The sequence below is a fragment of the Clytia hemisphaerica genome, unplaced genomic scaffold, assembly GCF_902728285.1.
Source record: "Clytia hemisphaerica strain Z4C2 unplaced genomic scaffold, Clytia hemisphaerica genome assembly, whole genome shotgun sequence".
In the NCBI taxonomy this organism is placed as follows: Eukaryota; Metazoa; Cnidaria; class Hydrozoa; order Leptothecata; family Clytiidae; genus Clytia; species Clytia hemisphaerica.
This window is the reverse complement of record NW_027103319.1, coordinates 255919-792815: the sequence shown is the minus strand read 5'-3', so window position 1 is coordinate 792815 and position 536897 is coordinate 255919. Positions and strand designations below refer to the sequence as shown.

At 35.2% G+C, this 536897-nt stretch overlaps 32 protein-coding genes and 2 long non-coding RNA genes across 39 annotated transcripts in view; 16 read left to right on the top strand and 18 right to left on the bottom strand.

The window, feature by feature from the left end:
* The window catches only part of LOC136814736 (mitochondrial adenyl nucleotide antiporter SLC25A24-B-like), a 16535-nt gene extending 14243 nt beyond the window's left edge, over positions 1-2292 (bottom strand). The window contains exon 1 of the mRNA XM_067071160.1: positions 2055-2292. Coding sequence (XP_066927261.1) covers positions 2055-2261 — 207 coding nt within the window. The 5' untranslated portion in view covers positions 2262-2292. The remainder of the gene's footprint in view (positions 1-2054) is intronic.
* Positions 1-48713, top strand: part of LOC136814716 (axonemal dynein light chain domain-containing protein 1-like) — a 52650-nt gene extending 3937 nt beyond the window's left edge. The window contains exons 1-25 of one of the 3 annotated variants that reach the window (XM_067071137.1): positions 2478-2599; positions 8037-8369; positions 8580-8685; positions 9210-9298; positions 9950-10006; positions 10335-10371; positions 10777-10878; positions 11810-11979; positions 12571-12663; positions 12924-12990; positions 13550-13587; positions 15588-15649; positions 16296-16468; positions 17403-17498; positions 17717-17775; positions 35623-35799; positions 36858-37037; positions 37577-37770; positions 41394-41503; positions 43369-43686; positions 44753-45043; positions 45754-45942; positions 47005-47032; positions 47613-47679; positions 48156-48713. In XM_067071137.1, the coding sequence (XP_066927238.1) occupies positions 8080-8369; positions 8580-8685; positions 9210-9298; positions 9950-10006; positions 10335-10371; positions 10777-10878; positions 11810-11979; positions 12571-12663; positions 12924-12990; positions 13550-13587; positions 15588-15649; positions 16296-16468; positions 17403-17498; positions 17717-17775; positions 35623-35799; positions 36858-37037; positions 37577-37770; positions 41394-41503; positions 43369-43686; positions 44753-45043; positions 45754-45942; positions 47005-47032; positions 47613-47679; positions 48156-48306 (3144 nt within the window). In that variant the 5' untranslated portion in view covers positions 2478-2599; positions 8037-8079 and the 3' untranslated portion in view covers positions 48307-48713. Of the gene's footprint in view, positions 1-2477; positions 2600-7394; positions 7414-8036; positions 8370-8579; positions 8686-9209; positions 9299-9949; positions 10007-10334; positions 10372-10776; positions 10879-11809; positions 11980-12570; positions 12664-12923; positions 12991-13549; positions 13588-15587; positions 15650-16295; positions 16469-17402; positions 17499-17716; positions 17776-35622; positions 35800-36857; positions 37038-37576; positions 37771-41393; positions 41504-43368; positions 43687-44752; positions 45044-45753; positions 45943-47004; positions 47033-47612; positions 47680-48155 lie in introns of those variants that run through there. The other 2 variants (XM_067071152.1, XM_067071145.1) reach the window with 2 other exon arrangements.
* Positions 39366-40111, top strand: LOC136814746 (clytin-like). Its single transcript, XM_067071169.1, has one exon. The coding sequence runs from the start codon at positions 39435-39437 to the stop codon at positions 40035-40037; it is 603 nt and encodes a 200-aa protein (XP_066927270.1). The 5' UTR covers positions 39366-39434; the 3' UTR covers positions 40038-40111.
* Positions 48714-58338: 9625 nt separating the features above from the next.
* On the bottom strand, positions 58339-59592 carry LOC136814301 (protein FAM170B-like). 2 transcript variants are annotated; one of them, XM_067070829.1, is made up of 3 exons: positions 59485-59592; positions 59140-59307; positions 58339-58722 (listed from the first exon to the last, which is right to left on the bottom strand). In XM_067070829.1, exons 1-3 carry the CDS (start codon positions 59537-59539, stop codon positions 58538-58540), a joined length of 408 nt encoding a protein of 135 aa, XP_066926930.1. In that variant the 5' UTR covers positions 59540-59592; the 3' UTR covers positions 58339-58537. The 2 variants fall into 2 exon arrangements, with proteins under 2 accessions (XP_066926930.1, XP_066926936.1); XM_067070835.1 differs by having other exon boundaries at positions 58339-58719.
* Positions 59593-62679: 3087 nt separating this feature from the next.
* LOC136814687 (uncharacterized) lies at positions 62680-70621 on the top strand. The gene is made up of 6 exons (XM_067071104.1): positions 62680-63163; positions 63764-63891; positions 65571-65703; positions 68113-68139; positions 68920-69039; positions 69751-70621. Exons 1-6 carry the CDS (start codon positions 62935-62937, stop codon positions 70233-70235), a joined length of 1122 nt encoding a protein of 373 aa, XP_066927205.1. The 5' UTR covers positions 62680-62934; the 3' UTR covers positions 70236-70621.
* A 1964-nt stretch (positions 70622-72585) lies between these two features.
* LOC136814674 (F-box only protein 47-like) lies at positions 72586-80850 on the bottom strand. Its single transcript, XM_067071094.1, has 11 exons — positions 80811-80850; positions 78539-78723; positions 78035-78254; positions 77719-77795; positions 77411-77546; positions 76381-76453; positions 76082-76233; positions 75745-75894; positions 75081-75223; positions 73070-73250; positions 72586-72743 (listed from the first exon to the last, which is right to left on the bottom strand). The coding sequence occupies exons 1-11, from the start codon at positions 80818-80820 to the stop codon at positions 72613-72615; spliced, it is 1458 nt and encodes a 485-aa protein (XP_066927195.1). The 5' UTR covers positions 80821-80850; the 3' UTR covers positions 72586-72612.
* A 400-nt stretch (positions 80851-81250) lies between these two features.
* LOC136814657 (AP-2 complex subunit alpha-2-like) lies at positions 81251-106811 on the top strand. Its single transcript, XM_067071093.1, is given in 27 exon segments — positions 81251-81399; positions 88132-88200; positions 88894-88925; positions 88927-89037; positions 89546-89739; positions 90070-90202; positions 90845-90946; positions 91316-91418; positions 91669-91727; positions 92077-92165; positions 92455-92526; positions 92845-92941; positions 93885-94022; positions 94500-94607; positions 94884-95056; positions 95972-96101; positions 96448-96556; positions 97342-97508; positions 97775-97793; positions 98701-98830; positions 99438-99520; positions 99825-99914; positions 100188-100311; positions 100771-100887; positions 105386-105455; positions 105725-105859; positions 106654-106811. Coding segments are annotated over 27 exon segments (2796 nt in total). The 5' UTR covers positions 81251-81335; the 3' UTR covers positions 106732-106811.
* Positions 106812-109527: 2716 nt separating this feature from the next.
* LOC136814641 (shaker-related potassium channel tsha2-like) lies at positions 109528-117431 on the top strand. Its single transcript, XM_067071092.1, has 2 exons — positions 109528-109589; positions 115698-117431. The coding sequence occupies exon 2, from the start codon at positions 115755-115757 to the stop codon at positions 117273-117275; it is 1521 nt and encodes a 506-aa protein (XP_066927193.1). The 5' UTR covers positions 109528-109589; positions 115698-115754; the 3' UTR covers positions 117276-117431.
* A 6036-nt stretch (positions 117432-123467) lies between these two features.
* On the top strand, positions 123468-160626 carry LOC136814625 (abnormal spindle-like microcephaly-associated protein homolog). The gene is made up of 24 exons (XM_067071091.1): positions 123468-124083; positions 128418-128862; positions 129305-129445; positions 129766-129849; positions 130013-130237; positions 130769-130836; positions 131044-131316; positions 132265-132369; positions 137202-137272; positions 138383-138458; positions 138873-138936; positions 139172-139245; positions 139744-139977; positions 140548-140740; positions 141029-141102; positions 141567-141638; positions 141893-142021; positions 142817-143022; positions 143514-148878; positions 149470-149628; positions 156145-156337; positions 157929-158083; positions 159160-159312; positions 159722-160626. Exons 1-24 carry the CDS (start codon positions 123589-123591, stop codon positions 159938-159940), a joined length of 9273 nt encoding a protein of 3090 aa, XP_066927192.1. The 5' UTR covers positions 123468-123588; the 3' UTR covers positions 159941-160626.
* Positions 134756-135727, top strand: LOC136814337 (adenosine receptor A2b-like). Its single transcript, XM_067070862.1, has one exon. It carries the CDS (start codon positions 134816-134818, stop codon positions 135725-135727), a length of 912 nt encoding a protein of 303 aa, XP_066926963.1. The 5' UTR covers positions 134756-134815.
* Positions 160627-161785: 1159 nt separating the features above from the next.
* On the bottom strand, positions 161786-176345 carry LOC136814949 (macrophage mannose receptor 1-like). The gene is made up of 26 exons (XM_067071378.1): positions 176279-176345; positions 176112-176174; positions 175567-175699; positions 174746-175008; positions 174361-174438; positions 173945-174077; positions 173135-173397; positions 172750-172827; positions 172334-172466; positions 171524-171786; positions 171133-171210; positions 170713-170845; positions 169903-170015; positions 169516-169593; positions 169100-169232; positions 167869-168131; positions 167481-167558; positions 167065-167197; positions 166258-166520; positions 165873-165950; positions 165458-165590; positions 164649-164911; positions 164043-164126; positions 163794-163926; positions 163303-163559; positions 161786-162503 (listed from the first exon to the last, which is right to left on the bottom strand). The coding sequence occupies exons 1-26, from the start codon at positions 176343-176345 to the stop codon at positions 162301-162303; spliced, it is 3897 nt and encodes a 1298-aa protein (XP_066927479.1). The 3' UTR covers positions 161786-162300.
* Positions 176346-182897: 6552 nt separating this feature from the next.
* LOC136814609 (inositol 1,4,5-triphosphate receptor associated 2-like) lies at positions 182898-216619 on the bottom strand. The gene is made up of 35 exons (XM_067071090.1): positions 216399-216619; positions 215724-215842; positions 214101-214167; positions 213750-213810; positions 213343-213391; positions 212599-212686; positions 211981-212051; positions 211189-211253; positions 210896-210948; positions 210153-210203; positions 208768-208845; positions 208401-208454; positions 208165-208227; positions 207697-207761; positions 207358-207484; positions 206859-206999; positions 205905-206000; positions 205462-205550; positions 204332-204369; positions 202203-202290; positions 201548-201632; positions 200519-200550; positions 200002-200064; positions 199351-199391; positions 198919-199001; positions 198006-198098; positions 197659-197739; positions 186696-187683; positions 186027-186370; positions 185499-185606; positions 184971-185066; positions 184286-184499; positions 183893-183997; positions 183517-183685; positions 182898-183206 (listed from the first exon to the last, which is right to left on the bottom strand). Exons 1-35 carry the CDS (start codon positions 216546-216548, stop codon positions 182972-182974), a joined length of 4350 nt encoding a protein of 1449 aa, XP_066927191.1. The 5' UTR covers positions 216549-216619; the 3' UTR covers positions 182898-182971.
* Positions 216620-231885: 15266 nt separating this feature from the next.
* Positions 231886-235572, bottom strand: LOC136814598 (uncharacterized). The gene is made up of 3 exons (XR_010847641.1): positions 235359-235572; positions 232780-232839; positions 231886-232025 (listed from the first exon to the last, which is right to left on the bottom strand). It is a non-coding gene; the product is annotated as an uncharacterized lncRNA (long non-coding RNA).
* A 308-nt stretch (positions 235573-235880) lies between these two features.
* Positions 235881-247133, bottom strand: LOC136814939 (putative RNA polymerase II subunit B1 CTD phosphatase RPAP2). Its single transcript, XM_067071367.1, has 12 exons — positions 247064-247133; positions 246761-246878; positions 244732-244830; positions 243889-243954; positions 243260-243477; positions 242891-242935; positions 242219-242269; positions 239552-239939; positions 238793-238875; positions 238171-238254; positions 237171-237239; positions 235881-236483 (listed from the first exon to the last, which is right to left on the bottom strand). The coding sequence occupies exons 1-12, from the start codon at positions 247078-247080 to the stop codon at positions 236153-236155; spliced, it is 1569 nt and encodes a 522-aa protein (XP_066927468.1). The 5' UTR covers positions 247081-247133; the 3' UTR covers positions 235881-236152.
* Positions 247134-248340: 1207 nt separating this feature from the next.
* LOC136814566 (acyl-CoA synthetase short-chain family member 3, mitochondrial-like) lies at positions 248341-263732 on the bottom strand. The gene is given in 20 exon segments (XM_067071088.1): positions 248341-248515; positions 249046-249108; positions 252454-252566; positions 254596-254695; positions 257311-257433; positions 257833-257911; positions 258371-258434; positions 258658-258750; positions 259107-259210; positions 259554-259594; positions 259917-260027; positions 260257-260352; positions 260621-260701; positions 261265-261411; positions 261732-261863; positions 262443-262547; positions 262801-262884; positions 263054-263116; positions 263118-263199; positions 263488-263732. Coding segments are annotated over 20 exon segments (1980 nt in total). The 5' UTR covers positions 263712-263732; the 3' UTR covers positions 248341-248440.
* A 7618-nt stretch (positions 263733-271350) lies between these two features.
* Positions 271351-281779, top strand: LOC136814549 (cysteine-rich protein 2-binding protein-like). Its single transcript, XM_067071087.1, has 4 exons — positions 271351-271419; positions 278302-278582; positions 279044-279191; positions 279435-281779. Exons 2-4 carry the CDS (start codon positions 278450-278452, stop codon positions 281443-281445), a joined length of 2292 nt encoding a protein of 763 aa, XP_066927188.1. The 5' UTR covers positions 271351-271419; positions 278302-278449; the 3' UTR covers positions 281446-281779.
* A 1559-nt stretch (positions 281780-283338) lies between these two features.
* Positions 283339-284430, top strand: LOC136814533 (NADH dehydrogenase [ubiquinone] 1 alpha subcomplex assembly factor 4-like). Its single transcript, XM_067071086.1, has one exon. The coding sequence runs from the start codon at positions 283393-283395 to the stop codon at positions 283918-283920; it is 528 nt and encodes a 175-aa protein (XP_066927187.1). The 5' UTR covers positions 283339-283392; the 3' UTR covers positions 283921-284430.
* Positions 284431-284741: 311 nt separating this feature from the next.
* LOC136814522 (tRNA wybutosine-synthesizing protein 3 homolog) lies at positions 284742-291388 on the top strand. The gene is made up of 7 exons (XM_067071084.1): positions 284742-284921; positions 285579-285647; positions 286143-286247; positions 289461-289532; positions 290113-290181; positions 290522-290586; positions 290914-291388. Exons 1-7 carry the CDS (start codon positions 284751-284753, stop codon positions 290957-290959), a joined length of 597 nt encoding a protein of 198 aa, XP_066927185.1. The 5' UTR covers positions 284742-284750; the 3' UTR covers positions 290960-291388.
* A 156-nt stretch (positions 291389-291544) lies between these two features.
* On the top strand, positions 291545-304063 carry LOC136814582 (geranylgeranyl transferase type-2 subunit beta-like). Its single transcript, XM_067071089.1, has 9 exons — positions 291545-291645; positions 291948-292055; positions 292605-292802; positions 293434-293539; positions 293827-293879; positions 296847-296957; positions 301646-301846; positions 302629-302703; positions 303135-304063. The coding sequence occupies exons 1-9, from the start codon at positions 291643-291645 to the stop codon at positions 303282-303284; spliced, it is 1005 nt and encodes a 334-aa protein (XP_066927190.1). The 5' UTR covers positions 291545-291642; the 3' UTR covers positions 303285-304063.
* Positions 294146-295687, bottom strand: LOC136814290 (centrosomal protein of 135 kDa-like). The gene is made up of 2 exons (XM_067070817.1): positions 295560-295687; positions 294146-295288 (listed from the first exon to the last, which is right to left on the bottom strand). Exons 1-2 carry the CDS (start codon positions 295668-295670, stop codon positions 294152-294154), a joined length of 1248 nt encoding a protein of 415 aa, XP_066926918.1. The 5' UTR covers positions 295671-295687; the 3' UTR covers positions 294146-294151.
* Positions 304064-306438: 2375 nt separating the features above from the next.
* Positions 306439-317890, top strand: LOC136814514 (mucin-2-like). The gene is made up of 14 exons (XM_067071073.1): positions 306439-306591; positions 306789-306809; positions 307578-307757; positions 308222-308461; positions 308922-309095; positions 309866-310120; positions 310861-311265; positions 311431-311718; positions 312064-313218; positions 313507-313716; positions 314597-314773; positions 315636-315890; positions 316891-317079; positions 317467-317890. Exons 1-14 carry the CDS (start codon positions 306552-306554, stop codon positions 317652-317654), a joined length of 3777 nt encoding a protein of 1258 aa, XP_066927174.1. The 5' UTR covers positions 306439-306551; the 3' UTR covers positions 317655-317890.
* Positions 317891-318243: 353 nt separating this feature from the next.
* Positions 318244-332384, top strand: LOC136814504 (putative N-acetylated-alpha-linked acidic dipeptidase). Its single transcript, XM_067071062.1, has 16 exons — positions 318244-318731; positions 319479-319758; positions 321686-321808; positions 322232-322412; positions 324962-325052; positions 325358-325426; positions 325860-325945; positions 326777-326902; positions 327680-327762; positions 328046-328109; positions 328426-328493; positions 328832-329026; positions 329831-330089; positions 331068-331149; positions 331678-331770; positions 332111-332384. Exons 1-16 carry the CDS (start codon positions 318445-318447, stop codon positions 332298-332300), a joined length of 2277 nt encoding a protein of 758 aa, XP_066927163.1. The 5' UTR covers positions 318244-318444; the 3' UTR covers positions 332301-332384.
* A 180-nt stretch (positions 332385-332564) lies between these two features.
* Positions 332565-344521, bottom strand: LOC136814493 (leucine-rich repeat-containing protein 74B-like). Its single transcript, XM_067071051.1, has 12 exons — positions 342768-344521; positions 342167-342342; positions 341744-341851; positions 341218-341311; positions 338350-338480; positions 337629-337715; positions 337236-337351; positions 335067-335235; positions 334678-334782; positions 333957-334115; positions 333340-333401; positions 332565-332993 (listed from the first exon to the last, which is right to left on the bottom strand). The coding sequence occupies exons 1-12, from the start codon at positions 343234-343236 to the stop codon at positions 332873-332875; spliced, it is 1797 nt and encodes a 598-aa protein (XP_066927152.1). The 5' UTR covers positions 343237-344521; the 3' UTR covers positions 332565-332872.
* Positions 344522-361570: 17049 nt separating this feature from the next.
* Positions 361571-371517, bottom strand: LOC136814483 (macrophage mannose receptor 1-like). The gene is made up of 5 exons (XM_067071041.1): positions 371326-371517; positions 368244-368403; positions 363182-363409; positions 362331-362540; positions 361571-361933 (listed from the first exon to the last, which is right to left on the bottom strand). The coding sequence occupies exons 1-5, from the start codon at positions 371459-371461 to the stop codon at positions 361612-361614; spliced, it is 1056 nt and encodes a 351-aa protein (XP_066927142.1). The 5' UTR covers positions 371462-371517; the 3' UTR covers positions 361571-361611.
* Positions 371518-378597: 7080 nt separating this feature from the next.
* LOC136814466 (nuclear transcription factor Y subunit beta-like) lies at positions 378598-380919 on the bottom strand. 2 transcript variants are annotated; one of them, XM_067071021.1, is made up of 2 exons: positions 380133-380919; positions 378598-379562 (listed from the first exon to the last, which is right to left on the bottom strand). In XM_067071021.1, the coding sequence occupies exons 1-2, from the start codon at positions 380871-380873 to the stop codon at positions 379464-379466; spliced, it is 840 nt and encodes a 279-aa protein (XP_066927122.1). In that variant the 5' UTR covers positions 380874-380919; the 3' UTR covers positions 378598-379463. The 2 variants fall into 2 exon arrangements, with proteins under 2 accessions (XP_066927122.1, XP_066927130.1); XM_067071029.1 differs by having other exon boundaries at positions 378598-379559.
* Positions 380920-415358: 34439 nt separating this feature from the next.
* LOC136814902 (major facilitator superfamily domain-containing protein 6-like) lies at positions 415359-416852 on the bottom strand. Its single transcript, XM_067071327.1, has one exon. It carries the CDS (start codon positions 416850-416852, stop codon positions 415359-415361), a length of 1494 nt encoding a protein of 497 aa, XP_066927428.1.
* A 25815-nt stretch (positions 416853-442667) lies between these two features.
* LOC136814457 (eukaryotic translation initiation factor 4H-like) lies at positions 442668-459668 on the bottom strand. The gene is made up of 7 exons (XM_067071010.1): positions 459524-459668; positions 450322-450412; positions 445009-445163; positions 444680-444810; positions 444452-444500; positions 443240-443389; positions 442668-443087 (listed from the first exon to the last, which is right to left on the bottom strand). Exons 2-7 carry the CDS (start codon positions 450378-450380, stop codon positions 442996-442998), a joined length of 636 nt encoding a protein of 211 aa, XP_066927111.1. The 5' UTR covers positions 450381-450412; positions 459524-459668; the 3' UTR covers positions 442668-442995.
* Positions 459669-471481: 11813 nt separating this feature from the next.
* Positions 471482-473342, top strand: LOC136814451 (uncharacterized). The gene is made up of 2 exons (XR_010847639.1): positions 471482-471530; positions 472918-473342. It is a non-coding gene; the product is annotated as an uncharacterized lncRNA (long non-coding RNA).
* A 2254-nt stretch (positions 473343-475596) lies between these two features.
* LOC136814884 (uncharacterized) lies at positions 475597-482914 on the bottom strand. The gene is made up of 3 exons (XM_067071312.1): positions 482637-482914; positions 476106-476388; positions 475597-475998 (listed from the first exon to the last, which is right to left on the bottom strand). The coding sequence occupies exons 1-3, from the start codon at positions 482912-482914 to the stop codon at positions 475597-475599; spliced, it is 963 nt and encodes a 320-aa protein (XP_066927413.1).
* Positions 482915-490703: 7789 nt separating this feature from the next.
* On the bottom strand, positions 490704-491321 carry LOC136814875 (major facilitator superfamily domain-containing protein 6-like). Its single transcript, XM_067071303.1, has one exon. It carries the CDS (start codon positions 491319-491321, stop codon positions 490704-490706), a length of 618 nt encoding a protein of 205 aa, XP_066927404.1.
* A 147-nt stretch (positions 491322-491468) lies between these two features.
* LOC136814863 (major facilitator superfamily domain-containing protein 6-A-like) lies at positions 491469-492194 on the bottom strand. Its single transcript, XM_067071292.1, has one exon. It carries the CDS (start codon positions 492192-492194, stop codon positions 491469-491471), a length of 726 nt encoding a protein of 241 aa, XP_066927393.1.
* Positions 492195-502841: 10647 nt separating this feature from the next.
* LOC136814851 (maltose permease-like) lies at positions 502842-504332 on the top strand. The gene has a single exon (XM_067071282.1). The coding sequence runs from the start codon at positions 502842-502844 to the stop codon at positions 504330-504332; it is 1491 nt and encodes a 496-aa protein (XP_066927383.1).
* Positions 504333-507579: 3247 nt separating this feature from the next.
* On the bottom strand, positions 507580-535837 carry LOC136814436 (cell division control protein 45 homolog). Of its 2 annotated transcripts, XM_067070991.1 has the most exons (25): positions 535652-535800; positions 531571-531630; positions 531221-531313; positions 530670-530761; positions 530204-530315; positions 529391-529501; positions 529095-529144; positions 528876-528924; positions 527722-527783; positions 527128-527178; positions 526624-526737; positions 526284-526355; positions 526055-526114; positions 525074-525172; positions 524627-524681; positions 518565-518615; positions 517760-517815; positions 517486-517534; positions 516955-517044; positions 516442-516525; positions 515886-515949; positions 515525-515576; positions 515043-515119; positions 514455-514538; positions 507580-507647 (listed from the first exon to the last, which is right to left on the bottom strand). In XM_067070991.1, the coding sequence occupies exons 1-24, from the start codon at positions 535700-535702 to the stop codon at positions 514474-514476; spliced, it is 1719 nt and encodes a 572-aa protein (XP_066927092.1). In that variant the 5' UTR covers positions 535703-535800; the 3' UTR covers positions 507580-507647; positions 514455-514473. The 2 variants fall into 2 exon arrangements, with proteins under 2 accessions (XP_066927092.1, XP_066927086.1); XM_067070985.1 differs by lacking the exon at positions 507580-507647 and having other exon boundaries at positions 513693-514538; positions 535652-535837.
* LOC136814279 (uncharacterized) lies at positions 520818-522444 on the top strand. Its single transcript, XM_067070806.1, has 2 exons — positions 520818-521064; positions 521283-522444. The coding sequence occupies exons 1-2, from the start codon at positions 521060-521062 to the stop codon at positions 522295-522297; spliced, it is 1020 nt and encodes a 339-aa protein (XP_066926907.1). The 5' UTR covers positions 520818-521059; the 3' UTR covers positions 522298-522444.
* Positions 535838-536897: the final 1060 nt, after the last annotated feature.

The window sequence follows — 536897 nt, the reverse complement described above, 5'->3', positions numbered from 1 at the left end:
AAAGGAAAAAATCTTTGCAACGAGAAACACGTAAAAAAGTCTGTTCTTCATTCCGCTGTGGAAAATTGTGAGATCTGTTACTGACACTCGGTAAGGGTAACTTTGATGTGTCAATCAATCACGCATGCTGGAAAAAAGTCTCTAGAGAAAACCAACACAATTGAAACAAAAAATGGCGTCAAGATGTGAGCAGCGTGTGTGTGATTAAATTGTTATTTAACTTCTTCTTCTTCAAATTATTTACTTTTAAAATGCTTTAAAAATACACATTTGGTTGTGATTATGTCTATCTATCTACCGTGAGATTGGGTAACTTGCATCAGTGGATGCTAACATGCATAGAGTACCCTGCCCAGTTGGCGACTGAAATTTTTTGATTCAAATTTTTCACTTACTTTTTACTTTTTTGAAAATCCTTTTCGACCAACGGTTAGACAACTTTTAACATGCTCTTCGTGTTTATTTTGATTTTTTATTTGAGGCGATCTTCTTAGAATAAAAAACTTTCGAAGCGAGCGGTACTAGTGCCCATTTCCCGACCGACATACCAGTCTGCGACCGATCGCGAGAAAGAAAAAATCAGTACTCTACTTGCAGGTAAGGTTGTATTAATTGATCAGGATGATAAAAAACTCATAAGCTTTCCCGTATTACATTTATTTACACTCGTTCTTTTGTTTTAAAATAGCACTACATTTCCCTTCGGCATGTTTTTCAGAATTTTTCTTCAAGTCGCCATTTTTTTCTAAAGTTTGTTTTTGTTTGTTTTGAAAGTGGCGGTCTATGGAGAGTCTTCATTTGATAAAACCGGGAATTTTTATGTCTGTTTTTTTCTCTTCGGTCTGGAATTTTTTAATCGCAATGTAAGTCTCTTTTTCATTTTTGATTTGGTCGGTCGCAGACTGGACGTCAAATTTCGAAGCTGATTGCATCACTTTTTTATCAATTTTCAACGAAAAAACTGTATCGAGCTGATTTTACAGAAATGCTTTCTAACATATTCATTGTTTTGGACAAGTAATTTTTGGAGTGGGAGTTGAAGCGTTTTTTCTTACGAGCTTTTTTGTCCACAGGTAGCCATTTTTTATTTTTTTCGAAAAATCCGGGTTTTTCATGTGCTTCCGTGCAAAGTTGGATCTTTCGGATTCTAATCGTTCTTTTCTAGAACTTTTTTTACACAGTACGGGAAATAGGTCAAGGCAGATTACTACCAAAAGAAATTCTCCAGAGGTTTGTTTTTGTATGACTTTTCTGGGTTCAAAGACGTTCGGTCGCCAACTGGACCGGTTGCCAACTGGGCAGGGGACTCTAGCCCTCAAATGAAAGACCTGGCTGGTCATTAAAATACAAAGTTTTTTAAATCAAAACAAAAATGGTTGAGTAGAGCTGCGAGCGGAGCTGCGTAGTTGTATTTTAATGACCAGCCAGGTCATTCATTTGAGAGCTATGCATGTTAGCCTCCACTGTTTGATGCAAGTTACCCAATCTCACGGTATCTATCTATATTTTAAAGTGTATCAAAAAGTCTTAAGACCCATTATCCATATATACATAGGGATGGTGAAGGTTTGATTGATAAAATTTTCTCAATGAATTTCTTGTTTTTCCTGAAAATTTCCCCCCTACCTTCTGATTTTTGGAGAAAAAAATAACCCCGGTTTTCTGATTTTTTGAAGAAAATTTGGAAGATCGGGGTAGTAAGATTTCAGACAGATTTTACTTCAAAATTTTTATCTCAAGCAAGACAAATATCTCAAGTTGTCAGGTCAGAATAATTCAGCAGACGTTTGAGAATTTTTTTTCTAGTAAAGAGAGGTTGCAAAAAAGTTAACAACGGCACCTTTCTTTTTTTTTACGTACAAAAACCAATTTTTTTATCTCACCACACCATAATTGAACTTTTGGCAAGACTAGCTACATGTCCCATTTTTCCTATTTTCTACTCAATACACTTAACTTTCAAGAGAAAAAGTAAAAGATTTTATGCAGCCACAAGTGCCTTTTTAGAGAGAGGGACCCTAAAAAATAAAGAATTATAAAACTCATTTTTTTACCTGAGCTTGTCCTGGAATTTGATGTATTCCCAATCTTTTGAGTCCGTCTGATAACTCATCAACTCCAATCCTACCATCTTTGTTAACGTCAAGCTCGTGAAAAAGTTTTTCAAACCCTTCTTTGTCAAATTCGTAACCTTCAAACAGTTTACTTTTGCTGTGATGATCCGAGGAGCTCGTCCCACCAACCGGCTTCGTGATCGCCATTTTGTTTCCTTTCTCCAATCAGTGAATCGGATTTTCAAGAAAGGAAAATCCTCTCAATGAAATGACGTCATACCACCATACGCCTCCTGCACCCGATCCGCCCTTTGCGCCCAGAACGTCTCCAAGGTTGTAATTTACAAATTGTCTCGATAGTTCAAATTAGATTATGAATAGAATTAGAAGAAAAGGTTAGTAGTCAAGTCAAATTTATAAATCACGGTCAAAGCTTGTTCTTTTTAGGTTTTTTTTTATTAGCTGGCTTTCCTATCTGGTATTTTGACAAAAAATGTTGTTGTTGCAGTCTTTCGTTTTCCTCCAGTTTTCCAAAGAATGAAATGGTATGTGCTTTTTTCACTCTCTACGATTTCCTTTTTTTGCTTTAAATGTTGTTACAAATAGTATATTGAATATTATTAACTTATTTATCCAGACGGTGTCAATCGAACGAATCGAACGCTGACGCAATCGAACGCAATTGAACGCAATCGAATAATTGCAATTCGATTGTCGAACGCAATCGAATTGCAATCGAATATTACCCAGGATTTGCTGTTCGATTGCTTCGATTACGTTCGATTGTATTCGATTACGTTCGATTGATTCAATTGTATTAGATTTTATTCGCTTCGGTATGGTACTTAAGCACTCGGCCGCCCACGCTAAAAAGCTCTAACAGAGTGATCCAATTTAATTTAATCGCAATCAGACTCATCGAACATAATCGTAATCGAACGAAATCGAAGATTAATCCAATGTAATTGAACCAATCGCACATAGCCAACTATCAATCGAACCAATCTAACCTTACTCGAATGCAATCGAACACAATCGAATATTACCCAGGAATCGGCCGTTCGATTGAGATTCGATTACGTTCGACAATCGAATCGCAATTATTCGATCGCGTTCAATTGCCGTCGATTGGTTCGATTGCGATTTTTGTTCGAAGTTGTTCGATTGACACCGTCTGGATTTATTGAAGTATTTTTGAGCGCAAATTTAAATATATGGTTAAATAAAAAGCAAACGATAACAGTTCTGTTTATTCCTCAATCCCCTGGGAAAAATTTTTTTGCCGACTTAGCTATTTTACAAATCTCGGAAAAAACTCCCATTGTCCCATAGGAACTCTGATACCTAACCCGATTGGTTAATTTCGGAACGCGTTAACGGCTTCAAGAAAGTCATAATGGCAGATAATTTTGAAAGTTTCTGAGGAAAATGTGTGTAATCTATTGATGTTGATGGCTTGTTGATTCTTTAAAGAAAAAAGATACAGTAGGTATAGCTTGTTCTAATCCTGGAATATCGAGGTTCCAGCTACAACAAGAATCTTGTTGTGCGCCGGAAAGTCAAAAACTGATACGGCGCCCTATTCATAAACACAATCACGCAACTTTGTTGTCGTTCCTAGTCCTTTTTGACAAACGCGGTCCTTACGATTTCGAGATTGCATATTTGTCAGATTGTTATGTTTTCGTACATCCCTTTAGAGCTTCAGCGTGGTGTGCCGAAAACATTCACAATCTGATCTCATTTTACAACAAAAGGGCTATCAGCTATTGCGCCAGGCTTTAAACTCAATGCATTAAACAGCAATAGACTCTAAAAAAATGGGTCCCACAATCAGTATAGACCTAACTGTTCATACAAAAATTACAGGAAACGCATATATATTTGGATTTTGTACCCTATGCTGCACGCAAGCACTTAAGCTAAAGTCCTGCAAAAGCAGGACAAAAATCAACGCCACATAGAAGATCTTTCAAATTCAATATGTGAATAGACAGTCAATACCTTTAGCCAAATTAGGAACATTTTTCTTACTTTTACCAGGATTCCTAATTAGGAATCCTATTCCTAAATAAGAAGAAAAAAAATCCTAATTAGGAAGAAATATTTAAAAGTTTAATATCTCTGAAACGAATTCGCAAATTCCAAGCATGACCAATGCCAATAGATTCGGTATACTAAATATGATAACTGTGCAAAAAATTTCATTCGCGGATGGTGGAATTATTAACCCCCCAAAAAAATAATTCCAAATTAGGAATTAAACGAACTGCCGTTTTTATCATCACGAAGAAAAACAGAAAGTGAGTTTTATAAATAAGATGTCAATTTACTGGGAGAAGTGAAGTTTTTTCTAGGGATTATAGTTCGGTCCCCCGAGCAAGTCAAGAGCTCAACCTTTCTTTCCCACCTAAATGGAATGGTAAGAATCTTATGAAGTATTTTTTTTTTAACGTGCGATTTTTTCTAATTTTGGAGAAAATCTAGGTATTTGCTTCATATTCCTAATTAGGAATACTAGTAAACTAAAAGTAAGAAAAATATTCCTAATTTGGCTAAAGGTATTGTTATTATACAGCAGTAAAAAACTTTTCTATTTTTCCTTTTGTTCTAGGAATGAAAATAAAGGTATGATGATAATTGAATACTATCATACACTGGCACTGATGATCTGTGGCACTATCTTAAAGCTAGAATCGCTTTGCGTGTTCTTTGCTTGAGAAAATGATTGACGGATTGAAATTTCTCACCCATGCGGGAGCTTGTGGGCGTTCTGCGAGCGTTCGGTACTAAAAATGGTAGACCTTGCTGTGATAGATCATTTCGATGGAAGTTGTGAAGTCGGGTAACTTGCATCAGTCAGTTAGCTGGAACCTCTATATTCCAGGATTAGAAAAAGCTATACCTGTTATCTTTTTTCTTTAGAGAATCAACAAGCCATCAACATCGATAAATTACACACATTTTCCTCAGAAACCTTTAAAATTATCTGCCATTATGACTTTCTTGAAGCCGTTCTGAAATGTTAATTTTTCTTTCAGAAAAAAGACTATAATTTGTTTACCTTTATTCCTGCAGCTTCCCAACATCCAAGCTCTCAAACATCACAAGCCAAATGAAATTACTTTCGATTTCCCGTAGAAATTATGCGATAAAAAATCCGGGGTCGAAGAATGAAGACTTTTTATTTCCGAACAAGTTATCTTTGCCTATAACGAAATATTACTTTTCAATATATTTGCTAAATATAATGTTTGATTACAAAAATACTTTACACTGTATTCAAAGTTTGAAAAAGTTGATTCTACTATTCTACTTAGCTCTTTGTTTTCATGTCTAACCCCCGCCTCAAAAGAAGTCCCAGAATCCCGAGATTTTTGTAGACGGGCGTTCAAAACAAAGGCGTTTTTATTTTTCTGCCCACTTACGAATTTTTCTTTATATAATAGGCATTTAAAATATCAAATTTAAAAATAATAGTATAAAACCTTATTTTCTACGTCGTATAGTATTTCTTCTAAAACGAAAACACAAAATACACTAGAAAAATAAGGAATTTACGAGTGTTATCAAGCCACCCAAAATGAACTTTCATTCGTCCGCGTCATCAAATTGTTGTATACGTCGCAATCTATTGTCAACCATTGTCCAATCCCGTAAGCGATTGAAGTGTCGTCAGTAATAATCTGAGAAGAGAACAATAACATTATGACATCACACAAATAAATTACGCTGGGAAAGTCCGCAAGAACAACATGCGGTCTTAATATTTTTCCCTCGCAAGTTTGGGGGGAAAACGAAAGTACTCTATATTTTACATATGGGGAAGTGTAAGAGAGATTTACAAACTAGAAAAGTTTCGTTTTGGGGTAAAGAATCAATATTGTGAATTTAAGCGAGTTTCCATTTTGCAATTTTTCTACAGAGCCAAATAAAGATTTTTTCTATTGTTCTTGCTCGATTGCCTGTAACAATAAGTTCCGTAGTTATGAGGTTATCGAGACAAAATGTGACAAATTTGCGCGGAAACGAAATTTAACATTAGTCTAGGCTGCCTATGGGAGTTCTTTCCGAGATGTGTAAAATAGCAAAGTCGGCAAAAAAACTTTTCCCGGGGGATTGAGGAATAAACAGAACCGTTATCGTTTGTTTTTTATTTAACCATATATTTAAATTTGCGCTCAAAAATACTTCAATAAATAAGTTAATAATATTCAATATACTATTTGTATCTCTCAGGAAATAAACACTTACAGAACAACATAGTTTATCATTTGAAATACCCCCGTGTTTGGACCATTCTATCGTGTGCGGAAACTAAGTAGCACCCTCAGTACGAGATTGCCGCCTCATTTTTATTCGCCTGCGCGAAAACCCGAGCTAATCATTTTTTTCTCGCCCGCTCAAGGGGAAAAGGAAAGTGATTGTAATTCTTTGAAGGAAAAACGTCAGAGACAAACCCAAAGACCAAAAGATGTATTTTGTTGTTGAGAATCCATCCTGTGAAGATGAAAAAATTTCTGCTCTGCATTTTTTCGGAACGCTGAAAATCTCCCTTAAGGTAAAGAGGTTGCAAGATTTGGGTTAGCGAGGCAAAAATCGCTAAAAAACTGGTTAAATCGTAATCCTCAAAAATCGAAGAATTTTCAGCGGGAGGACTATTATCCTCAGATATATAATTTTCAAGTGCCTTCAGAGGTTTATCGTTCGCGTAAGAAAATTATGAACAGCTGTTATCAGGTAATTTTGCTGCCGCGGCAAAGAATCCCCCAGCTGGATCCAGCTCCAGCTATTAATTGGACACGCGAGAGTAACCATACTTGTGTTACTTGTGTAGGTGTTTGAGCAAAGTGCTCAGGTAAAATTCTTGGTTAACCACGCCTCTGTTTGATCAATCTGTCGAGAGAAAAAGAATCTCAGCAGATATTTTTATGTTAAGTATCAAATTTGAATTAGCTCTCCTGCACCCGCCCAGTATATCCATGAATTTGGGGTTCATCAGGGATCGACTTTAAGTGGGTGGTGTCAAGGGCATTTTTAAATTTTTCAGTTAAAGTGTTTCTTATTTCCGTAGGCTTTTATACTACTATTGACGTGAGGTACCACCCCTTCTAACACCTTCTAAGATGCGATAGCATTCCCTTCTCCTTTGAAGGGAATAGATTTTGGACTGCATGAGACGCTCCCAATAATTGTTTGAGGTGCCTTTTATTCTTCTTAGAAAGGATTTTTGAAGGTCTTCAAGTCTCTGAATGACACCAACAGTATTTGGACTCAAAACGGAGCAATATTCTAGAATTGGTATCACCAACGATTTTATAGAGTGTAGTCATACAATGGAATCTTATGCAAAATGACGGTAGACCTTTTGCTAGTTAGGATGCCATGCATGTTGAATAATTAAAAATTCCAGCACTAAAAAAATGATAGAAAAAAATTAATGCACAAAAATAATCATGCTTTTCATATGTATCATTGCTTTATAATGCTGCAGAGTTTTTAATTATTCAACATGACATGCTAAAAGGTATATAAATTTTTTTAAAGACAACGTCATTTTATAATTGATTTGTCTTTTACAACACATATGTTACCTAGGGGCAAGATTATTTATCTGGTTTGTACTGACTGAGGGATATCAATATTTACTATCCATTGATGATCTTCAGCGCTATCTCATAATTCCAACTTCTCAAAAATTGCCAAGGAAAATGTGGGCTCCACGAGTGTATGAAATTGACCAAACCTAACTTTTGTTTTTAATTAAAGTTTCCATAAAATGAACTGAAGTGATGATTTCAAAGTGATTCTATTTTGATTATCTAAACAGTGCCCCATTTATACCCCCACACTGTTTGAAGGCTTTCCAAAATCTTTGGGGAAATTGGAATACTGGACATTTGAAAAGAGATGATATTCAAAATCAAATTACACCTTCTTGCAGACAGTCTAACTTTTTATAACCCCTTCAAATTTTTTAAGGGTATGACAGAGAGGATGTAGCAAGCTCTATTTCTCGAAGAAAATGGTTGGTAAAACCGAAGTCCAATCAAAAGCACTTGCTGCACAAAAACCTGCATTACCACCCATCTTAGCAATGGATCACCCAAAGCGTGACAATGTACCTGAAAATCTACTGAACACCTTGACACAAGCTGGTAAAAAATTTCAAAATCTTGGTCCAAGAAACAACAATAATAACAGCACTAAGAAACCTGCTATCAAGAGGAATGATAATGTATGGAATCATGAAAAGGGAAGAGGAAAATTTAAACATTTATTGGAACAACCAACTTGCTATTGTGGTGCTGGCAGGTTAGTGTACAAATCAAATCAGTTAACCCAAAAATATACATATTAGAGTGGACTACTGTAGGTGATGAAAACATGCATCCAGCAATAGAAATTATTTGAAAAAGTTACAGGTAAAAGAGATTTGATAAGCTGTCAATTAAAAATTATCAATTCTTGATTTCATTTGTTTTTTAGTAATAATGAATATTCATTCATTCATTCCATTTTTAGTGATATCTCTTACTTGATGGATGCTACAACGAAAAAATCTGAACCACTTGAAGAAGACAGCAAACCAATTTCAACAACAGAAAAATTGGATTCTAGTATTGATCATGTAAGAGAACTGACACAACCATAGATTTAGAAAGCTTGGAGGGCTAGATGTTGTCTTTTGGCTGAAAAGTGTGCCAATGTTTGGTAGGAAATTCTACCTAAGTCGCGTGACATTAAAATAGAATTTCAACGCTTGACCTATAAGAGCTTTGCGGGTTTTCGAAAACAATAGCAGCAATTTTTTTTGCTATTATTCACTTTTTTTTGCTTGGATGAGCTTAAAGCACGACATCTAGCCCTTCAGGCTTTACAGAAATCTATGGATACAACCTTATTAAAGGAATTATTCTCAGAAATTTGGGTCAAAGAATGCTAGTATTATGATAGCAATTTTGATAATGTCATTGCTTGATGGCAGTAAATTGATTTTTCTGTGAGGTTGAGTTGTTCTGTCCTGAAATGTTTTTTTATACTTTAATTCTTTAATTTCACTTTATTTGAAAACATTACTTTACACTAACAAAAGGAAAAATTCACTTTGAATCCTGAATGAATGACAATGACAAACAAATTTATTGTTAATAGGGCAAGACAATGATCCCAGAATCAATTATTCCATCAGAATTTCACATCAAGAAACATAAAGGTGTTATGGGCATGGAGATTCATCAGAAGTAATCAAACTTTTATTATCACATTTTTAGAAATTTGTTTGACAGTGATTTACCTTATAATATCACTTCTTTTATCCCGATTAAAGGAACGTGGTAGAGTCTTCCCTGAAAATCAATGAAGTCAGGATAAGCGACAAGGATTTTCCAGCAAGGATTTCACAAGTCTGTTTTCTTCTATCTGCCGAGAGTGCTCGATGATATTAGAGCTTGTTCAAATTAAAAGGAAAAGACTTTGATTTATTATTTAGAACTTTAAGTTTCATACCGCCCGTATGGATTTCGAAATTTTGTGATGAAAGTCTTTTCCTTTTTGAAAAAAGTCAAAAGGCTTCTTTTAGCTTAAAAAGAAATTAGATTATTAAAACTAGGGGTAACGTTTGCCAACAAAGGTAACCTTTACATTCTGGAAAAAGGGAGGAGTATGGTAGCTTATGTAAAGAGAACTCTCATTATGCTTTTTGTTTGATGCAACTTCATATCAAAAATAGTTCTAAATTGCTGCAGCACCATTAAAATAAATGAGATTTGACAAGTTACAGCCAATTTTTTTACGTTTCCTACACCTTAAAGGTTAGATTTCTTTTTTTCATATGTAGTCAATTTCCATCAAATATTTCTTACCTAAAAGCTTTTGTTCCTCTTTTTTTCCAGTCAATTTACAACACTACCAGAGGAACATGAAGAACACTTTACCATATTCCCGTCAATGTAAGCATATGTAACCATTAACTTAGAATTTTATTGTTATCTTAAAATAAGTCAAACATTATCACTGGAGAATAAGCCAAAAGATCAGATAACCCTCACAATTATTGACTTAGATTGACCAAATTCTGTGAAATTTTCTTTATCATCTGAGACATTTTCACATCTTTGGATTAAAAAAATCATACCCTTACAATGCATACGTTACAAATTTTGAAATTATTCCATTATAAAAAAGGTTTACACTTCCAGTAGGTCACTCTTTCTTAGGTTAAGTCTTAGGAGAAATAGAACTCTGTACAATAATACACATTTTGTGTTACGTTTACAGGAAACCATCTGGAAGACAAGAAGCATTGCAGCTTATGGTAGGGCTTCTATTTGGTGATTGTTACTTTCCCCTTTCTCTTATAGATTTACTAAAGTTTGAGGATTCACCTTCTCAAACTCTATGAAATCCTTTTAAATAGCAGAACTTTTTCACTTAAAGTCGTCAGCAAGCCTTAAAGCTGTTTTTCTTCGTTGATCATGTTTCGTTTTTTGTATTTTCTTAATTAAAATAAAAACACTGGCTCATTACGACATATACTACAGAACACTACATAATTGCCCCCTCCTACCGCTCATCAGAACGTCATTTGGCTGAGTGCTTTTGATCCCCAAAGGTTCTCAATTTGATACTAGATGCTTCCGCAACTAAAGACACAGACCAAGGTTATAACAGCCCTTGACTGTGGTCACAAACTTACTTACGTTACTTTTATCCATTTTAGCAAGTGATGAATACTTTATTGAAGAAAGCTGGTATTGAAGAACCTACATCTGAATGTGAAGAATTGAATACACAAGAATCTGACAGCCAGGAAGAATCTCAAGTAAATCTTTGATTTGTTTTTATATCAATGTTCTTTTTTTTGGGCATAATGTTCAAGGTGCAACAAATCCTTTTGAAATAAAAACGTTTTTGATTCCATAGTTTTTCAACCACCAGTCATCTGATAAGAATTAGCTTGTTTTCCAAACAGCTATGGTCATTATATGTATAATTAAAGTTTTTTGACATTTTGAACCATCCTTTTAAATTCCATCACTTTCAGCTTGCACTTTAAAGCTTGGAAGTTCTCAAAACTTTTTTAGTTGCTTTAGCCTCATGAATATTTGATTCGATTTTATTGTAAATTCAAGAAGTGATCTTCTTAAATGAAACGCACAGAGAAAAATATCACTGTTACTTTTGTTCTGTCCTTTTGAATTGAAATTCCTACAGTAGATATTTCTTTTGATATATTTTTAAGTTCTCAGCTTTTCTTTTTTGATAAAATCTCTGAAAATTATTTTTTTGAGGGTTGTTTGTATAATATTTCAATACTTCATATTTCATTTTGACTTAAGTTTTCATCTTAAAAGTATCTTGTTTTGAAGAAAACTATTCATGGAATAATGTGTTTCTTAGAACTCCTTTATTATTTTTCTGAAGCAAATTCTGATAAAAGACACCTTAATATATAGACTAACGATTCGATGGACAATGTGTTTCTTATAGAACTCCTTTATTTTTCTCAGGTGAATTCTAATAAAAAGACACCTTAGTATATATACTACCTTGTCAGACCTTGTTACTATTTTTGCTAGATGACCCTTTTTGGCTCAGAATTAGGAAGTTTCAGTTACCGAAAATCCTAGCTTCATCAGCTAATTGTGTCAATTTATAATTCGCTTATGGTTTTAAGGATTGACTATTTTTAAGTAAACAACGACTATTCAGAAAATCTAAACACATAATATTAACATTCTCTTTCATCATAGATCGAAGCTTTGCTAAATCTTGTAAAAGAAGAACAGAAAGTATACAACATCATTTTCAATGAAGTGATACGACAAGTCAGTGTTGAGTGTATTGAACGTGGCACAGTACTTGCTGAACTGCGTAAAAGATACGCCAAAATGTTGGATCGCGTACCAAAACAAGTTAAAAGGTGCGAATTGAGTATTTTCCTTTCTTCTACATTTTAGTTTTTCTCTAGAAATGCTCCGTTTGTTATTCTAAGGAGAAAAATAATGCTCTATAAATCAACAAGAAAGATCTATATCTTGAGACAGTGTTATGTGTTCAAGCTTGGGTTTCGATAGCCAAACAGGGTGTTATAGCAACCTTACATGGTCCCTCATATTATAGCTATTTACTCTTGTCTCCCGAATAGACGGGGGGGGTCCGAATAAGCAGGGGGGTAGGAAAATTTGCTAAATTCTAATTAGCGGGGGGGGGGGGGTAGTTTGAATTTTTTTTAACTGATATAAATTTCAACAACAAAAAAGAAACTTTAACAAATGAACACATTAAATAAGAACCAATACTAACAAAAAGGGAAATTTTAACAAGTTTAAGGTCTATCTTCACTGTAATAAAGTATTGAATTATTCGAATTTAATTAGCGGGGGGGTCTTAATAAGAGCGGGGGATGGATTTTTTTTCTCTTAGCAATTAGCGGCGGGGGGGGACGTCTATTCGGGAGACAAGAGTAAACTCGTTTGTATATTTTTATATTTTTCTATTTCGTTTTTTTTAGCTTACATGAAGAGGTGCTGGCACAAAGAGCATTGGATAGACGTTTGACTGAAGAGCTTGGGCGCTTCAAAACATCTATCACCCTCCTAACCAAGTACCACTCATTTGTTTATGTGATTTTTTGGGTAGACTAAGATGAAGAACTAGTTCGTTAGAATCAGCAGTCATACAGCTTTCTCGAAGAAAAATTAGGCTTAAAAATAATTTACCAGAAATCATCGTCCATCAAAGTCAAAATCTATCAAATTTTGAAAAGAGCAATTTATCTTTAGTAATTACACAATTATATCAACAAGAAGTAAGGAACGTTAACTTTTTCCTGTCTTTACCGCCTATTTTTGCTATCATACCTAGAGAACTACACGAGATTCACGCACACGATGAAGAAGTGACGCGGCAGGCTATCGAGACACAAGCTGAGGTACGTTACGATGATTTTTACCACGATCGTCATAGGGAAGACTAGCAAACGCTGAGCTATTTATAACCTTCAGTCTAGTCAAATGCCGAAAACGGAACTTTTTTCATCTCTTTTTTATCTATACAATGATAAAAGTTCCATTTTCGGAATTTTTTTTGGCGTTAGATCGACACGTGAATTTTAATTTGTAATTGTAAAGGAATTTCTCTGTAAACTACTTTTTTTCAAAAAAAACTTTTACCCTGGAGATTTGTTTTCGTATTCCCAACTCACATACGAGTTTTTAAGGAATTCACAAACACGCCATTGAAATGCTAACAACTTTGCCTGACGTCAAACGATACAATTATTTTAATCTAAATCTAAGCCCCCAAAGCTCCCACGTTTTGGAGCTTTAATTTGAGGTGTAGCCCACCCCCCCCCTTAAACTCCAGTGGGGGCTGACGCTATAGCACTTTCGATTCAAGTTGATCAATCAGAGAGGGCAGGAGTCCAAAGTTATAAATATAGGTTCATGCTTTCACCTCATTCATCATTAATAACGCACTTATCTTTGTAGTTAAATGAAGCACTGAAAGAATCTGAAAAGAACGCAAGGTATATTTTAAGATATTTTTTTTATGTTCTGAACTAACAAAGATTAAAACTCATCTTTTCTCTCCTGTATCTGCAACATTTAAATTTTAGATTAGAACTCATTGGCAGCTAATTTCTTCAGAAGTGGTGTTTAGGGGCGGCGTATCATCTTGCTGTGTGTGTTCATACACATTAGATGGCCTCAGTACCCGAATTTTTTAGATTTCCAATCTTTTGAATTATAGAGTCTGCTAAATCGCGTGCCACGCGTGCCAGCGTGCTATGCGTGCCTACGTGCCATGCGTGCCTGCGTGCCAACGTGCCAGCGTGCCAACGTGCCATGGCATGCAAACGTGCCAACGTGCCAGCGTGCCATCCAAATTTGGCGTGCCATTAAAACTTCGGCGTGCCATCCGAATTTCGGCGTGCCATCCGAATTTTGGCGTGCCATCCGAATTTCGGCGTGCCATCCAAATTTCGGCGTGCTTGTCCGAATTTTTACCAGAATTTCGGTAAAGCTTGGGGGAGAAGATGACACAACTTGGACCCCCCCCCCCAATATGGACCCCATTGTGGACCCCAATATAGCTCCCTCAAAATTAGTGGGAAAGCATTTTCAAGGTTATTTTATGTAATGACACTTAAATTATGTAAATAATGGCATTATCACAAAATATGAGGTGTATACACCAACAATGCTGGCGGTGCAAATGGATATAGATTGTCATGCAATGAAAACATTAAAAGCTCCAAGAGAGCTGTTTTAGAGATATGAAAATAGTAGTACTTTTATTATTATTTTATTATTTTCATTTTTATATGAACAGATCATTACATAACTTTAAAAGTTTTGAAGGAGTTACACGTGTTTCTTTCACGCGAAAGGCAGTAGTCTACCTGTCATTTTCTTGACAAAGCAAAATCTCATTTTCAGCTTTTTATATAATATTGTGCTGGAGCCTTATCCGCGTGCTGACCTAGCAGACGAATAAGACGCAGTGGGTGAGTGAGTCTAGACTACGAAAGGGGCGGGCTAAAGGAAGGTTCCTTTAGGGGAGTAGAACCTAATCCTATTTGCAGACAGGAACGGGAGACTATGCAGTTACAATAAACTAATATTTAATAATGACAACGCTCTACAATCGTGCTATAAATAAGAAAAGGATACTTACAAACCTATGTCCTGAGCAGGTCCGCCGCCGATCGCCGCCGAAACAACACTAAAGTTTAGGAGGGCTGGACAGCAATTGCTAAGTTGCTGCCCAGTGGAGCGTGGAAGGCGCAGTTGGGCGTTAGAAGGGCGCTAGATACGAACAGTAAAGGTATAGCCGAAGGAACTTTAGTACAATATATGTTTAGATACTTAGCGTTATGCTTTTTTTTTACCGAATTTGAACCTAAGTAGGCTTATAAACGTTATGCTTATAAAAAGAGTGTATTCTTAAATTCTTCACGCCTCAGAGCCACCATTCTTCACCTGTCACCTGCCTTTTTAAATCAAGTGGTCAGGAGCTGTAGCCAAAAATAAGGAGCTTAAATGGTTGTCCAAGGGCTAAAGTAATTTTCAGAAGTCATCATTTTTCTTGACTTTTTCTTTTTCTTACTCCCCTCACTTGCCGTACTTTAACCCGTGTAAGAGACCGTAGTAAGTGTATATTCCGAAATATCGCCTAACAATTAATGTTTCATGGAAAATAAAGACTCTGGAAATTTAAAAAAGTATGCAAAATTTGGTTGGCACGCCAAAATTTGGATCACGCCAAAACTTGGATGGCACGCCAAAACTTGGATGGCACGCCAAAACTTGGATGGCACGCCAAAATTTGGATGGCACGCCAAAATTTGGATGGCATACCAAAATTTGGATGGCACGCCGAAATTTGGATGGCACGTAGGCACGCTGGCACGTTGGCACGCCAAGACACGTTGGCACGCCAAGACACGTTGGCACGCTAGCACGTTGGCACGCCAAGACAGTTGGCACGAAGGCACGCTTAATTCTTCTACCTTTTCTATTTTAGTTTGTTAGCAGAATATCACGATTTGTACGAGCTGCAAAGACGTCGCCTTGACTACCAACTATGTAAAAACATTGACAGAACTTTTTTGACATTAATTCCTTCTTACCGACTTTTAATGTTTCTTTTTGTGTTTCTGGTCCATCCGAACCCTTTTCTTGTGTTTTTGTAAGCTTTCACTTATAAATAGAACTACTCAAGTTATTAACGTGAATTGGTAACCCTCGCGTTAATTACAATCGTTTAACAAAATTTGATTCAAGGTAATCTTTAAAAATCCTGCCTTTCGCTAAATAAATAGAAACTCTTTTCCTCGCGTTAAATACTTGATTAATTATATAAGTGCAATAAGGTAGCAAAGGAGAAGATTAAAGATTCCCCTCAAATTTTCTCTGGGTAGTCTTGATACTTTTAGTCGACAGGAAAAATTATAAACGTTGCTCAACCCTACTGATAGTATTGGGTAGCCAAGGGATCATTATCACTTATCACAAGACCGCATTGAATCTTTAGCTAAGAAATACTCACAGATACCCATAGTTTTGACTGACTATAGGGAAGAACTTGAATTTGAAGCAACTTGCCTACGCAGTCTGTCCAATTTGCGGATAGAAGTGTTTTCTCGAGTGAAAAAAAACTGTCCATTTCTATATTAATTCGTAAGGCATTATTTTTCGTAAAAACAATCAAATTGTTCTAAAATCTTTACAGCGAAACTCATTGAAGAGCGTGACTTATGGGCAGGCAGTGCACACATGTTATCATTGAAAGTGACCGACAAACACAATTTGGTCACTGTTCGAAGGTTACATCTCTATCAAAAAGCATGGCATAAATTGGCCAACAGATTCACTGTTGTTCTCGGACAGTCTGATGCCAAACAGGTAACAAAATAATATAAGTATTATAATGGATTAGGGAATTTAAAAGAGTTAAAAAAGAGATGTTTTGTTCCAGACTCTAAAGTTCTTTTCTCTTACAAACTAACTGTTGTTAATTTTTCCTGCTACAGGATACTGTAGTCTAGCAAGCTAGACGACTAATTTATACATTAGTAGAAATAAAGCAAAAGTAATGAATGGAACAATTTAAGTCGTCTAGAAACCTTTGTGCACTAACTCCAATCAAAAGAAAAGTGTCAATATTGCAATTATAATTTTTTCCTGCTCAAAATAATTCTTGAGAAAAAAAATATGTGTGGATTTGTGTATTGAAAGTTTTTCATTTGAGTTGATTTCGTTTTGAGAGTTTGTTGTTGCTTGATAAATAGTTTTCTCGCTACGCAAGTTTCTGTGTAGCTAGCCCCTGTATCTATAAGGTTGGAACACCGGATTCTTCCAGTCGTTTATACAAACTAAATCCCGTTTTATTATTATTAGTATTGGTATTATTAGTATCACACGCATTATAAACGACTCCAGTCTAGCTACAGGAGTATTAAATTTCAAAACATGTCCGTGTCAAGATTACTTATACCTAGTATTTCACTATTTTAGCTCGAAAATACAAAAATTGCACCAAAGTAAACCTGGGAAAGTCTTTTTTCATCAAATCAGGTCAAAAATATGAAAACTCATTTAGTTCGAAACTCGTGTAATTCGAACAAAATTCTCGGTCCCTTGAGAATTCGAATTACATGAGTTCAACTGTAGTTGTAGCTCAAAAATGCCGTGCGCCGAGAACAAAATGTTCCTTGTAAATCTATTACCAGTCCTCTAAAAAAGCCGACCCCGCCTCTAAGTGTTGATAGGTGTATTACAATTCATACTTGATTTCTACGAGATATTTTAATATTTTATCCCTCTCTTTTACCCTTAGTTACAAGAAATAGCTGGTCATTGTCGTAAATGGCAAGAAACCGTCATATCTTTCGATGAAAAGCTACGAGAAGCAGAACAGGAAGCTTACAGAAGGGTATACTTGTTTATACTTGAAAAACATCTATACGAGTAAAAAGGGAAAAAGACAAAATCAGTCTTAGATACTTTAAGTAAAGTCACTTGACTTAAATATTATTCAAAATAAAATTGAAAGATTTTTTATAAATATGTATCAAAACTGATAATTGATATTTCCCTAGACTAGCAATGGGATACATCATATCAAAAGAATTTTTTATTTTACTTTTCCAGATGAAATCAGTTCAAAGTTCATTGAAATTATGGTCCGAAAAGTTTGATCGAGTCGTTACGTAAGTTGTTACTTAATTCATGTCTGAATTTCAGTTTTTCTCTAATTTACTTAATGTTAAAGAATTTGAGGAATTTTTCAAAAATACTACTACTCATTAAATGAATTCAATTGAATGAAAATTTCTCCCACATCACAGTATGTATTTACAGGACAAGTGTTACAATTTAATTAACTACAAGTAAATTTTTTTTTGATATTGCCAAAAACTACATAGAATTTTAATCTAACCTAATTAAGTAAAGAAAATTATCGATAGAAATAATTACAAAATAATTCATTTAGTAAATTAATATTAGGAAAAAACACGATTGACCTTAAAGGTTGAAATAAAATAAGTAAAATATGTCCTGTGGACTTATTTCTTGTCATCTAAAGACATGTTGTTTGTTTTCTTTTCCAATTTTGATATGCTATCTTGGTTAGTTTCTGGTCTGTTTCTACTTTTACCATTGGCATTTTGATCGATTCGACCGTCAACTACAGGTGGAAGAGGGTCAACTTTCAACGTCGCTACAATCGGTTGATGTCGTTCAAAGGTGGCTGGTCCTACAGAAATAAACTTTCGCCGAATATTTGATATATCAATACCACTATGATGCACAAAAAACAAAGTATTTTTGCAACCCCGGATAGTCAAGTGTTCCTCATTATCGTCCTTTTTACCTAGTTTTACTGCGGACACTATCTTTGAGCTTTGGTTATTTTTGTTGATGGTTTTGATAATTTCATTCATCTCGTTTTCCTCAAGACCAAAATCTCCACCGATTACAAATGGATTTCCTTCGAATTCCTTTATAGCTTGCTCAATTCTCTCTTTGACAGTAGACTTTCGTTCATTTTCGGAATAGTAAGGTTTGTTTTCGTATGAGACGAATTTTACCTTGTCCCTGATGTTTGGGTCTTTAATCAATGTTCCTTCATTTTCAAGGAATAAAATATCTGGGTTTTCTTTCAATATACATACAAGATTCTCTCCTGTATAAATTACCACTTTATGTAATTCAGTTTTATCTTTTTCAAACTGAAGAACTTTGAAGCCGTCGCATTGTTGTTTATCAGGGAGTTTTAATCCTCCACCGTATGCTATGAAACACTTGGTTACCTCGGTTTCCCTCTCAATAGATTCTCGAAAAGAATAATCCAGCTGTTCCACTCCCTCGATTTTACTATCATCTATGCCTCCTTTGAATGATATATAGATGAATGGTTTGTTTTTTTTGATTTTTTCTTGTACTTGATTTTGTAAAGTTTCGTCCAAAAACTTTACTGTCAAATTTTCATTTTCAATTTCTCGTATTTCATTATTTGATTTTGTAAATATCCAGGAAGAGTCTCTAGATCTTTCATTCAATATTTTTTCTTCTACTTTCCCGAAGCTTGATCCCAAAAGGAGCTTTCCCGTATCTCCTTTAATTTCGAAATTTGCAGTTAAATAAGTATCACAATATCTTGACATATTTACATCTGTAATTTCGATACCATCAACTTTGCGATGTACAAAATAATCTATATTATTTCCATTCGTTGTGCAAGGAGCACCAGTAACTAATATGCCCCCTTTTAAAAGTTTGTTATATGCTTCAAATTTCATTTTTTCTATCTCAAGGTTAAAGTCGCCACCGATTAAAAACGGTTTTTTCATTTCGAGGAGTCTACGTAGGAATGCTGTTACTTCGGTGTCTTTATGTTTAGACTTACTTCGTCCATGCCATGAACCAATCAAAATTTCTTTTCCATTTATAGTCATTTTTCTCAACTCCATACGTTTATTAACAATCTCCGCCATTATTCTAAATTTTCTGACGTCTTTGTTTTCGCATTCCGCGCTGGAGAGAACATACTCATTGTTGACATTTCCAACTACTGCGTTACATTTTTTCTCAGAACTAAAATGCAATACCAAATCGTGAAGATCATTTTTTGTATATTCTTGTAAGAAAATGACATGTGGGTTTTCAGTTTTTATTTTTGCTTTGTAGATTTTACGAAATTCTTTTTGCCCAGAGCTCACAGCTACATTAACTGTCATCAGCTTCAAGACAGCAGGATTGGGTGAGCTTGTTGACTCATCCATCTTTCTACATGATTTAAAGTTAGAGCAATGCTTCTGAATGTTTTATCAAAGTAAACTCTAAAATAGACATGATTACAATAGAGTATATAGTTGATCGCATTGAAAAATAGAAGGAATGTTATTATTAATCATTAAACAAAGCCAAGGATTATGATTTCCTTTGGGACTTGTAAAAGCAAGCATTACGTTAATTAGGGGGGATTAGGTGTTTGAATTGCCTGTATCGGTTAAGCTACCCCTATCAATTATCATGTGATTCTCAGCTACTTATTTATTGATTTTCATGTCAACGGTGCAACTTTTCAGAGTTTTAAGTGAAATATTTAGTCGAATGTCGAATGGGACAACAATGCGTGTCAACGATCTGCTCATACAATTTTTTACCCGAAAAATGAAGTTTCAATTTTTCTTTTTGATTTTTAAATTGAAAAGAATTTTGAGATTCCATTTTTAATTTCAAATTTTTTCTTCATTGTACGTAAGATTTCTGCGATTCTCTTCTTCGTTAGTGAAGTTTGCACTGCAATACCTTTCTTTTTCGGCCGTATAAACGTAGGCAGAAGTGATCACGTGATTTGTTCTCGAAAACAACCTTGGTAAAAGAAAGTCCTCCAGGTGTGGGCACTTAGGAAAAGGAGCCATAATGGTACCCTTTTACATACCTCAAAATTTTCTCTAAGGGCTAGAAATTCATAACAAAGTTAGTCTCTGAAAGTGTCCAAAAATCAAGGAAATGGAAAATCTCAATAGGTCACGACTTCCGATTTCCAATTTTTTTTCAAAATTAGATTAAAATGTTTTTTTCAGGTGAGACGAGTGACAAGCCAAGGCTGAGGACAACCTACACTAAGATAACACTGTTTTATCCAGTTTTATCCTGTCAAAAACTATAAAGGTTGGAGAGTAACTGTGCCCGAAATTATTTGAATTTTTTATTATTTTTTTTCCATTGTAAAGAGGAAAGGCAAAATTAAACTATGGTGTATAACTTTTTAAATTTGGTTCAGTGGTTTTCAAGTTTTTGAAAAAAAAAATTCACTTTTGAGAAATGTCAAAAATCATCTAAAAATGAGGTATCATATCAAAGTTAATTACAACCTTAAGCAACTAAACACGAATAAGGAGGTAATTAAATAATTAATTTTTTTATTCAAATCAACAAGTTTTGGGAAGTGAACAACAAGGATAGATTATTTTTCTTTTTCTTTTTTGGTTTTTATTGATTTGGAAAAGTGCAACCCTTAGAATTAATACAACGACGAGCTCTAGATACAACACCATCAAAAGCATTTCTGATTATCTGTTGATTTAAGTTGTTACATGCCCTCGCAATAGCTGCTTACAGTACATTTATCGTTCGATGTTGTTGATTAACTAGGACATTGCAGATTGCATGCTTCAGCTGGTCTCGAAGAAAGAAGTCGCAGATCGTTAGATCTGGTGACCTTGGGGGCCAAGTCCAATCCCCATTTTTGCTGATTAATCTTCCTAGGAACCCGTCTAAGCTCTTCCAAAACACCTTAGCTTAACAATAGCAATACCAACCTTTCTTCTTTACAATGAAAAAAGAATTTGGCAAAAATTCAAATCATTTCGGACACAGTTACTCTCCAAATCCTTATTCCTTTTTCTGGGTCACCCGGTAGAAAAAGATTTACTTTTAGAAATTGACTCACAACCGTCAAATAACGACATACAGGATTTTAAACTATAAAATGGAAAACACGATGGCTTGGCACATCAATAAAATAAAATAAAATTTATAAAAACTTTTATCCACTTGACTAAATTTGACAAATAACCAACCAAGATTTAACTTTATCTTTCCTTTTTATAATGGAAAAAATGAATTCAAAGTGTTGAAATATTTTGTGTTGCACCCGGTACCTTATAAAAAACATTTATCAATAGTGCCTGAAGGTTTTGAACATTCATTTTGTAGGTTTTTAAGGGGTGAAAGCTTTAAAATCCTATTTTCAATTTGAATTGACATTATATTGGCGATTTGAATTATGATATCAAAAATACCTCAATGCGACCAAATATTTGCGATTGATTACAAATTACAAGTGGACTATATGACAAGGACTAGAATCGCATTAACCAGTCAATTAAAAAAAATTGTTTAATTGAAACATCTAAAAAGGTTTATTGGGAATAGATTTATGAACAATGTGAAATCTTTCTAATGATGTACGTATATATACCCCTTTTACCAAATAAGCTTTACAAGTATTTACAATATAACATACAAATACACCATGAGAATAACGAGACTTTGCTCAAAGGTTTAAAAGTCAAATCTAATTATAAGTAGTGCCGTAGGCACTAGTCTTTATCAGTCCTTTCATAAAACGAAAGAAGCCAAAAATGTTTACGATACGTCCTTAGCTTGTAGTTTTAAAAGACTCTAAAAATACTGATTTATTCAATGAATAACTTAAAAGTTGAGAATATTAAAGAACGGGATTAAGCATCAAATCAGGTACGGTATTGCAGAACACCACAGCATCTCCCAAATCTACAATTATGGAAATTTCTACTTAAATAGAACTTTTTTAATATGTGTACTAAAGCCTCTTACACAGCTATATTACAATCTCTATGTCTTCTGGGATAGAAAGCATAACTTTTGTTGATTAGAAATGAACCCTTTCCAAGCCGTACATAGCTTGGTCAGTAAATCCGTAAATCTAACTTCAAAAATTTTTAAATAAGTCTTCTTGGAGTACCTATAATTATACTATTTACACATCTATAATGATCTGATAACATTGTACGTAGACAAAATTCAAAACTTGAAGTCCGATATTTTTATCACGGATAATACACGCTTTTTTTAAAAGAATATACTTTATAAAGAATATTCATGATGATATTGGCAAGAAAAGTTAAGGATATGCTCAGAATAACAGCATCATGGAATTCGGCAACTGAACCTAAGAATGCCAATTTTTAGAGCAGTTTACCAAATTGCAAATTATCCCCCCCCCCAGAAATGTTAAAAGCTTTCACAAAAATGCCAATTTTTTTCTCGAGGTATCTATTACATGCAGGATTTAGACTGGATTGGATCCTAATTCTAAGAATATACCGTAAAAATATTTTAGGAGATGATTATCCCCAAAAAGTTAAGAATATCCATCATGAAATGAAAAAAAACACCACTCATAAAAAAGCGTTTAGTGTGAATTATAGAAGAATTTCAAAATATCAATACCATGAGCTTGATAAATTTGTACAAATGGTGTTGATAATAGCTTTTACTGAATCTGTTTCCCAGGGCTAGTTTTATTATATTATATCTTTTGATGATATAACGTCGGCGTTTTGTAGGCGGCTGACGAAAAAATACCATTTTTGGAAAATATTTAACGAGAAGAGAAGCTGAGAAGCTGAGAAAGAGAAGAGAGAAGCTAACCCTCCGATATCATCGGACCGGGCTACCCCGGGACAGTTTCCTACCCCCAGATAGGGAAATCACAGCGCTTACCAGACATTGTACTCTGTGCTTGCGACACATCAGAGCTGTATCGATGATGATACTCGCACAGTACGGGAGAGCCTTGCGTTCTCGCAGATACTGAACATATGAGTACCATCACCACACCACATTCAATGTCCAGCGTATCTCCCCATACTCTTGTATCAGAGTAATGGTACCCTATTACCCTCACATTGTATGTGTTGACCCGGGCTGAGGTACATTCACTTACCAAGTGAATCGCAGCACCGAGTGGGAATCGAACCCTGACCTCCAGCACGGAAGTCAAGAACGATGACCACTACACTGCTATTTTTAACTAAAATATAAAACTAGGTATACATTAGTAAAATCAGAAAAATGTTATTCAATGTTAGATTAAAATTCGAAGACCTTTTTTGTTAGATTTCCCTAGGAATAGTCATAAATTGTCCATCAATGAATATGTTCATATCAATTTCTTTGAAAATTTCAACCAGCACAAACGGCTGTATACTCATTCGTAACAAGTGCACCATTTCCCCATCTTTTCTTCTCTCTTTTTTCATTTTTTTTTCTCATCTTTCAATTTTTACATTTCAAAAAACAAGAAAAACAAATTTGCGTATGTGTCTGTGCTTCATTTATCTAAATACGTCGGTGATGTAGGCTTGCCATATTTCTTCGTTTTCGTGTTGACGATAGCTGTAAAGAAATGATAAATTGATTCATTATTTTATTCTGTATATTGTAAAACCATTCCAGTAATATGGATCACAGACCTCTACAAAGACTGTAAAGAAACGAAAAATTGATTCATTATTTTATTCTGTATATTGTGTAACCATTCCAGTAATCTGGATCACAGACCTCTACAAAGACTGTAAAGAAATGATAAATTGATTCATTATTTTATTCTGTATATTGTAAAACCATTCCAGTAATCTGGATCACAGACCTCTACAAAGACTGTAAAGAAATGATGAATTGATTCATTATTTTATTCTGTATATTGTAAAACCATTCCAGTAATCTGGATCACAGACCTCTACAAAGACTGTAAAGAAATGATAAATTGATTCATTATTTTATTCTGTATATTATAAAACCATTCCAGTAATCTGGATCACAGACCTCTACAAAGACTGTGTAAAGAAATGATAAATTGATTCATTATTTTATTCTGTATATTGTAAAACCATTCCAGTAAAATCTGGATCACAAACCTCTACAAAGACTGTAAAAGTATTATATTAAAGACGCTAGCAGCATTCTGTTTCTGGTTTTTAAGCTAAAGGACCTACACTTTTTTTATAAGAACTAGTAAAACTTTGTTGAGGCTCAGCTGTTCTTACTTTTTTGGCCTTTTTGAGCCTCAAATTGCTCTTATCCTGTTCTTTACTTATATGGTGTAATTGAGGTATTTTTTAGGCGTTTAATCCAATTTGTACTATTTTGCCCCCTAAATTGCTTGAAATTCAGTAATTTAGGCTCAGCATTGTTCTTAAATTGTTCTTATTTTTTGGCGATTTCGAGCCTCATATTGTTCTTATAAAATAGTTTTTATAAAAGAAAAAAGTGTATATAAATGCTATCAACATCTCTCGAAAACACTTTTTCTCCGGTTTGATGAAAATGATAAGTTTAGAAACTTAATACCACTAGAGTGTAAATAATTTTATCAATCAATTTTAGAATTATATAATCGACTGGTGCTTTAGACACTGATATGAAGATAAAGTGCTTTCGCTTTCTCTCTAAAGTGATCGTACAAGACGCTTATCTTTGTAAATGTGATAACTAAGTTCATTGTTTTTCACCTGGGTTGACCTAAAACATCACTAACACATACCAACGCCTGTGGCAAAAAGAATTTAAAACTTTTACCCGAAATTGCATAGTCTCCTTTAGCTTTTACAAGCCTTTTCTTAAAGAAAATAATTTAATCTACTATTTGCCTATTTGCGAAAGAAGTAATTTTGATTAAAATCATCCTAAACTTTTATTCTTAACAATTTTACAGGTAGAAGTTCTCTAAAAAAGGCGATAAAATGGACATTCTCGTGTTCATTTGCCAAATTTTATGATGGTAATTTTTTTAGTTTATACTTATATTTTTTGGCCAATTTCATCATGAACATTTTAATATAGTACATTCTTAAAAAAAGAGCGTGTAGTGTTGTATTCACTTTTACAGTTACTATGCTATAAAAAATAGCCTCTTAAAATCAATCGTCCCGGTTTAGAGCTATATTTGTATCTGTGTTTAAGCTGGTAAGATAATGGAAGGAAATGACAGCCTATCAGACATATTTTATAAAGTAAGTCAATCGAAAACAAGACAGAGTTCTTACTCAGTTTGCAGAAGCCGAGTTTACCAGGGATGCTATCGGTATAAACAGAAGTGCAAAACAGATGTTTGATGGGAAATATTGACACTATTATAAAAATCGCTTTTTAAAAGCTCTTGAAAATTAAGGGAAATGAGCTTAATGGGATAACTTTGATTTTAGAAACAAGTAAACTATTCATTGAAAGATTTACTGCTGTTTATAAAATTGAACAATACTGTGATAGATCTAGGTCATCGTAATGGTCATGTGATTTTGAATTTTTCGTGGGAAATATTTTTTCCTGATGAAAAGGATTTAGGAAAAAAGAACTGATACTTAGCTATATCATCATGTGACATGTCTAGTTAAAATCTCTAAGTTTTTAATTGGACTTTGGACCCCTTGCTATCCTTTTAAATTAGAAAGATATCTTTTTCATGAAAGACTACTCATATAAAAGTTTGTTAAACAAATTTGTTAAGTGTGTTGAATGTTTTGGAATATTGTTGGGCTCAAAAACCTGAAAAGTTTTTTTATACGTTTCAGTTTCAGTCTTCCAAGGATTTGCATGTCTTTGAGTCAACATAAAATTCAAAATCACATGACCTTAACGATTTACCTAGAGGTCAATAGACCTGCGAAATACATTGCTATATAATAATATGTCTTGCCAAGCTCTTAAAATGTTGTTCTAACACACTTTGTTCTTATAGTAAAAAACAATCAAAAAATTAACACTACGCTAGATCAGCTATTTGGTTTAATCATCTTGAGGTCAGTTAATTGCTTTAAAAACCCTCTCAACAATTAGATGGAAATTGCATTAAAAAATTATTTTTTTGATTTGTCGATTGACGTTGATGATGAAATTTTATGATATAAATCTTAATAAACTTATTGACAAATCATTTTCTAAACTTTTATAATTTCATTAAGTTAATATGATTTCTTAAAACCTCAAAATGATTTAACATGTTAGCTTGATCACGTAACTAGCTAATCCTACAACGAAGCTCTCTAGATTTCTAAGCTGAACCACAAAAGCAAAGCATAAAAATGAGTATCGAAATCGCCAAAAAATATTAGAACATGATAAGAAAAATCCCGGGGTACTACCCTTGCCGACTACCCTTGCCGACCGACGGGAGTGTGCCGCTGAAGTTCGAAAAAATTGACCCTACGTGGGACTCGTTTTTTTTAGAAAAGTGACCCTGAATGAGACTGAAATTCAAAAATGTTCTCAAAATTTTTCATATTTTTTCCAAATTACCCCAAAACCCTACGAGGGACTAGTTTTTTTATTTTGGTGTTTTTGTGACCCTACCTGGGACTCATGGAAGTGAAAAAGGTACCCTGACCAGCGGCACATCCCCGTACCCTTTTTGCCCAAGTCCCCATTCCGGAGAACAAAGCCACAAGAACAGCTGAGACTAATCGAAGATTTGATTCTTATAAAAAAGAGAGTATCTATGGAAAGTGATACCGAGAAGCTTAAACACTTTGGAGGGATAATATATAGGCTTCTTTTGCACAAAGATACGTTCAAGATGTGACTTTCTAGCTTCAAGGACTTGTAGACGTGCCTTAACGTCAAAATCGCGATGCCCCTGCATTGTGACGTCAATTTGTTTACAAATATCTAACGCTCACACCCATTTTGACGCCCTGCATTAAAAGAATTCAGAACGCTGTGGTTCAAGAGTGACCTCCCCTGTTTAAAATCTCACTCACGCTAATCCAAATTATTTTTCGTCACGGTTTAAATGAAAAATTACTATTTATAATCCCTCAATTATCCCCCCTCATTAGCGAGTCATTAATAAATGCTTTTCTTTTTTATTGATTAGCCTTTGATAAATAACATTAAGGATTAAGACATCGAATCACGATTAATCCTTAGTATGTATCCATGGCAACTTATCAACAATATGGCTATATGCCCATGTAAATAAACAATCTCCCGTTTTAAATAAAATGGTCATTATTGACTGAAAATGCACAACAAATCATGGATGAGTTTCATAAAAATTGATCCATTTTGAAAAATTCACATGATGCCGGATGCTTTATAAGCTATGATCATTTCGAAATGTTCTTATCCAGAACTCTTGGTCAACACCTTCGTCTCAATTTTTACAGTGTACTTGTTTGCGTTGCCATTAGACGCATAAACTGGTGCTGTGATGTGTTGAATAGACCTTCATGAGTGCTTTAACTCCCCAAAACCTATTTTTAGATGCAACTATTGGACTCTGAACCTTAATGGCTCGCCAAGGAACCTTCCTGCTTGCACACGATTTTCTGATTTTTTGAAAATGTCACGTGAATTTCAAAACGTTGATATAATAGATGAAAAAGTTTTTCCTTGAAAAAACTTGAATGCAAAAAAAATCTAAATGTGTGTGAGTGCTAAAAATTTAAAATAGTCTGTCTTAAAAATACCTGAAAATAAGTCTGGTCTAGTTCAAATTTCAAGTCACTTCAGATGAATATTACCTGAAATTATCACACTCGGCTATGCTTATCCTTTAGCAAAAAAAGTTTCTTAATAGGAAGTATTCTATAGAGGTCCTGCGATTCAAACTATTGTCACACGCGCTACTAGGCTACGTCATCTTCCTCCGTTTCGAGCGTAAAACTCCTACGCTTCGGAGTAAGAGAAAAAGGCCTAAAAGCCTGGAACTGTCTATTGTGTCAGGTTGTGTAGACTAACGCGCTACTTACACCAATCAAGAAAAACTTGCATTTACCTTTGAGTCCATTGATTTTAGAAACGCTGACCAACATTTTAGGTACTGATTTCTTATCAGATTGATCGTGTACTTGACTGTATTCTTTCGAGGCTTGGTTGGTTAACAAACGTTTAGCCTGTGCAACTTTCTTTTTCAAAGAGTTTTTATGATGAATTTTATCATCGAATTGATAATCACGGAAACTGTTGTTATTTTCGTCCTCCATTTTTGTATATTTATGAAAAGTTTTCTTTCACTTCTTTCACTTTGTTCTATTATTCTTTAAAATTTGATGTCTCTCCTGATCGTTGATTCGTTTCTTCGTACTATAGTTTGCTTCACTCTTTCGTTGGTTTTCTACGTCCTCTTTCTCGTAAATTCTTCTTTTCGTTGTTCGTTTATTTTCTTTTGATTTCGTAAATTTGTTCACTTTTACTTTCTCTAATAAAAAATTTAATAAAGAATTTAATAAAGTAAACCAAAAAGTTATCGATGAGATTTAACCCTTTTACCGTGCCCACGGGAAAAAAAATTTACAAAAATTTTGGAGGTGATGCAGTTGTTTTCGGCGGGAGAAAATTAAATAAGTATTTTGAGCAGCCGATGGCATGTATATTTGTCCTCACCAGTTGTTAGCAGCCAGGCTCAATGTCAAATATACTTGACATGCGCACGGAAAGGGTTAAGAAGGGAAAATCTCTTCCACACATAAAATAAATTTCAAGGTATCTTGAATCTATAGTCATTAACCACATCTCTCTTTCCTCAATGACAGACAATGCCCATAAATGAAAACAAACAGAGAACGCATTAGCGACACCTGTTTATACCTCTACTGTATTCAACTATGTCCTTTAAATCGGAATATGACCACCCTTCCTCTCACTGTGTAAACATCATCAAAAAACAAAACAAAGCGATGTTAATCCCCAATCAGTCAATCATACCATTCACAAATTCAAAACACAAACAAAAGCGAATGCTTACCACCTGTTTTTAAAACCCAAACAAATACTGGAATAGGTTTATACCTCTAGACTCGATCAATACCAAAATAACAATGATTAAGATACCTAAAAGCTGTATATCAAAGAATTATGTATTTGAAAAAATTATATACGCCTTCTGTCCTTTGTGAAAGCATATCTCTGTCTATATCTATAAAAAAGACTTTTCATTATGATGTCAAGATGTCATACAGAGAGAGAATCAATTATTATAAATACTATAGATGCTTTTCAACTTTATTTTTCTCTCTATTCATACGATATATCTATCCCTCTACAAAACTCTCTCGTGACAATTCAATATAATAAGCGTAGATGACAATTATGTGTACACTATTTGTAAAAATATTGTCCTACGCTTTGGAGCTAATCAACATTTCAAGTAACATCTGAATCCAAAAACTTTATTCTTGGGGGATACTCCTTTCCAAAATCCAACAAAATTCGGGTATTATATGGTAAATCTTAAAAAGATAATGCAATTCTTTTTCTTATAAAAAAGCAGTGTAATACAAAAGAAATTTGTGAAATACTTGACTGTTATGAAAGGAAGGCTAAAATAAGTTAAATTCTACCATTCTATGATAATGGAACTCAATGATAATTAAAATGTCGACGTCAGTCTATTGTGTAATTACCAACCTCGGAATTCTAGCATGCACCTTGCACTTTTAAGGTCAATTCTTTTGTTGTTAAAATCCCTTACTGTTGCTAGGGCACCTGTCCATAGTGCATGGATTGATGTGAAAACATTTTTTTTATAAGAAAAAACTATATAAGAACATAATCCTCGATTGCCAAAATACTAAGAACAAGTTAAGAACATCTTAAGGTTCTGTGGACTCTAAAACACCCGATTTCTTAGGAAAATGGACAAAAATATTCACAAAATGGTGAAAATAAAAACATGATAAAAATATTTTTAGGCTTGAAACTCAAAAAGTGAGATTGATACTTAATGTTATGCTCACAAATAAAAACCACCATTTGACCTGTCACAAGCACAGGGACCTTTTTCCCACTCTCGAAGAATTTATTTCACCATAATATGATCCATGTATACATAACCTACAAAGTGAATACACGTTGTTTCTTTTATAAGAAAATCCAACATTTTTGAAACCTTCGGATGTTCCTAACTTTTTGAATTTTAACTCTAAAATGTTCTTAACATGCTCTTATTTTCACCTTTTTTGGGTATTTTTGTCTATTTTCTTAAGAAATTGAATGTTTTCGAGACCGCCAAGCCTTGTTCTGAATATTTTGGCCACCGAAGCCTTATCTTCATATATAATTTTTTTCTTATAAAAAACTTGTTTTGGCTGTAGAGATGTAGGTATAGAAACTAATAGTTGATACACGAGTTTGCGTTGTCAAAATATACGTAACCTTTAAACCATAACATTTGCTATGATGGACTTTACAGAATATCGATGCCAGCGATTGCTAATTAACTAGAAAAACAACAGGACAAGGTTTAAATTTCCAGAAAATAAGGTCAAGTTTGTCAGTCTTATCGCAATGAATATCAATAGTGGTTTTTAAGACCAAAATGCTTTTGCTTAACACAGGCAACGAAGGTCAGATAAAATTCTAGTCGCTTTCTTCTCGATCTTTTGATAAAACTTTACGATGAAAACTTATCCTAATCAAACTTCCTTGTGCCTTTGTATATGTCAAAAATGATGCTGTTTTGGTCTCTTCTCTACAAAAAACTTTTGCTCAACTTTTTATCAGATGAAAGATGCACCAAATCTTTAATCGGAAACCCTTCGCAAATTTTTTCTTAATAGTATATATTTTTACTTCCTACGTCTGTATTTAACTTTTTATATAACAACTCACTGTATGGTCTTTTTACAAACTTTTTCAACATATCTACAGGCCTGCCACTCCTTACTTCAACTAGCTGTGATTATCAAAAACAAGTTATTTTGTAAAAACAGAACTTCTATTAAACGGCATTGATTTCGTCAGTATGGAAATTTATATAAAAAACAACAGTGAAAATATTCCAAGAAATTCCAAATAAAGACCTTATACGGGTAATGGAATGGAGGCAGTTTCACCATGGTGTTGCAATAAATGATGAAGCAAATTGTGGATTAGAATACATAATTCGGGATAATTCCATGTTGTTTTTTTTCTAGAAAGGCTTGCGTTGCAAAGCCTATTTATCCATACTGTTTCTCTACTATAAATTTCAAGGCCATTTGAAATATTTGCTGAGTTGGCTTATATTTTTCAACTAATCTCTGTCTGTTTATAAAATTAGGAAAAAAAAAATTGTCATGGAAGGGCAAACCGAGTGATGCTTGCCTCTAGATACTACTGGTACACCCTCCCAAACTCCCAAAAAATTTCCATACAGGAGGGTGGACGAACCCTTTCAAGTTAAAACGAATTTCTTTAAAATGTGTTTATACCTCCTGGAAAAAAGCAGAATTTGCAAAAAAGAGCCTGGAAAAATTATTTTCTTGTCTTAAAGTGACGGTGGACGAACTCTTATCAGTCGTTTACCCCCTTCCCCCCGGAAAGTTTAAGAATAGCTTTTTACTTCCTGGAAAAGTTCGTCCAACCCCCTGTATGGTTACAAAATGGAATGACCCATTCCAGGGCTAATGGTCGAATCTTTCATAAGATTTATTGTGTAGAGAGGTTTTTACTCTTTGGCCTGGTATAACTTTATAACATACTCGATCCTTACGTAGCTTCTACTTCATGAACGAAATGGCATACATGTTTTTTCGAAAAATAAGCCTTTATTTTGCTGGGAGGCTTCCAAATTTTCTGAAGCTTGGCCTACGTTGAATTGACTTTTGAATATACACTATAATGATGAGTTTAACAGAAACAGTTTCCAATGAAGATAATTAGTTTTTTTTTCAATTTTTAATCCTAATGCTCTTGTTGTATTTTAAATACTCAAAACATCAAAATATGGAATATAAATTTCATTATAAAACCACATAATCTGATTGTGACGGTTTTGACATTGAAACACTAACTGATACCTTGTCTTATGTAACTTTAAGTGTAAAGATGTAACAGCTTACATAACTTTGTATGTGGTTGTTTGTACTGTAAAAGTCTTGCGTTGGGTCATCCGAAATTTCAACAGCAAAAAAAATGTTACGTATGTTTACCTAGGTCTTGTCTATGGTCTTTAAAATACACTAGATATTTTCCATTTCGGGGATCAAAAACAAAAACCCTATCGCCACTTGGGGTCAAATTTAAAAAATCAATCTGCACCTATCAGATCAACAAGGCTGGACTTAAAAATCTTGGTTTGCCATCACCCGACCCTAGATTTTGAAGGTGGGTCGGTCGGTCAGGAAATTTTTTTTATTTTGGTCATTCATGGAATTTCTATCTACATTTTGTCTAAAAAATTCTCTTCGTGGAAATAGCAATAAAAGTTTTTAGGTCGGCAAGTTTAGAGAAGAGCGGGCAACTCAATCTGATGACATAATGACATCATATATTTGAGCCCTGGGTTGAACCTGAACCCAATCCCTTCTGCTTTTAGTGTAAATATTGGTAAGTTATTCCATTTGACGTTTTTTTATGAGAACAAACAATATAAGAACATAAAACTTTAATGGTCAAAAAGTTGAGAAAAAGTTAAGAACATTTTTTAAAGGCTTTGAACACCCGATTTCTTATAAAAATGGACAAAAATACTCACAAAATTGGGAAAATGAGAACTTGTTAAGAACAATTTTAGGCTTAAAACTCAAAAAGTGAAGAACATCCAAAATTTTATGGTTTTCATTTCAAGTCTGCTATGCTCATCTTTCCTGAACTTTTTGACAAAGAAACAACAGCATACAATGATTGTGGTAACACTAGATATAAAGATATACACTGTTTTTCATAAGGACAAAAGATTAATTTCGTAAGAACAATAAGCGAAAAACTGCAAAATAAGAACAATTTGAGATTATCTCTGATGACTGAATTTTAAGCAAATCAAGAGTCAAATTAGTAAAAATAGAGTTTTAAACCAAAGTAACTACGTTTTGACCCAGAAATAAGAACAGAAGATTAGAACAATTTTAGGCTCAAAGTTAAAAAAATAAGAACAGCCAAGTCTCATTAAAAATTGATTCCTTAAAAAAAAGAGGGGGAAGCAAGTCGCTTTTGAAAGATAAACATGCATTCCCTGTAGAGTTTTGAAAGCCGCCTTAAAAGTTGTTTAAAAATTGTTTATTCTTTTATAAGCATGACGTTTATAAGCATATACAGGCTCAGTTCTGGGTACCTAAACAATGGCTCTATTGTTTGAGAACAATAGAATGGTAAGCATAATGCGAGCATGGCATAGAGGCAGACACTTGCTTATAAAAAAAACATGTATACTCTAGACAGCTGTCTGTTCTAAGGTTAAGGGAAAACTGTGGTACTAGCACGAATAGACTACAGAACTGCAGGGAATATTTTTAAACTATACAGAATTATATTTATAAACGTTATACTTTAATACCATTTCCTTTATCCTTCCTCTCCAAGATTTTAACAAAAGATGTTTATTTGATGTCAATGTATTTTTAGCCTTAAAACATTTCAATTATTTTAGACTAAACTATTGCTAGAAACCTCTGTGTTTAGGAAGTATAAGTTTTCAAATGGTGTAAATCTTTGCAAGCAATTCCTGGTTTTTAACTGAATGTGTAAAAAAAACTCTTTGTTGCTATAGCAAGCCGTCTACCAAATCCATTCTTATACCGCGTTGCTGCCTCTTTTGGTGTCTCATACATATGTCGGTTACTAAAATTTCTTCCTGAAGTCAATTCGCTCTTTGTTGCTACCTTGTGGAAACCCCATCTGCGAAATACATCCATCAACCCTTAGCGGCGCGGTCGGCTCTTTTTAGGAGACTGTGAATAGATTTATAAGGAACATTTGTTCTCGACGCACGGTATTTATAGGCTACAACTACAGCCGACGCTCTCTAATTCGACTCTCAATGGGAATTAGATTTTGATCGAATAAGGGAGTGTTTTGAATGATAGAGTGTCGTTTGTAAGAGTTTCTTATTGGCGATGACTTTCAATATTATCGAATAATGGAGCGTACATCGAATAGTAGAACATCGAACTAGAGAGCATCAACTGTAGATCAAACCAAGCAAATTCCCGCCAAAACTCTAGAGGCATTTTTCGAGTATTTTTAGCATTGGAATAACTTAACTAAATTGACGTTACTTTACCGCTTCAATGCAAGAGCACCTTATATTTTTCTCAAGAGCACTCCACCTAGACTTGTGTTTTGGATACCATCGTTGAGAAGAATTTCCGTTATATTTTCGTTACCAGTCTCCTCAAAAGCGCCAAGGGTTGGTAGGTGCTTTCCACATGGTCACAAAAACGAGTGCAGAATTAAAACGAATAGACTTAAGTATTAACCTGTCATCTCCAAAAGCAGATGTTTTGTGACCTTCATTGCACTCTGCAAGTCTAAGCTCTAATCTTTCTCTATTTATAACCTGCTTTTCACAACATGAGAGTTAGCAAGAGATGGGATTACCATGCAAGTAAACAATCATTAAAATAAATTTGTTTATAAAATCGATAATCTCGCAAGACAAAAGAGTACGCAACTATATTTATCATCGGCTATCTACTTAAATTCTATTTTGTATCTAGGATGTTTTTGTCTTCTGAAATTTCCCCGGCAAAATTCCCCTCATCTGCCCCCCCCCACTGTTAATTGGTAAACAAAAACAAACAAAACTAATACTAAAACTTTCCTTGGTCACACGTTCACTCCTAAAATTAACTTTAAATTCTAAAGATTAGTTTCTGAGGATGTGAATGTATTGGATCCTGTTTGGACCTACCTTGAAGCCCCTTTGATTTAACCTTTATTCGTCCGTCCGTTCGTCTGTTACTAGACTATGCTATAGTCTAAGACGAATTCGAAAAATAAAGAATAATCTGAAACACGCAAATTAGCAGTCGGGCGGAAATTTTGTCCGCGCGGGCGAAAAATAATCGGAGGGGCTCAATGTAAATGTAATGTAAACACAAACTCTATTTTCCGCCGCGCTACATATTACGTTTTATAATATACAACTATGTTATATCATAATATTATAATAATATATTATACGGACGATAGTATCGTCTAGTCTGTTACCAGCTTTTCTCTGAACTCGAACATATTTATGTTCCCCGTGCGTGTTCGAGACTTAACTGGAAAATAAAATATAATTTCTGTTTATTCTACAGACCGACCCATGGCTCAGTTCACCCACTTGAACAAGACGATTTACAATCTTTGTTCAACATCCTGAAATCATGGGAAGAGATTTTCAACTCTGAAGTGGAGAGATATTCTGGTGACGTACTGCTCTCCTACGAGGATGATTTGCTTTGTCTGAATAATTGTATGGATGCTTGGACCAGGTATTTTTCATATTTTTAGATGATTTTCCTACTAAACATCTTCGTATACAGAGGACTTTTATTATTCTAAACGTTGTATGATAAATTCCTATTAAGGCCGCTACCCACTCAGCATTTTATGTTCGCCGAACAAAGTGCACGGCTCGAGCTCTTTGTTCGCCGAGCGCTTTTCTCATTCCACTCTGCAGCACATTTTTTCTCTTTTCTTTTGTTCATCATCTTTAGCACATGATACACATCTTTTGCACACGGTACAAGAAGAAAATTCTCTTTTCTGATTGGTTGATTTTAGAAAAACAAAGGATGAGCTGTACAGCTTCGCGAAAAAAGTTAAAAAGTTTCAACTCTTGTTGCGCTCAAAGCGACAGCCTTTGAAGGCTTGATTTATGTAATTTATGCAATAATTAAGCCGTGCGCCTTGTTCGACGACCATAAAATGCTGAGTGGGTAGCGGCCTTTACAGCTTCTGTCATCTCAAAGCCCTGTAGTTAGATTCGATATTTTACGTTACGTGGATAGCCTAGTAATGAACTTTTAAGCAAGTTTTTAACTGTTTCCACGGGGTCCACGGTTAGCCGTCTCGGCTATCTATGAACGGAACGGAACATTGGAAGGAGTGGGTAATCGAGCCACGAACCCCTGGTTTATGGGGATGACACCTTTGACCACAAGTTTCCGTCCGAATGTTAGTCAACTGTTTGCTACCTAGGTACAAATATTATTCTTAAAACCTCGACAATGCATATTGTCCACTGATTAGAAGTTTGACCTTTTTGGTTTCAAGTGCGTAAATTATCTTCTAAGACTCTTTCTACACGTTTCCAGCGTTAAAATAAGTCATTCCCATACATACATCCTATAGGGATTTCTCAAGTCTTGTTAACTTTTGCCATTATTGAAGCAGACGTTCGATTTGTGTAAGAGATCGCTTCTACAGATTCGAACGTTTCGTCTGCTTCCATAATGGCGGAAATTATGTAAATTAAACAAACATGAAGAACCTTTATACTAGACCTCTCAAAATAATGTTCTACCAAAATATTTTCTTTTGATACAAGGTGTTCAATCAAAGTGTACGGAAACCATGCAGTCCAAGATGGTACCTCAAAGCAGCGTGAAGCCATGTTAGATTTGAATGAAGAAGTAGAAAGACTACATTACGACTTCCAATTACGAATGAGTGGTGAGAATGGTGTGGTTCCTTGTTATCTCAATATCTTCAATGCTTTAGATACGTGGTAAGTCCAATGGTGGTTAGGATCTTCTACAAGACCAGTGTTAGAAGGTCTTCGTCCAGGCAGATTTCCGTCTCGGTGAAGTGTATAAAGAGGCATTTCCGTCTCAAAAAGCTCTGGATAATTCACCAAAATTTCAAGATTATGTGCTAATTTACTTTGTAAAATCTATTTACCGTCTTAGACGAAAAACCTTGCTTTTACTATTGGAAGACCTACCATCTGATTAAGCCTTACAAAAGAAATACGCATTGCTTTTTGTGCAAATTATTTAGAATATTCTGGATAGTGTACGAGTTTTTGTCTCGGAAAACAATATATAGATATACTGCAGCAACATTACTTTAATGGGATTTAACTTTCCATTTGAGACTCAATATCGCAGATGACACTATCTGGCGATTTTAAATCTTTTTTCAACTCTCTCCCATTTAATTCTACTTTTTTTTACTTTTATGGTCTATTATACCGTTATAATGAATTTTAATACATTTCTCTTAAATACTGACTCTAAGAATCCTACACTATGTTTCTTATCACAGGGTGAACAAAGTTAACGTGTTGGTGCACGGAGGTGAAACGATGTTTGATTCTGAATGGGTCCAGCTGACAGATCTTTTCCAATCACAATGGCCTGAAACTCTACAAAAAGTTTTGAACATTCTTTCACCAGAAGATGAGCATTTTGAACTGGGAGGACATCCGCCTGAAGATTCGCGCTTGAATTTATCTGATGGTAAGTTCTGTTGTTCTGCTAATCAACACCTAGCGTCCGTGAACGTCTCAATAGCGAGTTTATGCATGGGCACTTTTGAGCACGGCACAGTGACACGTATTTCTGTAAATCCTGAAGGGATTTTCGTTTACACGTTTTATAAGTTTCAGAGTCTGCAAAGCCTTAAAATGTTCTTAACTTGTTATTAATATCGAAGCATAATGTTCTTATTTAGTTTGTTCTTTTTGAAAGACGAGTAGATACTAAAAATCTAATTTAGGTCGACAATACTTTGTTATCTAATTCTCTTAAAAAAAACAACTCGAATCAAACTACCAGGAAAATAAAAAATATTTATCAAGACCCCTTGATTATCCTCTTTGGGGACCCCTTGGAAATGTTCGTCCACCCCAATGTATAGATATGAAATGGAATGGTTCATTACAGTTTCGTGAACGCTATCCGAGTATATGAAAAGCTCTAAATTAGAACAAATGAGCGTTTCTCGTGCTTATTCGAGTTCGGGAGGCTCAATTGTAGACTCAATACTCGAATTTCAGTCAAATAAAAGTCTAAGTAATAATGTGTTTCTGCATTAGGCGAGGCCAATTTAATCTGTTGTTTTACAGGCCAAGCTACCCAAGAAAGAGGGTGGGTCGGCTGGCGAAAAAAATAAAAATAAAAGTAGAATTTTACGTATAGAATCTCCTAAAAAAGCAACAAAAACTACAACATCTTGTCAAAAATGCGAAATAGAAAAAAAAAGACACAAAATGCTCGAATTCATGGATTAAATGAAAAATTGGAACCTTGGAAAAACTACCAAAACTTTGAAAACTTGGCAGTCTGTAAAGCAATGAAAATAAAAAAGTAGTATCAAAATCAATTTTATTTGTATTTCGATTTTTCGAATTTTTGGGTCGGTCGGGCCCGTCACTAATCAAACAACTTATCAAATTGGTCTCGCCTTATCTAATTAACAATCGAGGCCATGTTGTTTAAGCTAATCCGTCTGAAGGGGACTACACTGGTTTAAGAGCAATGTTTTCAAAATAAACTAACTCAAAGGTGTAAAAGATAAAACTCCATACTTGGGAGTTCAAAAACTGACCCTTTAAAAGGTTAAGAAATCATTAGCAGTAATAACAAATCGCTAAATGAAAAGGATTAACTTCTCCAGTGCGCAACATTTTTTGAAAAATGTGAAAGTTTTCAACTTTCTTTTTGAAATCCATTATTTCTAACTAGCATAAAAGCTTGTAACTTAAGAGTTAGACAATGATTTTGGTACCATTAGAAAGGTATTTTTACGGTTTTTCTAAAAGCTATCATTTTATCTGTATTTAAATCAAGTGATCAGGAGTTATAGCCTTAAGTCTGTGACTCGGTATATTGGCAAATTTAGAACGTGTATAAGGGTTAAAGAGGTCATGTGTTACGATTCATGAATTATTAAGGTTTTTCTTGAGGCACTGCAATTTCTCTGTTATTGAAATTGCGGTTAACACCTTTTGACAGTGAGGGTCAGGAATCACGGTACTATTCTGTGAAATATTTTACCGAACAGACGGATATAAAAGCTCCAGAATGAAACTTGAAAGTCATCTCCCAGCTAAACGACTTACTGTGAAAGCTAGAAGATCAAATTTGTTTTGAAGTTCTTCAAAGACAATCTTCCAACAACTATGGCTCATCAAGAAACTGGATCCAAATACGCCGTCAAGCTTAAACCTGATTTTAATAATCCAAAATGGATCAACCGTCATAGATTCATGTTCAACTTTTTGGACATCAACGGCAACGGAAAAATCACTTTGGATGAAATTGTCTCCAAAGCTTCGGATGATATTTGCGCCAAATTGAACGCATCACCAGAACAAACCCAGCGCCATCAAGATGCTGTTGAAGCTTTCTTCAAAGCCATTGGTATGGATTATGGTAAAGAAGTAGAATTCCCAGAATTCCTTGAAGGATGGAAACGACTTGCTACCAACGATTTGAAATTGTGGTCCCAAAACAAGACCACCTTAATTCGCCGATGGGGAGATGTTGTTTTCGACATTTTCGATAAAGATGGAAGCGGTACAATCAGTTTGGACGAATGGAAAGCCTATGGAAGAGTGTCTGGAATCTGTGCATCAGACGCAGACGCCGAGGAGACCTTCAAACATTGCGATTTGGACAACAGTGGCAAACTTGATGTTGATGAGATGACCAGACAACATTTGGGATTCTGGTACACCTTGGATCCACAAGCTGATGGGCTCTATGGCAGCTTTGTCCCCTAAGAAACATCTTAAGAAAATTTTGTATATTCTTCATTATTTTTGTATCATATAACATCGCACTTGATTACCTCAAATATATCCATTGACATGTCATATAAATAAATAATATCTTCTCATTTTTTATTTCTGAAAAAAGTCAGTTCCAAAACATTGATATCGATTCCGATATCGAGTCTGGGGGGGGCACTCAAGGTAAATGAACTAACATACGTGCGGCCCTTAAGGGTATATTTTCCAAGCTTCCCAAAGTGCACTGTAAGGGTCGAAATCAGCAAAGATGAGAAAAATTTCACTCTAAGGGTGTAAAATTTCGAAAATCTCACCATATTTCGCCTGAAAATGGTCGAAAGTTTCAAGAAAATGCAAAGTAAGGGTCGATTTTTCGCTCAAATTTGCTCAAATTTTACTAAAATTTTCTCTGCACTGTAAGGGTAAGATTTCAAAAGCCTAATTTTGGGCTGACTCGCTCTAATTCCATACTTAAGCGACTAAGAATTTTTTTCAAATTAGAGAAAGATTCTTAGGCTTTATACCATGTTCATACTATTTTGACCTTTAATTTGCTTGAAATTCAGCCCTTTCAGGCTCAGGGTTGCTCTTAAGTTGTTCTTATTTTTAGGTATTTCTGAGGCTCATCGTCCTTATCGAATTATTCTAATAAAAAAAATAGTGTAAAAGGGTGGTCACGAAAATCCCCAACATTGATAGTGTCAAAGCAAAGTAACTAAGCACTTGTTCTGTTTCATTGACTGGATTGAAGGCTAGTAGAAAGCCATACCAATCTGTCTTGTTAGTACCGAGTTTATGTATGTGTGTTTTTCAGCGACGGAGACGGTAAGGTTCTAATTTAACCAGATCATGACCAACCGAGGACGACGGTAAATCAGCACTTTTACCGTCCTCGATTTTGCGGGGCAGAATTGCTGGTTTTTCCAAATCGCTTCCATCACTTTACCGTCCTCAAAAGTGCAAATATATAAACTCGCTAGTAACATCAACTGGTCGGCAATCGTTCGTACATATAGGAGGCGGGAGGGTGGTGGGTGAAATAGTAGCTGGGCGGGTTGGGCGTATCTTTTGAGTGGAAGGAGGAACACCATTGGTAAATATTTTCTTCCCGTTTGACATAAGTTGACCTATAACACTAGAAGAAATAGCAGGATGAATTGAATAATTCTTTCTGACAAATTTCAAGAAAATTAACCTTTTCTACAAATTCGCTTTAATTTTACTAAATTAAAATACTTTAGTAGGATAAGTTTTTGCGAGATTTAGATTATTTTGTAAACATTACGTCACGTTCACTGGGACAAAACATCTTGACTACGAAACCATACATTCTCACATCTGCTTTAGGTACAGACATACAAACGATCTCAAAGAACGCGACTATAGAGAAAGTGGAGAAATGGTTGTTAAACATCATCAACGGGTTCGAAAATGAAAATACAAACATGATCGAACAGGTATGTAACCAACCAATCAGATTCCTTTCTGCACCTTTTTTATGATCAAATTTGAACAATTTTTTAATTTGCTCCCTTTAGATTAAAGAGTGTCGCAAGTGGGTTTTCTCGTAGCATTGTAGCGTTGGTAACTACAATGGACTCCTCTCTCTCTAATTCGATCTTTAAGGGACCAAAAATTTTCCTCGAAATAGAGAAACATTCAAATTACAGAGAGTTTTATTTTATACCAACGTTCCAGATGAAGGATCAATGTTCTAGTTCGAACAACAGAAAGATTCGAATTATAGAGGTTCGAATTAGAGAGAGTTAACTGTATTTGCAAATACATGAGGGAAATTTAACGTCAATTTTGGTTTCGACGTTATCGTTGCACGATTTCGAGGAACTGATGTAACGTCATTTCTATGTATCTCAAGACAAAATCTTTGAAATATTAGCCTATCGCCATACCACGTGACTTTTTTCGTTGATGATGTTGAGAAAAAGCAGTGTCCGTCTTAGTGTACAGACAAGTAAGGTGTACTGTATTAGACCTACAAAAATGATCAAAAAACGGGCTCTAGCCTAGGTAAGTTAGGTCGCTGCTCTCATCTTAAAACTTTGTACGTCGCACGGTCTAACAACTCAAAGTATGACCTCGCTCTATTTTCATGTGATTGAAAATGCTCCTCCTATCTTGATGACATCAGAGAATCATACGCAAATCCGATTTAAGAATTAAGAGGTATTAAAAAACGCAAATAAACATGTTCTGGTCAGCTACTTGGAATTTTTCGAACACTTAAACTTTTTTTGTAGTTTATTGATCTCGTAAGCCAAAGTATGACGTGTCGTCTCAAATAACATGTTTTAATTCATTAACCCTTTTAGTCCAAAAACTTTTTACTTTTTGGAAAAGTAATTCAGGGGAAGGTCCAGCTCAAAAGCAGCCTTTTTTCATCAAAGTTTTCTATTCTTTCCAACCATAGCTACGAGAAGTTTGAGAACCTCTTCGTTCCGGAGATAAAAGGCAGTCAAAGGTCCCCTGGGACTGAAAGGGTTAAAGCCTGAAAGTTCAAAGTGGCCATATAAATTAATCTTGCTTATAACATTCGACCAAGTCATGTTGATACGGTGCAGTTTCATATCCTTAAACAACAGAAATGTTTCACTTTCTTTTTAAACGGTACCGTATACCGTATGAACGTGGTCTTACTTAATGACTCGTACTGTAGTATTTTCTAAAAGTGAGTTCCCTTGAAAGATAAAATAGTGAATCCGTTCTATAGGTTTTAGGGTCAAAAAGGGGAGTCATTGAGTTTAAAGATCTAGTCTAGGATCTTCTCACCAAACCTCATCTCAAACTTTAACTTTGATTGTGAATACTTAATCAATAATAATAATGCTCACAAAAGACAAAATATTCATACCTCAATTTCTTGTATCAGACAGACATACTTTACATTTTTGTGGACATTTTAAGTCTGGGTCAGTGACCAGGTTATCAAACGTCACGTTATCAAACTTAATTTTGATTTTTTTGAGATCAAATGAGGGTTTTTTGAACTTTTTTTTTTGCGTTGATCTCAATTGAAATCTCTATGCCGCATTCGTTATTTTGTAAAAAAATATTTACGGACTTTCATTATTTATAAAGACCAACCTTACAGGCCGGTAGGAATCATTGGCGGAGGGGTGAGCAAAAGTGAAGGTAAAGATAGCGCCATCCCTACCTCAGCCCAGGGTTCACTTAAAGTTTTTTTATAAAAAAATGATCAAAAAGCAAAGTTCAGCCAAAAGTAGACTCTAGTCCTTTGATACAAGGTTGAATAAAAGCAAATCCACTCCCCCTGTGTATAATCAAATTTTCTCCTATTTCTCAGGTCTCTACCACTCACTGGAATATGATTCGATGGTTGGTCACCATTTTGATACGAATGGCGCCCGATCATAAATCGCCCAAAACGCCCATACGGGGCGCTGAAGAAGACAAGTTAACAGGTCTTGGTTCGGCCATATTAAAAGAATCGACATCTGATGCTATAATAGACCGTTGTACTATGATTTTCAATTCGTTACGTTCGTTGACTGATTTGATTGTGGCATGCTGTAAAGATCTTTCTAATGGTACTCCTGACGTCACTAACAATGCTGTAGAGAAAATCATTGAAGATTCGGCTAAAGATGCCAAGAACCTGGAGGTATTTTCATTTTTATATTTTATTATTTCACCTTTGAAGGGAAAGGAAGGGGCCTGATGGTATTCGATCGTAAAATCTACTCCTGTGAGATAGAAGTTTTGAGGATTTTGCTTTATTTAAAATACAGTTAACCCTCGCTAATTCGAACTCCAGCGGGCTTTCTAATCTGTTCGAATTAGAAAGAGATTCGAATATTGGAAAGTTCGTAAGGGGAATTTTGTTCGATTTTTTTTGACGTCGTGTCAAAGCACTTGTTATACATTTTTGGAAAGTACATCAATACAAGAGTCCCAATTTTGAGGGTGCCAAATTTTTTTTGGTTTATCGGTGATCCAAAAAATATCTGCAATCTGATTGGTTAAAAAAAGTACAATATATCTTGTATTTTACATGTACAAAATATAAATTGACGAAAAGATGTTGTTGCATTGTAGCGGTAGTAGCAATCTAACGTCACTTTGCTACAAAAGTACGGAAAAATCTCGGAACTCGTAAAATATTTCTCATATTGTACTCGCAACTTTCCGATAACTATTACATATTTTACAGACCCAAAATAGAAAATGTCCGAAAATCACAAAAATTGCAATTTTTCAAAAACCATTAATGTATACTTGATATTTGTATGACTAGTATTTTTACAGACCAAAAGCGTTTTTCAGGTTGTGGTCTGTAAAATAGTTAATTTTCAGCAAATTCACTATATTCGGACCGATAATTAGAATTCTACCGGGTGCGCCACAAAAAAGTTTCTCTCTTTGAAACTGATTTTCTCGAAATCTAAAATTTTTTAAAGAACCATTATTATTCCATTGGAAAGAAGAAAGATAAGCTTAAATTTTGATGGGTCATTTATTAAATTCGTTTCATTAGATCGGAAGTTATGCTCAATTGAATAAAAAAGTTACTTTCTGAAAGTGCCCGAAAATGTAGAAAATAAAGATTCTGATAATAGAAGTTCGAATTAGCGAGAGTCTGCTGTATATTCCTTTTCTTCGGATGCACTGTTTGTCCTTCCAAAACAAAAAATGAGCGGGTTTAATTTTACTCCATTTCCAAATTTCAGCAAGAATGTCAAGGCTGGATGAACACCGCAAACCTTCTCATCAAGGAATTAACAGGACAAAGTATTCCCATGAAAGACTTTATACCTCCTTCTAAAGCGAAACGTGGAGGTCAACAAAAACAAGACAATGAAAACAAATCAATTACGGAACAGCCCAAAATAGGGGTGTCTGGTCAAGAAAACAATCCAGAAACTGGGGAAAAGAAGGAAGGGCAACCTATGGTTGTTTTAAATAGCGCTGACAAAAAGAATGAAGCAAACGTTCCGAGTTCTGAGAAGCAGGACGGAAAGGTAAGTGCAAATTTGTTTTGGACTACTGTATGTATTAGTGATAGCAAAAAGATTCTACTAATTTGGACATATCCTAAGATATCAAGGATGAAGATTTAGCTCGTTAAAAACTTAGCCTATTGCATTAAATTTGTTTGATTATTATTTTAGGGACGGGTAAGCAGTTCTATTTAATAATATAGTTTATACAACAATTCAGTTTGAAAATATAACATCTAACGCTTTGAATTTGGGAGTTTGTTAGGTTCGTGTAATGTTCAATTTCTACATCTCTAAGCGTGTCCATATGATGATTTCAGATATTCATCAGACGTCATTCGCCCCTGCTAAATTCTATTCCAATCCCCTTTCATGCAGAAGATATCCATGACGTAATGTCTTGTACTGAAGTATCCAAAATATCCCGGGCGTTTGCTACTAGTTTAATTGTCAGATGAGATGGAGTTTTTATAAGATACTTTAATAATTGGTCATTTGAAATAATAAAAATGACGCGTTCTTTAGAAAAAGTAACAAACTTGTTTTATTACTGGTTAACGACCAACCAAATCAATTAAGGGCTTGTGAAAACTCAACCTCGTCCCTTTATTGTTTAAATTGAAAATTAGTAGCAACCATCGGGTCTTTTTTGGGTACTTCCGTATAAAACATGAATATCACGAATTGATAGGTGAACTCATCTTTTTCATTATCATCTCTAACAATTTTAGGGAATGCCAGCAATTAACGTAGGCGAAGGTGCACAAGCAAACAAAACTGCCGACGAAGCAGATTCTTCGCCAGATAGTGATGAAGAAAGTGAGGAAGGAGAGGAGAGTGATGATGGATCACAGATGTTGGTGATTGGAAATGACGAGAATGTCAAACGAACCAGTGTCAACGAACAAACTGAAAATATGGTAAGAATCTATAAACCTATTCCTTGTGACGTCATTTCACCCATCATCAGCTATTTTTTCTTAGAAATGGTAGAAAGAATATGTACAGGATAGTTTAGTGACAACTTTATAGCTCAAAGTCTTCAAATATTCCCCGTTCGGACCTGCGCATAGTTTTTTGTTTCGTGGGTGAAATTTATGTCAGTTAAGAGCAGGTAGCTTGCTTGAGTTTGCTTGAAGATAGTCACTAACTGGATTTTATCGAATTGGTCTATACCCCTATTATATGTCAACCCGCAATAATACACACAACTGTCAGCCTGAGGGGACTGGTAATGAATTTTCAAGAAAATGACGTCAGAATTTGTTGTCTTTGAGAATCATTGACTTTTATATATCCGTGGACCAAGTTACTCAATGCCGACCAAGCAAAATATTATGATCGGAGTTTTTATGAAATTGGTACCCACGGAGAGATCGCTAGATCTAGTTTCGCTTGTACACTAATGGTGTAGCGCCGTTTGTCGTTAGGCAAAGCTTCAAACACTACAATGGCTTCTTCTCGGGTACCAATTCCAAAAAAACTTCGATCAAAGATGGCGGCTATAGCTTGTTCCAGGGATATATAAAGATCAGTGTTGAGAATTAGTGCAACGACTTCAGACATTTTGGTCTATTCCAAAGAACAGTATATTACAAGATATTTTTGAGAGGGAGAACGCGGATTAGGCCCGGGAAAACTTTGTGATCAAAATAGTGACGCCATAGGCAAAACTACAAGGGAAATAAGAGGTAGAGAAATAGCTTATTTTCAAAAGTCAAAACAAACGAAAATGATTGGTATAATCTGATAGAGCATGAAATTCTGCGCAAAAAATTGTAATACAACAACTCTCTGACGAAATCACACAAATAAATACAAGCGCTTTAATATCAACTAATTGTCAGCTCTACTGTGATTTGACGTACAATTTTGTCTTGATTGTACTGACGTCAGTATGCTGTTGAACTTCAAGTGGCTTATACATATAAGTAAACATGTTCATATTTTCCATTTACCGTTTCTCTTCCTTTTTCTTTTAGAACAACAACCAAAAAAATATTACAATAGGTATGTGTTCTTAATAGTTATCCATAGCTACAGTGGACTTTCGCTTATTCGAAATTCTAATATTCCTACAATTCGACTTGATTCCATGTCCCTGTTAAGGATAAATCTTCGTTAAATACTCTCTACAATTTGAATTACTCTGTAATTCGAACAAATAAGATTTCAGAGTCAACTGTAGTATTATGATTCAACTCTTATCACATTCCGGTGATTTTAAATGAGATTTTGGATCCATTGTTGATCAATCATAGACCATGTTCACACGTTACTGTTCCGTTTCGCTCCGGTATGATTTTCGTTACGGATCGAGTGTTACGTTTCGGAGCAAGAAAACGGATCAGTTTCGTTCCGATAAAAATAGCGGAGTGAAACCGTTTCGATCTGTTTTGCTTTGAAACGTCTTCTTTTTTGACGTTTCGAATTTTGACGTTCACACTTGTTTAGGAACCGTAACGTCTGAACATGGTCATAATCGGTAGACTTTCATGGACCGCCTTTCAGTTTAAATTTTAGTATTTTGACGCACCACTGTCTAATTTTGCTCAGTGCATATTAAATGTTTGTTTTTTTTCTCATTTAGATGTAACATCGCCTTCGCTGTCGTTGGAGGCTCTATCTACACTGGAAAAACTGCAGACTCAATTAATGTAAGTTGTTCTCATTTCGATTTGACGCTCCTGATAAATATTGAGAAAAAAGATTTCACTCTTGACCATTCTGCTCGATTGAGTTTAGTAACGATGATAGTCAAATGGTGTTATAAGTAGTGAATTCGAAGCCACCATAGAAGGGCTAGAGATGAGATTCTGGGATAGGAAATGAAACCACTTGTTTACCATCCCAAAGGCGTCACCTGCGCGGTTTTCACACAAACGCTGTATTGAATGTAAAATCTATCGCCAGAATTCGAAAAATGTACCGGAGGGAAGCAAAGAAAGCACTAGATTCAATCCGGCATTCTAAAGGCGGTTCAAATCTAAAAGTTTCACTTTTTCTTGCTTGAGAAAGGTTGAAGATTTCTCTATAGCCCTTTGGGCTTCAAACTCAATTGTTATCAGGTACCCCCCCCCCATATTCGCACGTTAAATAACATTTTCGTTGTATTTTCGTTTACTTTCGTCAGTGAAACCGAAGACCGCGCACAACAAGCGGAAGAAAAACTTTACGCCACTGAGAACGAGCTGAAAGAAGCAAATGAACGAATTCGCGCGCTCGAAAGATCACTTTCGCGAATGGAATCTAAGTCAGAGACTTCTACGCCCTTACCACCCTAAAGGTGGTAAATGTCAATTCTGATCTCGACCACGGTCGAAAGATGAAGTTATTTTTTTTGAATTTTTAAGTTTTGCGTCATAATGTCCTTATTCACTAAAATTACATCAGTGAATGCCTTCTTTGTCAAAAGGTAGAATTTAGCTTGTAAATATTTAGTCTGAATCAACACCGAAATAAATTTACCACCTTTGAGTCAATTCGGTAAAAAAAATCTTACTCCACAAGATCCAAAGTATTTCATGTTTGAAATATTGGAACAGGTGTTATTTTTGTACAAATTCATTAATATAATAACATTAAATTTGTTTTATATCTAACTTAAAACAAAGTTTGTGAATATTTTAAAAAATTGGGTGTTTTAGTAAAGATAATTGTAAATATATAATTTCAAATAATACTTGTCAGGAATTTTGCATTGTCAGTTTGCTGCCTTGGGTTTTCTACAGATATCAAATATAAAGGCTTCGTGTATGTTTTTCCAACCAATTTTCTTAATAGATTTAACTCCTTAAGGTTATGCTTCTAAAGAATGTCGAGCTTATCGGAAAGAACCTTGTAAAACTCGAATCCAGTCCCTTGGTTCGTATTTTTCTATCCTCGTAGCACTCACGAGCATGTCCCACGTCCATCAGTAAAATTAAAAAGTTATGGAAGTTGCTCTGGGTTCGTGAGTACTGGGCACGTTGTCAAAACTTTACCTGATTTATTTTATTGCTTGTTTGTAGGGTGAGAACTAGAAAAATGGGTAGCTGTAAAGGAGTTCGATTTTCGACTGTTGTACAAAAATGTAGTTTGACCTTGTTTCCTCTTCACGTTTCTCTGATAAGAACATCCAAAAATGTTACCTTCGAATGTTGTTTACTTTTTGAAATTTTGAACACGTATGGGAACAGTGAAGGATATTTTTTCATTGATTTTTTTTTTTCGACAAGTATTATATTACTGAATGGGGGCTGAATTCTGAAATTATTTACCCAAAAATCTATGTTGAGCCTCAACATGTGCTAACTGGGTTGAATACTATGAATAAATTTGACTGACATTATGCTGAAATGAAAATTTACTAACAATTCAGCTTGAATCGCCATGGTAAGGTTTTGTTTTTTTCAATTTTCAATCTTTTTCCGAATTTTAATTTTAAAAGATTGGTTAAATGTGAAATTACTGTGATATATGGGATATCGTGGTTCAATTCACCCAATTCAAACTCAAGCTCTCGATGATATGAAAACTTTGGCGTCAAGGTAGAGAAGGGAAATTAAAGACATGACATAAGATTTTTTGGGATGAGCTGGAGCAACGATGTAAAAATAATAGATAACCAACTACCTCTAGAAGGCACTTCTCCCAAGAGAACAACCATTGTTTTCCTATTGAAATGAGCACTCCTTCAAATAGCTCTGTGTGCAGTGCGTGTTATGCTTTTAGCTAGATTTTGACACACTTTTTGACATCCACTGAATTGATAGAAAATTTGAATTGTTATTTACTTTTAGAATTTTTTTCAAAAGATTAAGGTACCAATCTTTAGACAAATTGACTACGGATCGGCCTGATACCACTTAATCTTCATCTGGATAAATAAACGCTCATAAAATGATGTTATCTGAAAAATATATGTGTGATTTGAAGTGCGATATCTCACGAATGAAAAGTGCATGAAGGTTGCCTGATACAAAATAAACAGATGAATGTTTATAGAACAATAATATCTAATTAAAAAATTCCTTCTGTGAGGCTGCCTATAGGAAAATACACTTTTTCTAACCCAAATTTTGGAAAAATATACATCACGTGATCGATTCTGTCCAATAGAAGGTTGCAAATGAAGCAAGTTTTTATTTAATTGCACTTTTTACGATGCAAAATGTCATTAATATTTTTACAACCGTAACACGGATGTTTTTTTGAGAATCAAGGCAAGTTGGTTATCTATTATTTTTACATCGTTGGCTGGAGTTTTTATAAGATACTTCACTAATCGGTCATTTGAAATAATAGAGATGACGCGTTCTTTAGAAAAAGCAATAAAATCCTTTGTCTAAAGATTCAACCATCAACCGAATCATCGAAAACCTTGTAAAAACTCCAGCTTGACCCGATTTTTTAAACAAAGATGCTTTTTACAAAATCTTACAGTAGTCATAAATTTTTGAATCAATTGCACGATCTTTTCAATAAAACTAAGTGGGTTGATTTATGAGAGTTTTCAATAAATTCACGAAATTAGCTTATGAAAATTTATTTTGAGGCATGATTTTTGCCAAAATCTCCAGGTAAATGAAAGAAACTAGTCGCGAAATAAATTATTTTTGAGAAAAATCGTCTTGCAAAAATATCTGCTCGAGGAAATTAATCCAGTAAAAATGTGACCATGCCCTCGGATGAATATCTTGGATTAAGGCTCATCTATATATTGTGTTAAATGTATGATAGAGTTAAATAATAGATTTTTATCAAATATTTGCCAATATTGCCTTGCGAAATTTATCTCATTATTGATGCGATTAAAATACCATAATCGTTAAACTAAAGGAAATTTTAATTATTTTTTTATATTTTCCTTGTCTCTCTTCCGTATTTAAAATTTTCCGACGTCTAAAATGCGTCACATTCTATTTTTTAATTTCCATTAATATTGCATAAAAACAAAACTAAACACATCGGATGCAATTAAAATCATGAGGGCTAATCAAAGTAAGGAATTTCTGATAAGTTTTATTACATTTTCTTTGTCTCTCTTCCGCGTTCTTTTTAGAAATATCCATCATATATCCCATAAGTAAGAAATAATTTTATTTCTCAACGATGACAGCGAGCGAAGCGAGCTTAATAACTATGGTAAAGAGTTGTCTCGGTCGACGCGACGCCGCTAGTTTACTATATTCCTTTAGTTCCAAAAGTAATAATTAACTTAGTTAGAAGGATGGATGATTCCTACCGATGCAAACGACATTGAAACTATCCTGGGATAGTTGAAAAGTCTAGGATAGAGAAATCATAGCGCTTACCGTTGCCTTTTTGTTCGTGTTCACAACGCAACAGAGCCATGGCGTATGGACGACAATACCTGAACAAGCTGGGGGAGATCGATTACTCTCGCTAGTGGTTAATCATGCTTATTTAGGGCCTATTGACTACCCCAATTAAAGTCCTAATGCCTAAAACGGGTAAATGACCAAAAACAGCAAACAAACTTCACAGTGCTGTAACTTTTTATCAACATAAATCTGAATACAGATTTGAAGTCAGCATTATTTCTCGTCATTATTTTCATCTTCATTTTTCTTCTTCGTTTTTCGACTTTATATAATTCTCCTTTTGAAATATCTTTCCAACGGTGTATAACTTTCATAGCATGAATGGAAGCTGAGAAAATGTCAAAAAACTGAAGTATTCACATAATTTTAGACCCCCCCCCCCTTCTCAAAGAACCACTGGGACCCCTGCCCACTGAAAAAATTATCCAAAATATCGTCCCTGGTTTAAAATTATCTTCCAATTTTTATCCCCACTGAAAATAATCAAATGAACCAATCCTCATTGTAAAATATTGTGCTATTTTTCCCATCCCCACTGAATTTTCTGACTTGAAAACAAAAGAATTGAAATTTTCAGCCATAAAAAATATGGGAATATCATCCCCATTGAGTCTTAGTCCGTTATTTTTAGTCCCCGCACCGGCTGATAAAATCCTACCGGGTCTGTGAGAAGGAGGTGTGTGTTGAAATGCTCGGGAAAGTCTGCTCTGTGGGAAGCTACCTTGCTAGTACATAAGAACATTTTTGAAATATCAATTGAACGTGTATGGGAACAGTGAAGGAATTATTTTTTCATGGATTTTTTTGACAACTATTATATTACTGAATGACTGAATTCAGAAATTATTTACCTTTAAAAATCTATGTTGAGCCTCAACATGTGCCAACTGAAATGAATACATGAATAAATTTGACTGATATTTTGCTTAAATAAAAATTTACTAACAATTCAGCTTGAATTTCCATAGTTCTTTTTTATTTTTCAATTTTTTTTTCTAAATTTTAATTTGAGAAGATTTCTCTTAGATTGGTTAATGAATGAATTAGTGAGATTTTTGGGATCACGGTTCAATTTAACTGATTCTAATTCGAAAAGACAGTCAAGCTCTCGATGATGTGAAAACTTTGGTTTCAACGTAGAGAAGGAAAATGATAATCATGACGCGTCCATCAGAATTATCAATAGTGCAAGGGGGTCGAGGGTGGTGTTAAATGTATGCTAAAGTCTATTCACGATAAGTGTGCACTCTTTTTTCTTTTACCTATAACTTTTGAAGGAATTCTTCAATATTTATAAATTTGGTATCGTTGGAGATATTTGTCAGTGGAACATTTTGAAATAAAAAAAGTTTTTAAACTAGTCATAGCTTTCACTAAATGCCCCCACATAAAGATCATGTCATGCACTTATAAAGCTTTAATGCTTTAAACATTAAACATTAAAGAATGATCAGGAATAATTGATTGATTTAATTATTGATTGATTGGTTGATTGATTGATTGATTGATTGATTGATTGATTGATTGATTGATTGATTTATTGATTGAGGCGTTTGCTTGAAAAAAAATATATATTCCATTATAAAAAAATACATACTTGAAAAATTCATGCAGCTTGATAACTTAATAAAATTTAAGGAAAAGCTGGAAAAGCCTCTCAAAAATATATTTAAAAAATTATGGTACCATTATCTTACTGATTTTTACATCTCCTGTTTGTTTGTTTTTTCTCCTAGTTTCTTTCTTATAACGATATATGTCATGATTACTATTCACTAAATAGACCTTTTCTAATAATGTCGCAGACATCTTAGATTGTAGGCAAAATATATGGACATACGCAGTGAATAAATCCACAAGGTAACCAATCAGAAATAGCTTGTTTTTTTCATTGGCTGCTATATTTCAACATTTGTCTGTTGCTACTTTGCCTAATAAACAATAGTCAAGAGGATACTGCGTACAAAATTTATCAAAAAGTTCTACGCCATCTTAAGTTGGGTGAAATAGAAACTCACTTATCCTAGTTAAGGCCCGGGGTCCACTAGCGTAAGCTGTGATTGCACTTCTCAAGCAAAATCTTCTATGTTGTTGGTCAAAAGAAAAGTAAAGGAATGCCATTGTGGTTCATTCAGACGTACAGTCGAGAAAAGTTAAAATGCGCCTAAATTTCTTTTCAAGTGCATAGTCCTTTTTCATGATGCAATCTTTTCTCCAAGCTGATCGCAGCGCAGACAATGAAGAGACGCGCCTTCAGGAAGCTAGACTTTTTGAGTTTATAGCTAGCGATATACTTTCCCTTTATGGTGTTTCTGTATGACTGTCTGTGTACCTAGTCTAACCACCGTTAAATGCATTCGGGAAGGTCTCTCCTAACTTAGAAAGCCAGAATTTGGAGCTTATTTCACCAAACCACTGGAGTGTAAGTTATTTAGGCTATCACAACTGCATGAAAAAGTTTAACGTGCGCATGTAAAGTTTAACAAGTAAACAAACTTTTTTCAGGTTTTTGAAAAAGATTTACCACACTGAAAAGACGTAAAAACACTCTAAGTGAGGTAAATTATTTTGAAGACCAAAAGAAAAAGTCCACCACGTTTGGATTCAACTTTACATCATATGCGTACATTCATCTTTTTTATACTTTGCCGGTTGTTTTACTAAGTTAAGAAGGACTTTCTCGAGTTACGACCATATGATGGTATTTAAAGCTCAAGAAGCCCTATAAACAATAAAGGTAGTTATCAATAAAAATGACAGACAAAAATAAATTAGAGTTTGAACAAAAATATCAAATGTACATTTGAAAACTTAAGCAAATTTCTTTAAAGATTCTGGAAAAATAATTGAAATCATTGCTGAAGTGAACTTCTGACTAAATTACAGTAGTTAGTATTCAGTTTCAAAGACAAGAAACTAAATTTGACATACAAAACACTTTTTCTACTCAATGAATCAGCTCATCATCATCATAACCAGTCTGCCATTTTGTTTGTTTTGATTTGCACAAGTAATATTGTAATCCGTGTTATATCATACACTGTTTTTATTTGCATTTATAATACTCGCTTCAGCTTCTCAAAGCTAAATCAAAACTAAAATTGTAATATGTAATAATGATAATACCATATAACGTAATATGAAAACCGAGCATTTACGGAAGAGACTAACTACGGGGATGCTTGGCCGACAAAACAAACAAATACAACAAAATTTCGAGATTCCAGTCCAATATCTATGCGTGAAACTATGAGTGCCTCCTCGTCGCTACGCTCCTGCGGGGGCAAAAAATTCTAAAAACGAAGATGAAAATGAAGAAGAAAGAAATGAAGATCTTTTAGAGAAATGCTGTAACTTTCATTTTCACTGGAGAGGTTCTTTGATCTTAGGAGGTCACTGTAAAAAAATTTCACTAAAATATTTATTCAATATGAAGTTATGATACAAAGTTAATAAGTGATTGACCCCAAAAAATAGCATAAAACAGCAGAAAACAGCATTTTTAGACGTCAATCAGCTTATAACTTTGTTTGATATCTTTTGACTGAATAATTATTTTTGAGAATTTTTTTCACAGTGATGACGTTCGATAATCAAGGATTCACTCCAGTGAAAATGAAAGTTATAGCACTTCTCTACAAGATCTTCATTTTTTTCTTCTTCATTTTCTTCTTCATTTTTTGAATTTTTTCAAAGACTTTTTTATTTTAAATTTTTCCACTCAGTAATATCTTTCCAATGATACCAAATTTATAAAGATTGAAGAATTCCTTTAAAAGTTATAGGTAAATGAAAAAAGAGTGCACATTTATCGTGAATAGACTTTAGTTCAACTAAAGTAATAGATTTTTATCAAATATTGATAAATTATTTATCTTCTTGCGACATTAAGGGTTTTATGATAGATTAAAATAGGTCTTAGAATCGTCTGATTATTGATGTGATTAAAATAACTTAATCGTTAAATTAAAGGAAATTCTAATTACCTATTTTGTATTTTCATTGTTTCTCTTCCGTACGGCATAAAAATTACATACAATCTTTTGAGCAGTTTTGAGGTATATTTTCTTTCTAGTACCTTGGGCTTTTTACTATATCCCTGTAGTTCAAAAAGAAATAATTCGATCCGATGCGAACGATATTGACACCAGTGGCGTTGTGGGAAAGTTTTTCTGGAGGGGCAAAAGTCAATTTTATTTAAATGGCGCCCCCAATTTTCCAAAGTGGTGCCCCCTCTCACCAGCTTTCAAACTTACAAATTCATTAGACTAGGCATAACGAGGAAGGAAATATTTAGTGGATAAAAGTAAGTAGGTATCTTTGATGAATGAAAAAGGGAAAAACAGGCCCCACCATGGTTGGGGCCGACTAGAAAAATTTTGAAAATCGACTGCCAAGATACCCTAAATCACTAAATAAAAATAGACAAATTTGACACTTGTTAGAGTGAAAAGAGACTTAAAGAAAAAATGTGTAATGCGAGTGAAGCGAGCGAAAAAAATTATGTTTTATGATGTCGATATTGCTTTCAGCAAACTGGTCTTAGGGCGCAGTTAGATTTCATTTAATAATACTGTATTGTACAAAAAAAACTTAGCTAGATTACAAAGAAGTTACCAATTAACTTTTGCGAGCGAAGCGAGCGAAAAAATTGCAAGTAATTTAAAATTATCTCAGTAAAATTGGTCTTGGGGCGCAATTTAAGGCGCATAAAGTATGATTTTCAAGATTGGGGCATTCAAAAAATCTCCTTTGGCGCCCCTTGCTCGTCGGCGCCCCTTCAAAAAAGCTCTGCTGGGGGGGCCTTGGCCCCCCCGGCCCCCCCTGCCACAACGCCACTGATTGACACACCCCCTTCTCACAGACCTGGTAGGATTTTTCCGGCCAGTTGGGTTAAAAAAGGTTTTGATATATATAGACAGATATTTTGATTTATTATCCGACGCGTGTAAATAGCGATATTTGATTGGCTTCTTTGCTGTCTAATATTTTCGAATATATAACTTCCATGGAGGCTGCATATTTCAAAAATTGACGTCACACAACGAGTTCAATGACAATTTAGCATCTTCTTTTTGACGTTACGTCACAAAGTAAAAATAAGGCTTTTGAATAAAAAACTAACAAGAAACCAGATTTAAGAGCTTATAAATTGGAATTATGTTTGAAAACGAGAAATATTTTAGCGATGAACGGATAATAAACCATTTATTTGGACGCAGTCTCATGCAATATGAAAATATTGGGCTATGAGAAAACACGCCAAATATTTTTGCATATTGGATTCGACTTTGTCCAATAACTGCTTAATATTAAGACCAATTAACTTTCAGCTCTACTGTGATTTGACGTCAAATTTTGTCTTGATCGTACTGACGTGACGTCGGTATGTTTTTGAACTTCAAGCGGCTGTATTTCTTTGTGTGTTTTAGTCAGATAGTTGTTGTAATACATTTTTTTGCTCAGAATTCATGCTCTTTCAGATCGTACCAACCATTTTCGTTTATTTTGACTTTTGAAAATCCGCTATTTCTCTAACCCTTATTTCCCTTGCAGTTTTGCCTATGGCGTCACTATTTTTGTCATTAAAAGTTTTCCCGGGCCTAATCCGCGTCCTCCCTCTCAAAAATATCTTGTAATATACTGATCTTTTGAATAGACTAAAAATGGCTAGGTCGTAGAAAAGATGTTACGGGACCCAAGGCTTGGCCCCCTACTAAATAGGGTAAATATAGGCTGAAACCAGGCTAATCAGAACTCTAATTATTTCCAAAATTAATAAGTAATTGTTATTGCACGGTATCGAGTACAATATGGAATCATTTAAAAAGTTACAGCAACAGGCTTCCAGACCAGGGTTGTTATACGAATTATGAACACACACAAGAATTTTCTTACTACAGGGTGTCCGGAAAAAAGTATCGAGTTCGAACATGATTCTGAGAAGAAGGTTGTCGCGTGTGTTTAACAAAATGCAAGAAAATATATACCAACACAATAGTTGTTTTTACAACAGTCATTGATGATTAAAAAGAATTAACTTCCTTTACAATTTTCATGACGTTAAAGTTATTGAGAATTGTTTTTTGTAAAAGTTATTCATAAAAGATGTCTCATGACAATTAATATGACACAAAGAGAAACTTTGATAAACATTGCAAATTTAGTGAAACACACACAAGAACTTTCTTTCTATAGAAGTGGTACGACTCGATACTTTTTTTCCGGACACCCTGTATAGGAAGTGGTACCACTCTTTATGATTAAAAGGTTTAACTGTGTTTGAATTTTGAGTTCTCCCCCTTTTACGTTTAATTTCAAAGAAGTGCATTTGTGCCCCAAGGGAGTAAAAAACTAAGGGCTTTTGATAAATAAGTAAATAAATGAAATAAATAAAACTAATTTTTTTAATAAACCTATACTTTTTTCCGGGAACCCTATATGAAGAGATTGTGCCTTTATAGAGAACATTACATCCAAAATCAATAAGAATATTTCCCTATGAGGAAAACTCGATCAAAAGTACAAAACTACATAGCTAAAATACATGGGTAGGAATTTTCTAGGGGATTCACCTGGGGATAACCTGAGATCAGATTGTGACTGTTTTCTGCACCACCACGCTGAAGCTCTAAAGGGATGTGTGTGAAAACATAACAATCTGACGAATATGCAATCTCTAAATCATAAGGACCGCGTTCGTCTAAAAGGACTAGGAAGACAACAAAGTTGCGTGATTTTGTTTATAAATAGGGCGCTGTATCAGTTTTTGACTTTCCGGCGCACAATAAGATTCTTGTTGTAGAATTTTCCGCGGGAGAACTATTTTGCTCAGATGTTTAATTTCAAGCGCCTTCAGAGGTTTACCGTGCGCGTAAAAAAATTATGAACAACTGTTATCAGGTTACCTGGGGAAGGGGGGGGGGTTCTGTGTATCTTCTTAGGAAATTAGCGGGTAAGCTCAATCAAACGAAAATAATGACAAATGAATTTTAATTTTTTAGAAAAAATGATATTTCTTACGAGTTACCAAGATAAAAATTTTTTCCTAATATTACAAAAAATCAGGCATCAAACACCATTCCCAATAAAAATAAATTATCATTTTCGTGTGTGAAATGAATTATTTTCCGTAGCCCTAGTTGTGAGGATATTCGCCATAAGGATATTCGCCGTAAGGGTAACCACCCTAAGGGTAACCGCCGTATGGGTATCCACTGTGTCGTCTTCGGAAACCATGTCGTCTTCGGGAACCGTGTCGTCTTCGAGAACCGTGTTGTCTTCGTCGGCTTCGTTGACTTCTTCGTCGTTGGCTTCGACGTCTTCGTTGGCGTCGTCGACGTCTTTTTCTTGGTTGCGGGTCGTTCTGGTCTGCTGTATTGAAAGAATTTAAACAAATATCGTTTGGTCGGATTACTCACAGTTATCTATCATATTAAAGTTTCTTATGAATAACAAAACTAGGGTCAAGCATCAAACTGGTATGGGAATCATTTTTAAAGATAACCTAGAGAAGAATCGATAACTTCAAGGCTAACATTTGAATCGCCACTTTAAAGTCTTGAAAATAAACTTACATGATGCTTAATTTAGACCGTAGCATAGTAACTACTAGAGGATTAGATTTTAGATTAGATTTAAGAAATGGATAAGGCTAAGCTGACCACTAAACCGAAATCTAAGGCCTAGACTAAAGGATTCAAGTGAACAAAAAATAAGAACCACTTTAACAAGAAACTGATTAAAAAACTCCATCAAACAAACAAATGGATGGTAGTATTTGCAACATACCTGTAACCTGTACTTCTTCATCTTTGACTTTGTCCAATGGGCTTTCATCTTGCTCCATAACATCTTGATCATCTTGTGATGACGTCATCATGTCTTGTGATTGGTCTTCTTCCTCATCTTGTTGTTTCTGATCTTCGAGAGCATTTTCTTGTTGGCTCTCTTCGGTACCTGAAATTTATGATAAACATAATTTTGGTATCCTTCAAATGTGGACATTTTTTTGTACAAGAAATGCTTTAATAATATTCATTCCATAATTCTTGAAATAATGAAATCTCTAAAGTACTAGCCTGATAACAACAAGATTCTTTTTGGATATAAAATGGAAGAAATTGAAAAACTTACAATGTACTGCATAGACACAAAGTGCCAGAAGCAACAAAGCTTTCCAAATCTTCATTCTGCTGATTGGCTTGCTTGCTTGAACAAGTTGAATGATTTTCCAGTCAAAAATGTCGCCTTTTTATGCAACTCCAAAGACAAGGAAGTCCCCATTTTGAAAAATGTAAAACCGATTTCAGAATCTCTTGCATCCGGCAATGCCATTATAGCCGGATACATGAGAGCTCATTTTGAACTCGCTTAATTGCTTCCTTGTATAAACATTTCACTTTCAAAGAATCTTTTTATGTCACGTGACCTTGAATAGGAAATTGAAACCGATACTAACTCTTTCATCATGGAAATGCCAGAAGCTTAAAATAGAAAGATAAATTGATACAATACAATACAAGTTTCTTATTTTATATGACTAAGGTTATTCTATCCCCCTATGCCTAGGAGGGAGGTCTTGGATTGTGAGGGGCTCTTATGTTGTCTTTGTTTGCCTGATCTACAAAGATGGTTATCTATTCAGCTAGGTAGGAAGGGTTTTCTTGCAAATCGTCAAAATTATGTACGGTCGAAAAGGTGTATCCGACTCCTTCTCACAGATCCACTGGGCCTTTCCCACTGAAAAAAAACTGGTGAAAATATTATATAAGTGGAGAACTATTCTCTGATATTTTTCCCAAACTGAAAAAACTCAGATAAGCAAATCCTCACAGCAAAATATTGTACTAATTTTTCATCACCACTAAATTTTCTGGCTCTAAAACAATTAGGCTTCTGCTCATCCTCTAGCGAAAAAAGTTTCTTATAGAAGAAAATAGGAAGTATATCTATAGAGGTCTGCGATTCAGACTATAAAACTATGGAAGTCGAATCCCAAGCAATAAAAACATGGGAATATCAATCCCCGTTGAATTTTGGTCCGTTTTATTTTACCCCACTGGTTGAAAAAACCATACCGGGTCTGTGAAAAGGGGGTGTTATATTTTATGTTCGTCCCAAAATCACTTTTTACATTTCATAAGCTGGGGTGTTTTTTTCTAGGGAGTAGACTGTCTGGTAGTTTGGGCAGGAAAATCAACGTTTAAAAAATTGAAACCTCTTATCACTACACCCCCTTCTCACAGACCCACTCAGAACCCTTTCCCCTGGAAAAATTGGCATAAATATCGTCCCCGGTTGAGAATTATCTTCCCATTTTTCTCCACACTGAAGAGATTCAAATAAACCAATCCTCACTGCAAAATAATATGCTAATTTTCCAATCCCCACTAAATTTTATCACTTGAAACAAAAGAATTTAAACCCCCGGCCATAAAAAATTTGAGAAAATATCAACCCCCATCGAGTTTCAGTCCGTTACTTTTACCACCACTGGTTAAAAATATCCTACCGGGTCTGTGAGAAAGGGGTGTATCACTTGAATCGGTGCGATTTATTCCGGGTTTCAACCTCAAAGTTGTAACCTGAGATCAGATTGTGAATGTTTTTTGCACACCACGCTAAAGCTCTAGAGGGATATGTGAAAACATAACAATCTGACGAATATGCAATCTCGAAATCGTAAGGACCGCGTTCGTCTAAAAGGACTAGAAACCACAACAAAGTTGCGTGAGTGTGTTTATGAGTAGGGCACCGTATCAGTTTTTAACTTTCAGGCGAACAACAAGATTCTTATTGTAGAATTTTCTGCGGGAGGACTATTTTCCTCAGATGTATAATTTTCAAGCGTCTTCAGAGGTCTACCGTGCGCGTAAGAAAATTACGAACAGCTGCTATCAGGTTAAGTTATAGAGGGTCGAGTTCTGGATAACGCCTTTATATGTCGAGTTATTATCCATGTGGTCTTTAAAGGGCTTAAACCGGGACCACCTCGAAGTAGAAGATGCTTTGTGAACCCAATTTTCTTTCTCTCACGCCTGCATTTCTAGAAGCATAGGTCAGTAAAATTACTGATTAACTTTTTTATCTCAACTGATGATATTTGGCTCAGTGTCAACCCTAATAACATATGTTGAACGGTGAACAGGACTGTGGCTATTATATTTAGATTTTTCCCAACCCTTATAACATATAATAGTCCCGGGGGCACTAACTAAGTTGGAGAAGAAAGAAACGTACTTCAAAAGGTTGCGACAAAGACACGGAAGTGAGACAATGATAATGTAATAAAGCTTTTATTAGCCCTCATCATTTTAATCGCATCCGATGTGTTTTAGTTTCAGTTTTTATGCAATTTGATTCAGCGAATATTTTGAGGTATTTTTATGTATAATAATAGGCGTGAAAACGGAAAAGCTAAACAAGGTAGAGAAACAAAGAAAATACGTTAAGGGCGATTAAAACTTCCTTGTTTTAATGGACACTTTGGGATATTTTGATCACATCAATAATTAGATAATCATTTCAGGACGCTTAATTTTTAACTTTATTCATTTCCATAAGCAACCTAGAAAGTATCTGTACCAACAATACGCTATATATGACCATAGTATAAGAAAGCCGCGGCTGGAATGGTAACATCTGAATTTCTACTGTTCTATCTCTGTCGTATTTGATGACTATTTGTTGATCAAGAAATATGTAGTGTAGCATCTTTAATGGTAAACTTTATTAGTTTGTCGTTAATACTTACTTCGCAGTGCGTTTTAGACATTAATTATATGCCCTTGATAATACACTTGCATTATAATATCATTGTGCAGGAAAGATCAACAATAAGAAATTTAAACAAGCACAAAATGGCTGGGCTGAAAGAACTCAAAAATTAATAAGGTGCCTCGAAATGCCTTCACAATATTGCAGTGAAATCTTTCTAGAAATCAATGAAATAGTACATCAAGATAATTCTGTAAAAATTTCAAGCCAGCACCTTCAAAATTTATCATTCAAACTGACAGGAAAGTTGTTATCTTAAATATAGTTCTTATAATTTTAATTTTGGCGAAAAACTATCGTTTCCACAAAATACCCCTAAAATATGTCCAAAATCAGTTAAAGTGTTTCATTGGGTACAGATTCAAAGATATCTAGAAATAAAAAATCTTCTTGTGAAGGAAAATAAGAGAAAAATTTCAAAAACTATCTACCAATAATAAACTGACAATCTTGATGTTCTTATAAAGCTCGGAGACAGAGATGGAACAGCAATTAACTGAAAAGACAATGCGGTACATATTCCAGCCGCGGCTTTCTTATACTATGATATGACATAACGATATCCTTAAAACTTTGTGCACTTTTCAGGCCCGGCGGAAGCGGGGAGGCTGGGGAGGCTTCAGGTTCCCTACTTTTGAGCAAATGAGATTTTTTTTCGAAAATCCCTAGAGAATTTTATCTTATTTTGAGCCCTCAGCCTCCCCACTTTTATGGTTGTTTTGCCGGGCCTGCTTTTCGACTCAATTCAATCTTCATATCTACAAGATTATACAAATAAAGCTTGATTTTCAAATTCTCGAAATTCTCATGGCACTTAAAATTGTCTCAATCATTCCTGGCATGTGTTTACTGATAGTTTTCGTCAGGAGCTCTGAACTTTCATGGGGCGGTGTCCAGACCAAGAAAATCCAAAATGTTACAATCACTTTTGAGCAATTCAAATTTGTGGGCCAAAATCGATTTATGGGATTTCACACCAAATTTAAAGGAGTTACGAGATCAGAATGCGCTGAAGCTTGCTCAACTAACACGAAAGGTAATTTTACAAATTTCAAAATCATCTCATGCTTACTGATAGCGGAAGATAATATGAAGTTAAGTAAATCAGTAAAATCACGACGACGGACGAAAATTTAACAGGCTAGTGAGTTTCAACCAATCAAATTTCGTATTTTCACTAGCCTATTGCATTTTTCGCCCGTCGTCGTGATTATCCTGGTATGCTTAACCTCATTAATATTCTCTGGTGTTAATTAGTAACGTAAATAAAGCCTGGGATACACGGGGACGAGGTTGGTAATTTCACTAGTTTCAAAATCTTTTTTATAAGAACACCCAAAATTTTTGAGTTTTAAGCCTAAAAATGTTCTTAACATGTTCTTATTTTGACCATTTTCCTAAGAAAAAGGTTTTCGAGTCCACAAAGCTTTACAATATTCTCAACTTGTTCTTAACATTTTGGCCATCGAAGCTTTATGTTCTTATATAGTTTAGTCTCATAAAAAACGTGTATTTTGTCGCTCGGCAAAAATCTTGATGAAATTTTCTAATTTGCTTTAATTTTTGCGACTGGCTGGAATTTTAACTTCAGGGGAACTAAAAAGTAAACTTTTTTGAATTTTTTAAAATTTGACAGGTTGTTGGACTTGGATATGGAATGCACAGAATGGAAATTGTTTCATTGCCAAATCAACCTTCTTTGCCGATGATGCTGAATCTGCTCTTCATTTTTTTATGCCCGCTTATTTCTTGTATGAAAGAATTGTAAGTTTTTTTCTCCTTACATTAATTATGGGTGTATGCCTTATACCTGCATACCAAAAGTTTTAGAATCTTAATGCCCCTCGAGCTCCCCTCTTAACATCAAGATTTCTATAAAGTTTGTTCATAAATACACTGCTTGGGTCCCAGCCCCAATGGAAAATTTGGCAAACATTTCGTCCCTGGTGGGAAGAAAACCCTAGAGTTTCAGCCCCACTGAGAAATTGACTTTGATTTCATCCCCATTCGAAATTCATTGTTTAAAAATTGTACTCCAAAATCATCCCTACTGGACTTTTTGGACCTACCCCGGTGGGGTGGAGGTCCTATAAATTAACCCATGTTCATTAGTTAGTTAGTTACCAGCTTTTCTCGAGATTGGCTCATTCAAATTTTCTGAATTTTTGCAGAAAGGTGCATGACTATAAACCCTCGAATGTGACGGAGCCGAATTTTCGAAAAAAAAATTTTTGGGCAAATTTAGGCCAAAAAACGGCTAAAAAACGGGTTTTTTAGACTTTGTGAAAAATTGGTTTTTTGCATGAAAGTAGGGTACCATCATAGGTAAAAGATGGCTCAAGCAGTTTTTTTCAAAAAAATTTTGTTGGCTCAAAAAACGCATGTTTATCTATAAGAATCACTATTAATAAGCATACATCAATGTTCTTAGTTAAATTACTCAATTTTTTTATGAGATATATGTTTTTTTGCTCATGAGGGCTTACTTTTGAAAAATGTATGTCTTTAGACATGAAATTTTGGTTTCTTGGCGTGTTTTTTTAGAAAAACTGGCTAAATTCGATATTTATTTATAAGCACATTATCAATTACTTAGGTATTAGCTTTTCTCGAGATTGGCTTTTTGATTCTTTATGATTTTTTGCACAAAGATGCATAACTATAAAACCTCGAATGTAACGGAGCCCGACTTTCGAAAAAAAAAATTTGGGCAAATTTGGGCCAAAAAACGGCTAAAAAACGGGTTTTTTAGACTTTGTGAAAAATTGGATCATTAACTTTTCCTGATTTTTGCATGAAATTAGGGTACCATCATAGGTAAAAGATGGCTCAAGCAGATTTTTCAAAAAAAAATTTTGTTGGCTCAAAAAACGCTCGTTTGTCTATAAGAATCACTATTAATAAGCATACATCAATGTTCTTAGCCAAATTACTCAATTTTTTGATGAGATAGATGTTTTTTTTGCTCACAAAGTCTTGAATATGAAAGAATATTTCAAGAGCATGAAATTTTGGTTTCTAAACGTTTTTTTATAAGAAACAAACGACTAATTTTAATAGATCGTCACTATGTTCTGAATGATTGTTTAATGGTCACGTAGATATCAATTATATATGTGTTAAATGCATAACCAGGTAGGTCCATAAAAGTATCACTTGTTAACCTTGGAACAATAGAATTTTTATTCCCGGGGCTGTGAGACAGGGGTGTGTAAATTTGCAATGTTTTAAATTATCAAAACATATCAAAAACTTATATCCTCCAACGAGGCTTAAATTTGCAATTTTTTGGATAAATATTTGTTCTTGCATTGGGAAATACGTAAACAATTATCAAATGTCAAAATAATTAGGGGTCTAAAAAGGGTTTCTGAGATAAACAAATTTCGATTCAATAATTTTGACTACAATCAAGCACAAAATAGTATATTTTTTCACTTCAGAGCCCATGTAATCAAAACGTATTATTATGTGAGCATGGAAGCCAATGTGTGCCAAACCATGAAAGCAAGACATATAAATGCGTCAACTGTTTGTCACCCTACGATGGAAAACACTGCAATGAATCAAATACAGGTATGATGTCATCAGTCCAAAACAACCAGGGTGTTTTTTCATTGACGACATTGGCGAGCTGGATTAATGTAACTTTTCATAAAAGGATGAATAGCCCAAATTATTTAATATAATTTTTGGATGAAAAGAGATGGTTCCACTTTTCAGAAAAATATTGTATTTCCCAAAGCAACACAGGAGAAAACCGTTGAATCTTTTGTATTTTTCACGCATTTTCTAATCCACTATTAATACATGGTCGATACAAGAGAGCGAGGATAGGCGGATCAGGAAATACAAAAGATTTGCTGTGGGAGATGAAATCATTTTTTACAAAAGACAACATAAACGTGTAACCATCTCTTTTCATCCACAACTTATATATGAATAGTTTTGGGCTATTCAGCGTTTTATTACAAGTTCTGTTAATCCTGTTAGCTTTATCCGCCAGTGGAAAAACACCCCAATAGTCGATATAAAAAACCCTGGTCTGGAAGCCTATTGTTGTAGGTTTTTGTTAACTTTTTCCTTTGTTAATGACGAATATAAAAATCGATTTGCTCAGTTTTTGATCACGTTACCAGCTCCTCTTAGGATTAGTTCAAAAGTTGATCACATTATCAAAAAACTGAGCAAAACAAAATAATTTCTAAATGTATAGAAAGAAACAAAAGGCATCCAGACTATGAAAAAACATACTTTTGCCACAACCTCATATCCATTTTTTTGCCTATCACAATTGACTTCCAAGCCTGAATGGCTAGACTTAAGACCCCTGGATGGGAAATGGGATTGCATCTAGCGGTTTCTTTGTTTTTGAGGACCGTATTTTTTTAAATCTAGCGATAGATTTTACTTTCAATCTAGCCTGGATATTGTCGTGTAAAAAGACTGATTTGACTTAAAGAATGCTTGAAGCTGATACTGAAAAAGATGATTACCTAATTTCTATTGAAAAGTACCTTATCTAATTATCACCAATCAATACCTAATCATCATTGATCAAGAAAACAAACTGATCACATTTCTATTGCAAAGTACCTTAAAGAAGGAGGGACAACAACAGATTGTTTTAATTCTAAAACAAACTCATCATCATTAATATGAAGAAATAACATTTCGTCACCCACTCAACGAAATCACCTGCGAACTCCTGAGAGCCAAAATTCTATCACAACCGCACCCTATTTTGAGAATATCAACCAATCAGATTCAAGCAGTGAAATCCCATTGTTGTTACAAACCAATCCGATCCAAACACACCCCTAGCACGAACAATAACTATTATCTACACTTATTGTAATATTAATTAACAGAACTTATAAATAAGCTAAAATGTATTTAAACTGAGGTTTTTGAAGTTGTAACATAGTAGTAGTGTAGTTTTACCCATCTTAGGATGGACATAGAACTGTAAATTAGAAGAGATATAAGAATATAAGATATGATTATGGCAATGGATGTAAATTAAGGAATAATATTAAGAAGATATTAAATTGGGAGGAAAAGATTTCTTCTTCCTTTATCTTAAGGTAAGCTTGATCTCTAAGAAGGAAGCTCTATAAGTCAAACTTTATGAACTGATCTATTTTCTAGTTTTCTTATCTTTGCATATTTCGAACACATTTTCAAAAAGCACCATAGAACTACGTGTATTTGGATAGGGGATATACGACAATATCCAAGCTCAAAATTTTAGAAAAAACAAAATTTACCTCAACATACAAAGTTCTAAAATTATAGAGCTTGGTCTCCCTAGAGAATGAAAGTACAAACCCATGTTTCCAAAACTTTCCTAGCCAACCCAGGGCAGCAAAACAGAACTTAATAAAAGCAGCCTATTAAAAGATCTAAAACCATTTAAAACATCCAAAGATTACACCAGAGTCCATGAACAAGTTTGCAGGCATTATCATGACCAAGCATCAGACCATGTTTTCTTGGAAAATGAATTTGCCTCTGTTTTTCTTCTTTTTGAGTTTTTCATGTTTTCATGTAACAGAAAGCTCTATCTTCACTAGCAAGTGGAGGACTATCCTATTTTTGCTTCAGAATTGCCCCGCGCCGTGTAGATTGGTCCTTACGGCTTTAGCGAAGTGAGCGTAAGCGAGTGGACTGCATTCTCATATGGAGAATGCAAATCGTTCTAGGGAGGCCAGGCTGTAAACCAGAACATAAAATATCAAAAACTAGACTGTGAAATAGTTTACAGCCTGGATATCCAAGCTACTTTCAATCTGGCGTTTGCGTAAAAACCACGCGCGGGCGTTCTGGATGAGAAATAAGTGGCTTCATTTCCCATCCATGAGTATCGAGTCTAGCCCTTCGGGCTTGGAAATCAATGAATCGTGCTATTTCCATTGTATTTCTTAATCGATTCTCTCCTAGATGTAAACATATCCTAAACCTCAATGTACATCTTGTTTTTAGAAACTCAATCACCTTCCCTTCATCAAGGTGAGTTTCTTTATTGCCTTTAAAATTTCATACTCTTTTTAATGGTAGCTACGAGAGTTCCGGAGACTACATATAGCCAGGTGACGGTGGGTCCCGGAGGGAGGGAGTATAGTGTCATAATAATTGATAAAATCGGGAATTCTCTGAAAAATTAAAAGAAATTAAAAGAAACTAAAAATTTACTTTTGGAACGTAGAGTTTTAACTCCTAGGGAGGACCTGGCCTAACAAGTTAAAAAGATATTTTTATGAACCAACCCAGAGTATTGATGGTCTTCCGTTTTTTATCTCAGAATGAAAAAGCTCAAAAGTGCTCCATAAATCTGAGAATATAGCCTTGAAGAAACTGAAAGTTCTCTCAAATCGAATTATCCAATGAAATAAAGTGGAAGTACTGAAATCGCATTTTTCGTCCGAATTCTAAATTCTGAAAAACGTTAAAGTACACACAAAAATATTAATATAATTTATTGTTAACATGAAATATATGAGCAATCTGATTGGACATAAACGCTTACATATATGCTGTATTTCATATAGTTTGTTATTTCATTATTTCTCGTTCAGAGTTTTCGAGTTTTCCATATTTTCCTCGCCTAAAGGCTCGGAAAATAAAAATCTGAACTCGAAAAATATATCCCATATTGTACTCTGTACCGTGCGATAACTATTACATATTTAGACGTGTATTTAAGGTCCTCCGTGTTATTCAGGTTTGTGAATATTTTTCAACCCCTTACTAGTTTGATTATTCTGATTTATTCATTTTATCTTCTGTTAGACATCTTACTTGGTCAAAACCAGTCATGCTTAGCTTTGCATTTGAATTTTGGAGTCAAAAATGGAACTTTCTGGATACACCCATGGAAAGATGAAAGGAAAATTAAAGTTTATTGCTCTGGTAAGAACACCCGTGTCTCAAAGCCCCATTGGAACTTTTTTCCTCAAATTTCAACTGTAATCTCATGGTTGATTGAAATTCGATTGACGTTTTTGCTTACGTTAGTTTGTAATTTCCCGTGAATTTGTAATTCCCCTCCTAGATTTTGTAATGTCCCGTAAAAGTGAACTTTCCATCGTTTGGAAATTTATCACCTTTTTTGAATTTCTTACTAACTTCGAAGGCTAGGTAAATGGAATACTATCCAGTTAAAACTCGATTCGCGTTTCTATGACTTTTTTGAGACCTCTTTTTAAAGTTTCAGATTGATTTCCAGTGTTAAATTGACGTGTTTCAGAATTGTTAGAATTTCAATCCAAACCATGAGATTAACCAGGAATCCCATGCTTGTTTTCGTGAAATTCTGGAAAAATTACCCTTGGTCAAATTTCAAAAACTTTCAAAATTGACCTCGGGAAATTTATCCCAAATTTCCCTCGTAACCATGAGATTACTAGTACAAATCCCGATGGGGATAGAAATTCTTTTGTTCCAAGGTTAAAGTATACAATGGGGATGGTTTTGGAAAACTCATTATCTAAACTTAGTTTGAAAATTTAAATTCTCTGTTCAATAAATAAATTTTCAAGTCATAAATGTTGCAAAATAAATTTAAAATTTTTATCCCTTTTTTTACTCCAGTTCATTTTACAACATTTTCCTTCATTTCAGACAAAGGTCACACACAGGTTTCACATATCAGAGAAAATTCAACCACAAGCGACCTTACAGAGTTACACATAAGAGATTTCCAAAATGGTTTAGATCTACATTCAATGGGCAACTATCGTGCTATGACATCATTTTTGGTGACTTTGGAACAGGTCATCAAATACGACTTCTTTTACTTCAGTTTGAATGCTGGAAACAAAACGTATGATTTTCACATTGAAGATAACAGTGTTCAAAAATGCTATAAACATTTGGGGTATTACTTGGGCTTGACAAGAGAACCAGGAACCAGACCGGACTGCTTGTTTATTCAAACTTTCGATCGAAATGCAACTATCCCTCAATGGCCTACTTCAGATGTTTCACCTGAAGAACGTTTGTATAAAGACTTAATATTGACCGATCATAACCAACGAATCACTTTTGTGAACGGTAGAATGGAATGTTTTGGGGAGCCTTGCTCCTTTCAAATAAGCGTTCGGTAGATATACATGTCATAACCTTATTGTTAAATCAGGATAAACCCCGGTTTATCAAGGCTGCACTCGAGGAAAAATTTGGAAATACCAAGTTTCGCATTGGAAGAACGTACCTGATAGATTTTGGTCTGGATAAGGTGCACCTATACCTCGGAAACTCACCCAAAAAAAAACAGAGAAATGCTAAAATTAGCTGCACTTGAGGAAAAAATAGCTGAACTCTGCACTCGAGGTTAAAAAACCAACTTCTCACACTATTAGTCATACCATAGTCATTATAAAAAACTATGGTCTTACTTTATCTACCCTTGTTTTATCTTTGTAAGTCGGATGTCCGAAAACAGTGGAACAGGATTTGTATAAATGAAAATCCTTATATGAATTTTTATGAACTATTATGATTACCGATGATTACTCATTAGTTTTTCAAAATCTATTAGAATTGCATTGGGAAAGAATTATTTACTAATCGAACAAAAAATCCAAATCTTTTAAATCTCCAGTGAGATAAAAGTTTTTACTTTAATCGTAGAAATTTCAGCGAGAGTAATTTTAGCGTATATTAGCGAGTCAGGAAAATCTTCATTTTTTTTGGATTTATTTTAGCGTATCACGATTTCAGAAAATTTTGCGTGGATAAATTTTAGCGAATACTTGTCTGAGAAAATTTCGCGTGGATTAATTTTAGCGAATCGCCATTTCCAAATAACTTTTTGAGATGTATTTTGGTGAAAGTTCGATATATAACGGAGGTTCGAGATAAGCGTGTGTTTTTAAGCCTACATTTTCTTACAGAACTCTAGGGACCGACAAAAATAAACATCTTTATTAGTTTCCGCAAAAATCGTAAAAAAATAGAAGAAAAAAACTGGATTTATTTTAGCGAATTGCGTTTTTGAAAAATTTAGCGCGGAAAAATTTTAGCGATCTGTCGATTCGGCGTGTTTTAGCGAGATTAATTTTAGCGAAAATAGGGAAAACTCGCTAAAACGCTAAAATTAGTCTCGCTAAAATTTCTACGATTAAAGTATCCGGGCACATTTTGAGGAGGATCTCTCGGATATGTTTAAGTGGGAAAACTCTAAGGGCCACCTTTTAAGCAAAAGTCAGTCTCTCTAAAGGTTCATTTTCCAAAGTTCCGTCCGCACATACCCCTTATCTGCCAACCCTAGTCCCCCCCGGGAGGAAACTCTGACCTGCATCGACTCTCCGACTGGCTGTAAAAGAGACTGTAAAGCGCTGTTAATTCAATTATCAACTTTTCATTCTCAGTATAAAACGCAAAGACTATATCTAAAAATTGAAAATTTCAATTAAATAATAACATATTTACAGATTCAAAACAAACAAATTTTAAACAAAATATTATAATTCAAATCAATTCAAGCAATTCTGTAAAAAAGATAGTTGTCAGGCGAAAATAAAAAAAAAGTAGTGTTTACGGAAGCCGGCCGGGTAAAAAAATTTGTTTTCTGACACCGCCGCGAGTTCGTTAGTAGTACATTACAGGGCTTACTTCATACTGTTTATTGTACATAAAAGTTATCTTTAAAGTTATATTTTAATGATCTTAAGTTAAAAAAAAGATCTTTTCTGGCCGGCCGCATTAGAGCTTTTTTCCTTCATCCGCATTCCGGAAACACAATATTTCTTTATTTTCGCCTCGTTAATAAATAGCATATAAAAAAGAATTATTGTAAATAAATCAATTAATTAACTTAACATTTTGCTTTAAATTATATAAAAACATTACTTACCATAACTAAATACACCTTTCCCGTAATTCAAATTTCTCAGAAATGGCCCGGGAAAATGTGCGCTCCACCGTTGTGTATAGAATTGTTTGGGAGGTAAAAAACGAGTTTTTGCCAGCGAGGGGTTAGGGAAGGTGGGATTTGAGCCTCTAACTTTTGATAGCGATCTTCTTTTGGCAAAATATTTTCAGGGTGGTATAATATCATACTAAAATTTGAGGGGATTTTGTTCGACAGAACTTAAGAAAAGCTAAAAAAAACAACTTTCCCTAAGGGAACGCAGGCAAAAACGGGTTTGTTTACCTCCAGAGACCAAACGGTGGAGAGCATCAAAATAATGCGCGCGCATTAGTTTTACGAATAACGTGAAAGGCGTATTGTTTGACCCCTGCTGATCCACCCTTTCCAGCCACTCTTGGCATTCCCCCCGAAATTAAACACAAATTTTTTCTTAAAAATAAATCATAATCTCCTTAGAAGTAGTCATATGTATCGTCTTTTCTCATAATGTTTGTAGAGAATCGAAAATTAGAGCGCCGTATTTTGCACTGAATCAGATGGACTTTCGACTAGCTGCAATTCCTTTCTTTTTCCAGTCTGGTAAGCCTTGATAGATCCAAAAACTTTGTTCAATTACTAGCATTATTATTAGTACTGTTAACCATTTCTCTTGCTAATAGTATAGATGTTAAAGAGGTGATCGATTGTAGACTTTCTCTAAACTTCTCTCGTTCTTCTTCTTGTAATGACTGCTGTGAATCTAAAGATGTAATGTACAGTAGACTGTAATTGCTAACATTCTAAGTAAATCAGAACCTAAATTTAGAGATGTGATTCAAATCATATGACATACAACTTTCTATACTAATCAGTTGGGCTACTTGATAATATTTCACCGGGCATTTATAGTCTTTTATTGAATATAGTATCGACATATGAGTAGCGCAATGACCTTAATCTCGCCACGATGCGTTCTGATAACCTTGTGATTAAGGACAATTTGATTTTTACCTAATAGAGATAATTTTTGTTCTATATATTATCAATGATTTTCAGATTATTTGAAACAAGGGTGAACTTTTATACCTGTGTTCATGGTTTGATCTTCAATGCTATCCATCATATTTTCTTCCCATACGTTAAAGATTTGTCTTGTCAAGTCATGTTGATCTTTAGTCCGTGGTAATAGTTTACCAAGATGTTGCATCAAGGCAATGAACCATTCTTGCTCTTTTTTGGAATTAATAGCTGCTGTATGACAGCAACGCTGAACAAGAAAGTATTTACAGTATTGACCTAATTCATTTTTACAGTACTGGTAGATGGGAGTTCCCTTAAGGAAACTTATTTTGGCGGGAACTAATTTTGGCGGATTTGGCGAATTTAGACAAAATTCGCCAAAATTAGTTCCTGCCAAAATTAAATATTTTGCTCACTCGCCAAAATTAGTTCCCACCAATATTTTTTTTGTTTTTTTTTGCCTAAATGAACCCTTCATCATGAAAATTCAGTAAAGTTGCTCAAAATAAGGCAAAATAGAACAAATTTACGCTATCATTCGCCAAAATTAGTTCCCGCCAAAATTAATTTCTTCTAGGATTTTTGCTGCCCGCCAAAATAAGTTCCCTTAAGGTATCAGGTAGAGCTCACTTGCAGGGATCCCACGCCTGACTATCTTAATTTTAGGACAAATTTTAGGAGGATTTTGGCCAAATTTTAGGAGAATTTTAGGAGAATTTTCAATTTTTTAGGAGCATTTTAGGAAAATTTAAGAAACAAATTTCTAAAATCGACCTGAAGTCAGCCATTAGAAAGATGTTCTACCGAAAAAAAATCACCCATAGGAAGACTGAAATAAAATTACTTTACGTATCATATCATTCGTTCTAACAAAGCCTATGCCATAGTGTGCAGAGGGGTCCAGCCCCCAGCATTTTTCAGGGGAGAGGCTAAGGAAAAAAAGGCCCCCGAAAAACTCTTAAAACTTAGCCTCCACTTTCACAAAACAAAATATCATAGAAATTTTATATACAAATTCTTAATAAATTTATTGGGCCGCAGGCAAAAATTTTTTTTAAGAGGGGTGAAAACCTTCCCCACAGCATAGATTTTTAGCATAATTTCAAATATTTGTAGCCTGTCAGCTCTGACCCCAGTTCTATCACTTAACACTCAACCCCCTAGCAAGCTAGCCCCAGGATTTCTTTTTAAAATGCAACCCCCAATCAAGCAAAAATGGTTTAGCCCCCCCCCCCCAAGTTCAGGGGGGTGCATTCTATGCTCAAGTAAAAAATTCACAGATGAGGGCGCAAACCACCAAACCTTGCTCTTAAACATTTGAGCCCTCTTTGTTGAATAAAGTCTGCACTCTTTCAATAAACATAGAGGCTTTTGTTCCAAATATTTCAGTGCAAAAATATATTTTAAACATGTTGTTTCAAGGTCAGGTAGCTTACTACTCCCAGTTTGTTTTGACTTTAATGAGAAAAAAATCTTAGTTTCTTGTCTGATAATACAAATATACAAACATAATCAGCTACCGTCGTGCTTGATAACGTTTTCAGATTTTAGGAATTTAGGAGAATTTGTTGAGTTTTAGGAGAATTTTAGGAGTTTTGACTTATTTTAGGATTTTTAGGAATTTTAGGAGGAGTGGGATCCCTGCACTTGAGAACAAATTTCTTTCAGGTTAAAGAGCTTTGGTCGATGGTCTCGACCAATGAAGTATAAGCCCGAAGGGCTAGAAGTCAATCTCTTTGGTAGGATTTGAAGCCAACAAATCCTACCAAAGTTGCGCGGCCTGGTTTTTACACAAATGACAGATTGAAACTAAAATTTGCCGCTTAATTTTGAAAAATATATCACTCGAAAACAAAGGAATTGCTAGATTCAATCCGTCATCAAAAATAAGGCGCATATCTTAAGGCTTCAATTTTTCTTTCCTAGCCCTTCGGGCTTGAAACTCAATGGTCTCGACATGTGATGACGTCTGATAGTGATGGAAACCGCTGTTGCTAATCACGAGTCTTCCTTTAAGAAATGTGTAGTTCTACCTATTACTACTATAGTATCATAGCAAATAAAAATGAACTTATACCTGCCACAGATAATATAAGATGTAGGATAATTCGGATACTCTTCCATTGATAGCTTTATTTCCCAACACTTCACAACACATTGTGTCTCCACATTCTTTCATAAAGACAGCAATGTTCTCGATATCCCAATCCATTGAAATTGCTAAAATGAGCATATCATATGCATTCAAATTCATAATGACTAATTTAAAATATGATAAGTGCCAAGGGTTGTTCTCTTCCATACTAGATTTAAATGTTTTTGTATAGCTTGATCTAATTCGCTTGAGGAGAATAATGACGATCAGGGTTCCAGGGGCTGGGTACTACCCTTGCCGACCGACGGAGGTGAACCGCTGAGGTTCGAAAAATTGACCCTACTATACATGGGACTCGTTTTTCTGAAAATTTGGGCAAAATTTGCGAATAAAGTTTCCAAAAATTTCCTTTTTTTCTCCAAATTTCCCTAAAAAGGTACCCTTTTTTTCGTTTTGCGACCCTACCTCGGACTCAGGTGAAAAAAGGTATCCTGCTAGATCCTGCTGACATCCCCGTAACCTTTTTTGCCCAAGTAACCCCCCCGGTCTTGATTACGAGAGTGTTATTCGAATTCCTTGAAATTAGTTGAAAAAGCTCTGAACTGAAGAACAAGTATAAAGTTTAGTCTATGATTATGTAACTTACTTGTGATTTCATCAAAGATGCTTATGATATCATCTGCGCTCCACAAACCTCTTTGGTCATCTTGTAAAGCCACCATTCCTTCTGCAAGTTCTTTTAAATCTTCAGTTGCAATGTCTGATGAAACAGCCATTTCATCCCAAATTAAGTCATCTGAAACAAAAAGTTTCGAAATATTACTCTATTTTTACACAGTACACGGTTATCAAATCAGATCAAATATAAAATAACGATATTTATGGTTATCCTTTTGAACATTACGTAATTACTAGACAAATGGCCATCGGATAGCTTGGAACTAGTAATTGGTATATGCCATAACAACATGATGTGCCCTTACCATTTTCAAGATCAGTTGGACCATACAGAATGAAGAGAAGTCTTGCTTGAAAGAAAATGGGATATGGTTTCAAAATCTGTGCCATCCAAAATCCTTTTTCAGTTTTGCTTGCTTTGTTGAGGAAGATTTCTCGGCAGAAAACTCGGATGTATCTAAAGTAAAAAAATCAAAAAGATACAAGCTTTTTTCTTTGAGAAAAATCAAAAAATATACAAGCTTGTTCTTTGAGCAAGTGTGTGCTAAAGATATTCTTTCAACTTCTGACAGAGCCTTTTAAATCAATTTAAATTAGCTCTCACCTTTCATAACCTGGCATGGTCCCAGGCTTTGACTTCATTAAGTATCCAATTCTTTCTTCTAATAAAGATGCACCTAAATCACGAAAGATTTAAGTAGAGGGCAAACAAAATAACAAACTCTGGTTTCAAGAACACGGTTACCAGAAACTGGTAATAGTAATACGTTTGTCATTACTTGTTTGTGACAAACGTTACAGCATCCCGTGTCACATAACTGGTGAGGACTCTGGTGGTAAAAACAATTCGGGTTGAATCGTACTTCCCACGTTTTAAAACCAGAAGCAATAGCGAAGCAAGGGGGGGTGTACGGGGTTTGCGATTTCCGAAATACCGAATAATTTTGCCAAAATTTCCGAAATTCCGTGAAAAAATACTTGCAATTCCGATACCGATTTTTTGAGGTATTTTCCCTCGTTTTAACTAATTTTTCATCAGATTTGATTTTTCATGTATGAATTCCGAAAAAGGGGGATAAAAACTTTATAATACCGAAATTTCGAAGCAAAAATTCATGGATTTCCGATACCGAAACAATTTCAGAATTCCGAAATACCGAAGGAATTTTGCCCGATTTCTAAAATTCCGAAGAAAAAAGGGTCGATTTCTGCAATACCGAAATACCGTACGCCCCCACAAGCAATAGAAGTTGCAAGCTCGACCTATTGCATTTTCCTTTTCTCGTGATATTTAGCTCATCAATTTTAAACCCACTAGTTAAAAGATAATCATTAGGTGACTAGAGAGGATGAGACAGGAGTGTTATTTTTCGACTCGAGTTAAAGTTTGTCAAAATACACTATTAACAGATTCATGTAAAAAAGTCGGAAAAAACGTCGAGTAAAGCTCTTGATTGGTTGAGAATGCAAAGATCACCTCATACGTTGGATATTTGAAAAAAATATGTTTATATATTTATGTGTGCAATTTGTGCGTTTTTTCGTGAATTTTCTACATGAGTCTGCTAATAGGAAATTCGTGTATTGCCCAATACAAATAATCCAATACTAACATTATTTAAGATTATATATACCTTTGATTGCTTGAAAGGATTTAGATTTTTCATCATCCTCCCATCCAGCTATGAAAGCATGTAAAAAGATGCCATAGCAACTGTATGCAAGGTCGCTTCCAAGTTTGGTGCATATTCTAACGTGCGAGTCTCGTAGCTGGAAAAAAATATGATGATATAATGACTAGCGCCCGTTGGGTATTTCGACCTTCGGTAGGAGTTTTGAGCCTTTGTGGCATTTCTTCATATAACATAACAGGTTAAAAGTTCTTAAATTTTAAAGCTAAATTACACTGAACGTAGAAAATACCAAGATTCAAACTTCTAACCTGATCAAGAATCTTTCCAACTTCAGCCAATCGATCTCTTGTTGAAAAAAGACACGTTGTCCGTTTCAGCATGACACCTGAAGTTTGAAAATCAGTTTATAGCAACTATTCCCAGCGGTGTATCTTTGTCCTCTCTTTTTTGAAGAATAAATGGAGTATACAGTAGATAACTTTCTGCTCTGTCCGTGTAGTCCTATAAACTTAACGGCACCAAGAAAGCTTCATATCAAAGTAGTAGTAGTGAATGAATTCTATCACGAAACGCGCATTGATTTTAAGAGATCACTTTTACGAAAGTACCACAAGGGACAAATACCTAGCTGTTTGTAGTGAGTGTGACACCTCTTAGATTCTGATTTGTATTCGTCAGAGTCTAGGTCCGAATGTTCAGGAATATTTTGAACGACTGGAATGACACGTCGTGCTCCTTCTTGGCTGTGAACGTACATAATGATGATGTCTCGCATTTGTTTTGACGTTAACGTCAGCGATCCCAATGAAACCAACGGGATAAACTTGATAATCCGAAACATGACCTGAAAATTCAAGAAAATGGTCAAAATGAAGATGATGCGATTACCGAAAAAAAATCAAAAAAACTAATGAAAAAAAAGGTGAAATAAAAAGAAGTTGTGTTTTATATTTCATTCAAACTACGCTTCCTAAATCTAATTTAAATTCAACGGACTAAACACCCGAGGGCAATTTTGTAAGGCGACACGCAGCAAAAAATAGTTTTAAAATCGCAAGTTTGCAATGAAGTCATAACTTTCTGATTTGAAAAGTAATCTTAGATTTTCTAAACGGATATAAAACAAACTTCGATAGGTAGTGGTGCAAAGTCTCCTTTTTCGTGGACAGGTGTTTTGACGATGGACAGTTGACGTTTTTCTAATTGTCTTGCTGATACTCTTCTTTTCCGACATTTCATGTAATGATTAATGGTTGGACGTTGTCCTCCGCCGGTCATTTGTTCCTCGACCTCTTTCAAATTTTTCTTCGTATCTGTGTAAATGAAATAGAAACAAAAGAAACTCTCGCTTATTCGAATTTTTTCTATAATTCACTTGCTTCCGATTCCCGTCACTGAGAAACCCTTTTAAAATACTTTCTAATATCTCAGTAATTCGAACAAAATACAGACACACTCACTCTAATTCGATTATTCGAATCTTTCTATAATTCGAACTAAAATATTAGTCCCCTCAGCCAGAAAGTGGTCTAATTTACTCACTGTAATTCGAATCTATTCTCTATAACTCGAAGAAAATATTTTGTCCCAAAGAGATCAAATTAGAGGGAGCCAACTGTAAGATTCCCCGTTGTTCGAGTTCGAATTATAGCGAGAGTTACTGTAAAGATTCACGAAATTTGCTAAAAACTTTATAGTACAAAAAGATGGAATCACTGGAAAAATACCATCATCATAAACCATCGAGGGGGGGCTCACCGGTTTAAGATAAAAGCCACCAGGGAGGGGTACTATCCTTGAAAGTCGACGCACGGGCACGGGGGGGGAGTGTGCGACTGAGGGGGTGGGTGTATCATTATGCCACTGCACTGAGGTTTTGAATAAAAGTCTGTGGGGCACGAGGACTCCTCTTTTTTTTTGCCAAATCTGCGAGAAAATTTAAACATAAATCCAAAAGCTTTTGCTAAGTTTTCTATACAGTATGTGGCCCCCAAAACGGCAATCAAATTTGAAATTTCTCTCAAATCTAGAGGAAAAGATATTTTACAAAGATTTTTGCTGCATGAAAACCTTTAACATCTCATCTTTATTTCCTGGAAGTTCTTTTTCAAAATTTCCAATTTCAACAATATTTTTCAATCGCTTAAAGATAGGTAGCTTTTTTCTAATGGCCCCCAAAACGGAGGTTTGAAATTTTAGCGATTTCTCAAGATAGCTTTAAGATATGAATACAAAATTTTGACCATAGTTTTGAAATATGATTTAGAGGGTTTTGGACATAAATTTATTTGATAAAATTTTTACAGTATACCCCTGGTTGTCAAAATGCAGGTTTGGGGCCCCCAAAACTGAGGTGTAGTTAAAATCAAATTATTATATCCAGTGGTAATAGGGGGGAAAACTTTGAACGTATTTGTGTTTTCCCTTAAATTTGCGAGTTTTTCGAGTCCAAACTGAAAATTTAGAAATTTTCAAAATGACAATTTTGATTTAACAACGTCTTAATCAAGTTTTTGAAAACAAATCTCTTTTGAAAAGAGTTCCATTCATGTATGGAATAAGCTGTGAAAATTTTAGAAAAAAAGCTTAATTGAAACTGAAAATATTAAGCTTTAAAGATATTTTTCTCCTATATTTTGCAACTAAAATGACAGAATTTGCCGTTTTTGCTGATTCAGCGAAAAATTTTATATATAATGTTAATTTTTTGTTATAAACTATTGACTCAAGGTGATAGGAATAGAATTCCAAGATTTTTGCTTTTTCTCATATTTAGAATTTTCGCATCAGTTTTGTCAATGCTGATTCTAGGGCTCCAAAATACTGGTTGGCCTTCAAGATGCTATATCTTTTACCCAGCCTCTAAAGTCACAGATGTATTTGCATTTTCTGAACGGCATTAGGTGTAGAAAGTTTCCTATACCCCGTTTTCATAACTTATTTTCAATATCCAAGGAGCTAGAGTGAGTTATATGCAATTTTTATCTAATTTTGGTGTTAAAATATTTCCTTTAGACGCAAATATGTTATTTTGAATCTGTCTCAAACCAGCAAAAACATGCTCATTTTTAAGTATAGCCATCATTCTTTCAAAATAAACAAAAATCATTTAATTCTGATAAATCTACAAGACGACAGAATCTTCATTTTAATGAAAACCTCCGTTTTGGGGGCCGTCTCCGTTTTGGGGGCCATATACTGTATATAGATTTTCCCAATTTTCACAAAAAAAACTGATTCGACTTTATTTTTATTCAATATCAAGCGAAGCAATTTTGTTTTTTAAGTCCGTCGGTCATAAATTATACTGGAGGCATGGACTACCAAAACTGGCTAGCAGAAAGCAAAAACAAAATAGACCAAAAATTGTGCAAATAATAGGGCAACGTGAACAACTTACAGCTCCTCATGTTTTGAATCTGTATATCAGCTTGTTGAAATGTCAGCGACAGTGCAGCACCAGTCTTTTAAATTTTGCAGAAGAAGTTGGGATAAGAAACAGGAAAACTTGACAAGTTCAGCAGATGTGTGTGGTATCGAGCGTGTGTGTTTTGTCTTTGTGTTGTGCTGTTTGAAATCTTTTAAGTGTTTGTATGTGTAATTCTAGCTCGTTTCGTCCCAAAGACCCCTACTCGCTCCAAAAGAGTACCAAACTGATTTGAAAAATTCCCGCCGAAGTTTGTTTATAAGTTCCAGACCTCTAATTTTTTCGAATTCGAATTCCAAAATTATTCGATTTGGCTTCGGCAAAATATCATGATCACGTGATCAAACTTTAATTTCATAATGGCGGCGAAGACACACAACGTAAAGGCGGAATCTTGAATTTTTTGTGGGAGTCTTTTGGCTGGCATCAATTTTCTAATATTTTTGACCTTTTATGTCACTTTTTCCTCTAGTAAGCTTTGAAAGATAAAAATCAAACATGCCAGCAGTGAAAGGTGAAGGAATGAGAGGACTTCAAGTCTTCATTTCCGATATAAGAGCATGTAAGTAACTTTTTTTCACATTTCTTCTTTCTGTTTTTTATTTTGTGTTTTTTTATTATAGCCTATATATTTTAATTTATGTGATCTTACTTTGATTAATTTATAAGTTTAATTGCTTTAAGAGATATTGTCATTTATCGCCTGCACCTGCCTTAATTTTGGATGATAATCTTTCCCAACATGGAATCTACAGAATCTCGTGATGGTTTTCATAACATGTTTTTTATTCTGGACTTCTTTACTTTTCTACTGCTGAAACTCTTTTTAACAAAATCTTTACTTTGATAACAAGGTCACCTTGATATGGTTAAACATTCTCATTCCAAGGAAAACTTTCCTTTTGCCATCATTTTACATCGAAAAAAGTTACTTCAACTTGTTTAGGAGGCTGTTCTCACATTGCCAGTCCAGGTGATGTCAATAGACCTTTTCGCCTTTCCATCCGCCATCTTGAATTGTATGCAAAAATATAGGAACGAAAAAGCCGTGGTTGGATTTAGTTGGAAAATATGCAAAACATATGCAAGTTTACACAAAGTTTAAAAAGACAACAAAGCATCTTATAAATAAATTTTATAATCATTAGAACAATAAAAAATGGAATTCTTAATCCAAAAAGAAATATTTACCGAACAACAAAAGCCTTTTAGGAATTTGTTCTTAAAGACATTGCATATTCTGTTTTCATGTCATTAAAAAATTCCACGAAGACGGAGTACACACACCAACTTTCAAACACGCAAACTGAAAGCAGTAATTATGACATCACACATTCAGCGGGTTCAGATCGATGTTTTGATTTGATCGTCTGGCGGTTCTATTCCCAGGAGAATAATTTACCGTCAGCTGAATAAGGATTATTTTTTACCTTCGTGGGTGATTTTTCAGTTTGAGTTTATGTCTAATGTTATGGTTTTTTGAAGTGCTTGTTCTAAGAGATGGGCGAATTTGATTATTTCTAGTTTTCAAAAGAAGCAAATTTAATCTTTCTTCTACAAGATTACACTTTAATATAATGACAATTATGCATGTAGGTTTTATATTAATACTTTCTTTTTGCATATGTTTTGCATACTTTCTAAGGAAATTTCACCACGGCAATTCGGCCACCATAATTTTTGCATACAATTCAATATGGCGGATGGAAAGGCGAAAAGGTCTATCAGTTCCAGTTCGATGTGTTTGGTTTAGGGTATTTGCTTGTATCTTTTATTCTCACAACATACTGTGATCATATCATATCAACATACATATCAGTGGAGACAAACAGGCAGTCAGGCACATCCTGGCAAATGAACGGGGTATTTTTCACTTGCGACCATTGGCAAATGAACGGGGTTGAAAACGAAAGTGACGTAATAGAGCCGAATACCCAGTTTAATTGAACCGGGTTGGAAATATTTTGCTTCATTTCAAAGAACTGCATAGATGAAATTTTTTTTCCATGGGTCAATTTTGTCTTCAAAGATTGAAGAAACTTTTAACAAAAAAATAAAGTTCCCAGTTTTCTTCCTTTTTTCCCTTTTTCAGTTTGAAGTTCATTTTTATTCATTTTTACGCTTTTAGCCTGAGACGTCCTATCTCATTTACACTGGGTGACGAATACCCCATGCAAATTCTCACCCCATTCATTTGCCAGGATGTGCCTGACTGACAGGCATAGCCCTCAAATAAATAAAATTATATGTCTTTGATGGATATGCAAGTTTCCCTCCACTGATGCAAGTTACCCGTTTCACGGTACAATCTTAATGAATGGCTTTTCTAGATGTTTTCTGCCACCATAACTTTTGCTAGATGTGATACAATTTCATCTTCAGTTGTAATTACGGTTAATCCCCGCCACACTGGGGTTACTACTTTCATAAGCTGGTAAGGGACCACTCACATAGAAATTTTTCTCACAACTAACGCCAAATTGATGCAAGCGAAGGGGGTGGTAAGAGTCTGACGCTAAGAAATTTCACCAGAAATATCGATTTTTCAGACGTGACATGTTTTACTTTGCATTTTTCTTTTCCTCCTTTTATCAACTAAGACTAAGATCTGCTAAGATAACATACCTAAGTATTCGTTCGTTTCGCTATTTTATAGAACAATTTCAACCAAAACAAACAGCTCAATGTCTATGTCTTGTGTTCCTTTTTTGTCTAGACGGTTCGTGCGGCCCTTGAATTTTGCAGACGGTCTGTCTTTTTTGTTAATGTCGCTATTCTGTTGATTATGATTACAGAGATGATTAATTCCGGCAACTTTCGGAAAAAAGTTTAGTAATTATCTCCATTATTTTTAAAATGTCAACTGAGCAAGCCGTAGCAAAACTAAAGATGGCTGACAAAACAACGATGAAAGTGAAGGAGAAAATTTAGAGTTTCATCAATTTTTGATAATTTTATAACTTTGATGTTTAGAGTGGGGGTTGGGGGGTTTTCAAATTAGCATCAATTTGACGTTAGTCGTGGGAAGACTCGATATGTGAGTGACCCCTAACTTTCATCACTTCCAAAAAGCAGACTGTTCTGATCTGTGATTTTTCAATTTAGCTAGAATTCTAAAGGGGCACGTCAGCCCAAATTTTTGTCACACATCTTTTTTTCACACATCTTTTGTTATATTAAAGACTTTTGAATATCTTCTATTCTCTGAATAAAACCAACTGCATTTGGGCTCCATAAAGCGGAACAATATTCCAATGATTTATATAGTGTGATCATAACATACAATAGAAAGAGAAGAAAAAGTTTGCAGGATCCAAGATGTTTTAACTTAAGTTTTTAGCCTTTTCGATTACTGCAGTAATTTGTATTTTCCATCAGGATTCAAAGGTCTTTAACAACATTTTTGTTTTCAATCTCAACTCCAGACGGTGATGTATAGATAGCTTGTTTGAGTTTTGATCTTTTGGTTCTTTCCATAGCGCAAGAGTTCAAATTTTATATCATTTAGCTTCATATTATTGTTATCGTCCATTTGTATATTCTTTCTAGATAGTTTTGAAGTAGAACAACATCTTCAAGAGTTTTGACTTCCTTTGTAGCATGGATGTCATCAGCGAAAAACTTAACAAAGCTGTGCACCACTTCCTTGTCAATATCCCCAATTAACATGAGGAAAATCAGAGGCCCCAAAACACTACCTTGAGGGACTCCTGAAATGACATGTTGTGATTCAGGAGTGACGCCATTCATAGCACCGATTGCTTTCTCTCTTTTGGGAAGGATTTTAGCCCTTGTAGTAATTTTAGTGTGAAAAGATTTTTCAAAAATATTCATTCAATCAAAAGATATCAAACAAAGTTTATTGCTGGTTGATCGACAAAAGGCTGTTTTTTTTGTCGTTTTTTACTACTTTAAAGTGTTTATAGAGTCAACCAGCAATAAACTTTGTCTGATATCTTTTGATTGAATGAATATTTTTTGAAAAATTTTTGACAGTGATTATGATCTAAGATTGAAGAGTCACTCCTGTGAAAATGGTAATTATACCACATTTCTACATTTCTTCTTCATTTTTCATTTTCATTTTCCTTTTTTTTCTCAATTTTTTTACTTGATAATATTCCACTCACAAATATCTTTTTAACGAGCACAAAATCGCAACTTGATTCGAATTCTATCAAAAGTTACAGCCATTTTTGTCTCCAGCTGCAAATTATTTTGAGACAGACTTTAGTTGCTTTATTTTTCGTAGGACAATTGCATGGTCTTCTTTGTCAAAAGACTTTGAAAAATCTAGGTACACAGTGCTGCAAATAAGGAATTTCAAGTTGGCCAATCATTACTCAATCAGAAAGCACTAAAAATGAAACCATCAAAATTTCACGGAAAAACACACATATTATTAGCTTAAAAATGACCGGTAATTATCGGTCACCAGCCATTATTTGCAGCACTGGGTACACAACATCTGCATTATAGCATCTTTGTTCAGTATATTTAGTATCAGATCATATTGTTCCAAAAGCTGACTCAAACATGAACGCCTGCTTCTGAATCCATGTTGATTGGGGTTGAAGAGATTGTTCTCGTCCATATACTTTTTCAAATATCTTGATGACATGGGATGTTGTAACGTTACTGGTCTATAATTTGCTGCAAACTGTGATCTGCTACATCCATTGTAGATTGGTGTGATTGTGCATCTTTTAAGTTCAGCTGGGACGATTCCCTTGTCCAGGCAGATACAAAGAGGAATGGAAAGTTCTTCTTTGCATTTTTTTACAGAAGTTACTTACTTAGCAAATCCTTGCTTAGCAGCTAAGTAAATAAGGAACTCAATAAAGACTTTGGGGCTGAAACTTTCTGGAAAAATAAGAAAATCTAGGCTCAAAGCCAAGTTAAAGATTTGTATTTGGTTTGGTTAACTTTTTAGTGAAATGACAGCTTTGACCACCCACTCAGCAGTAGTTCCTACAACTTACACAACCCCAATGGCTCCAAACAATTTTAATTTAATTTAATTTATAGAAGTGTATTTCTCAGGTCTATTGACCTCTATGAAACAATCTTACATCTTTACAATTTATAGATCTTATCTTTCCATTCGTTTGTCAATTCTAGTTTGAATTTCCCTACGGACGGTGCATTTACAACATTGGTTGCCAAACTGTTCCAAGTATCAATGCTCCTATAGTAAAGTGAATTCGTTTGGTATCCTCTAATTCCGTCTTCAGCGAAATTCCTCTTTAATTCGAGATTGTGCTTACGTTGAGGTCGATTTCGAAGAACGAGTTTCTGACATAGGGAAGATTTATCATAGACATTAAGATGTTTATATACTTCCACCATGTCCCCGATTTTACGCCGGATCTTGAGGCTGGGTAGGTTCATGACTTGTAAACGTTCTTCATATGAATGGTTTCTATAACCACCGACAAGTCTTGTGGCCCTACGTTGGACACTTTCAATTGCATCAGAGTGTTTGATCAGTCGTGGAGACCAAACAGCTTGCGCGTACTCAAGGTGAGGTCTCACAAATGCAATGAAAAGTGTGCGGAGCATCTCGGGAGAAAGGAAGTCGAAGCTTCTATTAATCAATCCAACGATCGAGTTAGCCTTCTTGATCTTGGTGTAGATGTGTTCTTCGAAATTCAATTCACTATCAATAATCACTCCAAGATCCTTCTCTTGATCAACATGTTCTAGGACAGAGCCAGCGATCTCGTAAGGATGTGCATGTTGAATGTTCCAGAATTTCCCTAGTGTCAACACGTGGCACTTGTCAGGATGGAATTTCAACAACCAGTCACCAGACCACTTTTCCATTGCCTCGATATCGTGCTGAAGTCTAATTGCATCTTCAGCGTTATTTATTTCTTCAACAAGCTTTGTGTCATCGGCAAAGAGAAACATTTCTGAGTTGGTAACTTCAGCTAGATCATTGATGTAAATAACGAAAAGGAGTGGACCTAAGACACTTCCTTGTGGTACACCACTTTGCACCTGGCATTTCTTAGATAACTTTCCATTGACCTTCACATATTGGTAACGATCGGACAAAAATGCTTTCATCCAACCAAGTACCCTTCCTCTGATACCATACGCTTCGAGTTTTCTTAGTAATCTGCGATGTGGAACGGTGTCAAATGCCTTTGCGAAGTCGAAATAGATTACGTCAACAACCTTATCATTGGATATCGAGTCTGCACATTTGTCTAAGTAGTGAAGTAGTTGTGTCACTGTCGATCGTTTACCCATGAACCCATGTTGTTTGGTTGATAGCAATTTCTCATTCGTGAGGTGTTCCATTATTTGTTTCTTTAGGATTCTTTCCATTACTCTACACGCAACTGATGTTAAACTAACGGGCCTGTAATTTTCTGCAAGGTTCTTTTTTCCTTTCTTGTAGATCGGGGACACATGTGCAGTCTTCCAATCATCAGGTAGTTTACTTTCTACGAAGGACTTGGCCATGATAGTATGTAAAGGACCGGCTATGTAAAAGGCCAGCTTTTTCAGCATGACTGGGTGAATCTCATCAGGTCCTAGCGATTTATTAGGATTCAAATCTTTCAGTTCCTTTTTGATCATGTCGATTGTTAGATCGAATGCTACATCTGTGTCTGTTCGTGATGGAAACTCAGGTAGTGATCCAGCAGGTTCATTCGTAAAAACACTGCAAAACTGATCCTGTAGGATGTCAGCTTTATCCTTATCAGTAAAACGAAGTGATGATTTATCATTTGGATCAAGGAGAAGAGGGGAAACTCCCGTTTTGGTCTTCATTGAGTTCCGGATATGCTTCCAAAACTTCTTAGGGCTTCTTTTTGCTTGACCACAAATTCGTTCTTCTAGTGTTCTTCTTTCTCGTCTGATCTTTCCTGTAACCTTGTTTCTCGCAGTAGCGTAAATAGCTCTATTTCTCTGTTCCGAAGTTGTACCTATTGATCTTATCCATTTGCGATGAAGGCGACGTTTTTCTTTTAAGCTTTGTTGAATATCTTGATCGATTGCAAAACTTCCCTTTTTTCCGTAGGCATGTTTCCCCTTCGTACGAGCAACGTACCGATTCCTAAGCTCGAATAATTTATCTCGAACAGCAAAGATTTTCTTTTTAAGTGATAATCAATGCTTTCAAACCATGAAGATAGTCGGATATTTTCAACTTTCTTAAAAATTGAAATAATTACAATGGCGAGTTACTTACAGCAAAAGGTCATCAATATATTTTTATTGGAATTTTGTTTTGGAATTCAATTAAATTACCTAACGCAATTATAACTATGAATTTTAGGCAAGTCCAAAGAATCTGAGATGAAAAGAATCAACAAAGAACTAGCAAATATCAGGTCAAAATTCAAAGGTAATAAGTTCTATATGTGTTTGTATTGAAACCTCTATACCGTCATATGGCCTGAAAAGTGTAGGTAGCACCAACCCAATATGTAGGTTCAGATTCAAATGAGAATTCTGACTTGTAGATTAAAGTCAAAATAAGTTGATTTTTCATTAAATTGGTAAGAAAGTATTCTTCTGAGACATGTTTTTGGTTGTCTAAAACATATTTAGCTAAAAGTGTTGCATTGAAATTTGTTGAGGATTTTATAGATTTGTTTGTAGCTCCTTAGACATTAAAATTAAGTTACGAAGATGGTATAAGAAACTTTCTATACCTAATACTTATCCATCCAAAAAAAAAACCCAGTTGTTTTTATACTTATCTTGAGAAGTTTTAACTGGTTTTAATTTTAAAGGAGAAAAAAACCGCAGATTTGACAGTTTTTCAAATTTAACTTTATGTCAAATTCAAAAATTTCTTAAAGTTTGATTTTAACTAGCATTAATTCAATACAATACTAGTATCTGCAGCGTCGCACACTGCATGTCCCAATCAAGTGAATCACTATACAAAAATTAAATAAATAATTTTTTTGTAAAATCTTGTAAACACACACGATTTAGCGTATTTAAAATATTTGGATTTTAAAGTCTAGGAGGTTGCAAGGGGCTTATGAACTTATTGAAATAAAGTTTTTTTGCCTTCTTTTTGTCATAGGTGATAAACAACTTGATGGCTATCAAAAGAAGAAAGTATGTCTGTAAACTTTTATTCATATTTCTACTTGGAAATGATATCGACTTTGGTCACATGGAAGCAGTTAATTTACTGTCCTCCAACAAATACTCTGAAAAACAAATCGTAAGTTTATTATGAGAAGTTGGTGAAATTGGAGTATTATGACTCAAATTAAATGATATCTTTTAAATGAAAAAAAGGCAGTTTTTTAAAATAACTTTTGAACTACTTTTTCAAATTTAATGTAGAATAGCTCAAAATTCAAGTTAGAGCATCCTCTATACAATTAAAAAATTTAAATCGTGAAGCTCACAATACTCAACAAACCTGTATACTTTTTTTTGGTGCACCCGGTACATATTTTTATCTTCATGGCCCTCTTTGTTTACTTTTTGTGTTTCAAGGGTTTCAATGTAGTAATGGGGTTATTGGAATCCAAATGAGTAAAATTTGAAAAGTTCATAACAAAAAAATTCAGTTGCTCTTTCTTGATACCCACTGTGTGTCTAGCATTATACATGGTTAAATCTAAGTTCAGATAAACTTTACTTATAGTCTAAATTTGATCTTATATGCTTGAAAAGATTAGATTTTGAAATCATAAAAAATCTAAACATCTTCTCTACTCCAGGGATATCTCTTCATATCTGTCTTGGTTAGTGCAAATAACGAGTTGATGAAACTCATCATTCAACACGTCAAAAATGACTTGAATAGCAGCAACCCAATCTTTGTCAGCTTGGCTTTACAATGCATTGCAAATATTGCCAGTCCTGAGATGTTGGAAGGAGTTGGCCCAGACGTTCCTAAATTATTGATTTCTGGGTATGTTTACAGTACAGTAAATTATTTCTTCTTCATAAACTCCATTTGAGCCATATCTTTATAACATCCTTTATTTGATTCTTGAAAAGTTGTTGTAGCCATTTGAAAGGATTAAAGTAAAGCTGAGCAAACTTGTTTAACTGACATAAGAAAAGAAAAAAGAAGAAATCATTTTGAGGCAACATTTATCACTGATTTGGAAATGCTACCCAGGCTTCTTTTTAATTGATGTAGAACCACTTTTGTTATATCAATCAATTCTAACTTAGATGTAGAACAAGTTACAAAGTGAAACACTCACACTAAACACTAACTTGTGTATTTTTTCAGAGAAACTGCTGATGGTGTTAAGCAATCTGCTTCACTTTGTTTATTGAAATTATTCCGTATCAATTCATCTGTGTTACCAAGGACAGCAGAAATGGCGTCCAGGATCTGCCAAATGATAAACGATTCAAATCTTGTAAATTGGTTTGATTTGAATTTACAAACTTTTTATCTGGCTTGCATTGACACAGATTTATGAATATATTTTTCTTTTAATGATTTCTTCAGATTTTAACTTTTTGATACATTGTTCAATTTGTTTTAGCAGAGAGTAATTAATAGTAGCTATTAATAAGCAGATATTCAATGGGTAAAAGTTGGTTATTGAGATTTATTAACCCGAGGTGATATGTAATATATACCACCGAGGGTTAATAAATTCAATAACCAACGAAAACCTATTGAATATATGTTTTATTATATACCTCTAGGCGAAAATAAAACATTAAAATTATGTCAATAGCCAAACGTTTCACTTAAAACACTCCCATAATCGAACGTTCGAATGTTTTTCTTTTTTAAATGACTTTCTTAATTACTTTGAGTCATAAAAATTTGTTTATGAAATTTACAATAGATTTATTTTAATGAATTTCTTTGATAGAGCAACGAAAAAACTCAAACTTTGAAAGCAAAATTTGAAGAAAAAAATTCTACCGTGGTATAAAAGCCATGGTATATCAGGAATTATTCAATGGCTGTTTTTGCCTACAGGTATATAATAATGTAATTCATTGCATTAGTTATTGACATGCTATTTTTTTGTCCATTTTTTCAGGGTGTGGTCACGGCAGCAGCTAGTTTAATCCTTGAATTTGTGCAGAAGTTTCCTGATGATTATAAAGGTTGTGTAAATCTTGCCATCAACAGACTCGCAAAGGTAATGCTGAATATGGTTTTTTAGAATCATATTTTATTTGAATTTCAAAATTCTAGAGAGAAAAAATAGGTACTTTGGCAGAGTTGGGCAAAAAAAATATGGGAAAAGATACTTAGCACCACAAATTTTTTGAAATGGGTGTTGTGTTTATAATAACCATGATAATTAATTTTAGTTTTATATAAATCTATTCATGCTGAATGAATTTTAATGATTTTCTTTCAGTAACATATCAATGTTAAATGGGTTAAATTAAAAAGCACTGAACTCCAACAACATGAACCTTCTATTCGGAAAATGTCAGAATTTATATTTTTTCGGATTGTTTATTTTCATATTTTTTGCCTGTAATACATTTATTATCTACAGATTGTCACATCATCAGATTTAAAAGATTATACATATTACTTCGTCCCTGCACCATGGCTATCTGTGAAACTTTTAAAACTTCTGCAATTATACCCAACACCAGGTAACACACTCGTTTTTAAATTAATGCTCAACATTGTAGTAGATTTATGGCTTCGTTTATTCATAGTTTAGTTTATTGTCCTATTGACAGCTAACCAACGTTTTTAGATAGACTCTGCTCGGAAATTATGCGTTCAAAACCTTTAATCTAGTTTCTGACTGATTTGATGAAATGAATCTGCTTTCTTCCCTTCGTGCAGTAGAATGAAATATTAACATATTTGAGAAACCTTCCTTTTAATAATTTTTAGATGCTGCACAATTAGGAAAACTGACAGAATGCCTTGAACACATTCTGAACAAAGCACAGGTAAATGGTTTATTAATTTGCAATACCCACAGGAGAAAACATGAGAAACAGTGTTGTTATAGCCATAAATAGATAGATATGCCCTATGATGCATCAGAATGGGTCCTACCCACGAAGGAGTAGGGATCACAGCCCAAGCAGATATTACAATCCTGCAAATGCGAGCTGCCAAGCCATGGCAGTGTACCAGGGCACTCGAACTACACGGGAGAACAGATGTCATCACAAACTGCAATGTCTGAAATATCTACCCATATTTATCAGAGTTATGATACCCAATTCCCTTCACATGGTATTGGTTGACCCTGGCCATAGAAACTTTATTAATAATGTTTCTTTTTGTTTTAAGGAAGCACCTAAATCAAAGAAAGTCCAACACTCAAACTCAAAGAATGCCGTTTTATTCGAAGCTATCAACTTAATTATTCATTTAGACAGGTATTTTATTTTTGATAATGGCTTTCTACGTAAAAACTTTATAAAAGTTTGTCCAACTCAGATTTTTCATTAGATAGTTAAACTTATTTGATAAACTTGCAACTGGATGTATTTCAGTACATTTCATTGTATGAAGGTGCTGGATTAAGAACAATTCTTGAGCTGATTAAATGAATGATTTAATTAGTTAATTAATGATGAGTCCATATTATGCTAAAATAAACTTTTTACCCAATATCTTTGTCAATTTTGCTCTTCTTTAAAAGGTTTATCTATTTCCCTTTTTTAGTGATCAACACTTGTTGATTCGTGCATGTAACCAATTAGGACAGTATTTAACTCATCGTGAAACCAATCTTAGGTAAGAGAATTTTTTTGAAAAACATTTTTACCAGCTTTAACTTACGATTAAAGGCGTGGTTTCTACACTTGGGCATATTGAATTTAATATTTTGTTGAATATTAAGTTTTTTTTGTCGCTTGAAATTGTCGAACCTATTTGTTCACAAATTACTTTATTTTAAAATTCTTGATATTCAAAGTGAGTTTTGTTATTTAAGTAGAAAGTTCTTGGCGAAATATAAATACAACACTTTTGAAATCAAAGTTTGTACTTTTTTATACTTTTGTACTTTTTGATTCATTTAATAATACACTTCGACTTTTTCCACCATTTTAGGTATTTGGCTTTGGAAAGTCTATGCTCATTAGCAAACACAGAATTCTCAGCAGAAGCTGTTAGGAAACATCAAGAAACAGTTATTAATGCTTTAAAGGTATAATATTTGTATTCTCAAGTGTTAAATTATTACTGGTTAAATTACACTAATTATTCTTTGTCTAATTGTAGTTTGAAAGGAGTTTTTGGTCCCTTCTATTTAAAGAATTGTTTTAAACTAGCCTGTACACAGTTTTCTTGTTCCTTTTTTGTATTTTTTGATAGATTTGGATGTTATACCGGGTGCGCCACAAAAAGGTTTCTCTCTTTCAAGTGAATTTTTGAGATCTAAAAATTATAAAAGAAGAAAGACTAGCATAAATTTTGATGGGTCATTTATTAAACTTGGTTCATTAGATCATAAGTTATCTATCCTCCATTGAAAAAAAATTACTTTCAAAAAGTGCTCGAAAGCGCTCAAAATCAACCTATTAAATTAAACATAAGCATGATCACATGATACGTCAGTATTGTTTAAAAATTATAATTAGCTGTCAAAGTGACCTTTTGTTGTATAAAGGAAAGTTGAATGGAAGAAAATTGTTCAGATTCTGGTAAGATTCATGAAAATACATCAAATAAGGGTTTGAGATATATCCAGCCTTACATTGACTATCATCCAGTCTAGAACCAAAAATTTGAAGATAAAATTGATAAAAACAAATGAAAATGATTTTAATGAAGATTGTCAACTGTTTTTAGACTTAAATTTCAAAATTTATGCATTTAATTACTAAGAAATGCACTTATTCGTGCAAAAGCTATCGCAACTGCCAATTTTGCAATAAAAATTTCAATAGGTTGATTTAAATTTATCCTTCTTCTTTTCGATGGAAAAAGGTTCGTTGTTTTGAAATTTACAGAACTCCAGAAAATCAAGTTCAAAGAGAGAAACTTTTTTGTGGCGCACCGTGTACAATCAGTGCGAGACATATCTTCTTTATAATATCCGAAAACTAGACTTTAAAAGGATGCTCAATTCTTAATCTCTCTACTCATAGACTGAAAGGGATGTCAGTGTACGTCAAAGAGCAGTTGATTTACTCTACGTCATGTGTGATAGTACGAATGCCATCGAGATCGTCGCTGAAATGTTGACATACTTGAAACAAGCTGATTTTGCTATTCGAGAAGAACTAGTAAGTAATTTACAAAAAATCTTTTTACTGATGATGGTACTCTGTTGAGGTCGAAACGTTTAGAAAATAAGAATCAATTTCAAAAATGAAACAGAAGCAGCTTCTGTTACTAAATTTTTAACTCTACATGTATGGAAGGACTTAATAATAGTAATTGTTTAAATAACCCATAACGCCTTGGTATTAACGTAATGTTTTTAATGATGCTAAAAAATTGATAAACGTAGCTTGGAGTATGTTTAACGCAACATATGTCAAGCACTTACGGCGAATTTAGAATATCAGAATTTAGATAGATTTGTATTTATCGATTGTTCGTTTGAAGATATTCATCCAGCCTAATAAATTGTTTGATTCTTATTTTTAAATCCCTTTCAATATAACAGTGCCACAAAAGTCAATAATGCGTAAAAAACTGCAACAGGCTACATAAATGAATTATGGGAATTGACTTCCATTTACATTTTGACTTTGCAGGTATTGAAAATAGCCATTTTAGCGGAGAAATATGCAACAGATTACTCATGGTATGTGGACACCATCTTGGAATTAATCAGAGTTGGAGGTGACTTCGTAGGTGAAGAGGTAAAATGCAATTTTTTGTATTAATCACCAGAACTGAGACCCGGTACAAATGGACACTTTTACTTACTGTCTCAGACCAAACATAAGATAATGATGAGACTGATAAGACCTGATGAGACTTTTGATTTTCAAGATTTTTGATTTTTTTTATGGAGGATCGTTAAAAAAACGAAGATGCTTTCATATCCTAACCTATAAATAGGAAAGATGAAATTTGATTTCAAATATGTCAAATCTATATATATCAATATCAAATCTCTTCTTTTCATTTCAAAGGTTTGGTATCGTGTCATTCAAGTCATCATCAACAGAGATGACATTCAAGGGTATGCTGCAAAGACCGTCTTTGAGGCTATCCAAGCACATGATTGCCACGAAAACATGATCAAAGTCGGTGGATACATCCTTGGTGAATTTGGGAATTTGATTGCTGGTGATCCAAGATCCTCGTAAGTTGAAAAAGTTAAAACAAAGTGTGTAGTGAGTTTCTATAAACGTACACTTACAGTAACAGTTTTTCGATTTGTATCCGGAACACAATATTTTGAGAAGAACTTATTGCAAAAAATAAGTCAACCCTAAGGTAATCCTTTTCCTCCTTTTCAATCACGGCCGTAGTTTTTGGACCTACCTCCGGGTACCCCGGTGGAGGTTCTATAAATTAACCCATGTCCGTTCGTTCGTTCTTCCGTCCGTCCGTCTGTTACCAGCTTTTCTCAAAGTTGACTCATTATTTTTTTCAGATTTTTTGCACAATGATGCAAAATGGCAATGCCTAAAATATGACGGAGCCTGATTTTCGAAAAAATTATATTTGGGCAAATTTGGGCCAAAAACTGCCTAAAAATAGGGTTTTTTGGACTTTGTGCAAAATCCTGTCATTACTTTTTTCTGATTTTTTGTACAAAGATAGAGGGCAAGATTCTCTAAAGAATGGCTGAAGTGGTTTTTCCTGGAAAATTCTTATTCGCCTTAAAAGACGAATTTTCGTGCCCAAAATGTGACGGAGCCAGATTTTTAAGGAAAATTTTTTTGGGCAAATTCGGGCCAAAAACAGCTTTTTTGGGCCTTCATGCTTTAAGTGATTTTCGTATTTGGGGAAATTCGTTCTTACCATTTTACATTATTCAACACACAAGTTTTATTTTTCCATTCTGAATTTTTGTACAATTATTGTCACTTTTTTCTTATTTTCATCTGATGTTAATCATTAGGTAGATCCATTCAGCATGTTGCTTTTTTTTTATGGAATCTTTTAAAAATGGGTCTTTAAGATAAAAGTAATACAGTGTTGATCTGATGTTAATTGCTCTCTCTCTCTTACTTCACATTCGATTAAAATGGTTTCCTATTTATTGTTTTAGACCATTGGTGCAATTCCAATTGCTTCACCACAAATTCCCTCTGGCCAACGTTCCGACCAAAGCTTTGCTGATGTCAGCGTATATCAAATTGATCAACTTGTTCCCAGAGATTAAAGAAACTATTCAAAATGTGAGAAGCTATATCATATTTTCTTCTTTCAGACACTCACCACCTAGATTCTATCGAATCCTTTTCCAGGATACTGTTTGCACTTTCTCAAGGAAAAAAGATGTTATACCTGATACCCGTTATAACATTACCCTTTTTTTCAGATTAGTTTCTCTAGTATTCCCAAGGTAAGGCGTATTGCTATAATGACTATTATCCTTGACTCCCGCCTGGGAGGTTACTACCATTCACTTGTTCATATCCATATATCTATGTATTCCCAAGAACTAGAAAAAGTTTTTTTTTTTAAATAAACAATGGATTTGGACTTTTGATTCCTGACACACAGCAAACATGCTTCATTTAGGTGTTGACCAGCGAGACGAATATTCGTAATGCAGACACGGAGATTCAACAAAGAGCTGTCGAATATCTTCAATTGAGTAGGATAGCATCCCAAGATGTTTTGGCTACAGGTATGTGGGACCATGCTGTAAAATCTTTTGCTGAATGCCGTATTACTTCGAATAAACTCCCCCTTCTTTTAAACGCCCCTTATTTGAGGAAAAATTTCAAAGAACGCCCTTCCAATAAACGCCCTATTGAATAAACGCCTCCCCTCTAGGAGGGGCGTTTATTTGAGACAAGTAGCTGTGATGAAGAAGTATAATTTAATACAAAAAAGAAAACCTAGATGATAGTTGTATTCTTTTAGTATTCAAACTGAGAATTTGACCCGTTTCTACATCACCTATTTCTCAAGTAATAATGAAAGAGCAAAATAAGGTTCCAATTCACACTATCAAAGTGGCCTCGGTTCTAAATTGTTTAGTAAACGCCCCCTTTTTCAAACGCCCTCTCGAATAAACGCCCCTCCAAAAAATCAAAAAATTTAATCAACGGCTGGGGCGTTTTTTCTAAGTAATACGGTATAGGGAGCACAGTATGAATAGGGTTATGGGTGTTGTTAGGATCTATTATCTTTCGTAAGGTTGTTGTAAGGCTGTTGCCATTAGTTATCTCTTACAATCAGCTCAGTTAAATTTGACAGTATACCTCAAACAGCTTTATAGTCTTTTTCAATGATTGATGCTTTAATTCAACCATTGAAGTTGGGAGATTGAGGACTTCGTGTACAGAAGAGATTACTGCCAAGAATTCTTCTAAAGAAGAATTCCAGTTACAGAAAAGAAATCAATTTGAAATTCAGGATGCATTTTTTGTGAACTTTGCTTTGGATTTAAATATTTTCCCCTTTCAGTACTGGAAGAAATGCCACCTTTCCCTGAGAGAGAATCGTCATTATTGGCTAAACTGAAGAAAAACAAGGGTGGAGCAGAGAAGGATGATAAAGACCCTGTTGAGCCGCCCGCGCCAGCTGCAATTACCGCCCCTGCTGCTGCCCAACGACCAACACCCGCTGCCAGGGTAATTAAAATACCTTTCTCACTTTTTTCGAATGCTTGTGTGTGCAGTGGAAATGAGATATTCCAGGAAAATCATTTACCCTGTGTTTTATAGGAGATCCATCATATTTCGAAATAAAGCCTTAGATAAAAAATATGGCCTCCTCAGCATTTGTGAGGGTTTCTTTGAAAAAGTCGAATCTGAAAAACTGCAGAATCATTAAAAAAAAGTATTTTGAAACAACTGATACCATAATAACCTGTTTTAAATATTCCTTTTTCTTTCAGCCGCCACCAATTCAAGCTGGTAAGCATCAATACCTACTTAAAGTGTGAATGATTGAAATATTATAATGATACTATATAATGATAATATTATATATGATACTCAAATATTAGCTATGAGGATTATAAGCGCATAGTTTTGAGTTTTGGTTTCCACTGCTTTAAAACCCTGAGAGCATAGTCATTATAAAAAGCCCTGGTCTGGTAATGTATTGTTTAAGCTTTATTGTCAACTTTCCTTTGTTATGAATAAAAGACAAGTTGCGATTTGCATACTTTTTGATCACGTTACCATTTTAGACTCTTGAGATTGGTTAATTTTATAATCACATGATCAAAAGGTATGCAAAACAAATCAATTTAACCGGGGTTTTTTATAATGACGATGCTGAGAGTCAACAAACGTTTAAATTGATAACGATGATGATTTTCTTACGTCTTACGGCGCAGGTAAAATGCTCTGGTGGTAAGACGCACAATTCTGCCAATGTTTTATAGTTTTACTAGTAACGTATTTTCCATCTTAGAAAAGCTTCTAGTTTTTTTTTTCAAATTAAGTCGTTTTATTGACTTTTGAAATTTTTTACTCTTACTCCGATTATATAAGTCCGTTCACTTTAAGTGTACTCTCTTTCTTGTTATCGTGTTTAAACCACTCTCAAGGGATTACTCTTATTACGCTGACATGGTTTCCCCATGATAGCAAAGATGAGTGCACACATTTAAAGCGAATGGACTTTAATTATTTTGTTGCAAAACAGTAAATTTTATACCTGGTACTTTAGACGCCTTTACAGCGGCTGTTTTGTTTTGTTTTGTTTTGTCAATAAAACGTCTTAATTTGAAAAAACTTTTTTCTTGACTTTTTTCTTGACTTTTGACGTTTTTGAATTTTATACGACTAAAATTAATCAATTTTGTCCCCTCAGCAGTAACTCCACCATCGACCACGGGCACTCTATTAGACATTGCATCTGAACCAAGTCCTGTCAACAATGGAGGTATCTCTCTCGACTTTCCAACATCCACAACTCCTGCTACTAACGACTCTGTCAGCAAGTAAGTTTTTAAAAGTTCTTTCAATGAAAATGTTTATATATCTAATTCTACTCGGATTACTTTGACAAGTGCAGTTGATGCTCTCTAATTCGACATTCTATAATTTGATAAGCTCCCCTTTTCGATCAAATCAAAAGTCACCGTCAAATTTCTTTAAGAAACTCTCATAAACGACGCTCTACTATTCGATATTCTATATTTCGATAAGCTCCCGTTTTCGATGAAAAATTGACGTCCTTTGAAGATAAGAGAGCGTCAACAGTAAAAATCTTTACGGGGTCGAACAAACCGAGTCATTAACGACAATTTTCGCGAATAAGAGGACAAATACTTCTCGTAATCTTAAAAACTTAGGCGATTTATTGGAAAAGAGATGAAAACTGCCTTAATTATGACAAATCTTATTTGGACCTCTTTGAAACGTTTGTTTTTTTTACTTAAAGAGAGCTCTAAGGGACTCAAAAAAACACGAATGTTTTTATGAAAGTTTGTACACCCTAGAGTATGTGAACGGTTGATGTTCGGTAAACTGCTTCTTAATTAAATTTGTGCAGATATTAGGAGTAAAAAGTTTGTGAGATAATCCCTCAATCCTTTCTTTGTCTAGATTCATTTGCAAAAGCAATGGTATCCTTTTCGAGAACGACATCATCCAGATTGGTATCAAATCTGAATACAGACAAGGCGTTGGTAGGGAAATTTCTTTGTCTAACGTTGAGCCTGTTTAACACAATCGCTTGATGGATAAGTTCAAGTTTGATACACCTTCGTTTTGTCTATTCAAATTCCTCATACAGTTTATCTGTTCTTTTAAATCTCTGAAAATCTGGCCTCCACTCCTGAAATCTGAGTTTTGCAAATTTAGACGTGTGATAAGCCGTGCTATCCACCACTTTTAATTGTTAAGTCTTTTTAAAGTAAAGCTTCAAATGACTCAGCCTGAAAAATGCCCTGTCCTAACCATTAACAAATAAATTTTCCTTTCCTTTTCTAGGACGTCTTGGTATATTTTACGGTAACAAAACAACCGTACCATTAACAAACTTTTTGGTCCAACTTCACAACAACCCAGATGTTTCTCAAAGTATGTTTTCAACTTTTCGTAAATTTCCTTCTAGAACGTCGTCCCTGAGTCCATGACTGAGATACCGGTTTTGTAACTTGAATATCAAAAATAACAAATCTACTATCAAAACAAGTTAAGTTTTTATTCCTGTACCTCTCTCAACAAATACCAAAAAAGTGAAAACCAGAACAAAAAAAATGGAAATCAGTCTGAAATATGAAATTTATTACATGAAGCATATAGCGTAATTGATCAAATGAATCTATTCTTTAAAAAAATGTCTTCCCATAGAAATGGCGGTTGAACTTCAGCCAATCAGTAACGTCATCGACAATGGTGCGCAGATACAACAAATGATCAAATGTGAAATTATTGATGTCTTTGATGAAATCCCCGTGCTTACTGTCTCTTTCAGGTAAGGGCTGTTTTTTATGTGTCTTTCAGACACTTTTTTTAAAAAACTAATTTATAAGGACCAAGAAATTTTCGAGAATAAAAGGACAAATAGTTTTCGTAAGCTTCAAAACTTTGGCGATTTATTGGAAAGTGATGAAATTGCCTTAATTATGACAAATATTACCAAACTATCGTAGATATTGGATAGTTGTGGATGTGTTGTCTATATCTGTCCGAAGATCTTCAATTTACACATTTAAAACCCGTCCACTATCATCTTTCTGATCTTTGATGACTTTTAAGTGGAAACTTTTTATTTTCTTTATCAAAAACAATGAGAATTAAAAATACACATTTTTTAGATGTTGGTGGAAGGAACTGTACTAAAATTTACCAATAATTTTCATTTCTAGAAATTCTCATTTCAACTTTGGATCGTAAAATCTTCTTTCAACTTTATATTTTCTTATTTTTACAGTGTTGGCACAGCACCACAACAACTGTTATTACAATTACCAGTTTTCTTGACCAAATGCTCTGTCTCTGCTGAAATGACCAATACTGACTTCTTTAACCGATGGAAAGGTCTATCCGCGTAAGTTGATTCGCTTTTTTTCATCATGATTTTATTGGTTCTTCTTACAACAAGAAAGTTTTATATATTTTATATGTATGTGTAATAGAAATGCTACGGTTCAAACTGATACGATGCGGACAACGGTGTCCGGACAATTCCCCCCTGGGGAATCCCCCCCGGTGAATTCCCCCTTTGGTGAATTCTCACCCATATTATTTTCATATGTGTTTTTAAGTTTCGAAATCATGGACTGTAACCCCCGGGGGATACTAGGGTTGGCGAATGACGGGACCTTCGAAAATTGACCCTTAGAGAGACTGATATTTTTGCTGAAAAGGTGACCCTTAGAGTGACTTTTTGAATTTTTGTTTTTCGATTTTTGAAAAAAGTCATACCCTTAGAGACTTTATTACAATTTTTTTCTCTGGAAATCAAAATTTTTTCTAAAAATCCTGAATTTTCCGCCCCTTAGAGAGACTAATTTAAAACTTTCAATCGAAACAAACCTCCAATATTAGGATCAAGGATCTTTACAAAGTTTTAAGAATCACAATTCGCTTATTTCAAATTACATGATTTTTTAGTTCACCTGGGGGGGGGGGGGATTCACCGGGTGGGAATTTTCCGGGGGGATTCACCGGGGGGAATTCACCGGGGGGGAATTGTCCGGGAATCGCGGACAACTAATGTAGTAATGATTGGTTAGGATTGGAGTAGTCCAGCTATATGACATTGATGATAAATAGATAGGAAAGCTGAGTATAGAGAAAGCTTGAAGATATGGTTTATTTAGATAATAAAGGTGGCTTACTCGATATAATGTCAGAGAGATAGAGATATAAGAGCTAAAATTTGTCAAAGTGCTACCGGGTGCGCCACAAAAAAGTTTCTCTCTTTGAAACTGATTTTCTCGAAATCGAAAAACTTTAAAAGAATCATTCCTATTCCATTGGATAGAAGAAAGATAAACTTAAATTTTGATGGGTCATTGGATAAATTCGGTTCATTAGATCAAAAGTTATGCTCAATTGAATAAAAAAGTTACTTTCAGAAAGTGCCCAAAAACTTTAAAAATCGACCTATCAAAATTTCATTATAAAACTAAAGTCTATTCACGATAAGTGTGCACTCTTTTTTCTTTTACCTATAACTTTTGAAGGGATTCTTCAATCTTTATAAATTTGGTATCATTGGAAAGATATTAGTGAGTGAAACAATTTGAAATAAAAAAGTCTTTAAAAAGATTCTAAAAATGAAGATGAAAATGAAGAAGAAAAAAATGAAGATCTTGTAGAAAAGTGCTATAACTTTCATTTTCACTGGAGAGATTCTTTGATCTTAGGAAATCATCACTGTGAAGAAATTTCATTAAAATATTTATTCAATATAAAGTTATGATACAAAGTTAATAAGTGATTGACCCCAAAAAACAGCAAAAAACTGCAGAAAACAGCGTTTTTAGACGTCAATCAGCTTATAACTTTGTTTGATATCTTTTGACTGAATGATTATTTTTGAGAATTTTTTTCACAGTGATAACGTTCGATGATTAAGAATTTACTTCGGTGAAAATGATAGTTATAGCCCTTTTCTACAAGATCTTCATTTTTTTCTTTTTCATTTTCATCTTCATTTTTATAATCTTTTTAAAGTTTTTTTTATTTCAAATTGTTCCACTCACTAATATCTTTCCAATGATACCAAATTTATAAAGATTGAAGAATTCCTTCAAAAGTTATAGGTAAATGAAAAAAGAGTGCACACTTATCGTGAATAGACTTTAGTAATTGCAATAGGCTTTACATGATTAAGAGCATTTTTCAGTAACAAAACATAAATTTTGAAACTGAAGGGTCGAAAGGGTTAAAAATCTTCATCCAAATCAATTTATTTTAGTTTTACCGAAATTTCCCTCAGATTTTTGGTTCTAGACTGGATAAAGTCTATGTAAGGCTGAATCTAGCTCGAAACCCATATTTGATGTATTTTTAAAATTTTACCAGATTATTTGGCCTTTTTCGACGAATTTTCTTCCTTTCATTGAAATTCAACCTTCCTTTAAATAACAAAAGGTCATTTAGACAGCTAATTATCATTTTTAATGACTGAAACGAAAATACTGATATATCATGTAATTATGCTTCTGTTTAATTTGATAGGTAAATTTTTAACGTTTTTGAGCATTTTCCGAAAGTAACTTTTTTATTCAATTGAACACAACTTTAGATCTAATGAATCGAATTTAATAAATGACCCATCAAAATTTAAGTTTATCTTTCTTCTTTCTAATGAAATAGGAATGGTTCTTTTAAAACTTTTAGATTTCGAGAAAATTCGTTTAAAAGAGAGAAACTTTTTTGTGGCGCACCCGGTAGTTAATTGCCCCCGCAACGAGCGCAGCGAGTGAGGAGGCACTCATAGCTTCAGGCGCAAGGATTGTTGGACTGGAATCTCGCATTTTTGTTTTGTTGTTGTTGTCGCGCAAGCCTACCCGTAGTTAGTCTCTTCCGTAAATGTTCGGTATCTTCCGCCGGTTTTTTACAGCTTTTATTTTTCACGTCAAGCGCCGCGGGAATTTTACACTGCTTTTTAGGGCGGGTTTTCATTTCTTCTTATATATAAAATTTGTCCGATTGGTTAACATTCAGGAAAGGAAGAAAATGTAGATGCGTGGAAATTTCTGGAAGAATTCAAAAACAAGTAGTCTCTCCTGCAGTCAAGACGTATTATTTGTGACTTTGAGTGAGATACAACTAGATATAAATACCTTACATTTATTACTTCCAAGTTCTAAGTGATTACAATAATGTGAACGAATTGATGTTTAATTTTTACCACAGAGCGATAATGAACAATGATTAAAATGATAATAGTAGAACAATAATGAATGAATAATGAACAAAAGTGATTATTGTTGGTGGTTGAATTGGCAACAAAATTCTAACACTCGTCATTCAGCATACTCTACTCCATCAAGAATGCATAAAGATCCTGTATTATAGTACTTTGACAGTAAGTACATTTTTTTCATTAAAAGTGTGCTTTTTTTATAGATCTATTATGCAGTTTTATGTTTAGCATTTGTTCTTGTTGACACTTACCAAGCACTATTTGGGAAATTATTATCGGAAATTGAAAGAACCTTTTGTGTACTATTTTGAGGAAATTTCAGTACACTCATCATATAGAATCTAATTTCATGTTTCTTATTTTCAATTTAAAGCTTATTTTATGAATGTGGATTCGTTTACTACCTTGACAACGCAATATTACCTCTTTACTGCTACTATTACCATGTTACGTCATGATTTTCCATCCTCCTACACGATATTGCTGTTACAACTGCAAGATAACCGGCATATCTTTTTAATGTAAAAACAATTTTGTCCATGAGATCCCTTATCATGCCGTTGGAAAAAGTCCTGAATGTACGCTATTTCCTGTTAATACCTGCTTCCTGCTCATCAATATTGCCTCGTTACTGATACTATTACAACGCTACGTCCTATCATCTTCCATCCTTTACACGACGCTGTTACAGCTTCTAGATTACTGGTAAAATCCATTTAATGTAAACAATTTTGGATCACGATATCCTTTGTTAAACCGTTGGAAAAACTCCTAAGTACCGTCAACTGCTCCAACTTGGGACGAGTGTACGCAACATGGGACTTGATATCTGGTCTGTATTTTCACTTACTGTAAAATCGAAAGAGAATCGTGTATTTTTTAATACGTGGTTCATTAAACTCAATTCAAATGACTCTGGAGGTTCGGTGAAATGGTGGTGGAATGGCCGTCCCATGTTGCGTAAGATAGTCCCAAGTTGGAGCAGTTGACGGTACGTTGTTACCTGTCAATTTTTGGTTCCTGCTCGTTATGTTTCTGGCTCATAGCATTTCTTATGCTGTTTGGTTCTACTATGTTTCATTTATATTTCAAATTGGTTGAAATAAATATAGTTGCATGTCTTTTGACTGGTTTAGTATCTGTAATTGATTCTACATGGACACTTTTCCTAATGAATGTTTTAAGATTCGTATTTTATTCTTTGTAAAAAGTAATTCACATTTTTAGAAAAAAAATATGTTTCATTTATATGTTAGCTTATTCATTGATATCTCAAAGAAAATGCTGTTGAGAAGAATCATTCTAACTATTCCAAATAATTTCCAAACTTTTGCTATAAAGCATTACAAAGCCTTAATTAGCATTAATTAGTTTTTACAAGCATTGTACTAGCGGGTGGCAGTTAGTGAAAGCTATGGCTAGTAAGTTATAAAATACTAAATATTAGGAAATAAAAAACTCTCTCGATCAAACAGCCTTGTTGATTCCTTCCTCGTCTGTCACGAGGGAGAAATGGCGGGTAAACACTCTATATTTAAAAACCTTTCTTGTTAGAACACACCCCAACTCTTCTGCTTCATAAATTGTAGACTTTTTTAATCAAAACTTAATGATTTTGAATTCAGGTTCGCGCTCTTTGTTGTTTACTCTTTGTTTTCATTTTCAGACCTGGTCAAGAAAGTCAAAAGATTTTCAACGCAAACTTTCCTATCGATACTGAAGCTTCCAAACTCAAGGTTACTACACTTTCTAAATCAAGAAACACACTCTCAACTATTAAAATTTCAATCTTTATAATCATTAGCAGTTATAATTGTTACTACTATATAACTGAAATTTTAAATACAAAATACTTCATAAGGTTTTGAGTGAGAGTCTAGTACATCTTGTCTTGGCTTTTGTTGATCTCTAAAGACCTCAAACAACCTTGGACCCCTTTCGATTATATATTTTTTATCTAGTACGACGAAGAAACGTTTAATTGTATTATCATGTTATTTTTCAGCTTGTGGGCTGCAGTATGGGATTACTAGAGGAAATCGATCCTAACCCAGACAATTTCGTCACCGCTGGTATCATACACACACGTCAAGGGCAAATCGGATATCTTCTACGTCTCGAACCAAACATACCAGCACAGGTTTGTCTTACGATGTTATGTTTACATTGGATATTACCAAATGTTATCACCTAAAGAAAGAATGAATGCACATTGTTAGATTTGTTTACAAAACTGTCGTCTGCAATTAAATGTTTCTTTATTGCACTTATAAGCATATATAGTTTCAGATATGGCAAAAATTCAAGCATAGGCTAAGAGTTACTTCGAGCCTACGAAATATATATTTTCCAATTTTGGCTGTTTTTGATTTAAGGAATTTCCCTCAGGATATAAGCCTCCTTCAGCCTTGCCAATCTCTTGACCTAAGCATCTCTGAATCAGTTGTTGGATTTGTGTATGCGTGTAAAAGTAAATCGATTTCTCACATGAAACGCAAATCTTGTTCGGGCTATGAAAGGCTCGAACTTTAGAGAGAGTACTTAGTATAAATTGAATGACTCCTTAACAGAAAAAGCAAGTAGGACTTCGAAGTTCGTAATTTCGTTTAAAAAAAAAGATGGAGCACATTATTAAACTTATCAAACCTAGCCCTGCCAGGGAATTAGACTCGATCTTACTAAAGGTTTGAACGGGTTCAGTTGTCTGTGTCCACACGATGACATAATCCGTTTCAATCACTTCAAACGTTTTCTTCTAACATACAAATACTTAGCACTTCCTCAATTAGTGGGCCAATCACGGGTCTTCGGCAACCAAGGTTGTACTGTGTTGGCCTCGCCTCAAGTTAAGATTTGCTATTAATTTCCTGCCCTGGACCATAATCAGTTACAGAAAATGCTGATTGACTGATTGATACTTTATTTACTTTATAGATGTATCGTTTAACAATTCGAGCATCACGAGCTGGTGTAGCTGACATTCTCACCAATGTTCTCCAAGATCAATTCTGATGAGCTCAAATAGACCTAAACCTAACCAAATCGAATCATACAGTATAACTTGTATTGTTTTTTTATCGACAACAGTGATGTATTCCACTCATGGAATGACGTTTTTTTACACGAAAAGGAGGTTGTATGTATATTATTGTCATGTTATTTTTTTCTGGTTTTTATAACGAGTAATAAGGTATTCGATGCATAATACCAATGGATTGTATTACGAATTTACCTGGAAATGACACTATGCAAATAAGATATTATACATGTTGTTGATATTGACATACAATATTAGGTGTCGATTTAATGTAAAGAGAAAATATTATTCATGTGGTTTGACGGGTCTTTGCAAAACCTAGATCGGTGGATAATCTGGCTAAGGGGAAAGTATGTTTTGATAGTTTGCTTTGATAGTTTGCTTTAGAACTGTTTCAATAGACCTTTTCATAAATTACGTCACGAATATCACTTACCTCCACCCCCCCCCCCCCATTATTTTGCAAAGTAATTTTTTTTTACTTTAAAAAAGTCCTATATATACCCTTTAGAGGGGTGAAATAAGGGTGAAAAGTCGAAAATTTTCTTCGTCGCCCAACCCTGGTGGGCGACATATTTTTCTAGCCCCCTCAATTCGATTCGCATGCCGGGGCCGTGACCTCGTTTTGAAACATTTACCATGGAGATTATGTCCCTTGAGACATTAAATGATTTTTTTATGAATAGGAAGTAGTTTTAATAAAATCCGCTGAGAGTTAATCACCATGGCAATAATTTCAAAACGAGGCAAGCGATGTTCGTAACGTAATTCATGAAAAGGTCTATTAAGTCAAAATGTCTGAGTTTTTGTAATCGTTTTCCAAAAACAACAGCAACAAGGCATTCATTACTAAAATCTTGTATTTTCTCATGCGAAGTTGAATAGCTTTCAATTTGACTCTGTCGAATTCCCGTGTTTTGTTTTAATTATACGATTTCTCAAAATTAAGTTAAAATGGTATTATATAATAATCGAACTTTTTTCCTATTTCGAACTATTATTTTTTTTGATTATTTATTTTTTATTCTTCTACCTCTGATCTATGTTTTAAATCAACTCACTTTTTGTCAGTCAGTCATTCATAGCTTACATTATAAGATTTAGGGAATTTTTTTAAAATCAAATTTTTTCTTTAATTTGCTTTGCATATATTATTACGTAAAAAATAACATGAAATTAATTATAGTTTTTGTTAAACTGAAAGCCTCCTTGTAATACTGCTTAAAATATATAGAAAGTAACTTCTCACTAATGAGGGAAGCAGACCATGGCTATTTTTGATTGAAAGCAAACGGCCCAACTTTTTCATTACAAATTTGAAGAGCGGAGAATCTGAACACAGTCCTTTTTTTGTTAATATATGGAATTTTTTCAATTTTTTTCTGTTTTTTTTGTCTATTCTCAGGTTATTGTTTTGTAATTATTATTAGTATCATTGTTATTATTATTTTTGTGATGATGGAATACCCTTGTCCTATGATTATTTTAAAGCACTTCTTTCAGTTCATGTTTTCTTTATGACTAAAAGTCTTTTCGATATTAACTTTAATTCGGTATATGAGAATGACATGAAAATGATTCGACCGGTATTCTTTGGGATAAAATCTTGTTGGAAAATGGACTTGTTTGGAAATTTGTACTACACGCTTTTTTTACAAGAATGGTGTTTGGTTATTTTTAACTTTTTGGGGAAGAAAGCATTCTTACGGTATTTTTAGGCTAGGATCTAAATTCAACTTAAATTTAGTATGTTATATGAACCTGAAGCATAAAACAACATTTTTGTAAAAGTTTGAGCCTTTCTTGGGGATATTTGGCAATTCACAGTTTAAATGTTGCCAAATTTCATGATGGTGACATTCTTCAATTTCATCATGAATATTCTTATAAAGTATATTCTTATAAAAAAGCGCGTATGTCAATAATATCTTTTTGCTCTGTTTACTGTAGAGGATAAAATAATTTAAGGTCTAGAATTGAATGTCTAGAATACACGTTTTTTATAAGAACATCTAAAATTTTTGGAGCCTTGGGATGTTCTTAACTTTTTTTTGAATTTTAGGCCTATAAATGTTCTTAACATGTTCTTAATTTGACTATTTTGCAAGTATTTTAGTCCATTTTCCTAAGAAATTGGGTGTTTTAGAGTTCACAATGCCTGGATATGTTCTTAACTTGTTCTTAAAATTTTGGGCATCGAAGCCTTGTATTCTTAGATGGTTTGTTCTTATAAAAAACATCTATTCCTGATCATCATTATGAAATGTTTATGAAATGTAAATTTATGTAAGGTTACAATCACTCTGGTTTGGCCTCACTGGCTTTATTGAGGGAAAAGGAAAAAAATAACTAAGCAATTTTAAATCCTATTGTCCTATTACAAAAAAGGAAAAAAGAAGAACAGTGTAGCTAGCATCGATTTTGGAGGCAGCTGTATTTGTTACAAAAATCGAAGAAATATTTATTTTGCGACCCAAAAGAAGAGTTGATAATTAAGGTAAGAGAGCTAACACTAAAAAAGATGGAAAATTTAATATAACAAAACTTGTTAATAAATATTTTGAAACAATCAAAATTCTTTTAAATGTTATGTTTTTGAAATTCTCTTTTATGGAAAATCTGTCTTTATTATTTTGGACCCAAAAATAACAAGTTATCACTAAGATAAGGAGGTTAGTTAAAACATTGAAGTTACATGTTTGTAAGATTTTACTTTATTTAAGAGAATTCCGTTTGTTTTTACTTTTTTCCTTTTACTTTTTAGAGAAATGAAAAGACAAAAAAATCACTGCATTTTATCAGTTGGTGACCAGTTTGTTTTGGCTTATTAAATGTAAGTAAATGAATTCTTACTACTATGGTGCTTAATCGCCAAGAATTTAGTTTACGCACGGCAATCGTGGTTGAAAGTTTTTTGGGATGGAACGAAAGGTATTTTTTGTTGTGTTTGAACTTTTTGAAATGCTGACTCATATTGACCCTGTACTTGTTACTTTACCAAACTTCGTCAATTTTGTTAAATAATAGTATGTAATGTAAAATTGTTTTTTTTGTAATTTATAGAGCGTTGACTAGATGGTTCCTGTCAATTATCTTTTCTTGGAAATATTCATTACCAGATAACTGGTAAATTACTATTTCACACCCCCTTCTCATTCAGCCACCGGGACTCCTTCCCACTGGAAAGATTTCATCCCCTGTTGAAAATTATACCCTATATTTTGTCCCCACTGAAAATAAAACAAACAAATCCTCGCAAAATTTTACATCCCAACTAAATTTTCTGGCTCAAAAACAATGGAATTCAAAACCCCCTGACATACAAAACATGGGATTATCAATCCCCATTGAGTTTTGGTCTGTTGTTTTACCCCCACGGGTTGAAAAAAAAATCCACCGGGTCAATGAAAAGGAGATGTTATTTAATTTTGATTTCTAAAGTTACAACGAAATTTTTCTTACTCCATTACTCTATCATTATCCGAAACTTCTATTTCTGTCAACTTGTTTGTTTGAATAAAGATAGTCGAGAACCCTGGAAAACAAAACCTAAAACTTTGAAAATGAACCAAATGAGATATACTGAGAATATGGATGACCTAAACTTATTTTAAGAATTTATACTGGCTATCTTAGCAGGGGTAGATATAAGTTTTAGGAAAGATTTTTGTCTATAATTAATTTCTAACGTCTTAAAAATATAAAGGAGTGCGAAAATTTGTTTTTTTTCTCCAAGATGGGAAGTTTGCCCTCCCTCTTTTAAAATGAAGTGTTTTTAGAATAGATTGGTGTATAATATGATGGACTATTAAAGTTGTCGGGAATATTTAAATTAGAAAATGTTATTTCGTATTTCAACATATTTATTTCTTGCAGGTTAGTGTAGAAAGTATTTTTGTGAAGAAGTATAGAACGTTCTTATGTTATTTTTTTGTTCTTTAAAATTTCCACCATATTGAATAATTAGCTTGTATCAAACTTAAACGAAAATTTCAGTCAACATAGGGAATCATTTTCAACTTTTTGACGTAGTTTGATACAGGCTAAAGACATATGATTGAATAGGAACTGCTAGAGTAACAGCAGATTTGAAAGTCGAGGTTCAATTGATGGTTAGTTGTTTCAAGTTGATGAAAGTTTTGATGGTTAACTTCGAAATGACTTTCCTTCCTTTAAAAAACGTATTGTGGTTTGAAGGATACTGACCTTAAAACTTTTCCTTATTGAGGCTCAATAGACCAATATCTCATTTTGAGGGATATGAAACAATAATAAAAGAGACACAGATTTTGTATAGTTCATTTTGGTGAGACTTGTTCGAGCTAGTGGTAATTCTACATCCTTCATTCCAACGTGAATTCGAAGTTTAGCCTGAAAACTCGTTTTATAAATAAACACCCATGTTTCTTTGCCCGGGTTGAAATTTTTCTTTTAGTCTTTTAGTCACTTGGGAAAGTTTGGAGTGTATTTTTTATAAGGATACGAGGCTCTAAGTAAATTGGGCAAAACCTAATATAGCCTGGGAATCCATGCTATAATTTCTTCTTTGATAAACTGATGGCGAAATGTATAGCATGGTACGGGCTGAGAGTTTGAATTTCTCAGATTCTAATAACGGTTGAAAACATAGCCAATCAAATTTTGTTATTCTTTTACTGGTCACACTTTCTTAGAGAAAGCGCAACTTTCGAAATTTGGTTTTTATTTTAGTAAGTGAGGACAGCGCTAAATTCGAATTTCCCACTGTAAAAAATGTGAGTCCAATATTGGACTCACAGCTCGAAACCGTCTTGTGTACATCAAATTATAAAAAAAACACACGACGGGTCTCCTGTCTAAACCTAATAACAAACTAAATTCAGTTTTAGTTTCATGTTTCGGAAATGGCTAGGAATGCTTTTCACCTTAAGTAATTTTAATATTCAATGAACAGTTATTTTTCTTTTCGTAATTTCATTCAGACTCTTGAGTATTCTTAATTGGGATCCTTGTTCTAACGCGCATTTCAAAATCACAAATAATTTTCCTTTAGCCTTCACGACCAGATTAAGGTCACCAATCTTTTTGTATGGAAAATCTTCAGTGATCAAATATTCCTTATGCTCGGCTTTTGGCTTTTGTTCTTTTGACTGCCTCTTTTAAATAAATACGAGTACAAAAAATTCGTCGAAATAGGTCACGTAAAGCTCTTTTTACTTAGACCAACTTTATAATAGTTTTTCATTGCTCAGGATTGTGAGATATTTTGGTACGTTCTACAGGGAATTTTGAACATTTTGATCTAAACAGTCTCAGACAATTCTAGATTATTGCTTATTTTATTGTATTGTCGAGAGAACTGGCATAGACCAGTACAATAGAAAAAGTAAAGAGGAAAAGTAGTTGTACACGTTTTTTTATAAAAACATCCAAAAAGCCTTCGGATGTTCCTAACTTAAGTTTTAAGCCCTAAAATGCTTTTAACTTGTTCTCAACAATTTGGCCATCGAAGCCTTACGTTTTTATATAGTTTGTTCTTATAAAAAACGTGTAATTATTTAGCACTTATCAGTTTTTGAATCAGAAGATTGGTGAAGAGTACACGCCAGTTTTAATACGCGTTTGTTTTTTATAAGAACCAGTAAATTTTGAACCTCAGATTGTTCTTAAATTTCAATTGTTCCGAACTATAGAGCTATTGTTCTGATATCCAAATCTGAGGCTGGTGTTCTTATAAAAATGTTCTTATAAAAAAAAGCGTGTAGAACAATTTTTTAAGAACAGCGTAGCTCAAAAACGACGAAAAATGAGAACAATTTGTACAAACTTAACGCTTGGATGTCTGAACATTAAGACTCGTCTTATCTGAAGCCTAAAATACCGCACTTGAATGAAGGAATAGGTTATGAAGAGACATTTACATCACTTTTATATTTTTGCTGATGAAATTAATACAATCATGTGCGATATATACAGTGAACCAAAGGACTGGGTTCGAGTTTGAGTTTGAAGTACCAAAAGATTAGAAAAGTAGAAAGTCGTACTTTTTAAAGGCGTGGAGGTTTTCCCCATCTGGTTAGTGTCTCAAGGAAACGAAAAGAGAAAAAAAAATTGACAAAAATAACAATCAGGGGTTTAAAATAACAAGTCAATGGGTACTGTTCATTTCAGCTCATAAGCCTGTATTATTATGAACTTCTTTTTCATTTTTGACATAAAGAAACTTCCTAGTTGACTGAGCAGAATTCTTCTTAGATACAGCAAAAAGAAAATGAATTTTTAATTTTGCACCCTGTGTGCCTTTCTTAACAATATGTTTTTGGGATGTTTCATATTTTATAACACAATCTTTCGTCGTTGACACTTTGTTGATACGGTTATTATACGTTGCTAGGGGACAAAATATCTTATTAACCTGTTCTTCTTTAAAATGACAATATTTTGTGATTTTTTTGGTGATGTGATTGTTTTTGGATTTTCTTTTGGAGAAGACTTTCCTGGAAGTGAATTTTGTTATTTGTTATTGTTTTGTTTTGATGAACTCAGTTTCTTTGATACTTCGGATGTTCTTAACTTTTTGAGTTTTAAGCCTAAAAGTGTTCTTAACATGTTCTTATTTTCACCATAGTGTGAGTTTTTTTTTTCCATTTTCTTAAGAAATCAGGTATTTTGAAGCCCACAAAGCTTTATTAAAATGTTCTTAATTTGTGCTCAATATTTTGGCATCTAAGCCTTACGTTCAAAATAAAAATTTATAAAAACGTGTACGTGATTGAGCATCTGCTATAAATTTAGATTCACATTCCTTGTAATGCCCTGTCATTCTAATCTCATCGAAATTCTTGCTTAAATCTAAAATAATTTTCTGATCTTGAAGGAGAAATCCCTCATTAGCACATAAACCTCCACATAGAGACATTTTTCGGCAAATGGTTTTTCCTTCAAGTTCAAGACATCTATTCCCACAGGTGACACACAACGTTGTTTCAACATTCATCTAATGTTCATAAACGTCCATATAATGTTAGATAAACATACAAACTTAACGTTGTGGATCATCTCCGTACACGCTTTTTTTTATAAGAATGGTGTTTTTTCATTTCATCATGGATATTCTAAACTTTTTTGGGAAAATCATCTTAAAATATTCTTAGGGTATTTTCTTAGGTTAGGGTCGAAATTCAAACAAAATTTAACAAGAAATACACACCTGAAGCAAAAAATGGCATTTTTGTGAAAATTTTGAGGTTTACTGGAAGGAAAACTGGCAATTTACAGTTAAAATTGCTCTGTAAATGGCATTCTTAGATTTTGTTGCCTAATTCCATGATGGTAATATTCTTACGATATTCTTAATTCTTTGGCCATTTTCATCATGGACATTCTTATAAAGTGTATTCTTTAAAAAAAAGCGTATAGGCAGACAAGGGCTACTCATAACTTTTGGACTTCAAATCGCTGAAAATGACTGAAACTCGGTAGTGGTGGATGCGCCGGAGGATCCGGAACTCGCTAAATTTTGTTAAGATTGGTTGCTCCTCAAATTGGCTATGCCTTTATCTAGTCAAAATCTTACCGAAATGGGCTTCCTAATTTCTATTTTCCACTACTTTTGTGGGTCACTATGATGAGAGAATTTTTAAAATATATGTCCAAAGTTGATCTAAGTAGTCAAAAAATACACAAACTTACTTTCTATAAATTTGTATTTTAAGAGATAATATTTCTAAGGGTTTTAGGGCTTAAGAGCTTTTTTAAAAGCCTTGTTTTTTTAAGCTAAAATGTGAAAATGATGCTATCAATTAATCTTTTTCCCTTTTCTCCTTCCAATTGACTTTTTCTTAAAGCCCTTTGAAATAAAGCCATTTATCAAACGGCGAAGGTATTAGACTTGCTTTAAGAGAATTTCTGAAAACTTTCCTGTTTTTAGTGACACTCTATGACCATAAATTTTTTTTTTCATAAACATCTGGGGTTTTATTTCACTGATTTTCACAATAAGAAAAAAATATATATTGAAAAAGGGGGGAATTATTTTAAAAAAATCTTTGAAGAATTTTAATCAGCGTCAAATGAGTAATACTTCATCTATATTTTAAACCATTTAAAAAAGTGAGAAAATGGCTGAAGTCACATACTAAAACTAAGGTTGAATGTGCCTTAAAACCGTAGTAACCTTCGTGGACGGTTCTTAAACGTAAAGTTTTATCAATTCTAAAAAAAAAGATCGCTTGATCGGGTCATGAGAGCAAAGACTTTGTTATAAATAATCTACAATTTTACATAGCAACTGTAAGAAATCTAGACAACATTTTGTAGTGCGATAATCAAGGTAGCCTGTATCAGCCTGTATTCTTCGCTGACTGAAAAGATAACGTGAAGTTCGACCTACGGCAAGGTTTTTTTTCAAAATATAAAAAACGCCCGTGGCGGCGGGGTGGTACAGGCTATAATCATCAAGGGAACCATCTCAATAACGCACTGTGTGAAGCTTTTGTTCTCATAACACATATCATTATTCGATGATTTTTAAAAACGGGAAATTTTTGTTTTCATTTCATTTTCAATGTTATGTCTACGAAACACTGTTAAACTTCATTGAAATTCTTTATCGTCATTTTAAAATGAACTTGGGTTAGCTTGGTAATATTCGAAAGTTTTTTGTGAATATTAGTTTAGAATATTTGATTTCAGATTAGTGCGGAATCTGTATTAAAATTTGAATTGAATTCACTCTTTTCACAAGTGGTGATTGTAGAGAAAAAAAAGATTTGTCTTTTTACTTGATTGAAGTCTGTATTTAAAATTTTTTGGAAGATTTTACGTCAGATTAAATTTACTGAGGCACTGGTGGGTTGTAGGTGAAGTTGAACACACTCTTGTGGCAAAATCCTTGTGATCAGTGTTTTAGATCTTAAGATATTCAAATACTTATTACAGTTTTCCTTATCTATTTTCACAGGTTAAAATATAACAACCACGTCTACGTGAAGGTTTCAACTTTTTAACGTGATACGCAATGTTCTTACGTACCGTTGCTGCTAACGGGAATCGCCGTAAATCGCTTGCCAATACTGAAAGCCATGGATCAGGACGTCGTGGTTCGGCCGCCGCTGAAATGGAACGCCGTAAATCATCTCTCAATAACGTCGTCAACACATCACGTTATGATCGTCGCCAGTCAGCCATTGAAGGTCGATACCTCCTCAACAGAACTGACACTCAACTCTTCAATATCCCTGAATCATTAAGCCCCAGTCTTCAAAACATCCAACGCCGGTCATTATCGGTAGAATCCGGTAGTCAAACTAAAGACCAAGTATATGATATCCCCGATTGGTCACCTTATTCAAGAACATCAAGTTTATCCCGACCAACTTCATACCAGCCTTTAGTACGAGTCACATTTCGTCTGCGCGGGCAACAGCCATTTGAAACGTTTGAAAGCACTTTGGAACGATTCCCTGATACCTTACTCGGTGACAAACTCAAAAGAGAGCAATACTTTGACCATAAATTGAATTGTTACATTATAAATCGATGTCAGCATTCCTTCAGTGCTGTATTATTCTATTACCAATCTGATGGCATTCTCTCCAGACCTCTTGATATTGATCGAGAAAATTTCATTAAGGAACTTGAGTTTTACGAAATTGAAGAATGTATAGATGCCAGACATAGACAAGAACAGAAAATGGTTGAAGACAGTAACAGAAGTAAATTATCACCTCAAGGAAAAGCACGTCAATTCATATGGAAGATACTGGAATATCAAGAACGCACATTGTTAGCCAAATTCTGTTTTTATTTCTATCTTATGACTTCGATATTAGCTATCGTCATATTCTGCGCTGAAACTGAACCACAATTTAAATCTAAAACATTTTGGGATCCACTTGAAACGGCTGTTAATGTACTTTTCACTATCGAATATATTTTGAGACTATACTCAGCTCCGAGTATTAAAGGATTTATATTCTCAGCTTTTGGAGTTGTCGATTTGTTCGCCATTGTACCATTTTATTGCAATGTCTTTATACGCCTTGCCGGTAACAAAGCTGTAACATCGCTATCGATCTTAACGTTACTACGTGTGTTACGCGTCTTCAAATTAACGCGGTGCAATGAAGGTTTACGAATCTTGATGATGACGATTTACGAAAGTCTTCATCATTTACGATCGCTTTTCGTCTGCATCGGTATCACAAGTCTGTTTTTCGCTACTTTACTATTCTTCATCGAATCAGATATTCTACAAATATCGGAAACAAATAATTTCGCGAGTATCCCGGATTCTTTTTGGTATACGGTCATCACCGCAACTGCGGTCGGGTATGGCGATATGTACCCGAAAACTTCGTACGGGAAACTTGTTGGTTCTGTTTTAGCGTCGGTTGGTTTGTTATTGTTTTGTTTACCAACCCCAATGTTGGTCAATAAGTTTGTAGAATGTTATTACATTCGAATGACGTTAACGAAAGAAATTGACCCACAGCGAAAGGCAGTCATAAAACGCATGAGAGAGACTTTCATGGAGTGAAGGAAAAATCAGTCCCTTGGTTTATACTTTTTGTTGACTTTGATAGCGCTCACAAAAACATTCTTAGAGTTGTATTACTATTATTAGCAAACATATAAAAATAGTGTAATTTACTCTTGGCTACGAGATCGAAAGTATAAGAAAGAATAAACTTGAGAAATACTTCAGAAGTCTCAAATTGGCACAACTTCTACTGTACATAACTGTTCAAACGTGTACATTTTTCATTTGACAATAGTTCTATTTATACTGAGACGATTAATTTGTCATAGACGAACAATTTAGAAAATGAGCATCATGGAGGAGTGTACTTTCCATTCATGTTTCAATAAATAGGATCTCCTCCACAGCTCACACTTTACAAACTACTCGTCTCAGACGATTTTTCCGTCTCAGTAGAAATGAAACTATTGACTTATAGTCGACGACGAATATCTTTTCTGACAATTTTTTATTGTGAATAAATTTTAAGTACATTAAGTTCATACACGTACCCTTTTTTCTTGTTGATCATCAGTTCTTATTTTGCCATTCCAGGATTCGATTTAGCTAATTTTCAGCCCCTTCCATACTAGTTTTTCAAAACTATTTTTTCCAGCTTTTCTAAAACTTAGTTACATTTAATGCCTTTAATAAGTCTTCTTTTATTCCATTTGACATCTAGCTGAACAATTTCAGCACAAATGTTTACTGTAACTACAGGGATTGAGGGAGGGTAATCGGAAAGAATGTGTACCAGAGTGTATCTCACGTTTATTGCTTCGTAGTACACTCTGTGCGCATTGTCTGCTTGATAAAAAAATTCATTCCCGTACGGAGACCTCTACGATGAAGTATGATTCATAGAGAGTTGTCTCCCCTCTCTCGCCAACACTCGGTTAGTTTGAAAAATCTCAAATGAGAAAAGACAATGACAACAGACCCTCTACGGCAATGAATTTTTGAAACCAGTCGTACTGGGTTTGTGTACAGACAAAATCAATCAATCAACGAAGAAGAATCTTGCATACCAGTTATTACATTATGATGAAGTTACAACGAAAAAAAAAACTTCCTGGCATAAGAAAGTATTTCAATTCATAATGTATAATAAAACTCGTCGAAAACAAACTTTAAACACACCCTTCTCACAGACTTGGTAGGATTTTTTCAGCCATCCGGGATAAAAATAATGGACTGAAACTCAATGGGGATTGATATTCTCATATTTTTTTACCGTGAAAAGCACAGGTCAAAGTCATATATTGACGCTGTGCCGACGAATCGAGATTCTATTCATCGTGCAATCAACGAAGACAAAAGTAACCATGACGACCATCCAAGATCTTGGATGAGGTTCAAAGTTGATATTTTTATTCCCGTCGTTGAAAACAACACTAAAGTCTATTCACGATAAGTGTGCACTCTTTTTTCATTTACTTATAACTTTTGAAGGAATTCTTCAATCTTTATAAATTTGGTATCAATGGAAAGATATTAGTTAGTGGAACAGTTTGAAATAAAAAAATCTTTAAATTAATTCAAAAAATGAAGATGAAAATGAAGAAGAAAAAAATGAAGATCTTGTACAAACGTGCTATAACTATCATTTCTCAAAAAAAAACATTCAGTCAAAAGATATCAAACAAAGTTATAAGCGAATTGACGTCTAAAAACGCTATTTTCTGCTGTTTTCTGCTGTTTTTTGGGGTCAATCACTTATTAACTTTGTATCATAACTTTGTATTGAATAAATATTCTAGTGAAATTTCTTCACAGTGATGACTTCTTAAGATCAAAGAATCTCTCCAGTGAAAATGAAAGTTATAGCACTTTTCTACAAGATCTTCATTTTTTTCTTCTTCATTTTCATCTTCATTTTTAGAATTCTTTTGAAGATTTTTTTATTTCAAATTGTTCCACTCACAAATATCTCTCTAACGATACTAAATTTATAAAGATTGAAGAATTCCTTCAAAAGTTATAGGTAAAAGAAAAAAGAGTGCACACTTATCGTGAACAGACTTTAGAAAATATCGTCAATGCTTTTTAAAAAGAGTCAGTGATAGCGTGATAGAGAATCACAACATAAAGTCTGTCTATTATTTCGATTCAATTAAAAGTGACATTTCCATAATTAACAGTTTACTCATTACTGTTATACATTTGGGGATCATATAAAAGATTTCTTTCGAAAGAAACTCACTTCGATTACACTTGGAGGTTTCTTGGGAATTCGTAAATAGTAAATTGCATCCTGATACAGACTGCTAAACATTAATAAGGTAATATTTGCTCTTCATCTTTGATTCTTTCTACAGTGATGAGATTGACACATGCGCAATAAAATTTCTTTATTGGTCTTCAGAGGTTAATATATTCTTTGAAAACTTAACCTCTGATACTCAGGGTAATATTTCAATTATTTTGTGTTAAGTCAGAAAATCCAGGGGATGGGGAAATAGCAAATACTTTGCAGTTTGGATTGGTTTATTTGATTATTCTTACTGGGACATAATTTGCAGGGTAATTTTCCAACGGGGACGATAACTTGGCTAATCTTTTTTAGTGGGAAGGGTTCCCAGTTGGTCTGTGAGAAGGGGTGTCTTTTAACTGTTTTTATCAACACTACAAATCAAAGGTTTATATCTATTCCCACTGTTGGAATCTGCTTAAAACCCATGGACCATGCATAGTTCGTTTGTAAAATTGCAATAAATTCAAGGACGTTCAAAAAATTACTTAGTTTTAATCTTAGGAGGAGACCCTTTATGACCTCACTATCAGCTCGGATATGAGATATTCATGCACGTACTTCCACCCACGGAAGTGTAACAAAACATGACATGACGAAACATTCCATCATGACTGACCGACCTATTGATATATGATAAGCCTATATGGGTTGGAAGAATTTTCAGTTTTGCCCACGGGGGTCCAATGCCCAATACACGCCATGGGATAACCCAGGTGAGAAATCCAGGTGGCCCAGAAGCTTAAAATATTCTTATCTTATTACCATAAGGAACAAGAAAAAACCCCAAGAAAGTTAGTCCACCAAATGGATAAGATACTTCCCGGCTCGTACCTGTCTATCTACCTAAACTTTTGCTGTTCATTTTTGAAAATGACAAGAAAGCCTAAGCGGCCCAGCAGTGTTGGCAGTAGTTTGTACACAAACCCGATATCTACGGCTAATTTCAAAATTCATTGCCGTAGAGGGTCTGTTGTCATTGTCTACTACGCTACGATAATCGTGAGATACACTCTGGTACAGAGTATGCAACAGAGTATGTTGGTATTGTCAACATATTTTTTCGTTGCAGAGTCGCAATACAAAATTACAGGAGTAAATTTTTTGATGTATTGAATCGAGTTGCGCGAGCAATAAAAATTTAATCACTTTAACATTTTGAGATAAGTACCTCTTACTAGTTGAGAAAGAAAGATTTTACCATATCAGTTGGACATTAATTGTATGTGAGGGTGAAAAGAGGGTGTTTATATATGGATCCAACAATAGTATTAAAGTCTGTCTCGAAATAATTTGCAGCTGGAGAAAAAAATGGCTGTAACTTTTGATAGAATTCGAATCAAGTTGCGGTTTTGTGCTCGTTAAAAAGATATTCGTGAGTGGAATATTATCAAGTAAAAAAATTGAGAAAAAAAAGGAAAATGAAAATGAAAAATGAAGAACAAAAAAATCAACTTCTTGTAGAAATGTGGTATAATTATCATTTTCACAGGAGTGATTCTTCAATCTTAGATCATTATCACTGTCAAAAAAATTTTCAAAAATATTCATTCAATCAAAAGATATCAAACAAAATTTATTGCTGGTTGACTCTATAAAGTAGTAAAAAACGACAAAAAAAACGAAAAAACCTGCCTTTTGTCGATCAACCAGCAATAAACTTTGTTTGATATCTTTTGATTAAATGAATATTTTTGAAAAATTTTTTCACAGTGATGATGATCTAAGATTGAAGAGTCACTCCTGTGAAAATAATAATTATACCACATTTCTACAAGAAGTTGATTTTTTTCTTCTTTTATTTTTCATTTTCATTTTCCTTTTTTTTCTCAATTTTTTTACTTGATAATATTCCACTCACGAATATCTTTTTAACGAGCACAAAACCGCAACTTGATTCGAATTCTATCAAAAGTTACAGCCATTTTTTTCTCCAGCTGCAAATTATTTCGAGACAGACTTTAGTAGAATTTGGATGCAGGATTTCTGCAAAAGTAGATTCAAGAAAGGTTGGGCAATACAAGATAGAGTCAAGATCTTTGCGGGGTTCAAAAGAGAAATTGTTCGAAATATATAACATAGTGCTACCCAACAGAAGCCTCTGTAGGCGTGTAAGTTGGTTCCTGAAAATTTTCAAGATTAAAGTTGAAAGATGTTTTTTCCCCCTTCAAAATACGCAACCCTTTGACCTCCCTCCTTTTCCAAAAAGGATAGCCTTTTGTTTGAGCATAGCACCAGCATAGATATAAAGCCCAAAGGGCTAGATGTCGTTGTTTAAGTCATTACCGTGAGGATTGAAATATTGAGCTGTGAAGACAAGGTTTTAAAAATACAAGATCTTGTATTATAATAACATCCATTAAAATGCTCTCAAGGGTCAAAGTAGTGTTTGGCTTAGGTGAGGTTCTGGATCATGTCTGTGGTCGTGTTCAGACATGAAAGTTTAAGTTTAAGGCGTAAGTAGTACTAAGTTAATATGGGAATTAAGAAATGCAACGACTTAATTGCTATTTCATCTTTTAGAGAGGAAAAAGGAATCCCCTTTTGAATGTTTGAGTGAGGCTTCGTTTTTGATAGAGGAGATCGCAAACAGTTTTGTTGCGGGGTATGGGAATCTCCATACTTCGATCCATGATATTCTCATTAAAAGCCCATTAGCTGCCTAAATTGCTAGAGACGCTCCGAGCGTCTCTAAGTCATAAATTTCACGTTCTCCTTTCATAATTCACAAAAGGAGCATGCTTTTCACTTGCGAACTCTGATTTCGTCTATTCAGAAAACTGTGATAGTATCGTAAAAACCTTTTTTTAAAACCAGAGGGTGATTCCTTTTTAAACTTTGGTTTAACTTATGAGGAGTCTGCAGCTAAATACAAAAGGAATATAAAAGAAACATGTAGACTTAATTACTTTAAACCTTGGTCTGAACACGACCTGTGATTTGCTTTTTAAGAAAAATCGTGAGAAATGAAGGGTGGAATGGTTTTGTCAGTAGGGAACTTGCGAAAGCTTGCTAAATGGCTAAATCAACTAGATTTTCCTTGCAACTATGCCGAACTTACTGACATACGGGCCAGATCAGTGAGGGAGATTTTTCAATCCCTTTATGTTATGTTATCAAATGGATCAATCGTACTTAGTGTACCATTCAAAATGACATTCTACTAGTCACTGTGTTGTGGACGATGCTATCGTCCGTTTAGAGGGTCAGCAAAACGTGGGAAATATATATATATATGTGCAGGGCGTCAGGGCGGTTTACGGGAAATTAGTGGCGTTAAAGTTTTGGAACACCTCAGCCCCGAACTAAACTCGTTTTCAAATCTATTCCGCCTCCTGAATTATTCTTTTTTTCAGTGATAATGTGTAGACAGACAAGATCGTCTACTGTGTTGGCCCGGGGGGTACTAGGGCAAGATGGGTTACGGGGATGCTCCGCTGGTGAGGGTACCTTTTTTAACCTCCACGAGTCCCAGGTAGGGTCGCAAAAACACCAAAATAGAAAAATCAGTCCCTCGTAGGGTGCCTATTTTTGGAAAATTTGGGGAAAAAGTAGAAAATTTGAGAAAATTTTGGAATTTCAGTCCCATTCAGGGTCACTTTTTTCGCAAATTTCGAGTCCCACGTAGGGTCCAATTTTCGAACCTCAGCGGAGCACCCCCGTCAGTCGACAAGGGTAGTACCCCACCCCCGGGTGTGTTGGTCAAAGGTCAAAGGCAACCATACCAACACACTGCGCCCATGGCGATTTAGAACGCCATGACTGCGCCCTATAAACACCCGGGTTTCTTAGATTGTTGTACGCCCCTCGGCGGGGCGGGCTGACGTTAGAGGGATCTGATTGGCTCATTTTGAGATTACGTCATTTTTATGTGATTTAATTGGATTAAAGCCACGGCGGTTTGATATTCAAAATTCGAATATTTTTGCATAATGGTAGGTTGAATTACGACGACAGAGAATTTAAAAAGACTGTTATAAATTTTTCGTATGGAAAGATTTGACCTTTAATGGGGAGTTTATAAACTTTTATTACGAAATCTAAACAATCTAATGTGAACCTTTTACTTTTAACATTATCATGGCACTTGACGAATGGAGTTTGGGTTCACTGAATTTCAATATAAAGACTATTGAACGTGATTTTTTAACCAAAGATGATGATGGCGAAAATAATGAGCTAGTTTGTTTGCGTGTTGCAAGGTTTAGCAAAGTTCCAAAGATTGACTTTCGAAAGGTCCGCATTGGTAAGAAGAAGACCATCAAGTTTGAAGTTTTCAACCCAAACAACTTTTCTACATCGATTCAGTTCAAACAATTTTCTAATAATGATTTTTATCTTGAGATTGCAAACTCAAGCCCATCCCGGCAAAATGAGCCAGCGAGTGAAGAGGGAATTCCACTTCTCCTTGAACCTGATCAGCTTAAATATGTATTTGTTACCTGGACTCCCTCAAGCAGTGGGAACATGCGAGAAGTTTTGACAGTACAATGGGATGGAGGATCAAAATTGCAAGTTATTTTTCTTGGAAACTGTCCTGATGAACCACAGAAGAAAACTGCAAAAATCAAAAAGGTATGTAATCTTTTTTCAGTTTTTGCTTCAGTTTGCAGAGTAACGACCCACGGCCTGTTCGGACCATGCTTGGGCCACAAAAAAGTATTATTGAATCAGACCGAACATTTTGTTCGGACCATGTTCGGGCCATGTATTTACAATTGAGGAACATCATAGGAATAGTAGAATTTAATTTTATTCACCTTTCCTGGTTTATCATCATCCATTGTTAAATATTTTCATTAGACAAATTAAAAAGAAGACCATATACAGTGAGGCTGGAACTTCGATTTTTGAGGATTACGATTTTACCAGCTTTTTAGCGATTTTTGCCTCGCTAACCTAAATCTCGCAACCTCTTTACCTTGAAGGAAGATCGAAATTAGAGTTTTTCAGCGTTCCGAAAAAAACGCAAAGCAAAAGATTTTTAATCTTCACAGGATCGATTCTCAACAACAAAATACATCTTTTGGTCTTTGGTTTTGTTTCTGACGTTTTTCCTTCAAAGAATATCGATCACTTTCCTTTTCCCCTCGAGCGCGCGAGAAAAAAATGATTAGCTCGCATTCTCGCGCGGGCGATTAAAGATGAGGCGGCAATCTTGCACTGAGGGTGCTACTTAGTTTCCGCCCTTTTTTGCGCCCACAATAGAATGATCCAAATACGGGGGTATTCCAAATAATAAACGATGTCGTTTTGTAAGTGTTTATTTTCTAAGAGATACAAATAGTATATTGAATATTATTAACTTATTTATTTAAGTATTTTTGAGCCCAAATTTAACTATCTGCTTGAATAAAAAACAAATGATAGCAGCTCCGTTTTTCCTCAAACCCCCGGGAAAAGTTTTTTTGCCGACTTAGCTATTTTACAAATTTCGGAAAAGAACTCCCATAGGAATTCCGATACATAACCCGATTGGTTCATTTCGGAGCGGCTTCAAGAAAGTCATAATGGCAGATGATTTTAAAAGTTTCTGAGGAAATGTGTGGAATTTATCGATGTTGATGGCTTATTGATTCTTTAAAGAAAAAAGATAACAGGTATAGCTTTTTCTAATCCTGGAATATCGAGGTTCCAGCTACACTGATATATGTAAGATTCTTTCATCTACCACTCTGAAAAAAAAAAATTCCTGTAAAGAGCCATGGCAACTGAGTATCAAAAAACCTTGAACAGTGCCAAAGTTTCTGCCAAAAAACCTTGAATAACCACTTAAAAACGACCAAAAAAACCACATGCCATGGGTCGTGCAGAGTATAGCAAGGCTTCACTACTCGAGGAAACGTTCGGAAATACCACCAAGTTTTCGGCAATTGAAGAACGCAGATAAATTTTGGTCTGGGCAAGGTGCACCTATATAGTAGGGTGGACAGGCCAAACTAACCAAACTAATTTTATTTGAAAGTCCTTACCTTTGTGAGAAAAATGAGGTGTCATTTTATTAGAATTGGTTAAGTATATATTCCAAAAATTACGTATTCCATTTTCAAAACACTAAAAAATCTACTTTTCAAAGAATCGCCTCCTTACACCACGCCAGCAAGAAATAATTTTTGGAAGCACCAAAATCGTGCCAAAAATGGCGAATGAAATCTAGTCTTCCGTGTGACTAAAAAAACCGCGATTGAAAAGATGAACCAGCTCAATAGCAACAGCCATTTGTTTCAATTTGGGTCGAGAATTTTCCGGTGCCATGGTCAGCGCTTAAATCGCTTTTTCACCTTGACGTCGAAAAACATGAATATCTTTGGAAAGAAAATAGATACCTGGATGCAGTTTTTTTTACTTGTTACCCTGATAATTCCTGATTGATTTAAAAAAAAGAATGAACAGATTTGGATGATTTAGGTAAGTACTAATGCATTGAAGTTCATTTTTGTAAATTCTTCCCCGTTCCGTGCAAAAAATCCCGAAAATGCGAACCCTACCTATAGGTACCTCGGAAATTTGTCTAAAAAAGGCAAAAAATTGCTAAAATTAGCAATTGTCCTCCTTTAGGGGACACTCACAAATCAATTTCAGGTTCGAAAAATGTCGATTGACGTTTTAAAAGCTGACCCACCCACCCACACCCTAAAACGTCAAACACTTGAAATCCCCAAAAATCAATGAAAAACTGCCTTCATAGCTGTTTCGTCAGTCATCTTGATTTTCACTACGACTCGCATAGTTTATATTTAAAAAAAGAAATAGAGATAATTTCTAAACTTGTTCACAAAATTCCCGTAATTAATTATATTAGTATATAGCGACAGAAAGCACGGCCATCTGCAAAAATTCAAGGGCCGTTCGGGCCATCAAACAAAGAAAAGACATAACATCGGGTCGTTTGTTTTGGTTTTCAAAACAGCCGAAGCGATATGGCAAAATAACATTTGTAATAAAATAACTTCTCTAAATTGATTTTTCTGGTGAAAATTTCTTTGCCATAAAAGAACATCAACAAATTTTACCCCTACCCCCTTACAGTAACGTCCATTTTGATGTTTTCCATGGCAAGTCTGAGTTTGGAAGGCTCCCCCAAATGACACTTCTTGTAAAGTTTCTTAGCATTTTAACCTTAAAACAACCAAAATCAATATAAAAGGGGTTGCACGCTTTTATAAACTCTTCCGTCCCTCCACTCTGTATACGTAGCAAGGACATGCGAGAGGCGAGAGTGACAAAAACAAGCCTTAAATGTCATGTATATATGTGAAGAAATAAGAATTTCTGTCCAACTATATTCACTCAGGAGATTTGGGTGGCAGAGCAGCATATGCATTTCGTCCTTATTGGGACTCGTCAGCACTGCATACTGCACCCTGGCAGGCTAGATCGATTTAGCCAGCATCTCTAAACCACAAAATCACTTGTGGTTCAAACTGAGAGAAATAGTGGACAGAAGGGAAATTCCCTACGGAATTCTTTGTTGACTCCTTTGGAGCCAAGCTTTACCGTCTCAAGAGGGAGGAAAGCCTCAACACTGCATGAGAGGAGATAAAGAATATATATGTGAAGAAATAAGAATTTCTGTCCAACTATATTCACTCAGGAGATTTGGGTGGCAGAGCAGCATATGCATTTCGTCCTTATTGGGACTCGTCAGCACTGCATACTGCACCCTGGCAGGCTAGATCGATTTAGCCAGCATCTCTAAACCACAAAATCACTTGTGGTTCAAACTGAGAGAAATAGTGTATAGCATGAAAATAAAATGTTTTCTCCTGTCAGATCTACAAACGACAAAGAGTGGCCGAATTCTTTTTCCTCTTAGAGAGACGATGTTACAATGAAAGGGTAATTTGTCCTCTCTGGGTCCCTCTGTCTTTATCCTGGCTTGGGACAGGCTGGCTGTCATTCAAGACAGTCAGGCGACATTACCCCAGCGGCCTGTACAAGATGACAACAAACTCCAGGTAGACTGACAGGAGAAGAAAACAAAACATGAATCAACAAAGGTGTAAACACCTTAGACTCCTTTGGAGCCGACTGCACTAGACACCAGGCAGGGGACATCCTCGCACATCCTGATGTACTAGGCAAATATATATAGTATGAAAATAAAATGTTTTCTCCTGTCAGATCTACAAACGACAAAGAGTGGCCGAATTCTTTTTCCTCTTAGAGAGACTATGTATATAGTTGTTTTGGAGACCTATTGAATAACTAATTTATCACGTTTTTATTGGCTGAGAAAAGTAATATATGTGGAGTAATTTGTTATTCAATAGGCTGTCGCGTTCAAAGTGATCCAGAGCCTCCTCGATTTGCAAGCTGTAAACAAAAAATTTAATGACAAACAAACGCCATATTAAAGTAAGATGAAAACACTAAACAGATCTCAGGGGGATCTTGAATTTAATAAAGAGTTGTCGCAATAAACAGACTGTACCCTTATAATCATAAAGGTTGGCGAGTCCAGTCAAAACACAGATTTGATCTGTAGCGTCATGCTTCACATTTACAAAATGGAGAACATTTTGCTATAAACCAAGGAAAATGTGTGAATTTTTTTGCATACTATCATGTGCAAAAATATTGAAAAAAAGGAAGAAAAGAATTGTGCAGACCTTTTGCTATTCACAATGTCATGTTGAATTAATAAAAAACTCAAGCAGTACCAGACCCGGGGGTCCTGGTCGTAGGAAATGACTTCTACCAAAAATAACCACAAAAAAGTATTTTTATGAGTATTTTTTTCCACACAAGTATAACACCAGTGTAGTAGCTGGGGGTCCTGTATATATATTGTATTATTATAGAATTCAAATCCAGGTTTTGATGTTTCTGGATCTGCAAAAGGTAAGTTTAAATTTACTTCTACTTTAATGTTAATTTTAAGTCCAAGAAAATACCTTATCTTTCAGATTACAAAGACTGAAACTCTGAGTCAAAAAATTAACAACAAAGGATCCAATGAAAACCGTAAAGCACTTACAGCAATACAGCCAGTCACACCTGCCAGAAGAACAACTTTTCTTGTCAACAAACACCAAAGTCAACTCGCAGTTAGTGATGAAAACAAAGAAAACTCTTCTATATCACCCATCAGTTTTGAGAAGCCCTCAAACATCCCTAAGAAAGCACAAAACAGTTCAAGAAATAGAAATACATTGAAGATTGCAGCAGATAATGATCCCCGTAGACAGACTTTCAATATTTCAAAGAAAGAAGATGCTTCACGTAATCTCTTTGGAACTTCGTCGAAAAAAATCAACAAGAAACCTTCAGCTAAACCCCCAACTGAACCACCAAACCCAACCCAACCAAAACCCTTCTTAAAAAGAACTTCCATATCTCAAAGTTTGCCAAGTAAGTCAGACCAACCGTTTATTTTCTTATCTATAAAAATTGCCAATCCTAACTCCAACCCCAAATAGTTTCTTGACCTTTTCTAGATACTGGGATGCTAGACAACAATAGCCATTTTGATTGTGGAATCAATCATGAATTCATAAAATATCCAAAGACGAGTTTATTTTTCTATTACAGTTGTCTCTCTGCCCCCCCCCCTTTGCCGAGGGGACCAATGTTTTTATTCGAATTACAGAAAGATTCTAACCATGTTTCAGTTCGAATTACAGAAAGATTCTTAACTATTTTAATTAGAGAGAGTTTACTGCCAGCTGACACACAACATTGTTTCAACGTTCATCTAACGTTATAGAGACGTTGTGAATATCAGATTAACGTTGAAACAACGTTGGTGTCAGCTGGGCTAGGTATTACGATGTAAATTTACATTTTTTTATAGAACCAACGTTGAAGAAAGGTCTTGCTATGAAAAGGTTGAAACTGACAAAAGAAGCCAATCAAACTATGCCGAGACATCCAATGCCTTTCGCTGCTAAGAATATGTTTTACGATGAACGCTGGATCGAAAAACAAGAAAGAGGTTGGTGTCGTAAAAACAGATATTTGAACATTTTAGTCATACCCTTTACTTTATCCCGATTCTTATCATATATTCAAATGCTCTGAAAGTTTTTATTGAATCCTCTGGTCTATTGCGTACCCAGACTGTCTGAAACCTGCTCCCGTAAAGGAGAAAGATTTGTCGGGATTTTTAAACTTAGATTGGAAAAAATTTGCACTCAAAAGCTGGGTTACCCTGACTTAAATTTTAGTTATTGAGACACTTAAAGCCCGACTTTATAATTTCTGATAAGATAATTCGAAAAAAATGATTTTTATTTAAACAATATTTTGTTTCAGGATTTACGAACTGGTTGAATTATTTGTTGACACCATTTGAAGAGAATTGTCCTGCTGATAATTCTCAACCTCAGGATCGAAGAGGTAAAACTTTGAACTAGCAGCTCAATAAATATCTCATAAATTTGGTGTTAAATTAGTCTCCCGTTTTCGCTGCTCCGTATTTGAACGCATAGCTCAAAGCAAAGCAAATCGACTTTTAGTTTTAAGGTTATATGTAAATTTCCTTGGGTTTTATATTTTTTAGAAACTTTCACTATTGATGCTCAAAAGAAACAAGAAATAGCTCCTACACGAGAAGTCCTCTCTTTCCGCGCGTATTCTTTGCGTCGCCGAATGGTCCAATTGAGACGCTCTGCGTGCAGGTGTTATCAATCTGAAGATTTTCGGTTTGTGATTCAAAAGATTGAAAAAGAAGTGGAGTGTGGTTTGATTTCTGTTAGAGGAGAAAAACACATCTTGGCTGACTTAGGTATGTTCAGTTTCTAGTCTTCTAAAATCATTGCCATAACATATTGGCACTTTTGGCTAATTTACCATTTTTCGAAAATTGAAGTTCGAGCGAGAATGTCAATTTCAGGCCTTCAACGTGATTTCATCGATTATTTTGATCTGGGAAGGATTTATTGGTTTTTAGGCTATATTTCAAGCCTTACTGGACCATTTTTTAACTTTTGGATCTTAAGTCTTAAGTCTAGCGTTAAAACTCAGAGTTAAAACTCTACCCTTCCAACCTACTTTAGAGCACTTACAAATCGATTGTGTTTTAAAGACTTTCCGGTGAATTTCCCTTTTGTGCCAAGTATTTTGTCACTAATTGTAGTTTTCTTTGGTTTTAAATTGTAAAGATGTTATGAAAATTTCAAATTTTAGAGGTTTGCTTTCACGTAAATACTACTCTTCCTAGGAAGGATGGGTTTTGGATTTTCACTGGTTTTCCAGTAAATTCTCGCTTTAATTTTACAATTTAAACTAAAATGTTCTTTTCTTTTTTTTTAATAAGGTATCAAGAACCAAATCACAAAATTATTGCTCTCATTCAACTCGCTTTGGTTACGAATCGGCCTGGAAGTATGTTCATTTCTCGTTTGTTTTTGTTAGAATTTCCTTTTAACGATAGAACTTTTAAAGTTAGAAGCTTGTTACTGTTTCTTCTTATTGACCCAAGATTGGGCCTTTCCGTATATCCTTCAGGAACCTTGAAAGCACGAAGTTTTGCAATTTTTTATCTCGTGAAACTTTTTTGCCATTAAAGTGTACTTTTCTCTGAACCAACAGGTGATTTACGGAGAAATGATTCTGCTACATTCCAACAGTGATATTCACAACTTGACCAAATTCATCTCAACAAGACTTTTAGCCAACCCTGACATTGCAGCGGAATACGCCCACCCAACCGTACCAAACTATTTCAAACCAGGCTATGAGGAAGCGTTGTGTAAATTTGCTTTAAAGAAGTTCTTATTGTTGGTTAGCTTTTTGGATCACGCTAAAAGGAAACATTTGATTGATCACGATCCATGTTTATTCAATAAAGGCTCTCAAATTAAGGTATGTTATTGTTAAGTTTGGTACTCACTTGTGCAACAAATCGCGTTTAAGTGCGTTTAAGTGCGTCGCAGTTGGGAGAGCAATCGCCCGGCAAGCGAGAGGTCGTGGGTTCAATCCCCACTCGATTCGTTACCTTTGAGAAAACTGGGAAGTACATTAGTGCAGGATCTGTTGATTCATTACCCATAAGTAATACGCACTTGATTTCACACAGTGGGTCGAACACATTTTTGCTTTCTAGTGAGTACATTTGCTAAACGCACTTAAGCCTAACTGATAAACGCACTTAAAACGCACTAAGTCGCAATTTTTTTCAAAAATCGGGAGATTATTCAGGATTGATTAGATTGCAAACTTAAGAACTGTTGACGCTCTCTATATAAACATTTTACTATTCGATAAGCCAATTATTCGATAATACTGAAAGTCATCGTCAAAACTCTCATAAACGACGCTCTGCTATTCGTTACGCTCGTTTATTCGATAATATTGAAAGTCATCGTCAACAATAAACTCTCCAAATAAACGACGCTCTGCTATTCGATACGTATTCGATGAAAATCCCAAAATCCTTGGAAATCGAATTAGAGCGTCGACTGTATATTTATCTGGTGACTGTCGATGGAACCGGGAGTAAGGGAGTATCCACTTTTCTACTCGCACTGGAACATGGAGATGGAATGCTTCGATGTAGTGCCATACCTTCTCTCAGCTCCTGGTTACATCATTTGTTTGCTGATTTGACGGGGATGTACCCACAACCTTTTGATTACCAAGTGACTGAGCTACCCGGCCAATAGATTGAAGTCGCTGCTTTTGTGTTGATAGCTCTGTAATTAAAAACTTCCCCTGTTATGGATATAAAACGGAATAGCCCAATGATAATGTTTAGTAAAAATATTAACTTGACAATTGAATTCGTTTTTTATTTCTTCATGTTCATTTCAGGCAACTCGAGACATCCTCTTGAATTTCTCGAAAGATTTTTTGAAAGGTGAAGGGGATATCACCAAACATTTGTCCTACATGGGAATCACCATTGGCCATAGTCAAGTAAGCATTCTTTAATATTTATTGAATAATCGTACTGACTGATCATATCTATCGTAAGCCAAGTATAGAAGTAACTTATTACGAATTACAATACAAGACCTCCTGAAAGTTATAAAGTGTGATAATCAGAGTTGGAACTTAAACATTGGCCACTCAGTTATATTTTTGACATACTTGGTAGTTTCTTCCAAGGTTCCAGCTTAGCTTGATTGCATTTTTGGACCTACCTGGAGGTCCTATAAATGTGTTTAATAAATTGTTTAACCTGTGTTCATCCGTCCGTCTGTTACCAACTTTACTCAGGATTGAATCATAGGAATCTTTTGATTTTTGGTACAAAGGTGCAAAACGGTAGTGGCCAAAATGTGACGGAGCCCAATTTGGGCTAAAAAACGGGTTTTTTGGACTTTGTGAAAAATTGGATCATTAATTTTTTCTGATTTTTTGCATGAAAGTAGGCTAACATCATTGGTAAAATATGGCTCAGGCAGATTTTTGTAAAAAAAAGAATTTTTCAACTAAAAAAACGCATCTTTATCTATAAGAATCACTATTAAAAAGCATACATCAATGATCTTAGCCAAATTACTCAATTCTTTGATGAGATAGATGTTTTTTTTTGCTCACGAAGTCTTGAATATGAAAGGAGCATGGAATTTTGGTTTCTAAACGTTTTTTTATAAGAAACAAACGACTTAATTTTAATAGATCGTCAATATTTGTGTTCTGAATGATTGTTTACAGTCATGCTGACGTAGATATCAATTATATGTGTTAAATGCATAACCAGGTAGGTCCATAAAAGTATCAATTGTTTATGACGGTTTGACGTCCGCCATGTTTGTTGTTACCGAAGTACCTTCTTCTTTATTGCAATTTCCCTTTTCTTTCATCTTCTTTTTCAATTGAAGTCGTAATTGGAAGTCAATTTAATCGACGAGAGGTTTGTAATAAAAATCTCGCTAAAATTTCTACGATTAAAGTAAAATTGAGTCTTATTTCAGAATAGCCTCTTCTTAAATTGTCGGGACGAGGTGGATTTTTTGCAAGCTCTCATTTGATTTGGTTGGTCGTTAACCAGTAATAAAACAATTTTGTTACTTTTTCTAAAGAACGCGTCATTTCTATTACTTCAATTGACCAATTATCAAAGTATCTTAAAAAAACTCCATCTCATCTGAAATGTTACCATTTTTTCTTTTCCAATTCAAAATTTAATAGCCAAAAAGTCAAAGAGAATAGGTGATGGGAATAGACGATTTTTTTCATCTGTTAGCATCTGCTACCGCGAGTTTCTCTCTAAAAAACGGCAGTTCTGTGATTTATGGTTGGTGTATAGTTTAGATTTGTTGAAAAATGAATCGGTGCTCTCTCGTACTTTACTTGTAGCCTAGAAATCTAAGCTAGTTTAATTCAGTCACTAGGATAAATCTGATGGTAAGTTGTGACTGAATAACAGTATTCTAAGGCAAACTTGAAATTCGTAAATATAAAAAAATCTTAAAAGCGCCGAAACCTCTATATTGTCATTAGCCTTGCGAATACGGGCTTAGTTAACAAGGCTACTTTACTCATTGATCAGTACTCTTTTCGTTCTAAGAATACACGCCTCTTTATGAGAAAATCCAGAATCTTTTAACCTTTTGTATGTTCTTAACTTTTTGAGTTTTAAGCCTAAAAATGTTCTGAACAGGATCTTATATTCACCATGTTAGTATTTTTTTTTATTTTCATAAGAGATCGAAAACCTTAAAAAAATATTTTCATTTTGTTCGCACGCACGGTCATTTTAAGATCGAGTGCCAATCCCCTCGGGTGATAAGGACTAGTTGACGTGAAATGTTTGCATTTGTTTTCTCATATACACAGGATTTTCTTTTCTTTCCTCCTTGGTAAGCACGGCCCAATTCCTTTTTGGCGTTTAAAGCTGATTCAGGTTCTAAAACGATATTTGCAAATCACTCGTCATTAAAGCTAAGGCTACACTGAATTGATAGTTTTTTCAGGCGGCTGCAATACAATTGTTGCATTGCAGCCGCCTGAAAATTGTTTCTGTCTAGCCATCTAAAAAAAGGAACTAGGAAAAACGTCAAAAAAACATTCGAATTACAAAACATTCGAATTACAAAACATTCGATTCTATCAAAAACATTCGATTTTCGAAGGTCCGACGTTCAAATGACGTAATAAGATGGAATGTCAGATACATCGTCAAAAAAATTGCAGATTCTTCTGCAGCAAAATCAGTTCAAACTGATTTTGTTGCAAACACTTGAAATTTGTTCTGCAATATTTTTATTGCGTTGCAGAGCAATTGCAGAAAAAATTGACGTGCTGCATCTTGCAATTTCTTGCGCGCTTGCAACGCAACGCTACTTGCATTGCAGTCGCCTGAAAAAACTATCAGTGTAGCCTTAGCTTAATCATTCTTAATAGACTAAAAAAAATGTCATGCGACGCAATCTTAACCACGTCCAACTATGGTTTTAATCTGGCAGCTACCATCCTACTTGGTCTGTCAGGAATTATTGCAACCTTGGGAAACACTTTCTCCTTGATGGTTCTTTGGCAGCCGTCCCAACGATCAAAATCAAACAAAATTCTAACATCGTTAGTAATTAGTGATTGTTTGGTTGGTTTGTTATCAAATCCCATGGCCATAGTGATGATGTGGACTGGTCTGGAAATTACACCTTCAATTTGTAGATTAAACACTATAGCACTTTTCTTTGTTGTTTGGTTTAGTTCTACATCAGGTTTTACAATACTTTTTATTACTTATGATCGTTATACAAACATTACAAAACCGTTCAAATACCATGACATTATCACCAATCTTAAAATCAATCTAATTCTTGTGACGATTTGGATTGGTAACTCAGTAACGGCACTTTTAATTGCATTCAACAAAAGATTTTCCCTGTATTTTCTTAACATTGGTTTTGTCATCGCATCTGCTATCTTAATTGTGGGATATTATCAGATCTGGAAAGCCGTCAAGCAACGACAAACAAACATCTTATCGCGTAGTAGGAACGACCAAGAACATCTACGGACCCATATCCGACTCTCTAAGAAAATCTTATTACTTATGATCGCGTATTTTGGTGCTGCCCTCCCAGTAGTTGTTTATACAATTGTTGTGTTGTTTTTTGATTATCTTACACGCCCTTATCAACCGTACTTGTACGTCGTTGGGATTTCCTTTTTTCTTTTTAACTCTTGTGTTGACCCTTGCATTTACATTTGGAAAGATCTTGAATTCAAACGAGCGTATAAAAGATTTCTTCGTAGGAACACAATCTTTGCTTGGCTTTTCAACGGTGATACGGTCAATCCAATAGCAGTAATTTCTTGATAAATCAACTTTACTCAAATGATTTTACATGGTTCAAACTGCATTCTTCCCTACAGTATTCACATTATTTATTTAATTCGAGGAAAAAAGCAAGTTTCTCCCATTTTTGGGAATTCTTGTTAGATCATCCACCGCCTATTGCTCAGTAGACGATGGAAACTCTTGTAATAACGATTCTTACTGAGCTAACCTTTAAAGGAATTTACACTAAAACTCGGTATGTATATAAAATCATATGGCTAGTGGCTGTAAACTGTAAACAGTGTAAACATTGTAATTCAAAGCGTACTATTTCCACACTTTTGAAACTAAAGAAAATAGTTCAGGAACTGCAATTAAGGTCGAAATATATTGACATTTTAGTGTATTTTAACGTTTTTTCAAATTTAAAGTTCGGGCGAGAATTGCTTTTTCAGTTTAGATAGAGGTTTCCGTCCTAGACTAAGAATATCTTTTCCTAACTAAGATCTCCATAAGCACATTTATTCTGCCTACATTAGTTTTTTGCGATATTTTGCACATGGATACACATTAGTACTGCCGAAAAGCAGTCGAAAACCGTTTACCGAAAAAAAATTTTTACCGGTCTATAGAACCAGAAATGTGCCGGAAATCGTCGGCAATCGTCGTTTTTTCATATTTCCATCTCATTTTTTGAACTTATTTAATCGTTCTTTACAGAAAAAGGTTCGTTATGATGATGCCCAAAACTTAGCATTGTTTGATATCCAAAAAGAATCATCCTTTGAATCCGGAACTGAACACGCCGAAAACCGGCGTGAACAGCTTGAAAATCGCCTGAACAGCTGAAAACCGGCCTAAAACAGGTTTCCCTCGTTTTTTAAGTTATACTCGACAGATTTTCATGTTTTTTTGCACAATGATGTAAAATAGCAATGCTCAAAATGTGACGGGGATGTGACTTTTTCGAAAAAGAAATTTTTCTGGCCGGTAGAACCGAAAATGTCCCAAAAAAGCGGTTTTTTGAGATTTTCTCGAGATTTTATCATTAATTTTTGTGATTTTTTGTTCATAGATGCACATTAGTACTGCCAAAAAGGTGCCGAAAACCGTTTACCGAAAATAATTTTTTTTTCGGTCTATAGAACCGGAAATCGTCGTTTTTCAACTTAATTTTTAACAGGATTTCGGGATTTTGCTAAAGATTTAAGCATGTAGTTTATTTATGAATTATAACCCTAATTAACATAAAAATGAAATCAATTTTGTTCTTACTTCAGTTTTAATTTATTTCTGAAGGATTGTTTACAGTGTCAGTATTTTTTTGCTTTTAATTTAAACACTGTTTGTCTCTTTCAAGATTTAATCACTTTATGCTCTGTGGATTTATACTTTTCATGTTTTAAAGAATTTATTGCCGCCTTAAATTTTCATTCTTTCATTATGATGTTCATACTTAGATGTATTACCAGGTAGGTTCATAAAAGTATCGCTTGTTTTTCATATATTCTAGACTGTTCTTGATGAGTATGATTTTGGTATCAAGAATATTTCGGTCGATCTAAGAGATGGTGTAAGGCTTGTGTAAGTATTGTATTTTGACGATTTGTTCACACGCTTTTTTCATGAAATTGAGGCTCAATTTTAACCAAAAGCTAAGCACAAACATGGTGACCCTTTAAATCCTTAAAATTCTTGAAACGCCTTTGAATTTTTCCTGCCCTTGAAAGATTTCCTTGAAACCCTTGAAGAAAATATGATGATTTTCTGAAGACCCTTGAGCTATGAAATTTACACCATTGAAACCCTTGAAATTTTTGCCAAAATGACCCTTGAAACCCTGAAAATTGATGCAAAATGACTCTTGAAACCCTTGAAAATTGATGCAAAATGACACTTGAAACCCTGAAAATTGATGCAAAATGACCCTTAAAACCCTGAAAATAGACGATATCGGATTTAGATAAATGATGATAATAGATCAATTATGATAGATTATAATTCCTTTGAGAGTCCCTAGAAACCAGAATGCATTGCATATATCTAAATCTGATATCGTCTATTGATGCAAAATGACCCTTGAAACCCTGAAAATTGATGCAAAATGACACTTGAAACCCTGAAAATTGATGCAAAATGACCCTTGAAACCCTGAAAATTGATGCAAAATGACACTTGAAACCCTGAAAATTGATGCAAAATGACACTTGAAACCCTGAAAATTGATGCAAAATGACACACTTGAAACCCTGAAAATTGATGCAAAATGACACTTGAAACCCTTGAAATGGCTCCTAAAAATAAAGGTGGCCACCATGAATGACAAACTATGAAAACGACTTAAGATGATGTAAGCCTGAAAATCAAGAACAATGAGGGTTGTAGGAAGCATTTGATATTGTGAAAGGGCCTGATGTTTAGTCACACCACCGTGAGGGGCTTAAAGTTTTAGGTTCAAGATGATGCACTCAAAATGAAAGTTTGCTAGGAGGTTACTGGTAACCACGGCAGTGAAATTAGTATGGCTGATACATCAGAAATTCGTTTTACCAACCAGGTTGCTGCATTTCTTTCGCGTGGACCATAGTCTCTCTGCTTTGCTTTCTTGGGTATGGGTGCTTCAGTGTATATGACAACAAGATCTATATATAGATTTTATTTTATTTTCTGATGATGATTTTCATTTATTTCAAGGCGAGTTGTTGAGTTGTTAACAAAACGATGGGTGTTGTCGTCCAAATTACGTTTGCCGGCTGTCAGTCGACTACAGGTTTGTCGTGTATTCGTCATCTTGATTTTATCTTTGAGTTTTATCTCTGAAGCTCAAAAGTGAGAAATCTACCATTATGGATAATTGAATAAGAAGTTGGAAACTAGAAGCGGAGAAAAAAACTATAAGAAAGTTAGTCCACATTTTTGATAAGATATACTTCTTGACTCGTACCAGTCTTTTAATTTTAAGTCCGTCGGATCATTTCCCATTTATTTTCGTACTTTTATACGAGTTGATACTACTCGATTATCACTTTTAGAGCTAAATTCGTTCAAATTGGTTCAAGCAGTGTCTAACAAACAACGACAGCTCAAAATATACGATTTTATAAGACTTTAATAAGAACTTGATTCTTTACACAAAGCTTGTGGCATGATGTCTAACGAACTATCTTTTTTCTTGTTATTTTAGAAAGTACATAACGTAAATGTGGCTTTGGAATGTTTGAAAACGTGTGGCTTGAAATTTGTTCAAGGTAAATTACTCGTACAATTTTATTTACAATATTTATTTTTTGGCTTATCAATCAAAAATTCTTTCATATAAAAATCTAATTAGGATACTAAAAACTTCTTGTGCGTTTATACAAGAAACAGTTTGTCGAAAGAGGCTTTTGATATCTCGTGGGAATGCATGGGAATAATATTTGGTGTAGCCAGACATAAACTATCAATCTAGAAAAACGTTTTTTTCTTGTCGTTATTTCTTAGATGCGAAACGTGTTGTTGATGGACACAGAGAGAAGACACTTCTTTTGTTATGGCAAATTATCTTCTCTTTCCAAGTAAAATTCTATCAACATCTCAACTTTTTTGGGACATTTTCCTTTGTATATTTTTTGAATATTTAACCATAATGATACCAAGTGCTCGTGAAAAGTTAGGCTTCATACATATCCCTTATGGTAAACAAAGAAAAGCCTTCGGGTCATCTCACTTTTATCCCTTGATAAACGAGGTTTTTGGGACAGGAATTTCATTCACAATACAAATCCCATTAATGGTGCTGGTAGCCTAGGAAAAAAAATCATATAATATTTTTAACGTTTTATTTAAACACCTTACTACCCCAATGCACACCAAACTTTGGTTTATTACCGGGGGGAGGTTTAACAGATTATTTTGAAACCGACCTTTTACGACTTAAAAATTTGGTAGACTTTTTTTTTCGTTTGTTCTAAAATAATTTTCAGAGAAAGTTAAGCAAATTTGTTTCAGGATAATATCAAAAAAACGGTGAAAATAAGGTTAAGTGGTTACCTCAATCAATCTATTTATAACAGGTCGGTGTGTTGTTAGAAGTGGACAAACTAAAAGAAGAAGTAGATTACCTTACCAAAAGTTTGAAGCTTCACAAGCAATCACTTGCACTCTTGGAATCCCTATCGGGCGCCAATTTCTTGGGATTGGATCGAAGAGATTCATTGGATAATGAAGATTCATTGTATTTCAAATCTGACAAATTGGGACTTCTCTTGAAATGGTGTAAAACTGTGTGTGCCCATTATGACGTTAAGGTAAGTCGTATTTAAAAAAAATTCACTTTGCTACCGACAAGGAAAATATAAATTTGGAGCACAGGCTTTCTTCGATTCCCTCACTCAAAATTTTGATAGGTCTAGTAATATCTAATTTTAAATCTAGGACACTTTTCATTTGTTAGTTACATAATGATTGTTCGTAAACGTTTCCCCGAATATGAAAACTTTATTCAAAGCGTCAGCCCACCCTGCTAGTTGGGGGTACACCCACCAAAAAGCCCAAAAAAGGTGGGGGCTAAAGATGTTTCAAATATTCGAAGGGACCTAATGTACTTGGGGGAGCTGAAATCTCATCATTGAACGTGGGGGCTGAATACTTCATCTTAATGGTTGGCTTCAATTACTCAAATTAAAGCTCATGAAGCTGAAAAATATTTGCCTGCGGTGCAATATTTTATATAAAATGAGCAAAATATCTTATCTTAACCTTCGAACTGCAACACAAATTACATTGAAATAACCCTTTTTTGTGGAACAAACTTTTAAAAGTGTCGAGGGTCGAAAAACCCAGGCTGACGCTATGTTATTGTTATCGCCTCTCTTTAGATTGAGAATTTCACTGTATCTTTCTCCGACGGTATCGCATTCTGTTGTTTGGTCAATTTCTACCATCCTGACATTTTGCCTCGATCATTAATCAACCATGAGACTACCCAAACATGCAGTGTGGCACAACAAGAAGATGGGGACATCGAGGATGATTTCTTCTACGATAATTGGACCAAATGTTTCAGCCCAAGTATGTTTTGTTATAGTAATTTTGCTTGTTTGCTTATACGACCAGCTCTCCTAGTAATAAAAGTTAATGAAAAAAAACAAACTAAGTTGTTCTTGACATAAAACGTATTTCATGGACCTTTTACAAGACTATAAGTATTGTCGAATAAGGTGATGTTGAATATAGGTTTAGAATTCCAGAAAAGGGAGTAGCGCCCTGCCTTACCTTATCGAAAAGGGAGCCTCGGGAGCCTTCGGACCGCCATCGACTATTGTAACAAAACTTACTTTATCTCTATTAATTTTGTAGGCACCGGTGTCAATCGTCGCCTTGAGACGTTGCTAAGCAACGAGAAAGAAAACTACCGTGTCTTGAACGAATCGGTAAGCTGCTGTATAATCACGTTCATTTCTGATAATAGGACAACCTGTATTTACAACCTCTAGTATTGAGAAATTTCAACTTTAGTACATGATGGTGTTATCGGACCTCGGTATCAAACTCAGTATCATTGACCGAGAGGAGATCAAAATACAGCAAATATATACAGTCTCTATAACTCGAACACGCACGTTGAATACAAATTTGTTCGATTTCGATTTGTGGAGTAAGGTTTATAAGGCATTGTTAAATGAAGGGACGAGATAAGTAGATATTCAAGTTATAGAGGTTCGAGTTAGGGAGACTCCACTGTAGTTATATTCCTCTTTACAAACGATAATCACAAAATGCATTTTTTATTTCAGTTTGAAAAAAAACTTTTGAGATCGCCAAAAAAACGAGAATTTCATTTCTCGCCAACTGCCAGGTTTCAGATTCTGTTTCATACTTTCTTTTTTTAATTCAGATTCATGAATTAGGTGGTATACCGACCATGTTACGTGCAAGTGATATGAGTAATACCATTCCTGATGAAAAGGTAATTTCCCCTTCTTTCAACAAATATTCTTTAAATCAACAGTCAATTCCGTTATGAAAACATAATAAAACAGAAATTAAGCTGATCTAAAAGTTGAGTAGAACTCATTCGTAAAATATTGCAATCTCGGATTCTGATTTTAATCATTAACTTTTATTTGTACATGTCGACCTTCTATTAGTACTATGACATGTTTATATGTCGCTACTTAGACGATTAAAAATGATCTTCTATGTCGTTTTTCTAATCTCTAGGTCGTGATCACGTACGTCTCTTACCTGTGTTCAAGGCTCTTGAGTATCCAAAAAGAAACACGCGCCGCTCGCACTATTCAGCTTGCGTGGAAGAAGTATAGTTTATCCAAGAAGCAGACTGCTTATCAGGTAACATAAAACTTTTCACATGATCCCATCGTACGGCAAAACGTCTTTCATACGGACAAGAGTATAGCTTTTATAAGTCGTAGTAATATACCTTTTCATAAATTACGTTACGAACATCACTTGCCTCGTTTTGAAATTATTGCCAAGGTGTTTAACTCTCAGCGGATTTTTTTACTTCTTTCTATATTTAATGTCTCAAGACATAATCATAATAGCAATTGTTTGAATACGAGGCAAGTAATGTTCGTGACGTAATTTATGGAAAGGTCAAGGCAATTTTCTGCAGAGGTATTTCTTATCAGTTTTTTCGTTTTTTTTGTCAGCACAGAATGTCACGCAGCAATCAATTTTACTGCAGCTTTTACCGATGGGGTTTGCCCTTTGCTTCCGCTAATCTTTGGGACCATTACAGAGATTTTCTTTACAACTTTGAAATAACATGTTCAGCTTTATCTAGTTCCAAAATCAACATTTAGACCACTGACCTTTAAAAACTCTGGCCCAAGCTATATCAGCCGTCTTTGATCGGAGTTTTTTGAAAGGGGTACCCGCAAAGAATTTTAGTGTTGAAATTTTGCCTCATAACAAACAGCGCTACATCAATACCGTGCAAGTGAAGTAGACCTATAGCGCTCTCGATGCGGGTACCACTTTCAAAAACACCTCCGATCGAAATATTTTGCTTTGCCGGGATTGAGAAACTATCTCCGGGGTCTATATACAGGTCAGTGATTTAGACACATGAAACTTGATTTCCTCTATATCTTTTTTAAACTCGTCCCTATACCTTTCTAGATTAAACATCGTGCGGCGACCAAGATTCAGGCTTGTTTCCGTGGTTACATTACCCGAATGAATTATCTCTTTGATCGTGAATGCGTCATCATTTGTCAATCCGTTGCTAGGAGATGGCTAACATTACGTCACCTTGACGTTATGGACGCTGCTGCTTACGTCATCCAATGCGTATACCGTGACCATTTGGAAACATCGAGACTCAGGTAATGCCTTTGATTTGTTCTTAAAATCAGTAAGGGGATTTTCAAGAAAGCCTACATATAAAATACGAGTGACTTTAGGTTGGATATATTACAGTTGACTCTCGCTAATTCGAACTCGAGCGGGGAATCTTATTTGTGTGAATAACAGAGAGATTCGAATTAAAGAGAGTATTTGGAGAGGATTTCTCCCTGAAGAGTACTGAGGATTAGTTCGAATTATAGAAATATTCGAATAATAGAGGCTCGAATAAGCGAATGTCGAATGTAACACCAGTTGACTGACCTGACGATCGAAAGCACTTGCGAAAGTTCGACTTTTCCAGTTCTAGGTGGAGTCTGAAGAGTCACCCAAAGTCCATTTTCTACGTAAAATCTTTCAAAACACATAAATTTTAGGAACATAATAACGAACAGTTTTAACATGAGTTTTGCTCTTATTATATAACGCGTAACAAATCAAACTCAATATTATTTATTTTGCTTTATTTCAGGTACAAGTTCTTGCAACAAAGATCGTCAGCGATCATTATCCAGAGAGCTTATCGCCAACACCTTCACAACCGTCTGGTGATATACCATAATGCTGCCTACGTCATTCAACAAGCATGGAAACAGTACCGCCAACAGCAAGATACTACCTACTATCATCAGTGTGCTACCATTATACAAAGTAGTTGGAGAAGATACTGTTCAAGAAGCCATTTCGTGGAGTTTCGAAAAGCTGCTATTGTAATTCAGGAATGGTATCGTGCCTTCAGATCGATGCATTTACAACGAGACGAATTTATGCAGATTGTGGAATCGACTAAACGTCTTCAGACTTGGTGGAGAGGCTGTATAGAAACACGTTCACATCGGGAAAGCTTTTTAGAAATCCGTGATGCCTCAATAAAGATTCAATCCTGGTACAAGATGACCCAACAAAAGCGTTTGTATGAAAAACAACAACAATCGTGTACCGCTATCCAGAAATGGTGGAGAAGCCGCAAAGAAGGGAAGATAGTTCGTCAGGAATTTGAACGTACAAGAGACGCTTGTATTTTATTACAAGCATACTTCAGACGCTACTTAGTACAACGGGAAATCCAGCGCCAACAGTTCTGCGCCAAGACGATCCAACACGCCTGGAAAGGTCATCTCCAGACTAAAAACCTGTCATCTCTTTACCAAAAGAAACGTACCTCGTCTATACTCATTCAGTCTGCCTACAGAGGTTATGTTGTTCGTAGAGAAAGGGAAACAAGAATTAGAGCTGCTTCTTTGATCCAAGAATGTTGGCGTGCAACAAAAAATGGCGATACAGCTCGAAAGGACTACTTTAATACCAAATCTGCCGTCATTCGACTTCAAGCCTTCGCACGTATGTTGAAAGCAAGAAGAGATTACTTGATCGCAAAGCATAGCGCTGTTCTCATTCAACGCGCTTATAGAAGGCACGTGACGCTACGCCAAGAAAGATTGGTTTATAAAATGCACCGCTCAATCGTTATTGTACAATCACTGGTTCGTTGTTTCATTCACCGCTCACGTTACCTACAAAAACGAAAAGCTACCATTCGTATTCAGCAACAATGGAGAGCTCGCCGTGCTATGTTGGATGAGCGTCAACGATTCAATAGTCTGCGAGGTGCTGTTATCACTTTACAAAGCATGCATAGAATGAAGGTCTGTCGGCAGAGGTATCTCGCTCAGAAGCGAGCCGCTGTTCACATTCAGTCGTTTGTTAGAATGCGAGCTACGATGTCGAAGTATGAAGAGATGAAAGAAAAGGCGATACAAATACAGTCGATTTATCGAATGGTTCTTATTAAGCGTAATTATGAGCAGAAACGTCGATCTTGTTTACGCATTCAAACTTGGTGGCGTTGTGCTACTCAACAAAGAAAATATCACCAAGAGAGGAATGCTGTTGTTGTACTTCAAGCTTTCACACGTATGGTTGCTGCTCGGTCTTTGTATCTCCACCAGAAGAAATCTGCAATCACACTTCAATCAACTGTACGTTCCTATTTAGCATCAAAACACTATCAACTCATCAAGAAATCGGCCATTAAGATCCAGGCTACATTCCGTGCTTTCAAGAGTCGGAAAGAGTTTGAAAGGAAAAAATGCGCAGTCACTATGCTATCGTCGCGGTGGAAAATGGTTTGCGCCAAGAGAACGTACCATCAAAACCGTGACCAAATTATCAAGATGCAAAGTCAAGTGCGATGTTGGATGTGTCAGAAAAAATATCGCCAAACTCTCAATTCAGTGATCAAAATCCAAGCTACTTATCGAATGCATGAACAACAACAGTCTTTTGTAGAGAAAAAACAAGCTGCTATACTAGTTCAATCTTACTTCAGATGTTTTGTTCAGCGTCGGAAATATCTCAACATGAAGAAATCGTGTGTACAAATCCAATCTATCGTTCGTATGTCCCTAGCTAAAAAGAACTATAAGAAGACACTAGACTCTGTTATCGTCATACAGAAGACTGTCAAATGCTACCAAGCTCGTCAACGATTCACATCACAGAAGAAAGCTGCAACTACTATACAGACATCATACCGTGTCTTCAGCTGTAAAATGGAGTATAAACGACAAAGAAATTTTGTCATTAAAATACAGGCTTTTGCTCGCATGTTTCAAGCCAGATCAAAGTATCTGTCAAAGAAATACGCTATAACTTTGATCCAATCTGCTTGGCGTACACATGCAACACAAAATCGTTATACTCGATCCAGAAATGCTGCTCTCAAGATCCAATCTGTTTGGAGGACATATCTGACCCAGAAGATGGAGAGAGAACAAGTAATTGCTGCCACTCGAATTCAATCAGTATTTAGAATGTATATAACACGAAATCAATATCTCTGCTCAAGAAATAGCGCCATCAAGATCCAATCCTATTGGCGCATGCACACATCACGTGATTTGTATCAAGCTCAGAAACAAAGTGCACTTAAGATCCAAACCGTTTGGCGTTCATATCAACAAAACAAGATATACTCACAACAAGTCAGGTCTGCTGTTCATATTCAATCAGTTATTCGTATGTATTTGCAACGTTGCCAATACCTGAAGCTCAAATCTGCAGCTGTGAATATCCAAAAAACGTACCGAGCTCATCAATGTCAACAGACCTTTAAACGAATTTTAAAGTCAGCGATTCTGATTCAGTCCATCATTAGAATGTCAAAAGAAAAACGCCAGTATATAGAGAAAAGAAGTGCCATCGTGAAAATCCAATCTTTTGTGAGGTGCTACAATCAAAGAAGACAGTTCCAAATCCAAAAAAACGCAGTTTTAAAGATACAATCTATCTATAGAATGGTTCAAGCTAGACATATCCTGAGTCAGCAAAAATCAGCAGTACTGAAGATCCAATCTGTCTGGATAATGTTTCAAGAAATACGTTTGCTGAATCAGCAAAAATCTGCAGTACTGAAGATCCAATCCGTCTGGAGGATGGTTCAAGTAAGACGTTTGCTGAGTCAGCAAAAATCAGCAGTACTGAAGATCCAATCTGTCTGGAGAATGTTTCAAGCAAGACGTTTGCTGAATCAGCAAAAATCGGCAGCGCTGAAGATCCAATCTGTCTGGAGAATGGTTCAAGTAAGACGTTTGCTGAATCAGCAAAAATCTGCAGCGCTGAAGATCCAATCCGTCTGGAGAATGCATAAAGATTTTTCTCGATTCCAGCTTTACAAGAAGAGTTCAATTACCATTCAATCAGTCTGGAGGAGATATCAACAGCAAAGAAGCTACAGAAAGCATTTGGAAGGTATTGTCAAAATTCAATCTTTCTATCGGATGTCACGTGCACGATCGAGATTTGAACAACAACGTAATGCAGTTATCATACTACAAGGCTACTTCAGAATGTTGGCTTCACGACGAGTATATTCGCAGAAGAAGCAGGCTTGTGTTCAAATTCAATCTTGCTGGAGACGAGTTTCTTGCCAAAGAGCATTTATCGTAAAAAAGAGGTCGGCTATCCGTCTACAAAGTGTTTTGAGAGGCTTCTTAGCTAGGAAGGAATTTGCCAGGATCCAAGAATCTGCGTTTCAGCAATGCCAAACACGAGCAGCTGTCACAATCCAATCCACCGTTCGTATGTTCATCGCACGCCAAAGATTTTTACGCCAACGGAAAGCTTGTCTTATCATTCAACGTCGCTATCGTGCGTACGCCGTCGGATATCCTTGCTACCTGCGTTACCACGTAACCCGCGGTGCCGTTATTACCATTCAAGCTATGATACGTGGTTCTTTGGTACGGAGAGATATCAAAACAAAGAGTCTTGCTATCATTCGCTTACAATCTGAAGTCAAACGATATGTTGCTCGTAAAAGGTATCTCGAACTTCGGGCTGCCGTTCTGGTTGCACAAAAGAATGCTCGTAAAATGATAGCTCTACGCAGGTATTCTGACTTGAAGATAAGTGTGGTTGTGTTGCAGAGCTATGTTCGTCGTGCGCTGTGTATGAGACGATACAACGTTTTGAAGAAACAAGATTCTGCATCACAAACCATCCAACATTTCTTTAAATTCGTCAAAGCTAGAAAGATTAGACAACGCCTACAGCAAGAGAGTATCAAAAGGGAATCGGCAATTGTTATCCAGCAATGTTGGTCAAAATACAAGATGGTCAAACGACAGAGGACAGCTGCCACATTAATTCAGGGATGGTATCGTGGAGTGAAAGATGCTCGACAGCAATGGAGACAGTACCATATCACCCGTGGTAAAGTCATCACAGTTCAAGCGTGCGTCCGTTCTCATCTAGCGCGAAATTCGTACATCGAGAAGAGATCTGCAGCCATGACAATTCAAAGATGGTGGAAAGAAGCTTTGGTTGCTAAGCAACTAAGAATCGAACATCTAACATATTGTAAAGCTTGTTGCGTCATCCAGAGAGCTTTCCGGCGATACCGTCAAAGAGAAGCAGCATTAAAGATTCAATCTGTATTCAAAATGTTTGTTCAAAGAAGACATTATTTGATTTTGTTACGAGCAACAATTACGATACAATCTTATTTTCAACAAAAAACTGCTGTTTTGACCATAGAACAATGGTATACGTCGCAATCCCAAACCAGAGCCCTTCGTAACGAGTTTGTCCTCAACAGAAAAGCTGCTTTGAAAATCCAATCCTTTTTCAAGATGTGGATAGCTCGAAAGTCGTTTGCAGTGAAACGAGATTCAGTGATTTCTATTCAAAGCTATTGGAGAATGTGGAGCGAATCTTCCAGCTACCAGAAACAAAAGAGTGCTTCCTTAACCATACAAAGGTGGTACAGATCGCAAAAGAAGTCGAATCATACTCGCCAGCAATATCTTGAGATACAGAAAGCTGTACGGAAAATCCAGTTCGCCTTCAGAATGTCACTTGCTCGCAAATCATTTTTGGCAAAACAAGAGGCTGTTCTCACCATTCAAACTTATTGGAGGATGGCCAGTCAACGTTCAAAATACCAACAACAAAAAAGGGCCGTCACCATACTGGAAGGTTGGTATTTGTCACAAATCCAAGGAACACAGACTCGTCTACACTTTCTAAAAATGAGACAATCAGTTCTACACATCCAAAGGAATTACCGGACCTGGAAGAATCGCCGTGAAACGTCAGAACGAATCCAAATGCTAGTCAAACAAACCAAAGCTGTTCGCACTATTGAGAATGTCTACATTTCTTACATTTCAATGAAGACATCCCGTGACTGGTTCTTAGCTTTAAGAGCGTCTTCCATCACCATACAACGGGCCTTTAGATTGTATTGGAAAACCAAGGAAGACCGTATCCAATATAACGCAGCATTGGTCATTCAATCAGCATTCAGATCTTACTTGCAACAAAAACATGAAAAGGTAAATGTTTTTTCTTCCTACTGTATATCCAACACTGTAAGGGAAATTAAAAGCCATTTGAATAATTAGTAACTTACAGGGTTCTTTTAGTCTGAATCGCAGACCTCTACAAGACCGCAGGTAGATTTTGGTTAATTTTACATTCTGGTCCGTATCTACTACTGGTAAAAATTTGGTGCTTCCCCTATCAAAAAAATAGGAAGATGCTCGAAGGGTTAAAGCAGACAAATCTTTTTGCAACCGAATGGTTGTAAACTACGAATTTTATTTTGTCATTTGTCTACTGTGCTATACTTGTCTTTGTAACCCTGGCTCACGTGGAAATGTCGGTCCTTGATCACGTGAACTGGATTACCGGATAATCCGGTTCACTTTTTTGATTGAAAGGTTTAGTCAATTTTTTGTAGCCATCCATGGGAAAACTTTTGCCTTCGCCAAATGTTTAAAATTTAAGTCTTCTTTACTTCAAATTTTATTTTTTCGAAATAGACTATTTTGTTTTTTTTTATCTGTAATTTTGGAAAATCTAAGAACAAAGAGTTTAAGTGAGCCAATTATTAGCACTGTAATATTCTTAAATTCTATTTGTAGGTTTTGTTGGAGGCGAGAAAAGTTATTATCAAAGGTTTTGTTCAAGCTGCACGCTCCTGCTTGGGTGTTTTAAGGATCCAACGTTGGTATAGATGTTTGGTCACTGAAATGAGGGCAAGAGAAGAACAAAGGAGAGTCAATGCTGTCGTCAAATTCCAGGTAAGAGAATTGTTTTTACTTTATTGGTGTAATCTTTTATAAGAGTCGATACCAATTTATAAATATCGTGGTACATTCATTTAGTAGAACTGGCTACAACAAAAAACTTTCCGGGGGTAATAAGTCGGCGAATGAGTGTTTTTCTAAACCAAAAAAATCGAAAATCGATCTTTATAGAAGAAAAGACCCTTTTGAGTCCCTTTGAGATTTTTTTCCTATATTTTGTTAAATTCTTACCCAATATCTTTTTTGGAACCCTTTCTTGATGAGACTTGATTTTTGTGAACTTTACAGAGATTTTACGTTTGTGTGTACTTGGTATCTATCTCGCCTAAGTACCCCGTTCCCCACGCTATTAGTGGTGATGAGAAGCTTTCTCAGAAAATCCTGATTCGTTTGGATCTTATACTAGACTGGAGTCGTTTATAATGCGACTCAAAATTATTTTGTGATAGCCTACTGAATTTTTCATGATATGTATATTTTTTTCTTTTTTTTACTTTGGACTTGTCGATTTTGATTATGATTTACCTTATTGGTATTGTATGCAAGGGAAGAACATTGCTGCTGATGACCACTTCGGTGGACCTGTGTTTCTTGGTACATATTAAGTCAGTCCAGCAACAAGGGTTGAAACTGAGCTACTTATTATGTACCCTTGCAATATTGTCATCGGATTTTTCGTTTAATTGGATTTGTCTTTTATAATGTGTATGGAAATGGTTATTTAGGTGTGTGGCATTGGGTTGATGGATGTGTACTAAGTGGCAGTTTTTACAATAGGCTTGGATAGTGGTAATATTCGAGCATTTGTTTTGAACTATTTCCATCAGTGATCTTTACCATTGATTTTGTCGTATATTTTTTCTTTGGATTGATTTCGCTAGTTTTGCTGTGGGGCCTTCGTCAACAATTCTGTATTGCTTTCTTCATGTAATACAGTAGTATAGGCGTTATATGATATTACGATTATTGTTACGGGGTTTAGTTTGTATAAGATTGTTACCTCCATTACGGCCATTACCTTTTTGCTTTATTTCTACTATTTCTGAATTAGTCGTCTAGCTTGCTAGACTAATCTTACACTGTCATACACGCCTTTTTTATAAGAATACACTTTATAAAAATGTCCATGATGAAAATGGCCAAAAAAATTAAGAATAGTGCTAAGAATATCACCATCATGATAGAATTTTGCTACTCAAGCTAAGAATGCCATTTTTAGAGTATTTTCCACTATAAATTGTCAATTACTCCTAAGTATAAGGCTCACCCCTTTCACAAAAATGCCATTTTGTGCTTGAGACGTATGTACTAAATGTTAAATCTAGTCTGAATTAGGATTCTAACCTAAGAATGCTGTAAGAATATTTTAGGATGGTTTTCCCAAAAAAGTTAAGGATGTCTATGATGAAATGGATTTACACCATTCTTCTTATAAAAAGAAAAAAACGTGTAAGCCTTATTACAATTTCTTTGTAAAAAAAATCCACTAGTACACGGTTTTTTATAAGAACATCCAAAATTTTTGAAGCCTTCGGATGTTCTTAACTTTTTCAGTTTCAAGCCTAAAAATGTTCTTAACTTGTTCTTATTTTGACCATTTTGTGGGTATTTTAACGTTTTTCCTAAGAAATATGATGGTGTTTTTGAGTAACATTTTGGTTATTATGTTCTCATATATATAGTTTAAAAAATACGTGTATTACCAAGGATCTTATACTTTTAAATTGAATTTTCAATTCAGAAAGTCTTAAAATAGGAATTTTAATTTAGAAAATCAATCTCAAAACATTCTGCAGTGTCATTATACACTTTCTTAAAGAACCAGTACATTTAATATAAGTCTTAGCTGCTCTTTTTCACTTCTTTTACTCATATATCTATTTATGCTTAAATGTTTTTAAGATGATCTTATTAAAAATACAACCAAGTGTTTTTATAAAATTTGTAATCGGTGTTTCTCTAATAATATCTGAAATCTCAAGCTGAGATTTTTTTGGACTAAACTTTGTTGTGTTCTTATGAAAATTGTTCATATTATGTAGAAAGTATTGTCAGTGTTATTAAGCTGGTTCCCCTCAAAATCTTTTGAAATGTAAGACGCTCGAAAAAGCTTTTTAAAAGCATTTTTGGATAAATAGCGCCACAAAGTGAACATGTTTACATATAGACGATGGTATGGCCTAGAAAGCAATGTTCTCGCATGTCAGGTTGAACTCCTTGCATCGATTTTATCAGACGTCAAGGCAACAATTTCAACTGAACGCTGAAACGTGACGGAGACCTCAGATAGGGAGATCGAAATATTGTTTAAACTAAAAATTTATGATATTATGTCGATGTAACTTTTTGTACTTTTTACAATTCATACTAAACGTTAGCGCTTTTTCTTGTGCAGTAACGTCTTATGGAACGTTCTTCCCAGACGTTCGACGGAGAAAGTGTTGAGAGAACTGAAGCCGGTTTCTTAACTTGTTAAAAATGTGTACTTTCTTGTTTTTGGAGATGAACTTCGGACCAAATGCCTTTGATATGTACTCTTCCAACACGCTACTTTCAGGTTCCAAACAAACGTGGGGGGGGGGTTGGAAAATTTTCGAGATTTTGATAAAAGGGGGGACCTAATTGCCGGGGGAAGTTGGAAATTGTACTTCTGAAAACCCAAAATTAAGGTAAATATAGGATAAAATCAGGCTATTTAGAGCAATATTAGGGGCCTTCTCTTTGACAGCTGAAAATATTCTTTAAAATAAATAAACGGGGGAGTCCTATTAAGGTCCGGGGGTTGGAAAAGTTTCGAAAAATTAACAATCGGGGGGGGGGGGGCGTTCATTTGGAACCCAAGAGTAAAGGTCTTAATTTAAGAGAAAATTTTTTAATATCTGGAAGGTTTGGATTACGGGATTTCACCAAACCACGTCACGAATTTTTCAGTGGAAGGCCTGAGCCCCGGTCCTCGTTTTTGGGGATTAGCGGACCCAGCTGAAATATTTTCAGGCTTACGCTTATGTGCAGTTGGACCAGGCTGGGGATGCGGGACATCAAATACCGGCTACAATTCCTTTCCGATATGAAATTGGGCCGCTCCTTTAGAACTCTTGTGGGTGGGCGCTAATCTTGCCATCGAAATATTAGATCGGGGAAAAAAATGTCGGAGTTTTATTTAGTCGGGGTTTCTTTTCGTCACCTAGAGGCATTTTCGTCACTTTCCCCCGACCAAAATTTCAAATTCGTCACTTGTCCCCGACTAAATTTACAATTTATTCACTTTCACTCAACTAAATTGTCCAAATGAAATGGTTTCCTTCACTAGCTCGGAAAAAGATCTTGTAATTCGACGTTTAAAGCAATTTCGGTTAATAAAGGTGTAAGAAATTGATTTTAAATTTGGTTAGGGTTTCAAAAATTGGTTAAAAGTTTTGGTCGGGGATAAAAAAATCGGGAAAAAGTTTTGGTCGGGTGATAAAATATCGGGGAAAAAATTCGTCGGGGGAAAATTTTATCACCCCCTCAAAATTTTCATCACTTTCCCCCGACATTTTTTTCCCCGATAAGGTAATTAATTTGACCACCCAGCTTAGTACAAAGTACAAAGTTGTTTTTCACTAGCAAATTCTGACCAACCGACTCTCAGTAGTTCCTTAACTTAAGAACCACCTCCTCAACCTCGTTCCCGTGTATTCCAGGCTTTATTTAGGTTTCTTGATAGACGTCAGAGAATTATCTAGCGCTATCAGTAAGCATAAAAAAGCTGATAATACACAGGGAACGAGGTTGCGACCTCCCTTCCCTCGTCTAGTATCTTTACTTTAAAAGGTTATTTCGATGTTTTTATCTTTAAAGAGTAGTCTAGATTAACTTTTCTATTCACACTTGATGAAGCGCGAGATTATGGCGCTTTTCTATCTGAAACAGCCTTTATGAAACTGGTTTGGTTTTTTATTACAAAATATGGATTAGAATCTTTTTCGAAAGCTCGCATCAATAATTTAAACAATAACTCTTAAAGGTTTTATTTTACATAAGTTTCATATCAGACACATATTTCATATCAGGACGGTGTCTTGCTATTGTTATATTATGCTGATGTAAGCAAAAAAAATGTTCTTCTTCTCTTTCTGACCAATCTTGCTCCATATCCGTGTCAATTCAATGTGAAAAGCATTTTAATTAAAATTGATGAGTAAGCAAACGATATCACTCTTATATCTAAAAACAAAACAAAATGTTTTTTCTTTTCAGCAACCATTTTTGTTTTAGCACCTATTCTTCAATTGTATTCTTCCATTGTTCGTATACGTTAGAGAAAAGGGGTCTCCTAAAAAGTTATATGATTTATTTATATTGTATTAGAAAAAATAAAAGGAAAAGATGTGTGGTCTTTTCCGTTCATACCTCTCTTAATCAACAAACACTGTACGGTGCCAACACGGGATAGTATATTAACCTCGATCTAGTGTCGATTTACTAAACTAAGGACGAAGTCGGCTTTGCTACTCCAAGTTCTCCACCAACTGAGCTATCAAATCATGCTGGGAAACCATTCGAAGGCAGCGTTGGGTTTTGGACTCGATCATTCTAGCAATCAATCCACAACAATGTTATTGAACATTTCAACCAATAATACTTTCAATTCATCATTTTTCAATGAGAGCCAATTTTGTCAGCAAGAGAGATCGGGATTGTTCATTGGGGATAAAGCATTGCACATTTTTATCGCCTTGTATGGTTTCTTTGGATGTTTCGGACTACCTGCTAATGCTTTTGTCATTTTCATTATTAAGACAACACGACAATCGCAGAACCAATCTATGAAGCTGTTGATGTATTTGTCTTGTGTTGACTTGTATAGCAGCGTCATAGCTTTGATTCGAATCCCACTTTTCATTCATGCGGAACAATTGAGTTGTACGGGTTTGCGTTGGAGCTACTTTTTCACGCTTATTTCTTTTTACGCCACAAATTATCTTTTCGCTTTGACCGGCCTCGACCGCTTCTTACGACTCAAATATTTGGATGAGTATGACGCCAAATTCACTCCGCTTCGCTTCCGCATCACGCTCTACTGGTATTTGGCTTTGATCATCATTTTACCAACCGTCACAACGTACCTGAATACACAATACTACATTGGATACGCAAGCAGATACGTTTTACCCTTTAATATTATACTTGTAATAACAACTGTTATCTTTTACACGCTCTCTATTTTCTTATTACGCCGTTTACGAAAATTCGATAACGAAGTCATCTCTGATACCACTCAAAATATCTTAAATGTCACAAAGATTTATTTTTACCTTTTCGTCGCTTTTACTGGGGGAACTTTATGTTATCTTATCATCTTAAGCCGGTTAAGCTGGATTCGACTACGGCCGGAGATTATGGTCAATATTATGCGATTATTGCCGACCATTCTTGGTTCAATCAACGCAATAGCATTTGTTGTCATACATCCACTTGCTAGACGTTACGTTGCTGCACAAACTTCTCACTGGCTCTTCTTAATCTTTAGACGTAACACTGTAGACTCGGATGAATGAATACACTATCGAGATGTAGAGACTGAAAGATCTATCTAATCGATATATAAATATTCTTATTTTCCTTATTTTTTGAGAGCTTAATAAAAAATCAACATTTACTCATCATTAACTGACTACAATCCTTATTACTGGAATCTTTGTCTTTGGACTGATTGTCCTTTAAGGTCGCCCAGCTGGCACACAACGTTGTTTCAACGTTTATCTAATGTTCATAACGTCCTTATAACGTTAGGTGAACGTTGAAACAACGCTGTGTGCCAGCTGGACGGTCTCCACTTGTGTGCGCTTCGACCAAAGCAAAGCTTCCACGCTATTGGTCAAAAGAAAAATGAGGCACCTCCATTGGCGCGATCTGACGTAACGGTTGAAAAAAGTTGAAATGTGTTCAACTTTTTTTTCGAGTGCGCGCTACATTTTTATTACGTAATCTTTTTTCTCCAAGCAAAAAGGATTGGAACCAAAAAGTGCGATCGCAGTGCGCGTAAGTGGAGACCGGCCTTTAATAAGTCTTAGATTATTCTTAATTTAATTTCAGATAGATTGTACTTGATCCAGTCCCAGGCTTGAGCGTTAGGCTCTTATGAATCTATTTTTAATCTTAGTTCCTCGCATATCTCATTTGACTCAATATGTTCTCGTCTGTTATTCTTTCAATAAACAAGCAATTTCTATAAACACAAGCGGCCATCAAAAAGGTTTTTTGGGTCAAATCATCAAAAGGCTAAATTTTTTGGGCGAATTATTTTTTTTATTTTCCCCGATAACTATCTGAAAACTGATCAACCGTACTATTTAATTTTCATTGTTGAGGGGAAAATTTTTTTTCGCTAGATTTTGGGAGAAAAGCCAGATGACGGTTCTGAAAACTGGCAAAAGTGTTTTCTATTTTTCATTGTAAATGGAAATAAAATGATGATGAGTTAAATTTGCGGTTGAACTTCATTTTCTTTGTTTTTCTCATTCTTAGTCACTTTGGAAAGGTTATGTGGTCCGCCGAAAAATCAAAGACGCCCGCTTGAAGGAAGTGCGTGAACGAATCGAAAACGCCAACAACAATGCAACCGAACCAATGAAATTGTGCAATCGAACGCGCTCAGCTTTGGATTACCTATTAAAAGTTAAGAATCTTTCGACCGTATACGAAGCTCTACAACAATTGGGTAGGTTTTTTCTGTCGCCTTTTTTTTTACAAAATATACACTCTTTTCTTTTTATGAGTAGATTTTCTGATTAGATTAGATTTCATTTAGATTTTTGATGAGGCTCGAAGCTGTTCTTATTTTCTGGCACTTTGAGCCTCAATCTGTTCTTATTTATAGGGTGAAATTAAGGTGTTTTATCTGAAAAAGCTAATTAAAATTCAGAAAACGCGTGTCAAACTAAAAATCAAAAACATTCAAACAGAGCGAGAAATCATTTTCACCAACTTAACGCAACAAGGACAAAAGTTGAAAACCAACAAAACAAAACAGCGACAAACCTTAAAACCAACAACAATAACAAAATAAAAACAAAGAACCAAAAAGTAACAACCCACAAAAAAACAATCTTACAATAGACAAACAATCAATATAAATCTACAAATTTAGCGGAGAGAAAACCGGTAAGTGAATTCAAAGAAAGTTGAGAAATAAATGGAAAGCGGATAGATGAAGACCAAAGTCTGGCATCAGGTGTGGCCATGAGTAAGCTGCCCTGCTACTCTAGAGTCACCCGTCATCTAACGAAAGGTTAGAAAGTGTTGCAATCACAATCTAGAAAAGAAAAGATTTAGAAAGAAAGACGCATAATCGAAAAGTTTGAAAAGTTGGCCCAGAGCCCGGTTCGGCGTGCCGTATCCGAGTGGCCGTACGAAAGGAAAAGAAGAAGGAAATGAGGACTTCAAACAAAAAACACACAAATTTATATCAATACGCGTGAACTTCTTTAACCAAATTTTTTACTAATGTGAGTTGCTAATTCACATATCCTGCAAACAAGTGGAGCGCTACCAACCACTAGACTTTCTAATAAGTTCAAACGAGACATTCACAATTTTCAAACTAAAAATGTTACGACAAATCCGATAAATGTTTTAGATGATGATGATAATTAAATAAAACTAGAGAAGACTTTCTAAGAATAGTGTTACATTGCTAGCAAGGGGATGGAATACCTGCTGGCGTCCATATATTTTTTTCAATGTCTTTTGTAAACTTTTTTTGTAGGCTTTATACCCAATTTTTACTACTTTATCCCTAAATAACTTGAAATTGAGTAATTCCAGGCTCAGCATTGTTCTTAAATTGTTGTTATCTTTTGACAAGTTTGGGCCTCATCGTTCTTATAAAACTGTCCTTATAAAGTAAAAAGAGTGTATTAAGCTTCTTATGACCACATGCGTATCACATGTAGGGTCACAGTTTAGCTGTTTGTAGCTGTTATTGAATTTACCAGAAAATGTTGCAACTGGTTATTTGAATATTATCAAAAAGTTTTACCTTAAGTGGATTAATTTTGGCGGGGATTAAATTTGGCGAATTTGGCGAATTTCCGAAGAAAAAAAAATATTATGTGAATGATTAATTCGCCAAATTCCCAATTCGCCAAATTAAATCTCTGCCAATTTTACATAATTGATCAATCGCCAAATAGAATCCCCGCCCAAAATCGCATTTTTGCCAATCGCTAAATTTTAAATCCACGCCGCAATTAATCCACTTAAGTTGCTGTTACTTTGACTAAATTTTCAATTATTTTTTTTCATTTCAGATGTTTCTACTTCACTATCATTCCGCTGTTGTCAACGTTTGGTTGAAGATAACGCTCTTCCGGTCATTTTCCGTATTATCAACTACGGTAATCGAAGTCTTCCGTGGATCTCTATCAAACAGGTGGCTTTCAGCATTCTCTTAAATCTCGCCAAGGTAAGCCGTTCATGCTTGGAAAGTCGAATACAATGTACTGAGTTCCATTAAAAAACCATACATGGGGGTGGAAGAACCTTTTCAAGTCAAAAAATTCTGGAAAATGGCAAAATTTGCAAAAATACCCTTAGAAAAAGTCTTTTCGTACCTTAAAGTGAGGGTGGACGAACTAAAATCAGTAATTTACCCCTGGAAATTGTAGAATAATTTATTACCCCCTTGAAAAAATATAAAAACACCCTCTAGAAATTTTTCTCGGATTATATACCCTCTGGAAATGTTCGTCCACCCCCTTGTATGGATATAAAATGGAACGACCAAATTTTCTTTTAATGTTTGCAATTGTCATCCAATTCAAAGAAAATTATTTTTTTCTGTTAGATTTGAAACATGTTTGCATTCACATGCATATTTTATTTATTTTCTGAACCTATACATACAAGGCTTTTAGGGGTGGTTTAGGACCAGGAGAAGTCGGGGCTTTCTTGTACCACCAAGCTTAAATTTTGATCTAGTCGTTATTATTTTTTAACCTGGCTGCATGCGCCCCTCGTGTAGGCTTAATCCCCCTCCCCCACTTTGTTCGTTGTCGTGCTGTGCCCGTTTTGTAAATTTGCGTCCATTAATTGCTTTTATGATTTCAATTTTCAAGGTTCTAACTTACTGTATTTTTAAAAGTTTTCCTTCGATATTTAAAATTTGACCTGAAACATGCTAAAAGGCTATGATAATTTTATCATGAAAAGTCTGACTGAAAAACTCCAAACCTTTTTTCTGCTTGTATTTAAAAAACAAAAAATGTCCATTCTCAGTATACGGTTTTTATAAGAACGTCCAAAATTTTTGTAGCCGATGGGATGTTCTTAACTTTTTGATATTTTTTCCTTAGAAATCGGGTGTTTTGGAGTCCACAAAGCCTTAATATGTTCTTAACTTGTTCTTAATATTTTGGCCATCTAAGCTTTATGCTTTTATTTAGTTTGTTCTTATAAAAATAACTTGTAGTCAACAATTATTCCAAATATTTTTAAATGAGAATTTGGAAGTTGAAATGCTTTTTAATATTTATTTTCTAGTGTCAATTCACTTATCGATCAGTGTACGAGGAAAACAAATCGATGGAGTATCTTATTGATCAAATGACCAATTTTCGTGATAAAAAGACTTTTATTTTCCCCATGGCTTGTAATCTGGTCACTGTACTGGTTCATGATAATGATATAAGAACGGTAAGAGGCTCCCAGTGTCCCTCAATGCATCACCAAAAAAATCCCTAAAAGGCGAATCTATTTTTACAGCGGTCTTCTACTAAGATAAGATCAAAGAACTACTTTTGTGAAAGTGGTGATAAAAGCACAATTCTACAAATTGATTTTTTTTCTCCTTCATTTTTCATTTTCATTTCCAAACTTTTTTATTTTTATTTTTTTTGAAATTTATTTCTGTTTCATAATATCCCACTCCTGATTACCTTTTCAACGAGTACAAAACTGCTATCTAATTCGAATTCTATCAGTTACAGCCTTTTATGTATCCTCCGCTGTATATTATTTTGAGACAGGCTTTAATTCATATTCTCTGTAGTTTTGCACTTACTCTTCGACTGAAATTGTTTTCAATTTCTTTTTCATTTAATAGCATTTACTGGGCAGACCAAAAGTTATTGGAAAATTTTCCAGTTTTTACAAGTTGTCGGAACGCAAACAAAAGATGGATACAAAACGCCGTCAAACAATGCAACAAGAAAAAGAGCAACAATACTGCAAGACGGCATGGCATCGACGTACTAGCGCTGTTAATTCTAAAGACCCTCATTTAGCTATCCAAATGTTAGTTAAAAGATTAGACTTGATTTAAAAAGGATTTGTTATTTTGCGGAAGGAGTTGAACAGTCGATGAAATCTTCTCATTGCTTCATTGTCAATGAAAATGAAGATTGGATTACCTCAACGGAAATAATTTTTGCGGGATTTTATTTTCGCAGTGCGAGGGTACTAAATTAGCACATTTGGGGAACTAATTTTCGCGGCTGACACCCACTTTTTGCCGAAATTCTTTTATATTCCTACTTTAAGGGTTTTTGAGGAATCTTTTGTAAAAATAGCATTTCGTGGAACTAGTTTCGCGTTAGACATCGAAAATTAATTCCCGCGTAAAACTAGCCTCCCTTAGAGTAATTACTTATTCCACTCTTTTGAGGATAATGAAATTCAAAATTTTTAGAATATCCCCAGCTTTTCAGTAAAAAGTTATTTATCTTCGAGGTAAATCATTGCGGATGGATCCCAAAAACAGTATCTTTTTCAAAATATTTTTTTGATACTACGATGTCTCAAAATTAACATTTATCATTATTATTCTTTGTAAAATAGACTTATAACGGTTACTTAAAATCGTAAAACTACACATATTATTTTAACTTTGATAGTACCTTTCTTTTATTTTGACAATGAAAATTTTGTCAACTTTATTATGTACGTACGTATCATTTGGAAATTTTATAGCATCTATTATAGAATAAAATTTATTTTTTATTCTTTTAACATTTTTGCTGATTTTTTACGGTGTTCCCTTTTTTCTAGTGATTTCGATGAATTTTAAAATCAGATTTGAATAAAAATTGGATTTAAAATAGGAAAAAGTGTAAAAGGTCATTTGAAATTTCGTCCTTTTTGACCGCTTTTAAACTTGGATATTAACTGTAACAGTCCTAACTTCTTGCTTTTATTTTGTCAACTTATAATACCTTAATACGTTCAATGCCTTTTTCAGAAAATGAAAACGTGTCCTCTTGAAATTTCATCGAAAGCTTGACTTTCAGAGACTTCTGTGGCTTAAATTTTATACCAAACGACGCAGAGTTTCACGTATTCTCAAATTTTCCGTAACAGAATATGTATAATTAACATGCCAAAAGCAGAAATTTATATTTCATACGTGCAAATATCAAAAATTCACTAAAGTCAGAGCCCTTAAGTTTCATAATAAAGAGAAAAAATCAAAACAAATTTGAGCTTTAATCTAAAACTCTGCATTCTAGAAGTTAAAAAGAGCACTTAAAAATTATTTGTGGTGTTGAAAATTTCGCAAGTCAATCCCCCAGGGGGGGGGGCACTCATATGGTGCGACCCACGGCATGTGCCGCCCTTAAGGGTAAGTTTTTGAGACCCTCGAAATGCACTGTAAGAGTGTACTTTTGATAAAGTGCACTACAAGGGTCTTCTTTTAGCAGGATACACTGTAAGGGTGTGTTTGGGGACTACTAAATTCGAAGTCTGACAGTAACTGTAAGAACCTTATGTATCCTTGTTATAGTTTTGAGCCGCACCCATTTTGATTTGTTTTGCACATTTTATCTCAGGCTCATTTTTATGTGGCTTCAGCAAAAAAAGACATGATATCAAACTACATTGTAAGAATCTGAAATATTCGGCAAAATGCACCGCAAGGGTACCTTTTCACTGCTCAAGAGCTGCACTGTATGGGTCCAATTTCAAAAGCTAATTTTTTGGCGGCACACTGCCGTCGTTTGGAAACCGAATGCCCCTCCCCCGGGAAAAATCCCCTTTGTATGAAGTATTTTTGTCCAAGATTATAGTAAAATGTCAGGACAAAAAAATCAAATTCTCAGGCCTTCAGCTGGACAAACAAATAAATTTCAAAACATATGCGCTTGCAAATCCCAACACAAAAGAAAAGGCACAATTTTTTCTACACCTGGATTTAAAATTATGGTCAAAAAATATTTTAAAGATTCTTGATACACAGGCGCAAAGATATAAAACAACAATAACAATTTTAAATAACCTGTTCAAAATAATTACGACTTTTATATAAATTTTAAATATAAAAATTACTTCTATAAAATCTTTAATTAATGAAAGATGCTGGAAAAGTATGTCTCTCACTTCTTGACTTGGTGAATTTCACGGAGATTTTCTGTTATTCAGATTTTAAAGGTTTTCATTTTAAGTGTTCCCCGTTTCATATCAGATATATGTCTTATATCAGGACGGTGCCTCCCTATTGTTATTGTTATATTGTGCTGAATAAAAAAAAATGTTTTTCTTTTCCTCGTTCTGAACAATCTTGCTCCATATCCGTATCAATTCAACGTGAAAAGAACTTGTAAATTGAAATTGATGAGTAAGCAAACGATATTACTCTTATTTAAAAACAAAACCTTTAAAATCTAAACCTTCCGTGTTCACGAATGTCTATTTCATCGCCATATTATCGATACCACTTTCAATACCGTTTGTATTTTTGTTGCAGCATGAACACAACGATCGACAGCACCCTCTCTTTTTGGCAATCACCAGAATTATAATCAACAATATAATTAAAACGACTGCAGCAATAACAGCAATACCAGTCGTACTTTCCAAAAATTTCAAAACAGCGCTTTTTGATGGTTTTTCTATAAAGATAGAAATAAAAAAACATAAATAGCTTTATCGTTTAGATGAGGCTAACCTGAGATCAGATAGTCATTGTTTCTGCACACCACGGTGAAGCTCCCAAAGGTTTACCGTACACGTAAGAGAATTATGACAATACGTCGTCAGGTTAGGCTCTCAGGTACGAGTGAGCCAGAAACCAAAACTCGACCCTTAGGGAGTAGAAAAAGATATGAAATAAGGTAATTGCTTCCCACAAGAGTTCATAAGAAGTTTACTCTATACACCTTTTAACCGTAGTCGCGCAGTCAGGCGCGTGCCACTTTATTATTTAATTATCCCCCTAAACTCGATCCAATCCTTTTTTTACACCTTTTTCTATCGTCTATAGGTGGGAAAAATAGACTTGGACGGTAATTGGTGGCTACAGTCGAGTAGGTGTATTTACAGAGATACACTTGCTTTTACAAAGGATTCAATCACTTTAGTTGTTTCAGATCGAGGCAGTTGCACTAAAATAATTTAGAAAAGACCTGCCTAAGTGTATTAATTTTGGCGGATATGGTTGTTTTGGGTAAAATCCGCCAAATTAAATACAGTACCCGCCCAAATTAACAAAAACTTTTAAGGATCTATATGAAATTAGCATTTTAGAGTAAAAGCTGTTAAAATATCAAGTAGCTCTTGATGTCTAAAATCAACCCATCCGCCAAAAATCGCAATTTGACCAACCGCCAAATCAAGGACACACCAAAATTAATACATTTAAGGTCTATTATGCAGATATTTTTTCACTATTATTGACATAAATTTGCCTACCTAAATCTTCTCCTTTACAAATGTATTGATATGGGAATCTTTTATCTGCACAATCATTGGTCCACCAAGAGTATACAGGGATGGTACCGGTCGGTGAATAACCAACAGAAACACATCCTTCTTTAAAGCTGTTTTCGTTTGTTCTTCCTGATCTTAAATTGGTGTAAATCATCTCAAGGCCATCGTTCCATACATATTTCATATCCTTTTTGACACCATCAAGCCAGTAGTTGATAGAACGGTCAGATGGTGATTTTCTATTGTAAATTTGTGTATAGTATGAAATTTTATACTGGTCATAAGTCACATGTAAAATAATTTACGAAAAAGTGACCCTTTAGAGAGACAAAAACAGTGAAACATCAATTCTTTGTAAGACTATTTTCTATTTTTTTTCTCTATCCTCTAGCAATAGTGAAGATCCACAAATACCAAGAGCCTAATTTTGCAAGAGTACCCTCTCCCTTGCAACATATTAAGGTTATACAGACCTATCGCGCAACTGGCCACGAATAAAATCGTCTTCGTCTTGTGAGAAGATTGTTGCAAGGGTTCCTCCAAGATCAGTACATTTTTGTTGCGATTCTGACCAGTTCAGTTTCTCATCGCTGAAGAAATATTGCACTAAAATGACACAAAAGAAATTAAATTGAAATTAGAAGTTCAATTCAAATCAAGCATATGTATAAAGGAAGGTAGGTAAGTTTTGTCTCTTCCTGATAAAAATGTCTTTTACTTACTTGCTCCCCAAGTCACCAAGGATGGCAAAGATTCTGATGGTGTGGTTGGTGCGACCGTGGTTGTTGTCGTAATTGTAGGCGAATCTAATGAAATATCAAACAGAATTAGTTTTCAATTGCAGTCGAACGCAAACCGGAGACTCCCTTTCCTCTAGCTGTCGACCCAAATGTAGGGGAAAAGGCCACTTCTTTCCCTGGATTTTCCCCCAGTGACCCTTGGATCTTCTCTTTGTTACTTGGATAAGCATCAAGCACAGAGGCATCAAATACAGTTTTATATTAAACTGGATAATCTACCTTCCTGTTGCGGCTACTACTAGATCAAAAAAAGTTGTTGGTCAGAAAAGTATTATGTAGTTTGTTCGTATCGGCCACAACCAATTATTAATTTGGGAGATCATATGTTTTGAGTTTCAATTGAAAAGTAGATAGAATAACTTCGCCCGGGACAACCCGTACCAACCCGTTAGGGCTTAGTCTAGGATGGCCGCCAGAACTATTTTGCTAACACAGTTGCACAAATTGGGAGCCTGATGTAACTGGGTATATAACTAGATAGAAAATAAAAATATTGGGACATATAATTAGGATTGTTCCATTACTAACCATTGAGATTTTTTCCTTTGCAAACGTATTGTATTGGGTATCCATCATTCGTACAAGAAACTTTCAACCAAGAGTAAGGCTCGGGAACAAGAAAACCCGGTCCATACATGACTAAAACACATCCTTCAGTGTAACTACTTTCATCTGCTCTGCCACCACCAAGATTTTTATAAATCATCTCTGATCCATCATTCCAAACATATTTCATATTCCTCTTAACGCCATCTAACCAATAACTAATTGTTCTTTCATTTGATGGTTTCCTAAAAAAGGTAACAAAGAAAAGTTGACATACCCTTAGAAATCTGAGTGTTACACTTTTGATTATAGACTGGTACGCCAGTTTGGAAAGATGTCACTCATAAAAAGTGAGCGTACGAGTTAATAAAGCGAAAGTAGGAAATTCGTTGGCAGGAGAGGTTGACCAGCACCCTCTCACCAGCATTTTTGGCTCTCCAACGCCAATCATATTTTAGCAAACATCTGCAGTGCCAACGTTATGATCTTGAAAGTGGATGAGCAAAAAATATGGTGACTCATTAGGCGCAACGGGTTTGCAAAGGACGGGAGAAAATTTTGCATTTTTCTAATATGCCTTGAAATGACACTATTTCAGCTTGACCTTGCCCAGAAACGTGGCTATTGAAAGTATATACCGTAATATTTTAAATATAAAATTTTGTTTGAAAAAAGTCTTGAACACCCCCCCCCCCCGTTGCTTGGGCCCTGAATACTACACGCTCTTAAATTTCAATCCACTGACATGATTAATTAACAGTCTACTAGTCTACTTTAACAGAAAAACAAACCTTTTGGTCAGTTGATCAAGCATAAAGTTGTCTTCTTCTTGAGAGAGAATTGTTGCCAGAGTTCCTCCACGAGCAATACATAATCGTTCAGCCTCAAACCAATTCACTTTGACATCACTAAAGTAATACTCATCTAAAAGATATTCAAAACGGCACTTGAAGATAAGTGTGTCTAGACTAGCAAATCGCTGTAACTTAAGTCTGAAGACATAACAACCTCCAATGAAATTTGAATGTACTTAGATGCTAAAAAAGCCTGAGACTTAAAATTTATCAAAACTGTACAACTGCTAAATTCTTTAGATATATGTTCCGAAGCATTCTGACCATTTAACCAATTAATTGAATTTTGCCTGATACCATATTGGCTTTACAATGAATTTGAATGATCAGGTTTTATGTATTAAATACTTACTCGAGCCCCAAGTCACCAAGGATTGTAAAGGTTTGGGGGTAGGCGTCGTGGTGGCTGCGGTCGTAATGGAAGGCGAATCTAATGTTGAAAAAAGATCTACTTGTAAGATCTATTTATTCCCCTATTTATCGTGAGAAAAATTGAAAAATTGGCTCTTCTAGAAAAAATTTCACAAAGGGGGTGAAAAATATAATGTCAATGGGTATTGAAAAATTTTTGACAATGTTCCATATCCTTATGGCAAATATGAGTGTCCATTAGGTCAAGTATCAGAATATTTTTGGAATGATTTTTATTGAAATGATATTGTTGCAGCCTCCCCTCCACTCCCCTTCGATGTATGAAAAAATACAAAGTATAAAGTTTAGGTCATTGTATTACTAACCATTGAGATTTTTTCCTTTGCAAACGTATTGTATTGGGTATCCATCATTCGTACAAGAAACTTTCAACCAAGAGTAAGGCTCGGGAACAAGAAAACCCGGTCCATACATGACTAAAACACATCCTTCAGTGTAACTACTTTCATCTGCTCTGCCGCCACCAAGATTTTTATAAATCATCTCTGATCCATCATTCCAAACATATTTCATATTCCTCTTAACGCCATCTAACCAATAATTAATTGTTCTTTCATTTGATGGTTTCCTAAAAAAGGTAAAAAAGAAAAGTTGACATACTCTTAGAAATCTGAGTGTTACACTTTTGATTATAGACTGGTACGCCAGTTTGGAAAGATGTCACTCATAAAAAGTGAGCGTACGAGTTAATAAAGCGAAAGTAGTAAATTTGTTAGCAGGTGAGGTTGACCAGCACCCTCTCATCAACATTTTCCGCTCTCCAACCCCAATCGTATTTTAGCAAGCATCTGCAGTGCCAACGTTATAATCTTGAAAGTGGATGAGCAAAAAATATGGTGACTAATTAGGCGCAACGGGTTTGCAAAGGACGGGAGAAAATTTTGCATTTTTCTAATATGCCTTGAAATGACACTATTTCAGCTTGACCTTGCCCAGAAACGTGGCTATTGAAAGTATATACCGTAATATTTTAAAAATAGAATTTTGTTTGAAAAAAATAATGCATCCCCGCCCCCCGTTGCTTGGGCCCTGAATACTACATGCTCTTAAATTTCCATCCACTGACATGATTAATTAACAGTCTACTAGTCTACTTTAACAGAAAAACAAACCTTTTGGTCAGTTGATCAAGCATAAAGTTGTCTTCTTCTTGAGAAAGAATTGTTGCCAGAGTTCCTCCACGAGCAATACATAATCGTTCAGCCTCAAACCAATTCACTTTGACATCACTAAAGTAATACTCATCTAAAAGATATTGAAAACGGCGCTTGAAGATAAGTGTGTCTAGACTAGCAAATCGCTGTAAATTGAGTCTGAAGACATAACAACCTCCAATGAAATTTGAATGTACTTAGATGCTAAAAAAGCCTGAGACTTAAAATTTATCAAAACTGTACAACTGCTAAATTCTTTAGATATATGTGTCCGAAGCATTCTGACCATTTAACCAATTAATTGAATTTTGCCTGATACCATATTGGCTTTACAATGAATTTGAATGATCAGGTTTTATGTATTAAATACTTACTCGAGCCCCAAGTCACCAAGGATTGTAAAGGTTTGGGGGTAGGCGTCGTGGTGGCTGCGGTCGTAATGGAAGGCGAATCTAATGTTGAAAAAAGATCTACTTGTAAGATCTATTTATTCCCCTATTTATCGTAAGAAAAGTTGAAAAATTGGCTCTGCTTCTAGAAAAAATTTCACAAAGGGGGTGAAAAATATATTGTCAATGGGGATTGAAAAAAATTTGAAAACGTTCCATATCCTTATGGCAAATATGAGTGTCCATTAGGTCAAGTATCAGAATATTTTTGGAATGATTTTTACTGAAATGATAGTGTTGCAGCCTCCCCTCCACTTCCCTTCGATGTATGAAAAAATACAAAGTATAAAGTTTAGGTCATTGTATTACTAACCATTGAGATTTTTTCCTTTGCAAACGTATTGTATTGGGTATCCATCATTCGTACAAGAAACTTTCAACCAAGAGTAAGGCTCGGGAACAAGAAAACCCGGTCCATACATGACTAAAACACATCCTTCAGTGTAACTACTTTCATCCGCTCTGCCGCCACCAAGATTTTTATAAATCATCTCTGATCCATCATTCCAAACATATTTCATATTCCTCTTAACGCCATCTAACCAATAACTAATTGTTCTTTCATTTGATGGTTTCCTAAAAAAGGTAAGAAAGAAAAGTTGACATACCCTTAGAAATCTGAGTGTTACACTTTTGATTATAGACTGGTACGCCAGTTTGGAAAGATGTCACTAATAAAAAGTGAGCGTACGAGTTAATAAAGCGAAAGTAGTAAATTTGTTAGCAGGTGAGGTTGACCAGCACCCTCTCACCAACATTTTCCGCTCTCCAACCCCAATCGTATTTTAGCAAACATCTGCAGTGCCAACGTTATAATCTTGAAAGTGGATGAGCAAAAAATATGGTGACTAATTAGGCGCAACGGGTTTGCAAAGGACGGGAGAAAATTTTGCATTTTTCTAATATGCCTTGAAATGACACTATTTCAGCTTGACCTTGCCCAGAAACGTGGCTACCGTAAATCACCGATTAAGCGCCCCGCTCGAATAAGCGCCCCCCATTTAGTTAAGATAATTTTATAAGCGCCCCGCTCGAATAAGCGCCCCCCTTTGAATAAGCGCCTTATTCGAATTGGTGGCCTAGGCTTATTTCCGGGATAAGAATTTCTCTTCAGATGATTAACAGTCGAAAAAAATTGGTACAAAAATAAAAATCAAGGTCTTTTAGCTTTCTTTTTTTTCTGTTTCTTATTGGATTTTTCTTTTATTCATCCTTTTTTGAAGTTAAGTTTAAGCAGATTCCGAATTTGTTGATATACGAATTTCTGAAATAAAAATATAAGCGCCCCGCTTGAATAAGTGCCCCGCTTGAATAAGCGCCCCCCTCAGAGCATGAAAAATTAAATAAGCGCCCGGGCGCTTAATCGGTGATTTACGGTATTGAAAGTATATACCGTAATATTTTAAAAATAGAATTTTGTTTGAAAAAAGTAATGCACCCCCGCCCCCCGTTGCTTGGGCCCTGAATACTACACGCTCTTAAATTTCCATCCACTGACATGATTAATTAACAGTCTACTAGTCTACTTTAACAGAAAAACAAACCTTTTGGTCAGTTGATCAAGCATAAAGTTGTCTTCTTCTTGAGAAAGAATTGTTGCCAGAGTTCCTCCACGAGCAATACATAATCGTTCAGCCTCAAACCAATTCACTTTGACATCACTAAAGTAATACTCATCTAAAAGATATTAAAAACGGCGCTTGAAGATAAGTGTGTCTAGACTAGCAAATCGCTGTAAATTAAGTCTGAAGACATAACAACCTCCAATGAAATTTGAATGTACTTAGATGCTAAAAAAGCCTGAAACTTAAAATTTATCAAAACTGTACAACTGCTAAATTCTTTAGATATATGTGTCCGAAGCATTCTGACCATTTAACCAATTAATTGAATTTTGCCTGATACCATATTGGCTTTACAATGAATTTGAATGATCAGGTTTTATGTATTAAATACTTACTCGAGCCCCAAGCCACCAAGGATTGTAAAGGTTTGGGGGTAGGCGTCGTGGTGGCTGCGGTCGTAATGGAAGGCGAATCTAATGTTGAAAAAAGATCTACTTGTAAGATCTATTTATTCCCCTATTTATCGTAAGAAAAATTGAAAAATTGGCTCTGCTTCTAGAAAAATTTCACAAAGGGGGTGAAAAATATATTGTCAATGGGGATTGAAAAAATTTTGAAAATGTTCCATATCCTTATGGCAAATATGAGTGTCCATTAGGTCAAGTATCAGAATATTTTTGGAATGATTTTTACTGAAATGATAGTGTTGCAGCCTCCCCTCCACTTCCCTTCGATGTATGAAAAAATACAAAGTATAAAGTTTAGGTCATTGTATTACTAACCATTGAGATTTTTTCCTTTGCAAACGTATTGTATTGGGTATCCATCATTCGTACAAGAAACTTTCAACCAAGAGTAAGGCTCGGGAACAAGAAAAAACCCGGTCCATACATGACTAAAACACATCCTTCAGTGTAACTACTTTCATCCGCTCTGCCGCCACCAAGATTTTTATAAATCATCTCTGATCCATCATTCCAAACATATTTCATATTCCTCTTAACGCCATCTAACCAATAACTAATTGTTCTTTCATTTGATGGTTTCCTAAAAAAGGTAAGAAAGAAAAGTTGACATACCCTTAGAAATCTGAGTGTTACACTTTTGATTATAGACTGGTACGCCCAGTTTGGAAAGATGTCACTAATAAAAAGTGAGCGTACGAGTTAATAAAGCGAAAGTAGTAAATTTGTTAGCAGGTGAGGTTGACCAGCACCCTCTCACCAACATTTTCCGCTCTCCAACCCCAATCGTATTTTAGCAAACATCTGCAGTGCCAACGTTATAATCTTGAAAGTGGATGAGCAAAAAATATGGTGACTAATTAGGCGCAACGGGTTTGCAAAGGACGGGAGAAAATTTTGCATTTTTCTAATATGCCTTGAAATGACACTATTTCAGCTTGACCTTGCCCAGAAACGTGGCTATTGAAAGTATATACCGTAATATTTTAAAAATAGAATTTTGTTTGAAAAAAGTAATGCACCCCCGCCCCCCGTTGCTTGGGCCCTGAATACTACACGCACTTAAATTTCCATCCACTGACATGATTAATTAACAGTCTACTAGTCTACTTTAACAGAAAAACAAACCTTTTGGTCAGTTGATCAAGCATAAAGTTGTCTTCTTCTTGAGAAAGAATTGTTGCCAGAGTTCCTCCACGAGCAATACATAATCGTTCAGCCTCAAACCAATTCACTTTGACATCACTAAAGTAATACTCATCTAAAAGATATATTAAAAACGGCGCTTGAAGATAAGTGTGTCTAGACTAGCAAATCGCGCTGTAAATTAAGTCTGAAGACATAACAACCTCCAATGAAATTTGAATGTACTTAGATGCTAAAAAAGCCTGAAACTTAAAATTTATCAAAACTGTACAACTGCTAAATTCTTTAGATATATGTGTCCGAAGCATTCTGACCATTTAACCAATTAATTGAATTTTGCCTGATATCATATTGGCTTTACAATGAATTTGAATGATCAGGTTTTATGTATTAAATACTTACTCGAGCCCCAAGCCACCAAGGATTGTAAAGGTTTGGGGGTAGGCGTCGTGGTGGCTGCAGTCGTAATGGAAGGCGAATCTAATGTTGAAAAAAGATCTACTTGTAAGATCTATTTATTCCCCTATTTATCGTAAGAAAAATTGAAAAATTGGCTCTGCTTCTAGAAAAAATTTCACAAAGGGGGTGAAAAATATATTGTCAATGGGGATTGAAAAAATTTTGAAAATGTTCCATATCCTTATGGCAAATATGAGTGTCCATTAGGTCAAGTATCAGAATATTTTTGGAATGATTTTTACTGAAATGATAGTGTTGCAGCCTCCCCTCCACTTCCCTTCGATGTATGAAAAAAAAATACAAAGTATAAAGTTTAGGTCATTGTATTACTAACCATTGAGATTTTTTCCTTTGCAAACGTATTGTATTGGGTATCCATCATTCGTACAAGAAACTTTCAACCAAGAGTAAGGCTCGGGAACAAGAAAACCCGGTCCATACATGACTAAAACACATCCTTCAGTGTAACTACTTTCATCCGCTCTGCCGCCACCAAGATTTTTATAAATCATCTCTGATCCATCATTCCAAACATATTTCATATTCCTCTTAACGCCATCTAACCCATAACTAATTGTTCTTTCATTTGATGGTTTCCTAAAAAAAGGTAAGAAAGAAAAGTTGACATACCCTTAGAAATCTGAGTGTTACACTTTTGATTATAGACTGGTACGCCAGTTTGGAAAGATGTCACTCATAAAAAGTGAGCGTACGAGTTAATAAAGCGAAAGTAGTAAATTTGTTAGCAGGTGAGGTTGACCAGCACCCTCTCACCAACATTTTCCGCTCTCCAACCCCAATCGTATTTTAGCAAACATCTGCAGTGCCAACGTTTATAATCTTGAAAGTGGATGAGCAAAAAAATATGGTGACTAATTAGGCGCAACGGGTTTGCAAAGGACGGGAGAAAATTTTGCATTTTTCTAATATGCCTTGAAATGACACTATTTCAGCTTGACCTTGCCCAGAAACGTGGCTATTGAAAGTATATACCGTAATATTTTAAAAATAGAATTTTGTTTGAAAAAAGTAATGCACCCCCGTACCCCGTTGCTTGGGCCCTGAATACTACACGCTCTTAAATTTCCATCCACTGACATGATTAATTAACAGTCTACTAGTCTACTTTAACAGAAAAACAAACCTTTTGGTCAGTTGATCAAGCATAAAGTTGTCTTCTTCTTGAGAAAGAATTGTTGCCAGAGTTCCTCCACGAGCAATACATAATCGTTCAGCCTCAAACCAATTCACTTTGACATCACTAAAGTAATACTCATCTAAAAGATATTAAAAACGGCGCTTGAAGATAAGTGTGTCTAGACTAGCAAATCGCTGTAAAATAAGTCTGAAGACATAACAACCTCCAATGAAATTTGAATGTACTTAGATGCTATGAAAGCCTGAGACTTAAAATTTATAAAAACTGTACAACTGCTAAATTCTTTAGTTATATGTGTCCGAAGCATTCTGACCATTTAATCAATTAATTGAATTTTGCCTGATACCATATTGGCTTTACAATGAATTTGAATGATCAGGTTTTATGTATTAAATACTTACTCGAGCCCCAAGTCACCAAGGATTGTAAAGGTTTGGGTGTAGGCGTCGTGGTGGCTGCGGTCGTAATGGAAGGCGAATCTAATGTTGAAAAAAGATCTACTTGTAAGATATATTTATTCCCCTATTTATCGTGAGAAAAATTGAAAAATTGGCTCTTCTAGAAAAAAATTCACAAAGAGGGTGAAAAATATAATGTCAATGGGAATTGAAAAAATTTTGACAACGTTCTATATCCTTATGGCAAATATGAGTGTCCATTAGGTCAAGTATCAGAATATTTTTGGAATGATTTTTATTGAAATGATATTGTTGCAGCCTCCCCTCCACTCCCCTTCGATGTATGAAAAAATACAAAGTATAAAGTTTAGGTCATTGTATTACTAACCATTGAGATTTTTTCCTTTGCAAACGTATTGTATTGGGTATCCATCATTCGTACAAGAAACTTTCAACCAAGAGTAAGGCTCGGGAACAAGAAAACCCGGTCCATACATGACTAAAACACATCCTTCAGTGTAACTACTTTCATCTGCTCTGCCACCACCAAGATTTTTATAAATCATCTCTGATCCATCATTCCAAACATATTTCATATTCCTCTTAACGCCATCTAACCAATAACTAATTGTTCTTTCATTTGATGGTTTCCTAAAAAAGGTAAGAAAGAAAAGTTGACATACCCTTAGAAATCTGAGTGTTACACTTTTGATTATAGACTGGTATGCCAGTTTGGAAAGATGTCACTCATAAAAAGTGAGCGTACGAGTTAATAAAGCGAAAGTAGGAAATTTGTTGGCAGGAGAGGTTGACAAGCACCCTCTCACCAACATTTTCCGCTCTCCAACGCCAATCGTATTTTAGCAAACATCTGCAGTGCCAACGTTATGATCTTGAAAGTGGATGAGCAAAAAATATGGTGACTAATTAGGCGCAACGGGTTTGCAAAGGACGGGAGAAAATTTTGAATTTTTGTAATATGCCTTGAAATGACACTATTTCAGCTTGACCTTGCCCAGAAACGTGGCTATTGAAAGTATATACCGTAATATTTTAAAAATAAAATTTTGTTTGAAAAAAGTCATGAACTCCCCCCCCCCCCCGTTGCTTGGGCCCCGAATACTACACGCTCTTAAATTTCCATCCACTGACATGATTAATTAACAGTCTACTAGTCTACTTTAACAGAAAAACAAACCTTTTGGTCAGTTGATCAAGCATAAAGTTGTCTTCTTCTTGAGAAAGAATTGTTGCCAGAGTTCCTCCACGAGCAATACATAATCGCTCAGCCTCAAACCAATTCACTTTGACATCACTAAAGTAATACTCATCTAAAAGATATTCAAAACGGCGCTTGAAGATAAGTGTGTCTAGACTAGCAAATCGCTGTAAAATAAGTCTGAAGACATAACAACCTCCAATGAAATTTGAATGTACTTAGATGCTAAGAAAGCCTGAGACTTAAAATTTATCAAAACTGTACAACTGCTAAATTCTTTAGTTTTATGTGTCCGAAGCATTCTGACCATTTAACCAATTAATTGAATTTTGCCTGATACCTTATTGGCTTTACAATGAATTTGAATGATCATGTTTTATGTATTAAATACTTACTCGAGCCCCAAGTCACCAAGGATTGTAAAGGTTTGGGTGTAGGCGTCGTGGTGGCTGCGGTCGTAATGGAAGGCGAATCTAATGTTGAAAAAAGATCTACTTGTAAGATATATTTATTCCCCTATTTATCGTGAGAAAAATTGAAAAATTGGCTCTTCTAGAAAAAAATTCACAAAGAGGGTGAAAAATATAATGTCAATGGGAATTGAAAAAATTTTGACAACGTTCTATATCCTTATGGCAAATATGAGTGTCCATTAGGTCAAGTATCAGAATATTTTTGGAATGATTTTTATTGAAATTAAATTGTTGAAGCCTTCCTTCCACTCCCCTTCGATGTATGAAAAAATACAAAATATAAAGTTTACGTCATTGTATTACTAACCATTGAGATTTTTTCCTTTGCAAACGTATTGTATTGGGTATCCATCATTCGTACAAGAAACTTTCAACCAAGAGTAAGGCTCGGGAACAAGAAAACCCGGTCCATACATGACAGAAACACATCCTTCAGTGTAACTACTTTCATCTGCTCTGCCACCACCAAGATTTTTATAAATCATCTCTGATCCATCATTCCAAACATATTTCATATTCCTCTTAACGCCATCTAACCAATAACTAATTGTTCTTTCATTTGATGGTTTCCTAAAAAAGGTAAGAAAGAAAAGTTGACATACCCTTAGAAATCTGAGTGTTACACTTTTGATTATAGACTGGTACGCCAGTTTGGAAGGATGTCACTCATAAAAAGTGAGCGTACGAGTTAATAAAGCGAAAGAAGGAAATTTGTTGACAGGAGAGGTTGACCAGCACCCTCTCACCGACATTTTCCGCTCTCCAACGCCAATCGTATTTTAGCAAACATCTGCAGGGCCAACGTTATGATCCAGAAAGTAGATGAGCAAAAAATATAGTGACTTAGTAGGCGCAACGGCTTTGCAAACCCGTTGCGCCTACTTAGGGAGAAAATTTTGCATTTTTCTAATATGCTTTGAAATGACACTATTTCAGCTTGACCTTGCCCAGAAACGTGGCTATTGAAAGTATATACCGTAACATTTTAAAAATAAATTTTTGTTTGAAAAAATTCATGAACCCCCCCCCCCCTGTTGCTTGGGCCCTGAATACTACACGCTCTTAAATTTCCTTCCACTGACATGATTAATTAACAGTCTACTAGTCTACTTTAACAGAAAAACAAACCTTTTGGTCAGTTGATCAAGCATAAAGTTGTCTTCTTCTTGAGAAAGAATTGTTGCCAGAGTTCCTCCACGAGCAATACATAATCGTTCAGCTTCAAACCAATTCACTTTGACATCACTGAAGTAATATTCACCTGAGATATATGAAAAACCGCTGCTTTTAAAGTATAATACTTAGTAAATGGATTGATAAAAACATAGCCACAATCTCAATCTGAGTCTCAATGTGACTATTGCTTAAGTAGCAATTTTGAGTTTCAATTAGAAATTTTGTCTTTTATAAGAATGGTGTCTTTTTTATTTCATGATGGATATTTTCAAAACTTTTTGTAAATATACTTAGACGGTATTCTTAGGTTAGCTTAAATCCAACGAAGCCTAAATCCAGCATGTAATATACACCACGAGCAAAGATATTGCATTTTTATGAAAGCTTTTAGCATTGCTAGAGGATAATTGGCAATTTCCAGGTAAATTACTTTAAAAATCAGCATTCTTCTTTCAAAATTGAAAATTACCGATAAAATAATTGAAAAAAATACTTACTTGAGCCCCACTTGACCAGAGATGGTGTAGGTTGTGTCTGAGTTGGCTGAGCTGCCGTTGTATCTGTAAGTTTATATGAAAATTTTGCAATGTAACAATATTATAAAAAAAGGTAGTCTTCATAGTTCAGATGGCATATTTCTTTAACTCGAAAAATTTTCACTTACCAGCTTGTAAAAGTAAGACATGCCAACTCAAACAAACAAGAAAAACAAAACGTGGGTTGAAACCCATGACTGAAAAATAAATTCAAAATAATAATTTTCTCTCTTAATAACTAACTTAAGTGTTGGAACTTAAGGTTCTTAATTCGAGTTCTGATTTGAAGGCATTGACCAAATATCATCCTTTTTATAGTACTCTGTGAAATTTTGGGTATTTCGGGAATTGTTTTATGGCATTGTATTTGATTGATTTGTGCTGATTGTGGCTGATTAGGTCTGATGAACAAGGACACGTAATATTAAGAAGGAAGACTAAAGTTTTGAGGAAAAGTTTTTTTTTCAAAAAGCCTTTGCTTACAGTCATTAAATTTATTTAATTCGGTACTGCTTTATCGTGGGCGTTCTTTGAGACGATGCTATTGTCCATTAGAGGGGTAGTGAAAGTAGGAAATATTTTTGCACAGAGTTTACAGGCTTAAACTTAAAGCCAGATTGACATTTTGTTTTCCGAGGTCTTAATCGCTACTTGAAAAACGCTGAGCTTGCATGAAGATTGCAGTTATTCAACCAATCATCAAAACAAAAGATAGCGCCTGACGTAAATGCAATGTCTTCACTTTAATATAACATTTTAATGACCAGAGAGTTCTGACTGCAAAGTGTCAAATAAGAATTGGAATGAATCATGGCGTTCTAAATCTAGATTTCCGCCATAAAATGAATTGTCTATGCGTTTTTAATGGAGCTGTGGAATGATTTTACAGAATAAGCAAACCGACTCATGAATAGATATACTGGCTTTAATGGTGGTAGACTAAAAAAAAATAGCGATGGTTAAGTTGGTGCAAATCAACTCATTGATTTCCTATTTTAAATTGTAAACACTTCATCCTGGGGGCTGCTAAACCCTCTGTTTTCATATTTATCCCACCTCATAAATTATGCCCTTTTTAGTGGCCGTTTGTAGACAATCAGGCCTCGTAAAAGTGGGGAGGCTGAAGTTTCTCCAGTCTCCCTGCTTCCGCCGGGCCTGACAATAGGATCGTCTAGCGTTTTTTATAATTGCCGTTGATCTGCGTGTACTATAACTTTTCGAATGGTGGTTTGAGTGGTTTTGATTTTTAGCGAATTCAAAATTGTTGGTCCCTAGGGGTAGTAGTACATGTCTTATATAATTCTTTTGACTTACCGGGACACCTTGCCCTTTCAAAGAACCTAACAAAAACCTAATCATAAAATACAGGCATGGCGCTTTGCTTAACAATTCTCCTGGTAACCTATGCCATAAGGGGGGAATTGTGTACCGGGATTTACCGGGGTTGGATTTAGACGGAGATATTAGCGAAAAAAGTTCAAGAAATCGGGAAAAATTTTAGATGGAAAAAAGATTTTTAAAACATTTATGAATGCAATTAATTATACAGATATTTTTGTACTGTCATTCAAGTTACAGAGAGTACATTCAGAGTTCTGGTATTCATGCTTGCATCTCCCTAATGCTAGTAATTAATCAAATGTGCAAGTCGGACAAAAGTCAAAAAACACTTGAATTAATTAAGGAAAAGAAACGCATTATTAATGTGGAGACTTGAGATTAGAATGATTATAGATATCAATTAGTCATTTATTTAAGATAGTAAAAACTTGCATGGGGTGTAAAGTAGGAAATTTAGCTGTCTACGAAGGCGACGCTCCTCGAACTTAAGTATTTTGCATGCAAGACTAGGAAGACTAAAAAGTAAAAAAAAAGGTCTTTCTAAGGTTCATGTTTTCACATTGACGGATCCCAAAAATGGAAAATGTTCAAAAAAGTAAAATCATGGTCGAAATATATTGAGAATTCCGGTTATTTTAACGTTTCTCAAGATTTAAAGTTCCGGCGAGAAAGTCGATTTAATTTAATCGAATATTTCAATTTGGAATGGGTTGGCAGACTGCCAGGCTTCCAGGCTATATTCTGAGCCTTATTGGACTATTCTCCCTAAGGTCTTAAGGCTAGCGTTAAAACTCAGAGTTAGAACTCTACCCTTCGAACCTTCTTTAGAGCACTTACAAATCGATTGTGGTTTTTTCTAGAACTGGAGAAATCATTTGAAAGAAAAAGAAACGAAAAAATCTCTCGAAGTATCACCATTTAGAGTACTTATTTTCTCTATAAGAATCACCTTTCAGGAAAAAAAAGGATCATTTTTAAGTTCTTTGAGTTTTGATTTTCACTTATCCAACATCCCTTAACCCTTTGACAGTTAGAATATTGGCAAAAACACCACTTTACTAAAGGGCAGAATTTCAAGATTGTTGTTTATGAATGGAACATTTAGAAAATTTTACTTTGAGAACACCAATCTACAGTCATCCTTTCCATGGGAAACCAGCCAAAAAATATCCTCTTGATTGTTGAAATAACATTCCGGGGGTTACTCGGTTTGCAAGGTTACTGGCAGTATGAACTAAAGTTCGAAAATCGATCCTTAGAGAGTTTCCAAAATGTTGTCCATTTTTTGACGTTTTTGCTACCCTTAGAGAGACTATTTTCCAAAAATTTAAGCCGGAATTTTAAAATTTTAGTCTAAATTTCAAGAATTTATGACCCTTTTTGAGAGAGTTGATTTTTGATTTTTAGCAAACTGTGTTTAACTAACCATCATCAGGTTTAAAGCACTTTATTGCAAAACTTCGTCAGTAGAAATCTGCAAGATTTGAAAAAACATTTTACCAGTATTTGCAAAAATGATCCTTTTAATGATGTGCAACTTTGGTCCAAACTTCATGTTTATACCATATCAGCCAAACTTGACTTATTCAAAAAACAAGTTTTGCTGACGTCAGCATTTTTTGGTTTCGGCCTGAATTTTTTTTCGGGTGAAAAAATTAATTATAGCAATCCCAGTGATCTACACTCCAATACACTTCTTTCGATGTATGAAGTGATATGATTTAACAACTGGAAACAGTGATAAAAAATTACGGGGTGAATTTGAACATGCCTTTCTGCCCAAGAAACTTTCCAGTGAGTGTCTTAATTGCGTAAAAAAACGCGGGTGGCGTCTAGTATAGGCTAGGGTCCCAGCAGATCTGTGGTACACAGAGGTCTAGTAACGCTTAGTAGTTTGGAGATGATGGATGGACAGGGACCACCTTGTGGTTGGTCTGTTATAAGATCAAAGATATATAGGAAAAGATAGAAATAAACAGATTGAATTAAGCTTTCTTAAAAGCATTTTTATTAGATTGTTTTGTTAGACTAGGAAGCTTAACTTATTTTCCATAATATCCTTGTTTGATTCTATTGTAGAAATTAACGAATATTGATCCTAAGCTGAGGTAAACATAAACCAAAGAAAAACTCAAAGCAATAGGGAAATATATGTTATCTTCATTGATAATTACAATAAATTCGTAGAAAATCATAAAAAGTTTTGACTCGTCAGTTACTCATGCTTTATCAGTTAATTTAACGTTTCCGTGGGAAAACTCTCGCCGAAATCATCCATATTATAGATAAAAGCCTACGATTAAGGTTCCTAGATTGGCTATGTTAAATTTCTTATTTTGCCGCCACGTTGCTGGACCCTAAAAAGTTTAAGCTTAGATAGAACTGTACTGTAAAATAGGTTACAATATTATTCTTCACTTTTGTCAAGTTACGTGGGTTGACAAAAGTTATACAGAAAAACCTGCAATTGACGGACACCCTAAAAGGTGGACACCTCTGATTAGCGGACAATTCTATTTTCCCTGGGCATTTCCTAGTCAAATCATCATAAAAAAGTTTCCAAAAGGCGGACAAAGTTGTTTTCACGAAATGACCAAAACCTTACTTTTCCCCTCTAATTAGCGGACATTGACGGTCAAACTGGTTACAGAATTTGAAAAATTAGACAGGATTGATTTACCCAAACTATTCGTTTCTCAAACACTTCAAAGTTTCATTGAGCAAATTGCTTATAGACGTTTGCGAGCGCTTCCTTTATCCAGTCGGTGAAATTGCTTACATCATAAAAATTATAAATTACAGAGGCCCCAAGACTACTATGATTCAGGAAAACTAAATTGTTGTATTATTCGAATAATCATTCTCTTCTTCTTTTTTAACTTTTTAAAGTTTCTGGATTCCAGCTGGATAATTATTCCATCAAAAGTTGCAGCGTCTAGAGGCTATTTGAAGTTTATCTGAATCACAGACCTCTACAAAGCCGCAAGTAGTAACATAAAACGAAACACAGGGATTTTCGACTAGAAAATTTACATTATTTAGCCTATCTTCCGACCTTGTTCTTAGTTCCTCAGACGCATCAAAGCCGAAATTTTTGCAGCGCTGAGATTTTATGCAATTTACCATTTATAAGACACCCCTGTGTCACAGACCCGGTGGACCCCTACCCCGGTGGAAAAATAGGCCAAAAAATCGTCCCCGGTGGAAAAAATATCCTACAATTTCAACCCACTGCGAAATTGCTCTATGATTTTATCCCCATTGAAAACTGAATATAAAAAATTGCACTCCAAAACCATCTCCACTGGAATTTTCGAGCTGGAAACAATATATTTTCTATCCCCATTGTCATTTTGATAGAAATTTTCATCCCCGTTGAGGGAAAAAGTTCTACCGGGGCATTGAGACAGGGGTGTTATAAGTCATTTTGGTGCAAGATTTTCTCATAATTGATACTTTTGTTCCATATCGAATCAAACTTGGACAAAATACGATAGTGAGGAGAGGTAGGAGAGTCAGTTTACAAGCATCTTGAATCAAACTAAGATGTCTAGTACTTCTAAGAATGGGTACACTTCCCTTTCAGTCAATGTAATATACCTCATCTGCATGACGCATTTACGTCTTATCTTATTGTTTAGGTATTCGAAGCATTTGTATGTCAAGCTGTTTTATGATTCTTTGCGTCATATTTTGATGAATTGGATTTGATTACTAATTAGGATATGATTTAAGATAGGATCTAGTAGTTATATTCTTTTTTGTGGAAACACTTTCCTCAAAGCAATGGGCCATTCCATTTTATGACCATACAGGGGGGGGGGGTGAACGAACATTACCAGAGGGTAATCTGAGAAAAATTTCCACGGGGTGTTTTTTCATTTTTCCAAGGGGGATTATTATGTTTTTAAACCAAGTTCCTCGTTTAAACCTACTATAAATATTTCCAATCTTCAGCGATGTTGCATCACCAAAGCGTTGAACAAAACGACTCGTTCAAATACAATTTCAAGTATCTTTTTTATATAGTAGTGTTAAAATATCTACAAAATATTAAATATATTTGTTCATCAAATTGTTTGTACATAAATATTGCAAAGCATAAACAGAAAAAATAAAACCTGCTATCATAACAATTAAATGTTTTAACCGTTTCAACAAATCTAAAAAACGAGTGAGAAAGCCCGCCAGTTATTGCCCGGCAATGAGACAGATCCATAATAAGATATTTCTCTCTATTTAAGTGGAGCGCAAACCGTTCAACATGTTGGCCGAAATGTTGGTCAAAAATGTTGGCCGGTTTGCGCCCCACTTTACTTCTTCTTGATTCATACCCTTGAGCTTGGATCACTGATGTCTATACACAGACCCAGTACGGCTAATTTCAAAATTCATTGCCGAAGCGATAAACATGAGATACACTCTGGTACAAAGAAGGATCACTGGGACAGAGATGTGAAAATATGGGCAAACCCTTGCAGAGGAACATTTCTCCATATCCTAGCTATTTGCGGGTTTGAGGAATTTTCAAAAGATGACTAAAGACTTCCTTGTTTAATTCTATTATGTTATAAATTCTATTATCGACTCGTAATAAACATTAAAACAGTTAGATTAAAGGTTTTATTTTCACATAAGTGTTCCCGTTTCATATCAGACACATATTTCATATCAGGACAGTGTCTATTTTTACAATATGCTGATACAAGCAAAAAATGTTTTTCTTTTCAACTTTTTTACCAATCTTGCTCCACATCCGTGTCGTTCAATGTGAAAAAGCTTGTAAGGCAAAATTTATGAGCAAGCAAACGATATCACTCTTATCTTATTTAAAAACAAAACCTTTAAATCACAGACAATCAGGAATACTTTTCTCATCAATATGTATTCATAGAATTCTGAATTCTTAGAAAACGTCTAACTTTTCGGCGAGAGAAAACCAATGTGTAGGAGTAGCAGAGTTGGATATCAAAACGATAAGCGGGATATGGTGTATAATTTAAACCTACCGCGACAAGCCTATATTTCCTTCGGAATTTTCTTTGTCGCACTTAAACCAGATGAGATGGAGTTTTTATAAGATACTTTAATAATTGCTCATTTGAAGTTCTTTAGAAAAAGTAACAAAGTTGTTTTATTACTGGTTAACAACCAACCAAATCAAATAAGAGCTTGTAAAAACTCCATCTCCTCCCACTTAACCTAAGGATTTAACACTCTTTCGATCGGTGTAAGCTACCGACTAAACGACTAATGAAAAGATATTTAAATGCGGGAACTCGCTGGTAAAGGCGAAACCTCTTTGTCACTATTTTTTTTCATTTTCATTATTTATCACTCTTTTCGTAAAACGTGAAATATCAATTTTATCTGACACTAGAAGTCTTCAAAGAGAAATCAAATATGTTAAAATCTAAAATAAAAATATAATATCTTTAAACAAAATAATCAAAAAATAAAGTTAGAGATATGAAAACATATCACCTTTGGCTCTGAGAGACTTTCGGTTGAGCAGGTTCTATAGTATGAGGTATAAACCGTAATAACTGATCATGTAGTTTCAGAGTATCGACTTCAAGGCTCCGTACGAATAAATTAGCCAATGCGTATATGATAAACAGTGTCAATATAAGAGGTAAGAATTTTCGTAATGTCTTTGCCAAGTTTTTTGTTATCGTGGATTCGCAGAGACGTTGAAACGTGGTTGAACATTCACTAAAAATGAAAAAAAAACGTTTATATTATAAAGCATTTGGTCAGGTCTTTCGAGCATTTTCCAGCATAGTCAATAGCAGAGAATATAAGCCCCTCCGCAAATTTTATAGATTTAATCAGATCTTCCGAGCACATTTTACAGCCGGTCTGAATATTCAATAGATAGGATAAAGCTCACAAAACATATGAATTTTAACCTCGTTCAACATTAGTGCCAGTATGTCTAGAGTTATTCTAAAATCACTTAACACCGGCCCCTCCCCTAAATTTAAAGATATTCTCCCCCTGGGAGAAAACCCCTTCAACTTACTCAGAGTCGTTAACATGATCTTCCTTATCGATACTAAACGACGTTTCGCCAAACTGAACACGTTTCGCAGGCGAAAGACGCCTTGAATGTGACGTAAATGTCGTCTCCTCAGGCTCTTTTTCGACCTTTTCGTCAACTTTCGACATTTGTTTTCGGAGCTTCGCCATACCTGATAAAGAAAAACATTGTAAATAAAAAGACAACATTTTAAAAAGGATAAAAGGAAATTATAAAACTGTTAGGACGATGGATAAATTTTTTTCGGTTCTTTTACACCAGACGTTTTTGTCGCTTTTTCTGGGCTTCGAACAAAATAAGGCAGTGTAGTTCTTCAATCGTTATATAACAGTTTATGTCAAATAAAATCGGTAGTAACCTTTTGCCATAACAAGAGATTTTGAAATGGAACAGAAGGTTGGCCGTGGAGATGATGGTTTGTTTTCTTTGGCATCAGCATCGGACGCAAGTGTGGTGATGGTTTCTAAAAAGAATTAACGGTAAAAACAGTATTAGCTTAAAGTCAGCCGTTAGTGGATGCATGTATCCTACTATCAGGTCTATTTCAAATATTTCCCACTATTACTGACAAAACCAAAACCATATCTTTAACTGAATGGGTTCCTGAAAAGTTGAAACACAGAACGGGAAAGAAGTTTGCCTACCGAAAGTTTTAAAATGTTGAGAAGACTCTCGAGACTAAATAATCGGTCTTTTCGAATAGATTTAATATTTTCTCAAGGTAAATATTCTAGTCTGCTCCATAACGTACCTGTTTTAGGGAACTCATTATCGGTGTCTTTATCTTCCTGCACTGAACAATATTCTGACGAGTACTGGTCACGTGATGTAGAAATGACGTCATCACCAGTGCATTCGTAACGTGTTTTTAATTCTTCGATCTCATTTTTCATTTTGGTCATGTTGAAACGTAAAGCGTCTGTGTATTGAATGATCATCTCGAAGTTTTGACACATACGGTTTTCCTGGAAAATTGAATTAAGTCAACGTTACTACTAATCAATGCATTAATCAATTAACCTTTTGTTATATACGGTATATTGAGAAGAGAAGAGAAAAGAAGACCAAACAAAAAAGACCAAAGAAGACGTTTTAGAGTGGGCTGCTATGGCACCGGTGCAGTGACACCAGAAAAAGTTTCTCTATATAGGAAGTATATCTATAGAGGTCAGCGATTCAGACTAGTAGAGGGTCTGCTGTCTTTTCTGTTCTGATTTGAGATTTTTTGATTTGAGATTTTTTAAACCGAGCGCTGCGATGGAGTGCATATTTTACAACTTTATTTCAACCTTACTTGAACTATTCATTGATCGTTTATATTCAAAAAGCTTCATTGATAAGATTTATAATCCAAAGAGAAGGCTCTGCAAGTTGAGGAAATTTTTCATTACACAATAAGTATATAACACGTAAAAAAGTCTTCAAAACGAACGTACCTGTTGATAGCTTCCATGTTGTTCTGATTGTGCGGAAACTTTCATCGCTGCTTTCCGTAAAATGTCCGATTGATGTGACAGTAAGGAGTAAGTTTGCTAAGAAAGATATGGAGTTTTAAATAAGGAATGTAATAGTCTAGCATCATGGTTGACAAATTTGTAGACAAAACCGAGCCATCAATTAGATTTTTAAAGATGCAAAATTTTAGTTTCGGGCTTGCAGAAATGATGGCGATTAAGCTCTAGTTTAGACGGCCCCCTTTTCGCCCTGCCTATTCTAATTGTGAATTAAAGAGGGCATAAAGTGGGCTGTCTAAAGTGATGCATAGCCCTCTTTTGACGTCAATGCAATGTCTTCTTTCAAACCTTTCCAAGCAAAGATTTTAACAACCAACTTTGTGCCCTCTTTCTGCCTACTGTAACAATTAGAATAGGCAGGGCAGAAAGTCGGCCGTCTAAACTAGAGCTTAATCAACATTCTTGCAGAAATTCTTTACCAGTTTTTTACAAGTAAAAGAAAAGTCTTACAGCATATTCATGAGTTTCACGACCATGTTTTTGGACGTCACCGATAGCTTTGGAGAGCTTCATGATTTCTTTCTCCATGCTGGCTTCCGCAACATCACGCGCTCGTTCCTAAATGTGAAATTGTGGAAACTTTGAGATGAGATATCCGTCCACACGATTACGAATACACGCGTTGCAAAATTATAATCAGTTCACGTGATTTTATACTTGCTTTACAACTTACAGCTGATAACTTTATTAGTGTCAATAAATTCGAACCAATCAGAAATAAATGTCATGTAACAAGCACATAAAAATTTCGAGTGAAAGCGGGATTTGTCTTCAGACTTTAATTTTGCAACTTGTGTATTGTGTCAAGTTTCTCGTTTATTTACTGAGAACATTAAAGTCTACGTTACGTTACGTTGCGTTATCTAGAACATACAATATCTTAAAGTGTCGTAAAACTGACGTGTCGGTCAGTTACATTCTAGAACGGAATATGTAAAAAAATGTCATGTCAGATGAATAAGGGAAGTTCAAACAAACCTGTGTTTCAAGTCGTTTTTGAAGAGTATAGATATCTGTTTTGAAAGCGAAAACCAAATTGTTGAATTTCTTTTCAAGATCTTGATCCTCAATATAGTTTTGAATGCTGAAATCAAGTGAACTCAACTGTGATGCATCTAGGACTGGGGAGGGTGAGTTGGGCGGCATTTTAAACGTTATAGGTGTTGGTGGTGTTTTTTCGTCTGTTTTGGTCTCGATGTTATCTGTTTTTTCGGCATCATTGTGACTGACCTCTATTGATGGAATATTTTGGATAAGCGAGTCTAATTGTTCTTCGGAAACTTCAGTAGCAGCGATGTCGGATGTATCAATGTTTGCAGAGTCTACAGAAAAAGAAAGTTTAAATTTATTCATTTGCATTTAAACTTGTTGTAAATAAGGAGATGTTACAATTTAAGTTTGGGTTTAAGAATACCGTGATACAGGCCTTGTGGACGCTATTCTGTGACGATATCATCCCATGTTTTTTTATTAAAGCAGTAGAGGGTAAGGTCAAAAGAACATCATCAAAGAATCATGTAACACCTATATTGTTTCCTAGCTCGTATTATAAACGACTCAAATCTACAAACAGATCCATATAAGATTTATAAACGTAGTAGAAGTCGGTTGCAAAAAAGAGTTCAAAAAGAAGAGCAATCTATAAACCTTTTTGTAGCTCATCAGCAGAAGATTGCTGTTCTTGTTCGATGTCTTTCAACGTTGACGTCAGTTGCAATTTCTTGAACGATTCACGCAACGTACTCCACGATACACGTACGGGTTCTGCCGAAACGCCGTGTCTTCTTCGACGTGGCGTCGTCTCGTTGCTGACTTTACTGTCTCCGCTATCTGATTTTTTGCAATCGTCTTTAGTTTCACTTTCGTTATCTTCTGATGTTCTTGAGCGCCGTTGCATAATCCGTTTACGGCGTGTTCGAGAAAAACTGTCCTTCCGGTTCCCGTCGTTATCACTATCCGAGGAAACGTCGGAACGCCCGTATTCTATAATGTTTGCTATGAAGAGATTCACCGGTGATTTTTTACCGTCTACCGGAGAGTTCTCACCCACGGGAGGAGAAAGATTTTCAACAGAAGATGATATTTGAGGTTCGTTATTGTTCTCATCGGTTATTTCTTCCACTGTCACTTTAAAACTTTGTTCTAAATTTTCATCATTCAATGTTTCGTCCAATTTTGAACTACTACCATCATCATCAGTAGACAGCTCACTATCCTCTATAATGACACCATTGGGTCTCGGTGACGGTACTTCCTCATCTAAAACCACTGGATTCGTTTCAGAGACCATTTCTTCATTCACTGGACTTATAATTTGTTCTTCCACGATATCAAGTGTCCCCTTTTTAGATTGAGATGCAATGTTTGACATATCGATAGAGTTATATTTCAGTCTTTCAGGTAGAGTTTCTGTAACTGGTGTAAAAATCTCATCAAAATTATCATACAGTTTATTCATACCGACCATATCCAAATCCGTTTGTATCCCGATTTCCCGATTTTCTTCACGCCTCGGATGCTCGTTTACAGATGAAGTATTGCTAACAGTGATTTTAGAGAGATACCGTTGTTTGAGTGAAGAGATCTCGTCGCTTGTATCAGAATGCGTTCCTCCGTCAGGTGATTCACGCACTCCCTGTAATAAAATAAAATAGAATAAATTATCGGTATGTCTGCAAAAAGTGACAAAAAATCGTTTAGTAACGAATTTGTTTCCGATGAATTTTCTACCGATAAGGTATTAACGATGTAAAGTGTTATTGTACATTGATGAAAAATACAGTAAAGTTTCGTCAAATCGGACCTCTATAACTCGAATGTCTCCTTAACTGGAACAAGTTTTTTCGTCCCTTCAATTAACAATGCCTTAACCAATCTACATAATTCGAAACTTCCTTAACTCGAATAAATTTGTGTTCCCTGTGCAGCCTCGAATTATTATGAGGACACGGTATAACAGTTAATTGCCATTATAATGGCGATAATGTAAATAAAGTCTATATAGCAATCTGTCAATATTTCTCTGAAAGTGCAATTATTCGAACAAGTACAGTTGACACTCTCTAATTCGAAGTTCTACTATTCGATACGCTCTCTTATTCGACAATATTGAAAGTCTCTGTAAACAAGAAACTCTTATAAACGACGCTCTACCATTCGATACAATTACTTATTCGATGAAAACCAGATTCTCCTTGAAAATCGAATTAGAGAGCGTCAACTGTATCATAAAACTAACTTCTACTGTAGTAAAGATTTTTTGAGTCTTTTTACGATTACAACATGTCAATCAACTCAACGTGAAAATATGATTATACTTTCCGATCGGATCTTTATCAGAATAGAAAGAAAGAACATGATAATAGTTCAAGCAGACTATAAAACCGCTAAGAGTCTCGCAGGGAGCGGAAACGCGTTGACTTTCATCATTCGGATTGAATACATAATAGGATAATAAGGATTCGGATGAGACGGGCTAATCCAAAATAGTCTTTAAATTCGTCTGGTATGATGGTATTAAAACTTTTCAAAGATAAAGCCTCAAGACGATAATTTAATAGAAGATTATATGGAAAATCAATCAAGATGTTATCAAGATGCAGAAAGGTATTGATAACTAAGGTATTGGTAACTAAAATGTCTGCCCAAATAAGGTAATATCAATAACACAATAACATAGAAAAAACTAATAATTAATTGCTTCCATACCGTCGGAAGGATAACCGATACAAGGCTAAATATTGTTTACAAACGAACTGTAATTATAGCTTGCTTGAAAAGAAACATAATCAATTATTTCCAATTTGATGATGTTGGGACTTTTCTTGATAAAAACGTCATTTACATAGATTTGAGTCATTATAGCCTAAGAAAAGATCTTGACTAATTCTGTCCGCTGACAGAATGGTTAATACCCAATATTTAGTTAAACAACGCTTAACATGCAAAATTGAGAGCATAAAGCAATAAAGTCTAACCTAATGTATGTGTGTCATTAAGACTAATTTTGGACAACTTGATCAATAATGTGGCGAAGGTTCTCTCGAAGGCCAAAAAAATTCTATCTTCAAAGACTTTCTAGGGTGCGACTTCGACTTTTAGCTATATATAACCTCTTAAAATAAGAAAAAAAATCAATGCATGAGTTTTCCCTCGACAATGTGACGTTCTTTGTGTCAGTACATCTCGTGTCCGACCCTGTGATAAGTAAGAACTATGCCAGGAAACTATCGATACTCAAAATAGTAAATAGGCCAGTAAGAGTGCGTTGTTCGTCATAAAAGATTGCTGTGTGAAAAACTATAATAAGCATGAAAGACATCAGAATTCCAGATTTGATCATCTAAAAGTATTTTGAATCTGACAAGGAAATCTATCCAAACAATGAACTAAACTGCAATGTTGGCCATAGTTTTTGGCACAACTTAACTTAGGGTTGGAAAGTAGACATTTAACTCGGAGTTTAGGAGCTTCAGATCTGAGGATCCAGCCTGGAAGCCATTATACCTCTTTCAAATTGAAATATCCGATTAAATCAAGTAGAAGGCCTATAAATATCATTCTCATCCTAAAATACCCAGAAATACCAACATATCCTGACCATAATTGCAGGAATAGACTTTTGACAAATTCATTACCCATTGCCGAATCTTTATGAAAATTTTGACTGTTCATTAATAAAATTTCCATTACCTGCGGCACAAATCCAAACTTTCGCGATGTACTCGTTTGAAATATAATACTCCCGATGTAAAACATTATTTCAAATTTTCTTCCTTGACAGCGAAAGAACACTCCAGCGAAAATGAAAAACACGTCTAACGTCAAAACAGCACAGGACGTATTTAACAAACTCTACAAAGTCGAAAGCAGAAATGCAACCGAACACACGACTTGCCGTTCTTCTTATACGGTAATTACCTAGAGGTATGACGTTATCGGAAATTGCTTGCCGCCGTCGCGTTAAGCAGTTTATATTTTCGAGGAGCCGTATAAGAACAAAGAATTGATAAGCATATCATGCTTTAATCTTAAGCAAGGCCCTAAAGAACATATTCCCAAACATAAATCTTATATACTTGTTTTTCCTAATTTAGACATTTTTAATCAAAGTGCGCTTTTTATTTGACGTTTATATAAAGATTCGAAATGTTTTCGTTTCATCCAAATACAAAGGTACATAAAATCAAAAAACGAAAATATTTCTTCACGAGATGAGTAGGAGTCTGGGAATAATGATATGATAAAGAATGGGATGAAAAATTAAATCAGTTCGGAAAAGCATTTTCGAAGTTGAATTAAAGGGTAGTCCGATGATTACCGTTACAAGTCCGTTCGTTCTTTTGATTCAAAAGACTGAAACAATATCGAACGATAAACAAAATCTCCGCTTATCACCAAAATAACAAATGATGCGTTGCCAAGCTTCTTTACATTAAATTTATCGATAGGTAAATAGCGTCCTTAATCTGTGATAAATTTCATATGAAAATGACTTTCTAACGGATGGGAGCGTCTTAAATAGTAAAAACATTCTTTCTAAAATAAATTGAAGAATATAGACCTTATCGGAGTTTTTGATTTTTCTAAAAAGGTGATGCATTGTGGGATTGTTTCGAGTGTATTTCAATAGAAATCTATTTAGGAATTCCTCGAGGGAATTCTATTGTAATACACTCGAAACAATCCCCCAATGCATCGCTTTTTTAGAAAAATCAAAAACTCCGATAGGGTCTATTAACCAGCAATAACGTTGAAGTTCTAAATAATCCCTGTCTGACGCGCTAGAAGAGCTCCTTATGAACGTCACTAAATAAAAGTTAGCTATCCCGGCATCGAACGCCAAACAAAACATTGTACAACTTTGTACGTACAAGTAACGTTGAGCCAATGTGAGTAAGAGATTTTATTTTCATCAATCAAAGATCGTCACAACATTAACATCAACGAAATAAAAAATAGATATCATACCTTCTTGAACGAAAAGAAATCTTTACAAAATCTAATGCGAGACAAAAATTCAAATTCCATAATAGACATGGTTCTTAAACATCGCATACACCACAGACCAATTTTATGAAATAGATATGACTTTTTCCTTTAATTATAACTCAAATTTATCAAAGAAAACCCTTCTTAAAACACTGTTATCAGTGGGTTAATTTTATGTAATAAGTTTAATTTTGAACTAGGTAGAGGTCAAACTCGACATAGATACAAATGGTTAGAAAACTCTCAAACCGCAAGGTAGCTTATAGCCTCCCTTCTATGAATTAAATACGTGCTAGAACTGAATTATGAATTTTCTTTGAAAAACGAAGAAGCTTGAAGGAGGACGTTTCTTTGAACTCGAAGTCTTAAATCTTTTATCGTGCTGACGTCAAGTTCTGGTTTGACTTTTTCGTTCGTCCAAAAAAAGTTGCTATAAAGAGTTAAGACGTGAGCTCTATAACTCACTGAATAGCGAGTATGTTACTGACTCATAGAACTTTAGTTCGTGTTTAGCTTGCGTAACAAATACCAGATAGGGTCGAATCAGATTAATCAATAAGTTATCAAAGTAAATAAAAACACATAAACAAAGAAATTTGTAAAGAGTTGACTAACCACCGAAATTTCAAATTCATGAAAATTTGCTATGACTGATGACCATTCCATGTTGGCCAAATTAAGAAAGACTCAAATTCATTCAAGTATAATTCATTTTGTGTCCTTTGGTTACCAGCAAAGTTATTGAGATAAAAAGATGATATAATGTTTGACTGGCCAAATAACGGACAAGTGAAAAAAATAACGGTAGAAAGAATAAACTTTAAAGATAAGGCTTCGAAGGCCAACATATTGAGAACAAGGCAAGAACATTTTAAGGCTTTGAAGACTCTAAAATACTCGATCTTCTAGGAAAATGGGTACTCACAAGATGGGGAAAATAAGAAAATATTATGAACATTTTTGGGCTTAAAACTAAAAAAACTAAGAACATTCGAAGGCTTCAAAAATTTTGGATGCTCTTATAAAAAAATAACATGTAGTCATAAAACGATCTTGTACTAAATGGATCGCATATTCGTGATGTTTATTGACTGTAGTCATCACACTAGGAAGATTCACATCAACCTGTCACCTAATCAATCAATCTCGTCAATACGCTGAACAATTTAACATCAAATCCATACTATGGACACTTTCGCCTTTCATAGACCCGCTAAAAACATTTTAGTCTGTTTATTTAAAAGTTTCTAAAAAACTAATCACTACCCAAAAACATAATAGTACTCAAGGAATTCAAAGAAATATTAATTGACTTAATCATCATAATTAAAGGTAATTGTTTCATCCAATCAAGCAGGTAGATTCTAAATAGGAACATAGCTTCCTTAAATTAGTTCACGATTGCTTGGTTGGTAGGAAAACTGTTAATTGGATGCCAATAAGATACCCATTTTCATACTTGTGACCGCAAAACGAAAAACTGAAGACAAAGTCTTTGGAATGGAATATACAATACGTATTCTATATGTCGGTGTTTTTTACACTTTTGGCGAAAACGTGAAGTTTTTTAAAACACGTTTTAAAAATAAATACAAAGTGCATCTTTTCTTAATTGGATATCAGGGGATCGGCAAGGAGAAGATTCCATTCCTTTTTTCCGATTAGAGAAGAAACTAAGCTAGTACTTATAACCTTTGAAAGTTAGGAGCACGTTAGGATTAAACGGTTCCATAATGAAAATGGATTATAGATTCCAAGAGCAACAACTTTTGATATAATGTGGCTTTAGAACTGAAATTTTGCAGGATGGAGCATTTATGTACTTTTGTCCTTAAAAAGCTTCCAGCTGGAATGGATACTTTCCTATTTTTGATTGAGTCTTTTTGAACTGAGGATTGGAGTATGTTTATGACAGGAAAACATTTGGAAGGTTGGTTAAGACCACGAAAATAAAATTTCATAGAGATCCAGGATTAGAATTTCTGAAAGAATACGCCTTATCAAAAAGCTAGTCAGGAAATATTTACAACTCTAAACGATTTTTTATATGTGAATAGTCTATGCCTAAAATAAAGATAGAGCCCCAAAGGTTAATAATTCCATTTTAGTGGAGTGTTGGGTGCACCGCTTCAATCGCTTTAAATTGGAGTTTTTATCCTCAACGCTTGAAAACCGCACTTTTTGGTATCTGAGAATGTTTTTTTAACGTCAATTGACTTTCTATGATTTAGATTGAATCAGCCCATTTTAACAATGAATGTATCTTTTAATTGTTCAAGTTCAGAGATGTTTTCGGATGGAATTTCGGATCCAAAAGTGCTCTTCATCATTGTTTCAAAAATATGGAGATCGTGTGACATGTTGAGAAATCAGAATAATCAAGAGCCACGTAACTCTCATTAATCCAATTCATAAAATCTAATATTTGGAATATGATCCTTCTTCGCTCCTGGGACCAAAACCAAAGCTCTAAGCCGTTCCACATTTTTTTGGAAGATTTCATCCCAAAAATCCTTGTTGTTGAAACTAATTTTTCAAGAAGAAAAAAGTCTTTTTTAAAAATAATGTCAACAGTTTTGCCAAAGTGTAAAAAAAAGAATTAGTTTGATGTAATTCGAATTCTCAAGGGACCAGAATTTTGTCCGAATTACATGAGTTGAGACAATAAAGGCCGGTGTCCACTTGCGTGCGAAGCGCGCGAAAGATTTTTTCTTCACTGTTTTTGCCTGAAGAAAAGATTACGTCATGAAAAAGTTTCGCGCGAACAGAAAACAACCGTTACGTCAATTTTGACCAATGGAATTGCTTCTTTTTTCAATCAACCAATGACGTTACAAATAACGTGAAAAGTTTCGCGTGCTTCGCGCGAAAGTGGACACCGGCCTTAAGGTTTGTTTTGAATCTGTTTTTCTAGACCACAGGCAATACAAGACCTCCCTTCTCTTCTGCTGAGGAAATCTTAGTCGATTGCTCTTTCGCTTTGTTTTGCTTCCTATTGTGCACACAACAAAAGAAAAATCTATCATTACTCGGCTACTATCTAAATCACAATAATGAAGAATGGGTAATCAGAGAGATCCTGGAGATCGGTAGTATCCATAGTAACATAATGGCACCTTAGCAACTACGAGAACAAAGAAGTTGAAATCAAAAATTATGCTCGGAAATGTTAAGAACTAAAGCAGACTGCCGGATTTACATTTTACGTACGTGCAAAATGTAATAATGTACTGCTTTAGGAAAAGTCTTCTTGACAGACGGATTAAAGTTTAATTTAGCTTTAATGTGTCGTGGTTATGTAGCATTTTCATAACGTGCACATTAAAGCTGATACTTTTACGTCATTTTTAAAAACGTTATAAGTAATCGATTGGTGTAATTCATGACTATGAATAATGTACATTCAAATTAGAAGGCCACAACAATTTTGCTGCTAACATGCCATCGCACAGCTTGAACCCTATAGTGTTAAAGGCCATTGCATAAAGGGAAACAAAAAACAAATAATAACATGCATAGGCACTGGCGTCAGTCCATCATAATTTGAATTCGGGTAACTTTTCTCATAAGTAAGTATTACCTATGATGATTTGACTTATACATGCTTCTGTTTTTATAAGAATGGTGTTTTCCATTTCATCATGGATATACATTAAAACCATTAAAACTTTTTGGTAAAAATCATCATAAAATATTCTTAACAGCATTCTTAGGTTAGGATCCAAACAGAAGCCAAATCTAACGTGTAATACAAACATTATAACTCAACATGGAAAAAGTAGGGTGCTTTCTTGAAATCGTTGAGCATTGACGGGGCATTCTTAGGCTCAGTTGTCGAATTCTAGGATGATGATATTCTCGATATTTTGGCCAATTTCATCATGAATATTTGAGCTTCTATGATGATTTAAAAGGCAGTTTTCTTCTCTTAAGTTATAGTAGTGAACTGATAATAACAACCATAGGCGTAGCGAGATACCCTGCAAAATTTATGGATGAGAGCGGTTTTTACGACACTGTAATTGTTGTCTTTGTTTTATCAAAAGATAATGAATATGTCATAAACGTCTGCACTCCCTCATAAATTTTGCGGGGTATCTCGCTTCGCCTATGATCAACAAACTAACACGTTTATTCGCATCTACTTTGGATGTGAGCTAAAAATTCTTTCAGCAACCAGGTCAAGGTTCTTATATAACAGAGTAAAAATAGACAGACGCAAAGAAGTTATACCTTAATTAGCAGATATGTGTTGCAATTTCCTGGAGATTTCTCAACTATCTCCGCCCACGAATCATGCAAAATAATTCTCCGTGAAGAAAAATAGCCATGAGCAAGAGGAAACATCAAACTTTCAACAGCAACAAAAAGATGTGATAGAAAGAGTATCGATTTGACGATTTCATGAAGGAATTTTAACAATAAAAACAACTGAGAAAACGATTTATATTTTGCGAGAATAAGAGCCAAAATAAAATTTTTTTTGAAACGAAAATAGTTAGATTTCGGTGGTCTCTAACATTCATATAAAAGTATAGAATGGGGGAAATATCAAATGAATTTTATTAATAATTCCTTATATTTAATATATAGAAATAGAAAGTAAACAGAATTCAGGTTGAAATGAATAGTGACAGGATGTCTTGCTGGTAGGAGTAGTTAGAAACATTTTTTTAAAAGGGAAAAGGAAATTAAATTCAATATTGACAAGCTGAAGACAGGATTTTTTTCTTAGGCGAAAGTATCGACAGAAGTATGACAAAAAAAGCTGTTAAAATAAAACTAAGAAGCTATTTTTGCGAAAGAGGTGTAATAAATAGATAAAAGCCAAATGGCCAGCAAAAGAAAATCTCTGAATATAATAATAAACCATATTGCATAAGGATGTTCTAATGTGACAGTCCTTACATCAATGACTACTTCTAACTGTATTTATTGGCAACAGCAGGCCTAGTGATTTACTTGATCGAATCATCCAGTCTATCAAAAAGCACAAAGGAAGCCTCCAAGAAAGTCAATTATAAAAAAAAATTGATAACCAAAATGTTTTGGTAAGAAGAAAGATGTTACCGCTCATTCACCGGTTTGTATATCGAAAGAAACAGATTTTCAGAGTTGAAAAACCAAAATGATGATATATTATTCTAGTTTGTACAAAATTTTATGATTTCCTCAGCAATCAAAGCACAAAAAAGCTACACAGCATCAAGATCCTTTTCAAGTATTTCGAAACCCGAAAGCGAAAACCAGTCTGTGCGCGGTATTTCCAATGTTAAAATGAAATGAAAATGAAATTCTAATCATTATGAAAATGAAGAATCAGGAAGGTGCTATTTTTAATATACTTTACGACGATAATAAAGTAAAAGCGACATAACGTGTTAAACCTTGAAGATGTAAAAACATGGAAAAAGGTGGTGTAGGCAGAAAAGAAGAAAAGTGCGAAGATTGAAAATTCTCTGATAAAAGTGAGATAAATATCAGATTTACACGCAATTAAAAAAGAAAGACCGAGTCCCCTTTAATTTAAAAGGTATGGCTTACGCAGCCTTCATTTCGAAGGTCTTCAAATAATTAAAAAATGCCAACTCGAAACTAACCATAAGCTTCAATCATCACATCTCAAAAATGTTTTGAAATTCTACTTTAGAACTTTTCTCGAGAAACTCAAACTCAACACGACAGGTAAATAATTTGGAAACAAAATATTATCAAGTTTTACCGGCTAAACATCGGCGAAATTGACTTTTGTCAGATACAAATCCGATTAAAAGTTTTATCATAATCAAGGAATGTTGTACATTCCTTTGTAACTGATTCAAAAAGATTATGTTTCAAGGCGTGGCTTTTGAATTTTGTTACGTAAAAGTTATTTCGTTTTTTTGAGTTAATCCAAGACTAATACGTGGGTAAACTCATAAAATGAACTTTAACTACCATCAAATTAGCTAACAAACGTCCATTTCGTATTTAACGTCTATAAAATCCATGTCGAACGTTATGTAGAAAATCAAGCATACAGCTATTTAGCATCAAATGAAGTGCCCCCATGTCTGGTTAATCATGAACATATAAACGACTGGACATCCATCTCCCTTTGTATTTTTGAAGATAACACTGATAGCTTCGTTGCCGCCTCGTTAAAATCATCAAATGAAACAATAAATTTTGATGGTATATCTCTTGGGAATACCTTGCTAAAAGAGAGTGTCACATTCTAATTTCGATATTCTTATGACACAGGCTCTCAACTTTGGCAAGCTATTTTTTTCAAGTCATGAAAAAAATTATTGGAGTGACAAAAGGAATTCAAAAGTATACACGCAGTTGAAATTCTGCATTTTAGAAATGAAAATGTTGATAAAATATATTGCAAACTTGTGAAAAAATTCGAAAATAATTTTTTTGTGCATTAGGAGTAATGTTCAAGCTCTATCAATCCTTTTACCTAGATAATTCAAATAAATAAAATTATGACGGAATATTGTCGGATTTTTCATACCAATTTTGAAATACAGGCGGCAACGAAGCTCGCTTCAAAGAGACAATAAAAGATAGATGTCCAGTCGTTTATATGTTCATGGGTTAATATAGATAAAAATAAGATAAACTTTCGTACCAGTAATTTCTTGTTTTCCTGCACAGAATGTGAGATGAATTCTTCAAGTTTTTGATGTACAGCTTGCCAAGTGGATTGCTGCTAAACAAGAAACATATGAAAATCTTCATTCATAGTCACTAGGACAACATAATTAGCTTTATCAAAACAACCTGTTTCAAAGAAAATGGCCTAATCTAAACTGATCCCAAGGATAATCAAATTTACAAGTCATACTTTGAAAAATATCTTTAAAAAAAAGCAAAAAAAAAATTTCTCTAACCAAGCTGTCGAAAAAAGATTCACATAGTATTGCGATTTTCCTGACTGTTTTATTAAAGGTAAGTTTGACCATTCTTTTTACTTACATTGTAGTCTGTGTGATCATGATTTTGAGGTATAATGTTAAGTAATGACATGATTTCTTTTGATTGCGTCGTTTGTACCATCTTTAAAGAAGCCTATAATATAATAATAGAAAAATACCTATAATTTTGTAACGATCACAATACAAAATTATGCAAGGAGATGTACATAATAGCTTCAATTTTATCTCAAGAATTTTCTTTATTATGTCTGGACGACAAGATGGTTCATATAGTGAAAAATACCCTAGTTTTATTTTTCGGTCAATATGGTCCAGTTTTTATTGTCTAAAAGACAAATTTAATTTTTCGTTGATTATCAAATTATTTTAAAATAGTAATTGTTATGTTCGATTTCGAAGTTTCCTTAAGTTAGCAAAGAAAATCAAATCTTAAAAGGTTTTATTTATGATAATATATAGCTTAAATAACAAAACAATTTTTACTAAAAGTTTATACAGCATGCTTCGAAAATGCCTGATATAATTTTTTTTTTCAAATAGAATACTTGAATCAATACATAGTATTTTCGCAATAACTCTAGAAGGTCGAAAAATTCTCTTTTATTTTCTATTTTTATTTTTGTTTCAACGTGTCAACTTCCAGAGGCTGTAATTTCCAAACCACGAATTCAATAGAATCTAATTAAATCGATGTTTTATGTATCGTCTTGAGGCAATACACCTTTTTCGACCGTAGTCGCGCGGTCAGGCGCGTGCCACGTTATTATTTAAATTACCCCCCTAAACTCGATCTAATTCTTTTTTTACACCTTTTTCTATCGTCTATATCTAATATTGACCTATAGTCTATAGGTTCGAATAAAGACTGGGACGGTTTTAGGGTGGTAAAACGGACAGCAAAATGCCCGCGCGGCAATTGGCGGCTACGGTCGAAAAGGTGCAATAAAACAAACCTGCACATCATTCATATTATTGTTAGCGTTCATCAGCTGCTGGTTTTTGACGCTCAACTCTTCTTCCAAGTCAAATACCTTCCCTGATTATGGCAACGAAAAAAAATTGAATTCAAAAGATAAACTATGCTCCAATTTTGGGCTCTTCCAGAAAGTTTTCGGATATATTGAATACATTGTACGGGGAAAATTGTGAAAAATCTACAAATTTTGCCTTCTTTTGGGGGCAAAGCTGCTCTGTTTAGGGGTAATTATGAATGTCCGGGAAGGCCAAAAGTCGTAATGTGCGGGGGTAATTTCCAAAAAATGTTATCCTCCACCCCATATTCTATTTTTTTTCTGGAAGAGCCCACGAACGAGTTTTACCAGCCGTTAGAAATCTACAGAATCAAATGCAGGAAAAATCAATTAACAGCTAAGTGAAAAGCTTACTCGAAAAATCCATGTTTCTCGATTCCAAATCATCGACCAATCTGATTAATGAAAAAAAAAATATTGTTATTGTTATACAATACTGATGTCCTTTTAGAGTTAGTTCTACTGACCAAAGTCGGGGTTTGGAACAGCGAAATATGTCGTTTTTTGATAGTTAGGGTAAGGGTTTGTCGTTCTTTTTGTCGCTTTTTAAAAGTTATTTGTCGTTCGTTTTAGATGGTCAGGAAACGTTAGATGAACAGTCTCTTACATTCAAATATACTGATGAATAGCACCTTTTCGTAGGTTTGATTGATCTGGAAGAGAACACGTTGCTACTGCGTCTCCTTGGACATGGGCAATAACTACATCTTAACACTTGAAGTGCTTTTTATCTGACTAACTGAACACTTACAGAAAACTGTTAAGCAACCAATACGTACAACGAAAGGGATTTCAGAAACCCGGAGGGTATGTTAAAGAGATGATTTTCGGCAGGTCAAAACCTCTTGATTTTTCACAAATTTTACTGACCACTGTATTCTATAGGTTTTTTAAAGGACAATCCAGGACGGGAAATGACCTCCTCAACATGTTTTTCTTCATTAGCTTGATACCGTACGGATGTCAGGTAGACCACCATTGCTTCTTTTAAAATCACTTAAATACCTTTTAAGTTCGTCGATTTGTCCTGCCAGCTGAGCCTGCTTGTTTTCGTTCCGATTTTCCAAACTATGAAAGATCAGATAATACTAATTAGGGGATCAGATAATATTAATTAGGGGACCAGATCAAGTAGGATTTTGAATGTGCAAATATTGATAGCTAAGGGTTACACGTTTTTTTTATAAGAACATCCAAAATTTTTGAAGCCTTCGGATGTTCTTAACTTTTTGAGTTTTAAGCCTAAAAATGTTCTTATTTGACCATTTTGAGAATATTTTTTCTTAAAATGTTCTTAACTTGTTCTTTTTTGGCCAGTGAAGCCTATGTTCTTATAAAAAACGTGTAGTAATTTATAACTATAATTGGAGAGGGAAAAAATCTGTATTCAGTTCTTACTTGTCAATAAAATAGAAATCAATTTATAGGGTGCATGAGTTTCGACGGTGACTGTGGCACACTTTTGAAAAAATCTCATCATCTCATTCGATAAATTCAACGAAAGAAATTTAAAAACCCATACTTGCATTGAGATGATCCATCCACCAGCATTGCCTAGAAAATTTCAAAATGAACAAACAAAAATAAAAACCATACCTTAAATCTTTAAAAATGGCAGAATTTTGTTTCCTTCTTCTCAATTTTAAAAATTTCATTTTTGTGTCTTTTTACACAAAGAGTTGAGTTCACCAGAGGACAGAGCAAGCAAATGATAATCCAATTCAATTTCACTCAATCTATATAAACATTTCAATCTTCTAATAAATTTTGATTAAAAACAAAGTTCAATATAGTGTTACTAAAAAACTGAAAAGAAAAAGGAGGTCGTTAAGTTCATAATATCTAAAAAAAAACGAGTTGGTGTGTTTTTTTTCGATCGAACTGAAAACTTTTTAACATCTCTATACAAAATCCTGTAAATTGGCTTTTGGAAAATTTGAGAAGCTTCCAAAGGAAAAGTTGAAACAGCTTTCTTAGGACTAGACTAGACTAGAAGAGCTTTTCTTTATGTTCTCTATCAAACTGCGGTTACAAATAATCTGATTTCAAGTCCAGGAAATAATTTCCCCGAGAATGTGATGAAAACAAACTACTATAAAGGCTTAATAAGGCTAGTACCAAACCCGATAGCTGCTAGTTTTTTAATTGTATGTAAATCTTTCAAAAGGTTTGTCAAATTAAGGAAACAAGACGAGATAGCGTAGCATTATTAGAGCAGGAAATCGCGATTTTTTTGATCATCCAAATCACCTGCATTATGATAACCGCGATGTTAAAAAGATTTTAACGAAGATAAAAAGAGCGATTACTGAATGGTCAAACAAGGGATGCGCAGTTCGAATCCATATACTCATTTTAATTTTCCGTCCAGTTCATATAGCCGAGGTGGCTGACCGGAGACCCCGTGAAAATAATTGAAAGACTGTCTAATTGTCCTAGATTACTGGTCTTTCTACGTAAAAATACTGATTATCTATCTAAGGAGAAAGAGGGCGAAGTACAACAAAGGCTTTATCATACAAGCCGGAAATCAATCAGTAGTGAAGCCTACCTTGACACTAAACTCCAATATTTTTGTCTGTAGATTATTAATAGTCACTTTCTGTTGCTCGATCTCACGCAGTGCACTTGATAATCTAGAAGATAATTATAACAGTTTCAAGATTAAAAGATTATATAAGACTACGCCTAAAAAGAGCCATGGTATTTAGAAATGGGATTAAAATCAAGCGATGGTTGCCAAAATGGTTTACAATGACAGTTGAAAAAGCGGATCAGGCTGGTCGTTTGACGTTATCGATTGAGTAAGGGAAGAGAAGGCTGCTTGTATCACATCTATTTTTTAAATTCACATATTGGAATAGACGATATCGGATTTCCGAATTCTCCCCGGATGATTACCCATGATGCATTGCGCAAAAAATTCACGGACAATATTGACTTACTGAATTTTTTTGCGCATTTTTCATGGGTAATCATTCGGGGAGAATTTCGTTAAGCCGATATCGTCTAATAGATTCAAAGAATGAAAAAAAAAAAGTCAAACTAACATTCAATAAATTTTTCGAATAATAGGAAAAAATATATATAGTCTCCAGAAATTGACACGGATGTGGAGCAAGATTGGTCAGGAAGAAGAAAAAAATTAGTTCCTAGAAAGACCAGAGAAAGGTCTACAAAACCAGACAAAACCAGACAAAACCTACCTCTGTTGTACATCTTGCGAATTGAGAGACAAATCACCAATCTTTTGCAAAGCTTTGTCTCTGCTATCTGCAAGAACCTCTTTCTCCTCTAAATAATGTGAAGAAACGAATTTTGAAAGAAACTCGGATACAAAATATCCATGGTCACCAAAGTACAAGTAGTAGAGGATTTATAAAATTTAACTGGTTTTAGGGGAGTCTGCTAAATTGCGTGGGTTGCGTGGGTGCGTGGGTGCGTGGGTTGATATTTTTGCGTGGGTCATTTTTTTGCGTGGGTGCGTGGGTCAAAATATTTTTTGCGTGGGTCAAAAATTTTGCGTGGGTCAATTTTTTTTTTTGTTTTTTGCGTGGGTCAATATTTTTTGCGTGGTCAAATTTTTTGCGTGGGTCAAATTTTTGCGTGGGTCATTATTTTTTGCGTGGGTCATATTTTTTGCGTGGGTCATATTTTTTGCGTGGGTCAAAATTTTTGCGTGGGTCGAAATTCTCTCTGTAATTCAAAAAAATACCTTCCCTTGAAATTCGAACTGGTCACATCCAAAATGTTGGATGTGTTTTACATAACACGTTTTGGCTTATTTTGTTTATTTTGCATAGCTGTAGCTGTCTTTTTATAAGAGGAAGCTTTATACACGTTTTTTTATAAGAACGTCAAAAATTTTCGAAGGCTTCGGATGTTCTTAGTTTTTTGGATTTGAAGCCTAAAAATGTTCTTAAAATGTTCTTATTTTCAGCATTTTTTGAGCATTTTGATGTAATTTCTTAAGAAATTGCATATTTTTAAGTCTCCAAGACCTTAGTATGTTCTTAGAATGTTCTTAAATTTTTGGGCCTCGAAGCCTTATGTTCTTATATAGTTTGTTCTTATATAAAAAACGTGTAGAATCTTTTTAGAAGCTTTAAAGCTTCTTATAGCAACGCTTTAATCTTTTGGGTTTCCTTTGAGTGTTAAAGAACAAAGCAAATGGCGACAAAATCTGAAAATTTTTCTACAAAAGTTATATTCATTAGGCGACCGATTACTAAACAATTTAATCGTTGTCAATTATTTTGTCCATCCCACTTGTAATTTCTTTGATTTAAGTACATTAAAGGCCAATTTAAAAAATTGGACGAAATAAAGACGCTGTACTTTTTTTCAAAGCAATAGAAAAGGGAGGAAAAAATTAAAGTTATAGTGTTTATTTCCATGACACTGGAATCTTGAAATATAGCATGCTAAAATTCAAAAGTGTGATCCTGAAGTGTGTCTACAAAAATTAGACGGGTGTGTGTTGATTCTGTATAATGTTATAGTAAATAAGTGCAGCTATGTAAAATAAACCACAAGGTGTTACTACATAAAAACTGTGTGCTTTTGTTTAGTTTTCGTAGATGTATACACAACACATTTTTGTATAAGATAACTTGAAAATTTTAATTTGACAAAAAAAACGTCAAGCTAACTCGAAAGTTTTAATTTGGTAAAAAAATCGAGTTAGCTAAAAAATCACCAAAAAATAGTGACCCACTCAAAAAAATTGACCCACGCAAAAAATTTGACCCACGCAAAAAATATTTGACCCCACGCACCCACGCAAAAAATTTGACCCACGCAAAAAATATTTTGACCCACGCACCCACGCAAAAAATTTGACCCACGCAAAAAATATTTTGACCCACGCACCCACGCAAAAAAATGACCCACGCAAAAATATTAACCCACGCAAAAATATTGACCCACGCACCCACGCAACCCACGCAATTTAGCAGACTCGTTTTAGGGTAATCCCTCACACCAAAATATTAAACAAGAACCACGTAAAAGATCAAATGAAACCGAAGATTTACCATTGGAACCACTGTCTTTGGTTGACAACAAGAGAATAGTGAACATGACGTAGAATCTACCAACCAATCAATTCCCCAGTCTTAAGTGTAAAAAAGCTCCTAGTATCTCATCACAGGACAAGTATATCCTTATGAAAGTTTGTCGATTTCCACAACTTTCAAACTCGTACAAGATGCTGAGAAGTTTCTAAATCTCATATCAGGATCAAGTTTAAAGGAGAACTCGATTGTTTGAATTTGCTATTAAGAAAAACCATCTAATGAAGAAAGTTTTATATATAAAACATATAAACACCTACCTCGTATCTTCTTTAAGGCAATTGCCAGCTTATGTGCCCTAAAATGATAGAGAAATAGAGAGTGAAAATGATTGTTCTAAATTAGAAACGAGTTTTCACAACAAATATAAAGAAAAAAAGTTCATTAAGTTTTGTTGGAAAAAAGAGAGATGATAAGTTACATGCTTTTTTTATAAGAATGGTGTTTTTTCATTTTATCATAGATATTCTTAATTTTTTGGGAAAATCATCCTAAAATATTCTTACAACATTCTTAGGTTAGGATCCTAATACAAACAATATTTAACATTTAGTACATACGTCTCAAAATGCCATTTATGTGAAAGGATTACTTGGGAGTAATTGAAAATGTTTAAATTCTTAGTTTGAGTCTACAGCAAAATTCCATGATGGTGATATTCTTAACATATTCTTAATTTTTTTGGCCATTTTCATCATGGACATTCTTATAAAGTGTATTCTTATATAAAAAAAAGCGTGTACTGGAGCAAACAACTTTATATGAAAAATAAACTGCGAAAAAGATAAAACTGTCTATCACGTTATCAATCGATCATACGGCTTATTTTTAGCGAAATGGTAAATAAAGATCTCGTTATGGATAAGTCGTAAATTTATTTTTCTAAGAAAAGAACAGACAGGGAAAAAAATCCTAGACCTGTTGGAACAGTGGAGTGCTTTCTCAATCAAACCTAATCAAGCTGGTTATAGGTTTTATTTTTACATAGCTGTTCTCTTATTTTCCTCTTTCGAACCTTGGTAAATTAATGAGAAAAATTGATGAGTAAGCAAACGGTATCACCCCAATTTAAAAAAACAAAATCTTTAAATGTAAATTTTAAATAGAATATTTTGCATACCTCAGAACTTGTGAGTCATTACGAAATGTTGAGGCGCAACAACAATCTCAGGACGGGTAAAAATGTAACAATTTAAAGCTTTTCGTTCGAAAACCTGGGCTCCAAACATTCGAAAAAGTTGCAAAGTGGAATAGACGTTAATTGCGTAGAATAAACGTCTAGTATAGGCTAGAATATCAGCAGTTTTTGATCATTTACACCAGACAGGTTCCCTCCTATGAATTTGAACCTTGAAACTTACGGAGTACGTAAAAATAATACAATACAAACTTTTTCTCAGCCGTTTGTTTCCCTTGTGCAAACTCAGCAATCTTTTCCGTAAAAGATTCTAAATCGCGATTCAAATCTTCAACAATCAGCTATAAAATAATCAAAAAGTGAAACAGTGATAAAGTCTTCCACAAATCCCATCTTATTACCAGAGATGTACATACGAATCAGTATTATATCGTGCGGGGTCTCTAGAGAGGGTTTGGAAAGAATTTTGATTTGATTCTAGCAAAAATATGAGCTTAGTTTTAAGAATACTCTTAGATTTTGCGCACCGCAAAATAATTTAGAAATTTAGCGCTTAGATATAGAAATCCCAGCAATTTAAGTAGCCTGTATCAAACTCTTTTTTGCTTACTGAAAATATAACGGCAAAATGTTTCACATAAAACAAAAAATCGCACGTGGGAGGGTTGGTACAGGCTACAATTTAGGCGACTTACAGAGGCTCGAGAACCATCAATAGACGTTTCTTGGTGTTTCACAATGTCTTCAATCTTCGTGAATACTATTTGCTTCTTTTCTTTGAACTTGTCCCTCTATGGAAAGAATGTGGTATGAGAGTGAAGTATAAAATGAGCGAATAGAGCTATCAAGTTGAAGAGAATCTATGGAAGTTCATAAGCTAAAAATGGATACTTCTTCAACCTGCCATATCTCTAGGCCATTTCAAGGTCTAAGTGAATCATGCGTAGTTCATAGAATATTTTTAGACCAACAGAAAGTCGTTATCACAGCGTGGTGGTCCTATAATTACCCTTGATTCCTTTCGACCATGAAAATTCCCTTTGCGAAGGGAAAGAAGGAGGAAATGAAAAAATTATTTTCATAGTCCTTTGACAATTCATTAATGACTAAAATATCTAATTTTTTAATAATATTTTTTACCCTTATTATGAATATTGAAAAAAAGGCAAAATCATGATGACGTCAAAATTGCATTTATTTGCCTTTATATCGACGTTACTTTATCGCTAAGGGTATCTTGCATTTTTCACAAGAGCACTCCTACACTTGTGAGTTGATACCGTGATCGAGAAGAATTTTTGTTACTAGTCTCCTCAAAAGCTATCCGCGCCGCTAAGGGTTGATAGCATTGAGTTTAAAGGCTGAAGGGCTAGAGTAGAATCTCTAACCTTTCCCAGGCAAGAAAAAGTCATGCCACTTATTCCTCATCCAGAGCACGCCGCAATCATGACAACGGATTGTATCTAGTGGTTCCTTTGTTTTTGAGGAATGTATTTTTTGAAATCTAGCGATATATTTTACTTTCACGGCGCGGGCGTTCTGGATGGAAAATAAGTGGCTTCATTTCCCATCCAGGAGTCACGAGTCTAGCCCTTCGGGCTCGGAAGTCAATGGTTGAGTCACTCTGTCACTCAGAGAGAGTCACTTACGCATTGCTGTGCGAAATGTGAGAATTGTTTTGGCGAGGTCGGATCTTTTCTTGACATCGAGGGCGAGTAATCACTGGCATCCGAAAAATCAAGATGTGTACAAACTGAACTATTGTCTTCGAATGTTTCACCTTCGCTGTCCTAGAACAAAGAAATTATGCCACGTGACCAATACCATAGACTGTGTAAGAGAACCTCGGTCTTGTTTCATTCTATTTATTGTTAAGAACTCGAACGAATAATCTATGCCAAATACCGGTCTGAGTTAATCACCAAAAAAAATAAACGGAAAAATTATTAATTGGACACTGGCTAGAGGTGTCTGCCTTTTGGTGACTTTTTTTATAAGGATCTAACTATAAAACGAATAGGGAAAATAATCATAGGTGCTCGCCTTTTAGATTTTCCGCCAATTAAAAGCTCATTTTGTATTTTAAAATGTGCGCAAATCTGCGTTAAAGATAAAATGTGTCTTTAATTCAAAAGAACATTTACTTACCATTTCAGCGATGAGTTCTTCTTGCAATGAAGGCCCCCAGGGTTCTCGTTGAATACTTGGGACCCAGGGTTCGCAACGAGTGCTTGATAACAATGGAGTACTTTGAATATTGTTTAACATAGAAATCCTACAAAAGAATTTAGAATTGTCAAGAAATCAAAATATCTGACTATAGAAAATGGAGTACTTGTTGACGAAAAAAGATATTTTTCTAAAAACTGCTTTTAAATAAATATGTTACTTCACTGGTTTGCACATAATTTTCTCCACCTTGATTTGCAAGAGCTCCTTTTGGAAGAAAGCCCTTTCCTGACACTATGGAAAGGAAGTTACAATTACCTACAAACGTCCTGCTTGACCTCTGATAACTCGTTCTCGATGCTGCCTTTTTGTGCCTTTAATACCTACATAGAGTAAGTAGATAGATACATCAATTTAGTGAGGAAGAGGGTATTATTTCTATCCATTCTTGGCATCCCTAAACCTTGAACAACTCTGGTCCCCTTAAGGTTTTTACCCTTTTTTAATCACGGCAAAGAGTATACATGGATTGCCTCGACTCAAACAACATCAAAAAAGGAAAGTGTGATTGAAATTTGGGCACATTTCCCCTGTAAAAGTACAAAAGTGTAGACCAGAAAGGGTTACTCTCTGAGGAATTCCCTTTTGTTTGTATCTCCCCGTGCCTGAGAAAAATTTTCGATCTGCACCTTTGAGCTATGTAAATATATATTTTCTATCGTGAACTGCCCCCAAAAAAAACAAATATTATACAATGATAAGTTAAAAAATGAATTCACTACAAACCTCATTAGCAAGTGATAATTCAGCGATCAAGGCACTCATATACTCCGCTTTGTTTTCAGATTCCTGGAAATAATGAAATAATGAAAAATTTTATTCTTCAAAACATTTTAATTTAAATTTCTGCCCAGAAAAAAAGGAGCGATATCGGACTTAGTTACGAAAGTTATAAAGAACTTAGAAAGGTTATAGTTTAGTAGATTAGAAAAACTAAAAACAAACTAATGTCATAGTAATACCTCGACGACGCATTCTTTGCTTGTCTTTAGATCTTCGATTTGGTTGAGCAAATTCTACAAACAACAAATGGAACAATTTTCTTTCTCTGTGAAAGAATATTTTGAGGTCATCCTTAGAATAGCTTCTAATCGTGTTGATAAGAGTAAAAAAACGTCAGGAAAAAGCACCTTTAAGTTTGGGGCGGATCGCCCTAATGATTTATTGAAACGCTTTGATTTTAATAACACGACTAGAACCTAGTCTACCATAAACTCAGTAAAAATTTAAAAACTAAAGCTTTCAAAACACATAATGTCGAATCTGGATCAATTAAGTCTTTTCCAATCAATGAAAAATCCACTCTTAGAAGAACATTCTGGATAGTACCTTCTGCAATGAAACTTCGTGTGTGAGTTGAACTTTCTCCTCCTTTATTGCTTCCAAACTTGCGTCTAACCGTGAAAACTGAAACAAAATTTTAATGAAAACAAGCTAGATGCTGAATGGACCTACCTGATGATGAAAGTTAGATAGCAATGCGAGGAGAAAAAAATCAGTCAGAAAATATATCGTTTAGCGAAAATGCATAACGCAATAAATTCATCATTGATTGTTGATGGGGGGAGAGGGAAGGGTTGTAGGGAAAAATTAATAGAAAGTTCTGGTCGCAAAAATCAGTTTTATTGACAATTAAATCATGCTTGATGACGGTGAGCATTGTTATCAATAATGTTTTTGTGTGAAGAACATAGAAATACAAGGAAAACATATAATGAAAATCTGCAAAGACGGCGATTTCCGGCATTTTCAACCGGAAAAAATTTTTTCTCAAAAATCGAACTCGGCCATGTTTTGAGCATTACAAATACGCATCTTTCTGCAAAAAATCAGAAAAAGCTAAAGATGAAAATTCGAGAAAATGTAAAAAAAACGGTTTTCCGGCATATTTCTGGCATTTTCGGCCGGGAAAAAATATTTTTCGAAAATCGGGCTCCGTCACATTTTAGGTATTGTCATTTTGCATCAGTGTGCAAAATTTCATGAAAAAATATAAAGTACAGCTCGAGAAATTCAAGAAATACCGTTTTTCCGGCGAAAATAGGCTGTTCCGGCGATTTTTAGAAAGTTCCGGCTTCAAAAATCACTTTTATTGACAATTAAACCATGCTTGATGGTGGGCATTGCTACAAATAATGTTTTTGTGTGAAAAAACAACGAAATATAAGGAAAAAGTCCAATGAAAATCTGCAAAAACGGCGATTTCCGGGATATTTCCGGCATTTTCAGCCGGAATAGAATTTTTCTCAAAAATCGGACTAATCCATGTTTTAGGCATTGCTAATACGCATCTTTGTGCAAAAAATCAGAAAAAACTAATGATGAAATCTCGAGAAAATGCCAAAAAAGCGGTTTTTCCGGCATATTTCCGGCATTTTCGGCCGGAAATGAATTTTTTTCGAAAATCGGGCTCCGTCACATTTTGGGCATTACCATTTTGCATCTTTGTGCCAAAAATTAGGAAAAACTAATGAGCCAGTCCCGAGAAAAGCTAGTAACGAACGGACGAACGGACGAACGGACGAACAGAGGTTAATTTATAGGACCTACAGCCCACCGGGGTAGGTCCAAAAAAGAAGAGAGGATCGAGCTCGTCTAAAAAGAAATCTGAGTATCGAAGTCAAAATTTGCTGTATAATTTTCATACTATTTCTAAACAAAAAAGTTGCAAATAACGATCATTACCGGTTCACAAAATTATTGTCAACACTAACCTTCGTATCGTAATCAAGAAGAACCTGTTGCAAGCTATTGTTCTCGCGTTCCTAAAAAATGAGGAAATTTAAATCGTTAAAAACGAGAGAGAACTAATTCTTTCATACACCTTCATACAACTTTTTACACCCAATGTTAAAATTATGTGTTTTTGACCGTAGCCGCCAATCGCCGCCTGGGCACCTTTTTTGTCTGTTTACCACCCTAAACTCGTATCAGTCTTTTTTCGCACATAAATACAAAAGAAAATGGTGTCAAAAAAGATTGGATTTACTTTAGGGGGATAATTAACTAATCAAATGGCACGCGCCTGTCCGCGCGACTACGGTCGAAAAGGCGTATTGTTACCGCTTTTTAACTGGGTGTTAAAATAAGCCTTTTCATAGATTATTTTAAGTGCAACAACTGCCTCGTTTTGAAACCATTAAACCAAGTTGATTATATCCCTTGAGACTTTAAGTGTTACTTTTTGAATAGAGTGAACCTGTTATGAACTCTCTGGGAATCGATTACCCTAGCAATATTTTGAAAACAAGGTAAGCGTTGCTCGTGATGTAATTTATGAAAAGGTCTTTGAGCCGACCGAAAATTTATATCTATGATAAACATCCAGTATTTATTTTTAAAATATATTTTAAAGAACAGTCTTTATAATAACATTTATAATCCGCTGATAAAAAACACTCCTTACATTGTTTTTAAAGATTTATATTCACAAATCCCAAACTTATGAAGAGCTTACCAAAAGGCAGGTTTTATCGATCAAATCATTTTTCAAATTTTGATACTCCACAACTGAAAATAAAATGAAGATAAATTTTATTTTGAAAAACAAACCCTTTTAAATCACTGAGAAAAAGGAATGAAATTTCGCAGGAAATAAACTATATAGTACTCATGAGACAAGTAACCAAAGCTTGCCCAAAAAAACACTATTTCGCTATAGATAAATACTCTTTACTCCCGGCAAATGGAATCTTAGAATAAACTCGACCATTCGTTTGTATTTTGAGTGAGAAAAAAGTTTTATCAAACCTGTCAGTTTTAGTTCTTCATAGCTTTTGCAAACTTTACGATTTTCTTCCAATAATTTTTCATGTCTGCGTGAAAAGGAAGATCGAGATTTCGTTACCAAGCAAAATATTGGAAACCATTTCGAAACTATCTTGTGTTTATCATAAAAATTAAAAGATGTCTCAAATTTATTACAGGAAAACCACGACTGTAACATGATAGTGACTACAGTTTTAAGCCGGAGTATATTGAAAGTGGTACCCTAATGGTAGTACTCAATATGAGTGAAATCTTTAAACGGAAAACTTCATTAAATTATAGATTGACCCATACCGAATAATGTTACCATATAATAATGGTACCAATTTTCTAAAAACTTCGATTTGCTTGGTCCAGGAAATGGGGTCAGTAGCTCTAGTGAAAATCTTTAAGGGGTGATAAATTTACTATGCGGTGTCCTAGGGGTATATAAATAAAGAATTCTAAAGTTATACTAAATGGATAAAAAAACTATTAATGGGCTTTTCCAGAAAGAAATCGTGCACCCCTGTTGAGGAGGTCCATTTCCGTTCCAAGGGGGTAAGGTTTGAAATGCAGTGGAATTCCATAAGGGTAGACGAAAATCCGTCAAAAATAAGCGGAATTCCAAGGGGGTAATGATTGAAAATTTGTAAAAATTCGGAATTCCAGAGGGGTATGATCCTAAAATTGCCTGGAATTCCAAGGGGGTAGGTCACAAAAGGTTGGACCTCCTCAATAGGGGGTGCACGTTTTTTTCTGGAAAAGCCCAATACTAATTAGCGATAAACTCACTTAGCGATAGTTGATTTCAATTTATCGTTTTCGTTCAAAATAATGGAATTCTGATCTTCTGTATTTATGAGCTAAATTAAAAAAAAGAAAGAATGTGAATTAAGAAAAAACATCACGTTGAAAAAAACATTGAGTATATTGAATATAAAGTCAACGTGGGACGCTAAGTTCACACTTTGTGGCTAGATCGTAATTGAAATTGCACATGGCTCGAGTCTAAAAGTCGACTTTGATTGAGTTTATTATACTTATTAAAATATGGTTCAAATCATCGGATCACTTAAGATTGCTTATTGGAATCTTCCACGTACTTTATGCAACTTTAGTTCCCCGCAGTATTTGACACGATACCTCCATGGTTCCGGCGACTGGGGTTCTAGCCCCCCCCTGCCAAATTTAAATCCCCCCCGCACGACATCGACACGTTACCTTAATATGGCAAAAAGAGAGAAAGAAACTTCCCATGGCGAAAACACAGATAGCAAAGTGCTAATCACCGGGGATAGCTAAAGATTGCGAAGGAATCCTTTCCTTCCAATCCATCATTGTACAAGAGAAATATTTTTCTATTTCTTAAAAAATAAGAATAACACCAGCTTCAAATTTTCTCATGCCTACCTCGCGTTGTAGTTTTGAATTATCTTCAGCCAGTTTCTTGTTTTTAATTTCAAGTTCTTCAAGTCGAACTTGAAAGTCACTGTGGTCCCTAGAGAAATAAAAAGAAGAATAAACCCCACACGAAATGAATTGCTTATATCTCTCTTATTCATTCATCAGTAAAATACAATATTCATTAGTACTCGCATCCCTAAAAGATTTTAGGGCGTGCAAATTCACCCCGAAAACCACGTCTGATAATCTTTTTCTACTAAGCAAGTCCTTTTAAAATACAACCTTTTGCCATGAATTTAAATTCATGCACCACAATATACTTCATCGCATTGAATTTCAAATTCATTACAGCGTTTCCAAGTCGAAAATCTGCAGAGCAAAACTTTGGACCCGGTTTGCAAGCCCATCACGAGTCCCCTATGACAATGACTACTTGATGAATGCTTGCGGCCTACTCATCCACCATCCTGACCCACCTGCTAGCTATTGACATTCTTATTCCAGTAACATACTATTAGAGTTTTGAAAAACTTTTCATTCAAGCCAGCGTTTCCAGACGTCTCCTCGTATACAAGAAAAACTTAGGTAAAAATGCGCGGAAAAATACTAGTCTACACAATAGACAGCTCCAGGCTTTTAGGCCTTACTTTCGAAGAGTAAGAGTTTTACGCTCGAATCGAAGGAAGATATGACGTAGCCTAAAAAACACTGGCCCATAAACAAACATGAAATAAAAGAAGCAAGACTTACCATGAAAGTTCAGATGTTTCAAAACTATCATTACTGTACGTACTTGGAACTGTAGAAAAAAAATGGAATGCTGAAAGTTTACATGTAAAAAAGGCTTCCCAAGCGGCAATTCTGATCACGATATCACGCAATTATTTGTCTTCAATCACGATTACGCTAATTAGTAAAAGACTTGGATAATCACGCCTCCCTTTGAAAAAAGTCCAAATCACGCAATCACGAAAAATAATTTTCCAAAGAAAAAATTCCCTATTACGACATCAACTCGTAAAATATTCTGACTTTGTTGATCTTAGCCGTTGACGCTCGTTGTTGTGGCAAATTTTTCTAATTTTCGCAGATGAAACAAATAATGAGGTTTTCAAGAAAAAGAATAGATTACGAAAAAGGGAAAGATGTACACTTACAACTTGAGTCATTATGTTTTCTTTGAGGGTTGTTTGGGTACGGAGAGTCCAGCATGGCACTCTGTTGAGAAGAAAGAAAGTGAATAAAATACATTTTAAAGGGAGTTAATACTCCTTTATCACTCATGTATAGCGCTGAAGTAAAAGTTGCTTTAGTTAGAAGAGATTAAAAAAATACAAGATTTAGAAGCTTAGATTCTTAACATTTCAAAAAAGAATTCGAGATAATTTAGTCATTTTTTAAATTAATTCCTTCACTTTTACGGAGTATTATGTATGTATATACCCTAAAAATACCAAAGATAGCAAAATATAGACATTCGAATTTATAGACATAGCCATTATTAATACCTTGTCTAGTAATTGTTTGATTGGAGAATTTGGTGCAGAGTTTCCCGTAGTTGTGGTGTTGTTTGTACTAAAAAGTAAAATAAATTTTTAAACCAGTGCCCTTTATCTTTGGCAAACATTGATCAGAATCCAAGGTACTATGTATACCTTATTTCCTTTAAATAGCGCCGGGAAGCTCTCTTAAAATTTCAAACATTTTAGGTGTGATGTTCTTTTCACAATAAAGACGCTATTTTCACAATAAATTATTTTTAAAAGAAAAATGAAACCCTAATACCTTAATTTCACGGTGCGAGGGTATGAAATTTGCGTTTTTTAAGGCCCAATTCTTTTTAACATATTTTTAAACGACCTTTTACTCTCTACCCGCGAGGTTGAACTTTGTAACTTTGCCGATGACAACACCCTCTTTGCAATCGCACAAACCCTTGCTGAAGTTATTTTGAAACTTAATATCGAGATTCAAGATATTTTACACTGGTTTAAGATCAATGGGCTTGTTGCTAACCCTGGCAAGTTTCAAGTTATGTTTCTCGGTAGATTCGAACCTATACATATTTTTACTATAGGTAATATCAAAGTCAAAGTCAAAAATCAGGTTAAACTATTAGGTATATTTATTGATGACAAACTACGCTTTAGCTCTCACGTTGAATTGAAATGCCAAAATGCGGGAAACAAAATCAGCGCACTTAGACACATCCCCGCCTCTTTCTTTCTCTGAAAACGGCGAAGGCTTTATGCCACGCCTATATATTCTCAAACTTTAACTATTGTCCACTAATCTGGATGAATTTTGTAAAACGCAACAATAAGCAAATTCAGAAAATTCAACGTAGAGCATTGGCTGTAGTTCATCAAGATCATGACTCTAGTTTATCTCAATTATTAACTATATCTAAAACAGCAATCTTTTCACATCAAATTCATTCTTAAATCCTTGAAGAAATCTATAAAACTTTGAAAAAACAAAATCCCTTATTTCTAGCAAAACCTTTTACCATTAAAACTTCTGGCTTCAATCTAAGAAGAGGAGAACAGCTTATGCTACCTCCAGCAAACACTGTCAAGTTCGGTTTGCAATCTTTGAGTTTTGTCAGCTCTTTAATCTGGGATCGTCTCCCGAAGGATGTGAAAAGCTCTGCAACATTTAATATTTTTAGGGGAAAGCTAAAAATGCTTCCAGATAATTTTTGTACTTGTCCATTATGTAAATTGTGGTAAATAGCTATTTTTATGAAAGTTGGAATTTATTAGTAAACGGTCACGGCTGTAACTATATAGGACACTAGGTCCTATCGTTGTTACCAACTGAAAATAAATTGATAATAATAATAATTTTTTGCGGAACTAATTTTCGCGGCTGACACCCACTTTTTCTGGAAATTCTTTAACTTTCCTAGAAGTTTTTTAGATTTATAGTAAAAATTGCATTTCGCAGAACTAATTTTCGCGGGTAGACACCCAAAAACGCGAAAATAAGTTCCGCGAAAATCAGTTCCCTTAAGGTATGTTCAAACAAAAATGTAAGAATTCGGTAAGCTGTTAAATGGATCATTTAGCACTGCACAAAAACAAGAAAAAACCTTGGGATGAAAGATTTAAGATTTCTAAAAGCCTTACCGTTCATTAACATATTTAATCCAACATTTAAGGCCGTCTTCGCATGTCGACCAATCAATCATAGGATCCAGACCTTCATCATCCAAAAATGGTGTCAAATCGTCCAAAAAATTCAAAATCTGAATTAATATGAATATCATATGATTATCATGTGTTTGCACTAGACTCAAAATGTACGAAGATTTCAAATTTCATTTTCAAACAATTTGTGCAGGAAATTTACCCTCTCACCCAAACTTTTTTACGATAAGGGATTAAATTTGAGGTAGTAAAGAAAAGGCGATGAGAAACCTAAACATACCTTAGAATTTTAAAGCGAATGAGGTGGTCAAGATTAAGGTAAAACTAAGTAGGAATAATAAGTACTTTGTCTATCGTAGATTGATGGGATCTTGATCATCAAAAGAAACCACCTTGAGAAATCAGCTGTATACACCTTTTCGACCGTAGTCGCGCGGTCAGACGCGTGCCACTTAATTATTTAATTATCCGCCTAAACTCGATCCAATCCTTTTTTAACACATTTTTCTATTTATTGTCTATAGGTGCGAAAAAAGGACTGGGACGGTTTTAGTGGGATAAAGCGGACAAAATAATGCCCGCGCGGTAATTGGCGGCTACGGTCAAAACTGGTCAAAAAGGTGTATTTACAAGAGAGAGAGAGAAAAAACATACCTCAGTACCCGTTGCTTTCTCTTTCAAAAACGTGATGAACCGAGAAACGTGAACCAAGCCAGTCTTTTGATCATCACAAGCCAGGAACACATTATTCAACACTGAAGCAACTTCAGGTTTTAAGCCATTTTCACAAACAAAATCATCCATTTTACATCAAACACATACACTGAATCAGAGATCTTTCCATCAAATTGACTTTTTTTTCAACCTCTCTCACTAAAGATATTATGTTATATGTGAAATATTTAATGAAAATTAAAAAGAGCAAAGAATGATATCAAATGACAAAAGGATTGCAATTTCACACACATTGCATAAAACTGTATGTATGTCGGTAAGGCATATCATACCTTAGACTTTTAAACTCGGAAAAGAGCAGAAAGTTTAAAACGAACATTATTAGACAGACGGGCAGAGGAAAAACCAAGCATATTTGTTCTGTAATGATGATAAGGAAAAATGTCAAAAGCGGAATAATTCATATATTGGACAATAAATATTATGATACACATATTATAAGAACAAACTATATATTATATGAACATAAGGCTTCGATGACCAAAATATTAAGAACAAGTTAAAAACATTTTAAGGCTTTGCGGACCCTAAACATCTAGGTATTTTCTTAGAAAATGGACAAAAATACTCACAAAATAGTGAAAATAAGAGCATCTTAAGGACATTCGAAGTCTTATATTATATTAAGGCTTAAATTTTAGATGTTCTAATAAAATACGTGTAGCGTCAAAAGACGATTCTTATTTAGTAGGTTTCAGATTATCAATAAGGTACCAAAAGAAAGGACAACTTATCTAGAAACTGAAGAAAAATGAGTTTCTACTCTCTATAATGATACATTTATGTACTTACGTGAAAGGGTTTTCAATCAAGATGTTTCCATATGACGTACATTTTACTATTGCAAAGTGGAGAAGCAATATATTTATTCCATTTCATTGCTTTTTATCCTGAAGATGCGATTGAGAAAAACTGCGTTTATCTTAAAGCTTAAAAAGTCTAAAAAAGTTATTTTCAAAAAGAACTAAATGATGATGTTGTATCACTCGTTAAAAGCGTTATTATATCTGACAAACAAGCACGAAAAGCTGTCAGTGACACTCTATAAGACTGGCTTGCCTATAAGAGCCAATCTTCATTACAGGGAAGAAAAAAATGAGAGCTTACTTTAAAAGATTGTATACAGTAGTGTATTTAAAGTGAGCTAAGCCTTAGAGCATAATGAATATAAGCGTTTTTAAAACACCGAGGAGAAAAAAAATAAAGCGGCCTTTTTTTTGTAAAAAAGTGACGTGTTTAATATAGAGGTCACTCCAGCCTCTCCAATCATAATCATAGGGTCAGCCCAGGTTTAGGTCCCAGGCAAAAGTTAAGACCCCCTGAGTTTTGTCTCCCCCCAAAGATTCATGAAGTTTTTGGTAGCCCACAGGGCTTTCTAACCCCGACACTTTTAATAAGTTTATTCCACAAAATAAGGGTTATTCTATGTAAATTGTGTCGCAGTTAAGATAAGATATTTTGCTCATTTTATATAAAAAAATTTTCAGCTTCATGAGCTTCATTTGATTAATTGGAGCCAACCATTTAGATGAAGTATTCAGCCCCACGTTAAATGATGAGATTTCAGCTACCTCAAGTACGTTAGGTCCCCCTAAACTATTTGAAAACTTTTTGGAGAGTTACCCTGCTCCAAACTAGCAGTGGAAGGCCGACGCTATGCAAATGCCTGAAAATCTGACAAACTCTTTAATATATCAAAGACTAGCTCTTTAAAAATAAATCTTAGAAGACGCCCCTCTTATGCTGACAAAGCAGAACAACAAAAGAATTCGCAAAATTTCAAAAGAATTCGCAAAATTTCAAAAGAATTCGCAAAATTTCAAAAGAATTCGCAAAATTTGTGCTCGCGCAGCGTGGGAGGGTGATCAGGTTGTTCATTCTTTTTGTTTAAAATGCTGCGCAAGCAAAAACGTTTTTTGTTAAGAAAGAAAAAATTAAAAATGTTATGATGGGCAGTGTTATATACGCAGATACATATCATTTACAAATTTCACTTTTTAATTAAACTTGTGCATACAGTGTGGAGAGAAAATGTTTATTTGCACATCTTATTATTCAGAGGAGAAAATTCAGAATGTAGAATTTTGATTGGTGGTTTGATATGAATTTTGAGATAAATTAAAAAAATATCATTTTCGCCATAAGTGAGAGGAAAAAACTAAAATTTCATTCTTTTTCCATCAGTATGACTCAAATTTATTCTTTGCCGTCTACACTTTTTTTTATAAGAACAATTTATAAGAAAAATGAGGCTCAGAATTGCCAAATAATAAGGACAAATTTAAGAACAATACCGAGCCTGGAATCACTAAATTTCAAGCAATTTAAGGGACAAAGTAGTAAAAATTGGGTATAAAGCCTATAATAACTCAATTTCACCCCTATAAATAAGAACATGATAAGAACAATTTGAGGCTCAAAGTGCCAAAAAAAAATAAGAACAGCCGAGCCTCAACAAAAATTTACTGGCTCTTATAGAAAAAAGTGTACAGTAAAGGTTGAATCGAAAAATAATAAATTGGCAACTCTCAAGAAATGAAAAAAATATCAATAACTTCCATAACGATAAGCAATCACGGACGTATACACGTTTCCAGTGTTTTTATGGCTCGTGTAATACATATTTTCAGTTCTTAATAAATGATGAAAAATTAAAGACCTATAACATTATTTTAAGGTAATATCTCTAAGCCAAGGTTAATCTAAAAGTATATTTTCAAACAATCAAATTTTTATTGAACCTAAAAGGGAAAAAAACATTATAACAAAAGTATGAAAGTGTGAATTGATAATAAATCCCTCAAATCAAATAACAATAAAATATGCAATACAAATAACAATATAAAATTACACAAGGTATTTGACCAAAACATGAAAACAGCTTCTAAAAACTTGCAGTGAAATTTCCTAAGACCCTGTAAGACCTGCAAGCTAATCAACTAAGTAACTCTATTTTCATTTCTGGAATGTGATAATGAAAACTAGAGAAGATCATCTTCATGCAAAAAATAAACAAAAAACGAGTGTTGTGTACAGAACCTGTTTTAACACTCTTCAAGCCTCTTCAAAAAATACAAATTTGTTCCCTGTTTCTGTTCCAAAGGCTAAAAAGGGAAAAAGCTAAGATTTTTTTGCAGATCAAGAATCAGAAAATTTTTACACCAGAGAAAATCTTTTGGCTTTAAACCGAAAATGCATGTTTTTAATCTTCCCGCTTATCAGATAAGACTTGAATATTTAATGAGACCTTCTTTTTCTTTGTGTCAATAATAACAGTATACATAGAAAAAAGCTTCTTCGATTAGAATGGTCTTTTTGATGATATTATTTAAGATATTGATAAGAAGACACAAGGCTTTATTTGATAATAACCACACATTATTTGAAAAAAAATCAAATCTTTCAACTTCCTAGTCAAAGGCTTTTTGAAGAGGAGAGATTCTTGGTGACTTAATAATTCATAAGCCCTTTTTTTATTTCTTCAAATATCACACTGAGTGATGTGGTGTTGTTTTGTTTCAGATGAGACCTCTCTTTAATAAATTTGATTTTCAAAATGGAATCCAAATAAAATATAAAATTTGTAAGGAAAAAAACTTAACACGAACGTGAATATGAATAATGCCAATCATTATTATAGATCATCTAGGTGGTCAAGAGCAAATAAAAATTGAAATTTATTTCAATCAGTTTCAATTGTTAATACAACGTTAAAACTATTTAGTTCTATGATTGCCTTTTTTATATTTGTCTTATTTTAGCTTTTAAACAAGGTGGTCAAAATGAGGTCAATAAAAGAAAGAACGATCGTAGTGTGCAGAAGGTCTCAACCTCTCCATTTACATTATATTTTACCTCAATGTACACCCCTTATTCTTAATTTTTTTCTAACCTGCACTTTTTACAGCTGGCAGCAAGTTTACTGAACACTTCAAATTTCTATATATAGAATAGTGCGACAGGCTAAAAATTGGCCATTAGTATTGCCATTTTGCTAAAAAACACCAAATTCTTTGACCAATGCAACGTATGACCTAAAGTGTTTTTGAGTGCCAGTCCTAGCTACTGACGGTTATGAAAAATGTATTTGAAGTATGCTATTTTAAGAGCCATTTTCTGTAAGAATCAGGCAGGTCGAGGAAGCGATATCCTCAGATTTTGCCAATTTTTGGATATTTTGCTCAAATATATGAAAATAACATCCTGTGAAAATTTTTTTGAAAAATCTTTTTTCGTTCCCAAGATATGTATGGGCCTTTATAAAATTTGGGCCAATTTGCCCAAAAAAGTGCACTTTTGATAAATCTTTGACTTCAAGAGCAATTTTAGACATGATCAAGCTTAAGATTCATTTCAATACATATTTTCCTGGAAAAATTCCATGGGTACAACAAGCATCAGCCAAAGTTGCTTCCTCGTTACCTGTTGGGGTCTGCTATTTCTGTCTCTGTGACCCTAATTTGCCCTGAAATTCAGTGAAAATTGTGTCCAAGACTTTGATATTGCAATCTAAGACATTTACCATGGTCTGGAACCACTAGGAAACAGTTTGGAAAATTTTGATAAAGCTGGATGCCTGGTTGCTAGGGAAAAAAATGCGTTGCTAAGGGAAAAATTGTCTTTGATGACTTAAAAAGATTTTGCAAATTGTGCCAAAATGGTATTAGGGCACATGGGTTTGATTTTAGGATTGGGTAAAATGGCCAAAACACTAACTAAAAATGGTTTGTTTCAGTGGTGGAACTTAGGGCCATGGCTTTAAAAGCTTATTGAAAATACTAAAAATTGAGCGAAAAGTTATGTTTAACCGCCATTTTAGGGCGTGGCCTTAAGTGCCACATGAAAACTTTTATTGAAAGTTAAAGATAACCATTTAAAGACTTCAGAAATATACAAAAATATCAATGTGACACTATCTATCTTCAAGCAATGATTTCTAGCTCCATGGGGTCAAAAAAATTTTCTCAAAATGCCATTTTTTCAAAGTACCCATGGATTTCTACTAGGAAAATATGTATTGAAATGAATCTTAAGCTTGATCGTGTCTAAAATTGCTCTTGAAGTCAAAGATTTATCAAAAGCGCACTTTTTGGGGCAAATTGGCCCAAATTTTAAAGGCCCATATCTTGGGAACGAAAAAAGATTTTTCAAAAAAATTTTCACAGGATGTTATTTTCATGTATTTGAGCAAAATATCCAAAAATTGGCAAAATCTGAGGATATCACTCCTCGACCTGCCTGATTCTGTCTGATTTTTACAGAAAATGGCTCTTAAAGTCTAATAGTACTTGCGATTGATACAATAATGTGAAGATTTAAAGTCACATTTTTTTTTGTTATTCATCATCATTTAGGTTGTCCTTCGTAATGACAATTGAGTCATATAAATTTTTAAAGTAATTAAAGTAATTTTCAAACCATAGTTCGAAAATTTGTGATCGATTGGTGTTTCTGTTCAAAACATTTTTCCCAAGGCCAGGTGATGCAATTAAAGCTGTCAACAAGGAAAACTGTACCCCTGTAGTAATACTGAGAAAAAAGACATTTTTCCTGGTTGCAAATTTTTGGGGAAAAAGAAAGTACTCTATGTATATTTTACCTATGGGAACCTGGAACAAGGATTTAGAAAAGTTTTGTTTTCAGTAAAGAATCAGTGTTGTGAATTTTAAGAGCCAGTTTTTTTTAAAGTTCAGTCCCTGGTCTATTCATTTTGTCCTATTGGCCCCTAGCAGCCGGGAAAGCCAATTAGGTTTAAAGAAAGTACTAACTTTAAAGCCCAATTTTCTTAGAAATCCCATAATCCCATAATCTTGATCTAAAAATTTTCTTAACATTGCTCGAAAAAATAACTAAAATTTGGGATATTTTGGCAAACTTTTTAATGGGGTCTACAGTAAAGTCACTGAATTTGTTGTAATAAAAGGGCTATGATGAATCTTTAATATCAAAAACATGAAATTAGGTGAAAAAAGTTGTCAAATGTGTTTTTTTGGACGAGAAAGGCTTTTTTTTCTCATCACATTCCATAGAAAGGTTTCTGAGAAAAATCAAATATGGTACTCTCAGCTTATAATAGAGGCTGAAATTTCACAGGCAGCTTCTAACTCCTCTTAACTCCTTTAATTTTGTAAAATTGACCTGAATTGACTTAAAAGTACACTTTTGGCTGAAACTTTTACCCAAAATGAGTACCCATTAATACTTGATTTTGTGAAAGCATGCTATGGATAGCGCAGCAATTTATCAGAAGTTGGAACCCTTTTCCTTTCCTTTTAAATATTAGGGCTAGCTCAAAGTTTGTCTAAAGTCTAAAATTCTAAAAATCTTGACAATGCTGCTCAAAACAACTACAACAATTTTTGCTCAAGATTGAACAGAAAATGAGTCCTCTAAGACAATGAAATCTTGGTTTTTGGGATGTTTAACGGGGATAGTATAAACTTTCATCAAAACCTCTACCTCCTGATCTACTAGATTTAAATATAAAGTCTGTCAAAATGTGCTTCTAAACTCTTAAATATTTGATTGATGAACTTCTAACTTTTAAAAACAACTTTGCCCTTAGATACATAGAGATAAGTCCAAAAGTACAAAATATTCCTAAACCTTACCTTCTATACGGATAATTTGACTGCATTTAACTGCATTTAAGAGCAAAAAAAGGTTTAATAGAAAAACTGTCCCCTTCTTAAGTCTTGAGATCAGTTTAATAATTTAGGTCTAAGACTAGAAATAATGTTCCCCACACCACAACTGATCTGAAGCTATTGATTCAATATAAATTTTAGAAATTACTTTATTAGACATTCCAAACATTGAATATTATCAGATATTGTTCATTATTTGCACCTTCGAGTTTAAAATAGGATTGTACATTTTTTAGATGCTTGAAAAAAAAGAAAATATTTTAATCACAATGGCCCATGAATGCGTGAATGGTCATTTCAGTTGCATGAATGCATTAAAATTGAAAAAATTGTGTGAATGTGTGAATTGAAAAAACTTATGTGAATGTGAAAATCCACTTTTTGATTGCGTTAATTGGCTATTTTGTGTGTGGATACATGAATTTTCCCTTTTTTCCACCGTTTATGTGCAGTTTTTTTTATTTTCCAATGTTTCCCCAATTTTTTGAAAAATCAGGTTATTGTGTGACAAATTTGCGTGAATGTGTGAATTTCAAAATTAATTACGTGATTGCGTGAATTAAAAGGGTCTGCAGGGGGGGTCCTTATGGATATTGTGGACGGACAGGTGTTTTACAAGTTCTGTGATTGGAAATCAGACAAGACAGGGGCGTTTTTGTATGTAAGATTAATTCATCATATATATGTCTTTATTTTTTTATGACAAATTGATGTTTTGTGCGTACAATTTTTACAGTTTTGATTCCCATTGAAAAAGCAAAGACAAAAATATATTATTTGGATCTGGCATGCGGGAATGGTGTCATGACCTGCAGGCCATCTAGTAGGGTTGGGTATGGGTGTGGTTTTAGTGTGGTTATGTATTACTATTAGATTGGTTAGGAATTGGGTTATTATCAGTTATGGTAAGGGTTGGAGCTTGCAAAACAAACATTCTTTTACCAATGTCTAAACTTTTCACTATATCTAAAGAATTTTTCTGCTTTGATTATGGTCAGGCATTTGATGGCTACTTGATTGGAACAAATTTTTGCGGGAATTAATTTTAGCTTTTTTGCTGGTTTTTCGTCAAAATCGCGAAAATTTGAGCCCGCAAAAAAAATTTGTCCAAAAAAGGGCAAAACCTGGCAAAACCGCAAAAATTCTGAAATGAGAAAAAACGCGAAAATCAAAACCTACGAAATGCAATTTTTCTGATATTTTTTTCTACCGCACAAATTATATAGTTCCAATATATAACGTATGCTATGCAAGTTATACCTGACTTCACTGTATCTATTTGTTTTCAGGATTTTTGAGATTGATTGCTTTACCAAACAAAACGCATGGATTTTCTATTAAAATAGTATAGTATGTAGTTTGTACAATACAACATAGCCGTTAGAAATGATCTTCTGGCATGAATCTGTAGCGTAGTGGTTAGGGCCTTGGGTTTCTGATCAGCGGAACTTTGCATTTAGTGGGCTGTTTGAATCCCACAGGAGGCAATCTTTTGGAAAATCATTCAAACACGAGTTGAAAAACATAACTCCCAGAAAGTCAGAAAAACTACAAACTATAGAGCCTGGAAAGTGTGAAATAATTTATTTTTTGCTTTTTCGAAGAAGCCACGATGACCCGGCCATTGAAAAATCATATTCTGGTTTTCATGTGTTTTTCATCATGTTGCTGAAACTCTGCCTTCGCTGATGCCTTAGAAAGAACTTTTTGCAAACCTTTTTCGCTGATGGCTTGGGCTTGCACACCAGAGCAGAAGCAGCCGGCCAAGCCCCAAGGCAGGCAACAAAATGACAGTAAGGGTGTAGAGTAGAGAGAAAAAGCATTGCCCTTTAACTAGCACCTGTCTGGATTTCAAAATTATAGAAGAATGCTGAAAGAACGAAAATAATTTATCAAATACATGAGGAATACCTTTGATGTTCTATCAGTCTGTGAATCTTACATCTTTTTTTTTTAACTCATTTTACGTTTTCTGGTTTTCCACTTCAGTTTTTAGCTGTACTGTATTTTGCTTTGGTTCGATTGTTTTCCACTTTCGTTTTGCCGTCAGCCAAAAAAATTGTGAAATTTTCGCGCCTCGTTTGTCGTTTTCAAGTGTTCAGTTCCAGTCCTCCAAAACAAGCCGCCCTGAAGCCGCCCTGAACGCCTCTCCTCTCTTGCTCCATATCGTGGATTTTTTTCCGTCACCGGACGAAAAAACCTACGTCAGCGGCCAAAGACCTTCAAATCTCTGATGTACCAAAGATTTAGAGAAAGGCCGTTGGTGTAGGTCTTTGTCCACTGAAATGAATTGCACATTAAATTTGTAGGTAGGTATTCGGCCGTTAGAGCAGCGTAGGTCTTCAGCCGCTGGAAAACCGTACATCAAAGTTTTGAAGGTGATCGGCGCCGCTGACGTAGGTCTTCGTCCGTTGACGGAAAAAAAAATCCACTGCGTCATCCATGCAGCTATATTGCAACTTCATAGTGAAAGTAAACTTTTTTAGCATTTTTTTACACAAGTGTCCACTGCCAAACGATTTTATGTATATGTATCCTATTTGTGCAGTGAGGCGCGTTCTTTCTGTGCAAGAAAATTAATTTCAATCGACCCTTTCCATCAAGCCTCTCCGTCCCCTCGAACGAGGCGGGATGTTTTAACACTTATTAAATCAATTTTGGCTACTTACCAACAAAAAAGAAATCAGATCAGACCTCAAGGCTTAGGGGACACGAGAAGTTTTTTCGCGTTGGTGCAACGCAACATGCTCTATCCCACACACCAACACAAGAAAAAAAGTGCGTGTCCCATGGTTTCTTTTTTTGTTTCTTGGTATAATAAGTGAGGGGAATACCCAAAAGACACGCTGATTTTGTTCCTAGGACAATGGAGCAAAATTGATTCGAATCGATTCACCTCAGGATCTTGAAAATAAAAGAAATTTTGTTGGATGAAACTTTTTGCTCCCCTAAACTTATAAGTGTGATTTCCGCTAAAGTACCTACTTGTAATCATCTCGCGCATTTAATCCTCGTATTAGCCCTTATCACGCAGCGTTCATCTTTGAAAACATTGGAGAACATGCCTTTAAGGGCCACACCTATAACAGGTAATTTAGAGGACATCCCTGGTGAGGTGCTGTTTATAGAAGAACACAAAAGCAAGCAAACGGTGCAAGAAAAACATAGAGAAATTGACTGAAAACAAAATATCATTTTAAATAACTCCAAATTTTCCAGTTCGGCTATATAAAACCAATAATTCATAAATGAGTTTATTAGATATTACTTTAATGGGATAAACATTCGCGGGGATTAAATTTCGCGGTTGGGCCTATCCGCCAAATTCAAAAATTTCGAGGGGACTTAATTTCGCGGATGGCACTATTGGGTGGCAATAATATTTTCACGATTTTGTGACTTTTACTGTCAAATGATGCATGTTGGTTGTTGAAATACACGTTTTTTTTTTTATAAGAAAAAACTATATAAGAACATAAGGCTTCGAGGCCCAAAAATTTAAGAACATTCTAAGAACATTTTAAGGCTTTGGAGACTTAAAAACATGCATTTTCTTAAGAAATTACATCAAAATGCTCAAAAAATGCTGAAAATAAGAACATCTTAAGAACCAGTAAGAACATTTTTAGGCTTCAAATCCAAAAAAACTAAGAACATCTGAAGGCTTCGAAAATTTTTGACGTTCTTATAAAAAAAAAAACGTGTACGCATTATTTACGCTTCTTTGACGCAAGTAGCCATTGAAATAGTATTCATTTGATATATTTTGAGTTTTGTTTAGAAATATTTCGCGGATGAGACCCTTCCAAATTTCCATTGGGATATAATTTCGCGGATTTTCGCAGATGACACCCAAATCCGCGAAATCCACGAAATTTGATCCCCGCGAAAGTTTATCCCATTATAAAGAAACATTTAACTCAATTTCGAGGGAAGTTGTTTCTGGAAGTCGAGGGATTGCGTATGTGATATACCGTGTGGTCCAAAAAAAGTTTACCTATACAAAACTTGAAGTCGATAGCACAATTAGAGCGATCTACGTCAAAATTTACAAATTTATGGAAACCTTTTTTTAGACCACCCGGTAGATTATCAATAAAATATCAAGAAAAAAAAGAAATTATACCATATAATAAGGTCAAAAAGATTATTTTCGACACATACATATTTCTTCGAACTACGAAAAATTGTATAACAAACATTTACCAAAGTTTTTCCTTTGTACGCATTTACCATATGCAATACAATTAGAAAGAACATAGTTTAATATAGTGGGGTCGTTTAGCATAATTTACGGGAAAACAATAAGATCTAGCTGAAACTTTCTCCAGACCTTCTCTATAGGATGGTTATGTCTCAGGAAAAATTCCCCTAAAATCCCACTGGTGGAACATCCCTTTTTTGGGACATTTCTTTTTTCCCCAGACAAAACCCTAAGGGCGAAATTTTTTGAAAATTTCAAACTCATTTTCAGACATTATCAAGTATACCATTCGAAAGCTCTCGAAAAACTATATAGAAGACTTTTAAACGGGTATAGCCGATTTCATTACCTAACTCAAGATAATTCACGCAGAAGATGCTATTTATAGTCAATTTAGACCAAAATGTGGCGAAAAGTGGAACTTGCGCATGAAATATCTCGAGTTAGGTAAGGAAATCAGCTATAACCGTTTAAAAGTCTTCTATATAGATTTTCGAGAGCTTTCGAATGGTATACATAATATTGTCTGGAAATAAGTTTGAAATTTTCAAAAAATTTCGCCCTTAGGTTTTTGCCTGGGGAAAATAGAAATGTCCCAGAAAAGGGATGTTTCACCAGTGGGATTTTAGGGGAATTTTTCCTGAGATATAAGCATCCTATAGAGAAGGTCTGGAGAAAGTTTCAGCTAGATCATATTTTTTTCCTACAAACAGCCTGTATTTTTGTAACACAACCACACTAATAGCATTCAGACAAACACTACGACCAAACTGAACTAAATAATATCCGTTTTTTATATCATAAAGATGAAGAAAATACATCAATAAAAAAACAAAATTAAAGCTATTAAGGAAAAGCAGTAATATAATATTGTTTCATAGCAAAATTCATTTTCAAATTCATACGTTAATTAAGTGACCTATTATCGTCTTACCACAGGAAACATCAGTATGTTTTAATCACATAGAAAGTATAATGTAAACTGAAATCAGGTTGATTGATTACCAGCATGTATTTCGCCTCGTCATAACAATCATATACTTAAAGTCTATTTCAAATTAGCTGGCAGTGTTTTTTCAAACCTCAATAACTTTTGATATAATTTCTAATTAAGTAGCGATTTTGTGCTCGTTGAAAAACAAAACAGGAGTGGAATATTGTTATAAAGAAAAAACTCAAAAAGATAGGTAAATAAAGATTGAAAATGAAGAAGAAGAAAATCAACTCCTTCAATTAATGTGCGTTAATTAATATTTTCACACGAGTGACTCTTTGATCTTAGAACATCATTAATGTGAAGAAAATTTTCAAAAAAAATTATTCCATCGAAAGATGTCCAAAGTTTATCAATGAATTGACTTCGAAAATCATCAAAAAACAAAAAAAAAGAGCCTTTAAGTTAACCAGGGCAACGTTCTAAGCTGTATTTTTTTATTAAATGAATATTTTTTTAATCTTTTATGACGTTCTAAGATAGAAGAGTTTCTGATACAAAAATGAAGATCATAGCATTATTCTACAAGAAGTTGATTTACATCTTCTTCATTTTCATCTTTGTTTTTTCCATTTTTTGAATTTTTTCTTTTTTGATAATATTCCACTTCAAATTACCTTTTTAACAAGCACGGATCCGCTAACTAATTCAAATTCTATCAAAAGTTATTGAGGTTTGAAAAAACACTGCCAGCTAATTTGAAATAGACTTTAAAACTGTCGGACGGGAATTTTAAACACGATACGCATCCCCTACAGGGTGTCCGAAAAAAATGTATTGAGGAGTCGTACCACTTCTATAGAAAGAAAGTCCTTGTGTGTTTTTGCAATGTTAATCAAAGTTTCTCTCTGTGTCATATTAATTGTCATAAGACATCTTTTAAGAATAACTCTTACAAAAAAAACAATTCTCAATTACTCTAACGTCATGAAAATTGCAAAGAAAGTTCATTCTTTTTTATCATAATCATAATGACAAAAATGATAAAAACAATTATTGTGTCTGATTGTGTTGCTGTTTGTATATATTTTCTTACATTTTGTTAAAGGGACATAACAGTACTTGCGAAATTTGTAAACAAACTGTATGCAGTGGATACAAAATCAAAACAAGTAGCCTGGCGGCATTACGGCCCAGCATAAGACGTCTTTCATTGTATCGAATGTACAATATTAATCTGACACCAAGTGGCCTATTCCCGTGACGCTTCAAGGCCTCTCGAACATAGTTTTTCATATTTATATTGTTAAAATGTATATTTCTGGTACGCAGCCTCCCTTCTATAGAGGTTTTGTAGATGGCACTGAATAATCTGTAGTATTTCAGATATTGTTTATTAATAGAAATAACAGCACATGGGTCAATTTCCGTGTTTTCAGGTGTTTCCAATAGGTACGTTTTTTATAAGAATGTAAGGCAATGTTTATTGTAATAGTCGAACGTGCGCACCGCACTGGGCTCAACTTCAGATTTTCCCGTTATTAGAAGGCCCAATTGTAACATTTCAGGCCCCAGGCCCCAAAAATCAAAATTTTCAAAAAATGAAAAAAAAAAACCCCAGATATTCACCCAAGGAACAAGTGTGCCAAATTTCAGCCAAATCGGACCGTTTTTAAAGTCTCCAAGCTGCCAGCCTCGCTTTGGTGAAAAACTCGTCCCCAGGCCCCAAATATCAAAATTTTCAAAAAATGAAAAAAAAAAACCCAGATATTCACCCAAGGAACAAGTGTGCCAAATTTCAGCCAAATCCGACCTTTTTTGAAGTGTCCAGGCTGCCAGCCTCGTTTTGGTGAAAAACTCGTCCCCAGGCCCCAAAAATCAAAAATTTCAAAAAATGAAAAAAACACCCCCAGATATTCACCCAAGGAACAAGTGTGCCAAATTTCAGCCAAATCCGACATTTCTTGAAGTGTCCAGGCTGCCAGCCTCGTTTTGGTGAAAAACTCGTCCCCAGGCCCCAAAAATCAAAATTTTCAAAAAATGAAAAAAAAAACCCCAGATATTCACCCAAGGAACAAGTGTGCCAAATTTCAGCCAAATCCGACCTTTTTGAAGTGTCCAGGCTGCCAGCCAGCCTCGTTTTGGTGAAAAACTCGTCCCCAGGCCCCAAAAATCAAAAAATTCAAAAAATGAAAAAAAAACACCCCCAGATATTCACCCAAGGAACAAGTGTGCCAAATTTCAGCCAAATCCGACATTTCTTGAAGTGTCCAGGCTGCCAGCCTCGTTTTGGTGAAAAACTCGTCCCCAGGCCCCAAAAATCAAAATTTTCAAAAAATGAAAAAAACACCCCCAGATATTCACCCAAGGAACAAGTGTGCCGAATTTCAGTCAAATCCGACCTTTTTTGAAGTGTCCAGGCTGCCCAAAAGTTTTAGCCTCGTTTTGGCGAAAAACTCGTCCCCAGGCCCCAAAAATCAAAATTTTCAAAAAATGAAAAAAACACCCCCAGATATTCACCCAAGGAACAAGTGTGCCAAATTTCAGCCAAATCCGACCTTTTTTGAAGTGTCCAGCCTGCCCTAAAGTTTTCGGACGGACATACATACAGACAGACAGACATACATACAGACATTCTCAGATTATAGCTCAACTGAAGTTGAGAATAGAGCTATAGGAGTTTTTTTTTAAGAAATAATTTTATTTTGTAGAACCATTACTTGTAATTATTCCATCGTATGTATTAGTAAAATGCTTTTTTTATCTCCTTGAAAAAAATAACGTTCTACAAAAATTAAATGCTCTGTTCCTCGGTTAAGTTTGCTACCTGAAAACATCCTCGCTTAAAAGCCTTTTTATAAAAAATGATTTTAGCATGCACATTCTTCTACCTGGTTCGGAGCTAAAACGCACCTTCATTTCAGATTACAGAGATTATTTCGACTTTTTGAAAAACACTACTATATAACACTATAATAACACTACTTATACCTTAAAGGAAGAAATTTTGGAGGGAATTTAATTTGGCGGATGGCCAAAAAAGTTTTTTCAGAGGGAATTTAATTTGGCGGATGGACGAAAAAACGAAAAACTAAATTTGGCAGGAATTTAATTTAGCGGATGGACGAAAAAACTAAATTTTGGCGGGAATTTAATTTAGCGGTCGCTTAAAAATTTAACCTTAAGATGGCGTCAAAACAGCGAAAAAATAGCAAAAACACCTTAAAAGAGATCATATTTTCAAAATGTTTAATTTGGCGGGAATTTAATTTGGCGGATTTCAGTCAAATCCGCCAAATCCGCCAAATTTTCTTTCCGCCAAAATTTCTTCCTTTAAGGTATTCGAAAAAAAAACCCTGATCTACTTTCTTTTACTTTAGAAAGATTCTACTAAAAAAGGGAAGGGTTTAAGAAGTCTAGAAAGCCCTTTACTGGGAAGTGACGAGCCAACCTTAAAACCTCGATATATTGAACGAAGGTCAAATTGCCTAGTTCCATTAAAGTTGCCGATCGAACTACGATAAGCTTCGATCGATATCATGATTTTTCGCCTAAAGATTACTTTGCGAAGGGAAGAACAAAAAAAATGACACAGGAAACTCCCAGGAAACTTCAAATGTATATTTTAAAACGGTATTGTTAACCGAGTAAGCTGATTGAGTTTAGTAAGTTTAGTAAGCTAAGTTTAGTAAGATTTGGCTGTTTGGCTGTGTAGTATGGTATACACTCCACCGACAGATCGGTGGTTTCGGCGTTGATTCCTAAAACGAAAAAGAAAATATGAAACGTCAATTTCTTATTGAATTGCTATTCTCTCCTAAAAAGGGGAAGTTATTATCTTCGAGTTAAGAAAATTGAGTTGTGTAACTCGATGACTTATTTTAAACACTAACTTATCAAGTTATGTACTCGGTGACTTTATTTCATTAGGAATGTTAAATAACTCGATACCTTATTTTATAAACAGATTCATTTAGTTAGGAAATAGTCATAACTCGAAGCATGCATGGCGTCATGCTTCATAATTCGAAGACTAACTCGATATTTCATATTTTATAACTCGATAAGATTATAAGCCCCTAAAAAGGCAGGGGAATAATTTTTCAGTGACTTCTTAATACTGCTAATGAGCCTATTTTTTCTATTCATGTCCTTGTCTTTTGTGAGAGAGAGAGAGAGAGCGAGATAGGAGGGGTGTAAATTTTTTCATCACAAAGTTAATTTTATAATGGAGCCCCCCATCCACATTTAATCAAAATTCGAAAGAGAAAACAAAAATTTCAAATTATTTTAAGCAGCCCTAAAATGCAATTTTAAGTTTTAATTATTACAGTAAATAAAAAGAAAGACCCCGTCCATTTTTTGTTTTTGATCAGAGGGAAGAAATTTTTGTGGTTTTGGGTGTCTGTCAACCACACGAAATTGAATGCAACAAAAATTTCTTCCATTTAAAATGTACTCGACTTCCCCTTCAATTAAATACAACTTGCAGTTAATAAAACATAGTCAACTCACCTGTAAAGGATTGGAATCAAGATAGGATTTCTTTCTTGCCAGTAATTATTCGAGTGAGCACTAGAAAAAATGGAATATATTTTATAAGATTATGTTTCAGTAGAAAAATTTAATGCGTTACGTTTAAACGAATTGATGACAGTAGAATATGAGTAAAAACATGTGTTTTTCATTTTTCTTTATGTCCTAATAAGCGTGGCTTTATTTTTCTTGATTTTCTAATAAGCACCGCTTTGCATCGGATTCTAGATGTGGCGCTTATTTTGAAAAAAAATCTATAGGTGCAGCGCTTAGGGAGCGCTTAAAAGAGGGTCATTCTGGTATTTTTTAATACATATTACTACATCCATTGTTTTAAACCAGAAATAGATTAAACATTATATGCCATTTAGTCTCAGACTGTCATTTTAATCACACACTAAAGTAAGACAAACTATTTTCAGAGCAAACGTAAAAATTGTTATCTTTTTCTTTGAGCATTGCTGACTGGTAGTAAAAGCATACTGAAGTTTTCAAAAATTCCATGCAATAGAAGTTGAGAAAAAGGCCAAAAAGGCCAAAAACCACTCTTCCCTAAGGAAAAGCAAGCAAAATGGGTTTGTTTACCTCCCTTTTAAAAAGCGATGGAGTGCAAAGACTGCGCAGAAAAAAAATCCAGAAAACTGGAATCACGGGAAAGGTGTGGAGGGGTCCGACTGACATTGCTACGTTCTCCAAGCAACAACATTAAAAGGGAGCTGCACAGTCTATTTAATAGACACTATTATTTGTTAGCCATTCCAAATATATTGTTTCGGTGTATGGCGGCAATCGAAAATATGTTCCGTTCGCGTCAAAACCACAGCCATTACTTTTTTTACGAGCGCACAAGAGTGTCATTTTGTTATTGTTTTATTTTCATGATTACATACAGAGTGAAACGAAGGACTGGTTTCTGTAAGCTCTCAAACTTGCTTAAATAGTAAGGGGGCCGTCCATATAGTACGTACGCAAAGATTTTCCAAAAATTTGATACCCCCTCCTCCCTTGTACGTACGCAGAGAACAATAGAAATGATGTCATTTAAACAATAGATGTACGCTTTTGCTAAACCCCCTCTCCCCCTTCACTGCGTACGTACTATATGGATGGCCCCAAGCAGAGTGCCCGCGGGCGAAAGATTTGTATGGATGTGGAAACCGTCCATTTTTCTAAAATGGTATTTGTATGGCCGATGAAATTTATATATGAGTTTACCGTCAGCCGCCCGCATCTCTAAAAAGCACCCGCATGAAAATTTCATTATTTTCAAAATTCATAAATTTTTCATTATTTCCATATTTCTTTACAACTACAATCTCTATCTTTGTTAAAATCGTCTCTACGCATGTTTACACAGGATTTATTACAGATTTATTACAGAAAATGCTGCCGCCCTCAATCCTACAACTGAGCAGTGGGCGTTCCGCCCATATATCTGCCAAACCGCCCTGACCGCCATTTTAGTTTTTTGCAAAATCTAGCGCCACTGTAGCAATCGATCTTTATTTTTCGTTCGCAAAAGATGCGAAGGGTTGAAGCGAAGCAAATTTTTTTATTTTGAGAGAGCATGATTGGCAGAAAATGGTGGATAAGGTGCTGTTGGGAAAATAATGAATAATGAATAATGAAATCATGCCGTATCTATTTTTGGGTAAGTTCACGACGGTAAACTCATATGTAAGGGGTCAGTCACAAATCGATTCTAGGTTAGAAGAACGTCAATTGACGTTTTAAAAGCTGACCCACCCACCCACACCCAAAAACGTCAAACACCTTGATATCCCCGAAAATCGATAAAAACTGCCTTCATTGCCAATTGCTGTTTCGTCAGGCATCTTGATTTTCACTACGGCTCGCATAGTTTATATTTAAAAAAAAAGAAATGGAGATAATTTCTAAACTTGTTCACAAAATTCCTGTAATTAATTATCTCCGTAGTATGTAGCGACAGAAAGAACGGCCATATGCAAAAATTCAAGGGCCGTTCGGGCCGTCAAACAAAGAAAAGACATAAACATCGGGCCATTTGTTTTGGTTCTCAAAACAAACGAAGCGATCAAACAGAAACATGGCGAGAAGTAATATTTGGCATATGGAATGAAAAATCGATGTTTCTGAAAAACGTCAACAACCTTTAACCCACCCACCCATATACGTCAATTGACATTCTTCTAACTTAAAATCGATTTGTGACTGACCCCTAAATTTCATCGGCCTATTCCAGTTTATTTGGCAATTTGGTGTGCACGGTTTCAATTTCAATTTGAAGCCGCCATTTCTTTATTAATCATTTGCGACCAGCGAGGTCTTGAAGATGGTGGTGTGATTGTTGTAACTGGACCGTAAATGATGTAGAGGATGACGGTGGTATTTGGTGATTTCAAAGTTTAGTTTTTAGTATTTATTCGCTTGCTCGATGAAAAATTGCAACAATTTTCCGACTTGTCAGACTTGGAATCTTTGTCTGCCAATTTCTTGGTTGGTCGGCTGACACAAACAGAAGATATTTTTGATAGTCGCCTATATTAAAAAAATGTCTCAATGATTTAATTAATTACCTTTTGAAAGAAATGTATCTATATGGATGATAGCCAGGGAGCAGATTCGCGATTGAGCAAGAAACTACAGTCAGCACCAAATGATATGGATGTTTGTATTTGCACTATTTGTAATAAATACCCACAGGATCAGCAGGAAAAACTACTTTCAGCATCAATAATGATATGGATAGTTACAACTGGTAAAAAGACGTGTTTCTGAAGCAGTCAAACGTCAAGGTCACCAAACGTCAAAGATGAAAACAAGACAGAATCCATTAGTTCCATAAAGTTTGAGCAGAATTAGATCACACTTACTAAAGATTAACATTGTCTTATCGCTGAATAAATTCTTTTAGTGAGTTAAACCATTGATTAGTTGAAAAGTATATCACATGACTTTCCGCGGCAAAGAATTGATGATTAGCCTGTAATCTTGGTTTTCCTCAAATAATGAAACGAGCTCCGTCTACCATGCGAGTTACTTACAGCGGGCACAGTGCAAATGAAAGGCCCTTACGCTAACCGCGCTGGGCCAACAAATGTCATATGTCAAAATAAAAAATAAAATATGGCTAATTTTGATTGTTCAATTGTTTTACAAGTTTGTTTTGGGCACGTGATTTTAATTGTTCTTTTTAATGACACGTGGTTCAGGCAATGTTTACATTTTACTACTTTAACGTCCCTTTAAACACACGCAACAACCTTCTACTCAGAATCATTTCCGAACTCGATACTTTTTTCCGGACACCCTGTAAATCAAAATCAATTTCGGGGATGCGCATGCGCTCAGCCTCTAATCGTTATCATAATTAATCCAATTCTTCAAATTCACCTCCATATTCACAAATAGTCGATAAGTCACATTCATAATTCGTAGTTGCTGTGTTCGAGTCTGGAGGAAAGATATTATCCCCATAAGCATCTTCATCCGATATACTACCATCATCGGAATCAATATCCTCGCTAACGTAAATAATATTATCCTCAATATTGTCACTCTCAGTCTTTTTAGTAGCTATGGAAGGACATATGTTTTTGATTGACTGAAGGTCCGGTAGAGATTTGTCTGTTAAGAATCGTTTCAAATGATTCACATTCTTATCAAAAGATTTGGAAATTTCTGGACATCCTTCAGAATAGCTTAAAATAGAGGAGAATAAATTGTCAAAAAAGTAGAATGCTTTCCAGTCTCGAAAGCTCAAACGTCAGAGAAAACTTTTTTCTGCTCTTCGCTTCAAAAAAAAATCAGAATACATTTAGCAGTACAATATATTTTAAGAAACAAATCACTATTATTACTTCCTCATCACTCTATTTGTTCCGTTTCCAATTTCCGAAACATAAATTGAGACGAGCCTGATTTCTCAAGTCCATATTCAGTTTGAAGAAGAGTATTCAAAGTTTGAATGTTCTTAGCCTTTTTTTAAATTTAGGCCTAAAATGTTCTTATTGGTTCAATTTACTAAAAGAATTGCATGATTTGGACATCTAAAAGCATTATGTTCTGAAGTCTATCTCAAAAGTATGTGGACACTTTACTTTTTAAACATTTCGATGAGTATATAATATATTGTATAAGATAAAAGATTCTTGAAAAATTGAAAAGTGAAGATGAAAATAAGAAGATATTTCTACTGGTTCAAATTGTTTTAATCTTTTGATCGTTCTCCTTGGTGATATCTTTCCAACGGTGTTTATTTAATATAGCACAAAAATGCATACCGAGAAATTGTTAGAAAAAGTAAAGTGTCCACGTACATTTAAACAAACTTAAATATTTTTTGTCTCAAAGCCTATGTCCTCATAAAAATATTAACTTTTACTTACATGAGTAATAAACCAATAGAGACAATGATCCACTCTTTCGTTTTCAAAACAATATTTTCTCGTGTGTATCTACAATTAAAACCAATAAATAAAGCTTTATCCATTGCACAAATAAATTTTCGATCGTAGCTGCCAATTGCCGCGCGGGTATTTTTTTGTCCGTTTTACCACCCTAAACTCGACCCAATCCTTTTTTTACACCTTTTTCTATTGTCTATAGTAATGATGATAGAGGAAAGGGTAGATTCTTTTCAAGGTTAGACTTTTAATTTTTACTATTTTAAGAAAAGTCCCCATTTAAAAATGTTCAAATTTTTCTTATAAAAAATTTATGGTGTTTTATAAGAAGTTAGAAACGATTTAGAAAGAACCTTATAAACATATTTAGTGGATTCCGTTACTGAAAACGCATCTTTTTGTACAAAGGCGTGTAATTTATGGATCAATACATATCTATTTTTGGTGAAAGATACGCGCATCGAAATAAGATCTACATACACCAATGAAACGATTGGAATGTACAAAGAAAAGGTATATTTTACAGTCACCGAACTATAAAACTCGCCAGTATTACGACAAAAGTATAAATAGGAAACTTATTTTTTATGTTTTTAAATTTTTTACATTGAAAAAAAAGTTCACGCGAGTTTCACTACTTGTTTTGTCATTTATAAAATTCTAAATCAAATGGATCTTTTATACGCCATTTACGGTGGCATAGGTATTATCTTAATCAGCTTCTTAGTTATTTATCGTAAAATTAAAGTGTACAGGCGTACTACAGAAATAGTATTACATCAAACCATCAACCGATTTAATACAATAGTATGGAAAGTGTTCGAAATAACAGCTGCTGATAAAATCATTGTACAAAAAAACTTAGAAGAAAAAAACTTAGTATTTATACCCGTGCGAAAAAATTGCTTAAAGTTTTGGCTCAAATAATTTAGTGGGATTTAAAACGCATGAAAATAAATGTATAGAAAAGTTGCAAACTCACTTTAGTTTATCCAGGAAGCTGAAGAAATCAAATTGCACCAAATCAGACTTTGACAACTCGAGAATGTCTTGTAATTTGTCTAAACTGAAATAGAGACAGTGGTATAGACTATCAACTGAACTGCAAAATCCTGGAGAGGGGTAAAAGAAAAGAAAATGGTAGCGAGCTAAAAAATGTAAAATCCAGAGTTTCAATGATCCCGTAATATCTTCTGTCATTGCGTCACTTTTACGACAGCTAAATTGCTGCAAGTAACGTATTGGGTTCAAAAAAAACAAACATGTAGACTAATTACATAAATTGGTGAAGTCAATTCTATACAGTGGTGCATGTCAAAGATGGAACGAGTTCAATGATTTAATATGTACTAACTAGTAATAGGATGGTTTGGAGGGCTATTTGGGAATGATAGTCCCGAGGTTTATTGAAAACATTTCAAAATAGCCCGAACCTAGTCGGATTACACAACTATGATATGAAACCGATTAGTTTTTTGAAAAAAAGGCGTAAGGTTTTTCTTCACGGGGTGATTACAGCAGGGCTATTACGGATTAATCACCCCGCTCCTCCCTTATATTTCTAAGCTAAGTGTAATCAGCCGTATAATTAATGAAGAAATTACCTAGAAACCACCTTTTCTTTGACAATTCTCTTCCTGAGTAGAGCTTGTGATTTCCAATCGACAGGAGGCATGTATGGTTTTTCCTAATAATTGAAATGTAATCACACTCAAACAAAGATCTTTAAAGTAATCTGAAAATTTCCTCTTTTGTCTTGTATCAATTTTGATTTGCCAAAGAGACATTTTTACATCAGATTTTGTTTAAGAGTTGAACTACTTAATATGTCGTGTGTTTTAGGACAAAGCGTGTTTCGGCTGGCTCTAATACCCCAAATGTAAATTAAAACTTATTGAGAAATATTATCCGGACTCTTTCTAATAGGAAGTACACCAAAGTAATAAATCCAAAGAATACTTTAGGCGTACAAACTTTCGCGAGCAGAAACTTTCGCGAGGTAAAAAAATCGCAAAATATTTTTCGCAAGCATAAACTTTCGCGAATAGTTGGATAAAAATGAGAATTTTTGAATAAAAATTGCTTTAAAAGTGAAAATATTCCTTAAATCCGATATAGATGGTTGTTAAAAAGGGATTAAAAGATAAGAAAATGCCAAAAATTTGGTATCTATTAGGATTTCGAGGTTTTATAGAATTCTAATTTTTCTGAGATTTTTTCGCGAGCATAAACTTTCGTGAATTGCCCTGTTAAGAATTTTCAAAGAAAAAGACCAACATTAGCGTAAATCACGAAAGTTTCTGGTCGCGAAAGTTTGTACGTCTAAAGTAGAGCTCAGCTCCAAAGAGACAAAAAGATAAAACCTTATTGCTCTTCACTTTCATTTTCTCTTGAAAGTTTTCAGACAAAGTTGCTTCGTTCGACCAATCAGGATTCTTGGATAAGAAATTCATCACTTTTGCTTGGAATTCTTTCTCATCACGTGGCTGATTTGTATTAATTTGATTGGTTGAATTGGTATTAGAACGTTTTGTAGCGGAATCTCCTATTGTGTAGCCTTCAATCCATTCGTTCAAGAAAGTCTTTGCTTTTTCTAAACTTGCAAGCATTTCAAGGTCTTTATTTTCCATAGTTTTAGTGACAGAATTAGTTCTTTTGGAGGGCGAACTTTGTTTGGTTGGTGAAGTTGGTTGCTTCTTTTCTGCCTTTTCAAATTTATCGAAACGATCATATGTCTCTTTCGTACTTTGACTGAAAGATGAATTGCAAACGAAGAAGTGATACTTTTATGGACCTACCTGGTTATGCATTTAACACATACATAATTGATATCTACGTGAACGTGACCATTAAAAAATCATTCAAAACACAAATAGTGACGATCTATTAAAATTAGTTGTTTGTTTCTTATAAAAAAAAAAACGTTTAGAAACCAAAATCATAGCGTCAGCCTGGGTTTAGGTCCCAGGCAAAAATTAGATCCCCCCCAAAGATTTATGAATTTTTCGTTAGCCCCCGGGACTTTTGACCCTAGACACTTTCATAAAATTGATCCAGTAAAAAAGTTTTTTCCAATGTAAATTCCTTTCAGTTCTAAGTTTAAGATAAATAATTTTGCACACTTTCTACCAAAAGATTGCGCTTTATGGCCCAAATTTTCTTTTTGAAAATCGGGCTCCGTCACATTTTGGCCACCACCATTTTGCACCTTTGTACCAAAAACCAAAAGATTCCTATGTTATCCTGAGAAAAGTTGGTAACGAACGAACGAACGAACGAACGAACGAACGAACGAACGAACGAACGAACGAACGAACGAACGAACGAACGAACGAACGGACGAACACTGGTTAATTTATAGGACCTCTTCCCCACCGACGTAGGTCCAAAAATGATAAAGTTGTATGCTATGGATATTGTAGATTTCCGACAATTCTCTTCTAAGGGAATATTTTGGGTGTCTAATCTGGCACCCAGATGTAGAAATTCCTATCCGACACGCCTAAGCTCTAAATTTCTCTAAAGTTTTCAACATCTAACAGAATACGGAATTTGCAAGAGCGCATCAAGAGTTTTTTGCGGTGGGCGGCTTGGACCCCCCCCGAAACATCTCGTTTACATTTGAACCCGACTGGGGATGCAACACATCAAAGGCCGACTATTAATCCTTTCTGATGGAAAATTGGCCCGCTCCTTTATAAAGCTTAAGCGTGGGCGGATCAACCACCATCGGAATATAAGATAAGGTGTGTGCCGTCGTTATGTCGTTCCCGCGAATTCTCACCAAAAAAATATGGAGAAACTGTAGGAAAATGAAAAAGAATTTGGCCAAAAACTTTGGTGCTGAGCATGAGAATTAATTGAAAAACTGTGACTTTGCAGTCTCGTACCGCGAATATACACTGCTCAATTACATCCCATTATACATTTTGAAATCAGAGCTTGAAAGTTAATGAACCTTTTTCAATGGATTAATGGTTTAATCAATCAATCAATCAATCAATCAATCAATGAATCAATGAATCAATCAATCAATCAATCAATCAATCAGTCACAGCGATTAGTATTTTCAGTAACTGAAAAGCTTCATTGGGTAATACTTTGGCCCAAGAGAAGGATTTCTATAGTTACAGTAGTTGTAATAGAAGTCTTACTTTACTTGTGGTGAAGCCAACACAGCGCAACCTGTTTGGCTTAGGAATGTGACTGATCCATAATGGTACCATTTTGCAACGAAAATAGTGTTTGACGACTAAATCAACCCAACCCAAATTACTTACCGGGTGTGCCACAAATAAGTTACCCGCTTTGATTTGATATTGCAGGCAATAGAAAAGAGATCTTTCAAAGATTATTTCGGAATCATTTAGAGGAAAGCCTAACTTAAAATTAGGTGTATCACTTTTTAATTTTACTTCATTAGTTCAAAAGTCATGTTCAAAAAATGTATTTCCATTATGAAAAAAGCACTTGTTCACAAGATAATGCATTACTGTAAATACATTCCATCATCTGTGAATCGAGATGAGCTGCAACGGTTCAAACGAAGCATTTTTCTCAAAACTTTCACCTTCTCCACCTTTCTCAACGATGATGCACACACATAAAAACCTTTGGAAACTCTTGGGAAGATGTTGAAAATTTTGTGAGGTTTGAAACATTCGGAGGCATCTTGTTTATGCGCAAGGGAAAAACAGAAGTAAAAAAAGACAATAGAAAAGAAAGCATAGAGAGTGTTACAAGGAGCAAGACATTGTGCTTTAAGGTTTTGGTAAAAACGTTTCTCTCATAAATTGATACCCTTGTTTTTAGCCTTTTTTGACATTTTCTAAAATCAACATTTTAGGTTTTTGAACATAATTTTTGAACTAATGAAGTAAAATTAAAAAGTAATACACCAAATTTTAAGTTAGGCTTTCCTCAAAATAATCTTTGAAAAATCTTTCTGCTACTGCCTGCAATATCAAATCAAAGAGGGTAACTTTTTTGTGGCACACCCGATAGCATAAGACAAAACATTCTTTACTTACATCTTCTCTTCGGGTTCTGGGAGTTCTTCAAATTGCCCATCTGTATTAACTCTAAAAATGAAAGTCCGTTTTGATGAATTTACTGAGACTGGTTAGCCGTTCGGGCACGAATCCCGAAATTCCCGAGTTATTTTTTCCGAGTTACGAAAAAAACGAGTTATCTCGAGTTATGACGTCATTTTCGGAATTTAGTGACGTCATTTCTTAACTCAGTTTATTTTGCTTCCTTTAGCTTTTCAAGTTATTCATCGTTTTTTTAAACTCGGAAAATTTTGCTTCCTTTAACTTTCCGAGTTATTTTTCATTTTTAACTCGGAAAATTTTGCTTCCTTTAGCTTTCCGAGTTATCTCAATCTCGTAACCAGAGCCACCTGCAACAATATTTTTTACGGATGGACGTGATACAATCGCTCTTGGAAATACTGCCGCAAGTTTTCTTCGATCTTATATATTTAAGATATTGATCATTGAAGATGAGGAGATGATAAGCAAAATTTTGGTTCGGCCAACTGTCTGATTGGTATTTTACGGACCAGAATGCAATTTCGGCCGAAACCACGTACTAGCTGATCGGATAAATCAATTCGGCTGGATTTTATTCCTGAAGGCTGATTTGTCGAAAGAATGATTGCGTCTTTTTATGCTTGTTAAATCGTATATAATAACACATACCTTACTTCTTCTTTGTCTTCACGATGTAGGAATTTCACCTTCGTTCTGTTGAATAAAAAATAAGACAGTGGGGTTAAAACAATTAGAAAACTAAATTTGAATGTTTAACTAAAAAATTCTAGGGTTTTTTAGCATTTTCAGATGAAATATAGAAATTACTTTCAAAAATCTACAGCTTTCTAAGTTTCGGATATTTAAATATCTTACAAACCAGAATAAATCTTAATCTTAAATTTCTTAACAGAACAATATTAATATTAACAATCTGTCCCTCTAAAGAATCCTGTATTGTAACACGCATGCGTAATTTATCGTTCTATAAAAACCATATGCAGTTAATTCCCGTGATAACCAAAGAAGAATGGATACGTAGGGGTGGTACAGTCACTTTCGATAGGTGTTGTGGACGACGAAAATTGTTGTTTTTTCATGAAATTTGTCGTTCTTTTTGTCTTCTTTAGATAAACCCCTCTAAGGTTCATATTCAGAAAGAACGCATACCCTAATGAGCGCAACCAAATTGGTTCTGTAGGAATTTGATTTTCAATGAATTTGCTTGCTTTGAAACAGAAATCACTACAAAAAAACTAAAAAAAGAAAAGAATAATGATGATTATTGGAAGATAACAAAGCTTCTAAAATGCCTAAAATTTGACCAGCCTTCTATATATTAACACAAGGTACTGAGGTTAAGTATACCAGGATAATCACGACGATGGACGGAAATTGTAATAAGCTAGTCAAAATACGAAATTTTATTGGTTGAAACTTGTTATATTTTTCATCCGTCGTAATTATTATACTGATTTTCTTAACCTTACCTCACTAATATCAAAATCTACGAACACGACGAACAAGCTCAGATTTGTCAAATGTTGAGTTTTGATCACTGGTGCCATTTCAAATTCAAGGTACTGTAATATAGTAGAATTCATTGTGGACTGTTCATTCATTTCTTCACTTTATTTCCCGAGAAGAAAGGTAAGCAAATAGGATACCTGTCGTTGAGACATATCATAGACTTTTTGTTGTATTAACGAGATGTGATATTGTTGCTTCTTAACCTTGCAAAATAAACAAAAATATAAATTCAATGAATCATCATTGTCTTAAAATCATCTGCATTGATCTACGGCTGGTACCTTTCGGGAGCCCCCCCCCCCCAAGCGTTAAGTCTAATCACGATATCACGCAGTTTTTTGTCTTCAATCACGATCACAAAAATATAAATTCAATGAATCATCATTGTCTTAAAATCATCTGCATTGATCTGCGGCTGGTACCTTTCGGGAGCCCCCCCCCCCAAGCGGTAAGTCTGATCACGATATCACGCAATTTTTTGTCTTCAATCACGATCACGAAAATCAGCAAAATATTTGGATAATCACGCATGCCTTAGAAAAAGTCCAAATCACGCATCACTGCTCAAAATCTTTCAAATCACGCTTTGACCTCTGATCACGCAATAACGAAATTACGTAATCACGCAAGAAACAGGTCCCTATCACGCCTTCACGAAAACCGCTTGGGGGGGGGCTCTTTCGGAGCTGCTTTTAAAATTCTTGCGTAATCCACTTGAAAATCCGGACACTTTCTTTGTGTTACATTATGGTTAGATGATGCAAAAAAGGGCTAATTCCCTTTTCTGTCGGATTTTGTTTATAGCCCCGGAATAATTTCAAACTGTATTAGCTCTTACTTTTCGTTCCCAGTGTATTATCAGAGTTTTGCGAACCTTACTGACAGCGCTATATAATATTCTCTGGCGTCCATCAGTGACGTAAATAAAGCCTGGAATACAAGGGGCCGAGGGACAGGGACGAGGTTGTATTAACTCTTACTTTTGATAGTTTATTCCCACAAATCGGATATCCACAGAGTTTTGAAATTGACCGTTCTTCAGTTGCATCCAAATAGTGATGCACCATTATCGTGCTAATCTATAAAAATTAAATTCAAAAAAATATATATATAAATGAAACTAAAGGGTTGAGACGATGAAATTTTGTGAATGTAAAATATATTTGAAAAAATTGAATATAAAGCTTTTCGGCTTACGCCATCATCAGTTATCATACAAGTAAAAAGAAAGTAACAAATTTATTGAAAAAATTGGAAAAAAAATGTGAGTAATTAAAAGCAATAAAAATTTAAGTGACGATAAAATATATTACAGTATAGGGAATTATTAAAAAGCTATAAATATCATTAAGTCTCACGTGACTCCATTTCTGAAAAGCATAAGGCTACGAGTTTCTATTTGGTTATTCAAACTAGGTCCTTTGGTAGCAATAAAGAATGCCTCCAAGATTTTTCTTTGTGTTGAGAATTTTGACGCGTTGAAGATTGATTTCCAAACAAAAGAGTGACCTGGGTTGTTGAGTAGGTGTTTAGCGGGTTCTGATTTATGATTGGGGTTCCCATGTTCAGTCCATCTGACTTCAACATTACGATTCGTTTCCCCGATATAATTCTCTCCACAATCACATAAACCCTCATAAATTTTGCAGGAGGGATGTGGATTTTTATCCTTTAACGTGAACAAAGTATTTACCTTCCTTGTTTTCCAAAATATTGAAAGTTTATAGCGATTGTCAGTGAAATTATTGAATTTGGTGAGGAAATATTTAGACAATTTCTCGTTTTCTTCGCAGTACGGTATTTCAAAGGAGAGCTTTAGTTTAGCTGGTACTTCAGTTTGGTTAGTTTGACTCGGTTGAGGTTGTGTTGATTGTTTATCTTCAAAGGTTTTTATCACACTAGCAATGAATGGCTTGGGGAAATCAGCACGAATGAATTTATCTGTAATGACTCTCTTTTCTCTCTCGAAATTAGTGGAGATCCTTTTTGCTCTTGCTAGATCACTGTTGATGGCATTCCTTTTGTATCTTTTAGGAGCTTTGGAGGTCCAGTGGGCTGGAAGTTTAGCTGCTTTTCTATGAACAGCAGTTTCGAAGGTGTTGTCAGGGCATTTTATCATTGTTGTGTCAAGGAATTTAGTCGGTTGAACTTCACACGTGAAACGTAGTTTTTCATGTTGGTTCAAGGTTTCAAAAAGTTCATCTGGTTGATCCTTTTGCCGTCTATTTATAATATCATCTACGTAACGGTAGTAAAATGGTGGGTTTCTTGGTACAACAATTTCATTTTCTAACTTGGTCATACATATATCAGACAATATTACTGATAGTGGGCCACCCATGGTACATCCATCTATTTGCTTGTAAAACTTGGAATTGAAAATGAAAGTGTTTTCAGTTGTAAGTTTTGTAAGTAGACGTGTGAAAATGAGTTTGGTACATATGGTGGGTAGTTTGTTTCGAGTATAAATTTCTTCTACGATGTAATTGATGGTGTCTATAATCGGGATATTGGTGAATAGTGATTCGACGTCATACGAAACGTATTCTTCATTTTCATTTAGTTGAAAGTTTAGTTGAAAGTTTAGATGAAATTTTATTACAGAATTTACTAAAGCTTGGGGACACGAGCAGTTTTCTTCGTGTTGGTGCAATGCAACATGTTCCATCCCACCAAACCTATAACGCTTTCTCGTGTCTCCACGCCATTTTTCTTACTACCAATACTACCAATCAATTTTGCTCCATTGTCCCAGGGACAAAATCAGCGTGTCTTTTGGGTATTCCCCTCACTTTTTGTCCCATGAAACAAAAAATGAAACCATAGGACACGCACTTTTTCTTCTTGTGTTGATGGGATAGAGCATGTTGCATTGCACCAACGCGAAAAAAACTTACCCAAGTCTTTAGTCTATAAACAAACATAGTTTTTACCGAAATATTGATTTAGACATTATCATCTACAAAAATGAGGTAGGGTAGATTTTTGTGAAAAAAATTTAGTACATACTATGGCATTCAGCTCATCTTCAGTGACGTTGTCAACCATTGCAAGATGTTCAACGTAGAAATGAGCTTTTTTTTCAGCTGCCACGTGGATTTTCACTTCCGTTTCGATTTCTGATCTACTAAAAAAGAGAAAACAATTCTAAAGGTCATCAGTTTTTATCATTTCTCAAAGGTCTCGAAAATTTCATTTTCGGAAATTATTTCTTTAACTAAGACTCGTGAAAGAGCACATATTTTGCATTGCTTGTTGCATTTTCTAGATCAATCAATTAGAGTGAGTAGGGTGAGTAAACTTTTATAATACCTTTTCTGTTTTGCCATTACTATATGCTGCTTTGAGTTTTTGTTTATCAGATGAATTTTAATTTGTTTTCTTCACTAAAGAAATAAACGAGAGAAAGAAAAAGCATAAATTCAAAGCTTGAAGGTTAACTAAAAAATTCAAGTCCCCCTTAATTTCCACTTGCACTTTACTGTAACAGTGGAAATATTGTAGGAAGACTTGATCACAAAATATTGATGCATAAAAAAGCTGAAGAAAATTGAATGAAAAGAACTATAAAAACAAGTGACAAAAATATTTTTTTCAAATTGATTAATTGGCTAAATACTTTCTATATAAAAATGACTAATATGTATATTTTGTATAAAATTTTTGATATAAAATTTACAAAATTTCTACAAAAGTATTTTTTAAATCAAAAGACCCAACGAAACTGTAGAACTAAACCAAAACAAATTCAATATGAGAATTAAAGCAAAATCATTATATTTATGAAATCAAATGCACCCTTGTGATGACTTTCTTAAAAAATACGTCATCAAAAATATTCTGTGTTAATTTTGGTTATTTTGTCCCAGAGGGTGTCCGTGTGTCACATCTCTATTTCGAAAGCGAAAGCATAAAAAATACTACATGAGTAAACAGTAAGCAATATTTCAGTGAACCCAAGTGTTAAACAATAACGAATATTTTTGAAAGAATGGAAATAATTTTACTCACTTAAATAAGTAGGCAATTCAGTAGGTAGCTATCAACCTCGTCCCCCTGCGTATTATCGGCTTTTTATGCTTATACTGGATAGCGCTAGGTAATATTCTCTGGCGTCCATCAGTAACGTAAATAAAGCCTGGGATACACGGGAACGAGGTTGGGTAGCTATTTTGGTGAGGTAAAAAGGTAGGTCTCAAACTGATGTGACGTGATAATAGATGCTGTATTACTACACACTACTGACACACTTAACTACCCCTATCCCATATTATGAAAATTATAAAACTAATAAAAAATAGTATGAAAATGATGGTTAAAAAACGGAAGTTGGTATTTATCAAAAAACTACATGCATTTCAGTCAATTCTCGTTTAGGAGCAACCAACAAAGTCACATTTTGCTCAGTCCCAGAACGCTCAAGAAATATGGATATTAGGCTGCTAATTGAGCTTTGAATACTCGAAAAAGACTTTCAGAAAAGAGTTTCCGTTTGAAAAATTACTACAAATTTTGTAGATATTACTGGATAAAATAAAATCGCTGACCATGCAACTATAAAAATGTTTTTAAACTACTATGATATACTGTGTATATATTGTGTATATGTATGTACGAAAACTAAAAAAACCATATTGATTTGGACGACCCCATTTGAAAATTTCTTCTTCACCTTCCAAATACCTTAAATCATTCAAACTTTTGAGCTTGAAGTATATCAACAATAATATGGAAGTCATCAGGATTGTCGACTGTCTGGGGAATCTGGAGAGAGGAAAAAAATTGGAAATCGTAAAAATAGTATGTAAAAATCAAAAGAACGAACATTATCAAACCTAAATATTCATGATATGCACCATTGTAATGTCTTCTGACGTTACATCATGGACCCAATAGCTGATTGGTTCTTGTAAATGACGTAAAATCAGTCAATACGTCACTTTCAACCAATCAGCTGTTGGGTCTGTGGAAGTTATTGCAATGATGCATATCATGAATAGAAAGAATCCTCTTATGCTGACAAAAACCCTTAGCCTTGCTCTCCCTCAATGCCAGCACCCTCCATCAGTGCTCCGAAGCCTTTAAAAGGCTCGGAAAGGCTTGAAAATTGGCAAAAATCGGTCAAAATTGGCAAATATTACCTCCTTTGGGTACCACCGTGGAAAGAAAGTGGTTTTGTTTAATAATGTTGTGCATGCAAATTGTAGGATATATACGTTAAATGAGTTCTTTAAAGATACAATTGTCAAACTTTTGAAGAATGACAAAACGTCAAAAAGTGAATGTAATTTTACTTTAAATTCATCTCCGTCCAAGATCTTTTTCAGAGTTCCTCTGACAATCTTTGCTGAGCGTGTCTAAAGAAATGTTAAGAAGAAGTTAAGAACATTTTAAGGCTTCGCGCTTCGTGGGGAAATAAGAGCATGTTAAGAACATTTTTAAACTTGAAACTAAAAACGTAGACTTCAAAAAAATTGGATGTTACTATTAAAAAGAAACGTGTGTCATGGTGATCCGTGGTGTACAAAAGCCAGTAAATAGTTCGATGTTACAGAGGGGTTTTCTAGCGAAAACCGGGATTATTTTAACTGCACAGAAAAGAACCCGACTCGTCTAGTATAGGCTAAGGGGTTTTAGTCTTGAAATTTCTTGTAATACACAAAAAGGTGTGCGGTTTTCTCCCTGAAAATTCAAACTGGTTTCTATATATACAAGAAGCCCGTTGGGCGTGAAGGCCCAGCGAAAAGTAACGTGTTGAAAACGAGCCTGTGCAAAACAGCAAATGTATGACCCGTTGAAATAGATCAAAGTGAAGACTAGGAAAAATTTTTTCAATATCACTGCGGTACTTCTCATTGGTTAGACGCTTGAAATTTTATTTATTGATCTCGGTTGAATACTCTCGGGTACCTAATTACCTATTATAATAGCTGGAGGGTTTGGAATAAGCGGGGGAGGGGGTTGGAATAAAAATGTCCTGTGTGAAAACTTTTGAAAAGGAGGCTAATACAGCAGAATTAGGACAAAAGAGGCAACTTTCAAAAACATTTTTGCAAAAATCAATAGGCGGGGGGAGGTTGGCATAAGAATGTCCTGAATTAATTTTCAGGGGGGCGGCTATTAGGTACCCGAGAGTAGGAGTTTCAAAAAACTTTGAAAACTACTTAAAACTACATCAAAACAGCCACATTTTATAAAAGCTCCTTTCCAGCCACCATTTTGTTTAGAAATGAACCTGTGTTTTCATTTTCATTTGTTTATCTTTATTATTATTATTATTTTTATTATGATGTATACAAGCTCACAGGCCCGAGGTGGACCTCTACGAACCGATTTCTAATTACAATATTAATATGTCAAGTATCTTAGTTGGTGTTTTTCCCACGCTTTGTTTAGGCTTTCTTTAAACAATTTGATTGAGGTCGACTCGATGACAAATCGCGGTAGTGCATTCCATGTTGGCATCGATCTATAGTAGAAAGATTTCGTCTGAGCCCCGCGAAAACCATCATCAGCAAAGTTTGGAACAAATTCATGATCATGGAATCTGGTTGGACGGGATTTTTTAACAAACTTGTTCCGAGTTGTCTGTGGGTCGTAAAAATGAATATGCTTATATATTTGCACCATATCACTGAAAAGCCTTCTGAACTCAAGAGATGGAAGCTTGAGTCTTTTTAAACGTTCTTCGTAGTGGAGATTACGATATTGAGGAATCAGTCTTGTCGCTCGTCTTTGAACACCTTCAATCAAGTTTATACTACGACGTAATTTTGGCTGCCATACTGATTGTGCATATTCCAAGTGAGGTCTGACAAAGGTGGTGTACAGAGTACAAAGTGCCGAAGGACTCAAGTCGTTAAAACTCCAAGGATTGAATTTGCTTTGTTAACCTGTTTGGATATATGCTCCTCGAAAGTTAGTTCCGAATCGATCAAGATGCCGAGGTCTTTTTCTTCAAAAACATGTTCAAGTTCATTACCTCCAAGCTGGTATCTGTGTGCATGCTTGATGTTGGCGAATTTACCTATTGTTAAGACATAACATTTATCAGGATGGAACGTGAGTAACCAATCCTGAGACCACTTTTCCATTTCATCGATATCTCTTTGTACAACGATAGAGTCTTCTACCGAATCTATAGTCTGTCTTTTTTCACAAGGTCAGTATTTCCCATCAATTATGCGCGCCCATAGAAAAATATAAAAAAATCCTGCGAATATTCTGCTTAGTGAGTGGTCGCTTTAACGAATTAGGTGCACTCACATATACAGGGAGAAATATCCCTGCAGGCATGTTAATTGGACCAGAAAAATAAACTAGACAGCGAAATAGTTTACGGTCTGCATATCCAGGCTAATAAAACTCATGTGGTTTATTTCACTAAAATGCAGCTCATGGGTAAATTTGAACTAGATTGAAACATTTCTCATGGTTGCAACGTAATGTGAATGGACAGTTTGTGACAGATCCAGAAATGACCATTTTCACTGTTCATGCGGTGCAACCATGAAAAATGTTTCAATCTAGTTCAAATTTACTCATGAGCTGCATTTTAGTGTCCATTAACAGATTCCAGAATCAGTTTATATACTTTAAATAATTATGTGATTCGAGTTTGAAAAATCAAGCCACCGACCGTTTAATGCGACAGATCCAGAAATGACCATTTTATTTAATGTGTAGAATCATGAAAAAAGTCCCAATCTTGTTCAAATTTACACATGCACTGCATTTTAGTCTCCATTTAACATATTCCATAATCAGTATATTTGAAATAATTCCGTACTGTGTCGAGTTTGAAAAATCAAGCCACCGCACCAAATCGTCAAACGAGACAGATCCAGAAATAACCATTTTCACGCGTAGCATCATGGAAAAAGTTCTAATCATGTTACAATTTACACATATGATGTCCATTTTATTGTCCATTATCAAATTCCAGAATCAGTTTACTTGAAATAATTATGTGTTGAGTTTGAAAATCATACCACCACCACGTCCGACCATAACCATACCACTGACTGTTAACAGCGACAGATCCAAAAGTGACTGTTTTCTTGTGTAGCATCAAGAAAAAAGTTCCAATCTTATTCAAATTTACACATGAGCTGCATTTCAGTTTGTTTATTTCTATATCAAAAGCCATTATTTCCTAAAAATAAAGTCTTTTTGAAAACAAGAAAACAAGAAACTAAAAATGAAAGTGATTTAAGGTAGAATTTTCACTCATAAAACTTTATGAAAACTTGAGCAAAGATATGGCAGAATGTTGAAAAAGGTTTATAAAGAAAAATCATTACAAAATTTCTTTGGTTTGAAAGTCTCTTGACCACTAAAGCAAAGAAAATGTTCAAGAAAGTATGAATCAACCTCCTCGCTTCGACCGCCATCTTGTTTTGTTTTGAAAATTGTTTAGAAGGAGCGCGGAATCAGAAAATATATCTTTTATAGCCAGTATCCAACTTTAGCAAGCTTTTCCCTCTCCAGACGGCAAAATTTAAAAGTGTGGTACTGGTTTTGAAGCGCCGTTTCTACCAAAACGGACGGACAGACAGCGGAAGGACGGACGGAAAGTTGCAAATGAAAGGCCCTATCGCTAGCGCTGGGCCAAAAAGGTATAAAAGATACAATTATAATAGCCGTATTCTTTTTCACCCCATCCAACATATACAAAAGATACAAAAAGAATTGGGTAATACCTTGGGTAAGAAAGGCACAAATACGACTCGTTTGAAGGCTGCTACAGGTCCAACATCATGCCTGACAAGTTCAATCAATTCTGCTCGCATTTCGTCGTCTGTTTTTGTACAACCTGGTTGGAAATAGAAACGTGAATATTTAACCATAAATCCTTATTGGGGGGTTCAAGCAGTTAATCCAAAACACTATGCCTATTTTGACCATGGTGGTCCATTTTCAAATTTTGAAAAATATAGTTAATCCAAGATTGGATTAACTGCCAAAGGGGTGGTCTCTGAAAGAATTCTGGGAAAAAAAAGTGGACTAACTGCATTTTCTGTCATTCTGTAAAATTCATTTATTCTGATTCATGCTCGTTTTTGCCTCTTTTTCTGTTTTTAAAACGTCAAACTGCATCAAAGTCTTGCTTTAACTTTCTCCTGCTTTGTTTACAAATTCCGTTTTCACTATTTTTCAATTAGCTGTTATAAAATCGGGTGATTCGCTCCTTTTTTGTCAACAAAAATCCGATTAAAACAGAATGACATGAGAACTAAAAATGTCCATTTGAAAAAATTATAGGGTGAGTGGGGCACCTAACCCCAAGCAAGTTCTACATCGTTGGGAACACTTAAAGATTGGGTTTGCAGCCTAGTTAAAACCACAAAATCTAACTAGATCTAACTGACTTTGAATGTTGATTTAAAAAATGAGATATTTGAATCTTTTTTGAGATATGCAATAACGTTTGCTATATTTTGTTACTTACTGTCTTTTATCATTTTGCTGTTTTGATCTATTTTCTTACCTGTTTATTCTAGATTTAGATATTTTTCTTTAGATTTTATATTTTCATAGCTATTCATGTCTTTAAAAGAAATGCATTGAAAAATACTTAGAAAGTCGACCAACATCAATTAAAATAACTTAATGCATGCCAAAATGCCCTGGTGAACTGTGGGGGTGGTATTCAAAGATTGTGACTGAAAAACAGTAAATCCAGTGTGGATTAAGTGTCAGAATGGGTGGGTGGTCCTAAATATCATCCAAAATCAGTTACTGCGGATGATGTTCTGGATTAACTGCTTGACCCCCCCCTTGATTGGAACTAATTTTCGCGGGAATTAATTCTAGCGTTTTTCGCAGTTTTTCGTCAAAACCGCGAAAATTGACTCCCGCGAAATACAATTTTTTCCAATTTTATCGAAAAATTTGAAAAATCCCTAGGAAAATGAAAAAAAAATTGTCTAAAAAAGGGCAAAACCGCGAAAATTTAAACCCGCGAAAATTCCAGAATGAAAAAAAACCGCGAAAATTAAAACCCGCGAAATGCAATTTTTTGGATATTTTTTTTCTACGCGAAAATTAGTTCCCGCGAAAAATTAGTTCTGATAAGGTATCCAATTGTCTTCAGAATTGGGAAAAGCTAACAGATATCAAAGGAGAGGATCTTTTCAGATATCGAAAGAAAAAATGATATAGTAAAGTTAAAACATATTTCCAAGAGGAATGTTCTATCAAACATTTAGAAAAGGAAAAATAAGATGAACAAGCAACATGCTGAATGGACCTACCTAACGATTAGCATCAGATGAAAATAAGAAAAAAGTGACAATAATTGTACAAAAATTCAGAATGGAAAAATAAAGCTTGTGTGTTGAATATTGTAAAATGGTCATGGGCATTGCTATTTTGCATCGTTGTGCAAAAATCAGAAAAAAATAACGAGTCAACATTGAGAAAAGCTATATTTGCTTATTTGGTTAATGGGAATTTCCCCAAAAATACGAAAATCCGTTTTTTAAGGCGAATAAGAATTTTCCAGGAAAAACCACTTCAGCCATTCTTTAGAGAATCTTGCCCTCCATCTTTGTACAAAAAATCAGAAAAAAGTAATGACAGGATTTTGCAAAAAACGTCCAAAAAAGTCCAAAAATTCCTATTTTTAGGTAGTTTTTGGCCCAAATTTGCCCAAATAAATTTTTTCTCAAAAATCGGGCTCCGTCACGTTCTGGGCATTGCCATTTTGCATCATTGTGCAAAAAATCAGAAAAAACTAATGAGCCAATCCTGAGAAAAAATTGCAAAAATGAATTTGTAACTGATAGCAACTGTTATGACTGGTTATGAACGGAAACGATGAACAAAATGAAGAGACTCACGAGAAGATTTGACAACCAGACCACAAGGCATTAGTCCTTTAAGATCATCTCGCATACCAATGACTGCTGATTCAGCAATTTCATCGTGCTCCTCAATTGCCTATCAAAAGAAGAGAAAGTTAATTTTTAGCATAAAAGTTTTTTTACATTTCAAGAGAGCAATACGAAAAATTTCCGACAATCAAATTTATTCCATCTTTGAAAATTTGTCATGAGATTAAATTTAACAAGCTATACTTTTATGGACCTACCTGATAATAAAATTAAACATTTTTGGGAAAATAATTTGAAAATTATAATGAAAAAATATCTATTGAGAGAAACTATCAACACTATTGAAAAAGACTTTTCAAAAAGAAATGAAAAAGCAATTAATCGTTGTTTTTTATAAAAACAATCCACTATTAGAAAAATGCACAGCTTAAAAATAAGTGTCTCTTGAAAACTCAAACCATCGCGGCTCTACCATGAAATTTTCATCTTTAAAATAATAATAACATAAACAAAAATAAAAATTTGGGGAAGAACATTAATTAGTCTATGCTTATAAATAGTGATTCTTATAGATAAAGATTCGTTCTTCAGCCAAGAAAACAATACGTGTTTCTAGAAATCTCAAACCATTGCGCTCCACCGTGACATTTTCATCTTTAATGATGGTACCCTTCTTTCATGCAAAAAAGAGAAAAATTTAATAATCCAATTTTTCACCGAGTCCAAAAAATCCTATTTTTAGCCATTTTTTGGCTGAAATTTAATCAAAAAAGTAGTTTTTCTCGTAAATCGGGCTCTGTCACATTTTGGTGATTTTGCACCTTTGCACCAAAAATCAAAAGATTCCTATGATTTAATCCGGAGAAAAGTTGGTAACAAACGAACGGACGAACGAACACAGGTTACTTTATAGGACCACCTCCAGGTAGGTCCAAAAAACAAAATGATATGCAACCAGCCTTAACAGCAGGTTTGGATTAATTAAATTGAAAATCGAAAACGATTTTATAAATCAAAAACCTATTAATATCACCCTTTTTAAAATCTGATAGATAAAGAAAAAAAACTATTCAAAATTGTTTCAGGTGTTTTTTTCGCTTGGTAGAAATTACTTGTTTCACTATTTCAACGGTTTTTAAAACCGATAGAAAAAATAAAGACTTGTCAAAATTTCGAATTGTTTCAATTATTTTGATTGCAAAATACGCCCTATAGGCTAGAGGGGGCCTGAACGAATGAGCAAGAGTATTTTCACTGAACTTTTAAGGAGCGGATATCTTTTGTTAAAATTTGTAATAAAGATGTTTTACTTCGAAGTTTTGGCGACAGTTTCGTCATCAATCCCTGCTATTTTACATTTCCTTGGTTTCATCCTGCTCATCATCTCCAAATACAATGAGGAAGAGAAAACACAGAGATTGTACTTCATAATGCTCAGCTCTGGTGAATTCACCACCAGTTTGTTTTGGATGTTGGCCTACCACGTGCCAAAGATAAAAAACCATGATTATACATTGCCTTTTCATCCTGTTACAATTTGTACCACATTTTCTAACCTGGTTATTTACGAGGCAATGATCTTCTTAACAATGGACAGATTTTTAAGAATCTTCCTGAACATTAAGTATTCACTTTATTGGAAATATGGACACACTGTCAAACTGTGGATTGGATTATTGACTTTCAATGGAACAGTATGTTTGATTTTGTGGCTAACCAACGCATCATCACATGACTTTGATACATGGTTCTTTGTCATGTCAGATACTATATTTGTGGTAATCGCATCTGGTACTTACACATATATTTTCATTATGATTCAAAAGAATCAAAGAACGCAGATTGTCATCGAGCGACCAGAACTGAGACGAGACTTGAGTAACTCAAATGCTGAAAAGCTTCGAAGATCCAAAAACGACAAAAGACAATTATTATCCGTGTTTCAGTTGGTAATAACATTCTGTGTGTTTACAGTTATACCAGATTTGATTTGGTTTTGCTTTAAAATGACCAATCAAACGATCCAACTATGGCACATAGCAATTTTCTCGACTTCGTTTTCTATCAGTTTCATATGCGACTTTGTGATTTATAAATTTTCTTCAAAACCGATTAAGATAACTTTGAGAAAATGGAGAAAAGCATTTTGTTGTTATAATCGATTGCAATAAATATGCTTTAGTCGACATGCTAAAAGACAATATCAACTGAAATGCGAGGTCTTTTTTCATCTTAAAGATGAAACTTAGATCGAAGGACAAATCTTTAAGGGGTTTTACTGCGAATTTCGTTAATGTGATAACTGTATTTTGTACTAACTAAGAGGTGGAACGCAGAATAATTTTAATGGAAGAGGATGTAATAAATATGAAAATCAGAGCTGATACTGATTCTAAAATTGCAGAGCTTAAACCATATCCAATATATTCTATTTATAAAAAATCATTTCATTTCTCATGAGATGTCATTCATAAGACATTGATCACCATGGTAATTGTTTGGATAAGAGGCAAGTGATGTTCATGAAGTAATTTATGAAAAGGTCTAATATACAAAATATCAATCTTTCAAATCTTTCAGTTATATGGGGCCTTAGAGCTGCAGTCTTTTAAGATACTTGTATAATGGGTTATTTCGAAATTATAAAATGCTTTGAAAAAGAAAGAGTTAAAGAACATTATATTTTTAAGTGACACTAGTATAAACTCCAGCCTGACAAACCGTTTCAATTTGTTTGGTCGACAACCTATGCCCAGCAACATTGATAATATCATCGATACGTCCTCCAATCTTTAAGTAACCGTCAGCATCCATGACACCTGCATCACTGGTATCATAGTAACCCTACATTGTAAAAAAGAAATAATTGCTGTATTGAACGGTATTTTTATAAATTTTCGGATGGATTACTGATATTCTATTTTGTTTCTCCAAATAAAATTTCATTTTGAGTGTATTTTCCTGCCATGTTTAGCTTAACTTAAATAAGCAAAGTTCCCCCGACGGCAAACCATGGTTTGCCCTACACTGAACCCCGCCCCTAAACCCAATATCAAAATACTTCTTACGACACTGTTATACTAAACTCAAAACTAATTTAAGGGAGGGGACCGATGTCCTCTTTAATTTACTGCTCAAACGAGGTTTCAAATAAAGTCTAATGACCTTTCGGGGGAATGGGACAGAAAATCAAATGCTGCAGGTACTGAAGTAATTATTGCTAAAGAGATAATGTTAAGACACCTCCTTTGAAAAATAAGCAGTCTTGAAGCGTTCATCATCATTCCAGATAGTCATCATGGCGCCAGGGGGTAGTGGTAATCTGTATGTAAAAAAAAGTTTTCATTATGATAGCTTTAAAGGAAGATCTTTTGAAAATAATAATCCAGCATCTATAAATTGTCTTTAATAATTTCGCATACAATCTAAAGCAAGTGCTAATTTACAAATGTTTCCACACTGGATCAATTATAATCTTTATCTTTGTTCATGAGTAAAGTGGACGCCCTTCACGTGATCATTGTAATCTAGTTCCGAAATACAATTCAAAGTTTGTTACTACAAAACAAGCCTGGGCATGAACAACACCTTGCGCGTGCCAAAATAGCACTCCATAAAAATTTGTCATAGATTATGATGGCGTGCTATTAGCCCGTAAGAAAGGGATTTTGTACATTCTTGTACATTTTAGGAGTGTGCCAGCGCGTGCAAGTGCAATAGCACGCCATACACCGTCGGGCCTGACAAAACTAATAATTACAGGTTAAAATTTTTCACATACTCAACATGAACATGGCCAAGTTCTCCCGGAGAAGTTTCACTCAAATCCTCTTTTAGTACTTTTACTATAAAAGAATAGCAAAACAAAATCATTAAAAAATAATATCTCAAGGTATAAAAAATTACTAAAAAACTTCTCCTATTTCCCTCAAAGATCTCTGGCGATAAATAAGTATGCATTTTTGAATTCAATAATAACAAACACATCACTACACCAAAACATCATAAAGTTTGAAACTTGTCACATAAATTCAATAATATTTTGTTTCTTTGAGGGAAAAGACTTACCATTGAAACCAGGAGTTGGTTTACCACAAGTAGCCGGATTCTCTATTGACATTCCCATTCCAACATGATGATTGGTGATTGGCCACCCAGATTCTGAAAATGTTAAAAGAGTTATATTTCAATAGTTTGCTTATTTCAAGTTGCAAACAAACTGATGCATCCACTAGTGTTGGGAAGATAACTGTTGCCCCCCAAAAGAAACCCTAAAATTCACAAGCAAAAGGAAATAATAATGTCCTTTATTTAATGGTTAAACTTAAAACTGCGTATAAAAGATTTTGCGCCTCTTCTGATACACCAAAGAAAAATTTTCAACAAATATTTTCCACACTATAAAAGTAAAGAATTTAGCTATTTAGCAGCTCTATACAAAGAAGAAAACATTTTGGTTTGTCTCCACCCAGTCCATGAGACAGCAATATTATTTTTCAAGATGCGTAACTAAAAACCTGTTTGCCACCAATGATCAACGACTGGTGCACGGAATGTTTTCGTTGCCCATTGCAATAATGCATCATCAGCATTTTCACCAGCTACGAATATGTGGTCTAGGCTAAAAATAAATGATTGATAAAATAAAGAAAATGTCAGAATTATAGAAAGAAAGAGTCAATTCAAAAGTTTTCCTAGTCAGACATAATAATGAAAATTATTTAAATACATTATGAATCATGTGTAAAAAATTCGTCGGTCAAAAATTTTGTTACTTGCCAATAATTTCTTCACTTTTTACCAAGGAAATAGTAAATAACATAGTATAGTAAACATAGCATGAAAAATTTTGTCACCAAGCTTTTTTTTCATAACTTTTTGCCAATGAATCCAACACAGAGGGTACACCCCATAATGCTTCATAGTAAAGACATGATGACAGTTTAGAATTGAGCTACACTTACCTAGAGAGATCATACTTCTTACTGAACAAACCATCTGGATCCTACAAAAAGAAAAATCTTTATCAATTGCTTGGCCTTGGCCCAGGGAGGGTTGTCTTACAACAAAGTGGCTTGTTTCATGGAGTGGAGGGCTGTACTTTACAGATTTCTATTTCGTGTTATGAATTTTTGCTTACAAGTATAATTATTATTATTTTTTGTGCAAACATTTCAAAACTTTGGAGAAAAATTCATGTGAAAATGAAATTTTTAAAATTTTTTAAAAATTTTAAGTACTCTGACTGGTAATTCATTGCCATTCTACCAGCAAATAAATAAAGTCAATTTTGTCACATAAACCTATTATAAGACGATTACGATTACCTCATTTTCAATAACACGTATGGTGGTTGGAGCGGTCAGTAAACCTTTGACTTGATACTCTTCAATCATTCTAAAGAAGGTACTTGCATCAGGACTACCCACTGGTTTTCCCTACGGTAGAAAGGTAATTTTAATAAAATTATACTGGGACGCATTTGGTGACAACAGTAATGTTTGGACTACATTGCACTGGTTTATACTGAATGAATAGGATGAAAGAATACAAATTGCTTTTAAGTGTTATTGATCGTTTTCTTTAGACTTTCTGTCATGTATTTTTAATATTGATTTTCATTTAGCTTGCAATCGCATCTTATTAAGCTATTCAATGTTTCCTTACCTCAAAGACTACACTAGGACTTCTATTGAGGAATGGAGCATAAATCATGTAAGAATGTCCAACAATCCAACCAATATCTGATGCTGCCCAAAATACCTATAAAGAGATTGATAGAATTTTTTCAGATACACATATTGAAAGTTATCGAGGAACTGATTTTAAGAATAATCAAGTCTGCTTTGAGGAGTCGTTGACTGGCTTTTTTGAAAAACAGTCAGCAGCGTACCTGATCTGAATTTTTTGGCATTATTCCCAGCGATGCCAAATGTATTCCAAAAATTTCTTTAAGGAACTCCACTCTTACAAAAAATTCATTTTCAACCTTAACAAAACTAAAAATTATAACAAACAAGAATTCACTTACCTCTCCAGGTGAAACATCAAAAGAGTTTTTCATTGACCATCTCAAAGCAACTGCATGACCACCACAAGGGCGAACAATCCCCTAGAAAGAAAAATATTATTTTATTTTTTTAGAATCAAATTCTAAATAATCTCAAACAAAATGAAGTTGGTAGGACCTGGAAAGGGATGGTCAAAAACAGACATATATTATAGAGGAACAAATCCGTTTTTTAGCTAGACTAAACCAACTTAAATTTTGAGTATCGCTAAATATGTATCTTTGCGGAAAATGTCAAAAAAATAACAATGTAGTGAGGACTATTTGAAAAATTTTCAATGAAAGGAGGGACTTTTAATCCCAAAATCAGCCAAAAAAAAAGTTATTTATTAGTTTTCCTTATCATAGAGTATAATCTTATCCATTTATTATAGAAATTACAACATTTTGAATCCCATTTTTCTTAGCCTATCAAAAATTTCCATTGGTGATATAATGAAATTGATTAGTCAAAGTCAGTGGTTGTTGTCACGTATCATGCTAGCCCCTTACATTATCTCCTAGCTAAATGTAATCAGCCATGTGGATAATTAAAAAACTAAACAACACCTTAAGATCCTTCAACTTCATTAGTACATAATAATGCATTTGAAATGAAATACTACCTTTGGAACACCAGTTGTGCCTGAGGTGTAAAGGATATATAATGGATCATTTGCATCTACAGGAACATAACTGTGTGGATGTTGTGCCTTGTCCATGGCTTCATGCCAATCTAAATCAACGTCTTTGTCAAAGTGCAAATTGCGATGCTACAAAAATGATTTAAATAGATGATGTTGTGAAATATGATTATTTCAAAGTAATTATCCAAAAATAATAACTATTTCATTGGACATTGTCACTTCTAAATTTCATATTTTTGTTTTATGTATTTAACAACTTTGAAAGTCTGTGAGCGATGCTAAAATAATTAAAAATTTAAAAGGAGGAATGAAGATCAATTGATAAAGGCAGAATGCAAAAAGCTTACAAGGAGTTCAATGATAAAATCAAATCATAAGTAAGAAAGGTAGCATTTTACAAAGAAGAGGTGGGATATAGTTTAATGATAAAAGAAAGCAAAACTTACCATTTCTCGATTGACAGTGATGATTTTCTTTGGTTTATGAGTGGACAGTTCCATAGCTTTCTGTATAAGGGGCTCATATTTAATCAACTTCTTTGGCTCAATTCCACAAGATGCTGTCACAATGACTTTAGGCTGGAAGTATTGGAATATGTTTGCCCATATTAAAAAAAGACTGTCTAGGGTATCAAACTTTATTTGTTTACCATGTCAAAGACAGTAATCTTTTCTTACACTTAGTACTTCTGCCTTGAAATATTAGAATTTTACCCAACAAAGGATTTACTTGAGTAAATTCTTCTTGTTATGCTAGTCCCCTTAACATTTTGATTTTCTTGTTTTTGGACCTTGTAATTCTACCCTGGGAGGGGGGTGTTACTTAGGCAAGGTGCCAGGTATGTGTGAGCCATAAGGGTCCCTTTTTCCCACCCTCGAAAGTCCCTCAAAGGGATACAAAAACCATTAAAAAGCAATTGAGTCTCAAAGGGTTCCAAAATTATGAAAATAAAATAATCGACTCGCTTATATTAATTCTTGAAACTTGGACTAAATTTTAAAATTTTTGGGGAAATTATCTCTCTAACGGTGGCAAAAGCGTCAAAAAATGGACAAAATTTTCGGAATTCAGTCTCTCTAAAGGGTCGATTTTCGAACTTTGGCTCGGACATTCCCACCATCTCGCAAACCTAGTAACCCAACCCGAATTCTACATACATGACAATGATCAATCCTTCTGGCTAATTCATTTGATGCAAAGCCTCCAAAGACAGCAACGTGAATTGCACCAATACGTGAACAAGCATGCAGTGCTATCATTGCCTGTAAAACAAATGAAGGGAATGTTCACAATCAGGGAAAAAGTTTTAATATAGGCTCTTACATTTATTATTCCCTTTAAAGGAAAATCTTACTAGAACACTGCAATAATAAGGTCAAAGAAAATACAAGTAATACAAATAATGGTTAAGTTAAAATATCCAAATAAAGTTTTATCCAAGTCCAATATATATGCAAAAATGCATTATGATGGTAAGAAAATTTCTTTATCTGGAAAGTAGAAAATTTGAAATACCTCTGGGATCATTGGCATGTAAATGACAACTCGATCACCTTTTTGTACTCCCTGGTTGATCAACACTCTTGCAAATTTACCAATCTAGAACAAGAAAGAGATTAAGTGTAGCTTGACAGGACTGTTTGAAGCAAAACATTTTGTATAGAATAGTAGTTGTCATAATTGTAACATTTAAACATTAATAAGACTCAACCAAAATAGAAACATGAAATCTCATGCAGCCCCTAACCTTTTGGTTTGAGATACTAACCTCCTCTTGAAGTTGTTTGTACGTCAATTTTTGTTTTGAGTCAGTGACAGGACTGTCATAAATTCAACCCAACTTGATCTCCATGTCCTTCATCAACATGACGGTCAATCATTTCATAACATGTATTCATCTTGCCATTAATAAACCTAATGTAGCACAGATTTGTAGTAGCAATAATAATTATATTTTACATTGATTGTAGTGAGCATTGGAAAGTTACCATATAGCTAAAACAAAATATAGAGTTATTTTGGCCATCAAGGTTCATTTTATCCATTCAATAAAGTTAACCAGGGAAACTATGATTCTCAAATTAATAAAAAAAAACATTGAACACATTTTTTAAAAAGGATGCCCAGAATAGATCGATAATTAATAATATTGTTTATATATGAAAAACAGCACATATTTTAATTAGATGAAAAAAGGCATACCATTTTGTGAAAGGTGGGTTTGTGTGATCCAAAACCTGAGTGTATTTTTCAAACCAATTGACATTCTGTGCACGTTCATCCCAAAATTCCTCTGGACTCTCAATGCTTGTTTTGAAATAATCATGATACACACCATGGGTTGACGATGATGCAAGAGATCTTCTCAAAATATTTAGTTTCGAAAAACTTTTGTTGACATTCTGAAGGATTGCTTTACACTGCATTTTATTTTCTATTCATTGAGCCCCTTTAGAAAAAGTTTATAACATCATTTTTGGTCAAAACATTTTGTCACTTGCCAAAAATTGTGTCACTTTTTGTCAACAAATTACTTAGTATTAAATATTTTACTGATAAAACTGTTGAGCAACCTCAGGAAAATAATACACCAGTAATAGGCCCCGGTATTATGCGTGAATGGGCCTTCTTGGTTGCATGAATGGGCCTTCTTGGTTGTGTGAATGGGCCTTCTTGGTGGTGGGAATGGGCCTTCTTGGTTGTGTGAATGGGCCTTCTTGGTTGTGTGAATGGGCCTTCTTGGTTGCGTGAATTCACGCATTCACCTCATTCACGAAAGTTTATGCTCGCAAAAAAATTTTTTTGTCAAATTTGCAAAAGTAAGTGTTGTAGGTTCCGGAATTTTTTGACCTCGCAATTAAGCTTCTGCTCGCGAAGAAAGTTTGAATTCCTAAAGTAACATTGTCAGTTACATGTCATACTAGCATCCTGCCAAGAACTGTGTATCAAAGATTTAGACCATGGTTAGACCAATTTGAATGTTGCCAAGCTTGAAAACCCGCAGTATTTGCGCACCCTCATTTTGCGAACACCGGACACTCAAAGTCCAGTGTTGGATGAGGATACTTTTTAACACTGGACAATCTCAACAATGTACTTGAGTCTGGACTCTGGTGCGTCCGATGTGCATTATTTTTGAAACAAACTTTGTCTGGTGTCCAGAATTTCGAAAGGTTAACTAACACCGGACAGGCTAGCTCTAAAGCTCTAAAACAGCATCTAATAACATGAAAACCAGAACCTTATTCTTCAATGAGAATCAAAACTATAAAGTGCACTTACAAACATCAATATGTCAGATCTCACAGAATTAATAACAGCACTGTCTTAATCAGTTAGGAACATTTGGCGAGTTCCTGTACGCGTAAAAAAATTATGTTTGCGTCTTTTTAACCGTCTTTTGCCTAGATGATCTAGCAAACATAATAAATGTAAGCAGACTGTGCCTTTGATTGGATCCAACTTTCAACAATGATAGAACACACCTAGATTTAAACAAAATTAACCAGCACATTTTTTATCTTTCTACTTCTTCATCTTCAATGAAGCTCTCAAAGTCAAATAAAATTAAGCACATAAGATATTCTTGTAATTGAGAAATGTTGTTCGCACTTTCACTACGGTGGAGCGCATGATGTAACTCGCGCGGCAACAAACTTGCCTTCTGTTGGCTGATCATATTGGGCGTTTTGGCGTTACCACCCTCAAAGCAGCGGGCGCCTTTACCATTCCGCAACTCTGTCCACCATTCTAAAAGTTAACTATAGATCCAAAAGGGCGCCCTAATCAAGGAAGATCTTTGGCTTTGGGAATAAGTAGTGTTTTCGATTGTTTTCGAAGGAAAATGGTAAGAAACTTAAGTTTACAAGTGTCATTTAGTTTTTGCTGGCTGATAGAATGGCAGGATCCTGGATGGCTTCCCTAACTGATCATTGACAATAAAACAAAGGATTTTCTGTCAAGAGTCTTGTAAACGTTCCAACAACTTCCATCAAAATGATCTGTCACAGCAAGTCTACCATTTTCAGTCCTGTCCGAGGATTGAGCCGAGAAAGCTCGCAGAATGCCCGCAAGCTCCCATGCGGATGAAAAACTATAATCTGTCAATCATTTTCTCAAGCGAAGAGTATGCAAAGAGATTCTAGCTTTAACGATAGTGCCGCGGATCATCAGTGGATAGTATTCAATTTTCATTGTCCCCTTATTTTCATTCCTAGAACTTTTGCAAAAAAAAGGAAAAATAGAAAAGTTGTATTTTTTACTGCTCTATTCACATTCTGAATTTGAAAGACCTTTTATGTGGCATTTTTTTGCAAACTTCAAAAAACTGATTTTTGTCCCGCTGTTGCAGGACTTAGGGGCGACGTCCACAGTGCTGCAAATAACGGCCAGTGACCGGTAAATACCGGTCATTTTGTAGTTTCTACCGGTCATTCTGAAGCTCAGTTTTTCATTTTGTCCGGTTAAAATTTTAGATTAGAGGCTTCTTAATAGCGCTTCTAATTAAAAGAGGAGCAGTTTTTAAATCAAAATAGGTGTTTAGCCTATCTAAAGGTCATTACAGACTACAAATTTTCTAAGATGGTTCCGCCAGACCCCCCGCTCGTTACACTCGAAATATTACCGGCCAACTGAAATTTCCCTATTTGCAGCACTGGTCCATATTCAAAGTTGCCACACGTAACGGGAAAAGACTGTTACTTTCAAAACATATCTACCCAACTCGTTAATGGTCTTCCTGATTTGACCAAAATTTTACCGAAGCTTCCATTTCCTCTAAAATCAAATCAAACGGCCCGCTACAAAGGTCATCATTTTCAGAGGTTTACAACACGTCCAAATTCCTTCACACTTTTTAAACAGCCTTTCTTTTTAAAACTCCTGAGGCAAGAATGTTATACTCTGAAACCATCCCTAAATTGCTTAGGGAAAGGATTCTGGAAAATTAGCGTGCTATTCTAAAGGAAAAAGCAAAGAAGTGAGCGCTACAGTATGCTGTCTTTATTTTTTTCCTTGGAATTTTTAGCAAAATTTCATTTTGGTCATCAATGCCACAACTAACTGTCAACATTCTGGTATACCTACCCACTAACGATCTTTTCCCATTACGCGTGGCGACTTTGAATATGGGCGCTGCCCCTTAAGCTTAAAAGTGCTTGCGTGCAGCATAAGGTACAAAGTCCAAATATGCATTTCCCATAATTTTTGTATGAAGAGTTAAGTCTATACTGCTGGACGAAAGGTTTCTGGTGTAGTGAGGGATACTTTTTGGCACCAGACAAACATGTGGACTGTTCGGTCGGTGCGTGGACTGTCTGACAGGGTCGTGCATTTTGAAAAAAATGTTTTGAGGGGGCTGGCCACGGCCTAATTAATACGACTAGTACTAAACGTAGGTTCAGGTTACAGGGCCAGGGTTCAGGTTTCAGGACCAGGGTTCAGGTTTCAGGGTTCAAGTTAAAATTGTCTACAATGCAGACCAGAATGTTTTGAGGTCATTAAATTAACATATTATACAAGCAGTTAACTAAAAACATAAACTAAAAACAATTAGTAGTTTCAACGTTGCTTTGAACATATTTATAGTACTATAAGAGAATAATCATAATTCAATTGACGTAGAAATTATTATAAAATTTGTTGAATAAACAATTAAAGGAAGGGTATACTACAGTACAGTAATGAATACAATAGTCTTTCATTGGTCGAAATTCAAATACTGAAGAGCTCTGATTGGTTAAATGATCTAAGACGCGTGGTGTTTGCTTTTCAACACCTGTCTTCTTTTTTTATATATATAAAATCTTAGCAAAAGTAACCATGGTTTTTTGAAATTCGGGTGCCATGATCTTGTTCACAACAATCAGGGCTACCCTAGCTCTGAAAATTGAAGATTGCGAATGAATAAAGAACGTTAAAGACTTCTGGTTTTTTGCAATGCAAAGGTAAATAAATTCTTTTCTACTAAGAAGAAAAAATGTAGATATGTTACTTTATCATTTACATATTAAATTTTGATTTTATTTTTATACATTTTCCCATGCTGCATCTTTTTTACCGCGGGAAAATACCCGACTTCCGACCGCCCTATATTAATTACGGTTAGTAAGAAACGCAGGTTCAGGTTAGAGGTTTCAGGGGGCCAGGGTTAGGGATCTTCGACAAAAAACTTTCGAATTTTTTATCGGCATTGGGCCGATAAGGGGGTGGTCCAACTACATACCGATAAAAAAAACAAGTATTGAGACGAAAATCCTTTCAGCCAATTTCTTTTCTTTCTGTTTTCGTCCACAAACTCCACTGAAAGCATATGATTTCACTTGCTTTCACCTTTTGCGCGCAAATTCGCAACTTTAAAAGTACAGTTTTGAAATAGCTTTGATAAAAAACTCTTTTTTCATTGGCCAGCGCACTGCCTTTTCCTTCAAAATGTTGCGACTTCATCCCGTCATTTTAACTTTCGTTTTGATTAACAATATCAATGCGGGTATGAACAAGCTCAATGTTGGTGCACAAATAGACAAAAATTCAACGATGACGGGTGGGGGGAGGCGATGGCGGACAAGATTGGAGGAAATTGTGCTTTCAAAGATTGGCTGATAAGAGCAAGGGGGGGAGGGGGTCTGAAGCTTATCGGCCCAATGCCGATAAAAAATTCGAAAGTTTTTTGTCGAAGACCCCTTATTAGCGACTCCAGAAGTCATGCAACTTTCGTTGACGTCAAACCAAATGTTTCATTTTTCCGTGAACTTTGAACCCTTCAAACTTTTTTCTATGTATGCTAAAGCATTCCGGTTTTTACTAAAGGAAAGCCCGTGATCTTAGCTTTCCAGCGGTATATAACACTGTGGACACGGGATAGACGGAAAATTGGTAAAATGCCGAATGTTTTGCAAAATTTTGAAAATTGTTTGCCGACGGAAGAAAACAAAATTGCAACTATCGATGAACAAATGTGTCTGGAAACAGAGGAAAATGTATTTGAAGGTTGAAACTTTGTATGTTTATCAGAAAAAGGGTGAGGAATTCAAAAATCACATTCGCTAATTTTAGTTCTTTCATTTTCATGTAGTTTTTTTCACTTTTTTGCTTCTTTTGCATGGGAATGTCCCAAAAAAATTTTCTGCCAAAATGGATTTTCTTTTCATTTAGGGTTTCTCCTTTCAGAAACACTTATTCTTTACTCATAAGTTTTTGTTCCTCCATTTCCAGAGGCCCCTTGAACATGGGTCCTACCACCTTTTTTGACTCATTTCAACCTTTTCCAAGCTACTTTTCTTCAAAAACAAAAATAAAACAATGCAATGTCTTCTTTTTTCAAAAAAATATATATCTTTCGTTATTTTGATAAATATATACTAAATATTTTACAAATATTTTTATATAATAATATTCTAACACCATCAAAGAATTCTCCCTCCAAATTTCAGGTCTCTAGCTACACTAGAAAAAGAGATATGCAAAATTGAAGAAGCATGACTGGAAAAATGTTTTTTTTTCTTTTTTGACACATTTTTCGAATTTTTCCAAGCAGTATAGACCTAACTCTTCATACAAAAATTACGGGAAACGCATGTTTGGACTTTGTACCCTATGCTGCACTCAAGCACTTAAGCCAAAGTCCCGCAAAGACGGAACAAAAATCAGTTTTTTGAAGTTTGCAAAAAAACGCCACATAGAAGATCTTTCAAATTCAGTATGTGAATAGAGCAGTAAAAAATACAACTTTTCTATTTTTCCTTTTTTTTGCAAAAGTTCTAGGAATGAAAATAAAGGGATAATGATGATTGAATACTATCCATCGATGTCCCGCGGCACTATCGTAAAGCTAGAATTGCTTCGCGTACTCTTTGCTTGAGAAAATGATTGACAGATTGAAGTTTTCACCCGCGCAGGAGTTCGCGGAGCGTTCTCGGCTCAATCCTCGGACTGCGCTAAAAATGGTAGACTGAGCTGTGATAGATCACTTCGATGGAAGTTGTTGGAATGTTTACAAGGCTCTTGACAGAAAATCGTTTGTTTTATTGTCAATGATGACAGTGCGGTTATTAATTTTGTTAGATCTGACAAATTGATGTTTGTAAGTGCACTTTATAGTTTTGATTCCCATTGAAGAATCATATTCTGGTTTTCATGTTATTAGATGCTGTTTTAGAGCTTTAAGTCTACACTGCCAAGCTATTTTCCTAAGGGGTCACTCACATATCGATTCTTCCCACGACTAACGTCAAATTGACGCGAAGGGGTGGGTGGGTTAGAGTCTTTGACGCTAAGAAATTTCACCAGAAATATCGATTTTTAATACCTTTTAGGGGCGACGTCCATATTCAATCTTGCCACACGTAACGGGAAAAGACCGTTAGTTTTCAAACATACCTACCCACCACCTTAACGGTCTTCATGATTTGACCAAAATTTTACCGAAGCTTTCATTCCCGCTAAAATCAAAACAAACGGCCCGCTACAAAGGTCGCCATTTTCAGAGGTTTACAACGGCCAAATTCCATCACAATTTTTGAACGGCCTTTGTTTTTAAAACTCCCAAAGCAAGAATGTTATACTCTGAAACCACCCCTAAATTGCTCAGGGAAAGGATTTTGGATAGCATGCTAAAGGAAAAAGCGAAGAAGTGAGCGCTACGATAAGCGATTTTTGATTTTTTCCTTGGAATTTTTAGTGGAGTTTCATTTTGGTCATCAATGCCACAGCTAACTCTCAACATTCCGATATACCTACCCACTAACGGTCTTTTCCCGTTACGCGTGGCGACTTTGAATATGGACGTCGCCCCTTATTCCGTGACAAATGTTACTTTCCATATTTCTTTTCCTCCTTTTACATACCTAAATTATTCGTTCGCTTCGCCATTTTACAGAAATTTTAACCAAAACAAACGGCCCGATGTTTATGTCTAATTTTCTTTTGTTCAGACGGTCCGCACGGCCCTTGAATTTCGCCGACGGTCGGTCTTTTTTTGTTAAATGCAGCTTTTCTGTTGATTATGACTATGGAGATAATTAACTCCGGCAACTTTCCGAAAAAAGTTTAGAAATCATCTCCATTATTTTTAAAATGTAAACTGCCTGAGCAAGCCGTAGCGAAAATAAAGATGGCTGACGAAACAACGATGAAAGTGAAGCAGAAAATTTAGAGTTTCATCGATTTTTGATAATTTTTGAACTTTGACGTTAAGAGGTGGGGGTGGAGGGGTTTTCAAACTAGCGTCAATTTGATGTTAGTCGTGGGAAGAATCGATATGTGAGTGACCCCTAACCTTTTTTTTGACATTTTTAGTCAAGTTTTTGACACTAAAATTTGAATATCTTTACAACCACTTATCCTCTGGAGGCCTATGACCTCTCATTTTCTTTCTTTTTCAAAGCTCTACAAAGATAGGATAGGTTTTGAAAAAAAAATTAAAATTTGAAAAATCTATCTTCTGGAGTTGCTAAATCAGATGTCCAGTCTGCGACCGATCAAACTCAAAAAATGAAAAAGAATACTGTACATTGCGATCAAAACATTCCAGACGCTGAGAAAAAAAAGACTTTACATTGCGATCAAAACATTCAAGGGGCATGCCCGCAGTCTTTAACTTGACAGCTACTCCATCCAATGACCAATCAATGCGAAGTTTCTAGCTCTGCTGGATTGAAATAACAAAGGAAACTAAATATATAAAATTATAGTGCTATACTATATCGAAAATTAGAGAATAACTCCTTTAGACCTTTTAGAAGAATTGAAAAATGAAGAAAGTTCCTGGGTTCCTTACCACTACCACCGCAACGTCAACGACTGAACGAATAAGGCAAAATCAGCAGTTGTCCCACACAGATCCTACACCAAAAGTGTTCAGTCGGGTCTGAGTGTGACTTATTTAGTGGTCAGGTTACCCAGTTACCTGCTAACCCGAATCTAAATTGTAATGCAAGCAGTCCCGACTGGACATAGCGAAAAAAAATTATCAATTTTAACAACTTTCAAAAGTACTCAAAAACTCCGATTTTTCGGAAAGAAGTCCGATATTGATCTTTTGAAGTAGGCTTTTCATAATCCGGATTATATAATGGCCGCATGCAAATTTTACTTTTGACATGTGATTTTAGAACTTCGTTGTTTTGCTAAATTTATGTAAGTATTTTTTTTGTTTCATCCTCTTCCTCTATTTTCTATTTACATTTTGACTTGGCAAGGCTCGAAATGAACATTTTTTTAATGGCCTTGCTTTAATATTTGAGGTTTTGTCGCTTGAAAAACCAACATCAGTGAGTCATCTACAGGGCGTATTTGAAACAACAAGGATGAGAGTTACCTGAATCAAGTTCAAGTTCCCAAGACAATTAATTAAAACTTGAAAACTTAAAATGAGACAAAATGACTATAAATTGCGAACATGGCAGCATCCAAAATACCAATCTGGAAATTGCGGCTGGTGCGCCGGATATATATATCCGGCGTAGATTTGAGGTTTGAGATCTGCTGCTTCTGCTTTTCCCAGTTAAGTTGGCGCAGCTCCGGCGTAACATTCCCTTCCTTTCCAGACTGGCCAAAATATCAACCATCATAGGTAGGGTGCGCACTAGCCTGGGAATCCAAGCTCATAATCTTAGAAAAAACAAAAAATACCTCACCTCACAAAGGCGATGGGAATTTGATGTTCTGTTTACCGTCGCGTTTCAAAAAATATTTGATGCGGCAAAATTTCATTATTCATTATTCATTATTCCTACCTGGTGCTTCCAATCTCCAACGAAGTTGAATTCCACCGTGAAATTTCTTTCGGAATCAAAATGACATGCGCGAAAATTCAAACGCGTTCGAGACGCGTCTAAAACGCGAATTTCTAAAACGCCCTTGATGCCGCCCACTGCTTAAAAAAATTTCTGCCCCATTCGCGGACGTGATTGGAACCATGTTTTTTACTCGAGGCGCACATTTTGTTAGCGAAGATGTTATTTTTGATTCACTTTGAGTGTTTTGGATAGCTTGGCACAGGAAAAGAAGAAAATAATGAGTTTTTAAGAAATAATGAACTTTTTTGAGCGGCGGCTCAAGAGCATGCGGGCGGTCGACGGTAAACAGAACATCAAATTCCCATCGCCAAAGTTCTAAAATTATAGAGCTTGGTGCAGGTAGATTAGTCTGATACAGAATGTTATCAACAGTCTGTGTGTGAACCCTTGTCAGTGAGGCTGGAACTTCAATTTTTGAGGATTACGTTTTTACCAGTTTTTTAGCGATTTTTGCCTCGCTGGCCCAAATCTTGCAACCTCTTTACCTTAAGGAAGATTGAAATTAGAGTTTTTCAGCGTTCCGAAAAAAACGCATAGCAGAAATTTTTTCATCTTCACAGGATCGATTCTCAACAACAAAATACATCTTTTGGTCTTTGGGTTTGTTTCTGACGTTTTTTCTTCAAAGAATATCGATCACTTTCCTTTTCCCCTTGAGCGCGCAAGAAAAAAATGACTAGCTCGTTTTCGTACGGGCGAATAAAGATGAGGCGGCAATCTTGCACTGAGGGTGCTACTTAGTTTCCGCCCTATTTTGCGCCCACTATTAAATGGTTCAAACACGGGGGTAGTCTAAATGATAAACTATGTCGTTCTGTAAGTGTTTATTTTCTGAGAGATACAAATAGTATATTTGAATATTATTAACTTATTTATTAAAGTATTTTTGAGCGCAAATTTAAATATACTGTTAAATAAAAAACGAATGATAACAGTTCTGTTTATTCCTCAAACCTCCGGGAAAATTTTTTTTGCTGACTTAGCTATTTTACGAATCTCGGAAAAGAACTCCCATAGGAGTTCAGATACCTAACCCGATTGGTTAATTTTGGAACGGCTTCAAGAAAGTCATAATGGCAGATAATTTTAAAAGTTTCTGAGGGAATGTGTGTAATTTATCGATGTTGATGACTTGTTGATTCTTTAAAGAAAAAAGATAACAGGTATAGCTTTTTCTAATCCTGGAATATTGAGGTTCCAGCTACACTGCTTGTTGACAGAATTTCTGAACTTTGGAAACCCAGGCAAACACACATAATCAGCTCACCATAAAAACTCTTTCACAAGCTCTAAAGACTTTCAAAACTACTAAAAACCACATCAAAACATCAGCCACATGTATTTAGACATCCAGCCAACAGCCATTTTGTTTCAAAATGAATCTATGTTTTTCATTTTCATTTGTTTTCCTTTTTTCTGCAGAGTCAGCTTTTTCCATAAATTATGCGCGCGTATCACTGCTAAGTGATACGCCGAAAGCTGGCCAATCATGCTGAACCTGCATTGCAGGGAAAAATGTCCCTGCTGGCGAGTTACCTGTGCCAAGCGTTAAACAAGCAGCAAAAATATCATAAACTAGACTGTGAACAAAGTTTAACGCTTGGATTCCCAGGCTAGGTGCGCACACGTCGGGATTTTTGTGCGGAACGAGAATTTACAAAAATGAACTTCAATGCATTAGTACTTACCTTTAAATCATCCAAATCTGTTCATTCTTTTTTCAAAATCAATCAGGAATTATCAGGGAAACAATTTTTGGTGCGATTTTGGTGCTTCCGAAAATTATTTCTTGCGGGCGTGGTGTAAGGAGGCGATTCTTTGAAAAGGTGATTTTTTTGTGTTTTGAAAATGGAATAACTTTGGGAATACTTAACCAATTCTTAACCTACCAAGCGCAACCAAGAAATGACCTTTGGACAGCACCGAAAAACATTAAAGATTGCGGGTGAATTCTAGCCTTCCGCATGGCGGGGCGTGAGGAGTTTGCTGGCGCGGTCTGAAAATTAGCCCGATGACTGTTAAACTTTAGCCTATCACTAATGAGCTGGAAATGATAGCTAAAAACAAATTTTACTAATAAAAAGCTGAAACCCTTAGCTTTCCAACGATATATGGTAGTCCTGATAAAAATTTCAGGAAAGTGCCGAAAAATTGAAATTTCTTCTTTTTTCTCGATTTAAAGACAGCCCGTAGATTATTGAAAAGGCTACCACGTGACAAAATAAAGTACTATCTTTCCTGCGTTTTATAAAAAAACCGTGAGTCTATAACTAATCCAGCTCAATAGCGATAGCCATTTGAAAAATGTTGGTCAAGGTCGACGGTGGTGCCACGAATTCCGAGTCGCCATTTTTTCACTTTGATGTTTAATAAATGGTATATCTTTTTATTGAAGGTATTAGGTAATGAGATGGGGTTTTTTTCTTTGTATTTAAAAAAAAAGAATGAACAAGTTTGGAGTTGCTAAGGATAAGTTATGATGGATGGAATGTTCTAATTTTGATTTTCGACTTTTCCACGCAAAAAATCCCGACGAGTGCGCATCCTATCAACCAACCAAATTTTATCATTCAATTCCCGAGACCATGTAGATGGGTCAATATTTGAGGTCTGGCAAAATTCCCGGGAAATAGCCTATCCGGCGGCGCAGTGCGTGGATCTAGGTGGGTTTCGTCTCCTCGGCTCGTAGATCTTTTTGTTGGGAAGTTGATCTTCAAATTAGTTTTTAAGGTTGGCTTAGCTCAAATTTTTTCATCTATGGCTCAAATTTTAGGCAATTTCCCATAGTTTTCGAAAATGTTAATCTCATTAAAAAGTACCGGGTTATTTTTTCATAAATCCCCTTAGAAGTTTTGCGGCGCATTTTTTTACTTGCGAGTCAAGTAAACAATGTAGCACTTTCGCAGCATTACTCTTTGATACGCATTTTGGCGGGACGCTAGTGTGACTTACTGTCATTTTAGCCCTCGGTACTTTTATTTTATTGTGTTAAGCGACACCAGAAGTCTCACAACTTTTGTTGATGTGAAACCAAATGTTTCATTTTTCTGTAAACTTTGAACCCTTCTAACTTTTGTTAAGATTACAATGGAGCAAATCGGTCCCATAACAAATGGTTTTTTGAGCTTGAAAGATGGTAGATCAAGCTTCCTTTTGAAATCTTGCGATCAGGGGAGTTCCCACATTGTCGTTGAGCAAATTTGAATCAAAGAAGTAAATCCAAAAATTTTCAAGTAATCCGTTGACTTTTTATGTGAAGCAAGGTAACAGTAAAGAGCTTAGACCTTCCTCTTTCATACCGTGCAATTATCTTTCGTGTATCTATATCTGCTCCATTGTAAGAGAAGTTTGTAGGTATAGTGATCCCCGTCTATATAGCTCGCACTATGGAAAAACACTCTCGCCCCAAACTTCCTGAGCAGACAGTTCCATCAATATGCCAAAAACATTTTGTTCAACCACCTTCACTTCAAGATGGTTAGAACCCTCTACTAATTAAAGTAAATGAGATAAGATAAGATAAAACCTTAAAATCAACCAGAATTTACAACCTTTTGTCCAAAGCAAAAGACATGCTTTTCTCGCCGCCATCTTGTTTTAGAATGAGAATTATTTTCGGTTCCAGTTCACAGGGTCTTTTTTTCATCCAATCAGATCGCCCGATTTCACTTTCGCTTTCTCTAGTCCAATAAGACTGCGGGATTTGAGTCATGTGACATCTCTATTTCAAGAAAAACCCGCGCAGAATAAAATAGAAATACAGGGGGTCACACTACTGACTACAGGAACTGCATAGTGTCCTCCCCCCCTGAATTCAGGGGGGAATGGGTTTTGAGGTCGAAAGGACGTATAGGGGGGAAAGAATTTTTTTTGAAACCAGGGTGGGGGAAAACGAGGGGGGGATGGAAAATTTTCATTCTAGGCATGGGGGGGGAACTCACCAAAATCATTTCAAAATTGAAAAACATCTGGTTTTTATTTTCTTTAGGACTTGTTATTATTTTAGCAGTATCTTTAACTATCACTCAATTGGGTGTATAGCATATGCTTAGTTTTTCTTTCATTTATTTCAACCAGCAATATTACGGTTTGAAAACAACCATCCTTTCCATTTATTCTTGAATTAGAACTACCTTAGGGAAAACAATAAGCGTTAAATTCATCAAATTACAGCTTTTTATGCTTGAGGGGGGGGGGACAGAGAAATTTTTGAAGAAAGGGTGGGGAAAAATGAGGGGGGGGGATGGAAAATTTTCATTCTTTTCATTCTAGGCATGGGGGGGGGGGGAAGAGACCCTGAAGGACACTATGAACTGAAAGCAAACATTTAAGGCAAATATTTTTGGTTTTTCTGAAGGACAAAAGGTATAGGAAGCTTTACTGAAGGAGGGGTATAAGGCTGTGACTATCCATTTAAAAGATATGGACAAAAAAAGGGTCAAGCTGGAGTTTTTACAAGTTCTTTGATGACTCTGTTGGTCGTTAAATGTTGAGACAAACGATTTTATTACTTTTTCTAAAGAACGCGTCATCCCTATTGTTTAAAAATAACCAATCAGTTAAGCATCTTGTAAAAACTCCAGCTCATCCCCAAAAAAAGGCACTTTTTTGGGTGATAATTAAGATTTTACTTCGAAACTTTAATTCTCTTACCCCCGGCTCGGGTCCCCCTGATATGAGCAAGGGAACCATGTTGGCCACCCCTACTGAAAATTTCAGATCAAAACAAACAAGGAATTAATTCCTGTAACTCGAAGAAAATTGGAAAAAGCTTGTTTTTGAATGTTTCTGATCCTAAAGTGCTATTTTTTGGTAAAAGCTATGCAATTTATGTTTGGATTTCTAGAAAGCTTACCCAGTAATCTCTTCATGGAATAAAAAGATATTGTCAAATCTTGTAGGGTCATATTTCAAAAAGTTTTTGCCAAAATCAATTTTCGCATTTCGCCATTTTACACTACGCAAACGCACATGACTTTGGGCAAATAAAATACGTACTTACAGTCTTTGAGGATGATGGTTCAACCATTAATGAAATTGAATTTATCACTGTTTATCACATTAGAAATATTCGAAAGCATCACTGGTCGAAATATCAAAACTACCATGAGTCGGCTAATTTTTTAAAAATATGCGTGTGTTAGCGAAAGTGTTCCGGAGTTCCGGTGCAGACCAATCGCCGAAAATTGTGCTCCAGAACACCAGAAGTGCTCCGGAAACTCCTAGTGTTCCGGAGCACAGAAAAACAGCACTTTTTGCTCTGGACATTTTTGGAGCGCCGAGAGGGTCCTTCTCATCAGAGTTTATTTTTAAAATGACATATATTTGGTTGCTTTATTCGATTTGATGCAAGATTTATTTTGTTGCAAGCTTTTGATTTTGATTTAATTGTCTTTGGAACTTCTTTGAGGAAACTCTCCTCTTTCAGTCCTCTCGATTGAGAAACTTATTTGCCATACTCACCAGGTTTGCCAAATCCAAAATGTAAATGTTAAAAGATCACAGTTTAGTGGCAAAATCCTATACCGCTACGCCGACATTTTGATTTCTATTTCGTGATGCTTCGTCAGCAGTTCTTCTGTTGCTGTTTGTGGAACGCTATGTGTTTACACACTCTGTCGTTTTTTTTAGCCAATCAAATTGCAGATCAGCATTGTTTTGCTTTAGCATTGGAAGGTCTTCTTTTTTTCAAAATCTTTGCCAAAAGTGCCAAAGACAGGCGTTCGAAAAGCGAAAAGAACACATGTCTCGCGGGAACAGTGTTTTGTATGGAGTTAAGTTCCAAAAGTGCCAAGAATGACAGATTCCCCACATCTTTTTTATTTGGCATCCATGTTTCAAAAATTTTGCCCCAATTGCCAAATTTTTGCCAATAGCATACCGTCGCGAATCTAAAAATAGACATTAATTTTTATGTTTGACTGAAATTCAATCCCATCACCCTTTGCGTTTATTATGCTTGCACGCAAATTACACTCAATTACAAAGAAAAAGTAATAACTTTCACGACTTTTGAATTAAGACAAAAATGATTGTGGGATTGAATTTCGGTCAAATGAGAGAAGTAATAATCAATGACGTTTGCACGACAAAGCGCTATTGAACATGCAAAATAATTGGCAAACAGGGCAAAATTAGCATTTTTGAAGTCAATCGAATTGGCTGCTTGTATTTGCAAATACATCCTATTAATACATAAAATTATGACTTAATTTTTTAGTGTGACTAACTGGCTGCCATCAAGGCTGCTCAACGACCAGTCCCCAAAAGACTCAAGAGTTTATTTTCTTCAACTTGTTCAATTTTGACAACTGTCTTTTAGTTTATTAAAAAACATTTGTGGTAAACCAAAGAAAGAAACAATTAAAATGCAGCCTGCAACCAAACCATGCAAGTATTGCAAGGCTATCAAAGAAGGCATGGAAAGTTACAAGTGCAGCAAGTGTTTTGAATTAAGTCATTTAGCTTGTATGAAATGCAAGAAACCATCGCGACTAAAAGGTAAGTGGTTGATGGCAGTAAAGATGATTCTGAGTATCCTCTGTAACACATGGTAAAATGCAAGACATGAGACTGTATTCACTTCATTGTATATTTTTTGAGAAATAAGGTAAAAAAGTAAAATCTGGTCAAATGACTAAAGGGCCCCAGTTTTTTTGTGCCAAACTTTTATATTAGGACATGCCATAAGTTACTGGCAGTAAATGAATATATATTTTGTGTCTGAAAAATTGCTGTTTGTAAAAATGCTGTTTCTGAAAATATTACTGTATCAAAATCTAGGATATGGGTCTTTGAAACTGTAAAATCTTCCCTCAATCCTTTGTAAAATCTGTAGGATGTAGTTTTTTGATTCATTTAATCAAAATATATTTTCTGAATAACCAGTTTAATTGCTATTTTTGGTGGAAACCTTTGGGTCCAAATTGATTTTTCTTGATTCTCTTGCTATTATTTTTCAGGGGATTTTTTGTTTGTCTTTGAATGTAAAGACTGCAATTTTCAAAAGAAGGATGTTTTGAGCCGAATGAAACTTTCATGGGTTCAAATAATCCATCTAGCACTTTACAATTTGACTGTCAATGAAAGAGGGCGCCAAGGATTTTTCAGGTAAAAGTTGTTTATTAAATATGATTTATTAGTTGTTTCAAATCTACCAGTTTTCCTCTTTCCTTAGTGAAAATTGAAAGTTCATTTGCAATTTAAGTCTTTCATCCTAACTTTTCTTTCAATCTTACTAAAACGATCTGATTTGTTGTTATCCTACAAGCACTAACTCACCAGGCTTATTTTCTTAATAAAACACTAATTTATAATAATAAGTATCATCTTCTTTTACCATTTTTATTCCAGGTGGAAGGAAGAGATATGTGGTTTTATCGACAAAAATTGGAATGTGATCATGCCAGGAAAGGTAAAACCACCAACCTGGATAGGAACCATTGCTGGAACATTATCTGTCCATAGTCAAAACGTTTTTCGATCAGGACAAATGTTCTTTAATGAGACTGGATGGTGGGCTTTACAAGAAGTCACCATTCCCAAAGCTGACATTGACAACTATAAGATCATCAGACCACCAAAAAATACTCAAGATATGTTGAAAAATAAGACAGACAATCTGATGAACATTGCCTCAGATCTTGGACGTGGGAAAAGACAACGTAAAACGAAAGACAAAATGGACAGTGGACCAGTAAGTAAAAGCATGAAAATTGAGACAACAACTACAAAGAAATTAATTTCACCTGCAGACTGCATTAAATCAGCCAAAATCAAAAAAGAGCCTATTGACACTTATGAAGCAAACAATATTGAAAAACCAAAACAATCTCAATCAACAGCTTCAACCTCTAAATCCCAATGTGCACGAACTAACGTTAAAAAAGATATCAAAAAAGAAAAGACAGATTCATCACCATCCATACAACAAACTAAAAAACAACAACCTGTTCCTAATCGAAATCGAACTATATCAAACAGTCTAAATACAAATTGTAACATTATGGCAGAACTGCGAGATGCTGGTTATAGTAGTGCAGTTCAAGTAGAAGACCCTTTTGCTTCTTTATTTGATGATATGAGTGTTTTTGAAATGTCTTCCCTCACGTCCAATGAGCACCTTGTAGAAGCACCCTTCTCTGATTCAAACCCGGCGCCATCAACACTTAATCCACAAGCAGCTCATTTCTCACTACCTAAGAACAAATCTTCAGAAAACGCTGCACAGAAAACAACATTAAAAATTGACAAGCTCAACCTAAATAATATCAAAACTGAACCACCTGAAGTGGAACCTATCAAAATTCCTGAAGCTTTAAGTAAACCTATTCAGAAGTTAAAATCCATAAAACCAATAGAAAAATTCGCCAACGTCAAACAACTTTCACTGCCAGAAGAGTCAGAATTTCTAGTCAAGTTAGACGATTATCCACTGACAGTTAACAGTGATTGTTCTGTACGACGGTTAAGAAGGAAATTACTGAATCGTAAAGCAAGACGAGAAAAAGGTCTTGCCATGTTCTCTATCGAAAAGAAGAAGTTACAGACAGATCAAAAGACCAAAAACCAAAAGGAGTCTAATGAACAAACAACTAATGAAGAATCTAAAAAAAGTAAAGGTGTGATAGATACCGTAAAACCTGACTTCAACCACCCTGCTCTGGTTGGTGTTAATGTTTTAGACAAATATTGTAAGTTTACTGGGTTGAGGACTAGTTCTTTCAACAACATTGGAAATCGTAGTTTGTTTGCTTTAATTGGAATTGATGAAAATATTGGTGGATACCAAAACTCTATCACCAGTCCATACACATCACGCATCTTGAAACCATACATTCGTAGAGATTTTACAGTACTCCCACCAAAATTAAAAATTTTGAAAGAAATCCAAAAAAGATCAAAGCAAACACATCGGAACTGGCCTATTGATTATTGTTACGTTCAACCAATGCATATTCCTGCTGTTAATGCATTGTGTGCTGATTTCTTCTGGCCAGGAATTGATTTAACAGAATGTTTACAATACCCAGAATTCAGTTGTGTTGTGATGTACCGTAAACTTCTGATTGGTTTTGCATTTATGGTTCCTGACGTCAAGTTCAATGAAGCTTACATTTCTTTCATATTGGTACATCCTGACTGGAGAAGATGTGGTATTGCAACAAACATGATTTACCATTTGATTCAAACTTGCATGGGGAAAGATATAACACTTCATGTTTCACCCTCAAATCCATCTATGTTGCTTTATCAAAAATTTGGGTTCAAAGCAGAAGCATTGATTCTTGATTTTTATAAAAAGTATTTACCTGAAGATGATACAAGCTCTAGACACGCATTTTTATTGAGGCTCCAAAGATAGTTTTTTAGTATTTTTCAATTTTTTTTCAGTTGTCATTGTTAGGAATTGTAAAGTAAATTTGTGACAGAATTGAAAAGCAAAATTTCAGGTGGCTCAATCAAAACTAAAATAAAAGTTTTCAACAGAAAAATTTTCAAGTACCTTTAACCACTGCTATTATAACATCGGTATAAACTAAATTTAGTTTACTTTAGGCGTAGAAACTTTCACAAGCAGAAACTTTCGCGATTTTCGCGAATTTTGGCCCTTTTCGCGAAAGTAAATGTCTTTAAAAATTCTAGGAAGGGTCATTCGCGAAAGTTTATGCTCGCGAAAAATTCTTGACAAAATAGAGAATCTGTAAAACTTCAAACTTTGAATAAAATGTAACTTTGATGGCACTTTTTAGCCTGATAAACGACTAATAAGTCAAAGGACAAATGTTTCAAGCCAACCCAAGAAGTATTTGTGTCTCTAAGCCATTTTTTCGTGTGAAAATTCTCAATTGTACGTCTTGATTCGCGAAAGTTTATGCTCGCGAAAAATATTTTTCCCTTAAATTCGCGAAAGTAAATGTCGTGAATTTCGCGATTTTTCGTCCTCGCGAAAGTTTCTGCTCGCGAAAGTTTGTACGCCTAATAGTTTGAATGTAGTTTTTATAAAAAAATATAAGTTTTTGTCCGATGCACAAAGTGTCATTTATGACATTTTAAAACCCAAAAAAACTCATTTTGTACGCAGACTTCTCTTTTCCTTTTGTAGGTCGAATCGTTTAAATTCACTTCTGAGGAGTTGTGCTCTTTGGAATTAGTTGTATTTTGGATTAGACTGTTCCACACTCTAAGAAATCTTATCATAGCATTTACTCTTTAAGGCTATGTTGAGTTTGTTATACACACTCACAAAGTTTTGATGGATCGCGTTTTTTTATTATTTTTAAACTAAAAACGATATGGATTTTTATTCATAGATAATGATTCAAATTTTTCATTTTTTTCACTGGGAAAAGCTAAAGATAAAGATAGGGCACTCTTTTTGTAAACGTGAATTTTATTGGATAGTCCAGTTAATACTGCGCTTTCTACTTGAGGGATATCATTTTCAGGAATATTTCTGTGAATCTACTTTTTACCAGAAACCCATAAATTTTAAAGAAGTTTTCCCTATATTAACACTGTCCAAAAGTTCACACTGGGTTTTTCATCAGTGTAGTTTGAAATGGTATCAAACATCTAAAAGAAAAATTACTGAATTTTTGGTATGCAAAATCCATAAAAGATCCTGTCTGAAAACCAAATTCACCTTAGACCCTGTCTTTAGTCATGCGTACATAATTTTTGTTTATAATGACATAGTAGCTAACAAGTATATATAGTATATTTATATTGGAAAATAAAGAGAAAAGCCTTTTTGTATATTACTGCTGATAGATATGTGAATATGGTAACGTTAGTTAGGGTTGTTTTCTGTATAACTTTTGTAAGAAATTTATAATAATTTTCAAACTCAATATAATAACATCTTTCCACTTTCTCATTTTTTGAAAGCTTGCTGCAATTAGCTGGTTGATAAGATGATGAATATCGAATTTCTGGTACTGTTAGATCAACCAAATAGTAAAACCTAGGGCCTGAGGTTTAAAAGGAAATGTCTGTTCGTGATAGAATTTTGTGGCTGTCAATTGGACATGTAGGAGTTAAAAGGGTGTCTTTCTAATGACGGATGGATCTTTTGATTGAATTCCTTTTGAATAATGAACAATTCCTTTTGAATAATGAACAGTATTGACCATGGCTGTTGATTCTGATCGGTTTGAAAATAATTTTACCTTTCTGATAATTTCTTTGTAATTTTAAATCTTCACTGGTATTTCTCATTATTACTTAAATTCATGTTTATTTTATTTCCAGAAAAGAAAAAGAATAAATATAGCAAATAAGTACTATCAGTATACAACACAACACATAAATGGGAGCAAGGATTGCCAAAGCTAAGCAAGTTACACGTAACCCAGCTGCATTGGTAAAAAATGTAGAAAAAGTGTTAGAAGAAAAACAGGTTTCGCCACGTCATCCATCAACTGTCAAAGCTTTCGATGATTTAGTAAAATCACATCCAGAATTTAAAGAAACTGCTAAACAGAAGAATGAAAATCTTCACTTCAGGCTTGAATCTGTCCGTGTCGACTCTACCGGAGCTGCACCTTCTGACGTATTGAAAAGTGGCAAACGTACCCGAAAGCTTAACATCCAACCAGAAGGAAAACTCAATAAAGCACAATTAGAGAATTTGTTTTTGAATAAAAAAATTGATCCTCAAACATGGACCGCCGATAAAACAGCTGAAGAATTTAAGTTGGATATTGAAGTTGCTAAAAATCTACTGGAACATTTTGGTGCATTTTACATCATCAAAACTGAACACACAGCGATGACCGTAGGCTCTGGTAAATCTTTTTTGAAGGCTGACGAGGATGATGACCGAAACCTAAGATGAAGATTTTACACTTAATAAATGCTGAATTATTTTAGTCTCGGGCTTTTCGTTTGATAAGGAAATGTCACTTTCAAGTATAGATGACTTAGCCATATATAACTGATACAGAGTGCAACTGCAACTTATATATAGCGTTATGACAGTAGGCTCTGAACAATGTATTAAGAATTAGCTTTAAAGTAATTTTCAAATCAGTGAATAAATGAACGAATTAAACCTATGAATGAAAAAATAAGTTGCGTATATATGGAGGCGGGCTGACTCTCCATGATGAGATGAATTCCGTGGAAATATTGCATCCAAAAATAACTTTTGATAGGTCTAATAGCTAGAAATAGAACAAAAAATGATGACTTTTATCCGAGGAAGCCTTTTTCCTTATTACGATCAGCGCCCTAAACTACTATATCGTGAGCTGATATTTATAACGAGATATTTGTAAATAAAAATTTAGAGTGAATTTATTGTGACTTGCACGAATATAATGAGAAATACTTTCTATTGTTTCCAGTTGTATCTTGTTTCCAGTTGTATGAATCTTTAGTTTAGAGCTCCAGCCTTTATATGATGCTGTTCCCTGTTCGCATTACTCTATTCTGAAGAATTAGTATGAAATTGTAAAACGGTCCTCCAGAGTTTACTTCTGGGATGGTGGCAGTACTAGGGACAATCGACCAGGGTGTAACTGTCCAAGGCCATCAGTCCTGGATGATAGATAGTTTTTCCCTCTAAACTTATTCTACATTCTTTCTGTCTATCTAGTTTCTAAGAATTGTCTTCGTAATATTCCTATGATAACCATTTGTTTATTTTTCTTTTAGTTGTAAAGAATGAGTAACAATGTATTTGATAAACAAAAAGTACAAAGCTTGAAAAGTATTGACCATAGTAAGAAAGGAAGTTTTGACGCTCCAATACATGACTTGATTGTCTTCATCAATACGCAACCCAATTTTTTTACCACAAGTTCTTGCTCAGGAAGGCTACACATTTTTCGTGAAGTAAGTACTCTTAGGTTCCAAATAAACGGGCAAATTTTCCAACCCCCCCGGACCTTATTAGGACCCCCCCCCGTTTATTAATCTCTAAAAATATTTTCAGCTGTCAAAGAGAAGGCCCCTTATTTTGCTCTAAATAGCCTGATTTTGGCCTATTTTTACCTTACTTTTGGGTTTCAGAAGTACAATTTCCAACCCCCCCCGGCAATTAGGTCCCCCCCGTTTATTATAATCTAGAAAATTTTCCAACCCCCCCCCCGTTTATTTGGAACCTAAGAGTAAGATTTCGATCACAAAAACTTCTCCGAATCATTATGGATCAACGATTTTTATTGATTGATTGTCATTTATATTTTGTCATTAATTGACAGACAATCGTACCTTTTTAAAGATAGAAATTTCAAGTCAATTAAAAGGTCATTGGTGAAAACATTGCTTGAGATCAAGGACATGCACGTTGTCAAAATAAGAATGATTTACCTTTTTGGGTATATCTCGAGTACGATTGTGTCTGTCAGTTTTTTACCAATAACAATGAAGAAAATTCTTGAAAGGACTTACCCTATTCTCAAACGTTCAGTGATTTGAATTTGTTTAATTGTGAATTATCTTTTTTATGATATTTTATTCTATTATTTTCTTGATCACATAAATTTTTAGGGTGAAAACAAGAAGAAAGGTTGCAAATGGCTTCTTTCTTCCCATGAACCAGTTCCAACAGAAAATGTGGTATGAAAATCAGCGATCATTTGTCTGAATAAATTGATTGAATGATTTGGGGTCTAGTGCACGTTGTTTTAATATGAACATCCAAAATCTTTGAAGCCTTCGGATGTTCTTAACTTTTTAAGTTTTAGGCCTAAAAATTTGTGAGTACATTAAAGGAAGAAATTTTGGCGGAAATTTAATTTGGCGGATAGGCGAAGGACATTTTTGTCCAAAAAACGCCAAAAAAGGAAAAACCTGTTTTTAATAATATAAAATAATACACATTTAATAATAGAGCAACTTTGGTGGATGATGTCCAAAAAATGTCCAAAATGGCCATCGAAGCCTTATGATCTTATATAGTTTGATCTTATAAAAAAACGTGTGTTTCTGTTCTAATAATCATAATTAGGTCTTCTTTTTAAAACCCTCTGAACGGAAAGTTGAAAACCCCTCTGATATTATGAGTTCATGGGGTTACAGCTCCAGTTAATCCTTTTGTTTTTACCCTTCTAGATCAATGTTTTGGAAGAGGCTGGTGATTTGACTGGTGCCATCTTCAAATATGAATCCTTTATTTTACATGTCCAATGTCGCACCTTGGAACATGCACAAACATTTGTAAGAACTTTTCATTCTTAATTATTTATCCTTTTATCCTTTAAGATAGGTACTGACGTTGAACATTTCACTCCCCTTGTCTCTACTCAGAGAGTTGTATCTATACCCGCCGATTACCGCGCGGGTATTTTTTTGTCTGTTTTACCCCCCCCCCCCTAAAACCGTCTCGTCTAGTGTTAAAAAAAAAGAATTGGATATCGAGTTTAGGGTGGCAAAACGGACAAAAAATGCCCGCGCGGCAATTGGCGGCTACGGTCGAAAAGGTGCATTCAGAATTGTAGTTACGTGTAGCTTTTCATTATTTTTCAAAAGGTAAAGGGCTCAGGAACGAAGGCAAGGGAAGAGAGAAAGTTCTTAAATGTTTAGAATGTGGATTCATTTTAAGGAGATTTTTATCATATTTTTACCATATTTTTACCATTTTATCAATAAATGAATATAAAAAGGGTCCCACACTGTGTATGGACAGTTAAAGTGATGAGGCTTGCAATGCCTCTCAATCACTTTCTCAAAAAACCACAACAAAATATGTCTACCAGAAATTGTCTGAATCCGCCAACAAGTTTAATATATACAATGATGTTACATGCGTTATTGAGATAGACTGCTGCGTTCGACAAAGCGTAAATCAAACTTAAGAAATGTTTGAATAATTCGTTAAATAGAAATCCTTCGTTCACGTCCAACCACGTCGTGATATAAATTAAAGAGTCTATGAGACGGCCAGGGATGACAAAAATTGCGTAAACAATGTTAAGATTTTTTATGTTTCGTAACGCTATCCGATTCCTTCGACGGCTTTTATCGTTGAGTGTGAAAGTGTTCTTTTTCTCTTCTTGGAAAAGTTTTTGTTTCATTTGATGATAGAAATAAGTCATGAGCGATACCGGTAAAACACAATCGATCGCCATCAGACATAACATTTGAATGAAAATATTTAAGTCGTTAACATCGATTGTACAGAACAGGTGCTCTTCGATGAAGCGACGTTTGAGGAGTAGATAAAGGAAAACCAATTGGGCCACAACCCAAGTAAGGGTACAAACGCAAGCCCATTTTCTTTTACTGAAACCAGGCTTAAAGGGCTCTACAATACCACGATATCTCGAATAGGATAGCCAAACCAGAATCCAGCATGATGTTAGAGGACAAACACCAGCTGAAAAATCAACTCCATAATGACAAGCTAATCTGCGTGCCCAGATATCTCCTTTGACGAGAAACGGGAAGAAAACAGACGTTCCAATGCAAGTCAAAAAATCGGCAACCGCTAAATTTATAATCAAGAAATGATAGGACGACATCTTTTTGAGGCTCTTGAAATTGATTTTCAGAAAGTATACAATGATGAGTAGATTACCTACGCCACCGAAAAATCCCATTAGCACTGGTTGAATATACTCCAATAGATATTTCTGTGTTTCTAACATCAGTTTGATGAGTTCGATCTCCTGTTGCGTTATTTGGAATCTTTGATTTGTGATAGTGTTGTTTTGCAAGCCAGTACTTGAGTTATTCATTTTCCTTTCGACGTTTTTTTCTCAATCCAAAATGATAAAATGATGTTCTTCACAAAAATTACTTCTTCACAAAAATTATCCACATTTATAAATTCAGAAATTATCTATTATTAAGGAAACACGGCTCGTTAATTCCTGTAGATTAGTTTTTGATGTTTCTTTTTGAAAAAGTTTTAATCAAATTATGATCAACTGTTTTTCACAAATCTTCACCTGAAAGTAAAAGCTTCTTTCCTTTAAGTTCTATACTCAGATCAGGTCCAAGACTTTCTTTCTCAAAACAAAGGTTTTTAAGGGCTTTTAAGTCCTAGACCCTAGAAGTTTCTTGAGCTAAGTTTCATTTCTATTAGTTCACCTGTCATTAATTTGATAAGTCTCAAGTTTTCGCGAATGCTTCACCCTATTTTATATCAAAAACAGTTTTTTGTCATCAGAGACTCATATAATGCTCCTGTCCGTCTGTTCAAACAAATCTATATGATAATTAACAACCTTGGCGATTCGGCTTTTTCACTATTTCGTTACTTTTTTTTACTAAACTTGAAAATTCCGAACTTCCTAAAACGGTAAATAGGGTCGGTTAACATTCCAACATTATTCGAAAGGTGCAAACTTTAAAAGGTTTCTCTCGTATGTTAAAACCATTTTTTCATCCCATATACTACCATGGGTTGGTAATTATTCACTATTTTGTTCCTTTTTTTACTAAACATGAAAATTCCGAGCTTCCCAAAACGGTAAATACAGTCATGTCGGTTAACATTCCAACGTAAACTGAAAAGTTTCTCTCGTTTGTTAAAGCTATTTTTTCATCCCAATATAGTACCATGGGTTTGGTAATTATGACTGTGATGTGATATTTTGTTATTACAGCTTCCCTTTTTGAGTATGTCGAATCACTAATTTTGGATGCTCACTTCGATTAAAAAAATTTTATTTCACATAAACTGACTAACAGTATTAACAGTAGTAACTTTTTTTCTCAATAGTAAAATTATCTCCTATAATACACCTTTTCACTTAATTATTTGATTATCCCCCTAAACTCGATCCAATCCTTTTTTGACACATTTTTCTATTGTCTATAGGTGCGAAAAAAAACTGGAACGGTTTTAGTGGGATAAAGCGGACAAAAAAATGCCCGCGCGGCAATTGGCGGCTACGGTCGAAAAGGTGAATAAGGCTGCGTCTCCAAATTTTCCCACTATGTTTCAGAACCTATTTCAATATGAAATTGTTCATTCCATTTCGCTAAAAGTCACGCTCGATGTTCCAATTATAAAGATGAGCTTACTTTGTCAAATTTCGTTCTGGAAAATCATACGTTATAATTGATTTCTTATACATGGGCCCCGTCAACGTCACGTTTTTGCAGACCATGCCATATTTTGTTTAAAGTTACTATTTTAAGCCATAAAAACTATTATTCTCCCCAATTTAGATAACGTTTTTAAAAGGTGTTTTGAGGGTGTAAAAAGTGAAAAAATTTCTTCGTCGCCCAACCATGGTGGGTGACATTTTTTCCAAAATATCCCCCCCCCCACACTCAAAATGGATCGCCGGGGCCCATGTTATAAAAGTATTCCTTTGACTTATTTAAAAAAGTAATTATTTTGGTTCTAAGATTTCGATTGCCTAAGTACCTAATAATTTTTCCGAATATAATATTTCTATTCTTTTTAACTTTTTGCAGTTGAAAGTTGCTTTGGAATGTGGTTACAGAAATTCTGGTCTGGTCATCGGCAAAAAGAAAAAAATAATGCTGGTATGTAAATATTATATTATTAAATTATTATAGGCGCTAATGATTTCACAACTCTTTTTTTTTATAAACCAGCAAAATATTGGTTTAGTGTTAAAATTCACTACTTAAAGAGACTCTCATCTAACGTTTCCAGACCAGTTAAAAAGAACGACAAATAACTATTAAATAGCGACAAAAAGAACGACAAACCCTAACCCTAACTCTAACTATCAAAGAACGACATATTTCGCCATCCCAAACCCCGACTACCCGTGACTACTACCCCTACATCCACCCAGATTCATTACGTTTTGTACTTTACGCTATTTAACAACTAGCGGTTGCATGTAAGGTTCTATTTGGGTGAGCTGGAAACATTAGATGAACTAACTCTTAATGGTATGAAAAGTGCTACTGGTCAGATGATATGTATTTTGGATAGAAAACTTCTACACTAATCATCGCCGTGACCCATTCCGCCCGCCCGAGTAAAAAACTACATCGAGATTGGCTTTTTTTTTGAAAATCTGTTATGACATCTTTCAAATGATATTTCTCGAATCTTTATCAGTCGTTACATCATAAAACTATCTTGTTTCAGGCGGTTCGTTCAACTCATGGCTTAGAGGTTCCACTAGCATTTGATGAAACTACACGAGTGCCAAAAGAAGTAAGTTAACCCCTGGACGTTTTTTTGGAGGATACTATAAAAAAATACGATATTTTAAAAGATGATTTTTATAAGTGTTTTTTTGACTCCCTTGTCTTCATTTCCTTATACAAAAAAACTAAAAAATGTTGATGTTGAATAGGTATTGCTAATTGGAACTTGAATGGGAAGTCTTATTTGTTCGAATTACAGAGAGATTCGAATTTAAAAAAAAAAGTATTTTATTAGGTCTTTCCCTTGAAGGGAACTAAAAGTCAGTCAGTATATATGATAATATTATAAATTCGGATTAGCGAGAATCCACTGTAGGTCATTCATTCGTCATACTTGTATTTTTCAGTATCTCGAGAAACTGGTTGTACTAGCGAATGGCAAACTAGACGAGAATTTCGCCAAGATTGATAAGTAAAAAAAATATTTTTTACCTCGTTTATTGGATTCCCGAAAGTATCTTTTCGGGTAGAATTGATGTGTGATGATATGATATTGAGGCGTAAAAATAGAAATAGACTATTCGAGACAAATTATGTAATCTGTAACTTGGGGTTGTAGCTTGTAAACCTCCTCTCTAATTTTCCCATGTTTTCGAGTATTATTGCTTCATTTTATTAAGCATGGGCAATCAAGACACACAGGAGCTCTTTCATTAGTAAAACGTTTTCCCTTCGCTTGTTGACCTCCTTTTGTCTGGCTAAAATTTATGTTTAGTTTTTTTTTCAATCGATGCCTTAGATTCTTCAACGCTTTGAAAGATGCGCTCAAAGAAGAAGACACGTGACGATCTACAAAGAAGGTTCCATTGGTATTTAACAAGGATATCACTTTTCCAGAGATATTTCATCACTCGTGGTTACCAGAATGTTGAAAAGATGCATGTCTTGAAAGCGGATTATTTTGTGACTTTTCACGTGGTAGAAGTGGTTTTAGCTTTTAAGTTCTTCCAGTGTCTTCTGTTTCTATTGACATTCTATCCCTCACTTTTTAAAAAGTACCGACCCAATCAAATGACGTTTTGACCATCGTTGATGATGATTACTATCTTGAAAATAATAATGAATGGTTTAAAATTGAAAACTGCGTACGTTAAATGACGGGAGTTGCAGGTGGTGACGAAAACTGAAGATTTGCAAGAAAAATATATGGTTTTTGTAAATTTATAAAATTTTAGGCTATTATGTATTAACTTTGAAGATTTTAATTTTTTTTTTACAGGAAGCTTTGTTGTTAAATATTTCACCATCATATTCACTCGAATTCGATTGAAATCGAAACACCCAGTAGACGACTTTAACCTTACCAGGCAAACTTTATTTCATAAACTCTGATAGGACAATTGTTTTTTGTTTCTATTTCTATTTCTTAGATAAAATTAGAAAAAAAACATGAAAAACAAAATGAGATGAATGAAATGAAATGAAAATTTTGGAAAAGGGATTGATTCGATACATACAGTAAATAAATATGGTAAGACTCTCTTATCCTAAAGTTTCAAAAATTATTTGATGAGTAGCAAGCCAACCAATTATGAAGATAGTCGGAAATTCTACTTGTTGGCATGCATGTTTTTTTTAATAAGAACATCCAAAATTTTTGAAGCCTTCGGATCTTTTTGAGTTTCAAGCCTGAAAATGTTCTTAACGTTTTTTCACCATTTTGTGAGTATTTTGGTCCATTTTCCTAAGAAATTGGACGCTTTTAAAATTTTCTTAACTTGTTCTTTCTATTTTGGCCATCGAGCCTTCCAAATGCTATATCTTTTTGTTCAGAGCACTCAAATCAAAGATGCGAAAATCCCAGAAAATGCACCGAAAACACTTTTGATGGAAAAACATGCAGAATACATCAAGGCTTACGAAGAAAAGAAGGAAGACTATGTAAGTATGACTTGTTAAGTTTCAATTTCATTCATTCGAAGAAAGTTCATTCGTTTTAGTTGTACACTCTTTTTCGCTGCCATAGGGAAAACACTTACATGGCAATTTGTCGAATTACGCTGATTTCCACACCGTTGTAAAAAAAGAGTGCACATTTGGCGGATGGACTTAATCTGGAATGTAATCAAGATGTCCTAAGATAATTTCTACTTTACAATGGACAGGGTCCCTTAAAGACCTTTTCATAAATTACGTCAAGAACATCACTTGCCTCGTATTCAAATAATTACCATGGTGATTATATCCCTTGAGACATGATTTTTTTATGAATAGAAAGTAGTTTTGATAAAATCCGCTGGAAGTTAATCACCTTGGCAATAATTTCAAAACGAGGCAAGTGATGTTCGTGGCGTAATTTATGAAAAGGTCTATTGGACTCTCTAATTTGAAAGTGTACATGATGCCTCGCATCTCCCACTTACTGTTACAAATATTCCCAGGAATTTGTTTGAAATTTAGCATTTGTTTGTTTTCAATCTTTGTACGTAGGAATACGTAATGACGGAATACCTGCGAGTGAGTGGTGTTTATTGGGGGTTGACTGCAATGTCGTTGATGAAGAGACTGGAAGCGATGAACCAAAAAGAAGTGTTAGAGTTTGTTTTGGCTTGCCAACATCCAAATGGTGGTTTTAGTGCCTGTCAGAATCACGATGCTCACTTGCTTTATACGCTAAGTTCAATTCAGGTATGTGTTGTATGGCTGTCTTTCGGAAAAATATTAAATTGTTTTAACTGTTTTTAGTTCAACTTTCAAATTGCTACTTGGGTGGTATCTACAGTGAAAAGTTATCATTAACTAAACAAAATGTGGAAAATCGGATCATCTTTATCACCTTTGTATTTCAATTCTTCCTTTTTCTAAACAATCGTCAATTGAAATATCGTCTTCAACTTGAGATAAACTTTCCAATCCATCTTTGATGAAGTCATTTCGCATAATTAATTTTTCCTCCATTAACGAGTCGATCGATATAAGCCAATTTCTGATCTTTTTTTTATAAGAACGTCAAACATTTTTGAAGCCTCCGGATGTTCTTAACTTTTTGGGTTTCAAGCCTAAAAAATGTTCTTAAAATGTTCTTATTTTCACCATTTTGTGAGCATTTTTACCCATTTTCCTGAGAAAACGGGTGTTTTGAGTCCACAAAAGCCTTAAAATGTTTTTAACTGGATCCTAACAGATTGGTCATCGAAGCCTTATGTTCTTATATATACTTTGTCTTTATAAAAAATGTGTACGAGTTAGAATTATTTTCTACTGTCCGCTCTTTTTGTGCACAGCTCTAAATGAAAAAAACTCCCCTTTTTCATTGTAGATTTTAGCACTATTTGATCGGTTAGATGACATTGATAGGGACAAGACTTCTTCATTCATTGCTGGCTTGCAACAAGAAGATGGATCCTTCTTTGGTGACAAATGGGGTAAAATGCACCGACACATTTTTATGTTTTAAATTATTTGTAAGATACTATTGTCGATTTTGTTGGCCTACATGGATATTCAAGTGAGAGTTTTAAAATATCAAAAAGACACGAAAATGGACTTGCCGTATTTCTCCTGGTCTTGATGCAGCTTGAATTTTATGTTTTTATGTCTTATGGTTTGAAGTAGAGATGTCCTAAGTTTTTCCTTATTATAATTTAAATGCATGACTCAAAAACTGGTGCTGAAAGACACTTCTCAAACTACTCGATTTCATCTATTTTAGGTGAAGTAGACAGTCGTTTTTCATTTTGTGCAATTGCAGCTCTTCGATTATTGGTGAGTTTCCTTCATGTTCCTATCGGCCTATTTTCTCTTATTCGATCGAGTGAATGACAATATCTGTTGATTAAGACCGACAAATAGCTTGGAAAGGTTTATTCATTCGGGTAGACCGGTGCCTAAGCCTGCTTTTGTTATGACCCCAACAACACAATGAGCCTTTATGAATAATTTCTAACAACGATATCCGAACACATGTCCCTAGCAAAAAAGTTTTTTTATGTTTTTTGATGTTATATTTATTCGAGATGAAAGATGTTACAAAGAAATCAGGCATTCGTGTTCAACGCACTTTTAACGTGGACGAGCAATTTGTTGACAATTTCGAGTTTGGAAGTGGATTTTCGGAAGTTGAAGATACCACTACCATTGCATGATTGCATTTTCTTTTCCATGTCACTTTTCAAGTGTTGTAAACCAATTTGAATGGTCAAGTCATGGTAGTACTGGCGTGTTCTAGCATTCTGGGTTAATCTAAGTTCTTCTTCTGCGTCTACCAATAATGAGGCTTTAACATCACGTTCACCAGTCATCAATGCAAGGTTACCTTCAGTTTTGGCAAACATTTTCTCATTCTTCTCGCACCGCTCTTTCCATTCTTTCTTATCAGTATTCAATTTTCGAATCCACCTATCCAGCATATCTTGTTCGTCTATCGCTTCATCTAATCTTTTCTCAAATTGTTCCTTTTCTTCTGTAACTCTGGCCAAGGTATCTTCCAATTTAGCATTGTTATGGTGCAAAGCATCAAGCTCCTGGCTAGCCATTTGTATACCATTATCAAGCTCTCCGTTCAATTGCTTCAAAGATTGAATCTCAACTTCCTTAGCTTGAACATTCTGTCGCAATTGGTCAGCCTCTGCGTCAGCTGATTGAAGATCTGTTACCAGTTTCGTATTCCATTTCTCCAGATTTGCATTCATTCCTTCTTTCTTACCAACACATCCTTGTAATCTATCAATCTCATTATCAGCCATTTGTAAGTCTTCATCAAGCTCTCCATTCAGTTCCTCTAAGCAGGCGATTCTACTTTGTTTCTCATCAAGACTTTCCCGCAGTTTTTCAAGTTTGTTCATCAATTCTTCGAGTGATTTTTTACTATTTTCACATTCTTTTAATTTGCGTTGGACTGATTCCTCTTGATGCAAAGAAGCTTCTTTGGTCATCGAAACTGCCAAGCCATCGACATAATTTGAGAGCTTGTAAGCATCTAATTCTTTTTGTAATTGTTGGATTTTTTTGTCTTGGAGGAACATTTTTCTATCATTTTTATCTTGAAAATGCTCATAATGATATATCTCCTTCTGCAAGATTGCAATCTCTTTATCCTTTTGAAAGATCTCATCTTTGAAGTGATTGTTTTCATCTTGCACTCGAGTGAGGTTCTCCAACAGTTTATCATTTTCCTGATCATGAAAAAAGTAGAAAGTTATTTATGAAAGAGTTCCTGAAAGAATTGATGTCGACCATTTTCAGGCAAATTGGAACGTTTAACGGGTCATTTGTTTGACACTGCTTTAATGGTTAGAAAAGCTGTCTACAAAAAGTGATGAATTAATTACTTAAAGTTTAATAACGACGAGATGAGGTGTAATGAAATGATGCTGATGGGGAAAGTGAATGTAATTTTAAGAGACCAAAGTCGAAAACAAATACTCCAAACAAATCAAAGCTTACCATTTGAATTTTCTCAAACATCACTTTATGTTTTTCTTCTTTCAACTTCATTTCTTGACGAAATTGAACCATCTGTTCTTCACTTTCTTCGCAAAGAACTTTGTTATACATTTTTCGAATGTCGTCAGACATTTTGACAACACAAATTTTAATTTCAAAATAAGCAATATAATCAAAATCTCGCAATAGAAATAAACACGACTAATGTCTATTGCTATCGCTAAAAATATTTTACTAACTTTCTTTTTTTAATTGACCTTATAGAAAAAACTACAAATTTATTATTTGACGTCATTTTTTAAACTTTTGCTGAATTGTGACGTCAATTTATTTAAAGAATCCTCAAGGCTCTCAATGCGCAAAGAATGTTATCTTATGCTATAGAAAACCCTTGATGAAATTTCTTTTATCAAAAATCTGCCCTTATAAATAGTCATTACTCAGTTTAAAACATACCTTATCTTGAAACCAAAGGCCAAGCGTATACTCGGTGCCCGGTAACTCAAGAATAATAGCGAGTTTATGTATGTGTGTTTTTCAGCGACGGAGACGGTAAGGTTCTAATTTGATAGATCCTGACCAGCTGAGGACGACGGTAAATCAGCACTTTTACCGTCCTCGATTTTGCGGGGCGGAATTGCGGGTTTTTCCAAATCGCTTCAGTCACTCTACCGTCCTCAAAAGTGCAAATACATAAACTCGGTAATATGAATCTTATAGCAACAAGTTGAGGTGGTCTACTTTCTCATTCACATCTTCCTTTAAGCCTACAATAGCGAGTTTATGTATTCGCACTTTTGAGAATTTTTATGACGAAGATTTGTGCGTTTAATAATGGACTTAATATGTCGTTTTTCTTTGTCTCTTACCATCCTTAGCGAATTGTTGTGATGTTTACGCGGGTTCTTTGAATTTTGCTTTCAGCTGCTCGTCGTCTGTGATTTGTTTTTGCGTTTAAATGATCTGGTCTTGGCCTTGTTCTTGGTTTTTCCTCCTTTACCTCGTCCAGACATGATGAATTTTCGATAGAGTATCACGTACGAAGAGATACTTTCGAAACAAAAATTGTAGTTGAATGACTTCTCAGGTGAAGACTTTTAAAAAAGGAAATGTTTTTTGAAGGCTTTAAAGTAGCGTCGTTGGAAAGTAGAGTTTTCTGAGCACGCCAAGGAACTTTGATAAAATATTTAAAAGTTTCTTGGTACGTTTGGCGTACTTTTTGTCTGTTAAGAGTTAACTGCTACTGGACACGTGATCTGAAAGGCCGGTAAATTTTACTTTTCGCAGGATCGAATGGAAGCAATTAATGTGGAGAAAGCCGTGGATTTTGTTGTCAGATGTATGAATTTCGATGGTGGGTTTGGATGTACTCCAGGTTCAGAATCTCATGCAGGCCAGGTAATTATTTTTAAGTACTTCTTTTTCCTATGATATCAAAATTGGCGCCTTGGAATGGAATAGAGTGATTTTTAGATGTCTTATCTCAATTCTGCACCTTAATAAAGGGGTATATTTGTTTGACAAAGAGAAAGTATTCATATCCCAGCTATGGCACACAACGTTGTTTCAACGTTTATTTAACGTTCACAACGTCCATATAACGTTAGGTGTTAGTGTGTCAGCTGGGGCTATTTCTTCGTATAGCAAGAATACATATGTGTGGTGTCTGACTAGAAAAAAAACTCCCTCGATTTTGAACCAACAAACCAAGAAAAATGAACACGGTATTTTTTTTATTTTGAATTTCTACTCAAATTATAAATCTTACCAAAGGTTCCACATTTACCACGACAGATGAAAAAAGCATCGCAAAGCAATAAAATTGTTGTCCTTATCAATTCTCGACAGAGGATTCATCTACATCATAATACAGAAAAGTAGCTCCCAAGTTGTATTTTTTTACATCTACAAAATCATAGATTGTTAGGTCAATAATCTGTCTTGATTGATAGAATGACGGTCTCGTTTGCTGTGTTTTCTACATCGGAGACGGTTAAAAATATTGGCTTTTCCCAATCCTGACCAACTGAGGACCACAGTAAATCTTCGCTTCCACTGTCCACGATTTGTGGGGCGATAATACGGGTTACTTTAAAATCGTTTTAGTCGCTCCGCCGTCGTTGAGTAGTGCCGCCGTTTTTCAAAAAACTCCGATCAAAGATTTTGCTTGGCCAGGATTGAGAAACCTGGTCCAGGGTATCTAAAGGTCAGTGACTGGAACCATCTTTTACAATATTACCCTTATTCTAAGCCAACGATACCACGTATGACGAACCTTTTTCTGATTCAATCCTTGTCACTTCAATATTTGCAGAGTTTCTCTCGGTCCTCTCAAACACCATTTCTACTGTTGTGTTTTTTCGAAACATCCTTCTCATAATTAACTGAAAATCCCGATTGAACCATGCAAAAATGATTCCATCAGAAATTGGATTCAAATTACCAAAGATGACAGTAGCTTTGTAAATCACAACTGAGACACTGTCATGTCCATAATAATCAACTAGATTTGCAACTAAAGCAGGACACCATAATAAAACATATGATATAACGCAACCAAAACATGTATAAAGTGTCAATATATCTTTTTTAGTGAATTTAAAACTTTGTGTATCAGGGTTTTTTGTTGTGTTTTGTAATCTTTTAATTGCTTTTTGGTGACCTCTGAGAACCAGATAAATCAACATATTTGATATTCCAAGTGTAAAGATGACTGCTACGGTGCCGAAAATCTTGACTCGAACGGCGGCTTCGTTACGAACGACCTGTGTATTATAGGAGCCGGATATTATGGTGCCAGTTAAAGGTGCCAGGAAGCTTATCGGTGTTAAGAGTAATAACATTGATTGAACCTTCCAATCGAGTCGTTGATAGTGGAAAGGCCATTTGATGAAAATAACACGATCAATACTTAACACGAATAATGACATGTTACTATACACATAGCCAGGGAATTGTAGGAACGCCAAATGCATCGAAATAACGATCGGGATAAAATTAGCTAGCCCTGTAATAATATATGCTGCGTTCAAATTGAGTAAGATCTGATTAGTCTTATTTTTTCGTAGTTTCCTTGACCATAAAATGACAATGAATATGAAAATATGCTGTATTGCATACAAGAGTCCGAGCATTCCAATAATGAAGTTTGGTATTGAATCCAGCAATACCATGATTAAGATTCGATACAAACTTGAAAGAATAATCTCTTTTGAAACACACTACAAATTGCCCGATGGCCAAACAACAACAGTAGATTGTTGATTAGACTGTAAATAAGCGATGAAACCAAAACTCCCAAAAACAATATAAAATTCTGAACCCGAATTAGAATAGTTTTGAATTATTTTAAGATATTTATTTAGTTTTAAACTAAGTGCAAAGTTCTTCACTAGCATAACTTTCCAATAGTTAGTTTTTTCTGACTACACCAAGTAATAAATTAAAGTGATCTTTTATTGTGCAAAAAAATAATTAAATTTTTGGAGAAGAACAAAATGCATTTGCAATAAAAATTCATCATAATTTAACACCAAATATACAATATTATGATATTGTAAATGGATTTGTTCTTCTCCGAAAATTTAATTATTTCTTTCGCACAATAACAAATCACTTTAATTCATTACTTTGTTTTTGAAGGTTGATCAATATTTTAAATATCTAGAACGTGTTTGACATACAGGATGCTATTGAGGTCAATTAAAGCGAGGAAACCAACCATAATATCATTTTGTATTTTATTTTTTTGTAATATAATATTTCGACTATTAGCACGTTTTTGTCGAGATAAAACAAAAGCAAAAACTAAAACAAAACTGGAACTAAAAAAGCGTATATATCATACAACCACTTCTATCAATAAAAATTAGAAATTTAAAGCCAGAATTCTATTTTCCTCTTATTCCGTTATAATTTGATAATTAATATAACAAATATATAATTAATCAAGGAAAAAAAATTCGGGTTGTTCTAAAAGGTGGTGCCGCACCATGGGGAACCCCAATGGTGTTCCTTATGGTTTACTCTGATTTCTCATTCCCACAGCATGATAACTTACAGTGTTCGTAGATAGGCTGACTGTTCAAGCTTTAAATACTCCCCAATAGCAATAAAAATGGTTCCAAAATAAAACTTCGCTGAAAAAACAACATTTTCTTGTTTTGTATACCATACAGAGAAGAATCTCATGTAGCGCCGTCGTTTCACGAAAAATCTTTACGCGGGCTTTGAAATTTTACAGACCAGAAAACGTATGTTTATTTAGACTGGGAATCCAGTCGTTTATAACGTTTTTGTTGAAAGCGGGAAATTTTTATGTCGGGATATGGTTAAAATAAACGACTGGGCTAAGGTGGTTTCCGTAGCTTACGGGAGTTCCAGCAGGGCCCGCAGATTTCTGCGGGGTGAGAAAACAATCATATACAACAAAATACATAAACAAATAAAAATTTCAGCCAATGAGAATTTCTAAGTGAAAGAAAAAAAAAAAAAACCAAAACAAACCAACAAGACCCCCTGAAAATGTTATCCAAAAACATGAAAAAAGAGAATTTTTATGAAAAGTTTGTTGTGCACAAAATATTCTAGACGACTATATTGATGCTCCTGACAAGTTTTTTACTTCCTATTTTTTACTGAGTTAAGTCGTCTAGCATGTTAGACTAATGTTTATTTCATTTCTCAATATTTTTCCGATTCGGGTTAGACAGCCTGCTATTTTTTGTGCATCAAAAATTCACAGGCTAGTGAGCACCATCATTTTGATTGGCTTGATCAAAGATCCCATCATTTTAGACCAATGAAATTCGTTTATTGACATGTGGTTGGAGACAAATTAATATCAGAATAGTGAAAATTAACCCATTTCATAGAGGTAAGGTTGTATCATTCGCGTATTATTTTCTAGTCTAGCCTGTAAATTCTTTTCGGGGGTAGACCATAAGGTACACAATACACCGTTTAGGAGTGTCGACTGCGCACGCGTCAATCCAATTTTCCATTGTTTTGATTTTAGCGATCACGGAAAATTCACTCTCCTCCGTAAAAAAACGGTAGGAAAACATCTGGTTCTCATAAGGAAACATAGCAGAAAAACGGTAGGTAAAGAACTCCTTTTAATCATAACTTCTTTTCCTCTTGATGAATTTTTGTGAAATTTTCAGGAGAGACTTATAAAATTATCATTGATATCATGTTCAAACATCTAAATCATTCTCTTTAAAGGAGAGACAAAAATTCACAATGTTTACATTCCTCTAACCTTTCACAGTACTAAAGTGCGCATTTTTACCTACCATTTTTACCGGGCCTCTGCAATGGAGTACCGTGAAATGGCGAGACTCCTAAACGGTGTATTGGGGTACCCCATGGTACGGCACCACCTTTTAAAACAACCCAAAATTTTCACACTTTTGTATTTATCTCGTTCGATTTTTTTTATAAGAATATACTTTATAAGAATATTTATAATAAAATTAGCCAAAAAATTAAGAATGATATGGTAAGAATATCACTATCATGAAGTTTGGCAACTGAACCTAAGAATGCCATTTTAAGTGCATTTTACCATTAAAACCCAGCAATGTTAAAAGGTTCCACAAAAATGCCAAATCCTGAGGCATGATCCCGTTTACAATTTACATTTACATTTTTCAAAAAAAATAAAACACGGGTTCCGAATTAATTGTCGGGGTAGGTTAAACTAGCTTTGAGAGGCTAAAAACTGTACATGTTAGCGTATTTGTCCAGTAGAATTTTGGGTCAACTCAAAAAGATTTTATTAAAAAAAGGTTTCTATATACCGTTGGAAAGATAATTTTATCACCTTTCGAATGTGAGGTATTTTTTCGTCTTGGGTATAAAAGTAATGGACAAAAGATTAACATGTGGCAAATACCGAAAATGCGTTTTTAACAATAAACCGTCCATAAATCGCGATAAATATATGAAAGAAAAAAATCAAAATTGACAATAACGTCATCAAAAAAAATGACCAAATCTAATTAGCAAATTTATATATCACTGATTAGTAACCCCGTGTATTGGCTACCAGCTTCTCAAAAAGACAGTTTTCTTTTTCGCAGATTTACTGTTGTGTTGGTGTTCTCTCTATCACTCACTCGATGCACCATATCAACCCTGATCTACTTTGTTGGTGGCTTTGCGAACGCCAGTTACCCTCGGGCGGTTTGAACGGGCGCCCTGAGAAATTACCTGATGTATGTTATTCATGGTGGGTACTTGCTTCGCTCAAGATGCTCGGACGTATCGATTGGATTGATAAGGTAATGCTTTTTGCTTTATCATTCACGAGATAAAATAGAAATCATAATTAGTAAAAAAGTTGTCATCGGCAGACCGATCAGTGGTCCATTCAGATATCATAGAAAACCTGGAAAATGTAGGCTTTTACAAAAATTTGGGAAAACTCAGGTTTTTGTATATATAGACTAAAAAATGGATAGTTTTAATCTTCTAATCATGCTTAAAATCCTTAAAACGAGAAAAAATGGTCAAAAATTAACGCCGCTTTTAGGTAAAAATTGCAAAATTTTGGCCCTTTTTACGCCGGCCCTTTTAACACCGGCCCTTATTACGCCACAAGCCCAAAAATAACGCCAATAAGGGCCGGCGTAAAAAGGGCCGATAAGGTAAAGGCGAGTGTTGTAAATGTTATTTTTCTAGACATTTTGTGCCCCTTTTTCATTGGTAATTGCAGTAGTTTGAATCGTACACATCTATAGATATACTTCCTACATAGAAATTCTTTTCACTAGAGGATGAGCAGAAGCCTATAATTGCAGGGGAAATCGAGAAAACTCAGGATTTTCTTAGATTTTGATGTTTAAATGAAACTTTCATTGAAAAGGCTACATAAACCATAATTTATGCAAACTTAAAGCGTATGGTCTCAAGACCAACTTTTTGGAGAATAAGCTAATTCGTGATTTTGTCATTTTCTTGCCTTTAAATAAAGTGGTTTCAATTTAAACCCAACCCCTTTACAGGACTTGAAACTGTCAAGCATTTGGCGCCTCATTCTAAAACAATATTTTTTTCACTCAAGGACAAGCTATCAAATTTCATATTAGCATCGCAAGATGACGAAACTGGAGGCATATCTGATAGGCCAGGTGATATGGTATGTATAATAACTCTTATCCTAAAAATGTTCCCTTGCAAGTTTTCGCTAAAACAATATTTTCGATAACTACATTGTTCAACGGCTGCCCGTCTTTTGACATGACGTATAATGTCCGGCATCGCAAATTTATACGAATAGAATGGACGATAATTCTTGATATTCATGGCGTAATCTTTTATACGGAAGCACTCGAAAAACACCGGACGCTTGTCACCAGTGTCATTGTTCAAATTTAAAAACTGGTGGCAAACACTCGGTGTTTTCGGGTGTTTCCGTATAGAGATTACGTCATGAATTTCAAGAATACCAGTTTCGATGATCAGTCTTTAGAAATGGTTTATGTTTTTTTCCCAAGCGATTGCAATGCAACTGCACTTACAACAAAATCAATATACTTCAAATCTTACAAACTCAATTCACCTTTTTAGGTGGACCCATTCCACACACTGTTCGGCTTAGCGGGCCTTTCCCTCCTTGGTTACGACAAAACAACCATTGCAGAAGTCGACCCGGTCTTCTGTATGCCTGCTGACGTCATCAAAAGGATCGGTATTAGAAATTCTTATTGTGCTCTGTGAGGGAGATTCGAGAAGGTATTCTTTCTTACAGCATTCAATATTGGGAAAACAAACTCCTCTCTTTGAGGTCATACCACCAAATTGCAAGGTCTACTCTATATATCATATGACTGTTTGACAAAGACTTTGGTACTGCTTTAAAAATTCTTTTGCGAGGATAGTCAAGACACGTTATATGGAAGGATATGTTTAAACCTGCACTTTTTCGTAGAATTGGAAATTACCAAATTTCACGATGTCCTGGGATTCTCTTTATATATTTATGGAATTATGGATAGAATTCATAGAATAGGCTTATCGTTTAAAGTCAATTTTTTTGGGGATATTTTTTAATTCTACTACCTATAATTTTGGAGGAACAAGCTCCTCTGATTTTGTTCACACCACCAAAATTCTAAGATCTGCTCCATTTAGAATCAGGTAAAGCATACGTTTTTCTAACAGTGACTTTGGCATTGTTTTAAAATGTTTCTGAGAATTAGTCCCGAAATAGTCAAGTCGCGCCATTGTTGAATTTTGTTTAAACCTGTACTTTTTTCGTAGTATTGGACATTACCACATTTCACAATGTCCTGAGATTCTCTTTTTTTTATATATTTATGAAATTATGGATAGAGAATTCATAGAACTCCTCTTCAATTCATGTGAAATCATGTCGACTGGACTCGATTCCATCGCACGCATATCAAACTGACATTTCATATTTAGAAAGATAATCTTTTAATTTATACATACAAATTTTAATTTTGATAACGATAATATAGCGAAGTCTTGCTCAATTCAATTTGCCAGTTTTCCTTTGTTTTAAAATTTATCAAAATTACCATAGCAAAAACTGAGTTACTGAGAAGCTTTTTTTGGGGATATACCTTACGCCCCTTCTCACAGACCCACTGGGACCCCTTTTCACTGGAAAAATTGACCAAAATATCGTCCCCGGTGGAAAATTATACTTTAATTTTTGTCCCTGCTGAAAATAATCAGATAAGGAAATCTCCACTGCAAAATATTGTGCTATTTTTTTCTATCCCCACTGAAAATTTCTGGCTAGAAAACAATGGAATTCAAATACCCAGTCATAAAAAACATAGGAATATCAATCCCCGTCGAGTTTTGGTCCGTTATTTTCACCCCAGCCACTGGCTGAAAAAATCCCACCGGGTCTGTAAGAAGGGGTGTTATCTTTAGCTCATCATTGGGTATCTCGTTGAACACAATGGGCTAGCCAGTATTCTAGTCAGCATTCTATTACCAGATTCATAGTTATTTTAAAGGGCAAGAAATGAGGTTATATATGGATGATGCAATCCAGTCTTTTTGATAACCCGCGGGGCTACTAAAAACTTTCGTAAAAAGTTAAGACTGGGTTTCGATTGCCTTAATAAACGGACTAAAAACTTTGGAAACTCCTTTGAAAATACACCAAAAGTCTTATCTTATTTTAAGGGTCAAAGTCATAAAAAGTAAGGTTGTGATTATCACATGAGAAAGTGGGCGCATTTTAGAGTGCATGATTCTCAGAACATAGGAAGAAGTCTTTCTATTGTGTCTCCCCAAATATGTTTTGTATTCGTCATAAAATCTGTCAAACTTGAAACTTATCGAGAAAGCATGTTGTTTTCATGTAAAGAAAGATCTAGAAAGACTAAGACTGAACTGAAAAATGAACTCGTGGATTTTTTTATAGAGACACCCAAAAATATCGGTCGCTTAGTAAAGCTTTTATTCACAAACCTAAACAAGCGGGTCTTTGTCCCTAAAGATTTCGGGGGCATAGGTTGGAGACTTCAAAAATGAGGGTTGATTGAAAAACGATTTTAGTGAAATTTTCACATTTGATCCTTGGCTGGATTCCTGCGTGTGTTTTTAAATATATTTTTTTTCAAACTTTTCATTTTTTGGGTTTGGGGACGAGTTTTTGGCTAAAATATAAGCTTACTTATTGATTTTATAATTGGGCCTAGGAGTTGTGCAAAGGATTACTGAATTTCCGCTAGTGCGGTTACCACGCTCAATTGTATTTTGATAAAGCATTCAAATCTAGTAATCAAACACGTGACCTTTTCTCGGGGTCTCGTCTTTCTAAAGGCTGCGTCATAAATATAAGTCAGTATAAAAATTCTTGTGACCCTTACTAGGTCTTATGCAGGACTTGAGACTGTTTTCGTACCATATTGTTTTCTCGTTATGTAATTGGTTCGAAAGACATAAAAGATTAACTTAACTTGTTAAAATCAGTGTTCAAAAGTTCTTACATGGTGCTGTAAGAAGCATTTTAGTATTTGGTGGGGGGGGTTGAGGCTTATTGACACCATGCGGGCCAATCATGGTTTGTTCCAAGGGGTTAATTTGAAAAATCCAAGTTCAAGGGGGCGGAAAAAGTGCTCTTTGTTGTCATCCCGGTGACTACGGCGCTGAAAGGTATTTTCGTCTCAAAATTCAGCAAAATTCAATAAAAATTTCATTATATTCAATGTGTAAGGTCTATTCTCCTTCTTTCGCGACTGAAAATGCCGGTCTAACAAGAACTTTATTCTACATTTGATTCGTCCTACCTTCAATTCATGACTTTTCATAGAACTGCTAAATTTTTCATCAATTAGATCCGAGGGGTCCTAAACCTTCTAACAGGTCCGCATAGGTTGATATAAGTTTTTCAATTAAAAGTGGACACTGACAATTCACTCAGTAAGATTTGTTGTGTGTTCAGGTCCTTACATGATATAAGAGGATTTCCCTTCCCCACTTTGTGGTAAAATAACTGCAAAAATATCACAAGGCTCAGCAAAAATGTTACACCAATTCGCTGAATTTTTTAGGTGGCCCGACGTGTTAAATCCTGTGTTTGAAGAATAAAGAATAAGATAAACTTCCCAGAAAGTATAGGATTAGTCAATACGTGTAAACTTGACGCAAAAAATAATGTGAAGTAAATCAATACCTTACAACCATATCAAATTTCACTTCAAAGAGACACTAAGGTGGAGCGTATTTTTAAACATTTTGTCACCTTTATGCCCAGCAAACGATCTCCTCCGTAGATGGTCTTATAAATGAATGCGTGGTATGAAAACAAACAAACACTTGTCAGCCGATAACAATATAAACATTACGTAATGCCAGCGCTGAAAGACAACAAAAGAATGTATCAAATGATTATAAAAAGCTGCTCGTTGACGAGGTATCTCAAAAACCAAAAACCTTAGTAGTGGGTCACACATATACATGGTTTGACAGATTTTTTTTATAGAAATTTTTTACGACGCCATGAAATCTTATTTATTTACTTTCCTGCTGGCAGGAATTGGTGAGTTTTTATATCATTTTTTCTCTCGTTTCTTATATTGTTGCTTTAAAAACTTTGATTATGAAAACTACATCTTATGAATTTTGCTTGAATCCTTGCTTAATATGGATAATTTTATTGGAATTCTTTTTCTATTTTCTTTATTACATTTTTAATACTACTTTTGATATTAATATTTATTTCTTTTTTTATTTTAGCAATTTCATGTGTTTTAGCAGGTAAGTCATTATTTATTGTATTGTATTTCAATTTTAATTTTAACACAAATTTTAAGTACTTTTTACCATACAACACCCCTGTGTTACAGACCCGCAGGGACCCCAGCCCCACTGGAAAGTTTGGCCAAGATCTCGTCCCCAGTTGAGTGGAAAACCCTGGAATTTTAGCCCCACCAGGAAATTGACTTTGATTTCATCCCCCACTAGAAAATTCAATGTTTAAAAATTGAACTCCAAAACCATCCCACTGAATTTTTTAATCTTGGAACAAAATAATTTCTATCCCCATTGGGATTTCAATAGGAATTTCTATCCCCACTGAGGAAAAAAGTTTCACCGGGGCTGTGAGACAGGGGTGTCATATACATTGCTTTGTCCTCCGTTCTTGGAGAATTTTGAATTTTAGATGGCAATTCTTTCAACAAAAACTTCGCGAAATAACTGGCTTAATACAAATCCAGAAAATTTTATACTATCGCTTTAAAGGGTCCAAAATTTGTTTCACTAAAACAAATCATGTCATAAAACAAAAATAACGCTTTTTGAACTTTCATCCAGATAATGTCTCCTTATCTCGAACAAGTTTTCTCGTTCGTTCGTTTAACAGTTGCCCTATAAGCCTTATACCAGATGATCAAAATGTCCTTTGTGTTCAAATTTGTGTTTTCCGTGCGTGTTCGAGTTATGAAGACTCCAAAATTCATTTTACGAAAAAAAGAAAACTAATGCCATGAAACAAAAATAATGCTATTTAAACTTTTCTTCCAGATGACTTTTGTAAGGACAAGAAAGATGGCATGTATACTTACCCACCGAATTGCGCACGATATTACCATTGTGCAAATCACATAGCATACATCATGAACTGCTCCACTGGATTATGGTATGCCCCTCTCAACAAAACTTGTGAAAGACCACAAGATATCAAAGCAAAGCCACCATGCAAAGGTTAGATTTTCTTTTATTACAAAATTATAAAGAATTTAACCTAAATACTATGACCAGTAATATAGGGCTGAGAAAAATTCCTGATTGAAATGCAAAAGTGTCAAATCTGGTTTCCCTGATGGTTATGTATGTATAGGTTTTTACATGCTTTAGAGAAACTGAAATACTTACTTAAGGGTACAGGATATTCTGCATATAAAGATACTTTCGAAGCTCTAGTGAAGTTTTGACCTCCAGCCTCCCTATTAGTCTCTCAAAAACCCAATTATGTCACGACCACAGTCAAAAGAATCATTCAGGCCCGGCGGAAGAACCGTGGAGGTGGAGAGGCTGAAAGCTCAAAATGAGATAAAATATGCATAGGAATTTGAGAAAAATATCTCATTTGTTTAAAAGTAGGGAGGCTGAAGTCTCTCCAGTCTGATCATTTTTGTTTTAACGAAATGTTGATTTCTTTTTCATAGCACCTTCTGGCTTCAATGCTTATGCAACAAACCAACGCCCACAAACCACCCGAACACCACCAACTGTACAAGCTGAATGCTCAAACAATAAACTCGGTCCAGTTCCCCATGCTTCTGTTTGTTCTAAATTTGTACAGTGTGTTGGTAATGGTTTGGGCGTGGTCAAAACATGTCCAGATAAGACAAATTTCGATCCTGATTACAGAGTTTGTGTTTGGGAGAGTGTTTATAATTGCAAAGGTAAGATCAATATATAATATCCCCTTGTCAAAGGCGACAATGTTTAAAACCAGGAGTTTCGAATCCCTACTCCTTCCAATGTTACGTTGATAGAAAACAGAGCCGGTTGGACCCGGTGAAAACAATCAAGAAACTGTCTACAAGTCCCAGATTACTGGGCTATCCACGAAAAATATTGACTCTAACGTTAAATATCTACTCTATCTATATATACAAAATAGGCTGCATGCATCCCCTCTGATATGTTTTGATAAAGGGGATGTGCAACGTGTATAAGATTCCCGTCTGAAAGCTACCACAAATTTGGGGAAACTTGTTTTAATTTTCTTATAAAGGTTTAGAAATCCAATATTCCATGTCTTAAAAACTCTAAAGATTGTGGATAAAAACATTATTACTTATTTACTACACTAATAACTGCACTGCAATCATCACAATTCTTTCTTTTGATTCGTTTCAGGTCCAAACTTTTGTAAAGGCAAGAAGGATGGGAATTACGCTCACACAAGCTTGTGTACCAAATATTTTGCATGTTCTGGTGGACTAACAAACACCATGCCATGTCCCAATGGACTTTATTACAACGCTGCTCAAGACTACTGTGATTACCCTGCTAACGTTAATTGTCCAACTGGTAATTTTATATGATTTTGTTTTTCTTTTTTTGTCCAGACATTGTGCGTGTGCTGAGACACTTAAGAGGTTCTACACCTGCGAGGACATCCGTTCTCCCGTGTATTTCGAGTGTCATGGTATACGCCATGGCTCAGTAGCTCGCATCTGCAGGGTTGCAGTGTCAGACACATGTTTCATATCAGACACATGTTTCATATCAGGACAGTGTCTTGCTATTGTTATATTATGCTGATATAAGCAAAAAAATGTTCTTCTTTTTCTCTTTCTGACAAATCTTGCTCCACATCCGTGTCAATTCAATATCTTGTAAATTAAAACTGACGAGTTAGCAAACGATATAACTCTTTTTTTAAAGCAAAACCTTTAAGTCTCGTTCATAATTTTATGAAAGAGAAAAAAAAAGGTCCTTTTTCAACTTGAGGGGTTGCAGCTTATCCGGTTCCCTAACTTCCATAATAATATATCATTATACTCTCCACTGAATGAGGATTTGTAAGATGTTGTTTCAAACTAGTGTATTATATTTGAACCATGTTTAAAGGTTACATTTCAATGTCGTTCCGAAGTGAAATAAAGCTATTTTATTGGTCAACTAGGTCAACATGGTAGCATATTCTTTCTAAAATTTGTTATCTAACTCCAGTTGAAAAATATACCTGGAAACCAACTTATACAAAAGATTTTCAATATCTTGATATGAAATCGTTATTTTAATATTTTATTTCAATATGGTGCTCTGTACTTTGAGTCCAAAACGTTTTTTTTCAGTTCCAACTCAACCACCTACAACTCAACCACCTTCTCCATCAACAACTCTGGCCACACCTAAACCAACAAATTCAAACCCATTTGCTGGTTTCTGTACTGGTAAAAATGATGGCAATTACGTACACCCTGGAGATTGTGGCAAATACATCTCTTGTGTTGCTCAAAGAGTCGTTTACATTCGTAATTGCCCGGCTGGTCTTTATTATAACGAGAAAACAGATCAATGTGATTGGCCAAGAAATGTGAACTGCCCACGTAAGATATTTATTAACTTCTACAACAATAACCGGCGCTGTGGTATAGTGGTCATTGACCTTGGTTGCTGCACAGGCGACTGAAGTTCGATTCCCACTCGCAGCGGTTCACTTGGCAAGTGAATGAACCTTCGCCCGGGTCAACCCATGCCATGTGAGGGGAATTGCGTAGTCAGTTCAAGGTGCTGGAGAGGCGCTAATTAAAAGCGTCTATAGTTGCGAAAATGGACCTTAAAAGCCTCCTGCGACTCAACCAACTAGAATAGAACCGTTTTCGTAAATGTGATTTCCCTACCGATTAAGAGTACCTTGAAATCGGACCAATCTTGAGACGGTCTTTTTGGGACCAGTCATATTATGACACGATAACACTTGCCCCATTTCAAAGCAATTTTATCACAAACTTTTCCTCACTGAGCATTTTATTTTAAAATCTCGTCTCGGTAATCTTTTGGAGGAAGCGAGGCCAAAATTTAACGTTATGACCTGTTGTGAACGTTAACCCTTTAAGTACCAATGACGAGTATACTAGACATGGGCTATATAGGAGGGGGAAGCCCTCCTGTAATGCCCAGTTTGAGTAAGAAATCGTCATTTTTGATCTAACTCGTAGGAATTGAGTTGTCCTGTTTTCAAACCTTTTGATTGGTTACAATACGCTGAGGGAGCTATAGAAATAACTCATAATTGTATAAAATTAGTTAGTGAAATCAACGACATTCTTTTATATTTATTATGTAGCTTCTACTACTAAACCCCCGCCAAGCACAACAGTTCCAACCACAACAACAACGACCACTCAGGCTCCAACTACTACAACAACCACTCCAACCACAACTACAACTACGACCACCACAACTACAACAACGACCACCCCAACAACAACTACGACAACGACCACCCCAACAACAACTACAACTCCAACTACCACAACTACCGCAGCTCCTCAACCCACGACGGCCCGAAATCCACTCGTCAATTTCTGTCGAGGAAAGAATGATGGAAACTACGTCCATCCAAGTTCATGCACCAAATTTATTTCTTGTGTCGCTCAAAGAATAGTCTATATTCGCAACTGCCCTGCCGGACTATACTACAATGACAAAATAGATCAATGTGACTGGCCTAGAAATGTTAACTGTCCACGTAAATAAATTTTTTCGATCTTGTATTCTCAGAACTATGGCAAATGAAAAATTGTATTTAGTGAATTAAAGGCAGAGTATCACCAAAATTAAAGCGAACTGGAACGAATCAATTAAAGTATTTTCTTTAAAAAATCATTCTCCCCCTCTTTTGAAATTTTTCTAGATGTTCCATCATCTCAAGCACCACAACAAACCACTGTGGCTGCACCTACAACTACAACAACCCCATCGCCGCCCGCCACAACAAACGCCCCACCGCCAACTGGCCAAAACCCTTTAGCAGATTTCTGTCAAGGGCGTAACGACGGAAATTACGAACATCCTACAAGTTGTACGAAATTCATCCAATGTGTTGCTCAACGTCATGCGTATATCCAGAATTGTCCGCCTGGACTTCATTACAACAAAACATTAGATCAATGTGATTGGCCTGAAAACGTCAACTGTGCAAGTAAGGCCATTTTTTGTTTCTCAAAAACATGAGAATTAGTCGAAGTGAAGTGAAGATTTAAAATCAATATCGGTTTTAAATGTTCAACTTTGTTTAATAGTTTGAAAGAAAGAGCTTACCTTGGATCGAAATTTTCTTATACGCACCACACTCCATTCCCACCATCTCATTCCCATTCCAGTCAAAGAACAAGGTAAAGCAAAACTCATCAAAATTATGCATGTACACTCAAAACATACAAAATCATACGAGACCAATACACGTTTGTAGCGCATGCTGCATGTCAAAGCAAATTATATAGTACTTGCATATAAAGATGAATTTGCTTTTCCTTTTTCTTTGAAGAATCCCCCGAGACCACTCTCCCTCCAACGACATCGACCACGTCTACGTCCACCACTACTACCCTCCCTCCAACGACCTCCACTACCTTACCTCAAACGACAACGACCACCACTACCCTACCTCCAACGACAACGTCAACTACTACCCTACCTCCAACGACAACGGCCACCACTACCCTACCTCCAACGACAACGACCACCACTACCCTACCTCCAACGACAACGACCACCACTACCTTACCTCCAACGACAACGACCACCACTACCTTACCTCCAATGACAACGACCACCACTACCTTAACTCCAACAACAACAACCACCACTACTCTACCTCCAACGACAACGACAACGACCACCACTACCTTACCTCCAGCAACAACGACCACCACTACCCCACCACCAACGACAACGACTACCACTACCTTGCCTCCAACGACAATGACCACCACTACCTTACCTCCAACAACAACAACCACCACTACTCTACCTCCAACGACAACGACAACGACCACCACTACCTTACCTCCAGCAACAACGACCACCACTACCCCACCACCAACGACAACGACTACCACTACCTTGCCTCCAACGACAATGACCACCACTACCTTGCCTCCAACGTCAACGACCACCACTACCCTACCTCCAACGACAACGACCACCACTACCCCACCACCAACGACAACGTCAACCACTACCCTACCTCCAACGACAACGTCCACCACTACCTTGCCTCTAACGACAACGACCACCACTACCCTACCTCCAACGACAACGACCACCACTACCTTACCTCCAACGACAACGACCACGACCACCACTACCCTTCCTCCAACAACAACTTCCACCACTACCTTACCTCCAACGTCAACTTCCACCACTACCCTACCTCCAGCAACAACGACCACCACTACCCTACCTCCAACAACAACGACCACCACTACCCTACCTCCAACGACAACGACATCCACAACTACTACCCCGCCTCCATTTTGCATGGATAAATCTGATGGACTCTATCCTGATCCAGCAGGGAAGTGTGATCGTTATGTGATTTGTGTTAACAAAGCTGGTTATGATATGGACTGTCCTGTTGGAATGTTGTTTGACAAAGTCACAAAGTCTTGTCAAAAACCAGAAATGGTTGATTGCACAGGTTGGAACAGGGCCTCGACCCCATCCTCCACCCATATCCCGGTTCACTCTCTATACATTTTTCTTGCTTTTGACTTTAACGTTTCTCTTTTTATACAATCATGAATTGAAGTCATTACATTGCTTTCGAATGTTCGGTATAAAAAGCTGTCAATAGAATGTCTTCTTTCTAGGTAGAAATTTTTAGAATCGAGGTGCAGCCTTTGGAGGATCCGATATATAATGCTACCAAGATTGAATAATTTGATCAAATGTTTAATCATTTGCTTGCTTCTATTTTTCCTTGTAGAAAATGCCAAGAAGAGTATCTTCTTTTCTGCCCAACAATCTAATGTGAAATGCGCGAAAGTTGGTGGAGCAGCATATCCAGGCTCGTGTACAGAATATGTATCTTGTGATGCTAACATGGTTCCTGTTATCAAGAAATGCCCTAACGGCTTGAACTTCCATCCCAAATTGAAAGTTTGCGTACGACCAGAAAATTATCCTTGCCAAAATGGTGAGTCGTCTATATTTTAACTTTCTATTGTTCAAAGGGTATTGATAAGATCTAAGTAGGTTAAGAAATAACCAAATCGATCACCAAAGTCATACTTATCGTACTTACTTATTAAAAAACCTTACAGTCCGTCCAATGCTATCTGGGTAATTGCTAGAGATTTAATTAGAAATCTATGAATGTCGCTCACAACGCTTTTCTTTTCAGCAGTGGGAAGGACAATTTTTTTGTTGTCTTTTTGTATCATAACAATCCCCACCGTAATATTTGGCACTAAAGGGGAATTCCTCAGAATTTTAAGGAACCGCAAGTGATTTTTAAGTGCTTTAAAGTAAGGTTGGGAAGTTGAGTAGTCTTAACATAGGACCCTTAGGATATCAGAACATAAAAGCTCAAAAATGGGCTTTTCCAGAAAAAGATTTTACCCCCACTGTTGAGGATATTGATTTTTCGAAGTATCGCACCCCCTGGATATCCTACTTTATTAGTAAAGACCCCCTGGATATCCACTCTTAAAAATATGCTCAACCCCCTGGATATTCTCTCTTATAAAGATGCTTACCCCTGGATATCGTATTTTTTACTTGAAAAGACACTTTACCCCCTGGATATCCACTCCTTTGTAGATATTTAACCCCCTGAATATCCACTTTTGAACAAAAATAACTAACCCCCTGGATATCCGATATCCTCAACAGGGGGGCATGGACCATTTCTGGAAAAGCCCAATATTGGAAGTCACTTAGCCCCTCCTAAATCGCAATTCTGAAAGATCCAAAACTATATTTCGGCTGTGAGTAGGTTCTGGAGAGGTTATTATAAATTCTCAGTTCAAAATAATTCCGATTGGCTAATGATGATTTCTTCATTTTCCTTCTAGGTAAATCAGTCAATTTCTGTCATAACAAGAAAGATGGCAATTATGTGGACCCAAAGCGATGTGATCAATACATCTCATGTAGTAACACATTGAAATACGTCATGAAATGTCCCAAAGGTCTTTGGTATGACGCACGACAAGATGCTTGTGATAATCCACATAACGTGAAATGCAATGGTGAGTGTACAGTCCTGTTTTAATATCCACATATATCTTATATAGAACACCCCCTTCTCACAGAGCCGCTAGGACCCCTTCCCACTGGAAAAATTGTCCAAAATATCGTTCTCGGTGGAAAATTTTCCTCCAATTTTTGTTCCCACTGAAAATAATCAAATAAACCAATCCTCACTGCAAAACTTTACGCTATTTTTCCCATCCCCACTGAATTTTCCGACCACAAAACAAGAGCATTGAAATCCCCAGCCAAAAAAAATATGGGAATATCAATCCTCATCGAGATTCAGTTCGTTATTTTTATCCCCACTGACTGAAAAAATCCTACCGGGTACCTGTGAGAATGGGGTGTTATAAATACTTAGGATATGGACTCTCCTAATGAAATGTCTTGTCAAATACATGAAATTGTGAATTGCACTCAGGTTGAATCCCTATTCAGCCTAAGTCAAATCATTCTCTAATTTAAAATATTCAGAATATTCTCTGTATTAAAGACTCTCAATGAACAAGTTTTAAAACTTAGGAGTGTAACCTTTTGTATAAGAAAAGTGAGTCAGGAAAGTCTTCGACTGCGGTCGAACAAAAGTAAGTAAGTTTGCGACCGCAGTCGAGGGCGACCCAAAGGCTTCCTTTTATCCGACGGTAGGGGAGGGCGCCACTCCTTTCCCTGGATTTTTCCACTTACATTAATGATGATAAAAAACTACTACTTTTAGTCCCTTTATATCGGATATAGCGATACTTCAAAGGCTGGATTCGAATTTCTCCGAAAAAACTAGCGTCTCTTTCATTTTGTCTCAACGATGTTGGAGACTCTTATTGAAGAATTTTCTATTTTTACTCTTTTCTTACTTCTTAGCTCCACTCACGAATCCGCCAACCACTACAACAACCACCACAACAACCACTCCTCCGCCGACCACCACGACTATTGCCCCATCTTTCTGCAAAGCAAATGGTTATGGTAACCATGGCGACCCAACACGCTGTGACACATACATTGCATGTGATAAATCTGGGCGTGGTACTCGTATGGCGTGCCCTGCTGGACTTTATTACAACAGTAAAGATGATTTGTGTGATTTCCCACGAAATGTGCAATGTAATATTCAAGGTGTGTCTTTTTTCCTTTTGGAAATATACGGTTTTTTATAAGAATATCTTCTATTGGGCTTTTCCAGAAAAAAATTGTACATGGGGGGTGGAGGATATAACAATTTTCAGTGATTTACCCCCCGGACAAGCATCAGTTGACCCCCCGGACAAGCATCAGTTGACCCCCGGACAACCAAAATTACCCCCGGACAGAGCAAATTTACCCCCCGGACAAGGCAAATTTAGATGATTTTTCGCTACCCCCTGGACAATATATCCTCCACCCCCCATGTACGGATATTTTCTGGAAGAGCCCATTAGAATATCAGGGTGAAAATTGGCCAAATCGTAAGAATACCCTAAGAATACCATCTAGGTTGAATTTCACAGAATTTGATTAAAAATACAGTCATTTTGTATTTGGTTAACAGAAAAAACTGCTTCCTTTGTTAGAGATAAATTGAAGCTTTGAGGAAGAAATGTAATTTTAACCCAAATGTTCACTGAAAAGTCAAAAATTCTCAAATTGATCATTTTTCATGTTTGTAAAAAGGTCAAGTTTAAAAAAGTAAGAATACGTTAAAAATATTTCACCCTCAATTTTGACACCTTCTTAAGAATACTTGACTCTCATCCAAAGTACACTATTCTTATAAAAAAGCGTGTACTATTTTCATCCGATTATTTTTTCATATCACCACATGCTCAGACCAATGTTTGTTGGTAGTGTGAAAGTTTGGGCATCAGTGCAAATTTATTAAGAGCCACATGGCTCTTAATAAATTTTCTGGGTTAATGACTAAAAAGGCTAATTTCATTCTCATTTGATTTTTTGGGCTGAAATCCTAACCTTCACCCTTTATCTACAAACACTCTACACGGTGAGGTACCACACTTGATTTTGGCTACTACAAAACTAGAAATATAATACAACTTGTATGCAAGAGACCTCGGATGCCAAAAAAGGTTGCCATGAATTAAATCCAAAATGTGACTCAGCTATTTTTTCTAAATTTCAGCCAAACGTGATGTGAACGAGTTCTCATGCAACGGACGAGTTGGTGCATTTAAGACGGTTTTCAGTTGTAACACCTATTTCGTTTGCGATGGAAGCACTCACACACCAAAACTGAAGACTTGCCCGAAACATCGTAATTTCCATCCTCAAAGCATGAAATGCCAATGGTCATACTCTTACTCTTGTTTAGGTAAGATATATTATTTTACTCAAGTTCTTACCAAACGAAAGTTGAAGGATCTTTCCGTTGAGACTAGGGGGTTAAAAATGGAGTATTTTGCTTTCATTTGACGAGTAGGATAGAACCTCAATTTTCAAAGATAGATATTTATCATCAGAAAGTAGGGTATTAATAAACGTACCTGTACACAAGAGTAAACAACCAATATTGACTCAACTCCCAACTAAGACTCTCTATATGTCAAGGATCTCAAAAGTTAAACCCATTCTCTTTGCCGAGCTTACAGTTTGGGAAAATATTTAAAGTTCGATAAAAGTTCGATCTACTTCGATCCGTTTTTGTCTTTTTTTTATATCCGAAAACATTTAATTTCAATTCTAAACGTCTTTCTTCTAGAACCAAACTTCTGTGAGAACAAAAAAGACGGATTGTACGTCAACCGATACAATTGCTATGGTTATTATGAATGCGAAGATGGTACCACTTATCCTAAAAATTGTCCTGCTTTGTTGAGATTCAACCCTGCACAAAATTCATGTGTACCAGCCAGCCAATATGTATGTCATGGCTCTGTTGTTAATTAAATCAAGAAATTATTTGTAATTTTTGGACGAAATTGATGTTCCCATTTTCTTAGGAGTTGATATGCAACTTCTAAGGAACTTATGGATAGTTTCTAATGAGATAAATTTTAATTAAATTCAATTTTTGCTGATCATCTCTTCGATATCTGTTGTATTTAATATTTTTCTAGTATTATTTCTTGTAATTTTTGTTTTGTATTGTTTTGATTGTTAATCGAAGATTTTTTTAGATTCTATGATCATGTTTTATTTTATTTTGGATCCTTTTCCACCGACACAATTTACCTTTAAAGTTTTGAATACTTCCGAAGAAAATTCTTTAAAAAAGTAACTTTGTCATCAGTAAAGTTTGTCATCATGAATAAAATTTTCCGAGTGCTGAAAAAGTTCAAAAAATTAATGAAAAGAGTTTAAATCAATAATTTAGATAATAATTATTGTAAAATTATAAAATACCCTTATCTATTTACAAATGGTTGACTAGTTCTCCAAACAGCAAACTAAACAATTGAACCGTTCTACAAACACTTGTTTTGAAACGCACATTTTAACATAATTCCGTAAATATTTTAAAATTCCACAAAAAAATATAGCATCTGCAAAAATAAATCAGGCTTTTTTGACAATAAATCATATATTAATACTAGTCGTTTTGACTTTTTTTTAAAATACGTAAAAAACTCTTGGAAACATTAGAATGAGTGAGTGAACCAGCAATAAAGGCAGTTGCTGGTCGTGGGTGTTTTGTAAGCAAGAGTAGTAAAGCCTCTAAATTAGGAGCAAAAGAAAAATGAAGCGAAAAGAGATTATATTTTCGATATGTTCCTTACTGACAATCAGCGCACTAGCTTTCTTATGTGGTTATGGTTTCGATCGTTATTTACGAAAAACTTTAGTAGAACGAAAAAGAAGAAGCCTAAGTTCTAATTATAGAGGTCTGGGACCTAATACTAAAGACTTTAAACGTGATTTTGATTGGTGTGATCAGTCATGGAGTGATATGGATTTTAATTACCCACAATTCCATGATGATGGAAGTCGTAAAGTCAATACAACCGAGATCGATCAAGTCCATCAGTAAGTTGAATCTCAATTACAGTACTCGAATGTCTCTCCTTAATAGACGATATCGGCTTTACCGAATTCTCCCTGAATGATTACCCATGATGCATTGCGCAAAAAAATTCACGGACGATAACCCAAACCCTGACAATGCATCATGGGTAATCATTCGGGGAGAATTCAGAAAGCCGATATCGTCTATTCGAACAAGTATTCTTGTCCCTTGAATAACATTACCTTATAAACTACTCTCCGTAGCTCGAACAAATTTCAATTGTTCGAATTATTTAGACTCCATGCAAGCTCTTAAGTCAATTCAGGTATGTCCTATTATCTAATGTAACAGAATAAACGAAACAAAACTATATAAAAATGGGGATAAATGGATGAATGTGATGGTCATATGAGCGAAAATGGTTTCACTGATCGTTGTGGTTCAATGGGGTACAATGCCCGTTGTAAGTGAAGGCTCACATCTAGTAATGATTAACACTCCAATCAAAGATTTTAACCGGAGATTTAGAAACTGTCCCACTAAACTCTATACCAGTTTTTTACAAAACAAACTACTAGTTTATAAGAACATGAAGGCTAAAAACATTTATTTGAAGGCTTTGTGGATTTTAAAACACCCGATTTCTTAAAGAAGTGGACAAAAACACACAAAAAAGCTAAGAAAATCTGAAGGCTTCAAAACATTTTAATGTCTTATAAAGAAAACGCGTAGTCATAATCTATACTTCAATCTTCTGATATTTTCAGATATTTAACAGAGAAGCCACATTTAGCTGGATCACAACAAAACAATCATCTGGGCGATTACATAGCTGACAAATGGAAATCATATGGAATGAAAGTCTACAAAAAAACATATCAAGTGTTATTAAGTGTACCAAAGAGACCAGCTGTTCTCCAACTTTTACATTTGAACGGTAGTGTTGATTATGAACCAGATATGACGGAACATCCGTTCTATAAAGAAGAAGCACACGAAGATGCAGCACCACCTTTTAATGCTTACACTGCATCTGGTTCTGTAAAAGTATAACAATGTTTCTTTTAATCTTATTCAGTGTATGTGGACGGAAATTCGGGGGGGGGGGTAGTAGGTTTGCGAGATGGCGGATATCTCCAACCCAAAGTTTGAAAATCGACCCTTAGAGAGACTAAATTCCGAAAATTGTGTCCATTTTCAAAAATTCACGACCCTTTAAGGGAGTTGGTTTTTGATTTTCGTAATTTTGGAGCCCTTGGAGATGGTTTTTTGGTTCAAAGGGTTCAAATGACAATCTGATTCAAGGGTCTGTCCATATTCACAACACCTAATTGCGAGACTACTTATTACACTCAAGCTCAAAACGACCTTACACAGTGAATATATTATAAATTTAACTGTTCAAACCAAAATTTGGCTAAAATTTCATTTCAAAACTCAATCTCAGAACTACTGGATCACTTTTGGAAAAATTTGACCTTTGAAAAAGTTAGGTCTAGGCAAATTTTACCCAATGGTTACTTGAGCTTTTCATGTAAGCCTATTTTAACAACTTTGCAAATTGAACAGATTTTAAACTCCAAATCTATCGTTCTTTGATTATCTGTATCCTCCATCATATCAAAGATTTATTATACACTGGATAAACGACTCATAAAACGATGGAGAGCGATCATTGTATTTCCTTTGTTTCAGAAAACAATTGATGTTCTAGCTTTGTCCGCAAAGGACAATTGTCATGGCGGCTCGAAGGTGTCTGATTTTTAAAAATGTTTATTAGTCTTATTTTTAAAAAAATTTTCTCTGCCTCTTTCTTTTTGTACATTTGCAGAAAAAAAGTTTGAAAGTAAGGCTAGCATACCAAGCTGGATACATTTGTGAAATCTGGTGTGAGAAAATTATCATTATACAGGAAATTCAGACAAAATGCTTATAGTGACACGAAATTTTCAATTGAAAATATCTTTCTAAAACTGTTTCCAGAAGAGCTGAAATTAACACACATAAGACTTGATTGTCTTGGCTCCACTGTGGTATGAAATTCTTTTGGAGGCACGTGGTGGCAAGATGGTTTTTTTGAGGTTGAAGTTTGAAAATTTCTGGTGTCAACATTCAATTTCTTATACACAACACGTCTTTTGCATCTTTCTCACAGCTTGAAACGTCATAACGACTTATAATTAACAATTAAGTAGGAGAATCTGACTCTCACAGGAAAGTTGTTAGTCTCTTATGGGAATTGGATGAGTGATTTTCGATAAGAAATGCAATAAAAATGCTTCGAAAAATCATTTAATGGGGAAGGAGAGTGAACAATAATATCATTACTGCGGACATACCTTATTGGTATATATTTTCGCATGTTACAAATTTTCGCGAATCGCGAAATTTTTGCGAAAAAAACGTGTTTCGCGTGTATTAAATTTCGCGATTGCCGACTTCTGGAAAATTTTCGCGTGCATTAAATTTCGCGATTCACTAAGCAAAAAAAAGACTGATTTTGCTTGAAACACAACGTTTTTTATGTAAAAATACTAACAAAATACTAAGAAAATTTTTTTCGCGTGTATTTAATTTCGCGATTTTGTAATTTTGAAAAATTTAAACGAAAATTTCGCGAAAATTGACCAAAAAACTCGCGAAATTAAGTACCCGCGAAAATTTGTAACACGCGAAAATATATACCAATAAGGTAGCTAGAACATGAGAAATCGGCAAAAATCTGTTACTTGTATATCCAGTGTATAATAAATCCTTGATCATATGTATCGTACTTACCTATAACAATCCAAAAGTTCCCTTAACAATCTAATCGATCTTATTGGTTGAAATTCAAAATTATGATGTAATTGACTGAAACGAACCAATCAGTGCTCAGAAAAGGCGTTTGATTGTTAAGGGAAATTTTGAATTGTTATTGGTAATAAATATAGGTAAAAGTACAGTGTGAATATTTTATGAATTTTATCTTTAGGCGAAATATGTGTATGTGAATAATGGAGATATGTTAGATTACTATGATTTGAAACAACGAAAAATTTCATTGGAAGGCAAAATTTTCATCACTCAATATGGGTCACTTTACCGTGGTGAAAAGGTAAGATCGGTTCTCGAATACATTCTTCGTTTCGAGCAAAATCTTATACTTTAAAATTCAAAATAAGAGAGCAGTATATTCATTAATGACTTGAGATTCTAAATATTTCTGATTTACCTTTAATTTACCGTGCTTAAATCATTTTCCGCGACCCCAAAACTTTTGAAGAATTGCTTTTCAAAAGAAATCATTTTTGTCCAAATCAATTTATGATATGCACCACTGGAGAGTCTTCTGAGAATTTTCAAAAAACTCCACCCAATACGATACTTTTTCAATTGTTTAAAGTGACGTATTGAGTGGAAAATTTTAAAACAGAAGACTCTCCAGTGGTGCATATTATGAATAGGATTTTTCTCTCGAAACCACTTGTAGAATTACAACGCTGAAATTAACTTTCAACATTATCTTCTCATTCACCAGGTTCGCTTAGCTGAAGAACATGGTGCAGTAGCGCTTCTAATGTTTCCACATCCTGAAGACGTGAAAACCGAAAATGAAACCGGTTATCCCGAAACATGGGGACTACCGGAAGGTGGGAAACCACGTGGGTCGATCAACAGTGTGAAGGGTGATCCGCTAACACCGGAATGGCCCTCTACAGGTATACTTATGCTTGATTCAGTCAAGTGTTTTTGTGTACAAAGACCTAATCCATCTGGAAGCAATGCTCGATCGGCGGCTTGTCCCTATCAAGTTGTAACAGAATCCTCGTATGGAGACCTTAAATCGCACTATTAATGATATGCACCATTGCAATGTCTTCCACGGACCCAACAGCTGATTGGTTGCAAGTGACGTATTGACGTCAATTACAACCAATCAGCTGTTGGGTCCGTGATGTAATGTCAGAAGACATTGTAATGGGTCATATCATGAATTCAATTACATTATTTATTGTTATTGTAAAGTTTAGTCTGAATCGCAGACCTCTACAAAAAATAAAACCTCCGTCATCTATTAAGATGCGAACCCGTTTATTAGAGATGTCAGAATTGCTATAGAACCTACTAGACGGTTCCCGTCGTCGCAAACGCCGGTTAACGGTTTTGCTTGCACATCAAAATCCTTTAAAATACTATAATGTGGGTTAATGCCTGACATCGTTTTGGCTTAAAATGCCGAATACAATAATAAAAATTATACTTCTAAACTTTCCACATTAGTCAAAATTTTGTGTCTGTAAGCCTCGATGATATGTCTTTTTAAGATAACGGAAGTTTGTGTTCAATGAAATGCCATAGTGACCCTGTTAAAATTATCGAGGGTACCCGTCCTCAGGCATTTTAAGGCATGTCCAAATTTTCCGTAATTTTTAAACACCAATAGCACTCGCCAAGTTCATTCATACCTTTTTGGACGCGTATTAGGATGTAGAATATGAAAAGTGCTGTTCGATAATTGTTTTGTTTGCCTAAATAAAGATATATGGATAAATAATGCAAAAAATGTAAAAATGCTGACGTCAGCAAAACTTATTTTTTAAATAACTTTTGATTGGCTTAATTTTAGATGCTGAAATTTTGCAGAATGCAAGAGAATATTGAAAAGCACATTTTGGATAAAAAATTTTTTAGAAATTTGATGACGTCAGCAGAAATAAGTAAAAAACGCATTTTTGCAAAAATATGCTGACGTCAGCAAAATTTCACAATATTTTTTGATTTAAAATGTGCCTATTTATAATGTCCTACTTTGGTTAAAATTTCAGCATCTAAAGTTAAGCCAATCAAAAGTTATTCAAAAAATAAGTTTTGCTGACGTCAGCATTTTTACATTTTTTGCAATATTTATTCATATATCTTTATTTAGGCAAGCAAAACAATTATTGAACAGCACTTTTCATATTCTACACCCTAATACGCTTCCAAAAAGGTATGAATGAACACTTCTTGGCGAGTGCTATTGGTGATTAAAAATTGGAGAAAATTTGGACATGCCTTAAAATGCCTGAGTCGTTGCAGACGCCCAAAGGTGTCTGAGGTGGTGAGAGGGTTGCTTCTAGGAAAAGAAAAAGCCTTAGTTGTGAAGGAGAGGCTCGCGCTTTGCGATCGAGCACTGAAGGTTTTCCCGTTTGTTGGCTTCACATGCGGACAGCTTAAGACCGGCGCATATGCAATGCAACCAACATTGAAACCTTTTTAAATAATGTTAGACGAAGTTTAATCATCAAACAGCAATGTTGGATTTTGTTGCGAGTGTTGATATAAAATAATTCGAAATCGTGCAACAAAAATGCCAATCCTTTTTATTTGAAACTTTGTGACGTCGCAGTACTTTTTCATGAAATTGACGTCAGAACTTTTTTCGTTTACAAATAGCAGTGTAGAGTCTTCTCTAATCCGAGTTTTCTATAGACTAGTAAACTAGTCGGTTATTACTTATAACCTTATAATAAAACTGTCAATCAAATAATGTAAACACTAATTAAATATTCAGCGCGCGTGAGAGAGAAAAGGAAAATAACCGACTAGAAGCTACTTCCAACGCCTTTTTTTCTTCACCTAAAATCGTAAGGAGAGACATACAGATTTCTGTATGTCTGACCCGTGCGGGATCGCGTTTATTTTTCTTTCTGTCTATTGCGTTTTTAGAAATGCTCATTTATTTACATGTTCCCATGTTCAATGTTACTATGAAATATCATTTAGTCAAAAAAGTTGGATGGATTCTCAAAAACCTAAAAAAAGTTGTAAAATTAAACAACGTTTTTTGAGGGAAGTAGCTTCTAGTCGTTGAAATTCAGAAAAGAGACGCAACTTCACCCCTTCGATTCTTTTTTATTTGGAGCTTGATTTTTTGTATATGGGTCTGTTTTCAACGACTAGTTTACTAGTCTAAGTTTTCTACGCTTGTCAAACTTAGCGCGAGATTTTTTGTATCGAAGGTGGATAGGTTTTCCAGCCGCGGCGTTTAAATTTTAGAAACCTTAACATATGTTACTGGGCTAGCGTTACAGACATTTTTCATAAACTCATTTAGTATAGTAAGATAGAATGCTTTTGATTGTTTGCAACTTAAAATATCCAAACATAGACAGCTCCTAAAGCAATTTTACGGTGAAAACGCACTGTCCCTTATCGTTAAACATCTGCGTTGCTTAGGGGAGGAAATGTCCCCCTTTTCACCTACATCTAATTATTTTCAATCCAGAGGGTATGTACAGAATCCACGAGAATGAAACATCACTTCCAAAGATTATTGTGCAGCCAATCAGCTATCAAATTGCCGCTCATCTTATTGAGTAAGACAAATGACTATTTTTATAATGCGTCAGTATAATTCTACTTTCACATGTTTTTTGCCAGAGACAACCGGGGAAAACTAGAAAATATGAAGTGAATCCATTTGATGGTTTCATACAAAATTTTGAAAATTTGAATAGTATGAAAGCTCAGAAACTTGGCAATCGATAGTAATTACAATGTATGGAGTGACAAAATCGCTTTTATTTCCATTTCGATTTTTGAAAATTTTAAGTTCAGTCGATATCATCAGATAGACCTCACCTTATTATCAAACAATTTTGAATCCTTTTTTTTTTTTTAGCGATATGGATGGTACAGACGCACCATTTGGTTGGGGAATGAACAATCATACCAAAATCGATTCTTCAAGGTAAGTTATTTGTTCTTCTTTACTGGGGATTGAAAGATATCAACAAGTTTACAAAGCATGGCTTTAGTCCTCCCGAGATGGATGAAGGGATAAGATCCGCAACGCATCAATCATGACCACAGATTAAAGCAAGTGATCTCTTTGCTTTTCAATGGCAATTTCTTTTTTCGAAATATGGCGATAGATTTTACTTTTTATCGGAGATTTGTGGAAAAACCAAGCGGAACACGAGGTTTAAATCACAAAAAAGTGGTTTTATTCCCCGTTCAAGAGATTCCCTTATGCTTTTCGGGGTTTTAAATTCCAAATATTTTTAGTTTAAAAAAAAACAAGAAGAAAGCTTCTGTGTTTGAACTTTCTTTTAAAAATCTCCGATGGGATTAGCTTATATGATTAAATTCGTTATGTATTCTTGACTTTTCTCATTTTATAGGGAATTGTATTTATCACTTGATGTACCGCGTGAGCAGCACAACATTACAAATATCGTTGGTGTTCTACGAGGAGATACCGAGCCAGGTAAAATATTGGTCTTGGCAACGTTAGACACTTGAAAACTACCCTGATTCTCAAAACATTTTCGTGATATTTATGACGTAATGTTTCATACGGAAGCACCCATAAAAGACCGGGTGTTTGCAACTAATTTTGAATTTGAACAATGACACTGGTGGCAATCACTCGGTCTATTTTGGGCACATACGTATAAAACATTACGTCATATATTTAGTCGAATATAATGAATGGATATTTCTGATCCAAAAAATGGTTAAAGACCTTATTCACCGGAAAGGTTTTATGGTTTTCTACCCTCTGTACCACTCTGTGTCACTCTAAGCCCCTTGTCAGGCTGAAAGCAGTAGAATTATTAGCCTGAATCGCCTTCCCACATTGTACTTTTGGGCGAGTTTGCGTAGACGAATTAAAAAATCTTGCTTATTAAAATTAAAGAGACTTAACATTGCCGTTTAACTCTTTCATATATATTTACCGCAGATATCTTAAATATAAAACAGTAGATAGAGCTTTTCCTACCCTAGCTGAAGCAAAATAATCCGCCATCTTGGATGAAGTGAGGCCACAATTTAGCTTGCAGGATCCTTGAAACTTGAAAGCCATTGCAGTGTCAAAAAAGGCTTTAATATAGTGAAAACCAAGGTGTCTACAGTGACCTACTTTCAGCAAAAATGGTGGATTTTCTTGCTTCACCTGCCTTTGCTTGGAAAATACAGAGCGGCTACAGATTAGCTCTATGTAGTGTTTTATATAAGATAACAGATATCTTTATTGGCTGGAAGACCGGACCAACGAGACAATGATTGTGAATGGTATTTTTTATTTTCGTTATAGATCGGTTAGTCATCATGGGAAACCATCGTGATGCATGGGTCTATGGAGGTGGCGATCCCTCTAGTGGGACGGCTTGCATGATGGAAGTGTCCAGAGTGGTCGGCCAAATGTATGATGGAGTAGCAGGTATAACGCAACATAGCACCTTATCTGGCACCCAGATGCAGAAATTTTCATCCGACACGCTGAGGCTCTGAAAGGCGGGAATATTTTCAAGATCTGAAAGGTTTAGATTACGGAATTTTGCAAGACTGTATAAGGATTTTGCAGTGGGAGGCCTGGTAATCCAGCCCTCGATTTTGGGGATTGGCTCCAACTGAAACCTTTTCAGTTTTACGTGGCAAAGGTAGGTCAACTATCATTCCTTTCCGTTGAGAAATTGGCCTGCTCCTCTCGAGCTCTAGGTTGAGCGGCCGCCAATCTGCCATCGGAATATCAGACAAACATACACCCCTGTATTACAGACCCGGTAGGACTTCCGCTCTCTTGAAAAACTTCGCCAATAACCATGAAATCTCAGCCCTACTTGGAAATTGACCTAAAGCTTTATCCCCATGGGAAAAACATAAGTAAAAACTTCACATCCTACTAGATATTTTGAGCCAGCAGCTCTAGGAGCTTTTCTATCCCAATTGGAATTTTTAGGTTCGCCGGAGCATTGAGACAGGGGCGTTTTTATAATTTTGCCATCTACCTGTCAGCCCTTACTATCACCCTAAGTAATATTCATTTTTCTGAGAATAAGTGCAGCTTCCAAAACCGTTCTAAAAGTTTAAAAGTTCTGTAAAAGATTAAAAGTATCTAAGTAATGGCTTATTAAATAAAAATACGAACGCTGACCATGTTGGAAGTAATACATAAGAGACAAAAAACAAACTTACTAATCTATTCATTCATCTTTAGGCTGGAAACCCAGACGTACGATGGTTTTTATTAGTTGGGATGCAGAGGAGTACGGGCTGGTTGGATCATTGGAATGGCTTCAGGTAGACTTAACGTTTCAAACAAACTAACCGTCTGGCACGGAATGTCAATAATTGATTAGAGCTTGAATGATTATTCGATGAGGGAGAAGAAGGGGGTCGTACAACGTCCATATAATTACAATACAATGTAACGGTATTTTTGTATGCCAGCTGAATACTCAAAGAAAATCTAACAAATTCGTACACTTACTATGGTAAAATTGAGGGAGTTTCCTTAACAACATTTTGTAGACTGAACAGATTTATTAATTTTTAAATGCTTGATAAATTTATTTCTTCGTAGGAGCACTTCACTTTAATGCAGGCGAAAACAGTAGCGTATATAAATGTTGATATCGGAGTGTCGGGTGAGTTATGGGGATTATTTTTATGAAAAATAGTGTTCATTAACAAATCTGGGGTACTAAAGACCGTTCGCTTTAAGTGTGCATTCTTTCTTGCAACCATGTGGAAACCACACACAAGGGAATTACTGTAATTACGCTGACATGGTTTCTATATGGTAAAGAGTGACACGTGAAGCGAATGACCTTTAAGTTTTGGTAGGAATTGCCAACTTCATAACTAAGGGGTATTTTATCAAAACCAGATTCTCTCTGAAAGGTCAAATTTTTATATCTGATACGTCAAATAATTGGTTGAACGTATTTGTTCATTTTTCAGGTGATTACAGTTTTCGTGCTAGAGGAACACCCTCCATGATGGACTTTCTGTATCAAGTTACTGAAAAGGTCCATTGGTAGTATATGTTATCCCGAGGGTGTACCCAGTTGAGCGTGGTTCAAATTGATAAAGATCCACACCCATAAATACCCCTAATAAATGACTCTGTTATACACCCGTCGGTAGCCCTAGCTTGGTCATTTAAATACGCTTTATAAGATTGAATTCCCCGAAGATTAGATTTTATGTTTTTGCTTTCCTCTTGCCTCCTCAAAAGTTATCTTGAAACTTAACCAAGTGAAAACACTAGTTAGAATGCCGAGACAATTAAATTACGGTCAAAGTTTCAGTCAAGCGAATCTCTCTTCATTTCTCACCTTTATACATTAAACTTTAAATCTTTCAGACAGAGGATCCAGATAAAAAGGACTCAACAAAGGAACAGTTCACTAACCTTTACGAACATTGGAAAGCAAGGTATCCGGACCCAGCACGAAATGGTGCTCCGTACGTTGCTACACCGAAATCCGGTAGCGATTTTCAAGGATTCTATACCATGTTCGGGATACCGGTGACCGATGTCCGCTATGAGTATGACAAGGTATGTCTGTTTACCGTGTGTCCGGCAGAGTCATCCTTCTCTAACTTGCTACTGTTTGTCGTGTCTTAATTACTTGATTTTTCATTTGGAACTATGTCTATGAGCTTTGGAATTTCTTATTCTCCATTAGGAACTAACTAACTTTTGCCATCTAATGGCATTTTTACTTTAGAGATTTCAGTTTATTTCTTGAATACCATACAGACTTTGTGGCTCATAAAATAAGAAATTGAATTCGCGTCTTCATGGATTTAATTTCGAACGCCATAGTCGTCGTTAATATAAACAGTAGAAAGATCTAGATTAGAAACGTGGGTCGTCGTCCCGTTAAACTCGATGAAAACATCTTTTTCGAGATGGCGGTCAGCGTCAGTGTCAACACTGAAATCGCTTTTGATGTTGAACTCGATGAATTTTCTTTCATTTGAACTAGATATTGATGTCGTTTCAATTCAAAAATTATAGAGGAATATAAGCGATTTCCTTGCATTCTTTGTCTTTCCAATAGACCTTTTCATAAATTACGTCGCGAACATCACTTGCCTCGTATTCAAACAATTTCCATGGTGATCATATCCCTTGAGACGTTAAATGATTTTTTTATGAATAGAAAGTAGCTGCAATAAAATGGGAGTTAATCACCATGGCAATAATTTCAAAACGAGGCAAGTAATGTTCGTGACGTAATTTATGAAAAGGTCTATTAAAATTATGTAGATACTTGAAATTGTGTACCGTCGCTTCAATTCGAATTACAGAGAGATTGACTATAAAAATTATTTTGTTACTTTTTCCCATTCACAGAGTATACATCCGACGTACAAAAATTTTCCCTCTTATCACACCATATACGATAATTACCGATACTACAAACAATTTGTCGATCCCGATACCCGATATCACAAAACCATCACCGAGGTTTTACTCCGACAAATGATGCGACTCACCGATGATCTTATCTTACCGTTCAACTTAACAAGTTATGCGCAAAGTATTCAAGCTGATTTTGAAGCACTCGAAACGACGTATGGAGAGCAATTAGCAAATAACTCGATCTCTTTAGGTAAAATAGCGAGGTTAAGCAAGTGTTTTTTTAGACCGTTCAATGCGATATCGCAGACCTGTACATTTCACTTGCATGGTTTGCTTTGACAAGCTATGTACAGGCCTACGGTATCGCACTTTACAGTCAAAATAAACTCATGCATAACCTCACTAACGAATTTCATAAATTCCTTTATTTTTACGGCGCGCCATATTGATCTAAAAAATAAGAACATCACCTTTGTATTCTTTATAATCAAAATTAAATGAACTAGATATATAGAAAACTAATTTTCTACAGGCCAATAGTAAATGGAATTTTAACCATCCTACTGGTACTTCCTGTTGCCCTCCCCTTCCCCCTCCTTGACAATGCTGCTGAGTCAGTTTGAGGTCTCTCAAGGACCTCATTCTCAAATTCAAAATTGTAGGATGGAAAAGGGGGAAGAGTGGCAATTGCCATGGAAAATTAGAGCAATTCCATTACTTTTGGCATAGATTTGTTAAATAATCAATAAAAATCATTAACAGGCAATTAGATAATGATAAAATATTAAAAAGTAATAATTACCCATCAAGTGCCGTAGCAGTTTTCTCACTTGCTACCAAAATTCGTTAAAAATCCATAAAAAATCATTAACATTATGGTGCAATTCCATTCTATATCCATACAGGGGGTGGACGAACATTTCCAGGGGTAATCCGAGAAAGATTTCCATGGGGTCTTTTCTCATTTTTCCAAGGGGGTAAAAAGTTATTCTAAAATTTTCAGGGAGTGAAAGACTAATTTAGTTCGTCCACCCTCGCTTTAAGGTATGAAAATAATTTTTTCAAGGGTATTTTTACAAAATTTTGCCATTTTCCAGGGGGTAACTACACATTTTCAATAACCTTTTTTTCGACTTGAAAAGGTTCGCCCCCCCCATAACTCGAGAAATTTATGTTCAGAGTATTTCGCTGATTTTTTATTAACTATTCTGATGGTTTTTTTCTTCAGATTTGTTGAAGACGACAATCTCCAGGTTGAAAGAAGCAACTGTTGATTTTCATCAAAGGATAAAACATATACATAAACAAGAGTAAGAGTCCGTTCTTAATTTTCGATGAATATGTTGGAGGGGGTGTACTGGTTCATCGGTATTAGTCCTTTTTTTCTGTCGGCCTTTCGGTGTTCGAAAGAGAAAGTGACGGTGTTTCGGTGTCAAACTTGCCATGTGGTGATAATATAATAAGGATTTGAGAATCTTTGCTGTCAATGTTGACCGTGATATAAGAGAAATACGCCGTTTCTGCCAAATCTGTTTTCAATATTCCATTTCACTACAGAAGAAAGTTTCGAAAAACTATTTGGTAGACAAAAATTGCTAATGTAGCGTGTGCGACGCTGTTCGGTTTACAATTTCGGGACTTCAATTTAGTTATCCATTTTCATCTACTACATACAAAACGAATAGCTTACATAAAAAGTTAAAATAGCGATCACTAGTGATGATTCTATGGTAATTTATTGGAATTCAAATCCAAATTCAGTGTAGGTAGTAGTTACTCAAAATCTATGAATTATGAACTACATTTAGACTTTACTTAATTTCCCTTCCTTTTTTCAGTATATACAGTGTACGTAAAGTGAACGATCAATTGATGTGGTTTGAACGAGCTTTCATCATTCCTGAAGGTGTGATGGGAACCTACGGATTAAAGTAAGCTCATTTGACCACACCCTTAATTAGATTTTTTAAGACAAATTTATCATTTCTTTTAGGATGTTAGAGATCCAAGCATGAATGAATGAACCCACGCTTTTTTTGAAAGCTTGTTTACAGACCTTGTGCCAAAAATTAACTTGCTTAAACCTTTCGAAATGACTGTGGATCTTTTGGCTCCTCTCTTTAGGGATTATTGTGTCAAATTTCTCTTACTATCTGGCTGTTGTCAACCTTGTTTAAATAAAAATAGCAATAATAGCACGATGGGAATTTTATCCATTTAATTTAGTATAAAGCAAGATCTTGGATTAATAAAACGATTTTCTTCTTGCAGGCATGTCATCTACTCACCAAGTCAGAAGAATTTATTTTCTCGGAACTCGTTCCCAGGCCTCGGAATCGTATTATACGAAATTGATATCGAGCGGAAAACGGACCGTTGGGACCAATTCAAGATACAGTATTCTTTACTAGTTAACTGTTTAGAAAATGCTATTAAAATTATTTCAAAAGATGTTTTGTAAATTTTCATCATAATAATATATCCAAGTTACATGTATTTTAGTTTAGTTGATTTTATATTATGAAATAAAACTTAAATTATTATATATATTGTTTTCTTTTTTCTACTTTTTGCTCCTTGCCATTTTAGCTAGTTTTAGGAAATAATTTTGTGCACCAAATTTGGCGAATTTTTCTAAAAGTCACTAAAAGTGAGTTTTTACATATTTTTCGATTCAAAATTCCATAATGTTTGTCTAGAATACTCATTTTTGGGCTAAATAGAATCTCGTTACACCGACATTGGTGCCAGTTCTCGACAAAATTACCAGTTCGCTACTCTGCCAATGTAAGTTCCTCGCCAGTTTACATATTTTCAAAGATTTCTGCTGCTCGCCAAAATTAATTTTCTTAATAATATGGTATTGCAGATATCCATCACATTTAAGCCTGGAGCTTTCGAAAATTAAAAAAAAATGCCTAGGGTTTAGAAAAAGTTCTATTGGTTTATATAGAGCTAATGTTTAAACAGTTCAAATGTTTCAATATGCCACAATGTAATGTCTATGCATGCTTGTGTCCAGTTTTTTGTATGTTAGAAGCCATGAATTTTAGGTAAACGTATACTGTCTTTTTCCATCTGTTCGGTTTTCTTTGTTATCTTCTTTTGAAATCTTCGTTCGTTCATCACTAATTGTTGTCCACTCAAAATCTCACTGAAAGAAAAAAAAAAAAAGAAACATATACAATCTATAGCTAGAACCTCTATCACTTGAATGTCTCCTTAACTCCAACAAGTTTTATGGTCCCTTTAGCAATGTGCGTGATCGAGTTATGGAGATTCCATTGTAGTATGTAATTTTCTTTTCGAAATTGAGAAGCGATGTTAGAAAGTCTTCAGATATACCCTGTGCCCGGGCTAAATAGAGTACCTAGAAAAGTAGCCTTTCCCATTGGTCATTTTAGTGAATTACGTAACGTGTTTTTCAGAAAAAGTAAGAATTGACGTGAGAAATATGAACGAACGATTTGAGCAGATGATCTAAAAATAACCCTTCTCACCTAAACTCTATGTCTCCATCATTGTTTGTGTCAAGTTGATCGATCAGATTTGTTATCTGCCCCTGAAGTGAAAAAAAAAATATGAAAGGCAATGTATATTCCGTACTACACGCTCTGCTCTTGAGAATATGTAGTTTGCACTGAGGTTGACGCTTGTAATTGCGTTTCTTTGTTCTATACCATAAAAATATTTCGCTTTTAAGACCTGGTGAATTTTAAGATTCTAATGTTTTTAGCTCAAATCCGAAATCTTATCATGCTTAGATGAATAATAGATAATAGAGTTTTATTCTTTTTGGCACCACAAGAAGACCAGGTTAGTTACCGGGTGCGATAATTTGGTAAAAGAAACTTTTGTTTTCATAAATTGATACCCTCGTTTTCCGCCTTTTTGACATTAAATTGACGTTTTTGTTTTCTGGACACAGCTTTTAAGCCAATGAAGTAAAATTAAAAAGTAACACAACAAAACTTAAGTTAGGCTTTCTTCTGAACAATTCCGAAAGAGTTTTTGAAAAACTTCTTTTCTACTACCTGCGATATCAAATCAAAGAGGATAACTTATTTCTAGCACACCCTGTATACTTATGTACCAATATCGAAAGCTTGAGTCTTACCTTATCCATTTTCAGACCTGCATTCATCAAACCTTTGACAAACTCGCCTTTTGTTATTTTATCGTTTCTGTCTTTATCCAATCGGAAAAAGATGTCGGTCAACCTCATCCGATTGTCCTGTATAAACTGTACTAAAACTTCCATATTCCCTGGTGGTGGCTGGAAAATGAAATAAGAATCGAAGAATATTTAATACTGTGGGTGATTTTTAAAGAAATTAACGACACATTTTGGCTTTCTTAATCTACAATCTGTGACTAGATGTTGTGACTAGATGTTGTGGCAAGAATTCCCTCCCCCTAGTATAAATGTTGATGCGTGGAAAGACTGCTACCATGTTCAGAAAAAGCTCACATCAGCACTGATATTAGGGGGGGGTTCAAGAAATTGCTACATATTTTGTCACTGATTGTAGTCTATAGGATATACGGACAACGCCCGCCCATCCTTAGAAATTAACTACATGCATATTCCCAAAAAAAAATTTGTTTTCCTCTGATGATTTAGATAAATGCTTAAAATTACCTCTAAAACACCTCACTCAGTAAGATCAAGGGACTGACGATAAAGCAAATGAGGGGAGAGAGAAGGGCAGTAAGCGGTGGGTGCGTTTTTTAGAATAGAAGAAGCACAACGTAATTTGCACGTAAAAAGTTTAATTTACGGTATACAGCCCGTGAGCCAAGTGACATATTATCATAAATGAAATAATGACCTTTACCTTTCCTTTTGAGAATCCTCCCATCCCACCTGTGATAATTTCAATATCTCGAGATTTCTGGAGGTTTTCGATCATCCACAGTGTTTTTTGACAAATTGTGATTTTCTAAATTCATAGATGAAATAATCAAAGACCACTATGTAAATACGTCAAGAACAATTCACACTTGTTAGAATTTTACAGCCTTTGATGCCAGAGAGACTAAGGTCGCTCAACCTAAATTTTATTTGTACTCCAGAATTTTTCATCAAAGTCAACGACCTATTTTAGAAATTATTTTTTTCTACGTCTGATAATCATGCGTAGAAAAAAATCTTCCATCGTGTTTTGCTTCTTAACATACTGAAACATCAAAGGTTGAGTCTCAATTTGGTAACTGTTCAACTCACCTCAAATGACAATAAATAAATAGAACTGTTCTTTTCCATTGCTTTCAAGATTTTTTGAACACCTTCATCCCCGATCGGGTTTAATCCGATTTTAAACGTCTCCAAAACGGGATGTACTGAAAGAGCGCCTACAAGCTTTGTTGCTCCATCACAGCCTATTCGATTGTTACTGAAATTGAGAATTTTCGTTTTGAATAATTGAAGGTTTTGCTACTACAAATTACCTCAAACTATCGTATCAACTCTTAGAATTGACATCCAAAGTATTTAGTCGTTACATTGATTTTCCCATACAAAAGCTTGAGAATTTCAACACGTAACCTTCTGGTAAACTCCATCTTAGTCTCCTGCTTATCCCTTTAAGCATGAATTGAAAAATAGATCTGGTCATGCTTATGGCTAGATCTTGATGATTCACCAGCCTTGCAAGTAGCGAGCAAAATATCGTAGCGTAGCCAGCCTGTGGCTCATGCCTAACATGCACCCAGACGACTGTGCACCCCCCGGTGGTGCACCCGTGTGTGGGGTCTTCCTGGAGGAATGGCGATCATAACAGTTAGCCTAACTCGTGAGGTCTGTTCACCCGTATATACTATATATGTCACTCTATAAAATAACCTTGAATTTCGGAAAATCAGCAACCGTCGTAGCCCAGTGCAATAGACTACATGTTTCATAATCGGAGACATGTAGGTTCGAACCACGGTAAAGTATTGAAAAGTCTCAAAAAATTCTTTAAGTCTCTGTGCATCATGAAGATTTAGCCGTAAGTCATGATTTCCAACATAAGAAAATGCACCAACATTAATTACAAAAGTGTGAAAACAACACGTGGAGAACAAGGCATGCCATATCTTCCTTCGTTTCGAGCGTAAAACCCTTACTATGTTAAGAGTAAAGCCTACTCAGGTAAGTTATGGCATGTCTCAAAAACCTGAAAATTAAAGTCTGTCTCGAAATAATTTGCAGCTGGAGAAAAAAATGGCTGTAACTTTTGATAGAATTCGAATTAAGTTGCGATTTTGTGCTCGTTAAAAAGATATTCGTGAGTGGAACATTATCAAGTAAAAAAATTGAGAAAAAAAAGGAAAATGAAAATGAAAAATGAAGAAGAAAAAAATCAACTTTTTGTAGAAATGTGGTATTACCATTTTCACGGATGCTCTTTCTTAGATCATCATCAATGTGAAAAAATTTTTAAAAATATTTATTCAATAAAGAGATCAAAAAAAGTTTATGCGGTGATCGACAAAAGGCTGTTTTTGTGTTTTTTCCAGTTTTTACTATTTTAGAGCAACCAGCAATAAACTTTCTTTGAATCTTTTGATTGAATGAATATTTATATTTTGAAATTTTTGACACTGATGATCCTAAGATTGAAAATCACTCCTGTGAAATGGTAATTATACCACATTTTACAAAAAGTTGATTTTTTCTCTTTATTTTTCATTTTCATTTTCCTTTTTTTCTCAATTTTTTTACTTGATAATATTCCACTCACGAATATCATTTTAAAAGCACTTAATCGCAACTTGATTCGAACTCTATCAAAGTTACCAATGTTTGCAACGAAGGATCCATGATGAGTTCGCTGTAGGGGTGTACCTAATTTTTACGCCCTTATTTCGCGAAAACCCGCAAAACTAAAAAAAGCTGACGTCAGCAAAACTTGTTTTTTGAGAACTCCTTGGGCCAAAGATAGAAACATGAATTTGGACTGAATTAGAATCATTTAAAGGATTGCAAAAAAAAATTTTGAATTTTGCTGACATCAGCACTTTTTTGCAAAATTCGTATTTGCTGTTTCTGCTGACGATAGAAAATTCGAAAATTTTTTTTTTGCAAATGACCCCAAATGATATTCAACATGGGTCCAATTCATGTTTCTACCTTACCAACTGGAGATATTAAAAAACAAGTTTGCTGACGCAGCACTTGGTTTTTGCGGTCTTCGCGAAATAAGGGCGTAACAATAGGTAACACCCCTACAGCGAAACTTCATCATGGTATCCTTCGTTGCAAATCATTGGTTTCCTCATTTTCTGCCGGCTAATGGCCTTCAAAAATTATGGTAATTTTCAGGTTTTTGAGATATGCCATAACTTACCTGAGTAAAAGCTTGGAGCTGTCTATCGTGTAGACTAGTGGGGAACGCAAATCATTTGTTACCTGATATCCAAGTGTTCAAGTGTTGAATTTTTCTTCAAATGGCGCCCTATCGCCAAACAACCAATGAAAGCCAAGCCGTTCCAGGATAAATCGAGTTTCCTCAATGTTGAATTTTTCTAGAAAGAAACATCGGATATATTCCTTAGGATAAAACAAGAGAAGAATCAAATACAAATAAAATGTTCACTGAATGTCACCCCAATCAGGGTCCATTTTTATAGAATCCTGGAAAAATAAATCCCTATAGCTTGGATCACAATACTTAGAATCCCTTATGGTATCCTCTAACGAATTCGTGGCCCTTCTAAAGATTGGATTATCTGCGGTTTTGTAGAGAGTGTAGAGGTCTGCTATTTAAGACAATAAATTATCATTTGAATCAAATTCACTTACACTGAGGGCGGCCGCAATTGCGACACCCCCTTTACCACGAATGGAATTCCACTTCAAGCTCAAAACTTCTATACTTTCGTTTAGTGCCTGAATAGAGAAAGGGGATTACTCAATCTGATATATGGAGAATAAAAGGAAATACTTTAACAATCGTACTCTGTGAGTCGTGCCTGCTAGTATAAATAAATTTATCTCATATCATGTTAGTTCAGGAAAATAATTGATCAAACTATAACTTTAATGTTAAGCTGTTTTTTTTTCTTCTCCGAAATCTTCCCAATACAGAAATTAAAATGGCTACAAAATATTAAACGGACCCCTCAGCTTTGGGCCGGAAAATGGGGTCAAAAACAGCAACATAATATCTAGAGCTTTTACATGTATTGTTAAGTTACGTAACTTTATCAGCCATCATGGAAGCAAACGTTCGAATATGTAGAGGCGATCCCATACGCAAATCGAACGTTTGCTTCCATAATGGCGGAAAACACGCAACTTAACAAACATGAAAAACTTTCTCTTATTTTACAAACTAGAAATTATCCATGATATGTATCATCGCAATGTCTTCTGACATTACCGGACCCAACAGCTGATTGGTAAAATTAGTCAATACAATACGTCACTTTCAACCAATCAGCTGTTGGGTCCGTGGAAGACATTGCAATGGTGCATATCATGGGTAGTATCTAGTCTGTAAAATAAGAGAAAAATAACTTACCAGTCCAGCACCCAAGTAAAGTGAACCATTCTCATGAAATTCATTATAACTCAAATCAAGTTCGACCAGTGTATCATTTGTTTTGAAAACCTCAGCAAATATTCTGGCTACCGGGTTGGTGAATTTATTACCTGTAAGAATGTAACATACATTGTACAACATGTGATGGCTTTAAATTAACACTGGCTAACCAAAAGTGGTGGAGTTCTCCACCATCCTCTAAATATAAATAACTTTATGACTAGACAAAACCCTGAAAAGCCAACATTATTTGAAAGATTAACTTCATATATATCTTTTTCTTCTTATCTCATACACTCTCTTTTATTCTCCTTTTATTTTTCCTTTTCTTGTATTTATAATCATATACAAAAAATTTATTGTTTTATCTTATACAAAATATTTATTCCTTTCTACATAATCTTGATTAACTCATAAAAGTTATTCTTTATTTTTATATGCACCTTCATATGCATTTTCAGATTACTTTATTAGGGAGTGGTCAGAAATGTTACTGGGGGGAGTGGGATATTTGAAAAATCCCCAAAAACTTTCGCACCCCTCCCCTAGCCTGGAAAAAAATTTCGAACCCCCCTCATAAGGCCCAATATTTTTCGCACCCCCCCCACTAGAAAATTTTACGCAAAAAAAGAATTCATACAGATGCGGTACAAAGTATTATTTGTTTGTATGACAGTTTTTTATGTCAAAATTAGGTAAGGGAGATAGTTTAGCCCTGTAAAGTGAGTATAGTCCTTTAGGAGATCTACCATTTTGATTGACGTTTACACCACGGGATTTTTTCCGTCGATTTCCATGGTTACGACGGAATTTCTCTGAAGTAAAAAAAGAAAAAAACCCGTGGGTGTAAACGTCATCAAAATGGTAGATCTCCTAGGAATAGTCCAGGGTTAAAATAAGAATCAACGAGTTATTTTCTCTGAGTTCCCAAAGTTTGGAGAAAATGACGGCTTATTTCCCGGATACATAATCTCCCTAATTACAGAGCATTACTCAATTACTCAAAATATCCTGAGGGGCCATCATGGTTGGCCCCGAAGGGAGAAAATTTTGAAGATCAGGTACTCGAGAACCTAAAATACAAGCTATTCTGTTGTTAAAAGGAGTCTGAAAAATAAAATTCTCTGAGTTTGAAATTTCCCTATAAACCTATATTTTCAGGTTTTCAAGGGTCTGTCAAAGCTCTGTGTATATAATTTATAAGATATTAGTAGAGACTAAGGAGGCACAACCATGGTTTGCGCAGACGGGAGAAAATGTCGATGTTTTTGACCACCATTTTAGCTAAAAGACACTTTGTTTTGACAAATTTCTTTCTAAAAAGTACTTTTTCAAACCACTCTGATAAGCTGTGAAAGCCACTAATCTACTTCCCTCATTTAGCTCAATGCTACAAACCAAAAGGGCAAGGCGATGATGCCCAAATAATGTTAGTATGACATGTACATATATGAAATAAAATAAATTCTGAAATCTTGAAACGTAAAACTATGAAATTAGACTTCCTACATTTTCTCTTGAGTTGCCCAAAAGATTTGGAACCCCCCCCCTAAACCCTCAAAAAAAATTTGAAACCCCCCCCCTAAACCCTCGAAAAAATTTTGGAACCCCCCCCCCTAGAAGAAAGAATCCTCCACCCCCCCCCCCCTAGTAGATACTTTCTGACCACTCCCTTACGTTATAGTAAACATTTTAACCAATTAAGTTAATATTACAAACCATATATATGTATAATATACATACCTTTCTTTTCTTTTATTAAATAAATCTCCCATAAAATCCATGCTTCTTCTCAACCACTAATAAATTAAAATTAATATTCTTCTAAAATCCTCTTAATCCTTTCTTAAAATTAAATTAAATCTCTTACTATCTCCATCTGGGGGGGGGGGTACTAGGGCAAGATGGGTTACGGGGATGCTCCGCTGGTCAGGGTACCTTTTTTAACCTCCACGAGTCCCAGGTAGGGTCACAAAAACAGCAAAATAGAAAAATCAGTCCCTCGTAGGGTGCCTATTTTTGGAAAATTTGGGGAAAAAGTAGAAAATTTGAGAAAATTTTGGAATTTCAGTCCCATTCAGGGTCACTTTTTTCGCAAATTTCGAGTCCCACGTAGGGTCCATTTTTCGAACCTCAGCGGAACACCCCCGTCAGTCGTCAAGGGTAGTACCCCCCCCCCCCCGGGATCTCCATGTCTTTTCCATCTTACATATTTAAATTTTAATCAGAAATTCCACAAGTTCAGTAGGCTGGGTACAGAAACTTAAGTAAACTAATTAAAATCCTCAATGGGTAAAGGTAGTTAAAAGAACTACAACACCCCTGACAACAACTTCACAGATCGGCTTTAAATTAACACTAAGATTTCTAAAAAAGTGACTAATTAAAGTGACTTTTACCAACATGAATATAAGTAGTCTAATGGAAAAACGGTAGTCTGTTCCACAGGTCGCACATTTTAATACATCACTCTTGGAGGAATACTGTATTGTATGTTGTACACTAAGTTTGCTGTTAATCACTAAGCATAACCACCTATTTTTACACTGAATTTTTTCCAATTTTGAGAATGGACCACCACCGTACTAAGTATCATGGGTGTCATGTACTAACTGCTCGACCCCCCCTGTAAATATATGCTTACTTGAAGCGGTCTGTCATTTTTTTGGAAAAGACTTTATTAAAACCATTTTTTCCATTAGTAAAGTCTACTTATATTTCGTGTTGGTATGAGTCACTATAATGGTCTTGCAGACAGAAAACATAAGGGTATCCATAGTATGCCTGTTTTCTCTAGTTAACGTTAAATTCTCTTTTTTTTTCATTCCAAAAAATCACCTAAAATACCTTTCAAAATGAGTGTTTTCATGTATATGTTTGTGAGCAACATTTCTCCAAGTTTGATTCCAACTGCATTACCAAGTTGATTTTCTGATAAATCCTGAAAAAAGAAAATGAAAAATGAAAAATTCCGAAGCCACATCACACAGTTTGACAAATGATCAAAAAGCTATCCCCATTCCCCTTAAGGGCAGCCAGCTGAAAACACATTTTATATGTAATTCGACATTCATTCGATAAGCTCCATTATTCGATAATATTGAATGTCATCGTCAACAAGAAACTCTCATAAACGACACTCTACTACTTGATGAAAATCCTATTCACCTTCAAAATCGGCAATTGTATATATAATGCCTACCCTAAAACTCACAACACAACGATTCGTTTATAAAGGTTTGTGAGCGAAAGGGGCAAGAAAGTACGTTCGAATCATGGAGCGAATTATCTAAACTACTGAAAATGTACGATAAAGTCAAATGTCGTCAAAAACGGTGGATAATAAAGTCGCACGACGGTGACGATAGCGTACAAGATGTGTGATAAAAGTATTTTCTTTCAACATTTCAACCAAACTTAGGCCAGCTGTGTATCCCATATTGTTGTTGGATAAATCGCATATCTCGATTCGACTGTTCGCCTATATAAGTAGATAGGTGTCATAAATTGATAATTAAACATACAATCCATACGATTTCGAACGCGACTCAAACTAATTTGCCCATTTTAGTCAGTCGAAAGACCTAAACATTTGAATTCTTCAGATTTTCTTAAATGTTTAAATGTTTTTGATTGAGTTTTTTCTTTTGCAATTTTCCTAATATAAAAAATTATGTGTTTTACAGTCCATAAAGCCTTAAAATGTTCTTTAAACTCGTTCTTAACATTTTTGCCTTCAAAACGTTATGTTCTTTTACAGTTTTGATAAGAGATATAAGTGAGGATTTTTTCTTACCGAAAGAGCTGATGAGAGTGCATTTGAAGCTTTTTCATTAAATCCTCGAAATTTCAATGTCATTTTTTCTTCAGGTAATTGCTTGATAAATGACGTAATAGGTATAATTTGCTGACGTAAGCATTCTTCACGATATACGGTTCGCCCGTAAGAATCTAAAGGTTCTTCTTCAACCTCTAGGAAAATGAATATTTCTTTAAATAAGCTAAATAGATCAAACTTCAATCACGTAAAAACACCAGTGAAGTTCTACAAGAAAACAGGCTAAATTCCATTTAAATAATCCAAAAATACATAGTTTCTAGAGGGGTCAAGACCCCCCCCTTAGGTAGGAAGACCCGTAAGTGGTAGGCCCCCTTAGGAAATACATTTGAAGGTTCAGTTCACCTTCGGAAATGCTATAGAAGATTGTATAGCGCGTAGGCAATCTTTTTCTCCAAAAGAAATGTATAATTTTTGTACTTAATTTTATGAAGACCCCCCTTTAACTGGCAACACCCTTGGAAACTTCCAGCACCCTCTTGTGCACGTCTCATCAAAATCCAAGCCCCAAGGGGGTAGAAACTATGGCCCTAATAAACTTTAAAAGCATAATAATCACCAGGGAAATCCTCTTCGACATCAGTATCAAATTCATCATCACTATTTGCACCAATCAAATCATGAGTTGAATGAATGCTATATTCTGATTGGTTCGTCTCATCAATATCCCCGCCAATCAAATCATCCATCTCATCAATAGTGCATTCTGATTGGTTTAGATTGTCATTTGTGCATTCTGATTGGTTTAGGTTGTCAATAACATTGTCTGATTGGTCTGTTTCAGTCTCTTTCCACGCTTGTCTAGATGGACTTTGTTGACACGATAATTGATTTTTATTTATACATTCTGAATCCTCGTTCACACTAATTTCGCTGATTCGATGTAGAACGGATTTTCGAATGTCATTTGATATAATTCTAGTTCGTCCATCGTTATTATTGTTATTAAGGTCAAAAGTCGAAGTTCTGGCAACAGTATCATTGTCACGTGATGAACTGTGGAAAGCCACTATGCACATATTGTGCATTTTCAAACGAAATACGAAAACAGACAAACGAACGGGGTCTTTCAAACTGCCTCTGATCGGGGTGGGTTCTCCCTGTTTGGGGAGATTTATTGTTTGACACCCAAGTATACATGTAAACTGACGCTTATGAGGCGTGACGAATTAAATGAAGCAGAGACTCCGCAGAGCCAACTGCGGAGGGTAAATGTTAAATGGTACTGACGAAATGAAGCAGAGTCTCCGCAGAGCCAACTGCGGAGGGTAAATGTTAAATGGTACTGACGAAATGAAGCAGAGTCTCCGCAGAGCCAACTGCGGAGGGTAAATGTTAAATGGTACTGACGAAATGAAGCAGAGTCTCCGCTGAGCCAACAGCGGAGGGTAAATGTTAAATGGCTGGACTGAGACGAAATGAAGCAGAGTCTCCGCTGAGCCAACAGCGGAGGGTAAATGTTAAATGGCTGGACTGAGACAAAATGAAGCAGAGTCTCCGCTGAGCCAACAGCGGAGGGTAAATGTTAAATGGCAGACACGGACTATGGACTGATTTAATTACAGAGACTTTACTACGTAGATTTTATGGTTATTTATTTTATTGAAGAATTGATGCATCAAACTTAAACCTTGCTACTACTCGTGCTTTGAATTCTATAATACCTAACCGGTTCTCTTCCAATAATAGCTTGGGATCCTGAACTAATCCGGGGACAAATATAAATATTGCTGTTGAGGATAATTGTCGGGAGTTACTTATTGAGCCGTAGCGGCCCGCCCGTGACAGATGGGGGCTACAACCGGGATTGTTCAGGAAAGCATCGAATAGTGACATTGGTTTGATTTGCATTACCATTGAGTTTTACCGTATTGAAATTGAACTTGAACATTATTGACATTGATTATTACGTATGGAATTGTGCATTTAAAATGGATGTGGTTATTACTGACATTTGACGTTGAATTATTATGAATGAAATTGTGTATTTAAAAGTGGATGTGGTTATTATTGACATTTCATATGAAAGTTGATTAAAGTGGTGTCAATTTTAGCAAAAGTTAGAAATACATTCAAAAGACGTACAGAAATTCATGCTGAAGGAGAGGAACGAAGTTTTGGTTGAATTGTTTAAGACCGAACTGTTTGTTTGATCACTTGAATGGCTTGCAAGTAGCTGTAAAACCTATATAATGTTTGCACGGTTGAACAAACATTTTGAAACATTTCAAGAAAAATTCGGTTGATCAAACATTGTTGAATGTAGTTGATTGATGTTTGTCTTGGTTGATCGAACAACCATTATAAACCCATTAAGCTTTTCTCTGGCTCAGGAGTTTTGATAATGGTTTTGAAATCATCAAAAAGTTTATGAGATTTTTTTTCGGCTGAGAAGATAACCTTGAAGGAGCTGTTGGAGCATAACCTAAGGAAGAATTGCCCAAAGGGAAAAAGGAGACGAAGCTAGCCAGGGAAATCACAAGGCAAGAAAGAGAACTTCGAACGACGGAAAGGAAAATTCGAAGGCTGAGGTACTTGGAGAAGAAGCAGAAAGATCTCGTTGGTGAAATTCAAGCAATATCTACATCATTGGAGCTGAGGGAGTACAAAAAACAAGTCCTCTAACAAGTTTACACTCAGCTGTCAACGTTTAGCTAACTTGTACTTGTTCCAAGTACTTACCTAGCGTTTTGTTGATTACCTACGGACTTGGGGTTACTTTTTTTAAGAAGAAGTTTACCCATTTAACCTTGTAGGGGCTGAGAAACATGATGTATTCCTTCGACGAAGATCCACCAGCATTGGAAGACGTGTTCCGAAATGAACTTTGGGATCTTGTTTCGATCTTCACTGATGATATTATCATTTACAGTGACACCTTCGAGGAGCACCTAGAGCATATCCAGACCGTATTCAAACGATTGCGGGACGCCAGATTGAAAACGAAGCGAAAGAAGTGTCACTTTTGTGTTCCAGTCCTCAACTTCTTGGGTCATGAAGTGTCAGCGGAAGGGATCAAGCCAAAGGTCGATAACGTCAGGAAGCTTTTGGACGCCAAGAAGCCAAAAACGACCAAAGAAGTCCAGTCATTCCTAGGGCTGACGGACTATTATCGTTGCTTTGTTCCTGGGTACTCGAAGATCGCCAAACCTCTTTACAAGTGCATCCCAAAGTTTCAGTGGGGAGAAGAGCAAGACAAAGCCTGGCAAACCCTAATTGAAAAATTGATAAACCCGCCCTTGTTGGAGTTCCCGGATTTCAACAAAGAGTTCATCCTCAACACAGACGCTTCTGGGTTGGCTTTTGGGTACGTGCTGTCACAGACTTGGGGTGATTATAAACCACATCCAATCAGATACGGAGGTAGGGTTTTGAGAAACGCAGAGATACGATACACGATCTCGGAGAAAGAGCTGCTGAGTTTGGTGTATGCAGTGAGGGATTGCAGTCAATATCTCGAAGGACGTTTCTTCACCATATTTACGGATCATCAACCCCTGACTCATGCGTTGCGATTCCGCGATTCGAGTGGAAGCTTGTCCAGATGGGCTGTTCTGCTACAGCAGTATTCTTTCGAGATCCGCTACAAGAGGGGAGCGAAGAACAGTGATGCAGATGCAATGTCGCGAGCTCCTATCCAATCTGTCTCTGAAGCATTCGTTGGGAGTGTTCGACTTGTGCCCACGACAGAGATAGCCGCAGAACAAGAGTGTGACCGACCATAATGAAAGTACTTTTGAGAGTTTGGGGACCAAACTTCACGTTGGCGGAGGTGTTGTCACGTGATGAACTGTGGAAAGCCACTATGCACATATTGTGCATTTTCAAACGAAATACGAAAACAGACAAACGAACGGGGTCTTTCAAACTGCCTCTGATCGGGGTGGGTTCTCCCTGTTTGGGGAGATTTATTGTTTGACACCCAAGTATACATGTAAACTGACGCTTATGAGGCGTGACGAATTAAATGAAGCAGAGACTCCGCAGAGCCAACTGCGGAGGGTAAATGTTAAATGGTACTGACGAAATGAAGCAGAGTCTCCGCAGAGCCAACTGCGGAGGGTAAATGTTAAATGGTACTGACGAAATGAAGCAGAGTCTCCGCAGAGCCAACTGCGGAGGGTAAATGTTAAATGGTACTGACGAAATGAAGCAGAGTCTCCGCTGAGCCAACAGCGGAGGGTAAATGTTAAATGGCTGGACTGAGACGAAATGAAGCAGAGTCTCCGCTGAGCCAACAGCGGAGGGTAAATGTTAAATGGCTGGACTGAGACAAAATGAAGCAGAGTCTCCGCTGAGCCAACAGCGGAGGGTAAATGTTAAATGGCAGACACGGACTATGGACTGATTTAATTACAGAGACTTTACTACGTAGATTTTATGGTTATTTATTTTATTGAAGAATTGATGCATCAAACTTAAACCTTGCTACTACTCGTGCTTTGAATTCTATAATACCTAACCGGTTCTCTTCCAATAATAGCTTGGGATCCTGAACTAATCCGGGGACAAATATAAATATTGCTGTTGAGGATAATTGTCGGGAGTTACTTATTGAGCCGTAGCGGCCCGCCCGTGACATCATTATCACTGAGGTTTTGTGAATTTTCAAGCCTTTTCAAATAAGTCTGCCCGGCTATAAGTTTCACATTGGATTGATAAATGTCATTTTTGTCAACATCTCCCAAGTTATGGGACTCAATATCGTCGGTTCCAGAAGATGCGTTTAATGGGATAATTTTATCGGTTGATGAGTTTATACATTTTAAGTTATCGATCTGTGAAGTCTTTTTAGTTTGCTTTAATGTCTTGAATTTAGTGTTCAATGATCGATCTCTTTGCGCCAAAATCTTTTTCGATTCTCGATATCGGTATTCACTGTAACGAGTCTCTGGTGTTATCGAAGTTCTTTTAATATCACGTGATAAACATTTTTGTGAATTTGTTCCGCCATCTTTTTCCCTGTTACTATGCTGTTGGTGAATGTTGTTGTTGTTGTTGAGGTTCTTGTTGCTATGGTTTTTTTGTTTTCTTTTGGCTGTCTCGGATACAGCAGTTTCGGTTATGTTGTGTTTGCAACCATTCGATTCTCCAACCCTAGGAATGAAGGAGTTCATTAAGATACGTAGGCCTTGTATATCAAAAGTCAAGATCAAAATCAAAAATTCTGGATGTTCTTATAAAAAACGTGCAAACAACCCGAAAACAAAATAATTGCAAGAGATAATTTGTTCGGTAAAAGATGGCGTGAAGCCTAAACTTTCATGTTTTCGTTTATTGAAGCCAAACGGAAATTATTGAGGGTTTCACTCTAGTCACAAAAACAGCTAAATAGTGTACAGAATTTAAACAAAAAGAAAATTAGCCTTTGAATACCTTCCTTTCGACTTTCTTCCTGTGTTTCGCCTAGTGTCCATTTGAAATTTGCTTTCTAAATGCACCAAATGATGATAAGAGAATCAAAACTAACCAAAATGAAACATGAAACTTCCAAAAAAATTATTTTACATACAGGGTGTCCCTAATTAAAGTATCGAGTTTGAACATGCGATTGAGTAGAAAAGTTTGTGTGTGTTATCGCTAAAATATAAGAACGTTCTCCATCACACAGGCTTATTACAACAGGTAGTTACAACGTATAAATTAATCGTAATGACAAAGAAAAAAGAGGGAGAGCTTAAAATACAATTTTGTGAACACGCACATAAAACTTTCTACTCATAGTTGTGTTTCGACTCGATACTTTAATTAGGGACACCCTGTATAGGGTTGGTGTAATTTAAGATGCACGATCTAACGATTTACGATTCACGATGCACGATCCATGCATAAAGAATGCTGATTATTCCGAATAATTATCATAAAACTTAAATTATATAACATAATTCTAAAACAATGGCATAATCTTTTCCCGCTTTTGTTTACCACGGTAAATTTATGCAACAAAAAAGAAATAAGCAAGCAATGGAACTACGAATAATTACGACCGTAAAATTATGAAAAAAACTAACTTGCATAATAATGTTGATAATGGAAGCTACCTTGTGAACATCTTACAATAGACAGAGAGTGAAAGTAAACAATGCACAAGAAATATTTTTGCTCTCCTCAGTTTTAACAATCATAATCGAATATAGGAATTTCTTTCTTAAATCATATGTTATGTTATTTTGGGGGCGTCACTTTCAGTTAGGAAAGTCTTTGCCCATTATGGATTTAGGTTAATGAAGAAGTTCTGTCTCCAGCCTACTGAACGACATGTGAAAAGAGATTATTAAAAAAAGACTATGAGGGGAAGAGGTTATTAGATACTGAGTATGTTATTTATCTTAATGATAAATGAAGAAGAGAGACAACTACCAGCTAAGACCATTATAACATTAAAGGAAGAGGTTTGCACTTGGAGTTTTATAAAAAATTATAAACAAAAAAGGATTATTTTAATTAAGAAAGAACAGAAGAGGATAAAAGAGTATTTCTTATATTATACGATGAGTTATATTTATATTATAAGTAAGATGTGAGCGGACAAAAACAAGAAAAATAAGTGATTTTTATAAGTTAAAATAATGATTGTGGAAAGTAAAGTATTTTTTGTATTGATGTATTTGATAATAAAAACTATAAAGTGTGTTTGGGCATTTTTTTGCATGAAGTAAAAGGTAATATATTATTTACAGTGTATGTGTGTTTAAATATTTAAATAAGGAGTTTGTAGAAATTAAGAATTAAGAATGTGTGAGGTGAAACAGAAAAAATGTGTCGATTTAAAGATGTAAGGGTTTGTGAAAAGAAAAGAACATGAAATACTATAAGTGTAATAAAAGAAGTTCAAAAAGACAATAGTATCTCATATAACGTTGGTTTATCAGGATTATTTCTCGTTAAGTATTCTGTGTGGTTGATTGGGTGATGAGGTGTAGCTACTGCTTTGTTAAACCATCTCTTTGAAAGATTTTTAAGTCTGTCTATTATTGAGCAGATCTTGGCTTCGGCATTTAGGAATTTCTTTCTTAAAGCAAATAAAAGAATATATTGGCTAACAATGTGTTTTGCGGACCATAATGTACGAAGCAAAAAACGGGTGCTCTATTATGAGAAAGAATTTTCTTTCGGTAAACAATTCCCCTATATTGATTCAAGCATGATTCAAGCTATGAAAAAGAGAGAGTACAGAAGGTGAATGCACGTGGCCTTCACTTTCTTTTGATCTATAACTGAATTTAAATTGAAAAGAGAATAATTTGTATAATCTTACATAAATGATGTTTTTAAAAATAATTGAGTTTCAGCGAATGAAAGTTTGTACATTGCCTAAATATTTTATCATGATTAGCATGATTACGCATGAATTAACATATTTTATGCACGGATCGCGAATCGTGCATCGTAAATCGTTAGATCGTGCATCTTAAATTACACCAACCCCCCTGTACAGGGTGTCCCTAATTAAAGTATCGAGTTTGAACATGCGATTGAGTAGAAAAGATTGTGTGTGTTATTGCTAAAATATAAGAACGTTCTCCATCACACAGGCTTATTACAAAAGGTAGTTACAACGTATAAATTAATCGTAATGACAAAGAAAAAAGAGGGAGAGCTTAAAATACAATTTTGTGAACACGCACATAAAACTTTTCTACTCAATCGCATGTTCAAACTCGATACTTTAATTAGGGACACCCTGTATAGGACTTATTTTGAGTACTCTCAACCTACTCTCAACATATAAATTCCATTTATGGAAGAGTGTCAATTTAAAAAAGAAACACAAAAAATAAATGGTCTCTATGGTAATTAAGTTAATATTGGAAAATTGAGTTGACTATTACGTCATATGAAGTATTTTTATAAGAACAATTATGATTGTTTATATAATGTAAAGATGACACTGCCATTGCAACAAAATTAAGTTTTAACAATCTTGACGAGATAAAATAGTAGGTTCTAGGAAAACAATTTTCAAGTACCTTTTTCATCCCAAAAATAATGTTGTGTTCCAATGAAAAAAACTTAACCTAACAAAAATATGTCGGTCTGTTTTTTGAATCGAAAAATATATATATATATATCAAAAATGTTGGATTTTTATTAAGTGAAATTTCATCAAACTAATTAAGACGGTCTCATGTGATATAGACAGAATAAAAATTCTCATTTAATTAAAAACGCTAAAAAAGAATGTCAAAAGACAAATACGACTTAATAAGACTATATAATTGAGCTATTTCAGAAACAAATGATACACCACAAGTTGAGAATATCATTTTGAATAGTCAAATTACGCCCGAATATTGTTCAAAATTATAGAGACCACGCCCCGTGTGTGCATGTTTCGTTCATTCAATTTTTGACGACATTTTTGGTCAAAAAATTGAATTTCGATGGCAAATTTCAATTTTCAATTTTCGAGTTAAAAAATTGAAAATTGAATTTTGATTGCAAATTTCAATTTTTGTTTTGTTTATTGCCAGAAATGAACTGAAATTTCCAGTATCATCTTTGATTTTCTAATATAAACTTCTTGCATCGAAAATTGAAAATAATATTTTCAAATACTGAAAATTGTGTCATGAAAAATTGAATTGACGAAACAAAACCAATTTTTTATCACGCTTGCTTTTCCATGAAAACAGATGCTCAAAACAAGTAGTGTTTCATCGGTACCAAAAAAGAAAAAAAATGTAGAATGTTTTATTGTTATTTGTTGCTGTCTAATTACCAGGTCTTTTGCTGTTTAATCTTCTGGGTAAATACACTATGACATAAATTTCACGTGGAAAAATTTCCTTTACGTAATATATACTCTTCGGATACTCTTTGGTATTTGTCTGCAAACATAATCCTGCAGTGTGCCTTTTTTATTGAGCAACGCCCTTTTTTATAAGTACAATTTTACAAGAACACAAGGCTGATATCCAGGCCAAAACCTAAGAACAAATTAAAAACAATCTGAGCCTCAGATTTCTAAGAAAGTACTAATTTTAAATCCATTTTAAGTTCTCAAGTAAAATACATCGTAAAAACATTTAAGCCTGAAAAATTCAAGAAATTAAGAACAGCCCAGCCTGGGCCAAAGTACTTACTGGTTCTTATAAAAAAACTTGTAATTATTTAGAAAGTGCTTGATTAAGTCTTTAGGATACACAGGACTGTGTTAGGAATGAAATTTCTTCAACCTCAGTGACACAACTACCTGTCAACTAAGGGACCTTTGACGTACTGCGTAATCAGAAAGTTTCAAATGACCTACAGTAACTCTTTGAGTTAGAGATAAATTAGACTAACAAAGAAGCGACTGAATAAAACTATTGTTTCCTTCGTCTTCTTTGTAACTGATTGTAAATCATTTTCAACTTTCAAATTTTTTATCCGAGACGTCTTTTTTACAAATTGGTTTGGTTTTGTCAAATTCAATTTTTCACGACAGAATTTTCAGTAATTGAAAATATTATTTTCAATTTTCAATGCAAAAAGTTTATATTAGAAAATCAAAGATGATACTGGAAATTTCAGTTCATTTCTGGCAGAAATAAAAATAAAATTGAAACTTTCAATCAAAATTAAATTTTCAATTTTTTGACTCAAAAATTGAAAATTGAAAATTACCATCGAAATTCAATTTTTTGACCAGAAATGTCGTCAAAAATTGATTGAACGGAACATGCCTGCATGGGCACCCCATCCAGTTGATATTTTTGTTTTGAACAACACGTCAAACGGAACATAAGCCATGATAACAATCTTTTTTTCTCAATTTCATTCAAGGATATTTATTATAACAATTAATTAAATTTTACTTCTTTCCGTAAATTCGCATACCAAGCAATATATGGACGAGCTCCTTTGTCATACCATCATCAAAAAAAAACATTAAACTTTTTTCCTACAATACAAAAAACATTGCATATTACATATTACACGATAATATCATCAGTGTATAATATAGTATAGTTGCAAGTTTGTGTAGTAACTATAACATATAATTTATCTATATAACGTTTCACCATCATTTCATAATAAACAGTTTTCAAAATTCCATCCATAAAATTTACCCATGTCGTTTTAAAAGATTTTACATTTCAATTCCCAAGTGTCCCCTCAATGCTCCAGTACCAGACTTTATCATACAACAAGCCACCGCAATCCAATCAAAATTTCAGTACAATACTATATAATAACTGATTACGAATTAGTTTTTTTCGGATGAGCTGGAGTTTTTACAAGCTGGGATGCGATTTTCTTTGCGTGTATTTTACGGAACAAGCACACCCGATATGTTATACCTCCAAAAAATTCTCTAACCCCAAGGTCCGAAGTCCCGAGTTGAACTATATCAATATTCTCTCCAAAAAAATTAAACAGCCCAGGTCCCGAGGTCCCGAGGTCCCGAGTTGAGCTATATTCTCTTCACCCAAAAAAAACCACACCCCAGGTCCCGAGGTCCCAAGTTGAACTATATCAATATTATTTCCAAAAGATCTACAACCCTAGGTCCCGAGGTCCCGAAGACCCGAGTTGAACTGTGCCAACACTCTCCAAAGTATCTACAACCCCAGGTCCCGAGGTCCCGAAGTCCCGAGTTGAACTGTGCCAACACTTTCCAAAGTATCTACATCCCCAGGTCCCGAGGTCCCGAAGTCCCGAGTTGAACTGTGCCAACACTCTCCAAAGTATCTACAACCCCAGGTCCCGAGGTCCCGAAGTCCCAAGTTGAACTGTGCCAACACTCTCCAAAGTATCTACTCCCCCAAGTCCCAAGGTCCCGAGTTGAGTTATGTTCTCTTCACCCATAAAAACCCACACCCCTAGGTCCCGAGGTCCCGAGGTCCCGAGTTGAGTTATGTTCTCTTCACTCGAAAAAAACCACACCCCGCCCAGGTCCCGAGTTGAATGAACTATATATCAATATTATTTCCAAAAGATCTACAACCCTAGGTCCCGAGGTCCCGAGTTGATTTATGTTCTCTTCACCCATAAAAACCCACACCCCCAGGTCCCGAGGTCCCGAGGTCCCGAGGTCCCCCGAGTTGAAGAAATCAGCGAGTGCGCACGAAGCGGAAAACATAGTGAAGCGACGAAGCGACCTCGTGATATACAGAAACAAAACCATGACTTATATAAAACTATTGTTGTCCATTTTGTTAAGGATTAGTCTAAATAAATTTAATAGTAAATGATAAAAATAAATTTAACAACACATTTTTACTATCTATTTATGGCATACCGGATAAGTGGGATGGGGGAACCTGGGAACCTAAAGTGGGAACCTAAATGAACACCTGAAAAGTGGGATGGGGGAACCTAAGTGGGAACCTAAATGAACACCTGAAAAGTGGGATGGGGGAACCTAAGTGGGAAAGTAAATGAACACCTGAAAAGTGGGATGGGGGAACCTAAGTGGGAACCTAAATGAACACCGGAAAAGTGGAATGGGGGAACCTAAGTGGGAACCTAAATGAACACCGGAAAAGTGGATGGGGAACCTAATGGAACCTAAATGAACACCTGAAAGTGGATGGGGGAACCAAGTGGGAACCCTGAAAAGTGGGATGGGGGAACCTAAGTGGGAACCTAAATGAACACCTGAAAAGTGGGATGGGGGAACCTAAGTGGGAACCTAAATGAACACCTGAAAAGTGGGATGGGGGAACCTAAGTGGGAACCTAAATGAACACCGGAAAAGTGGGATGGGGGAACCTAAGTGGGAACCTAATTTTTTATTTTTTTTATTTTTTATTTTTATTTTTTTTTTATAGCAATATATTTCGCACGACTATTGACCTCCTATGAAACAGAACTTTTGATTTTACATTTTTGTTATATCTATTTGTTATGTACGCGAACGGTATTATATTTAGTAGCGTACGCGTATAGGATTGTATATAGTATATCGAAGGAGCTAGAATATTCCAAGATGGCGTCATGAAAACACATGCTTTTACTCTTGTTTCTGAACATAACATTTGGCGCTGCTAGAGCAGGATTTTTGCTGCTATTCTTCTTCTACTGCCATACGATCCAGATTGGATGTTTTTATTTCTTCGAGATGGCAAAAGCAATTGATATTTCTGCACCAAAAGGCTTCAATATCCATGGTGACCCTACGAATCTGGGTGCCAGCTGGAAAAAATGGAAACAAAGTTTTGAGGTTTACCTTATTGCTGCTGGTATTAATGATGACAAGCAAAAGAAAGCTTTGTTATTACATTGCGCTGGTGAAGCCATGATAGAACTGCATAACACTTTACCAGAAATTGAGATACCGAATAACCCTACAGAATACACAAAAACTGTTAAAAAGTTGGACAACCATTTTATACCAAAACAAAACCCTAACCAGCAAGATAACCCAACGATACGTTACATCACAGTTGAAGATTCATCCTCTGATGATGAATTCGTATTAGCAATTGACAACCCATCGCATTCCGCAAATAAACGTCATCGTATCTTTCCAATCAAAATGAATAACATTACAGTTGAAATGTTGATTGATAGTGGAAGCGATTTAAACATTATCAGTCAAGAAACTCTAACCAAAATGAACTTTGAACCCAAACGTTTTCCATACAAGGGGCAAGCTAAATCGTTTAATGCTCCAATTCCATTCAAAGAATGTTGTTATGTAAAAATCAGGGCAGGGAACTCTGAAACAAATGCCCGATTTATCATCAATCCTCACCCATCCGTTACTATCCTTGGATATGACTCGTCAATTGAATTGAACCTACTTCGTGTCGGACCTGATCCAGTTGCAACAACTACCACTACAGAAAGAGTTAATAACATTACTGCTAATTCTTCAAAGATGAATGACATTATTACCGAATATAGTGATCGATTTCAAGGCTTGGGTAAATTAAAAGGTGTTTCATTGAACATTAAGACTGACCCATCTATTCAACCAGTTGCACAGAAACCTCGACGGCTTCCAATATTAATGCGAAAGGAAGTGGACACAGAACTAGACCGTCTTCTCGAGTTAGGTGTAATTGAACCAGTATCAGATCCACCATCATGGGTCAATCCAATCGTACCTGTCCCAAAGCCAAACTCTAGCAATATACGTTTGTGTGTGGACATGAGAGCTGCTAACACTGCTATCATACGGGAACCGTATCAAATCCCAACTCTTGATGAATTATTGCACGAATTCAACGGCTGTAAACTGTTCACCAAACTTGATCTAAACAAAGGTTATCATCAAATCGAACTAGATAAAGCGAGCAGAGAGCTTACAGCATTTGCTACTCATCGTGGTATATTTCGGTACACTCGCCTTCTTTTCGGAATGTCATCTGCTGCAGCAGAGATCTACCAACGTGAAATTGAATTAGCACTCACTGGTCTCCCAGGAGTTAAAAACATTTCAGCAGATGACATTATTATTGGCGGCAGAACTGAAGAAGAGCTAATTTCAAGAACAGAGGCAGTATTTGAAAGACTGCGCACCAAAAATCTTACAGTTAACCCAAAAAAGTGTAACTTTCTAAAAACAGAACTGCTTTACATGGGACACAAATTATCCCAATTTGGTGTATCACCAGATGAAGAAAAAGTTCGATCCATCGTTAACCTCCTACCTCCAACAAATATAAAAGAACTTCGAGCTTCTTGGGATGATTACGTACTGTGTCCAAATTTTCCCAAATTTTGCTACCGTCACCGAGCCACTGAAAATCTACTAAAAAAGGACGTTCCATGGGAATGGACCTCCGTTCATCAAAGTACATTCGACAGTTTGAAGGAACTTTTACTTGACAGTGAAACACTTGCTTACTTTGATGTGAATGCAGAGACAAATATCAACTGATGCTTCTTGTGTTGGTCTTGGTGCAGTCCTCATGCAGAAACAGAAGAATGGGACATGGAGACCAGTCAGCTATGCAAGTAGATCATTATCACCAGTGGAGAGAAGATATAGCCCACTAGAACGTGAGTGTCTTGCAGTCACTTATGCCCTCGAACGTTTTCGATTATACCTCTACGGACTTTATTTTACTATTAAAACTGATCACAAACCACTGGTACCCATTTTCTCATCCCCAATGAAATCAATCACACCCCGCATTGAAAATCTTGTTATCAAAGCCATGCCATACAATTTCAAAATGGTATATCAGCCGGGTAAATTCAATGGAGCTGATTATTTATCCCGATCTAATCATGATAAACATATAACTGTTAAACGTAATGCGACAGAGGATTTTGTTAATTATGTGTATGAACATACCTTACCACAATCTGTTTCAGCTGAAACCATTGCTCACGAGCAACACAGGGACCCAGACATCAAGAGTATCATAGATTTCATCACTAACGATAAAATGTCACCAAAATGCCAGTACTTCACTATGCGTCACAGTTTCTCCATTGTCAACAACGTTATCATGTTCAATGACAGAATCTTCATTCCAAAATCGTTAAGGCAACACATCATTCAAATCGCTCACGAGGGCCACCAGGGTATCGTTCGTACCAAGCAAAGATTGCGTGTTAAGACATGGTGGCCAGGAATGGGTCCTGATGTTGAAGAATTTATCAAATCATGCCATGGATGCCAAGTAGTTGGACCGCTACCCAAACCAACTCCGCTGGCAACAACAAAAATTCCAGATGAATCGTGGTTACTGCTTGGATGTGATCTTGTTGGACCGTTCCCAACAGGTGAAAACCTTCTCGTTTGTGTAGATTATTATTCAAAATACCCAGAAGTGGAATTACTTCACAACGTTTCGTCAAAGTCCATTGCTACGAAATTAAGAAAATTGTTTTGTAGATATGGTGCACCGGATTGTATTGTTACCGACAACGGTCCTCAATTTCGGAAACACACTGAATTTCGGAAACTATTGAAGGAATTTAATGTTAAGCATCGCAAAGTCACACCCTATCATCCGATGGCCAACGGGGAAGTTGAACGATTCAACCGAAACCTTAAGAAAACGATTCAAGCATCAATCGCAGAAGGACAGAACTGGAGACAAGCACTTGATAACTTCCTCCTGTCCTACCGCACCACGCCACATGCCGCAACCGGCAAAACTCCAGCCGAGCTTATGTTTGGACGAGTAATTCGCGACAAAATCCCAAACACAAGAAATCGAAACCGTCCGCATCCAGCAAATTGGTCTGTCAACGGGATCAAAACAAAAAGATTCTTGTCAGACATCACTATGACCTCAAACACAAAGCAAAGCCGCACGAATTTAAAGTTGGGAATGAAGTTCTCACAACGAATGTTACTAGCAAGAGAAATAAAACCACACCTAAATGGAATACTAATCCAGGAACCGTTGTTAAAGTTAAAGGCAACAGTTTAATCATTCAGCAAGGCGGCAAAGCAAATCATGCGCTCAGCCAACCAATCGAAGCAATACAAACGTCCAGTATTGCAAACTCATCTTAAATCCAAAACAACTACTACTAACAGTTGTAGTTCCTCTGATGATGACTACTTTTCCGGTACAGTTGATGTTCAACCGACAGCAGAAAATCCCAACGAAAACGAGAATGTTGCAGTTAACGACTCAACATCATCTGATGCAACAATCCCATACAATGAAGAGACATGACCCAGAACCTCTTTTTATTCCAAGACCACAACGTGTAAAACAAGCTCCAAAGTGGTTATCCAATTACGAACTTACATGAACATTAAAAAAAAAAAACTTGAAGTGTTTTGATATTTTACAGAACAATTTACGAACTTCAAAGTGTTGACATTTGTTGAAGCTGTTATGATTTATGATTTATGAACTTTTTCTAATTAGAGGAGAGATTGAAATGTTTATCTTAAGCTTTAACTTTATTTTTGACCTCTATCTACTTGCTATTTGTAGTGGGGGAGAGATGTTATATCTATTTGTTATGTACGCGAACGGTATTATATTTAGTAGCGTACGCGTATAGGATTGTATATAGTATATCGAAGGAGCTAGAATATTCCAAGATGGCGTCATGAAAACACATGCTTTTACTCTTGTTTCTGAACATAACAATTTTATAAAGTTTTTTCTCCCTTTCTTTTATCAAACGCTCTTTGAAGACTTGTAAGGATGGTGCTTCAACAATATCTTCTTCTAGATCATTCCAAGGTTTCACACTTCTGTAAAAAAGAGAGTTGCTTTGGTAGCCTCTCATACCGTCATTAGCAAAGTTCCTTTGAAGCTCGTAATCATGCTGACGTCGTGGTCGTGTTCGAGGAGTAAATTTCTCTGATCTTATAGACTCGTCATAAATGTGGAGGTTCTTGAAAACTTCCACCATATCACCAACTTGCCGCCTGGTCTTTAGGCTAGGTAGATTGATGAGTCGTCGAAGTCGTAGCCGATCTTCGTATGAGTAGTTTCTATAGCAACTAACTAGCCTTGTAGCTCTTCGTTGGACGCCCTCGATTGCATTGATATGTTTGATTAGCCTTGGAGACCATACTACATGTGCATATTCCAAATGGGGTCTGACAAATGCAATGAAAAGCGTTCGAAACATATCTGGTGAGAGAAATTCGAAGCTCCTGCTAATCAAGCCAACGATAGAGTTAGCTTTCTTGATTTTACTGAATATATGGGCTTCAAAGGTCAGGTCACTATCGATTATCACTCCTAGATCTTTTTCTTGGTCAACATGTTTTAGAACAGATCCTGATAAGGATGGAACATATTTGATGTTCCAAAATTTACCCAGTGTTAAAAACATGACACTTGTTCGGATGAAATTCTAAAAGCCGGACTGGCTTTGACCAAATTTTAAACCCTTAGAGTGCACTTATTCTCATTTTTGCTCATTTCCACCCTTACAGTGTACTTTGGGAAGCTTGGAAAAAAGGGCCGCACGTACAGTAGGTCGTTTACCTTGAGTGCCCCCCCCCCCGTGGATCTATGCTTATGTGTATTGAAATGTGGCAAGCCGTGCAATATGTTCTATTTTACTATCAAACATTTTTGATTAATGAAGTGTACTCCCACGCTGTACTGTTTGGTTGGTACAGAAGAAAAACGAGCTAGAATCCGTTAAATGCTAAGCGACCCCAGCCCTGACCCGAAAATTGGAGCTGCTAATAAAAAACAATGTGTATTGCATCAAGAGTGAACAAAAACTAGATCGTAAATAATGTTTTACTAGATTCTGTATTCAAGCAAATTAGATCCGTGCAAAAGAAAGAAGAGGCTCTAAGTTATCCATCGAGCTATGAACGAACTTCTAATTCCTTCTAGATTGAAGATATGACGGTTTAAAGTTTAAGTTAAAGTCAATTAAGTCAATTTACTAAAAAGAACCTTTCAAAAAGATGCACTATAAACTGCTGATAAATAAACATGCTTTTTTGAGCTAATTGGAATAAATAAATTCCCTTTGTTTTATTTTCAAACATTATTGTTTGCGAACCGTAATGTAAAAAGTAAATAACTGGTGTTCTTATTATGATAAAAGGTTTTTTCTTTCCTTGCATATAATATCTTTCTTATCTTTATGTATTGTTTTAAAGAAAAATATTTCAATTCTATTAATAATTAAACAACTTAGGTTCCCACTTAGGTTCCCCCATCCCACTTTTCCGGTGTTTATTTAGGTTCCCACTTAGGTTCCCCCATCCCTCTTTTCCGGTGTTCATTTAGGTTCCCACTTAGGTTCCCCCATCCCACTTTTCAGGTGTTCATTTAGGTTCCCACTTAGGTTCCCCCATCCCACTTTTCAGGTGTTCATTTAGGTTCCCACTTTAGGTTCCCAGATTCCCCCATCCCACTTATTCGGTATGCCTCTATTTATGGCCATTTATAGTAATTGTCTGTTTTTACTTGTTTTGTTGAAAAAAAAAACATTTCTGATTTGGTCAGTGTTGTCGCAGTGCATGGTCGAATAAGAAGAAAATCTGAAATGGAGAACCACACTCACGAAAAAAAATTTATTGGATTATATTGACTACATTTTGGATAAAAAACGTTGCTGGACTTGACCGAACATTGGACTTACTTTCTTTGGAATTTTGGATATTTGAATTGATTATATGCTTATATCACGTTGCTGGACTTGACCGAACATTGGACTTACTTTCTTGGAATTTTGGCTGAATTTTGGATTTTTAGAGGGTAAGTAGTAGGTCCTCAATTTACGGCTGTTAAGTTAGCCAGTATCAGTAAGCCAGCCTTATATCCTATCAGCCATATATCCTATTTTTTCAAATGTTATTTCAATGCAATTAAAGTGCATACTGTATGCTATTCCATGATGCATTTTATTTACAAAGTTTTTACTCTAGCAATGCGATTTAAATTTGTTTAACATTTTTGTCTAGGTCCAGGTTTCACTACATTTAAATTGCAATTAAACTCAAATTTCAATGACAAATTCGATGCATTTAAAACGGGGTCTCAGTGACTCGATGAAGTTTTGAAATTAACCAGGGTGGCTATGAAAAAAAAGATTTCCCGGGTCTGAGTTTGAGGTCTGGGGGAGAACAATGAAATACAAAATACCTTTTTGAGAAACTTTTATCTTTGATCAATTCTAGACATAATTATATTGACAAAAATGTTAGCATCGTCTTTTTCTCATACTAACCATGAGCTTGATCTCCTATGAAATAACAATGAAATACAAAATACCTTTTTGAGAAACTTTTATCTTTGATCAATTCTAGACATAAATATATTGACAAAAATGTTAGCATCGTCTTTTTCTCATACTAACCATGAGCTTGATCTCCTATGCTTTAATACTATCTATTTTTTATGCTCATGTCAAAATTACTCATATAAAACATATATTGTAAAATTCATGCCTCTAAAACATTATTTAAGCTTAAGAATACAGTGCAATAAAAATACATACATTAAGGTGTTTACATACATTAGGGTGTTAATGTAATAGGTATATCCGATTCAAACATATTGTATAAAGTTATGCTAGTTTATTAAGACTTAGACTAAGATTAAGAATAAGATTCCCGAGGAGCGAAATTCCCGTGGCAAACTTCCTAGAATGATCACGATTAAAATAGAAAATTAACAAGCCGCGCTTTCTGTAAAAAAGTTATCAAACTGGTTTTTATCAATCTTGCAGAATTCGTTTTCATAGAAACGGGTAACAGCGTTAGAGTGCAAAAATATTTTGGATAGTAATATATCAAAGGAATATATCAGCAAAAACAACCCTGTTATTTGAGGATTGCTAATTTAATTTAAAAAAATCAACTCGAAGTTATCTTAGGAATTTTTCTAATGACTTTCTATATTCAGAGTTATTCTTCATGCTCCTTTTATCCTTCATCTAAATAGATACTTGTTTACTTTGCGAGCTTTGGGCTAGAAAAAAAAGAAAATACGACAAATCCATATTTTATTAAATAACAAAGAATAATTAGCGACATGACCGGGTTTTTTCATTTTTCCTGGGTGATTCTATTTTCTGCAAGATTTGCAGTTGTTTTGTGTTCCTTGAATGGTTTTCGACATGGCTTGTGCGAGAGTTTGAAAACCATTTTTATCACAAAGGGTATTAGCTTCACAAACAAAACTGTGCGGTGTAGAACAATCAGCCACCAACTCAAAACACCCTGTTGTTGCACCAAAAGGGTCACCAAAACGAAATAAGACACAACCTACACTGCCAGGAGTTGGAGTAACTCCACCACACCAGTTTCGATAAGGCGAGAGGTCGTTATCAATCCATCGAAATTTCTTTTTCTCTTCCAAATCGTTAACCAGGCCAAGCCAAAATGCGCTAAAGATGAATTGAGAAAATGGAATTTCTTAATGTCCTACTAAATAACAGATTTTATAATTAGATAGCATTATTCAATATTTTACTCCATATTGATTTGATTACGCAAACCCCTGTGTCACAGACCCGCTGGGACCCCAATCCCGCTGGAAAATTGGACCAAAATTTTGTCCCGGTGAAAAAAATACACCACAGTTTGATTTCATCCCCACTTGAAATTCAATGGAAAAAAAATTGAAATCTATGAGCTAGGATCAAAAGAATCTCCATTGAGATTTTGATAGAAGGTTTCATCCCCACTCAGGGAAAAGGCTCCAACAGGACTGCGAGGCAGGATGTTTAGATACTGTAAGTTACAGCGATATTTCTTTCACCGACGAAACTATTCGAAACTTACTCTAACGATCTGAAAGATGTTTGATATTTCACAAATGCACACAGGTTTTCTTTGTGTGATTTCACAGTGATCAAATGTGCGTTTTTTTCCATGCAAGCCGCTTGAGCGTCTTCCCAGGAAAGTTGTTGATTGTCTTCGTCGATTTGGAAATATCTGGTTTTGACTTTTTCACATGCTTCTGACGCTACGCTAGGTGGTACGCTAGGTATGCTAGAATGAAGAAAATAAGGAAATCAGCATTCTGTGAATTATTCAAAAAAGAAATTGATCTCTCTACCTTAGTTCGCAGAGAAATTGAGTAAATCACCCGGGTGGGAAAAGTACGTTTCACAGTGGGAACATGAATTTTCCCATCACGTGGAAATTTCTTGCACGCTCCAAGGTGTGAAATGCTCTTTTCTCACCCGGATGATCTGCTCATTATTTTCTTCAGGTTGCTACAAGTTTTTTTTTATGATCGTAACGTTTATTAGCATACCAAGGCTCAAATCTGGAAAAACTTGAGCATCACCTAAGCATTATGCTGAGCCTCAGTTTACAAAATTTCAAAGCATTTAATCTCTGTAAATAATGCGTAATAACTGCATAATAAATTGCATAATGTGTAAGTTGCACCATTAGGTATAGCTTACATAAGCATATTGGAGGCTCAAAAAATTCGTTTCGCCAAGCATGACGAGGTAAAATGTCTCACAAAGTTGATTATAGCTGATAAAAAGTAACTTTCGTGTTTGCCCTAAAGCAAGGTGTCCACATAAAACTAGATATATTTTGTGGGACGAAAAAACTCCGCGACAAACTTTTTTCTTCCAGTAGACACCCAATTGACAAAAAAATTCAATATTACTTACGATACTTCACAAATTACATCTTCGTTTTTGCTACATCTTTGGTCCTCGAGTTTAATTGGATCCTTATCTAACGCGACACATCTTGGAACTGAATCACTGGAGGACGGATTATCGTCGAAAAAAATGTCGAGAGTCAGTGGGGCACCATTGATCCATTTAAAGTCGGATGGCACTGGTGGGTTAGAAAGTGTTTCTGCTTTTAGTCCAATGTACCGGTCATCACTACCCCTGAAAAGTAGAATATTGTTGTTTCTTTAATTTGACGCGCCCTCTAATCATTAAGAGGAAATCATTTTCATTATTGAAATTAAATGTATCGAACTAAAGTCTGTCTCAATATTATCTGAAGCGGAGACAAAACAGGCTGCAACTCCAGAGAAATTCTCTTGGTTTTTAAAAAGCTTTTCTTAGAAATAATCGAAATAAACAGTGTAATTGATTTAGATTTCGTTTGACATTGAAGAGTAACTGATTCTGATATTTCTTTTTTGTGCGGAGAAAGAAGAAAACTTGCAAAATGAGACGAACAAATGTCAAGTTTCACATCTTCGTGCTCTTGTTTGTTTTGAAAATGGGAAGATCCGAATCGACAGCACGGAGCCTTTTCACAAACGAAGGCATTATCTAACCAAAGCCCATCATGCTTTCAGTCATACATCCGAGGATTGTTTAGTAAAACCTCTCACACAAAAAAAAGAACCCGATGATACCGATACGTGTTCAATTGAAGACTAGGAATTGATAAAGAAATATCGATCGGACGGTTCCTACAGTGGTGTTGCTATGTTCATTTGTACCAGTAATCGTATGGTTTGGAGTGCAATTAACGATTAATCACGAGTAGCAATGGAGAAAATAGTAATTTGCACGAGCGCGAAGGACGAGTGCAAATTACGATATTTTCTCCTTTGTTACGAGTGATTAATCGTTACTGTTTTTACCACAGATCTGTAAAACCCGAAGGGCTATATTTGCGGCTTTTATCGAAAAGTGAAGCCTAGGTTTGGAAGGATTTCCTACCAAAGTCACGTGACTAAAATATGCAATTTCACCGGTTTGAGAGATGTGAAATAGCGTTTGCCGCCTACTTTTTTTGATCTCGCGCTCCGAAAACAATTAAAGTGCTAGATCCTTCCCTTCGGGCTTTACAGATATCTGTGGTTTTTACCGCCGGAGCTTGATTTAAAAAGAGACTCATGTACAAACTCACGAAATTGACCAAAACCGAGCGTTAGACTTGAAGAAGGAGAAGAAGGAAAAGAAAAATTACCGTTTTAACAAATATTTCCTATATAGATAGGAAATATTTAGCAAAAAAGATCTTATTTTGAGAGTATAGATACTACTACCAAAGAAAAATCCCTCTGGAATATGAGTAAGCCTTATTTTACCAACAAAGGCTGTTACCAAGGCAAAATTGTCCTAGCTGAGAAAAATGACATTGTATCTGACGATCAAAAGATTGTTAACATATTTAATAAATACTTTAGAGACATTACAAGAACTCTACCCATTAAACATACTGGAAAGAATTTTGAAATATTCTCTGAGCCAGTTCTCGAAGGCCTTAATCACTTTTCAGATCACCCCAGTATCATTAAGATTAAAGCAGAGAATTGTAATGATAATCTCCAAGATATATTTCAATTTCAATGTGTAGATAATAACGAGGTTCGTAAAATCATCCTCTCGCTAAATCCAAGAAAATCTGTCAGTGGTGATTTACCGATAAATATCTTAAAATTATCAGTCGATATTTATTTAGATTTTATAACAAGCAATGCAACATTTGCAATTTTGCTGATGACAACACTATCGATATAGTATGTTATTTTGATGGGTGACTTCGACATAAACTACCTTGATAGAAATGATCCCGAAGATGAGAAACATTTTATAAACTTATCGGGGTTCGATCAGATGATCTCAAAGCCAACGAGGCTTACGGAAACATCTTCAACATTAATTGACCCTGCCTTAACCACCGATAAAGAAAAAATATCTGATGAAATTGTCATCCCGCTATCCCTCAGCGATCATGACATGATTGATATTGTTCAAAAGAGACACCATCAACGGTACGAACCGAAAACCATCAAATGTCGCAACTTTTCCAGATATAACCTAGATTTAATGAACGAAGATCTTCGCCAAGCAGGCTGGAACCTTGTTTATGAACAAGATGACCCAAACAAAGCCTGGGAAATATTCAAAATCATCACTTCAAACATTTTCAATCGTCACGCTCTGTTAATCGCAAAACGAATCAAAGGTTGTCCATGTCCATCATATTACGGTAACAAGTGCCAAAGAAAAAGCCAATATGTTTTGCAATTACTTTGCTGATGTGGCACGAAATCTGAAGAAGAAATGCCCCTCGTCGACTCCGTCTGGAGTCCAATCAAAAGATTTCCCATCTGCACCGACAAAAGTTTCAAGTTTAATCCAGTAGAAAGCGACGAAATCTTCAAACTCCTCCAAGGACTCAAAACGCAAAAAAGCTGCTGGTATCGATTGACAATTCACTAGCACACGGCATCATCAACATTCAAACAGACTGGAAGCAAGCTTAAATCACCCACTCTTCAAATCCGGTTCTTTCTTTTCAGCGGAAACTACCGCCCCATTTCCATCCTTCCGGTAATTTCCAAAATCGCAGAAAAAATTGTACAAAAACAATTAACACACCACCTCGAAGAAAACCACCTACTTACTGATCAGCAGTTCGGCTTTAGAAAACTAACTTTCGTTTGAACTAACTATTCAAACGAAATGGCAGTCAACCTTTTCATTGACAGCATCTGAAGTCGACAAAGGGAAGTACATCGGTGCATTGTTCTTAGACTTATCCAACCATAAGTCATGGATCACTACTACAAAAACTTCCATCGTACGGGATAAAAGATACCGAGCTAGGTTGGTTCCAAGACTACCTGTTTAATCGCCAGCAATTGGTAATATACGATAAAGAGACCTCTGATCCCAGTGCTGTCAACTGCGGTGTTCCCCAAGGAAGATTTCTGGAACCACTTTTGTTTCTCCTGTTCTTCAACGACTTCCCCTCGAATGTTTGACAACCTGCAATACCGTCATGTTTGCCGACGATACCGTCATCTTTTCGTCCGTAAAAACGTCGGAGGAAGTCAACAATACCCTGAATGCTGAGATCACCAACGTCCAACACTTTTTCGCTGACAACGAACTGATAATCAATTTGAAAAAAGGAAAAACTGAACCGGTGAAATGAAATTTCGCCAAAATCAACCCGCTTAAAGTATTAAGAAATTTTAATTTTCAAAGCGTTATTACTGTTATCATAGTATAAGAAAGCCGCGGCTTTCTTATACTATGCTGTTATATAAAACAGGTTAAAATTTTTGTCTAGTTGACTATAAAATAGGCTCTTTTTTATGACTGTTCAAGTCAACTTTGGGCTATGTTCATTGAAAAATATATTTTGAATAATGGTTAACTGTAGTGAGATACAATATACACGTTTTTTCGAATTAGTTCTTTGCTTAGCTTTGCTTCGATCTCATGTAAATTTGCACAAATAAAATCAAGTAAACAAAACAGAAAGTGGCCGTACGACAAGCAATTCTAGCACATTTCCCCATTTTGACATACTCTATGGGTCATTTTAACAGTCGAAAATGCTATAATAAGAAGACAATTTTTTAATCTTATTTCTTTTGTTGAATTCAAAATAGAAAAGATATGGTTTGCCAAGTTTCGGTGTCTAGATCACGAGATAATTCACTTTTAAGGTGGGTAAATATGCTGAATAACTGCTGACACAGCAAAAAATATCGATAATTCTAAATCTTCGAATCAAAATATCTCGATATCTAAACATAGAAGCTCGATGCACCATACCATTTTTGGATACTACTAATTCAGGATATTCCAGATGCGAGACTTTTTCTGAAAATGTCCTCAGAAAAATGCTGACATTATCGGGAAAATGCCCAAAACGTCGATTTTTCGCCTTAAAAGGCAATTCTCGGCACCAATTGGTCGAAACTTAACAAATAACACCATTTTCTTTATCTATTTTTCCCGCTGATTCCGTTGGTGGCATAAATTATTTGATATTCAGACTTATCAATTTACTCGAAAACTTTTTTAATTAATTCTGCACCCTATTAAGAACACAATATCAAAAATTTGATCTGATCTAAGAGGTACCCTACAAAAACCTGTTTTAAGGCATTTTCTTAATGTCGGACGCTGGCCTATTAGAGCGCTGTAACTTTTTCTCAAAGCGCGGGAGGGTACTACCCTTGCCCACCGACGGGCGTGTGCTGCTGGGGGTGTGCATTTTTGCGAAAAAAGTGACCCTGCATTCCGACTGAATTTCAAAGATTTTCTCAAATTGTCCTCCTTTTTTCTCAAATTTCCGTGAAAAGGTACCCTACGAGGGACTGATTTTTCTTTTTTTGCGTTTTTTGTGACCCTACATACCCTGACCAGCGGTACATCCCTGTACCCCTTTTTGCCCAAGTACGCCCCAGGGCTCCAAGATAGAAATCTAAGGTGGATTTTGCAAAGTAAGCCCTTACGTATATTCAGGATTGTTTACAATAAAGTCCACGTATAGGCGTAACGGAAGGGACAAAATTGGTGACCATCCCCAATTAAAGTACCTTATTTTTAAAAAATATATCCAAAAAGTAAGATGATAGCATTAAAAATGGCCTAAAAGTGCTTCTTTATGATGGTGTATCATATTACAGCAATGGAAGTTTACATATGGGGATGATTTCCATGAAAATTAGATACTGTAGCCTAACGGAAGGGACAAAATCAAGAGACCAAAATCCTTATAGTTATAAATGAAAAAACCTGATAGCTTCAGAGAGGAAAGCTAAATCAGACTTCAATATATTGGAAAAATTTTATTTTTATGAAGGTGCCATTTTCTGAATTTAAAGGGGCTTCACACCATGAAACTCAAATCAAAAAAAATATTTATCAACTTGACCTTGCCTTTCAAAATATACACAGAGAAAGTTTAAAAACGTTACGGAAGGGACAGTGTACAAAAAAATGTGGCCTTTACCCATATTCAGGATTGTTTACAATAAAGCCCAGCTCTTCTTGAGTTTCTATAACAACAACATCAAATGGTCTTCCATTGAATGGCGGTAGTGCTTGACATTCTGCCCTTACTGTATCAAAGTCGTCCTCGTCATCGCCAAAGTAATACGGTTTTCCCGTAGCTTAAAAAAAAAACAAAAAAACAAGAAATTATAAAGCCTATCCATTACTACCAGTAATGCGTGACATCACGATTTGTGAAACAATTTTACAGAGCATTATGAATTAAATGAATTAAAAAACTTTTTTTGGGCCTACCTGGAGGTTGAGATCCTATAAATTAACCGTCGTCCGTTTGTTCGTTAAAGTCTGTCTCAAAATAGTTTGCAGCTGAGACAAAAATGGCTGTAACTTTTGATAGAATTCGAATTAGATAGGTTTTGTGCCCATTGAAAAGATATTTGTGAGTGGAATATTATCAAGTAAAAAATTTGAGAAAAAAACCGGAAAATGAAAGTGGAAAATGAAGAAGAAAAAAATCTACTTCTTGTAGAAATGTGGCATGAATAATTACCTAATTCACAGGAGTGATTCTTCAATCTTTGACCATCATCAGTGTGAAAAAAAATTTTTCAAAAATATTCATTCAATCAAAAGAAAGATATCAAGCAAAGTTTATTGCTGTTTGATCGACAAAATGCTGTTTTTTGTCGTTTTTTACTACTTTATAGAGTCAACCAGCAATAAACTTTGTTTGATATCTTTTGATTGAATAAATATTTTTGAAAAATTTTTTGACAGTGATGATGATCTAAGATTGAAGAATCACTCCTGTGAAAATGGTAATTATACCACATTTCTACAAGAAATTGATTTTTTTCTTCTTCATTTTTCATTTTCATTTTCCTTTTTTTTCTCAATTCTTTTACTTGATAATATTCCACTCACGAATATCTTTTTAACAAGCACAAAATCGCAACTTGATTCAAATTCTATCAAAGGTTACAGCCATTTTTGTCTCCAGCTGCAAATTATTTTGAGACAGACTTTAGTTAGTTATTAGCTTTTATCAAGATTGGCTCATAGGAATTTTATGATCATTGACATAATGCACAAAAATGAGGTTTTTGAATGAGTTTGAATCATTAAATGTTTCTGAATTTTTGTATTTGAGTAGACTATTGTCCTAGGTAAAAGATGGCCAAAACAGATTTTTGTAGAAAAAAAATCTCTGCTCAGAATTTAACATTGTTGCTAGTTTCTACTTTCAATTATCATTGTTCTCAAGGGGGAGTTTCTAAACTTCGACCAGAAATGACGACCACGACCGGCGACCACGTCCAGTGACCAGATAAATTTGGGTTATCGAGTTTTTCCCTTTCTCCAACGTAGAGTGTCTCTCCAAATATTTGAATATATATCATATTGAAGAGTAAGCTCACCCCTGTCTCATCTATTTAAAGCCACGTGCCAAATACGTAAAACAACCATTTCGACCAGTGGCGGCCTGGCAGGGGGTGCAGGGTGTGCAGTGCACCACCCAGAAAGATCTGAGAGGGGCGCCAAAAGAGCTTTTCAATGGGGCGCCAAAATTTTTTTGATGTTTAATTGGGCAACTTGGCGCCCAACAAGATTAATTTTTTTCGCCTGCGGCGCTTTATTTTACCCTCTTTCATCCTTTCTCTTGAATTTTTTCTAAACATTATTTATAGCAAACTCGATTCGACTCAAATTTATTCCTCACTTTCCCCTAGTTACAAATGCTCACCCCCAAAATGAGAGATTCCCAAAATGATCAAAACTTGTTGATTCTCCCTGTGGTTTTTGTGGTCTTATACTGACTAACTTTCTCTGTTTTAAAAGATCTTTTAAGCTGTTTGACCTTTTTTACATCAAAAATTTTTGCCTGCGGCGCCTAATTTTAACGAACCCTTCCACCCACCTTCTGTGTTTTTGGGCCCTCTTTCAGCCATTTATCTTTAATGGAGAGTAAAGTAAGACCAGCGGCGCAAAAAATTAAACATTTTCAGGTTATTTTTCTAATAACAGTTTTAGAAAGCAAAAATATAGACTAAATCGACTTACCAGGTATAAAATTTCCATTTCAAAGATTATGGGCGTTACTTTCAACCAGTCAGCTCTTACAGTTTAATATTTTCACTTAGTGATGGAGGGCACAAATAAGGACAAAAAAACCGGGGCGCCAATTTCATAGTTTGCACCACCAAGAAAGATTAAGCCAGGCCGCTACTGATTTCGACGCTCCTGGAGCTTGATTATGATGTCAATTTCTATCCTTTTGTATTATCAGCATCAAAATAATTAGTGGCACAAAATTTTTTTGAATGGTTCGAGAAGCTTTGTATTTGATCATCAGATTATTATTTCTCTCGAAATTAGTCATTTTGTCAGCATAAAGACAATAGAATAATTGATTAGATTCATCTAATTTCTAATCTCTAAAACTGGCCTTCCCACTTTTTTCGTACTGACAAGTTCTATCTATTCATACTAAAGGCATCTCATTTAGCATAATTAAAATATTTGGTACGTAACAAAGCTTACAAACATCATACTTAATGACCCTGTCAATATTTTTGTCAATTAGGGTCACTTTGTCAAGAAAATGACTGGTTTCTTCAAAGGTCACTTTTTAGTATTCTGAGGATACTTGATACTTGATACTTGAGCAGATAAACTCGATAATCCAAATTTATATGGTTGCCGGTCGTGGTCGCCATTTCTGGTCGATGTTTAGAAACTCCCGTTCTCAAGGTTCGTTCGTTCGTTCGAAAGATCAGTGTAATACAATGATTATGCTAGGCTGAATAAACTAAGTGTTAAGAATATCTTGAAAATACCTGGGTGGTGAGATTTTGCGAATTGAGATGAATAAAGGGTGGAAGAAATCCGAAGGAAACATGGATTAAACAGGAGATCCAGAATACATAAATCCCATTTTTTGATCATTTTATAATAAGAAAAATTTTATGACAATTAAGATTGTATTAAGAATATCTCACCCCCAGATTTGGAAAATTCCTAAGAATACTTCACCCTTTACCAGTAAAAAACACTATTCTTATAAAAAAGCGTGTACTTACGGTGGTCGCAAGACCATTGTCCACCTGTAACACCTGCCCCGTCCCCTGTTGAAATAAAATCTTGACAAGATTGCTGCTGACCTCCTACTAAAAGAAAGTTTGTTGCCAATATTACAATATTCGAGATTAAATTCATTCTGAAGATTTAAGATCCAAATACCTTCAAGTTTAAATTGATAAACTTAATGGTGAATTTTTATGACTTCAGTTTGTCTTTTATAGGCTCGGTGAACTGGTGACGATTCAAAGGGTAGAGAGGCTAATTGAGTGGATTAGTGTTACGGTTTTCCGTTCCTTTGCGAAGTTTACGTAATGCTTTCCTTTTACAAGAAGGATAATTATACAATTATATGATAGTTATGATAATTATAATTATATGATTGTATTAATTGTGTCCCATGTAATGTCGGTAAAGAAGCATCGGTTTCCTTGTATCGGTTATATATAGGGTGTCCATTTCATTTTACAACTGGATGTGAAATGTTGCAAAAAGTTTTTTCAGAATACTCTTAAACTGAAAAAATAAAATAAGCTACACGTTTTTTTTTTATAAGAACAAACTATATAAGAACATAAGGCTTCGAGGCCCAAAAATTTAAGAACATTCTAAGAACATACTCAAGGCTTTGGAGACTTAAAAACATGCAATTTCTTAAGAAATTACATCAAAATGCTCAAAAAATGCTGAAAATAAGAACATTTTAAGAACATTTTTAGGCTTCAAATCCAAAAAACTAAGAACATCCGAAGGCTTCGAAATTTTTTGACGTTCTTATAAAAAAAAACGTGTACACTGTATTTGATTCCTTGTGGTTAATTTATTCGACTGTGAGAGATACTCTAGTGCTGTTTAGATCTTACCCTCGGTCTAATTTTCAGCTATCAACACTCTAAGTAAACGTCTTTTAGAACATTTCAAGACTTTTGAAGCCTTCGGATGTTTTTGACTTTTTGTTTGAGTAAAAATCTTTTTAACATGTTCTTAATTTCTCCCCTTTTTGAGTATATTTTTGTCCATTTTCGTAAAAGAAATCGGACGCTTTAGAGTCCCTAATGTTTTTAACTTGTTCTTCCATAAAAGCATAATGTTTTTATATATTCGTTTTTATATTAAGTGTGCAAGTTGAAATGATATAAAATACGAGCAATCTGATTGGCTAAAAACGCGTACAAAAATGATGTATTTCATATTGTACCGTACAAATCAGACCGAAAAAGGGGTCTCGTAAGCGAGAGATCATATTTCGTACAATTTTATGATGCGCTACATCTTTATGACTTAATCTTTTTTCCAAGCAAAAAAGAATTTAAACCAAAAAGTGTAATCGCAGCGCGCGCAAGTAGAGACCGGTGTAGCGGATTATTTTAACTCCCTGCAAAAGATAACTCCCCAATTATAATGAACTAGTAAAAAAACACTCCCCTAGAGTAGAAATTTTCCAGAAAGTTATAACTCCCTTAGTAAATAATGGCTCCCCTTTATGGAAACCCTTTTCCTAAAGAGGTAGGGAGTTAAAAAAAACTAGTTGGATAAGACTCCCCGCCTACTCAAACGTCAAGCTAAAAGACTCTTATTGCATCAGAGGAATGTAAAGAGATGGAAAAACAGCTTCTTGAAAACAATCGAAAAACGGCTCGTCGTATACCAGGTCTCTTGCCCTTAAGGGAGTTTATGTCGAGTAAATAGGTTTCTTTTGTTGTCGCTTTAAAAAATCTGCATAATTTGCGTGTTGTGACAAAATTCTTTTGTTTCAAGCCTGATTATGCGCAAACTGTTAGGGCTAATATTTTGGGTACACCTCTCCTATACGAAAAGGTGCCTATATCTTCTTGCTCAGAATATCCTAGCGATTCTACTGATATAACCGCATCATGACCGCATATATGAAAATAACTACGTTAACCTAATCAATACATTGTGTCCCTTTATTGGATTCACTACTCTGTGTTGCCGAAGTCATCACAAATTTGCATTGTCAGATTCCGAACTTCAGACATTGAAAATGGATCATTTCACCTTTCTCAAGGCATGGTTTGTTATGGTACATGGCGTTGTAAATCCACCATTTTAATGTATGATTTTTCATCGAACTAGCCCTTTAAACGAATCATTGAAATCTTTTCAAATACAACGAATTAATACAAAAGCTTCTCTTGTGGCTTGCCCTTAAAAAACTAAAAAACTCGTAATAGAAAACGAAAAAAAAAACATAAGAAAAATTTCTATCACATTTCAAGCACATCTAGATACCCAAGGAACACGACAAACAAGTTTACCCAAATTCATCCATCCGACAACTTCAGGCTGCCTTAGATTTACTGGTATGTGCAATAGCAAACAGATTAGACTTTAGCTCAACTGAAATTAGCTGGAGTCATCATAAACCGGGGAGAGTCTAAATTTGTTAGGAAATATTAACTCTATGGAGTCATAATTTACTAGTTTTTAAGAACTGGGGAGTCATCATAAACTAGTCTGTTTTAACTGGGGAGTCACAATAATCTAGTTTATTATGACTCGGGAGTTATGATTTAGGAGACCCCCCAGTCGACCCTCAATTCACGTATTCACGCGCGAAAAAAACCATTTTCACGTTCACGTGATAATTTTGCTGTTAATTCTTTTGTTAAATGATTGTGACCTTATTAGGCTAAGTATGGCATTTTTATGGCCTCTTTTAAAGCTGTTTGACTTATTTCTATACCAAACATTTTCGCCAAAATGAAGTTTTTGCAGTTTTGTGATCTTATTTACGGTAGCGTCGACCCTTTAGGGCAATGTTTTAGGTCTGTCACGCCAAAGTTAGAAAGAACTACCACATCCCTGTGCCACAGACCCGGTGGACCCCCCCACCGCCCCGGTGAAAAAAAACGCTCCCGGTAGAAAAAAGATCCTTCAATTTCAACCCCACTGGGAAATTGATCGCGTTTTATCCCTATTAAAAATTGAATGGGAAAAATGGTGCCCCCCCAAACCATCCCCACTGGAATTTTTGAGCTGGAAACAATAGAGTTTCTATCCTCATTGGGATTCCGATAGAAATTTTCATCCCCACAGAGGGAAAATGTTCCACCAGGGTACTGAGACAGGGATGAACTACCTCTCTGACGTACACGGTGTTATAAACCCTGCCTGAATTTACTTGTTAAGGCAAATGCAAAGTTAAGCCTTAGCTTTAAGGATTTCCCGCCCAATTTTCTTCGTCGCAGACACATATAAAAATCTTTTAAATTGATAATAAATGTCAAATCGAGGTTCGCGGCCGAAAACATGATCTGGAAAGTCGCAGGCTTCAAAGAGATGGTGCAACCACAGGGCGCAAATTCCAGAGTTTGATCCCTGTCTCATAGAAAGAAATATCAATCTGAAAGAAGAACGCGAGCATAGCGAGCGCGAAAAATTTCGACAATTTTCGCTCTTTTATTGGTGAGAAAACGGTCTTAACACGCTATTGTTACCCAAGTATGCAATCTTGGTCACAAAATTCATTAAAATCTTTGATTATATTCAACACTGACTATTTACTGGCAAAAACCTGGTGAAGTACCTGTCGTACACGAAGCGGCGTCACAAGAGTTTTTTCTGAATGCTTGATGATGCATTCATACAAGAATTTTTATAATTACCTACTCATTGAAGGGGCAAATACCCTTCCCTGTCTCCAAGTTAGTGCGGTATCATTTTGTGTACTGCATTTAGTAACAACATAAGTGACTATTACATCAGTAGCGCCGACGGAGAAAATTTTCTCATTTAGACTTTAAAAGTTATAAAATGCGCCCTCAGGAAAATAAGGAAAAAAAATTTGTTTATCTTTGAACTTTATAAAGTTTTGATTATTTTGAATAACGCTACAATGACAATACGTCAATATGATATGGAAAATTATGCGAGTGAAGCGAGCAAGAAAATTTTACAGATTTAGGTTTATTTAGTTTTGTTCTAGACAAAAATTTGCTTTTCACGTTCACGCTCAAAATCTGGATTCACGAATTCACGCTGGAAAAATCTTGTTTTCACGTTCACGCTGATATCTCGATTCACGTATTCACGCGCCGAAAAAGTCCAATTCACCTATTCACGACAGAAAAAAAGGTCATTCACGTGTCACGCCAAACCCTGGGGGAGCCCCATTTAGGGGAGTTAAAATTAACTGTGACACCGACCTTTATGTAACAGTTTTTTCAAGTTCCGATTGCTAGACTATAGTCACCATTTATCCATTCAAATTTGACTTCCGATTGTCGGAACTGTAACCCTCCTGTTATTTTTTTGACAACAATAGATTCTTAATAAAGAAGATAAAGTTTCTTGTTTCTTTATAAATCACTACCGACCCGAAAAACTCATCTATTTTTTCCGGATTAGATCGACAGGATAAAAAACTATAGGGCACTGTATTTGAAGATAAAGCTTGTGTATTTGTCCTTTAATAAAAAGAAGAAGCTGGAGCTGTAATCACATGCATCATATCACCCAATCACCCAATCAAATCACAAGGATGTAATGGAAAGATAAGAATCAAGTGTCATCTAGATACAAATACATACATATAATTTGACATTTATCAAAAAATATTTTTGGAGTTTTCTCCTGTACATATGGGAATCAACTCCTTTGAAAGAAATCGTTTTTTACTGCGATATCTATTATTCCCAGAAGTTTTATCTTCCTACTTGTATACTGGTATAACGTGTTTCACCTACCATGTTATGCTCTCAATCTGCAATGTTTTACTTTACTTACGATACTACCTAACATACCGAACCGAGGCTCATTTTCAACTATCAGAACTGGTGTCTTTCTTCGATAGAAAAGTGACAGTTAAGACATGCGCAGTAAAATTCTTAAATACGAGACCGTCGTCATAAGTTGAATCATAGACATATGAACAATGAAACTCACTGTTCATATGTCTATGGTTGAATTTAAGAGAGAAAGCCAAACTGCGATTCTCGAAAATAGCTCACTGATTCCAATCTGGAAAAATTTGATTGGCGATAGGTTAAGCCATTAAGCCAAATGTTTTAACCAGAAGAGCTTAAGTATAGTATAATGAATTGTTCGAAATCTCGAGAAGCAATTATTATATGATTTGTGTCGATACACTTCATAAATGTAAATGACACGATAAAAATTTTCTTTTTTAATGACTGAGAAAGGAGGCTGCTGACAAAGAAAGGGGAGAAAGTTCTTTTCCCAGGGTACTTGGGTAATTAGTCTCCCATAGGGTACGTTTTGGGGGGACTTTGGGGAAAAAAGTGGGAAATTTTAAAACAATTTTGGAACTTCAGTCCCGTTCAAGGCCACTTTTTTCGCAAATTTTGGCATATCAGTCCCACGTAGGGTTCATTTTTCAAACCTCAGCGGCACATCCCGTCGGTGGGCAAGGGTTCTTCTTTTCTTTAAAAGTGTTGTGTAAGCAATAGTAGGATGTTAATCGATGTATTTTAAAAAAGAGAAAGGGATCTGGCTATTCTCGAGTTATTACATTAGAACAAAAGTAAGACAGTCACTTAAGTATTCTGGCTAGGTGAAACCAGAAAAGACGATAAAAAGGACAGGATAGGTACAGGATAAAAACAAGAATCAACTGAGTTCTTTTTATGTAACTTTTTTATCTGTCTATTTACTCATTACGGTTTTCCGGCTTAAGAATCCGGATGAATACTGCTAGTTACACGCTTTTGTAAGAATACTTCACAAGAATGCCCCAAATAAAATTGGCCAAAAAGTTGCCATGGCATTTCTATCTTAATTATTTGAAAACCCTCAACCTTTGAAGCGAGCAATATTTTTTGAGAACTGTGAAAATTTTCAACTTTTTGTTTTGAGACTGTACTGTATAAGGTATTTTTTTCATCTCACATTTAGCCATTTCAAATACGACAAACTGAAGGCCAACACAGCTGATCACTTGGATCACCTACATTACCTAAACGACATTCTCCTTCTCAAAATCGATGTTCTCAACATGATCTTAACAGATCACATGGTGAACCGTTTACTCATTCCACTGTACATTTACAGTCTGCCATCTAAAGACGATTTGGTAGGCGAGAATGATCCCGATCGTGTCCACATCAGTAAATTGGTGGCTTTGTTTTTATTAGCTCAGGTAAGGAAAAAAGTAATTTTTTTGTTAAACTTGAACAAACTAAAACATAGTGTAAACCCCCCTCCTTCTTTAAGGGGGCATCCAACTTTTCAAGAAAGGCTTTATAGGAGGGGGAGGTAAAAAATGTAGAATGGGGGGTTGAGTTTTTAGGGGGTATTAAATATAAATAGGGGATAACAACTTTTTGGTAAAAATATGTATATCCTAAATTGGTCAAAGAATTGGGTATAGTCCACCAAATAGCAATGCAAATGGCAATTTTTTTGCCTGTGGCGCCATTTTATACCCTTTCTTACCATATAAATTTGAATTTTTTGGTATTAAACGGTTTGTGAACCACCGTTGTAGTTAGTACGGGTTCGAAAAATTTTTAAGATAGGGGGATGCATATAGGGGGATGCATGAGTACTCTCAACTTATAAATTCCAATTTTGCAAGAGTGCCGATTTAAAAAAGAAATACAAAGATAAATGGTCTCAATGGTAATTAAGTTAATATTGGAAAATTGAGTTGACTATTACATCATATGAAGTGTTTTTATAAGAACAATTATGATTGTTTATATATTGTAGAGATGACACTGCCATTGCAACAAAATTAAGTTTTAACAATCTGAATCCACTTACAAGCAACAACAATGGTAGGTTTATGGAAAACAATTTTCAAGTACCTTTTTTCATCCTAAAAATAATGTTGTGTTCCAATGAAAAAAACTTAACCTGACAAAAAATATGTCGGTCTGTTTTTTGAATCGAAAAATATATCAAAAATGTTGGATTTTCATTAAGTGAAATTTCATCAAACTAATTAAGACGGTCTCATGTGATATAGACAGAATAAAAATTCTCATTTAATTAAAAACGCTAAAAAAGAATGTCGAAAGACAAATGAAACTTTTATATGATTAAGCTATTTCAGAAAAAATTATACTCCACAAGTTGAGAACGTCATTTTGATTGGTCAAATTACCAGAATTTTGCCCAAAATTTTAGAGACCACGACCAGACTTTTGCATTTTCAAGATATTATGTCAGACTATCCTGTTTTTTTTTAACACCCCGCTCTTGGCAAAATAAGTGGCCTCCACGATAAGAGGGGGGGGGGGTAAATTTTTGTTTTGAACACGTCAAACGAAACATAGGGGGAGACAACATTCTTTTGTTTTTAATTTCATTCAAGGATATTTATTATAACAATTAATTAAATTTTACTTCTTTCCTTAATTCGCATACCAAACAATATATAGGCCAGCTCCTTTTGTCACACCATCATAAAAAAACATTAAACTTTTTTCCTACAATACAAAAAAACGTTGCATATTACATATTACGCGATAATATCATCGGTGTATAATATAGTATAGTGGCAAGTTTGTGTAGTAACTATAACATATAATTTAACTATATAACGTTTCACCATCATTTCATAATAAACAGTTTCAAAATTCCATCCATAAAATTTACCCATGTCGTTTTAAAAGTTTTTACATTTCAATTCCCCAGTGTCCCCTCAATGCTCCGGTGCCAGACTTATATCATACAACAAGCCACCGCAATCAAATCAACAACATTGCTTTTCAAGATTATACCAATCAAACAAATAAACAAGTTGTAACATCATAAAAAGATTACATCATAAAGATGATACATATTCTTGAGATTCCAACCAGGTTGTATATGTAGATCTTCCAAACAAAAGTCTTTTAGCAAAGAGGGTCCATGTCAAGAGTTTTAACGGTTAACTTTCCTCTATTAAAGTGTAACCATAAGTATCAATACTGCCGATAAAAGCGTGTGTGAATTTTCCAGCATTTTTAAACAAAGCTGTTATAATCAAAATTCAAAGCACTTCATCTCAATACTCAACAACATCGAAAATGTGTTTATTCTTAAAAGCTTACATTGTATAAACACCAATATTTTGTTCTTGTGTATCAATTACCGCTTCATCGTCAATATTTTTAACTCCAAAATAATTCATCAGGTTTCTTCTTCCAATTCATCTCCTTCTTCTTCTGCTTCATCTTGGTTGTTGATGTCTCCTTTGGTCTTTGATCAATTGTTCCAATGGTGAGATTTCATTCTGTCCCATACCGAACGTTGATGTCCAAATACTCTGCTTGATGTGCGAAAAAAAGAAAATTTTATGTTAAAAAAAAAAAAGAAAAAAAAGATAATCACAAAATCACATAAAACCGTATCATTGGGCTATTCAAGAAATAATCTGTAACCCCCCCCCGTCATGTTGAGGAGATGTGACGTCCAGGGTGGTCTGGAAAATAGAAAATTCAAGGGGTCTGTCTTATTCGAGTATAAAAATCCAGTCAGTAATATGAGGTGGAAAATCCAGGGTGGTCGGTAAAAACTAGGTCGAAAATCCAGGGAAGTCCAAAAAATGAGAAAAAAATCCAAGGCAAAAAAGGCCTCCTTAACATCGGGGGTACTATTTTTTTTTGGAATAGCCCATTGACACTGTTGAAGAAAAGCAATGTTACCAGAACCGTCAAAATCTAAATAGTTTTTAAAGATTTTTACTAGGTTTTAAACATTTAAATTTCTGACAACATTTTTTCAAATTAGTGCCCTAAAAAGACATCCTGTTAAAATAGCAGATGATATTTAGTGGCAATGGAACTACACCAATACATATTTCTTTTTTTATAGTGTCTTAATATTAAACACGACATACCCTAGACTCTCCCATAGGATCTGGAATTCCCGGAGGTGGGCCATTCCAAGACCGTTGTGCCACTGCCGGTGAGCCACCAAACGGCTGCTGCATCAATGCACTTTGAGGAGCCATTGATTGCTGGGGAGGTGGAGCTTGGCGGATATTTTGACCAATGGCACCGAAGTTAGACTGGTGCGGTGCTTGAGGCATGAATTGCTGTGAGACGAAATGTTGAGCAGGCTGGGGCGGTTTAGGTGTTATGAAGTTGTTGTGCATAGGTGAAGTTTCCATAACAATAGAGCCAAAAGAGAGGGCGTTGTTGAAAGTTCCACCCTGCTGTTGAACGCCTCTTTGTTGGGCGGGAGGTGGTCGGTGTTGAGCGGGGTGTTGAGCTAACATGTTGTCAGCATGAACGGGTTGTGATTTGAACCACATGCCAGATCTCATAGAGGGCGGTTGTTGGGCGTTATTAACCTGTTGCTGCATCAAGACTTGCGGAGCACTAGGCTGTGTTTGTTGGGGTGGAGGTTTACTTATTTGAAATCCACGCATTTGTTCGTTCATTTGTCGGAACTCAGGCGAGTGCTGAGGCGCAGATTTAGACAAGTTTCCAGCTAGTTGAGCAGAGATGTCAAAAGTGGGAGTTTCGAGAGAGCGAGCAACCGCTTCTTGTTGTTGGTGATTGTGAATACCAGAAGAAGGGTAGATGTCAGGTGTTGGTCGCGATTCTTTGAACATACCAACACTGGTTAAAGGCATACTTGGTGAACCGACACTCAAGTTATCAGCTGAAAGTAGAAAAATAGATAAAATAACATGAAAACCCGTCTTATTTTCCACTGTTGTTTAGGCTCTGCTGTGTTGTTTCGCATACAAAGAAAAAAATTACGATTTTCCCGTCATAACAGAAATCTTGACTATATAATCAATCTACCTGATAATCGGTCGAACTATAAAGATTTTAAAGAAAGAAGACAATTTAAAAGGGCTAGGCAGCAAGAAAACATGAAGGGCTTGAATTCAGAGCATAAAGTTTATTAAATCTTGAAAGAGACAAATATTTTATAAATCTTTTTTCTTATAAGAAAAAACTATATAAGACATATAAGAAACAATGTTGCAGCCGACGCTAATAACCAAAATTCAATCCAATTTTCAATCCAATTTTAGTACGTTGCGTTTTTGAAAATCAAAATATAAAGTGATTCATTCAACCAGGTTCGTCTCTTATAGGAACTTCTTGTATTTGAGGGATCGGTACTCTCTGTTCAGCCTCGATCTGAGACCGATGTCTGAATATAAACGAGCTTAATCTTCTGTAATATTGTCTCAATAATCGCCGACATTGACGGTTTTTGGCTAGAAATGCCACCGCATTGAAAATACCGTTAATGTTGAGGAGTAATAGGGACCCAAACATATGTATACTAGAAAACCATAGTTCATCCGATTTGAGTAGTACCATTTTCTTCAAAATATGAGACGCAACTAATAAGGGGATGTTGGTGAAAAGATAGATAGCGATGTAAATTGAAGCCATTCGAGTGAGTTTCCGTGTGCCCCTAAAGACATTATTGTTCCTTTGAGCCATTCGTAATTTGTAGATAGATATTAAGTAGAAGACTATGGTTAAAACGTAAATGAAAGAATTGATTGGGTTGGTCATAGATAAAGCTTTGTCAGGGCATTTTACCGATAATCCAAAAATCCATATTATTGTTATGACTAAGACTATTGTTGATTGAATAACCAATGCTATTTTGAATCTGTTTGCGTTGAATTTTGTGGAATATTCTTGTATCCATAGAACACGCATCAATCGATCAAAAGCGATAACAGTGATTAAGGTAAACTGGCTTGAAACCAAAAATATATTCATTATTAATATAACTCCTTTTGTTATACACGGGAGATACTCACTTTGTCCGATATATAAGGCATGTCCGGTATTTGCGATCACAGAATGAAACAAATCGTAAATAGACAGGATAAAGATCAGTCTAGTGGATTGGTTTGAGAGTTGACGGGTTTTGGTGACCAACCAAATAACCAAGGTGTTTGAAAGAACACCGATCACACCAAGAAGGATGAAAGGAATGGTTAAAAAGATACGAACTTTTCTCGGAGCTTCTTCAATATCATCCATAACTTGAACACAATACATTTGCTGTGTGATATTCATTGTCGTTGTTGAATTCGTTTCGGTTACGTTGGAAACCATGACAAAAAGTCAAATAGTTTGGAAAATCGAATGTTTTGGAAAATCAATTATGTTTTGGAGAATCGAATATTCTGGAAATCAAGTGATTTGGAAAACAATGGTTCCACTATCCACGGTTAAACTCGGCTGGGTTGCTGGCGATCTCTCTAAGTTTCGTTTCTTAGTAATAGGTCTTTTGCATGCAACTACCTAGAGTTCCAGATCCCTTTTCACTTAAGAAACAACTGTCCAAAAAAACAAACTTGTAAAGCATTGATGTTAGCGAATTCTTTGTTCTCTCTGTCTAGTCTGTTCTTTAACATCTGTGTATGCAACCGTCAGTCTGTGCCACTAACTCGATCGGGAAGATTCTTCCAAAATTGGAAGATTCTTCCGAAATGGGAAGAATCCTCCCGAACGGGAAATTAACTTAACACCCAAACGGGTTAACGGACTTCCAGATCGGGAAGAAGCGAGAAACTAAGGAAAACTCGATCTGATTGGAACTTCCCGTTTGGGAAGTTTACGCAGTTTTTTCACAATTCAACAAGATTTCTACGGTAAAGTCTACTTTTCTTTCGGTGAAAAACCTTAAAATTTGATGCTTCTTCACCTCCAAAAATTTTCAACTTTCGCCGGTCATCGTACAGATTCGCCGAGATTCAGTCAATTTTCAACTTCCCAAAGAGGAAGAATCTTCCAAAACGGGCAGAAAAAAATAGAGTAAGTTCTTCCCGTTCGGGAGGGTTCTTCCCATTTCGGAAGAATCTTCCCGATCGAGTTAGTGGCACAGACTGACCGTAAAAGTAGAAATTTATTATTCTTTTTATGAATATTTTCAATCTTTTTGGTTCACAATATAAAGAAGAGTACACGCCTCCAGGGGGTCTAGGCGACAGAGGAAAAAGCTAGATGAGATAAAGCTTTACATGAAAAAATCGTTCTGTTTAGAAGCAATGAAATATAGGACAAAAGCACTTGTCGCTAACAAAAAGATGAATTGACATTTAACGCATCAAAAACTTGCAAAACAATAGATCCAATAATGCAAGCTTTTATTTTGATTTATATTTTTGGATTCTGGAACCTGTTTTGACTGAATTGCCGCTCCATAATAATTAGAAAAGTACTTTTCGAGTTTACAATAGAAAAGAAGATCACCTAGAACACACAACTATAACACACGATGATAGGAAAATCACAATGACATGGGAAAAAACCATTGTTATAGGTCAATGGAGAGCATGAAGATAACGGAAGGGCAAGATAAGGTTCTATCAGATAGTTCAAATATTTTAATTTACATAGACCACAAACAAATCAGTTTCTAAAACGGTTGTCAAAATAAGTTGAAGATAATTAGAAATCATAGATACTGTATACAATTCAGTGGTCAAAGCATAGTTTTTGTCTGCGACCGTAGCGCAGTGGTAGAGCATCCGGCTACGATGCGCAAGGTTGGGGGTTCAACCCCCAGCCGGGTCATACCAAAGATTTCCAAAATGGTACTTGATGCCTCTCTGCTTGATGCTCAGCAATTAAGAGAAGGATCAAAGGTAAGTGGAGCAATCCAGGGAGAAAGAGTAATGCCTTCCCTTACCTTCTGGTAGATAGCTATCGAAAGAGGAGCCTTCGGGTCGCCTCCGATTGCGGTCGCAGACTTACTTACATTTCGTCTGAATCGGAAAATGGATTTAAGACAGTACACGTTTTTTTTTTTATTAGAACCTAGTTTATAAGAACATATAGGCTGAAATTCGTCGAAAAATTAAGAACATCTTAAGAACATGCCCAGCCTCAGTATGGAAAAAAATGACAAGAAACTACAATTTTTTCCTCTTTTTAAGCAGTTTTAACCGAATTTAGGGGTGGATCTTCAAAAGTCGAGAGTCAAATATTGTCCAAATTTTGCCAAATTTAAGTGCTCTTTATTTTGTATCATATTGTCGATTTAGACTAGTCTGAAAAATCAAGAACGCATTTAAGAACATTTTAGGCTGAAAATTGCTAAAAAAATAAGCACATCCAGGCTCAGCCAAATTTTAGGTGTTCTAATAAAAAAAAAAACGTGTAAATATTTAGCACATATTCTTTAAACTTTGGTGGACTATGCAAAACTTTGACACGGAAAATCCTTGTATCACTTGGACGGAAATTCGTCTGAGAGGCAAGAACTTTTAAAATGGGGATTTACGAGGTACGTACAGTGTAGGAGACAAGAGAGTGTAAATTTTCACCCATACTCCCGAAGGAGCTATTTTCGATCTAAAGTTACGGGTAAGCAATTTCTGCAAAGAGTGAGTAAATTTCTACCCATACTGCAAGAAGATTCTTTGTTCGATCTAAAGTTCCTTTTCTCAACGGTAACCCCCTAGATTCTAATATTCGAAAACTAAAACACTCCATCCCTGTATTTTATCTCCTTATCATCATAGTAACCCTGTATAACACCTCCCCATCATGGGTACTGTACTGACCTTTATATATCCCTGGACCAAGCTATATCCACCATCTTTGATTGCCGAGATAAACTTGGTCCAGGGTATATAAAGGTCAGTGATCGTGGGGAGTGTGAAGTATTTCTGGTATAGCCTGGTTGTCAAATTATGTGAAATATTTCTGGTATAGCCTAGTTGTCAAATAATGTGACAGAACAGACAACAACTTTCTATAGAAATGAAAAAACAACTTCGGTTATGAAAACTAGTCCAAATACCTTTAGTACTTTTTATCAATAAATGCATTCATCGAGTATATTGTATGGCTTTATACAAAATTCACAGTTGGAAAGGCGAAAGGTTCCCAATTGGCTATTGGACTTAAATTGTTGTTGTTGTTCGAGAGTTCTTAAAATACTTCCCATTATTGTAAATTCAATGAAATTTATTGACATCAATTTCCAGATTTGAAGCTTTTCTTAAGGCAAAGAACATGAAGTTGATTTTGTGAAAAACAAACAGGCCCTCGATATAGATCGAAGCTGTATTGGGCTTTTCCAGTTAAAATCCGTACCCCCCACGTTGAGGATATCCATTTTCAAAATTGTTAAACTCCGGGATGTCCAAGCCCTATTTTTCTCCAACCCCTTGGATTTCAAGGTTAAATTTTCCCCATCCTCTAGGACGTCTCTTGTGAAAAGAAATAACATTACCCTCCTGGATGTCCTATATCCTCAACATGAATAGGGCCTTACCTCTCTTACTTAATAACGCCAATGATTTTTCCCGGAAGGAATCTGAACCCCTTCCTTGTGTATGTCCTCAACGTAGTTTTAGCTATAGGCTATACATTATATTTACCATATTACCCCTTGGATTATGGCTGAAAATTTTTTTGTGGGTGTACGTTTTTTTTTCTGGTGTCTGCTTTTGACCCCCTGGACAACGGACACACTTCTGTCTTCTGTGACCCTTGCGGACACGTGCAATTTTCGTAACTTTGATTCCCCGTGGACACTCATCCAATTTTTATGTTTCCACTGTTTACACCGGGAGTCTGATAAGTGAAGTGCCCTGCGTGCCCACTTGCCCTACTTTTTTGACGTTCCCACGTGCCTTGACGTGCCCAAGTTCCCAAGTGCCTCGACGTGCCCACGTGCCTACGTGCCCTCCAAAATTTGACGTGCCCGCGTGCCAGTTGTAAAGGACATATTTTAACGCATATATATTTGATTTAGGTACTGGAAACAGTGAGTGATTCTAAGAGGATACCTGAATCAACTTATTCAGTCTGAGGTTCCTAATAAATGCCCGTTGTTAATTTTTCATTTTTTTCCAGCCCATACGGATCTTTTGATGACATAAGTTCATTTTGTTAACGGGAAAGTGTCTTATTCCTGGGAGATTTGGGTAAAAAGCGATACGCGGATGTTCCACTGGACAGGTTTCTTTTCATTCATCGCCATGGGTCCCAGTAGGGTTGAGAAAATACCAAATTAGAAAATTTTGGCAAGATTTTCCAAATAATGAGTCGCAAGTCGGATCCATTTTGGCCAATCATAGTTACGCAGGTATGAATTGAATGGTTCAACTTCTCAGTTAGGACGGTCAATTGAAATGCTATTAGAAACGCTATAGAATTTTACATCAATTCGTAGTGCAAAGATTTATCAAGATTATTTATGAATTTCCAAGTTCACATCCGAAAATAGAAGATACTAGACGTCTCCTTCGTCGCAAACGTCGGGTAAGTGTGTTGCCGGAAAATCATTTACTTTAATCGGATTAAATCTCGCGCGAAATTTTTTGGATTTAATTTCGTGAGTCAGAGTTTTGAAAAATTTTACGTGGATTTAACTTCGCAAAGAGGAGCCGCAGAGCAGCTTAAAATGGCCATTTTTACCACAAATAGAGAGTTTTGTCTGGATTCTCTGCCGAAAATTTGTTTTTAAAAATTTCGTAATGGATTTAATTTCGCGACTCAGCAATCTCACGCGTTTTCGCGAGTTTTAACTTCGCGAGTTTTAATTTCGCGATTATGGCAAAATGAAAAATTCGCGAGATCGCGAAATTTAATCTCGCAAAAATCAAATCCGATTAAAGTATCGTAAAGTAGTCTCGATTTCCAAACCACTATTCTTTTAACGCAAGACATAGGAGCAATTTTGCCTTAAAGTGGAAAAGAAGAAAAAAGCCGCGTACGGGAATTTGGTGGGAACAATCGAAAACCCGCAAAGTAAACAAACTTCTATGAAGGTTTTTTAAATATTTGTTACAAAAAACAGAAATGTTCAAATTAAGTCTCTCTTACCCTGAGTATCAGATGCCGAGTTTTCAAAGAAAATATCTGACCTCTGACCACCGAGTGTAGAAATTTTATGGCGCATGTGTCAATCTAATCACCATCAAAAGAATCAAAGATGAAGAGCAAATATTACCATATTAATGTCTAGCAGATTGTATCAGTACACATGATGAATTCCCCAGAAACCTCCAAGTGTAATTGAAATGAGTTTCGTTCAAAAGAAATCTTCTACATGATTCCCAAGTGTATAATAGTACTTACTAAACTATCAATAATGGTAATTTACTTCAATGGAATCGAAATTTAATAATAGAAAGCTCTTTATGTTATGATTCTCGCTGACTCTTTTTTAAAAGCGTTGATGACATATTTCTATAAAATGTCATTTTTCAGAACATACTTATTGTTTGTGTTGATGCGCAATGAATAGAATTGCGATTTGTCATCACAGGTCAGAATATGATTCAGCGAGTACCTCACCAAAAACTGCGTAAAAAAAAGCCGTAACGGCTAGCCCGTAAGGCTAAATATGATTTTGAGCTGTGATTTTCACGGTAAGTCTCTCTAGGGTAGGAAAATTTACGATTTTCTAAAATCTTGTAAAATTTGGTCTCTCTCTAAAAAGCTACCCAGTGTTTATTATTACGTCAATGCTCTCTAAGGCTCGATTTTCGAAGGTCCTGTCCGCACATACCCCTTATCCGCCAACCTTAATACCCTCGGGTCTACTTTACTCTCGGGTTTTCAAAACTCCATTCCGGCTAAGTCTAGGTATGACCAGTATGACTCACGAGTCACGAGTCAGAAAGCTTGAGTCATGAGTCGCGGAAATCTTGAGTCGAGAGTCGGATTCTTGAATGAGTCGGGAAATGCCGGCACCAAAACTTTGTTTTTGGGGTGGAGGGTTTCTACTAACCTCATCGCACAATATCAAAAACACATTATGCATGTATAATACATAACCCATAATGCATATAATGTATAGTACATAACGCAATACAACTGGTAAAACGTCCATAATGCAAAAACGCATAAGGCATAAATGAACACACATAAGAACAGAAGGCTTCGAGGTCTAAAATTCTTAAGAAATTGCACCAAATAAATACACACAAATGCTGAAAATAAGAAACATTTAACGAACATTTTTAGGCCTAAAACGGAATATTATGCATTTTTCGTCCATAACCAAGACAAATAACCAATCACAGCTTGTCGGCACATCAATGGATGACTACTATCCCTCTCCGATGGGATATTGGCCCGCTCCTTTAGTAGAGCAAAGCGTGGGCGGCCGCCAATACGCCATCGGAATATCAGATAAAGTCTCGTTCAGGCCTTTTTGTTTGTTTTGCAATAAAATGAAATGGCGGTTGAAATGGAAAGGGGAGTTTTTAGGTCACGAGTATCAAACTGTCAAGCTATTGAAGAATCCTAAATAAACCTGTTTGAGTAAGATAGTATTTTGACTTTTGTTTGCTTCTCATATTTTGTGTTTAGGGGAGTGTTTTTAAGGGAACTTTCAGCTCAAATTTGTAAAAAACTTCAAATTAGAAAATTAGTCTCTGTCCAAAAACTTTTTGACTGCCAATACGTTTTTAAAAACACGCTGCTTAGATGTCGTGTCTTCCAAAAAGTCTATTGTCTCGATATTTTTTCTTTCATGTCACGATTTTTCTTTCTGTCGGCGATGCAATAACCAAGTAATCCATTTCGAACATTTTAGACTTCTTTTTTGTACCGCTTCCATTGTCACGATATTTTTCTGTCAAGTCACGATATTTCTCCAAAATATGGGTCAACGGTAAATAATTCGTCAGAAAAAATGACGAAAAAAAATTATCAAATATTTCCAGATGACTTTGAGCAGTTTTTACTTTTTCGAGTCACTCAAAAAAATCTCGTATACCTTTTTTGAGAGAAGAAAACACCAAAAATCACTAAGTTTGGCCCCTTTTATCGTAAACAAAATCCAAAAACTGGTACACTATTTTTAATAAAAATTACATAAATCGAGATGAGCCTCATTTAACCTGAATTCGCCTTGGAATTCATCTCAAAAATTAAGATTTTTTCCTGAGATATACTTCTTCTCAAACGCTCACAAACATAGTAGAACCAAAATGAGAGGCACGAAATCAAAATTTTCTCAACAGAACTCATGAATATTCCGGCCAGAATTTGAGGCTGAGCGCTATTCTTAAAAAAATCTTGATTTTTAGTCAATGAAGTAAAGCCGAAGGCTAGAAGTGAATCTGCGTGGTACACGTTTTTTTTTATAAGAACAAACTATATAAGAACATAAGGCTTCGAGCCCAAAAATTTAAGAACATTCTAAGAACATACTAAGGCTTTGGAGACTTAAAAACATGCAATTTCTTAAGAAATTACATCAAAATGCTCAAAAATGCTGAAAATAAGAACATTTTAAGAACATTTTTAGGCTTCAAATCCAAAAAACTAAGAACATCCGAAGGCTTCGAAAATCTTTGACGTTCTTATAAAAAAAAAACGTGTAGGATTTGAAGCAAGTTAAATCCTACCAAAGTTGCGCGGCCCGCGTGGTTTTCATACAAACGCCAGATTGAAAATAACATTTATCGCTAGATTTCGAAAAAATGACTGCTCGGAAACAATGATATCACTAAATTCAATCCTTCATTCATTGTCAGCGAAAATTGTTAAGGCAAAGTCTTTGGTTAAGGGAACACTTTCTCTTGCCCGGGAAAGATTAAAGATTCACTTCTAGCCTTCGGCTTAAATTCAATGTTTTTAGTCTTTTGAGCCTCTGATCCATTTGATAAAAAGAACGACAAAAATTGTTATCAGAGAAAAAGATTTTCTAAGGTGGGGTGGACCGCTTGAAACGAAGTTTAGCCCTTTTCTAAGGGGTCTTTATTTTCTCGAATGACTTTTAAACTCTAGACAATCCAAGCCGGTTTCTTTTGTTTATAGTTGTGGCTTTTCATTTATTACAAAGGTCCCTCTGTCTCGTTTCATAACAATGGTAACAATGTCTTCAATAAAATCTAATCAAGTTTGCCCTGTCTAAGCCAATCAGAGTCATCTGTTTAAAAATTCTTTTTGAGAAAATTTAGCCAATCGGAACATTTCTTTGATAACTGACCAACCAGAGCTCTTTATGATTTGTTTCTATTTCAATGAAAATCTTTATCTTTTGTTATAGAAAGTGACTTTTTTCATATCAATACTTTTCACAAAAGGATAATTTTTAAATACGTCTTTTCTGTTTTTAACATAAAATCAAGTGAGAAATTGTGTAAACAGTAGTTTTGTGTGAGTTGTAAAACCTTTTACTCTTGTCCCGGGGGGGGGGGGGGCACTAGGGTTGCGAGCTGACGGGGGGGGGTGCCGCCCGACTTTCGAACTTTGGACCCTTACCGGGACTAAAAAGGAGAAAACAAAGGAAAATTTTGGGAATTTTACGACCCTTAGCGGGACTATTTTGACCAATTTTGAACAAATTTCGATTTTTCAGGGGGTAAAAAGTTGAAATTTTCCTATTTTTCCGACCCTTACCGGGACTGAAATCTGATTTTCTGATTTTTCCGACCCTTCGCGGGACTTTGGAAGTCCAAAAAAGGTACCCTTAAGGGCGGCACATACCGTACCCTCCATTTGCCTAAGTACCCCCCCCCCCCGGGACTCTTGTCTACCTCTGCAATAATAAAAGAACTTCAACTCTATTTTCGAAAACCCTTTTTTTGCCTCTTTATACTTCGAGGCAGGGTATCCATGAGTGTACCTTTGCGGCCAATTAAGTTTTTGTGTTCTAGACATTATGCTTTATACTTAATTGCACTGCGTTTTGGTACATTACACTACGTTTTGCTACATTGCACTGCGTTTTGCTATCTTACACTACGTTTCGAAAGATCAAAGTTGGAAAACTTGGTTTTGCCAAATATGGTTTTATTATTATTTTACAATATCTTTTGAATGTCCATGAACATGTCAATCAATGTCAATCTTCGTGATTTGAAAAGAAAATATGAAACTCATAGACACTCTCCTCCATAGAGTCAAAGAGATGGTTAAGTCTATTTATAACTTTCCGAAAGTAACAATAAGTCTACTATTTGCATGAGGCACATAGTTCTATTATTTACATATTTTTCGTTTGAGGTCATTTCACGATTTCACCATGAGAGAAAAAAAATCAAAAAATATTAAAATAGTTTTAAAGATCTTTTGGTGTGTTGGTGGTTGAGGGGTTTCATTACTTTTTTACCGGAGTATACTGATGATATTTTTGTATTTCTCCAGTTACTACATAGGGCTAGCCCTACATGAGGCTCAAGCTGTTCTTAATTTTTAGCACTTTCAGCCTCTAACTGTTCTTATTTTGTTCTTATTTTTTTTAGGTATTTTAGGTTAATTTTCCTTTTTTTTCCGTATTTTACCTAATTTGGACCCATTTTCGACAAAAAACAGACAACTCAGCCTTGGGCTTATATTCTTGAATTTTTGGCCATTTTGAGCCTCACTGTTCTTGTAAAATTGTTCTTTAAAAAAAAAGTGTAGCCGAGATGTGGTTTGAAAAAAACACAAAGAATTTGAGACTGTTTGAGAGAACCAAAACTTGAAATAACCTGAAATAAAAATTTCTGATTTTTTAGATGACAAATACAATATACCTTAAACTTCAGTAACTGTATCGGTACTTTGCGCCTTACTTTGGCTTCAAATGTCATTTCGACCAAAACGAGAAAATTGGTCAAAGATACGGATGCACGATTGCAATGATTGATGGTGATGATGATGTTCTCGTTTTATAACAGGCTACGCTCAGTACGCTTCAATGCCGTTAAAAAACCCAATACTAATTTACGAATTTATTTTTAGACCAGCTATGTTAACTTATGGTGTATGGGAACAAGTGCGTATGGACCATGGTCAAGAATTCTGTCTTGTCAGTTTCGCTCAAACTATTATGTCACACCATAGGCTTGTTGGTACTTCTGAACCTTTTCGCATGACAACTTCGACGAAAAACAACGTTATTGAACGCTTTTGGCCCGAGATGAATACGCGCATGAACTACCATCTTAAACGTGCATTGAACACTATCATAGCTAATGACATCACGGACATCTTGATGAAAGTGATCCCGTATTCAAGTTTTGTTTATCCTGGCTTACGTTGTATACTTCAAAAGACGCAGTGGAACAATTGAAATAATTTTTTCCCATCTTGTCCATGGTGATTATGATAGCTTGGAACACGCTTTGCGATTATTCCACTACTTAACAACAATATTGTAATAGTGCGTTTAAAATAGTAATAGTGTTTTTAAAAACGATATTTTTTAGTGTTTGTATACGTCAGTCTAGTCGGCTTCCGAAAATGGAAGTTTTTTTGAATCCAAAAATTTAAGTTTTGACGTCAATATTGTCGCCAATTTTGGGTGATTTCAATTGAAAAATATGAAAATTTTGCCCGATAGATATTTTTTTTACAAATGCTTTCGTAAAATTTCATCTTTCTTCCATCACCCTATGTATCAGAAAATCTCAAGAGGTACGGTTTTTTGAAAATTATCGGCAACCTTTTTGAATGCAAAAAAAAACTTCCATTTCTGAAATCCGACTAGACTGTACATATTTAGTTAAAGAATTTTAAAATGACGGAAAAAAGGCGAAAACTGTACTTTTTCCAAAAGACTGAGCCTTATACACCCTGTTTTTGTAAGAACCGTGAAAAGTTATTTCTCATCTCTCAAAAGGGAGAAACTATAACGTAGTCACCATTGACCTTTGTTGAAAATCCTTCCAAGGTTTCAAATCTAGCCCCCTCGAGCTTTTACAGATTTGTGATTTGGACCTATACAGCCCCGCCTTGGGCTTGTTCTTGAATTATTCTTATTTTTTGGCCAGTTTGAACTTCTTGTAAAATTGTTTTTACAAAAAGGAGTATAGTCTGGTATAGTTGTACCGGTTGTATTATTTTCTTTTCAATCTTCCGTTCTTATTTTTGACTATTTTGATCATGAAAAAAATAATTAGAAACAAAATTGGTTTTCCTATCTGCATTAAACTGGTCTCTCGAGAAGTAATTTTTATTTCATAGTTTTTTTATGATTTATATTTTGTCAATTTCACAGAAAATACACCTTTCCCGTAATTCAAATATCACCCGGGAAGGTGTGTGCTTCACCGTTGTGTTTAAAAATTTTGGGAGGTAAAAATTCTGTTTTGCTTGAGATTGCTTAAGAAAAGTCAGTTTTCGTGTTCTAACTTTTGATGCCCAATTTTGATCTGATCTATTTTGTTGCAGCATAGTATAAGAAAGCCGCGGCTGGAATATGTACCGCATTGTCTTTTGAGTTAATTGCTGTTCCATCTCTGTCTCCGAGCTTTATAAGAACATCAAGATGCTCAGTTTATTATTGGTAGATAGTTTTTGAAATTTTTCCCTTATTCTCCTTTACAAAAAGCTTTTTTATTGCTAATTATATCTTTGAATCTGTACCCAATAGAACACTTGAACTAATTTTGGACATATTTTAGGGGTATTTGTGGAAGCAATGGTTTTTTTGCCAAAATTGAAATTATAATAACCATATTCAAGATGACAACTTTCCTGTCAGTTTGAATGATAAATTTTGAAGGTACTTGATGTACTTTTTTATTGATTTCTAAAAATATTTCACTGAAATATTATGAAGGCATTCGAGGCACTTTATTAATTTTTGAGTTCTTTCAGCCCAGCCGTTTTGTGCTTGTTTAAAATTCTTATTGTTGATCTCTCCTTTACAATGATTTTATAATGCAAGTGTAATATCAAGGGCATATCGTTAATGTTTAAAACGCACTGACAAGTAATTATTAACGACAAAGCAATAAAGTTTACCATTAAAGATGCTACATTACTGATTTCTTGATCAACAAATAGTCATCAAATACGACAGAGATAGAACAACAGAAATTCAGATGTTATCATTCCAGCCGCGGCTTTCTTATACTATGGTTGCAGCATGTCTGCAATTTCAATCATTCTTTTTTTTTTATGAAAAACGAAAACTTGTAGATAATCCATATATCTAGAGGACAAATTTTTATATATACCAGTTCTTGGTGATAAAAGAGATTGAAATAAAATAAAAAAAGGATTTTTTCTTCGAATTTGTTTTTTTATTTTGTTCCATTGTTAAAAATATATATTTTCGAATGTTTTGATAGTTTGTTCGATTACTTCCGGAAAGAAAAAAATGAACGAGAGCAATCGAATTTGTTAACGAATTTTCTTCTTTTGGCAATATTTGCAAAATAAAGTAATAAAATTTCTGTTTTATGTGGCTAAACTATTTTACACTCCTGGCGGCTGCAATGCAAGGATTGCAGAAAATAGCTCTAGTGTAGCCTTAGCTTTAGTCTGGGGAAAATATTGTCACTTTGTTTCGTCACTTTCACCTGACCGACCAAATTGTTTTTTAATTATTACTTGTCCTCGGTCAATATTTCGAAATTTGTCGTATTTCCCGACTTAAATTTCCAATTTGGTCACTTTTTTAACACAAGTAGCAAATGAAACAAACATTAGCTGAATAATTAATAACCCCGTTTTTCTCCGATAAGGTAAACGTACCTTTCCCGGGATCCTGCACTGTGAAAATAGAATTTTTATATACAAATCCCAATCGGGGGGGGGGGTGTACTAGGTTTGCGAGGTGACGGGTATATCCGAGCCGAAAAATCGAAAATCGACCCCTTTGAGAGACAAAATTTTGATATTTTTGGGAACCTTAGAGAGACTTTTCCCTAAGTTTTGGTAGATTTTACCAATAAATTTCTTCCAAATTTTGGCAAATTTTCACCAAATTTTGGTGGGTACCCATGGCTCGCACATACCCATCACCTGTTTTGTCCAAGTGCACCCCCCCCCCCAGGGCCAAGAATCTTGCTGGGCGGTACTTCGCTTTTTTCCATTGAAATGCAAAAGTAAAACTAACTAATTTCCCGTGTAGTATTGTGCAATCGATATTTTCTTTTTCAAGTTTTTGAGCTTCAGCTGTTTTTGTTTTTTTGCAAAAAGTACACAAAACGAAAAAAAAAAAAAACATCTTCGAAAGAGAGTGTCTGAGATTCGGAGAACCAGGGAAGAAAAGATAAGATGTTGATTTGACCACAAAAATGATCGAAAGCAAAAGGTTTTTTTCTGATCGCGTGATGTTCCCTGTTTGGACAAAAAGATTTGAAGTATTCTTTTCACGGCGGCAAAAAATGGCCTTTTTTCTCCCACTCGCTCAGCAACCTAATACAACTTGCGGCATTTTCGACCACTTTGTTGATCATTATACACTTTTTGTTCCACCATCAACCTTTATATGAATTTCCAAAATAAATTTCAAAAAAATTTTGAAAAAAGAATTGTCACTTGATAGCTGATGACGTCATCGAATTTAGAACGAAAAAATAAAAATTCAGTTAGCCCTTTGGTAGTACGACCATTCGATACACGTTTTTTTTTTATTAGAACACCTAAAATTTGGCTGAGCCTGGATGTGCTTATTTCTTTAGCAATTTTCAGCCTAAAATGTTCTTAAATGCGTTCTTAATTTTTCAGACTACTTTAAATCGACAATATGATACAAAATAAAGAGCACTTTAAATTTGGCAAAATTTGGACAATATTTGACTCTCGACTTTTGAAGATCCACCCTTAAATTCGGTTAAAACTGCTTAAAAAGAGGAAAAAATTGTAGTTTCTTGTCACTTTTTTCCAAACTGAGGCTGGGCATGTTCTTAAGATGTTCTTAATTTTTCGACAAATTTCAGCCTATATGTTCTTATAAACTAGGTTCTAATAAAAAAAAACGTGTAGCTCTCAATGAGTAGTGCTCGAAAATGGGGTCACTTGTTATCGAGACCCTTCTGAAACTCGAAAAATTTAGATTTTCGTTTTGCCCATATAATATGGTAAAAATCAACGATTGACCAGGCAATTTTGCTTGAAAAAGCTTGGAGGGGTATTTATACGGTATGTTTCCGACATCGTAGAGACCTGAAATTTGGCATGAAGCAAGCCTAAGTGAAAATAAAAAATTTGAATTTTAGACTTTTTCAATTTAGGCATTTTTCTTGTTGCTAGGCAACATTTTTTTAAAAGACGGGGGTAAAATTTGGGTTTTTCGTTAATTAAAAATCGGGAAATCGGAATTTCAAAAATTCTAAAATTCAAAATCGTTCTTTCATCATAGGGAACCTACCTACCAAATTTGACGATTTTCGACAACCCTAAGAGGGTGTTTAAATAGGGTCCCATGTTTCAAAAACTAGAGTTTCGAGTAAATCGACTTTTAAACTTTTACTTCTGGTAGAAATCCTCATAAAATTCGATATTAACCTGAGTATTCAGAAAGAAATAAACCTTAAATGGGCTTTAAAAGTTGTTTGGCTGAAAATATAGATAAGTTCGAGTTGTTTAAGCCAATAAAACGAATTTTGAACAATTTTCGACCTTACCCCCTGAATACTTTATGGTTTTATATTTAGCAACCTCGTCCCAGTCTCCAAAAAATGTTAAATTACGATATCTCGTGACCAGATAATCCTAGAATAAAAAGTGACCCCATTTTCTGACGCAGAATTTTACATTCTTTGTAACTGAAGTAGATTCAAGGTTTGATTCTGACTTTTAAATTCAGATTTTTTAGAAAAACTGCTAAAAAGGGACTGGGCACGAATTTTGAAAATTTTTTGAAATTTGAATTTTTTTTGCAAAATCATATCCTTTAAGAATATCTATAGGTTTGACAACCTAACAGTCACTAATAAGCTAATTTGAGGCCAGTGGGAGAAAATAACTCATTTTTTGCCGCCGTGTTTTATAAGAATGTCAAATCTTTTTTTAGTTCTTGTTTTTTAAGCCTTATGTGCTCTCATAAATGTTCTTATTTTCAGTTTAATTTGCTGAAGAATTTCCGCAGCCTGAAAATGTTCGAGTCTGCTAAATTAAGTGGGTTGCGTGCGTGTCGTGGGTTCGTGGGTTCGTGGGTCCGTGGGCTCGTGCCCTCGTGGGTGCGCGTGGGTTGAACTTGCTCGTGGGTGCGTTAGTGCGTTCGTTAGATAACAGCAAATTGTGCAAATTTGGACTTTGTGAAAAGTTGGATCATTAATTTTGTCTAATTTTTTGCATGAAAGTATGTAGAGTATCATCGTAGGTAAAAGATGGCTGAAGCAGATTTTCAAAGAAAATTATTTTCGGCTCAAAAAAACGCATCTTTAGCTACAAGAATCACTATTTATAAGCATAGGTCGATGTTCTTAACCAAATTACTCAAATTCTAGACGAGATAAATCATTATTTGCTCATTACATTAAGTCATAATTTGGAAGAATGTTTGTGTTTAGACACGAAATACTCTCGGAAATACTGGTTGCTAGACATGTTTTTATAAGAAAATTGGCCTACTTTAATCTTTTCTATAATCACTTATCCAATTACCTATCATTTATTAGCTTTTTCTTTTCTCCAAGATGCATAACTGTAAACCTTCGAATGTGACGGAGCCTGATTTTTGAGAAAAAGATATTGGACAAATTTCAGCCAAAAAACGACCTTGAAAAGCCGATGATACGTTGGGAACGAGGTTAAAATGGATCCCTTGCGGGGCCCGCAAAAATAGGCCCTCGATGGAAAACGAGACCTTAAAAATAATAATCAAACTTTACACATGCACTCTCTATGTATGCTCCCGGGGAGAACGCTCCCGGGGAGAACGTTGAGCGTTATGGATAAAAGCTTTAAATGGATTTTGGAGCATTTTTGCTTTCAGTTTTTAGTTTTGTACATAATACTACCGGGTGCGCCACAAAAAAGTTTCTCTCTTTGAAACTGATTTGCTTGAAATCTTAAATTTTTAAAAGAACCATGCCTATCCCATTGGAAAGAAGAAAGATAAACTTAAATTTTGATGGGTCATTTATCAAATTCAGTTTTTTAGATCAAAAGTTATGCTCGATTGAATAAAAAATTACTTTCAGAAAGTGCCCGAAAACGTTAAAAATCGACCTATCAAATTTTTAGTTTAAATTTGGCAATCACATTAGCCTTTACGTGATCAAGAGCATTTTTCAGTAATTAAACACATAAATTTTGAAACTGATGGGTCGAAAGGGTTTTAAATCTTCATCAAAATCATTTTAATTTATTTTTACCCAAATTTTCCACAGATTTTTGGTTCTAGACTGGATAAAGTCTATGTAAGGCTGGATGTACCTCGAAACCCATATTTGATGTATTTTTATGAATTTTACCAGATTTTTTGGCTTTTTTCGACGAACTTTCTTCCTTTTAATGTAATTCAACCTTCCTTTATATAACAAAAGGTCGTTTAGACAGCTAAGTATCATTTTTGATGACTGAGGCGAAAAAACTGGTGCATCATGTAATTATGCTTCTGTTTAATTTGATAGGTCGATTTTTAACGTTTTTGAGCATTTTCCGAAAGTAACTTTTTTATTCAATTGAGCATAACTTTCGACCTAATGTACCGAATTCATTAAATGACCCATCAAAATTTAAGTCTATCCTTCTTCTTTCCAATGAAGTAGGAATGATTCGTTTAAAATTTTTAGATTTCGAGAAAATTAGTTTTAAAGAGAGAAACTTTTTTGTGGCGCACCCGGTATTTACAAATTACCCAAACTTGATCGCCTCACGTTACTGTTAAAGTTACTGTTTCGGTAGTCCATTCCATCATAGATTTTATGTAAAGAAAAAAAAACATATTGCAAAAAATTTATATTCTTCTATTTGACATTGGAAGACCTACTTTAGGGGTACAAACTTTCATGAGGTTGCAAAATTGCGAAATTTACTTTCTCGAATTTGAGAAAAAGATTTTCGCGAGCATAAACTTTTCCGAATCAGAGGGTAAAAGTGAGAATATATTATAAAAATTTTCCTTAAATCCGATAAAAACGGTCGCTCTTCGACTTTAAAAAAGAATATTCGAACACCTCAACTTTCGCGAAAAAGGCCAGAATTCGCGAAAAACGCGAAATTTCTACTCGCAAAAGTTTGTACGCCTAAATTATTTGTCAGGATATGCGGTTGCAAATTATGCTTCTGAAGTGTGAAGACATCATAAAATAGATCAAATATAAGCTAAAACCACAATATCTTATGGAAAATGAAGTGGTAACTCTTGACAACTGCCAAATTAAAAAAACAAAACAAAAAAACGGAACTTTTTAGGGGTTTGGATATCCAATAGACCAATATTCTCCACCTCTCACACTCTTACCGTACCGCAACTCTTACCTTACCAAATAGCAAAGTCTACTCCATTCAAATATTTGGCCCTGAACCCCCTGGATGTCCGAGATCCTCAAACGGGCCCCCCCCGGATGTCCGGGTCTCCATGAGATCTAGAAACCCCCTGGATGCTGGATGTCCGATATCCTCAACATGGAAGTTGAGGGTCCCGGGTGTCCAGCTGGATGTCCGGACCCATGAAATCTAGAAACCCCCTGGATGTCCGGACCCATGAAATCTAGAAACCTCCTGGATGTCCGGACTCGTTTGAAATTTAGAACCCCCTGGATGTCCGAGATCCTCAACGGGTCCCCCCCCCTTGGATGTCCGGACCCATGAAATCTAGAAACCCCCCCTGGATGTCCGGACCCATGAAATCAAGAAACCCCCTGGATGTCCGGATTCATTTGAAATTTAGAACCCCCTGGATGTCCGATATCCTCAACATGGGGGATACGGAGTTCATCTGGAAAAGCCCATTTTCTTTTGGAATAATTTGAATTGATGGAGCTATCAGCTTTGAAATAAGTTTATGGGCATGTAATGTAGAAAGCGTTTATATATCGAGGATTTTCCATGGAACAATAGACATGTGATAATTTTTTTTCAAAAGAAATTAGGCCTTAAACAAAAATATAAGACCAATATATAGACAAAGCCAAGCCATTTAAGGAAAATACTTGATCATAAGAGTACCTGTTTGGGAAAATTGTCCTAAAATATTCTTACGGTATTTTGATATAAACCCAAAGCATGTAATGGTATTTTGTAAAAAAGTATTGGGCGTAACTGAGGGTAATTGGCAATTTACAGTTTAAAATGCTCTAAAAACCATGGTTTGGCCCGAAAACTTAGGTTTCTACATTGCTGAAAAATACACCAAAATCCAATGAATTCCAGCCAAAATTGTTTATATTTTTGATGTTTCGGATAGTCGTCTTTAAGAAACCATCATTCAAAACTTAACTTCCTTGATCAAAGTTGGTCACCAAGGAGTTGAAAGTTCATAAACCCATGACAAAGCTATATCCGCCATATTTGATCGGAGTTTTTTGAAAGTGGTACCCGCAAAGAAGACATTGTAGTGTTAAAACTTTGCCTAACGAACAAGCCGCGCAACATCACATGTGTGCAAACGAAGAAGATGCTTTTCAAAAAACTCTGATCAAAATATTTAAGATGAGGTAATGAGGATAACGAGTGGCCTGGTAAAGCTTATGTTACAAGATTATGCGAAGGTCAACCAGAGCTCAGTGATGGCAAATTTCATAACCATTGTGGTGAATGTAAAGGCTTTGGTCAATGTATTGGTGATTATCGTATGGCCCATTGTGGTAAATGTAACAAACATTGGTTCCAAGGTATAATATCTAAAATGTGAAGTCACTTTCTTTCCTACATTACCTATGCTCAAATGATATAACTAAAAATCTCCATAAATACGGTAGTGTTTCGACATTCAAAATTTGGTATAATTGTAAGTGAAGTCATTTGAATTTAAAAACATTTCTTGCGATGATTTTTCACTGTAGTAGGGGCCACTATGCCGCAAAAAAGCTTCCCGTGTGCAGCAGCTTGTGCAAAGGGATTTGATGATTAAATATTGTTCCTTGAATGTAGAAGATCAACATTTGAGAGGTGGGGCTGGTTGTGACCACCCGTTGCCATGGAAACTGACGTCATTGGTTACTATGGCAACCTAAATAAAAAGTCATCAAAATTGAAAATTTTTTGTTCCATTCGAAAGAGCATGAAAAACTGATAAAGAAAAAGGTCACAACCTATAGCTGAAAATGAATATATCAGAAGATATTAAGGAAATAAGGCAAAATGACGTCATAAAACGATGACGTCATCGAAAAATAAAAATTGCCAAAATTCGAAGATTTTTGGTTTTTTGGAAAGAAGACCCTCCAGTGAACATAAAATATTATTACGAAAACGTTTGAAAATGCCAAAATTGACATTTTCAATTTTTGCCTGTCGAAGGTTGGAGCTTGGGGTACGCGCAGCCCAGCACATTACAGGCAAAATTAAAAATATCAATTTTGGCTAGTAGACTTCTTAAAAAGGATTTTCAGACTTTTTCGTAATAATATTTAATAAGCTTTTTTGCAGCATAGTGGCCCCTACTACTGATTTATTTCTAGAACTATTCCTGAGAAAGCCTTTTTTGATAAAAAAAACACAAGTGGATATTCAGAGTCCAAAAATTGAATGAACAATTTCAGATATTTCCCTCGATTAAAAGACATTGGACTCGAAAACTGCTAGGCTTAAACATTGGATTTGTTTTTTAAGGTAACTTGGGTTTCAAATGTGATAATTGCAAGAGGAAGCGTCAACGAGAACGAATGAGTGCATTGAAGAAGGTTCCACCAGGTTTGGCAGGTCTTGGAGCTCTGGCAATGATGGTCAATATGATGCAGGATAGCGATCATGAAGGATACAGCGATTCTGAAGATGAAGATGACTGGTGAGGGTCGAAAGTCCGAAACATTGTTGGTTCAAGAAACAAAACATAACTTAATTACATTGTTGGTTAAGGCTAGTCGTTATTAGCTTAAAGCCAAAAATAGAACAAGACTTGGTAACATTATTTGATGTTGATTTTGAGGTTGCAAGATTTCATTATGTTCTTCTTATTGCTGACTTCTGGAATAAAGATTGATTTTCTGTTGGTATTGAATAAAATCATCTCGTTTTATAAAACATTAAACTGAAAACTGTTCATTTAATCTTGCGTTGTTGGTTGATGTTGCTGGTTGCTGCAATTTTGATAAAAACTTACATATATAGAAGTAAGTAGAAGAAGTAGGTATATTGAAAAGAAAGTGAGAAAACTTTCAATCGGTTCTTGGTTTTGTATATAGAGATTTATTGGTTGATGTTGATTTCAAAGCAAAAGGATTTCTGGTTATTGTATTTCAAGACTACGTTGACTTTCATTAGCTGTCTATGGAGAACACCAAGTAGAATCAACGTAAGCTTTTCCTTGATTTATTGACGGGTTCAAAATACAGTTGACGCAGGTTGACGTTCTTTAATTCTATTTTCAAGGGGGATTGGATTTTCATCAAATAAAGGAATCTATCAAATAGTAGAGCGTCGTTTATGAGAGTTTTTTGTTGACGGTCACTTTCAATATTATCGAATGATGGAGCCTATCGAATAGTAGAGCGTCGAATTAGAGAGTCTTAACTGTACCAAAGTGAAAATACTAAAAAAGAAAAAGTTTTTTTATCTCCATCATACGCGTTACGACTTTTATTTTGTTGCTAATATTTTATTTTCTACTAATGTCTTATTTTTTTAATATTTTTGGTTATTTTAACATACATTGCATTTTTGTGATCTTAATAATGTTTCATCCATAGATTGCAGGTTTTCACCGTGTATGCATCCTAAAAGTCAGGGTTGATTCCTTCGATGTAATGCTGTTATTCCGTCCACAGTGTATCCTCAAATCCCATATTTTGACCCCTCCCCTCCCATATAAATTTACAAAACTTCAACCTGCTGTCAATTACCCACGGACTGTATTGGGTCCCTTTTACTCAACTTTTTTAACTTAAGGATTTTATTTTAATTTACAAACAAGTAATTTTAATAAAAGGGTGCCCACCCCATATACATGACAGACCTGAGAAAACATTGCTCCATTTACTATCAAAACTTGTTTTTGACCAACTTTATTGTAAATAATTCTTAAGATTTTTTACGAACATATCGTTTATGATTGTATGTAACTTCTTTTAGCTCATTTGGTTCGTAGAATTTATCTCAAAAAGAAATATAAGGTTTCTCCATATTGAATTAACTTACTCTTAGGTTCCAAATAAACGGGGGGGCTTAAAATATTCTTAAAAATTTAATAAACGGGGGGGGGGGTCCTAATAAGGTCCGGGGGGTGTGGTTGGAAATTTTTCGAAAAATTAACAAGCGTTTATTTGGAACCTAAGAGTATATGCCTTATCAGGAAAATTTCCGTAAATAATAGTAGGGGGAAATTACGATAAAACAAGAGCCGCAAAGATGCGGATAAATATTTCCTTTACAAATGTTAAAATAATAATTGATGTCCTCAAAAGATTTCAAAATGCTTTAAATCTCAGATAACATCAAGCAACACAAGTCCCTAAGAATTTCAAAATTCCATTTATGTTATTGCCAGTATTTACAGGATTATTCATAAGATGACTGTAGGTTCAAAGCTACGGATCACGGAATATATCCAAGCTGAACCCGACTGAGAACAACAATGCAGTAATCAAATTGGCTGGAACTTTAATTTTCGTTAGGTGGACTTTAAATGGATTTTAGTATTATACTAGCGGTCACCCGGCGTCGCACCGCCAAAGTAGAGTGTTGTTGAATACATCAAAAGACCTGATCATATAATTATTATTTTAAGCGCTGATTTCCAGAAATATTATATAGCCAAAAAGGGCAAATATTTAAAATGAAAGAATGACAAAAAGGAGAATATTTCACAGTAAGAAAACCAAAGAAAATTTTATATATTTTCAAAATGAGATGAAATATTTTGCATTATACTTTCATATATAAAATATTGTAAAAAATGTAAAAATTTAAAGTAACTTTTGGAGTTTTGTGAAATAATGTATGTGCTAAAAAGTAAAAATCTTTCAAAACAGGGAAAAAATTTCATATTATCCGACAGAATGCAAAAAAAATAATCTCATTTTTATATACAGTACAGGGAAACATTTCATAATCTGAAAGAATGTCGATAGGAAAAAATTCCCCTAACACAGAAGCCATTTTATGATTTCCAAAAGCATGCTGCAAGAGCAAAAATGTCACATACTTGGAAACAATCAAAACTTCCAAAAAAATGTCAGGAAATAAAATAAATTGTCATGCAAGGAAATCACTTGAGTTTTCTTCATTTTTTAAATGCATGTGGAAGAAAATGTCAAGTTCACGACAAAAGTTTCCACGTTTTAAATGTACATACCGTCAACTGCTTTAACTTGGGACGATTGGTCGAAACATGGGACTGTTTGATATCTGGTCTGTATTTTCACTAACTTGTTAAATCTCTTTGACAACAAATTTGTTTTGATAACTCCACAAAGTTTATCAATCATACTTCCTTTCATAACATGTCACGATAACTTTCACTGATAGCGAAGATTGGAGAATTAGAGAATGCCCGCTGCCTAACAGCCTATCACCCGATGGGATTAACAAATAACGCGTGTGTAACTTGCCGCATGAGTGACGTCAAACGCTTCATCGTTTTGCCATTTTTTAATACGCCGTTCATTAACTCAAATCAAATGACTTTGGAGGTTCGGTGAAATGGTGGCCAAATTGTTGTCCCATGTTTTGTCAGATAGTCCCAAGTTGGAGCAGTTGACGGTAAAAAAATCTCCAAATTCACGACAAAAGTTTCCACGTTTAAACACAAGTTGCAAAAGATTTCTAAATTCAAAACTAAAGTTTTCCACGTTTTAAAATGCACGCGGGGAAGAAAATCTCCAAGTTCAAGAAAAATTTTAATTGTACATGTGAGGTGATTTCAAATTATTTATATCCATATTCAATGCAGCAATAAACCTTTTAAGAATTATAACATAACATTCTTCATATTGGGGCCGTGGTGTTCCAGATCCGGTTATCAGCTTTAAAATTTGAAATTTATAACCACAACGAGTTTTCACTAACTGTCACTATAGCAGTTACAGCAGTTAATTCATTGTTGTATATAAAAAAACCAAGCGAAATTCAATCATTAACCAGTCAATTTTGCTCCATGTTTAAATTTCTAGCTAAAATCAGTTCATCAACCATTCCCATTGTTGCATTGTCGGCATTGTCGAAATTGCATTCGTTAGGTGCAAACTTTTTTCATGCGCCATACTGCTGGAAGTAGTATGTAATTTTTCAGGTATAACATGGTCAGATTTATTCACAGTCACTTGTCTTCGTACGATTTATGTAAATATACAAACAAAATTGAGATTAGTTTGTTGTTGTGAAAGTTGATAAAATGTCCTGTTTTTCCAAGACCAAGAGCATCTCTCATTCATTTTCCAGCTAGCTCATTCCAGCCAAACCAACAGAATGTAAACGAAACATCAAATCCAGAAAGGAATATTAATAAAAGTTCACTATCGACCATTCCTTGTGACAATCGTACAAAAATCATCATCCAATTCAACTCATCAAAGCATATAAACCAAGGCAAAGAAAAGTCAAAAGTTGTTTGTTGTCTATTTTCTGCCATCTTTGTTTTGACAGTTAGAAACAAAGCAGTATGGTCCGATAAACAATACGCTTCTGAAACAGCCGACGTTGCCCGATCGACAAGGAGAATAGAGCGCCGTTCGGATATTTACCACAGACGTTTCTCGAAGAAATGACGTTGTCCGCCTCGAATAAAGAACACCCTACTGTTTTTACCGCCGGAGCTTGATTTAAAAAGAGACTCATGTACAAACTCACGAAATTGACCAAAACCGAGCGTTAGACTTGGAGGAGAAGAAGAAGGAGAAGAAAAATTACCGTTTTAACAAATATTTCCTATATAGATAGGAAATATTTAATAAGTTTTGAAATTCAGCGGATGTCAAGGACATATTTAGTCGAATTTAGAAGAAATATAAGATGGGATGTTTGTACATGGAGCTTCCATTAAGTTTTTTTTTCATACCTTGCTCAATATAATATATGAAAAGCGATATTCATGCGTGAAGAAAATTCTTCTTACACGTTGACAAGTCGTTGAAATTTAGTTAATGACTTGGTCGGGAGGGGGGGGTACTTATGGAGGATACGCCGGGGTGTCTACGGGACCTTGAAAACCTTGAAAATTAACCACCCAACCTTGAAAAGTATCAATTTTCTTGGAAAAACCTTGAAAAATAGTTAAAAGCCTTGAAAAGCACCTGTTCCTATTCAATTTTCATGAATGGGAAGAAGTATCATAACACTTTTCTGAATAAGGCAGTGGCTAGAGTCTAGGTTCTTTTCTAGTACGGCAAAGTAAGGTACCTCCATCCCTCTATTAGCCTTTCAATGAACTAGGTTTTTTCATCATTCTATCGATTGTCATTGGTTCTGCCAAGTTATTCCAGTAACTCCTAAAGGATACTGATTACTTAGTTTTGATTTGTAATGCTCTTATTTTTGGTCAGCCCTGACCCTTCAAACCTCTTTTTTCCAGCGTCTCCAGTCTTGCTTTTTATTCCGATTTATTGGTATAATTCCGATTTCGGATTATTTTCGGAAAACAAGTTATCGGGAAAACTTTGGCGCGAAAAATATTTTTCCTTGGAAGAGAAAAGAAACACATAACTTCATTAAATTAAATAAAAGATTTGCGCATAATAATAAAAGAACACTAATTAAAAGAAGAAAGTGAAAAATGATTTTTTTTTGTTTATTCAATAAATTGAAAGAAGCTATTCAAATTGCATTGTAAATAAATAGAGAGTGTAAAAGAAAGTTTTTATGATTGGTTTTGCGTAGATACTAAACACCGAAACGGGTGGGAAACTAGTGGAAACGAATGCAAACGGGTGGAAACGAATGGTGAAACGAGTGGAAACGAGTGGTGAAACGGGTGGAAACGAATGAAAAACAACTGGAAACACATGAAAACGAGTGGAAACGAGTGCTAGGGGGTAAAGATAATTTGGCATTCGCGTTCTATTCAGGTTCTAATGGTGATTGGTGCCATATACCTTTACGTTTTGGCGAAAATATATTGTATTAAGAAGTATAAAAATGATGTTTGGATAAACAAATTTTCGTTACTTTTTGCTCACCGAAAACCAATATTGCTTTCCCACTAAAAATCGTTAAAACTAATTTTATTCAGTCCACTTAAAACAAAATTGAAAATTCCATCCTTTTTTACCACCTTTTTTGTACACGAATAGGTCGAAATTTGAACAAAAATACACTTGACACGTTTTCGCGAATTTTCGGCCTTTTTGCAAAATCGTTTTGCATTGCTCTTTCACGAAATTAAATTACGCGAACAAATAATGAACATCAAAGAGTTTAAAGATACGTAATAGTTATCGGACAGTTGCGAGTACAATATGGGAAATATTTTACGAGTTCCGAGATTTTTCCGTACAATATTTTCCGAGCCTTTAGGCGAGGAAAATATACGGAAAATCCGGAACGAGTGAAATATTTTCATATTGTACGAGAAAATGTCTGATAACTGGTTTATCGGTGACCCAAAAAAATGCACTTTTTGTGTTGGAAAAAAGCGCAGGGCACTTTTGTAGCAAACTGACGTTAGATTGCTTCTACCGCTACAATGCAACAACATCTTTTCATCAATTTATATTTTGTACATGTAATACAAGATATATTGTACTCTTTTTAACCAATCAGATTTCAGATACACGTTTTTTTTTTTATAAGAACAAACTATATAAGAACATAAGGCTTCGAGGCCCAAAAATTTAAGAACATTCTAAGAACATTCTAAGGCTTTAGAGACTTAAAAACATGCATTTTCTTAAGAAATTACATCAAAATGCTCAGAAAATGCTGAAAATAAGAACATTTTAAGAACATTTTTAGGCTTCAAATCCAAAAAACTAAGAACATCCGAAGGCTTCGAAAATGTTTGACGTTCTTATAAAAAAAAAAACGTGTATTTTTTGGATCGCCGATAAAATTTTATATAAAATGAAAAGCAATATAACAGCACACTTATGGGATTTTGAATTTATTAAAAAGAGTATTGTTGCAATAAACAGACTGTACCTTTATAATCATAAAGGTTGGCGAGTCCAGTCAAAACACAGATTTGATCTGCAGCGTCACGCTTCACCTTGCCTCAATAGTTAACTCAAATTGAAACAAACCATTGCCAAACAAACTCTGGTAGCTTTTTGTTATTTCAGAGAAGTAAATGCTATATTATGGCACACAAATTGTTGTGTGTTTTTTCCCAAACGAATTCCAATTAGAGAAAAGCTTTATTTCGATTGGGATAAAAAATATGATCTAAAATATATTAAAAAACTTACCGCTTACAAGACTTCATCTTTCCTGACAAACACAGTAAACAAGCCAAGATTGGTCGCTCTCGCTGGAAGTAAACAAACACTGTAGTTAGTGTTATAGTTTGGAATGCAAAAAGTTAAAATCTTCCTTTTACAAACTCTCCTGGTGTTAATTTTCATTGTGGTGCGAAGATTATACCAGATCGATTGGAGGGCTTTTCCGAGGGCTTTACAATGTAATGGTCCAGATACACAAAAGGACGCCCAGAAAAGGAAGGTTTATGTACACCCTTTGATAAAAATAAAAGGAAGGTTTTAAAAATTGGAAGCAAGCAACACAGTACAGACAGGTCTTATTAGGAAAAAATCTTCCCTTATATTAAAAAGACTTTGCAGTGATCATTCACATCCTAAGGAAATATCAAGGATATATGCTTTGCAGCAACAACCATGTTTCTTTGTCATAAAAAATCCAACCATAAAAAACATATAACATCAAAACACAAAAGTATCTGAAATACTGGATTTGGTTTCAAATGAAAATAAGCTGCTTACTTACTATCAAAAAGAAAATCGCTTCCATTCTGTTATCAAAGCAGCGTTCTGTTTTGAACAATGTTTTAAGAGACATTTGGAAAAAAAATTATTAGTTTGATATGAACCCCTAGGACTCGTTTCCACTCGTTTTCATGTGTTTCCAGTTGTTTTTCATTCGTTTCCACCCGTTTCGCCACTCGTTTCCACTCGTTTCACCACTCGTTTCCACCCGTTTGCATTCGTTTCCACTAGTTTCCCACCCGTTTCGGGGTTTAGTATCTACGTTGGTTTTGAGGCTTCTTGTCTGGAGAGTTTTTGTGTGAACTTAGAATCGTCCGTAGATACTAAACCCCGAAACGGGTGGGGAAACTAGTGGAAACGAATGCAAACGGGTGGAAACGAGTGGTGAAACGAGTGGCGAAACGGGTGGAAACGAATGAAAAACAACTGGAAACACATGAAAACGAGTGGAAACGAGTGCTAGGGGTTCATATCAAACTAATAAATTTTTTTCAAATGCCTCTTAAAACATTGTTAAAAACAAACGCTGCTTTGATAACAGAATGGAAGCGATTTTCTTTTTGGTAGTAAGTAAGCAGCTTATTTTCATTTGAAAACAAATCCAGTATTTCAGATACTTTTGTGTTTTGATGTTATATGTTTTTATGGTTGGATTTTTTATGACAAAGAAACATGGTTGTTGCTGCAAAGCATATATTCTTGATATTTCCTTAGGATGTGAATGATCACTGCAAAGTCTTTTTAATATAAGGGAAGGTTTTTTCCTAATAAGACCTGTCTGTACTGTGTTGCTTGCTTCCAATTTTTAAAACCTTCCTTTTATTTTTATCAAAGGGTGTACATAAACCTTCCTTTTCTGGGCGTCCTTTTGTGTATCTGGACCATTACATTGTATAAAGCCCTCGGAAAAGCCCTCCAATCGATCTGGTATAATTTTCGCACCACAATGAAAATTAACCCCAGGAGAGTTTGTAAAAGGAAGATTTTAGCTTTTTGCATTCCAAACTATAACACTAACTACAGTGTTTGTTTACTTGCAGCGAGAGCGATCAATCTTGGCTTGTTTACGGTGTTTGTCAGGAAAGATGAAGTCTTGTAAGCGGTAAGTTTTTTAATATATTTTAGATCACATTTTTTATCCCAATCGAAATAAAGCTTTTCTCTAATTGGAATTCGTTTGGGAAAAAACACACAACAATTTGTGTGCCATAATATAGCATTTACTTCTCTGAAATAATAAAAAACTACCAGAGTTTGTTTGGCAATGGTTTGTTTCAATTTGAGTTAACTATTGAGGCAAGGTGCTGAAGGTGAAGCGTGACGCTGCAGATCAAATCTGTGTTTTGACTGGACTCGCCAACCTTTATGATTATAAAGGTACGAGTCTGTTTAATGCAACAATACTCTTTTTAATAAATTCAAAATCCCATGAGTGTGCTGTTATATTGCTTTTCACTTTATATAAAATTGTATCTTTAAATTCTTTGATGTTTATTATTTGTTCGCGTAATTTAATTTCGTGAAAGAGCAATGCAAAACGATTTTGCGAAAAGGCCGAAAATTCGCGAAAACGTGTCAAGTATATTTTGTTCAAATTTCGACCTGTTCGTGTACAAAAAAGGTGGTAAAAAAGATGGAATTTTCAATTTTGTTTTAAGGGGACTGAATAAAATTGGTTTTAACGATTTTTAGTGGGAAAGCAATATTGGTTTTCGGTGAGCAAAAAGTAACGAAAATTTGTTTATCCAAACATCATTTTATACTTCTTAATACAATATATCTTCGCCAAAACGTAAAGGTCCATCAAGTATATGGCACCAATCACCATTAGAACCTGAATAGAACGCGAATGCCAAATTATCTTTACCCCCTAGCACTCGTTTCCACTCGTTTTCATGTGTATCCAGTTGTTTTTCATTCGTTTCCACCCGTTTCACCACTCGTTTCCACTCGTTTCACCATTCGTTTCCACTCGTTTCACCATTCGTTTCCACCCGTTTGCATTCGTTTCCACTAGTTTCCCACCCGTTTCGGTGTTTAGTATCTACGAGAATCGTCATAACTTTTGATTGAGTTATCGAAACTGGACGGAATTTCCTAAGCAGCTTCCTCAATATAAAATGCCCCGATTCATTCACATTATACTAGGTTCAACACGCCATTTAAATCAATCTGAATCAATTGACTATTGTTGACTATCGTGGTTACACGCTTTTTTTATAAGAATATATACACTTTATAAAAATGTCCATGATGAAAATGACCAAAAAATTAAGAATATTGCTAAGATTATCACCATCATGGAATTTTGCTACTCAAGCTAAGAATGCTATTTTTACAGTTTTAAGAGCATTTTCAATTATATAAATTGTCAATTACCCCCAAGTAAGGCTCAATCCTTTCACAAAAATGTCATTTTAAGCTTGAGACGTATGTACGAAATGTTAAGAACCTAAGAATGCTGTAAGAATATTTTAGGATGATTTTCCTAAAAAAGTTAAGAATATCCATGATGAATTTGATTTACACCATTCTTATAAAAAACCGTGTACTAGACAGCTAACTGTGCCCCGGGGGAGGCACTCAGGCAAAATTGGGTACGGGGACGTGCCTTTCGTCAAGGTTCCTTTTTTAGGCTCTGTAGATATCTGACAGGTTCCCAAATTTACTTATTTTCAAGATGTGTATCTGACAGGGTCGATTTCTTATTATTTTGGACAATTTTCAGGGTGCAAAACAGAAAATCTTTCAAATTTTCGTCTACTTTTATTTTCAGGGCGAAAATGGGAAAATTTTCAATTTTTCGTTCTGACCAGGGTCCCAATTTTGCCAAAAATTCATATCTGACAGGGTCCACTTTTCAAACTCCAGCGGCACGTCCCTGTCGGCCGTCAAGGTCAATGCCCCCCACCCCCCCTGGAACCGTGCACACTCAACTTTAAACGAAGGGCGGCCTTGACTGGAGAAAAAATAAATAAATCAACATAAAAATGCCAAAAATGAACAAAAGTGGCGAAAGCCGCAGTGAACATATTATAAAGCGGCCGCCTACGATACTTTCTCAGAGAATAAAGAACAGGTTTAAGACATTCTAGCGAAAAGATTTATGTGAAATTCCAAGTATGAAATAATCTATCACATCTCTGTCTGCTTTGGACAAATTCAACTTTGTGTCAAACTTTTTTTTGTCTGAAGTTAAACCAAAATGAGCTTTTCAACCTCTTTGGCTTTAACTTCGAATTAGGTTTCTTGATTGTACTTCCTTCTAATCGTTTTAAGCTTATTGGGCTGACCTTCCAGCGAAGCTGGTTTATTTAATACTAGCTAGGCTTTTCTCATTCATTACTGTATACTAATTTTAGTATTTTAGTTTTTATCGTTATATACAGGTGGGCAAAGAGAGTGGTGAGACAAAAACATGCTTATTTTGCATTGAAATTAGTGCCATATAAAAATTCTAAGACTTTGTCCTTTTATCTTAATGAAGTCTTTCTACGACATCCTTGAAGACATTCCATCGTAGTTTCATTTTGATGAAACCCAGACAAGAGGGGAATGTTAAAAGCTTGAATTTCCATAGGGGAGTTGCCAGTTAGAGTGGGGTCTTCCTACGTAAAGGTAGCTTTTTGGACCTACCTGGAGGTCCTATAAATTAACCTGTGTTCGTCCGTCCGTCTGTTACCAACTTTTCTCGGGATTGAACCATAGGAATCTTTTGATTTTTGGTACAAAGGTGCAAAATAGTAGTGGGCAAAATGTGACGGAGCCGGATTTTCGAGAAAAAAAATCTTTGGGCAAATTTGGGCCAATAAACGGCTAAAAAAAAGGGTTTTTTGGACATTGTGAAATAATGGCTCATTGTTTTTTTCTAATTTTTTTGCATGAAAGCAGATTTTTGTAAAAAAAGAATTTTTCAGCTCAAAAAACGCATCTTTATCTATAAGAATCACTATTAATAAGCATACATCAATGTTCTTAGCCAAATTACTCAATTTTTTGATGAGATAGATGTTTGTTTTTGCTCACAAAGTCTTGAATATGAAAGAATATTTCAAGAGCATGAAATTTTGGTTTCTAAATGTTTTTTATAAGAAACAAACGACTAATTTTAATAGATCGTCACTATTTGTGTTCTGAATGATTGTTTAATGGTCACGTCACGTAGATATCAATTATATATGTGTTAAATGCATAACCAGGTAGGTCCACAAAAGTATCACTTGTTTTGAAGAAGTTTGCCTGCGGCGCTACAAAGTTGCCTTTACAATGTTGGGTCAAAGTCATTGCATTAAAGGGGTCGGACTAAAACTCCTTTAGAATTTCCCAAGGGGGTCTGAATTTCGAATGTATTTCCTAAGGAGGATACCGGGGGGTTGATTTCTAAACAACGCCGTGTGCCGCCAAAAAATGGCTTTCAAAATCAGACCCTACAGTGCAGCTCTTGAGCAGTGAAAAGGTACCCTTACAGTGCATTTTACGGAACGTTTCTGACCCTTATAGTGTAGTTTGATTTCAAATCTTATTTTGTCGAGGCCGTCCAAAAATGAGCCTGAGATGTGGACATAATGTGCAAAACAATTCAAAATGGGTGCAAATGAAAACTATTAAGATACATGAGATTTTGACTGCCAGACTTGTAATTTATCACTCCCTAAGCCAAACACACCCTTACAGTGCACCCAGCTATTGAATAACGCATGTTAGCACAGGTTTTTGGCAACCATAAATCCTACCTTGAGCCATTGGATTAGAAATTGATTGATAACATCATGTGATTGTATTCAATAAGATTATAATACACTAGACTAGAGTCTACTTCTGGTTGAACTTTGCTTTTTGACAGTTTTTTATGAGGCTGGGTCCAGTGAAGTAGACTAGTAGCAATTGACGAGGTCACCACGGTCACCATTATGAAAGAAAATGTTAAAATTCCAAATAACAAAAAGCTACTTGGAGTTGAAAAATATGATAAAGAATGTGAAACAAATATGTATAAATAACAGATTTACAATCCTTTATTTTCAAATAAAAACCTTGCTTCATCCTAATTTTTAACTTGACAAGCAAATAAAATCTGGCGGACTCTTTTACAGTCCGGGCCACTTAATCACGCCATCCAGTCTATAAAAAACTATAAATGGACCCCGGGGCAATAACAGACGATTTTCTTATTAACAGATTCATAGATTCATGTAAAAAAAAGTCACAAAAAAACGTCGAGTAAAGCTCTGATTGGCTGAAAATTGCATACGTGAACATATTCTTTGCAGAATGTCTAGAGTATGACTATGAGGTAATCTTGCATGCCTCAGCCAATTAGAGCTTTACTCGATGAATTTTTGTGACTTTTGAAAATTTGAGTATTAACGTTTGTTTTAGTACGATTGTTTTGCTTTCGCCAGTCACCGCGCTAAGCTCGTTTAATATTAATCTTAAATCAGATCGAGAAATAAAGATTAGTCAACCTGGGTAGATTCTCAGAGCTATGGATTTTGAGCTAATCTCATGGTTGATTGAAATTCGATTGACGTTTTTGCTTACGTTAATTTGTAATTTCCCGCGAACTTGTAATTTCCCTCCTAGCTTTTGTAATTTCCCTCTTCGATTTTATAATTTCCCGCAAAAGTGAAATTTTCATCGTTTGGAAATTCATCACCTTTTTCGACTTTCTTACTAACTTCAAAGGCTTAAGTAAATGGAATACTATCCAATTAAAACTCGATTCGCGTTTCTATGACTTTTTTGAGACCTCTTTTTAAAATTTCAGATTGATTTCCAGTGTTAAATTGACGTCTTTCAGAATTGTTAGTGAAATTCCCTTATAACCATGAGATTACTAGTACAAATACGTACAAAGGCGATGTAATGAGAATCTAATTAAATTAAATTGTAAAGCTAAGCTGTTCTTATTTTTTGGCACTTTCAGCCTCAAATCAAATGGTTCTATCCTGTTCTTATTTAAAGGATGTTATTGAGGTATTTTAAACTTTTAACCAATTTTCACTACTTTCACCCCTTAAATAGTCTGAATTGCAGACCTCTATAGACATACTCTATAAGAAATTTTTTTCGCTAGAGGATGAGCAGAAGCCTACCCCTTAAATTGCTTGAAATTGAGTAATTTTGGGCTAAGCATTGTTCTTAAATTGTTCTTATTTTTTATGATTTTGAGCCTTATTGTCCTTATAAAGAAAAAGAATGTAGTTCTCATGAAAACGATTGTTCAAATCAAAAACTTGCTCTAGCTATACAAAATTGGACAAATATGTAACTATCTAACAGAAATTCTTTTATAAATTGAATAATATCCTGTAAAAACTTTTAAAAAATATAGGTATTGGCACATAAAATAGATAAAATCAAATAACAAAATTATCTCCTAGCATTCTCTTTGTCCTCATCAAATTTTTTATATCCTTCTTATTTTTAAGTATCTAAAATTAAAAATTTTAGGATTTCTCAAGCTTGTGTTGGCATTCCTGTTTCATCGTTGTTTTTCTTAGTCGTTAGATTAGTATTCTTATCCTTTTGTTGATTACAGAGTTTAATGAAAATTACGACCAAGAGGACGATACTCCATGCTGTTGCCAACAGACCAAAGTATTTAAAAGTAGCCTGCCCACCGTACCTACTGAACACTTGTCCACCAATGATATTTGCTGCAATAAAGCCAACACCGAAAAACGTAGTATTCATAATCGATAGCATAGTGGTGTGAATTCGAGGGTCTGTATTCCTTTTGATGTATAAAACCTGTGTTACCAAACCCAGGCCGAAACCCAGGGTCTCCAATATGTGGATCGGTATGGAGAACCATGGGTTGCTTATGAATGCGAATGCTAGAAAACGAACGACGTAAGATAAGCAAGCTAGACAAAGAGCATTCCAAGGTCCTCTTAACAGTTTAATCAACTTAGCAGCCAGAAACATGAAGAGTGAAGTGCAAAAAGCGACTACACCAAAAGTTATACCAACCAGTGTAGTTGAACCATCAAGCTCTTTGATCCGTAAAGCAGTAAAGCCTATGTAAATACCTTGGAGTGTTCCTAATACAAAAACTGTAAGAAGGAATAAGATCATCTCGAATTTTTTCAGCGTTTGGAAAACGATTTCTTTTAAGGGTGTTTCGTCGACATCGACTTCTGGTCGTTTTTCTATTGTATTGCTCTTGGATTCTTTAAAGGTTTTCAACTCGGAAGGTTTGGCAGCTTCATTTTTCACAGTCGATTCTCTGAACAAGAAAGGACTCGCTATCGCTAAACCAATCAAGTACAAACTCAAAACCACAAACGCTCCAGCAAAACAGTTCACTTTATCTGTATACGGAAATACATCAGACAGCGATCCGGATAGGATGGAACCAACGGAAAATCCGAAGGCTCCAAACATTCGATTTCGTCCAAAATTCTTCTTCTTTGATGATTTGAGGATTCTTTTCACAACACCAGCATCCATCATACTGATTAAGCAACCGTCAAAGGCGGAAGCAAAGATATTGATAAACAGAAGAACAAGAAATCGCGTGGAACGGAAATTTATACTTGAATCGGCTTGGTTGGTAGGAGATATCCCATTACTTGTTACATTCGCTTTCGTTTCAATAGCCACTGGTGCAGGGCAAGTGTTTGTCGATTTATCTCCGATCACTAAAGACAACAAAGGTTGACCACCGACCAAAACTAATGACATAATGGTCATAAGAATGACAATGAACACATGATTCTGTCGTTTGTCAGTAATGAAGCCCCAGAGTGGACCAGCAAAAGTCATTCCAAGTAGACGAAGACCCATCACCAGACCTGCTTCGGCTTTGTTCAATCCGACACCCACGAGGAACGGTACCATGTATGGTTTGAAGGTGCCGTCTATTCCAACCGTCAGGAAGAAGCATATTTTTGCAGGTAGCATGTACATATCCACTTTGAAAAGTTCTTTCAGTCGTTTGCCCGCCATCTCGTTTTTTTTCTTTTTACTATTTTATACCTGTAAAAGAGAAATAAATTTATTATAATTTTTACCCCTAATTACAAACCGCAAAATTTTGTGTATTTTGATAGACTCGTTTTTTCTTGAAAGCAAAAAGAACGCACAAGCAAACCATACCATTATTTTTCATCGCACGTGGAAAGTACATTTTTATGTCAACGTGGACAATCCTTTAATAGGAACCATTTATCAGCAGGCACTAAGCTAATAAAGTATTTATTAAGAAACCATACTGTTTTAGTTTGTCAAAAACAAATTCGTTAAAAAAACTTGATTGCATATATGATACTTTGAGCTCAAAATAGTGAAACTTCATAATTATTTAATTAACTGACAAAGAGAAATCAAAAACAGCGAAACCTCCCAACTATTACTTTTAATCAAATTAATTAATCACCCAATGGAATTCATCTCAAAAATAAAATTAAAAAAAAATTTAATTATTAATCACCTACCAACAGATTTTGTTACAAAAAACTCTCTGAAAATTATAATCAGAACAAACAAACAAAACAAAAAAATTTAAAAAAAGTATCATCATTAATTACCTACTAACATTTTGAAATCAGAACAAACAAACAGAAAAATAGAATTTAAAAAAAAAAAATCATTAAACCTCAAAAAACGTTGCAACCAATAAAAACAAATTATGCATTGCATTCGAAGAAACTAACCAATGAGAAAAAAACATACCACATCTTTAAAACAATAGCTATCTACAAGAACACAATAAATACCAAAAACAAAACAAAATGAACATAAGGAACAAAAGAGACAAATAAACCCAAATACGAATGAAACCCTACGAATATTTTAAAATATCCCTTTCAACTCAAGTTTTCAAACTATCACCAAGTTCAACTAAACTCAACTCAAGACCTCAAACAAAATGGCTAATTTGTAGCATTAGCCATTTTGTTTGAGATCTTGAAAAGCAAACTTCGAAAATGACAACGAAAATGACAACGGTAAGAAACGACTTTTTCCAAGTTTATTACTAGCAAAAACTAATCCTGCGTTTCTTTTGAGTTATGCCACCATTCAGCTGTTAATGTTTCTGCTACCTCATGGCTAAGGTCTATAACTTAAACATAGAGGTAAGAAACATGGTTCCTTATCACTCATAAGAAAAAGAAATAGAAAGAGAAAACTAATTTGTTGTTCTACGGGCAAATTGTTAGCAAAATATGGGTCGGTCGGTCGGTAAAATAAAAATGAATTTTTCACTTATCAGGTTTGGTAAAGTACCAAAAATATTTTCCAAAAAATATCTGGTTCACTTCTTTTATATTCGATGAAGATCATAATAAAATCTTAGTGTATGGAATGCTTGATTTTCTAAAATTTTCAATTTCTTGAATTAATCTTCAGCTTTATTCAAATTTGATTCTTACAAATAAGTAGTGTGTAAAATATATTGTATTGGAAATTCAATATTATTATTTTTTTGATTTTAGCAAAAATAGTGTCGGTCGGGCCCGTAGAACAACAAATTAAATTGGTCTCGCCTACCAGAAAAAAATTAAAAAATTTATACCAAAAAAACTTACAATATTTCTATATAAAGAAAGAAGGGAAGAGTCGAAGCTCTATTTATTTAATTAATTAATCAATCTTTTATTTGAGACATCTTCAACTTAAAACAAACTTAATTTAACCAAATCTGATAAAGGACTGTTTTTTAAAACAGTTATCCAAAGGGTATGTACTCTAGCTGTCAGTGCAAACCGAATTATAACCAAATAAAAATTACTAAAGAAATCATATTAAACAATTTATGAGCCCCCCCAGTGGCGCCCCTAATCACGCCATCACGCAAAAAAATTTTCTCCATCACGCATCACGAAAATCGCTAAAATTTGTCATCACGCAAAAAATAGCGAAAAATAGCCCAAATCACGCATCACGCCTCAAATTTTTGCCCTATCACGCATCACGCCAAAATCTTGATCACGCCATCACGCCAAAAAAATCTCTAATCACGCCATCACGCAAGAAAAAAGTCCCAATCACGCCATCACGCAAGCTGCTGGGGGGCCTCTTCAGTTAAACCAAAATTTAAGTTGAATAAGTTTAAAGTTTTTTCGTAAGTCTACTTCTTTGAGTAAACTTTTTTTGCGAAACAATTCATCTTTAAATACTATTAGCTTAGAATCTTGACTACCATATCCCTGTTTCCGTGGTCCACTGCGATCCACCCCAATGAGAAAGTTTCGTTTCCCAAAATGACCTTAATTTCTAACACAGTAAAAATAACTGGCTTGATTGATTTATTAGTGTACGACCGGCTGAGGGGATAGAGCACTTGACTCTGAGTCTCTATCTCAGCAGTTACAGTCTCATCCGGGACACGTTAGTTTAGCAAATGAAAACAATACAAATAATATTTCATCCGTCAATCAAAATCAAGAAACGACAGCTGTCAATAAAAAAGCCAAGTAGTTGGTAGGTTACAAAGAATTTGAGATGCATTTTTGTAAGGAAGTAAAAAAGATTAGAAATTTCCTTTAAAAATTACTGAAAAATTTGAAATTGAAGTTTTCCTTTTAAAATACAAAGAATATGTATGAAGCTCGTTTTCCTCAGAATAGAAGGAATTTGAAATTGAGATGTCCCTTTGAAAATACAAAGAATATAATGACGCTTATTTTCCTTAGAAAATACCCGGGGCTACCAAAGCAAAAGGATGGTATGGGATGCACACTCTCCCCCTTAAAAGTGTCTTTCTTGGATCTTTAAAATCCTTCTAAGGGTCATAAAAGTTACAGCATCTAATTACAGTCTCCCAAAACATCGCGAAAATAATGCATGTGAAAAATATTGGTTTATGCACCTTAAAAAGCGAAATTACTTGAAAGTCCCGTTAAGGGTAACAAAATTCGAAGTGCAAGAAGTCAGGTAGCACATACCAATCATCCCACAAACCTAGAACCCCCTCTCACAGAGAAAATTGTTGAAATTGAGATTTTCCTTTGAAATTACTAGGTATTCAAAGTTCTCTTTTACGATAAAAGGCTTATTTTCCTTAGAAAATACAAGGAATCGATTCCGAAAGAAATCCCATTCCGGGGAGGGCACTCGATTTCTAAACGACGGCATGTGCCGCCAAAAAATGGTTTTCAAAATCGGACCATTACCGAACGTTTCAAACCCTTACAGTGTAGTTTGAATTCACATCTTATTTTACTGAAGCCATCTGAAAATGAGCCTGAGATGTCGGATGTCGACACAATGAGCGTGAAAACAATACACATAATATTTCATCCATTAATCAAAATCAAGAAACGACAGCACGACAGCTGTCAATCAAATTTTGTCCACCTTTTGTTTTTCTCTTCCATTCCATTCGTTTTATGAAAAGTTAACAAGAGCCACAAAGATGTGGTTAAATAGCTCAGAGCATAGATTGTAGTCGCAGTCGAACCCCACAGATTATCCTAAAGCCCCAACTTAGTAGCTTAGATTTATTAAAGCCTTTATATTAAGCAATATCCGATGCAAAACAAAATATAACCATATTCCTGCTAAAAATTGTCGTTATTTCATAGACATGTTCATAGATGATATAAGTCTAAAAACTTGTTAAAAAATTGCATGCAAATGATAACCATTTTAAAACAAAAATAAATGTATTTTATTCAACTAATATTGGTTTTTACCTTCATATTAAGGAAATAAAATCTTAGATTTACAAGTTGATATTATACTAAGACTCATCTGAGTAGGAAAGTGCCAAAATATCTTGAGACTGTCTACTAAGGGACTAATATGGAAATATGGCAATATGAATTTGGGAGATATCGAAATATGTTGTACACATTACACAGGAAAAAATTTTCGATTTCCAAGGTTGGAAAAAGCCAAAATCCAAATTTAACAAGGTTGAACTTTTTAAAATTCAGTTGGAAAAAATCCAAAATCCAAAAAGTGATGGCAGAGATGTGGAAAAAGAGATCTTAAACAAGGTTTTTGTTTTTATGAACAGTCACTCGCTAGCCTAGGCTCGATTGCTCCCGGTCAATCTCTTGTTATTATTCGCACAGATACGTGGTAGATCTTATATCACTCAAACAGCTCAGCAGGACAATATTTGAAACTATGACACAAGTACCCTATGTGCTTCACTGTGCGAACTCACTGCGATTGACCGAAGCCGCTCCGAAAAGACGCCTCACCTGACGGAAACTTTCAGCTTGACTGCTCACATTATAACCTATTATGTAGGTTAGCTATACATCAAAACAGTTTTGAGCCAAAAATCGCTTGTGGCTTTCTCGAAGGACATGCGCAGAAAATGGTTAAAAAAACGTAATTTCCACATGGATTTTTAACGTTTTCCAAACTGTTTGGAGAAACAAAAATTTCCAATTCAAAAAGTCTAGTTTTCCAATCGAAAGAGTTTCAATTTCACAAAAATGTAATTTCTACATGGATTTTTAACGTTTTCCAAACTGATTGGAGAAACACAAATTTATGACCCAAAAAGTCTAGTTTTTAAACCCGAGGTATTAAATTTACAAAAATATGTATTTTCACATCGATTTTTGACCTTTTTTTCAATTTCCAAACTGTTTGGAAATTTCCCACCCAAAAAGTCATGTTTTCCAACCAGCCTTGGAAAATTATCATTTCTACATGGGTTTTTCACTTGATTTTTCAAGGGCATTGGTTTATTCTAAAAAACCTATGGGTAATTTACGTTTTCCAAATTCGCTCAAATTTCCAACCTTCAATTATAAAACCAAAATTTCCAACCCAAAAATATTGAATTTCCAACCTTGGAAATCGAAAATTTTTTCCTGTGTTAGTTTCATATGAAAAACTTCCTTGTCATCAATTTCTAAACCACCATATTATACCATTCACAAATAGAAAGTTACTTAAATGGATCTCCTTCTTTACAGATTTAGATTTCCAGTAACATCTGTTACATTAGTATTCATGTGATAATATACCAAATTGTCAACCTTGAAATTCTCACATTTAGTTACAGTATTGCTAAATATTTACAACACTTTCCAGCAAACTTTTTTGTGAAATTTGTGTCTTGATAAACTAAACTCCATCATGACATTTGTATCATTGATCATTAAATCACATCTTGGAACAATAGAGTTCCTTGTTTCAATCATTGCAAGAATGTTTATCTTTGTTCATATTCTCATTATGTGCAACATTATCATTACATCATTGCCAGCAAGTTACATTGTATTGTCAGCTTTAGAGGTCGTCAAAATTTGTTGAATTTGTAATCCTGACACCTGAATGTGAAAGGAAAGAAAAATTCAAAATTTCATAATGGGAAATAATCTCTTTACAGTAATCAATGCCAAATGTGTGGTCATTCACTGAAATCTCCCCCCAAAAAAGACTTTAAAAGGGTGAGACTCTGCTTGATAGTTTGAGCTATGTTTGCCATGCATATATACTGAGCCATTAAAGAAGTTTACGGGAACGTACACAAAGGACCACAGGGTACGTACAATAAGGTACACTGGGAACATACAATAACGTTCACGGGGAACATACAATAATGTTCACGGGGAATATACAATAAGGTTTACGGGGAACATACAATAAGGTTCACGGGGAACATACAATAAGGTTCACAGGGAACGTACAATAAGGTACAAGGGGAACGTACAATAAGGTACAAAGGGAACATACAATGAGGTACACGAGGAACGTACAATAAGGTACAAAGGGAACATACAATGAGGTACACGAGGAACGTACAATAAGGTACACTGGGAACGTACAATAAGGTTCACGGGAAACGTACAATAAGGTACACTGGGAACATACAATAAGGTACACGGGAACATAAAATAAGGTTCACGGGGAACGTACAATAAGGTTCACGGGGAACATACAATAATGTTCACGGGGAATATACAATAAGGTTTACGGGGAACATACAATAAGGTTCACGGGGAACATACAATAAGGTTCACAGGGAACGTACAATAAGGTACAAGGGGAACGTACAATAAGGTACAAAGGGAACATACAATGAGGTACACGAGGAACGTACAATAAGGCACACTGGGAACGTACAATAAGGTTCACGGGGAACGTGCAATAAGGTACACTGGAAACGTACAATAAGGTACACTGGGAACATACAATAAGGTACACGGGAACATAAAATAAGGTTCACGGGGAACGTACAATAAGGTTCACGGGGAACGTACAATAAGGTTCACAGGGAACATACAATAAGGTTCACGGGTAACGTACAATAAGGTACACGGGAACATACAATAAGGTTCACGGGGAACATACAATAATGTTCACGGGGAACATACAATAAGGTTTACGGGGAACATACAATAAGGTTCACGGGGAACATACAACAAGGTTCACAGGGAACGTACAATAACGTACAAGGGGAACGTACAATAAGGTACAAAGGGAACATACAATGAGGTACACGAGGAACGTACAATAAGGTACACTGGGAACGTACAATAAGGTTCACGGGGGACGTGCAATAAGGTACACTGGAAACGTACAATAAGGTACACTGGGAACGTACAATAAGGTACACGGGAACGTACAATAAGGTACAAGGGGAACATACAATAAGGTTCACGGGGAACATACAATAAGGTTCACGGGGAACATACAATAAGGTACACTGGGAACGTACAATAAGGTACACGGGAACGTACAATAAGGTACAAGGGGAACATACAATAAGGTTCACGGGGAACATACAATAAGGTACAAGGGGAACGTACAATAAGGTACAAGGGGAACATACAATAAGGTACAAGGGGAACGTACAATAAGGTACAAGGGGAACATACAATAAGGTACAAGGGGAACGTACAATAAGGTACAAGGGGAACATACAATAAGGTACAAGGGGAACGTACAATAAGGTACAAGGGGAACGTACAATAAGGTACACAAGGAACCTACAGGGAACGTACAATAAGGTACATGGGGTACGTACAATAATGTATACGGGGAACGGCACAATAAGGTACACAAGGAACCTACAGGGAACGTACAATAAGGTACATGGGGTACGTACAATAATGTATACGGGGAACGGCACAATAAGATACACTGGAACGTACAATATCTGAGGATCCAAAAGTTCAAAAATGGTCCAGTAGGGCTTGAAATATAGCCTAGAATTCAATAAATCCCTCCCAGATCGAAATAATCGTTGAAATCAAGTTGAAGGCCTGAAATTGACATTTTCGCTCGAGCTTCAATTTTCGAAAAATGATAAATTAGCCAAAAGTGCCAATATGTTATGGGCACCGATTGTAGTTTTCTTTTTAGCATCTGGTATCAAGGCTAAAAATGGGGCACTGAGAAGAGTGCAAGCTTTTCCAAGTTTTGACCATATCTAGACAATATATACATGAAATCAGAAAGAAATTTATGCTCACCTTCTTCTCAAGATAGGAATAGATTGGATTTCCATGTGTTTCAGCTTCTTTCTCCACCCTTCTGCTTCTCCTTATGGGAAAAACAATAAATTCAGCACACATGAGAGAAACTCAGGCAGTCCTCTGAGCTTTACACACAATCATTTGTTTTATGAAAAGCTGGTAAAAACCCCTGCCATATTTTGATAGAAGATGTATACTATTTTTTTCCCCGCTAAATCTTCGCGACGATTTTTAGTCACGTGTGTGTAGCACGAATAAAGAAAACATTAACATCGAAAATGGAAGAAGAAGAAACGGAAAAAAGCCGTTTTAACAAATATTCCCCTATAGTAGGGAAATATTTAATGACGGGGAATACAAATATTGTTTAAAATTAATAAAACAATTCTACAGGGTTTCCGGAAAAAAAGTAGAAGTTTTCTGAGAAAGAATTTTTGTAAAAGTTATTCATAAAAGATATCCAAGATGTCTCATGACAATTAATATGAGACATTGAGAGACTTTGCTAAGCATTCCAATTCCAAACAAAAACATTCTATAGAAGTGGTATGACTCGATACTTTTTTTCCGGACACCTTGTACTGTACTTTTCTTAAGAAAAAGCAAATACCAGGAAATGCATCAAAGAAAGGATATACGTAAAAAATATTCAATTAAAGCTATAATATTCTATTTTGCCAACCATTTCTTTATACACTTAACCCAGGACAAGATTGTCAAGATCACTTATTGTTTTGAAATTGTAAGAAAATAAAAAGTATACAAATACCATAAAAAATACCAAATGTTTATTAAACCAATATATTGTGACAGTAGAGATATTTTGAGAAAACATCACTCATCCCAAAATAATTAATTTACATTATCCATTCAAGTCCAACGTGCTTACGCAGGAATAGACCATGAAAAGACCTTCTCTAGCTACCAGCATTCAGTCAATGGAAAATCATCATATACCAATCTAAACCCAGTCCCCTAAATACTCATACAACTAAAAACTATAAATACCGGAATCACAAAATCAGTGTTGCGGTCGGAAAGCATACTGAGAGTCGGAAGCGTGCTGGAGAGTCGAAACATGCTGGAAAGCTAGAGAGTTACGAACCGTACTATTAGAAAAGAGACTTGTTACTGATTTAGATCTGGAACCTTCCATAACATCAATTGGAGATATTATTGTGTTATCGACTTTTTAGACAACTATATTAAGGAACAGTTATTTGGAGTTATTGAAATATTAGTGATCACTTTTATGTAAATATAAAATTCATTCGATCGAAGTTACTATCGTCCAGTTACTATCTTATTAAATTGTACTCTTTCAGGGTAAACTGCGCCTCGGGGTTTAGTGAAACTGTCTGGTGAAATATCCAGGGAGTTCCACACTTAAATCACCGTGTGCGACATTGGGGGCTCTACCTTAGAACTCAAGTTGGATTTCTCAAGAGTGCTACATTACATTCACAGTACAATACATTTACACCAAGCGTTGCTTTATTTTACCAGTGTGTAGTGGATTTATTTCGATTTTCATTTTACATTTCATTGAAGTTGTTGGACCATTATTTTATCTCGTTGTACGTTTTGAATTATTAAAAATTGTTACATGGTTAACTTAAAGTGACTTTGCATTTTGAATTTTAATTTGATTTGCATGGTTGATTGTTTCTTCTTTACTCGTTGAATTATTGATTTTGGAACTTTTTGCATTTACACCATCCAACGGTATATCTATTTTTATCGCTTGTCAATTATTCAAAGCAAATAGAAGAGAGAGGATCCAAAACTGTAAGTTAGAACTTTCTTACTTTCGTACCTGAATTATTCATGATGGCATCGAATTTTCAAATCCGGAGACCGAGGAGACGAAGATCCTTCCCAGAAGAAACCCTGGATCCGATTGACGCAGGAACCCCTTTGCGCCATCCTCAGATACGATCTAATCATCGAGATATACTTGATTCATCGACGAGCGACGACCATACATATGAGGAAATGAACACTTACAATGGTGAAGGAGGATATGGCAGTAATGCCAGCAGAAGAGGAAATCGGATGGATGACATCAGACAGAATCGAGTTGATAACAACAGAGGAGAAGCCAGATCAAGGGATGACTGGCACATCAGTACATTCACGGTAGGAAAGAAGGACCTACCTGTCTTCACAGGTGAGGATACTGACAACATCATGTCCTTCTTCGAACATTTTTGCTTCGAAAGGCTTGCTTTATGCAACGATTGGAGTGACGACAGAATCTTGAAGATCTTACCAATTACATTCGAGAGAAGTGCGGGTTTTTTCTACATGCAACTCCCTGCCGATACAAAGAAGTCCTATGAAAAGTTGAAAGCATCAATGATCGCAAGATTCTCATCAATGCAAACGAGATGCTCCAGAAAAGCTCAACTGGCAGCTTTGAAACGATCTGAATTTACTTCTCTCGGCGACTACATCTTCAAGCTAGAGACAATTGCCTTTCAATTGGGCCTGACCTCCGAACAAAAGTTGGAGGCCCTGCTCAGTGGTTTAGATGAACCCCTTCGCACAGATGTCATACTCAAAGAATTCAAAACCTTTGAGGAGGCGGTACCTTACGTTACGTTGAAAGACCCAATAACAACCTCCACGAAAGACTCGAATAAAATGATAAAAGAAATACTTGCAAAATTATCAAGTGGACAAGCGTGTTCTGTTCAACTGAACCAGGCTTCGAATAGCAACCAAAATTTCGAAAAGGACTTAGAAAGAAAAATGTCAGAGATGTTGGAGGAAAAATTACAACTAACAGCTGCACAGCCCCAACAATTGAATGCTTTTGGTCAAACAAATTGTGCGTCGACAACAGATTCTTCCCGAGAAATCAACAGGTTACGGAATGAAGTTCGTTTACTTAAACAGGGTAACGGAAGGCCCCCAAGGGACAGAAGTATTGGGTTCAATAGTCGATACATGCGCTCTGCCGATGGTCAACCAATATGTTACACTTGCCAACGTGTCGGCCATACCTCGAGAGTTTGTCGCGAAGCTCGAGGTCGTGGCAGGTACAACAACAATCGTCGAGGTAGCTACGGTGGTTACAGTAACAGATACGATGGAAATACGAATTATTATGGACATTACAACTACCAAGGCAACAACTATCCAGGATATGGCAATCATGGAGGACAACAGAACAATATTGATGGACGTGGAAGGGACCCACGAATTCCATTCAACGATGGTAGGCGTTTTGTGTCAAGACCACAAGGCCCTCCAGCTTCGGCAACAAATCAACAAGAAACTCAACAGAACCATTCTACGAAAAGAGATAGCAACAACAATGCATATACGGCTAAACGGAACACTTTCAACTGTATGATCTATCCATCGTCGAGTGAAAGCGATTTAAAAGCTAATTCCCAACCTAATCCTCCAGATCCCCCATCTCCTTGGTATGATATGAAATATGATGATCCTGTCAACTATGAAGACATTGAACTTTGTAATGACGACTCTGATGTCGAAATAGAATATACTCCACGCTCTCCCCCTCCCAGTTATTCCTCCCAATCCGATACCCCTCACCTTCGCTCTGGAGACAAAAAGAATGAAGAAGATGATGTTCAAAGCAGAAACCCCGAACCAGACGGACTTAAAGTATCATTTGAAGACAATCAAGATAGAAAAGAGGCCAACTTTGACACAACATACGATGATGAAGAAAAATTTGACTTTGCAGCAAAGAGCAGTGAGACCAACGAAGTTGAAAACTTAATTGACATTAATGCATCTTTACAAGAAAATGAAGTTCAGTCCACATCAAAGAACATTCAAGTCCAGACGGTTGAGGGAACATCAACAACAGACAGTAATGAAGCATTATTTGTCGATGGAAACCACAAAACTCTATATCAAAATGTCCTTATACAAAAGATGAAGAAAGTTAAAAGTCGCTTCATCCAGGAAAGTCCTACCTCAGTCCGAATTTGGGGTAAAATATTTGGATTAGACTGTCAATTTCTGATAGACAGTGGAGCTGCCATAACAGCTATCAGTCGAGATTTTTTGGGATGAAATCAAGAGCTTAACAACAATCTCACCCTCAACAAATAATCTTCCTAATGTCGTAACCGCCAACCAAGAAGAACTAGCAATACAAGGGTCCATATATATACCCTTGGAAATCGAAAAGGAAAAATATATGACCAATCTATACATCGTTGAAGGCTTGAGCCACAGCATAGTGGTGGGACATAACTTTCTTACTGAAAACAATGGAACGATCAATTACAAGGAACAAAGTTTAACTCTCGAAATTGATAAACCATCACTTCCGGTACCAAAAGAACACCTTGCGGCGATACCTTTACGTTCAATGTCTAAACGCAAGCCTACGACTGAACTATTTTCAAGAAAGAAGAAGAACATTTTACCACTTTGCGAGACGATTTGGCAATTCGAATATGATTTTTCATCTGGAGACGATTATCTCTTCGAACCATCAGAGGAACTGAAACAACAAACATCCTTGAACATAACTCCGGCAATTTTTCGGGGAAGCAGTGGAAGAGTTACCTTGAAAGTTACAAGTCTCAATGAGAATCCCGTCAAAACTCCTGCTGGTTCTCTTCTGGGCACCCTAACAAAGATAACAACACTTGCACCGATCCAAGAGACAAGTCAAACTGATAGGAGAGTAACTGGTCCAGAAGACAACTTACAACACGAACCTTGATTCCAACGAGTAGCAAACGAACGGCAGATGGAAAGAATGCTTCGCAAGTGAAAATCAATTCCGATTTGTCAGACAGCCAAATAAGACAGATTCAAGAGCTGGTTAACACCTATAAAGAAACTTTTGCAGCCACCCTCCAAGAAATTGGACTCACGCCACTTGTTCAATACATAATCCACAATGGCGACGCAGCCGCAGTACGGCAACGCCCCTACAGAGCTTCCCCAAAACAAAGAGAAGTTATCGACAAAGAACTCGACCAAATGATAGAAAGAGGTTTAGTCCGAAAGTCCACGAGCCCATGGGCCTCACCTGTGGTCGTTGTACCAAAACCAGGAGGCGGGGTCAGAGTATGCTTCGACTATCGAGCAGTCAATAAAGTCACAACCGTCGACAGTCATCCTCTACCACGTGTAGACGACTTGCTAGATCATCTAAAAGGCGCAAAATATTTCAGTAAAATTGACTTATAAAGTGGATTTTGGCAAATTCCTATGGGAGAGTCCTCAATTCCGAAGACAGCACTTTGCACGCACCGTGGACTGTACGAATGTGTCATCATGCCAATGGGACTTAAAAACAGTCCTATGACGTTTGAAAGGCTTATCGAACACGTTTTTACGGAAGAACTGTGGAAATCTGTCCTCGTATACTTGGATGACATTATAGTATACTCATCCACGTTTGAGGAGCACCTTATCCATCTCAAATTCGTCTTTGACAAGCTAGCTGAAGCCAACCTTAAAGCTCACCCTGGAAAGTGTGACCTTGCAGAGACGGAAATAACATTTCTGGGACACATCATTTCATCAGATGGCATTAGACCAAACGAGGAGAACACCAGACGATTACGAGAGTTCCCACAGCTAAGAACCGTCAAAGAAGTACGAAGCTTTTTGGGACTATGTTCCTACTACAGACGATTTGTGAAGGGATTCAGTAACTTGGCATCACCTTTATACAACCTGACGAAATTAGCTGTAAAATTCAATTGGGATGACACCTGTCAACAGGTATTTGAGAAACTGAAACATATTCTCACGTCCGAACCTGTGGTTGCTCTACCAGATTTTACAAAGAGATTCTACCTACAAACCGATGCGTCCAATACTGGAATCGGGTGGACCTTAAGCCAAAGGTATGACAAGCTAGAAAAGGCCGTGATCTATGGAGGACGTCGTTTGGATGAAGCAGAAAAAAGACTATCTGTTATTGAGCGAGAAGCTTTAGCAATCGTGACTGCCGTAAAGAAACTTCACCCATACCTTCATGGTAGGCAATTCACAATTCTCACAGACCATAAGCCACTGAACTACATCCTGAGCACAAAGGACAGCACTGGTAAATTATGTCGCTGGAGTCTATATCTACAAGCTTATGATTTTATCATCGAGTATAGACCTGGAAAAGCAAACGGGAACGCAGACGGTTTTTCAAGAATTCCATGGGATCAGCTACAAGCAGAAGCCCAAACTAAACCAAAAGTATCCAAAAAGAAAAACCAAACCATTGATTGGGAAAAGAGAAGACCAAACGAACCAATAGATATTCCGGAAAGAATGAACGAAGAAATAAACTCCTTTGATCATACAACCAGAGAGGCTGAAGACGGTCCTTCAAATATCAATGATGAGGAAACATTTCAAAGTCTATCAGAAGCAGCCAACAACCTCTTCTTCGCTGCTATTACGAAAAATACCTTCGACAAAGACGAAATTCAACGACACCAAATTGCGGATCCTGATTTGAAAGCAAAAATCGAATATCTGCAAAAGAAGACTCTACCTGAAGGCAAGCAAAAAGATACTGTTCTGAGAGACATTGACAACTATCTCATGGATGGAGGAGTTCTTTACCACATCTATAGCCCAAAGACCACTACACCCGAAGGTGTATGGAAACAATTGGTAATCCCAAAGAAGTTCCGCGCCGCTATCATGAGGTACAATCACGATGAACCCAACGCAGCACACTTTGGCTTTGCCAAGACCACTGACAAATTAAAAAGACGGTATTTTTGGCCAGGGATGTTGACTAATATCCAAACCTGGGTCGACACCTGCATTATATGCCAACAGGATAAAGGAACACCATCAAAGAAAGCACCATTACTACCTATAGCAACTGGAGAACCTTGGAGCGCACTTCACTGTGATGTAGTTGGACCTTTCCCAAGAACAGACGCTGGGAACAGATACGTAGTGGTTTTTATTGAACGACTCAATTCTTGGCCTGAGGCATTCGCGACTGCCTCGACCGAAGCACACGTTATTGCTGAATTGTTACTGCATCATATCATATTTCACTTTGGCGTTCCAAGATACTTTGTCACTGATCAAGGTACCAATTTTTTGTCTCATTTGATGGCAGAAGTTTGTGCGATGTTGAATATCAAACAGATTAGCACCACGTCATACCATATTCAATCTAATGGCATTGTAGAAAGACTTAATGGAACCATTGTTAAAGGCATTTCCCACTTTCTTGCTTCAAGACAGAATGATTGGGACCAGTATCTTCCCTCAGTACTCTTCGCTTACCGTACAAGTATCAATGCATCCAGACAGGATTCGCCACACTACTTAATGTTTGGAAGAGAGGCTACGCTACCAAGTGACCTACAGTTCAATCCTGGACGAAAATTATCACCGTTAATTGAGGATCATCGTGAAAGGATAGTTGATCAAGTGCGTACCGCTCAGAAGCTAGCACAAGTGAACCTACGAAAAGCCCAACGACGAGACAAGTACTACTACGACAGAGGGGCTACTAACACTCAGTTCAAAGTCGGAGATAAGGTCTGGCTACACAATAAAAAACGTTATAAGGGCCTGAGTCCAAAATTGATGGCAAAGTGGATTGGTCCATATCGAGTCACGAAAAAGATATCCGAAATAAATTTTGAGCTGAATGACCCCCTCAATAAAAGAAAACCAACGACTGTGGTCCATGTCAACCAAATGAAGCCATTTAATGATCCAAACTTTCGTGCTAATAACGATGATTCCTCTGATGACTTGAGTGACGTATCTGAAGAGAATGAAGAATCAGAGCACGAAGAGACAGACTCATCCACATCTGGAAATCAAAATCAAGAGCAGACTGGACCAAAAGAGATTAATGACACTGTTGTAGAAGATGAAACCCAACCTGATCCAGACCAAACTTTTGAAACTTCTCAAGAAATGGAAGCAGATGAACCAATCTACATGGTGGAGGAAATCTTGAAAATGAAGCTCAAGAGAAACAAAAGATACTTCTTAATAAAATGGCAAGGATATTCTCACGACGAAAACACCTGGGAACCTGAAGAAAACTTAAATGCGGAGTTGGTCAAGAGATTCCTAGACCCCAATCTATCGATTAACACCATCTCATACAGAAGAAGCCAGCCCACTTCGCTAAAATGGTCACTATTTCTGGTCCTTATGTTCATGCCAATAATATTTGGACCAAGACTGGGAAATCTCTACGATTGCACCACCACTACTCCACTAGGAATATACAAATTCCCAAAAATACCTATATGTACTCATTCTATGACAAAAAAATCAGGAAACCAAGAGTTGCCTGGATCAGAAAAGTTTCCTCCAAAAAGGAGACGTCTAATTCGGAGGAAATCTCTATCAGTCCATCTGATTGTATCTAAGCATTCAATACGAAAACATACAATGGAAACCCTCTTGAAAGACCCTATTACGTATGTACAAAACAACGAAGGCTCATATGATGTGATAGACCAAGAAGGAGAAGTAACCAAGACAAAAACAAAGAAGCAATTCCATGGACCCATTTCTGTGAAGTTGCAAAAGATTAGAGGATTCGATGAAAGAATGATTCAGAAACCACCTCAACACCTGGCACCATACTCCATGCTAAACATCTTCTCCGAAATTCATGATGCTATGGAGGAAGTAAAACAACTACAGATATAACGTGGAAATGGCGACCTTCTCACTGGTATTGGAGTTGGACTTGGAGGAGCTTTAGGAAGTGGAATACAAGGTGTCCTAACTGGAGTTGGTAACTTGGATGAAAAGATTGTTACTTCCCTTGGTTCAGCTGCAGGTAATATCATCACTTCTACTGGCGATGCAGTGGAATCTGCTTGGAAAGGAATAGGAAGTATCCTCAACATCTTTGGTGGGATCGGTGGAACTATTAAACGGGTCGTCCCTCTAGCTTTAATTGGAGCTTTTGTATACCTGAACCGAGGCTCCATAATAAAACTTTTCAAGAAAAATACCAAAATGAAATTCTCACCAGCCCAGCAACGGTTAGAAAAGGACGAAGAACATTCCCGTAAAGAAATGCATAGGGAACGACATCACCACCGTCATCATCAAAGTCGTCGCTTTAAAACGCCAAATGATGGGAAAACATTCGAAACAGTAACAGAAGAACCTATTACGAGGGAACTCTTCACGTACGTTCATACTGGAAAGAAAAGAAGCCACATTCATAAGACCAAACGACACCATGGACATGTACTGGCAATACATTGCCGATCAACTGACCAAGAAGAGCAAAAATATGGCATCAAGACTAGTCTAGCATGCTAGACGACTTAACTCGGTGAAAAAATAGGAAGTAGAAAACTTGACAGGAGCATCAATATAGTCGTCTAGAATATTTTGTGCACAACAAACTTTTCATAAAAATTCTCTTTTTTCATGTTTTTGGATAACATTTTCAGGGGGTCTTGTTGGTTTGATTTGGTTTGTTTTTTTTTCTTTCACTTAGAAATTCTATTGGCTAAAATTTTTATTTGTTTATATATTTTGTTGTATATGATTGTTTTCTCACCCCGCAGAAATCTGCGGGCCCTGCTGGAACTCCCGTAAGCTACGGAAACCACCTTAGCCCAGTCGTTTATTTTAATCATATCCCGACATAAAAATTTCTCGCTTTCAACAAAAACGTTATAAACGACTGGATTCCCAGTCTACATCAAGACAGAAGTCTATTTATCCATAGGAGGAGAAACAAAGACCTTTATTACCCTGGTAGACACCGGTTCTAGTCACTACTTATTGAACAATCATTGGAATGAATATTTTGAGCTCGGAGAAGGCTATCATCAATTTTTTTAGAACAAACCATAACCAGTGCGAGCAGGAGAAAGAGATTCTTTGCGAGTAACAAACGAAAAGAAACACCCAGATTTTGGAGTATCCTAGTAGTTATAGCCACTATTACTGCATTGACGGTTGCGACCATGTACGTTCTCACTTTGATCAAGAATCCATCAGACGAAGAATATTTACCAAATGGAAATCTCACAAGTAAATTTGTCAAGATACCAACCGTTTTGCATGTTCGAGCTGGAAAAGTGTTGTCAGAGCGAACAAAACATATTGTGGTTATCGAATTTCCAGTACCAAGGATTCTAAACCAATACATATCTAATTCCGAAAAAATGATCCTTGGTATCATGCATAATACATCAAAATCCAATGGTACAACCAAATACCAGAGATTGAATGCTAAATGTCGAATTCGAACCCTACATGAATAATGAAAGAAAGGAAAAACTTTGTATGTATAACTATGTGGATAAAATTTTTTTGAGGAGTTTTCTTTTGTTTTACTACTGGAAGTTACTGTGAAAAAGGAATTATGAGTATTTAATTGTAACTAATGTGAAATTTGATATAAATGTTTGAATTTTTTAAAGAAGAGAAGAAAAATGAACTAAACTTCTTCTCTTCTGACATATTGTACGTAAAATTTGATATTTAGATTTGGCATTTTAGGAACTCGATTTAAGGATTTTTAATTGTTATTTTTTAATTTTATTGAGAATTGGAAATAATTTTTAAAGAAGCTAAATTTTTGTGAAATTAAATTTAAAATTGGAAACTGGTTAGTTAATTTGGTAAACAATATTGAAAAACAAAGTCGATGATAACACAAAGATGCACGTGGCGTTTTATTACGAACTAATTCACGATAAACATCGTTTCGATGAACGTGGCGTTTTATTACGAACAAATTCACGATAAACTTCGTTTCGACGAACGTGGCGTTTTATTACGAACTAATTCACGATACGCATCAATTAATAGAGAAGGCCGAAAAATACATGATGAATAATAGAGACAGCCGAAATTGGAAAGGGTACCCAAGCGAATTGTTAAGAATACGAAATGATGTTCATATACCAGACATTCATTTTGATGTGTATTGACGAGACACTGGTAAGCTGGCATATACTAGTGACTTTTACATACATATGGGAATGGATGTTGAAAAGGTGCACATGGTATGAGAATCGTTTTTATACTTGAAATAAATACTTTAGTGACGAGGACGTCACTTATCATTATATGGAGGTGTGACAGTAGAGATATTTTGAGAAAACATCACTCATCCCAAAATAAACAATCTACATTATCCATTCAAGTCCAACGTGCTTACGCAGGAATAGACCATGAAAAGACCTTCTCTAGCTACCAGCATTCAGTCAATGGAAAATCATCATATACCATTCACGTTGAATATATTTACGCATGAAGATCATCGAGGAAAACAGACTACAACCCCGTTAGCCAAAGAGTGACTAATATGTTTACAAACCACTGACACACTGAGATAATCGAGAAAAAAGCCAAAAGACTGAATCAATCTACGCACAACACTGAAAGATTTATGAGCTGGGATCGAGGAAGCAATCCCAAACCACATGAATGGACGCGAACAACTAAACCAACGTGACTATTGATCCCAGGCTCTAAATCCAGTCCCCTAAATACTCATACAACTAAAAACTATAAATACCGGAATCACAAAATCAGTGTTGGGGTCGGAAAGCATACTGAGCTCTGGTTTAGTCGGCCCACTTTTAGCCCTGCCTATTCTAATTGCTAATTAAAGTTGGCATAAAGTGGATCGAAAGTGGGCTGTCTAAAGTGAAATGTTATGTAAAGTCGACATGGTGCCCTCTTTTGATTCGCGTCGAGTGGTTTTGCCGATCATAATCAAGAAAGTAGGCAGAAAGCGGGCTCTCTTTAGACAGCCGTTTTTCGATCCACTTTTAGCCAACTTTTGTACGATTTCTTGTAAAAGTACACGAAATTTTGAATTGTAATGCAGTTAAAATTCTCTGCAGCAACTTGCTTCACTTGATATAGATCGACGAGAGAGGATAATTTTTCCGCAGCTGAGTCTACCATGTTTGTTTACTTTTATCGCGGTCACACGCACCATAAAACCAGACATAAAATATTTTGCGCATAGAACTTCGAGCTCGCAACCAATGACGCTATACTATTGTTTCGCAAAAGTCGGCAAAGAGTTGGCCGTCTAAAGTCAAACAAAGACAGCCCACTTTCGATCCACTTTATGCCAACTCTAGCAATTAGAATAGGCAGGGCTAAAAGTGGGCCGACTAAACCAGAGCTGAGAGTCGGAAGCGTGCTGGAGAGTCGAAACATGCTGGAAAGCTAGAGAGTTACGAATCGTACTATTAGAAAAGAGACTTGTTACTGATTTAGATCTGGAACCTTCCATAACATCAATTGGAGATATTATCGTGTTATCGACTTTTTAGACAACTATATTAAGGAACAGTTATTTGGCCCAGCCGCGCAGCGCAAGTGGGCCTTTAAAAAGCAACTGAACGAAAAGATTTTGGTTTTGTCGGAGCCTGTGCACGCAATAGATTAACAAGTCCAGCAGTCCAGGCTAAACCAGCGGCCGATTTAGAATTTTTGCCTCGCCTACCCGCACGATGTTTGACCTACTCTTATATTGGATAGAATTGTTAGTAAAGTCAAATTTCATTCTCTTTATGGCAACGTATTTTTTAAGGTTTTCCTTTTCAAGATGGATGGAGTCAGGTCAGGGAGCAAGTGGGAGCATTTGGATGTTGGAGTTTTATATTTCAAGCTTGACAGAGAATTTTTTCAAGTAAAATTATGTTGTAATTCATTAAATGATAATAAAATGCAGCTCATGTGTAAATTTGAATAAGTTTGGAATGTTTTTCATGATGCTACCCGTTTTTTGTAAGGGGTTATCCTGCTGTGTTGCAGCGAAAATATATTCAATTCAATTCAATTAAAAAAGATGGTCAGTTTTGGATATATATCGCTCTAAACGGTCGGTGGCTGGATTTTTTAAACCTGACAGAGAATTTTTTCAAGTAAACTTATGCTGTAACTCATTAAAGGATACTAAAATACAGCTCATGTGTAAATTTGAATAAGTTTGGAATGTTTTTCATGGTGCAACCCGTGAAAATGGACAATTTTGGATCTATATCGCTCTAAACGGTCGGTGGCTGGATTTTTCAAACCTGACAGAGAATTTTTTCAAGTAAACTTATGCTGTAACTCATTAAAGGATACTAAAATACAGTTCATTTGTAAATTTGAATAAGTTTGGAATGTTTTTCATGATGCAACCCGTGAAAATGGACAATTTTGGATCTATCGCTCTAAACGGTCGGTGGTTGGATTTTTCAAACCTGACAGAGAATTTTTTCAAGTAAACTTATGCTGTAACTCATTAAAGGATACTAAAATACAGCTCATTTGTAAATTTGAATAAGTTTGGAATGTTTTTCATGATGCCTACGGGTTAAATCGATATTTCTGAACTTTGACGGTCAACATTTGACATTTGAAGTTTGTGAATTTATTTAAACCGATTTTTTCTTTCATACTAATAACAAAAACATAACGCAAATCTATTGTATACATATATTGCGTATCTTTTATCATTGCTGACCTTCCCCTGACCTTCCAGCGCAGCTGGTTTCTTTCCTTTTTTTTCATTCAGCCAATTTTCGAACTTTTTTAACTTTTTGAATGTTCCGTATTTCAATCTCTGCCGAAAATGTGCATTAGGATTCTAAGACTCAATGTTTACTTTAAACCCTAAAATTGCAAAAATACGATTCCGCAAACATTGATTCTCTTAAGGGCTCTGACCATAGTGAATTTTTCATAATTGCCGTGTTTAAAATGTGTTTTCTGACTGACGTAACCAACAAAACTATGGCATGTTATACATTTTCTGTTAGACAAACTATTGCTGAATCTGAAAATTCAAAAATTGCATTGAAAAAATTTGATGAAGAAGAAAATGAAGACTTTAGCGAGGAAGAGTATTTCAACTTTGAAGAGCTTAGTTTTGGCGGAGAAAAAACATTTTGAAAAATTTTTCGCAGTAGATGGTGTATTATTTACCGAACAATAAAAATTTTTGCGGAAAATTTTTGTAAATGCTTTTTCGTCTCGAAATCTTCAAAATAGTGGTTTTTCGTCAATTTTTCATCTGGATTTTGCTTAAAAAAACAGTCATAACTTTTGACACATCTTTTTCGAAAAATTTTCCGCAAAATTTAAAATAGTTCAATTCTTTGCGGACAGTGTAAAGAAATTTTGAAACAAAAAAGTTAATTACTCATTAAAACTAAGCACTTTTTGTAAAAGAGGGTGATGCAACATATTATTAACATCTTTTTAAAGTTCATAACGTCAATTTGCAATTAAATTCTTAATTACTCTTAAGGGATTCGATTAAAAAGCAATTTATAAAGGCAATTCTTTGTTAAAAGTGTTAAGGAACCTGAAATATAACTTTTATGTTCAAATACCAAAATCGATTTTTGGACTATGGTCAGAGCCCTTAAGGTACCCGATACAAACGACATTTGGTTATTGCCACGTCAGCTGGGACTTCACGCCGCTCCGGCTTCTTGTTTGGAGTTATTGAAATATTAGTGATCACTTTTATGTAAATATAAAATTCATTCGATCGAAGTTACTATCGTCCAGTTACTATCTTCTTAAATTGTATTTTTTCAGGGTACACTGAGACTCGGGGTTTAGTGAAACTGTCTGGTGAAATATCCAGGGAGTTCCACACTTAAATCACCGTGTGCGACAATATGCTCGATTTTCCAATAATAACTTAATTTCAAATCCGGGAAGATAAAAAAACTGGTCACTTCACTAGATTTCCTTTCTCGATTTTCGTGTTACTTGACGTCATACTCTACAAAAGTTTCATTGTTTTAAAAACTGTACAGTTTTCCCTTTTCTTATTACATTGACTTTCTTATGTCTCTTCTTGTAATTTGAGACGCTACACGCTCTTAATACTGTTTTGTCCATTTTAAGCAAATATTCGAGAGCCGGGTATGTGCAAACAATAATATCTCAGGGGTGTTTGTTTTCGTGATTTTTACGTTTTTAATTTAGTTGGTTAATTGGATGAATAAAAACGGAGGCACATAATCTTCGAGTTATATGATCGAGTTATATGGCTTCGACGAGTTATGAAATCTTCGAGTTAAGGCCCGTAACTCGAAATAAAAATGAAGTATTTTTATTTCGAGTTATTTTTTTAACTCGGTTTTTTTAATGACCATTTTCCTCTCGAGTTATATAACTCGGATTTTTTATTACAAATAATTTCATAGAGTTATATTCCTCGTTTTAACTCGAGAGAAAAATAATAATTTTTTCCATCGAGTTAAAATGTTGTTTTTAACTCGAAATGGCAAATTTTTTCATCGAGTTATATAACGTATTTTAACTCGAAAGAAAAAAGGCAAATTTTTCCATCGAGTTAATGATGACAGGCTCTTTTGTCGTCGATTTCCACGAATTGTGGATGGGCTATAGCTTTCTTATAGTAGTAGAGTCAATAAGAACCGAATTGTCAAATTGTGAACAGAAAAGAACCCCTTGGACAGTTCAAAATAATGTCTTTTAGTTTTAAAATTCTCTGACCACTCCCTAAAGGTGCTCGAGTAAAATCACTGTCATACACAGAGATCCCTTTAAGGCCTTTATTCCCTTTTTTTACCGACTGCACTGTAAGGGTATAATTTTCTAAGTTCTAACAAAAATGAAATTGCCCAGTCAAACTTTTTACAAGGGATTCGATCCCCTTTTTGGATCCCTATTAGATGCAAAATTACATAAATATATAGAATAATCACACAAAGCGTGTCTATTTTTTATTTGTCAATCACCTCAGGGACAAAAACTAGACTGCACTGTAAGGTTATTTGACTTGGCGAAAAATGCACTGTAAGGGTGTATATTTTTCGGGAAAACCACTGCAATTTTGAATGCCGATTTTTAGCCCGAACATACCGTCAGTCCAAAATCCGACTGCCCCCGGGCTCTTAGAGAGACTGCATTTCGAAGATTCCGCCCATTTTTGGACGTTTTTCTCACCTTTAGAGAAGAGAGATTATTTGATAAAAAATTCAGCCTGAATTTTCATAAATTTTAGTCTAATATTCAAGAATTTATGACCCTTTGAGGGAGTCAATAGTTTTTGATTTCGGTAGTTTTGGAACCCTTACAGAGACTTAATTGATTGTTAATGGTTTTTGTACTTCTTTGAGGGACTTTCGAGGGCGTGTGAAAAAGAACCCTTATTGTGGCTGGCACATACCCGGCATCCATTTTGCCTAAGTACCCCCAGGCTTTAAGGGTTCTAGAACTACCAGAGAGCGTAGTCAATTGATAAAGTCTGGGAAATTTTATTGATAACGTCACTTTTTAATACAAATTCCTGTAAATAAGATTTAAAAATAGTTCTCGTAAGGCAATTCTGACTATTTTATGACGAAAAGAAGATGACGAAACTGGGGTCAATTGTAAAACTTCGTTTAGAACCCTAAAATGGCTGAAAAAATGGCCAAAAATCCGCAACATTGCTTGATTACTCAGCAAAAATCCATTTGCTTCCATGGTTTTAAACGGCTGAAATTGTTATTTGAAAAGTACCTCTAGAAGGCACTTCTCCCAAGAGAACAACCATTGTTTTCCTATTGAAATGAGCACTCTATTAAAAAGCTCTGTGTGCAGTGCTTGTTATGCTTTTAGCTAGATTTTGACACACTTTTTGACATCCACTGAATTGATAGAAATTTGAATTGTTATTTACTGCAAATTTTGGAATTTTTTTCAAAAGATAAAGGTACCAATCTTTAGACAAATTGACTACAGATCGGCATAATACCACTTAATCTTCACCTGGATAAATAAACGCTCATAAAATGCTGTTATCTGAAAAATATATGTGTGATTTGAAATGCGATATCTCACGTATGAAAAGTGCATGAAGGTTGCATGATACAAAATAAACAGATGAATGTTTATAGAACAATAATATCTAATTAAAAAGAATCAAGGCAAGTTGGTTATCTATTATTTTTACATCGTTGCCCCAAGCTTTTCCTTAAGTCAAGACTTAAAGTAATACAAAACTATTAAAAAAAGTAAGTTTGATTGCCACATTCAGCTGACGAAAACTTTACCATACATTTCCTATGGGACAACGAAATTAGTAAATATTTTCAAAAAATTGAGTTGGGCTAAAATTTTTCGAATTTTAATAGATGCCTTACCCTAATTTTCAGTTGGTTTAGGAAGGGAGTTGTATTTGAAATGACAAATTTATCAAGCGTGGAAGGGGCAATTAAAAGTATAAGTGATTTTTTAAACTTTTTAAAAAAATTTTAGGAGATGAAGTTCTGTGGTTTCGTTTTCATTTTGTTGTTGGCAATGACGACCTTGACAACGATGAACTCAGTGCAAGGATTGTGCATCGGGAGTGGATGTGGAAAGAGTTGGCAACACGAAGGATATTCATCAAAAGCTGCCTGTAGAAAGAAATGTGTTCATGGAATAAAAGTGAAATTTTTCTGACGAGATTTTTCTTCATTTTTTAATAATATTGTGAAAGATGAAAATCTTAAAAACTGAAATTAAAACACATACACATACGTATCCGATTTTTCCCAACAATAAATATTTTTTTAGGGGCGGGGGCAAATTGACCGTGCTGAATAAAAATTCTTTACTGACTTATCGCAGCTTGTCATCCATCGTGAAGCTGAAACCAGCTATGCAAATTTGAAGTTCTACATATAAACGTTTTGTCAGCTCTATAAGGATATTATTTAGACTCGTGTAATCTTCTTTTTCTTCGAAAATATTACTTTCACTCTAAGCTTTCATCCAAGACTTTTAGAAGAAAAGTTTCTCTTTGAAGTGAATTCTTTATCGTGTTTGAGCACTTCTAAAATAATTTTTTTATTAATTAACTTTGTGGGACACCCAGTTATCCAAAGCCATGACGATACTTTTAGTCAGTACGTTTATTTTCAGCGGATATTCGTTGAACTTTCAAAATTAAGTGTTTGTAAAAAAGCTATCGTTCATATGATAGTGAACGGATTATAACAAATCATCATTTTGAAACTTTTGTATGAGTTTTCTCGTACAATTAATTCATGCTTCCTTCCTCAAACTAGAGAAATTTCTAAGGATTAAAAAGAAACAAACTCCAGATGTGGCGATCATTTAGCAAAATCAATCTATTTTGAAGTCTGCACAGGTCTGCCCCACCATATTTGGTGCAAACACACAATAGACCTTTTCATAAATTACGTACGAACAAAACTTGCCTCGTATTCAAACAATTACCATGGTGATTATGTCTCTTGAGACATTAAATTATTTTTTATGAATAGGAAGCAGTTTTAATAAAATCCGCTGGGAGTTTATCACCATGGCAATAACTTCGAAGCAAGGCAAGTGATGTTTGTAATGTTATGAAAAGGTCTATCAGACGGACATTTTTCAGAATCCGGTTAGAAAATATCAACTACACGCTTGATTCACTTTTAGGTATTTTGTATATTCCAAAATCCAAAAAAAAATTACTAAAAGTTTCATAAATATCAATAATTTCGTTTTGTGTAATTCCGAACTCAATAAAAATTTATTTTGTTGTTTTTTTCCATTTTATGGGGTAACGATTATAAAAATTGTATCTAACCTCGATCATTTCCTCTTATCATAAACCAACATGAATTTTTTCTAGAAATGTCCCTTCCTCTCTAAGAAGAAATTATTCTGTAAAAAACTCAAGAAAAACCCGTGAAGTTGTGAAATATAAAATATATTTGAAAATTGGATAAAAAGCTTTTCGGCTTACGCCATCATCAGTTATCATACAAGAAGTCATTATTATATCGATCACCGCCACCGAATCCGCCGCCGCTGCCACGTCCTCGTCCGCCACGACCACCACGATCTGTAGAAAAAGAAGTTGTTAACGAGGAAAGATTTTGACAGCTTTTTTCGAAAGCACTGTTAACTTCGAACCCTTGATTTGTAAAGTAAAAAAAACTATTCAGTCTGGGTCATATCGATAGTTCATGCTAAGGTTACAAAATAAAATCTCACCATCGCCACCGCCACGGCCGCCCCTTCCGCCATCGAGTCTATTGTTGCGGGAAACGTTTACTCTCAATTTTCGATCACCAAATTGTGCTTTGTCGAACTCTAATGCTTTTATCAGCGATTCTTTGTCGTCAAACTCTACCCATGCGAATCCTAAAAATAAATTTTCATATTACTTACATCATCATTTTATTTCTGAATAAAGGCTTGATTTTAGTTTCAAAGGTTAAGAATATTAGGAGGTCCTTTAGAGAATCTCTTAGAGACTTTCCTATAATCACTCCTTTCATGGCTCGCACCCCCCCCCGCCTGAGCGGGGGGAGCTACACCTAAAATTTTCCATATAAGAGGTGGGAGCTGATTGTTTTTCCTGACAGGCGGGGGGAGCTCTATCTTGGGGGGGGGCCTGCATTAGTTTATGTAATTCTGGGGGCTAAATAACACTTCCTAAATATTTTTCTTTACTGTTGGTTTTTAATTTCTCTAACCCTTTATGTTTTCATGCAAAGTGTGAACCCTTTAAGTGCCAATGTCGTATATATCAGACATGGGCTATGTAGGAGGGCGAAGCCAAATTTGGCCCTGAGAAACTTGATTCTGTCCTCCAGCGTATTAGTTTGAAGTTTTACCACTCGGCACCTTTCTATCATTCAGTCAGGTCCGCGCCTAAATCGGGCGGCGCCGAAGGCGCCTAAAAGAAAGAGGAGACTCTAAGCTATCCAACGGACTATAAACGAGCTTTTAACTCCTTCTAGATCTGGAGATATAAGCCTTTAAAGTTTGAACTAGCGATTTTCTTTAAAAAACTTAGCAAAAAAATGACCGTGGCACTTAAAGGGTTAAAATGCAAAAATGAAGACATTCTATTGCATTCTCTAAAAGTGTACACACATGTAAATAGAGCTTTGTGAATGCCATAAAATTTTTCCCCTATACTGGGACCTTAAAATTTTATCAGGCTGGAGGGACCTTGTTCTCAGGGGGGGACCTAAATTTGGCGGGGGGACCTAGAACCCCAGTCGGAGCTATGCCTTTATGCGTTGTAGCTGAAACAAAAAAAATAACGGTCCAGTAAGATAAGAGCCGGCATTTTCACTCTGCCTCATAATCTAGGACTTCTACATTTATGACTCCTGTGATCACTCAGTCATAAACCCTTACCCTAACACTTTAACTATATTTTGATTGGAACTTTTGATATAGATACACACAAACCTCTGAATTCGTCAGTTTCACGATCACGTACCAGGTTGATGTGTCGCACCTGAAATAGTACAAGATTACACCAGGTTTACAACGCAATTTCAACAGTAAACAATTAATAAATTCACCACGATTAGAGCATTGAAAAGGCTGTTAACATAGTTTTTACGCGAGAAAGTGACAGTGATTAGATCAAAGATTGGATCAACTAAGTATTAAATTAAGTCATAAACTACGAACCTTGAGCTCTGCAAAGATTCGGTCCACATCTCCTTGGACACATTGATAAGGAAGGTTTCCTACATACGCTTTGAAAGGTGGTTCTTCTGGAATCGACACATCCCTGTCACCACCACCTCCTTGGTAGTAACCTAAATAAATCATTCAAACTAAGGGTATACAAATCTAAACCACACTAATTCATTGCAGAAAATCTTTCTTAATTTGAGAGAGGACACTCAATTCCTTGTTCCAAAAGCCCTGAAGATTCGAAAAATTGACTTGTAGAATAAGTTTTGAAGCTAAATATATGGGTTATTAAAAAAGATAGATTATAGAAACTTTGATACCTCCACCACCACCGCCTCTGTTGTTGTATCCACCACCGCCTCTGTTGTTGTATCCACCACCGCCTCTGCCACCTCGATCACGGCCGCCTCTTCCGCCACGCCCTCTACGTCCACCTCCGTATCCACCCCCGAAATTATCAAAATCTCGATCTGACCTGAAACAGATAACAATTGAGATTCACAGAATGACAAAATCAGAGTTTTCTGGCCTGTCTAGAGGCCCCCCCAGCGGTTTGCGTGATGGCGTGATCGGGACTTTTTTCTTGCGTGATGGCGTGATTAGAGATTTTATTTGGCGTGATGGCGTGATCAAGACTTTGGCGTGATGCGTGATAGGGCAAAAATTTGAGGCGTGATGCGTGATTTGGGCTATTTTTCGCTATTTTTTGCGTGATGACAAATTTTAGCGATTTTCGTGATGCGTGATGGAGAAAATTTTTTTGCGTGATGGCGTGATTAGGGGTGCCGCTGGGGGGGCCTCTGTCTACAAAATATATTATATAAAAAACACCAACTTTCAGACAGCACCTTGTTCAAGCTATAGTGTGATTTGAAATTTTCCAAGAGAGTTAATGGTTGGTCATAATGGTTGCTTGCTGATGTCAACGAGGGGTGACACAGGGGCAATAGAGCAGCAAAAAAAGTTTGTCTGCTGGAATTTCTTTTTGGCGATTTGTTCAACATTCTACATGATGTTTTATTCAAACATAAAAAGACAATGAATGAATATTGTACCAATCGTTATTAGTTTTAAGAACATTATTAGAACTAGTTAGGAACTATTCAGTGGCCGAGTAGCTCAGTCAGTAGAGCATTTGTCTTACAATTTAAGGTTTGTGGGTTCGAACCCTGGTCACCGTCAACTCAGCGCAGATTGGGTAAACTGATCCAAGCGGTAAGTTAGTGGGAGCTGAGAGTAGGTGTGGCGCTCCACCTCAGCATTCGATCTCCCAGGTATAGCAAATGGAGTGAATGAAGAGGGGTCCATTCCAAGCAATTTTCAAAGAGGGGGGGGCTAATGAAAAGGCAAGATTTTAGAAAGGCAGGGCAGCGTCAGGTGTTGGTCAAAAAGGGCACTTTTTCTAGAGTTTTTCCACCAAAAAGACTGTTTTTACCAAAATTTTAGTGAATGTAGATTGCAGCTGTGTACGCCTTACTTACAGACATATTGCTAATTGGAATTGAGCTGAATTTGTGGTAAGCATGTAATTACATCCTTAAATAGTCCATCATTTTGAAAAACCTCATCCCCTTACCATTGCTTCATTGAATTTTTAAAGCCTCTAAACTATCTTATTCAAAATTTATTGTAGAAACTGGCAAAAAATTTAACATCCAATTTCGATAAACCTGTATTCATTTGTCCAAACAATCTCAACCTCAATCTCAACCTGGGCATATTCATAAGTACATATGCGATTCCAAAATGACCAAAATGAGGGGGAAACCAACACTTCTTCATCAAATAACTCCCGTTCAGTAAAGAAATCGGCCATACTTGCTTTTAAAAGTCTTCTACATAGTTTTTCAAGAGCCTTCAGATTCTATAATTGGTTTTGGCCTAAAATAAGTTTGAAATTTTCCAAAAAAATTAGCTCTTGGGCTTTACCTTAGGTTTTCAATAAATGGGTCCAGAAATAAGGGCAACCCTTAAAACTTTTCTGGGCCGCCCTTCTAATATCAATCCAGTAGACTATTAGAGATATGTCTGGTAAATATAGACTGCCTATAATAAGAAATTTTGTTATTATTCAGGATTTTGAGTACCAGATACTAACTTGATGCCTCATATTTGGTATTGAGACCACCATTTAGTCCCTTGATACAAAGTTGCAAAAATGTTTTTTTCAATTAGGACCACCACTTAGTACCATGTACTAAGTTGTTTTTTACTTACCTTATCAGACCACCACCTGGCACTGGCCCCCACAACTTAGTACCGACCCCCCTCGAGCTGTGATGCAGAAATTTCAGCCTCAAAAAATTAACAGTAGAAAATCTGAGGAAATTTGAATTTAGCGCTGCTGTCCTCACTTACTTAAATAAAAAACAAATTTCGGAACTTGGGTTTTCTCTAAGAAAGTGTGACCAGTGAAAGAATAACAGAATTTAATTGTGTTTTCAACCGTCATTAGGGTCTAGGAAATTCAAAATCTCAGCTCTAACCATGCTATATATTTCGCCATCAGTATGTAAAATAAGAGATCATTGCATGGATCTCCAGGCTACTCTGGTCGCTAAGCAAAGAAATATAGTTTCCACAAGCGATTCTGACCTTTCTACTTTTCCTATCTCTAAAGAAGGGTGTTGAGATTAGGAGAGGGATGTCGACAGTAGAACAAGTTACAATACCTTGAGATTATGTAACTTGCATGAGTGGAGGCTAACATTCCTAGCCCTCAAATGAATGACCTGGCTGGTCATCAAAATACAAATTTAAATCAAAACAAAAATCGTAGAGTAGAGCTGTGAGTAGAGCTGTGAGCGGAGCTGCGTAGTTCATTTGTTTTGAAATTTTGCTGCTTTGATTGGTCAGTCATTTGATGACTATGCAAGTTACCCGACTTCACGGTACAGGACGGGTTCAAGCTGTGAGGCAGAAAAAATTTACAGTGGAAATTGGAATTTAGCGTTGTCCTCACTTACTAAAATTAAAACCGAATTTCAGAACTTGCTTTTTTTAAAGTAAAGAATAACAAAGTTTGATTGGCTGTGTTTTCAACCTTTATTAAAATTAATTTTAAGTTATCAGCCCAAACCATGCTATTCTTTTTGCCATCAGTATCTACTGTTGTTTTTTATAAGTGTCCCATTTCGGCACTAAGAATTCTTGTCACTTTTTCGAAATCCTTCCGCTATTTTACCCACCCTAACCAGCATGAGATTGGAAAGGGTTTCTGTCTGTTTCTGTACCTAAAGCTTAAGGTACAGAAAGTCTTGTGCTTGTCCATACAAAACTGCCTAAGGGACATTATGTTCAGACCCCCCTTTCTTAAGGGGGGGGGGTCAGAAATTTTCATTAAAAAGGGGGGGATAGCAAGGAGGGGGGATTGTTTAAGAAGGGGGGGGGGTCTTAAATATATTGTAGATTATTTTCCAGCACTGTTATGAAATTTGGTCTGCATGAAAGGAAGTTTTTCTGTTTGAGTAGTCTGAGTCAACAAGAAGCAAGAAAGAAGTTTGCGATTATCTGATCGCACCATACACTATATATTTTCCAAAATTTAGCGCAAAACCCTAGGGGTATAGGCATTTTCAAAGGTTAGGGGGTGCCAAGAAGCCCCCTTCTTGAGGGATCATTTAACAAGGGGGGATCAGACCCTTTTCTGCACTATGAAGGGGTCACTCACATATTGATTTTTCCCATGACTAACGTCAAATTGACATGAAGGGGTGGGGGGGGGTTAGAGCTTGTGACGTAAAGAAATTTCACTAGAAATATCAATTTTTGAGAGGTTATTCCGTGACAAATGTCAATTCCATTTCTTTTGCTCCTTTTATATACCTAAGTATTTGTTCGCTTCGCTATTTTATAGAACAATTTTAACCAAAACAAATGTTTTCGCTAACGGTTGGTCTTTTTTTGTGAAGTGCCGCTATTCTGTTGATTATGATTACTGTACGGAGATAATTAATTCCAGCAACTTTCCAGAAAAAGTTTGGAAATTATCTCCATTATTTTTTAAATATGTATATAAACTACCGTAACTTGGTCTAATGTCGACATCCCTCGTCTAAATTCGACACCCTTTTCTAGAGCTGAAAATAATAGAAAGGTTGAAACTATTTTTCTTTACTTAGTGGTAAGCAGTCAGGGCCTCCTTTCATTTTTTTTATATTACGCAAACGGCAGTGTGTGCAAAATTATTTTGGTTTCGCTTACGATTTCAAACAAACGTCGTAGCAGCCGGGCTGGGTAGAAAAATCTAAACATAGAATTCAAAAAAAATACCGATCATCGTATAGAGGACTAAAAATACCCCCTTTCTATGTTTAGTTTGTTCTACCTCGAATTATAACTGAAAATATCTTCAAAAAACCTTTGTCCGCTATTAGCCTGCGCGGTAATCTTTGCCCGCTTCAATTCTTAGATAATGAATAAGAGAGGTGCGCTTAGCTAAGCTGTGCTCGCGGGCGATAAATTTATGTTTACTCATCTTGTATATTTTAGTGGTATTTATCCAATGAAAAGGATGTTGACAAAATATGCACGGCGCTGACAAAATATGCACGGCATTGATTATGACATCATTAAATATGTCAATGTCGATTCAACGCCTGTTAAAGAAAATAATTTGTAAATAGTTCTTTTTATCGTGAAATTTAGAAATACGAACAAAAAAAGAATCAAATTTAATATTTGTTTCCTAAGTCCTGGTCTTTTTCCGCTAGAAAAACGGCAAAGGAATCTTAGTGCGGAATTGGGAAACTTATAAAAAGCGACATAAAAGAAGAAATCATAGCAAAGATCTCCAGGCTAGGTGATATACTGAAAAGAGCTTAGACACAGTCACATATTATAATGAAATCTCCCCATGAATTGAACAGCCATTCCTCCACCAGCATTAAAGTGTATGCAATAAATCATGGTGAATTAAAGTCTATTCACGATAAGTGTGCACTCTTTTTTCATTTACCTATAACTTTTGAAGGAATTCTTCAATCTTTATAAATTTGGTATCATTGGAAAGATATTAGTGAGTGGAACAATTTGAAATAAAAAAAAATTTTAAAAAAATTCTAAAAATGAAGATGAAAATGAAGAAGAAAAAAATGAAGATCTTGTAGAAGAGTGCCATAACTTTCATTTTCACTGGAGAGATTCTTTGATTTAGATAATCACTGTGAAGAAATTTTATTAAAATATTTATTCAATATAAAGTTATGATACAAAGTTCATAAGTGATTGACCCCCAAAAACAGCAAAAAACTGCAGAAAACAGCGTTTTTAGACTTCAATCAGCTTATAACTTTGTTTGATATCTTTTGACTGAATGATTATTTTAGAGAATTTTTTTCACAGTGATGACGTTCGATGATTAAGGATTCACTTCAGTGAAAATGATAGTTATAGCACTTTTATACAAGATCTTCATTTTTTTCTTCTTCATTTTCATCTTCATTTTTAGAATTTTTTTAAATATTTTTTTATTTCAAATTGTTCCACTCACTAATATCTTTCCAATGATACCAAATTTATAAAGATTGAAGAATTCCTTCAAAAGTTATAGGTAAATGAAAAAAGAGTGCACACTTATCGTGAATAGACTTTAGTTTTACTAATTGTGAAGTCAAAATTTTTATAATTCATACCTTCCATTTCCACTTCCACTTTCGAAGTTATCGTTTCCACTCTCTGATGGGGACGCCATATTGGAAGTTGATCTTGTGTCTTGTGTCTTGCCTATTTTGTGAGAAGTAAATAAAGAGAAAACTGACCGCAATTCGTACAACGATTGAAAATAAATTCTAAAAAGTGTAAGCTCAGAAAACACGCGGTCCGCAAGCGCATAAAAAGGTAAAAACGCAAGTGAAAAAAATAATGAAATTTTTGCGAGGCACATAATCTTCGAGTTATATGATCGAGTTATATGGCTTCGAGTTATGAAATCTTCGAGTTAAGGCCCGTAACTCGAAATAAAAATGCTTCAGTTAATTTTTTAACTCGGTTTTTTTATTGACCATTTTCCTCTCGAGTTAAATCAAGGAAAATAAATCGAAATCATTTATACAGCATTTTGATTTCAAGTTAAATAACTCGAAATGAAAATTTCGTCAAAATGATTTCGAGTTATATAACTCGAAATTAAAATGTCATCAAAATGATCTCGAGTTATATAACTCGAAATCAAAATGTTACAATATTGGTTTCGAGTTACGTAAATAGGGTTAGTTGTGTCTGTAAGTTAGTTACATGTCGGATGGAAAATTGACTTTTCAAATAACAATTTCAGCCGTTTGAAACCATGGAAGCAAATGGATTTTTGCTGTGTAATCAAGCAATGTTGCAGAGTTTTGTCCATTTTTTTCAGCCATTTTAGGGTTCTAAACGACGAAGTTTTAAAATTGACCCCAGTTTCGTCATCTACTTTTCGTCATAAAATAGTCAGAATTGCCTTTCGAGAACTTTTTGAAAATCTTATTTACAGGAATTTGTATTAAAAAGTGGCGTCATCAAAAAATGCCCATAACCTTATCAATCGACTATGCTTTCTGCATTCTAGTGGTTCTATAACCGTTAAAGCCTAAGTACCCCCACTTAGGCAAAATGGGTGCACATAATAAGAGTTTTTTTTCAGACACTTTCCTCAAAGGAGTACAAAAACCATTAACAAACAATTGAGTCTCTGTAAGGGTACCAAAATTACTGAAATAAAAAAAACCGACTCCCTCAAAGGGTCATAAATTCTTGAATCTTAGACCAAAATTTATGAAAATTCTGGCTGAAATTTCGAGGGAGGAAATTAGTCTCTCTTCTCTTAGGGTGAGAAAAAATCGAAAAAATGGGCAGAATCTTCGAAAGGCAGTCTCTCTAAGAGCCCAGGGGGTGTAGTCGGATTTTGGACTGACAGTATGTGTGGGCTAAAAATCGCAGTGGTTTTCCCGAAAAATACACCCTTACAGTGCATTTTTCACCAAGTTTACAGTGTAGTCTAGTTTTTGTCCCTGAGGTGATTGACAAATAAAAAATAGACACGCTTATTGTGATTATTCTATATATTTATTTGACTCTACTACTATAAGAAAGCTATAGCCCATCCACAATCTGTGGAAATCGACGACAAAAGAGCCTGTCATCATTAACTCGATGGAAAAATTTGCCTTTTTTCTTTCGAGTTCAAATACGTCATATAACTCGATGAAAAAATTTGCCATTTTAATTTTGAGTTAAAATCAACATTTTAACTCGATGGAAAAAATCATTATTTTTCTATCGAGTTAAAACGAGGAATATAACTCGATGAAATTATTTGTAATAAAAAATCCGAGTTATATAACTCGAGAAGAAAATTGTCAATTAAAAAACCGAGTTAAAAAAATAACTAAAAATAAAAATACTTCATTTTTATTTCGAGTTACGGGCCTTAACTCGAAGATTTTATAACTCGAAGCCATATAACTCGATCATATAACTCGAAGATTATGTGCCTCGTTTCAAAAGTTTTGTTTTCTCTTTCCAATCTTTTTCATTGTTTACGTATATTAAAATCGAAAACAGGAAACCGTTCTTTCAAAGGCTAATTAGATTCGATTGGAACTTAGATACCAGACCCCAAAGCCTCTTAAAAGTATTTTGTTACAGCTAAGGTACTGGGGACAAGTTTTTAATTCTAAAGTTTAAAGTTTAAAGTTTCTAAATTCTAATTTAGATTCTCTAAGGGAATAACTCGAAACTTTAAAGAAAAGAAAATTAACTCGAAAATTTAAAGGAAGAAAAATAACTCGAAATCTTAAAAGAAGGAAAAAAAAACGAGTTAAAAATCTTGAAATAACTCGAAAAATTAATGGAAGAAAAAAAAACCGATTTAAAATCTGGAAATAACTCGAAAATTTAAAGGAAGAAAAAAAAACCGAGTTAAAATTCTTGAAATAACTCGAAAATTTAACAGAAGGAAAAAAAACCGAGCTAAAATTCATGAAATAACTCGAAAATTTAATGGAAGGAAAAAAAACCGAGTTATAAATTTGAGTGTGACGTCGTAATTTTCTGAAAATGACTTCATAACTCGGGTTTTTCGTAACTCGGAAAAACAGCTCGGGAAAAATGACTCGGGTTTTCCGGGTCTCACTCTTCGGGATATGAGCACTGCTCTTGTTTTGAATATTGAAATTCTCCGGATAAATCGCATGCGCAATGAGGTTTTAATGAAGCAATAGAGAGTTTTGAAACCTAAGCCAATCAGCTGTGTTTTAAACATTCTTTTATTTAAAATCTCTATTGATAAACATATTTTGTGAAAGTTTTCAATTATTTTTAAAACTATTAATAAGGATTCCCGGTGAGGGTTACTAAATGGCCGCCTATAGCAGTGCCCCAAGAGTAAGGCCTAAAAGCATGGAGCTGTCTATTGTGTAGACTAACTCTCAGAACAAATCGGAAAAAAAGGTCGTCTCGCCGGCTGCTTTCGAATTTCCATGATGATGATATTCTTGTGTACACAAGCAAGCCTACAGGGTTGGTGATATTTAAGATTTGCAATGTGTTTTAAACATTCTTTTATTTGAAATCTCTATTGATAAACATATTTTGTGAAAGTTTTCAATTATTTTTAAAACTATTAATAAGCGATTACCGGTGGGGGTTACTAATGGCCGCCTATAGCAGTGCCTATAGACCAAGAGTAAGGCCTAAAAGCATGGAGCTGTCTATTGTGTAGACTAACTCTCAGAACAAATCGGAAAAAAAGGTCGTCTCGCCGGCTGCTTTCCAATTTCCATGATGATGATATTCTTGTGTACACAAGCCTACAGGGTTGGTGATATTTAAGATTTGCAATACATGATGCACGATTCATGCATAAAAAATATTAATTTTTGCGCATTTATGCTAATTTCAATAAAATATTTTCTTCGTTATTTCCAAAGTTTCATTCATTCGCTATATTTCTTTGATTCGCTGAAGCGTAGTTGCAGTAAACAAAATTTTATCTCAAGTTTCTTGTCGCACAATATCACGTGTTAGGCGAGACTAATTTAATTTGTTGTTCTACGGGCCCGACCGACCCTATTTTAGCTAAAATCTAAAAATAATAATATTGAATTTCCACTACAATATATTTTACACACTAGTTATTTGAAAGAGTAAAATTTGAATAAAGCTGAAAATTAATTCAAAAAATTGAAAAATTTAGAAAATCAAGCATTCCATACACTAACATCTTCATCGAAAATAGAATAAAGTGAATTTTTGATCCAGATATTTTTTGGAAAACATTTTATACTTATACGATACATTACCAACCCTGATAAATGAAAAATGTATTCTTATTTTACCGACCGACCGACCCATATTTTGCTAACGATCTGCCGGTAGAACAACAATTTAAATTGGGCTCGCCTTATCTCACCATGTAAACCGATCCTTTACAAAAAGCTAAATGTTTTAAAAAGCTATCTTTATATAAAATATGTAAAAAGAGAAGTGAGAAAACTTTTGGAGTTTCTAAACCTCGACCAGAAATGGTGACCACGACCAGCGACCACGACCGGCGACCAGATAAATTTGGGTTATCGAGTTTACCTGCTCTCTCCACCGTAGAAAACATCCAAATCGAGTCCTGATGTGGCTTTCAAATGAACCACTGAGCACGTGGCTGAGAATTACTCTAGCTAGAGAATACTAAAAGTGACTTTTGAATAAACAATAAATTTGACGTCAAACAGAAAGGTTGTGCTCTTCGTTTATTTTTCAAAATGAAGAATTTTCAATAAAATTTTAAAAATATGGAAAAAATAGCCAAATTTCAACCAAAAACGACATCACCTGGCAAGATCCTGATCCCTGATGAAGATGCGAGTGACAACAATCGATGTACCGAGCATAATTGTATAAAAGACGATGAAAAAATGAGAATTCAATGTCATAAATGCCAACGAACGCTACATTATGCCTGCACTGGACTACCACCATACCAGTTAAATATGTTTTTAAATAAAGGTTACCGAAAATACGTGTGTATAACTTGTTGCTCTCCGGCAAAAGAACTCGGTAGAAAAGTTCATAATCAAGTGGAAAGAATTAAAAGCTGCACGCACAGTTATAAAGAAATCGAATCGTGTGAAAGTATAATAAAAGTCAAAAGTGAGAGTGAAAAAAGTCTAAACACAATGATCAAAGATACAGGCAAGATATCAGGAATACATCAAGGATAAAAATCAAGTTACCAATCTAATACAGAGCCAGTTTTCCACGCTAGAAACAAAACTAACATCCAAGATAGAAGAGACGTTGAATAACAAGACTGCAAAAATTCAAACCGCAACAGAACCACGTAAGAAAAGTTTTGCTGAAGCCACTAAAAACAATGATCAATTAAGCGTAAATAGCATGAAACAGCTACTACGAGATGAAAAAATCGACGAACAAATTGAGGACCAAAGGAAACTATCGACAGACGCAAATATCATTATCCATGGGGTAAATGAAAATGAAAATAAAGAAGATATCGATTTCGTTACTGAGCTTCTGAATGACGTTAATTTAAAGACTCAACCAACCTACGTCTCTCGTGTTGGAAAAGAATCTAAGGTTATGCGCCCAATCAAAGTTGTATTCAAAGACAGTCATAACAAATACAGATTCATGAAGAAGTTGACTGAATTGAAACAACACGAGAAGTACGTGAAATTAAGTATCACCGACGACTTGACAAAAATGGAGAGGGAACAAATCAAAGAGTGGAAAAAGAGAGCAGACGAGATGAATAAAGCCAGATCGAATGACGATTTTAAATGGAGGGTACGAGGAAGCCCTCGTGAAAAATTATATTTTAAAAAGATTTTTTGTACAAGAACGGTTTAGAGGCCCTTGTGCCTCAACTGTAATCACCTTACAAATTGTAAAGTAGCGTTGACTTTTATTAGCCTTTGTTGCTACCTGTTCGTCAACTTGAAATAAACTATTACATACATACATACATTGACGTTAACAGTCATTTTTTAGACAAAGTGACACTTTTTGACAAAAATATTGACAGGGTAGTTAAATGTGATGCCTGTAGGGCTTTTTTACACCATGGATTTATCATAGAACTCTGGATAAACATCAAATAAAACGGTGGAGAGCGAACTATTGTCTTTCCATTGTTTTAGAAAACAATCGATGTTCTAGCTTTGTCCGCAAAGGACAACTGTCATGGCGGCTCGAAGGTCCCTGATTTTGAAAAATGATTAATAATCCCATTTCTAAAAAGTCCTGTAACTTCTTGTTTTTGTATATTTACCGGATGCAACTTTGAAAATGAAAGCAAGAAAGCTTAACGAATACATTTATGAAATTAAATGTGAAAAAAACTTCATCAAACAAGAAAAATTGAGTAAAAAGCCTAGAATGACGCTGAAAATAAGGTTGGCAATATCTTTCCAATTTTTTCCTGGGCAGAGCTAGGATTGACATATGTTAGACTGGAGTATCTTGGCTTCATTGTGATATGAAAATCTTTTGGAGGCACGTGGTGGCACGGTGGTTTCGGCGAGGTGGAAGTTTGAAATTTTCTGGTGTCAACATTCAATTTCTTATACATAGCATGTTTGTCGCATCTTTCTCACAGCTTGAAACGTCATAACGACATATCATTAGCAATCAATGTGATGCATTTGACTCTCTTGAGAGATCTTTAAGTCTCATTTGGGAATTGTATAGCTGTGTTTTGATGAAAAATGTAATAAAAAAATTTACGAAAAATTATTAGTGAATGGAGGAGGGTGAACAATAATGGCATTACTGCGGACAAGGCTAGAACATGAGAAATCGATGAAAACCAGCTCGTTGTGCATCCAGAATTCTATGATAAATCCATGTTTACACCAAATATTTTAATTGTACCGAATAAGATGCTTTTAGTATGAATAGATAGAAATTGTCAGTAGGAAAAAGCTGAGAAGGCCAGTTCTAGAGATATCAATCTCATCAATTATTCTATTGTCCTTACATTGTCAAAATGCCTTATTTTGACAAAATAATGATCTGATGATCAAATATAAAGCTTCCTAAATAAATTCCAGCACAAATTTTGCCACTAATTAATTTGATGTCGAAAATACAAAAGGATAGAAATTGACACTCTATTCAAACTCCAAGAGCGTTGAAATGGCTGCTCTACACGTTTTGCATGTGGCTTTATAATCACTGTAAGTGAGACAGGGTGAGCTTAGGCTGCGCGCTTCCCCAGAATTTATTTTGTTATAGGGGATGCGTATCGTGTATGAAATTCTCGTCCGAGAGTTACATCAAATTTGGGGTAACCAAAATTTGCATAAATTTACATTATTTCGTCACATCCAATCAAAGAAAGAAAATAATGAAGTTATTGTGCTGTTGTTTTCATAATTATCAATTTTCTTTCATTGAACAAAGAAAAAAAGAAAATCATTGTATTGCTATGACGATTTATCAAAAAAGAAAAAAGAAAAGACGGGGGTAATTTGGGACAAAAGAGACACTCTACGGTGGAGAAAGAGGAAAAACTCGATAACCCAAATTTATCTGGTCGCCGGTCGTGGTCGCTGGTCGTGGTCGCCATTTTTGGTCGATGTTTAGAAACTCCCGAAAAAACGTCGACCAGAAATGACGACCACGACTGGCGACCACGACCAGCGACCAGATAAATTTGGGTTATCGAGTTTTTTCTCATTCTCCAACGTAGAGTGTCTCTCCTAATCATTTGAGTATAGTTAATATTGAAGAGTAAGCTCGCCCCTGTCTCATCTAATTAAAGCCACGTGTCAAATATGTAAAACAACCATTTCGACGCTCTTGGAGCTTGATTATGGTGTCGATTTCTATCCTTTTGTATTATCAGCATCACCGAGAGAGCATCACAATAATTAGTGGCACAAAATTTTTTGAAAATGGTTTGAGAAGCTTTGTATTTCATGATCAGATTGTTATTTCTGTCGAAATTAGTCATTTTGTCAGCATAAAGACAATAGAATAATTGATTAGATTCATATCTCTAAAACTGGCCTTCCCAATTTTTTCCTACTGATAAGTTCTATCTATTCATACTAAAGGCATCTCATTCAGCATAATTAAAATATTTGGTGTAACAAAACTTACAAACATCATACTTAACGACCCTGTCAATATTTTTGTCAAATAGTGTCACTTTGTCAAGAAAATGACTGGTTACTTCAAAGGTAACTTTTTAGTATTCTGAGGACTTGATTTAAACATTCTCTAAGGTGGAGAGAGCAGATAAACTCGATAATCCAAATTTATTATCTGGTCGCTGGTCGTGGTCGCTGGTCGTGGTCGCCATTTCTGGTCGATGTTTAGAAACTCCCAATTATAAGCGTCTTTTTATGTTATGGGTTTTTTTTTCTCTTCTTATTTTATCTTGGCAAGAAAAAATTATTTTCGCGCGCTAAATAATCCCGAAATCCTGTTTCCCAAAAATAATCCGAAATCGGAATCAAAAATGAAAGTCTTAACGACCACCACCACCACCACCACCATCTGGAAAAAATCATCGAACCGATTTGAAGAGTCACCGGGGCTGACTAATAAATAGTGTTATGCATATTAAATGAGTTTATTAGAATAAAAAGCCAGTTGATTCTTAGAAGAAAAAGATCACAAAGTAACACAACTAACAAACTCACGCCATCAGTTTTTTGTTATTTTTCCCCATTAATAGTAACACGTCTTCCAGTGAAAGAGAGAAAGAACATAATAGAGAAAGATGTGGATCCAGATACTTTCTTTAACACTAACAGCTAGAGAAATGAAATTTTTATTTCAATTCGTAAATCTTTTCATCTCAGCCAAAATTGACTCGTGAAAATTCTAAATTGACTCGTGAATCACGAATCACGAGTCGTTAATTCAAACCCTGGTGGAATTAACACTGTTTCCATTGTATTTTTAAGAAAATTAACTCATCATGTCTTGTAATTTTGAAGGAAAATGACCCGGGGGAGGGGGTACTTAGGCAAATGGAGGTTACGGTATGTGCCGCCCTTAAGGGTACCTTTTTTGGACTTCCAAAGTCCCGCTAAGGGTCGGAAAAATAGGAAAATTTAAACTTTTTACCCTCTGAAAGATCGAAATTTGGTCAAAATTGGTCAAATTTGTCCCGCTAAGGGTCGTAAAATTCCCAAAATTTTAATTTGTTTTCTCCTTTTTAGTCCCAGTAAGGGTTAGGCTGCACACATCCCCTCTGATAAGTTTTGATATAATCAGGCTCACAAAACCGTTCCGAACTTAGCAAAAAATCTGCTAACCAAAAAAAAGTGTTGAATGATAGAGAACTTTCATTGACAGTTTGTCGTCTTTTGTTATCTTGAGAGTTTTGTTTGCTAATTCAATTAATTTCGATAAACAAAAAGAAAGAGAGGAGAATGAGAGATTTCTAGCCATATGTTCTTTTTATTTGAATCTTTATTTGATTTCTATTTACGTCATCAAATAACTCAAGCAATACACATCGAGTTTTTTGAAAAATACAAGTCGCCAAAATTCTGCAAAATACATAGCTAATTTTCGGTAATTTTCTCGGAAGCGATATCAGAGCCCGATTCGCATCCCCTATATCAAAACTAATTTGGGGATGCATGCAGCCTAGGTAAGGGTCCAAAGTTCGAAAGTCGGGCGGCACCCGTGAGTGCAATAAGTTGTTGGGGCAGAAACAATGAAGGGTGACAAGAAGACATTTGTATGTCTATGTTGAAAAATGTAAGTAGAAAATAAAAATCCAAGATGGCCGACCTTAATCCTACAAGTGCATGACTAAGCAAAAAGAAAGCACCCAGGCAAAAATGGCAAACAAAAACAAACACTGAAAAGCAAACTTACCAGCTAGCCTGTTGTGAATGTTGTGAAAATGTGAAATAGATATAGTTGAGTTTGAATTGAAATTGAATTTGATGTTCACCCTTCAAGTGTCTCTTGTGAAATGAATAGCAGGTCTGAGAGTGACTCTGCAATTTATGCACTTTGATGTGTAAAATACAGACCAAAAATTTATAAATTAGTTATGCAAAAATAAAGCAAAGTTGACTAAATAAATATTGATTTGATGAATAAATTAGCATAGATCAACATAAAAATGGCCAAAAGGGACAAAAAACTCCAAATACAAAAAACAAGACAAAACAGAGACCAGACTGAAAAAATGCCAAAAGGCAGGAAACTGAAAAGACCAAAAGAACATGAAACTGAAAACAGACAAAACTGCAGCTGATGCTGTAACACTCCCCCCACAAAAATATTGAATTGAAAAATATATTTGTATTTGAAAAAACAATTTATTTGAATTTTCCCATTGATCCTATATTCAAGTTGAACACTTGAAAAGTTCTTTAGATAGATCTAGTTCATCAACACAGTGAATTAATACCAGTGATCTCACAGATCTTGTAGTCAGACGTTTTACATTTTCAGATGAATTTTGGTATTCAACGACAACTTTTCGTATTTTGTCATCACGAGCCACTTTCACTTCTTTGATAATCCCATATTGATACGTGGATGAAATGACGGAATCCTGTTTTGTAAACAAAACGATATCACCAGCCTTGACGTGCTTGTTTGAGTTGAACCATTTTGGTTGTTCAATAAGATTTGGAACGTGTGACACTAGCCATGAGTCAAACTAAGCGTCGTAGATCTTTTGGTTCGATCGGATAATCTTGTCCTAATCATTTTCAACAGATAAGGTACCACTTGGGCCACGATTGTTGTTTCGCCCAAGGATTAAACGGTTGGGTGTTAGCAAGTCTCCCATTTCGAAGTTTCCTTTAACGTTTCGAACAGCTATTGGTGCATCATTAATGGAGTTTGTGAGGATGGCTGCCATTGTCTTCCACTGTATGATTGAAAGTCTTTCGTTGTGCATTGATTTTTCTAAGGATGATCTGACCTCACGAATTTTCCTCTCGACACGGCCATGATGATTATGACCACCAACTGGGCATGTTTCAAAGTTGATTCTTTGATCTCGATGAAGTTGGATGTCAACAATGTCGAGTTTCATCGTCTCAGAGCCCTTGATGAGCTGACCTCCTTCGTCTGCCAGAAGTTTGTTAAGATATCCAACCTGACAGGAGAAACGTGTGAAGGCTTGCAAAAACGACGTAGTAGAATTACTTTGATGTTAACAGCAGTTGTTATAGCGCAACAGAATACAACCAGCCATATCTTTACGGTAGTGCGTTTTATGATGTTGCGAGTAGCTTGAAAATGGTCCTGCAAGATCCACTTGTGATATGTAAAATGCAGGTGCGACGATGAGGTTGTCTTGTGAAAGTGGTCCCATTTCCACAGCGATTGTCTTTCTGTTGATATAGCGACAGCGTGGACACGAAGAACGTATGAAGTTGACGAGTGATCTTCCTTCTAAGATGTATGCTGTCTTGAGGACTTCACGCAAAGTTGTTTCAACACCAGAATGTTTGACGGTGCTATTCCAGTGGATGTCGTTGATTATGCTGACAGTCAATGATGAGTGTTTATCGATGATTGGCACACAAAATGACGTTGATGTAAGAACTTTCATACACCCCCGTCTCTGTGACCCAGTGGGATCCACCCCACTGGCCACCCTAGTGAAAAATATTTCCGAAAATGGCCCATTTTTTCACCCCACTAGATAAATAACTCACCCCACTGGAATCTTGTAGCTGAAAATGACCCCCTTGAAAATAATGAAGAAACCACACATACCCCACTCAAAATGTTCTGATTTTGATGTACCCCAGTAGAATTTTCCCATCAAAAAGTCACCCCACTAGAATCTCATCTTCTCTTATGGAATCCATGTAAAAATGAAATACACAAAAAAGGCTCAAATTTTTTTCAATCATAGTAAAACTTTAGTTGTTTTTCCACTCAAGTTCCTCTAAAATTGGGTCGGTTGCTGTCAATCGGTAAAAATCTAATTAAAGTATTAATATCTATCAGATCATGAAAGTTCGTAGATTAGTGTATGTACAGCGGTGCGACAAGGGGCAGGGGGACACAAACTCTCTAACGCGAGCGAAGCAAGGGCGCAAATTTTTCAACAATCTTAGCGATTTTACTACTAAAAACCATCAGTCTTATACTGCACTGCTAATAGGTAAGTATGTGTTGCACAAAATCGGACACAAAATCAAACATTGACAACCGTTTAACAGTGTAGACTGCGCACGTTCTCATAAGAAAACCCAGCAGAGAAATGGTAGGTAAAGAACTCCTTTTAATCATAACTTCTTTTCCTCTAGATTTTCCTCACCGTTTAACAATGTAGACTGCGCACGTTCTCATAAGAAAACCCAGCAGAGAAATTGTAGGTAAAGAACTCCTTTTAATCATAACTTCTTTTCCTCTAGATGAATTTTTGTGAAATTTTCAGAAGAGATACATAACTCATACTATGACTCAGCTTTGAATCATTCTATTTTTTAGTTTCGAGAGAGGTTTTAAATTCAATTTTAAATCAATTAAACTTTTTAATTTTTCTTGCTATTTGGTAACAAGATAAAAATCTCTCGTCTTTTCAACTTTAAGAAAAGGGTATGCACTAATATTAAGGTCAGATTAAGGTTTTTGTATAAAAAACAGTAAGAAAGGAGGTATTTTTTGTATTTCTGAAAAATTTTTTGAAAACTTTTACTTGGAAAACGGGACTCGAAATTCCAGTCAATATTCCTAAAGGTATGTTATTGGGATTTGTCTCTGAACCAAGAATCTTGGTGAGCTCATTAGAAGACAAAATATTGTTTTAAATAGGTAATTTGCCAAGAAAGATGGATCTGCAAAATGCCTGTTTGAGACTATTTTAATTCTTTGAGTTTTTGTGACATTGCCAGAGGAACCCAGTCTGAGTGGTTTCCAAATACTTTATTAGAAAATCATCACTTTCCGTCAAAAATTTTGAGCTCCTCTCATATCTGCCACTTGAACCCTTTGTCTTAAGGTTTTTAAGTAACGCACTTGATTTTGACTATGATCACTCCTCAATGATACGAAATCTGATCTTGCCTAAAACCGTGCTTATGCAAATCTCACCTTATTGCTCCATCCATCAATGAAAGTAACGAAGTTTGTGGCCACTGAAAATAAATTTTTCTATTAATAAGATCCTGATGATAAAATTTGATAAAATTCTTATAGACCCAAAATTTTTGATTTTTATTTCTGATAACGGACAAAGGGTGTTGAGTCAGAGGTATTTTTAGCGAAAGTTTCTAAAGAAATCAAATTGTATAAGAAGACATTTTAATCTTACAGTACCAAGGTATTTTCAATTTAATTTAAACTAACAGTACCCTGCTTCATTGACTAAATTGTCACACATTGGAGCTTTTTACCAGTACTAAATATATTCTTAGCAAACTAGACATGATGACCTTTAAATTTGTTTCAGTAGTTCTCAAGCTAAGCTTTAGAAGTCAAAATTCACTTTTTAAAAAGTCCAAAAACAAGTCAAACAAGACGACTTGAAATCGAAAATTTATTCGCCTAGAATTTAAACTACATAGGAAAGACAAGAAGTAGAGATGGAAGCTAATCTGAAATCTACTTTACATTGAGCCTTGATGAAACAATTTACAAGAGAACAACGAGGCTTAAAATCGCTAAAACATAAGACCAATTTAAGAACAATTGTTGTTTAATTTTTAAGAACTAATAAATAAAGGTAATATCACCGTCTATCAAGAGTTATTGATTTGATTCTTATAAAGTATATGCTTATAAGAAAAATAAATGTGCTCATATTGTGTGGCATCGCTTGTTTACTTTGTAAGAACTAATTACCAAAAGGTATATTACCGTACTTATTACCGTTTATCAAGAGGTATTGATTTGATTCTTGTAAAGTATATGCTTATAAGAAAATAAATATCCTCATATTGTGCGCCATCCTTTGTTGCCTTTGTTTACTTTGTAAGAACTAATTACCAAAAGGTATATCACCGTCTGTCTTTTTGGTTTAATTCTTATAAAGTATATGCTTATAAGAAAATAAAGAAAAAATCAAAACTGTGAAGCCAAAGACACAAAGATATATGACGTGTAATTTGTAAATTAAATTTAGTGAGTTCGTACACCGTATCGAGTACTTTCGTTTTCTAATTTTTTTTCCGATAACACCAACACCGCCGCCGCGAAAGGCTATCGTAATACTTTCGCTAGGCGAAATTAATAATAAATCTAAAGTTTACCTTTCTTTACGATGAAAAAAGAATTCATTAAAAATTCACCTTATTTCGGACACAGTTAGCCTTCAAACACTTATACTTTTTTTGGGTCACCTGGTGAGATTTAGATTCTAGAATTATTCAACTTCCAAAAATTTCTAAAATTTCTAAAAAGGAGTTGAAGAATATTATTCTCTTTTAGTAGCCTTGGCACATCTCTGTGATTGTATTAGAAGGGTTTCAGACTACATTTTGTAATTTGGTACCTTTTTTTCATTAAGACATATTACACAATGAATAGCACAAAGGACAATACCTATTAACTACTCCTTCAGGTGACCGCGCTCAATAAGACTACCTCAAAACCTTCTAAACCCAACCCCTTAAAGCAGATAGATTGGAAAAGCGTGTCTGGTGACTTGAATTTGCGTGATCAATATGCAGTTGAGGTCTATAACAGATTCTTTGCAATTCCCACTTCTCAAATCACATCCAGTAATGTTGATGACGTTTACGACCAATTGATAAAAGGTAACAAGGAAGTCGCACTTTCAGTTCTGCTAAAATGCCTAAACGGTCGAAATATACCCCTGTTGATATCTCTGAAGCCAGAAGTAATCTCAATGTAACAACGTCAGTATAACCAAATCAGTGACTTTGAAAAAATAGCAGTCGATGAAATATTTCGTACCCAACAAATTCTTATTCGTTTCTTTCCTATCATAATGCTTAACGTATGATACAGATGCAGTATAGGGAGTGATTAAAGCTAAGAAATTCCCTACCCTAAGTATCAGACATAAAGTTTTCAAAGATAAATTATTAATGAATTTGGAGCTGTGTTCCTGTTATCCTGCAGGGATAATTTGCACCCAGAATTAAAAAAAATAGTTAAAAACAATAAAATAACCAAAGCTACCTCCAGCTGAATGTAATTGTCTTAAGTAAAGATCTTCTAAATTGAAAAAGCTATCCAATATTGACAAATCAACCTATCCCTTCGATTTCCAGACGGTTCCCCTCGTTTCCCTGCCGTTTCCCTCGTTTCCTGGGCGTTTCACGTTTTAGTAAGTACGCAACTAGGAGGAGAAAAGCTCAATAAACCAGCTGCGCTGGAAGCTCCGGCTTAAGAGATTAAAAGATGTGAAAGATGAGTTTGTTGAGTTAGAACGTTGCCCACAAACTACTCATCAGAACAGATCAGAAAGCAAAGTAATAATTCTATTACAGAGCGAGTATGAGAAATAATCTTAACGAATATAAAAAAAACAGCTGAAAGTTTAGCTCTTCTAAGTGATTACACATGCACATTCTTGCCTAAAGAACCAACCTCACCCCACCCCCCACTCATCCTCGACTAAAAAGTTCAAAATTGGAGCTAAACATTTAGGAGTTAATATCTTCAAGTTCTTATAAATTTATTTTTTCTAAACTTGCCAATAGTGAAGCCATGATGTGCCGTTAATTTGATTGTCCGGATAAAATTTTGGGGAGAAAAATAGCCTAATTAGAGGCCACGGCTTTTAGCTAAGCATTATTTTTTCTGTTGGGATAATTCTTGGAGGAGAGTAGGATAAACCAAATAAAATGGTACAATAGTGTGTATGTAATAAATAGTGGTATATTTGGAAAAAACCTGTTTCGGGTTTGAAAAATCTTCAAAAGGAACGGTCGCCCCAGCCAATGAAATTACGACAAAGTCCAAAAAATATCATTTTCAGTTATAACACTGTGAAAATTTCTCCGATCTTGTTCAAATTTACACAGGAATTGTGTTTTAGTATCCTTTACTGAATTCCCATAGTGATATGTTTGCAAAAAATCTGTGTCGGGTTTGAAAAATCAAAAGTAACGGTCGCCAGCCGCGATAAAATTACGACAAAGTCAAAAACGTTCATTTTCAGCCATAACACTGTGAAAATTTCTCCAATCTTGTTCAAATTTACACAGGAATTGTGTTTTAGTATCCTTTACTGAATTCTCATAGTGATATGTTTGTAAAAAATCTGTGTCGGGTTTGAAAAATCAAAAGGAACGGTCACCAGCCGCGATGAAATTACGACAAAGTCCAAAAACGATAATTTTCAGCCATAACACTGTGAAGATTTATCCAATCTTGTTCAAATTTACACAGGAATTGTGTTTTAGTATCCTTTATTGAATTCTCATAGTGATATGTTTGTAAAAAATCTGTGTCGGGTTCGAAAAATCAAAAGGAACGGTCGCCAGCCGCGATGAAATTACGACAAAGTCCAAAAACGATAATTTTCAGCCATAACACTGTGAAGATTTCTCCAATCTTGTTCAAATTTACACAGGAATTGGGCCATTCCAGTTTTTATTCGTTACCCCCCAATGGACGACATGGAATTTCCGTAGCAAGTTGCTTTCAAGAAAGTCCGGAATTTCCGTAACAAGTTTACAAAATACCTATCAAAACCGTGGAATTCCGTTACTGTAACCTAAAAAAATCATAGAATTCCAATACTTTAATGCAAAATTAAGTAAAATTCATGGAATTCCGATACTTTCTCTTTAAAGTTTGCCTGGAATTCCGTGCCAAAATTTATTTCAAAAATTGATGTCATCCATTAGGGGGTAATGTTTTTTTTCTGGAATGGCCCATTGTGTTTTTTTTAGTATCCTTTATTGAATTCTCATAGTAATATGTTTGTAAAAAATCTGTGTCGGGTTTGAAAAATCAAAAGGAACGGTCGCCAGTCAACAATGATGAATAGACCTTTTTTCAAAGAGGACGTTCTGTTGAATAATTATGTAGTCCAGCCATAAAAACAATGATAGAGCCATGCATAATTACTGTATCATGCATATTGTAATAATTATGCATGGTTTTATCATTGTTTTTCTGCTGGACTACATAATTATCAAAACAGGATCATCTTCAGCCATACACATAACACCATAAAAATTACTCAGATCGTTTTCAAATTTGCACTGTAATGTTGTAATTTTAGTATTCTCTTTTGAATTCCAATGGCTGTGTGTTTGAAAGTTTCATTTCCAAGTTAAAGCACTCGATCAGCTGACGATTCATGGCCAAAATTTCTCCAAAGTCTTTCCACATTGTTAAAGAGCCAGTATGCATCAAACTTCTCATAAATCATGTCCAAAACATCATGAATAATGATGAAAATAATCAATTTTTCACTGAGATTTGCTCATTCGCTACACAGTCAGCTAGCCCACTTTCGGCAGCCATCTTTTTCTAAATACTTTCGGCGAATCAAAATCAAATCACAATATTATCGGAATCCAGATAATCCGTTTTTATTAAATCGGAATAGATCATCGGATTAGATAAACAAACAAAAAATGTCTTGACCGTCGGACGAGAGAGAATTTAAGGCTCCTAGGCCGGAGCAATTAGATAAAACAAAAAAGACTCTGGATGAAGTTATTGTGCTGTTGTTTTCATAATTATCAATTTTCATTCATTGAACAAAGAAAAAAAGAAAATCATTGTATTGCTATGACGATTAATCAAAAAAGAAAAAAGAAAAGACGGGGGTAATTTGGGACAAAAGAGACACTCTACGGTGGAGAAAGAGGAAAAACTCGATAACCCAAATTTATCTGGTCGCCGGTCGTGGTCGCTGGTCGTGGTCGCTGGTCGTGGTCGCCATTTTTGGTCGATGTTTAGAAACTCCCGAAAAAACGTCGACCAGAAATGACGACCACGACTGGCGACCACGACCAGCGACCAGATAAATTTGGGTTATCGAGTTTTTTCTCATTCTCCAACGTAGAGTGTCTCTCCTAATCATTTGAGTATAGTTAATATTGAAGAGTAAGCTCGCCCCTGTCTCATCTAATTAAAGCCACGTGTCAAATATGTAAAACCAACATTTCGACGCTCTTGGAGCTTGATTATGGTGTCGATTTCTATCCTTTTGTATTATCAGCATCACCGAGAGAGCATCACAATAATTAGTGGCACAAAATTTTTTGAAAATGGTTTGAGAAGCTTTGTATTTCATCATCAGATTGTTATTTCTGTCGAAATTAGTCATTTTGTCAGCATAAAGACAATAGAATAATTGATTAGATTCATATCTCTAAAACTGGCCTTCCCAATTTTTTCCTACTGATAAGTTCTATCTATTCATACTAAAGGCATCTCATTCAGCATAATTAAAATATTTGGTGTAACAAAACTTACAAACATCATACTTAACGACCCTGTCAATATTTTTGTCAAATAGTGTCACTTTGTCAAGAAAATGACTGGTTACTTCAAAGGTAACTTTTTAGTATTCTTGACTTGATTTAAACATTCTCTAAGGTGGAGAGAGCAGATAAACTCGATAATCCAAATTTATTATCTGGTCGCCGGTCGTGGTCGCTGGTCGTGGTCGCCATTTCTGGTCGATGTTTAGAAACTCCCAATTATAAGCGTCTTTTTATGTTATGGGTTTTTTTTTTCTCTTCTTATTTTATCTTGGCAAGAAAAAATTATTTTCGCGCGCTAAATAATCCCGAAATCCTGTTTCCCAAAAATAATCCGAAATCGGAATCAAAAATGAAAGTCTTAACGACCACCACCACCACCACCACCATCTGGAAAAAATCATCGAACCGATTTGAAGAGTCACCGGGGCTGACTAATAAATAGTGTTATGCATATTAAATGAGTTTATTAGAATAAAAAGCCAGTTGATTCTTAGAATAAAAAATCAAAAAGTAACACAACTAACAAACTCACGCAATCAGTTTTTTGTTATTTTTCCCCATTAATAGTAACACGTCTTCCGGTTGGTTCGAAACGCAGGAGACAGGACACAGGACGCAGGTCATACAAACTACAGACCAGAAAATTGTAACACACTCGTAACATATAATGTATAAAACATTATACGCAATGGAAAATTATATATTATACAAAATACGCTATTTAAAAGATTTTTAAATGACAAGCCATCTATCCTAAATATTGACAAAATGACATTTAAATTATGTAAATGACGACGCTAGCACAAAATACAAGGTGTGTACATCAGTTTACAACAGAATGTTTTTTCATGCTCAATAGGATGCTGATGGTGCAAGTAGATATAGATTTATATATTTTGAAAACATTAAATGCTCCAAGAGAGCTGTTTTAGAAATATGAAAATAGTGACGTCATTTTCATCAATTTTTGTCATCATACCCAAGGTGATGCAGGAGATATAATGAGATATGATATAGCGATTGTGAAATAGCTATTTTCCTGTTGGGGCTGTTTAAAGATGAGATAAATATTTTTAACACATGTATTTTGTGTATAACATATATGTCACATGTCAATGACATTGAAAAGATAACTGCTACTATACATGCGTGATTTATGTGTAATATGTAATACAAGTATTACAGGTCTGTGTTATACACGGCACAAAATGCAAAAGCACGTGGCAAGCATGTGGATATATTTTGACCTTTAAAAAGGTTCTAGACCAATAAAATACCTTCAGAATGATATTTCTAACAATTACAAGTGTTTTTCAAACATTTTCTTTGTCTTATACATTTAATGTCATTTAATGTCTTATACATTTGTCTTATACATTTAATTCGTGGATCTTTTCATCTGAGCCAAAATTGACTCGTGAAAATTCTAAATTGACTCGTGAATCACGAATCACGAGTCTTTAATTCAAACCCTGGTGGAATTAACACTGTTTCCATTGTATTTTTAAGAAAATTAACCCATCATGTCTTGTAATTTTGAAGGAAAATAACCTGGGGGGGGGGTACTTAGGCAAATGGAGGTTACGGTATGTGCCGCCCTTAAGGGTACCTTTTTTGGACTTCCAAAGTCCCGCTAAGGGTCGGAAAAATAGGAAAATTTAAACTTTTTACCCTCTGAAAGATCGAAATTTGGTCAAAATTGGTCAAATTTGTCCCGCTAAGGGTCGTAAAATTCCCAAAATTTTAATTTGTTTTCTCCTTTTTAGTTCCAGTAAGGGTTAGGCTGCACACATCCCCTCTGATAAGTTTTGATATAATCAGGCTCACAAAACCGTTCCGAACTTAGCAAAAAATCTGCTAACCAAAAAAAGAGTTGAATGATAGAGAACTTTGATTGACAGTTTGTCGTCTTTTGTTATCTTGAGAGTTTTGTTTGCTAATTCAATTAATTTCGATAAACAAAAAGAAAGAGAGGAGAAAGAGAGATTTCTAGCCATATGTTCTTTTTATTTGAATCTTTATTTGATTTCTATTTACGTCATCAAATAACTCAAGCAATACACATCGAGTTTTTTGAAAAATACAAGTCGCCAAAATTCTGCAAAATACTTAGCTAATTTTCAGTAATTTTCTCGGAAGCGATATCAGAGCCCGATTCGCATCCCCTATATCAAAACTAATTTGGGGATGCATGCAGCCTAGGTAAGGGTCCAAAGTTCGAAAGTCGGGCGGCACCCGTGAGTGCAATAAGTTGTTGGGGCAGAAACAATGAAGGATGACAAGAAGGCATTTGTATGTCTATGTTGAAAAATGTAAGTAGAAAATAAAAATCCAAGATGGCCGACCTAAATCCTACAAGTGCATGACTAAGCAAAAAGAAAGCACCCAGGCAAAAATGGCAAACAAAAACAAACACTGAAAAGCAAACTTACCAGCTAGCCTGTTGTGAATGTTGTGAAAATGTGAAATAGATATAGTTGAGTTTGAATTGAAATTGAATTTGATGTTCACCCTTCAAGTGTCTCTTGTGAAATGAATAGCAGGTCTGAGAGTGACTCTGCAATTTATGCACTTTGATGTGTAAAATACAGACCAAAAATTTATAAATTAATTATGCAAAAATAAAGCAAAGTTGACTAAATGAATATTGATTTGATGAATAAATTAGCATAGATTAACATAAAAATGGCCAAAAGGGACAAAAAACTCCAAATACAAAAAACAAGACAAAACACAGACCAGACTGAAAAAATGCCAAAAGGCAGGAAACTGAAAAGACCAAAAGAACATGAAACTGAAAACAGACAAAACTGCAGCTGATGCTGTAACACTCCCCCCACAAAAATATTGAATTGAAAAATATATTTGTATTTGAAAAAACAATTGATTTGAATTTTCCCATTGATTAGGCACTTCAGTCACGTGACTAAAACCTCTCGCCGCGATTTAGTGGAAGCGCGATTTCAATGTTGAGACGGGGTTTTTGTTTTTTTAGAAAATGTATGCATTTTTAAATTGAAATTTCGCAAGGGTTCCTTCTAGCCTTTAAAAAAACCAATAACTGTATTCAAAGCCTTGATGATTGACTTAGTTTCTCCCGAGTGTGCTAAATTCATAATTTTCTTCAGTAAAATTCTACAGAGCTTTGAAAATCCTTTTTTGTCACAACTTTTTTCCAGTCACATTTAATAAAAAGGCACACCCTGTTTATTACAAAACAGAAAATAAGCTTTCCAAAAACTATAAACACTTTATATTAAATGTATTTCTAACCTTGCGAAAAATCACTTTTATGATTTTCAAATTTCCAACGTTACCCCCGTCTCGAGAATCACTTTCGATTTTGCACGGGTTTTTTGATCCTGCAGACGACCGACCAAGCAGCCAGCAGAGAGCAGAGCAGAGCAGACACAGAACACATCAGCATCAAAATTAAATTGTTGACAATCCTGTTAAAATTCTTTAAAAAGACCATAGAATTGTAAAAGGTGAGTTTGTTAAATGATTTTCTTTCCATCATAAAGCTTTTATAAGAAATGAAAGTGTTACAGAGTCATTTTCTTTCCTGGTAAGTTGCCCTAAGAAAGGCTTCCCTTTTTTTATGCTTTTTATCAGGCCTTGAATGATGCTGAAACTTTACACTGCCCACTCTATGACGCTGTGGTATAGTGGTTATTGACCTTGGTTGCTACGCAGGAGACTGAGGTTCGATTCCCACTCGCAGCGGTTCACTTGGCAAGTGAATGAACCTTTGCCCGGGTCAACCCATCCATGCCATGTGAGGGGGAATTGGGTACTGTGAGATCGGGTAACTTGCATCAGTGGAGGCAAACATGCATAGCCCTCAAATGAATGATCTGTCTGGTCATTAAAATACAAAGTTAAATCAAAACAAAAATGGTAGAGTAGAGCTGAGAGGAGAGCTGCATAGTTCATTTGTTTTGAAATTTTGCTGCTTTGATTGGTCAGTCATTTGATGGCTATGCAAGTTTCCCTCAACTGATGCAAGTTACCCGACTTCACGGTAGTTAGTTCAAGGTGCTGACAGGGCGCTAATTGAAAGCGTCTATAGTTGCGAAAATGGGCCTTAAAAGCCTCATGCGACTCAACCAAATAGATAGAATAGAGATCCCTTGGCCTTGGTTATTTGCTGCATCAATCCTTCACTTTAGTCCCTCCAATAGATCTTTTCAATAATGCCTCAACCATCTTAAACTAAGCAAATTGTTGGCGGTCTCACTCTAAAACCAATACTTTTGGCTGGCTAAAATTGCAATCAATATTGGAATGAATAAACTATAGCATAGCTATGATAATGCTGGGATATCTTAAATCATGGGCAAAATAGCAACAACTGCTAACGGCCAATGAGAGATAAGCAAGTTCTTTTGGATAGACTTAGGTATAAAATGCTAGGAATAGTTGCTATCTTGCCCATCATTAAAGATTAGATGTATTATTAATAGCAACAATCACGAAAAATTTGAACGTGCATGTAGTTTTCACTTCCCTGTCCAAAATACCTAGTGAAAACGCTTTAAGTAAGGTTAATCTAATCTATTTTGAAGACCGTTCCAAAAAAAGTTTGTTTACATTCACTCAACTTTAAGTAAAGTAAAGTTTTTACATGCACGTTCAACGTTTTCTTGAATTGCCAGTTTACATTACGTTAGCATTATTTAAGTAGTATTGATAGTGAGGGTATCAGAGTGGGATTGCCTGGAAGACTTTTGCTTGTGGATACACAGCTAGCACTGGTGACATAATCTAACAAAACTTCAGCACTGTGCTGTGCGCTTTAAAATCTGTGACAGAGTGAAAGTCAAATACCATAGTTTTTGAAATTTTCTTTCTTTTCTTTTTATACCTATTCAGGATTCCCAATTCAAGATGTTGACGTGTATGTGTACCTGTATGAGAACATTTTGAGCAAGAACAATAACTTCGAAATTTTAGAGAATTGTATGGCTTGATTATGGATTCCTGGACTTTCGATCAAAGTATCAAAGATTCCTACTCAGAACTGAATTATGACTGTTATGTAAAAACCTTTACCCAGACCACGTTGGATATGTAGTCAAGTTGAAGTTGTACGTTGTTCGATAAACATATTATGTATGGTCACCAGAATAAGATAAATTGGTCTTGATTTAACTGATACAGAACTTTCAGACTGCTTATATGTCATTCCTTGTTTTAAGTCTTATGACACAATAAGAATGGTAGTACTATTTATGATTGATAATACAAGACCATGATTACAAAATGCTTTATCAAGACAAGAATACAAAAATAACAAATTTTTGGAGACTAACTTTTAAATGAAGAATTTTGAAAAATATTTGAATAATTTTGACAAATATTTAACTTGGGGGATGACTGGAAAAATTAAGCATAGTCAGGAATAGCAGGAATCTTAATTTAGCAATTGAAAAATATCTTTGGCCAAAAATTGTGATTAACAAGCAATAAAGCCTGTATTTGAGGCCTGACACAGCACAAGTTTGGAAATACATTACTAATAAATTTATTGGAATTATGTTGAGGATAATCTTTTTATATAATTTTGTTAAATTAAGAATTCCAATTTATTGTAATAAAATATAAGAAAATTATGAAATTTCATGCATGAATCAAAGTGTGTATGTTTATATGAAATTAAACTGGCAAACATTTGAATTTTAGCTGTTGTCAGCCGAAGTGTCTGATATAAAATCCTGATATCCAGTGATTTCATCTATATTTCCATCTATTATTCAAGATTTCCTGCTGAAAAAAACAAAAATTGTTTCTATTCTTCAGTGTGTAAAATTTTGCAGTTTCTGAATCCATGTAAGAAATTTAATACAAACATTAATATGATACCATAGAGGAAGAAATTTTGGAATGCAAGGATTTAATTTGAAGAAATGACAGTGAGAGGAAATTCGACTTGACAGGAATATATTTGGGGATAGTAAAAAAACTATGTGACATCATAATATCCAAAATAGCCAATAGCTTTTGACTGGAACGACTTTCGGTGATAAAATTTTGCACATGAAATCAATAGAGCATTTTAAAGACAATGAAATCAAAATTTTAAATTTTTTTTGCCGACATCAGCAAAAATAAGCAAATTTCGAATTTTTGCCATAAAATGCTGACGTCATCATTTTTTTCCAAAATTTTTTTTTGAAAATTTGCTTTGTCCTAATATCTTTCAGTGTGCAAAATTTTAGCTTTATAATACAAATATATTAAAAGTTATAGCGAAAAAACGCTTTTATGACGTCATCAGGTCACAGTGACGTCATTTAATCAAAAAAGTTAAATATCTTCCAACTGGAGCCACTTTTGGCAATAAAATTGTGCACATGAATTTAGTGGAGCGTTTGTAAACCAGTGAAATCAAAATTTTAGAATTTTTTTTGCTGACCTCAGCAAAAATATGCAAAATTCGAATTTTTGCTATAAAATGCTGACGTCATCATTTTTTTTCAATTTTTTTTTATGAAAATTTTCTTTGTCTTAATATCTTTCAGTGTGCAAAATTTCAGCTTTATAATCAAAGCACATCAAAAGTTATTGCGAAAAAACAGTTTTATGACGTCATCAGGTGGCCCGAAATCAAAATTTCTTAATTTTGGGCCGAAAATTTGAAATTTTTGAAAAATTCTTTTTTGATACTACGAGTTACCATTTTTTGCACATAAATTAGTCAAAATGAACATGAAACAATGAAATCCTTACTTTTAATCGTGATTTTTAGTGCTTTTTACCCCCGGATTTCTTCATTTTTTCGTTAAGTGCCCCTACAAAAGGAGTATTAATTCTTGGACAAAATTGATTTTTTCAACATTTTTTTTTTCAACCCATAGTATAATGATCAAAGATCACCTAGAAAAAAAAAGATCAGAAAAATTTAAACTCAAATTTGAATTATAGCCAAAACATGCCCAAAATAGAGATTTTTTCTATTAAAAAATGCCCCTTTTTGGGCCACTTTTTGGAAGGCCCTCTGCAGTAAAAGTTGGCTAATTTTTGCTCCAATTAGCTTCACAAAAAATCCCATAACTTTTTTTCTATAAATGCTACGGAAGTCAACGACCCCTCGTTGAAACGAGAAAAGATAGAGCTGTCCAAAAAACCAAGTTTGACAGGGGGGTTTGAAAGTTTGAAAATCGGCCTAAAGTGCCTACATTGATCATATATTCAAGTTGAACACTTGAAAAGTTCTTTAGATAGATCTAGTTCATCAACACAGTGAATTAATACCAGTGATCTCACAGATCTTGTAGTCAGACGTTTTACATTTTCAGATGAATTTTGGTATTCAACGACAACTTTTCGTATTTTGTCATCACGATCCACTTTCACTTCTTTGATAATCCCATATTGATACGTGGATAAAATGACGGAATCCTGTTTTGTAAACAAAACGATATCACCAGCCTTGACGTGCTTGTTTGAGTTGAACCATTTTGGTTGTTCAATAAGATTTGGAACGTGTGACACTAGCCATGAGTCAAACTAAGCGTCGCAGATCTTTTGGTTCGATCGGATAATCTTGTCCTAATCATTTTCAACAGATAAGGTACCACTTGGGCCAGGATTGTTGTTTCGCCCAAGGATTAAACGGTTGGGTGTTAGCAAGTCTCCCATTTCGAAGTTTCCTTTAACGTTTCGAACAGCTATTGGTGCATCATTAATGGAGTTTGTGAGGATGGCTGCCATTGTCTTCCACTGTATGATTGAAAGTCTTTCGTTGTGCATTGATTTTTCTAAGGATGATCTGACCTCACGAATTTTCCTCTCGACACGGCCATGATGATTATGACCACCAACTGGGCATGTTTCAAAGTTGATTCTTTGATCTCGATGAAGTTGGATGTCAACAATGTCGAGTTTCATCGTCTCAGAGCCCTTGATGAGCTGACCTCCTTCGTCTGCCAGAAGTTTGTTAAGATATCCAACCTGACAGGAGAAACGTGTGAAGGCTTGCAAAAACGACGTAGTAGAGTTACTTTGATGTTAACAGCAGTTGTTATAGCGCAACAGAATACAACCAGCCATATCTTTACGGTAGTGCGTTTATGATGTTGCGAGTAGCTTGAAAATGGTCCTGCAAGATCCACTTGTGATGTGTAAAATGCAGGTGCGACGATGAGGTTGTCTTGTGAAAGTGGTCCCATTTCCACAGCGATTGTCTTTCTGTTGATATAGCGACAGCGTGGACATGAAGAACGTATGAAGTTGACGAGTGATCTTCCTTTTAAGATGTATGCTGTCTTGAGGACTTCACGCAAAGTTGTTTCAACACCAGAATGTTTGACGGTGCTATTCCAGTGGATGTCGTTGATTATGCTGACAGTCAATGATGAGTGTTTATCGATGATTGGCACACAAAATGACGTTGATGTAAGAACTTTCATACACCCCCGTCTCTGTGACCCAGTGGGATCCACCCCACTGGCCACCCTAGTGAAAAATATTTCCGAAAATGGCCCATTTTTTCACCCCACTAGATAAATAACTCACCCCACTGGAATCTTGTAGCTGAAAATGACCCCCTTGAAAATAATGAAGAAACCACACATACCCCACTCAAAATGTTCTGATTTTGATGTACCCCAGTAGAATTTTCCCATCAAAAAGTCACCCCACTAGAATCTCCTCTTCTCTTATGGAATCCATGTGAAAATGAAATACACAAAAAAGGCTCAAATTTTTTTCAATCATAGTAAAACTTTAGTTGTTTTTCCACTCAAGTTCCTCTAAAATTGGGTCGGTTGCTGTCAATCGGTAAAAATCTAATTAAAGTATTAATATCTATCAGATCATGAAAGTTCGTAGATTAGTGTATGTACAGCGGTGCGACAAGGGGCAGGGGGACACAAACTCTCTAACGCGAGCGAAGCAAGGGCGCAAATTTTTCAACAATCTTAGCGCTTTTACTACTAAAAACCATCAGTCTTATACTGCACTGCTAATAGGTAAGTATGTGTTGCACAAAATCGGACACAAAATCAAACATTGACAACCGTTTAACAGTGTAGACTGCGCACGTTCTCATAAGAAAACCCAGCAGAGAAATGGTAGGTAAAGAACTCCTTTTTATCATAACTTCTTTTCCTCTAGATTTTCCTCACCGTTTAACAATGTAGACTGCGCACGTTCTCATAAGAAAACCCAGCAGAGAAATTGTAGGTAAAGAACTCCTTTTAATCATAACTTCTTTTCCTCTAGATGAATTTTTGTGAAATTTTCAGAAGAGATACATAACTCATACTATGACTCAGCTTTGAATCATTCTATTTTTTAGTTTCGAGAGAGGTTTTAAATTCAATTTTAAATCAATTAAACTTTTTAATTTTTCTTGCTATTTGGTAACAAGATAAAAATCTCTCATCTTTTCAACTTTAAGAAAAGGGTATGCACTAATATTAAGGTCAGATTAAGGTTTTTGTATAAAAAACATTAAGAAAGGAGGTATTTTTTGTATTTCTGAAAAAATTTTTGAAAACTTTTACTTGGAAAACGGGACTCGAAATTCCAGTCAATATTCCTAAAGGTATGTTATTGGGATTTGTCTCTGAACCAAGAATCTTGGTGAGCTCATTAGAAGACAAAATATTGTTTTAAATAGGTAATTTGCCAAGAAAGATGGATCTGCAAAATGCCTGTTTGAGACTATTTTAATTCTTTGAGTTTTTGTGACATTGCCAGAGGAACCCAGTAGCGGGTCTGAGTGGTTTCCAAATACTTTATTAGAAAATCATCACTTTCCGTCAAAAATTTTGAACTCCTCTCATATCTGCCACTTGAACCCTTTGTCTTAAGGTTTTTAAGTAACGCACTTGATTTTGACTATGATCACTCCTCAATGATACGAAATCTGATCTTGCCTAAAACCGTGCTTATGCAAATCTCACCTTATCGCTCCATCCATCAATGAAAGTAACGAAGTTTGTGGCCACTGAAAATAAATTTTTCTATTAATAAGATCCTGATGATAAAATTTGATAAAATTCTTATAGACCCAAAATTTTTGATTTTTATTTCTGATAACGGACAAAGGGTGTTGAGTCAGAGGTATTTTTAGCGAAAGTTTCTAAAGAAATCAAATTGTATAAGAAGACATTTTAATCTTACAGTACCAAGGTATTTTCAATTTAATTTAAACTAACAGTACCCTGCTTCATTGACTAAATTGTCACACATTGGAGCTTTTTACCAGTACTAAATATATTCTTAGCAAACTAGACATGATGACCTTTAAATTTGTTTCAGTAGTTCTCAAGCTAAGCTTTAGAAGTCAAAATTCACTTTTTAAAAAGTCCAAAAACAAGTCAAACAAGACGACTTGAAATCGAAAATTTATTCGCCTAGAATTTAAACTACATAGGAAAGACAAGAAGTAGAGATGGAAGCTAATCTGAAATCTACTTTACATTGAGCCTTGATGAAACAATTTTACAAGAGAACAACGAGGCTTAAAATCGCTAAAACATAAGACCAATTTAAGAACAATTGTTGTTTAATTTTTAAGAACTAATAAATAAAGGTAATATCACCGTCTATCAAGAGTTATTGATTTGATTCTTATAAAGTATATGCTTATAAGAAAAATAAATGTGCTCATATTGTGTGGCATCGCTTGTTTACTTTGTAAGAACTAATTACCAAAAGGTATATTACCGTACTTATTACCGTTTATCAAGAGGTATTGATTTGATTCTTGTAAAGTATATGCTTATAAGAAAATAAATATCCTCATATTGTGCGCCATCCTTTGTTGCCTTTGTTTACTTTGTAAGAACTAATTACCAAAAGGTATATCACCGTCTGTCTTTTTGGTTTAATTCTTATAAAGTATATGCTTATAAGAAAATAAAGAAAAAATCAAAACTGTGAAGCCAAAGACACAAAGATATATGACGTGTAATTTGTAAATTAAATTTAGTGAGTTCGTACACCGTATCGAGTACTTTCGTTTTCTAATTTTTTTTCCGATAACACCAACACCGCCGCCGCGAAAGGCTATCGTAATACTTTCGCTAGGCGAAATTAATATTAAATCTAAAGTTTACCTTTCTTTACGATGAAAAAAGAATTCATTAAAAATTCACCTTATTTCGGACACAGTTAGCCTTCAAACACTTATACTTTTTTTGGGTCACCTGGTGAGATTTAGATTCTAGAATTATTCAACTTCCAAAAATTTCAAAAATTTCTAAAAAGGAGTTGAAGAATATTATTCTCTTTTAGTAGCCTCGGCACATCTCTGTGATTGTATTAGAAGGGTTTCAGACTACATTTTGTAATTTGGTACCTTTTTTTCATTAAGACATATTACACAATGAATAGCACAAAGGACAATACCTATTAACTACTCCTTCAGGTGAACGCGCTCAATAAGACTACCTCAAAACCTTCTAAACCCAACACATTAAAGCAGATATATTGGAAAAGCGTGTCTGGTGACTTGAATTTGCGTGATCAATATGCAGTTGAGGTCTATAACAGATTCTCTGCACTTTCCACTTCTCAAATCACCTCCAGTAATGTTGATGACGTTTACGACCAATTGATAAAAGGTAACAAGGAAGTCGCACTTTCAGTTCTGCTAAAATGCCTAAACGGTCGAAATATACACGGTTCCCCTCGTTTCCCTGCCGTTTCCCTCGTTTCCTGGGCGTTTCACGTTTTAGTAAGTACGCAACTAGCCTCCGTCTCGGAAGAGGACTGGGCCCGAATTTGCGGACGTTTTCAAAGTTTCACTTTCGTTTTCGGCTATACGATAGCGTTTTCAAGCAGAAAGCAGAGGACTTTCTGTGAAATTATGGCAGGGAATGCTAACCTATTTTTCCAGTGTTTCTCAAGATTGGAGCAAGATTATTGTTCTAGAAAGTTCATAAAAGCCTAATAGTTTCAGATTAGTATGATTTCATCAGAAAAAACATTTACACCAAAGCTCCTTATTGATATGTGAAGGCTACCAAAAATAAGCAATGTCCTCCATCAGTAAGGGACAAGGACAGTCAAGTTTTAAAAACAGAGCTAGTCAGAGCTTCAATTCAGTAGGTATAGAGCTTTCAAAATTTGAAAACAGACACTGCATTGGTTACTACAAGACATACTATCCACAAAAAAAAATAAAAAAAAATAAAAAAAAAAGTATTTATTAAAAAAAAGTTCTCTTTTTTTTTGGTAATCAATTCCAACAAACAACAATCAATATAACAGTTTTTTGAAAACCATCCCACAGTGTAAACATTATCAACCAACTAAACCCGCACCGCCAAAATTGTAAAAATAAGTCAATATAATTTCTATCAACAATTTCTCGTAAAATGTTTTTTTTTCCAACATTCTGATACCAATCATGGCTGGAGGCATCATGTGTAGAGTGACTGTGTGGTACTTCATTGCTTTTGATGATCACGATACCAAACATCAACCAAACAAAACTGCCACCAAGCCAAATCTGTCGATTAAAAATTTCAATGAAAATTATAATTGAAACTTAAAATGCTTTTTTCAACATTCTGGAAGTGTTCAAAATTAGAGGTATCATATGTAGAGCCAAGCAATACATGAAAAGTCATTTATTGCTATCCCATTTGCCATGAGATATATGAGTCAACAAATCAAACAAAAACCAACAAATCATGTCTCTTCACTTTCATGTCACATCGTGTTTATATGGGGTATCAGAAAGCCAATCCACAAGAAGAGCCATCTTCCTTTATTATGGAGTGTTCCAAAACTATTGGTAGGTTGTTTGGAAGTAAAGAAACCCACACAGTTTGTTTTATTTTGAAGATTTAACTTGAAAACAAACTGCATCTTTCCAGCAGAAACTCATGTTTCAACCTGCTACATAACATTGGTCAGTCGGGTCTGCTACTAACATGTAATAGTTTTATTATAGCCGAGCTTGAGAATCCGTAGGCAGAACTTGTAACATGTATTATGTGTATAATTATGTCAGTCGACTTGAATCATGATACATTACTCACATTTCACTGGATGCATTTTCACTGTGAAATTATCCGCAAAATTTTCTGACCGCGTTCTGAGACGGAGGCTAACTAGGAGGAGAAAAGCTCAATTAGATAAAACAAAAAAGACTCTGGATGATACTCATCTGAGCGCCGAAGCAGCTTTCATCTCCGGTAAAATCGATGATCTTTCCAATCAGCATGCAAACAAGCAACACTATCTTGGATGGCACCAACTCATATTCGAAAATACTTACTACCGAAGACGAGACCTCCCCTTTCGAAATTCTGGCAGGAATACTTCAGGGTGATACTCTTGCCCCATTTTTGTTTATCATTGTTGTCGATTAAATTTTACGTGTTTCAGTTGATCCTTTAACAGACAAGAGTATTCAGATAACAAGAAAGTGCAACGCGCGCCATCCTGCTACATTTCTCACAGATATCTATGGAAGCCCCCAACAACCATCCGTATGGGTAGAAAACTATCCTTTCCAGACGTTATTTCCCGAGATACTGGATTATGTAAGGAAGACCTGAATACAGCAATACGGGACAAGGATGTCTAGGGGGAAATAGTGAATGCCGTGGTCTCGACTGCGGTGCAACCATGACGATGATGATGACTAACTACTCTTAATTCACACACAAAATTGACTAAAACTTCCTCTCACCCCAGTGAAAATCAAGGAAAGATTGATCAACCCACTCAATTTTTAGAAAATATCTTGCAGCCCAGTGAATTTTAAATTTGTCACAACCCACCCCACTGGGTTTTTAACGCCCACTGGGGCACAGAGTTTTCATGGTTGATGTCATTCTACCAGCAACTGTAATTGAGTCTTCTGGCAGTAAACGACCGATGTGATGAAGAATACCATCCTTTTCAATTGATATCTTCCCAACCTTTTGTTTGACAAAATGTTTGACCTCTTGAGTAGCCTTCTGAAAGAAATATCTCTCAGCTTGAGATATCTCCTCATTTGTAAGGATTATGTGTGGTTTAATTGAAGAATTGATCTTTTTTATCCCTTTAGTGCGACAAAGTTTGATAAAACGTAACATTATTGCGAAGACACGCACAACTTTAGTGAAAGAATGGCGATTTGGGTCAACCACATAATTGGAGAACTTGTATCTTTGTTGCGTTTTGTTGAGAAACTCATCAGTGATTATAGTTGATTGTGATAGACAGAATGAGTTGAAGGAATCTTGGCTTCACGATTAGCTTGTTCCAATTCTACCTGACTGAGCCTTATTTCTTTGGCGGTTGTTGTGGGAATTCTGATACTTCTTGCGTCATTCCACTGGAATCCATTGATCCACTGGGAAGATTGGTCAACATCAGTCATGGTTGTGCACCTTCTTGTTCCGATGTCAGCGATCATGTTGTTTGATTGGACGTATTTCCATGATGTAATGTCTGTTAGTAGGTGAATCTCGTTTACACGGTTGCGGACCCACTGCTTGAGTTGAAGTGAAGTGTTGTTGATCCAGTAGAGGGTAATTTGCGAATCTGTGAAATTGGAAGCTCCAATATGTGTTGAACGGAATGACTTTCTTACAACTTCACTTGTGTGGGTGTTGATGATTGATGCATACAGTTACCCTCTTGGTTGAGTATATTCATCCCGTACAAGTCGTAAGCGGGCGAAGATCAATTGACAGGAGTAGTCGCCTTGTTTTCGTTTGAATCGAGTATAGATAGATGAGCATGCTAGATCCTGGCTTGCATCACCAAAATCGAGAGTTGTGAGGTCTAGATTAATTGCATCTGGTGGCACAATAGCACGGTTGAATTTGATGGATTTGAGTTCTTGAATCATTTCGAAATGTGATGACCAAAGATGTCTGAGATCGTTGGGTAGAATATCATCCCAATCCATTTTGCGTTTGACGAGAGTGTGGAGGTCCATTTTCAATGTTGCGGTAATCGGCGTTAGAAGTCCAGAGATGTCAAACACTTCAGATGCTTTTGAGACACACAGTCGACGCGTGAGATTGAGTGGTATTTCTTTGATTTCATTGGGTTTCTTGCCTCGATATTTTCTTGCGAAGTTCAGCTGTTAGTTTGTCATGTGGTTGTTGATTTGAGAAGGTGAATCCTTTTAGTGAAAATCCACCATGATTGTTGGCTAAGTGGTTGGCTTCTGACTGTGATTGATGACCGGTTATGCAGTCATCTACGTATACATCATCGGTTATGATCTTGTGAACTTCCGGGTACTGGTCTTTGAAAATCTTTGCGGTTTCACGAAGCGCATGTTCCACCTGGTTCCCACTTGATTTCAGGCGGTTTGTCTGGGTTGAGATTTTCTTCCCACAGACAACGTTGGAGACACCAGTGAGTTTGATTGAGTTGTATGGTATTATACATTTTAGCAACATCTGTGTGGATACCAACCTCGGTGAGAGGTGTATCGCCATCAGTTGGAAGTGGTAGGTCGCCTTCAAATAGGGGCGGATCCGACATTGATGCAAGTGAATCTGTTGATTGAGGTGGAAGTAATTCCTTGGGTTGATTTGAAGTCGCTTGAAGTGGAGGTGTGGTCTCCTCCCGGTCTCCTTTGGCTTTTATATTTTACGACCAGTTTTTGAGTACGAGTTGAAGTCAAATCTCTCCTTCGGTCGTGTTTGCATTGAGGTGCGATTGAACCCCTTGCTGTTTGAATGTTGGGGCAGAAACAATGAAGGGTGACAAGAAGGCCGTGTTCGTAACACTTGATGAGTGTGAATGTGTTCAAACTAAAAGAGAAAAATTTGACTAAGTCTTACAAAATGTCTCTAAGTCTGAAAAGTATAAGTTTGAAAAATATAAGTCTGAAAATCTAAGTCTAATTTGAAATTTATATGTAAGTACAAAGATTGATTTGAATATTTGAATTGAAAAATTACGGTGGCCGAGGAGGGACATTCAAAATAAAAAATTCAAATACAAATTAAAAAATTCAAATACAAAATAAAAAAATCAAATACAAAATAAAAAATTCAAATACAAAATAAAAAAATCAAATACAAAATAAAAAATTCAAATACAAAATAAAAAAATCAAATACAAAATAAAAAATTCAAATATAAAATAAAAAAATCAATTACAAAATAAAAAAATAAAATACAAAATAAAATAATCAAATACAAAATAAAAAAATCAAATACAAAATAAAAAATCGGATAGCCAAAAAATCCCGTAGCCAGTAGCGAAGCGAGCGGAAGGTTATCCCAAATTTTCAAAATGGCGGAAGCAGGAAAGGTGAGATTCGGTTAATGCTTCAGATGCATCCGGACGCACGGGACGCGCGTAGCGCGTAGCATAGGGTTAGGGATTTGCACCAGGGTGGCGAAGCCACCCTGGTGCACATCCCTAACCCCTCACCCGGCCGGCACCCGGCGGTGCACACGTGTGGTGGCTTCTTCGGAGTAATGGCGATCATAACAGTTAGCCTAACTCGTCAGTCAGACTTATTTATATATAGTACTAAAGACCTTCGTATAAGTAACCCTAAGTAACGAATTTTCGGCAGCCGGTTTGGCCTAGTGGTTAGGGCGGCAATCTCCATTAACCCGACCTCGACCTCGACCCTGACCCTTGAAAAAGGCCGACCCTCGACTGGAAAAAAGCCGACCCTCGACCAAAATACAATAAAATACCGACCCTGGGTAAAAAAAACAGTTTTTTTGGCAGTGTTTTTTTTTCAATATAAAAGTTGAGCAGAGAAGCAGGGGTGGAATGGGATACACACGCTTGCTTTTTATAAGAATAATGAATCGTCAACCTCGTAGCCCCCCCCCCCCCCGCCCGGCGGGTCGTATTATCTGCTTTTTGATGTTTTACTACTGCGTGAGTGGAAGATAATATAATATCTCTCGTGCATCAACGTAAAACGTAAATTTTAAGCCTGGGATATATGGATACGAGGCTGATCATACATGTTGGTCAATAATATGATGCCCCGAGGGGGGGGGTCTTGTGAAGAATATTTTCATCCTCCTCCTCCCCCCCCCCCACCGACGACTATTCTTGAAGTATTCTCTAAGTGTTCTAATGATCAGTTTTTGGAATATTCATCCAAAAAAAATCTTATAAAAGTCGCTAAAGCATTTTTTTACCCAGGGTCGGCTTTTTATTGTATTTTGGTCGAGGGTCGGCTTTTTTCCAAGGTCGAGGTCAGCCTTTTTCAAGGGTCAGGGTCGAGGTCGAGGTCGGGTTAATGGAGATTGCCGGTTAGGGCATTGGTTTCGAAACCTATAGGTTCCCGGTTCGAGACCCCCTTTGGTCACTATTCAACTTGAAAAAAATTCTAAGTCCAGCCGGATGCATCTGAAGCTTTTAGCCAAATGTGAAAGAGATGAAGTGTAAGCAGTGTCAGTCAATGGTGCCTGACAAGCGCTTTTGTGGTTCTTGTGGACATGGATTGTTGAAGTATTGTATGGATTGTGGGAATAAAGGAAAGTGTGATGAATCCTGTGAAAGTGCTTCCAGTAGCACAACTCTCAATCTCAAACAATTCCAAGCAGCCAAAACTAAACCACGCACAGAACTGATTTCAAAAAAGAACAATAACAAACAATCCAAACAATCTACTTCAACAAAATCAATAAAGGAGACAACTGATAAAGTGACCATTAAAGTTGGGCTAATGATCAGAGACAAAGGTGTCCTCAAAAAACAAAGAGGGAATTGGGCCAATTTATCCGGTTTTATCCGTAAGTCGTTCAGATTCAGCTGATATTGTTTTCAAACTAGCTCTATTTCTAGTTCTATTAAGTGATCACATAATACGCTAACGTACATTATCATGATATAAAAAGTTATTAAAAATACCTAATAAAATGAAAACAACTAAAGCTAAAAGTGGCTGCAAGAAGAAGTAGTGAGATAGCGAAGTAGCGAGATATGACTGAAGCTGAAAGACACCACCACAAGGGTTTAGAATAGTATGTAGTAAGCGAGAGGCTAAGATGTTATAATGTAGACCTGAAAGACTTGTGATTTGATGAAGTTAATAAGATATAAAATATACATTTAAATTTTTATATAATATATAAATATGATTACTTAAAATTAAATATTATGATTAGTATATGTTTAATATAAGCTAAAAAGAAAGTAGAAACATTAATAGTGAATAAATACTATAGCTAATAAATAAATAGCTATAGAGAAGCACTCATCTCTAGACCAATACTTCTGTGGAAGTGATGACTACCTTCTTTTGTATCCTGACGAAAAAATTGTTGACAAAATACCATCATCTGAAGAAACTTTTACTCTCAAAAAGTATAAAGAATTTTTCAAGGAACCGTCGTATGAAAGGGTAAAACTATACTTATGCCTTGAGGTAGACTTCATGAGTGATAACGTATCTTGAAAAACAAGAAGACAAGAAAATAGATGATTATTTTAATTCCAACGCTGCAGGCAAGGCTTCAGATTCAGATGATGAGAATATTGAGAATATCACGATTGTTCCCAAAAGAATTGAAGTTAAAGATGATGTGGTTGTCATAAATGCTGATGCATAGGCGAAAACAGACCTCACTGAAAAAAATTATCCATGTCCTACTTGTAGAACACTATTTTCATTAATGGATATAGAAACACATGCTGATGAGTGTGCCAATAATGCCCCACACATGCCCATAATAATTGATGATGAAGAAACATTGATATCTTATAACGAGGAAGCAATGATGGGACAAATGCAAACAGAACCCAGAGAAGAGACTCAAGGAACAGGAAGAGTATTACAGTCAGAAGAGGTACGGGAAATAGTACAAACCACTATCAATAGCATTGAAGTTAAGGATAATGAAAGTATAAACTTATTAGTATTCAGAGGAAGCTGTTTCAAAGACTTTCATAATCATTTCAAAAAACCTTGGAGGGACAGAATAGCTGCAAAATTATGTATCAAATTTGCTGGAGAAGTTGGTAGGGATGAAGGTGGCGGTGTCAGCAGAGAGTTTTACACAGGTACATATGAGAATTTTAGTAGTAGTATTCTAGGTGGGTAGGTACTTATAGACCTTTCCAATGATGCTGCTAAACATAATAAATTGGGGACCAGAAAATATTGTGGTCTGGAGGTGATGAAAGTTACCCTGGCTTATTATAGTAACGCCGATTAACGGTACTCTCCTAGCAAAAGTTGGGGGGGGGTGAACATCCAGATACCAGACCCATAGCCGGGTGGTGGTGTCCTTTTTTCCTTTAAAAGTTTGAAAAGTTCAGTTGGTATTGATACCAAAAATAATATGGTCCCAAAAGTTGGTATCCATATCAAAAGGACAGCATATAAACTTTCCTATTTTTTGTCCTTAGCTAGAAAATATCACGAAAATATTATCAAATCAGTCTGAAGTGCATATCAGTTTTAAACAGGTTTCAATTGGATTGGTTTTAGCTTTTGCGTATAATGTTTAACTAAAATGACTTAGAGCTTGAACCTTTCATGTCAAAAAAGTCCCGAAAACACTGAAAACACTTTTACCTGAAACACCTTTTCTGAACCTTTCATGGTTTTCTGGGTGTTTTTGGCAAAAACATTTTACCAGAAACACCTTACCTCTCGAGGTGGTGTGTTTCCAGCATTTCCTGTGTTCCTGTTATTTCCATAAATCAACTCTCAATTTTCTCCCCTAAACTCAGGCAAAAATGCCATTTCCCAGAAACACCACCATTTTGTGAACCATTCAGTCTTTTTCCTGGTGTTCCTGGTGCTTTTCAAGACGATTTTGAAGCTCTTGCAGTGTCCTGACTGAACCAATCAGATAAAAATATCGGATTAAAAATTGGGCTAGAAAATCGGAAAAAAACGGGGAAATGGGACTTTTCGATACCGTTTCAGCCAGTCGGGACTTGTTTTATAGCAGTCGCCTTCGGCAGGACATTTGGTGTTTATGGTGTTTTCAAAAATTGAACCTTTCATGCTGGAAAGTGTTTTCTGAAAACCAGGTAAGCAAGGTGTTTTTAAAAACATGAATGGTTCAGGCTCTTGGCTGAAATTTGGCACACTTGTTCCTTGGGTGAATATCTGGGGTTTTTTCATTCTTATAAAAAAAGATTTTTGGGATCTAGGCACTAGCTTTTTTGTTTGATTTGCTAAAATTTGGCCTTTGAATAATTTGAAGCTACTGAAGTTTAACTGAGCGCGTTGCGCACGTTTTACTCTTTGCATATTTACTCATATCCGCCTCAGTAGCCTTCTTCGTGTAAAAAACCGCGGAGTACGTTTTGTTAACTGTTAGCAGTTATTTTGCGCGTTTTTCAAGTCTCTGCGGTGGAGCGCAGAGCTATTCTAAACCTTTTGAGAAATTGAAAATTTGTCCTCTTTGAATTTTATCGAAAGTCTCAGTCGGGTTGTGGCCTCCATTATGCTTTAAATGCCTTAAAATTGAAATTTTATACCAATCGACGTAGAATTTCACTTTGATTCAAAAAATCCGAAAGAAAAGCAAATGTTTTTATATCAAAGTTATCTATCAAAGGCTCTTAAAGCCCGGTACTCACTTGTGCAAAAAATCGTGTTTAAGTGCGTCTAAGTGCGCCTAAGTGCGTTTATCAGTTAGGCGCACTTAAACGCTATTCATGTACTCACTGCAAAGTGATTTGAATAAAAGAGGGTGAAAAGGAGTTAAGCGCACTTAAACGCAATAAAAAATCCCCCTCTCTCTTCAAATTCAAAAGAACTGAATAGTGTTTACACGCGGTGTCTTTGATGATCGCGTCGAAATATCGAAACTTTTTTATATTCGCGTTTAAGCGCGCCTAGCATAATCAAAGTGCGTTCATGTGCGTATATGTGTGTCTAAATGCGCTTAATTTCGTTTAGCAAACGTACTCACTAGAAAGCAAAAATGTGTTCGACGCACTTAAGCGCACTTAGACGCACTTAAACGCGATTTTTTGCACAAGTGAGTACCAAGCTTAAGCATACGAGTATAAGCATACGAGTATACTCGTATTTGGCAGCGAATGTGTTCAAATTCGAAATACCTAAATGACGTTAGATTATCCTCAATGCAATGGTAACTTTCGTTTTTCAAAAAGAGTACTCCTATGCATGGAGGTATAAAGGGTATAAAGAAACAGGAGAAGTATACTATTGTAACCAAGCTCGCCCTACGATTAAAAAAGTTACGATGTATGCATGCTCATATCTTTAATGAGCTCTTTTATCCATAGGTGAAATTTTATTGTCTCATTTAAGCTTTAGAAATTAAATGAGACGAGATTCATTGTTTCTAACATCAGAGTAAGAAAATATTTGGACTAAAAAAAGACCTGTAAACTTGGCAATCCTTCATCAAATGATAAGATTTTTTGATCAATGTTTTCTTTAAGGTGAACTCTATTGCTTGATACTTTCCTCCAAAATTCTCCAGCGACTTTATGTCTACACATTGAGTCTGAAATCGTGTGTGCTTTTAAAGGACTTTTCATTTTCTGGCTTGAGAAAATATCTTTTCAAAACAAAATTGAACGGATAACGAAATGGAACAGAAACTTGTTTCGCGTGGACGAAGTTTTATTTAATTTTCGTATACTAAAAGGCTAGAATCTTCAATACTAATAATTAGAATGTTCAGAGCAAACTTGAGTTCTACTAAAAAGTCTTATTTCATCGGGTGAGCTTAGAATTTCTTTTGATACATTTTATAAAAGAAATAAAAAGACTTTAACAACCAATTACCGACATATTCAACTCCTGTTTTTCTTTATACCTCCATGTCCTATGCAACTATTTTTTGCAAAAATTTTTTGGTCTGTAAAATTGTTGTTGGGCGCGAAGCGGGACAGTCGCTTTCACTGTCTGGGTTATACGCATGTACCACGCTTACCCGACCTGATCCGTGATTTGAAAGATTTTAACCGTGTGATGCGTGATTTGGACTTTTTCAAAGGAATACGTAATTATTCAAATTTCTTTCTGGTTTTCATGATCGTGATTCAAAATTGCGTGATATCTTGATCAGACTTACCGCTGGGGGGGGGGGCTTGTTTAATATTCAACCCAAATCAGATTGAAAAAGATCAAAGCAGTTCGTCGACCAAGTCGTCGGAGCTATGGCTTTTTAAGCACGTACTAGCGCGATGTAATGAGAATCTGCTCGGAGATAAGGTATTTTTCTAATTAAATTGTAAAGCTTACGTAAAGCTGTTCTTATTTTTGGCACTTTCAGCCTCAAATGGTTATTTAAAGGGTGTTATTGAGCTATTTTCAATATTTTAGAATACTTTTACCACTTTGACCCTTAAATTGCTTACAATTGAGTAATTTTGGGCTCAGCATTGTTCCTAAATTGTTCTTATTTTTGATGATTTTGATTGTTCTTATAAAAGAAAAAGAATGCAGTGCTCATGAAAACGATTGTTTAAATCAAAAAGGCGCTCTTGCGTTTTGCTAAACAAAATTGGACAAATATGTAACTATCTGAAAGAATTCTTTTTTATAAATTGAATAATATCCTGTAAAAACATTAAAAAAATATATTGGCACATAAAATGAATAAAATCAAATAACAAAATTATCTCCCACCCAGAATTCCCTTTGTCCTCATCAAAAATTTTAATTCTTCTTATCTTTAAGCATCTAAAAGTAAAATTTTTTACAATTTAACCAAAAAAAAATATTTTTATTATTTCACACCAAATCACTCCATGAACAGGATTTCTCAAGCTTGTGTTGGCATTTCTGTTTTATCATTGTTTCTCTTAGTCGTTAGATTAGCCTGATCCTTTTGTTGATTACATAGTTTGATGAAAATTACGACCAATAGGACGATACTCCATGCTGTTGCCAACAGACCGAAGTATTTAAAAGTAGCCTGTCCACCGTAACGGCTGAACATTTGTCCACCTATGATATTTGCTGCAATAAAGCCAACACCGAAACACGTAGTATTCATAATCGATAGCATAGTGGTGTGAATTCGAGGGTCTGTATTACTTTTGATGTACAAAACCTGTGTTACTAAACCGAGACCATACCCTAAAGTCTGCAACGTGTGGATCGGTATGGAGAGCCATGGGTTGCTTATGAATGCGAATGATAGAAAACGAACGACGTAAGTTAAGCAAGCTAGACAAAGGGCATTCCAAGGTCCTCTTAACAGTTTAATCAACTTAGCAGCCAGAAACATGAAGAGTGAAGCGCAAAAAGCGGCTACACCAAAAGTTATACCAACTAGTGTAGTTGAACCATCAACCTCTTTGATCCGTAAAGCAGTAAACCCAACATAAACACCTTGGAGTGTTCCTAATACAAAAACTGTAAACAGGAATAAGATCATCTCGAATTTTTTCAGCGTTTGGAAAACGATTTCTTTTAAGGGCGTTTCGTCGACATCGACTTCGGGCACTTTCTCTATTGTATTGCTCTTGGATTCTTTAAAGGTTTTCAACTCGGAAGGTTCGGCAGCTTCATTTTCCCCAGTCGATTATCTAAACAAGAAAGGACTCGCTATCGCTAAACCAATCAAGTACAAACTCAAAACCACAAACGCTCCAGCAAAACAGTTCACTTTGTCCGTATGCGGAAATACATCGGACAGGGATCCGGATAGAATGGAACCAACGGAAAATCCGATGGCTCCAAACATTCGATTCCATCCAAAATTCTTCTTCTTAAATGATTTGAGGATTCTTTTCAAAACACCAGCATCCATCATGCTGACTAAACAACCGTCAAAGGCGGAAGCAAAGATATTGATAAACAGAAGAACAAGGAATCGCGTAGAACGAAAATCGATACTTGAATCGGATTGGTTGGTAGGAGATATTCCATTACTTGTTATGTTCGCTATCGTTTTAATAACATCTGGTGCAGGGCAAGTGTTTCTCGATTTATCTCCGATCACTAAAGACAACAAAGGTTGACCACCAACCAAAACTAATGACATAATGGTCATAAGAATGACAATAAACACATGATTCTGTCGTTTGTCAGTAATGATGCCCCAAAAAGGACCAGCAAAAGTCATCCCAAGTAGACGAAGACCTGTCACCAGACCAGCTTCTACTTTGTTCAATCCGACGCCTACGAGGAATGGTACCATGTATGGTTTGAAAGCGCCGTCTATTCCAACCGTCAGGAAGAAGCATATTTTTGCAGGTAACATGTACACATCTACTTTGAAAAGTTCTTTCAGTCGTTTGCCCGCCATCTCGTTTTTTTCCTTTTTACGATTTTATACTTGTAAAAGAGAAATAAATTTATTATAATTCTTACCCTTAATTACAAACCGCAAAATTTTGTGTATTTTGATAGACTCGTTTTTTCTTGAAAGCAAAAAGAACGCACAAGCAAACCATACCATTATTTTTTCATCGCACACGTGGAAAGTACATTTTTAAGTCAACGTGGACAATCCTCTAATAGGAACCATTTATCAGCAGGCACTAAGCTAATAAAGTATTTATTAAGAAACCATACTGTTTTAGTTTGTCAAAAACAAATTTGTTAAAAAACTTGATTGCATATACAGGGTGTCCCTAATAAAAGTATCGAGTTTGAACATGCGATTGAGTAAAAAAGTTTGTGTGTGTTATCGCTAAAATATAAGAACGTTCTCCATCACATAGGCTCATTACAAAAGGTAGTTACAACGTATAAATTAATCAATAGCCCTTTTTACTATTCCCCTGTTGCATAAATGTACGTCTTTAAAAATCAAAATTGATAAAAATTCAAATTCTCTCGGGGTAGTAAAAATTAGTTATTCCGGGAATTAAAAGTTAGTGTTTCTTTGTGATTGATGTTTTTTAGCAATTCTACCGCTGCCTAGTTTTACTTTTTTATTGTTCCATACATTCCATTTTTATCATTTTCATAGTTTTACATACGATTCTTTACAAACATGTTTTAATTGTTGCGTTTTTCTCATGATCGTAATTTCGTTGCATTTGTAAACAGGCAGAGTATGTTTTTATTGTTACGTAATGACAAAGAAAAAAGAGGGAGAGCTTAAAATACAATTTTGTGAATACACACTTAAAACTTTCTACTCAATCGCATGTTCAAACTCGATACTTTTATTAGGGACACCCTGTATGATACTGGGTGCTTTTTCACTACGCTAGATAGATAAGTGGTTCTCATCAACGGTCCTTTTCATAAATTTCTAAGGGTTGTAAAAAATATGCAATGAAGATTCGTGCTTAACATTTTGATCGCCTCAGATTAAGGTCGTGTTCAGACCAAGGTTTAAAGCAATTAGGTCTACATGTTTCTTTTATATTCCTTTTGTATTTAACGGCACGCTTCTCATTAGTTAAACCAAAGTTTAAAAAGGAATCACCCTCTGGTTTTAAAAAAAAGTTTTTACGATTTCGTTACAGTTTTCTGAATAGACGAAATCAGAGTTCGCAAGTGAAAAGCATGCTCCTTTTGTAAATGAAGAAAAAAGAACGTGAAATTTATGACTTAAAGACGCTCGGAGCATCTCTAGCAGTAATTGCTTCAACGAACACGAATTAGTGTTTTGCAGAGGGATTCCCTGAAATCTTTTTTGTTTCAAAGCGTCTCAAGAGAGAAGATGACATGGTTTCAAGTTAGGAAAGGAGATTCCTCGAGATCGCCAATCGATGATGACAAAAGAAAAGTGATTATAATTGAATTCCCATATCAACAAAGTACTATTTAAACCTTAAACTTAAACTTTCAGGTCTGAACACGACCTAAGATTTCAGATTTAACGTCGAAAATTGGTCATTAAACCTTTTGTTCTCCAAGAGAGGGGTAGAGCTCTTTTGGCTTAATGACCAATTAAACCAAAGATACACCGAAAATAGATTGTTTGCAATAAAATAGCATTCAGAGCATCAACATTTATCAGCAGTGAAATGGTTTGGTTTTTGCATAAAAGGAAAGAGCTGCCTCCACTGTTGGAGAACTGTTTATAAAAACGACTGACTTATACTTTCAATTAAATTTTGTCAACCATGCTGCAATCACCTCCAAATTCAAAGTGTCGTAAACGCTTTGACAACTATTTTGGGAGTCAGTAATATTTTCCTATCAATTTTCTTTGTTTCAGCTAATCGATTTTCGCCAGACAGTTTCAGTGAAAAAACACCCACTTTGAGCTCAAAGTCAATAATATTTTTTTTAATTGTTATCAAAATCATCAAAGAACTGGTGACCACTGATAGCATGCTGTGAAAACAGCAACAACCTTTTATAGAAGTCATCAATAATACTTTTTTGTTATCAAAATCTGCTTTGAATCTATTCCCTAGCTAGGGCGAGTAAGGCAAATTAAATTTCTTCATATTTTAACGATCGCTGGTTTGACCATTTTGAGTCTCTCAAAAGATAAATCTTGAAAGGAGCTTTTTACCCAAACACTTTGTTTCTGCTAAATCTGAGACAACTACTTTCAAAGATGATGTATCTTCAATTCAAAAAACTCTTAAATTTCAATCAAAACAATAAAAATATAAAACGAGTTAATTGCCACTGAAAATACAGTGTGTCCGGAAAATACGTAACTGATTCTAAGTCCTCAAATCAAAAACTCTCTTACTGAAGTTAAGAATGATAGGCCTTTTCATAAATTTCGTTTTTAAACAATTACCATGGTGATTATGTCCCTTGTGACATTAAATATTAAGGTATTTTTAATAAAATATGCTGGGAGTTAATCACCATGGCAGTTCGGCAAATTGCATAGATCCGCAACGCTGCGAAACTCTGCATCTTTAGCGTTGTGATATTCCGCAACATTGCGAAATTTCGCAGCTTTACTGCGGCATAATTTCGCAGCTCTGGCCTTTGGACCAAAATTGGCATCGCAGGGCCTGGACCGGGGTCCCAGAATAATGTGCATTTTGCAGAATAGAGCAAGACTGAACTTTTCACCCTGACATTTTAATTTCCTACCTGACAATCTTTCACAATCATTCTTGACAGTAAGGCTACTTCGTTCAAAAAAGCGCTACTTTGTTCAAGAAAGCAAGTTTTTGCCTGATTTTGCATGTGTTTAGAAGAAAATTGGTAGGCGCTCATAATTTTTAAAATCACAAGCTTCAATCGGAAGCGTTGCGTAAAATAGCAGCGCAACCCTGGGGAAACGCTGCGAAAAACCGTAACGTTGCGAAATATTGCAACGTTGCGGATCTATGCAATTTGCCGAACTGATGGTAATAATTTTAAAACGAGACAAGTGATGTTCGTGACGTAATTTATTAAAAGGCCTATTGAAGTGGAATTTCTTTGATCAGTTAAGCGATTTTTTAATTTCCAAAAAAAAAAAAAAAAAGCAATTAGATCATTAACGAGGGATTTTATTTCAATAAATTCTGTTACACATAATGTAACGGATACTAAATTTTCGCGTGTATTTTTGCGAGTTTCTCTAAAAAATTTCGTGATTCACGAAAACTTTGTACCACAAAATTTCTCCAGCAACTATAGCCTGATTTAAATATATAAAATGTTACATTCTTTTTTGTTACAAGCAACATCCACGTAAGATATGTTACACTTTCAATAGTTTGAAGCATTGCCAATGGGATCGAAACTTGTACCGATAGTCATAAATACATTTGTTCTCTCGTATAAATAGAATCAGGATTTTTTCACAGTGCGTATGCTATTGTAAGGGATGGCACACAGATCTGTAAAGCCCGAAGGGCTAGATTTGCGGCTTTTATCGAAAAGTGAAGTCTAGGTTTGGAAGGATTTCCTACCAAAGTCACGTGACTAAAATATGCAATTTCACCGGTTTAAGAGATGTGAAATAGCGTTTGCCGCCTACTTTTTTTGATCTCGCGCTCCGAAAACATTTAAAATGCTAGATCCTATCCATCGGCACGAAATTTAAAAAGTCAAATTTTTGCTTCACTTTTTTTTGCTGGAGAAAGCTTAAAGTTGCCTATATAGCCCTTCGGGCTTTACAGATATCTGTGGGATGGCATTGGGCTCTTCCAGAAAAAATCCGTTCATGGGGGGTGGAGGATGAATTGTCCAGGGGTATTGAAAAAATACCAAAAAATTGCAATGTCCAGGGGGTAAATTCCAATGTCCAGGGGTAATTTTTTGTGTCCACGGGGTTGATTTGATGTTTGTCCAGGAGTATAACCCGTGTCCAGGGGGTTAAAAATCAAAATGTCCAGGGGTAATTCATGAAAAAAATAATATATCCTCCACCCCCATGAACGGATTTTTTCTGGAAGAGCCCATTGCGCCAAGTTTTTTCTCTCATCACGATCCAAAAAATTCCAGAAATAGTGGAAAAATACTGTAGCCCAAAATCACGCATCACATGATAAATTGTTTTTTTAATTTATAAATATAATAATTTTCTGTAAGAAGGGGGTTTTCTAAATATTAAAACTAGAATGGGCATTTATCAAAGTAACAATTAATTAACCACGATTTATCATACCATAAATACCGTTAAGATGGTATTCCGTGCACGATTCTTACAATTATCTTTACAGAGTTCCCAATTTTTTTAAAAGGGGGCGCTAAAATCCCAACAAAATCGCCTCCCCAGCCTTGGTCGACCCACCACGCTACACTGGTTCAGATGCGTCCTTATATTTCTAAAGTTAATGGAGGTCATTTGTTTAAATGTACAGTACGTAAAAAACTTTCCAGTGTAAAGTACACATTATACTTTCAGTAACCTACAATTTATAGCCTGATAGGTGATTAGCGTTTATGGTTTTGTTTTTGCGGTCAAACATTACCTTTGATTAAGATGGTATATTCGAGTGGCAACAATTGCATTCGAAAATGATTACCTTAAGGGAAGAAATTTTCGCGAGAAGAAATTTTCGCGGAATTTAATTTCGCGAATCAGAGTTTCAAAATGGCAAATTTCGCGGAATTTAATTTCGCGAATGAGCCGATTTCAAAAGTTTCACGGAATTTAATTTCGCGATTAAGAAGAAGTTATCAACTTAAATTAACTTTTAACCATCACGGAGTTATTTATATTTGTTTATATTTGATAAGAAATACACGTTATAATGCTTAAAAATCAATTGTGCCCATATTTTTTTGGTAATACCTGGTCAAAAACAACAAAATAAAAGAAGAAGAAAAAAAATCGAATTTCGCGGAATTTAATTTCGCGATTTAACAATTTTGGTGTGTTTCGCGGAATTTAATTTCGCGAATTACACCCAAATTCGCGAAATTAAATTCCGCGAAAATTTCTTCCGCGAAAATTTCTTCTCGCGAAAATTTCTTCCCTTAAGGTAGTTCACAAAGAACTACAGTATTTGCTGATGAAGTCACGTAAAATATTATGAAAACTTCAACCTAAGTAGCCGCTTCACGTTTTTATTTTAAAATTATTTGTATATTATAATTTGATTATTTTCATTTTTGATGTTATGGTTTACCGGCTGGTCTTCCTAAAAGCGATTGCATTCCAATATGAGGCAGGGCAAATTAAGGCATACTTTTGTCTATTCAACTATATATTAAGCTGTTCCATTAAAATTCCATACAGGGGGGTGGACGAACCTTTTCAAGGCAAAATAAGATTTTAAGCAATGTGTGGATACCTCCTGGAAAATGACAATGTTTGCAAAAGAACCCTTGCAAAAATCCTCTTAATACCTGATGTGAGGGTAGACGAACTAAAATCAGTCTTTTACCCCCTGGAAATGTTCGTCCACCCCCTGTATTGATATAAAATGAAATGGCCCATTACGCAAGCCTAAAAAGTTATCACGACCACGTACCAGACATCCACGTAGACCAAGTTGTAACTAGCAGAACCATCATAATGATATTTTACAGCCTAGATATCCAGGCTACTGATTGCATAGGAGGTCACATACTTCTCTGGGGCTGTCTTCAGGCTTATGTTATATCATAAAAATAAATAGTTCAAAAGTCTCAGAGCATTTGATAATTGAATTACTGTAATCTGGTAAGAGGATTTACTTTGAGCATATACTCTCAATGATCAATACTAAAACGGGCAGAAAGAAATTGAAATCAAGTTAATATGCGACGGAACATAGTATAAGAAAGCCTTGTACTATAAACGAACAAATGACATTTCCTTGTTTGTTTTTTTTGCATTACTCTCGGGTACCTAATAGCCGGGGTGGGGGGAGGGGGTGTAATAAGCAGGGGTGGTTGGAAAAATCTCAAAAAATTAATAAGCGGTGGGGAGGGGGGAGGTTGGAATAAAAATGCCCGGTGTGGAAAGTTTTCAAAAAATAATTAGTGGGGGAGAATTCAATTGACATTGCTGACATGGTAAAGACTTTTAGTGACTGAAACGGGAATCTTGTGCATTGTGCAGACTTAGCTTTAGAATATAAATTGCATACTGAATATCATTGACCTTTTCTTTTACAGCTATAAATCCATAAATACAAAAATCAAGATGGCGAGCAAAACAACTTAAATTTTCATGCTTACAATCATCAGCTACATATGATACAAGTTTGATCTAATAGCATACCGTCGCGAATCTAAAAATAGACATTGATTTTTATGTTTGTCTGAAATTCAATCCCATCACCCTTTGCGTTTATTACGCTTGCACGCAAATTACACTCAATAACAAAGAACAAGTAATAACTTATACGACTTTTGAATTAAGACGAAAAGGATTGTGGGATTGAATTTCGGTCAAATGAGAGAAGTAATAATCATGACGTTTGCATGACGAAGCGCTATTGAAAAAATTCAAAATTCAAACATTGCTAGAATCGACAAGTCGTAAAAATTAATGAGTAATTAGAAAAAATAAAATTATGATTCCCATGTGAGCAACTATGTCCAGTCTTTTGTTTTATAATGCTTGAACATAAATTTTTCATGTGACGACATTTAGAAACGATTTCGGATCTTTTGTTAAGCAATTCTTTCGAAAGGCGGCACATTTTATTAGAAGTGTTAGAGTAGGATTTGGCCCGTTTTTGGATAGACCATTTTAACGTCGGGACAATATTATTTTCTTTGAAGGTCCAAATATACGTAGACAGGGTTGTACTGTTTTTGTACTTGGCGTTGTTGATAGATTGCTTGTGTTCATTATATCGCTGCTTGAATTCTCTTTCGCTAAGGCCAATGTATGATTTCTTTTCATGGTTAGGTGCTGTAACTTCGCATTTATATACAATGAATTTGGTTTTGCATTTGTTTTGTGACGGACAGTTGCAAAGTTGGTCATTGTCTTCAGGTTTCGATAAAATCTTTTTATTGTGAGAGTTTATAATAGAACGGACGTTTTCGGTACAAGAGTAGCTCACTTTGACATTGTTTTTGTTGAAAAATGAATATAGTTTGTTTGCTTTTTGTAAAATGTTTATCCATTCCATCATTGATTTTCGTGAAGTTTTGCTTGGATATATCTAGGTAGAGTAAAAAGATGGACAGTTTTCATCCTTTTCTCGTCCCTAAAATCCTTTAAATTGAGAAAAAATGGTCAAAAATTAACGCCGCTTATAGGTAAAAATTGCTAAATTTTGGCCCTTTTCACGCCGGCCCTTATTACGCCACGAGCCCAAAAATAAGGCCAATAAGGGCCGGCTTAAAAAGGGTCGATAAGGAATATAAGAACATAAGACTTCGATGGCCAAAATATAAAGAACAAATTAAGAACATTTTCAGGCTTTGAGAACTCTAAAACACGCGATATTAAAAAAATACCTTAACGGAAGAAATTTTGGCCCGCCAATTTTAAGTTTTTTCATATTTCGTTCGATTTTTCACTATTTGGGCCCCAAACGGGTGTATTTTCAACATTTTTACCCTCATTCTGAGCCTTGAAACTCATATTCCACCAAATTAAATTTTCCATTACCGATCCGCCAAATTTTTGCACCATCCACTAAATTAAATTCCCGCACGTTAAAATTTCTTCCCTTAAACCATAGTGAATTTTTTCATATCTGGCAAGTACAAAATATAGATTTCTGCCTGATCAAGGCCTGATGTAACCAACAAAACTATGGCATACAATACATTTTCTGTTTGACCAACTTTTCCTGAATCTGATAATTATAAAATCGCAATGAAAAAAATTGATGAAGAATAAAATGAAGACTTTTGCAAAGGAGAGTATTTCAACTTTGAAGACCTTATTTACGGCGAAGAAAAAACATTTTGAAAAGATTTTTGCATTAGATGGGGTATCTTTAACCAAACTAAAAAAGATTTCTGGAAAGCTTCTTTGTCTCAAACACTATAAAGTAGTAAAAAACGACAAAAAAACAGCCTTTTGTCGATCAACCAGCAATAAACTTTGTTTGATATCTTTTGATTGAATGAATATTTTTGAAAAATCTTTTCACACTGATGATGATCTAAGATTGAAGAGTCACTCCTGTGAAAATGATCATTATACCACATTTCTACAAGAAGTTGATTTTTTTCTTCTTCATTTTTCATTTTCATTTTCCTTTTTTTTCTCAAATTTTTTACTTCATAATATTCCACTGACGAATATCTTTTTAACGAGCACAAAATCGCAACTTGATTCGAATTCTATCAAAAGTTACAGTCATTTTTGTCTCCAGCTGCAAATTATTTCGAGACAGACTTTAGTTCAATTCTTTGCGGACAATTTAAAATAAATTCGAAAGGAAAAGGTTAATTAGCTTAATTACCTGTTGAAACTTAGCTTTTTTTGTAAAAGAGGGTAATACTAATATAAAATTTTATTAACGTCTTTTTAAAGTTCACAACGTCATTTTTGTAATTAAATTCTTAATTACTCTTGACAGAATAAAATACCAAACTGTTTCTTGTTAAAAATGTCAAGGAACCTGGTTTTATCTTGTAAATCCCTTGCAAAATTTTCTGACTACATGGTCAAAGCCCCTTAAGGTATTCGCAAAATGGCGAAAATAAGAATTTGTTTAGAACAATTTTCAGCTTCAAACTCAAAAAGTCGAGAACATCCAAAGGCTTCAAAAATTTTGGATGTTCTTATAAAAAGATCATATGGAGAATGCAATGCGCGGTTATGCTTTTCATTTTGCGGTCGATGGTGTATTCGAGTGGCAACAATTTCGTCTGAAAATGATCAATTTACAAAAAAATATTTGCTGATAAAGTCGAGCAGAACAATAGTCGCTTCATTTTTGTTGTTGTTTTAAAACTATATGGATATCAAGACTGCAAGATTTGTTTATATTTACGATGTTTCTGATTTACCATCTAGTCTTCTAAAGTTATTTGCATTTAACATCTGAAGTTTATCGTGGCTTGGATCACGCGATTTACGTTTGGCTACGTTTCGAGAGATTCTTCTCCCATCATTTGGACAGCAATGTGGACGGTGTTTTCTCCAATATTCGTACTAATAAAACTTCTGATTACCCATAATTATTAAGTGTAATTTCCTTACAAGGTGTGAATGCCCATGTTACCATAGGTGTAAGGTAAATTATCTCTTGAATTTATGAGATTACTCATTACTCTGATTTCCATTTCGCCTCTCTATCTAGATGTTAGGAATCCAGATATTGGGTAGAATGTATGAAATGCTGTTAATGTGATTCTCATCCTTTAAGGAATGAATCGTCTCTGAGATTTTCATCGATTACATTTCGATTAATTTTCAGAGGTGATTTTGGCCCGAAAAAGATAATTTCCCAGGTCTGGGATTTCTCGTGATGTAAAATGGTCATTCACGGGGTGGGGTTTGTATTTCTGAAATCCCGCCCCGAGGCCTGCGATTCCTGGGGCTATTTTCTAAGCTTGTATTTTGTGCGCGTTTGGAATAAAAGAAAAGTAAATGATTAACGTTTACAAACTGCTTTTATTACCCTGATAACAGCTGTTTATAATTTTCTTACGCGCACGGCAAACCTCTGAAGGCGCTTGAAAATTATACATCTGAGAAGAATAGTCCTCCCGCGGAAAATTTTACAACAAGAATCTTGTTGTGCGCCAGAAAGTCAAAAACTAATACGGCGCACTATTCATAAACACAATCACGCAACTTTGTTGTCATCCCCAGTCCTTTTAGACTAACGCGGTCCTTACAATTCCGAGATTGCATATTCGTCAGATTGTTATGGATTAACCCATCCCTTTAGAGCTTCAGCGTGGTGGGCAGAAAACAACCACAATCTGATCTCAGGTTAGCTTTTTTCGACTCAGTTTTTTTAAAGTGCAACTTTCAAAGCAGAAAACCCTACTTTAAAAAAAAATTATATTTTGGCCAATTACCATGGTGATTATGTCCCTTGAGACATTAAATGATTTTTCATGAATAGAAAGTAATTTTAATAAAATCCGCTGGGAGTTAATCACCATGGCAATAATTTCAAAATCAGGCAAGTGATGTTCGTGAAGTAATTTATGAAAAGGTCTATATTGAGTATATTGCAGCTGTCTTCAGGAATAAGTTTACAAATGTTATATAATGAAAATAAATAGTTTAAAAGAATCAGAACAATCGATAAATTAGATTAATCTGGTAAGATATAAATATTAAAAAACAAAAATGCTTCTGGTTATTCTATTTGTCATTAAGCTGTTAGCCCAACGAAACACATTTCAATCTGGTAAGAGGATTTACTTTGAATAACGTTTTATAAAAAAGGGCAGAAAGAAATTAAGATATTGAAATCAAGTTTATATGCGACGGAGTAATGACATTTCTATGTTTTTTTTGCATGTGGTGGTTGACATGTCAAAGACCGACAGAAACGTGAAGCTTGTGTGACTAAGCTTTAAGATTAGTCCGAATCGCAGACCTTTAAAAGATAAACTCTTTTCGCTAGATGATGAGCAGAAGCCTACTTCGAAATGTAAATTGGATACTTATAATTTTTAACCTTTTCTTTTACAGCTGCAATTCATAAAAACAAAAAAAAACGAGATGGCGGGCAAACGACTGAAAGAACTTTTCAAAGTGGATGTGTACATGTTACCGGCCAAAATATGCTTCTTCCTGACGGTTGGAATAGACGGCGCTTTCAAACCATACATGGTACCATTCCTCGTTGGCGTCGGATTGAACAAAGCAGAAGCTGGTCTTGTGACAGGTCTTCGTCTACTTGGGATGACTTTTGCTGGTCCTTTATGGGGCTTCATAACCGACAAACAACAGAATCATGTGTTCATTGTCATTATTATGACGATTATGTCATTAGTTTTGGTCGGTGGTCAACCTTTGTTGTCTTTAGTGATCGGAGATAAATCGACAAACACTTGCCCTGCACCAGTTGTTATTGAAACGAAAGTGAACGTAACAAGTAATGGAATATCTCCTACCAACCAATCCGATTCAAGTATCGATTTTCGTTCTACGCGATTCCTTGTTCTTCTGTTTATCAATATCTTTGCTTCCGCCTTTGACGGTTGTTTAGTCAGCATGATGGATGCTGGTGTTGTGAAAAGAATCCTCAAATCATCAAAGAAGAAGAATTTTGGATGGAATCGAATGTTTGGAGCCATCGGATTTTCCGTTGGTTCCATTCTATCCGGATCGCTGTCCGATGTATTTCCGCATACGGACAAAGTGAACTGTTTCACTGGAGCGTTTGTGGTTTTGAGTTTGTACTTGATTGGTTTAGCGATAGCAAGTCCTTTCTTGTTCAGAGAATCGACTGAGGAAAATGAAGCTGCCGAACCTTCCGAGTTGAAAACCTTTAAAGAATCCAAGAGCAATACAATAGAGAAAGTGCCCGAAGTCGATGTCGACGAAACGCCCTTAAAAGAAATCATTTTTCAAACGTTGAAAAAATTCGAGATGATCTTATTCCTTCTTACAGTCTTTGTATTAGGTACACTCCAAGGTATCTACATTGGCTTCACAGCCTTGAGAATAAAAGAGCTGAATGGGTCCACCACTCTCGTGGGATTAACGATTGGCTTCGCCGCTTTTTGTGCCGCACCCGTCATGTACCTGGCTGCTAAGTTGATCAAATTGTTGAGAGGACCTTGGAATGCTCTTTGTCTAGCTTGCTTATCTTACGTCGTTCGTTTTCTAGCATTCGCATTCATAAGCAACCCATGGCTTTCCATACCGATCCACACGTTGCAGACCCTGGGTTTCGGTCTGGGCTTGGTAACACAGGTTTTGTACATCAAAAGGAATACAGACCCTCGAATTCACACCACTATGCTATCGATTATGAATACTACGTATTTCGGGGTTGGCTTTATTGTAGCAAATATCGTTGGTGGACAAGTCTTCAGTCGGTACGGTGGACAGGCTACTTTCACGTACTTTGGTCTGTTGGCAACAGCATGGAGTATCGTTCTATTGGTCGTAATTTTCATCAAATTCTGCAATCAACAAAAGCAACAGAATAATCTAATTACAAAGAAAGGCAATGACGAAACAGAAATGACAGCACAAGCTTAGAAAGAAGTTTTTGGTTTATACTGTAATAACATTTAGAACAAGAATAATATTTTTTTCTGGACCTTTGCGTTCAAAATGTATACATTTTAACGGGTACTTAATTAATACGACCCACTTGTGCCCGAAATATTTGTAAGTACAGTAGAAACTCTAATTAGCGGACATTCTTAAAGGTCAAATCCTTATAAAAAAATTTTAGAAAGGCGGACAGTCATTTAACGGATACTCCAATTTGCGGATACTTTCTTTTTTACGTAATATTCAAAAACTAACATTTTCCTTCCAATTAGCGGACTTCCAGGGTCAAACTGAATAATGCCCGCATTATGCCATTGAAATACAAGAAAAGAGTTTTTCATTCAATATGAAAACATGCAATAATTATTTTGAAATTGCAAATTACTTTTTTCAAGACTTGAGTTTGTGCTTCGTTGTAATCTGGGTCAGACTTTAAAAACATTTTTGACATTTTCTTACAAAAAAAGACCGCTTGAATGATATTTTGTTGTGTCCTTTTGTGACTCTGAATCTGAAGAAATTATTTAAGATCAAAGTTTTAGGTTTGCGACACCTTTGTAAGGTATAATTCTGAAATTTGACCTCATTAATAAAAAGTCTCTAAAAGGCGGACACCTGTTTTTAGCGGACACTTTAACCTGTCTCCTCGATGGTGTTCGCTAATAGTCGATATCGGATTTATATAAATGCAATGCATTCTGGTTTCTAGGGACTCTCAAAGGAATTATGATAGATCAATTATAATAGATTATAATTCCTTTGAGAGTCCCTAAAACCAGAATGCATTGCATTTATCTAAATCCGATATCGTCTATTGGAGGTTCCACTGTAGGATCATAACATCATAAATTAGTATTACCCAAAACATGTTTTTTTATAAACTACAGTTTAGTAGTTTATAAGCTGATTTTACCTATTTTTATAAACAAAACTCTTTACAGGGAATATTATTATGTAATTATACAACAATTCTAAAACCTTGAAAGACTAAAATTACTAAAATTATTTATCGCGTTAAATTGTAGGAGTCGAATGTTCTCATGACAGAAAAGAGCGTCACCCATTCCATGCATATTTGGACTACACTTTAAAGAACAATTCTATAAGAACAATGAGGCTCAAAATCTCCAAAAAACAAGAACTTTTTAAGAACAATGCTGAGCCTGAAATTACTCAATTTCAAGAAATTTAAGGGTCAAAGTAGTAAAAATTGGGTATAACGCCTAAGATACCGCAATTACATCCTATAAATAAGAACAGGATAAGAACAATTTGAGGCTTTAAGTGACAAAAAAATAGGAGCAGCCTTAGCAAAACTATACTGGTTCTTATAAAAGTGTACTCAATTTTCGGCCTTAAAAAAAAGCACTGTAAATTTGCAGGAGAAATAGCGATACTTCCAAGGTCATTTTCAACTGACTATCGGCTAATTTGCAAAACTAAATCTATTCCATATTGGTTAAATCGCTTATTCGCAAAAGCAAATCCAAGAAATATCGTCCCTTTTTTGCGTCACGTCACGTCAAATTAATCCGATTACCAATTTTCGAAAAGAAGAAAGAAAATTCTAAACAACAGACCATGACAAACGTAAATTCAGAATACAGTAGCTGTTAACAACTGTTATCGACAGTGACTGGTTATTGAGCCTGTTCTTGGGCTTCTTAAGAACCTTTAAGAAAGAGATTTCCCACTTTAAATTAAAGAAATCACGCTTCCTATTTATCCTATACTACTTAGGGTTATAAAAAGAAAAACAGACATGTTTATTAGATCACCCTGTACATAGTAGCGAGACGGTTTTCAAAAAGTTTGTCCATAGGTCACATTTTCTCTTTCATTTCTCCTCAAAGCTTTAACGCCAATCACAACCAATAGAACAAAATTCCATCCAACAGCCAGTAGACCCGAACTGAAAAATAATTGCGAACCACCATAACGACTAACGATCTGTCCGCCAACTATATTAGCAATTATATATCCAAAGCCGAAAAATGTAGTGGTTCGTATGGATAACATTGTTGTATGAATTTTAGGGTCTGTGTTTGATTTGATGTATAATACTGGAGTTACAATCATTAGCCCCACTCCAAATCCAACAAATGTACAAATCGGAATAGCCAGCCACGGGTTTTTAATATGACCCATAGTGATGAAAGACATTGCATATATGGTGCAGCATGTGAAAAATGTTCCCCAATAGCCTTTAAAAAAATTTATCAATCTTGAGGCAAGTGTCATAGACGGTAGTGACGATAGGGCGACTATAGATACAACGAAACCAGCCAAGGATGTTGGACCATTCAGTTCCTTGATTCGTAACGTAGTAAAACTAATGAGGACACCTTGAAGAGTTCCTACAATTAAAACAGTTGAAAGAAATATGATCATTTCAACGTTTTTCAATGTTTTGAATAGTAAACCTGTTAGAGATTTATTGGTTTCCGGCTTTATCACTTCGTTTGAAAATACATCATCAAAACCACCCTCCGGCTGTACGTCCAGCGCAGGCGGACGCATCTCGTGACCATATGGATTCACTTTATTTTCTGGTAATTTGAACAGGTATGGACATACTACCACTAATCCCAATAAAAAACAACTCAAAACAACATAAGCTCCAGTGAAACAATTCACATGTTCCGTATACGGAAACATGTCAGAAACAAGACCAGAAAGGAATGAACCAGCGGAGAAACCAAAGGTTCCAAACATACGGTTCCAACCAAATTCTTTTGGAGTCGGGGATGCACGTATTCTTTTTACAACACCAGCATCCACCAATGTTATAATACACCCGTCAAAACATGAAGCCAAAATATTAACAAATAGAAATATAATCAATCGAGTTGAACGGAAGTTAATAGTCGAATTGGCCTCGTTGCGTGTGGCTGATCCACTGCTTGTGGTGTTTGTTTCCAAAGGTGCAGGGCAAGTGTTTGTCCATTGATCACCGATCCATATAGATAACAAAGGTTGACCGCCTACCCATAGTATTGACATTAAAGGCCATGAGTATGAGAATCAGAACATGATTTTGTCGTTTGTCAGTAATGAAGCCCCATAAAGGACCAGCAAAAGTCATCCCAAGAAGACGAAGACCTGTCACCAGACCTGCTTCTGCTTTGTTCAATCCGACGCCGACAAGGAAGGATAATGCATAAGGTTTGAAAGCGCCATCTATGCCATTTGCGAGAAAGTAAGTAATTTTGGCAGGGAACATGTACCAATCGATCATGAAAGCTGTCGTCAATTGACCAAGTAACGTTGGGTGAGGGTCATTACTGACTGACGGCTCTATGGAGAAACAGACGGAAAAATATTTAAGTTGCCCTTAAAAAATGGAGAAGATCAAAACGTGTCGTTAAAGTTTTTGTTTTTAAATAAGAGTGAAATCGTTTGCTTACTCGTCAATTTTAATTCACAAGCTTTTTCACATTGGATTGACACTGATGTGGAGCAATATTGGTCAGAAAGAGGAAAAGAAAAACATTTTTTGCATATATTAGCATGATATAACAATAGGACCAAATCTAATTTTTTTCTTTTTATGTTTCCACTCTGATTTCGGATTTAAAAATCCGTCATCCGCCAAATTAAATTCTCGTCAAAATTAGCTTTTTCCCTGACTAAATTCCCTACGAAAAAACGTTTTCAGCCATCCACCGAAATTTCTTCCCTTAAGGTGCCCTTTTTGTTAACTAGACACAGGTATAGACCCCAACACAGTCAACCATAGAGTTGACATCTTCACCTCCCTCAAGGCTGCTAATTTTCGTGGAAGGTGATTTTCTCCGTAACTGTTGGCGAAAATAATTCCATACTACGAAGATTACCTTCCTACCTTGATTGTGATCCATTTTTCTTCACTGAAAATTCGCATCAAATTTTTTTGCGTTTGACCTAAGCAGTTACAAGCAAAGTTATTTTTTTTTAATATTTGATGTTATGTAAAGTCTTAAATAGGTAGGAAGTGTGTAATTGTCACTACATAAATATTGTTTTAAACTGAGAATGCATACATGCGGAAAAAGTCACGACATCGCTCTCACTACATATATTTAAATGTAAATGACTTGGAAAATGTCTTTAAAACAGGGGGAGGGGGTCGGTACTAGAATCCATGACATATATGAGTACTACAAGGTTTTTTGACGATTTTGACATACCCCCACCTAATTTTTGAAAAAGGAATTTTAGTACACATGTACTAAAATTTATTTTGACATTTTAGCATAGTGACCACCTAAATAAGGCTTATTTTGGAATTCGGTTCGAAGAATGCTGGTCTTTGGACTTACAAAAAAATGCCAACTCTGGTTAATTAAGCTGTCAATGAACCTGATCTATCTCTATCTATTCTAGATAAAGATTTAGAAACACTCGTCAAGACACTTTTGCTCTGCTGTACTTTAGTTATTGCAAAGATTGATTGGTTATTTTTCACCTCTAATTTACAGCTTGATATTTCTTTTCTATCCAGTTATCCATGGTTCTTTACAAAAAATAAAGCATTCAAATACGAAAACATTTTTTATTTCGTAGTATATAAAAGCAGAACAATTAAATTGAAAAAACCCAGTGGGATATGGTTTTGGAGTGTAATTTTTACACATGGAATTTTGAGTGGGGATGAAATCAAAGTCAATTCCCCAGTGGGGCTGAAATTCAAAGGTATTTTATCACAGGGGACAGAATTTTTGCTTAATTTGTGACATAGGGACGTATTTAAATCTTATATAGAGAGTTTTTATTTTATTTTTTCATTTTGCCTAAAATGGTCAGTCAATAGTTTAATTTCCTAAAATTTGGTCAGTCAATAGTTTAATTTCCTAAAATTTGGGATTTTAGTACACATGGTACTAAAATGTTTAAGGCCTTTTTTGTAATACCACCACGTCACTAAAAGTCATGTCTCTGAAATTTTAGTACCAACCCCCCTGTTTAAAACGCTGCAATACAAATTAAAATTACTCATTATCATTACAAAATTCGCCGGTAAAAAGTGACTAAAAAAACTGCTTGATGACGACGGATTGACGCTTTTTTATAAGAACATCCAAAACATTTTATGACATCAGATGTTCTTAACTTTTTGTTCTTATTTTCAGCATTTTGTGAGCTTGCAAAGCCTAAAAATGTTCTTAACTTGTTCTTGATATTTCGGCCTTCGAAGTCGAATAACCCCTGAAATTCATCAAAATTGCTCAAAATAAGGCAAAATAAAACAGATTTACACTGTCATTCGCCAAAATTAGTTCCCTCCAAAATTAAAATTTTTTAGGACTTGTCTCTCAACGGAATAGCTGTAATCTCGCTGACATGGTTTCTACATGGTAGTAAAACAAATGGAGTCTTATACTTTAGCAGTGCACGTTTTTCCTTTTATAAGAACAAACTTTATAAGAACATATAAGGCTTTGATGGTAAAAACAAAAAAATATTTAAAACAAGAAAGTGAAGAAAGAGAACGTTTTAAGGCTTTGTGGACTATATAAAACACCCAATTTCTTAAAGATCCTCGGCAGAAATTTAAGCATATTCTAAACACTACCTTGAGCTTTCATTCCAACCAAAGGATATAAAATGAAAAACCCTGTTCCCGACAATATTGTGTGTCAATCCAACAAACTAAAAACGAAAGGTAGATCACCCTCCACCCCCATACGAATTTTTTTTTTTCAAATGAATTTTTACGGGAAATTCTCTAAAATTTTCTTAGGATATAAGCATCCCTCAAACGTTTGTAATCTCTCGATCTAAGCGCCAATGGTTATAAAAAACAAGTGATACTGGAAATGGTTATGCATTTAAACATTGATATCTACGTTGAACGTTAAACAATTTCAAACACAAATGGAGTTTCTTATAACGTAGAAACTTTCAGCAGTGCACTTGAGTTTTTAAGAAACTTGAATGCTATTTAGTGCGTTAGATAAAATGCGTTTTTTGAACTGAAAAATTTTTTTACAAAAATCTGCTTGACCCATCTTTTACCTACTTTCATGCAAAAAATCAGAAAAAAACAACGATCCAATATTTCACAAAGTCCTTAAAACCCTTTTTTTAGCCGTTTTTTGGCCCAAATTTGCCCAAAAACATTTTTTTTTCTCGAAAATTGGGCTCCATCACATTCGAGGGTTTATAGTTATGCATCTTTGTGCAAAAAATCATAAAGAATGAAAGAGCTAATCTCGAGAAAAGCTAATACCTAAGTAATTGATAATGTGCTTATAAAAAAATATCGAATTTGGCCAGTTTTTCTATAAAAACACGCCAAGCAACCAAAATTTCATGTCTAAACAGACATATGCTTCAAAAGTAAGCCCTCGTGAGCAAAGAAAACATCTATCTCGTAAAAGAATTGAGTAATTTGACTAAAAACATTAATAGTGATTCTTATAGATAAACATGCGTTTTTTGAGCCAGCAAATCTTTTTGCAAAAATCTCCCTGAGCCATCTTTTACCTAAGATGGTACCCTACTTTCATGCAAAAAATCAGAAAAAGTTAATGATCCAATTTTTCACAAAGTCCAAAAAACCTGTTTTTTAGCCGTTTTTTGCCCCAAATTTGCCCAAAAACATTTTTTTTTTCGAAAATTGGGCTCCATCACATTCGAGGGTTTATAGTTATGCATCTTTGTGCAAAAAGTCTTAAAGAATGAAAAAGCCAATCTCGAGAAAAGCTAATACCTAAGTAATTGATATTGTGCTTATAAAAAAATATTGAACTTGGCCAGTTTTTCTATAAAAACACACCAAGCAACCAAAATTTCATGTCTAAACACACATATTCTTCAAAAGTAAGCCCTCATGAGCAAAAAAAAACTTCTATCTCATAAAAAATTGAGTAATTTGACTAAGAACATTGATGTATGCTTATTAATAGTGATTCTTATAGATAAACATGCGTTTTTTAAGCCAAATAAATTTTTTTGCAAAAATCTGCTTGAGCCATCTTTTACCTATGATGGTACCCTACTTTCATGCAAAAAATCAAAAAAATTTAATGATCCAATTTTTCACAAACTCCAAAAAAACCGTTTTTTAGCTGTTTTTTGGCCCAAATTTGCCCAAAAAATTTTTTTTTCGAAAATCGGGCTCCGTCACATTTTGGCCATCACCGTTTTGCACCTTTGTACCAAAAATCAAATGATTCCTATGATTCAATCTCGAGAAAAGCTGGTAACGAACGGACAGACGGACGAACGGACAGAGGTGAATTTATAGGACCTTCACCCCACCGGGGTAGGTCCAACAAATAATCGGAATATGGTTCTGACAAGCGTCGGAGGAAGGCCTTTTGCTCCACTGTTTTAGTAATGTTGATGTTTACATCTCGTTTTAAAGAATTTGTTTGGATCAGTGGGTTTATTCAACAGAAATAATGAATTTTCACAACAAATTTAACACACGCCCATTCTTTACTTTTCATGGGTTATTTTTAGCCATCACGAATCTAAGCATATCCTAAACATGTTTTTTCAATACTTTTAGCTAAAAGTCGAAGCGTAAGATACACTTTGATGAAAAATATTTTGTATATATTTTTTCTTCTGATCCTTTATATATAGCCCTTCACAAATATAGGCATAACCTAAACATGTTTTTTCAATACTTTTAGCTAAACGTCGAAGAGTACGATGCACTTTGATAAAAGATATTTTGTAGATATTTTTTCTTCTGATCACTTAATATAGCCTTCATAAACCTAGGCATAGCCTAAACATGTTTTCAATAAATAAACATGACTTTACTAATAAAGTGAAATGTGAGAGAGAAAGTCACGAAACAGTAATTTTATATCAAAAATAAAATGCCAATTTCTTTCACTTTAAACGGTAGGGACAAGGAACTACTATACGACGAAAAAAGAGGTACTCGGAAGAAAACTTTTGAGCTGCATAATATGGTAGAATTAGATATGGTAGAGTTGGAAAAAAATCGAAAAATCAACAAGCAGGGGGGGGGGGGGGGCGTTTATTAGGAACCTAAGAGTAGGAACCTAAGAGTATGATTAAAACCCGCCACGACATGGGAAATTTGTAACATAATGGGAATCGCACAATCAGGTTTCTGTAAAAACATTCTCGTTAGAATTTCAGTGCGAAAAAATAATAATTGAAAATACATCGTATTTTTTTTTCAATATTTATTTAAAATTATTATTGTGTTACACAGTATCTGATATTTTAAAAACGTTATATTTTAAATAATTGCCTCTTCTTAGCACTCTTTTGGTACTTTTAGAGTAATATTTACATTTGATATCTTTAACCCTTAAAGTGCCAATGTCGTATATATCAGACATAGGCTATGTAGGAGGGCGAAGCCCTCCTGTAATTCTTAGTTTGAGTTAGAAATTGTCATTTTTGGTCTAACTCGTATGAATCGCATTGGGCTTCATGGCCAAGCAAAAAAAAAAAAATTCAAAAGTGAGTCTTTTCAGCGAGATTTTAAGCTAAAAAGTCATAAAAAAAAACAAAATTAGTGAATTAGCGAAATAGTTTGAAGTTTTACCACCCGGCACCTCTCTATCATCCAGTCAGGTCCACGCAGCGCTATAATTTCCCTTTCTACCCCCCTTAGCCGACGCCCACCCCGCCCTTCCTAAATCGGGCGGCGCCTAAGAAAAAGGGGAGACTCTAAGCTATCCAACGGACTATGAACGAGCTTCTAACTCCTTTTAGATCCGGAGATATAAGCCTTTAAAGTTTGAACTAGCGATTTTCGTTAAAAAACTTAGAAAAAAAATGACCGTGACACTTAAAGGGTTAACAAGGGGTATCTAATGAAATTGATAAAAACTCTCCTTTCATATTAGATACTTGTACTTTCTGCTAGAGTACAAACAGAGCTCATCATTGACTCTAGGGCCTTAATGGCAGATTGGTTTGAATGTTGTTGGATGTCTGGTAATACTTTATTTAGCTTTATTGGCAAAATATCCTTTGTTGTCGATAAAGGAAACTTTACAGATTGTAAGTCGTTATCGACAACAACGGATAATTTGATAATAAAGCTAAACAAAGTATTACAAGAAATTAACGCCTTTCTTTTAACAATCTTTTACGCTAAAGGCTCTTATGTGTCTAGTTCCGATACTCAAATTTTCTTTCGGATAACGTGTTTGCACAAAAGAGGTAAATTTTAAGAGGACAGAATAAGTTGCTAAACCTAGGTTACCCATAAGTCAATGTTAGGTTGACATAAAAGTAAACAAGTTAAGAATTACATTATCAAATCCCAGAGAATGATATGATTGAGTTAGATTAAGGAAAGATCTTCGTTGACAGTCTGTCCAACTTTTGCAATTTGGAACTGTAACAGAAACAAATATTGGATTGAGTCAGAGTTTTTTTATGCATCTAACGAGCATTATTGTTCAAAATACCACTTCACTGCGTTGTTGACACCTTTGAAATAGATTCTCGAGATTCGTGTGTTCTCTCCATCACCATCATACATCAGCTGGCAAACAAGGTTGTTTCAACCTTTATTAATGTTCACAACGTCCATATAATGTTAAATGAACGTTGAAACAACGTTGTGTGCCAGCTGAGAAGGTTCAAAACTGTAAAAATGTTCACATCATCTTCAAGGTTCAGTTCTTTTAATACCAAACGAAAATCAGGGCGCGATATCATTAACATTTCCACCATAGAGGGGCGGTAGCATCACATCTTCCTTCACCCGGTGGCGGATCAAAGGGTGTAGGGTTCAAGATTTATGACAGAGAGTGTTTCTTAACCCATAATCCTTATAAGGAAATCAAGACTCTCCTTCATAAATTTCCTACAAACAAATCCAAATTTGTCCTTTAAATGATTCCTCATTTCGACGAAGTTGTATCCAATCAAAACATAGATTATCAACAACATTTCCACCATCATACAAGTCACATTTAATATCTCAATCAATGCCAGATAATATTCAAAAAGTTTCTTATTCTTATATTAACAGTGTTGGGTCTAATTTATGGCTTGTCAAAACCTACATCCAAAAGGTTAGATATTAAACCAACTACCCTGATCATTGAACCATATTAATTTCCATCACCAAGTCTTCAAGAATCCATACATAATTAAGACGATAACACTTACAAATTTGTTGAGGGATTTCTCAAGCCATGAGAGCTGCTAGATTGTCAAAGAATTTACTCCGATCTTCTGTTTTGATTTCGATCACTAAAATTGAAAAATTGAAAAGGATGTCAAAAATTATTGATCGCTTGAACTTGAAATACTTGAGTCCAAAGATAGCTGACTAAGGAAAGAATACCACAAAATGGTTTGAATCGTTGAAACCACAAAAAGCTAGGCTATTGTATTTTCTTCACCTCCCTCTTGACAAAATTACTTGTAAAAAAATTCTATATTTTCTGAAAAAAGTTTAACATTAACCTAAAATTGAAGGATAAAAATGTTCTTTGAAAACTATCAACAACCCTACTATCCTAGTGGTCCTAATCCAATTCTAATTGTGAATCAAAGTGTGTAGAAACTTGGTTTTCTAAAGTCGATGCGTTGCTCTCTTTTGACGTCAATACACTGACTGGTGTCAAGTTCAATATTTTCCAAGTAAAATTTTTGACAATTTTCTCTCTACTTTTCGCCTACTCTTTTAATTAATTAGAATATGCAGGGCAGAAAGTGGGCTAAACTAAAATAAGAGACCTTTTTGAACATTACCTGTTGGGTCAAAGAAATCATGGCGCACTCTTGACCGTGTTTTCTCACCAGCCTGCTTGAATGCTGCTCCAAAGAAACTGGAAAGAAAAAAATTAAAAAATTAAATAAATAGGAAATTGAATTGGGATATAGTCTCTCTGTTGAGGAGGTGTGACGTGCAGGTTGGTCTGGTTTTTCGGATGTAAAAATCCAGGCAGGGTCAGTAAAATTACGTGGAAAATCAAGGGTAGTCAGTAAAATGGGCTGAAAATCCAGAGTAGTCAGTAAAATGGGTGGAAAAACCAGGGTGGTCAGTAAAACGAGAGGCTGGTCCAAAAGAAAAATCCAAAGGGGTCCTGAAAATTGAAATAAAAACCAGGGGTCACCTTTCCCAAATACAACTTCTTCCTGGAATAGTCCATTAGAAAAATAAAATAATTGAACTAATTCTCAATCCCCGTCAAGGAGCCCTCTTAAAATACTTAATTATGATGAACAGGTACCTTTTGATTGAGCTCTCACCAACGGGCGGTACTCCTACCAATAAAGACATTCCTATTAAAAGAAATTGAATAAATTGAAATAAATATAAACAATTAAGAAAGTGAACTATTACGGCAGAGTCTCTTTGACTCGAACCTCTATAACTCGAATGTCTCCTAACTCGAACAAATTTGGGTTCCCCGTTCGTGTCTGAGTTACGGAGACTCAATTGTATAACGCTAAAGGAAAAGAAAGTGTAAAATTGGTTATCTGGTTCTTAGTGTATCGACGACTTAAAAATATTTTCGATATTACCGTACAATCCTTCCTGGATAATAAAGCCTATGATACACTGGGATCACTTAATAAACTGTACAATACCTTCTTCCAGGTCACTGGGTACAGCCAAAACGAACGGTAGGCTCCTTGCTTTCTTTTGTTTGGTCTATGAAAGAAAGAAAGAAAAATGATTCTTACTGAATTCAATTTTCAGGGCCGAAATATTTAGATAGTGACCATGACGACTAAAGTTATTAAAGAAAAAGAAAAACGGGATGCCATCATACGGGTGAAAACTTTGACTTTCAAAACCCAATCACTGAAAACAGCTCGAATTCAATTTTTTTGAGCTTGACTATGAAGTTACACACTAAATATAGCAATATGAAATTCAAACTTGACATTACAGGAGAGCATAAATATAAGGAATTACCACTCAGAGGAAATATATTTCTAATGAAGTAGGGAGCATGGGATGGGAGACTTAACCCATTATTAAGTGTCACTGGCATTATGAGATTCCTCATTTTTTCGGTCCTGTATCGGTAGGCATTTAATGGGTTAACGAGGTTCCGTTGAGAAATCAAATTAAGGAAACATGAAAAAGAAATACCAGAGGCACGATAAATACATCCGAATACATAGTTAATTATCGTACCATAGTGCTGTACACCTCCAGTGTAAAACGAGCTAATCGACCAATGATACAAGGCTTTGCAAAAATATAAGCAGTTGGTGATCCCTACAGATAGAAGAGAAAGAAATGAGGTGTTGTTGTTGCGTTAAATTTAATCAAAAGTAAGTAATCTTGAATTGAATGATTCTGAGAAAAAGTTAAAATTCATATGAGAGGGTCATATAAAAGATTTTTAATAAAAGACTTACTTATTTGTTCATTTATTTACTCATTCGTTCATTTATTTACTTAGTCATTCATTCATTCATTCAATTACTTATTCTATTCTATTAAATGTTAAGTAGATAAAGATTAATGAATTCTAACCAAAAAGAAATGAAGCTATCCGAAATTAGGACAAACTTCTTAAAGAACAGCACTGCTTCCTCTTTCTTTCAAAATTACATGGAACCACGTCATTTGAGCGTGATCTTTGTCCATAGACCACAATGAAACCATAGAAAAAGGGCAAACCTTTCAGAAAATGTCACATACCTCTAAAATATGAGCATACAAAAATGGGCCAGCGCATGCGATTTGATGTGAATCGATAAACGATCGAACTTGTGATACCATGCTAGACACCTAGAAGATGAAAGAACAACAAATTCATGAAGTCCTTGAGAAGAATTACCCAATTTATAAATCAAATTGTGTACAAAGTCATGCAGAGTCATGGATAAATTCAAAACATCCATTTTTGAATTGGGTTTCACTTCAACACCCTCTTCTCACAGACCCACTGGGATCCCTTCCCACTGTAAAAATTGGTCAAAATATCTTCCCTAGTAGAAAGTTATACTCCAATTATTTCCCCGCTGAAAATAATCAGAATAGCAAAATTTATGGCTTAAAAATGAAAACAATGGAATTAAAGATTCCCAGCCATAAAAAAACATGGAAATGCCAATCCCATTGTATTTCAACCCGTTATTTTCACCCCCACTGGCTGAAAAAGGGGATGTATTTCCTACCAAAATCTTTTGAGATTCTCTATTGATATTAGAAGAAAATATGAAAAGATACCTGTTTCTTTCCTAGCTCGATTGCTCCATTTAATTGATCTATACTTGATCTAGAATTGAAAAGAAATATACACTTTTCACAAATAAATAGTAAAAATATAATCCCAGCCATTGGCAACATTGCTTTGATTGAGACGACGGTGTAAACCACAGCATCCGATTGAGCCACACCCATTTATCGATCCGAATTCAGGCTAGATCAGTTTCGGTTTCAATATATTTCAAAACGTTTCAATATATTTCAATATATTTCAAGACATTTACTTCCCGCTTACCTATTCAATGCGTCCAAAGCATCTACGAATTGATCAGAAAATGAAATATCTTCTCTCTGGAAAAAAAGATTTACATTAAATTAGTTTGTATTAAGTATAATGTGGTTATAGGAAAATACAAGCACGAGTTTTTAAGTCTAGCAAGAAATTTTACTAAAACTTATAGGGCAAAATATGCAAAAGTCAGTGCACATTCATCCTAAAATTACTTTAGGCAGCCATATCAATATTCTTGAACAGTCCTTTGAGAAACGTTAAAAAAAGTCCACAAAAAATAGTCCTTTGTTCACTTTCGTCCGAATATTTTCCAATAATGTTACGGGGACATGGGGCAGCCTACAAATCTTGTTTAAGTTAAGCAGGTGGAAGAATTTTATTTGCAAAGGAAGCTGATAGACTTCAATAGGTCTCCTAATAAATGTTTCTTAAAAATGTATTCAAACTCAAGTTATATGCGAAGAGAGAATGGGCTCTTCCAGAAAATGTTCGTACATGGAGGTGGAGGATATAATCTACAAAATTTACCTTTTCCGGAGGGTAAACTTGCTCTGATTGGGGGTAATTTTACTTTATTTGAGGGTAATGTTAAATCCAGGGGGTGAAAAGATGCTTGTCCGGGGGGTTAGACCTGCTGTCTGGGGGGTCAAAAGTCACAATGTCCGGGGGGTAGATTTCGAAAAAATATTTCATCCACCATTCCCAATATTCAATTTTTTTTTCTGGAAAAGCCCAATACACCGAACTCTGTGGAAAGGGGATACAATCTTACCAGTGACACACAATATACAATGAGCAGAAAACTTACAGCATATTCCAGTAATGCAGAAATGGCACAAACCATATCTTCAGCACATATCTATGATAAAATGAATATGAATTTTTTTGGCTGAAAGTACAAAACTATAGTAAACAATATTGAGTACTGAATGTTGACAATGATGTTGAACTTTTGAATAGAACCCAAGAAAAAATTAACTTTAAAAAGTTCAAAAATTAATGATAAAATCGGAATCAACGTTAAGTTTTTTTCCTCTTAAACGGAAGGTAGACTTGACCAGGTTATGTTTTGAAATCCACTAGGTTGGCAATGAAATAAGTAAAATTTCACTGACTTTGAATTCGAGATCCCAACTTACTGGGGTGAGAACTTTTAGCTCAATTTCCACAGGAAGGGGTAGGGAAAACAAATACAAGTCCATGCATTATTCCTTGAATCCATTAAAGGGGAGGTCAGCCCAAATCTTTACCACACATTTTTTGTTACATTTAGAAAATTTAGAACAAGACGATCAAAACGAGCTATATATTATAAGTTTTTTTCTCAATGCGTAATAATAGGCGTTTGAAAATTTCCCTTCCTTTTAAATCTGTGACGTAACAAACGTGCTTCTCTACTTTTTAAACAACATTTGTTAAACAAGATTTTCGGTAAAAAAAGGGAGTTATTAAAAGAGTTGAAATTGAAAGAGACCAAATGCAAGATGTCTGATGAATCAAGCAATACTTTATCAACCAGCTCATAGACATAGAATCTGAGATGGACTCGGAAGAAGGAATCGCACGACACCACTGCTGTGAAGTGATTAGCTGTTTTAAAAGCCTCTGAATGTTTCCAGCTTGAAATCTAACTAACTGGCATTTAAATGAATAAGAACAGATGATATTTATGACCTGTTCTAGGATTGCAAATACTTCCAGTCGGTAAGTAAGAACAGATATCTTAACAGGAAAGTCGATCTGCTTTTTTTCCTTCAGAAAATTTTATCTGTTCATTAGTTTTATCCAGTTTATCTATAATTGGCTGAAATACGATCTGTTCTGAGTATAGAATTAGTGCCTTGGAAATTGGAGGATCTCTGTTCTAAAAATCGCTGGCGAAAAAGACCAGGCATTTGTGAGTTATTCGGAGAAATTTGTTATTAAAAGAAAGATGAGGGGAAACAGAAACACAATACTATGTCACAAATTTACTCTCCTTCGTTTATTTTCTCCATCGTAAGGCTCCATTACACGGAAGAATATAGAGGAAGAGACCCGGGGGGAAGGGTACTTAGGCAAAAATGGATGATGGGTATGTGCGGACGGTAAGGGTCGGTTTTTTCACCTTTCAAAGTCTCTCTAAGGGTCGGAAAAATCAGAAAGTTTTAAATTAGTCTCTCTAAGGGTTGGAAAATTCAGGATTTTTAGGAAATTTTTTGATTTCCAGAGAAAAAATTGTAATAAAGTCTCTCTAAGGGTATGACTTTTTTCAAAAATCGAAAAAAAAATTGTAATTAAGTCTCTCTAAGGGTACGAATCTTTTCAAAAATCAAAAAAAAAATCAAAAAGTCTCTCTAAGGGTCACCTTTTCAGCAAAACACAGTCTCTCTAAGCAGTGGTCAAAGCAGTTTTTTTCTGTGAGACGGAAATTTTTTGATAGAGATAATTTGGTATACAGTGACACCTGCACGCCCCCCCTCCCCCATGGTTGGGGCTGAGGGTTAGAAAATTTTCAGATTTTTTAACCCCTAGATTGGCTAAAAAGGCACTAAAATTTATTAATTAAAACAACTCAGAATGTTCTTAAAATGCCTATCATACAGCGAAAATATACATCTATCTAAAATAGGTTGAAAAATAAAAATATATGAACGTCATAGTATGTATATACAAGGTATATACAAAACATGCTTGAAATCCAATTTTTAAAACTTTGATGGAATTATTCTAGAGAATAAAATCACTATTTCTCGCTAAATAACTATTTCTGACTGAGATGGAAAACTTTGACAAAAATTTCTGTGAGACGGAAATCCGTCTGAGACGGAAGAACTTTGATCACTGCTCTAAGGGTCGGTTTTCGGAGGTCCCGTCCGCACATACCCCTCATTCGCCAACCCTAGTACCCCCGGGGGAAGAGAGGAAGAATATCTCGAAATTTATTGCACATCTGTCAATTTTGTTAATTCTTCCCTCATTTTCCTGTGTATTTAGTTGAAGAATATCATAAAGGATTAGTTAAAAAATTATCTCCCTAATCTCATTTCTATTGAACAATAGCAACCTCGAGCAACCTATTGAAAGTTGGATTAGCGCTCTGTGTAAACAAAAACTTAAAAGGAATGTGGCTTCGCATGAAAAATAAAACTCCAAAGAAAGATAAAAAAGAATAAAAGAAGAGAGAGAGAGTGTTTGAGGTTCATTAAAGTTGCGTTGGCGGCTCGTGATTTGTAAGCGTTATTAAATTTGATGTTTCCAGACTCGCAATAGACAGATTTTCAAAAGGGTTTCTTTTTCAATCAGCTGAGAGAACAAAACATAATGATGTAAGTTTTATTACATTTTTACTGCTAACGTTTTCTACTACTTACTATGTATTCATTTGAATCATGTCTTTATTTCACAGTGTTTGTTGTTGCTTAAAGGGCTTAAACTGAGAATCGCATTTAACTCAGGCTTGAATTAAATTGAAAATTAAATATATTTGGGTGCTTATCAATTACAGAACTATTTATGATGAGGCTCTTTCTTAATTTATTTTCAGACAACCAAGTGACGAATATCTAAGGGGAGATGGACATGAACCACCTCGACCACATTTTGAGATAAATGCTGGACAAAACAATACAGAAATCAATGGAGACCATAATGTCGAGCAAGTTCATTCTACCAGAAAAGATACAGATGATAGATCCCCACCATCACTAGTTCCTTCGCTACCAACCCCACCTCCACCTCCACCTCCACCAACAGTTCCATCAAAAAAGAAAGCTGGTCGACCAAGTAAAAGTTCTGAAGCATCGAGAGACTGGTTAAACGAGGAAGTGTTCACTTTGATAGATATCTGGTCAAGTTTCGAAAACTTATATAACACGAAGCACAAGAACTACTTCAATAAGGATATCAGACTAAAAGCTATGCTTTCTGTTGAAAATAAGCTTAAGGAAAGAAATATTATTGCTAACGGCAAGCAAATTGCTAAGAAACTGACCGACCTTAAGAATTATTATGGAGGCCAGAAAAGATTGGTTGAAGATTCGGTCTCAAATGGCATGGAAACAGGAGAAATTTATGTCCCCACGTGGAAATTTTTTAATGCGTTACAGTTTCTGAAGGACTCGTTTACTCCAAGAAGAACTAAATCCAATCGCCCAATTGAACCTGATTCTAATATAACTGTTGAAGATGATGGCTCTCCTTATCAAGATGCTAAGCCTCCATCTGCTAAATCAGCTAAGATGACGGCTGCTACTCAGAATAACGAACTGCGTAAAGTTATGGCTAATGCAAGCAAAGCTCTCGAATGTGTAAATTCCAGAAGAAATGTCAAACCCAAACCACAAACATCGTCCGATGATGACGCAGATGACATCTTCGGAAAGCTTCTGATTGGTCTTATGAAACAAATTCCTGAGTGTGATTTGAAGGAGGATTTGAAAATCAACTTACAACAAGTAGTCATACGATGTAAAAGAGAAATTGTCTCCCAAACACAGGCCTTGCATTTTAATCAACAAATGCCTCGACCGACTAGATTTTACAATCCTGCCGTGATCTGACAAAATGAAGTAACTCTATTTTTCTTATTTTGAGATAATTGCATTCGAGTTGACCTTATTTAAGATTAATAATGGTATCGTTTTAAGATCAAAACTTTTGCTGATTGTGAAAGACCAAACCCTAGAATAGTATAATATTTAAAAGGAAGGAGTTAAAAGGAGTTTAACATCTTGATTTTGAAAATCTACACAAGTTTTATTCTAATCAAGCTCTTTCAAGCTAAACATTTTCAAGTTACTTCTTTTTGTCAGAAAATAAACTGCAAATATTGCAAGCAATTTTCATCTTTCAGGCTATAAAAATCCTTTTGTCAGAAAATAAAATGAAACTTTAGTCCGAAAAAAATTCATAAAAAGAAGTCTTTTACTAGAAATCAACTACTGGAAAACACAAGCTGGACTCTTAGGAGTTGATTTTTGCAAAAATATGAATTTTCAAAAATTGATGGTTACTTCCTTTTGTCAGATCACGGCAGAATCACTAAACCACCCACAATTTTATCCAGCCCCGAGGACAAGAAAACCGAAACCCATTGCATGCATTAAACTTTGGCAGTTCGCAACAAATTGAACTACATACACCTACCCGAACCCACCCACCCAGGCCGTTTACGAGCTCGACTCCGTTGAACTGATCACAAACTATGAATTGAAATTATTTTTTATTTACGTGCTTCAAGCGTATTTTTTGTAAGAAGACTTTATTATTAATTGTCATTATAATCATATATATTCATACATATTACTCATGGATCTACGAATAAAATAGCAAACTATAAAGAAAATACGACCTGTATTATGAAACAATTTAGGGATTTAAATCATCTTCCATTGCCAAGGTATTTGACCAGGTCCCCAAAAATGCTCCACAAATGCATTTATGATCTCCTCTCGATGTTTACTTGGCTTTCGCGTGTAGCAGTTTGGCATCCTCTTAAAAATTGACTCGGTTTCCTCCTCTCGCCATTCCCCTTCGATGATGCTTCCATTTCTTGCTTCTTTATCGATATAGCCTTCAGGATAGGATTCATTTGAAAATTCACAAAGCATATTGTGCAAAACTAGAGTAGCAAACGTAATGGTTGTCGCCTTGTCAGGATCTAGGTATATTGTCGTGGTAAAAACACGGAAACGATTGGCCAAGACTCCGAACGCATTTTCAGTTTCTCTCCTTGATAACTGATAATTGAAAGTTCGCTTCATTGGTGTCAAACCACTTTAAGACTACGGTTTAAGACAGTGTTTCACAAGAGGGAAAGCGTCACCTGCCAAAAAACGTGAGGCATGGGAGTGGAGACCTCGACAGTTGACAATGAAATTTACCTGAAAAGTTTCTGTGTTCATTCGCAAATATCTTCTAAAATTTTCCTTGTCTTTCAAATGGAGTTCTTGAAAAATATTGGCATATGCTTCCTTGTTATCTCCATCTTTTAGCCAATCTTTCACCTATACTGTTCTATCACGAAAGTTTGAACTTTCCACTCAATTCTGGAACATTTTTGCTGCACACGCCAATGTTAAGGTTGCAGAAAAAAAATTAAAATATCTTCCTCCTCCATTTTACTAACATTCCTCCTTATTTTTCAAAATAATTTTTAAGAAGCTTGGAAACGAGAGAAAGAAATCAGTAGATAATAGAGTTCCCGTTTGTTTTTTCGCAACAAAAGAATTAATTAAATTTCGTAAAATTCTCTTGTGTATCTTTAAGAAGAATTTCTTAGAGGAAGAATTTCAACGCTTTCTAGAATTTTTCGATTTCGATGCGAAGAATAACAGGTGAGAGAGTGAGTGAGAGGGTATATTCTACCTCTAAATTCTTATGTGTAATAGGGCCTGTGAAAACAATAAAAATTAAAATTTGAATAACTCAGCCAAAAAAAAGATTTTTTTTCGCTCTTTTTGCAATCACTTTTTTTCGTTGTAGGTATCTTCTCTAAACAAATGGTAAAAATGATATCCCAAAGCTGACGTCCCCTTTAAAATTTATTTTTATTTTGATTGGGTTAAGACCTTATCAAAACGATTGTTGACTGGGGTAAGACCAAACATTTTCCACTTTGACCGGGGTAGAAAATTTCAATTAATTTTGACCGGATTACTCATCATCTCAACAGGACCTAAGACTATGCAATTTTCGGCAACATTTTATCCACTGGGGCGGATCTTACTGGGTCACTGATAAAGGGGTGTCCAAATTTGACTAAATTCAAAATCACCCTTTTTGGGTGAAAATGACATTCGTCTGAGGTAGAAGAGCTATCAACACTGATAGAAATTACGATCTTCATTCTTCGAAGATAAACGAATTTTTATTTCGTCGATGACGTACCTTTGTTTTATAGCCATACTGTGAAGCAAATGAACCGAATGAAATATCGTCCATCCTATAAAAAGTATGAAATGAAATTCGTGATGATATTCACCAATGAAGTAATGTTTTATACGGAAGCAACCCCAAGAAAGACCCGGTGCTTGCCACTAATTTTGAATTCAATCAATTATCTTATGGCAAACGCCATGCTTCCGTATACATTAAAACAAACATTACAACAATACATTACGTTGCTTAGAAGCCTAAAAAATGTTCATACAGTGTTCTTTTAATTAGAGCCTGAAAAGCTTTTAAATGATATAAGCTTAAAATCTGAGAAGCGTAATACAGACAGGAGGGGGGAATTGGAATGTTTTAGAATACTAATTAAAGATGTCTCTATGGGTCACAAAACGGAGGGGCCGTTTATTGAATGAGAAAAATTGACACAAACAAATTACTGACCCGTATTTCTCAGCGATCCCTTCGATCCAGCCTTTGACGTCTTTTCTTATCTCAACGTCCATTGAAGAATATTTCTGCTTGCATTGTACTATGGGTAACCTTTAAAAGTAAAACAAAATGTTTGAGAAAAAGCCAGAACGATGTATGAATAGACAAAATTACCTTTGAATACGGAGCTTGGACTTTTTGCTGATATTTCGACGGTTCGATCCGATTGGTAGCAACAATCGTAATCTTAACTTAAAGCCAGTATATCTATTCGTGATCAAGAGTCTGTTTGCTTATTCTGCAAAAACATTCCACATCTCCATTAAAAATGCAAACAATACGTATTCAAATTCTTATTCGACACTTTGCAGTCAAAACATTGTAAACTCTCTGGTCATTAAAATGTTATATTAAAGTGCAGTGTTGAATCGAACAATTTAGTTACGTCACGCGCTATCTTTTATTTTGAAGATTGGTTGAATAACTGCAATCTTTATGGAAGCTCAGCATTTTTGAAGCAACATTTTTGAAGCAGCGATTCAGACCTCGGAAAACTTAATAATCAATTTGTGCACCACAAAATAGTATTCTGTTTAGTGAAATATGCTCCAGTTTATCTAATTTTAAGAAAACCTCGTGTATTGGAAAGTAGAAAACTTCGTCATTCGTGGTATACCATTTGGGGTGACAAAGACTACCATTCGCCAATTTTAGTGCAACTTGGCAGAATTTATTTTCGCGATATAATAAAATTCCCAAACTTGGCGAGAATTAATTTTAGCGAACGACCCATTTTTTGATGAATATTTAAGCTTAAAAACGACGAATAAAGGTTTTTTAGGAGAAATAGAGATTAGTGTGAAAGAAATTTAAATTTGATTATATTCCTAACTAATTTTGGCGAATGGCCCATAAATCTAAATTTGGCGGGAAGTAATCAAAATTTCTTCTCTTAAGGTACTACATTTCTAAATAAAAAATACACAACCATACCCGATATCAGCAAACAGCTCATGAAGTCTTTTCCTTCCTTTCATCGTGAAGAGTCGCAAGCTGAAAAAAAAGAAAGAAAAACAAAAGTCAAAAGGGTGCGAAATCCAAGAAAAATTCTGTATCTTCTGTGTTTGTATATGTGTGTGAAAAGTCTATCCACTCCTTTCCGAGCCATTTAAATCAAGGAAAAAGAGAATTGCTTAGTAATAATCTTAGTGATAAGACTTACCCGCAAACGGTGTATCTGGAATTCATAAAGCTTTCAAATAATGACCAATGTCGGTACATTCCTAAACGTAATCTGATGTTGAAGGTTATGTTAAGGATTCAATATCATAAAGAACATTATTCAGACCCTGTCAGACCATTTAAATTTTTTTATCAAACAATGAAGAATCGCGTTTTTTGCAATTTTTGTAAATTAAGGACCAAGATATTCTAAACAAAAATTCAATTCAAATGTTGAGCTTATGGAGCTTTAACTTATGTACGGCATAACTAACGTTTACAACGCGTGAAACAACGTGTGCCAAATTGGATAGGGAAGAAAAATTAAATGAAGAGGATACTCTTTTTCGAAGACGATTTTCATGCATGCTACTGATTGTGTGTGTTCGTCATCCGTCATATTATGTCTGATCACGTGATCTTTGATCCCTGTACAGTCTTCGAAATATTTCTCACTTGAAAAGAAGAGACAACCACTAATCTTTATATACCCTGGACAAAAGATACCGGTCAAGAAAAATCTCTGATCGTCCTGTCATAGTTTTAAAAAATGGTGTCCCAAGGGTAGCATTACTCAACGTGGGTAAAAAAAAAGTTTTAAACAGAAAATTACATTGATTTATTATAAACTAACCCATCATTATGGGGTACAATTTTCAAAAAACTCCGATCAAAAATGGCAGATATAGGTCCAGGGTACGTAAAAATCAGTGGAGACAAAACAGCAGAACGATTTTTAATGGCAGAATTATTTATTATGGGTTCTGCCTGCAATTTTAGAGGATGAAATGGACCAAATTTTGAAACAACATCGATAGAGAGATCAGTCAAGATTAAAAGTTTACCCTTCAATTTTGGAGAATAAATACTGTTCTGTTAATCCAACGATTGCCAGCCTTAGATAGATACAAAACAACAATTATATTCGACATAATGAACTAATACAAAGGGCTGTGTTGGAATCTTATTATAAGCTATAATTTACAAAAGAGGTTATTCGCTCTAGCAAAATACCAATTGTATGCAAAATCCTAAACAATAACCCTTGTTCAATGTTACGAGGCACAACAAAAAAAAACCATAGCCTAAAGAAAGCCAAAAAGTAAAAATATATACCGACAAAGATAGGAGGGAGGTTTTAGTTGATTATTTCAGATTTAAGATACTTGTGGTCAATGAGGCTTCAAAGTATCATTTGAAAAAAGAAAAATTTGGCTTTTATTTTCTCAGAAATTAAAGTGCTCTAAATCATTATTCCAACGGTATGTAATCTAATATGCTAATATTGTAGCATTTGTTGAAAAATAGCAAGCAAAACAAAGATTAGTGTGCACTAAGCGAATGGAATTTAGTAGCAAAATGGTGGCCGATATACATAATTTACCTAAAAATAAATACCTGAGAAAATGTATCATAAAATTTATTGGAATTTTTCTCACCATAGGAGGTCGTTGTTATCTTTGGTTAACTTCCAAGCCAAATCGTATAAAGTCAACGCAGTCTAAAACAAAAAAAACATCATAATTTAACTTAGAAAATCCAGGGATATGTTATAGCGGAGCTGGATGAAGGACGAGAATTCCTTAGCGGATTGCTTCTTTGTCTTTTCTATTGTAAACTGTTGATAATAGAAATCCATCTCTGTCCCATTGAGTGTTCTGTTTTTATAGGAAAAATGAAGCAGACAAAGTATTCATGCAGTACGTTTGCACATATTTTGCTATGATGTTTCCGCTTTTCATCAAAATAATATTTGTAGAAGATACCCCAAAAGCTTCCTTGTAAATGAAATCTATTTTTATCAGCGTGAGTTATGAATTTGAGAAGCTTTCATGATTTCTCTGTAAAAATTTCGGATGTAAATATTTTGACAAATATTGTTTCAATTGACTTGAAATTTTTTCCATAATCAGACATACCGACTTGCTATCTGAAAATATCAGTTAGAAAGTGAGGCACCCCGCGGTGTAGCGCGGTATTTCAAATGAAAAAGTACTATTTATAATCTTAGAGAAGAAGCTTCTTATAACTTTACTAATGAAACGATGTCATTTTTTTAAATTGTCATTTACCAATGTTTTACAGACCCTCTTGATAATTAAAAGTTTTTAATCGTGAAGGATAAATGCAGCAGCAGAATCATTGGTTAAGAGGAAATCCATATTTCACGAGTTTGTAATTAAAAAAGTTGAATTTCATATCAAATTTTAATGTCAGGGACAGAGATAGAACAAAGCTTTTTCAAATGTGCGTTATCCAGCTCCGCTATAACATATCCCTGGAAAATCTGATGATCTATTTATTAACCGTATTTTCATCAGGGGGTGTTTTCCATCACCCTGGGGTACCTTTGTTAATAATTTTATTGACGATTTTGAAACTTTTTGACATTTTAATACAATAATCTTATTTGAAAACAATTCTATAAACAAGTGTTTTTGAAATGATTCTGGAAAAGTGACTCTTTAAAAACGAAATAAATTAATTAAAAAAGTTACGAAGTTACAGGAAATTTTTGAAATACAGGTTATAATAGTTTGAAAGCCAAAAAAAACTTATTATCCGATAAAATGCGACTTATAATTATACATACACTTGATCCATAATAAGAACATTCATAATACTCATCCAGAAGCTTCTCTCTGAAAAGCAAAAACAGAAAAGCTTTCATCAGTTTGGGCGTTTATTAATCTCTTTAGCTTTTTGAATTGTGTTTATTCGAGTTGACGTTTATTAAAAGGAAGGAAAGATGGTCAAATGCTTACTCTTTATTTCTATATAATGTTTTTATCAAAAATATTTTAAAACAAACCTCTCAGTGGCCCAACGTTTCTTTTTGACTTGCTTTTCCAGATAGGAAACCTGAATGATAAACAATTATCTCAAACTTAAATTGGAATTTAATCTGATACGTGTAAAATCTTATTTTTAATTGGTATGATTGTTCAAAGATTAAAAAACTTTTTATCAGTTCAAGAAACCATTAGATTACCCCGTCAAACTAAAGTTACTATGTATTGCTAGTCAGATATAAGATGTATTTAATTATACAGAAAAGGAACCATTCAACCTTCTCTTAATTCAATAGAATACTGCATGATATCTTACATTGCTGGTTTTTTGTCGTTTTGAAGATGGTTCATCAGGATTGTCATCTTCAGAATCGCTGTTCTCATTTTCCTTGTTCTGTTCTTCCTCCTCACCTTCGTTATCATCTTCCTGTGGGAAAGAAAGGGATTCATGATATGCATCATTATTATCATGGACCCAACAGCTGATTAATTACAAGTGACATTTTGACTTTACGTCACTTACAACCAATCAACTGTTGGGTCTGTGTTGTAAAGCCAAAAAACATTGCAATGGTCCATATCATGCGACTCCACAAGCGATTCTAAGTACCTGAAAATCTTTTAAGGGCCAATAAATGACCGGTGAAACTTTACCGAATGACCGCAACAAGTCCAGTTAATATAGCGGCCATTTCGATGCGTCCGGACCCAGACCGGCCTCCATCGACCACAAAAAATGAAAAAATGTTGAAGCAAAGTACAGAGAGAATATATGAGAAAATGTTGCACTGAACGTAGAACATTATCAAGAGTTTTAAAATTTAAACTTATAGCTTTGAAAAAATAAGGCCATGTTTGAATGTAACGGTTCCATTTTGCTTTGAAGCGAAATGAAGTAAAACTTGAATTTAACCAATAGATTGGGTTCATTTCGCTTTGGAGCAATTAACACAACCGTAGTGTCAAACGTGGTCTAATACACAGGTTCTTCTTTGGAAAAAGTGTTAACAAAGTGACGTTAGTGGTTCATACTAACAGTTCAGATGCTAAAGAAATTCTATGCAAAAAGTTATGCCAGACTTGAAAGAGGAGATTCACTTTTGCAATAAAAGAAGTTTGATTGGCTTACATATTCGATGACTTTTTCAGGGTCAGGAATTTCATCGATTGTTGCATCTCCTTCTTTGATCAGAATTTTGATTTGCTCCTTGAATACATTATTTAAATCTAATGGTCGATGACTGGAAGGAAGGAAAATACTTTGTTAGCAGAGGTGAATTTGAAATTGGGTCACTTTTGAGGTCAATGGTCATAACTGGTCATAATATTATTTAACACAAATTACAAGATCTTGGATAAAATAAAATAAAATGGAACGTCGACTATACGGCTAGTAAAGCATTTATTTAAAACAAAGCTTTTCCTTTAAATTGCTTATTTCATACAAAAGCAAGAACAAAAACATTTAGAAGAAATAATAATTATTTTTTGATAAGAGCCCATCTCATTTATGGATTAAGTCAACTCAACCCAAAAATAACAAAAAACTTTTGGATCTGTTTGGATAAGACTTCTAGGATAACAAACAACCGAACCTGTCAACAATGAAGAAAGTGGAGTCTTCGTCAGCTTCAAGTACATCAAAATCAATGTTTCCACCACAGTTGATCAGGAGAAAATATTTGATCTGAAACAAAAAAAACCAATTAGTCATGCATGGAATCAAAAAAGTCCTGTAAAATAAATTAAAGATGATTTTGATACTGTTTGATGAAATTTCAGCATGATAAAATCCTTCTGTATACTTATTAGAATAAAATAAATAAAATCACATAATGCTGGAGAAAATTCTTTTAAATTTGAGCAAAATATATAAGGAATAATTAATGCTCATTAGCCACAGCACCTTTCATTATTTTTTTGTCTGAATATACAAGTACTGGATTTCTCAACGAAAGATTACCTTTAAGGTATTAATAAAACAATATTAGTCATAGACTATTATTAGATAGCTGTTGTATAAAAAACAGAGTATACAAAGTGTATTAGTCAGTCAGTTAGCAGACTCAACCAATTCTGCTTGACTTTTTAAAACAATTGCTGTTATAAAAAACAATGCATGAGAGCTTTAAATAAATCCACCTACTTGCTCCTTGTGTTCATCATAGACTTCCTTGATGTTGTCAATCCCAGAAACAGGAACAATTGTGTATTGTACATTGTCTTGTTGGAACAAGTTCTAGGAAAAATTGTTTAACCGATAGCAAACTTATTGCCTTTGGCTTTTTCTATTTCCTGAGTCAAAAAAATTGGTGTCTCATCTAAAGATATGCAATTTGATTAAAAAAAGTTTTAACTTGCAGGGTTCATGTCATGATGCAATCCTCAATAGAACAAACACATATTCAACCTACTTTTCAAAGTAACTTTTTCATTTCATTAAAGAAGACCCCTAAGCAGAGATTAATAATAAAACATATTTTAAATAACAATTACCTTAACTATTCTGCAGGCACATAATGCATCAACATCGAGTGCAACTAAAACCAATATTCTCTAAGATTGATAAGAATTAGGAAAAGTTAAGTTCTCTTGAAATCAGTATTCACCTTATGAAGACTCCCTGGATTGATGAGCATGAAGAAATAGAAGAATAATTTAATTGAATTGTTTTATTTTGTCGAATCAAAAAATTGCCGTACGATTGTTTAAAAAGAGTATCCAATCAAATGAAGGTAAAGCGTTTTCATCCAATAGTTGTTTTGGAGAACGCAACAGTTACCTAGAGATAAGATAATTGATCACATTTTTATTGGATGAAGGAAAGTAATGTATAATGTGGAGTAATTTGTTATTCAAGGCCGTTGCGCTCTCCAAAACAACTTTTAGAAAGGATTCTTTGAAAAAATAACGCTTGCATCAAATTCCCGCTTTCGTCTGAGAACTAAAGACAAGGAAAAATTTAACACTTAGAATCAACGATTGAAAAAGATTAAGTTATATGACTACCAGAGCTTCACAAAGTGCGATATTTTGTTTGTACGGAAGCGCACCAAAACACCAGCTTTTTTTTAGTTTTGTCTCGTTTACCCAAACACTGCACTCTTGCATAGGCTTAGGGCTCAAGACTAGAACTCCCTATACAAGACATTCGACTGACCGAAAAAATTCATCATAATCAAATTTGTCAATTGTCAGAATCATTTGCTCCCTGGAAATACGCAACTTTCTGAAGTTTCATTTTTTTCGGTTGTGCTTCATTTAAAAAATAACAGAGATGAAAAGTTACTATCAATCCTGCGAGTAAAAAAAGGTATATATTCCGAAAACTTGCTAATTAATATATGCATAAAACTGATAAAATCCTTTCTTTTTTATTTTTAGGTGACGTCACCATTGATCCTTACTTGACAATGGAGAACCAGATTTGACAATGCATAAAATAATTATTACGAGCCCGCGGACGAGAAAGTTTGTGTGACGTAAGAATTGCGCAACAAAAGAAGCGCTAGAGAAACACCCACGGAAAATTGTCAATGTAAATGAATATTTCACTAAGTAATGAAGTATCAAACTTTTTGTTTTTTGTATTATCATAGTTTTTAATTACTATTTTTTGAAAGTCAAAGGACAATTTAAAACTGAATTTAAGACGATTGGGTGGACATTGGGTAGGATGGGCGTTTTGCGCTCCGAAATCGGAAATTAGACGAAGCGTTTTAGTGTATGTAATATTAATTTATGTTTTTTTTTGTTTTTTTTTCGCGAATGCAAAATGAATTTTTGAATTAAGATAATATATATTTCTTTACTTTACGAATAATTTGCTGTGTTGCTTCGCCACTTACCCCCAGATTGTTTCAGTAGGCAATTAAGTCATGTGACTAAAAACATGCGTATATGTTGAACCCGACTTTGGACTGACCAAAAGAGTAATTACATAAATTATTGTGGAAGTGAACGCTTGAAACGAATGTTTGGGAAATCAAAAAGACAACTTTAGTAAGGATGTTAAATTTTTAGAATATCAACATTTGTGATAAACTGACTACTCGTTATCCAAGGCGCCGAAAAGCCATTAGCACCAAAACTTAGGGCCAGTTGTTAACCTTCATCATACACGGCAATCTCATTGGTTGAGTTTTAAAAAAGACTCTCCGATGGAGCGATTTATAGAAGCCACTGAGAAGAGACCACTTTCGTTTTTATTGCAGGTTTCGATATAAAAATTGTATGGGGAATACTTCTGTCAATGTAGAAACAGAAATAGAAAAGCGCCCGATCACAGACCGGCCCCAGACCGGCCCCGATCGCCCGGTTGACATCCTTTTACAAAAGTTTTTTATGTAATTTTTACTAAAAATCACTAACTACAGCCAGAACCGGTCTAACGAGCGGCCACAAGTGTCTAGAAGCGGCCAGGATCTTTAGAGATCACATTTCTAGAAGGTCTGGAGCCTGATCTAAAACAAAAACTTGACCGCTACTAGACCACTTGTAATACCGGACCAAGATCGGTCTGATTTTCAGGTACTTTAAATCGCTTGGGAAGTCACATATACTGTGAGATCGGGTAATTTGCATCAGTGGGACTAACATGCATAGCAAGTTGACTCAAATGAATGACATGGCTGGTCAAAGTTTTAAATCAAAACAAAAATGAGAGTAGAGGTAGAGTAGAGCTGCGTACCTTAAGGGAACTTATTTTGGTGGGAACTAATTTTGGCGGATTTGGTGAATTTAGACGAATTTCGCCAAAATTAGTTCCTGCCAAAATTTAATATTTTGCTCACTTGCCAGAATAAAATTGCCAAAATTAAATTTTTTTTCTTTCCTTGCCTAAATAACCCCTGAAATTCATCAAAACTGCTAAAAATAAGGCAGAATTTACGCTGTCATTACGCTAAAATTATATTTCCCGCCAAAATTAAAAATTTTTTCTTTCCTTGCCTAAATAACCCCTGAAATTCATCAAAACTGCTAAAAATAAGGCAGAATTTACGCTGTCATTACGCTAAAATTATAGTTCCCGCCAAAATCAAAAAAATTTTTCTTTCCTTGCCTAAATAACCCCTGAAATTCATCAAAACTGCTAAAAATAAGAACAGATTTACGCTGTCATTACGCTAAAATTATAGTTCCCGCCAAAATTAAAAAAATTCACTATTCGCCAAAATAAGTTCCTGCCAAAATTAAATTTTTTTAGGATATTTGCTGCTCATCAAAATTAGTTCCCGCCAAAAAAAGTTCCCTTAAGGTAGTTCATTTGTTTTGAAATTCGGCAGCTTTAATTGGTCAGTCATTTGATGGCTATGCAAGTTTCCCTCCACCACTGATGCAAGTTATTACCTGAATTTAAAGGTACATCCCCCTTGTACCCAATTTTGCCTAGGTACCCCCTGGCAGTCTAAACTTTAGACTCCTGTATCAGGATTAGAAACTAGGCTAGTCTTACCTCTTTTATCTTTTCCTTTACAATAATACAATGCTGACAAGTTGACACAACACATGTGTACATGTACATTGACAATCCTTGAGAAAAATTTATTTCAGAAATCTGCAATAAAAACGAAAGTGGTCTCTTCTACTGATTGCTTCCCAGCGCTCCTTCGTAGCTGTTTATCAAATTTCCACTAATGAAGTTGCCGCATTTCAGACGGCGGCCCTTCTTTTTGGCATCCGCGGACTTTCAGTGCCTTGCACGACGGGCCAGTATGGATTCCACGAAATCTTGCGCCAAAGATATTTTTCCGTGCAGCAAGCCTCACACCAAGCAAAATTTCTTTTGTACCAACATTCAATTTTTCAATAAGGGTGCAAGATGGGAAAAGAGGCGCATGCGCCAACATAATTAATAAATTGACGCGAGCGCAAGCGAGCGAAAGCAAATTTAGCCAAACGGAAGCCAAAAATCGATGGATTATGGAGTCATTCACGCCGAGCTGGAATTATTACTTTACGCCAACTGAAAATCAAACAATCTCTGTAAGTACCCTTACGCCAATGCGCCAAAAACGTTTCAGTTGTACGCCGAAGAACTTCGGCGTTAGTTACACGAAATCCATACTGGACGACGGGCTGCTGTAAAATCCCACCCTTCATTATATTCGTTTCAATCTATGATCCGTGGCTTAGGTTTTTTCTCATCTTCAATTTACTGAAGAGAGCGGGAATTTGATGCGAGAGTTAGATTGTCAACAAAGTGCCGTAAAAAATCATTGAATAAAAGAACTTAATTTTTTTTGAAGAATAGGTGCATGTTTTGTTTTTTGCACAAACCCCTGTAACTATGGGCGAGCACCCCGTTGCTAAGATGTTGGCTTGAAATCAAAAATGAAACCACTCAAAACGAAAGTAAAATCGGCCCGTACTCGAAATCCCGTAATCTTGATATACAAGAAGTTTAATAAGTCTATACTGCCTGGGAGATTTTGCTCCCTCCCCAAACCATCAATCCCCCCCCAACAAACATGGCTAGCTAAATTTCAAGGGAATTGATATGATTTGGAAATAGGCATGTAACCCAAACATGACTCTTCAAAAAAAGATAGAAGAGACAGCAAAAAAATTTAGCTACCTCTGAAATAATGACATCATAGAAATCTTCTTTGATATTATCTATAATCATGATCGAGAAAAAATGTGCACCATATCAAATTTCACATATTCCAGCAGTCATCACTCTTATTAAAAGAAAAGATGAATTAATTTGATTTGAAAAATGGCTGCAGGAGTGTGCATATAATCGAAAATCTCCAGAAATCTTGGCGTTGTTTTCATTGCAGATTTAATGGCGGGAAAAGTTTGTTTACGTCTAAGTGCTATTAGCCAAAACCCCTTTTGCCTACTTCATTTCTCTGTAGATTTCTACCTTTGAATAGAACAATCTACAAGTGTGACTTTCCCAAAATCGTAAAAATAAACTTTGCTCTACTATTTTAGGCTAGTGTTCGATCACCTGACTAAAAAAAATAATTTTACTTTCGTTTCTGCTCAAAAAGATCAATGTGACATTGATTGGGAAGAGTTGGACAACGAGTTCAACAGAACTGTGCTGGCTGGGGTAAGGTAAGTAATCAGAGTTATGTATGTTGTATGATTTGTTATTCAAATGGTTAAAAAAAGAGAGTAACTAAAACCCTTTGAAATTCCCTGAATGGATAAAATCAACCTCGTTCCCTCTCCTGCCTGCAGCTGCGTGGGCCTACTACTGCTCTGGCTGCGTATAATCAGCTTTTTTGATGCTTACTCAGCCTCAGCTTACTGATCGCTAGTTAATATCCTGGTATAGACCTTTTTTTAAAGAGGCAGCCATGTTGAATAATTATGTACTCCAGCATAAAAACAATGATACAGCCATGCATAAATTTTAAAATATGTATGATACAGTAATTATGCATGGCTGTATCATTGTTTTTATGCTGGAGTACATAATTATTCAACATGGCTGCCTCTTTAAAAAAAGGTCTATTGTCTATTTTTGGAACCCGTAAGATAACGACCCTTCTCGGGCCTCTTCGGGCCATGTTCGGGCCGAGAGACCCTATCAATTCTTTTGGCCCGAACTTGACCCAAATCATTCGGGCCACGTTCGGGCTACGACTTAAGACGTAAACTGTTCAACCTTTACCTTTGTGCCTGTGTCAGAGAAGATTCCATTGATTAATCCAGCTTTTCCAGTCATAATGAAATTAAAAACGTGAAAATGACGTTGAAAATGTGTGAAAATGTTAATTTTAATTTATTTCGTCGCGTTCCATCCAGTTCATCTTGCTAAATAAACTTAACAAACTCCTCGTGGACCACGCTTCAAAGTTTAAAAC

Coding starts and splice junctions, on each gene's coding strand:
- LOC136814674 (XM_067071094.1), bottom strand. Junction 76,234..76,380: donor ACCATGCCAGGTTATGAAAG/GTGAGAGCTAAT, acceptor TTTTTACTTTAG/ATACATCCGAGTTTTCTGCC. Junction 75,224..75,744: donor CATCTTTGATGAAATCACAA/GTAAGTTACATA, acceptor TGCTCATTTTAG/CAATTTCAATGGATTGGGAT.
- LOC136814337 (XM_067070862.1), top strand. CDS start 134,816: ATGTCATGCGACGCAATCTTAACCACGTCCAACTATGGTTTTAATCTG.
- LOC136814301 (XM_067070829.1), bottom strand. CDS start 59,539: ATGAAGATTTGGAAAGCTTTGTTGCTTCTGGCACTTTGTGTCTATGCA. Junction 59,308..59,484: donor TTGTGTCTATGCAGTACATT/GTAAGTTTTTCA, acceptor CATAAATTTCAG/GTACCGAAGAGAGCCAACAA. Junction 58,723..59,139: donor TGAAGAAGTACAGGTTACAG/GTATGTTGCAAA, acceptor CTTTCAATACAG/CAGACCAGAACGACCCGCAA.
- LOC136814746 (XM_067071169.1), top strand. CDS start 39,435: ATGGCTCATCAAGAAACTGGATCCAAATACGCCGTCAAGCTTAAACCT.
- LOC136814625 (XM_067071091.1), top strand. CDS start 123,589: ATGGCACTTGACGAATGGAGTTTGGGTTCACTGAATTTCAATATAAAG. Junction 137,273..138,382: donor AGAGATGGTGTAAGGCTTGT/GTAAGTATTGTA, acceptor ATTTATTTCAAG/GCGAGTTGTTGAGTTGTTAA. Junction 140,741..141,028: donor GACCAAATGTTTCAGCCCAA/GTATGTTTTGTT, acceptor TTAATTTTGTAG/GCACCGGTGTCAATCGTCGC.
- LOC136814457 (XM_067071010.1), bottom strand. CDS start 450,380: ATGGCGTCCCCATCAGAGAGTGGAAACGATAACTTCGAAAGTGGAAGT. Junction 443,390..444,451: donor TGAAACTGACGAATTCAGAG/GTTTGTGTGTAT, acceptor ATTTATTTTTAG/GATTCGCATGGGTAGAGTTT. Junction 443,088..443,239: donor CGGCCGTGGCGGTGGCGATG/GTGAGATTTTAT, acceptor CTTTTTCTACAG/ATCGTGGTGGTCGTGGCGGA.
- LOC136814863 (XM_067071292.1), bottom strand. CDS start 492,194: ATGGCGGGCAAACGACTGAAAGAACTTTTCAAAGTAGATGTGTACATG.
- LOC136814522 (XM_067071084.1), top strand. CDS start 284,751: ATGAGTAACAATGTATTTGATAAACAAAAAGTACAAAGCTTGAAAAGT. Junction 290,182..290,521: donor CTACACGAGTGCCAAAAGAA/GTAAGTTAACCC, acceptor TGTATTTTTCAG/TATCTCGAGAAACTGGTTGT. Junction 290,587..290,913: donor AATTTCGCCAAGATTGATAA/GTAAAAAAAATA, acceptor TCGATGCCTTAG/ATTCTTCAACGCTTTGAAAG.
- LOC136814609 (XM_067071090.1), bottom strand. CDS start 216,548: ATGGATGATTTTGTTTGTGAAAATGGCTTAAAACCTGAAGTTGCTTCA. Junction 207,762..208,164: donor AATTATCACTTGCTAATGAG/GTTTGTAGTGAA, acceptor TACTCTATGTAG/GTATTAAAGGCACAAAAAGG. Junction 183,998..184,285: donor TAATGAGTTCCCTAAAACAG/GTACGTTATGGA, acceptor AATTCTTTTTAG/AAACCATCACCACACTTGCG.
- LOC136814493 (XM_067071051.1), bottom strand. CDS start 343,236: ATGCACAATATGTGCATAGTGGCTTTCCACAGTTCATCACGTGACAAT. Junction 341,852..342,166: donor CACTCTCATCAGCTCTTTCG/GTAAGAAAAAAT, acceptor CTACTTATATAG/GCGAACAGTCGAATCGAGAT. Junction 337,352..337,628: donor CAATTGCGGCCGCCCTCAGT/GTAAGTGAATTT, acceptor GTTTCTTTCTAG/AAAAATTCAACATTGAGGAA.
- LOC136814436 (XM_067070985.1), bottom strand. CDS start 535,702: ATGATTATAGATAATATCAAAGAAGATTTCTATGATGTCATTATTTCA. Junction 531,314..531,570: donor GTGCCTGCAGAATAGTTAAG/GTAATTGTTATT, acceptor AATTTTTCCTAG/AACTTGTTCCAACAAGACAA. Junction 526,356..526,623: donor AAAATCGTCTTCGAAAAAGA/GTATCCTCTTCA, acceptor CTTCAACATCAG/ATTACGTTTAGGAATGTACC.
- LOC136814884 (XM_067071312.1), bottom strand. CDS start 482,914: ATGGATTGGGATGATATTCTACCCAACGATCTCAGACATCTTTGGTCA. Junction 476,389..482,636: donor GAATATACTCAACCAAGAGG/GTAACTGTATGC, acceptor ATTGACTGTCAG/CATAATCAACGACATCCACT. Junction 475,999..476,105: donor AACATCATAAACGCACTACC/GTAAAGATATGG, acceptor TTCTCCTGTCAG/GTTGGATATCTTAACAAACT.
- LOC136814504 (XM_067071062.1), top strand. CDS start 318,445: ATGAAGCGAAAAGAGATTATATTTTCGATATGTTCCTTACTGACAATC. Junction 328,494..328,831: donor TGTATCAAGTTACTGAAAAG/GTCCATTGGTAG, acceptor TAAATCTTTCAG/ACAGAGGATCCAGATAAAAA. Junction 330,090..331,067: donor AAATAACTCGATCTCTTTAG/GTAAAATAGCGA, acceptor TTTTTTCTTCAG/ATTTGTTGAAGACGACAATC.
- LOC136814466 (XM_067071021.1), bottom strand. CDS start 380,873: ATGCCTTTAACCAGTGTTGGTATGTTCAAAGAATCGCGACCAACACCT. Junction 379,563..380,132: donor ATCCTATGGGAGAGTCTAGG/GTATGTCGTGTT, acceptor TCGCACATCAAG/CAGAGTATTTGGACATCAAC.
- LOC136814949 (XM_067071378.1), bottom strand. CDS start 176,345: ATGGGTTTCAACCCACGTTTTGTTTTTCTTGTTTGTTTGAGTTGGCAT. Junction 170,846..171,132: donor CTTGGTGGCTTGGGGCTCGA/GTAAGTATTTAA, acceptor TATATCTTTTAG/ATGAGTATTACTTTAGTGAT. Junction 165,591..165,872: donor CTTGGTGACTTGGGGCTCGA/GTAAGTATTTAA, acceptor AATATCTTTTAG/ATGAGTATTACTTTAGTGAT.
- LOC136814875 (XM_067071303.1), bottom strand. CDS start 491,321: ATGATCTTATTCCTGTTTACAGTTTTTGTATTAGGAACACTCCAAGGT.
- LOC136814939 (XM_067071367.1), bottom strand. Junction 243,955..244,731: donor GTGGGAATAAACTATCAAAA/GTAAGAGTTAAT, acceptor TTATTTTGCAAG/GTTAAGAAGCAACAATATCA. Junction 237,240..238,170: donor AGCTTCCTGGATAAACTAAA/GTGAGTTTGCAA, acceptor TTTTAATTGTAG/ATACACACGAGAAAATATTG.
- LOC136814641 (XM_067071092.1), top strand. CDS start 115,755: ATGTTCTTACGTACCGTTGCTGCTAACGGGAATCGCCGTAAATCGCTT.
- LOC136814549 (XM_067071087.1), top strand. CDS start 278,450: ATGCAGCCTGCAACCAAACCATGCAAGTATTGCAAGGCTATCAAAGAA. Junction 278,583..279,043: donor GAAACCATCGCGACTAAAAG/GTAAGTGGTTGA, acceptor ATTATTTTTCAG/GGGATTTTTTGTTTGTCTTT. Junction 279,192..279,434: donor GGGCGCCAAGGATTTTTCAG/GTAAAAGTTGTT, acceptor TTTTTATTCCAG/GTGGAAGGAAGAGATATGTG.
- LOC136814687 (XM_067071104.1), top strand. CDS start 62,935: ATGGCACTTAAAATTGTCTCAATCATTCCTGGCATGTGTTTACTGATA. Junction 65,704..68,112: donor CTGCAATGAATCAAATACAG/GTATGATGTCAT, acceptor TCTTGTTTTTAG/AAACTCAATCACCTTCCCTT. Junction 68,140..68,919: donor ATCACCTTCCCTTCATCAAG/GTGAGTTTCTTT, acceptor ATCTTCTGTTAG/ACATCTTACTTGGTCAAAAC.
- LOC136814290 (XM_067070817.1), bottom strand. CDS start 295,670: ATGTATAACAAAGTTCTTTGCGAAGAAAGTGAAGAACAGATGGTTCAA. Junction 295,289..295,559: donor TGTTTGAGAAAATTCAAATG/GTAAGCTTTGAT, acceptor TTTCATGATCAG/GAAAATGATAAACTGTTGGA.
- LOC136814902 (XM_067071327.1), bottom strand. CDS start 416,852: ATGGCGGGCAAACGACTGAAAGAACTTTTCAAAGTGGATATGTACATG.
- LOC136814851 (XM_067071282.1), top strand. CDS start 502,842: ATGGCGGGCAAACGACTGAAAGAACTTTTCAAAGTGGATGTGTACATG.
- LOC136814533 (XM_067071086.1), top strand. CDS start 283,393: ATGGGAGCAAGGATTGCCAAAGCTAAGCAAGTTACACGTAACCCAGCT.
- LOC136814514 (XM_067071073.1), top strand. CDS start 306,552: ATGAAATCTTATTTATTTACTTTCCTGCTGGCAGGAATTG. Junction 310,121..310,860: donor AAGAAATGTGAACTGCCCAC/GTAAGATATTTA, acceptor TTTATTATGTAG/CTTCTACTACTAAACCCCCG. Junction 317,080..317,466: donor ATACTCTTACTCTTGTTTAG/GTAAGATATATT, acceptor TCTTTCTTCTAG/AACCAAACTTCTGTGAGAAC.
- LOC136814582 (XM_067071089.1), top strand. Junction 292,803..293,433: donor ATACGCTAAGTTCAATTCAG/GTATGTGTTGTA, acceptor TTTTCATTGTAG/ATTTTAGCACTATTTGATCG. Junction 301,847..302,628: donor GTATCGATTGGATTGATAAG/GTAATGCTTTTT, acceptor TTTTCACTCAAG/GACAAGCTATCAAATTTCAT.
- LOC136814483 (XM_067071041.1), bottom strand. CDS start 371,461: ATGAATTTAATCTCGAATATTGTAATATTGGCAACAAACTTTCTTTTA. Junction 368,404..371,325: donor ACAATGGTCTTGCGACCACC/GTAAGTACACGC, acceptor TTTTTTTTTAAG/CTACGGGAAAACCGTATTAC. Junction 361,934..362,330: donor ACATCTTTCAGATCGTTAGA/GTAAGTTTCGAA, acceptor ATTCATCTTTAG/CGCATTTTGGCTTGGCCTGG.